This window comes from Macaca nemestrina, chromosome 14 (assembly GCF_043159975.1).
Source record: "Macaca nemestrina isolate mMacNem1 chromosome 14, mMacNem.hap1, whole genome shotgun sequence".
NCBI classification, from domain to species: domain Eukaryota; kingdom Metazoa; phylum Chordata; class Mammalia; order Primates; family Cercopithecidae; genus Macaca; species Macaca nemestrina.
Genome location: NC_092138.1, coordinates 116,632,452 through 117,192,113, shown reverse-complemented (window position 1 = coordinate 117,192,113; position 559,662 = coordinate 116,632,452). Strand labels below are relative to the sequence as shown.

Genomic DNA, 559,662 nt, shown 5'->3' with positions numbered 1-559,662 from the left:
GGGCCCCCAGCTTCTTCTTTAAGAAACTCAGCGGAGCCTGGGGCCCGCCGCGCACCCCGCACTGCCAGGGCGGACCGAGGCCTTCTGACGGAGTTTCCTGCTTCTCTTGCTGGGATCGTGTGGGGTCGGAGGTCAGAGGTCACCTCCCAGCCCCTCTGCCAGGCTCTGGGGGAAGTTTGGTCTTGGACTCTCGTCGTGGAACCGCTTAAACCTGTGGGTCTGCGGGCCGCGAGGCCCGGTCCCTGGAGTTGGCCTCCCAGGCCGTTCCACTCCCTCCCCCAACCCCCGCGCGGGGCCTCCCGATTGGAGGTGTTTCACCCACGTGCTGGTGGGCCCGTCTCCCTGGGCCGCTGGGTGCCCTGAGCTGTGTTCTCGGCTGTGCGTTCCTTTCTGTGTGTGGCGGGGGTGTTGACCCGTGGACGCCCGAGGCAGCCCGGACTCCCATCCCGTGGAGCTGCCTCCGGGAGCGCGTGCACCTTGGTGTTCCCGCCCGCCAGCGTCGCCGCCCTCTCCTGCCTCCTGCCAGGGTCCCTGTCCCTCCAGGTCGCCCGTTCTTCCCACCCACCCCTCTTTTCCTCTGGCGGGCTCCTGACCTCCTTCCCTCCTGTTCTCCAATAGGACACTCAGCTCAGCGTTCTGCAGGGTGTTTTAGCCTGTAGCACCCCCAGCAGGGGCACCTAGAGTTAGGTCAGGGTTCAGGCAGCCCCCGCCACCTCTCAGCCACCCACCCCTTCTTCACCCAGCCACCGTCGGAGCACCCCTCCGGTCCTCTGTGGGGCCTTTCCCAGCTCCTCCCTTCGAGAGGCTTCTTGGCATTTTCCCTTGGGGTCACCGTTGGGTGGTAGCCGAGCCAGAGTCCAAGGCGAGGAAATTAAAGAAGCTGCCACCCAAGGTGGTGGCCCCCTGTCCTTTCAGCAAAGCCACTTGGAATGGGCACAGAAAGTGGAACAAGATACCACTTGTCACCTCTTAGTGGCCAGGGATCCTTTCGCAGTGGTCACACCCAGGGCCCGATGGCGCTGGCCCCGGCCTGGCGGGAGGGTGGCCGCTGCGGCAGAGGCACCCCCGGGGAGATCTCGTGCTGGGAGCGGTGGGAACTGGGCTGCTGCAGGCTTGGAGAACAGGTTCTGTTTTTTACCATCGGCTGCTGGAAGGGTGTGCAAGGCCGCTCTGCCCTGGCCGGGGGGCTGGTGGTGACTTTTAAAAAATTCTTCAATTCTTCCTGTGTTTTCCAATTAAAGCATGAGGCTGCATTATTCATGAAACAACAGTGGCGATCTTGGTGCTGAGCGGTTCTTCCAGGCCTGCGCTCATCTTGGCCTCCGCCTCTGGAGTCCTGCTTTCCTGGTTTGTGGGCAGTGTGGTCTCCCAGGCCTGAGGGATGGAACAGGGAACGAGGGTGTCATCCTTTCCGGGATGTTGAGTTCCCAGGGTTCCACCCTGTGCCCCTTCCTCTGAGGTCTGTGCCTCTGACCTGTGTCCCTGGAACGCAGAGGGCACTTGAGTGCCCACTGGCCCCAGCCACCGTCAGTGGGGCAGAGCCCATGTTCCTTTCTCAGCCAGCCCTGTCCTAGCCAACTCCACACACTGTCCCCAGGCTGCCTCTCTGCATCTCACAGCCCCTTGGGGTCACTCCATCTCCTTTGCAGGGTCATGTAGTGGGTTCCGGGGTCCAGTTGGACTGTGGCCGGTGGGACGAGGCTCCAAGTCCACGGCGGCGGGGGGTAGGTGGCACCCCTTACCCCAGACTACAACAGCATGTTTCTCCGGAGAACTGGGGCCTTCTACGGACTCCAATGTAATGAACACATTTGGGAACTTGACTCTGGGGCCCCCTGACTCTGCCGCTCCCCCAGCCCAGTCCACCTTTGCCTTGGTAGTGCATGTCCCTGCCTCAATGGCCCAGGCTGGCCAGCCTCCCATTGTGGTTCTAAGGACAAGATAGGCCACTCTCCACTTCAGGGTGACATTTCTGGCCTGGGTTGAGGAAACCTGGGGCTGGGCTTCCAGGCCTGGCTCGAAGGGGAGGCAAAGCCCCGTGGTGTGAGGCCGTGGAGCATCCTCCAGGACAGGGGAGAAGTAGTGCTAGTCCCTGTCTGGACGCTGGACCTGAGCCATCGTCTGATGTGCGTGGGCAGGTGCGGGAGTTTGTGAGGTCTGATTGGGTCTGGTCTGACTGGGGGCTGATGAGGGGGCATGGGAACCTGTAGAGCTGGCTCACTGGGGCCTCTCACCCCATCTCCAGTCAGGCTCCCTGGCAGTGAGTGTCTGCAGACCCAGCTCCCTAGGTCTTGGGCCTTCCCCGAGGTGCCCTCTCCCCAGCATTTCGTTCCTTTCCTGGCACCCTTTCTGGGCACGCTCTTGGTCCTCCCAGAGGTGGGCAGTCGGGCCTTGGGTGGGGGAGCTTGGCCAGCCTTTCTCTACTCTTATCTCCTCACTGGAACCCAGTTCAGAGCTGTGTGTGGCCCCCACGCCGGCCTCCCCGAGGCGCCCCCTAATCCCCAGGTGGATCTCGTTTCCCTTTCAGCCTGTCCAGAGTCACCGAGGAGATGTGACTGGAAGGTTGTTTGGGCCTTGGCTCTGGGGGCCGGAATGCGGGGTCACCCAGGCCGGGGGCTGCTGCTGCACGCCTGCCCCCCGCCCCCTCCCCGCCGGCCTCTCTCGCAGGGCAGGATCCTGGCGACCTCTGTTTCTTTTTTAGCAAATCCTTGCTCTCACCAGCTCTGGCGCTTGGTGAGATGAGATCATTTGTAAAATATGCTTCCTGGCTGGCCGGGGCTCCCTTACTGTGTCACCTGCAGCTGCCCATTTGCTGGGAGCCCCAGCTCCCTCAGCTGTGGCCTTCCTGCCTTTGTTGTTTACAGTTTGGGTTTTGGAAGCACACACCCTTACACAGGGTCTCAGCAGGGCGCAGTGGGCGGGCATGAAGGTGTCTGTCTGGAAGTATTGGAGGCTTGTCATTTGGGGACATGAACTCTGGGTCCGGCACTCACTTCTGTCCACACAGGGGATCAGCTGAGTAGGGGAGGGCATTTGGGACCCTGACCTGGGGCTCCTGGGGCCCCACCACTTCCCCAGTGTCTGCTTGCTGGGCCTGGTCCCCACTGGAGCACTTGGCAGCCAGAACCCTGGGCTCAGGTCTCCTGGGAGAACGCCCAGCCCGGGCTGTGTGACCTTGAGTGAGGAGGTCCTTCCTGAGGCCATCCTGCTACAGAGTAGCATCCTCTGCCTCCTCCGAGGAGCTGGAGGCTGAATGTGGGCAGCCCGACCTTTCCGCCTTCACGCCGGCTGGGGCTGGCCTGGGGGCCGTTGGGCCGGTGAAGTGACTGAATCCCAGTGAGGCTCATTACCCTTTAAGAGGAGGCCGCCATGGAGTCTCCCGGGAGAACGAGAGGCAGGCTTTTCTCCAGACGTGGTTTGCAGGGACCCACGGGGAGGAGAGGCTGCTCTGGGTCTCTCTAGAGGAACCTCCCCTCCCCCAGTGCAGGGCCCTGGCATCCAGGAGGGCACAGTGCCATGGACGGCCGCGAGCTCCTGGGCCCGCCCAGCTCCTGCCCCTGTGCCTGGGAAGCAGGCAGGGCTGGGGGCGGGGAACAAAGGGGCCTGAAAGTGCCCATATATAGTCACTGGGGTGAGCAGCAAGCCATGCTGCAGGGATGTCTCCCAAGCTCAGTCTGGCCGGCCCCAGCCCAGCCACCGGGGCCCCGAGGGCAGCCTGGCCCTGGGCTGGTGGTGGCCTCCCTGGTAGTCTGTGAAGGGGTAGAGCATCAACCTCAGCATAGCCATGCCTCAAGATATGTTTGGTTGATTGAAAATAAAAATCTCCCCAGTCCTCCATAGTCAGGCTTGAGTACATTTCAGGAGCTGGTGTTGGAAGCTGGAGGCTGGAATCCAGGCTGTGCTGTTGGTCAGAGCCGTCTGGGGTCCCTCACGGAGGGCGTTGGGAGCTGGGTGCCTGCAGAGGGGAGACTCGTTAGCAACCCAGCCCCCACCCCACAAAATGCTGGTGCCTCCCTCATTACAGTGACACTTTAGATGCCCCTCCCCCCCCGTCCTGGGGCCTCCTCCCAGTTGGCTAGTGTTTTCTGGAAGAGTTACCTCCTCACTCTTGGGCACGCCTGGAGTCAGGGGGCAGCTGTGGGCCTTCCTTGGTGCTTCTGGGGCGGTCTTTGAGGGAGTCAGCGCTGGCCTTGCCTTTGGATCGGAGCAGAAGGAAGTTGTCCTGCATCTTTCTCCTCCCAGAGTCCTCCTGAGGCATCCCCTGTGGCCAGGGCCCCCACCCAGGCTGGGCATCTGTCCCGGGGGATGTGCCCGTCTCCCTTCTACCACCCAGTTGGTATCTGTGCCAAGAAAGGGGAAGGAACCATCTTTGCTGCATTCCTGACTTTTGTGCTGTTAAAAAATCAGCGTTAACAGAGTTTTGTTCATTTAATTTCATTTCCATTGCACAGCTAAGCGCCTTTGTTAAATTTTGTATATTGATACTTTTTGTTGTTGTCAGCAGTTTTTTCTCTCTTTCTTTTTTTTTTTTTTTTGGATATAAAGCCATTAGGGTGAGAGAAGATTAAAAAGATACATTACAATTAAAATGTTAATGAAATCCGCATCACACAACTTTTGAAACCCTTTAGGCATTAATCTTGCCTGTGTCATGTCCATTAACTTTGGCTATTCTTATTCCACACTGACCCCTGCTGAGAGATTTGTGCTATAATTGGATTTTTTTTTAATAAAAAAGGAAAAAAAAAAAGCTTTTAAGAAAATAGAGGTTGAGTGGTCGGCCGTGGCTCCTAAATGAAGAGGGAAAGTAGAAGAACAGGACTCACTCTGTTGGGGCTGGGGTCCCCCGTATGAATGGGGACAAGGGTCACTCAGGGCCTCCCCCAGCTGTAGATGTGCCAAGGGGTGTAGAGGTACAGGAGTTGGGGGAGCCTCAGAGGAGGGAGGGCACCCCAAGGCTGAATTCACCTTCTTGGGGAGAGGCCCCCAGCGCTGGGGGAGGGGCTGACAGAAGCCCCCCCACTAGGCGGGGTTGGGGGGGTGACATGGAGGCTCAGGTGGAGCAGAACCTGAAGGGCCTTGAGTTCTCTGAAATCTGTACCCCCACCCTTCGCCTGGAAGTCAGGCCTCGGTGGGTGCTAGGTTTCCAGCAAGGGGGGTGGCTGTGGGGAGGGGGAGCCCCCTTGTCTCCCTCCTAGGGCCGTAGGGACCTCAAGCAGACGTGGACCGTGGGTCCTCCTTTGAGGCCCTGGCCAGAGCCTGGCTCAGATCTGGGTGGGGTCCCCAGCTGGGAGGGTCCCCTGGCAGGGGGAGGCTCTGGGTGGGGGCCTGGGGGTAGCCTGTGGCTGCCGCCCCGCTGGTTCTCCCGGGCTGCAGTGCTGCAAACGTAACCCGCGGCGCCGGGAAAGCTGGTCAGGTGGTTGGCAGCGGGGCTGCAACAGACAGATTTCGTGTCTGTGTGTTTTTGCAACACCTTTCTATAAAGGGAAACATAATTTAAAATATGATTACTTAGTGTTGTAACAGCCGCCTCAGCCGCTCCACGCGATGCCGAGATCATTATCAGAGGCTGATATTAACTTGCAAAGAATATTATGCAAATTGCCCGCTGTCTCCTCCGGGAAACCTTCTCCCAGGATGCCGGGGGCTGGGCTGGCTCCCCTCGGGGCTTGGGGTAGGTCCCTTTGTGGGACAGCCCAGCCCTTCATTCCCAGGCCTCAGCCCTTGTCTGTGGCTAGGGAACCCTAGGAGGCATGAAACAGTGGGTCGGGAAAGACCAAGTCCTTTGCCTCCGTGTGTCTCAGTGACCCCAGACCACGATGCCTCCTGGCCGGCTGGGTGGGGGCCTCAACAAGGCCGCTGTGGTTGGGATGGCAGTGAGTCCCCTGCTGATGGTTAACCACGGCTGACTGCGGTGGTCACCGGACCTAGGTCCTCACGAGCCCCAAGTGCCCCCGAGAAAGGGTCCCTGGCCACAGACCGGGCCGTGTCCATGCACAGTGGCTCGTCCTGCTGACTGACCACTGTGGCTTTGCAGTTTCCAGGGGCCCAGGGGCAGCTACCGGGAAAGATGTTGGCGGTGGCTTGGATCCAGCATTGCCGTGTGGATTCAAATTTGTGCCCTGGGGGAGAGAGGCAGGGAGTGGGGTCTGAGGGTCCCTCGCACCCTGCTGAGAACAGTGTGTGCCCTGCCCCGTCATCCGTTCCAGCTGGGCCTAGTGTGGGACCCCCTGCCATTCTGGGGGTCCCCGTGAGGGTCCGCCAGCTCCAGGAGGGCAGGGTGTCTGCACCTGTACAGGTGACAGGCCAGGAGGAGGAAAGGGGCTTTTCCAGCACCCTGGGGTTTGTTGGAGGGGGGCAGAGTATCCATCTCCTGGGGCCACCATGACAGAGGCCACACCAGGCCCAGCAGTGGGACAGTTCCCAGCTTGAAGATTCTCCCCACAGGCTCCGTCCCTCTGTAAGGGAGCTGGACAGGGCGTATTTAGAGCAAAATTCCCCTGACCCCGCAGAGCCGAGGGGCTGCTGCTGCTCTCTCTGGACCAGGGTCCTCCTGGAGACCGTAGAAGCCGGACAGTCCCCGAATACCGCTCACCTCCGTGCATGAAGTGACAGCCACTGGGGGTGCCCATCTTCCAGGTCACCTCCGAAACTTCTCAGCAGAGTCCCCAGGGCGGGAAGCTGGGCCTTCCCGGGCCGTGACCGGCCTTGGGCAGCAGACAAAGGACAGGGAGGACTTGCCCTTCCTTGAGCAGCTCAGGCTGGGGAGGATGGGGCGCTTGAGGCCTCGATGGGGATCTTGCCGGTGCCGTCCTGGGCTGTCCTCAGCTGAGCAGCCACTTCCAGGGTTGGAGAGCACGTTCTGTCTTGGGATTTGAGCCCCATTTCCCCAGTGCCGCGGTGGAAGCTGGGCAAATGCCATGGCCTCCCTGGGTCTCAGTTTTCCCAGTGTGAGCTCCGAATGGGGTACAGTACCCCGCTTTCTGGTCACCAGGAAGGTCTTGGGCCAGTCCAAGGCAGACCCAGAGAGGGCTGCCAGGCGGCCCCAGAGGCTGCGGGGCCTTTCCCCAGCCAGGCCCTTTGTGGGCTGGCTCTGCTGCCCTCCCTTCCTGTGGGGCTGGCCCGACCCCTGCAAATGCCATTCTGGGGGTCCCCATGAGGGTCCGCCAGCTCCAGGAGGGCAGGGTGTCTGCACCTGTACAGGTGACAGTCCGGGAGGAGGGAAGGGGCTTTTCCAGCACCCTGGGGTTTGTTGGAGGGGGGCAGGGTATCCATCTCCTGGGGCCACCCTGACAAAGGCCACAGGTTTGGTGGCAGGAAGCCTCAGAGAGTGCTCCTGTCCCAGTTCTGCAGGCCCGGAGTCGACACTGTGCATCTTCAGGGCTGGTTCCTCCAGAGGCTTTGAGGGAGACTCCATCCCACGCCACCCTCCACCTCCCGAGGCTGCCATTGTCCTGGGCCTTTCTTGGCATGTGGGAGCATCAGCACCGTCTCTGCCTCTGCCCTCACACGGCCACCTTCCTTCTGTGCATCTGTGTCCACACTTCTCCCTTCCATAAGGATGCGTGTTAGGATCCACCCTACATCCAGGATGATCTCATCTTACCTCCTTTCACTACTGATATCTGTAAAGACCCTGTTTCCAAATAAGGCCTCATTCAAAGGGTCAGGTAGATGCGAACCTCCGCTGTGGTGTGGGGGGGCAGAAAGCCTTTAGTGCGTAGAGGGCACTGGGGGGGCTGGCTCTGCACTTACCCAGGACAGTGGGAGGAGCCAGGCACAGCAGCTGCTGCTGGGACGGCACCTGGAGGGGCGTGAAACCGGTGCAGCCGGCCAGCTCCAGGCCCAAGCTGAGTGGGGGTCGTGGGAGGGAAATGGGGCCACTGGTGGGGGAGGGTTTTCCTACGAGTTGGCGTTGTCATCTGCGGTTATGTAAGTTTGGGAACAGGATTCGTGTTAATTATTGTAACCCAGTTTAGGTGGTGAGTCCATGTCATAGGAAGTGGCCTGGAAATGACAGCGTGTGGGTCACAGCGGAGCCCGGGGTGGGGCTGTGGCTGGGTGCTGGCAGGCAGACGGCTGTCAGGAAGCTGGGGGCATGTGACATCCCTGGGGCCCAAACCAAGCCACACCTCAGGGAAGCCCAGGCGTTCCCAGATCTGGGACCTCGAGAGCCAGGCCTGGTGCCATCCAGACCAGCAGCTGCCCCACGGCTCAGCCCTAGGCCTCACCAGGCTCCTGATGATGCAGGAGAACAGAGGCACCCCTGCCCCCAAACCCTCCCAGCTCTGAGTGGCAGGCCTCGGGGGACGCGTGCCCTTCATCCTGTGCCCAGCTGCGGGGCATGGGGGTTCTCTCACGGGAAGGCCAGCCCTGCACTTTGCTGCTCTGAAGGCCCATGGAGGGTCCTGGCCACGTTCAGGGAGTGGCTTCTGAAGGTTTTTAGAATGTCCAGCGAGGGTCCCCAGGGGTGACTTGGTTTTCTCCAGCCCGAGGTGAAGGGCCTGGAGGCGACTCCTGCCCGTCGGAGCTGCCCTGTGTGGCACCCGGCCTCTGGGCTCTGCCAACCCCTCCCATCGGAGCTGCCCTGCATGGCGCCCGGCCTCTGGGCTCTGCCAACCCCTTGTCCCAGGCCTTGTTTCCACAGTGAGTCCAGTATTGTGGAGGGATCTACGCCACCTGGCTGCCCAGCACTGGCAGGTGGGGACTTTGCTTTAGTTGTTTAAGAAAAAAGGTAAAAGGGCCGGGCGCGGTGGCTCAAGCCCGTAACCCCAGCACGTTGGGAGGCTGAGACGGGCGGATCACAAGGTCAAGAGATCGAGACCATCCTGGCTAACACGGTGAAACCCCGTCTCTACTAAAAAATACAAAAAAATTAGCTGGGCGTGGTGGCGGGTGCCTGTAGTCCCAGCTACTCGGGAGGCTGAGGCAGGAGAATGGCGTGAACCTGGGAGGCGGAGCTTGCAGTGAGCTGAGATCCGGCCACTGCACTCCAGCCTGGGCCACAGAGCGAGACTCCATCTCAAAAAAAAAAAAAAAGAAAGAAAGAAAAAAGGTAAAAAATAAAGCTATTAAACTTACAGAAAAATGACACATATTGTACAAATAACATTTTCCTGAACCATTTGAGAGTAAACCTCCCCTGCATACCTGTGTCTTGTTCCAGCGTGGGCTGAGGGCTGCCCGCCACTCGCCTGCACCCACCCCCTGGCAGCCACCCCTCAGGCCCCTCCCGGCCTTACACCAGCAGATCCAGTGCAGACCCCACAGTAGAGTTACTTGTTGAGTCTCTTTAAATTTAATTTAAAAAAAAATTTTTTTTTGAGATAGAGTCTTGCTCTGTTGCCCAGGCTGGAGTGCAGTGGTGCAATCATAGCTTACTGCAGCCTCAAACTCTTGGGTTCAGGTGATCTCCCCGCCTCAGCCTCTGGAGTAGCTGGGACTGTAGGTGTGCATCCCCACACATGGCTGATTAAAACATTTTTTGTGCACCACCACATCTGGCTAATTAAATTTTTTTTTTTTTTTTTTAGATGGAGTCTCGCTCTGTCACCCAGGCTGGAGTGCAGTGGCATGATCTCAGCTCACTGCAAGCTCTGCCTCCCGGGTTCACGCCATTCCCCTGCCTCAGCCTCCCAGTAGCTGAAGCTACAGGCGCCCGCCACCACGCCCGGCTAATTTTTTGTATTTTTAGTAGAGACGGGGTTTCACCCTGTTAGCTAGGATGGTCTTGATCTCATGACCTTGTGATCCGCCCGCCTTGGCCTCCCAGAGTGCTGGGATTACAGGTGTGAATCGCTGCGCCCAGCATTAAACAAATTTTTTTGGGCCGGGCACAGTGGTTCACATCTGTAATCCCAGCTACACGGGAGGCTGAGGCACAAGAATCACTTGAACCCTGGAGGCAGAGGTTGCAGTGAGCTGAGATGGCACCACTGCACTCCAGTCTGGGCGAAAAGAGCGAAACTCAGTCTTGCAAAAAAAAAAAAAAAAAAAAAAAATTGTAGACATGAAATCTTTCTATGTTGGTTAAGCTATAAATTCAGATTTTGAAAAACGTTCTGATTAGTCGTACATAACATTTACCATTTTAGCTTTTCCAGTGGAACGAAGCTTGTGCATTTTTGTGTTGCCCTCACCACCATCTCTAGAACTTTTTCATCCTCCCAAACTGAACCTCTTTCCCCATCAGACACAAACTCCCCATCCTTGGTGCAGCCCCTGGTAGGCACCGTTCTACTTCCTGTCTCTGTGGGCCTGCCTCCGGGACTGCATGTGAGTGGAGTCCCACAGCGGGTGTCCTTGTGTGACTGGCTCATTTGCTGCACACCGTGTCCCCACGGCTCCTCCGGGTTGCAGGGAGTGGCGGAGTCCGTCCCTTCTCCAGGCTGTATGATGTGTGTGTGTGTATGTGCCCGCCGCCATTTCCTTTGACTGTCACCCGTCGGCGGACCCCGGGGCCACTTGCCTCTTGGCTGTCGGGTGCTGCTGCTGTGGACGTGGCATGCACATCTGTTTGAGTCTTGCTGTGTCTCTGGGCTCCTCCAGCCTGGTGTATTCTGTGGCCTTTCCATGGCCTTCATGATCCTGACTCTGAGGTCCAGGCCAGTTTGACAGATTTGATCCCAGCCTCGAGGTGGGTTTGTCTGTGGCCTCCTGGTGATTCGCGTCTTGGGTGGGGACGTCAGAGATGCTGCCTCCTTGGATGTTGCTCCACCAGCTGGAGACCGGACGTTGCATAGGAAGTGTCTGTGTGATGGGTGAGTCTTGGAAGCAACTCTCCAGCAACCCCGCCTTTGGTGAAGGCCACAGGTGTGCACAGGGGCAGGGCTGGACCCAGGAGGGGCTGGGGGAGGGGTCGGCTACCCAGGACCAGATCTGGGTGTGGAGGTCTTTGGCCTGGGAACAGGGAGGCTGCAGGTTGGTGAGTGGTGATGAGGGTCTCATCAGAACCCACTGCTCCCGGAAAGACAGGTCCCCTCCTGGCTGGATCCTTGTCCCTCTGGTGTCCCTGGAGCCACTGTGAGTGAGGGACACCCCCGGCTGGCACCGCTGTCCCCACCTCCCCACTCTTTCTTGGGCTGTGTGGCTGTAGAGGAACTAGGAGACGGGGTTGTGGCCAAGTCTTGGGTCTCCCCACTGAGTGATGAGGGAGAAGTTGGGGTGGGGCCGAGAGGCTTTTTCAGCTATGACCGCGTCTGTCTCTGGGTCCCAGAGCTGCCGGGGCCGGCCGGGTTTGTGACGGACATGGTCTGTCTGAGAAGATCTGCCCTCAACCCAGCTGGGCCTGGGGTCCCCTCAGCAGCGGTCTAGGCCACACCGATGGTCCTGTATGTGAATGTCGTGGGCTGCTGGAACATGGCACCACTAACAGGTAGGGGCAGGGAGGCTTGAAACAGCAGGAATTTCTTCTTGCGCAGCCGTGGAGGCCAGAAGCCTGAGGCCACAGTGTCTCGGGGCCCCCGCCTGCCTCCGCAGCGTGGTGTCGGCTGCCTGTGGTGCCCTGGGCTTGTGCCAGTCTCGGCCTGGTCTCTGTGCGGCGCCCTTCCTAGATGTCCACGTTTTCCCTCCTTAGAAGACACCTCCGGACCTGGCCTAAATCTGGGAAGCTCTCATGTGAACTTGATCGTACATCTGCAAAGACCCTGGTTCCAAATACAGTCACATTCGAGTTTTGGGTACATGTGGATTTTGGGGAGATGCTATTCCCAGTACAGGGGTGAAAGCCAAAGTGCCCACCTGCCCCACAGAGACCCACTCCCTCTTCTCCGTGGCTGCCTCCTCCCCAGTCCAGCCTGGGAAGGAAGGGAGGGCAGTGCTGCCTCCCTGAGCAATGAGATGACCCCTGCGTGCCTAGGCTCAGGTTGGGGTGAAGCGCTGACCGTGCCTGGACCCAGGAGAGCAACTCCCCAGGGGCTGACCCCCACCAGCTCCCCTGAGCCCTGTGGCCGCTGGCTCTTCTGTTGGGAGTGTGTGATGCCCACAGCCTCCGCTCCAGCAGGGTGGCCCCGTTTCTGGCATCGAGGAAGAGGACCCTCGGGTGTCTGTTGTGCTAGAAAGGTTCTGCCCTGTGAAGTGCTTGGCCGTCAGATCAATCTGGTCGCTTCTACGTGAGTGTAGATGTCTAATGGGGCAGAAGTTATGGCAGCCGTAAAACACGGCGTCTTCCCCCTCGCCCTGAAATCTGGCAGAAGTGAGTCAGGCAGCACAAATCCTAGGCATGGAGAGGGCCATGCACGGTGGTAAATGAGCAGAAAAATACCCTCAGCTGCTTATGGAAGATGGCGTCTGTCTTTTCCTCTGGGGAGAGGGAAGGCAGTCAACATCCAGAGAACAGGGCGGCCGTGGGATCCGCTAGCCAAGAGCCAGCCCCACCCACCGGCGAGAGGGGGCCGTGACCTAGTGGTGCACACGCTGGACTGAGGGCTGTGCCTCTGTTGGGGTTGGGTGCTTCGTGGGAGGCTGGTCTGAGGAGGCAGCGCGAGCCTGGCGGGCGGAGGGTCTCCGTCAGCTCAGCAGCACCTGCTAAGATGCCTCGGCTCTACCTGGTTTTGTCTGTCGGGCTCTGCGGGCCAGACCCAGTGCTTCATGGATGGTGACCCCACCGAGGTGAGGCCCACTGTGAGCTCGGCCCTGCGCACACCTGCCCAGACCTCTCACAGGCATGGTGGGGAGACAGGTGAACCTGAGCATCCCAGCCCCCGGCTCAGTGCGTGGCACAGGCTGGGCAGAGCCCGGACTTGGCCTTGGGGTGGCCTCTGCTTCCCAAGCCTGTGTGGGACCCAAGGCTCCCCGCCCCCTTCCGTCAGGCCGTGGCATCCTGGCCACACCGATGGTCCTGTGGGTGAAGACCCTGGGGAGACGGGCAGAGGGGGTATCCCTGCCTGAGCCCCACCTCTCCCTTCTGCTGGGAGTCCTGGGCGATCACCTGCTTTAGTGATGTGCTGACCCGGGGCCCCGGCAGGTCGTGTTCGGGCGGAGAGTCTTTGGGAATGTCTGGTGCCCCCATTTTGTGAAAGGAGAAATGGGCCCAGGGAGGTTGGGAGGCCCTGGCCGGGGCAGATGGGCCTTTGCTGCAGCCTGGCTCCAGCGACAGCTCCACCCTCATCTCCGAGTTCTGCAGGGACCCTGGGGTTTCGGGGGTGCTGCTGCAGGTGGGCTGGGCCGCGAGGAGTGGTGCAAAGACAGCAGGGGTCCGGTGGGCGGGGGTGGGGGCTGGCTGCCCTCCCCGCCTTGCCCTCGGCCTGGTGTTGCCTGGTTACCTGGGCCAGGTGCCATCCAGGTAGAGGGAGCTTGCTCAGGGGCCAGCTGCCGCCGCTGCTGGGTGGGGATGGCGCCCCGGGGTCTGAGCCGGGAGGGCCTGAGTGTGTTCCTGGCCTGGGGGCCGCAGCTGCCCTCCTTGGGCCCGTGGGTTTTCCCAGAGGCTTCGGTTCATCCTCACTTTAACTGCGCTTTCGTAATAATTACACCGAAACCCAGCAGCTGAGAGGCCCTTGCAGAGACTCGGCAGCTGTGATTACAGCCACTGATTTCCAAGAAACGTCACGAGGGAATTCTGTTACAGCCCGAGGTGGAAGCCGACGCCCGGCACCGCCTTCCCGGGCACCCCGCGCTCCGAGAGCAGGTCCGAGTGCCGAGTTCCCAGCTGGGAGGACGCGTGGAGGATGGGAACCATGGCTGTGAGCGAGCGGGGCCGGGTCATGGGGTGCCCAGTGGGTGGCTGGCTTCACTTTGGTTGGGAGAGTGGTGTGCAGGTCGTTCCGGTCACTCTGCAGGCCGAGCCCAGGTATGCCGACCCCTGCCTTGTCCTGCAGAGGCCCCAGTGCCCGTTGGGCCTGAGTCCACCTGGCTCCTTCCCTGGGTTTCCAGCGGCCTGGGCGGCTGGAGAGTCCCGAGGTGGCCATTGGGGGTCCCTTTGATCTGGCCTTCCTCCTCTGGGAACGGTTTCCTGTGTTACGGGAATATGGGAAACACGTGTTTCTTCTCCCCACAGCCGTTTGTGATCCGTGACCCTGGGCCCGTGGTGTTCTGGGGATGAAAGCTTCCTCCTCCGTCACCTCCATTAATCTGATGTGCTTGGGGTGGGGGACAGCGGGAGGGGCTACTACCTTGGGCCTGTCTGTCCCAGGCCTGTGTGCCCCCGACCTGCTCTCGAGTGACTGGGTCCTGGCACCGTAGCACGCAGGGGCGGCTCTGCCAGGGGTCTGATGCAGCTGGCCGGAGTTTGTGCTGAGCACAGGCTGGCCTGTGGTCGTCTGCCGTCTGCTCTCCCTGCATCTGCATCCTCTGCAGTGACTCTGCTGGGGTCTGGGTGTGTCACGGCCCCGTCTGCACGTGTCCAGAGAGGAGGAGACCCCCAGCTAACCCACACCCCACGGCCTCCGAATCAGATAAGAGCTCCATGGAGTGTCCTTCGTGGGCTGATTCTGTGCGGTCTGTGGGGTGGGGGACGGTGCACTGGCAGTAGCGTTGGAGTTTTCGTTTGTTTGTTTGTTTGTTTGTTTGCGGGGGGGTGGAGATGGAGTTTCACTCCTGTTACCCAGGCTGGAGTGCAGTGGCACGATTTCAGCACGCAACCTCAGCCTCCCAGGTTGAAGCAATTCTCCTGTCTCAGCCTCCCGAGTAGCTGGGATTACAGGTGTGCGCCACCCATGCCGGCTAATTTTGTAGTTTTAGTAGAGACTTTTAGTTTTTAAGACCCCACTGCAGCGGGCTGCCAGGTGGAGTTTCCTAGAACCTGGGTTGAGTTTTGGATGCCCTGAGAGGAGGCATCGCCCATGTAGGGGCAGCAAAGGGGCCTGGGCTCAGAGAAGAGGAGCACAGATGGGTGTGGGGGCCCTGCTGGGATGAGGCTACACAGGCTGGGGATGCAGTGCCGCTCTGGCACCACCCCTGCTGTGGCGTGGCTACGGGGCCCTGCTAGGAGGGCCTTGTGGTCAAACCATTGGGTTTTGCAGGGCACAGTGGCATGGGCTTTGGCTGGCAGCCACGCCCTGGGTAGGGACTGTGGGTGTCTGCCAGGCTGGGCCATGACTACAGTGGGTGGCCAAGGGTGTGGGCTATCAGCCCCAGGCCTGGCCCAGGCAGCCCCATGGCCAGTGGAGCCCGTCTGTAGATCTCCCAAAGGGCCCCCTTTCCCTGGGGAACAGGTGGCAGGGCTGGCAGCGCCTTCCACAGCGTGGCTGTGGCCTGGCCCCTGGCGCCTTGGGGTCCTGAAAAGTGGAGACTTCCCCAGCTGCCGCCTGTCCTGGTGGCCTGACATCTTACTGCTTTCAAGATTTCAGTAACTTTCCTATTCCCAGTAGCAGAATGGGTAGTGGGAGGCCTGAGACCCATCTGGCTTCTGCAGCCACGCTCCAGGTCTCTGGTGACCCTGGAGGGCATTTGGGGAGTGCTGGCCATGGCAGGGCCCCAGGAAGGATCCCTGGGGGGCCTCCAGCCTCCCTTTTGCCCTTTGTTGAGGGCCAAGCGGCCTTTCCACTCAGTCAGCCTGGTCCTTCATGTCATTCTCAGCAGGCCGTGGGGTGCCTGTGGTGGAGGAGGGGCTTGCTGTCCCACCTGCTGGCTTCCGGCCTGTGCAGCCTGGGGCCTGTCTGGAGATCCTGTTTCTTGGCTGCACCTGGGCCCTGGGAGCCCACGCATTGGCTTCTGCAGTTGGCACCTTGTGCTCGTAGGAGTGTCTCCTGCCAGGAAGCCAGAGGATGGCACCCCATTGCATCAGGCCCGAGGGTGGATGGGTGCCAGGCAGCCCCTCCCGGGTGTGGGACTCTGGGCACGTGCCCGGCCTCTCCCTGGTCTCCCCCTCAGCTCAGAGTGCCGTGCCCACCCTGGGGGGATGTCTGCCCCTGTGGCCCCTCAGCCCCGAGCCCTTTTGGCAGGAGCTCAAGCTTTCTCTTGCTAAGGACGGGACGCGCAGACACGCGCGAGTAGTTTTCAGGTTATGTGCCCTAAACTAATACCACGTGCACTTAAAAAAAAAAAAAAGCTATGATTGAAGTCAAATTAACATATTTACCTTCAGTGCTCCCTCGGGAACCGTTAGGGAATCGGAGAGGGACGGCGGCGCGGCGTCATGCTGGCGACAGTGCCAAGGGCGTCTGCTCCCCGCGGGGATGGATGTGTGCTCCTGAGCCTCCCTTGGCTTCGCCTGCTGCCCACAGGGTCTCCTGGATGAGGGGCAAGAGGTCTGGCCCCTGAGAGCCTCAGCTCCTGGAGAGGACCACGCTGGGGGTGCATACCGGGGACTGGGACGCGGCGGTGGCTGTGGTGCCACACTCGTGATGACAGCCCTGCCTGAGGGGCCTCGCTTTGCTCAGTTCTGATGTGGCTGAGACCCAGGCGCCTGACCTGTCCCCTGGCCATTCCCGCGGCCCTTTCTGTCCTGCTCTGGGGGCTGGGCTGGCTCCTCTTGCCCGGCACAGGTTTATGGCTCAGGAGCACATTCCCCTGGAATCCTGTCTATGCATCCAGGTAGGGTTCCAGGGCCAGTGAGCCGTCCACTTCCCAACTCCAAGCTTCAGTTTTCTCATCTGTACAGTAGGGCCATGGTATTTCGCCTGAGCTTACTTTAAGGATTTTTTTTTTTTTTTTTTTTTTGAGACGGAGTCTTGCTCTGTTGCCCAGGCTGGACTGCAGTGGCCGGATCTCAGCTCACTGCAAGCTCTGCCTCCCGGGTTTACGCCATTCTCCTGCCTCAGCCTCCCGAGCAGCTGGGACTACAGGCGCCCGCCACCTCGCCCGGCTAGTTTTTTTTATTTTTTAGTAGAGACGGGGTTTCACCGTGTTAGCCAAGATGGTCTCGATCTCCTGACCTCGTGATCCGCCCGTCTCGGCCTCCCAAAGTGCTGGGATTACAGGCTTGAGCCACCGCGCCCGGCCCTACTTTAAGGATTAAATGGAAAAACCTGTATTAAGGGTTGCCATTTAAAGATTAAATGGAAAAGCCTGGGCCTTTAGTTCCTGAAATGAGAGCCGGAATTATTTGGAGAACCTGCTCCCAGATGTGCCTGTCCTGCTCATGGCTCATGAATTCTGCATTCCGAGGGACTGAGCCTCATGGAATTCTGGCGTCTTCTGGACTGCAGGCGGGTGGGGCTGGCCACAAGGTTGAGGGGGCTGGGGGTCCTGGGGACCCCCTACCAGGGGGTGAGTATGCACCCGGCCTTGGGGATGAGGGTTTGAGTGGGTGCCTGGTCCATCCCACTGTCTATCACTGTGTCTGTAAACTCATGTGTGGATCGTTTAAAGACGGTACTGCAAACCTCGTGATTGTAAAACTATGGGCCGGGCGCAGTGGCTCACACCTGTAATCCCAGCACTTTGGGAGGCCGAGGCGGGCGGATCACGAGGTCAGGGGTTCGAGACCAGCCTGGCCAACATGGTGAAACCCCGTCTCTACTAAAAAAAAGTTTTCTTTTTTTTTTGTACTATGATTGGACGGATATTATTTACATGGTTTTCACTCTTAAAAGCACACCTTTGTGTAATAAAGCACAAGCCAGTATTCACTGATCCTTATTCAGTTTTCAAACTACTTTCACTTACCTTTTATTACTTTATAAATAATTTTAAGCACAATTTTATTGCCCCCTTGCCTGCTCCCCCGTGTGGGTGTGGCCTGAGTCCTTGGGGTCCCCTCGCATTTCCCTGGTGACCGCACAGCTGCCCCCTGCTCATGTGACACTGTCTGGGTGTGAAGGGCCTGCTCTGGGCTCCTGCCCCTCCCTCCTCTGTGAGTTTCCCTTTTCTTGATTGATTCGTAGAATTTGTAGAATTCTTTCCATACTCTGACCACACACCCTTTGCTGAAGTTAGTTGCAGATCTCTGTCCTTCTCAGCTTGTTTTTTCTTAGTGTTGGTCTTTATCTTTCTCTATTTTAATGAAGCACGATTTATCAACAGTGTCCCTTGTGCCCTGGTTTCTTTTTGTTGTTTGTTTTGCCAAAGGCAATGTTTATCTTCTGCTTTTTTTGTTTTTGTTTTTTGAGATGGAGTCTTGCTCTGTTGCCCAGGCTGGAGTACAATGGCACGATCTTGCCTCACTGCAACCTCCACCTCCGGGTTCAAGCGATTCTCCTGCCTCAGCCTCCCAAGTGGCTGGGATTACAGGCATGTGCCACCACACCCGGCTAATTTTTTTTTTTTTGAGACGGAGTCCCGCTATGTCGCTCAGGCTGGAGTGCAGTGGTGTGATCTCTGCTCACTACAAGCTCCGCCTCCCGGGTTCACTCCATTCTCCTGCCTCAACCTCCCGAGTAGCTGGGACTACAGGTGCCACCACCACGCCCGGCTAATTTTTTTGTATTTTTAGTAGAGACGGGGTTTCACCATGTTAGCCAGGATGGTCTCGATCTCCTGACCTCATGATCCACCCGCCTCAGCCTCCCAAAGTGCTGGGATTATAGGCGTGAGCCTCCACGCTCGGCCTAATTTTTGTATTTTTAGTAGAGACGGGGTTTCACCTTATTGGCCAGACTGGTCTCAAACTCCTGATCTCAGGTGATATGCCCGTCTTGGCCTCCCAAAGTGAGCCTGGAGATTCTAGGCGTGAGCCTCCGCGCTCGGCCTCTCTTCAGCTCTTGAAGCTTTATTCTTTGGCCTTTCACATGCAGGTCTGATCAAAGTGTAACTTTTAAGGATTTTTATTTTTATTAAATAAAATTTTTTTGGAGATAAGGTCTCACTCTGTTGCCCAGGCTGGAGTGCAGTGGTGCAATCACAGCTTACTGTAGCCTTCACCTCCTAGGCTCAGGCGATCCTCCCACCTCAGCCTCCTGAGTAGCTGGGACTACAGGTATATGCCACCAAGCCAGGCTAGTTTTTAAATTATTTGTAGAGACCCAGTTTCACCATGTTGCAACCTTCTGGGCTCAAGCAGTCTGCCAGCCTTGGCCACCCAAAGTGCTGGGATTACAGGTGTGAGCCACCACACCAGGCCAATGCATTTTTTAAAAATTGTAGTCAAATATACACAACCTGAAATTGTCACCATTTTAACCATTTTTAAGTGCACAGTTCAGTGTCAGTAAGAACATTCACATGCGTTGTCAACCCTCACCTCTGTTTCCAGAACTTTTTCATCATCCCTGACCGAAACTGCAGCCATGGAACACCAGCTCCCCTCCCGCTGTCCCCCAGGCCCCGGAAACCTCCATTCTGCTTCCTTTCTCTGAACCGTCCTGCTCTGGGCCCGCGTGTGACAGCAACCCCGTGGCGTCGTCTGTGTGTGTCTGGTAGCTTTCACTCGGCGTCATGTCTTTGAGGTTCACCGGGCTGAGGGGTGCATCAGAATTTCATTTCATTTTTGCCATGGTATGGACAGGAAACCTGGCTCAGAGAACGTTTGAGGAACTGGGCGTTGAGAGTCACTGAGGAGAGGAGGCTGGACAGATTGTTCGGTTAGTTACAGCGCTGCTTCCAGTTCCGCAGGGCCGAGAAGCCCTGCCCCTTGGGGTTCTCTTTGCTACTGGACAGAAGTCATTTGCTTCTCTTTTGGTTGCATATATGAGACTTAGGATGTCACGGAGTATACGGGGTGTCATCACTACTGAGTTGCAAATCAGGCAGAGGCCGCAAAAGGTGCCTGTTTGCTTTGTTTCCAAGTTTTTGATGACTGTTCTTTGCAGGATCTCTTTGTGACCACAAATAACCTTCAGGCAGGGCTTTGAGAAGCAGGTGTCTCCGAGTTTTGTCACAGACGCAGCAGAGGAACGGGCAGCAGTGTTAGGGCCACAGGCACTGAGCACATGGAGGGCTGTGGGGCTGCTCCTGGGCGCTTTGTAGGGAAGCCTGGGTTCCGTTTTCAGCAGCGTCTCACTCCAGAGGGGATGACTTTGTTCTTATTGGATCTTGTGTCCTGCGCCTCGGAGCCCAAACCCAAGACCCCTGTCTCTGAGGTTTCACTGACAGGGCCTGTGGGTGTTGGGTGAGTCTCCTCCCCTCGGCGGGGTCTGCATGGAGGTGCCCTCCCTGCGTGTGGAAGGCCGAGCATAGGGAGCTCAGGACAGGGTCCGCACAGATTTCTTGGGGGAGCCTTGCAGGCTCTGCTCCCGCAGGACCTGCAACCCTGAACCCCGAATGTGGGCCTGTGCCCCATGAAAGAAGATGCGTCCTCGGTCATGACAGCCCGGGCTTGGCCCCGGCTGCACAGTCAAAGTTTGAGAAGCTGAACTGCGATGTAGGAGACGGCAGGTTCACACGGAGCCGCTGCTGATGGCCGTGAAAGGGAAACGGGCTCCGGGAGACGTTTGCTTAAAGGGAAACGGGCTCCGGGAGACGTTTGCTTCCAAGTTCCAAGCCTGGGGAGAGTGGGCACCTGTAAGGAGCATTTCAGTCACTTTGCAGCAGCCGGCCTCGGGGGAGCTGGGGAGGGCTTTCCCCGCTCAGTATCCCAGCCAGGCGGCCGCAGCCAGCTCACCCGCATCCCGGTCAGTGCCGGACTGGACCAGAAGGCGTCCTGGAGTCCTGGCCACCTCCCTGGGGCCGTGTGACAGTGTCTGAGGTCAAGTCTGAGTGTGTGGGTCCTTGCAGCCTGCTGCACCCACACCTGGGGCTCCCCACTCCTGACCTGCCTCTTCGAGGGAGCAGAAGCCACCATTGAGGACAAGGTGGAATCGGTTCATTTCACACAGAACCAAGAGCGTCAGCCTGGAGGAGGTCACATCCTCTACTGGGCCTCACGTCACTGTTTCGTGAGGATCCGATTGCTGTTCCCCCAGCCCCATACGCAACAGCGAGTGGGGGACAGAGCTCCTGGGCTCCCAGAAGGAGACCACGTGAGAACCCATTCCCACCAGCATCCCCTGACCCTGCCGACTCAGCCTTGGCTGGGAAGGCTGCGCTTCCTGCCGCGCTGTGTGAGATGTAGACGCTGAGGCTCAGAATGACACAGACCCGAGCCCTCCGGGTGAGCTGGGAATAGAATGTGATCACCTACGTGGGCCCTCTGGGAGTCGCAGGGGATGGTCGTTCGGAAGGTCCAGCTTTGTCTGTCGGTGCAGTTTAGGGTCTGACTTGGCGGAGACACAGTCAGTATGGAGTCAATATTGAACCAGAGGTTGGGTCCTTGTGGAAGGCAGGCAGCCTTGCCAGGCTGGCGAATGAGAAATGGTTTTGACCAGCCTGTCTGTGTTAATTGAAGGGATAAGACATAATTTTAAATAACCTCAGAAATTATTAACATCTTTGTAAGGAACCTTAATGTTTCTGGAATGAAAAACTTTGTTTTCTTTTTCTTTTTCTTTTTTTGAGATGCAGTCTTGCTCTGTCACCCAGGCTGGAGTGCAGTGGCGCGATCTCGGCTCACTGCAAGCTCTGCCTCCCGGGTTCATGCCATTCTCCTGCCTCAGCCTCCCGAGTAGCTGGGACTAGAGGCGCCCGCCACCACACCCGGCTAATTTTTTTGTGTTTTTAGTAAAGATGGGGTTTCACTGTGTTAGCCAGGGTGGTCTCGATCTCCTAACCTCGTGATCTGCCTGCCTCGGCCCCTCAAAGTGCTGGGATTATAGGCGTGAGCCACCGTGCCCGGCCTGTTTTCTTTTTCTTGTTTTTTGTTGTTGTTGTTGTTGTTTGTTTTGAGACGGAATCTTGCTTTGTTGCCCAGGCTGGAGTGCAGTGGCACGATCTCAGCTCACTGCAAGCTCCACCTTCCAGGTTCATGCCATTCTCCTGCCTCAGCCTCCCAAGTAGCTGGGACCACAGGCACCTGGCATCATGCCCAGCTAATTTTTGCATTTTTAGTAGAGACGGGGTTTCACTGTGTTAGCTAGCATGGTCTCGATCTCCTGACCTCGTGATCCACCCGCCTAGGCCTCCCAAAGTGCTGGGATTACAGGTGTGAGTCACCGCACCCGGTTTGTTTTCTTTTTTTTTTTTTTAAATTTTTTTGAGATAGGGTCTTGCTTTGTGGGCCCAGGCTAGAGTGCAGTGGCGGGATCATAGCTCACTGCAGCTTCGCATTCCTGTGCTCGAGGGATCCTCCTGCCTCAGCCTCCCGAGTCGTTGGGATGACAAGTGTGTCCCACTATGCCTGGCGCGTTTTTTTTTTTTTTTTTTTTTGAGATGGAGTCTTGCTCTGTCACCCGGGCTGGAGTGCAGTGGTGCAACCTTGGCTCACTGCAAGCTCCGCCTCCCAGCTTCACGCCATTCTCCTGCCTCAGCCTCCCGAGTAGCTGGGACTACAGGGGCCCGCCATCTCGCCCGGCTAGTTTTTTTGTATTTTTTAGTAGAGACGGGGTTTCACCGTGTTAACCAGGATGGTCTCGATCTCCTGACCTCGTGATCCGCCCGTCTCGGCCTCCCAAAGTGCTGGGATTACAGGCATGAGTCACCGCACCTGGCCACGCCTGACTAATTTTTTAACAAATTATTTGTGGAGATGATAATCTCACCATCTCTCCTGGTCTCTCACTCCTGGACTCAAGTGACGCTTCTACTTCAGCCTCCCAAAGTGCTGGGATTCCAGGCATGAGCCACTGTGCCCGGCCAAGATCTTAATTAAAAAAAAAAAAAAAATAGTCAAGGACGTGACAGAGTCTGTGCAAAGCCCTGTTGGTTATTTCGGTGAGAGCCGGGGTCTGCTTTCAGGGCAGAGGGAAGGATCACCGCTTACTGCTGACCCTGTTTCTGGGCAGACCAGATACTCCAAGACCAGTCGGCATTTTAGCAGACGGATCACCAAATCCTGCTTGGACGCGAATGCAGTACTTGGCAGTGGAGGATGCATAAGCACCTTTAAAACAATTAGGAATATACCCGTCGAAACTGAGCAAATTGTGCCAAAATTGTAGCACACACGCGGCTTCTTTTCATACTCCTTATTTACAGGTGTTATAAACCGAGGGCAATCAAGTCGACTTTCTGCAAACATTCTCGGGTTGTCCATACATCCCCTGGAGTCTTTTGTCTTTTCCTATTTGGCATTCTAGCCCAATTGTGCATTTCACTTTGAGACAAACGCCTCTTCTTCCCAATGGGCAGAACTATACTCTGATGCAGTTGGATCCGCGCTCACACGCCCTGTCCACTGCAGCTCGTACTGGGGTCCTCAATTTTTAAAAAATTAAATAAATATATATATATATTTTGAGACAGTCTTGCTGTGTCGCCAAGGCTGGAATGTAGTGGCGAGACCACAGCTCGCTGCAGCCTTGACCTCCTAGGCTGAAGCAATCCTCCCGCCTCAGCCTCCCAAGCAGCTGGGACCACAGGTGTACTCCACCATGCCTAGCTAGTTTTTATTTATTTATTTATTTATTTATTTATTTATTTATTTATTTATTTTTGAGACGGAGTCTCGCTCTGTCGCCCAGGCTGGAGTGCAGTGGCCAGATCTCAGCTCACTGCAAGCTCCACCTCCCGGGTTCCCGCCATTCTCCTGCCTCAGCCTCCCGAGTAGCTGGGACTACAGGCTCCCGCCACCTCGCCCGGCTAGTGTTTTGTATTTTTTTAGTAGAGATGGGGTTTCACCATGTTAGCCAGGATGGTCTCGATCTCTTGACCTCGTGATCCGCCCGTCTCGGATCACTTTGGCCTCCCAAAGTGCTGGGATTACAGGCTTGAGCCACCACGCCCGGCCTGTTTTTATTTTTTGTACAGACAAAGTCTCCCCAGGTTGCCTGGGCTGGTTTTGGACTCTTGGGCTCAAATGATCCTCCCACCCCAGCCTCCTGTGTAGCTGAGACTATAAGCATGCATCTCCACACCCGCCTAATTAATTCTTTTTTTTTTTTTGAGACGGAGTCTCGCTGTGTCGCCCAGGGTGGAGTGCAGTGGCCGGATCTCAGCTCACTGCAAGCTCCGCCTCCCGGGTTTTTACGCCATTCTCCTGCCTCAGCCTCCCGAGTAGCCGGGACTACAGGCGCCCGCCACCTCGCCCGGCTAGTTTTTTGTATTTTTTAGTAGAGACGGGGTTTCACCGTGTTAGCCAGGATGGTCTCGATCTCCTGACCTCGTGATCCGCCCGTCTCGGCCTCCCAAAGTGCTGGGATTACAGGCTTGAGCCACCGCGCCCGGCCAATTAATTCTTTATGTAGCCTCGATATTAGTCCTTTGTTAAATGTGTTCCTGGCATGTTTTTTCTACCAACCTGTGTCTTGTCTTTTCATCCTGTTACCAGTGTTTTGTGCTGAGCAACAGTTTTTAAATCTTGATAAAGTCCAATTTATCAGTTTTTCCTTTTACGGAAGAACTGTCTGCCTAGCCCCATATTCTGCAGATATTCTCTTACGGTTTTTTTTCTCCCCTAGTTTTATGTTTAAGTCTCCAATTAATTTGGGGCTTATTTATTTATTTATTTATTTATTTATTTTTTTGAGACCGAGTTTCGCTCTTGTTGCCCGGGCTGGAGTGCAATGGCGCAATCTCGTCTCACCACAACCTCTGCCTCCCGGGTTCAAGCGATTCCTCTGCCTCAGCCTCCCAAGTAGCTGGGATTACAGGCGCCTGCCACCACGCCCAGCTAATTTTTTTGTAGTTTTGGTAGAAACAGGGTTTCTCCATGTTGGTCAGACTGGTCTCGAACTGCTGACCTCAGGTGATCTGCCCGCCTCGGCTTCCCAAAGTGCTGGGATTACAGGCGTGAGGCACCACACCCAGCTTTTTTTTTTTTTTTTTTTTTCCTTTTTTAAGACAGAGTCTTCCTCTGTTGTGCAGGCTGGAGTGCAGTGATGTGATCTTGGCTCACTGCAATCTCTGCCTCCTGGTTTCAAGCAATTCTTATGCCTCAGCCTCCCAAGTAGCTGGGATTACAGGCGCCCACCACCACGCCCAGCTAATTTTGTATTTTTAGTAGCGACGGGGTTTCACTGTGTTGGCCGTTCTGATCTCAAACTCTTGGCCTCAAGTGATCTGCCCACCTCGGCCTCCCAGTATGGTGGGATTACACACGTGAGCCACCACACCCTGCCTTTGGGTAATTTTTTTTTTTTTTTTTTGAGACAAAGTTGCGCTCATGTTGCCCAGGCTAGAGTGCAATGGCACAATCTCAGCCAACTGCAACCTCTGCCTCCCGGTTTCAAATGTTTCTCCTGCCTCAGCCTCCTGAGTGGCTGGGATTATAGGCACACATCGCCATGCCCAGCTAATTTTTATATTTTTAGTAGAAACAGGGTTTCACCATGTTGGCCAGGCTGGTCTCAAACTCCTGACCTCAGGTGATCCACCCACCTGGGCCTCCCAAAGTGCTAGGATTACAGGCTCGAGCCACCATGCCCGGCTTTTGTGTAATTTTGAATGGGATGTGAGGCTTGGATGGAGTTCAGCACATTTACGTCTGGACATGCAGTTGCCCCAGCTCCATTGGCTTCAAAGGCTGTCTGTTCTCCCCTGAATTGCTTTTGCCTCTTTTTAAAAAAATCAGTTGGGCAAATTTTGTGTGGATCTATTTTGGGTTTTTTTTTTCATTCTGTTCCATTGATCCGTATGTGTGTCCCTCTGTCCATACCACACAGCCTTGATCACTATATTTTATAATAACCCTTGAAATCAGGTAGCCTGATTTCTCCCATTTAAATCTCTCTCAAAAATTGTCTTAGCTATTTTCATTCCTTTGCCTTTTCATATATATTTAAGAATAAGCTCATCTATATTTACAAAAGGTCTTGCTGGGTTTTTTTCTTTTTTTTTTTTTTTTTGAGACGAAGTCTCGCTCTGTAACCCAGGCTGGAGTGCGGTGGCACAATCTCAGCTCACTGCAACCTCCACCTCCTGGGTTTGAGTGATTCTCCTGCCTCAGCCTCGCGAATAGCCGGGATTACAGGCGCCCGCCTCCACGCCCGGCTAATTTTTGTATTTTTAGTAGAGACAGGGTTTCACCATGTTGGTCAGGCTGGTCTTGAACTCCTGACCTCATGATCAGCCTGCCTCGGCCTCCCACAATGCTGGGATTACAGGCGTGAGCCACCATGTCCGCCCCCCCATTTTTTTTTTTTTTTTTTAAACAAAAGGTCTGACTCCATCACCCAGGCAAGAGTGTGATGGCATGATCATCGCTCACTGTAACCTTGAACTCCCGGGCTCAAATTCTTTTCCCACTTCCACCTCCTGGGTGGCTAGGACTACAAATGCATGCCACCATGCCCAGCTGATTACTTTTCATTTATTTCATTTTGTAGCGACAGGGTCTTGCGATGTTGGCCAAGCTGGTCTTGAACTCCCAGGCTCAATTGATCTTCCTGCCTTGGCCTCCCAAGGTGTTGGGATTACATGTGTGAACCACTGCAGCTGGTCCTTGCTGGAATTTTGATAGGAATTGTGTTAAACTCATCTACCAGTTTGGGGAGACTTGACATCTTCACTATGTTGAATCTTCCAATCCATGAACATGGTACATCTCTTTATTTAGATCTCGATTTCTTTCATCAGCATTTTGTAGTTTTCAGCATACAGATTCTGTGCATGTTTTGCTAGATTTATATGTAGATGTTGCCTTTTTTTTTTGAATGATTGTAAATGGTATTTCAAGTTTTGGTTATTGCTGGTATATAGAAACAATTGTTCATTTTGCAGCCTGTGACCTTGGTTAACTTATTAATTCTTGGAGGTTTCTTTTTGTAGATTTCTTGGGATTTTCTACATGGACAATTATGTCATCTGCAAATAGGGACAGGATTATTTCCTCTTTTCCATTCCGTGTGCATCTTCTTCACTTACTGCACTGGCTAAAACTTACAGCACTGTGTTCAACAAGAATGGTGTGAACACACTCTTGCCTTGCTTCCTCCTTATCTTAAGGAGAGAACTTTAGCTGTAGGATTTTGGTAGATGCTCCCTATGAAGTATATGAAGTTCCTCTCCTTATTTCTCTGAGAGGTGGAGTGCAGTGGCATAATCATGGCCCATAGCAGCCTTGACTTTCCTGGGCTCAAGTGATCCTCCCACCTCAGACTCCTGAGTAGCTGGGACTGCAGGTGTGCCTGTCACCATGACTAGCTTTTATTTCTTTTTTTTTTTTGAGACAGAGTCTCATTTTGTCACCCAGGCTGCAGTGCAGTGGCGTGATCTTGGCTCATCGCAACCTCTACCTCCCAGGTTGAAGTGATTCTCCTGCTTCAGCCTCCTGAGTAGCTGGGATTACAGGTGCGTGCCACCACGCCCAGCTAATTTTTGTATCTTCAGTAGAGACAGGGTTTCACTGTGTTGGCCAGGCTGGTCTCAAACTCCTAACCTCATGATCTGCCCGTCTCAGCCTCCCAAAGTGCAGGGATTACAGGAGTGAGCCACCGCACTGGGCCCTCAAATTGTTTTTATTGTTTCCACATTATCCTTTTGCTATCTGCAGGGTCTGTAATTATGTCTCCTGTTTCATTTCTGATACTAAAATTAATTTGTATCCACTCTTTTTTCTTTGTCAGTCTTGCTAGAGGTTTATCAGTTTTATTGATCTTTTCAAAAACCCAGCTGTTTCATTGATTTTTTTCCTCCTCTATTCTTGTTTTGAATTTTATTGATTCATGTTCTTATTTTTATCATTTCTTCTGCTTGCTTTGAGTTTTGGGGTTTTTTTTTTCTGATTTCTTGAGATGAGAGCTTGTATGATTGATTTGAGACTTTTCCTTTTTTCTAATACATCCAGTAATGCTATAAATTTTCCTCTCAGCCCCACTTAAGCAGAGTCCCACAAGCTTTGGTATGTTGTATTTTTCTTTTCATTGTATTTAATTTCCTTGAGACTTCTTTGACATATGGATTACTTAGATGTATGTTGTGTATTTCTGTTTCTAGATTTCTCTGTTACCTTTATGTTATGATTTCTAGTTTGATTCTGCTGTGATTGGAGAACACACTGTATAATTTTAAGTCATGTAAAGTTCTTGAGGTTTTTTTTTTCTGGGCCAGAATATCATCTGTCTTGTCATACGTTCCGCAGGTACGTGAAAAGAACATATGATCTGCTGTTGTTAAGTGGAGAGTTCTGTAATGTCAGTTAGATCCTGTTGATGATATTTAATTCACTGTCTCTGCTGATTTTCTATCTAGTTGTTCTGTCATTGTTGAGAGAAGGTTGTTGAAGCCTCCACTAGAATTGTGGATTTGTCTTTAGTTCTGTCAGTTTGTGCTTCATGTATTTTGTAGGTCCGTTGTCTGGTACATGGACATTTAGGATTGCTGTATCTTAGTGGATTGATGCTTTAATTATTGTGTGGTGTCCTACTCTATCTCTGATAATTTTTTTGCTCTGAAATATGCTTTATTTGATGTAAATAAAACAACCCTTGCTTTGTTTTAAGTTTGCATGATTTATCTTTTTCTATTCTTTTTATTTTTTTATTTTTATTTTTATTTTTGAGACGGAGTCTTGCTCTGTCCCCCAGGCTGGAGTGCAGTGGCCGGATCTCAGCTCACTGCAAGCTCCGCCTCCTGGGTTTACGCCATTCTCCTGCTTCAGCCTCCCGAGTAGCTGGGACTACAGGCGCCCACCACCGCGCCCGGCTAATTTTTTTTATTTTTTAGTAGAGACGGGGTTTCACCGTGTTAGTGAGGATGGTCTCGATCTCCTGACCTCGTGATCTGCCCGTCTCGGCCTCCCAAAGTGCTGGGATTACAGGCTTGAGCCACCGCGCCCGGCCTATTCTTTTCGTTTTAACCTACCTATATCATTATATTTGAAGTGAGGTGTGTTTTTGTTTGTTTGTTTGTTGTTGTTGTTGTTTTTTGATACAAAGTTTCACTCTTTCACCCAGGCTGGAATGCAGTGGCATGGTCTCGGCTCACTGCAACCTCTGCCTTCTGGTTTCAAGCAATTCTCTTGCCTCAGCCTCCCAAGTAGCTGGGATTCCAGGTGCTTGCCACCACACCTGGCTAATTTTTGTATTTTTAGTAGAGATGGGGTTTCACCATGTTGGCCAGGCTGGTCTCAAACTCCTGACCTCAGGTGAGATCCACCTGGCTTGGCCTCCCAAAGTGTTGGGATTACAGGTGTGAGCCACCATGCCCGGTTGATAGAAGACATTTTAAAATATGACTCAGCTATATGCTGTCTAAAAGAAACTCACTTCAGGCCGGGTGCAGTGGCTCATGCCTATAATCCCAGCACTTTGGGAGGCCGAGGCAGGTAGATCACAAGGTCAGGAGTTTGAGACCAGCCTGGCCAACATGGTGAAACCCCGTCTCTACTAAAAATACAAAAAATTAGCTGGGCGTGGTGGTGCATGCCTGTAATCCTGGCTACTCGGGAGGCTGAGGCAGGAGAATCGCTTGAATCTGGGGAACAGAGGTCTCAGTGAGCTGAGATCATGCCGTTGCACTCCAACCTGGGCAACAAGAGTAAAACTTCATCTTAAAAAAAAAAAAAAAAAAAGTATTCTATCAATCTCTGTCTTTTAATGGATGTTTTTAGATCATTTACATTTAATGAAATTATTGATGTGCTAAGGCCTTGTCTCCTATTTCAGTTTTTTATTCTATCCTGTCTTTTGTTTCTTTTTCCTGCCTTCCTGTGAGCCGCTCGATTTTTAAAATTTCATTTTGGCTTATCTGTATTTTTAGTTTTGAAATAATATCTTTATTGAGACAATTTATGTGTCATACAATTCACTCATACACTGTACGGTTTAGTGGTTTTTAGTATATAGCCACACACTGCATAACAACAGTTTGGTCAGTGGACAGCATATACAGTGGTGCACTCATGAGATTATAATAGAGCTGAAAAGTTCTATTCCCCAGTGACATTGTAGCCATCATAATGTCCCTGCAAAATTACTTTTTTTTTTTTGAGATGGAGTTTCACTCTTGTTGCCCAGGCTGGAGTGCCGTGGTGTGATCTCGGCTCACTGCAACCTTTGCCTCCTGGGTTAAGCGATCCTCCTGCCTCAGCCCCTTGAGTAGCTGGGATTACAGGTGCACACCACTATGCCCAACTAATTTTTGTATTTTTTAGTAGAGACAGGGTTTCGCCATGTTGACCAGGCTGGTCTTATCTCCTGACCTCAGGTACTCCGCCTGCCTCGGCCTCCCAAAGTGCTGGGATTACAGGTATGAGCTACCGTGCCCAGTCACACAATTATTTTTTTAAAAAAGATAAATATAGTATAGCCTAAATGTACAGTGTTTACAGTCTTCAGTAGCATATAGTAATGTCCCAGGCCTTTACATTCTCTCACTACTCACTCACCCAGAGCGACGCCCAGTCCTGCAAGTTCCATTCATGATAAGTGCCCTCTACAATTTCATCATTTTTAATCTTTTATCCTATATTTTTACTGAACCTTTACTATGTTTCGATACACAGATACTTCCGATTGTGTTGCAGTTGCCTACGGTATTTGGTACAGTACCATGCCCCATAGGTTTATAACCCAGGAGCACTAGGCCATGCCATGTAGCCTGAGTGTGCAGTAGGCTGTACCATCTAGCTTTGTTTTTTTTTTTGTTTTTTGTTTTTTTGTTTTTTTGAGATGGCATCTCGCTCTGTCACCGGGCTGGAGTGCCGTGGCGCGATCTCGGCTCACCGCAACCTCTGCCTCCCGGGTTCAAGTGATTCTCCTGCCTCAGCCTCCTGAGTAGCTGGGACTTACAGGTGCCCACCACCATGCCCAGCTAATTTTTGTATTTTTTTTTTTTTTTTTTTTTTTGAGACGGAGTCTCGCTCTGTCGCCCAGGCTGGAGTGCAGTGGCCAGATCTCGGCTCACTGCAAGCTCCGCCTCCTGGGTTCACGCCATTCTCCTGCCTCAGCCTCCGGAGTAGCTGGGATTACAGGCGCCCGCCACCTCGCCCGGCTAGTTTTTTGTATTTTTTAGTAGCGATGGGGTTTCACCGTGTTAGCCAGGATGGTCTCGATCTCCTGACCTCGTGATCCACCCGTCTCGGCCTCCCAAAGTGCTGGGATTACAGGCGTGAGCCACCACGCCCGGCCAATTTTTGTATTGTTAGTAGAGACGGGGTTTTGCCATGTTGGCCAGATGGTCTCCATCTCTTGACCTTGTGGTCTGCCTGCCTCAGCCTCCCAAAGTGCTGGGATCACAGGAGTGAGCCACCGTGCCCGGCCTATCTAACTTTGTTTAAGTGCATTCTGTGATGTTCACAGAACAACAAAATCACCTGTGATGTTCAGACCACAACAGAATCACCTAATGATGCATTTCTCAGAATATATTCCCATCGTTAATCAACACGTCTGTATTCAGAGTTACGCAGTCATTACCGTCATGAATTCTAGAGCATCTTCATCACTCCAAAAAAACCCACACTCTTTGGTAGTCGTTCTCATTCCCCCATCCCTCCCTCACCCCACTGCTCCCGGCTCTAGGCAACGACAGATCTTTTCTTTTTTTCTTTTGAGACGGAGTCTTGCTCTGTCACCCAGGCTGGAGTGCAGTGGTGTGATCTTGGCTCATTGCGACCTCTGCCTCGCAGGTTCAGGTGATTCTCCTGCTTCAGCCTCCTGAGTAGCTGGGATTACAGGTGCCTGCCACCTCGCCCAGCTAATTTTTGTATCTTTAGTAGAGACGGGGTTTCACCATCTGAGACAGAGTTTCGCTCTTGTTGTTTAGGCTGGAGTGCAATGGTGCGATCTTGGCTCACCACAACCTCCGCCTCCTGGGTTCAAGCAATTCTCCTGCCTCAGCCTCCCGAGTAGCTGGGATTACAGGCTCCCACCACCATGTCTGGCTAATTTTGTATTTTTAGTAGAGACGGGGTTTTGCCATGTTGCCGAGGCTGGTCTCGAACTCCCAACCTCAGGTGATCCGGCCGCCTTGACCTCCCAAAGTGCTGGGATTACAGGCTTGAGCCACCGCATCCAGCTAAATCTTTTTTTTTTTTTCTTTTTAAATATATTTTTAAATGATCTGGACATTTTGGATCAATGGAATCTCATCGATGATATGTGGCCTCTTGTGACCAGCATTTTTTTCACACTTAGCGTAATGTTTTTCTTAGCGTGGGGCTCATCCGTGCTCTCTCAGTACTTCATTCCTATCATTGCCAAATGATGTTGTATGGATATTCCACGTTTTACTTATCCGTTCAGCAGGTGCATTTGTGTATTTCCACTTCTTGGCTCTTGGAAATGATACTGCGAGGAACACTCCGAACAAGTTTCCGTGTGGATGCATGCTTTCCTTTCTCTTGGCGGCATACCTAGGGTTGGAATTACTGGGTCATGTAGGAATTCTCTTGGACCTTTTGAGGAAATTCCAGATTGTTTTCCATACGTGGCCTTAACATTTTACATTCCCGATCGCTACATCTTTTTATATTTCCACCAATCTTTGTTTTCTGTCTTTTTGATGATAGCCATCCTAGTGGGTATGAAGTGGTATCTCTTTGTGGTTTTGATTTGCATTTCCCTGATGGCTAATGATGCTGAGTATTTTGGCGTGTGTATGTTGGACATTTGTGCACAGTATTTGGAGAAATATCTTTTCAGATGCCTTGCCTATTTTTAAATTGGGTTATTTGTCTTTTTATTGTTGAGTTGTCAGAATTCTTTATATATGCTAGATATAAGTCTCTTGTATGGTTGGCAGATATTCCCTTCTATTCTTTGGTTTCTTTTTATTTTTTATTTTTTGAGATGGGGTTTCACTCTATTGCCCAGGCTAGAGTGCAGTGGTGTGTTTGTGGCTCACTGCAACCTCTGCCTCCCGGGCTCAGGCGATTCTGCTGTTTGAGCCTCCCGAGTAGCTGGGATTACAGGCACCCACCACCACACCCGGCTAGTTGTGTATTTTTAGTAGAGATCGGTTTTCACCATGTTGGCCAGGCTGGTCTCAAACTCCTGACCTTGTGATCCGCCCACCTCTGCCTCCCAAAGTGTTGGGATTACAGGCGTAAGCCACCATGCCCGTCCTCGTTTTACTTTCTTTATGGTATTCTTTGAAGCACAAGATTTTTACATTTTGAGAAAGTCTAATATGTCTGGTTTTTCTTTTCTTACTTTTTATTTATTTATTTTTTTGGAGACAGGGTCTCTGTCACCCAGGCTGGAGGGCAGTGGCATGAACGCGGCTCCAGCCCCTTCCTGAAGCCTCAACCTCCTAGGTTAAAGTGATTCTAACACCTCAGCCTCCTGAGTAGCTGGGACTACAGGCATGTGCCACCACTCAAGGCTAATTTTGTATTATTTGTTTGTTTTTGTTCAAATTTGTTCGAAACCGCATCTCGCTTTGTCACCCAGGCTGGAGTGCAGTGGCACAATCTTGGCTCACCGCAGCCTTGGTGTCTCAGGTTCAATCGATTCTCCTGCCTCAACCACCAGAGTAGCTGGGACTACTGGTGTGTGCCACCACGTCTGGCTAACTTTTGTATTTTTAGTAGAGACGGGGTCTGACCGTGTTGGCCAGGCTTGTATTGAACTTCTGACCTCAAGTGATCTGCCTGCCTCTGTCTCCCAAAGTGCTGGGATTATAGGCATGAGCCACCACAAAGCCTGGCCTAATTTTTTATTTTCTGTAGCTACAAGGTCCTGCTATGTTGCCCAGGCCGGTCTTGAACTCCTGGGCTCAAGCGATCCTCCTGCCTCAGCCTCCCAAAGTGTTGGATTACAGGCGTGAGCCACCACGCCTGGTCTGGTTTGTTCTTTCCTTGAGTTGCTTTGCTCTTTGATGTCATATGTAAGAATCCATTCTTTAACCCAAGACCACAAAGATGTATCCCGTATTTTCTTGTAAGAGTTTTATAGTTTTTAGCTCTTACATTTAGGTCTTTGAAATATTTTAAGTTAATTTTTTATATGGTGTGAGGGAAGGGTCCTGCCTTATTCTTTGGCATGTGGCTATCCAGTTGTCCCAGCACCATATTTTGAAAAGACTGTTCTTTCCCCCATTGAATGGTCTTGGCACCCTTATTAAATTAATTGGCTGCAGACACATGAATACATTTATAGACTCATTTATTCCATTGATCTAAGTCTGTCCTTAGATCAGCACCACACTGTCTTGATTACAGTGGCTTTATAGCAAGTTTAGAAATTCAGAGGTATGACTGCCCCAACTTCGTTCCTCTTTCAATACCGTTTTGGCTCTCCTGGGACCCTTGCATTTCCATATGAATTTTTAGCATCAACTCGTCAATATTGGCAAAGAAATTAACCGGAATTTTGATAGAGATTGCATTGAATCTGTAGATCAATTTGGGGCATATTCCTTAATTAACGTGATTAAGGAAGACTTTAATAATGTTAGGTCTTCCCATCCCATGAATATGGATATCTTCTCATTTATTTAGATCTTTCATTTCTTTCAACAGAATTTTGAAACTTTCAAAGTATGAGTTTTACACTACTTTTGTTAAATGTATTCCTATGTATTTTATGCTTTTTGATGCTGTTGTAAATGGAATTGTTTACTTGATTTTATTTTTAGGTTGTTCATTGCAAGTGTAGAGAAATACTTGTGATTTTTGGATACTGAGTTTATATTTTGCAATCTTGCTGTGCTTGTTCATTCTCCTAGTAGTTTTTAAGGATTAGGATTTACTTTTGTCTTTTTTTTTTTTTTTTTTGAGACAGGGTCTCACTCTCAGGCTGGAGTGCAGTAGTGCAGTCATAGTTCACTGCAGCCCTGATCTCCTGGGCTCACGCGATTCTCCCCCCTTAGTCTCCTGAGTAGCTGGGACCACAGGTACATAACACAATGCCCAGCTCATGTTTGAATTTTTTGTAGAGATGAGGTCTTGCCATGTTGCCCAGGCTTGTCTCAAACTCCTGGACTCAAGTGATCTTCCTGCCTTGACCTCCCAAAGTGCTGGGATTATAGGCCTGAGTTACCACGCCTGGCCTACAGTTTCATTATATTCCACGAGTTCTAACAGTGTTAGATATGTAAAGTTGCACAGTATCTGCTAGTCAATGAGGGCACAGCTGTTTAAGTGACTTCATTTTTTTTTTTTTTTTTTTGGGATAGAATCTCCCTCTGTTGCCCAGGCTGGGGTACAGGTGGTATGATCTCGGCTCACTGCAACCTCCACTTCCCAGGTTCAAGCGATTCTCCTGCCTCAGCCTCCTGAGTAGCTGGTATAATAGGCGCCCACCACCATGCCTGGCTAATTTTTCTGTTTTTAGTAGAGATGGGATTTCACTGTGTTGGCCAGGCTGGTCTCGAACTCCTGACCTCAGGTGATCCACCAGCCTCGGCCTCCCAAAGTGCTTGGGATTGCAAGTGTGAGCCACTGCGCTTGGCCTCTTTAAGAGCTTTTGTAATCTTGTTTGTGCATCCCCTTCCCAGGTAGGAAAAATGCTATACTTTATGGCAGGGAAAGGCATGTCCATCCTGGTGATGGACATGCAGCGAACTTGCAGGCTCAGCCACAGGTCAAACATAAATCTGGAAAATGGCTCACCTCTTCTTATCTTGGAGGGAAGTGTTTGCTTCTGCAATGTATATGACCTCTTTCCTCGATTGAAGAACAGAGATGATCAATAGGGACAGAACCTGAGCCCCTCATTGGCCCTGCAGGCATCTCCACAGGGTCAGCCCGCAGAGTCAGACCCCAGTCTCCAGGGCCCCCTCGCTGGCACGTCGCTCCCAGGTGCTCTGCACAGTATGGCTGAGACCAGCCCAGGGGTCCTGGTAGCTGCTAATCCCCGGTCCCTGCCGCGGAACAGGAATGTGGCTCAAACCACACATTTGACAGGATAGAGATAGATTGACAGACTTGACCCATAACCAGACACGGAAACAGTCCCAGGGAAAAAGGGTGAAACAACAACAACAACAAAAACCAAGAAAACGGTGATGGCGAAGTCTGGGTTCTTCCCTCGGGAAGACACGAGAAGACAGGTGTGGGGTTGAGCACGGGCCACATACCTCATGTTGCTGGGATGTCCTGTCAACGTATAATCTTATTTATTTACTTATTTAGAGACAGGGTCTTGCCCTGTCACCCAGACTGAAGTGCAGTGGCACGACCACGACACGCTGCGGCCTCGGCCTCCCAGGCTCAGGTGATCCTCCCACCTCAGCCTCCCAAGCAGCTGGGACTAGTCATGCACCTTCACACCCGGCTAATTCTTCGTATTTTTTTGTAGAGATGGGTTTTGCCATGTTGCCCAGGCTGATCTTGAACTGCTGGGCTCAAGCAGTCCACCCCCGTTGGCCTCCCAATATGTTGGGATTACAGGCATGAGCCACTGTGCCCAGCCTGTATAATTTTTTTTTTTTTTTTTTTTTTTGAGACAGAGTCTCGCTCTGTCACCCAGGCTGGAGTGCGGTGGCCGGATCTCAGCTCACTGCAAGCTCCGCCTCCCGGGTTCACGCCATTCTCCTGCCTCAGCCTCCCGAGTAGCTGGGACTACAGGCGCCCGCCACCTTGCCCGGCTAGTTTTTTGTATTTTTTAGTAGAGACGGGGTTTCACCGTGTTAGCCAGGATGGTCTCGATCTCCTGACCTCGTGATCCGCCCGTCTCGGCCTCCCAAAGTGCTGGGATTACAGGCGTGAGCCACCGCGCCCGGCCGCCTATATAATTTTTAAAGTGATAAATGAGGATGGTGCGAATATACAGAGAACATGTATTATGTATTTAACTCATCAACGAAGGAGCAGGTAGGATGATCACTGGCTGGGAGTGTGCCAGAGGAGCCCCTCGGCCTGGGCACTGAAGATGAGGTCCTATCAGATCTTGCTAGACAAGGTCTAAAACTGGTTAATGCCCCCACGGGCCAAAGCCTCACTGTCTTTGGGATGGTCTTTTCTATAGAGAGAAATCTTTGCATGTTTCCTGGACAAAAGCTGACATGTATACCTGTAACTTGCCGGGGTCGGGTAGATGGCAGGTCAAAGTTGCGCCATCCTAGGTAAACAAGTGACTGCGGGGTGGTCCCTTGGCGTCAAGCGGGGAAGGACTTGTAGTCATCGTGTTGCTTAATTGCTAATTTCTTGCTAACTTCTTTCCTTCCTTCCTTCCTTCCTTCCTTCCTTCCTTCCTTCCTTCCTTCCTTCCTTCCTTCTCTCTCTCTCTCTCTCTCTCTCTGTTTCTCTCTTTCTCTTTCTCTTTCTTTCTCTTTCTTTCTTTTTTCTTTTTCTTTTTCTTTTTTTTTGACGGAGTCTCGCCCTGTCGCCCAGGCTGGAGTACAGGTGCAATGGTGCAATCTCGGCTCATTGCAACTTCCACCTCCCCAGTTCAAGCGATTCTCCTGCCTCAGCCTCCTGAGTAGCTGGGATTACAGGTGCGCACCACCATGCCCAGTTAATTTTTGTATTTTTAGTAGGGATGGGATTTTGCCATGCTGGCCCGACTGGTCTCGAACCCCTGACCTCAGGTGATCCGCCCGTCCTGGCCTCCCAAAGTGCTGGGATTACAGCCACCATGCCCAGCCACTGACTTTTCTTAATGGCGTGCTCTGCACCTGGACTTGCATTTCTCTGCTTTGTGGGCTTGTCCCCGCCTACCCACCTGGCTTCTCGCTGGTTCCTGAGCCTGGTAGACCTCCAATCTGCCCCTTTCTGACCAGAAGGGTGTTGCCGCCTGGCCGTACGAGGGCTGAGGCTGGGGGCTGGGGTAGACCTGCTGGGTCCCGGTGTGAGCTGTACAGGCTCTTAGCTGCTCAGGTTCCGGAACGTGAACACACATCCTCTTGGGTGCGATCAGCATGGCCCATCCATCTACCCTCCCCGACCCTGGCTGCCTTCTCTCTGCTTCCAGCCGCTTCCTGTGGCCAAATGCCATGGACCCCTCAATGGTCAGGATTCCTGGATGAGGGGGCGGCCCGGGAGTTGGGCCTGGTGACCTCTAGCATCTGGGCCTGGAGGGAGGGGACCCCTCCATCTGAGGGCTGTGCCTTTGTGTGGTGAGTGCCCGGGAAATGGAGCTGCCACCATGGGCAGTGTCTGCTGTGGGTCCCAGTGGCTGGAGGCCGGGGCAGCCTGTGTTTGGTAACCACTCCAGCTGGGGCATCAGGAGTCCTGGCCTGTCCCTCCCAGCCAGGCAGTGGGAGACACCCGTAGGCAGCAGAATCTGAGCCCACAGTGGGGGATTTGCAGACCCTGATGGGGTTTAGGGGCATTCAAGGGGTGGAGGCAGAAGAGGAGCCGCTTACCGGGCATTATTCCTCCTCCCCCAGCCGCCAAGGGAGCGTCTGTCCATTCTAGTATGTAACAGAGCCAGTGGGCCCTTGTCCCCACCCTATGATGGTGCAGAACAAACTGTGGCCTCAGGCCAGGGCATCCTGGGATGACATCCTCCCCTCCCCCTTTCACCTTCCCCCGGGCCAACCCCTGACCCCTGCACCCACAGTCTCTCAGGGAATGACTGTGTTGGGGGGCTTCCCGGATGCAGAGAAGGCTCTGGTCAGCTGGCAGATCCCTAGACAGCCATGTCTGGCGGGAGGGATGAGCAGGGGAGGGCTGAAGCCTGGAGACCAGAGGGCTGGTGGGGACGTGCCCAGGGCTCTGAGGGTCCCCTCACGGCTCTGTGATCACTGGCTGTGTTTCCCACGCCCTTCACCCGGGAGTGTCCTGCCACCCCAGCTGGCACCTTTGAGACCCGATGGGGCTAAGCGTGTGGTGCTGGAGTCCAGCCTTGCCAGGGAGGATCAAGCAGGGCTTGGCCTTCTCGGGACTGGACCAGATGAGTCAAGGTAGGGGTGGCATCCCCCACCCGGCCCCAGTGTGGAGCTGACCCTCAGGGAGGGAAGAGGGATGGGGCCTGGGTCTGGCCCTGCCTTCTGGAAAGAAGCGCCTGCTGCCAGTTTTGCAATTGCCATTCCCGAGCCAAGCCGTAGAAGTTGGGTGTTTGTATTTATGGTCTTTATTTTTCATGTCAGTAATTACCTTTTATGGCCCCGGCTTAAAGGCAGCCCAGCCGGCTGCAGGGCCTCCCCGTGATCCCAGAGCCGAGTGCAGGCCTCCCCGCCTCCCGCCTTTTTTCCCTCTTTTACACAAGATTCTTCAGTGTTTCAAAAGAGCTTTGGGGAGATTTGGGTTTTGTGGTTAAGATTCTCACACTGGAGCACGAGGACAATTATGTGCAGCTTTTATTTGGCCCCCAGGATTCTTACTACATTATCCGTATTTCCTTTAATTTGTGGGATTTCTAGTAAATGGGCTTAAAAATAGGTCTGGGCATGCCGCCAGGGCAGATGCGGGTAGCCAGCATCTCTGCATCCCTGTCTCATGGCAGAGTGGGGTCACCCTGCATCCTTTGGCCCTGTGCCTCCTGCAGGTCCCCCAAGTTGGCTCCCCGTGCACCCTGAGGAGGGGACAGGGTGCAGCTCCTCTCTTCTGGTCAGGACATCGGGGTGGGTCTTGGCTGCAGTTGGGTTAGGGTTGAGGAGTTGGGGTCCTTTTGACAGGGGGAGGTGGGGACTCTTCAGGGGACTCTGATGGAGGCCAGGCTGAGCGGAAAGCTGGGGACTCTGGGTGACATGATTGTGGGCCACACGGACACACACAGAGGTCCAACAGTCCCCATGTAGCCAGCAGCCCTGCCCAAGGCAGACTGTCCTGTCCTTGTCATGGTAGAGAGGACCCAGGCCAGCCCTATGGAGGGTGTCCCTGCAACCGGCTGGGAAGTCCCAGCCTGCAGCCTGCTCAGGTCCCCTGCTGGACCTGCCAACCTGGACGCATTGCTGGAGAAGGGACTTGCCTTTTGTTTAATGTCTAGCCGACTTTGACAATCCCCCTCCCCGCCCCGGGCTCCCTGAGTGGACCACACACCCAAGGAGGCGGCCCCAGGTGGAATTTCGTAACCAGAGTGCAGGTCACTCCCCTTGGGCTGCTGCTGTCCACTGTCTCAGGAGCACCAGATCTGGGCTCTGAGGCTTCTCGCGCAGCCCCCGTGCCAGCTTCTCTCTGGAGGTGCTGACTTGGCATGTCCTGGGGCCCCGCTCCGGGAGGACTGGTGCTCGCATCTGGACACCAAGAGTGGCTGTGCCCCTTGCTTAGCTCTGCGGGCCCCTGTGCAGCTCTAGCCTGGGCACCTTTGGCCTTAGCCTTGAGGGTGTCCCAGTCCCGGGGAATGGCCCTGCTCCTGGGCGTGCTGGATGGCAGTTTTGCCCTCAGACGTCCCAGCTGAATCTTCTTCTCCAGGGACCCTGTGATTGTTTCTGTGCTGCCCACAGGGATTGGGGCCGTCTTAGGCTCTGATGTGGGTTCCAGATCACGCTTCTGCCCTGCCCCTGACCCAGCAACTTCCCTCTACAGCCCCCGCGCTGCCTCTCCCTGCAGACAGGAGGGCCAGGCCCAGGGGCCAGAGTCATGCCTCCCACACCCGGGCCTCTGCTGCCCATCCGGGGGCCGTGCTATCCACTGGGCTGGGGTGGTGGTCAGGAGACCATCCTGCCCTGGCCCCTGCGTCCCCTTCATGGCTTGGGCTCTGCCCAGGACTTTCGTCCAATTCCACGCCTCAGCGTGAGGCATTGCCTGAAGCGTGCGGGTGGGGGCTTTTCCGAACCGCCAGTGCTGCGTGAGTTGAATCTTGTCCTTTTTTCAACTTTGATTTTAGATTCAGAGATATGTGTACAGGTTTGTCACCTGGGTGCATGGTGCGATGCTGAGGTGGGTTGCGATTGAGCTTGTCACTCAGGTGGTAAGCATGGTACCCGGTGGGTCGGTTTTCAGCCTCTGCCCTCCTCCCTCCCTCATCCTGTTGTCCCTAGAGTCTGTCATTCCCATGTTTATGTCCGTGTGTATCCAACGTCCCATCTTTCTGAAGAGCTGAGAAAGCCCAGGTCCCAGACGGGAATGTCCAAGGGGTAAAACATGGATGGCCAGGGCCCTGGCGAGCCTCCGGAGCCCCCTCCTAAGCAGGTGCCTGCAGCTTCCGCCGGAGACCCCTGAAGATGTGATCCCAGGTCCCTGGCTGGAAAGGGCCTGGGCCAGGCACTGGGAGCCCGTGGGGACCGGGCAGGGCGGGGTGGAGCAGGGATGGAGGCGACCGTGAGGTGCTGCCAGTGTCTGCCCTGCAGTTCGCCCTCTGGGGCAAAGGCGAGGCGAGGTTGGTGACCCCAATGACATAGCCTGGGTTCCCTGCTGCCCAACTCCAGGCAGAGGTGGCACCGGCAGCACCCTTGCCAGGGCCCAGAGGCGTGTGGCTCCAGGCATCGTTGGGCGCCCCCCCCCCCCGCCCCCAGCGGCTGATGTAGTGTTTCTGTGTCGCTCTGATTTACATGAGAGTTTTAAGCATAATTAGAAATGCAGGGGAGCTTTGTGTCTTACCTCGCCTCGACTATTTATGGCATGATATGCAGATGAGGAGAGCTATGAATATTAACCATGAGAGTGTGCCGCGAAGTCGCCGTCTCTAATGGGCTGGGTGACCAGCGGCGGGGCCCAGCACACTCCAGACCGCCTCCCAGTGCCCACCTCTGACCGCCGGTGCCTGGGATCCGACAGCTTCCACAACCCCCGGCCCCAGTAGTGATGATCAGGTCACAGCTGCCCCAGGCCATCAAGAGAGGGAGTGAGCGAGCAAGGAGGGTCCTTCCCCTCCCGGCCGCTCCGCCTGGGCAGCCTCAATCTCAGCTTCCACCCGGCCACCCGGTGCCGGGGAGACCCTGCCGCAGCCCTGGGGGAGGAGGGGGCCCTGCGCTGGAGCTGGCGCTGGCGCTGGCTTTTTAAGTTATTAAACTGTGCCCGAGGGAGACGCTCTTCAAGCTTACGTTATTTAAATTACAAATACGGGTGAGGGAGATTGTTGGCTCTTTCAAAACACAGCTTAATTCTCTGGAAACCTTCTAGAATGTTTTGTGGTGTGAGGGAGCATCGCACGGTGTGTGAACCCAGTGGGTCTGTTGGCTAGGGCGGGTCCACGGGGTGGGTCTGGAGGCTCAACAGGAGCTGTGCCAGCCCCACCTATCCCTCCCCACCCTGCGACTCACTCTCTTCCTCTGAGCCATCCCTGTTGCCAGTCTGTGCCGTGTTTGTCCCCCAAGTCCTCACCCAGAAGAAAGTCAGAATATCCTGCAAGCGAAGGTTAGAGATGAGCGTGTAGCTGGCCAGGGGCCGTGCCTCAGGGGAGCTGTGGCTGCCTGGGTCATTCCCTGTAAGCGCAGGGCTCGGCTCAGTCACACAGGCCCCTGGACCAGACCCTCGGGCCAACACCATGGGCACCCCACAAGGCCCTATCGGACGCAGAGCCTGCTGCTGCTGTGCTGGGAGCGTCCTCCCAGCCCTCCCACGAAATACTGGCTGCTGGAGACCCACCCTGGGTGTGGGGGCTGGGGGCTGTGCTATCCAGAGGCCCCCTGCCGTGTCCCTGGCTTTGACCCCAGAGAAAGGGCTGATACACGGAGTTGTGGATTTGCAGGTCCTGGAGTACTGCTCTTCTCCATCTGGGAAGAAAGCTTCCCAGGCAGATGTTCATTAGTGCAGTTACTGCCGGCTCTCACGGCTGATGCTGGCCCCGGCTTGTGGTCTGGGGTAGAAGCCGCCTAGGGACCCTGCTGAATGGAGGGAGCCTGGCCTGGGCCCAGCCCTGCATGGCTCTCCTCCACCTCCCAGGCTGGGGCAACAGTGACAGTCCCAGGGGGCCCGTCAGCCCGGAGACTGCCCACACCTCTGTGACCCTGAAGCTGGGAGCCTGTGTGCCCCTTTCCTGGTGCAACTCTCCTCTCTGCTGCAGAGTCCTTGGGGCCCCGGCAGGGTCGTCGCTACCTGGGGTCTGCTGGGCAGGGCCAGGCCTCCCCTCTGGCTCTTGTGACTTGATGACCAGAGACCACCCAGGAAGGATGACTGCTAGGGACCTGGCCCAGCTGCCTCCCGACTGTGAGGTCTCAGTTTCCTCATCTGCGTGTCCAGTAGTGGGAAGGTGAGCACACAGCACACGCCATCCTGGCTTGTGTGGGGGCCTCGGGGTTGGGGGGAGTTCCTGGCCACCGAGGGCACTGGCCCGGAGCTCCTGCATCTCATCTGCGTGGAGCTGGTGGTTCCATTAGCAGCCAGGCCTCCAGGCGGCCCAGCTCTGCTTTCTGGTGTCTTAAAAGTTTAATGCAAACCTGAAGGCTAAGCTGGTGCCACGCCCAGCTCCCTGGGGCCCTGGCACATCCGGAGCTGGTTAGCCTCTACCCTCTGCCAGGGTTAACCTCCGGGGCCCCTGCCGCCCCCTTGTCCTCCCTAGGGCCCCTCTTCTGAAGGTATGGGGTCCAAGCAAGTCCTCCTGGAGCCTGCACTGTGTGGGACAGGGAAGGCGTTGGTCCCAGGCGGGCAGAGTCCACCGAGAAGCAGCCTCCAGGCGGTGTTCGTGTTTGTGACACCCCGTGTGCGCCTGCTGACTCCAGAGCAGCTGGTACAGCAGGCCCGCCCCATCCCCACACCATCTCACGCTCCAGGAGCGCCTTCCATTGACCTTTTAGGAAATGTCCTCACTTACTGCCAGGCGGTCTCACCAGGGGCCGGGGCTGGGGGTAGAGGGGCTCTCCCCTCTGCAGAACATTTCCCGTGTCCCACCTCTCTCCTTCCTCTACCACGTGTTTAATGGCTGTGCATTTGCCGAGGTCCAGAACCTCTTATTAGATTGGTGAAATTAAATCCTGCAAGATAATTTAATTTAATTTAATTTCTCTCGCCTCCCTTCCCCTTGCTTGTAGTGATCCTGCAGAAATTCAGTGCTGCATTCCTCTAGTTTACTGTGCTGGGCTTAGGAAGTGCTTTACAATCTGGAGGTGGAGGGGGCAGGGTTTCTGGGGACTCGGGGCGAGGCCCTCAGACCATGGAGCTGCCTGGCTGGGCCCCGGGAAAGGGGCTCCTCCTGTTGGGCTGCCTGATTGGTCCCTGTCCCTGTCCTCTGGCCTGGGGGATGCTTTCAGGGGTCTTCTACCTGCCGGAGCCTCTGCTGCTGGACACTAGATGCCAGGACCCAGGTGCCCTGGCCTGGCACCAACCTGGTAACCTGTGTTCTTGTGTGAATCCTGCCAGGATGACACTCAGGCAGGGGGGTCATTCTGGAGACACTGCCCCAACCCCTGTGTGTGCATCAGGCTGCGGTTCCAGTGAGCCCCTGTCCTCCCCGTGGGCTCCTCTCACCCACCGGCAGGTTGCTGGGCATGAGGCTCATCACGGTCGGCAACCCCTAACCCCAGGGCAAGCCTGGCGTGAATCTCAGCCTTCCTCAAGTGAGGCTCTGCAGAGAAGAGAGCTGCCGCCTCTCCCTGCCACAGCTACCCGTATTTTCTTATTCCTCAGGGAGGCTTGTGGGCTCAGAGGAACCCAGCCTCCTCTGTGTGTGTCTGTGTGGGGTGGGGCACCCAAGGCTGGCACAGCTGCAGGAACTGGACTCGGGCCTTGGGTCATCTACAGAGGTTTTCCAAAGTGGGTTCCGTTCTGATGAAGGGCATTTTGAGAGCAAGGGTCGTTGGTGCCACAATCCTGAGGATGGCCGGGGTAAACAAAGTTGGCGACCTCTGATTTTCTGCCTGGCTCTGCAGAACTCTCCATAAGTGAATGAGTGTGGTGAATCTCACCAAGGAGGGGAAACAATAGGAGGTATGGGCTTGGGAAGCAAAGTGGTGGGGAAACTGAGTCACCAGAGAATCTGCAGGGGAGGGTGGAGAGGCCCTGGTGTCTGAGGAGGGCTTGGCCCTGCCCTCCTCAGCAGACAGCCCTGCTCATGTCCCTGGGCCCACCTGGGCCCTCGGCCCCGTCCTCTCTGGCAGTAGGAGGGTCAGTCCCCGCGTGTCCGCTTTCCTGGCCCTGGGGGCGTGAGCCAAGCCTTTATTTTATTCTTTTCTCCTAAAGTTCAGCTTTGTTCTTGAGCCTTCCAAGAAAGCAACCTAAAACCAGCTCCTGTCCGGCTCTCAGCAGGCTGGGCCGTGGGGCTGCAGCCTCACCGGGCAGGTGGCCTGAGGACAAGCCAGCAAGAGCTCCAGTTGTCCTTGATCCCCAGGGACCACACGGCCCCATCACCTTCAAAGGGAATAATGGTCCCTTCTCTGGGAGAGCTGGTCTGGCCCCCAGCCCTGGGGCTCCCGTTCCTGAGGTGTGGATGCAGGCCGAACTGGGCAGGGCGCTAAGACGGCCACCTGGATGCCCAGCTGAGAGCTGCTCTCCTGCCCAGGTCACAGCAGGTCGCAGGCATCACCGGCTTACTGTGTGCGAGGCTCCAGCCGCGGGCTTCACAAACATTGTTTCATTCACCCCCAGGAACCATCTGAGGGTAAATTATAACCCCAGTTCGCAGCTCAGCATCTGAGGCTGCGGCGTCCTTACAGGAAGTGGCTGGTGCCCACGGGACCTAGGATTTCAACCTGGCCAACAGGCCAGGACCCTCTTGCTGCTGGAAGGGCCAGGCTGAGAGCCCTCTGTCAGCCCTGGCTGCTGGCCTGCGCAGCCCAGGCTCTTGGGACCCCCAGGAGCCGGTGCACTGTGCTGGCCTCTGCCTATCCGCTCTTTCGGTACAAGAGCCCCTGTATGATTCAGACATCCCTACTCCCGTCCTTGGGGTGAAGTTGCCCCAACAGAAGCCATGGGCTCTCTGGGAGGCTCCTGGTGGTGGGCGCAGTGGGTCTGTGAAGGGAGCTGTTTAGGGGCCTCTGCCCTCTGTGCTGTGTTGCTGTGTTGCACAGGCCCCTCTCTTGCACCTCCCTGCCCGGGCTGTGTCTGGCATTCAGCCCTTGCCGAGCTTCTGAGGGCACTTGGCAGACTTCCTGGAGGAGGCGGCAACTAAGTGGGGACCTGAGGGTGGAGGGTGTGGCGGGGAGGGTGACAGCTGGGCCCTGCATCTCCTGGCCCCGGGGAGCCCAGCTCTTCTGCGTGGCCAAGTGGGGATGTTTCTGTAAACGCCCCCATCCCAGTCTCCCGGAGTCGTCACCAGCCCCTCGTAGGAGGCAGAAAACACTAGGCGCGAAGCCACCTCCACGGGCCTTTGCCGGCAGCTTCCCCGCACCTGGATCTCTTCCCGTCCCCATTCAGCGGCTTTTTGTCTGGTCTGGAGAAACTGAACCCACAGTGTGTGACTAGGGAGGAACCAGATGGCCCTCTCTCTGGTCTCCGGATGCCTCAGAGGGACGCCGGGAGTGAGGGGCAGGGCGCTGTCCCCTTGCCTCCCACCAGGCCTGTGCGGGCCGCCTCCACATCCTGCTACCAGGGTTACAGTGGTGGAGGTAGCTGGCCAGGCAGGAGGGGGCTCACCTCAACGGCCTCGAGCCTGGACCCTTCTTTTGGGTGGAATGTTCTCTTCCTGGGGGTCACCGCCAGTGGCAGGGAAACTGAGGCTGCGCAATCCAGAGGTCGGCCTCAGGGCCTCACTTAGCCAGGGTGGTGTGAGCCCAGGAGGAAGTGCACATTCTCTGAGGCGCCCCGGGGCCACCACAAGTCCTGCACAGCAGCCCTTTCCCAGGAAAAGGCTCAATAACAGATGCTGTGGACCCCTTGGGCAGGAGGTGCAGCTGATGTCAGCTGAGAAGTGGGGCCGCCAGGAGCCTGTGTGGCCGCAGCCCGGAGTGTGCGGGAGGAGTGGGGCGGCTGCCTTGCCCTCTGCTGGGACCTCTCTGGCGGGGCTGCCCCTTCCGGCTCCTGGTTGCCCGGCCACAAAGTCGCTCTTTTCTTAAAGTGCCAGGAGGGCGCTGGGAGTGGGATGGGGAGGGGTGCTGGGGCTGGACTCCTGGGCCTGCCGCCTGGGCAGAGGACACAGCTCTGAGGCCGCCAGGACCTGGGGTGCTGCCTCGCCCACCCGCTGCCTGCCGTTTCTGTGCCTCTCTTCACCCTCTGCTGTACCTCCCCTCCCCTTCCCTGGCTCCCCTATCTGTCCTGACCCCTTGCCCCCCTCCCCCAGCGCCTCTGCCCATTCCCCGCCCGCGGTGGAGGAGTTCAGCTCTGCCAGCTCTGCAGACTGTTTGGAATAGTTTAAATGCTTTGACACTGGGGCTGTCCTGGAAGGCCGGGAGGCAGTTTACTGGGTAATTCATATGCAAAACTGCACCATAAATTTCTAGGCTGTCTCAGTTGCCGTGGCACCGGGAAGCATTTCTCCACTACTGTACAGTATTTCTGCCATCTTTGTTTGCATTGCAGTGAGTCATCAAAAGTCTGTCTCGTACCAGCACCCGGGGCCGCGCATTCCTCTGGCACCAACACTCCACTGTTTTTAAAGCCGGGGCTGGGAGCTGGCATTTACTTCGGCTCCCAAATCAAAGGCGGCTATTCATTCCCGAGCCGCCGGAACGTTCGTCTGCATCCGGCCCCTTCATTGAGATGCGGTGCGCTGCCCGGGAGGGCCGGCCTGGGTGCAGCTGAGCTGCGGCCGCGAGCCCAGCGCCCAGGCGCTCTGCCCTCCTCCTCCTTCTCCTCCTCCTCCTCCTCCACCATCTCCTCCTCCTCCTCCTCCTCCTCCTCCTCCTTGCCGGCTCCCTGCGCCCTCCCCGCCCCAGGGCTCCCGCTCCGTTTGCTGCATTCGCGGAGCAGCTGGGCAGGCGGGCTGCGTGCGGGAAGCCTGTCCTGCCAGGCGGAGCGGGCAGTGCCGGCCGGCGGCCGCAGCGGCGGAAGGTAGGTCTTCCCGACCGGCCGGCAACTTCTCCGCAGCGGGGGCACTGCGGGCCGCCCCCGGCGCGCGTCCACCTGCCCAGCTCCAGGCGCGGTGGCTCCGCCCTCCTCCCGCCGCCCGGCGCCTCTGCGGCCGCCCGCACTTTCCTCCCGCGGGACACAGCGGCCTTTGTGCGGCCCTGCGGAGTTGGGCCGGCGCCTTCTGGGCCGCCCCCGCCCCCCTCCGGAGTGCGCACCAGATAAACAGCGGCGCCCTCCCCAGCTCCCAGCCCCGGGGTCCGGGCAGCCCAGCGAGGGCTGGGACCCCTGTAGTCACCTGGGTTGGGGCCGGGCCGTCGGGATTGGCCCGCGAGGGGAGCGAGGCGAGCGGGGTGGGGGGCGTCCTCGAGTGGGGTTGCGACAGGCTTCCCAACTCCTGCTCTGGCGGCGGCTCGGGAACCTGGGTCTGGTCCGAGCCGGGAGAACACCGGAGAACGGAGCGGGCGCGCCCAGGGTGGTCTCTCTGCTCGGGGGAGGAGTGGATGCGGCTTCAGCGGACTTCCCGGCACCACCAGCCCCTCCCCACCTGCCCGGGAGGCTCGGGGGGACGAGGGGACACTGGCCCGCCTTCCCCCCAGGGGCCCTCTGTGAGGCTGCTCAGAGGGAAGAGAGAAAAAGCAAACCGCAAACTGCACAGCTCCAAAGACCCCCTCCCTCCTTCCTTCCCTCTTTCCCCACGGCTCCGGCGCGGCCCCTCCCGGGAGCTCCTGTGCGGGCTGGAACTTTTTTGAGGGAAGGATAGTGGCTGCAGACCTGCTCAGAGGCGCCCCCGTCTTCCCCGACATCCCCCCCGCTCCTGTCCCGGGGCAGGTTCAGGCCTGCGCTCCTCCTGCCTGCTGAGCCCGAGTCGCTAACAGCAGCCCCCTGGGAGTGGTGGGGCCGCTCTTCTGCCGGGCAGCGCCCCGGGGGTCTGCAGCGGTGCTGGCCAGGCCCTCTTGCTCCTCTGCCAGGGCGTCTGGGAGACCCCGGGTCCCTTCTCTGGAGTGTCCCAGCCGGGAGGGGTGGGGAAGGGTGCGTGGGGAAGGCTCGCTCTTTGTAAGCCGGTGGCAGGAGGGGGCGGGTGTGGGAATGGCCCCTTGAGCGGGGAGCCTTGGACCTGGAGGAACTGACCACGTGCCTCCTGCCCCCACAGATGAGCCCCTCTAGGGCCGCCCCGCGCTGAGAGCCCAGCCCCGCCGCTGCCCGCCCGCCATGTCTCAGATGCTGCACATCGAGATCCCCAACTTCGGGAACACAGTGCTGGGCTGCCTGAACGAGCAGCGCCTGCTGGGCCTCTACTGCGATGTGTCCATCGTGGTCAAGGGCCAGGCCTTCAAGGCCCACCGGGCGGTGCTGGCCGCCAGCAGCCTCTACTTCCGCGACCTGTTCAGCGGCAACAGCAAGAACGCCTTCGAGCTGCCCGGCTCGGTGCCGCCCGCCTGCTTCCAGCAGATCCTGTCCTTCTGCTACACCGGCAGGCTCACCATGACGGCCAGCGAGCAGCTCGTGGTCATGTACACGGCCGGCTTCCTGCAGATCCAGCACATCGTGGAGCGCGGCACCGACCTCATGTTCAAGGTGAGCTCGCCCCACTGCGACTCGCAGACCGCTGTGATCGAGGACGCCGGCTCCGAGCCCCAGAGCCCCTGCAACCAGCTGCAGCCGGCCGCCGCCGCCGCCCCCTACGTCGTGTCCCCCTCGGTGCCCATCCCGCTGCTGACCCGCGTAAAGCATGAAGCCATGGAGCTGCCACCGGCCGGCCCAGGCCTGGCCCCCAAGCGTCCGCTGGAGACGGGGCCCCGGGACGGCGTGGCGGTGGCCGCAGGGGCTGCGGTGGCGGCGGGTGCAGCCCCTCTCAAACTGCCCCGAGTCTCCTACTACGGGGTGCCCAGCCTGGCCACCCTCATCCCCGGCATCCAGCAGATGCCCTACCCCCAGGGGGAGCGGACCAGTCCGGGCGCCAGCAGCCTGCCCACCACCGACAGCCCCACCTCGTACCACAATGAGGAGGACGAGGAGGACGACGAGGCCTACGACACCATGGTGGAGGAGCAGTACGGCCAGATGTACATCAAGGCCTCTGGCAGCTATGCAGGTAATGCGCGATGGGGTGGAGCCCCACACCACCTGGCTGGGAAGCAGGGCATGCCTGGGACCAGGGCGGCTTAGGAGGCCGCTGGGCTGGAGGCTTGCGGGGCCACAGGGGAGCCCCCCACCAAGCCTGGAGGAGGTGGCAGAGCTCTGTTCACCAGGGAGTTCAGACTTGGTCCTGGATGAGACAGGAACTCCTGGGAGACTGCCAGCCTGTAGGAAGGGTCTTGTCTCCACTGGATAGATGAGGAAACTCAGGCGTCTGTGGCCCAGGGACCTGCCCGAGAACTCATATTCCCCATCTGTGAAGGGCCTGGCGCCACAAGGTGTCCAGGAGGACCCGCCTACTTCCCCTTTAACCTCACCTGGCGAGGTCCAGAGGCTCCCCTGAACTCTGCCCCTTTGCCACCACCTCTCCAGGCCCCACAGCAGGGACGGGCCAGTAAGTGCCCGCTGCGCTGAGCCGAGTGAGTGGTCGTCCTCCCTCCTCCCCCTTCCTTTCTTTCAAGAAGGGCTGCTCCCCCTCCTGGGACCCGCAAACCCAGGTTGTCCTAATTTGAGATTCCTGGGTTACAGCCTCTGGAGACTGTTCAGGCTTTGCTGGGCAGAGTCCCACAGTTGGTGCCCAGAATCGGGTGTCCCCGCAACCTGACTGTGTGTCTGGGCTGGCCGCCTGGCTGGTCTGCATGCAGGGCCTGTGTGCAGTGGCCTGGGCCTGGGTGGGGGCGCATAGTGCCAGCAGCGGGCAGGTGGTGGGCCCCGAGGGGCAGCATGGGGACTCCACCCCACCACACATATCCTCATGCCCTGATGGGACTCCCCCCCGCCCTTCCCCTCCTGCAGTGCTGGTTGGGGGCAGAGGGGGCCAGGACCACCCACCAGCTCGGACCCCTAGGTCAGCTGGGTCCCTGTGCAGCATGTGCCGCCACAGCCAGAACAGCGAGGTAGCCTCTGCTTTGGCCAACCTGGCTCCCTCTCCGCCTGCAGGAGAAGCCACTGCTTTGGCAGCAGGTGCTCTGGGCTCCGTGGTATCTTCCTGAGAACTCCGCACTTTATTTAAATGTATATTGCTGTGTTTGCATGAATCCTACAGAATGCCAGCTCACACGCCATCTAGATCTGGGCTTCACAGCTTTTGTTTTTGTTTAGTGGTAGCAGGTAGGGCTTGATTTTTCCTGAGACCAGGAGTTGTGCTAGCTGCTGAATTGGCCCTTCCCGAGGGCAGAGCACACTGGGCTCCGGCTTACCACAGAGGCCGTACAGGATGTCAGTGCTTGTGGACCCGACTGGCTGAGGCCTCCGGGGAGTCCGCCCCGTGTGTACTTTCCTGCTGCCCCTGCTGACAGCGGCCCTGGGGAAGGCAGGGGACCAGCCAGAGGCTGCTGGGGAAGGCTCCCAAGGCCCACCCAGGGGCCCTGTTGGGAACGGGCTCTGTCCACGGGCTCCGGTCCCAGGGTAGAACCCCAGACAGGCTGAGCACCCCTGCAGTCCCTGAGGACTTCCCCTAATGATGGCAGCCAGACAGTGCCCTGCCGACAGGTCAGGAAGCTGCTCTATGGAGATGGAAATAGACCCAACGTGTCCATACCTCTTCCCAGGGTCCTCCCTGCACAGCCCCCTGCTGCTCCAGTGTGACCTTGGGCCTCAGTGTGTTTGGGGTAATGGAAAGCGGGGCTGGGTGTCAGGTTTGCTGGAAGCACAGTGAAGCCTTGTGACTTGTCCTATGCATCTGCTCCTGGGTGCTAGGTCAGCCTTAAGCTGTCACATCACCTGGACTTCGTGAGCTAGAAGCCCCCAAGCCCAACTGCCTTGACGGATTTTTGGGAAGCAGGCAGGACTGCAGCCAGGAAGCGGCTCTGTGGAGTCCCGGATGTGTGTTGGGTGGGAACAGGAGGCAGCCGCTCTGGCGAGTCCTTCCCTCCAACTCCCCCATACTCAGACCAGACGAGGTACAGCGTCCTGCTGGGGCTGAGGGGTGGGGATGCCCCCAAGGCCATGTTCCTGCAGGGCCTTGTCCAGGCCGCAGGTGCTGCGAGGCAGTCCTGCCTTTGCACGGGTGTTGCTGACGCCAGCATGGTGGAAAGTGGGCGGCTGGGAGGCCAGGCCTGCTCCCGCCCACCTACCATACAGTTTGGCTCTGGATGCCACAGTCTGGGTTTCTTGTCGTGGTGTTTCTGTTCGGCAAGCCCATAAGTGGGACAGAGAAAGGGGGTGTGTGATTTCTTGGTTAAAATCTAGGTTACTGGCTGTGACGTTGCTGGCGTCGCTGGGTGTGCTGGGTTGGCGGTGCCATGGGGGGGAGCAGGTAGAGGGAGGGGCCGTCCCCTGACCCGGAGCTGCCCCTGGGTGCTGGCTCCCTGTGCCCCGTGCTCCCCGTACCCCGTGCCCTGGGCTCGTCCGGGGAACGTCCTTATACCCATGCAGGAGGCTGGCTGCTGCCCTCGCCAGGCCGTGCAGAAGTGGAGTCGGGCAGCTGTCTCTGGGCTGGTAGGACCAGCGTGTTCTAAGGTCCCTGCAGGCTGAGCTCCTCCTCTCTGGCCTCAGTCTCCCCACTTGTCGAGTGAGAGGAGGGCCTGAGTGATTGCTGAGGGTCCCGGAGCTGCACCTCGGCGTGTGGTAATGCGTGTGCCTGTTCCACTGTGTCTCGCGTTAAGAACCACGGACAGCTTGTCCTCTAGGGCTGTTCTCTTGTTTTTGAAATAAGTCAAAATATTACAGATAAAGTGAGTTGCCTTTCGACCCCGGGGCAGCCCCCGTCCCATGGTCTGCGTGGCCTCACGGCGAGGGTCTCCACGCGGCGTCGGTCTCGTGCCTCTCCTCCCTCCCTCCAGGTCCCGCGTCGCCACCCGTCAGAAGGAACCGCCACGTTTGATTTATCCAGGGCCTTATCAAAGGACGTTTAGGTTGTTTTCAATTTGTTGCAGTCAGGAGTGAAGCTGCTGAGAAGGCTCTGTGTTGGGTGTGTGAGGTTGATGGGGCCGAGTCCAGACCCCCCACACCCAGCGAGGCAGGCCCCATCGGGTGGACTCTGGCTGGGGCCGCTCAGTGCTTCCCACCCACCAGCCCTCATCTCTGCAGCAGTCACTTCATGGCGCCCTCCTGGGCCTTAAGCCGTCACCCCTGCGGTGGGCAGGGACCTTCCTCCTGGCCCTGTGGCCGGCAGCGATGGGAGACCCTGGAGTAAGATGAGCTGGGGGTGGGGTGCACCCAGGGGTGAAAGAAAAACATCGTATCCACCAGAAGGGAAACGCCCAGTGCAGTTCCCCTCTGGCTGATGGGGAAACCTCCGGACAGTGAAGCACGGGCGTGCCTGCTTCGCCTCGTCAGGGGCCGTGCATCTGAGCTAGAGATTGCGAAATGCCTGCCTCTGCCTCCCCTGCACCCCCATCCCCACCCCCCCCCCACCACGGGGACGAGTCAGGGGCCAGCCCCTGGAGAGAGCAGGAGGTGGGCCTGGCAGAGGGAGCCCGAGCCTCGGGACTTGGTGGTGCTGTGGCCTGAGCGGCAGGCCCTTTCCTCTTCAGGCCCCCTTCCTCGCTTACCCGCGTTCATTCCCACAGAGGGTGTGGCTGCGTTCCTGCTGGCTCTCAGGGCTCGGGGGCACCTGAACGTCCAGCAGTGACTCCAGGAGCCAGGGACTTCCCTGGGCGAGGCAGCAGGTCTGGTGGGCAGTGCCAGCTGCGGCTGGGCTTGGGGTGGGAGCTCCCCAGCTGCCCTCAGGGGTCTGTTCCCATGGTCTCCTTGGCACATCGGGCTCCACAGGTCCCTGCAGCGCAGCCGAGATGGGCACGGCTGCTGCTTTCACCCCAGGGCAGAGGACGGCACGGGGCCCTGGCGGTTATTTCATCATGGTGAGGGTGGCCGTTGTCGCCCAAGCTGAGGACAGGCACCTGCGGCATGGCAGCCCACTGAGGTCCAGGGACAGGGAAATGGAGCTCGAAGAGGGCACAGCGAGGGAAGGGGTAGTGCCATGCTGGGGCTTCTCTCCTGTCTTCCGAAGGGGATGGAGCTGCCCGGACCTGCACCCGCACCCGCTCCTGTGCTTGACGGGGCTCGCCTAGCCGTCCTTTTCACACCCTCAGCAGTGGCTTCGGGCGGGCAGATGTTTAATTGCAGCTGGTAGATGTCACTCTGTGTGGCTGGCGGAGACAGAGCCACGCCTGGGTATTGACACCAGCCACACACTTCCACGGTAACCCTTTCCCAGCAGGGGACTGCTCTGGCCACAGGGCCTGTGTGTCCAGGACAGTAACCCTTTCTGGGGAGGGGACAGCTCTGGCTGCAGGGCCTGTGGGCCTGTGAGCGGGTGGCCCTGTGCATTTCCCCTTCCCTTCTGCCCCCCTACCCCTACCTCTACCTCTCTGGGGTCCACCCGGTGTCCCCTGTGTGCCTCTCTGCGGAGCATGAAGGTCAGGCACCCATCCCTAAGGTCGGTATCCACTTCCATGGTGCGGCCTGAACTCAGGCAAAACAGGCAGAGTTGGAACTGCTCAGGCTCTGGGAGACCCTCCCATCCAGCCTCAGCCCAGCTGCCCACATCCTGGACCCTGGACAGATGCTACTGGGCATGGGTCCTGGCACATAGTAGCACATCTATCCTGGCATCCTGGCTCTGCCCATCAGGAGAGGCCTGCTTCAGGCCCCACCCTTTTCAGGGTGACTTGCAAGGTCAGCGCTGACCTCATCCAGCCCTTGGCTGAACACCCAGGTTTGGGTGGACTACTCCCATCCCTGGGCCACAGAACCCAGGTGGCCAGGGCTGCTGGCTATGGTGGTCTCCGTTGCAGCCACCCACCCACCACCATCACCCATCCGGAAGGCACTTCTGCCTGGTTGGGGGCAGGGCTGTGTGTCCGAGGCCGCTCCCACCAGCAGCTCAAAACTCAGGACTGTTGTTTGGGGTTCCCAGAGAGAAGCGGGAAGAGGGGCTGGACTTGGGGTTGCCAGGTGTGCAAATCGCACCATCCTCCCCCCACTGCTGCCTCGTGGCCTGGGAAGGGGGCGTCCACACTGTTAGAGCGCCACTCCCACCCCCCACCCCCCACCCCCCACCCCCCACCCCCCACCCCCCACCCCCCACCACCACCCAGGGAGCAGAGGGTGCCTTCATCCCTGGCCTGGACAGGATGGGGCCCAAGAGGAAGCCCCAAGCAGAGGTGGGCAGACCCAGGAGTGCTGTTGGCTGCAGGGGTGGGGGGTGAAGAGTTCCTTTTGCTTTGAAGGGCCAACAGCCCTGCAACTCAGGCCTTCCGAGGAGCTGAGACCACAGTTGTGTGCCACTATGCCCAGCTAATTTTGTAATTATTTATAGAGACAGGGTCTCGCTATTTTATCCAGGTTGGTCTCAAACTCCTGGGCTCAAGCAATCTTCATGCCTCAACCTCCCAAAGTGCTGAGGTTACAGGTGGGAGCCACCGCACTGGACCGTGTGGCAGCTTTCATCAGCATCCTGTACACGTGGCTCATCTGTGGTGCGGCCCGTCTAGGCCATTGTTCTCTCCTCCCCGCCTTTTTTCCTTGTTGAAGTGTTTGTATTGGCCGTGCACGGTGGCTAACCCCTGTAATCCTAGCACTTTGGGAGGCTGAGCTGGGCGGATCTCTTAAGGTCAGGAATTCAAGAGCAGCCTGGCCAACGTGGCGAAACCCCGTCTCTACTAAAAATACAAAAATTAGCTGGGTGTGGCGATGCACGCCTGTAGTCCAGCTACTCTGGAGGCTGAGGCAGGAGAATCACTTGAACCAGGAGGCAGAGGCTGCATTGAGCTGAGATTTCGCCGCTGCACTCCAGCCTGGGTGACAGAGCGAGACCCTGTCCCCGACCAAAAAACAAAAACCAGAAGTATTTGTATTCTGTGTAAAGTGTGCCGTCAGTGAGTTCGCTGTACGATCAAGGGCGATGTTGCAATCAAGATACAGAATAGTTTCCTCTTGTGGAGGGTTACCCTGGGGTTCTTTGTGTGGGGTTGTTCACCCCACCCTGGCCCCACGGGACCACCACCCTGCTGCCTCCTGCTGCCCTTTTGCTTCTCATAGGATCCTCGTGCGTGGAACCGTGCAGCAGTAGATCCTGTCTATTTCCGTGTGTCATGGTTTCTGTTCGCCGTGCGGTTGAATGCATGATGTCAAGGGGCTGCATGAGGCCGCGGTCCCACCAGCAGCCGGTGAGAACGGCAGGCACCCCACGCCCTTACAGCAGCCGGTGTTCTCTGTCAGCCTGAACGTTTCAGCCCTTCCTAGCGGGTGAAATAGCAATGACATCCGCTGTCGTTTCAATTTGCGTTTCCCTGATGGTCAATAATGCTGAGCATGTTTTACAGGTTGAATAAGCGATACTTCATATAACTTTTATTGTGACGTATGTCTTCAGATCTTTTGTCCATTTTTTAAACATTGGAGTTTAAGAGTTTCCTATATAGGCCGGGCGCGGTGGCTCAAGCCTGTAATCCCAGCACTTTGGGAGGCCGAGGCGGGTGGATCACGAGGTCAGGAGATCGAGACTATCCTGGCTAACATGGTGAAACCCCGTCTCTACTAAAAATACAGAAAACTAGCCGGGCGTGGTGGCGGGCACCTGTAGTCTCAGCTACTTGGGAGGCTGAGGCGGGAGAATGGCGTGAACCCGGGAGGCGGAGCTTGCAGTGAGCCGAGATATCGTCACTACACTCCAGACTGGGAGACACAGCGAGACTCCGTCTCAAAAAAAAAAAAAAAAAAAAAAAAAGAGTTTCCTATATAATTTGCAAGTAAGTTCACATATGTGTATTGCAGGCACTGTCTCCTAGTCCGACCTGCCTTTTCATTATCGTAATGGTGACTCTCAGGCCAGAAGTTTTAAATTTTGATGAAGATCAATATATTAATGTATTTTATGGCTAGTGCTTTTTGTAGCCTGTTCGAGAAATCCTTGTCTACCTAAAATTCTGTGTCTCTGTGTGAATTCCTGCCCATCCGGGATGGGGCAACACTGTGTCTGTGTCTGTGTGTGTCTGTGTCTGTGTGTGTGTGTCTGTGTGTATGTGTGTCTGTGTGTGCATCTGTGTCTGTATGTGCGTCTGTGTGTATGTGTCTGTGTGTGTCTGTGTGCGTGTGTGTGCGTCTGTGTGCGTCTGTGTGTATGTGTGCGCGCGCGTCTGTGTGCGTCTGTGTATGTGTCTGTGTGTGTGTCTGTGTGTATGTGTCTGTGTGTGTGTGTGTGTGTGTGCGTCTGTGTGTGTGTCTGTGTGTCTGTGTCTGCGTGTGTGTCTGTGTGTATGTGTCTGTGTGTGTGTGTGCGCGTCTGTGTGCGCGTCTGTGTGTGTGTGTGCGTCTGTGTGTGTGTCTGTGTGTGTCTGTGTCTGCGTGTGTGTCTGTGCGTATGTGTCTGTGTGTGTGCGTGTGCGCGTCTGTGTGTGTGTGTGTCTGTGTGCGTGTCCGTATGTGTCTGTGTGCGTGTGCATCTGTGTGTGTGTGTTTGTGTCTGTGCGCGTCTGTCTGTATGTGTCTGTGTGTGCGTCTGTGTGTCTGTGTGTGTGTGTCTGTGTCTGTGCGTCTGTGTCTGCGTGTGTGTCTGTGCGTATGTGTCTGTGTGTGTGCGTGTGCGTCTGTGTGCGCGTCTGTGTGTGTCTGTGTGCGCATCTGTGTGTCTGTGTGTGTGTCTGTGTGTGTCTGTGTGTGTGTCTGTGCGTCTGTGTCTGCGTGTGTCTGTGCGTATGTGTGTGTGTGCGTGTGCATCTGTGTGTGTGTCTGTGTGTGTGTGTGTCTGTGCGCGTCTGTGTCTGTATGTGTCTGTGTGTGCGTCTGTGTGTGTGTCTGTGTGTGTGTGTCTGTGCGTCTGTGTCTGTGTGTGTGTCTGTGCGTCTGTGTGTGTGTGTCTGTGTGTGTGTCTGTGTGTGTGTGTCTGTGTATGTGTGTCTGTGTGCGTCTGTGTGTATGTGTCCGTGTGTGTGCGTCTGTGTGTGTGTGTCTGTGTATGTGTCTGTGTGTGTGTGTCTGTGTCTGTGTGTGTATGTGTGTCTGTGTATGTGCGTCTGTGTGTGTGTGTGTCTGTGCGTCTGTGTGTGCATCTGTGTGTGTGTGTGTCTGTGTGTGTGTGTCTGTGTGTGGGTGTTTTCTTGCGAAAGTCTTAGAGTTTTTGCTCTGATGTTCTGGTGGACGGTTTGTGTTGGGCTCAGTTTTGCAGAAGGGCTCGGGTAGCGGGAAGGTTCATTTCCTTTCCCTGTGGACGTCCAGTCATTGCAGCACCAGGTCTCCGCTGAATTCCCTTCACACCTTTGACAAGAATCAATCAGCTGTGTACGTGCAGGCCTATTTCTGGATTCTGTTCGGTTCCATTGATCTGTGTGTCCGTGCTTATGCCAAATATCCCACTGTCAGGATTACTGTAGCTGTAAATAAGTCTTCAAGTCAGGTGGCGTAGGTCTTCAACTTCATTTTCTTATTGAAAATTGTTTTGGGCCAGATGCGGTGGTTCACACCTGTAATCCCAGCACTTTGGGAGGCTGAGATGGGGAGATTACCTGAGGTCAGGGGTTCGAGACCAGCCTGGCCAACATGGTGAAACCCCGTCTCTACTAAAAATACAAAAACTAGCCGGTGTGGTGGCGTGCACCTGTAGTCCCAGCTGCTGAGGAGACTGAGGTGAGAGAATCACTTAAACCCAGGAGACAGAGGTTACAGTGAGCCGAGATCGTGCCACTCCAGCCTGGGCCACAGAGTGAGACTCTGTCTCAAAAAAAAAAGAAAAGAAAGAAAGAAATTGTTTTGAAGGATTATCATAGTCCTTTGCTGTTTGCTGATCTCTAACTAAAAGATTACTAAAATGTTGATGGATGCTGCATTGAATATGTGGATCAGTTTGAGAAGAACTGACCTCTTTTTTTTTTTTTTTTTTTTTTTTTTGAGACGGAGTCTCGCTCTGTCGCCGGGGCTGGAGCGCAGTGGCAGGATCTCAGCTCACTGCAAGCTCCGCCTCCCGGGTTTACGCCATTCTCCTGCCTCAGCCTCCTGTGTAGCCGGGACTACAGGCGCCCGCCACCTCGCCCGGCTAGTTTTTTGTATTTTTTTAGTAGAGACGGGGTTTCACCGTGTTCACCAGGATGGTCTCGATCTCCTGACCTCGTGATCCGCCCGTCTCGGCCTCCCAAAGTGCTGGGATTACAGGCTTGAGCCACCGCGCCCGGCCAAGAAGAACTGACCTCTTAACAATACTGAGGCTTCTAAGAAACCCATGAAGAGCCGGGCGCGGTGGCTCAGGCCTGTAATCCCAGCACTTTGGGAGGCCGAGGCGGGCGGATCACAAGGTCAGGAGATTGAGACCACAGTGAAACCCCGTCTCTACTAAAAATACAAAAAATTAGCCGGGCGCGGTGGCGGGTGCCTGTAGTCCCAGCTACTCAGGAGGCTGAGGCAGGAGAATGGCGTGAACCCAGGAGGCGGAGCTTGCAGTGAGCTGAGATCGCGCCACTGCACTCCAACCTGGGCGACAGTGTGAGACTCTGTCTCAAAAAAAAAAAAAAAAAAAAAGAAACCCATGAAGAAAGTATGTCTCTCGATTTCTTGCCACTGTAATTTCTCGTAGCTTTTAGTATATGGATGTCATTCATATATGTAACAGCTTTATTGGGACATAATTCACATGCCATACTGTTCCTCCATTTAAAGTAATAATCCAGCGGTTTCTTTTTTTTTTGTATATTCAGATCTGTGTGGCCATCACTACAATCAATTTTAGAATATTCCTGTCATCCCTCAAAGAAACCCCATGCCATTTGGCAGACATTTCTGTTTCCCCATATTCTCTTCGGCCCTAGACAAGCACCAGTCTACTTTGTGTGTAGACTCCTGTTCTGGGCAATCATGTGATATACTGTGACTGGCTTTTTTCTTTTGGCATCAGGAATCACCCATGTTGAAGAATATGTCAATGCTTCATTTTTTCTTTCTTTCTTTCTTTTTTCTCAGATAATGTCTCGCTCTGTTACCCAGGCTCGAGTGCAGTGGTGCGATCTCGGCTCACTGCAACCTCCACCTCCTGGGTTCAAGCGATTTCTGCCTCAGCCCGCTGAGTAGCTGAGATTACAGTTGCCCGCCACCGTGGCAGCGGATTTTTTTGTATTTTTAGTAGAGACGAGGTTTCACCACATTGGCCAGCCTGGTCTCGAACTCCTGACCTCAAGTGATCTGCCTGTCTTGGCCTCCCAAAGTGCTGGGATTACAGGCATGAGCCACTGTGCCCAGCCAAGAACGCTTGCTTACTTCCTTCCTTTCCTTCCTTCTTTCCTTTCTTTCCAGGGTCTCACTCTCACTCTGTCACCCGGGCTGGAGTGCAGTGGCACGATCTCTGCTCATTGCAGCCTCTGCCTCCCAGAGTGAAGAAGTCCTCTAGCCTCAGCCCCTAGAGTAGCTGGAACTACAGGCATGCGCCACCACGCCCGGCTAATTTTTTTGTATTTTTGTAGAGACAGGGTTTTGCCATGTTGCCCAGGCTGGTCTTGAACTCTTGGGCTCAAGCCATCTACCTGCCTTGGCTTCCCAAAGTGTTGGGATTACAGGTGTGAGCCACTGCGCCCGGCCACTTTTTTCTTGCAAAGTCAGATTCCACTGTGTGGATAATACCACATTTTATTTATCAGTTCAGTAGTTGATGGACTTTCGGAGTTTTTCCACTTGTTGGCTATTTTGAATAATGTGGTTGTGAGCATTCATGTACAAGTCTTTACAGACGCGTGTTTTCCATACGTTTACTTACATACCTAGGAGTAGAATTGCTGACGTTATGTATTTTTTGCATGTATTTCTCCATTCTCCTGTTTGGTTTTAATTTGGTGCGTTTGTGAATTATATTGTTTATAATTTCATTTTCCAATTGTTTATTGTCAGTACATAGGAATAAAGTTGATTTTTTTGTATGCTGACCTTGTATTCTATAACCTTGCTACCTTTAGTGATTAGTTCTTACAGCTCTCTGTAAATTCCTTGGCATTTCCTACGTAGGCCATCATCCTGTTTGTGAATAATGACAGTTTTACTGCATCCTTTCCAGTTTTCATGCCTTGTGTTTCTGGATCTCCACTCCAGATTGAGTGGAAGTAGTGAGAGCAGACATGTTTGCCATGCTCTCTCTCGGGGGGGACAGTCAGCCTTTCTTTGTTACATGTGATGTCACCTGTAGGTTTTTCATGGCTGCATTTGATCAATTTGTGGAAGTTTCTATCTATGCAAGTGATTTTGTAGGTGTCCTTAATTTTGTTCATATGGTGTATTGCTTCAGTTACTGTTCCAGTATTGAACCACCCTTGCATTCCTGCGATAAACCTCACTTGGTCATTTTGTGTTACAGTTTGTACATATATTGCTAGATTCAACTCGCTGATATTTTCTCAAGGAATTTTGCATTTATGTTCATGAAGGTTATTGATCTGTAATTTTCCTCTAATGTCTTTGTCTGGTTTTGGTATCTGTGTAGGCTTTACGTTCCCTTCTCCTTTATTTTTTCAAAGAGTTGATGTAAGCTTGACATTGTTGAAGCGTTTGATACACTTGTCTTACCAGTGAAGCCCCTTGGGCCTCGGGTTTGTTGCTGTTGTTAATTGTGGGAAAGCTTTTAATTACCAATTTACTGTAATTAGCAGCATTCTTACCAATTACAATTGACTTTAATTAGCAATATTACTTTAGGCATAGAACTATTAGGATTTTCTCTTTTATCTTGTTCTAGTCATAGTAATGGTCTTTCATGTCATTTATCCATCTCTGAAGTCTACTTTGGTATTACCATAGCATTTCGGCTTTCTTATATTTAGTATTTGCATGGTTTTGGCTCTTTTTGTCCTATTACTTTTAACCTACCTGTGTCTTAAAGTGTATTTTTTAGAGACGGCGTATGGTTGGGATTTGCATTTTTATGCAGTCTAACAATCTGCCTTTTATTTGGGATCTTTGGACCATTTACATTTGATGTAATTTTCAGTGGCTTTAGGTGTACGTCTGCCCTCTTGCAATTTGTTCATTTACCTTTTCTCCTTCCCTGCATGTTTCTCTGTTGAATATGATCCAGTGTTCGTGTTCAGGTCCACACCTGCTTACTAGCTATTTCTGCTTCTGCTTCAGTTGTTAGCGATTGCTCTAGACCACACGGTAGCATCTCTCACATACCTCAGCCCACCTCCTCAGTTGTGCGACACCCCTCATGCATAACTTAAGACTCTTAAAACAGTGTCTTCTCATGTTCCTCCTCCCCAGTCCTTTGTGCTAATGTTGTCCTACACTTTACTTCTTCATATGCTATAAGCCTGATATTATTTTTACCATAAAATAACCTTTTTCCATTTTTAATAACTTTAAAATTTTACATATTGTAACATTTACTCTTTGGTGTACAATTCGGAGGTTCAAAATAATTTATATTATTATTACTTTTTGAGACAGGATCTCACTCTGTCACCCAGGCTGGAATGCAGTGGCACGATCTCAGCTCACTATACTGTCTGCCTCCCGGGCTCAAGCCATCCTCCCATCTCAGCCTCTTGAGTGGCCAAGACTACAGGCACATGCCACCACACTCAGCTAATTTTCGTGGATTTTTTTTGTAGAGACAAGATTTCAGCACATTGCCCAGGCTGATCTGGAACTCCTGGGCTCAAGCAATCCACCTGCCTTGACCTCCCAAAGTGCTGGGATTATAGGCATGAGCCATCACGCCCAGCCTGGTGTTTAAAAAAAAATGCATATAGGCCGGGCGCGGTGGCTCAAGCCTGTAATCCCAGCACTTTGGGAGGCCAAGGTGGGTGGATCACGAGGTCAGGAGATCAAGACCATCCTGGCTAACACAGTGAAACCCTGTCTCTACTAAAAATACAAAAAATTAGCCAGGTGCGGTGGCAGGTGCCTGTAGTCAGAGCTACTCGGGAGGCTGAGGCAAGAGAATGACGTGAACCCAGGAGGTGGAGCTTGCAGTGAGCCGAGATTGAGCCACTGCACTCCAGCCTGGGCGACAGAGTGAGACTCCATCTCAAAAAAAAAAAAAAAATCTTATAGTTCTGTAGTCACCTCCCTGGTCGAGATACAGAACAATCTCATCACTCTAAACTCATCCTGCCCCTTTGTGGTCATTTCTCCCCAGCTTCCCCTGACTCCCGGCCACCACTAATCTGTTTCCTGGCTTATAGATGGCGTTGTGTACAGTTACGTGGCCTCTTGGATCTGAATGCATTAGAGATTCACATGTGTTAGCATTTCATGCTTTTTGTTGCTGAGTAAGTAGTATTCCATTGTATGGCCACACCACAATTTCTGTACGCATTCACCGGTTAAAGGACATTAGGTTTTTAGTGATTATGAATTATGTTGCCATGAACATGTGCATACCTGATTTTGTATGCACTTCAGTTTTCATTTTTTTTTTTTAACCATATGACCTTCAGTCCTACTCTTTAGGTTAATTGACCCAATAGAAATGAAAGCTTGGCCAGGCACGGGAGTTCATGCCTATAATCCCAGCACTTTGGGAAGCCGAGGTAGGTGGGTCACCTGAGGTCAGGAGATCGAGACCAGCCTGGCCAACATGGTGAAACCCCATCTCTACTAAAAATACAAAAAATTAGCCTAGTGTGGTGGCGGGTGCCTGTAATCCCAGCTACTTGGGAGGCTGAGGCAGGAGAATTGCTTGAACCTGGGAGGCAGAGGTTGCAATGAGCCGAGATTGTGCCACTGCACTCCAGCCTGAGTGACAGAACCAGACTCTGTCTCAAAAAAAAAAAAAAAAAAGAAAACTTAAGTGCATACAAAATCACATGTGCACATGTTCGTGGCAGCTTAGTTCATAATTACTAATGAGTACACAAACTGTGGTGTGGCCATACAATGGAATACAAAAATTAGCCAGGCGTGGTGGTGTGGGCCTGTAGTCCCAGCTATTCGGGAGACTGAGGCAGGAGAATTGCTTGAACCCGGGAGGCAGAGGTTGCAATGAGCTGAGGTTGCACCACTGCACTCCAGCCTGGGCAGCAGAGTGAGATTCCATCTCAAAAAAAAGAAAAAACTTTATATAAAAATATCTGCCTAAGTGAGGTATACCTTACATACAATAAAAGGCATCAGCTTTCTTCGTGTAATTTATTGTCACTTTCACTTTTCAAGGAAACTTTTGCTGCATATAGAATTCTAGGTTGACAGGATTTCTTTTTGCTTTCAGTACTTTAAGGATGTCATATTCTTTGTCTTCTGAATTGCCTGGGAAATCACAGTCATCCTTATCTATCTTCTTCTGTGTTTATTGTGTTTTCTTTTCAGGCTGCTTTTATCTCATGTTTGCAGCAATTTGACTGTTGTATGCCTTTGTGTTGCTTTGTATTTATTCTGCTTGGGATTTGTTGAACATGTGCATTTATACTTTTTTAAAAAATCAAATTTGGGATTTTAAAAATTACTGTTTCTTCAAATATTCTTCTGCCCCTTACCCTCTAGAAGTTAAACTAAATGTATGTTTTTGTCACTGAGGTTCTGATTATTATTTAGACTTTTTCTTCCATAGACTTTCAGCTGAGTAATCTCTGCTGTGGTTTCTTCATGCTCAAGGGCTTTCTTTTCTAAAGTTCTGTTTTGTTCTTTTTTTATACTTTTCATTTCTCCCCTCATTGAGTTGCTGTTTTGTTTTATAATGCTCTGATCATGTTTATAATAGCCAGTTGTCAGCTAATACACGTGTGTATATATGTGTGTGTGTATATGTATAGATGTATGTGTTTGTGTATATATATGTATCTATGTGTGTGTGTATGTATATATAAAGTAACCTTTATCAACTAATGCCAGCATTTTGTCATTTCTTGGTCTGTTTCTGTTTTTACTGATTTTTCTTCTCTTTAAGGGTGATCTTTCTGTGGTTTCTCACTTTTTTTTTTTTTTTTTTTAAGACGGAGTCTGGCTCTGTCGCCCAGGCTGGGGTACAGTGGCCAGATCTCAGCTCACTGCAAGCTCCACCTCCTGGGTTTACACCATTCTCCTGCCTCAGCCTCCCGAGTAGCTGGGACTACAGGCGCCTGCCACCTCGCCCGGCCAGTTTTTTGTATTTTTAGTAGAGACGGGGTTTCACCGTGTTAGTCAGGATGGTCTCAATTTCCTGACCTTGTGATCTGGCCGCCTCGGCCCTCCAAAGTGTTGGGATTACAGGCGTGAGCCACCGCGCCCGGCCTTCACTTGTTTGTTTTTTTAATAGATGCTGGACCTTGTAGTTGTTGCATTGTTGAGCATCTCCAAGTTGCCGTCCTTGATTCTCTCACGGTGGTGTTAGGTAGAATTTCAATAATGAGTCACGATGTTGGGCACATTCTCATAGGCGTATCAGCCACGTGGACATCCTCCTTTGTGAAGTGCCTATTTAAATATTTTGCCCCAGTTCCTCATAGAGTGAGTTATCTGTCCCTCTCTTGCCACTTTGTGCATTCTACGCTGTGAATTGACATCCTTTGTCAGACACGTAAGTAGCTTCTCCCACTGTGCAGCTTTCCGTTTTCTTAATATAATTTTTTATAGTGAAGTTTATCAAACTTTTTGTACAATAGCAGTTTTTATATCCTTTTTTTTTTTTTTTTTTTTTTTTGAGACGGAGTCTTGCTCTGTCACCCAGGCTGGAGTGCAGTGGCCGGATCTCAGCTCACTGCAAGCTCCGCCTCCCGGGTTTACGCCATTCTCCTGCCTCAGCCTCCCGAGTAGCTGGGACTACAGGCGCTTGCCACCTCGCCCGGCTATTTTTTTGTATTTTTTAGTAGAGACGGGGTTTCACCGTGTTAGCCGGGATCGTCTCTCGATCTCCTGACCTCGTGATCCGCCCGTCTCGGCCTCCCAAAGTGCTGGGATTACAGGCTTGAGCCACCGCGCCCGGCCTTTATATCCTATTTAGAGAAATTTGTTTCCCCCTCAGGATCATGATGATGCTCTCTATGTTTGTAAAAAAACAAAAAACACACTTTGTTTTGAAATCATTTTAAACTTGCAGGAAAGTTGTAAGTACAGAGAACTTCTGTATCCCCTTCACAATTGGTAGGAACTTACCACGTCTGTTCTGTCATTCTTTTTACACGTAGAGGTTTTTCACTAAATCATTTGAAAGTAAGTTGCAGATATTATGCCCTTTACATCAAAAGGCTGAACTGTTTTTTTTGTTGTTGTTGTTTTTTACAGACAGGGATATTCTCTTACATAATGACAATACGCTCTGCAAAATTCAAGAAACGTTATCTCAGTACATCATCCTCATGTAACTACAGACTGTACATTTTCCCGGTTGTCTCAATATTGTGCTTTAGAGCAGTGGTTTTTTCCCTGATGTGGTATTTAATCCAGAATCACACATTGCATTTTGTGGTTCTTCTCTTTCATCCCTTTATTCTCTAGAATAGTTTCTCAGCCTCTATCTTTTTTGACACTGATCTTTTGGAAAGCACAGTTCATTATTTTGTAGAATATCCCTCTCTTTAGGTTTGTCAGGTTTCATCTCAGGATTGGGGTCAGGTTGTGCGTTTTGGCTGCAGTTCACAGCAGCAAAACCTTCTCAGTGCGTCATAGGAGTCATGTGACACCACTTTGGCTCAATATTGGTGATGTTCCTTTGATGGTTTGGTGCAGGTGGTCTCTGCCAGGTGGTCACTGTTCTCCCCTTTGTGAGAAGAGGCTGTGTAAATATCCTGTGTGTCCTCAGCCTTCTATCTATTAATTCTAGTATTTATTGATGATTCCTGCCTGGGTCAGGTACTGCTCTGATGGGTGCAGATAGGATTGGGTTTTGTTTTGTTTTTGAGATGGAGTCTCGCTCTGTCACCCAGGCTGGAGTGCAGTGGCGTGGTATCAGCTCACTGCAACTTCTGCGTCCCAGGTTCAAGTGATTCTCCTGCCTCAGCCTCCCAAGTAGCTGGGATTACAGGCACCCACCACCACGCCTGGCTAATGTTTGTATTTTTTTTTTTTTGAGACGGAGTCTCGCTCTGTCGCCCAGGCTGGAGTGCAGTGGCCGGATCTCAGCTCACTGCAAGCTCCGCCTCCTGGGTTCACGCCATTCTCCTGCCTCAGCCTCCCGAGTAGCTGGGACTACAGGCGCCCGCCACCTCGCCCAGCTAGTTTTTTTGTATTTTTTAGTAGAGACGGGGTTTCACCGTGTGAGCCAGGATGGTCTTGATCTCTTGATCTCCTGATCTCATGATCCGCCTGTCTCGGCCTCCCAAAGTGCTGGGATTACAGGCTTGAGCCACCGCGCCCGGCCTGTTTGTATTTTTTGTAGAGATGGGGTTTCGACATGTTGACCAGGCTGATCTTAAACTGCTGACCTCAGGTAATCTGCCCGCCAGTGCCTCCCAAAGTGCTGGGATTACAGGTGTGAGCCACTGTGCCTGACCCCCAATTACGATTATTTCTCACTCCACAGCTCCCATATTTACTAGTTAGGTTACTATTTGTTTACTATCAGTATAGAGTTGTGGGGTTTTTTTGTTTTTTTTTTTTTTGAGACGGAGTCTCGCTTTGTCGCCTAGGCTGGAGTGCAGTGGTACGATCTCGGCTCACTGCAAGCTCCGCCTCCTGGGTTTACGCCATTCTCCTGCCTCAGCCTCCCGAGTAGCTGGGACTACAGGCTCCTGCCACCACGCCCGGCTAGTTTTTTGTATTTTTTTTTTTTAGTAGAGACGGGGTTTCACCATGTTAGCCAGGATGGTCTCGATCTCCTGACCTCGTGATCCGCCCGTCTCAGCATCCCAAAGTGCTGGGATTACAGATTACAGGCTTGAGCCACCGCGCCCGGCCTTTAGAGCATTTTCTTGCTGTCTTGTTCGGCAAAATATTCCAGGCTCATCCTAGACTCTCTGGTCCCTAGCCCTAGAATCAGTTATTTCTCCTGTAGTGGGGAATTTAGAAACCAGGATGTTTCTGCTAGATTTGTTTACTGCCACTAAATGTTTTTGTTTTTATAGCCTTTTAGCAGTCAGAGCTGGGAATTTATATATTTAAGAATTGTGGGTTCATACTGATACTCCCCAAAGCAACCAACACTCCAGGGTTCTTCCTGACCTTCCTCCTTTCCTTGTTTCTTTTTCTCTTCCTATTTTTCTTTCCTGATAGTCAAGATTCGGACTCTCTTATGATTTATTAAAGACTTTCAGGTCTGTAGTATCTCTGGCATGGATTTTTGTGTGTGGTGCGATCCAGGGCTCAGAACTCACTTGTTCCCGTTTTACTTTCCAGTTGACCTACGTTCTCACCGAGAAGGTCTTTTCCACCGCTGGCCTGCAGGGGCCCTTTGCTGTGTATGAGGTGTCTGTAAAATGTGTGTGTTTGTATTTGAACTCTGTTCTATACCCTTGATCTCTCTGTTTTTCCCTATGGCAGTACATGTTTTTACAATTTTTTTTCTAAATCTTTCTAAATATTTTCTCTAACTGTTTCAAGTTTTAGTTCCTTATGATTTGTCTTGCCTTGGCTATTTTTTGCATTTTCTTTTTTTTTTTTTTTTTTTTTTGAGACGGAGTCTGGCTCTGTCGCCCAGGCTGGGGTGCATTGGCCAGATCTCAGCTCACTGCAAGCTCCGCCTCCTGGGTTTACGCCATTCTCCTGTCTCAGCCTCCCGAGTAGCTGGGACTACAGGCACCCGCCACCACGCCTGGCTAATTTTCTTGTATTTTTAGTAGAGACGGTGTTTCACCGTGTTAGCCAGGATGGTCTCAATCTCCTGACCTCGTGATCCGCCCGTCTCGGCCTCCCTATTTTTTGCATTTTCATATGCTTTTCAGAAGTAGATTACCAAATATCACACACACACACACACACACACACACACACACCCCTCTGCTGGAATTTGATTAGGATTTCATTGGTTCTGTTGACTGATGCGGGGTCACCTGACATTTTTACCATATTGGGTCTTCCAGTCCATGGGCGTGGTGTATCCTTCTGTTTATGTCTGTCCCCATTTTTCTTAGAATATTTTGTAGTTCTCTACACATCTTTTTTTAAAAAGATTTATTCCTAGAAATTCTTTTTTTTTTTTTTTTTTTTTTTTTTGAGAGTCTCGCTCTGTCACCTGGGCTGAAGTACATTGGCAGATCTCTGCTCACTCCAACCTCCAACTCCCGAATTCAAGTGATTCTCCTGCCTCAGCCTCCCAAGTAGCTGGGATTGCAGGCGCCCACCATCACACCTGGATAATTTTTGTATTTTTAGTAGAAACGGGATTTTACCGTGTTGGCTGGGCTGGTCTTGAACTCCTGACCTCAGATGTCCGCCCACCTTGGCCTCCCAAAGTGCTGGGATTACAGACGTGAGTCACCGCGCCCGGCTAGAAGTTCATTTTTTAATTTGAATTACATAGTACTTAACTTTCTTTTTTTCATGTTTGTTACTAATATGTAGAAACAAATTGGATTATCTTTGAAGTCTGCTCACTTTGCTAACTCACTGATTTACTCTGAGAGTCTACCTGCAGGTTATTTTGAATTTTGTTATTTTATTTTATTTTATTTTATTTTTGAGACAGGGTCTCCTGTCACCCAGGTCCGATGGAGTGCAGTGGCACAATCTTGGCTCACTGCAGCCTCTGCCTCCTGGGCTCAAGTGATTCTCCTACCTCAGCCTCCCAAGTAGCTGGAATTACAGATGTGTGCTACCATGCCCAACTTATTTTATTTTTTTCGAGACGGAGTTTTGCTCTGTTGCCCAGGCTGGAGTTCAGCGGTGTGATCTCGGTTCACGGCAACCTCTGCCTCCAGAGTTCTAGTGATTCTCCTGCCTCAGCCTCCCGAGTAGCTGGGATTACAGGCGCCTGCCACCATGCCTGGGTGATTTTTTTGTTATTTTTAATAGAGACGGGGTTACAGAGATGGAGTTTTGCCATGTTGGCCAGGCTAGTCTAGTGATCCACCCGCCTCAGCCTCCCAAAGTGGTAGGATTACAGGCGTGAGCCACGAGCCACCGTGCCCAGCCTAATTTTTGTATTTTTAGTAGAGATGGGTTTCACCATGTTGGACGGGCTGGTCTGGAACTCCTGATCTCAAGTGATTCGCCCGCCTCGGCCTCCCGAACTGCTGGGATTACCGGCATCAGCCACTAGGCCCAGCCTGTTTTGGATACAGACATGTCATCTGCTCATAACCACAATTTCTTTATTTCTAATTTTAACCTCTTTGTTTCCTTTGTTGACTCATTGGCCAGAACTTCTTACATATCCCTCTCATTTCTCAACTCAGGAAAAGCTTTCACTGTTCCTCTTTAAGTAGGATATTTGCTTTAGGCCTTACTGTGATACATTTTATCAGATTAAGGAAATTTATTTCATTTCCTAGGTTAAGAGGGTTTTTTTTTTCCTAGTAAGTGTTGCATTGTAACAAAAGCTTTCTCTAAGCATTTGTAACAGTCCTGTGGTTTTCCTCTTCTGCTCTGTTAATGTGCTTAGTTGCATTGACTGCTTTTCCAAATATTGAAATAACTTCCTATTCCTGGAATAAATGCATCCTAGTTGTGCTGTGGCAGCCTTCTGTTACACATTCCTCTGGATGCAGCTTGCTAATATTCTTTCCCCTCCTTTTGGACGGCTCTCCGGAGCCATGGATCCTCCTCAGTGTTAGAGTCCTGCACAGAGCCTCAGACAGAAAAGGCCGGTGGGATTCCAGGAGTCCAGCAGGAGGGAAATCGTGCCTTCTGTGGCCAAACCTGGGCAGTGAGGACCGGGGGTGCTGCAGAGGATGCCCCTTGCCCCCTATTCATTTACCCTGGGCACCCAGGGTGCTGCAGAGGACGCCCCTTGCCCCCACCCCCACCCCCCCGTTCATTTATGCAGAGCACCAGGCCTGAACATCAGGAAAGCTGTTGAAGAGCTGCCCGTGCCCGTACACATCAACTGTGGGTGTTGGTGCAGATGCCAAAACCTCACAGTTAGAGGAGGTGGGAGTACAGAGCCAGGGCCTGGAGGCAGCAGTAAAAGCCATGTGGGTTAAATCAGTTCCATGAGTGGCCACTAGCTGTGTGGGATGAGATCATACATTTCTTATTTGCTAATATGTTCTTTAGGATTTGTGTTGCCATGTTCACGAGAGATTGCCCTCTAATTTTCCTTTAAGGAAAAGTTCTGTGTTTTTTTTTTTTTTTTTTTTTTGAGACGGAGTCTTGCTCTGTCGCCCAGGCTGGAGTACAGTGGCGCGATCTCGGCTCACTGCAAGCTCCGCCTCCCGGGTTCACGCCATTCTCCTGCCTCAGCCTCCCGAGTAGCTGGGACTACAGGCGCCCACAACCGCGCCCGGCTAATTTTTTGTATTTTTAGTAGAGACGGGGTTTCACCGTGGTCTCAATCTCCTGACCTTGTGATCCGCCCGCCTCGGCCTCCCAAAGTGCTGGGATTACAGGCGTGAGCCACCGCGCCCGGCCAAGTTCTGTGTTTTCTTGTTCTTTTTTCTTTTTTTTTTTTTTTGAGACAGAGTCTCGCTCTGTCGCCCAGGCTGGAGTGCAGTGGCCGGATCTCAGCTCACTGCAAGCTCCGCCTCCCAGATTCACTCCATTCTCCTGCCTCAGCCTCCCGAGTAGCTGGGACTACAGGTGCCCACCACCTCGCCCGGCTAGTTTTTTGTATTTTTTAGTAGAGACGGGGTTTCACCGTATTAGCTAGGATGGTCTCGATCTCCTGACCTCGTGATCCGCCCATCTCGGCCTCCCAAAGTGCTGGGATTACAGGCTTGAGCCACCACGTCCGGCCTCTTGTTCTTTTTTCTATGTTTTAAAATGGGGCCATGGACCGGGCACAGTGACTCACACCTGTAATCCTAGCACTTTAGGAGGCCGAGGCAGGTGGATCACTTGAGTTCAGGAGTACGAGACCAGCCTGGCCAACATGGTGAAACCCCATCTCTACTAAAAATACAAAGATTAACCTGGCGTGGTGACGCACGCCTGTAATCCCAGCTACTCAGGAGGCTGAAGCACGAGAATTGCTTGAACTCGGGAGACAGAGGTTGCAGCGAGCCGAGAGCATGCCACTGCACTCCAGCCTGGGTGATGGAGCGAGACTCTATCTCAGAATGAATGAATGAATGAGTGAATGAGTGAATGATTGAAAGAGAAAGAAAGGAGGCTGTGGAGTAAAAGAGAGGGAAAGGCACTAACATTGATACCAACGTTCTCATCGCTTTACCTTCCCAAAGTCCTGTGTTTTAATATCAAGATTATCTGACCTCATTAAATGAATTGAGAATTATTTCCTTATCTTTAATGATCTGGAACAGTTTGTATAACTCTGTACTATTTCATTCTTAAACATTTGAAAAAATGTCATAAGCAAAGTCATTTTGGTCTGGAGTTCTTTGTAGGGAGATACTTACTTAGCTTCATTTTCTTGAGTAGCTGCAGGAATAGTTCACATTATCTATTTCCTCTTGTGTCAGCTTTGGTAAGTTGTGTATTTCTAGAAGTTCATTGGCTCCATCTAAAGGTGAGATATATTGCCCGGGTGTGGTGGCTTACTCCTGTAATCCCAGCACTTTGGGAGGCTGAGGTAGGCAGATCACTTGAACTCAGGAGTTCAAGACCAGCCTGGGCAACATGGCAAAACCCCATCTCTACCAAAAATACAAAAAGTTAGCCAGGCATGGCGGTGTATTGCCTGTGGTCCTGGCTACTCAGGAGGCTGAGGTGGGAGGATCGTGTGAACCTGGGAGGCGCAGGCTGTAGTGAGCTGAGATGACACCACTGCACTCCAACCTGGGTGACAGAGTGAGAATCCTGTCTCAAGTGTTAATGTACAGATGTATTGACAGGAAATTGTTCCAGTACCCTCTCTGAGATCTTCTGAATGTCTACAGCAGGGATGAGCCTCTTCTGACTGTGGCGGATCTGTCCCGTGTCCTGTTTCTCTACAACCCGCAAACTAAGGATGGGGTGTATATTTTTAAAGGATTCCTTTTAAAAAGCAAGGAAGGGCCAGGCACGGTGCCTCACGCCTGTAATCCCAGCACTTTGGGAGGCTGAAGCGGGTGGATCACTTGAGGTCAGGAGTTCAAGACCAGCCTGGTTAACATGGTGAAACCCCGTCTCTACTAAAATTACGAAAGTTAGCCAGGCACAGTGTGTGTCATGGGATCCTTGGGATGTCACTTCACCAGCCAGAAACCTCTGTGGCCGGTGGTGCCTTTACCCGAGTTTTGCTCGTGCCTGCTGGGCTCATTCCACCCATTTGGCCTGGCAGGCTGTGCTAGGCTCGCACTACCGGCCCGGATCCCACACCTCCGAAGGCGAGCCAGGAACAGAGCAGCAAGGGGTATGTGAGGGAGCAAGCGCCAGGCCCAGCCACTGTGCACAGCCAGGGACACTGCCTGTGGTGGGGTGGGCAGCTCCAGGCACCGGCACAGGTGTTGGCTCCCTGCAAACCTGCAGCTGGACCGGGCATACCTCAAGCAGCTTCTATTGACCCTGGGAAACATGGTGGCACCTGGAAGCTTGGAGATGCCAGGAACTGGAGAGCTCCAAAGAGGGTGTCACAGCCCTGACTCGTGAACCTCCTGGGTCTGGGATCCCCAAAGAGCTGCAACTCTTCTCTCCTCATTGCCCTCAATGTGGTGAGCAAGGGGCATGTTTCAGCCCTGTTTGTGTTACAGCTCTTGCATCTCTTTTAATCCTGCCATTTGGCAGGTCCCAAGTTCTTGTTCTGCATCCAGGAAGAATGAAGTACGCAGACAACTGGAGGTCGAGTAAAGTGAAGAGATGCGTTATTGAGGGACAGTACAGCACTCAAGGAGACCCTGGAGTGGGTAGCTCCTCTCTGCAGGCAGGTCTCCTCGACATCTGCTCAGCTGTCAGCTGAGAGGAGACCCACAGTAGGTAGCTCCTCTCCACAGGTAGGCCATCCCATTGTCTGCCCAAGTCTGGCTGAGTCTGGGGTTTTTATGGCCTTCAGAGGGGAGGACATGCATGCCGATTTGTCCATGGGCGGCCATGAGTGGGCCTGGAAAAGTCGCCATAAGTTCTCACTCTGGTCTGTGGAACTGACAGCCTGGGCCCTGGGCTTCAGGCCATCCCTGGCTTGAAGGTAGGGCTTACCAGGCACCCACCCCTTTCCATCCAGGAGCCTGTCTGCCTCCTGCCACCATTAACCTGCTGTCCATGGTGGTCTCACACACCCAGGCTGTTCGTGCTGAGGGGTGCCTTCAGGCCAAAACCGAGCCACCCTTAGCCCCCTCTTCGGCCTCCCTCTTGTGCTTGATGGTGCCCAACGTCCAGAGGGGGCCAAGGCAGCAGGGACGTGGCATGTCAGCACTGCCCTGAGCGCGTGTGCACCCGGCCAGGTCGTGACAGTGCCTGGGCTAAGCCACAGCTTTGCTCCAAAATCAGAGCAGGTCCTGAAAGCAGGGACAAGGCCAGGCAGCAGGGGCAGGCACTTCGGAGCCTGTGTGGGCAGGGGGCTTCCCAGGCCCCCAAGAGTGTAGAGATGCTCAGGTCTGCAGCCATAGCTGGGCAACTGCGACTGTGCCTGGGAGGGTGGAACTCCCACCCCTCCAACTTGGACGTGGGCAGGGTTTCTACCTGTTCCGGCTCCTGTCAGCTCCGTGGAGGGTGCAGCCCTGGCCACGCCTTACCCACTACAGCTGGCGTCATGGCAGTGGCCGGTCCAGATGTGCCACCACTGCTGTCACCTGTAGTCACAGCTACCCAGGAGGCTGAGGCAGAAGAATCACTTGAACCTGAGAGGCAGAGTTGCAGTAAGCTGAGCTTGCACCGCTGTGCTCCAGCCTGGGTGACAGAGAGAAACCCTGCATAAAAAAAAAAAAAAAAAAAAAAGGCAGCTAAAGCAAAAGATGTGACAGAAAGTACATGTGGTCAGCCTACCTGAAGTATTTACTCTGCAGCCCTTCCAGTAGAAGTTTGCCAACCCCGTTCTGTAGAACCTGTTATGTAATGGAGTGTTCTCGATGTTGTCTTTTTTTTTTTTTTTTTTGGAGATGGAGTTTCTCTCTGTCACTCAGGCTGGAGTGGCTCCTGCCACTCAGCCTCCTCCCAAGTAGCTGGGATTACAGGCACCCGCCATTATGCCCAGCTAATGTTTGTATTTTTAGTAGAGATGGGGTTTCACCACGTTGGCCAGGCTGGTCTCAAACTCCTGACCACAAGTGATCCACCCACCTTGGCCTCCCAAAGTGCTGGGATTACAGGTGTGAGCCACCACACCCGGCCGATGTCAATTTTTGTCTTTTCTCTTCTTCTCTTCGGTCAGACTTGCTAGCGAGTTTCCATTATATTTGTCTTTTCAAAGAACCAACTTCTGGATTTTTTCTGTTATGGATGTATTTATATTTTTTTTATTTCAGTTTCTCTCTACTTCCTTTGTGTTTACCTTGCTATTCTTTTCCTAGTTTCTGAGAGAGATCTGTAGATCATGGATACCTCAGCCTTTTAAAGTAAAGCACTTAGGGTTCTGTACTTCCTGATCAGCGCTGCTTAATTCTAACACATTTTCATGTGTCAGATTTTCATTATCATTCAGATAAAAGTATTTTCTAGCGAATTGTGATTTTTTTTCCCCCTTTTGCCCTTATGCCGTGTAGCAGTGTACTGCTTAATTTATAAACCTTTTTGGATTTTCTGGTCATCTTTTTTGTTATGAATCCTGAATTAAATTTCCAGTGGAATAGAACGCACTCAGCCTAGTTTGTTCCTCTGGTGTTTGTTGAGACCTTCCCTGTGCCCCTGTATATGCTCCATATGCACTGAAAAGAAACAGCATAAGTGGTACTGATAAGGAAGGCAAATGTATATTCTTTCAGATGTGTTTTTATCTTCTTGTGTTGGTTATGGACACGGTGTGTTAAAATCTCTAAGCATGGCCAGGCGCGGTGGCTGAAGCCTGTAATCCCAGCACTTTAGGAGGCCGAGACGGGCGGATCACGAGGTCAGGAGATCGAGACCATCCTGGCTAACACGGTGAAACCCTGTCTCTACTAAAAAATACAAAAAAAAAAAAAAAAAAAAAACCAACCAGGCGAGATGGCGGTCGCCTGTAGTCCCAGCTACTCGGGAGGCTGAGGCAGGAGAATGGCGTAAACCCGGGAGGCGGAGCTTGTAGTGAGCTGAGATTGCGCCACCGCACTCCAGCCTGGGTGACAGAGTGAGACTCTGTCTCAAAAAAAAAAAAAAAAAAAGGCCGGGCGCGGTGGCTCAAGCCTGTAATCCCAGCACTTTGGGAGGCCGAGACGGGCGGATCACGAGGTCAGGAGATCAAGACTATCCTGGCTAACATGGTGAAACCCCGTCTCTACTAAAAATACAAAAAACTAGCCGGGCGTGGTGGCGGGCACCTGTAGTCCCAGCTACTCGGGAGGCTGAGGCAGGAGAATGGCGTAAACCCGGGAGGCGGAGCTTGCAATGAGCCAATGTTGTGCCACTGCACTCCAGTCTGGGAGACACAGCAAGACTCCGTCTCAAAAAAAAAAAAAAAAAAAAAAAAAAAAAAAAAACTCTAAGCATGATTGTAGTTTTGACCATTTCTCCTTTCAGTCGTGCTAGTTTCTATTAAATGCATATTAATTTCAGGTGTCGTATCTTCCTGTTGAGTTGATGCCCTTATCATGAACTATGCTTCTTCAGTGTTACCAACAGGTCTTGCTTTAGTATCTGCTTGGTCTGATACTAGCAGAGCCACCTTAGCTCCCTTTTGTTTAATATTTACATGGTACATCTCTTTCCATCATTTGTCCTCTTGTTTAAGGTTTTCTCTTGGGTTTGGTTGTATTCATTCTTCACAAACATTAATTTTGTTTATTTGGTTTGAGACAGAGTCTTGCTCCATCGTCCAGGCTGGAGGGCAGTGGCGCTATCTCGGCTCACTGCAACCTCTGCCTCCCAGGTTCTAGCGATTCTTGTGCCTCAGCCTCCCGAGTAGCCGGGACTACAGGCATGTGCCACCACACCGGCTAATGTTTGTACTTTTAGTAGAGACAGGGTTTCACCATGTTGGCCAGGTTGGTCTTGAACTCCTGACCTCAGGTGATCCCCCTGCTTCAGCCTCCCATTACAGTCGTGATTACAGGTGTGGGATTACAGGCATGAGCTACTGCGCCCGGCCAACAAACATTATTTTCTATTGGAGTGTTTTGACTTTCATTTCACCTGGTTACTGACTTTGCTGGGTTAATCTACCGTCTTGTCCGTTGGTCTCTGCTCTTCCCCTCTGACCTCCTGTTGCTTCTCCTTTCTTGCCCCTCCTTTCTGATTAATCAGGTATTCCATTTTTCCCTGTGTATGCCTATTGTAAGTTTGTGTACTGTTCTTGTAGTTTAGGGATTTCAGCATTCATCCTGAGTTAGAATGTTCTGTGTGTTAATTCTGTATGTTGTAAGCACCACTAGACCTGCCTTTGTCATTTTACATCGTGTTTATATTTATCGGCACATTTTTTCCCCATGCTTTTCAGTGTCTCCTGCGTCACCTCACTCCCTATCTGAGATCACTTTCCTTTTCATGGAGCTCCATGTTCTTGTTGATCTGGGAACCTCTCACTCTTTCTCTTCAGAGCCTCAGCCTCCTCTCCTCCTCTCCTCCTCTCCTCCTCCTCTCCTCCTCTCCTCCTCTCCTCCTCCTCTCCTCCTCTCCTCCTCTCCTCCTCCTCTTCTCCTCCTCTCCTCCTCTCCTCCTCCCCTCCTCCCCTCCTCCTCTCCTCCCCTCCTCCTCTCCTCCCCTCCTCCTCTCCTCCTCTCCTCCTCTCCTCCTCTCCTTTGGGGGCTCCAGTTGCATGTATGTTAGGCTTTCCCCAAGTCCTATGTGTTCCATGTGCCTTTTACTCTGTTTCCTGTATTTTCTATTCTTTTTTTTTTTTTTTTTTGAGACGGAGTCTCGCTCTGTCGCCCAGGCTGGAATGCAGTGGCCGGATCTCAGCTCACTGCAAGCTCCGCCTCCCGGGTTTATGCCATTCTCCTGCCTCAGCCTCCCGAGTAGCTGGGATTACAGGCGCCCGCCACCTCGCCCGGCTAGTTTTTTGTATTTTTTAGTAGAGACGGGGTTTCACCGGGTTAGCCAGGATGGTCTCGATCTCCTGACCTCGTGATCCGCCCGTCTCGGCCTCCCAAAGTGCTGGGATTACAGGCTTTAGCCACCGCGCCCGGCCCTTTTTCTATTCTTTTATCTTTCCTTTTTTTTTTTTTTTTTTGAGATGGAGTTTTCACTCTTGTTGCCCAGGCTGGAGTGCAGTGGTGCTATCTTGGTTCGCTGCAACCTCCACCCCACTGGGTTCAAACGATTCTCCCGCCTCAGCCTCCAGAGTAGCTGGGATTACCTGACTAATCTTTTGTATTTTTAGTAGAGACGGAGTTTCGCCATGTTAGCCAAGCTGGTCTCAAACTCCTGACCTCAAGTGATCCGCCCACCTCAGCCTCCCAAAGTGCTGGGGTTACAGGTGTGAGCCACCATGCCTGGCCTATTCTTTCTTATTCTGCATCAATCTGGATATTTTGTATTAAATTATTTTCCAGTTCACAAATCTCATCTGAAGTGTTTAATTTTCCCCTAAATCATTCTTTTGAGTTCATATTGTTAGTTGTTGGAATTTTTGTTTGTTTGAGATGGTCTTGCTCTGTCGCCCAGGCTGGAGTGCAGCAGCGCAATCTCAGCTCACTGCAACCTCCACCTCCTGGGTTCAAATGATTCTCTTGCCTCCACTTCCTGAGTAGCTGGGACTACAAGTACATACCACCATATCCGGGTAATTTTTTTTTTTTTTTGTATTTTTAGTAGAGACAGGGTCTTACCATTTTGGCCAGGCTGTCTCGAACTCCTAACCTCAAGTGATCAGCCCGCCTAGCCTCCCAGAGTGCTGGGATTACAGGTGTGAGCCACCGCACCCGGCTGCATTTTTTTTTTTAATAGGACTTAATCCTTTTTGTCGATTCTAGTTTTCTGGTGAAATTTTCCATCTTGTTGCCTGCATTTCTTGTACACATTAAGAATTGTTATTTTAAAGTTGGTGTCTGCTAATTGTCTGATCTGATGTCCTTTTGTAAATTTTTCTCTTTTTTTTTATCATTTGGTCTATGGGTCCACATCTAACATCTCTTTGTGAATTAGTTTTCTGTCGTTTGGTGCTATTTTCTGGGATTCCTGGCCCTTTCTTTTTTATTTTTATTTATGTATTTTTTTGAGATGGAGTCTTGCTCTGTCGCCCAGGCTGGAGTGCAGTGGCACAATCTCGGCTCACTGCAAGCTCTGCCTCCCGGATTCACGCCATTCTCCTGCCTCAGCCTCCCAAGAAGCTGGGACTACAGGCGCCCACCACCATGCCCGGCTAATGTGTTTGTATTTTTAGTAGAGATGGGGTTTCACCGTGTTGGCCAGGATGGTCTCGATCTCCTGACCTCGTGATCCGCCTGCCTCAGCCTCCCAAAGTGCTGGGATTACAGGTGTGAGCCACTGTCCTGGCCCTTTCTCATGGACGGCCGGACAGTGTGTGAAAACGCATGAGAAGCCCTAAGCAGTGCTACTCCAAGAGGGGTCTGGGGACTGTTGCCTGAAGGTCTGCAGTGAGGGGAGATCTGTGCCATCCAGCAGCTCCCGTGCCCACATTCTCCAAGGCGGGGGTGCTTCTGGTTTGCCACACCGTAGCCTGTAGCCCTTCCCGGGCCTCAGCTGAAAGCCTGGTGTTCCCCAGAACCCCTCCTCTTGGCTGGCCTTGAAATCAATCCATTTTCATCTCTCCGATACACAAGATGCCAAATTCTAGATTTCCTTGTTTTTTTTCATTTCTTGGCAGTTGTTTTTGCTCCATCTCTGCCTGTACACATGGCTACTTAGTAGTCAGCAAATATCCAAGGGACAGTTTTGAAATCGCAGCCTGAGGCCGACTCTCAGGATCCGGGCCCCCAAGGCTCCCGGCTCCATCAACGGCTGCCGACTCCATCCGCTCCACCCCATGGCCGGTAGGTCCCTGTTCTCAGAATCTCAGCCCCTCAGGGTTATCGTTGGTTTTTTTGATAATTTTGATAGTTGTTTTTGATGAGGGAGTTAGTCTAATATTAGTTGCTCCCTCATATCCACAATGGGAATCTCTGGGGCATTTTAAAAGTTAAATATATTTATTTTTGCATAGCTAATGTGTGTTCACTGTCTTAAAGACTAGGAAAAGGTCATAGAGTGAAAGCCGTTCTCCCCTGCTGGTCCTTGCATACACACACACTGTCCCCACACACACACTGTCCTCACACTGTCCTCACACACACTCTGTCCCCACACACACACACTGTCCTCACACACACTCTGTCCCCACACACACACTGTCCTCACACTGTCCTCACACACACTCTGTCCCCACACACACACTCTGTCCCCACACACACACTCTGTCCCCACACACACACACTGTCCTCACACTGTCCTCACACTGTCCTCACACACACTCTGTCCCCACACACACACACACTGTCCTCACACTGTCCTCACACACACACTCTGTCCCCACACACATACTGTCCCCACACACACACTCTGTCCTCACACTTTCTCACACACACACTGTCCCCACACACACACTGTCCTCACACACACACTGTCTTCACACTGTCCTCACACACACTCTGTCCCCACACACACACTCTGTCCTCACACACACACTCTGTCCCCACACACACACACTGTCCTCACACTGTCCCCACACACACACTCTGTCCCCACACACACACTCTGTCCCCACACACACACTGTCTTCACACTGTCCTCACACACACTCTGTCCCCACACACACACACTGTCCTCACACTGTCCTCACACACACTCTGTCCCCACACACACACTCTGTCCCCACACACACACTGTCCTCACACTGTCCTCACACTGTCCTCACACACACTCTGTCCTCACACACACACACTGTCCTCACACTGTCCTCACACACACATACTCTGTCCTCACACACACTGTCCTTACACTGTCCTCACACACACTCTGTCCCCACACACATACTGTCCTCACACTGTCCTCACACACACACTGTCCTCACACACATACTGTCCCCACACACACACTCTGTCCTCACACACACACTCTGTCCTCACACTTTCTCACACACACACTGTCCCCACACACACACTGTCCCCACACACACACTGTCCTCACACTGTCCTCACACACACATACTCTGTCCTCACACACACTGTCCTTACACTGTCCTCACACACACTCTGTCCCCACACACTGTCCCCACACACACACTCTGTCCTCACATTGTCCTCACACTCTGTCCTCACACACTGTCCCCACACACACACTGTCCTCACACTGTCCTCACACACACATACTCTGTCCTCACACACTCTGTCCTTACACTGTCCTCACACACACTCTGTCCCCACACACTTATTGTCCCCACACACTCTGTCCCCACACACACACTCTGTCCTCACACTGTCCTCACACACACACTCTGTCCCCACACACACACTATCCCCACACACACACTCTGTCCTCACACTGTCCTCACACACACACTCTGTCCCCACACACACACTATCCCCACACACACACTCTGTCCTCACACACACTCTGTCCCCACACACACACTCTGTCCCCACACACACACTGTCCCCACACACACACTGTGTCCTCACACTGTCCTCACACTCTGTCCCCACACACACACACTGTCCCCACACACTGTCCCCACACACACACTGTGTCCTCACACTGTCCCCACACACTGTCCCCACACACACACTCTGTCCTCACACACACTCTGTCCTCACACACACTCTGTCCCCACACACACTGTCCCCACACACACTGTCCCCACACTGTCCTCACACACACTCTGTCCTCACACACACACTCTGTCCTCACACACAGTCTTCACACACACACTGTCCCCACACACACTGTCCCCTCACACACACACTCTGTCCCCACACACAGTCTTCACACATACTCTGTCCCCACACACACACACTCTGTCCCCACATACACTGTCCTCATACACTGTCCCCACACATACACTGTCCTCACACACTGTCCCCACACACACACACTGTCCCCACACACACACTCTGTCCCCACACACACACACTCTGTCCTCACACACACACACTGTCCTCACACACTGTCCCCCCACACACACTCTGTCCTCACACACACACTCTGTCCTCACACACACACTCTGTCCCCACACACACACACTCTGTCCTCACACACTGTCCCCCCACACACACTCTGTCCCCACACACAGTCTTCACACATACTCTGTCCCCACACACACACACTCTGTCCCCACACACACACACACTCTGTCCTCACACACTGTCCCCCCACACACACACTCTGTCCTCACACACTGTCCCCCCACACACACTCTGTCCCTACACACAGTCTTCACACATACTCTGTCCCCACACACACACACTCTGTCCCCACACACACTGTCCCCTCACACACACACTCTGTCCCCACACACAGTCTTCACACATACTCTGTCCCCACACACACACACTCTGTCCCCTCACACACACTCTGTCCTCACACACTGTCCCCACACATACACTGTCCTCACACACTGTCCCCACACACACACTCTCTGTCCTCACATGCACTCTGTCCCCTCACACTGTCCCCACACACACGCACTCTGTCCTCACTGTCCCCACACACACGCACTCTGTCCTCAAACACTGTCCCCACACACACTCTGTCCTCACACACTGTCCCCACACACACTCTGTCCTCACACACTGTCCCCACACACACGCTATCGTCACACACACACTGTCCCCACACACACGCACTCTGTCCTCACACACACACTGTCCCCACACACACTCTGTCCTTATACACTGTCCCCACACACACTCTGTCCCCACACACACACACTGTCCCCACACATACTCTGTCCTCACACACTGTCCCCACACACACTCTGTCCTCACACACTGTCCCCACACACACGCTATCGTCACACACACTCTGTCCCCACACACACGCACTCTGTCCTCACACACACACTGTCCCCACACACACCCTGTCCTCATACACTGTCCCCACACACACACTATCGTCACACACACACTGTCCCCACACACATTCTGTCCTCACACACACTCTGTCCTCACATGCACTCTGTCCCCACACACACACAGACACACACTCTATCCTCATACACTGTCCCCACACACACACACTGTCCCCACACACACTCTGTCCTCACACACTGTCCCCACACACACGCTATCGTCACACACACTCTGTCCCCACACACACGCACTCTGTCCTCACACACACACTGTCCCCACACACACTCTGTCCTCATACACTGTCCCCACACACACACTGTCCCCACACACGTTCTGTCCTCGCACACACTCTGTCCTCACATGCACTCTGTCCCCACACACACACACACACTCTATCCTCATACACTGTCCCCACACACACACACACTATCGTCACACACACTCTGTCGCCACATACACTCTGTCCTCACACACACTGTCCTCTCACACACACACTCTGTCCTCTCACACGCACACTGTCCTCACACACCCAATCTGTCTTCACACACACACTGTCTCCCGGAGGAACGCACAGCTGGCACACATCCTGGGCGCTTCCTCCATGTGTGATGCATGTGCACGTGTGTCGGGGGCTGTGCATTTGTGTGGTTGGGGGCATGCACCTGTGTGTGGCGTTGGGTACACACTTGTGTGGTGTGGGTGCCGTCCCATGCATTGCCCTTCGTGTGTCCTTAGTGTCCTGGTCGTCATTCTCAGCACACACGGACCCTGCTAGTGTCTTCACAGTGACCCGCGCCATGTGCTGTGGTAGGTGGGATTGGTTCAACCCGTGCCCATGGCTGGACAAGCTCTTGCAAAGGCGGGGCGGGCCGCCTGCTGTCTCGAGGGCGTCCTTGGGCAAGTCTGAGAAATTCGTGGATGGCTGTAGAGCAGGAAATTGATGCCATCAGATCAGCAGTAAAAATCTTCGCTGGGATCCCTGTCGGAGGCTTGGACCACTTGGGGACTTCTCGAGTCTCCAGGACCAGGCTTGGTGCTATCAGGAGTGGGTGCTGGGATTTGCAGGAGATAAAATGGCAGCACCTGCCAGGCCTGGAGGGAGCCCCAGCTCTAGGGAGGGCACTGGCCAGGGGTATAGGTGGGGCAGGGTAGGGGCCAGGTTTAATGGGATTGTTGAGCTGGTCACGGAGAAGCCCAGAGGGCCTCAGTCACTCAGGAGGATCCCTGGCTGCAGGACTGTGTCGGCCCCTCACATCAGGTGCAAGCCCCTGGCGGTGCTAGTGAGGATTCCACCTCTTACTGGTCCCCAGATCTTCCCTGCAGCTGCACCGTGAGCTGATCACGGGGACTTGAGAGACCAACGAGCCCCTTTTTTTTTTTTTTTTTTTTTTTTTTGAGACTGAGTTATTCGCTCTTGTTGCCCAGGCTGGAGTGCAGTGGCTCAATCTTGGCTCACTGCAACCTCCACCTCCTGGGTTCAAGCGATTCTCCTGCCTCAGCCTTCCTGAGTACCTGGGATTACAGGCATGCGCCACCACGCCCAGCTAATTTTGTATTTTTAGTAGAGATGGGGTTTCTCCATGTTGGTCAGGCTGGTCTCGAACTCCCGACCTCAGATGATCCACCCTCCCAAAGTGCTGGGATTACAGGTGTGAGCCACCCTGCCCAGCCAAGCGAGCCCCTTTCTATCTGGGTTCCCAGGAGACCCAGAGAGGCCGGATGTGGGCACAGGTCCTCCCTCCCTCCCTCCGTCCTGACGTGAACGTCCCTCTCTGCCTTCATTTTTCTTCCTCCTGGCGTTCCCGGCTGGATTTTCTGCACTTCCCCATGTCTCAGCATCCACAAAACGGGCTGTTTCTCACAGGCATGGTGTGGTGTGGCATTGCGTGGTAACTGGTGATGGTTTTGCCTTCCCAGTTATGGCATGATGTGGTTAAATTGGTGGTACCTTTGCCCTGTGGCACATGAGAGAATGGTGTACCTTATAACTGTGGCCTCTGTGTTTCCACCAAGTACAGTGTTGAAGTCATTTCCGGTCTTTCTGGAGGATGACAGAGGCACCGCACCAGCCAGCACTGGTAGTTGATGGGGCCTGTGTGTTAAGCGCATGCTGTGTGCCAGACCCTGGGGACACTGACCAGCAGGGTGAGCTCCCCTCACTGCCAGAAGCACTGGGCCTAGAACAGGCTCGCTGGCCAGGAGGCAGCCAGCTGGGACCACGGACCCACCCCCAAAGCTGGGTGGAAGGGGCACCAGCAGGGAGGGCAGGTCTCCCCGAGCTGCAGTGACCACACTCAATGCCACGTCTGCAGCACATGGTCCCACGGCCAGCCCTGGGCTCTGGCCATCAGGAGGCACCTGGGCGGGGAGCTGGGAAGCACGTTGTGGTCCCGGCATGGCTGGGCATCAGGCAGGAGGGTGTTGAGTCCACACCTGTGTGTTTTCGGGGGTGGGACACAGCCCCACATGGAGAGTGGGGTCATCTCCCTGGGACCCACTGCATGTGGAGCACCCGTTACCAAATCACCCAGGCCTGGTCACCCATCTGTGGTGCCCCCACATTGCCCCTCACCATTTCCACCTGGGTCCCTGTGCGCCTGTTCTGCGCCAATGCCACCAGGTTCACCAGTGTTGCCAGAGCTGGTCTGTGCCGAACCAGCAGCTGCAGAGGTAGTGCAGGGCATGTGCCAGGTCAGCCTCCAGATGTGTGAGCAGAGGCAGCCTGGAGTCGTGCAGGCTGCGCCTCTGGGGACAGGTGTGTAGCCTGACCTTTCCGGATTCACAGTGGCTTCCTCGCCAAACCCCTCCATGCTACCCTTCAGGCTTGTCCACACCCCAACACCTGGTGACCACCAATCTGTTCCTGTCCCTCAGATTTTGTCCCCTGGAAAATGTCATGCAAATGGGATCACCAGTATGTAACCGTTTGACGTTTCTGTGTAACAGCACGATTGGAGAGCCATCCAGGTTGTGTGCCAATCATTTATTCCTTTTCACAGCCAAGCAGTAACGCGTCATGTGGATGGTTCACAGTGCCTTGGTCTGCGTGCCCGTTGCAGGACATCCAGGCTGTGTCTAGCCTGGGGCATTCAAGAATAGAGATGGGATAAGCGTTCCTGTGCAGGCTGTCTTTGGAGATAAATTCCCATTTTTCTTGGGCATATACCTAGAAGTATAATTGCCATGTCATAAGTGTATGTTGAACTTGATAAGCCACCAAGCAGTTTTCCAGAGTGGCCGTGCCACTTTGCATTCTCCCCAGTGAGGTCAGGACGTCCCGGCTGCCCCGCATCCTTGCCAGCACTTAGCAGTGCTGGTCTTTTTACGTTTTGCCGCGCTGGGAGGTGGGACCACATCCTGGCTTGATTTGCATTTCTCCAGTGGCTAAGGATGCTGAGCGTCTTTTCATGTGCTAATTTCCATCTGTGAGTCCCCTGGGGAAGAGTCTGTTCAAATAGTTTGCCCATTCTTGAAACTGGATTGTTTGTTTTTAACTGTTGAGTATTGACATTTCTTTATATTTTTTAGATACAAGTCCTTTGTCAGATATGTGATGTGCAAGTAGCTTCCTCCAGTCTGTAGCTGGCTTGTCTTTTTATCTTCATTCAGAGATCAGAAGTTTCTCATTTTGGTGAATTCTAGCTCGTCAATCATTTCCACTGTGGATGATGCTTCGGGGTCCTGTCTGAGGCTTTAAGCTTAACCTAAAATCATGAAGACCTTCTGCAGTTTTCGTGTCGGGTGCGAGGCTGAGACGGAGGGTGGTTTGGGTGCCGTGCGTGTGTGCGGACGACCCGTTGCTCAAGCCCCGTTTGTGAAGGCCGCTGCCTCCTCCGTTGAACGGCTGGTGCACCTTTGCCAAAAGCCAGTCGAGCGTGGCCGCGTGGGTCTGTTTGTGGGTCTCCTATTCTGTGCCATTGACCTGTCTGTCCACTTTCCTGAACCACACAGGCTTAATGACTGTAGCTTTACAGGAAGTCTTAAAATCAGTGTGATTCAGCACTGCTTCTGTCTGTTTGCATTTAAGTTGTATGTTTCTATATCGTCAAGGACTAGGGCCTAGTTCATTTTCTTGTTCTGCATTTTAACAAATGGCATATACGGTTTTTTTGTTTTTGTTTTGTTTTGTTTTGTTTTGTTTTGTTTTTTTGATACGGAGTCTCGCTCTGTCGCCCAGGCTGGAGTGCAGTGGTGCGATCTCGGCTCACTGCAAGCTCCGCCTCCCGGGTTCACGCCATTCTCCTGCCTCAGCCTCCCCAGTAGCTGGGACTACAGGCGCCCGCCACCACGCCCGGCTAATTTTTTGTGTTTTTTTAGTAGACACGGAGTTTCACCGCGTTAGCCAGGATGGTGTTGATCTCCTGACCTCGTGATCCCTCCCACCTCGGCTTCCCAAAGTTCCGGGATTACAGGCGCGAACCACTGCACCCAGCCCCCAAAGTGCTGGGATTGCAGGCGTGAGCCACCATGCCCGGCCTAACAAATGGCATATACTTTTAGGGAGTAGGTCTCCCCATCTCCCTCCTACCCCCGCCAAGGCTCTGCTGGGCTCCACCAGGCGGCCCTGCCACCCACCGACTGCCACCCACATCTGCACGGACTCCCCTGGTGGGGCTGCCTGTGCAGTCTCTGATGGTGTCACCTGGGAGAGTCCCCAGTGACACACTGCTTTGGGGTTGGGAACAGGGCTCGCCATCTGGGGCGTCCTGCCGTGGCGTTGGCCCGTGGACAGGGTCTCGTGGTATTTTGCCTGGGGAGGATGTGAGGCTCCTCAGAACCCAGTCAGTGTCCCCCAGGGAGTTGAGAAAAGTTACGGCAAGGCCAATGACACCCGATTTCCCTCCAAACCTGCACGGCCCCCTCCTTCCAACGTTCATTCGTTCTTTCTGAGCGTTGTTATCGTGGTAAAGCGGACATAAGATGGGCCATTGCAGTGATTTTTTACGTGCGCGGTTCGGTGGTGCTAAGCGCGTTCCCACTGTTGTGTGAGCATCACTGCCGTCGGCTCCAGAACTCCCATCTTCCCCAGATGAACCTCTTGTCCCCATGAAACAGTCCCTCCCCGTTCCCCCACCCAGCCCCGCACCCACCCTCTTTCCCGCTTCCGTGGACCTGACAACTCTGGGGGCTGCCTGCGAGTGGAGCCCCGGGGTGTGTCCCTCTGTGTCTGGCCGCTTCCTGAGTCTGGTGTCCTCCAGGCTCAGCCACCCTGTCCCAGGCTCCCCTGGTGTCGCCCAGCTGGGAGCAGCAGGACCTGGAAGGCACAGTGGGGGCTCCTTCTCGGTCCCTGAAGGCCCCAACCCCGCGTCCTGGGCTGCATTTGTTGTTGTGTTTACTTCGCCCTGTGTGGTCCAGGGAGGCTGCCCACCTGCCCACCCTCAGTAGCTGGGCCCTGCTGCCCGGGAGGCTGCTGCTCCGAGCCCTCCCGTTGTGACCCTGGCACACCTTCCGTGCGGGGGGAGCTGTTGCTCATCTCCATGCAGTTGGCTTGTTGCTCTTCCCAGCTGTTCCCAGATGTCACCGAGAGGTTTGGAGGGCACCGTCCTGGCACCTGAGTTTCTTCACAGGGCTGTCGAGGGTGAAGGCGGCAGTTCTGCTACGGCGGCCAGTCCTGGGGTGACAGGAGGCCATGGATCCCCCAGTACCCAAGACCCAGGCTCAGGAGGGACCTCGGTGTGACTGGCAGGGGCCTCTTCCCTGCTCACAAGCCCATCAAGGGGCCTCCCGCCACTCTGGGAACCCAGCTCTGACCCTGACTCATGGGGCCTCTGCATGGCCCACCCGGGGGCCACCAGGGATGAGCCGTCCTGTCTCTGCCGTGAACAGGTCTCTCTGTGGGTTCTCTTTTAAAGCCCAGTTGTAACTTGGACCTTGAAGCTCAGCTCCTGCGGAGGGTGAGTTGGGGGTCGGGAAAGTGGAGGCTTCGTGAAGACATTTGAAGCACCTTTGCAGTTGAGCTTCGCTCGGTGCGGGGTATTTTTAGCCAGCAGCAGCATCCAGTACACGGCAAGGCAGAAATAGAAGAGGTTTTTTTGGCCGTTCTGATGCTGACAGTCTCTGGCTCTTGGGGAGTCGGGCAGGGGCTGGGGAGGGGCGGGCGTGCCGAGCACAAACCACTTCTGCTGTTTAGAAAAACATCTCGAGATGAGGTGGTTGTGGATGGGGAATTATTTCTGTTGGTGAACTCTTTATGTAAATGCCACGCACTGCGCTGCCTCTCTGCGTGTGTAATCACAGCGGGCTGCACCGGGGGTGGGGGTGCGTAATTATGTTTTAAAATACCACCCGGGTTGTTTTGCTGTGTTCCCTGAGCACCCGGGTAATTCTGGGCTTATCCTGCGGTGCTCTGCCACCCCCGGGAAATGCTACCTGACCCCTGCAGCGGCTGAGCAGGGGCTGGCACCCACCTTCGAGGCCCCCTTTCTGGCCTCTGTTCTGCCGCGGCCTCCGCTCGGGTGTCCCTGGGTCTTGGGAGGCTCCCTCTCCTCCCTGGGACTGACAGGTGCAGTGTGCACCGCGCTCATCCTGGGCGAGTGGTTCCCTGGGGAGGGAGTGTCGGGGTGACTCCAGGGTGGGTGATTTCAGACCCCGCGTGGTTCTCAGGAGTGGAACCCACTGTCTTCAGTGGGGCGCCCACTGTAGAATTGGGACGTGGGGTCCTCAGTAACCAAGGTTTCAGCCCCTCAGGGCTGGGTGGCCTGACCCTCCCTGACAGGCGCTGGGTGCAAAGGTGACTCCAGCTGACTCCGGGACCCTCCCTGCCTCCTGTCCTCCTGAGGCTGCTCCCCAGCAGCCCCCTTGGCAGCCCCCACACCCCGAGGCTCAGCCACTCCTGCAGTGTTTTTCTGTGACTCTCCAAAGTGAAGGTCGTGGTTTGGAGAGACGGGGAACAGGGACAGCATGGCCAGGCGCACCTGCCTCTGAGCATCCTGGTGCAGCTGCTGGTGGACTCTGCATGGAGCTGCCTGCCCCGAGCCTGCTGGACACACAGGTTCCACCCCGCCCCTCCCTCTGCACACCTGGGACCAGCAGGTCCTGCAAGCTACCCCCCCCGCCCCCCACCGGGGGACTTCCCATCTCACTGAGGCTGCCGAGGGGACCGTGCCCTGCCCTTGGCAAGCAAGGTCCAGCCCTGGGTGGCCTGAGGGCCTTTCCCACCTGCAGGCTGCCCTCGTGCAATCGGGCAGGTGGAGGCTGTGCCGTGGGGCCATCCCTGCAGGCCTTGCAGCTTGGTGGGGTGTGCAGGAGCCCAGGGCAGTGGGATTCCCTAGTGAAGGCAGCAGACTGGGGAGGTGGCCCTCTCAGGGCCTTGTCTTTGGTGCTGGGACACAGGAATGAGGGAGGCAGCGCTCTGCCCTCACCTGGGCAGGGTGGCTGTGCGGGCAGCCTGCCAGGCTGGGGTGTGAGGAGTGCCAGACTGGTGCCCACGGTGGCATTTGAGTACTGGGGGTCCGCTCAGGGGAGCTGATCTTCACCCTGGAACCCTGCTGGGCTTGTAAGGACCCCTGTGTGAGGATGGGCCCTGTGAGGCTTCCTGGGACTCAGGGTAGCCGGTGGGAGGGGACAACAGGGAAGTGGGGACCCGTGGGGAAAATGGAGCCCCAGGCATTGCTGGGCAGGATCTGGGGCCAGGGCTGTGTTTCCTCGGCCCCACGTGCCTGGTGCATGCTGGGTGTCCAGCACGTGGTTGTCAGATGAGGGGTCTCGGCCCTGGCCCTCTGTGAACACTCTAGAGGGGCTCTGTGATCCTGACAGCAGAGAGTCCCGCCCGAGGACCCCGGGGTGGCACCATGGGCTGTGTGGCCCAAGAGCCTCCGAGGGGCCCATCTGTGACGCATGGTGCCATCCGGGTCACGCTGCGCAGCTGCAGGTCCCGAGGGTGCAGGGTCCCTGGCCATTGTCTGCCCCAGCAGTGGTTTGTCAGGAACAGTCCCAGACAGCAGGAGGGCTGCCCCTGGTGTTGGCGCATCTGCTGGCCTGGCTGTTGGCAGGTGTTTATGGAGCTGCTCCTCGTCAGGCCAGCGCGGTCCCAGGCCGTGTTCTTGGATGCACTGAGTCCCCATGTCCTTGCCTATGAGTCAGGTGGCCGTGGCCCACTGCCCCTTGCTGGGAGCTGCTGGGAGAAGAGTTGGGAGCCACAGTACCTGTCACCCTTGTCCAGCTACCCGCCTCTCCTCCACCTGGCAGTTTTTATGGCCCCAGAGGTGGCTGCCCTGCTGGCCCCGCCAAGCCATCCTCCATCCTCCATCCTCCATCCTGTCTCATGCTGTACTCTCCCTTGGGGCCCTGAGCACTGAGCTGTCACTCCTGCCTGGCCAGCAGGCTCTGCATAGCACCCTCCCAGGAGCCAGCCCTCAGCAGCTCATTCCCTGGGCCTGGGCGGGCATCCCTTGCCTCACATCTTCTGCTCACTCGTTCACAGGGGCTTCACTGTGAGGGCAAGGCCAGGTGGGCAAGAGGGCACCAAGTGTAGGGATGGGGCAGGCTAAAGCCAGTCTGACCCAGGCCAGCAGGAGAGCGGCACAGAGTGGCCTCACCTGGGCCCAGGGAGGCAGAGTGGGTCTAACCCAGGCCCCAGGGAGCATGGAGGGCAGGCGGGCAGGCACAGAGCAGCCCAGCCTCCCAGATGCCCACCTGACCAGGTTGTTCTGGGCCCGCAGTGCAAGAGAAGCCTGAGCCAGTGCCGCTGGAGAGCCGCTCCTGCGTCCTCATCCGCCGCGACCTCGTGGCCCTGCCTGCCAGCCTCATCAGCCAGATCGGATACCGCTGCCATCCCAAGCTGTACTCGGAGGGGGACCCCGGAGAAAAGCTGGAGCTGGTGGCAGGTGAGGCTACCTCCCACCCATCTATTGTATGCAAATGTCCTCACTCATTCATTTATTATTTCTTTTTTTGCGGCGCTCTGAACAATGTACTCATCACCAATCAGTCAAAAAAAAAATCTTAAATTTCCTGTAATTTCCTTTTAGAAGAATGTGTCATTATGAGAAGTTATTCAATTGAATTAATTTAGTATTTTAATTGAATCCCCTGGGCTGGTCACACTCCTGATTGGCAGGGGCTGCAGTCGCAACGTGTTTTAATTTGGGTCACAGATAAAACCATGTCACGTATGGTTGCCAGCCCTCCCGCCCCCCGAGGGTCCAGTTGCAGCCTTTGGGGGGTAACGGCCGGGTTCTGAGTGGTAGCTGCTGTCAAGGCGGGATCCTTCTGGCGGAACAAACACGTCCGAGTCCAGAAGCCCGTGGGGGCCAGGCCTCGCTCAGGAATGTTTACCTTTTGTGTTGGATTCCTTTGGCGTCATAGCTCCTTGTAGATTTTTACAACCGTTCAAGGAGAAGATGAGGCAGGCTGAAGCCAGTCTGACCCGTGCCATGGGCACCTTCTTCGGTGACTATTGGGCCATTTTCTGGGGATTTCTTCCTGGTTTTCCGGGAAGCCCCACGCTGGGGCCCTCAGGCGCTTTCCTTGGCCACAGCCTGAGCAGTTCTGCCCCAGCCCTGTCCTGTTCCTGTCCACCCCCAAAGGCCACACCTTGGGCAGCACGTCAGGGTCCTCCCTTCCCAGCAGGACGAGTGCCTCAAGTGTGCACCGCCGCCTAAGGGTTGCCAGTGGCCTGGGCTGGCCTCGCCTTCCAGCTGCCAGGGACTTCGGTCCTCATGGGAGAGCGGCCTCCTGGGCTGCACCTGGCAGTGTTGGGCTGCCCTGGCCAGGAGGGGTAAGGGCCCACCTTGCTGTGCCCTGAGCCCTCACCCTGCCCCGGCACTGATTCTCGATGGGGAGCGCAGTGCTGGGCTGCCAGGGCTGGGTGGGCCCCTGGGGTTGGGCTCTGGGGCACAGGTGCCCACGTGGGCCCTGGTGCGTCACATTGGTGTGGTCCTGGGAAGACAGTCTGTCACCCCAGCCTCCAGCAGCTGTGGCCTGTGTTTGGGGTGTGGGGCTTGAAGTTTATGAGCTCCTCAGGAGAGTTCCTCCAGCCCAGACCCTGGCAGGGAGGGCCTGTGGGAGCAGTGGGTCAGGAGACGGGCCATGCCAGGAGGAGGCCATGGGCACTACAGGCTCCTAGAAGCAGGCACACCTGGACATCAGTATCCTTCAGGACATGGCCTCTCGTGGTCATTGAGATTGGCCGTCCCCAGAGAGCGGTCCCTCCCCGTTCTTCCCAGCGGGGTCAGTCCTGCTGCTGGTTCATGCCCTCGCTCACCCAGACCCTAGTGGGACACCTGAGGTGTGGTCAAGTTTCTGAGGGTAAATAGCACAGCGTGGACCTCCCTGGCCACGCCGCTGCCCCGGCTGGTTTCCCCCTTCACACATACTCAGAGGAGGTCAGCGCTGGGCCCTGCAAAGCTCCAGCCATACCCTCCAGTCGGGGGATTCCGTCTCCCTCATCGTTGCTTGAGGCTCTTTGGTATCTGGGACGGAGCAGAAAGGCAAAGACATGAGTGTTTCCCCAGACCCAGGGCCAGAGCCAGCCCTTCAGAGTGTGTTCCCACAGGCCAGGTGCCGTGCCCCACTCCTGTAATCCCAGCACTCTGGGAGGCCGAAGTGGGAAGATTGCTTGAGGCCAGGTGTTCAAGACCAGCCTGGGCAACATAGGGAGACTTCATCAAAATTAACTGGGCATGGTAGTGGCACCTGTGGTCCCAGCTACTCAAAAGGCTGAGGTGGGAGGATCACTGGAGCCCAGGAGGTCGAGGCTACAGTAAGCTGTGATTGCACCACTGCTCTCCAGCCTGGGCAACAGAGCAAGATCCCGTCTCTAAACAGCAACAAAGCATGTTCCCAGGGAGGGAGCTGAGCCCGGGGGCCACAGCATAGCGGGGAGAGCTTGGAGTTTGGGGCTCGTTGGGGAGGGTGGGGGGGGTTCCGTGGCTTTCCCCACCCCCTGCTTAGTTCCATGTGTGATTTGGGACGTGCCGGGGCTGGCCTTGGCCGTGGCCTCTCCTGGTGACCAGCAGGTGGGACCTCAAATTGCTCCTCCCAAAAAAATCCTGGAGGCCTCCAGCTCCTCCCCACCCTCCCCCTCACCCCTCTGTGCCCCTCTTCAGACCCTAGTGGCCCGGGAAGGCCATGAGCCCTTTTTCTTTGTGGCGGCCACAGGCTCTGGGGTCTACATCACACGCGGCCAGCTGATGAACTGCCACCTCTGCGCAGGGGTGAAGCACAAGGTCTTGCTGCGGAGGCTCCTGGCCACCTTCTTTGACAGGTAGGTCGGGGCAGGGGTGCTGGAGGGCACAGTGGAGCTGCGGAGGGTTCTGGCTCCTTTAGCTGTGAGCTGCCTGATTGTCCAGGGTTGTGGCATTGAAAGTCCCCTTGCATTCCTGACTTCAGCCGCGGCCTGTCAGCGCCGGGACGGTGGAGAGGCTCCCGGGGAGCGAGGGGCTGTCTTCATGGTCTTTCTCAAAGGGCCTTATGGATGCAACCCCCACAACAAAAAAAAGCAAAGAGCCACACTTACTCTGTCGTGCTGATGGGCTGACAGAACCCTTCCCGAGGACACAGCAGCTTCCTCAGATGCCCCCAGAGTCCCTGAGGACAAGGCTTGGGTCACCTTGCAGCCCCGTCACCTGGTCATCTTCTCAGCCCAGACACTTTTCCTTTGTCTTGTCCCTCAGAGGGTGGCTGGGCTGGCTGCTGCCACTGGACCACGAGCTGGGACACATGCAAACCAGCCAAGGGTGAGGCCAAGTGGCCTCCCAGCAGGGCATTCGCACGGGCGGGTCGCCTCCAGGTCCCCTCTCCGTCATCCTCACCCTTTCTGGTCCCTCCACCAGGAACACGCTGGCCAACAGCTGTGGGACTGGCATCCGCTCATCCACCAGCGACCCCAGCCGGAAGCCGCTGGACAGCCGGGTGCTGAACGCTGTGAAACGTAAGAGCCTGGGGTCTCCCGGGTGGGGGACTGGGGCTGAGGCTGGGTTCGGATCCCAGCCTGAGGAGGACTGGGTGGGCCCCGGGGGTGCTCCCGGCCACCTGCAGTTTCCGTCCCCGGGGGCCGAGCGTGGTCGGATTGAGGGAAAGACAGGAGAAAAGAGCAGCTCTCAGAAGCCAGGTCTCGAGGTGTTAACGTTCTTGGTAGGTTTCCAAGTGTGATGAATTCAGCTGCGAAACTATTTTAATATGTGAAATAGATCTAATTTTCCTTTTTGAACAAAACCCCTTATTTACATTTTGCGGTTATTTTGAGCCTTTGCCATCTGTTCGGCCGGCTTCTGCCTCCCGCTCTTGGGCGTGTGGGGGCGGAGCCCGGTCCATCTCCGGGGCAGACCGCCGCCCCCCGGCCCGCACCCCAGATGTGGAAGATGCTGACTGCTGCCGGCTCACACCAGGTGGCCAAGAGCACAGCCTCCTGTGGCCCTCAGCCCAAGAAGCATTATCTTGTTTTCTTCCTTAAAAAAAAAAAAAAAAAAAAAAAAAAAAAACCTGTGAGGCAAATTCTGTTTTAGAGCAAAGGGGCCTTTGCATCCAGGAATTACAGTCCCAAAGCGTAGGGTGGCAGCCGCGGCTCTGGGAAGATTCTGGGAGGCACCAAGGTGGACGTGGCACCTGGGGCCTGCCTGTGGGTTTGATGCCGTTGGGAGGAATGGCCCGGCCTTGGCCTGGGCTCCTGCTGGATAAAGGAGGCGAGGGTTGCTGAAGTGACGGCTTCTGTCGCTCCCCTCCTCCAGGCTGGGACTGGGACGGGGACGGGGAGGGTCTTGTTATTTCTGAGAGGGGGACCCTCTGACCAGTTCCCGTTAGCCAGTGGGGCTAGGGAAGCCCGGAGAGATTAAAAACAGGCCTGAGCCTCACAGCTGGCGGACAGCCAAGGCTGCTGGGCCTGACCAGGCCAGAGACTGTTCCAGAGGAAACGGGTGGGGAGGCCTCCCAGGCCGCGCAGTGAGAAAGGTGACCTCTGGTCTTCTGCCTGAGCCCAGGGGAGCCCCAGGAGCAGCCAGGGAGGCTCATCCAGGGCATCATGGTTCCGCGGCCTTGGGGAGGGGCGGGCCCTCCCGGCAGGCAGGTGGCTGAGCTCACGCCGCCCCGTCCTCACAGTGTACTGTCAGAACTTCGCCCCCAGCTTCAAGGAGAGTGAGATGAACGTGATCGCTGCGGACATGTGCACCAACGCCCGCCGCGTTCGCAAGCGCTGGCTGCCCAAGATCAAGTCCATGCTGCCGGAGGGCGTGGAGATGTACCGCACGGTCATGGGCTCCTCGGCCGCCAGTGTGCCCCTTGACCCCGAGTTCCCGCCCGCCGCGGCACAGGTGTTCGAGCAGCGCATCTATGCCGAGCGGCGGAGCGACGCGGCCACCATCGTGGCTCTGAGAACTGACGCTGTGAATGTTGACCTGAGCACCGCCACCAACCCGGCCTTCGATGCCGGGGAGGAGGTGGATGGGGCCGGCTCGGTCATCCAGGAGGTGGCCGCCCCTGAGCCACTGCCCGCCGATGGCCAGAGCCCCCCACAGCCCTTTGAGCAGGGCGGGGGCAGCCCCAGCAGGCCCCAGACGCCGGCGGCCGCGGCCCGGAGGCCGGAGGGCACTTATGCAGGGACTTTGTAAGCGGAGCTGGGTGGCTGCGCGAGGGACCGAGTACTAGAGCTGCTTGCATGCGTTACTAATACAAACAAATGTGATCAAGCCACTTACCTACTGAACTGCTACTGTTGCCTGAGAAAAATGTGATTTTTATTCTGCTTGTATTTAAAATTGATGAAGGAAACAAATGCATTCATTATACTGTAAACAATTAGGCCACTGGCAGCCTCCTGTGAGGAAGCTCCCAGAGCTCCCTTTTGATATTCACAAGGTCAGTCTCCACGTGTAGCTTCCCTCCCCCTTCTCGGGGAGGGTGGGAGGCCGCCAGGCCCCTGGTGCCCAGCCCTGCCCCTTCCTCCCTGCCCTTCCTGCTCCTTCTGCCCGGAAGGCGAAGCAGGGGCGGTGGCCTGTGGCAGGGGGTGGGGTGAGGGCTGGGGTGTGCGTCACTGACCCTTCCTTCCTTACCCATGGAACCCCTCTGGGGTAATGGGGCAGGGCTCAGGCCCCAGGGCCCTAACTCCTCGTTTTTGCTTCTTTCTGAGACTCGGGGCCAGGCCCACCAGGCCTCCCACCTGTGTGGGGTGTGTGCACGAGTGTGTGTGTGTGTGTGTGTGTGTGTGTGTGCGTGTGCGGGGGCGTGGCGAGGGGGCAGGGATGGCTGTGGCTCACCCCTCAGGGGTGGAGAAAAGGGTACTTTATTCTGCCCCCTCACCCTGTCCTTGTTCTGCCCAATCCGTCTCGGCTCTGCAGCCCCTCGGTCCCCTGACCCCCAGGGCACCGCTGACCCCGCCTGGCCTCCCACTGTCCTGCCCGGGCCCACTGTGGGACGTGCACAGCTGACGGAGCCCACGCCGCCCTCTGCCGCCTCAGCCACTTTGGGATTATGCTTGTCTTGTTTTTTTTAGGTTTTGTTGTAATTTAGATCTATTTCATGTATGGTTTGGAAACTTTCCGACTCAATAGAGCAAAAACTTTGGGTGGGATGGTGTACCTGTCCCCGGCCCACCATGACTTGGGGCGGGTCATCTGTGGCAGTCAGGGTGCACCCCCCTGGCCCCCCGCCCAGGGCCAGGGACCACTCCTCTCCCACTGGGGGATAAAAGGGGGTCCCGGATGGGTGACCAGTATGTGTGAAGCTGAGCTCAGGGTCCGACCCGGGGAGGGGGGCTCCGCTCAGGCAGGAGGCAGTGGCCAGGGCTGGGCCAGGGCGAGAGTGAGTCCTCCCAGTACTGGGCTCCCCATCTGCCTTGGGAGTGTGCATGGATGGAGGCTGCAGGAAGGAGGTGGCCAAGACAGGTCTGGGCTGGGGCAGTTGGAGGTGTGGGCACTGGTAGGGGACAGAAGGTTAGGGATGCATGTTGGGGGCCAGAGACAGTGGAGGAAAGGCCCATGGAAGATGGGGCTGGTAGGTTTTGAGGCTGGAGTGCTTCCTTTGAAATTTAATTACTATTTTTTAAGTAGTGGGGGTCACAGACCATGTGAAGTCCTATGTGAAGTGCTGGTGTGGCCACCTACCCAGGTGCCTCTCCCTTTTGTTTTGGGGGCCTGGGCCCTTGTCCAGGGGCAGCCGTCCTTCTGAAGTGTGGCCAGAAGAACCCCCCATCCCAAGACTTGAAACGTCTATTGCTCACCTCTGTCCCTCCAGGACTCGGCTTCCCCATCTGCGTGTGCAAAACAAGTGCAGCGCTGTACCCGTCAGCACCCCCTCCCGTGTGCACACAGGCCGGTGAGCGGTGGCCGACCAGCACACCCCACTCCCCCAACCTCCACAACCCATCAAGTGGAGGCCGCCCCCGCAAGGGGAGGACCTTGTGCTGCACCCTGGCTTGGGGACCTACAGGGTGTGGGTTAGACGCATTCCCACTGGGTAACCCCTTTCTGCCCCACAGCCCACCCCTGTGGCAAGGCCCTGGGAGACCTCCCGTGGGGCCGCCTCTATAGACTGCACTCAGCCCCCTGGGCTTCCTCCAGCCACGCCCAGCACGTGCCTGCCCTCTAGAAAAATAAATTGCTTTCCAGAAGGAGGTGGGGGACCATGGGCAGACACTATGGACACTAACCTCGGCCCCTCCACCCGTTCCTCAGGGCCCAAGTCCAGGGAGACCAAGGCCTGCATTCCTAGGGCCGGAGGTGGATCAGTGGTGCAGAGATTTCTGGACCTCCTGCTGAGCTCAGAGCCACCCAGCCTAGAGGGAGCCTATCTCTGCCTCTTCCTCCCCTGTCTTGGGCCCAGGTGGGGTTGGAGCCCCCATGGGGCCCACTGGGAACCTGGACCAAACCTTCCCCGGAGCTGGGAGGAAGCGGGGGTGGGTAGGTGAGGTTGAGGGGCACTTCAGTTCCCTCTGGAGTTTCCTGCATCTGCCCCACACCCAAATTTGCACTTTAATTTGACCATCCCTGGGGGCCTGGCTGCTGACAGAAGGGCTCTCTCCGCCCTCCACTCCAAAGTGGGTGCCCCTCACCCTTGGCCAGGACAGGGAGGGAGCCGCTGGCCGCTGCCGGAGGCGGTGGCTACACAGAGGACGCCTGACTGCTGCTCAGGCCTGCACAATGTCCCGTGGCCCCTTCCTCGTTTGTAATCGCCGTCTGTTCTGTTGTTGTGGGTAAGGAAGGCAAGAGCTATAGGTAAAACTTAAATAATAATAATTTAATGTGAATGGGTTCTGAGCTCTCCCTGCGCCCCGGGCGGGCCAGGCTGAGCATTTTGCACTAATGTGTCCCACGGTGGGCGTGAGTCGGGAGTGTCTGCGGACGTGCATGGCTGCTGAGCGGACCTGCCGTGTGCTCCCTCCGCGTCCTGAATGTACCGTGGGGCGGGGGCGGCGGCCCGGGCTCGGAGGGGCCTTCCAGAGTGCCTTAGCATCCTTTGATCATTTTTCCCAAGGAAACCAATTAAGAAAGCCGGACCCTTCCCTCCTTTGTTTACAAGATGACTAATTCCAGAATCCGGGGTTGTCCTGTCCTGTGAGTGTGACCCTGACTCATCCAGACCCTGTAGAGAGAGACGAGCCACTCAGTATTTATGAGCTGTCCGCACCTTTATCCCTAAGCCTGACTATTAGCAATACGCATATCCTATATAGAATCTATTACAGAGCTACGTTATCTCCGCACCTTTTAAGGAGGACAGAAGGGACTGGACTGTGTTGGAGCTGCCGCCTGGCAGGTGGTGGGCCTGATACCTAGCCGCCTCTCCTTCCCTGCCCTCCTCTTCCCCAAGGGGATGGGCCCAGGAGGCAGCTGGTTTGCATGCAGAGGTCCAGGAGGGACTGGAGGTGTGACAGATACTGTGAGCCCAGCAGGCCGCGCCTGGCTGGGTGCCTCGGTACTTGAATTCTGTCTTGTTTTCCGCACTGTGTCTGCCCACCCGAGTTCTCTGTCGTCACTTAACTTTGCATTGGATTTGGTTATTGTACTTTGCCCCTGAATGTGGATGAAGCTGTGGGCGAGAGGCCAGCAGGACCCGCCTGGATGTCCCGGTGTTGGCGACCGTGGGTCAGGGCTCCTAGGAGGTGGGAGCCGGCTGCCTGGCCTCCTTTCTCCTCCAGAAAGAGTCATTCTTTGGCATTTGTGTTTGCCAGGAGGAAGGCGGATGGTAGGGACAGAGGGCTGGTCGGCCCTCGGGGCTGGACCCCTCTGAGGGGACTCTAGTGCCTGACCCTGGCCTGTCCTCATTCGACAGCTGGAGCTGTAAGCACTGGCCCAGTCCCCCCACCCCACCCAGCCGTGTACTGCCTGGGTTCCCCTCAGAAGGGAAATTTGTATGGAAACATCTTGAGCAAGTGGAAAAAGGTGTATGGCCCATGAACCAACTGCAAACTCCAAGAAACCTGTCTGCCCTCTGCCAGCAGCGAGTCCTAAACAGAATCGAGAACTCGTAGCTGTCCTCAGCTGTAACTACTGTTTCAGAATGTTGCTGCCGTATAAATTTGTCATGTCAGCCAGCCAGCTCCGGCTCCGTGTGCGAGTGTGTGTGTGTGCGCGCGCGTCTGTGTCTGTGTGTGCGCGTGCATGCGTGTCACCACCGGAGCATTTAGGGCTTGGTACAAGATGTTTCTCAAATGGCAAAGGTTTTTCGTGTGTGTTTGTTTTGTTTCTTTGGAAAAAGAAAAAGAAAGGAAAATTATGCAGAATCGAAAGCATTCAGATTGGACGACCTGCTCGTATTCCGATCAGTCGCTTCCACTGTTAGCATCGTACACATGATTGTGATTTTTATGTCAAAAGAAGCCAAAACTTGCAATACTATTTTTAGCAGACAAAAAAAAAAAAAAAAGAAAAGAACTAAGTATAAAATGTATAAATATTTTTGACTTGAACATTTGGATGGCACTGGGTGCAAGTAGAACATCCATCCTTCGGACGGAATGTTTGGAAAAGAGAGACTTTTAAAAAGGAGACGTTTGTTTTAAAGAGTCTGTTTAGGGGTTAAAGTACTGTAACTCACGACTGTTAAAAAATAAATTTTCCTGTGCTGTAAAGGAAGGTTTCACAGTACCACTGAGTTAGATTTCAGCCACAGAAGATGCTTCGCTTTTTTTTTTTTTTTTTTTTTTTTGTCTTTTTTTAAGGAGGAAGCCTTTGTTTTGTTTTCCTAAGCCCTCACTCTCTTTTTGTGCTGTTACTCGGTAGAGTCAAGACTGTTACTTTTTAGCCATGGCTGACATTGTATCAATAACTAAAACTGAAACATCCAAAAGCGACCAGGGAAACAGAGGGCTTCAAGCGTGCTCAGAGCCGTTTCAGACAGTGGAAATCCATGACAAGCAAACAAAAGGATGTGATCATTAATTGTAAAGCGCTTTGTAAAATTCACATTTACAAAATAATAAAGTCAGTTCAAACCTAAGTTTCCTGGACTTGACTTGGCCCTGTGGGGTTTGGGGGAGACTCAGAGAAGCCAAGGTTGGGCTGTTGAAGGCAGGGTGGCCAGTGGTCCCCCAGGGGCAGCCTCAGGACCCCTGCCCCTGTTAGCGGCGTCCCCAGGCCAGCTGTCCACACAACAGGGCAGGGATCTGGCTGTGGGGTTCAAGGCCACCTGACCTGTCTCTTGCTCTCCCCAGTGTTTTACAAGGTGAGTTGGATGTCTGCAGGTATCAGTGTGCCTGTTAGAGGGGAGCCCTGTCCGGGCCCCCAGGCGACCTGCCAGGACGGAGGGATCTGCTTTTCAGGGCCTTGGTTTTATCATCTGAGAAGTGGGGCAGCCCCTGCCTCACCTGCCACCCAAAAGGTGCATGGCTCCCTCTTTCCCTCCCCCTCCCCCCTGCCACCCCCTCCCGGGCCACGTCTGCCCCCAGGTGCACAGAGAGACAAGTGCAGGTGGGCAGAGCTGGGCCCATGGGATTGGCCTTCTCTCCAGCCCTGAGGCTGGTGTCCTGGGGTTCAGGCTGCGTGGCCAGCCCCACTTCCCTTTGCTCCTCTGGCGTGTCCACAAGGACAGGCCGAGTGCTTTGCAATCATGTGTCCCCCAGACCTGGGGTCCTGCCGGGCCCTTGATGGGTGCCTCCAACGTCTGGAAGCACTTTCCTCTGGACACCTGCATGGTGGGCTCCTCACTTCCTGCGGTCATGTGAGGGTCTCGTCCAGGGGACCATCCTGATCACCTCACGGACACCCCTCCCTGGCCTCTCTTCCCCTTTTGCAGGGTTCGTGGCACCTGCTCTCCCGGAGGGAAGTGGTGAGTTTATTGGGCAGGGCTTCATGGCCGTGTTCCCAGAAGAGGATCCTCTGGGCCAGCACAGGGCAGCCCCTGATGTCTTAAATGGATGGATGTGGTTTCCACACGGGCCCCCTGGATGGAAGGGCCCCTGTGGCAATGCGGATGGTGGCTTGGGGTCACCCTGAGCCATTACCTCCTACAGGAGCCACATCACCACCCTGTCCCCACCAGGAACGCCCAAGGGGTCTGTTCCCTGGTGGGGGCCGGGAAACACGGAGCGTTCCGGTCCCCATCCCACCACCAAGTCCAGCCTCAAGCTGCCAGGGTAAGTGCGTCTGACTCAACTTCCCTGGAGAAGGAGCAGAGCCGCCGGCTCTCAGGACTGTCGTCCTGCCCTGGGCTTTCAGTGTCATCCTCCTGGAGAAGGAGCAGAGCCCCCGGCTCTCAGGACCGTCCTCCTGGAGAAGGAGCAGAGCCCCCGGCTCTCAGGGCCGTCCTCCTGCCCTGGGCTTTCAGTGTCATCCTCCGGGCTAAGGAGCAGAGCCGCCGGCTCTCGGGGCCGTCCTCCTGCCCTGGGCTCTCAGTGTCATCCTCCGGGAGAAGGAGCAGAGCCCCCGGCTCTCGGGGCCGTCCTCCAAGGCAGGGTTTGTTTTCAGGGCTGGTCTGGCCACCCAGCCCCTCTCCTCCAGGCCGACTCTGCTCTAGACAAGTGGCACGTGCCCGCCCCACCTGGCCTATTCATTCACCTGCACGGGGTGGACTTGGCAGATGCTGAGTGTCCAGGCACCTGCCTGGCTGGTGGGGAGCTTGGTGAGGACAGGCAGCTTGGATGCACACCTGCAAGACCCCAAATGCCCCACCCAGGTGGGTTCCAGGCCACCCCAGCAGCCAGGACTGCTGAGGTCTGGGCAGCGTGGTGAGGGGAGGAAGGGTCGTGGAGAATGCCCCAGCTCTGCTCAGGAATCCCGCCACTCTGGGAGGGGGCCCACCCAGCCCACCCAGCCCAGCCAGCCCAGCCAGCCCAGCCCAGCCCTTCTCCCCCGAGTCAGCCCTGGTTTTCCAAGGAGGAGGGGGAGCCAGGCACCTGCTGCCCATCCCATCCCATCCCATGTCCCGTATCCCCCATCCCCCGTCCTTCCAGTGGCTGCCTCGCCCTTGCAGCCCCCACAGAAACCGGCTGAGGCATCAGGGCACCTCCCCCTCCTGGTGCCCCTTTGTCAGTTTGGACAGGAGGGTGCTGCGTCAGCAGGACCCACGGCTTTGTCCCCGGCCCTTTGTACTTCGGCACAAAAGGGTCAGGAGCCCTGGGTGGAGGAGGGGCCCGGGAGGGAGCTGAGCCCAGAGTCTGGGGAGGGAAGGGCGCCTGCGGGGAGCCTGAGGGGCTGGGATGGGGCCCTGTGACCTCCCTCACTCCTGAGCTGCTTTGGGTCACGCGTGCCTTCTGGCACCCGTGGGATGGACAGACCCCACTCTGATGAGAGGAAGGCTCCCCGGGCTGCCAGTGAGAGCACCCCTGCCTTCACCGGCCTCCCAGCCTGATTCTGCTGTTACCCAGGGGCTGGGGGATGTCCAGCCCTGCCCTGTGCCCGTCCCACCAGGCAGCCTGTGAGGAGTAGGCTGGCCAGACATTCTGTTTGGCGGTGGACACAGGCCTCCTGGGGAGGAACCATGGTGCGGGCGGGGGGAGTTTTACGGGTAAAGGGAAGGAGGGCGGGGCCAGCAGGTTAGGGGCAGAGGGCCCCTAGCTGCTCGCCTGGAATGGCTGACCCTGCGGTGGGTTACTGTGGCCCTCAGGCCAGGACTCTCTCTGGTCTCAAAGACTGGAAGATGTCTGGCAGTGGGCACCTCAGGCCAGAAGAAGAGTCCGGGGGCAGGAAGGGGGGTGGGGCGGGTGGGGGGAGGATGGAGCCTCATCTGCCCGCCCACAGGCACCCGGCTCCCATGACCTCTTGATCACTGGGGGCCCCACGTGGGTCTGAGCACACGGGTGAGGGGCAGGAGGTAGATTGAGTGGTGGGGTGTCCATGGGTTCCATGGGCTATAACAGAGTTGAGGGGTAGAGAGGCTTGGAGAGGGCTGCATCCCCACCCTCATGTTGAGGGCCTGAGGCCACACCCTCCCCTTGGGGCTCCCTGGGGATCTGGGGCCATCCTGGAGGGCTGGAGCTGGGAGCGGGTAGAGGAAGCCTGGGGTGGGGTTTGGGGGAACTCCAGGTAGCCCCACTGGAAATGCGGCAGAAGTGAGCTGAGGGTTGGGCTTCCAGAGGGAGTGGGGAGCCGCTGTGGAGGGGTCCGCCTGGTGCCTGGGACCCCACCAGGCTGAGGGAGGCGATCTGGGTGGGCCAAGGGTACTGAGCAGGGCTGGAGGTGGGAAGGTTCCCAATGATTAGTCCCCACCCACCCTCTCCAGGGCCTCTCTCGCAGGCAGGGCTCAGCTGGCTGCGGAAGGCTTGGGGGCCCAGAGAGAGAGGAGTTTGGGTGGGGTGCACAGACCTCTCAGTGAGCAAATAGCCAGGCTGAGCCACCAAAGGAACTGGCTCTCTGCCAGGTACCATTCCCACCCACCCTCAAGACCCAGGCTGGGCAGAGCGGGCGTCCTGAGCTGGGGGCAGGGGCCTTGAGATGGGGCCAAGGCTGAGATGTGTGGCTGGCTGCCAGCTCTAGCAGGTAAGATGAGGCAACCCAGGGAGGTCACTATGTGTCCCTCTGGCCCCCGTAGTCGGGCAGGTTCTGAAATGGGGCTCCCTGAGCACAAGCGCCAGGTGCCTGCCCTGGCACCAGGAGGCAGCTCTCCCTCGCACAGGAGCTTCAGGGTGCCCCCCTCCTTCCAAGCCAAGCCCTTGAGAAGCCAGCTCCATGGTGCCCATCCCTCGCCCCCCTCAGCCCCTCTTCCTGGAGTCCTCTTGAGGCCAAAACTAGGCTTCCTCTCAAGGAAGCAGCCGTGGCCCCCAGCTGTGGGCCGCACTCAGGAGGGAGGGAGGGAGGGTCACACGGGACAGTCAGGAGGCAGAGGGACAGAGGGACAGCCTCAGAGGTCCTGAGCACGTGTCTTCATCCCCCGCTCCTCCTCCCCTCCAGCTGGGAGGCTCCAGCAGCCCAGGAATGTCCACAGCTCTGGCTGCCCACTGGGGCGCTGGTTCCCCAGCTGTCCCATGTCCCTCGTCAGTCGGCCAGGACCGTTCCGGGAGACCAGCGCTTCTCAGTGACTTCTCATCGAAGGGGCTCTGGGACAGACACGACCCGGTTCAAGGTCGGGCTTGGGGCCTGTGAGCTGGTGAGAGGGCACGTCTTTCCAGGCACCTCAGCCCAGGGGTGGCCCCGGAACTGGGATCCCAGCCCAGGGTTGAGGTCTCCTACCAACCACACCCACATGTTGAGGTGCCACCTGTCCCTTCACCTCGCCCCACCCCCACCACGAGGGGCTTCCTCTGCTCTCCTCCAAGGAGGGACGGATTGGGCTGTTTGGCCCTGTCCCTCAGGGGGCAGGGTGACATGGAGGTGGCTCTTTGGGAAGGGTGACAGTAGCAGTGGCAAGAGCATGCACACTGGCCAGTCAAGCTCAGGACACGTCTGAGGGAGTCAGCACCAGAGCTGGGGTGGGCAAAGGCAAGGAGTCCTCCCTGGGGTGCCCTCAGGCCAGCCTGGCTGCAGCTGGGCAGGTGGAGTTCTGCCGGATCAGGGTCCCTGGAGAGAAGCACTCCGGCAGCCCCAAAGACCCTGCAGGACCCCACGGTCACGGCAGTGCCCCTTCCCACTGCCCAGAGGTGCAGCCGCCCGGAACCCATGAAGATGACGACCTGCAAACAAAGTCCGTTTGCCAAGTGCAACATGAAGCACCCTAAAACAGGGATGCACCCCAAGGGCACGAGGCTCCGTGAGGAGAGTCAGGCTGACAACTCCCTCCTGCAAGGGTCCACTTCGTGAGGTGCCCTGTCACCAAAATCACGGAGACAGGAAGTAGGATGGAGGGGCCCGGCTGTGGGTGCAGGATCCAGTGTTTCGTGGGGGCGGAGCGTCAGTTGGGGAAGATGGAGGGTTCTGCAGACGAGGGTGATGGCTGCACGACAAGGTGACTGTGCTCAGTGCCACTGAGTTGTGCACTGAAAAATGGCTAAAATGGTGGATTTAGACATAGCCGGGCGCAGTGGCTCATGCCTTGTTAGTGCACAGATCTGGCTCTGGGGATCTGGCGTGGGCCTGGACTCTGCCTTCAACATCCTGGTCACACAGTGAAGCCGTAAGGGCATCCCTTCTGCCCCGAGAGGTCGGCCCACACTCTCTGGTGGAGAGACCTGGCTTTTTCCTCATGCAGCACAGACTTGTGTGCAGAGACTACACAGACCAAAAATTGCACACTCGCTGCCTCCGGCGTTTGTGGTCTGCAGGCCTCGTCCAGATCGGGGTGCTCCGCACATCTTTGCTCAGCTTCCCTTTGCCGGGCTCATGGGAGCGCTGGGGTGGAGGTGTCCTCACTGCCTGCCCGAGAGGCATCCACGGTCCTCGCTGGAGATGTGCCCGTATGCCACCCCCTTACCAACACTGGGGCTTACGAATGGTTTCCTTTTTTACCAGATGGATGAGTGTTTAAAAAAAAAAAAAAAAAAGGCCGGACGCGGTGGCTCAAGCCTGTAATCCCAGCACTTTGGGAGGCCGAGGCGGGTGGATCACGAGGTCAGGAGATCGAGACCATCCTGGCTAACCCGGTGAAACCCCGTCTCTACTAAAAAATACAAAAAACTAGCCGGGCGAGGTGGCGGGCGCCTGTAGTCCCAGCTACTCAGGAGGCTGAGGCAGGAGAATGGCGTGAACCCAGGAGGCGGAGCTTGCAGTGAGCTGAGATCTGGCCACTGCACTCCAGCCTGGGCGACAGAGCGAGACTCCGTCTCAAAAAAAAAAAAAAGAAAAAGAAAAAAAACCTTCTTCTGACCTGTATGGTAGCAAATCTCAGTCAGCGGTTGCACTCCCACGTCCACAGCCATGCTGTGCCTGTCCCGGCCACATGCATGCTTCTCCTTGTTCACCACGGAGCCCTGTACCATTCCTGCAGGCCTTCCCAGCTCATTGGGTCTCTGTGGCTGTCACATTGCTGTGGGGTGGGCATTGGCCCAAGAGAAGTTCTGAGTTTCTCTTTTTTTTTATTTATTTATATTTTTTGAGAGACAGTTTCGCTCTTTCACCCAGGCTGGAGTGCAGTGGCACGATTTCGGCTCACTGCAACCTCCGCCTCCCAGGTTCAAGTGATTCTCCCACCTCAGCCTCCCAAGTAGCAGGGATTTCAGGCGCCCGCCGCCATGCCTGGCTAATTTTTGTATTTTTAGTAGAGATGGGGTTTCACCATGTTGGCCAGGCTAGTCTCGAACTCCTGACCTCAGGTGATCTGCCTGCCTCGACCTCCTAGTGTGCTGGGATTACAGGCGTGAGCCACCGCGCCAGGCCTGAAGTTTGGAGTTTCTGTATCCACTCATCTGGCATCCTCCTCCGAGGATGCGTTTTTCTCTTTGACGCTGGCACCTGAGATCTGGGTCTGCTGATAACGGGGTTTCGGAAGCCTTGGCTGGTCAGGTTGCTGAGCAGGGGAGGACAAAGCACCCTGGGGCCTGGGGCATGGCTGGGCCGCCCCTGCCTGGCTGCTGACAGTGTGGGCCTCACTGCCTCCCAGCCTCTGCCTTGCTTATGGCATTTGCACTAAAACCATTTCCCGGCCGGTGGCTCATGCCTATAATCCCAGCACTTTGGGAGGCCGAGGCAGGCATATCACTTGAGGTCAAGAGTTTGAGACCAGCCGTAGTGAAACCCCATCTCTACCAAAAATACAAAATTAGCTGGGCGTGGTTAGGCAACCGGGAGGCAGAGGCTGCATTGAGCCAAGATCACACCACTGCACTCCAGCCTTGGGCAACAGAGCAAGACTCCATCAAAAAAATATAAAAATAAAAATAAATAAAACTATTTCCCATCCCCCCAGAGCTGCCCGCAGTGGAGGGATGGGAAGAGAGAGGGTCCCACTGCCTGGGAGCAGGGCTGCTCTAGGCCCATCTCTGTGCCACCAGAGGCCAAGTCACAGCAGAGCCGCTGCAGGGGCCTTGGGGGCACCAGCAGTCTGCTTGCCCCGAACAGCCAGGCATGACCACAGAGTCGGAGATTGGTGACTGGATTCGGCATCAGAAGGGACAGGGGGCCCATGACAGAGGTCCCGGGGCTGGGGGAGGTCCCTGGGTAGCACCTGTCTGTTTTGGTTTCAGTTTCTGGAATCAGAGTCTTGAGGCTGTGAGAACTGGCAGCCGCAGCCGAGGGCCAGCAGGGGCATCCCACGCTTTTTGTGAACGAGGCCTGGGGAGCCCTGCTCCCAGCTGGCATCTCACCTGGCATGTGAACGATGTGAGCGTGTGGCACTTCCAGTGCCAACCTAGCCCAGGTGCTGGCCAGGGGGCAGGAAGCTGATGACAGTGTCCCTCCTCCATGGTAACAGTGGCTGTGGCAGAAAGAGGACCCCAGGCCCGGGCACACAGAGGGGCTGGCAGGATTCTGGAGCCGGCCCAGAGGCACCTGTGCCACCCTGGAGTGGCGGGGCTGGCAGCCTCGGTTCCTGATAGCGCCAGGGGAACCCACAGAGGCTCCTCCTGCTCCTCCTGGTTCTCTGTATGCCCACCCCACCGGGCTCCAGCTTCTCGCACCCAGGGGAGGAGGAATGGGGGTCACCTCCCGTCAGAGTCCCTGGCTTGGGTGGGAGCCACTGTGGTCAGTCGTGAAGCTTTGAGGGAGTGCTGCATTGGCTTTAAAACTCAGGCTCCCTCTGATGGGACAGAGGAGGAGACACCTGGAGACCCCATCACTCCACCCGCAGGTGTGGTCACCCAGGAAGGCCTGGATAGTCCCAGGAGGTCCCCCATCTGCACAAGGCACCCCCCTAAGTTGTTCCAGCATCTGGGAGCACCACCTGAGGGTGCAGGTGGTGGGGCCAGGCCAGGAGCTAGGCGGCAGGGATCCTGGGGCCTTGGGCAGGCCACCCCTCTCCTCGCCCACCTGAAGGAGGCTGAGTATGTATGTCCCTGCCAGCCCTGATGGGCTTCCACACAGATGCCAGGAACCACAGGGCCCTGGACAATCACAGCCTCAGGACCACCCCCTCCTTCTTGTGCCCCCAAGGCGGTGGTCCGAGCAGACCCAGAAACAGCCTAAACAGAGCTGACTCTGGGGTCAGCCCATGTGGAAACTCCAGGGGCTTCAGTCCCGGGCTAGAGTGTGCAGAAGGAGGAACCAGCCAGCTCCACGCTGGGCCACAGCCAAGAGGAGAAGCCGGGACTGCAGGAACGGAAGGCAATGGCCGGGCCAGCCCCAGCCGAGTGGGGACAGGCGAGGCTCCCGTGGGACTCGATGGGAAAGAAATCCCACGCTCTGACCCACTCCGAATACGCACCAAGCCCTCCTGTCAGATGCTGATGAGCCCGGGATGTGTGCCTCTCCCCAGTGGGAGTGCATCAGTGAGTGGCCAGGCCTAAGCCCTCAGGCCATTTAGCTGTCACTGGGTGGCAGAGAGGACCGTGGTGCGCTCTGCGTTCTGCAGGTTGATGGTGCATTTGTACGGAGCTCCGCCTGCTAGAACAGCGTTCCTGGAATGGAGAGGATGGCAGGACTCACTGGAATGGAAATCAATTTGATTAGAGAGCAGTCAATTACCGCTAGGACCGCGGCTGTGATCCGGGTGGAGAACCAGCTCCGTAAAAACATGTACAACTTCCCGGGGAAATGCTGGAGAGAGGATCTGAGGGGGTGGGGAGGCTGCACAGCTGTGCCCAGCGCAGTGCTGGCCTGGGCCTCGGGCTGGGAGGCGTGGGGGTCCCTGGGGTGCTCCCCATTTGGCCTTGGTGTGTAGCTCAGCTCCTCTCAGCCCCAGTGTTCACCTCTGTAAAATGGGATAATGCTGGTGCTCACCAGCAAGGTATGGGGGGGGCTCAAAGTGGCCATTTTTACAGAGCACACAGCAGTGCCTGAGTGTAGGACACCCCAGGAAACGCCTGGTCAGGCAGACTTTGCTCAGCCCAGATGGAAGCTCAGCTGCCTGACACACACGCTGGGCCCCCTGAAGGATTTCACTGGGGGATTCTGTGCCAAAACACCGAGAAAGAGCTGGATCCAAACACCACAATTACCCAAGATGGGCGGGTCGAGTGGAGAGGACCATGAAGGGCAAGGGTCCTGGGCTTACGTCCTGGCCACCCTGAGCCTCAGTCTCCTTCTCTGTATGGGACAATGACCACCTCCCCGGTTGGCAAGGGAGGACTGACCACAGCAGGATCCCCTCTGTTGCTCCCGTGCTGGAAGCCAGAACATGGAGGGCCCGCGACCGCAGCCTGAGCCCCACACGGAGGCCGGTGCGGTTCTGTGCTGCCTTCTCCCTCATGGGCTCTGGTCAGGGATGCAGGCCTCTCTCCGGCCCCCACCCTTGTCACACAACAGAGGCAAATAGTGCCCTTGGAAATAGCGCCCGTGGAAACGGCTCCCGTGGTGTCGCTGTGTGGAGGGTGAGCCAGCAGCACAGAATGGGCCCCGGACCCACCAGACCACTCGGCCTTCTGTGACAATCACAAGGAGCCCCTGGGCAGAGGCAGTGCCCGGCATGTGGTGGTGGGGAGGGAGAAAGGATGGGGAATGGAGATTCGCCCCTTCCTCCCCTTCAGCCGAGTGCCCTTGTGCAGTAGCAACCCTCACACGTGTGTGCAGCGGCCTAGCCGTCGGGAGCCAGGTGGGCCTGAGACCGGGTCCCAGCTCCACCTCCTGGCTGGGGGACTTTCAGAGTCACTTGTCTAAGATTTTGTAAAATGGGATCACGATTGCCATCTTACAGATGTGTCACGGAAATTGGAAAACAGTGTCCATTCAGTATTTCCTGAGACGCTACTGTGTGCCCCGAGCTCTGTGGCTGGTACATCGCAGATGCCCCACACAGGACCTCCAATTCTCATGGTTTCCACGGGCCGAGCCAAGAACGAAGCAGCCTCCTGGAGCATCAGGCCAGACCTGCTGCTACAAAGCTGAGACAGGCGTGACCGCCCAGCATGGGCTCACAGCGGCTCAGCAGAGCCTCGGGGCCGGAAGTGCCCTCAGCCGTTCCATCGGAGTCCCTTTGGTTCTGCTCAGTTCCACAGCTCACCTGGCGTCAGCACGTGCAGATGGTGGAACAGGCCTGGTGCTTCCTCCAAAGACCAGGCTCGTGGGTCATCGTGGTGACAGAGCCGCGGCGTGCACCCTCGGCAAAGTAGACCCCATCCTCTCCCTCGCGCTTCCTCACGTGCTGCAGAGGTTATGATTCCCATTTAGCAGATGGGAACGTCGTGGCTTCCAGAGGCTCCAAATCTTTTTATTTTGAGACGGAGTCTCGCTCTGTCACCCAGGCTGGAGTGCAGTGGCTCCATCTCGGCTCACTGCAAGCTCCGCCTCCCGGGTTCATGCCATTCTCCTGCCTCAGCCTCCCGAGTAGCTGGGACTACAGGCGCTTGCCACACACCCGGCTAATTTTTTGTATTTTGTTTAGTAGAGACGGGGTTCCACTGTGTTAGCCCAGATGGTCTCGATCTCCTGACGTCGTGATCCGCCTGCGTCAACCTCCCAAAGTGCTGGGATTACAGGCGTGAGCCACCGTGCCCGGCCCAGGGGCTCCAGATCTTATGGTCAATGAGGATGTCAAATGGCGCACTCAGACCCTGTGGAAACAGATCTCAAAAAGTTACACACAGAATCACCACGTGACCTGGTCGCTCCCTCCTGGCACAATGTGTGCACGAATGTTCACAGCCACAGCGCGGATGACCCTTGGAAAGACTGCTAAGTGAGGGAAGGCAGCCACAAAAGGTGTGTGCGGCCCCACTCCATTGATACGAAAGGCCCCGAGCAGGCGACCCTGTGGAGACAGACGGTGGACGGGGGTGGCCGGGACCTGGGGCGGTGGCCAGGGAGGTGTAGGGGTGGCTGCTGAATGGGGTTGGGGCTTCCTTTGTGGGAGAAGGTTTTGGAACTAGATAATGGTGGTAGTTGCACAATAATATTATGTATGTACTTAATGCCACTGGATTATACAGTTTGCACTGGTTAAAATGGCAACCTGTGTTTTGTGCATTTTACCACAATTTTTGAAAAGCTAGAAAAAAAGCCACCTCACAGCTAGTGAGTGGTGGAGCTGAGATGAGAATCTGAATCAGGCCAGTGCAGCTGTGCCCTCCACCAGCCACTGTCCCTGTGTGGGGACCTGGTGCTGGGGAGGTTCACCTGGGCCGGGTGCCCTCACCAGGGCTGGCTGTGAGTGGGGTCTGGCATACCCAGGGCTTGCACATGGGCAGGTGGGTGGTGGGCTCCTTGCACATTTGTGCCCCCAGTGGCCCGGGCACAGGGATGAGACATGGCTCTGCCCCCACTCCATTCGCCTCCATTCCAGGCTCAAGGGGCACTGCTGGCCCCTCCTAGGGCTCTGACTTCATCCTGCAGAGGATGGCATGGTGAGGGGTTGGCCTGGAGTGGGAGTCCAGCCCACGGGACATTATTGATCACAGGGAAGAGCCGGGGTGACAGGGGCTGGCCCAAGGCTGAGGGCTCCCTGGTGCAGGAGGGGCTGTCCCTGGGTACTCTGGTCCCGGGCAGGGCCCACCCTCCCTTCCAAGCCAGGGGTGGACTTGGCCAGGAAGGGCCACAGAAGGTGGGGGGTGGTGACCAGCCAGCAGGCAGGGAGGAGGGGGCTGCAGAGTCCGCAGACCCCTGCCCTTTCAAGCCACCAAAGATGTTGGGCTAACCCCTCCTAGCCCCTCGCAGCCCCATGCCCCCTTACAGAGAAGGCAAGGGAGCTGTTCCAGGCCGTATGGATGCTCGGGGAAGCAATTCTGGCTCTAAGCATTTCTGTAAGCACCCAGGGCTGGCGGCTCAGAGTCCAGGGTCCAGGGTGGGTGGCCCCTGCAGAGGCAGCCATAGGTACCAGTGAGTTCACAGGAAAGGAACCCCAGGGGGTCACCTAGCGGCCCTGGCTCACGTCAGATCAGGGAGGAGGCAGAGGGCAGTGGTCAGGGCGGCAGGGGAAGTCTTTGTGCTGGAGATGGCCAGGAGCAGGCTCTGCAGGGTGTTCAGGACACAGGAGGGAAGGGCGGGCAGGTGGTGGCACGGCCTGAATCCAGGTGGGAGGCTCAGAGTCCAGGCCTGTCAGAGCCCCAGCGGTAGGGGTAGAGGGCCAGGCAGCCACGGAGCTCCTGCAGCCTCGAATACTGGGTCAGGAGCAGACACCTCTCCAGCCTGGCTCTGCAGTGCCTGGGGTGCTGCTGCCCAGGGAGAGCCGGCCAGGCCAGGCAGACCCGAAGCAGCAATAGTGGTGCGCGCCCCTCCCGGGACCGTGCTTTTCCGCAGCCGCGCTGAGTTATGTGCTGGCTGCTTTTGTATTTAGAGAGTGGAGCAGATGGTGGGCGCAGTAACACTTTAAATTAAGGATTCCAAATACACATTAAATTTAGATTTAATAAGACAGTTATTGTATGGAAATTCAGGCCCACCGATTATTTTTGAATATTGGAGTCTGATCACCGACAGCTCCCATCGCTGGGATTTGCACTGAAGGCGTGGCGGGGAAGTGGTGGCTCGTCTACCAAAGCCCCCAAGGTCCACACCCTCAAGCTCCAGAGCCTGCCCCTCCGTTCCATCCTCAGGGCCCAGGAGGCCAGTGAGGGGGGGCAGAACATCACAGCCGCTCCTGTGGGGTGAGCCCCTTACGCCTCGGAGCTGTCCTCGGAGGCCTGGCAGGTGCCCTGGAATCCACTGGAAGCCACCCGTTTTGTCCATTTTGCAGGAAAGGAAACCAAGGGGTGAAGGAAATCAGAGGGGTGAAACCATGTGGCCCAGGCCACTCTTAGAGGACCAGGCTGGGAGAGGGGACCTGGTGCTGTGAGGGGTATACCCTTCTGCAGGGCATAGGCTGGGCCTGGGAGGGGAGCCTGCTGCTGCTGGACATCTCGGGCCGCAAGAACAACCTTGAAGCCTAAATCCCCAGCCTGTCCTGGCTGGTTGGGGCTTCTTCTGTCTCTCCCAGGAGAAAAGCCTCGCTGAGCGAGGGCAGTGGGGAAAGGGGGCGGGGGCACTTCCCAGCCACAGCCCCTCCCCCAGCAGCAGCCTCCCCGGGCTCCTGGTGGGTTGAGCAGCCTCAGGAAGGGGGATTCCGGGAGCTGGCCAGCCCCCACTCCCCGCAGGCCAGCCCATCTCAGCCCCCACCGCCCCAGCTTCCCCTCAAACCAGGGGCTGGAAGCTGCTAAGTGCTCGGATGATTTCTTATGGCCGCGATAAATCTGGTCTTTTTGTCCCTCCAGAAAAAGAAGGGGGGGCAGTCAAGTCTCCAGACCGGACGAAGCCTGAGCCCTCGCGACCGCCGGCAGAGCCACGCCCGCCCGGCCACAGTTCCTGTAACCGGCAGCTGCACTGTTTGTAATAACTCCTTGGCAGACATTTATCATCCACGCCAGGGAGCAGAGAGGCCTCAGTGCGGGCCGGTGGCCTGGCCAAGGGCTGGGCTGCCTCGGGAGCCACATGGCCTCTCTGTGCCTAGCCCAAGGCCCTGCAGGTGCCCAGCAAGACAGGAACACCCCTAGCCTGGGCAGGAGGCTGGGGTGCTGGAAGTGTCTGGGGCCTGCAGAGCGTCTAGCCAGGGGCCACCTGCTACCTAGGAGCCAGGTCAACCAAGGTAAAGCCCTGACTTCCTCCAGGAAGGGGCCCTGGTGTGGGACCGGGCTAAGGGCTTTCCTCTGCCCCTCTTTGTCACCTCCAAGAAAGGACCTTGGGATGAAAGAGCCAGGAGATCCCAGAGGGAGGTGGCTGCCCTCGGTGAGAACGTCAGGACTCCCAGGGCAGGGGTGAGCCATGGTGGGGGTCTCCCGTGTGGCCAGTTGAGCTCCAAGGGTCTGTCCCTCACCCTCTGGCCAGAGGGAACACATAAAAATACTTAACACCTGGCCGGGCGCAGTGGCTCAAGCCTGTAATCCCAGCACTTTGGGAGGCCGAGACGGGCAGATCACGAGGTCAGGAGATCGAGACCATCCTGGCTAACCCGGTGAAACCCCGTCTCTACTAAAAAATAAAAAAAATTAGCCGGGCGAGGTGGCGGGCACCTGTAGTCCCAGCTACTTGGGAGGCTGAGGCAGGAGAATGGCGTAAACCCGGGAGGCGGAGCTTGCAGTGAGCTGAGATCCGGCCACTGCACTCCAGCCTGGGCCACAAAGCGAGACTCCGTCTCAAAAAAAAAAGAAAAAAAAAATACTTAACAGCCAGTGAAATTCTCGTTTCATACTAGCAACAAATCAATTTCTAGTATATGATCCATCCAATTTGGGGGCATATTTCTATTTTTAAAATGCACTGTTCATTTAAAATCAAAACTTAGGTGGGTGTTCTGTGCTTTTCTGGTGAGCTTCCCTTACCCCATGGGGTCTCCCCTTGCTCACGACGCCCAGCTCTGTTCCCCGCCTGACCCCCGTTCCATCCTGTCTGGTCCTCCGCCAGGTCTCTGCCATGTAGCCTTGGCCACCCCAACCCCTCTGCTGAGAACACCTTCCCTTTTGTCATGGCCGCCCCAGCAGGGAGCCTCTTCAGACTTCAGACAAGTGGTGCCTCTTGTTCACGTGACAACACACTCAAAACTCCAACCATGTTCACAGCCCTCGTCCTGGTTTTCCAAGAACTCGGGTTTGTATTTTATTTTTCCGGACCGGTCTTAGTCTGTTGCCCAGGCTGGAGTGCAGTGTCTTGACCTCCCAGCTCACTGCCACCTCCATCTCCGGGACCCCCGCAATTCTCCCACCTCAGCCTCCTAAGTAGCTGGGACCACAAGTGTGCACTGCCACACCCGGCCAATTTTTTTTTTTTTTTTTTTTTTTGTAATTTTTGGTAGAGATGGGGATCTCACTATGTTGCCCAGACTGGTCTTGAACTCCTGAGCTCAAGCGATCCGCCCACCTCAGCCTCCCAAAGTGCTGGGATTACAAGCGTGAGCCACCATGGCCTGAACTCATGTGTTTAGATCAGTGTCCCCCACTTACTGTGTACACAGGGGCTCAGGGCTGTGTCTGCCCTGCCGTCCCCCTGGGTTGGGCCTCAAGCTGCCTGCCCCTGCTCCCCTGCCCGTCACAGCCCAAGGACTGGATGCCATTGGCTCTCAGAGCCTCCATTTCCTGGTTCCTAAAGGGGGAGGGACCTGCATGGCCAGACCCCGCCAGACTCACGGGCGCATGCCACCAGGGAGGCTGGGCCCAAGCCCCGGGAGGTGGCAGTGGCCCTGCCTCCACCCCCGGTGGATCCCAGGGCTGAGGTCTGTGCCCTGCCACGGGGAGACTGTGGAAGCTGCTGGGGCCTCCGCCTCCAGCTAGAGGCACAGGGCAGAGAGGGCCCTACATATAGGGGCACCCTGAAACTGGCAAGACGAGGGAGGAGGGCAGGGATCTGTATACGGCATCTCTGGGTTCTTGGGGAGATCAAACAGAACGGGGATGTGATGTGACTGTCTGACCTCAAGACAGGAGAGGAGAGGAGCAATGGGGAGAAAGGGGAGGGAAAGGGCGGGAGGGGAGGGGTTACAGAGGGGTGTGGAGAGGAGAGGGGAGGGGTTACGGAGGTGTGTGGAGAGGGGAGAGAAAGGACGGGAAGGGAGGGCTTACGGAGGGGCCTGGAGAGGGGAGGGAAATGGCCGGAGGGGAGGGGTTACGGAGGGGCGTGGAGAGGGGAGGGCATGGGGAGCGCAGGTCGGGGAGCTGCTGCCCCTGCAGAGGCCAGAGGCCGCAAGGCTGGCTCTGCGCTCCCTGTGCGACCCTCTGATGTGCCCGGTGACGCCGTCTGCTCCACGAAACCGCTCCATGCATGCTTTGTGCGTGTGCTTCCTGAATTAAAAAACAGAAACAGTGACAAATGGCAACGCCACCACGGCAAGCTTGCCCCGTCTTTGCCTGCAGATGCTCCCACAGCTCCTGGGGAAGGAATTTACCCTAAATGGACGAAGGGGGGGGGTTCTGCCCACCTCAGCTGTGCGGCCCACCTGGGATAATAGGCAGAGGGGCTTCCCATCAGAGGGGTCCGAGGCTCCCTCCCCACAGAGCCCTCCCCCAAATTCTCCCCTGGTGCCTAACACGACTGCCCCAGAGACCAGAATCCAGGAGCCTGCAGGGTGTGGGGGTGCTGGCTTGGATCCAGGCCCCAGGCCAGGCCCACAGCGGGAGGGCAGGCCCAGTGGGAGGCCCCAGAAGGACCCGACAGCCCCAGCAGCCCCTCTGCCGCCTCTCGCTCCTCCGAGACCCGCCTGCAGGCACTGCTCACTTCTGAGTAGTCTAACCAGGGAGATTTCATCCGGGAAGCTGTCGGCGGCAGTCTGCAAACATCCCCTTGCCGCCGCCGCCTGCCAAGTGCCGCCAGCACCGACAGCTTGCCGCGCAGTCGGTCGCACAAGCTGCCTGGCCTGGCACCGGGCTTCTCGCCGACCTCCCACAGGAGCCAGCCGGGAGTCTGTCCCTGGATGTGCTCAGCCTTGCAGCCTCCCCCAGGTCCCCAGGTCCTGTTGTGTCCCCATTCTGTCCAGGGCTGTGTCCCCGTGCCACCCCCCACGGCCACCTCCGCAGCTCCTGAGTCCCCATAGACACGGAGGAAATCCAGAACCCCTGTGGCTAGAGATGAAAGGACTTTGGGAGATGGCAAATTTGGGTAGAGCTGAGGAGCCCTAGAAAGGAACACAAGTATCATCGAGCCTTGGGGACAGGCCCCCCATCACCTTTCAAGGTCAGCCCTGCACTGGTTTCCGCCTTGAGCCTCTGTACAGTAGCTGATGCCGCGTGTCTGGTCTGTGACTCTCCAGGGACCTGGGATCCGATCTGCCTTTGGGATCCCCTCCAGGGGTCCCTGCGTCTCCTCCGAGATGCCCTCCTTGCCCAGCAGACACTGACCACCAACTCTGGCTAGGAGAGTGGTCATAGGCCTAGGCCCCAGCCAGGCACAGAGTAAAGCCCCTGCTCTGACTGCTTTGGGAAAGGTTAGGCCATCCCCGCGTGGGCCCCCTCTGCCAGAATTGGCCCCCAGTGGATGTGGGGAGCTGGCACGGTCGCACCCTCATCAGTCCTGGAGTACTCTGGCAGACCAGCCTCTGGGGTGCCAGAGTCCTGGCCCCGCCCACACCCCCGTCAGCCCATGGGAGGTAGCCTGCAGCCCGGACCACGCCAGGTTCTGCAGAGCCATCTCCCTGGGCCTTCTGCTGTGGGGAGGGGGAGGTCAGGGCCACCCAGGTGTCCCCCAGCCTCACGGCCCTGTGCCCCCCAAGTCCAGTGCCCAGCCGAGTCTCTGAGCCCTGGCCAGCCCTGTGGCTCCCCGGCCCCCGTGAGCCCCTGGGATAGCACTCCAGGCTCAGCCTTCAGGACTGGGTTGCACAATTTAAAATTAATAATCGCGCTGTCTCATGGCCTCATAATTAAGTGTCTGTTGTTCATCCCCATTACTGTCTGAGAGTGATTTGTTGTTCTCTGAGCACTGAAAATCAACCTGCTCAAGGGAGGGGCCTGCAAGCAGCCGGGACAGAGCTGCCCGGGAAACACGGTGCGCCCACCTCCCCCAGGAGCCCAGAGGAAGGGGCCCAGTTCCCACACCTCAGGCTGGGGACCCCTGGCCTCCGCTTTCTCTTTCTTTCTTTCTTTCTTTCTTTCTTTCTTTCTTTCTTTCTTTCTTTCTTTCTTTCTTTCTTTCTTTCTTTCTTTCTTTCTTTCTTTCTTTCTTTCAGACAGAGCCTCGCTCTATTGCCCAGGCTGGAGTGCAGTGGCGCGATCTCAGCTCACTGCAAGCACCGCCTCCCAGGTTCACGCCTTTCTCCTGCCTCAGCCTCCCGAGTAGCTGGGACTACAGGCGCCCGCCACCGCACCCGGCTAACTTTTTGTATTTTTTTAGTACAGACAGGGTTTCACCGTGTTAGCCAGGATGGTCTCGATCTCCTGACCTCGTGATCCGCCCGTCTCGGCCTCCCAAAGTGCTGGGATTACAGGCTTGAGCCACCGTGCCCGGCCACTGCATCCTTTCTGACTGCCTCCGCTGCCTCGTGTTCACCCGAGTCCCAATCAACAGGTGAGCAGAGCACTTCACAGGGCTCAAGAAGCTTGAAGCTTGGAGACCGACCCACTCGTGTTCAGCAGCTGGGGGAGGGGACAGCGTCAGCAAGGCTGCACGCCTGGGGCACAGTGGCGGGTACGGGAGCCCTGGCCAGAAGGGCCAGGCCAGGAGCCAGAGGTGGGTGGCAGCTTGTGGCCTTCCTTCTGGTAGAAGGAGGAAAAAGGCAGGGAGAGGAGGCCGACACCACCTCCAGGATGCTCTCCCAGTCTGACTCCCAGGCTCTCCCAGAGAAGGCAGGGCACTGGAAGGTGAGTTTTAGGAGATTTTCCGACAAAAAATAGCCTAGTAGGCTTTAGCATTTATTTATTTATCACTATTATTATTATTTTTTTTTAATTTTTTTTTTTGAAGCGGAGTCTCGCTCTGTCGCCCAGGCTGGAGTGCAGTGGCTGGATCTCGGCTCACTACAAGCTCTGCCTCCCGGGTTTACGCCATTCTCCTGCCTCAGCCTCCCGAGTAGCTGGGACTACAGGCGCCCGCCACCTCGCCCGGCTAGTTTTTTGTATTTTTTTTTAGTAGAGACGGGGTTTCACCGTGTTAGCCAGGCTGGTCTCGATCTCCTGACCTCGTGATCCGCCCGTCTCGGCCTCCCAAAGTGCTGGGATTACAGGCTTGAGCCACTGCGCCCGGCCTTATCACTATTATTATTATTATTGAGACAGAGTCTCGCTCTGTCACCCAGGCTGGAGTGCAGCAGCACAATCTTGGCTCACTACAACCTCCGCCTCCCAGGTTCGAGCGATTCTCCTGTCTCAGCTTCCCAAGTAGCTGAGATTACAGGCACATACCACTAGGTTCGACTAATTTTTGTATTTTTAGTAGAAAGGGGATTTCTCCATGTTGGCCAGGCTGGTCTCGAACTCCTGACCTCATGTGATCTGCCCGCCTCGGCCTCCCAAAGTGCTGGGATTACAGGCATGAGCCCCCATGCCCAGCTGACTTTAGCATTTAAAGGCATAAAGTTTCAGGAAACGTACTAATCCGTCACCCCGCCTGTCTCCAACCCATCGATGCCAGATAAGAACAGATAAGACGGCCGGGCACAGTGGCTCAAGCCTGTAATCCCAGCACTTTGGGAGGCCGAGACGGGCAGATCACAAGGTCAGGAGATCGAGACCATCCTGGCTAACACGGTGAAACCCCCTTCTCTACTAAAAAATACAAAAAACTAGCCGGGTGAGGTGGCGGGCGCCTGTAGTCCCAGCTACTCGGGAGGCTGAGGCAGGAGAATGGCGTAAACCCGGGAGGCGGAGCTTGCAGTGAGCTGAGATCCGGCCACTGCCACTGCACTCCAGCCTGGGGGACAGAGCAAGACTCCGTCTCAAAAAAAAAAAAAAAAAAAAAGAACAGATAAGACCAGTCACCCTGCCTCTCTCCAACCCGTCGATGCCAGATAAGAACAGATAAGACCCTAAGATCCGTGTGAGGGTGACTGCCACGGGCTGAACTGTGTCATCCCAGAAAGATACGTCCAAGTCCCAACCCCAGAACCTCCGTAGGGACCTTATTTGGGAACGGAGTCATGCAGAGGCGATTGGTTTAGATGAGGCCATCCTGGAGTGGGGGGCCCCTCATCCAATGTGCCCCCACAAACCGTCCTTACAGGAAGGGGAGTTAGAGACGCAGGCCCTTGGGGCAGGGACTGGGGACCTGCAGCCACAGGCCCCGGGACTGGGAGGGCGGAAGGGGCTCCCCTCGGGCCCTCAGAAGGAGCCTGTCTGTTTCTGATTGTGGGCGTCCGGCCTCTAGAAAGCGTGTGTTGAATTAAGCCCTCAAGGCTGTGGGCTTTCTTGCTGCAGCCACAGGACGGGGACACGGGCATGACGGGACAGCGGCCCGCTGCCCTCAAGCTAGCCCAGCAACTGGGCTGGCCCCTCACACAGCTGCCCACGATGCCCTCCACGCGATGCCCCAAGTCGACTTGCTCCGATTCCTCGTCCCCGCCAGCCCTTCTCTGTTTCTCGGCCACTGCCAGGCATCGGGGGGCGCTCGAGCCTGGAGACGGCAACTCTAGGTGAGGAGGATGCACGGGATGGGGTCCGTTGTGCCGTCCTATCTCCCGGCACTCCCCTCCCACCACGGAGCTCAGCAGAGCCCCCTCCTCCACTTCCTGCCTGTGAGCAGCTTCCCGGACCCTCCTGCCCTTTAGGGTTGGGTTGGGATTAGGGGTGCATCACTGAGGACCTGACTTAGCTCCTTCCCCTCCCCCATCCTCCTCCAGGGACAGGAGGGCTGGTTGCAGCTGAGCGGATATGCAGGGGGAGGGGCCCCGGGCAGTGGCCCCCACATCTCACACGGGCCCCCTCCAATGAGACTCGGATGGACCGCGAAGTCTCGTACCTATAACTTTAAATTAAAAAAGCCACGTGCTGCTTATGGGCGCTCCTGGCGCTCGGAGCGGCAGCGCCATAAAGATCATATCAGAGTACAAGCCATTATGCGGGAGTTTACTATATATACATCCCTAAATGGTTCAGCGAACAGCAGCCTACTTACGGGCAGGGAAGGAGAACTGCTTCATTTGGAGTAACAAATGATCCTTGATTTGATTTTAAATGCAATGACAGCCGAATTTATTTCTTATTTAATCACTTCCCTGTGCAGTTGAGAACAGGGTGATATTAAACTCCACAGTGCAGAGCAGGCTCTGGAATCAGCTGAAAGAGGCACGCGAATAGATTATGTTTAGAGGGCGGCGAGGGACTGGCGCACAAAGCACATAGCCAGAATGGGTATTTTTGTCATTTATACGGTAGCTTATATCATTATTTCTTCCTGCTTCCAATTTTTCAGTAATAAAAATATAGGCAATGTGATTCTCTTTGCATTACAGATAAACCCTCTTGATTCTTTATTAAATATTTTTATTAATCTGAAGCACTACAAAGCATCTGAGCAGATAAATCTGGCTGGGCGCAGTCGTTTTCCCTCTGCTCGTGTTCCATAAAGCGGCTTCGTTTATGAGGGAGCAATACCAGAAAAGAAGGTTTCCATATTCATTACCGAGCTCCCGTATGTCTCCGCTTCACGGCCATGTGGACTCGGCAGAAGTAGTGCTAACGGGATATTTGCTCTTCAAAATCCAACTGGTTTGGCTCATCGTTGGCCGGCCCCTGTTTTGTGCTCTATTTAATTAGGAATTACTACGCGGGCGCCACTCTCGGGCGCCAGCTGGGAAACGCAGCCCCCTGGGCCGCTGGGCAGGGAGGGGTCTCCTGGAGGGGTCCCCTTGAGAGCAGAAGAAGGGAGGGCTGGGCAGGACCCAGCATGTGCCTGGGGCCTCAGAGGCCACGGAGCAGCAAGAGGCCCCCAGGTGTGACACGGGACCAGCCTACAGCCGGGACGGAGGCAGGGACGGGGTATCAGAACACACCTGCTGTCCTCACTGAGATGGGGGACAGGTGGGTGAGGGGGCAGGCTGGGGCTATCAGTGGGGTTCCACCTCTTGCTGGAACATTCTGTTTCCTGCCCCTGCTGTAGACCCACCTCAGCGGACGGTGGCGGCCAGCTGTGCCCCCCAAATGTCTTTCCCTTCCCTGGCTGCTCCAGCTCTGAGATGACAGCACACTAGTGTGGACCCCCAGGACCCCCATCTCCTCCTGGCTGACGGCCATCCGTGCTGGTGGCCCTGAGGCATCTGTACTGGTGGCTGATCAATTGTCAATAGGAGGAAAATGATGCATAAACTTGGTCTGAGACTGAATGAGGCCCTGGAGAAGATGCCCTGTTGTCAGTGGGCCCTGTTACCTCTACTCCCCTGGCCTACCACTTCCTGGCCAGTCCAGGCCATGCTCCCATCACTGGCTCTCACCACACACCTGTCCTCCCAATGACAAGGCCCCACTGTCCCCTCACTTCAGGGGCTCTCTCCTCCTGCTCTCCGAATCCTTACAGAGGTGGAACAGCTGAACCCATGGCCAGGCACCCGCTGGAGACTCGGGTGAGATCCTGACTCTGGCGTCCTAGGTCTGGTGACCCGGGACGAGCTCTGCCCCTCATCCAACACCATTTTCTGCTCCAAAGAGTGGGGTCTCCATGTCCACCTTGCTGGCCTCTGGGAGGGGGCGTCATCCCTCCTGACTGGGGGCTATGTGGCCATGACCTCGGCCCTGGAAGGATGTGCTAGGTCCATCTCGGCCAGGTGATGCTGGGAAGGATGCCCGAGGTCCATCTCGGCCAGGTGATGCTGGAGGCAAGACGTGGGGAGGCTTCGTGGCAGGGCTGCGCCATGGAAGGCCTGTGGTCCTTGGAGGAGCTCCATGAGCCAAGGCTGGGAAGGAACAGGCTGGGGGGAGTTCTCAAGGCAGAGTCATGCCTGTAGCTCCTCGGGACCTGTGCTGAGTGGAGCGCCGCCAGGACACTTCCCAGTATGCCTGGGCAGGGCCACGTGTCCCGTGACAACCTGCAAGCAGGGTGGGGGAGGGTCATGTCCTGGTTTTCCAGCCTGGGGTCAGTGGTGGCCAGGCCTGGCCCCTGTGGGGTCCTTGTCCCCTCGCCCAGGGCAGCAGGGTTCCCCCATTACCTCCCTTACCTGTGTCGCTGTCCCACAGGCTGGCAGGGGGCACCCACAGGCCCTGGGCTACAGACAGTGTGTGTCTGGGAGTGGGCAGGGCCTGAGACTCCACTGCCACTGCTGAAAGTGCCTGAGTGGAGGAGGGTAGGGGCCAGGCTGTCTGGCCAGGCACCAAGAGAACACTGTGTTCCCGCCGCCTCCTCGTCAGGGACCAGATCTGAATGCAGCTCGTGTGTCCAGGCCCAGCCGTGGTGCCCAGGCCGCTGATGCCAGGCTGGCCACGGGGGGTGGGGAGAGGCCAAAGGAGGAGTGGAAGTGAGGCACTAGGCTCAGGGACCACCCCCAACCTGAGCCCCAAAACTGTGCTGGGGGGCCCTGCACAGCAAAGTCAGCTGACTGAGGGGGTGCCTCTCAGACCCTGCTCCTCCCGAAAGTTCTGGTCTTGCTGGAGGGATGGGGGTAGGAGTAGAGGTGGGAGGAGGGAGCTGATTAATTTCTAGGAACCACCCACTGCAGCCATTCACCAGCCTTCTCTGTGCCTCAGTTTACCCATCTCTTAGTAGCAGTACGGTGACCACCTAAAGCTTGTGCTGCCAGCCAGAGGCAGGGTCCCAGGGGCTGACACAGCCAGGTGGGTGGGTGCTGCAGCCACTGTGGGAGTGAGGCCACCCACAGCTCTAGGGACCCCCCCAGACCCTCCCCGAGTCTGCAGCCCACTCCTCTTCCCAGCCTGGCTCAGTTGCCCCATATGCTGTCTAAGGAGGGGTATGGGTGGCAGGTGCGTGTCCTGCCACCACGACATGGGAACTGCGTGACCGGGACAGTCCTCACCCACAAATGTGGATGGAAACGCCCACCTTGCCCAGGCATGGGGACTCACTCCTATAATCCCAGCACTTCGGGAGCCTGGGCAGGCGGATCACTTGAGGCCAGGAGTTGGAGCCCAGCCTGGCCAACAGCAAAACCCCATCTCTACTAAAAACACAAAAAATATGAGCCGGGTGTGGTGGTGGGCGCCTGTAATCCCAGCTACTCTGGAGGCTGAGGCAGGGGAATCGCTTGAACCCGGGAGCTAGAGGTTGCAGTGAGCCGAGATCTCGCCACTGTACTCTACCCTGGGCAACAGAGCGAGACTCCGTCTCAAAAAAAGACAAAGGAAACGTCCACCCTCCTGGGCCAGGCCTGCACGGCCTCAGCACAGGGGCCGGCCGTGAACTCAGCACAGGGGCTGGCTGTGGAAATGGAGATGGGAATGACCCCCACCCTAGCTGGGCTTCGAGGCGGGAGGAGGCAGCGAGGGCCGTAGTCCTGCATTGCCTGCTGCGAGGCTCCGGCTGCGCTGCTTCAGCCATGGATGTTTCCTGGGTGCCGGGCCTCCCTGGGTGTCCCTGGAGGAAGGGCAGGTATGTCTACTCCTGCTTGGGGTGGTCTGCAGGCCCAGGACTGCCCTCCACATGGCCCCAGGTTGGGACAGGCCACCACCGCCTGCAGCTGAGTCCCTGCCGGTCCCCAGAGTCTAGGTTTTCCCAGACGCCCTAGCAGGAGGCCCATGCCGCAGATGCGGACCGGGCTTGAAGCACTGTGTGCCTGGATCCTGAAGCCAGATTGAAACCCAGTGTCCTTGTGGTTCATATTCCACTTTCCTGTTTCCAACAACTAAAGGGCGTCCTTGTGCCAGGCCAGCCTTCTGGTGGGAGAGAGGAGGGGACGGGGTGCAGGGGAAGGGGGCGGGGGGAGGCTCTGGCAGGGTCTGGCTGAGGAAGGAAGGCCACCTCCTCTCCTCCTCCCTGCATCTGCATCCCCCAGGGCGGTGGGTGAGGGCCCTGGGAGGGGCCTATGCTCTCTGCGTGGCTGGTGCCCCAGCTCGGTCCTGTTTCCCGGGTTTGGCTGGCAGCCGCCCTGGCCATGCTGCTGTTGCTGGTTCCCGGCAGCTCTGCTCTGCCCCTGCGTCTGGGGACTCATTTTCCTCCCCGGCTGTCATGCCTTCAGAGGGCTCTGGAGTGGTTCTGGTGTCTGGGCTTCCTGGCCTCCCTCTGGTAGAGTTCGGTGACGTGTGGTAGGGCCTCCAGCTGCCGCGCCCTGCCCCATGCGCCTCGCTGTCAGAGCTGCTGGTCACCCCCCACCCAGAGCCACCCAGGGCCTCCACCCTCAGGCTCAGAGGTGTCTATCCTGACAACTGCAAGCCAGTGCCAGGCTGGAGCTGGAAGCCTGCAGAGGGCTAGTCCTGGTTGACAGACAGGAGATGGAGTCCAGGTGGAGACAGCAGTTTTCCCCGGAGCCCAGCACGTTGAGATGGGGAACTGACTCCTGGCCCAGGGTTCCGCCTCCGCTGGCTCCTGTCCCATCCCTGCAGAGGGGCTGATGCCTGGAGAAGCACAGAGAGTGAGGTAGACACCAGGGAGGCCCAACACCTGGACTTACCCCCAGGACCTCACCTGGGGTCGCTGGGGTCTGAGAGGAGAGCCCCTGGGGAGGTAGAGAAACTGGGGCCCTAACAGGGTGTCCAGGGCTACTGAGCGGGGGATGGGGGTGTCCAGGGCTGCTGAGGGGGGTGGATGGGGGCTGTCCCAGGGCTGCTGAGTGAGGGATGGAGGGTGTCTGGGGGGTGTCCCAGGGCTGCTAGTTGGGGTGGTCTAGGGGGTGTCCCAGGGCTGCTGGGGGGATGGGGGGATGTCCCAGGGCTCCTGGTTGGGATGGTCTGGGGGGTGTCCCAGGGCTGCTGGGGGGGATGGAGGGTGTCCCAGGGCTGCTGGTTGGGGTGGTCTAGAGGTGTCTCAGGGCTGCCTGGGGGGATGGAGGGTGTCCCAGGGCTTCTGATGAGGGGTTCTGGGGGGTGTCCCAGGGCTGCTGAGGGGGAATGGGGGGTGTCCCAGGGCTGCTCTCAGGTAGTCAAATGCTTTCCAAGAAGGGCCAGCAGCCCGCACAGGTGAGGATCCTCTGGAAAGGCCGTGCATTCCATGAAAGGGTGAATTTTGTGTTCTTCAAGTCCAGCCTGCACTGCACGTGCCCGGCTTTTCTAAGAGGCTCCGGACAGTTCTGGTTTTTATGATTTTACAACTTGAGTTATGGAATATGGAGAGGCTCTAAGGCACCATGGGGGCCGGATGCCAACCCCCTGCAGAGTGAGAGGGGCCCTGGCTGGGTGGTTTCCCCATCGCCGTGTCCCACCTCTGCCCACCACCCCCACCCTGTACCAGGGAGAAGGTTCGAGATCTCTCTAAGACCCCTCCTCATCCCAAGGCCCAGGTTCTCCCAGCTCTCAGTGACGTTGTACTGAGCTAACGACAGCTGTGTGCAGAGAAATGCTCCACCCAAGGAGGACCTCGCCTTCTGGCTGCACAGCCCAGCTGGCTGCACAGGGGTGCGGGGGTGGGTAAGGAGCCCCTGTGCCTGCATCTGCCACCATCTGCTGCCCTCTGCCTCTCGAGTGGTGACTTCCCGGAAACTAGCAGGCCCTGGGGTGGTCCATAGAGGGCTTCAGGGGTGTTTGTACACCACCACACCCTGACACCAAATGTGTGGATTTTCCACACCAACCAATTCTCCAGGTCTCTATAGACACAAACGGGGGGTGTTCAACAACTCAGTTCAATGCCGACACCAACTGCCCAGAGTTAGCACAGACCCCGAAGGCAGGCTCAGTCCCACAGGACTGCCCCCACCTCAGCTGCCAGTCTCCCGTTGGGGCCACCGCTGCTTCTGACAGACCAACTGTAAATCGAGGGTTCCCACAACCTCTTCCTCATTTGCTAGAATGACTTACAAAACTCAGGAAACAGTTTACTTACTGCTACCAGTTTATTAGAAAGGATCAGCTCCAGAACAGCCAGATGGAAGAGATGTCCAGGGTGAGGTGCGGGGTGGCCAGGGCCTCTGGGTCCTCTCTGGGCACACACTCCTAGCACCTTGATGTGCTCGTCAGTTCGGAAGCTCCCTGGACCCCATCATTTAGGGGCCTTGATGGAGGTTCTATTAAATAGGTTTGACTGATCAAACCATCAACCATCAGGAACGAACTCAACCTCAAGCCCCTTCCCCCTCCCAGGGTCAGGGGATGGGGTTGAAGATTCCAACCCTCTAACCAGCGACTGGTCCTTCAGGGCACCACCCCCACCCTGAAGCTGTCTAGGGGCTCCCAGCCACCAGCCATCTCGTCAGCATCCCAAAGGCAAGCTTGTCACTCAGGGATTCCAAGGATTTTAGCAGCCTGTGCCAGGAATCCTGGACAAAGTCGGAATAGATATTTCTTATTATCACACTATTTAAGAATTCGTGGGGACATTCAAGTCTTAAAAAGGTAGGAAATTGGCAGGGCACGGTGGCTCATGCCTGTAATCCCTGCACTTTGGGAGGCTGAAGCGGGTGGATCACGAGGTCAGGAGATCGAGACCAGCCTGGTCAACATGGTGAAACCCTGTCTCTACTAAAAAATGCAAAAATTAGCTGGGCGTGGTGATGTGCACCTGTAATTCCAGCTACTCTGGAGGCTGAGGCAGGAGAATCACTTGAACCTGGGAGGCGGAGGTTGTGGTGAGCTGAGAGCACTCCACTGCACTCCAGTGTGAGCAACAGAGTGAGACTCAACCTCAAAAAAAAAAAAAAAAAGAAAGAAAAAAAAAGAAAAAACATGGTAAATTTCATGTTATGTGCTCTTTACCACAATTAAAAATTTTAGAAATATGTATTTAAAAATCTCTTGGAGGGAAAAACAGATGGGGATATGTCAACGGGGCCCAGGAACCAAACTAAAAGAGCTCCCGGTGGCCAATGCTGGGACAACTTGAGTGACAAAATAGCATAACCCCAGGTCATAACCCACAGTGTAACATAAGGACACATGCGTCCATTCTGCTGTAAATTAAAGATTAAATAAACAAGTAGTGGGAGATAATGGACGCATCTCTCAAGCAGAATTCCAAATAATGTATGTAGATACCCCCCAAGAAGGTGGACCTGAGTCCCCACCCCTTAAGTGTGGCCTGTGCTTAGTGGCATCTTCCAGAGAAGACAGTAAGGGGGGGAGGGTGGCAGTCACTGATGACAAAGCAAATACCAGCAAACTCTCCTCGGCCAGGTGACCGAGGTCAACACTGGCAGTGAAGGCCATGCTGGCAGCGTCCCCCCGTGCGGTGTGGTGGGAGGGTGTGTCACCTGCATGCTCTTCCCGCCAAACCCATCACCCAGTCCAACCGTGAGGAACACCAAAGACAGAGCCCAGTTGAGGGATGCCCGACAAAACCTGAGCAGCAATTCTCAAAACTGTCAAGGTCGGCCGGGCGCAGTGGCTCACACCTGTAATCCCAGCACTTTGGGAGGCTGAAGTGGGCGGATCACCTAAGGTCAGGAGTTTGAGACCAGCCTGGCCAACATGGTGAAACCCCATTTCTACTAAAAATACAAACATTAGGCCAGGCTCACGCCTGTAATCCTAGCACTTTGGGAGGTTGAGGAGGGCAGATGACCTGAGGTCAGGAGATCGAGACCAGCATGGCCAACATGATGAACACCTTGTCTCTACTAAAAATACAAAAATTAGTCAGGCATAGTAGTGTGCACCTGTAGTCCCAGTTACTTGGGAGGCTGAGGCAAGAGAATTGCTTGAACCTGGGAGGCAGAGGCTGCAGTGAGCCGAGATGGTGCCATTGCACTCCAGCCTGGCAACAGAGTGAGACTCTATCTCAAAATACAAACAAACACACACAAACAAACCCGTCAAGGTCATGACATGGGCAAGTCATGTGCTTCAAAAGCTGGGACGTCTGGACCAGGGCTTGGGAGGGTCCCTCCAGCTCCAGACCCCAGGCTACTTTGCAGGCTGGCTGGTGTAGCAGGTCCCTGGCCTTGGCCCTCCCTTGTGGCACAGAGCTGTCACAAATGCCTCCATCCCCATGTCGGAGCCCCTACTGCATGCAGGTGCCTGCTGGATGCATGGGTAACACCTGTCCCACAGGAGGGGAGCCTCATTTAGGAGGAGGTGGGCCCTTGGGGAGACAGAGCCAGCAGGGGGACTGCAGGGACTGGCACTGGGGGATGGTGTTTTACAGCGAGAGTGGGTGGAATAACCACACTTTAACCCATCATCATGTGGACAGTTTTGTTATGAAAAACACCAGAAAGCCATTAATGTAAATCATGAAATATTCAGCAAGGAAGTCACTTAAATGTCTCGTGTTCCCAGAAACGGTACCGAATGCTTCCTGCATCGGGGGCGCCCAAACATCAGCTATTTTGTGCATCTTCAGAGGCCATTACCACAGAACTGGAAGCATTAGATCACCACCACAGACGGTGGGCCTCCTGCGGCTTAGCTGATAAGCTGGCGAGGAAAAGAGGAGCCTCTGCAGGCAGCAGCCACCGCCTCCCCTGTGTGAGCCGGGTGGGACAGTCACCTGTGTGCACAGCCCTCCACGTTAAAGTCCTCCCTTCAGTACAAAGTCCTGCCTGCCACGATGACGATGAAAACAGCTGCCCTCTGTTTCCTTCTGTGCTCTGCTCCACGCCCCACATACATTTCCTCCTTCCCTCTGAGGACGGTCTCAGGTCACGTGTGGCTGAGCGGTGAGGCAACGCTTTGGGTCCAGCTCTGTTTGGCTCAAAAACTGTGCTCTCCACCACCATCCTGCCTGCCTCTAGCAACTCCCACTGCAAAAATACAAAGTGAAGCAAAGCAAAAAGCAGTCAGAAAAGAAGGTGATGATGCACCAGTTAAGATGGTGCACGACCCAAACCAGAAAGCAACAACAGCAACAACAAAATTAAAGATAGAATTACAGGCTGGGCACGGTGGCTCACGCCTGTAATCCCAACACTTTGGGAGGCCGAGGCGGGCGGATCACACGGTCAGGAGATCCAGACCATCCTGGCTAACAGGGTGAAACCCCGTCTCTACTAAAAATACAAAAAACTAGCCGGGCGTGGTGGCGGGCGCCTGTAGTCCCAGCTACTCGGGAGGCTGAGGCAGGAGAATGGCGAGAACCCGGGAGGCGGAGCTTGCAGTGAGCCGAGATTGTGCCACTGCACTCCAGCCTGGGGGACACAGCGAGACTCTGTCTCAAAAAAAAAAAAAAAGAATAACTGTATGGTCCAGCAATTCCACTGCAGGGTCTACACCCAAAATGATTGAAACCAAGGACATGAAGAAATATTTACACACTCATGTTCATGGCAGCAGCCACAATAGCCAAGAGATGGAAGCAACCAGGAGTCCATCAATAAATAAGTGGATAAACCAGTGTAGTCCATTCATACAATGAAATATTACTCAGCCTTAAAAAGGAAGGAAACTGACCGGGTGCAGTGGCTCATGCCTGTAATCCCAGCACTTTGGGAGGCCGAGGTGGGCGGATCAAGAGGTCAGGAGTTCGAGACCAGCCTGACCAACATGGTGAAACCCCATCTCTACTAAAAATACAAAAATTAGCCGGGCATGGTGGTGGCAGGCACCTGTAATCCCAGCTACTCAGGAGGCCGAGGCAGGAGAATCACTTGAACCCGGGAGGCGGAGGTTACAGTGAGCTGAGATCGTGCCACTGCACTCCAACCTGGGCGCCAAAGCGAGACTCCTCCAAAAAAAGATAAACAAATAAAAAGGAAGAAGCAAATTCTGACACAGGCTACAATGTGGATGATGAACCTTGAGGACATTGTACTAAGTGACATGAACCAGTTGCAAAAGAACAAACACTATATGCTTCCATTTATATAAGGTCCCTAGAGAAGTCAATTTCATACAGACAGAAAGTAGAAAGGTGGGTGCCAGGGGCTGGGGGGAATGCAGAGTCAGTGTTAATGGGGACAGAATTTCGCTTGAACCGGGAGGCGGAGGTTGCAGTGAGCCGAGATGGCACCACTGCACTGCAGCCTGGGCGACAGAGTGAGACCCCGTCTAAAACGACAACAACAAAGAGTAGGTAAATAAATGAACTATACACTTAAAAAATGGTTAAAATGGTCAATTTTACGTAATGCGTATTTTACTAGAGTTTTAAAATAAAAAGATGTGGATGGTGAAGAGTGTTGGTGAGGGGCCCTGGCATGTCCGGGGAGCGTTGGTGAGACAGCGGCCTGTGACTGAAAGGACTCCAGCCTGGAGGGTGGCCAGGCGAGGGGCGTTTCAGCACCTTGGAGAGAGACACCGCCACACCTGGATTGCCTGGGCGGTGCCTCTGGACCTGGGTGCAGGAGCAGGAGGTCCTAGGAGCCTCTGTGGGCTCTCTGTCCACTCTTTTCCTCTGGCTGAAGCAGAGAAGGTGCTTGGGGAGACTTCCCAGGCCCCTGCCCCTCTGACCTGATGCTCGTAGCACTCCCCTGGCCAGGCGGACTTTCCTCCCAGAGGCTGTGCACTTGAGGGGTTCCCCAGCCCAGAAGAGACGGAGGGATTCAGTGAAAGATCCCAGCAGGCAACAGTGCCCCAGAAGGCGGTTCAGAGGCCCGGGTCCCACCCTGCTCTGCACTGCCCACCCCCACGGCCTTGAGAAAGTTCCTGCCCTCTCTGGACCTCTTAACCCCACCCCACAAAGGCTTTCTGGGGCCCAGTGTTTCCCAGCCCAGCCAGAACAGGAAGGGCTCAGGTGAAGCCAGCACAGGGAAGACAGAAACTCCGGTTTCTTTTCTTTTCTTTTCTTGAGTGCCTCTGGCCTGCGACCTTCTGGTACCAAATTCTCAGCTGGGGTGATGTCATTGCCTTCCCCCTAGGAGAGTCTGTTGTTGCTCTTGCAACAGGGAGGCAAGGAGTTGTGCTGTTGGCATTTAGTGCCCAGGAACCAGGATGCCAAACCTCCCTCGTGTGAGACAGCCCTGCCCCCCAGCATCCTCCACCCACCAGGCCCCTGTGACAAATTACTGCAAGTTCCACGAATGCCATTTCAGCCCAGAGCACGCAGCCTTCCGGAAAGTAGGCCCACTCAGACTCTGTGACATGATTCCCGGGGATGGTAAAGGCATCTGGTTACAGTAAAACCTTGGTCCTGAGTCAACAGTGTTCACCCAAGGGTTGCCGACGCTTTACATTCACACAGTGCTATCAACTAATTACATGCTGGAGGTTTACCCCAACCCCGGAACCTGCATGACATTAACCTGGTTGCTGGGAGTGGCCCTGTGGGTCCCTACGGGTCAGAGTCACATTTCTTACCATTGCTCTGAAATGTGAGTTGTGGCGCAGGCCGTGCAAATGAAAACATAATTCACAGAGCTGTCTGTGAGTGGCTCACACTCCATAAACACATATCATTTTCAGGGGAAACCTGCGTCACTGGCCCCTCTGATAGGAGTTCATTCATTCATTCACTTACTCAGAGCAATCCAGCGCAAGTGCAGGCAGAGCTGTTACCTGCACCCAGGCAAGAGCAATAGGGAAGTGGTGAGACCTGGACTCGATCTGTCAAGGGCAACAAGGGGCAGAGGTAAACAACGGGAACTGGGGTGCTCAATGTGCTGATCCCAGAGGACCTGCATGTGGGGGACCATGACACGGGGGTCCTAACTCAAGCCTGGTGGGGGCTTCCTGCCAGGTGATGGGGCAAGGGGAGAGGGCCAGGCCAAAGGGACTGGGCTGTAGATGCCTGGGGAGAAGCTTCGTGGGTGCAAAAGGTGTGGAAGCCCAGGACAGCCAGGAGCCAGTCTTCTTGGGGGCCAGTTGGGGAGATGCTCCCATCCTGAGGGGCTGACATGGTGGGAGCCTTTGGGGTTTCAAGAGGGAAGTTCCTTCTGGTAACAGCCAGGGCACAGGGAGGCCAGCCATGGTGATGATGCCAAGTCCCAGAGGAGGGACGGTGTGAGGAGGGCCCGTCCCACTTACCACCACCATCCATCTCTGGAAAGGGGGTGTCAGGAGGAGCTCCTCCTCACGTGAGCAATTACAGAAAGGAGTTGTCAAATTGGATTTGCCACTTAAACATGTGTGCAGTGAGCTGCCATGGCTTCCTGGGCACGTGGGAGAGCCTGGAATTGCATTAAGTAATAGAAACCACCCTGGGAAGCTGCTCCCAGGGAAGCTGAAGTGGCTGTTCCTCGGGCCAGCCCTCGGTGCCATCATTTCTGCTCCATCAAAAGAGGAGATCTAAACTTCAGGCCAGTGGGGTCTGGTCCTTGGTCTCTCCAGATCCAAGGCAGCAGAGAGGGAGAAGAAACACCAGCCCTGGCACTGGGTGAGCATGGGGTCCGATCCTGGTTTGCAATTCCACTGTACAGATGAGGCCACCAAGGCCCAGAGAAGTTAAGTGATTTGCCCAAGAACACACAGCAGGCAAACAGCAGTGTCAGGATTTGAACTTGGCATCTGTCTGACTTCATGGCTACGCTTCCCAACCTGTTACCTATAGCAAAACTGCTGTGGCCCAATGAACAGAGTGGCTGCAAAGACAGGAACTGGAGGCGGACCAGCTTATAAACCGTTAAGTACCGAGGGGAGGGCCACCCATTAACTGCTGTTTCCATGGACTGACTGTAGTTGGGAACTGGTGCAGGGCGACCTGGCATCCCCTGTCTCCCAGGGGATGGCAGGGACTAGCCCCGTTGTGTCATTGAGTTCCTGGGTCCCGGCTGGCCAGAGTGGTCACTGCCATTTCATTATTTAGGGGTTGGAAAATTACTATTCATGACAGCAAACTTAAAAATGAAATAATAAGTCTGTCCTTTTAAAAAGCAAATTGCGATGCTGGAATATTCATGAGCTGTGACTTCATGGGAAATGGCAGCAGCAGGGAGATTATCATTCGGTTAAGTCAGCAGCCAAGGAATTTAGGGAAATGCGCTTGTCAGTCTGAGGAAACGGGTGATTAATACTTTCCTGTTTGCGAGGCCCCTTAACGGGCGCATTTTTAATGTAATAATTAATTAACCTTGGGATCACTCACATTTCATAAGCTCCCAATGCCTTAACTTCTACAGGGTGGGGGTGTAGCCACCTTCCGGCTCCCCGGCCCCCTGATCCCATTCCCATTCTGCATGCCGGGACACTCGGAACTGACGCCCCTCTGCGGTCACAAGGCCTGAGACCTTGGCTGAGAGACTGAGGCCAAAGCTCATGGGAGACTTGTCTGGTGAAGACGGGTTGGGCCTCCCCTGGGCAAGGACAGGGCGGGGCTGTTGAGGCCGAGCAGCGTGACGAGGACATGCCCTGCCCTAGCGAATACCCATAACCTCTCTGTTGGTGCAGTGAGTTGAGTAAGGGGCCCCAAAATTCATGTCCACCTGCAGCCTCTGAATGTGGCTTTATTTGGAAACAGAGTCTTTGCAAATATCAATAGTTAAGAATCTCAAGATGAGATCATCCTGGATTTAGAGTGGACCCTGAATTCAACGACTGGTATCTGTATAAGAAGAGAAGAAGACACAGAGAAGAGGCCACGTAGGACAGAGGCAGGGATTGGACTGATGCGACCACAGACCAGGGAGTGCCATGAAAGCTGGGACAGACGCCCCTGCCGGCCACCCGCTTCGGAGCCTTGAAAGGAGCCAAGCCAGCCAGTGCCTTGACTTAGGACTTCTGGTCTCCAGACAGGGGAAGATGCATTTCTATTGTTTTAAGAACCCTGGTTTGCAGGGCCTTGTTCTGGCAGCCCCAGGACGCTCCTACAGCGGCTGTCCCTTTCGGGGGCTGCTGGAGAGCGATGGAGGGAGGCCTTGTGTGCAGGGTGGGGGACCACGTCCTGAGACCCTGGAGCTCCCACGGACTGGCTGTGTGGGGCCTGATGCTGGCTTTTTCAGTGAGCAGGCCAAGTGACTAGATGCTCATCCACTCCTTTCTCTGCACCTGAGTGTCTCCCGCTGCAGGGGGTTGAACCAGAGCTATGCTTTTCAAGCTGGGTTCCCCAGCACACCCATAGGGCCCTGGGAGCCGGAACGCCTCAGCGCCACCCTCCAACCTCCTCCCTCCTGCTGCCTAGAAAACTCTTAGTCATCCTTTACGGCCCATTTCCAGTGCCCCTCTCTGGGGGTGCTGGCCTGAGCTATCTGGGTCCTCAGAGCTCCACGTATCCCCCACTCCTGTAGGCCAGCTCCTGCTCCCAGCCCAGGCTCTGGCATGGCCCCCTGTAGGGTTTGTGGATCAGAAGCGGCAATCCCAGGCCCCGAGGCCCTGAGTCACTCACACACATGGGCACACATACACCCATACATACATGCACAGCAACATGCACACCCCCCACACAAACATGCACACATATGCATACATGGCACACACGCATGCACACACAGATACATGCATGCACATACATGGCACATATGCACCGTACACACATGCACACAACACGCCCACACACAGGTGCACACCCCCCCCATGAACATGCACACATATGCATACATGGCACACATGCACACACATATGCATGCACATACGGACACATGCGTGCATACACATGGCACATATACACAGTGCACACATATGCACACATGTACACAACACGTCCACACACAGGCACGCGCACACACACACACCTGCACACTCACTCCCACCACCTCGCCCCTCCAGGCAGGCTGACAGCTCACCTGCACCCTCTAGTGGCTGACTTAAGGCACCACGGCCAGGCTGCTGCTTGTTGAGTTTTGGGTTAGGTCCAGGCCACCTGAGGGTGCAGTGGATGAGAGCAGCACACCCCACCTCCGTCACACTTGGAGCCCCCTTTGCCAGGAGACCCTGCTTGGCCTGCCCAGCCAGGTGCTGACAGCATATGGGGGTTGGGGGCTCTGGCCACATCTGCCCAGGGAGCTAAGTCGAGGCAGGGGTCGGGGAGACGGGGGGCAGGACGGCCACGTCCTTAGCTGCCACCACCCAGGGCAGCTGGGGCTCCTCCAGGGAACTCTCAGGGCCACGACAGGAGCCAGGACAGGCTGGGGTGGCCTCACTGCAGGCCTCAGGCCAGGACTGGCTCTGCCCCTGCAGATGCAGGGAATCTGTCACCTGGGCCCTCGCTGATTCCCTGCAGGGCCTTGGGCAGCTACGCCCAGACCAAACTAGGCAGGGGGAGCTGGCAGGCAGCTCCAGAGAATGCACCTGGCCTTCCCCTTCCTGAGCACTGCAGGGAGATCTGAGGGCTGACACCGCCGCCACAGAGCCTGCTCCTATAGCTGTGGGGGGGGTAGGGTGCCCGGCGTGGCCGTGGCGGTGGGCTCTCCTGGAGACCCCTCTGCAGCATGGTCTTGGGGCCCAGCCTGGTCCTCCTGGCCACAGGAGGTTCTGAGAGCGCCTCCTGTCCTTGAATTCCCTCCTTGAATTCCTTTTCTGCCTGAACTGGTCAGAGCTGGGGTCTGTTGCTGTCACCAAGAGGCCCCTCCCCCACCCTGGGAGCACGGGGCTCACTCTCCACCAGATGGGAAGCCTCATCTGTCTTCTTCCTGCTGCACCCCTGGGCCTAAAGCAGCACCCAGCACACAGTAGGCACTAAACACACAATGGACCAATGCACCAAGGGGGGCCTGCCTGGCGGGTTCCCAGGAAGCAGAGGCTGAGATGGAGTTTGGGGTGCACTGGGGACCACACCTGCTGGATCAGGCCAGGGAGGCAGCGTTGGGCAGAGGGAGAAGCCAAACCTTCATGCAGGCCTTGGCCAGCTGGGGGGCGGGGGACTCGGGAAAGGGCTCCCTGCTGGGAGACCCTCTGAAATGGCTGGGTCTTGCCACTCTACTCAGCTCCGCCATGCAGGGAAGGGTGTGACCTCAAAGGTGGCCTCCAAGGCTGAGGCTGAGGCTGAGGGATGGGGGCAGCAGGTCCTCTTTCAGAGGGGGCTCTGGGTCGTGTCTCCATGTCCATACCAAAGCCTAATGCTCCTAGAAAGGGAAACGGAAGCTCAGAAAGAAAAGAACGGGCCAGGTGCGGTGGCTCACGCCTGTAATCCCAGCACTTTGGGAGGCCGAGGCAGGCGGATCACCTGAGGTCAGGAGCTCGAGACCAACCTGGCCAACATGGCGAAACCCTGTCTCTACTGAAAACACAAAAACTAGCAGGGTGTGGGCGCGGCGCCTGTAATCACAGCTACTCAGGAGGCCTAGGCGCGAGAATCACTTGAACCTAGGAGGCAGAGGTTGTAATGAGCTGAGATCACTCCACTGCACTCCAGCCTTGGTGACAGAGCAAAACTCTGTTTCAAAAAAAAAAAGGAAAAAAGAAAATAACCTGTCCAGGCCTCTTGACTGGGAAGAGACTGTGTGGATGCCAGACTGGGCCATTTGACTCCGGGATCTTCCTTTCATGCCAGCCCTTCCCCCCAGGGAGTCCCAGAGAATGGGGCCTGGGAGGCCTCAGGAGAGCCTGGCCACTGGAGAGGGACGCCCCCCAGACCTCTCTGGTACTTGCTGTTCCTCTCCTGCATTCAGGGGCTGGGGGGAGGTACTGCCAGCTGACCTCGGCCTGGGGCAGAGCTGCCACCAACAGGGAGGCGGCTTCCAGCAACTTCCAGGCTCCTTGCTGACACACTTGATGTGCTGAGTGGTGTCCCAGAGGAGATGCAGCCAGGGTGGGCTTCCTGGAGGAGGAGGCCCTGAGCCTGAGGAATGGGCTCTGAGGAATGGACTGGATTGGCACAGGCTTCGAGGTAGGGAGAGAAGCAGGAGCGCTGGTGCGGCCGTGAGCAACCCAGGCGTGAGGGAGGGAGGGGCTTCACTGAGACTCAGGAGGCAGAGTGAGGGGCCAGGCCAGGCCAGCCTGAGTGCTTTGGCTGCGCCAGACACAAGAAGCCACTTCTGACACAGACAATGAGGGAGGAGGAGCATAAGCCCTTGTTCAAAAAGGACAGCATCAGAACCGCAGAGGCCGACGACTCCGGCAGGGTGGGAACTGCCTGCCACTGAGGAGCCCCTGCTGGGCTCCAGCTGTACCCGGGGGTCGGCCGGAAGCCTCTCTGGTGGGCTGGATGGTGGTGGCCCTGATAAACACACCTCGGTGTCCCAACCCTGGAACTATGAGTGGGAGCTTATTTGGGGAGAAGGGTTTTTGCAGATGTAATTAAGTTCAGGATTTCCAGGTAAGATCATCCTAGATGAGGGCAGCTCTAAATCCAATGACAAGTCCTCATGGGAGGCACACGGAGGAGAGGCATGGGAAGAGGAGAGGCTGCATGAAGACGGAGGCACAGGCTGCAGCCATGCGGCCACAGGCCAGGGAACCCCGGAGGTCCCAAGAGCTGGAGGAGGCAGGAAGGACCCTCCCCTGTGGCTCCAGAGGGAGCATGGCCCGCGGACACCTGGATTTCAGACTTCTGGCCTTCAGAACTGGGTGAGAATACATTTCCGTTGCTTTAAGCACCACCCCTCGGCCCCAGTTGGTGGCAATTTGTTATAGGAAACAGCCTCAGACCCGTGAGAGGAGGGGAGACAATGAGAACCCGTCCGTTGACAGCCTCGTGGGTGAAGCAGGGTGGGGGCTGGAGTAGCCGCAGAGTACCACGAACCTCCTATCCTTCCACGGGAGGGCATGGGGGTCCCTCCAGGACTCGGGCCAGCTTTGGCTTGAGTCTTTGCTAGCATGGCCTCTGTGGACCCTTGCAGGGTCCTGGTGATGGCACTGCCCCCCGCTGTAAAGCCCGTGGTCAGGAGGAAGCAGGGAGACTGGGAAAGGGTTTGATAGCAAGATGGGGGGTTCAGATGTTTCCTGTCAGAAGCAAGCGGGATGCCCCTGAGGCCCTAGCCTCAGCCCCTTCCCCAGCCACCCACCCCTCCTCCTTCCTCCAGCCCCAGCCTCTCCTCTGCCCGCTCTCATGCTCAGCCCAGAAACGCGCCCAGCCTCTCCAATCGAAACATGCCGCTGGGCCCCCCACAGCTGGTGCCCTCCTATCTCTGTTCCCCTAGCCTTCTCGGAAGGTGGAACAGGTACATCTGTGGCCTCTTGGTGGCTTCCCATGGCTCCAGCCTTTCCCTGTCACTTTGTCCCCTCCCTCTTTAACTTTGGTCCAGAGGACATCAACAAACACGGCTCGAGCAAAGGCTGAAAAATATGCTGTGGTGGACCCCACACACTCCCGTGGGAACTCACTGGGGAACGTGAGACCGAGGCTGAGGGCCTAGGGGTCCTGCCCAGCCCACCTGCCAGCTGACGGTGGGCGCCCCATGAGCTCGGCCCAGCCTGGCCTGGCCAGCAGCACTGTGGACTTGTGAGAAGTGCCGAGGAGTTGCTGGTTATTTAAATCACTGAGTTTTAGGGCGGTTTTGTTACGAAGCATCACCGTAGCTGCAGATACCAGATCCGCAGCCAGGCAGGCTTGGGCCCCAGTCCCCTTCCGGTCCCTGGAGACACTCCCTGAGATGACACGGTATTTCTGGTTCTTCTCTTACGGGCCCCATTTTCTCCTCAATATCTTCTCCACCCTGGTTTCATGGAGCCACTCTCTTGGAACTTTCCTCGTACCACACTTCTCTGTTTTCCTCACGGGCTCCTCTACATGTGAAGGGGGCGGGCATCCCCTTAGCTCCAGCTGCCAACGATGTGCTCATGACTGGCCTGTTTTATTTTTTTTCTTCTTTTGAGACAGGGTCTTGCTGTGTTGCCCAGGCTGGAGTGCAGTGGTGCCATTACGGCTCACTGCAGCCTGGACCTCCTGGGCTCAGGTGATCCTCCCACCTCAGCCTTCTGAGTAGTTGGGACCACAGGTGTGCACCACCATGCTCAGCTAATTAATTCTCTTATTTTTTGTAGAGGGTCTTGCTACGTGGCCCAGGCTGACTGCCCAGTGTTTGTCTCCAGCCTGGGCCTCTCTCTTCAACTTCAGCCCTGTAGGTCCAGCTGCCTCCAGGCCACCTCCGTGTGAATGCCCCCAGCACATCCAGGTCCCCGTGTCCAAAGCTACTCAATGCCTTCCTGGCCAATGGCTCCTCCTCCTCCTCCTGCTTCCTACTTCAAAGGGTGGCACTGCCCTGCACTTTGCCACCCACATTGGAAGTCTTCAAGTCATCCTTGATTTCATTCTTGTGTCTACACCAGTCCTGCTGGCCTCCCCTCCCACAGGCCACTGGAAGCCCCCTTCTCCTTTCCCCCTCCCTCCACATTGCTCCCCTGGATGGACGCCCTGCCCTCTTCCCTGTTCCCTCCACAACCATCACCATTCATTCTGCCACTTGGTCACACCTTGAGTGGCTCTCTAAGCAACGTCTGAATGCTCTGACCTGGCTCCCCCAAGCCCTCTGGCTTCTCCCACTCCCCGCTCACCACCTTGGTGTTCCACCCCTTCCTCCTCCACCAGCTTCCACGATACTACCACCGACTGCACTAGGGTCTCCAACAGTCGGTACTTCTGCTTCCTGTGTTTAAAATGCCCCATTCCAGGACTGGATCCTCGTGTCTGATCTTAATCACTACCGTATTTTCACTGAGTAGCAGAGGCTCCCGCTCGTAAGAGGCAATTAGTAAGTGCTGAGCTGGACACATGGAATCTGGACAAGGTTGGAATTATCAGGAGAAAAATGAGGACGTGGGTGCAAAATGGTGTGGAGAGAGCAAAAACCTGCAGGTGAGAGACGGAGACAGCCTCCCAGGTTAGACTGCTAACCTCTGAGAACGGGAACCGTGCAGTAAAGGTTTTTTTTTTTTTTTTTTTTTTGAGACCGAGTCTCACTCTGTCCCCCAGGCTGGAGTGCAGTGGCCGGATTTCAGCTCACTGCAAGCTCCGCCTCCCAGGTTTACACCATTCTCCTGCCTCAGCCTCCTGAGTAGCTGGGACTACAGGCGCCTGCCACCACGCCCGGCTAGTTTTTTTTTTTGTATTTTTTAGTAGAGACGGGGTTTCACCGTGTTAGCCAGGGTGGTCTCGATCTCCCGACCTCGTGATCCGCCCGTCTCGGCCTCCCAAAGTGCTGGGATTACAGGCTTGAGCCACCGCGCCCGGCGCAGTAAAGGTTTTTTAAATGAATGGGATGAATGAGTACAGATCAGTCAATGCTTCAGGTCTAACCGAACTACAAAATTCATATTTAGGAGTGTGGTAAGAAAGACGTTATTCGGGACCGTTGCGCTAGGTACAGGGACCACTACCACGGGGGCTTGCAGTGCGGAGGGAGATCAGGCTCAGCTCCGAATACAGCAAGGGCAAGCGGAAACTGACAGCCAGGGAGCAGGGTGGGGTCAGTGAATGGAAAATTAATAGGAGAAAACATCAGGGATGAGGGCGGTTCTGGCTAAACCGATCCGACAGGGTTCTTGCTGAAGAGAGGCTGGAGCTATCAGACAGCACCTGTGGGAGGAGGAACCTGACCAGACGTGGAGGGTGATCTGATATAGACGCTGGGAGTTCTTGCTAAACTCACTTAGCAAGGCTCTTCGCTAAAACTGGATTTTACAAGGAAGAGCACAGATGGTGTAGAAGGTTTAGGAGCTGCCTAAGTTTGGGGAAGCAAAGACTCTTTGTCACACCCCACCGACAATGAGTCCTGGCACCACCTGCACCAAAGGCGGCTTCCCTCCCCTCTAGGTGCCCCACAAACCTAGGCTTCGCGGGAACAGTGGCTCTCTGACCTGCGTGTGAATCAGAGACACCTAGGCTTGTTAAAGCCAATTTCTTTTTTTTTTTTCTTTTTTTTTGAGACGGAGTCTCGCTCTGTCGCCCAGGCTGGAGTGCAGGGGCCGGATCTCGGCTCACTGCAAGCTCCGCCTCCCGGGTTCCCGCCATTCTCCTGCCTCAGCCTCCCGAGTAGCTGGGACTACAGGTGCCGCCACCTCATCCGGCTAGTTTTGTTTTTTTTTTTTTTTAGTAGAGACGGGGTTTCACCGTGTTAGCCAGGATGGTCTCGATCTCCTGACCTCGTGATCTGCCCGTCTCGGCCTCCTAAAGTGCTGGGATTACAAGCGTGAGCCACCGCGCCCGGCCTAAAGCCAATTTCTTTGGAGAGCCTCCGTTCTACAGCAGTGCAGTCCAAAAGAAATATCACAGCAGGCCGGGCGCGGTGGCTCACGCCTGTAATCCCAGCACTTCGGGAGGCCGAGGCGGGCGGATCACGAGGTCAGGAGATCGAGACCTCGGTGAAACCCCATCTCTACTAAAAATACAAAAAGTTAGCCGGGCGCGGTGGCGGATGCCTGTAGTCCCAGCTAGTTGGGAGGCTGAGGCAGGAGAATGGCGTGAACCCGGGAGGCGGAGCTTGCAGTGAGCTAAGATCGCGCCACTGCACTCCAAGAAATATCACAGCAGCCGTGTAGGCAATTTAAAATTCTATCTTAGGCCGGGCGCGGTGGCTCAAGCCTGTAATCCCAGCACTTTGGGAGGCCGAGGCGGGCGGATCACGAGGTCAGGAGATCGAGACCATCCTGGCTAACACGGTGAAACCCCGTCTCTATTAAGAAATACAAAAAAAAAAAAACCTAGCCGGGCGAGGTGGCGGGCGCCTGTAGTCCCAGCTACTCGGGAGGCTGAGGCCGGAGAATGGCGTAAACCCGGGAGGCGGAGCTTGCAGTGAGCCGAGATCCGGCCACTGCACTCCAGCCTGGGTGACAGAGCGAGACTCCGTCTCAAAAAAAAAAAAAAAAAAAAAAAAAAAAAAAAATTCTATCTTAAAAAGGTTAAAAGAAACAGGTGAAATTAATTTTAATGACATATTTTACTTAACCCAATAGATACAAAATATTATTTCAACATGTAATCAATATGAAAACATTATCGAGATGCCTTACATTCTTTTTTCCAGTTACTTTTTTGGGATCCAGCGTGTATTTTATCTTTAGAGCCTATACGGTTCCACGTGGTGAGTGCCCCGGGTGGGAAGAGCCTGCAGGTGGGGGAGCAACGAAGCGGCCAGAGAACTACAGCTCCCGGCATGCTCCGGGCGCGCCCCGTGGCGCATTCCTTTGCAGTAGCCACAGCGCGCCCCTGGCGGCGGGAGCGAGACGCCTGTCTGAGAACCACATCTCCCGGCATGCGTCAGGGGCGCCCGTGACGCACTTCCGGTGCGGCGGCGACAGCGCGCCCCCGGCGGCTGCAGCGGCGGGAGCGAGGCGACCGCTGAGGCCGCAGCGAGTGACGGCGGCTAGGCAGACGGGAGCCGGGGCGGGGCGGCGGCGTCCCAGCGAAGGAGCGCGCGGGCGGCCTGGCCCCGCCCCCGCCCCGCCCGTCTGCCCGGTGACCTTCAGGGGCCCGGGCGGCGGGCGCAGGCCCCTGCGGCGGCGGCGGCGGGATGTTTGTGCAGGAGGAGAAGATCTTCGCGGGCAAGGTGCTGCGGCTGCACATCTGCGCGTCCGACGGCGCCGAATGGCTGGAGGAGGCCACCGAGGACACCTCGGTGGAGAAGCTCAAGGAGCGCTGCCTCAAGCACGTAAGGCCGGGCCCCCTCCCCCGCCCCCAACACCCGCCCCGGACGCCTCCGACTGCGGACCCTGCCTCAGTCCCCGAACCGCTCCGGCCTGGGGTCCGCCGCCCAGTCCGCAGCTCCCAGGCCCTTTTCTCCGGGGGTGGAGGCAGCGCCTCCTGCCCGGTTGTCCGACTCTCCCCCTTTGGGATCCCACACCTCTGGACGCTCGTCTCGGGCCTGGCCAGCGGACACCGGTCGCTAAGCGCTCGCCCGGTGCCAGCCGCCTGGCCGAGCCCTCTACATACACTCCAGCCTCTCAGTTAACTCTGCAGCTACGCAGGGAGTTAAGGGCAGATCGGGAAACTGAGGCCTGGAGAGTGGAGTCGCCGACGGAGCAGGGCCTGACGACTTTCCAGCAGTTGTACCTTTTTGCTGTTGGGGTGAGGTTTTTTCCAGCAGCCTCTCTGAGAGCTGAGAATTAACGTAGGCTCCTTCATTAAGAGGCCCCTTCTCCTTCCTCTTCCCCTTTCCCGCAGAGCCGGCTGCTTGGAGCTCTTTTCCTGGCTGGCGCAGCCGGGCTGGCCACTGTGCCTCTTAGCTGGAGTGCCTGAAATAGTGTCGCTGCGGGACAAGGCCCTGCGCCCCTGCTTTTCTGCAGAGGTAAAATTGGTCAAGAGGGAAGGCCCAGGAGTAGGGTCTCCTGGCTGAGACACTTGTTAAAGTTTATTCACCCGAAATACTCCTGTGTATTTAGTTCCTTAGGTTGCTGATTTTTGGCACTAGTTCTCGAGTCTCTAATGGACTCAGTAAGGTCAGCTAAGCAGCCTATCTGTGTGTCAGACCGACCTCCTGTCTATACTTGACATGATCTGAGGGCTTGGCAGAATTTAGGTTGAAGGAGGCCGCAGCTTTCTAGCGGCGACTCCATGTGATAAGTTACGTATCTGTGTTGACAGGTTGAGTGCGTTAGACTTGAGCTAAGTGTGGTCTCTAAGGATAAACTTCAGTTCTTACCATAGCAGCTGCTTGCATAGAGTACTTTCGAGTTGCTTTTGTGAGCATGGTTCTGTGAAGTTCTGGAACTGTCAGAGGCAGGCTGGGCAAGTCCCGTCTGCAACGCACTGGCTGTGAACAACTGGGAGGTGCTGTCCTCAGGGTTCACACCAAGGAGGGGGCTGAGCCCCCTGCGTTCAAGGGTCCGTATGTTTTGGTTGCTTTCTTGCTTTTCTTCTGGCCCAGTCTGCATGATTTTGCCGTCTGGACAACCATCGGGGCAGCACTAAGCTCCAGCGCCGGTAACTCTGTGGGCATCCAGGCTGTTTGAGCCAGGCGTTGTTGCTTGCCTAGTTGCTTGTGTTTTAAAAAACTTCTCCGGGCTGGCAGGGTGACTCACACCTGTAATCCCAGCACTTTGGGAGGCCGAGGCGGGCGGATCATGAGGTCAGGAAATCGAGACCATCTTGGCCAACATGGTGAAACCCCGTCTCTACTAAAATACAAAAAAATTAGCCGGGCGTGGTGGCGCGTGCCTGTAATCCCAGCTGCTCGGGAGGCTGAGGCAGGGGAATCACTTGAACCCGAGAAGTGGAGGTTGCAGTGAGATGAGATCACGCCCCTGCACTCCAGCCTGGCAACAGAGCAAGACTCTGTCTCCAAAAAAAAAAAACTACAACAGACAAAAAAATCCCACAAACTTCTCTGAGGTGCTGTATCCTCCCTGCGCCAGTGCAGAAGCTCCTCGGCGGCTGGGTTTATATCCGCAAGTTCAGGGCCAGGCTCAGAGTGGCACCAAAACAAACTTGTGGGTTAATGGAATAGACCAAAATATCCCGTGGACCCCACACTGCTTCGACATGGGATGTCACCTGCATTGGTGCAGCATTTAGTTTAACTCCCTCAGGGCACGATGCACACACCACCATGACATTCTTTTTTTTTTTTTTTTTTTTGAGATGGAGTCTCGCTCTGTCGCCCAGGCTGGAGTGCAGTGGCGCGATCTCGGCTCACTGCAAGCTCTGCCTCTGGGGTTCCCGCCATTCTCCTGCCTCAGCCTCCCGAGTAGCTGGGACTACAGGCGCCCGCCACCTCGCCCGGCTAATTTTTTGTATTTTTTTAGTAGAGACGGGGTTTCACCGTGTTAGTCAGGATGGGCTCCATCTCCTGACCTCGTGATCCGCCCGTCTCGGCCTCCCAAAGTGCTGGGATTACAGGCTTGAGCCACCGCGCCCTGCCTTGACATTCTTTTATGAAAGGAAATAGGAAATGAGAGCTGTTTGATCCGCAGATACTCACTCATGAATTTCAGGAGCACTGGGGGTCAGTTAGGCAGCCAGTTCCGATGTGATGCTGACTATTATATTCCTGATATTTATTACTCCATCTGATGTTGAGCTGTATCATTTGGGATTTTTTGTCGTTATCCTACTTTAAACTAAGATTGTATTTCACTCTGCAGTCTCCGCAGGTGTGGAGGATCTGACTGGCAGGGGATATCCACACCACAAGAGCCGACATAAATTTCAGGACTTCAGAGCTGAGAGTCAGAAAGGCTCCCCACCACCGCATCCCATCGTGGTTCTGCAGGCAGGGCTAGAATGCATTAGTCAGAAAAGAGAACCCTCAAGTTGTGTATTTGAACGTCTCTCTGGAAGCCGGTCCCTGGATGTTATCCTGCCGTCAGCAGTGAGGTCTGGTGTGTTTTAGCTTTGTTGCTCCTCGCCAGGTCCCTAGTGCGTGCTGACACGGGCATGATTTTATCCTTCCTCTTTCCCCTCTACCTGGAGGGGCATGATGTCGGCTTCTCCCCGCTGTGCTCCTGGTTGTGCATTGCTGAATCGAGGGGCTTTATGATTACAACTCTTGCTGTTGTCTTTCCCTTTTCTGTTTTGTGCAAATTGGGATCACCGTGGTGGTCTCTAGCTTCCATGGCCCTGGAATGGAGAAGCGGGCAGGGGAACCCGTCTTGTACAACAGGTGGTTAATGAGTTTAGGAAAATCGTACCTGTGATGCGGTAGAGTTTTTGGTGCGTGTCGTAAACATTCACGAAATTCCAGCCTGGCCAGCATGGCGATACCCCTTCTCTACTGAAAATGTAAAAAACAGCCTGGCATAGTGGCGGACTCCTGTAATCCCACCTACTCAGGAGGCTGAGGCACAAGAATCTCTTGAACCTGGGAACTGGAGGTTGCAATGAGTGCAGATTGTGCCACTGCACTCCAGCCTGGGTGACAGAACGAGACCTTGTCTTTAAAAAAAAAAAGGAGTTCATGAAATTGCCAAAATAGAACACAGTACCTACTAGTATAGCTGTTAAATTTTCCATTTCCTAGATCGCATGAAGGTGGGTCCTCCGATGACGGATTGCGTCAGGAACAAGCAGAAACCTAGTGCTCTTCTGGGGAGGAGCAGGATGTAGAGGGGTGGGGGTGTGAGGGCCTCCTCCAGCGGCCTTGGCTGGGGCTTTTTTGCTGCCATACCCCAGCTTCTGCTGAGGACAAAGAAGCAGAGTGACGTGGTCGTCCTAGTGCTTCCACGTTGTTTCTGGTGTGCTGGTGACACGTGGACTACAGGTTTTTTGGGAATCGGTAGGAGAATTATTTTGGAAAATTGCATTTCGTAGTCTGTATATTCTGAACTTGACAAATGAACTGGCCTGCAAACTTTAGGATCGTGAAGAAGCACCCCCAGTATTTCAGGGAGCAGAGCCATTGTCAAATCCAGAGGCACTTGAGGGGCTCTCTGCCCTGTCGTAAATGGCAGGAGTGTGTCTTCCCAGTAGCCGCGTCCCCCCTCACATCCCCTCAGCCTGGCCAGTCTTGTGTGTGAAGGAGTGACAGCCCCTTTTTCAAAACTTTTTTTTTACTTTTTCAAAAAAGAGTAACAGAAAATTCCAGTTACTCTTCAAATGCCAGTGTTGAGAGGTGAAGTGTGTGCTTAGATTTTCTTTCCCAGCAAGCAGTTGTGTGTGCTGGGTGTTTCAGAGCCTCTGTGGCAGCAAAGGGAGGTAGAAAGTGAGCTGCCAGCGGGGCCTCTGCCCGGCCACCTGAGACGTCCGAGGACGGCCTGTCCTGGGGTGGTGCCCCGGCCCCGCTCCAGGCTGGGCCATGCTCCTGACCCACGGGCTGAGCCCGCTACCAGGTTTAGAAAGTGCCCCTTGAGGGTTTCATCCTTTTCTGATCTTCAGGTAATTCTACCATCTAACCTCAGGGGATCTGTAAGAGCAAGAAAATAGTCAGCCTTCTTGCCGCCCAAGCTCTGAGTTCTGAAGGGTTTTCAGGCCAGGCTGTGGAAACGGTGGGTATTTAGGTGGGCGCTGTTTGGTGTGCTGGGGTGTGGTGTGATGTGTCGGGCCGTATGGTGCTGAGACAGATAGATAATAGGGTGGAGTCGTGGATCTCTGGACCGACTTGGGCACGAACACACAGGCACATGTCCCGACCTTGGTCTTCATCATGTGGCACCATCGGTGTTTGCCGTTCTTCACAAAATGGTGAGCCGACACGCAGAGCCCCCGTGTCCAAAGGAAAGCAGAGATCCCGCAAGCCAGTGCCATGTGCATGAGTCAGGGACAGCTGTGTGCTGTTTTGCAGAGAGGATGCTGGCTGAATTGAGGAGCAGGATCCACCCCTGCCAGCAGTTGGCTGTGAGGTCTTCGTAATGGCAGGGTTGGAAGGGATCATAGCCGTCTGCTCCAACGTCCTCCTGGAGTTTGCAGTCGGTAGCTGTCAAGATGGCTTCCCAGGTCCCCCGTGAGCACTGGTCAGAGGTGGCTGTGGTGTGTGTGAGGGGGATCTCCTCACTGCTGCCCACGTGTTGCCTCCTGTTCCCTGTGCGGGTGTTGCAGGGTTTCCAGGGTCCTGGTGACTGTGTGCCCATCGGTCCCCCTTCGAGCCGCCCAGGGGTGCAGCATGGCTGCTGCTTCGTGAGCTGGGCCAAGCCAAGAGCAGTCATGCTAAGTGCCCCTCTTATCCCAATCTCAGGGTGCAGCATGGCTGTTGCTTAGTGAACTCGGCCAAGCCAAGAGCAATCATGCCAAATGCTCCTCCTATCCCAGTCTCGGGCTCTCTGTGAGCTGGTCTTCTTTCTGGGCAGTCTCTTGGGCCCCTTTCTTGCATCTGTGGAAGAAAGAAAAACGACTGCCCAAAACATAGGTAGGTCTTTAGACCATCAGAAAACAATGGATCTGCTATTTTCATTTAAAATTATTTTCCAGATCTTTCTAGACCAAAGAAGCAATTCTGGTGGCTGTGAATTGTCAGTAGGGTGTGTGGCATGTCAGAGCTGGGAGCTTGCTTCAGGAGTACTCCGTGGGCTCGGGATCAGCTCACTGGCCCAGGGGATCTGGCGCTGTGATGCTTCATTTGCCATCTACTATTAGTGGGAATTCTTGAATTTCATCCATGGTGTAATTTCTTAGCTCATAAGGAAACCCAGTAAATTCCAGGTGTGGCTTGGGATGCCAGGTCCTATGTTATTAGAATTACGATTTACTTATTTTCTGCCTTGAAATATCTATTTTTCCCCAGTGTGCTCATGGGAGCTTAGAAGATCCCAAAAGTATAACCCATCATAAATTAATCCACGCTGCCTCAGAGAGGGTGCTGAGTGATGCCAGGACCATCCTGGAAGAGAACATCCAGGACCAAGGTAAGGCTGCTGTGGGCGGGCGGGTTGGCATCAGGCATCGTGCGCTGCTGGGGGCGCTGGAGCTAGGAGGGGGTGGTCCACCCACAGGAGTCAGTGTTCTGAGCTGGACACGAGCACGAAAATGCGATCGACTAAGAGCATTCTGTTTTTCCTTTATTAAAAAGAGTTCCGTGATAGAATACCTGTGAAAAACAGCAGAAATTGAAATGGAACAAGCAGCAGACATTTGAGACACCACACGTGCATTTTGCTTTTAGTTCTGTTTGGAGCAAAGCGAGAGACTCCAGGGGCTCTGCAGCTTTCACCTTCGTTGTGGGGGTTGTTGTCAGCATCCCAGTGCAGTGTTAGACACACACGTCCATTTAATTGCTTATGGTTTTGTGTCTGGAGGCACTTGAAGAGCTAACATCGGTTTTGGTTATGTCATTCAAATAATGCCTTTACTGATGGAATTCCTTGAAGTAAGCTGCTTTGAAAATCCTGGAAGTTTTGCTAACAGATACCCACTGAGGTGACCATCAAGCTCCAAGCCAGTGGGGGGTGGTCACCGTCGTGGGCTGAGGATGAGCCACATCTCAGGTTTTGACCTCCGAGGGTTGAGAGTAAACTCTCCGGCCTCACAGACTTTTTCAAAACTAAGCTGGTTAAAATGAGGGCCCCGTGCAGGATTGTCACCAATTCGTTGCACAATTACTGGGGCCATGCTGTGCACGCCTCTGGGGCCACGGGTCACCTGGGGCTTTGTGCCAGGCCTGGGAGCTTGTACCTCAGCTAGGGCCACGCAGACGTCCTGAAAAAGTGAGGGAAGGCTGGCGTAGATCCTTGGTTTGGGGAGACCAAAGGAATCCCTGCTGTTTGGAGACATGGTGTCGCTCAGTCACCCAGGCTGGAGTACAGAGGCACAGTCAGACCCACTGCTGCCTTGACCTCCTGGGCTCAAGCAATCCTCTCACCTCAGTCTCCCAAGTAGCTGGGACTGTGGGCATGTGCCACCATGTGCAGCTATTTTTTGTATTTTCGTAGAGATGGGGTCTTGCCATGTTGTCCAGTCTGGTCTTGGACTCCTGGGCTCAAGTGATCCGCCTGCCTCGTCCTGTCAGAGTGCTGGGCTTGTAGGAGTGAGCCGCTGCACCCAGCTGAAGCCCTGCTCTTCTTCTTCTTCTTCTTCTTCTTCTTCTTCTTTTTTTTTTTTTTTTTTTTGAGACGGAGTCTCGCTCTGTCGCCCAGGCTGGAGTGCAGTGGCCGGATCTCAGCTCACTGCAAGCTCCGCCTCCCGGGTTCCCGCCATTCTCCTGCCTCAGCCTCCCGAGTAGCTGGGACTACAGGCACCCGCCACCTCGCCCGGCTAGTTTTTTGTATTTTTTAGTAGAGACGGGGTTTCACCATGTTAGCCAGGATGGTCTCGATCTCCTGACCTCGTGATCCGCCCGTCTCGGCCTCCCAAAGTGCTGGGATTACAGGCTTGAGCCACCGCGCCCGGCCTTTTTTTTTTTTTTTTTAAGACGAAGTCTTGCTTTGTCGCCCAGGCTGGAGTGTAGTGGTGCTCGGCTCACTGCAACCTCCGCCTCCCGGGTTCAAGTGATTCTCCTGCCTCAGCCTCCTGAGTAGCTGGGATTACAGGTGTGCGCCACCACGCCCGGCTAATTTTTGTAGTTTTAGTAGAGATGGGGTTTCACTGTGTTGGCCAGGCTGGTCTCGAACGCCTGACCTTGGGTGATTTGCCCACCTCAGCCTCCCAAAGTGCTAGGATTACAGATGGGAGCCACTGCGCCTGGCTGAACCCCTGCTGTTCTGTTCTCAGGGCATCTAGCACCCTTTATGCCGTTCTGTGGATATGAAACGATAACCAGTGTGATGGATATACATGTTGTTTTTTCTAGACGTCCTATTATTGATAAAAAAGCGTGCTCCATCACCACTTCCCAAGATGGCTGAGGTCTCAGCAGAAGAAAAGGTAAATTTCAAAGTTTGCAGTTGGGGACCTTGATTGGTAGAAGTTTACATTTAAGAATTATAGGCCAGGTGCGGTGGCTCACGCCTGTAATGCCAGCACTTTAGGGGGCCGAGGTGGGCAGATCACCAGGTCAGGAGATTGAGACCATCCTGGCTAACATGGTGAAACCCCGTCTCTACTAAAAAAGATACAAAAAAATGGCCAGGCGCTGTGGCTCACGCCTGTAATCCCAGCACTTTGGGAGGCCGAGGCGGGTGGATCACAAGGTCAGGAGATCGAGACCATCCTGGCTAACACCATGAAACCCTGTCTCTACTAAAAAAAAAAAAATACAAAAAATTAGCTGGGCATGGTGGTGGGCGCTTGTAGTCCCAGCTACTTGGGAGACTGAGGCAGGAGAACCGTGTGAACCTGGGAGGTGGAGCTTGCTGTAAGCTGAGATCGTGCCACTGCTCTCCAGCCTGGGCAACAGAGCGAGACTCTGTCTCAAAAAAAAAGAAAAAAATAATAATTATAGGCCGGGTACGGTGGCTCGTGCCTGTAATCCCAGAGATCGAGACCATCCTGGCCAATATGGCGAAACCCTGTTTCTACTAAAAATACAAAAAAATTAGCTGGGCGTGGTGACGCGCACCTGTAGTCCCAGCTACTCGGGAGGTAGAGGTTGCAGTGAGCCGAGATCGTGCCACTGCGCTCCAGCCTGGCAACAGAGTGAGACTCCATCTCAAAATTTAATAAATAAATAAATAATTTTTAAAAAGAATTATAAAGAAGTTCTCCATACTAGTTGTTCACCAACCCACATATTTGCCATTTACAGTAGATGTGGTTATAAGGGGTTCTCTCTCCTGGCAGAGCCTGTTTAATCCATGTCAGTTCTGGTCCCTGCTCACGGGACCAGCACAGAAAACCTGCCTCTGAGTTGTTTGAGACAGAGAGGAGAGTAGGGGCACATCCTGCGTGACAGTTCACTCCCATGCTGCTGTCCACCTTCACCTGCGTGTGCTCCCGTTCCCTCCTCTTCTCAAGCAGCCAAGTCGGTCCTGACAGAAAAACGGAGGGAAGTTGGTAACCAACCTCCACACGGAATAAGGGCTGCGCGTGCAGAGAGTGGCCGGCGAGGGAGCACTCGCGACAAGCTGCGCCTCACACCACACAGGCTCGGCATCCCCATCCAAAAATCCACATGCACCGCAGTCCGAAACTTTTTGAGTGCCAAAATGACACTTAATGGAAGTGCTCGTTGGTGCTTTTCGAGTTTATTATTTGGAATGCAGATATTCCCAAATCTGAAAAAACCCGAAATCCGAACCAGTTCTGGTCCCAGGCATTTCAGATGGGGGATCCTCAGCCTGCACTCTTCATACTAAGAGGGGTTCTGGCCCCAGGCATTTCAGATGGGGGACACTCAGCCTGCACTCTTCATACTAAGAGGGGTTCTGGCCCCAGGCATTTCAGATGGGGGACACTCAGCCTGCACTCTTCATACTAAGAGGGGTTCTGGCCCCAGGCGTTTCAGATGGGGGACACTCAGCCTGCACTCTTCATACTAAGAGGGGCTGAGTTCTGCCTGTCTTGTCTGTTTCTTGCAAAACAGAACTGGATGGCCTTGGTGTGTACATTCACACACACGTTACCGACTCGTGGTCTGCGCCGTCCACTCACGCGTGTCCCTTAGGAGAACCGTGCCGCGTGGTGTTTGCTGGCTGCCGCAGAAGCTCACACTTTGGAAAGCTCACTGAGCAGAGGAAGATGCGTTCTGCAAGTGGCACGTCCTACCCCACAGCAGGGCCCGAGCCCGGGCCGAGCGTGGAGCCTGCTGGCGAGAAGGGCAGCCACTTTCCCCTGCTGTCTTTGCATTACTCATCTCGAGGGTAGAGTTTCTTACTCGTGCTTTGAGAGGCTAAGGAGAGTGTTCACTGCAGAGAAGCAGCGGGCCCAACTCTTTTGGGCCAGGCCCATGCCTGGGAGTGCATAAGCTATTTTTGGGTTTCTCTGGGACCACGGGTCCCCAGGAAGAGCGCCCTGGGCTTGGGTCCCCTCCTTATCTTCAGCCACACCTAGCCACGCATGAGTAACACACAGGCTGCCGCCCCACCCATCTGCAGTGGACAGATCTGGGCCTGTCTCCGCCTGTCCCTGAGTCAGGCCTGTTTCTGGGAACTGCTGCAGGCAGCATTCACAGTTCTCAGATTACAGTTTGACCGTTGGTGTTCAGACTTACAGGCCCGTAACTAATATAAACAGTGGTGTCTGACCGGATAGCCACTGCCCCACAGACCCTTGGATGGGTAGCTTGGAGCTAACTTGAGGAGCTTACCTTTTCTCTTCAAATATTTGCAAACTGAAACATTATAAGATATCAATTCATATTTTTATGAATTAATTATTATTATTACTGTTATTTTTGAGACAGAGTTTCGCTCTTGTTACCTAAGCTAGAGTGCAGTGGCGCAAACTTGGCTCACTGCAACCTCTGTCCCCCAGGTTCAAATGATTCTCCTGCCTCAGCCTCCCGAGTAGCTGGAATTACAGCTGCGTGCCACCACGCCCGGCTAATTTTTTGTATTTTTACAAGAGACGGGGTTTCACCATGTTGGCCAGGCTGGTCTCGAACTCCTGACCTCAGGTAATCCACCTGCCTCAGCCTCCCAAAGTGCTAGGATTACAGGCATGAGTCATCGCGCCTGGCCTAAATTAATTTTTAGTTTAGTTTTTGGTTTTGTTTCAGAGACAGGATCTCACTCTGTTGCCCAGGCCACAGTGCAGTGGTACAATCATAACTCATTGCAACCTTGACCTTCTGGGCTTAAGGAGTCCTCCTGCCTCAGCCTCCCGAGTAGCTGGGACCACAGGTGTGTGCCACCATACCCAGCTAATTTTTGTATTTATGAATTAATTTGTAAGTCAAAGTGACGTATGTTTTTAAAGGGTCAAATAATACTACAAATCTTTTAATAAGAATTAGTGGTCTTGGCTGGGTGCAGTGGCCCACGCCTGTAGTCGCAGCACTTTGGGAGGCTGAGGTGGGAGGATCACTTGAGCCCAGGAATTTGAGACCAGCCTGGGCAGCATGATGAAACCCTGTCTCTACAAAAAACATAAAAAATTAGCTGGGCGTGTTGGCACAAGCCAGGCAGTGCACATCAGGCTGGAGTGTGTGGTATGATCTCACCTGACTGCAACCTCTGCCTCCTGGGCTTAAGTGATCCTTCTCCATCAGCCCCAGGAGTAAAGCAACTAGGACTATAGGGGTGTGCCACCACACTTTACTAATTTTTATATCTTTTTTTAGACATGGGGCCTCGCCGTGTTGCCCAGGCTGGTCTTGAACTCCTGGGCTCAGGTGGTCTCTTCCACCTTGGCCTCCCAAAGTGTTGGGATTACAGGCGTAAGCCACCACGCCTGGCCCAACCACTCATAACTCTTTTTAACAATTCTCTTCCTGATTTCTAAATAATAAGAGTATATTATTATTCCTTGAATGACCAACTTTAGTCTCTATTGACTTCTTAATGAAGAAACTGTAGTACCTCCCTCTCTCCTCCCTTGAGGGTTAGATTATAATGCTGGTTGAAGATCTCAGGGCTTTCATTACTATTATAATTGAAGTGTAGTTTTCAACTGTGAGCAAAATAGATTAAGATTATCCATCCTTCTCACACAACTTTGTTTTTCCTGGAATTAATACTTGCCTCTTCCTTTCGTTTGCTTGTTGAGTTTCTTGTAGGCTTATCGCTCATTTTTTCATGCTCTTCCACAGAGCTGATAAAGCTTCTGGAAACATGGGCACAGATGTCAGGTCGCCGGGGCCTTCCCTTTCTCCTGGGGCTGTCCCTCCAGATCCCTCTGGCCTGCGCATCTGTCTGAGTCGCTGCCTTCCAGGCCTGCTGCACAGCCTGGCTTTCCTGCCTCTCTCCTGTGGTAGAGTTTGCTAAGTCTGTGCAAGTTTTCCGTTGCCACGCAACAAATCGCCACGCACGTAGGCGCTTAAAACAGCACTCGGCTTGTAGCTTGCAGTTCTGTAGGGCAGAAGTCTGGCTGGGTGAGTTCAGCTGGTTTCTGTGCTCAGGGTCTCGAGCTGAAATCAGAGTGCCGAAGGGCTGTGTTCAGGGTGCTGAAGGGCTGCCTTCCTTTCCGAGGCTGGGAAAGATTCTGCTTCTGAGGTCTTCCGGCGGTTGGCAGAGTCCAGTTCCGACCCATTTTCTTGCTGGTTGCCGGCTGGAGGCTGCTCTCAGGGCCTGGGCGTGGCCCGCATTCCTACCCACACAGCCTCCTCCTCCTTCAGAGCCAGGAACGGGATTTCTGAAGTGTTGAATCTCTCTTTCCAGAAAGAGACCCATCCCTTTTAAGGACCTGTCTGATTAGGTGAGGCCCACCAAGGATCATGCTCTTTCTCCAGAGTCGGCTGTGCCGCGTGATGTAACCTGACCCAGAGTGGACTGTGTCCTCCTGCTCATGCTCTGCAGCCACGCACGGGCAACTGCCAGGCACGGGGAGCGTGCCGCCGTCCTCGAGTTCTGCCTGCCGCAGGACCAGGTGTCTTGTTCTTCTCGACCTGTCCCTTGGTCTGGTGGAGCCTGACTTCCTCTAGTGCCCGGGAGGAGAAACCATCTTGAGGCCTTGCATTCCAGCACAGGAGCTGTGGAGGGGGCACCGCCGTGTGCAGCACACAAGGCAGCTCTGAGCCGCTCCTCCCAGCACCAGCTGAGGCCTCTCCTTCCTCTGCTCCTTCTAGAACCTTCTGCCATCTGGTGTGCTGTAGCGTTCTGGGATGTTCCACGGTGTCTCTGCTGCAGGTCTTTCTCTCTTCGCTCTTCCTGGCGCATTGACTCTGGAAATTCAGATGTTTGAGTTCTGGGAGATTTAGTACTGGAAAATGTCCTGAATTGGTTTTTTGATCTCCTTGTTTTCTTTTCTCTTTCTGTAACACTTATGAGTTGGCCGGCAGGCCTGTTTTCTGAGGGATTCCTTCCTTTATCTTCTAAGCATTCTGTAGCGTTTTTGATCTGGCTGTAACGTATTTAAATTCCTAAGCCGGTTCTCCTCCTCGGATGTCTTCTAGTGTTCTCGTGTGTTCCTCTGCGGGCCGTGTGTCCTGGCTCATAACCACTGTCGTCTTCCCTGCTGGCTCCTCACTTTGTGCTGCTTTCTGTTGTTCCTTTTCTTTTTTTTTTCAGTCGGAGTCTCACTGTCACTCACCCAGGCTTGAGTGCAGTGGTGTGATCTCAGCTCACCTCCCAGGTTCAAGCGATTCTCCTGCCTCAGCCTCTCGGGTAGCTGGGATTACAGGCGTGCACCAGCACACCCGGCTTATTTTTGTATTTTTATTAGACATGGGGTTTCACCATGTTGGCCATGCTGGTCTCGAACTCCTGACCTCAAGTAATCTACCCACCTCGGCCTCCCAAAGGGCTGGGATTATAGGCATGCACCGCTGCGCCCAGCCTGTTCCTGTTTTTATTTGGGTTTTTGTCTTTTGTTCTGGAAGCTTTCCTCAAACGTCTGGCCGGCTGTCTGTGGCTGAATGCCACCTTCCAGAGGCTCTGGATCTTGTTAGCAGTGCTTTGGGACTGGGTGGCTGGCTGGGGCACTGCCCTTTGGGTGCAGACCCTGCCATTTTGCCCCCTCCCACCTCATGGCTGTGTCTGCCCCACTCCCCTGCTGCTGGGTCTCCCTGTCGAGGGTGCTGGGGGTGCCGCTTTCCCTCTCATGAGCCGAGGGCTTCTGGCCCGGGGTCTCAAGCCCAGCTCTCTGGGAGTTGCCGGCAGGACTGGATGGCAGGGGAGCGCAGGGCAGGGTGGGGGAGGATGGAGTCCTAGCTCCTGAGGCTCGCTCCCCGTCCCCTGCCACCGATGCAGTTCTCGGAGGCTGGAATGGTCTTGCTCCCCGTCCCCTGCCACCGATGCAGTTCTCGGAGGCTGGAATGGTCTTGCATCCATGCTCTGCTCTTGGCCTGAGCCTTCGTAGCTCCGCTGATCCCTCCATCCTCATCCTCTGCCGTCTTCTGAGAATGTGCTGTCACTCTTCCGGTTCTGTTCCTCTCCCATCACTTTTGTTCTCGTGAGTTTCTGCTGCCGTAACTGCCCGTCAGGAGCTTCCAGAAGGAGCAGAGATGAGTTGGTGATTTTGGCCTCAGGGCTCAGCTGCAGCCTGGGTGGTTCTTCTGGAGTCGCCTCCCTTGCCCCAGCCCTGCCACAGCCCCCGTGTGGTTGTCGTTCTGTGACCCTTGCTCCTGCTCTGCCCCTCACCTACCGCTTCACTCTCATTTACGGCAGAGCAGGCGCTGAGGACACGTCTGCTGTCCCTGGGCCTTGCCCAGAACTCTCCAGGCTCCCCCAGCTCATCAAGGAGTTTACACCTCTGGCTCCTAAAGGAGACGGAGTCTTTCCTGGGCAGAGCTCTGCTGGTTCAGTTTTCATCATCTTGCTTTTTGGTGCTGTTACGTTCATGTCTGACTTTCTGATTACTTTTCTGTGTAGAAAAAACAAGACCAGAAAGCTCCAGATAAAGAGGCCATACTCCGGGCCACCGCCAACCTGCCCTCCTACAACATGGACCGGGCCGCGGTCCAGACCAACATGAGAGATGTAAGTGTCGGCCCAGAGCGGCGGCGGGCGCGTGGGGTCCCCATTTGGGGGATTGCCGTGGGGGGTTCCCGCAGGGCGGGGCAGCAAGAGGAGATTCTCTAGGAGTATTTGGGGAAGTCAGTGAGGGGGTCTATAGGACTGCACTGTTTTGCATTTTTCTGTAAATCAAAAATTATTTCCAAGTAAGAGTTGGAAAGCCATCTGAAGGCAGGGCTGGAAAGATAGATACCCCTGGGAAAACGTCAGTCCGGCCCTGAGTTTGGCAGAAATGTTTAGATAGAATTCTGCACCCAAAGCGGGCGGATCACCTGAGGTCAGAAGTTCGAGACCAGCCTGGCCAACATGGTGAAACCCCGTCTCTGCTAAAAATACCAAAAATTAGCCAGGCGTGGTGGTGGGCACCTGTAATCCCAGCTATTCAGGAGGCTGAGACAGGAGAATCGCTTGAACCCGGGAGGCAGAGGTTGCAGTGAGCTGAGATCGCATCACTGTACTCCAACCTGGGTAGCAAGAGCGAAACTCTGTCTCAAGAAAAAAAAAAAAATCTGAACCCGTGAGTTATTTTGGATCAGAACGTTGTCAGTTAAAAAAGAAAAGTGTTTGCAGTGCTCACGTGGACGCCCCAGCAGTGGGGCACGTGCTGTGCTGGGGTGGGAGGACGGCTGGCTTCCAACGTCATCCGATGCCAGTCCGACCTAAGGGCACTGCTGCCATAACCCCTGTTTCATTTTAGGAATGAACCTCTTGGGGTCTCTTCCAGAGAGTTCTGTGCCGACCAGGGCATGGTGACTTTTCCCCAGCAGCCAGCCTGTGTGTCTCCCATCCTGTGTGTGTCCAGCTCAGAGGTGTTTCTCTAGTGTGGGATCCACACCAGGGCTCACACTTGTGTGAGAGAAGGGACAGTTGACACCTGACCTCTAGCTGTTCTGGAGGGCGTCTCCGTTCCGTCCCACCGCTTGTCCTGCCTGGGGAGGACAGTGATGGCCACCGCTGTGTGGCAGGCATGCCTCCACCGGGGGCCGGCAGACTCAGGGGCGTGGAGCCTCAGATGATTCTGTTTTCTTCAGTGAAGCCAGAGAGGGTCTTCAGTTGGCTGGACCGACGGTTTCCTCACTGGGCACGGGCTGAGTATCAGGCCAGCACTGAGTGACTGTCACCGGGCGTTCCTGTCCCTTTCCACTGGCTTCAGTCCCACCTTCAGGGAGGCCCCTGGCCCTGCCGATCCCCTGCCTTGCCCTCAGTTGATCCTGCTGTCTTGCAGGAAAGCAGTGTCATCTCGACTCTGAGGATCGGAGTTCCAGGATGTGAGCAAGCCATAGGTCCAAGTAGGTTTGCGGGACATTTAGAGAATTGATCTCCTTTTTTTTCACTGCAGTTCCAGACAGAACTCCGGAAGATCTTGGTGTCTCTCATCGAGGTGGCGCAGAAGCTGTTAGCACTGAACCCAGATGCGGTGGAACTGTTTAAGAAGGCGAATGGTATGAGTCAGCCCTGATGCTGCATTCCAGGCGTGGTTCGCTGCCTGCCTGGGGGAGCGTCTGCAGCTCACGCACCACCAGAACCTCTGTGCTGAGGGCCTGGGGCCTGCCTCACCGGCAGCTCCTGTTGATACGCCTGAGGGCGGGCAGGCAGAGCTCAGACAGATCATTCCTGAAAATGTTTGTGCTCAGATAAGGCCCCTGGGCCTGAGGCTGGAGCCTTCATGGCCCTGTCGTCTCCCCCCGCAGCGATGCTGGACGAGGACGAGGATGAGCGCGTGGACGAGGCCGCCCTGCGGCAGCTCACGGAGATGGGCTTTCCGGAGAACAGAGCCACCAAGGCCCTTCAGCTGAACCAGTGCGTGGGGGCCACCTCCTTCCCTTGCCGGAGACACGTGGGGCCTGGTCTTGTGGGGCTCCCACCGTGGGTGACGTCCTCCTACCCTAAACTCTTTGTTTGACTGAATCTTTTCTAACGTGTGGGGTTTTCAAGAGGTACCTTAAATATGGGCCTGCAAAGCGTTTTGGGGGTGAATGTGGCAGAGCAGTCGTTGTATAAATTCTCTTTGGGCCGTTGTATGAGAACTCAAGGTGAAGCCCGTTCGTAGCAGGAACACGGCCTCTAACATCTTCTCAGGATTTCCGTGTGAGCTACTGGTCCTGCTTCTGTGTTCAGATCTAAAACGAATAATCCGAGATCCAGGGGCAGCCGGGGGCGCTCCATCCCTAAGCTCCCAGCAGAGACCTCCTGGTCCACTTGCATCTCCTTAGACGGGCTTCTGTTTCTGCCCAGGGTCTCAAGGTAGTCTGAGGCAAGGACCAGAGCTTCCGTTGCACCTGTGTTCATTCAGGTTCTCATTATAAGGGCCACCAGCTGATGCTGGAGAAGTCACTACCATAGCAGAGGCTCTTGGGAATGGACAGGAGGCGAAGGCCCCGGTCCGTTAGCCTGGGGGTGTTGGAAAGAGTCTCTTGCCTTGCAGCATGTCGGTGCCTCAGGCCATGGAGTGGCTAATTGAACACGCAGAAGATCCGACCATAGACACGCCTCTTCCAGGCCAGGCTCCCTCAGGGGCTGAGGGGGCCACCGCAGCCGCCCCTGAGGCTGCCGCAGAAGCCGGCACCGCCGACGAGGAGGCCAGAGATGAGCTCACGGAAATCTTCAAGAAGATCCGGAGGAAAAGGGAGTTTCGGGCTGATGCTCGGGTATGTGTTACTAGACCTGTCGCCAGGCAGAGTCGCCATGTCTTCCCTTGAGGTGGCGCCACGGAAAGGAGGCTGGGGCTGTGTGGCTGACCTTGGGCTGAGCCGGCTCATGTCCCAGGAGAGAGAGAAGCTGGGGAAGGGGGTTTATAGGCGGGCCTGGGAAGTGGCGAGCCTGGACCGCGGCCCGAGTTTCTGAGCACCCCTGTAAGTTATCCTGGCTTGAATCCAGGCACCCCAGTTTCCTCTCTGTTGCCACATTCGTCACCTTTAGAAAAACGACATTTTACAGTTCCTGCTGACCACTCATGTCCACAAGCCGCCCCTATTTAGCCGTGTGTCTGCGGGGTGGGGGTCCTGCTCAGAGACCGGGAGGGTCATCTGCTGTGGTGGGTGTCTGTGAACGAGGGGCCGCTCAGGCTGGCCACCCGCCTCCATGGCGCGGTCTGCAGGGCTGCAGGGTCCCTGCGCCTGTGTGTGTGGACCTTCCTCGCCCGCACCTCATGTCCCCGTTCTTCCTTCTCTCTCCTGTTCTTTGATTCGGGTCTTACTTCCTCCTCGGAGGTATCTGTCTTCTCCGACATGCTCAGACGGCAGATCCGCTCCGTCAGGGCTTCCATCCGCATGCTCTCGTCTCACATGTGGCGTTGATGGTTTCCCTGGGGTGTGTGACGTTGTGCTGTGGCCTCACCTGCGGGGCTCGTGTCTTCCGTGGAGTTCCCTGTGGCCAGGCTGTAGACATCCACCTGGGGTGATTCTGAGTTTGCTTCTGCCGGTGATGAGTGGGGCCCCTGCCCCTCATGTCCTGCAGTGTAACCCCCGGCTTCACAGCTCAGGTCTTCCCTGCACAGGGTCCCGTGGAGACAAACGCTTTTCTTTGTTTCTTTTAAAATTTAATTTAATTTTAAGTTCTGGGATACATATGCAGGATGTGCAGGTTTGTTCCAAAGGTAGACATGTGCCATGGTGGTTTGCTGCACATGTCAACCTATCACCTAGGTATTAAGCCCAGCATACATTAGCTATTTATCCTGATGCCCTCCCTCCCCCGGGCCCCCAGCAGGCCCCGGTGTGTGGTGTTCCCCTCGCTGTGTCCATGTGTTCTCATTGTTCAGCCCCCACTCATGAGTGAGAACAGGAGGTGCTTGGTTTTCTGTTCCTGTGTTAGTTTTCTGAGAGCAATGGCTTCCAGCTTCATCCATGACCCTGCAAAGGACGTGATCTCGTTCCTTTTTATGGCTGCCTAGTATTCCAGGGTGTGTATGTCCCGTATTTTCTTTATCCAGCCTACCCAGTTTCTTTTCTTATCCATGGGCATTTGGGTTGATTCTATATCTTTGCTGTTGTGAATAGTGCTGCAGTGAACATATGTGTGCACGTATCTTTATAATAGAATGATTTCTGTTATTCCTTTGGGTATATACCCAGTAATGGAATTGCAGGGTCAGATGGTATTTCTGTTTCTAGGTCTTTGAGGAATCACCACACGTCTTCCACGGTGGTTGAACTAATTTACGTTCCCACCAACAGTGTAAAAGCGTTCCTGTTTCTCCACAGCCTCACCAGCAGCTGTTGTTTCTTGACTTTTTTTTTTTTTTTTTTTTTTTTTTTTGAGACGGAGTCTCGCTGTCGCCCAGGCTGGAGTGCAGTGGCCGGATCTCAGCTCACTGCAAGCTCCGCCTCCCAGGTTCACGCCATTCTCCTGCCTCAGCCTCCTGAGTAGCTGGGACTACAGGCGCCCGCCACGTCGCCCGGCTAGTTTTTTGTATTTTTTTAGTAGAGACGGGGTTTCACTGTGTTAGCCAGGATAGTCTCAATCTCCTGACCTCGTGATCCGCCCGTCTCGGCCTCCCAAAGTGCTGGGATTATAGGCTTGAGCCACCGTGCCCGGCCAATTTCATGACTTTTTAATAATCATCATTCTGATTGGCATGAGATGGTATCTCGTTGCGGTTTTGATTTGCATTTCTCTAATGATCAGTAATGCTGAGCCTTGCTCTGTTGCCCAGGCTGAATTCTTCCTGCCTCAGCCTCCTGAGTAGCTGGGACTACAGGCACGCACCCACCACGCCCAGCTAATTTTTGTGTTTTTAGTGGAGACAGGGTTTCACCATGTTGGCCAGGCTGGTCTCAAACTCCTCACCTCAAGTGATCTGCCCGCCTCGGCCGCGCAAAGTGCTGGGATCACAGGAGTGAGCCACCGCGCCTAGCCAACTGTCTTCTTTTGAGAAGTATCTGATCATGTCCTTTGCCCAGTTTTTAATGAGGTTGTTTTTTTCTTGTAAATTTGTTTATTCCATGTGGATGATGGATATTAGACCTTTGTCAGGTGGATAGATTGTAAAAATGTTCCCTTCTGTAGGTTGTCTGTTCACTCTGATGGTAGTTTCTTTTGCTGTGCAGAAGCTTTTTAGTTTAGTTAGATCCCATTGAGACAAATGCTTTTCTAGTCCATCTTCTCATCTTTTCAGGGTCCTCGTTTTTCAGTAAGGGTCTCATTTCCCACTGTCTACCTCCCATGGGCCCAAGGCGCACGTTCTGTCTGTGTGTGGACGTTAGACCCTGTGCACACCCTTTTACAGAGCTAGTTTTCTGTCTCTTCCTTCTTGGTTTTTGTCACTTGTGGATATCCCTTTCTTGTGAGTTTAGCTATGCATTTAAAAGTTTCTCTTTTTTTTTTTTTTTGAGACAGTTTCACTCTGTCACCCAGGCTAGAGTGTGGTGGCACAATCATGGCTTACTGCAGCCTTGACCTCCTGGGCTCGAATGATGCTACTTCAGCCTCCTGAGTAGCTCTTACAGGCACGCACCACCAAACGGGGCTAATTTTTTAATTTCTAAAATTTTGTACAGATAGGGATCTCCCTGTGTTGCCCAGGCTGGTCTTGAACTCCTGGCTTCAAGTGATCCTCTTGCCTTGGCCTCCCAAAGTGCTGGAATTACAGGCATGAGCCATTGTGCCCAGCCTAAAAGCATTTTTGTTTTATTTTTATCTAGCATTTCTAGGTTTAGCAGAAAGTGTGTCTCGTGCTTGTCTCCTAGGGAGCCAAGTTCACATCTGATCCTGGAAGCCTGTCAGGCGGAGCGGCCACTCTCCAGCTGGGTCCCTTGTGCGCTGAGGCTGGACTTTGCACTCTCCTGTGTTGTGGTGCTACACGGTCTCTTGGAGGTTGTTAGTCATATTCTTTCTTGCCGTCTTAAGCCTTTTTGTTAAATAATATGCTCATTCTTAACAATCTTTTTTTTTTTTTTTTTTGAGACGGAGTCTCGCTCTGTCGCCCAGGCTGGAGTGCAGTGGCCGAATCTCAGCTCACTGCAAGCTCCGCCTCCCAGGTTTATGCCATTCTCCTGCCTCAGCCTCCCGAGTAGCTGGGACTACAGGCGCCCGCCACCTCGCCCGGCTAGGTTTTTGTATTTTTTAGTAGAGACGGGGTTTCACCGTGCTAGCCAGGATGGTCTCGATCTCCTGACCTCGTGATCCGCCCGTCTCGGCCTCCCAAAGTGCTGGGATTACAGGCTTGAGCCACCGCGCCCGGCCTCTTAACAATCTTAACGTGCTCATTTTCCTAAGATCTTCCCCATTGTCATTCCCTCCTGTCATCTCTCTGTGTCAGAATATTCCGTAGAATGTCTTTGATGAAAAAGGTTACAAGGTGGTCAAGGCTTGAGGGGCCAGCCTATCAGTCCTTCTACCCTTTGGTTTCTGTATGAGTCTTGAGATCAGGCAAGTATCCAGTAGAGATCGAGATATTAGCTTCATTACCGAGAAAGGATTGGAGAGCTCTGACTTGAGGCCAAAACAGATTTCCTGCTGCCCCTCCCTTTCCAGTGGTGGACAGGATACCTGCCGGCCGGGGGCAGAGCTGGCAGGGCCTGAGGTCCTGCAGCCCGTGAGTGCAAGGCCCCTCTCCCATTGCTGCCCACAAGCAAGTCTTTGCCCCCATCGGCTGGGAGGGAGGGCGGGGGCTGCCAGGTGTTGCCTCAGGAGTACTGGGGCATCATTTCCTGGGCTGAGGTAGAAATGAGGGAGAGTGCTTCCTATTGAAGCTAGTGAGAAGGGCATCCTGTCCTTGAATTCAATAGATTCCAGGCTATTCTATATGACTTTGATACCAAAATATTGTATGGTGAGTTCTTCCAAAGTTCATTGTTGGAGCTCCTGGAGTTAGGATGTGTCTCAGGAAGGACCATAAATAGAAGATACGGAGTTTTTTTCTTTTTTGAGATGGAGTATCACTGTGTTGCCCAGGCTGGAATACAGTGGTACGATCTCGACTCACTGCAGCCTCCACTTCCCGGGCTCAAGCGATTCTCCTGCCTCAGCCTCCCGAGTAGCTGGGATTACAGGCGTGTGCCATCACGCCCAGCTAATTTTTGTATTTTTAGTAGAGATGGGGCTTCCCCATGTTGGTCAGGCTGGTCTCAAACTCCTGACCTCAGGTGATCCTCCCGCCCCGGCCTCCCAAAGTGCTGGGATTACAAGCGTGAGCCAGTGCGCCTGGCTGGGACTTTTGACCTGATCACGCACACAGTTTAGCTCCAGCCAGCATCCTTCCTGAGCTCCACCCCAGCTCAAGTCTTTTTCTGCCAGGTTCTCTTGAAAGCATCTGACAATGCAGTCCAGACTGGCTGCGGACGCGCACGGTCCGTGGGGCGCGGTGCTGCGTGAAGTCAGCCTGGGTGGTGCTGGGAGCTGTGTGGGGCCGGCACCCCTACACTTATGGCCTTATGGTGGCTGGAAAACTGACAAAGACGGAGAGGACTCTGGGGGCTTCAAGAGAGTGGGATCTGACCTTTCAGGGATTAGGAGAGGCCCTTGAAATTTTGATAAAGCCTTCTTTTTATTTATTTATGTTTTTTCAAAACGGACCCCTTTAACATTGTGTTATAAATCTCCAGAGTAAAGGATGTATTATCTTGTTACATGAATTGTGTCCAGAAAAATGTACGCCCTTCCCCAAAAATGAATTAGTATATGTTTAGTTGTAGCTTAAGTTTTGTTCAATATTAAAATTAAAAAATTAGTTTTAGGACTTTTTTTCTAAGATAAAATCTGAATAAAACCTTTTTTCACGGATTACAATGACATTTTTGTTTCCATTGAGATTGCATTTACTGACGTGGCCTTTCTCTAATGCCACTTATTCTTGGATAACAAGCCCCTCTGGGGTAAACCTGCAGTGGCTGCTGAGACAGTCTTATCCACACAGTCATTGGGACAAACCTGAAAGGGTCTGAAGTTGGCCTGACTGCCTCATGTCCACATAAGCGATGCATTTCTACCTGTCATAACCTGTGGCTTCTCCCCACAACCTGTGGCTCCCTGAAGACAAGCCTGGGAGCTGCACTGACCCCCTGGCTCTGCTAACTACAGTCATACTCTTCACTTCTTCGGCTTTAGGATGCTGAAAACCAAGATCTGTTTCAGTAGAGCTGTGAGGAAAGAGAACGTGGACGGAGAACGTCCGCAGTGCTGTTGGGAGCACCCCCCGCTAGGGTGCCGGGGAGCAGGGCCCCCTCTCTGCACGCAGGGCACTGGTTCCTCGGCCTCCTGCTGCCCCCAGCGAGCTAACGGCTGTGCTGTCCTCTAGGCCGTCATTTCCCTGATGGAGATGGGATTCGATGAGAAGGAGGTGATAGATGCCCTCAGAGTGAACAACAACCAACAGAATGCCGCGGTGAGTGTCGGGCTGTGGTGAGTGAGTGTTGGGCTGTGGTGAGTGAGTGTCGACTGTGATTGGTGAGTGTTGGGCTGTAGTGAATGAGTGTCGGCTGTAGTGAGTGAGTGTCAGGCTGGGTGAGTGCTGGGAGCCTCACTCATAAGTGCCCCGGGCATGGTAGAGGCCGTGTGTTTCCCTATTTTCACATGCAGCCGGCTGTGTGGCTCTTTAAGTGAGATAATAGGATAGATGGCACAAACAGTATAAAAATGTAAAAATACAGAATTCTAGGCTTTGTCTTTTTAAAAGGGTGCCTTATATGTACATATTTTATGGATGGGTAATTTGTTCATTTATCTTTATTTTTTAGTTTTTTGGAGTCAAGGTCTCACTCTGTCCCCCAGGGTGGAATGCAGCAGTGTGATCACACTCACTGCAGCCTCGATCTCCTGGGCTCAAGCGATCCTCCCGCCTCAGCCTCCTGAGTAGCTGGGACCACAGGCATGCACCACCATGCCCGGCTAATTGATTTTAGTTTTTTAGAGACGAGATCTCCCTTTGTTGCCCAGGCCGATCTTGAATTCCTGGCTTCGATCGATCCTCCTGCTTTGGCTTCTGAAGTGCTGGGATTACATGCATGAGCCACCACACCCAGCCATTTATCTGATTAAACTGACTCTAAGAATGATTCCTGTTCTGTGCCCGTGTGCCAGCTGGGCTGATGGAGCTGTGCTGGGGGAGGGCCCTGTGGTGGCCGACACCCCCCCACCATCTCTCCTGCCAGTGGAGTTGGTGGCTCACACCTCCAAGACAGAGATGAGGAGCCTGTGTCCTCATGGCTCCAGCACTACTGACTGCCCATAACAGGACCACAGGCAAGCTGGGCAATGCCAGCGTCTGCAGAGAAAAGCAGACTAGCTCTTCCTTCTCAGTCCGGCCTGGTCTGACATGCACAGCAGTGAATCCAGACTGGGCTTGTCTTCATGGTAGGGTCCCTTCCAGTGAGATCAGCCTCGGGGGCTCAATAGAAAGGTGCAGGAGCCGTTGTGCCTGCTGCTGGTGGCGTCTTGCAGAGGCACTGAAGGCGCTAACAGTGACATTGGTGCTCTTGGCTTTGCAGTGCGAGTGGCTGCTGGGGGACCGGAAGCCCTCTCCGGAGGAGCTGGACAAGGGCATCGACCCCGACAGTCCTCTCTTTCAGGCCATCCTGGATAACCCGGTGGTGCAGCTGGGCCTGACCAACCCAAAAACATTGCTAGGTATGTGCGCCTTCTTTACGCTAAGTCACGGGTCGGGGAGGCTGGCTGGTTCCCTCGTAGGACGTGCGGGTGCTGTGGAGGCGACGTGGAGGATCCAGCGCTGAGGATCGCCGTGCGCTGGCAGCACGTCCTGCCATGCAGGTTGGCATCCTGCGGGTGTAGCTCTGCTACGTCACCACGGAGCCCACAGGTCAGGTTCTCATCGTGGTGTGACTGTCTCCTGCGCGACGACTCTGACACAGGCTTCAGAAAACCAGTGCCAGTGGCTTTCCGAGGGCCAGCGGGGTGGAGACCACACCAGCAGCTTAGGAACTCACATGAGAACAAGGCGTGGTGTGGGCTTTTGCTCTTACTGTTCCTCAGGGTCTTCGATGGCAATTGTTTATTTTTATTGTCAGATACCTACATGCAAAAGTATATATGATGTTGTAACTTTAAAGAAGGATAAAACTAATAGCCGTGTATCTGCCATCCAGCTCTGGGCCTGGGGTGCCCCTCCCCTACGTACCTCATCCCTCCCTCCAGCCTGGCCGTCGCCGTGGCCGTGGCTTACCTCTCTGCTTCCCTGTAGAGTTTTGCCATATTTGTGTCTCCTCAAACAATCTCTCATTTGTTACTGCTTTTGTGTAAGTAGAATCACGTTTTAAGCAGGCCTCTGTGACTGACTGACTGCGTTCTTTGTGGGGGTTGTGGAGTATTTTGTTGATGGAAGGCACCGGGAATCCAGGGGTCATTGGGTTGTCTGCATGTGGTGCCACTCCCGATGTTCCCCCCCCTTTTTTTTATTTTCTGAGACAGCGGCTCACCTTGTCACCCAGGCTGGAGTGCAGTGGCGTGATCTCGGCTCACTGCAACCTCTGCCTCCCAGGTTCAAGCAATTCTCCTGCCTCAGTCTCCTGAGAACCTGGGATTATAGGCGTGCATTACCATGCCTGGCTAATTTTTTGTATTTTAGTAGAGACCGGTTTCACCATGTTGGCTAGGCTGGTCTCAAACTCCTGACCTCATGATCCACCCGCCTCGGCCTCCCAAAGTGCTGGGATTACAGACCTGTTGGTCCCTGGGAGCTGAGTTCCGGGATGTTGGGAGGGCCTTTGCCACCCAAGCAAGCAGGCTGGAAGTGTCTCTGGAAGCTGTGATGGCCATGCCCTGATCTTGAAGGCTGGCCTTCTTTCAAAAGTGTATTGGCCATCTGTAGAACCTCGGCTGTGAGAGACCGTCTGCTCAGTGTTTGGCCTTCTTTTCTCTTGGATTGTTTTCTTTTTTTTTTTTTTTTTTTGAGACGGAGTCTCGCTCTGTCGCCCAGACTGGAGTGCAGTGGCCGGATCTCAGCTCACTGCAAGCTCCGCCTCCCAGGTTTATGCCATTCTCCTGCCTCAGCCTCCTGAGTAGCTGGGACTACAGGCACCCGCCACCTCGCCCGGCTAGTTTTTTGTATTTTTTAGTAGAAACGGGGTTTCACCGTGTTCGCCAGGATGGTCTCGATCTCCTGACCTTGTGATCCGCCCGTCTCGGCCTCCCAAAGTGCTGGGATTACAGGCGTGAGTCACCGCACCCGGCCCGGATTGTTTTCTTATTCATTCAGAAAGGTCCTCACCTCCTGGATGCTGACCCTTTTCCCATTTATTTGTGCTGCAGATGCTGTTGTTCAGTTTCTGGCTTATTTACTCATGCTGATGGGCAGAATCCCATGTTTTGATATCTTTCAGGGTGGTTTTTTTTAGGATGTGAAGCTTTAAAGAAAACCTTCCATGGCGGGGTGTGGTGGGTCACGCCTGTAATCTCAGCACTTTGGGAGACCGAGGCAGGTGACTCACGAGATCAGGAGTTCAAGACCAGCCTGGCCAAGATCGTGAAACCCTGTCTCTACTAAAAATACAAAAAATTAGCTGGGTGTGGTGGCATGCACCTGTAATCCCAGCTACTCCGGAGCTGAGGCACAGAATTGTTCAAACCTGGGGGTCAGAGGTTGCAGTGAGCCGAGATCGTGCCACTCCACTCCAGCCTGGGCGACAGAGCGAGACTCCATCTCAAAAAAAAAAAGGAAAAAGAAAAAAGAAAACCCTCCTATCCCAAAGTCAGAAATGTTTTCCTTTTTTAAATTTTTTTCCAAATATTTTAAAAGTTTCTCTTATTTAAGTCCATAATCTACCTAGAAGTGTGTGTGTGGTGTGAGGTAGGGATCTTCTTTGTACCCAAATTCTAAAACTTGAGAATGGACTTTTGTGAGTTTGTTTTTATTCTTAGTGATTCCTTTCGCACTGAAAGCATATTCCTCCTAGCTCTCCAGCTGTTTGTATACCTTAGGATATTAGTGTGTGCTGCCTTGGGGTCTGTCCAAGAACTTTTTTTTTTTTTTTCTAATAGATAGAGACTCTTTCTCTGTCACCCAGGCTAGAGTGCAGTGATGGCGCCACTGTCCATGCAAGATCTGCCCCCAGCACACACACTTGCCCACCTCCATATCATAGACAAGACCTCCATTGTTTTAACTTGTATTCTTTTTGGTATTAGCAATGTTGAATACTTTTCTGTTGGTCATTGCATTTCTTCTTTTACATATTGTGTATGCATATCATTTATTTGTTTTCTTTCTTTTTTTGGAGACAGGGTCTTGCTTTGTCACCCAGGCTGGAGTGCAGTGGTGCAATCACAGCTCACTGCAGCCTTGACCTCCTGGGCTCAAGTCATCCTCCTGGGTAGTTATGACTACAGGCACACACGACCATACCCAGCTAATTTTTTTGTTGTTGTTGAGATGGGGTCTCTTTTTTTTTGCTCAGGCTAGTATTGAACTCCTGGCTTCAAGCAAGCCTCCCACCTCTGCCTTCTAGAGTGCTGGAATTACAGGCATGAGCCATTGCACCCGGCACATCTGTTTTTCTATTGCAATATTAATCCTGGAGCTTCCTTAATAGCTTCTTGGATGTTAAGCACATCTGCCTTTGTTGCGTATTGTAAACGGTTTTTGCTCTCTAATTTTGTGTGGCATTTTCTGACATACAGAAGTTAGGATATAGAGAAGAAAGTCCTTCCTCAGGTTGGGCATGGTGGCTCATGCCTGTAGTCGTAGCACTTTGGGAGGCTGAGGCAAGAGGATCACTTGAGCTCAGGAGTTCAAGACCAGTCTGGGTAACATAGCAGGACCTCCTCTCTACTAAAAAAAGCAAACAAACAAAAAAGCAAAATCAGCCAGGAGTGGTGGCACATGTGCCTGTAGTCCCTGCTACTCAGGGGACTGAGGTGGGAGGATCATTGAGTCCAGGAGTTCAAGACTGCAGTGAGCTGTGATCACGCCACTGCACTCCGGCCTGGGCAACAAAGCAAGTCGTTGTCTCCAAAAAAATTAAATTCTCAGATAAATAATCATCTGTGTGGTTTTTCATATTTAACTCTTTATCTTTTTGTTCAACTCTTTCATCCTTCCAGAATTTATTTTGCTGTTTTTGAGAGGAAATGGGAAATTAAGTTCCCCGCCCTGCGTGTGAAACAGCTGTTTCGTACCTTATAGTTTGTTCTCGTAGACATCAGGTTGTCATTGTCTTTCTGGGACTTTTTGTGAGATTTTTTTTTTTTTTTTTGAGATGGAGTCTCGCTCTGTCACCCAGGGTGGAGTGCAGTGGCACGATCTCGACTCACTGCAAGCTCCGCCTTCCAGGTTCATGCCATTCTCCTGTCTCAGCCTCCTGAGTAGCTTGGGACTATAGGCACCTGCCACCATGCCCGGCTAATTTTTTATATTTTTAGTAGAGACGGGGTTTCACCGTGTTAGCCAGGATGGTCTCGATCTCCTGACCTTGTGATCCACCTGCCTTGGCCTCCCAAAGTGCTGGGATTACAGGCGTGAGCCACCACACCTGGCTTTTTCAGAGATTTTAAGAGTGGTTTTTGGGGACTTTTTTCTTTTTTTTTTTTTTTGAGACAGAGTCTTGCTCTGTCGCCCAGGCTGGAGTGCAGTGGCCGGATCTCAGCTCACTGCAAGCTCCGCCTCCCGGGTTCACGCCATAATCCTGCCTCAGCCTCCCTAGTAGCTGGGACTACAGGCGCCCGCCACTGCGCCCGGCTGGTTTTTTGTATTTTTTTAGTAGAGACAGGGTTTCACCGTGTTAGCCAGGGTGGTCTCGATCTCCTGACCTTGTGATCCGCCCGCCTTGGCCTCCCAAAATGCTGGGATTACAGGCATGAGCCACCACGCCTGGCTTTTTCAGAGATTTTAAAGTGGTTTTTGGGGACTTTTAATCAGAACACCAGAGATTGTTTCAGGGCCTGGGGGTTGTTTCCGATCACGAACAGAGCCAAGTCGGGTTCACTCTGAGCTCTGTGCTCAGCCACAGGCTACTGGGCTGTGAATGGCTGTGAACTCCTGTAGTGAGCACTGTCCCTGGAGCCTGTAGACCTGGGGCCACTTACGCTGAAGTGCATCCCTGTGTGTCAGGTCAGCATGGAGCCGTCGATCCTGCAGAGGGGCCGGCAGCCAGCAGAACGTGTGCTCCTTCACAGTGGGTGGAGTGGAGAACTGTTTGCTAAAATCCACCTGTTTGGGGGAAACAGTTTTGTAAAGCTGTTAAAACGCAAGTTTTCATTTTGAAGAAGTGGTGTGTTGCATTTTAAACGCGCTGGTTTTTTAAAGAAGTAATTTTCTTAAGGCTGAGCATTACGTTTTTCCAGTTTGTTGTTAACTTTGCAACAGTGTCTTTGTGTGTCCTTTCTGCATCTGCTGACCTTCTCGGGGTGGGATTGGAAGTGGAGTTGTTGGGGGAGATGATTTTTGAGCCCTGGCGGCTGCCAGACAGCTGCCCAGAGTGTGGGTGCCATGAGCATGCACAGTCATGCTGCCCACCTGCCAGAATTGAGTGCACGATTGTTTGTGATCAGATCTGATTTGATGGGTGCATCTGACAGAGTTGGGTGGGTTTCAGCCTGAGAGTGCACACTTAGCAGTGAGCTCTGTGTGGCCTTTGTATTGGAGACACACCCTCTTCGTTAGGAAGCTGCCGAAGAGGAAAGTCACGCCTGTGCCTGTTGGCTGAGTGGGGGCATGGGCACTCAGGCTGGCTCTGTTTTCCCTGCAGCATTTGAAGACATGCTAGAGAACCCGCTGAACAGCACCCAGTGGATGAATGATCCAGAAACGGGTCCCGTCATGCTGCAGATCTCTAGAATCTTCCAGACACTAAATCGCGCATAGGTGGCGCCGTCCCACCTGGCTGTCCGGCCACAGCAGCCCCCTGGCGCGGCCGGAGACTGGGCAGAGCGGACCTCACCTGAAACTCACCTTCAGCACCTCGGCCCTGGACTGTTAGAGGTGCCGCGGCTGCTCCCGCTCTCTGATCTTATTGCTTATAAACTTCGGTGACGGTCGTGTGTAAAGCCGTATTTTTAGCATCTGCCAGGTGTTTACAAAAAAGTGGTTGTCGTGCTGGGAAGTGGAGTGATGGCCTCCTCTCCAGTGCTCCTCTGGGCTCTTGAGTCGCTGCTTGAATTGCCCCATAGACGTTTGCTTGGAGAGTCCACGTGTTATTTGACGGAGGTAGGTTTCAACCCAGAGTGTTAACGTCAAGCATGCTACTTTAGTCACTCACAGATGACTTTTCTTTAATAAAATCCCTTTTCCTATTTCCTATCTTGGTCTTTTCTTGGTGCCGCAGAAGCAGCCCATGCGTCCCTGGGAGGCTGCATCCCCACGGCTCCGTGCTCGCTGCTCCCACCCGGAGTGGGCGCCGGGGCCACCGCAGCATGTGGGCGGTCTTGTGGCGTCGTTTGGTGGGCAAAGCCTCGTGTTGTATTGGATTTAAGGGACTGGAGCTGAGCCCGTATTCCCGGGACACAGGTGCTGGGCCTGAGCACGGCAGCGCCTGCCTGCCTCTGGCCGCCTCCTTTTTTTTCGTTTTAAAAAACATTACCATTACCTGTGTCTTAAAGTGAGAAAATGAGTTTTGTTTGTTGTGAAGCCTGCTCGTTGTTGTTGGAAGCAGTCAGTTGTGAGCTGTTTGTTTTGAACTTCTCTCCTGAACCAGCCCCTCCTCTTCCCTTCCCTGCCCACTGGTGTGGGAACCTTAGCAGAGCTCTGGCTGTATTTTAGCTCAGTAAGAATGTTTTCAGAAAATGTTTCTCTTCACATGTCTAGATCTCTTCATTGTTTTTGAGGTTTAGATTTAAAACTAAAGTTAGTTTAAACTCTTTGGGCAGAAATACTAAAAATGCTTTTCGAAAGTTGCGAATCTCACTTTTTTTTTTTTTTTTTTTGAGACAGAATCTTGCTCTGTCGCCCAGGCTGGAGTGCAGTGGTGCAGTATTGGCTCACTGCAAGCTCCACCTCCCGGGTTCACGCCATTCTCCTGCCTAGTCCCGAATAGCTGGGACTACAGGCGCCTGCCACCATGCCTGGCTAGTTTTTTGTATTTTTAGTAGAGACGGGGTTTCACCATGTTAGCCAGGATGGTCTTGATCTCCTGACCTCGTGATCTGCCCACCTTGGCCTCCCAAAGTGCTGGGATTACAGGTGTGAGCCACTGTGCCCAGCCCACAAATCTCACTTCTTTTTTTTTTTTCCTTTGAGACGGAGTCTTGCTCTGTCGCCCATGCTGGAGTGCAGTGGCGCGATCTCGGCTCACTGCAAACTCCACCTCCCGGGTTCACGCCATTCTCCTGCCTCAGCCTCCCGAGTAGCTGGGACTACAGGCGCCCGCCACTACGCCTGGCTAATTTTTTGTATTTTCGGTAGAGACGGGGTTTTTTAAGACAGTCTCACTCTGTTGCCCAGGCTGGAGTGCAGTAACTTGATCTTGGCTTACTGCAACCTCCACCTCTCAGGTTCAAGTGATTCTCGAATCTTACCCTCCCGAGTAGCTGGGATTACAGATGCACGCCACAACGTCTAATTTTTTTTTTTTTTTTTTTTGAGATGGAGTCTCACTGTTTGCCCAGGCTAGAGTGAAGTGGCGTGATCTTGACTTACTGCAACCTTCACCCCCTGGGCTCAAGCAATTCTCCTGCCTCAGCCTCCCCAGTAGCTTGGATTATAGGCACCCACCACTATGCTCACTAAGTTTTGTATTTTTAGTACAGACTGGGTTTCGCCATGTTGGCCAGGCTGGTCTCGAACTCCTGGCCTCAAGTGATCCACCCACCTCTGCCTTCCAAAGTGCTGGGATTACAGGCATGAGCCACTGAGCCTGGCCTGTGTTTCTTTTTCTTTTTTCTTTTTTTTCTTTTTTTCCTGAGACGGAGTCTCTCTGTCTCCCAGGCTGGAGTGCGGTGGCACTGTCTCAGCTCACTGCAACCTCTGCCTCTTGAGTTCAAGCAGTTCTCCTGCCTCAGCCTCTGGAGTAGCTGGGATTACAGGCGTGCGCCACCACAGCCAGCTAATTTTTGTATTTGTAGTAGAGACAGGGTTTTACCATGTTGGCCTTGCTGGTCTGGAACTCCTGACCTCATGATCCGCCTGCCTCAGCCTCCCAAAGTGGTGGGATTACAGGCGTGAGTCACCACGCCCGGCCTGTGTTTTGTTTTTTGAATGACAACTAAATCTTTTATTCTGCAAATTCAAAGTACATAGTTCATAGGTCTCCTATCTGTTTTCTTTCCTGCTCTGCTCCCACACTGTGAAATTGCCCCATCCTGAAGCTGTGGGCCGGGCCCTGGGGCTACAGCCTTCCCATGCACATTAAACTTAAAGCACGGCCCTGGACAGGGTGCCCGGGGCTCTGTGTTTCCATTCTCATCCTCTACAGAAAAGCAAAGCCCCCAGTTGAGAATGTCCCGGGGGTGCTGGGCTGGCCCCGGTACATCCCAGCCCTGGGCAGGTGGGTGCAGGTAAGGGAATCACCCCATCGGGCTTCACACGAACTCATGCATGTCTCCCGTTAGGATGCTTCAGGAGGCCGGGTGAGCGGTGGCTCACGCCTGGAGTCCCAGCACTTTGGGAGGCCGAGGATCAGCAGGAGGATTGCTTGACAAGCCCAGGGGTTCGAGACTAGCCTGGGCAACATAGTGAGACCCTGTTTCTACCAAAACATGCAAAAATTAGCAGGGCAAGGTGATATGTACCTGTAGTCCCAGCTACTCGGGGAGGCTGAGACATGGCAATCACTTGAGCCCAGGAGGTCAAGGCTGCAGTAAACCGTGATCTGGCCACTGTACTCCAGCCTGGGCAGCAGAGCAAGGCCCTGTCTCAGGAGATCCCTCAGTAAGAAAAGCCTACTGGGGCCAGGTGTGGTGGCTCATGCTTATAATCCCAGCACCGTAGGAGGCCAAGGTGGGAGGATCGCCTGAGCTTGGGAGTTTGAGACCAGGCTGGGCAACATAGTGAGACCCCTCTCTACAAAAAATACAAAAAATTAGCCAGGTGTGGTGTTGCATACCTATAGTCTCAGCTACTCGGGAGGCTGAGGTGGGAGGATTGCTTAAGCCTGGGAGGTCGGAGCTGCAGTGAGTTGAGATTGTGTCACTGCACTGCAGCCTGGGCGACAGAGCAAGACCCTATCTCAAAAAAAGAAAAGCCTATTGGTGCCTGTCAGCGCAGCCGTATTCATTTTGGTTGTGCTCCTGTGCCTTTATGACTCCTGGAAAGAGGCAGGAGCCGTTGGCCTCGAGGGGCTTCCCGCATGCCTGCTTCCTTCCCACGTTGCTCTTGGGTTTGAGGGAGGGGACAGGACGGCCCCCGGGTGCTCGCGCTGGCTCCCCACGGGCTCCTGCTCCTGAGGCCGGTTTCCTTTCCCGTCTGGGGACCCGGAGCTGTGGCCGCCCCAGATGGGTGGGGTTCTGTCAAGCGGGTGGCAGCCACAGCTTCGTGTCTCGTGGTTAGGACCTGAGGTCAAGTTGCCTTCATGGGCCTCACTCGGATTCGCCTGCTGTGCCAGTTGCCTCTGCTATTGACAGCACTCGGCCTTGACCCGGGCCGGGCTCAGTGGAGCAGCCTCCAGAGCCCGCCCTGTGGATCGCGGCCCCTCGTCTGCAGCGGCTCCTGCTGTGGGACCTCTGCTTCGTGGCAGCCTCACTCGGGTGGCAGCCTCAGTCAGGTGGCAGCTCCACTTGGGTTCAGGTGGGGCTGGTGGTATCTGGAAAACCGCCCCAGCAACGCCTCAGGTGCTGGGACCCGCAGTTCCCGGAGTATCTGGTGTGGGAGGCTTCTGTTCCAGATCGAGGTGGTGATGTTAGGCTTACGTTGCCAGGCTGCCTACCCGTGGCATTGCTGACACCGTGAGTCTGTGTGGCCACACTGCACCGAGCCTGGGCATGGGGCCTGGGTGGGGCCAGGCATCTCAGCCCCCTGTTTATAATGGAGCTCCTCTAAATGCTTCCTTTGCTTTCTTGCAATGATATTTAGAGAAAATACAACCTGTATACAAGCCTAGCTTTAAAAACCCGTTTACTGGCAGGACGCGGTGGCTTATGCCTATAATCTCAGTGCTTTGGGAGACTGAGATGGGTGGATCACCCGAGGTCAGGAGTTCGAGACCAGCCTGGCCACCATGGTGAAACCCCGTCTCAACTAAAAATACAAAAATTAGCTGGGCACGCTGTGTGCAGTGGCTCACGCCTGTAATCCCAGCACTTTGGGAGGCCGAGGCGGGTGGCTCACGAGGTCAGGAGATTGAGACCATCCTGGCTGACACAGTGAAACCACACCTCTACTAAAAAATACAAAAAATTAGCTGGGCATGGTGGCGGGCGCCTGTAGTCCAGCTACTTGGGAGGCTGCAGCAGGAGAATGGCGTGAACCCAGGAGGCAGAGGTTGCAGTGAGCTGAGATGATGCCACTGCACTCCAGCCTGGGCGACAGAACAAGACTCCGTCTCAAAAAAATTAAAAATTAGCTGGGCGTGGTGGCAGGTGCCTGTATTCCCGGCTACTAGGGAGGCTGAGGCAGGAGAATTGCTTGAACCCGGGAGGCGGAGGTTGCAGTGAGCTGAGATGATGCCACTGCACTCCAGCCTGGGCGACAGAGCAAGACTCCATCTCAAAAATAAAACAAAAAGTCCATTGACCATACAGGAATAGAAGAGAAAAGGTAGCAATGTTAACAAATTGTGCATTTGAGTGTGTGGATTCTCAGGCGGCAGCACCGGGGAAGGAAGAGTATAGTCGTCAGTCCCTTATCCCTGTGAGTGGACTCACTCTGACATTGAGAGTGACGTGTTCGGGCTGAGGCCGGGATGGGCTCAGTGACAGCGCCCGTGGGATGTGGCCGTCAGCTGTGATTCTCAGGAGTGGGCCCCTGTCCTGGATGAAGTTCCAAATTCAGCAAAGGACAGGTGACCTGGTAGCAGCCTTCCTGGAGAACTCAGCGAGAACGAAGACTATGCCAGAAATACTGTTTAAAACCATTTGTTTCAAGGCTCAGGCAGCCCCGTTCTCGGTCTCAGCTGCTGAGGGCTGGGCCGGCCCTGGGAAAGCTGGGCAGGACAAGGCCGTCCCCTGCCAGCTGCTTGGGCCCACAGTCCCCCTCGGGGCAGGGCTGGGCTTGCTGAGGGTCCCGGTGACGGGAGAAACAAGAACGAGCAGCGCAGCGGCTCTGCCGCATCCACAGACCGCCCCCCGCGTGCCCCTCACCCCAGTGGGCATGCACGGGCCAGGTGGCTGTGTGGCCTTGTGGAGATCACTGGGAGGCACAGTCGGTCTGAGATGGATCCCCTGTATTTTCCGATTATGAGGCCGGCAGTTAAACGTGGCCTGTGGAGAGCCCTTTCCCTCAAAGCTTCACATGTAACCCAGCTTGATGGGTGTTACTTTCAACAAAATGCAGTCAGTGTGGAAACCCAGTGGTGTTTCCCCACCAAACGCTGGGGACTTGGTTTTCTAAGTGTGTTTGAAGTTAGGGAGGTGGCGGAGGCGAGGAAGCACCCGAGACCCTTGTCCGCGGTCAGCCCGTCTAGATGGCTCTGCTCGATGCAGGTGCTGCTCAGGAGAAGTGGGCAGGGCTATGGGCCTGTGAGCCCTGGGCCTCCAGCTCTAGGACCTGGGTGCAGAGATGCCTGTCCCCTACCCTCGTGCCAGGCCACAGGCCCTTGGCCCGTCCCATGCCAGCAGGGTCTAGCCAACCACAGTGCCCCCCTCGCCCGCCATCCTCTTTTGGCAAACTTGTGAGTCGGAAGAGAATGTTCTCCTCAGTGGGTTTAAGAGTCGAGGTTGGAAATTGCTTCCCAGGAACCTCTGGACAGGTGTGTCCTCGGGGCGGCTCCCGGTACTGCGGGCTGCGGAGCCGTGCTTTCCAGGGGTTCGATGGCTGCCCGGCTCATCTTCTTGCTGTGGCCTGAGCGTCCATGAGGTGGGCAAGGGGTCACACCAACACCTGCCTGATGTGGCGGCCGTGAGGAGGGAAGCGTGTGCCTTTCCTCAGAGATGCTGAGTTTGCTGCCGTTGGTTGGTCCTGCACACGCGGCTTCCCCAGGTGCGCCTCCTCCACTGGCCCCGTGTTCTGCTGCGCCCGCCTTTCAGCCCCCCGGGGCCCTGGGGTTGGGGATGCACGTTCTCACTCAGCCCGGTCCTCTGGTGAGCGTGGATCCATATGTTAACCTGGTGGCGGTTTGCTTGCAGTCGTGGAGTTCCGGGAAGAGCCACGGCGGTGAGTGAACACCCTGTGCCACCGAGGCCTTCCCCGGGGCGGTGGGCCGTGCGCATGTGGGTTCTGGAAGGCACGTCGCAGCTGCCCTGGTGAATGTGGTTTCTGCTCCTGCACCGGCTGCTGGCGGGGTGGGGAGCCCTCTGGGCCTGGTCACGGTCCTGCCGCTTCCCTGGGCCAGGCCATCAGCGCACACATGGGCGAGACACCGTCCCTGTGAACAAAGCCTGTGTCCGGCGCGCGTATTTTAGGGCTGAGGTTGTATCTTAGAAGGTGAAACAGAATGGCTGGCAAACTCTAGAAATTCTTCCTTTACGTGGACTTCAGTTCCATGACCAGTAACGCCGCTGTCCGCGTGTGCCTTTGCCACAGTGGCCCCATGAGCTAGGGGCAGGCAGCTGCCCAACCCTGGCTCTGAGCGCAGTTTTGTTCCAGATGCTGAGGGCCAAGTGGCTTCTCAGCCCATTGGGCCAGGCTGCCCGGCTCTGGGGGGGCGTGGGTGCTCCCACACAATGTGCCAGTGCACAGCCTTCTGTTGAGCTAAGGGCCATCGGTGTCAGTTTGAGCTTCTGCTAAGCTGTTTTTCTTCTTCCGGGCAGGCCCCCGTGGCCATGCTCAGGGCTCTAGACCAGGGTGTGGCGCTGAGGCAGGTCACGTGTATGCAGGGAAGGTGGAGGGATTTGGAGTGCTCACTTGGCCAGCTTCCCTCCTGCGCAGGCGGCCGAGCTCGGCGATGACACACGTGTTTCCTCGTGGAATGGGATCACGCTGAGATTCCAGGACAGCGTGGGTCAGCCGCTGGAGGGGTGACTTCCCCTGAGATGGTGTGCTCAAGACATTGCCGCGCCTGCTGTAGGCGCCGTCCACGCAAGCAGGGCATTCCTCCCCCTAGGCACAGAGCGAGGTGGCCCAGCCACTTGGGTCACTATAGCGAGATGGCATGGTGGTGGGACCCCGAGTGAGGAGTCTGAAGGCAGGGGTGGGGCTCACTGTTAGCTGGTGGGGACTGGGGGGCTCCAGGAGGTACCGGTTGTGGGACAGGCTGGGGGTCCACCAGCCCGCATCCTTCTCGAGGTCAGGGCCCTGCTCTGTTTCAGGGCTGGCTGGTCGTGGCGGCACTGGGACAACACTAGGTGGAACAGGCGGGTGGGAGGTGGGGCTGGGACGGGGAGCATGGGAGCCATAGACCGCAGGAGCCCAAATCCCAGAGGACAGTCCTGCTGGGGGTGTGGGGACAGCACCATCGGGGCCTCTGTGCATCCAGGGAGCAGGTGGGGCCTGCCTGGGTCCGCCTCAGCCCAGCCGTGGGGTTCGCACCTGTGCCCTTCGCTGCCCTTGGAGGCGTGCTCGGTCCCACAGGAAGGCAGGAGGATGAGCTGCCATTTGTGGGGTGTGGGGTGGGCAGAGCATTCATGTGCTGGGCACAGCCTCAGCCAGAGGAAGGGCACGGTTGGCATTGTGGGCCCAGCACAGGCTGGTGAGAAAGAACCCTATGTGCAGATGTGGCCAAGTCTCCTAGCCATGAGAGCCTCCTAGCCATGAGAGTGCCGCCCAGAGACAGCGTGTGCCCGGCGTGCCCCCACCCACCCAGGGGCTCTTTCCCAGATTAGGACTGGGGGTGAGGTGTGGCACCTGCAAGCAACTTTCTGTGCCCAGCAGAGGCTTGGAAGGCACAGCCGCCTCCAGGTGAGGACGCCTGGTGCCTGGCTGGGGACTGGCTCCTCAGAGGAGAACACAGCCGTGTGGCTCTGGGAGACAAGGGTTTGGATGCTGCAGACTGGGCAGGGCTGGGGGGCGGGGGTCTGAGGCAATGAGTGGCTCTTCGAGGTGCTCTCAGAGCTCGCTTTGGTTTCCCGCCTCACAGTCTCCCCTTGAACAGCTGCACTTAAGTGAGGTCCACCCTTGCCCCACTCCCAGGGGGGCTCCCTGGCCTGGCACACAAGAGCCAAGAGCTGGCTCCCTGCAGAGGAACCTGCCAGTGTACCCCCGGCACCTTCCTGGGATCGAGTCTCCGCCAGGGATGTCTCCTGGCTTGGTCCTCAAGGGCCTGCCAGCCTCATACCCCGCAGGGCACGGTGGGCTCTCCAAGGCCAGACAGGACCTTTTTTGCTGGGTTTAGCCTAAGCCCAGGGCTGGCAGGGCCAGGGCCTGCAGTCGGGCTGCTCATCACCCAACAGTCGCCGGGGAGCATGGCTGAGTGCCCTGACCCCAACTCTCACTGCCACACAACTGGATGTGGGCCCAGGGCTTTCTTTGGCCAGCAGGTGCCCCACTGTCTTCTCCACATTCCCAAGAGAGGCTCCCTTCTCCCACAACCTGTCCTTAGGGGCTCAAAATGAGTCCCAGCCTGTGTAGGGCCCCCAGTGTGGTCCTCCCACACCTCCCAGGCAGTCCCCGGGCTGTGGGCAGGCTCTGGTGCCAGCGGGGCATGAGCCTGGCTCTCCCCCAGCAGTGGGTCTCTGTCCGCCCTGCATCGTGCCCAGCCTCCCCCAGGCAGCTGCGCTCTTCCTCTCAGCAACCACGCGCCCCCTGGGCCGTGGGGCCCCGCTCCTGCCCTGCACTTGGCTTCTCTGTGGGGCGGGCGGGGATGTCCATCCTCCCACTGCCGCCTCCCAGGCTCCCGAGAACTGCGAGCGCCATCCTGGGCTGGCCTCTGCTTCACCCAGAGGCTGTGGACTGCACAGCCCAGGCATATCCCCTTCCCCTCTGGGGACCTGGCTGACCCCTCGTGGGCTCCTGAATGGCAAGGGCCTGGATCCCAGACTTGTGAGGGCCCTTCCAGTTCCCTGTCAGAGTGGACCCCACCCACACCCAAGAGCACGCTCCTGCCCCGGTGTGAGTCTGGGGCACCAGGGCCACAGCCAGGGGTCAGAGCCACTGCCGAGGGCCGTGGTGGAGCAGGCACTGGACCAGGAGCCCTGTGGCCGCAGCGGCTCTGCAAGCTGGCAGGGTCCTGACAGAAGCTCTGGGATCTGCACCCCCGTCCTTGAGTGGAGATGGATGGAGACAGGAGACCCGGCGTCCTGGCTCTGCTGCAGCAGGCACTGCCGTGGCAGGTCGAGGTGATCCTGACTTCCAGGGCCCAGCCTCAGAGTCTAGAGAAACAATTTTACTCGGGCTCGGGGTTGGGGGGACACAGGTGCCACAGAGCAGGAGGTATGGTCAGGTGGGGCCTTGGCTCCAGGGCCTGGGGCCTTCCCGCCCACAGCACTGGCTCTGTCACCAGAAAGATCCTCCTCGAAGTGAGCTCGGAAGCGGACTCGCCCAGAGGGCAGGGGTGTTGGCTGTGGGGCTGTGGTACACTCTGCCTGCGGCATCGCCCGTGTGTGGCCTGTGAGGTGTGTGTGTGGTGTTGTGGCATGCGTGTGTGCATGCACAGGTGTGTGTGTGTGTGCCTGTGTGCTCTGTGTGGGGGAGCATCACGGGGAGGCCAGGCATGTGCCCAACTCCCCCAACAAGGCCTCCTGGCTTCCCTTCCGGCTGTCCCGTGGCTCCTGTGTGACCGGGGCCTCTGGTGTGGACCGGCAGCTCTTGGCCCCTGATGGGGATGGAGCAGCTCCAGGGTGCCTGGGACCGGGCTGGCACTGCTGGCGAAGGCAGTAGGAGGGGCGCAGCCCCTGGGGACAAGGACAGGAAGCAAGGCCAAAGGCACCACCAGGACAGGCCAGGACAACTTGGCTTCCACACGGCCTTCCAGAGCAGGGCCACAATGCTGTCCGTGTTCCAGGTTTGGAATGTCCTGGAGATGCTTCTCAGGTGGCCAGCCCTGAGTCCTGCACTGGAACCCAGCGCGGCAGGGCACATCCCCAAGGCCACATCCCTGTGGTCACAGAGCAGGTTAGGGCACTGGGGGATCCTGGCCTGGCCTGCCCTGGAGAGAAAGGGCTCTCTGCGTGGCCCTGGTGCTCGAGTCCTGGAGGAGCCTGTGGCTGCAGGCTCTCAGATCTCCTCCCATCGGGCGGGGTCTCTGGCACCTCCGCCTCTGACTCACTGGCCACCAATGGTGTCAGCAGATCCCCGGCTGCCTCAGCAAGGCCCTGTGGTACCTGCTTGCCTCTTGCTTTTGTTGTCCTGAGTCACCACCATGCAGGAAGTCACACTGCCCCGAGGCGGCTGCGTTGCCAGGAAGCCCAGGCCACGTGGAGAGGCCACTCAGGGAGCCCTTGAGTGCAGCATGATAAATGCTGTGTGAAGCTGTCACACCTGGTGTCACTGGTCACTTGAAGTCACCGCAGCACCAGCTGGAGGCGAGAGGGTCCGGCTCAGCTGAGACACCGCTTCCCATGCAGTGACTGGAGGCAACTCTGTTGGAGAGTTTCCCAGCCTGGGACGGATGCAGGGGAATTTGGAGACTGGTCCCAGCCAGGGTGCATCCCAGGGCGTGGTGGGAGCCGCCCCAATCAGCACGTGCCACAGTTCCTCGCACCCTCTGACCACTGAAGACCTCTGAGGCCAGCCTAAGGAGGGCCTGCAGGGCTCTCCTTGTTTTTTCTTTGTTTGTTCGTTTTTGTTTTTGTTTTTTGCACACTGAGGCGGAGTCTCGCTCCGTCACCCAGGCTGGAGTGCAGTGGCAAGATCTCCGCTCACTGCAACCTCTGCCTCCCGGGTTCACGCCATTCTCCTGCCTCAGCCTCCTGAGCAGCTGGGACCACAGGTGCCCACCACCACACCCAGTTAATTTTTTTATTTTTAGTAGAGACGGGGTTTCACCATGCTAGCCAGGCTGGTCTTTTAACTACTCACCTCATGATCTGCTCGCCTCAGCCTCCCAGAGTGCTGGGATTATAGGCGTGGGCCACCGCAACTGGCCGTTTTTTTTTTTTAGGTTTTATGTATTTACTTTAGAGACTAGGTCTCGTTCTGTCACCCGGGCTGGAGTGCAGTGGAGCCCTCACGGCTCATTGTAGCCCGGAACTCCTGGGCTCAAGCCATCCTCCCGCCTCAGCCTCCAGGGTAGCTGGGACCGCAGGTGTGCACCACTGCCCTCAGCCACTTTTTAAATTTCTCTAGAGAGGGGGTCTTGCTGCGTTGCCCAGGCTGGTCTTGAACTCTGGCCTCAAGCAGTCCTGCCTCAGCCTCCCAAAGCACTGGGATTACAGGCATGAGCCACAGGGTCCAGCCTCTCAGTGCTTTTTGAAAATGAGCTGCTTTTCTCCTCCGTCCCCAAACCTGAACCTCAGCGCTCCTGGAAACGCCCACACTTGCATTCTGATGCTGAATTAATCACCGTGTCCCCAGGTGGCTGCTCTTGCCAGCCAAGCACTGAGGCCTCCAAACTCAGTCCCGGGATGGAGGTAGTCAGACCCCATGCTTCCCTGGGGCTCGCTGAGGGAGGGGATCTGACCCCACAGGCCCTACCCAGGAGTGAATCTGGGGCCAAGGTGACCCTCGCTGACGGCGGACGCTCTGGCTGCTTCCCTCCTATCCAGGTTGGCCCCGCCACATCCATGATGCGGCTGCCCTCATGCCACTGCCAGCCCTGGAGCTGTCTGCTGTGTCACTGGCCTCTCAGAGGCTGGGGAGCAGGTGGTGCATGGTGGGGAGGGACTATGGCTGATTTGCAGTCCCCAGGGGCAGGAACGGGTTTGGGCTTGTGGGTTTGAGCAGGGCCCTGCGAAGGTGGTGAGGACGGAGGGCAGGACAGGGGTGACTCTGTGCGTGCCACTTAGGGCTGGGGATTTTCGTGAAAAATGCACACAAGCCCTGAGCTACACCTGTGGGTGCTCCTGCTGGAGGCACTCACTGCAGAGGAGGTTGCTGCCACCCACCGGAAGGGAGGACTGTGCCCTCCTCACCTGGCCTTTGTCCCCAGCTCTGACACTGGCTGTCCAGCCTGCATCCCGTGACACACTGCACCAGGGTGCCCAGGTGTAACCCCCAGAAAATGGTTCTCAGATTCCCACTCACTTCACTCAGTGCAACCAAACCTGGCTGCCCCAGCTCTCAGCTGCTTCCGATGCCTTCATGAGCACACTGCCTCTGCCTGCACTGGGTCATCGTGGGAAGGATGGCACTGTACTTTGTCAGAGCATCCACCTCCTGAGAGCACGCAAGTACGCCCCCTACACACATGCACATACATGCACCCACACACATGCACATGCACGCACACCTACACACATGCACACACATACCCACACATGCACACACCCACACGCATGCACATGCACGCACACCTACACACATGCTCACACCTACATGCATGCACACACACACCCACACCCACACTCATGCACACACACCCACACACATGCACATGCGTGCACACCCACAGGCATGCACACACACACATGCACATGCATGTACACCCACACATGCTCACACCTACATACATGCACCTGTGTGCACACTTACATGCATGTGCCTACATCCATTGCATGCATTCCTACATGCATGTACACAGTTACATCCATGCACATGCCTGCACACACACAGGTGCAAGCACACACCTACACATATGAACATACCGGCATATGCACACACACCTACATACACATGCACATGCATGCACACGTCTACATGCATGCACCTGTACTCACACCTACATGCATGAACACAGATGTGCATGTGTGTGCACATGCACGCCTATACGCACGCATGTGCTTGCACATGTATATACACAGGCACACACAGTGCACGTATGCGAATTCCCTCTTTTTGCCTCTTTTTGTGTTGTCCAGTTAACTTTCTCTTGGAGGGAAGTGCTCCATGGGCGCCCTGTCCAGTACTGTAGCACAGGCTGCATGAGACTCCTGAGCACTGGAGGAGCTGAATTTTTTTTTTTTTGAGACGGAGTCTCACTCTGTCGCCCAGGCTGGAGTGCAGTGGCATGATCTCGGCTCACTGCAAGCTCCACCCCCTGGGTTCACGCCATTCTCCTGCCTCCGCCTCCCAAGTTGCTGGGACTATAGGTGCCCGCCACCACATCTGGCTAATATTTTTGTATTTTTAGTGGAGATGGGGTTTCGCCGTGTTAGCCAGGATGGTCTCGATCTCCTGACCTCGTGATCCTCCTACCTTAGGCTCCCAAAGTGCTGGGTTTACAGGCGTGAGCCACCGCGCCCGGCCTGAACTTTTTATTTAAGTGAAATTGTCATTGTGTCTGGTGGTGTCTGTAGGGGTGCACGGTACTGGCCAGGATCTGGAATTTAGATTTGTGGTTTTTCCTGGCACCAATGCTTAGAACATTTTAGGTGCTGCAAGGAAGAGGTGCTGCTGGTTGGCACCTAAATAGAACCAAAGAACTGTCAAAAGGTTGGGCGGGCAGTCAAGACCTGTAATCCCGGGCATCTGGGAAACCATCACAGCTCATGCCTGTAATGCCAGCACTTTGGGAGGCCGAGGCGGGTGGATCACGAGGTCAGGAGATCGAGACCATCCTGGCAAACACGGTGAAACCCCGTCTCTACTGAAAATACAAAAAACTTAGCGGGGTGTGGTGGCGGGCGCCTGTAGTCCCAGCTTCTAGGGAGGCTGAGGCAAGAGAATGGTGTTAACCCGGGAGGTGGCGGAGCTTGCAGTGAGCGGAGATCGTGCCACCGCACTCCAGCCTGGGTGACAGAGCGAGACTCCGTCTCAAAAAAAAAAAAAAAAGGCCCCCAGCATAGGGGACCTGCAGCTGCCAGGCCACTGGTTGCACTGTTCCTGAACCTGCGGGTTTCTTTCACCCTCTGTAGATTCGACATGGCTTGGTGTTTCACACCTTGAAACTACAAGAGTGAATCTGAAAGTTAGTTCAAAAAGTCAAAGGGGTTCACAGCAGCCAAGAGGTGGAGACAACACGAAGCCCACCGGTGGAGGAGTGGGTGGGCAACGTGTGGTCGACCAGACGCGAGGAGGTGAGTCCTGATGCAGCGACAGGTGTGAACCTTGAAGGCATCATGCTGAGCAGGACAAGCCAGGTACGAAGGGCCACGTGTTGTCTGATTCCATTTCTATGAAACGTCCACAACAGGCCAATCCACAGAGACACAAAGATGGGTGGTTACCAGGCGCTGGGGGAGGGAGGAATGGGGAGTGGGCGTTTCCTTCGGGGGGCATGACGGTGTTCTGGAACTAGGTGGAGGTGCTGGCTGCGGTGCATTGGGAATGGATCAGACGGCACTGAATTGTCGACCTTAACATGGCTGCATTTGTTATGTGAATTTCTTTTTTTTTTTTTTTGAGACGGAGACTCGCTCTGCCGCCCAGGCTGGAGTGCAGTGGCTGGATCTCAGCTCACTGCAAGCTCCGCCTCCCGGGTTTACGCCATTCTCCTGCCTCAGCCTCCCGAGTAGCTGGGTCTACAGGCGTCCACCACCTCGCCTGGCTAGTGTTTTGCATTTTTTAGTAGAGATGGGGTTTCACCGTGTTAGCCAGGATGGTCTCGATCTCCTGACCTTGTGATCCGCCCGTCTCAGCCTCCCAAAGTGCTGGGATTACAGGCATGAGCCACCGCGCGTGGCCAACAGTGGTATTTTAAACATGATGGGCAGGCACGTTTTGGTTTGGGTTCTGCACATTTTTAGCCTTGCAAGTCAGTGGAGACAGAGGTGCGTGCTGCGCTGTGGGAGGTAACTAGCCTGACCGGGAAGGGCTGGGGCACGGAGATCCCCAACCCAGGGCTCCCCGCCAACTCCTGGAGCCCAGCCTGGGGGTCGCAGGGGAGTGGGCTGTGCCGCACTCCCATGCATGAGTGGGCGGTGGTCATGCTGACCCCCACACCAGGCCTCCGTCCCCAGGACTGGAGGGAGAGGAGGGAACGAGGGAAGTCCTAAAGCTAAGCCAGCTGTTTAGCCCGTTTTCCTGACCGGCGCTGTGGACAGGCCCTGCCCGCTAAATGGTAAATGTTTTAATCTCCAGCGACCTAATTTAGTTCTTTTAAAAGCACAACTCAAAGCAAAAATGAAGCTGCCTAATAATATTTGTTAAAACCCTATTATCAGGAGAAATGGTAATATGTTGAAATTACCTTTGCAAAAGTAAAAAAAGAAAGTCGGCCGGGCGCAGTGGTTTACGCCTGTAATCCCAGCACTTTGGGAGGCCGAGGCGGGCAGATCACAAGGTCAGGAGATGGAGACCATCCTGGCCAACATAGTGAAACCCCACATCTACTAAAAATACACACACACACACACACAAATAAATAAATAAATAAATTAGGCCGGGCGCGGTGGCTCACGCCTGTAATCCCAGCACTTTGGGAGGCCGAGGCGGGCGGATCACAAGGTCAGGAGATCGAGACCACGGTGAAACCCCGTCTCTACTAAAAATACAAAAAATTAGCCGGGCGCGGTTGTGGGCGCCTGTAGTCCCAGCTACTCGGGAGGCTGAGGCAGGAGAATGGCGTGAACCCGGGAGGCGGAGCTTGCAGTGAGCCGAGATCGCGCCACTGCACTCCAGCTTGGGCGACAGAGCGAGACTCCGTCTCAAAAAAAAATAAAAATAAAAAAAAAATAAATAAAAAATAAATAAATTAGCCAGGCGTGGTGGTGCACTCCTGTAATCCCAGTTACTTGGGAGGCTGAGGCAGGAGAATTGCTTGAACCCGGGAGGCAGAGGTTGCGGTGAGCCGAGATCACGCCATTGCACTCCAGCCTGGGCAACAAGAGGGAAACTCCATTTCAAAAAAGAAAGTCTATGCGGGGTGGCTCATGCCTGTAATCCCAGCACTTTGGGCGACTGAGGCAGGCAGATCACATGAGGTCAGGAGTTTAACACCAGCCTGGCCAACATGATAAAACACTGTCTCCTAAAAGTATAAACATTAGCTGGGCGTGGTGGCGGGCACCTATAATCCCAGCTACTTGGGAGGCTGAGACAGTAGAATCGCTTGAACCTGGGAGGTGGAGGTTGCAGCGAGCCGAGATTGAGCCACTGCACTCCAGCCTGGCAACAGAAGGAGACTCAAAAAACAAAACAAAACAAAACAAAACAAAGAAAAACACCTAAAAAACAAAACAAAACAAACCACTGTCATTAGGGGAGATGGTAATATGTTGAAATTATCTCTTTACAAAAATTATTAAAAAAAAGAAAGAAAGGCTGGGCATGGTGGCTCACACCTGTAATCCCAGTGCTTTGGGAGACCAAGGTGGCAGGATCGCTTGAGCCCAGGAGTTCGAGACCAGGCTGCGCAACATAAGACTCTGTCTCTATTATTATTATTATTATTATTATTGATAATGAAAGAAAAGACCTCCTTAGGATGAGGTGAGCAAGCGTCAGCCTGCAGGCCAGATGCCCAGGAGCATGGGCTCACCATGCCCTGACTTCCAACTAGGCTGGAGGCCAGGTGGGAAAAAGTCCTGTGCCCCTCCTGAGGGGGTACAGGGCCCGATTTGGAAGGCCTGGGTCCAGGGCGGGACACTGCCACCTTTACCAAGCTTGTGTGACCTTGTTGCCAGGGGAAGGTCTGATGGGCTGGCCCGCTGGGGATATCTGGGCTACCAGCTGGGCCATCCTGGGGCCACGGAGAAGGCAAAGGGCGCAGAGCTCAGCCAGGCCAGGGTGTCCTCTCTCATCACTGCCCACTTCTCCATCCATGCCTAGGGGCATCTGCAGGGCTGGCCTGGGGCCGCCCAGAGGCTGTGAGGGCCAGAAGGCCTCACCTGGGTCACCACCCAGAGTGGGAGGTGAGCTGGGGGCACGGGAGCAAAAGGGAGGCAGGCAGGCTCAGGGGGAAGAGCCCCAGGAGGCAGGTGTGCGGTTAGGGTTAGGGTTATGAAGGAGGGGAGGGGATGTGTGCGTGATGGTGCATTTTGCCTTCCCCAGCAGCTGGGTCTGAAATGCTTGGGGATCAGGTCACCCAGGAGGGTGGGGTGACCAGAGGCCAGGGTTCCAGAAAGGGCTGGCACCTGACCGTGTTGGATGAGGGTGACAGGGACTGGGTCCATGTGCCACAATCCACACGAGGGTGTCCCATTCGTCCCTCTACCTCCCCCCATGGAGGTGGGAACCTGGGGCTGGTGAGGTTGATGGCACCTCCCTGCAAGGCCCCCAGATTCCTGACGCATAAGGAAACAGCGCCTACTCGCCCCACTTCTCAGGTCGCTGACCACCAGAAATCATGAAACACGGGGGGATGATCCACGCAGCATGAGGACAGGCAAGCAGGGTAGGGGAGCAGGGCCAGAGCCGGGGAGCCCGAGGTGGCCTCAGAGAACACCTGTGTGGAGGGAGGCCCGGGGGTGTCCTGGGCTCGCCTGTCCCAGGAGCCCGATGGCCGGCCGAGCAGTGTGAGAGAGGACAGAGCCCAGTGCAGGACGGGCAAACCCAGGAGGTGTCTGGGAGCACCAAGAGCAGACAGCTTCTCCCGTGGGAGAACAGAGCACAGCTGCTCTTGGGGGAAGGAACGTGTGTGAGGCTGAAACTTGGGCGTTTATCAGGTCTCGGGTGGCACAGACCTCTTAGCTGTTCCATGGCGTGGCTGTTCAAAGCTCACCCGTACCTGGCAAAATTGCATTCCTTACTATTTAATTTCTCTCACAAGGGAGAAATTGAATTTAATTCACTTAATTAAATTAGCATTTAATTCACTTAATTAAATTAGCATTTCCTCCTTGGGGGAGTGATGATGTGGTGAGGCCGGGAAGCCCTGCTTTAAGTGTGCCTGCCTGGGCGCCACCTGTGCCAGCCTGGAGCGGCCTGGTGGGAGTGTTAGGGGCTGTGGTGTTGGGTGGGTGTCCAGGTTTGATGGTCCGATTCTCTTGCATACTTGTAGAGAGCGACATTTTTCAGTGGAAGCGTCCACAGGTTTTCTCCCCAGCGGTGGGTTAGCCGTGGGATGGGAGGTCTGTGAGCACCCCTGCTGGGTCCTCCCAGGGCTGGGCCCAAAACCCAGCAGACAGTGCCAGGCCTGGTTCAGGCCTCAGGAGAAGCAGCCCTGAGATTCACAGAGGCCAATGTCCCTGAGTCTCTGAGACTCAAGTTTCCACATTTGCAAACTAGGGGACATCGTGGGGCCTGGGTGCAGCTCCCAGTCCTGACTCGGCACACAGCAAGTGCCCAGGAGTGGCTGGCAATGTCAGTGTGCCAGGATCTGAGCCTGCCCCGAGGGACTGGGGATGGTGCCCCCAGCCTCCAAGGCTCCCAGCGAAGTGGGGATCCATCCTTAGGGTTCATAGATATGGTGCACATCCAGAGAGAAACTCGGCAGCCGCAGGGGCACCTCCCAGGTGATAGCTCAGCTTTCAGCGCTCGTGGAGCCCACCCCAACCCCAGCCCCCATTGTTCTTGCTTGCAGTGCTCACTGCTGTGGCTCACAGGCTGTAAACTACCCCCTCCTGGCAGAACAATCCAGTGGGCCAAAGCAATCCTCCCGCTTCGGCCTCCTGGGTAGCTGGGACCATGGGCACACGCCACCACACCCGGCTACTTTTTTTGTGGAGGTGGGGTCTTGCTATGTTGCCCAGGCTGGTCTTGAGCTCCTGGGTTCAAGCGATCCTCCCACCTCGGCCTCCCAAAGGGCTGGGATTACAGGAGTGCACCACGGCCTCAGTCCGTTTTTATTTAACAGGTGGAGTTTTTGCGTTGGCTCTGATGGAGGCCAGAGGGGTCAGAAATCTGCCTCCGAACTACCCTTCCCACGTCATTCCTGGACTGGGAGCTTCCGGGACACCTTCTTGCAAGTTAGCATGAGAGTCCTCCCTCCCGTGGAAGAGTCCACAGGGGCTCTGCCAATGTCCTTCCTGCTCTCATTTTCTGCTGAGGGTGTGTTTTGGTAGGTTCAAGATGCCCAATAAGCTGGGATTTCCTGGGTTCCAGCAGCCCCTGCCATTTCCCCAGGAGCTGGGACTGCAAGTGGGCCCACCACAACCACTCTATTTTTCTCGGGGGGTGGTGCAGAACCTAGGGGAGAAGGGGCCAGACGGCACGGGTGGAGCGAGGAGGGGGCCCATGGGGAACAGAGTGGGGGAGGTGTGTATGGTGTGGTGGGGGCAGGTGCAGGGCCCTGGCCTGAGCTGAGGCTCCAACCCTCAGCGGATCCCAACCTGGTGAGAAGTTGCTGCGCTGTGCACCTCAAGATGAGGGGGGCCTGGCACCACGGGGCACCCGCTGGAGGGCAGAGATTGACCATTGCAGGTGCGCTGGTCAGTGGCACTAAGCAGTCACTGCAACGCAGGACCGTCACTTCCCTCCATCCACAGAACTTTCCATTTGCCCACTCTGTCCCCATGAAACACTCACTTCCGTCCCTTCCCCAGCCCGGCAGCCACTTTTCACCTTCTTGTCTCTATGAACCTGATGACTCTGGGGACTGTCAATAAGCGGAACCACAGGATGTGTCCTTTCGTGACTGGCTCATTTCACTCTGCATAGTGTTCTCAAGGCTCATCCGTATTGTAGTGTGGGTCCAAGTTTTCTTCCTTTTTAGGGCTGAGTAGTATTTTCTTGTGTGGCGAGGCCACATTTTCCTTGTCCATCATCTGTCCACAGACACTTCAGCTGTTGCCACCCAAGTGGAATAAGGTGCCATGAACAGGGGTGTCCAAACACCCCTTGGAGACCCTGCTTTCTTTTTTTTTTTTTTTTTTGAGACGCAGTCTCGCTCTGTCACCAAGGCTGGAGTGCAGTGGCACGATCTCAGCTCACTGCAAGCTCTGCCTCCCGGGTTCCCGCCATTCTCCTGCCTCAGCCTCCCGGGTAGCTGGGACTACAGGCGCCCGCCACCTCGCCCGGCTAGTTTTTTGTATTTTTTAGTAGAGACGGGGTTTCACTGGGTTAGCCAGGATGATCTCGATCTCCTGACCTCGTGATCCGCCTGTCTCGGCCTCCCAAAGTGCTGGGATTACAGGCTTGAGCCACCGCGCCCGGCCCCCTGCTTTCAATTACAGGGTTCCATGGTCATTCTGTTTAATTGTCTGAGGAACTTACATGCTGGTTTTCGCAGTGGCTGCACCATTTTACATTCTCAGCAATGGTGCACAGGGCTTCTCGTTTCTCCACATCCTCCCCGGTACTTGCTATTTTCTCGTTTTTTGGTAGCAGCCATTCTAGTGGCTGGGAGGGGGGTCTCTCATGGGTTTTGGTTTACGTTTTCCTACTGACTAGTGATGTTGAGCATCTTTTCATGTGCTTCTTGGCCATCTGTGTATCTTTTTTGGAGAAGCGTCTATTCAAGCCTGTTGCTCATTTTTTAACCACGTTGTTTGGTTTTCTATTTTTGAGTATTAGGAGTTCTCCACATGTTTTCTGGATATTAATCCCTTTTAAGATACAATATTTGCAAAGATTTTCTCCCATTTTGTAGGCTGTCTTTGTACTCTGCTGAGTTGCTTTTTTTTTTTTTTTTTTTTTGAGACAGTCTCACTCTGTCACCCAGGCTGGAGTGCAGTAGCACAGTCTTGGATCACTGCAACCTATGCCTCCTGGGCTCAAGCAATCCTCTTGCCTCAGCCCTGCCAGCAGCTGGGAATACAGGAATGAGCCACCATGCCCGGCTAATTTTTGTGTTTTTTGTAGAGACAGGGTTTCACCGTGTTGCCCAGGCTGGTCTCCAACTCCTGAGGTCAAGTGATCCACCAGCCTCGGCCTCCCAAAGTGCTAGGATTACAGGCATGAGCCACCACGCCCAGCCTCTGCTGACAGTGTCTTTTAATGCAAGTAATGTTTTAATTTTCTTGATGTCCAATTTATCTTTTCTTTTGTTGCCTGTGCCTTTGATGTCATATCCAAGAAATCATTGCCAAATTCAGTGTTACGAAGCTTTTGCCACATATATACATATATGTATATTTTTTTGCTACAGGGTCTTACTCTGTCATCCAGGCTGGAGTGCAGTGGTGCAATCACGGCTCTCTGCAGCCACAAACTCCTGGACTCAAGTGATCCTCCCACCTCAGCCTCCTGAGTAGCTGGGACTACAGGTGTGCACCACCACACCTGGCTAATTTTTAAATTTATTGTAGAGCCGGGCTCTCTCTCTCTGTTGCCCAGGTAGGATTCAAACTCCTGGGCTCAAGAGGTCCTCCTTTCTTATTTTTCGAGATGGAGTCTTGCTGTTGCCAAGCTGGAGTGCAGTGGTGCAATCTCGGCTCACTACAACTTCTCCCTCCTGGGTTCAAGCAGTTCTCCTGCCTCAGCCTCCTGAGTAGCTGGGACTACAGCGCATGCCACCATGCCCAGCTAATTTTTGTCGTTTTGGTAGAGACAGGGTTTCACCACTTTGGCCAGGATGGTCTTGATCTCTTGCTTGTGATCCACCCGCCTCGGCCTCCCAAAGTGCTGGGATTACAGGCGTGAACGACTGCACCTGGCCTCAGGGTTGGGAGGGGGTCCTCCTTTCTCAGCCTCCCAAAGTGCTGGCATTACAGGTGTGAGCCACTGTGCCTGGCTTTGCCCTTTATTTTCTTCTTAGAATTTTATAGTTTTGGATCTTACATTTAGGTCTTGGATCCATTTTGAATCTTTCTATCTGTGGTAAGGGCCAAACTTTATTTTTCTGCGTGTGGATATCTACTATTCCCAGCACCATTTGCTGAAAAAGACTGTCCTTTCCCCACTGAATGGTCTTGGCACCCTTATTAAAAATCATCTGGCCATGTATGCAAGGGTTTGTTTCTGGGCTCGCTATTCTATTCCATTGGTTTGTATGTTTGTCTTTATGCCAGTGCCACATTGCTTACTATAGCTGTGTAGAAAATTTTGAGATCAGGAAGTAAAAGTCCTTAAACTTTGTTCTTTTTCAGACTGTTTTGGCTAGTCAGGGTCCCTTGAGATTCCAAATGAATTTTAAGATGCTTTTCTGTTTCTGCAAAAAATGTCATTGGGATTTTTATAGGGATTGCATTAGATCTGTAGATTGCTTCAGGTAGTACTGACATCTTAACCATATTAAGTCTTCCAGCCCATGAACACAAAATGTCTCTCCATTTATCTGTCTTCTTTAATTTTTTTCAGCAGTGCTTTGTAGCTTTCGTTGTATCAGTCTTTCACCTCCTTAATTCTTGTTTTGTTTTTATGCTATTGTATGTGGAACTGTTTTCATAATTTCCTTTTCAGATTGTTCTTTGTATCCTACTGCTTTGCTGAATTCATTCATTAGTTCTAACAGATCTTTTGTGGAATCTTTAGGATTTTCTTCATATAGGATCATATAATCTAAAAATATTCATAATTTTACTTCTCCCTTTTCCATTTGGATGCCTTTTACTTTTCTTGCCTAATTGCTCTGGCTAGATCTTCATGGAAGGGGCAAAAGTGGATATTTTGCCTTATTCCTGATTTTAATTTTTTTTGAGATGGAGTTTTGCTCTTGTTGCCCAGGCTGGAGTGCAATGGTGTGATCTCGGCTCACCACAACCTCTGCCTCCTGGGTTCAAGTGATTCTCCTGTCTCAGCCTCCCGAGTAGCTGGGATTACAGGTGTGTGCCACCATGCCTGGCTAGTTTTCTATTTTTAGTAGAGACATGGTTTCTCCATGTTGCTCAGGCTGGTCTTGAACTCCCAACCTCAGGTGATCTGCTCACCTCAGCCTCAGAGTGCTGGGATTACAGGCATGAGCCACTGCACCCGGCCTCTTATTCCTGATTTTACAGGAAAAGTTATCAGCCTTTCATCACTGAGCAGTGTTAGATGTGGGCTTTGCATAAATGGCTTTTATTATGTTGAGGAAGTTTCCTTCTATTCCTAATCTGTTCAGTGGTTTTATCATGAAAGGGTGTTGAGTTTTGTCAAATGCTTTTTCTGCATTGAGATGATCATGTAGTTTTTTCCTTCATTCTGTTAGTATAGTGTATTACATTGATTTTTTATTTTTATTTTTTTGTATGCTAAGCCATCCTTGAATTCCAGGAATAAATCCCCTTGGTCATAGTGTATAACCCTTTTAATATGCTGCTGAAGTTTGCCAGTACTTTGTTGAGGTTTTTTGCATCAGCGTTCACAAGGAATATTGGTCTATAGTTTTCTTTTCTTGTGGTGTGTATGTCTGGCTTTGGTACCAGCGTAAAGTGGGCCTCACAGAATGAGTTAGGAAGTGTCCCCTTATCTTCAGTTTTTTGGAAATGTTTGAGAAAGGCTGGTATTAGTTCTTCTTTACATGTTTGGTAGAATTCATCAGGAAACCATCAGGTCTTGGACTTTTCTTTGAGATTCAGATAATGCTTTTAATGCCTATAAAGATTAAAAATGAAATTAAAAGACTTTCTTTGCAAATTTTAAATGGTGGTACAGCACTGCATGTGCTTCTTTACGAATGCATTAAATAATGTAATTGAGCAGCTGGTCTAGGAGTTATGGTAATTTTGAAGCGATGATGAGCAGAATGGTATTCTGTGGCATCTGCAGCAATGGTGATGTGATGTGAGACATCCATGACTTCTGTAGGAGGTGGAGTCCCAGACACTGCTGATGCTGCTGCAGCAGTTGGTTGCCTAGATTCGTAATTCAGGAAAATGTTAAATTTTGATTAACGGCCAGTGATGGTAAAGATGGTATTTTTTTTCTGTCCCGGTTCTCAGTATCAACCTTCTTGGTGTGCTGGGTATGGCAACTATCCCAAACACCCCCATGGGCCCATGTCACACATGAACATATTCTGTTATATCTTTCCAGAAAAAAAAAAATGCTGAGAATTACCACAGTAAGGGACGTTTTACTTTGAAACATTCACTGGTGTACCCAGCCCTGACCAAGGGCCATGTGGAGGCTGGAGTGCGCAGGTGCAGGGGGTGGTGCCCTATGCAGGAGGGTGGCCTTGGCTCCTAGGGTGCACAGGCATGGCCTCTCTGCAGGACCTGTGCTTCCACTAGGAGGCTGGGGTGGTTACATGCTCCTGAGTGTGTTTGGGGAAGGAACTCAGTAATTAGTCACCACGTGTATACGTTTCCTGCAGCTGCTGTGGCAAATTACCACAAATTCAGTGGCTGAAACACAAGCATTTATTCTCTTACAGTTCTGAGGTCAGAAGTCTAAATTATCTCTCTGGTAAAGTCAAGGTGTTGGCAGGGCTGGCTCCTTCTGGAGGCTCTAGGGTAGGGGGGAATCTGTCTCTGCCTTTTCCAGCTTCTAGGGGTCTCCACATTCCTTGGCTTGTGGCCCCACCCTCTGCCTTCAAAGCCAGCATCTTCTCTCCTCTGACCCCTGCTTCTGTGGTCACATCTTCTGTCCAACTGTGAAGCTCCTGCCTCCCTCTTATGATCATGATTACATGGGACCTACCTGGATAATGCAGGACAAACCCCCTTCTCAAGGCCCTTCACTTAATCCCATCTCCAAAGTCCCTTTTACCAGGTACGATGATTTAAAAGATGTCATCCCCTCCAAAATTCATGTTGAAACTGAAAGTTGTCAGAATCAAAGCAGAGTGACCAATGTTGAGAAAACCCTAACAAATACAGCTAGGGAAGGCCACGAAGAGAGGGTCTGTATGCCCGATAACAAAAACTATCACAAAAGACTGCAAAAACCACAACCTTGCACAAAGGTCATTGTATTTTTTTTTTTTTTTTTTTTGAGCCCAAGTCTTGCTCTGTCGCCCAGGCTGGAGTGCAGTGGTACAATCTCGGCTCACTGCAACCTCTGCCTCCCGGGTTCAAGCGATTCTCCTGCCTCAGCCTCCCAAGTAGCTGGGATTACAGGTGTGCCCATCACCATGCCTGGCTAATTTTTGTGTTGTTAGTGAAGACAGGGTTTCACCATGTTAGTCAGGCTGGTCTTGAACTCCTGACCTCAAGTGATCAGCCCACCTGAGCCTCCCAAAGTACTAGGATTATAGGTGTGAGCCACCACGCCTGGCCAAGGTCATTGAAATCTTACACAAGAAAATACTTCTGCAAGGATACCTGCCCAGCAGCTACCTTCCAAACTTGGACTGGTGTCGCCCTTGCGATTAATCTTTGCAGTCAAGGGTAATCATTTCAAAATGATTATGTCATCCTCCTTTTTTCCTTTAAAACCTTTGTCTTCCGGCTGGGCGCAGTGGCTCACGCCTGTAATCCCAGCACTTTGGGAGGCCGAGACGGGCAGATCACAAGGTCAGGAGATCGAGATCATCCTGGCTAACACGGTGAAACCCCGTCTTTACTAAAAATACAAAAAACCAGCCGGGCGAGGTGGCGGGCGCCTGTAGTCCCAGCTACTCGGGAGGCTGAGGCAGGAGAATGGCGTAAACCCGGGAGGCAGAGCTTGCAGTGAGCTGAGATCCGGCCACTGCACTCCAGCCTGGGCGGCAGAGCGAGACTCCGCCTCAAACAAACAAACAAAGAAACAAAAAAACCTTTGTCCTTGAACATGCACAGTTACTGTAATATGCGTGTTCCCGTTGCAAGGCCCTCTTCCTGAATAAATATCTTTTTAGAGAGCTCCTCTGTTATTTAGGTTAACTAACAACAAACTTGGTACCCACTGTGGTGACAGAAGAGGTAGGGCCATTTAGGACTAGGTCACTAGGGCTCCTCTTATAAAAGAGGCTTCCTGTGGAGTTTGGCTTTTTCTTGCCACTCTGTTCATCCCACCTTGTGAGGACACAGCATTCTTCCCTCCAGAGGAAACAGCAACGAGGTGCCCTCACCAGACACAGGACCTGCCAGTGCCTTGATCTTGGACTTCCCAGCCTTCAGAACCATGAGAAACAAATTTATATTGTTTATAAATCACCCAGTCTGTGGCATTTTGTTATAGTGGCACAAATGAACTAAGACACCAGGTAAGGTCACACATTCACAGGTTCCAGGAATTAAGATGTGGACATCTTTGGGGGGGCGCCGTTGCTGTTACTGCACTATTTTGCTAGTGAGGTTGCAACAGGAAGTCCAGGGGCCTCATCCTGTTGCTTGTATCATAAGCCAATGTCCACTTGTTGGGACCCTCAGGATGTGTCTAGGAACAAGAGGGGAACAGCAGGGCAAACAGGATGAGTTCTCCTCTTGTGCTTTCCGTGGGCAGGCAGGAGCCCCTCAAGGTATGTGCCCATCCAACTCCTCCCCCAGAAGACTGGGCCCTGGAGTTACTGGAGCTGTGCCTGAGCTGGTGCTATGCTTGTAGGAGACTTCTGAGCACCTTCCCTCTACCTTCATCATGTCTAATGATGCTGTAACTTGGTCTCAACATTAAAGATGAAAAAAAGGGCCAGGTGCGGTGGCTCATGCCTGTAATCCCAGCACTTTGGGAGGCCGAGGCGGGCAGATCACGAGGTCAGGAGATCAAGACTAACATGGTGAAACCCCGTCTCTACTAAAAATACAAAAAATTAGCCGGGCGTGGTGGCGGGTGCCTATAGTCCCAGCTACTCGGGAGGCTGAGGCAGGAGAATGGTGTGAACCTGGGAAGCGGAGCTTGCAGTGAGCCACTGCACTCCAGCCCCAGCAACAGAGCGAGATCATGCCACTGCACTCCGGTCCGGGCAACAGAGCGAGACTCTGTCTCAAAAAAAAAAAAAAAAAAAAAAGAAAAGAAAAAAAGGTCAGCCTGTTTTGCTCTAACAAAAATATTTTTCTCCTTTTTTTTTTTTTTTTTTTTGAGTCAGAGGGTCTTGTTTTGTCACTTAGGCTGGAGTACAGCAGGAAATTCCTGGCTCACTGCAGCCTTGACTTCCTGGGCTCAAGTGATCCTCCTACCTCAGCCTCCTTAGTAGCTGGGACCACAGGTGCACACTATTGCTTCCTGCTTTTTATTTTTTATTTATTTTTATTTTTTGTAGAGGTGGGGTCTTATTTTGTTGCCCAGAATGGTCCTGAACTCCTGGGCTCAAGCGATCCTTCTGCCTTGGCCTCCCAAAGTGCTGGGATTACAGGTGTGAACCACCATGCTGGACCAGAATTAGTTTTTTTTTTTTTTTTTTTTTTTTTTTTTTTTTTTTTGAGACGGAGTCTCCCTCTGTCTCCCAGGCTGGAGTACAGTGGCACGATCTTGGCTAACTGCAACCTCGCCCTCCCAGGTTTAAAGCAATTCTCCTGCCTCAGTCTCCTGGGTAGCTGGGATTACTGGCACATGCCACCGTGCCCAGCTAATTTTTGTATTTTTAGTAGAGACGGGGTTTCACCACGTTGGCTAGGCTGGTCTTGCAGAACTGGGTTTTAATAAGCAATGAGAAGCATTATAGTAGCCCTGATAATGAAACTTCGATGATATCGAGACTTCTTCCTCTTCTCCTTGTGGCTTGCTCTTTAAGCCTAGGGGGACTTCTGGTCCCTGGACTCTCCCCTCTTCTCACTCCCCACTGAGGTCTGGCGTCAGCATGCATCCTCACATGCGCCCTCAACTGTTCTGCCCTGGTCAAACCAGCCACTGTCTAGGCCCCACCTTCATCCTGTGTTCTTGGTGAGTGGACATATACCTGTACCACCCGGCCTTCCTGTCCACTTAAGGGATGTCCCCAAGGAGGTGAGAATACTGCCCCACATCCAGCCCAGATAACTATCCCGGGCCTTCTGTGCCTCCAACCTGCCATGCCTCTGCCCTGCCCTGCCCTTAACCAGTTCCAGGGCCACCAGGGGAAAACCAGCCAGGCTCCCATCCCAGCCCAGCCCAACCCTCCTTCAGTCCTGCACCCTGCTGCCTTCTCTTCTGCTACAAGAGGAAAAAGGGTCTCTCTGCTGGGCTCCTGCTCAAGGGCACATGACACCTGCTCCCCATCATCAGATCCTGTCTACTGCATCACTCCAACGGGAACCTGTCATCACTCCCATTTTAAACATGCCATTCTGCACCCCATGCCTGTCTCGCTGCTCTCCTTTACAGCAAACTCAAGCATGGAATCCAAATACTCATCCTCAGAACTCCTGCCTGTCTTTTGTCCCCACCCAAATCTCATCTTGAATTCCCACGTGTTGTGGGAGGGACCCGGTGGGAGGTAATTGAATAATGGAGCAGGTCTTTCCCATGCTGTTCTCATGATAGCGAGTAAGTCTCACGAGATCTGGCAGTATTCAATTAGGGCGAGTTTCCCTGCCCACTCTCGCTCTTTGCCTGCCGCCATCCACGTAAGATGTGACTTGCTCCTCCTTGCCTTCCACCATGATTGTGAGGACTCCCCAGCCATGTGGAACTGTAAGTCATTAAACCTCTCTCTTTTGTAAATTGCCCAGTCTCGGGTGTGTCTTTATTAGCATTGTGAAAACGGACTAATACACCACCATTCCACAAAACCTGCGCTTGCCAAATCTGAGTCAGCTCCCAGGCCGTAAGCTGGAGACCCCTCTCCTGACTTCTCACCTTTCAGGCTGGCTACTCCCAAGTGCTGCCCCTAGGCCCAAGCACCACGCCTCAACTTCCCCTCCACCTCAGCAATGGCTCCTTGGTGCCTCTTCCTGTCTGACAGCTCTAAAGGCTCTCTCTGTGGTCACAATTCCCAGTCTCCAACATGGGCCACGCCGGTGAGTTGTTCATCCAACCACCCACCAGCGTTTCCATGAGGGGGTCCAACAGGCATCTGAGACTCAACACATCCAAAGCCACAGCCCAAACTCCGCTGGTATTATATTAGGGGGAGTTTGTGGGAGGGACCCGGTGGGAGGTAAAATCCCTGTACTACCCTGCCCTGACCTTTCCCATCTTGGTTAAGGATAACTTTCTCCTTAAAATTGCTTAGGCCCAAAACACTGTAACTTAAATAAAATGGACAAATTCCTCTAAAGACACAAACAGAGGATCTGGAAAGACCTATAACAAATAGAGATTGAATTAGTAATCAAAAAAGCCCAGACCCAAATGGCTTCAATAATGAATTCTACCAAACACTTAAACAATTAAAGCTGGGTCCACTGGCTTGTGCCTGTGATCCCAGCCACTCAGGAGGCTTGAGGTGGGAGGATCAGTTGAAGCCAGGAGTTGGTGACCAGCCTGGATGGTATAGTGAACACCGATCTTCTAAAAGAAAAAAAAATTAATAACAATTACAAACTCTTCCAAGAAAAAAAAAAAAAAGAACACTTACAACTCATTTTATGAGGCCAGTAGGACATTAATTCCAAAACCAGACACAGACAACACAAGAAAACTTCAGACCAGTATCTATGACGAATATGGATTAAAAAAAAAAAATCACCCAAAAAAACTGGATTAACCTGAATCCAGGAAGAGAGATACTCCATGACCAACTGGAATTTATCTGAATGCAGGGGATAAATATCTTTTCAATATCTGAAAGTCAATTAATGTAACACACCACATTCCTAGAACAAAGAAAAAAACCCATGATTATCTCAATGGACGTGGAAAAATCATTTAACCAAATCTGACACCTTTTCGTGATAAACACACTCAACAAACTAGAAATAGAAGATACTTCCTTGGCTGGGCATGGTAGCTCATGCCTATAATCCCAGCATTTTGGGGTGCCGAGTGGGGGGTGGATTACTGGAGGTCAGGAGTTCAAGACCAGCCTGGCCAACATGGTAAAACCCCATCTCTACTAAAAATACAAAATTAGCTGGATGTGGCTGTGCCTGTAATCCCAGCTACTCGGGAGACTGAGGCAGGAGAATCACTTGAACCTGGGAGGCAGAGGTTGCAGTGAGCCAAGACCCAGCCACTGCACTCCAGTCTGGGTGACAGAGTGAGACACTGTCTCAAACAAGAAATAGGTTTTATCAGGTTGAGGAAGTACCTTTTTTTTTTTAGACGGAGTTTCCCTCTTTTAGCTGGGATTACAGGCACCTGCCACCACCCCCAGCTAACTTTTTGTATTTTCAGTAGAGATGGGATTTGTCCATATTGGCCAAGCTGGTCTCAAACTCTGGACCCCAAGTGATCCGGCCGCCTCGACCTCCCAAAGGGTTGGGACTACAGGCGTGAGCCACCGCGCCCAGCCTGATAAAATCTATTTTTGAAGCACCCACAGCTATCATTATACCCAATGGCGAAAGACTGGATGCCTTCTCCCTGAGATCAGGAGCAAGACAAGGATGTCTACTCTCGCTGCTGCTAGTCAATATTGTACTGGAGGTTCTAGCCAGGGCAGCTAGGCAAGAAGGAGAAATAAAAGGCATCCAGATTAGAAAGGAAGAAGTAAAATGATCTCTATTCACAGATGACATGCTTTTGTATAAAATCCCAAGGAATCCACTAAAAGACTAGAAGAACTAATAAATGCCACTAAAAGACTAGAAGAACTAATAAACGGGTTTAACAAGGTTGCAGGATAAAAGATCAATATACAAAAAGCCCTTGGAGTCACCCTTGACCTTTCTAGGTCACACTCCACATCCCATCTGACAGTGGATGGCCTCCTGCCTCCTCCTCAGTCCTTCCTAGTCTGTTCTTCACCCAGGAGTCAGAATGACCCTTTTAAAGGCTTAGTCACATCCTTCCCTGGGCTCAGTCTTCCGAAGGCTGCCCATTTCCTGCAGAGAAGGGGCCACAGTTCTGACTGTGCAGGACCTGCCCGCATCCCTCCATGTCCCCACCTCCCATTTCCCACCAGTCCTTCCGGCTCCTGGGTTCTCGACTTAGCGGCCTCTGCTGTTTCTTACACTCCAGGCTCTTGTGTCTCAGAGGCTCTGTCTGCCGTGCCCCCTGCTTAAGACACTTCTTCTGCAGATATCCTCACCCTCGACGCCCACTTCCCGCCGGTCTTTGCTCAAATAAGTGCCCTCCTCCTGTGGCTTTCCTTGACCGTTCCGCCCTGTCCACCTCGTGTTCTTTTCAGACGGCTGACTCAAGAAAAAATAGACTATCTCAACAGACCTATAACAAGTGAAGAGTCTCAATTAGTAACCAAAAAACTACAACTCAAATAAGTCATCAAAAAAGCTCAGCCCCAAGCGGCTTCAACGTTGAATTGAAGCCTGCACGTGGGTTGGTATGTGAATGACGGACTGCCCGGGTCCTCTGGGCACTCGGCATTTCCTACACGCTCCGACTCTGGCACAGGGTGTCTCGACCAGGAACAGACAGGCTGGGAGCCCCGCGCCGGGTGCCCACTCCCGGGAAGCTCCACCTCTCCCTGCCGTCACGGCGCCGGTGGGCGGCACGTGGACCGGCTCTCCCGGGGGCAGTTCTCTATTCCGGCCATGAGGTTCTCAGACCAAATCCTCGGAATGCAAACTCTCACGGCGTTCCCGTAATTCTCAGCCCAGCGCGGGCCCCGACGCAGGCTCCAGGGGAACGAAGTCAGCGTCCCTTCCGGGGGATGCGCCGGCTGCGCTGCACCTGTTTCTGCCTCAGGGGTCCAAACGCCCATCTTCCCTGCACCGGGACTGGGGCCTGGAGACCGTGGCACGTCCACCTGGTGCCCGTCCACGGGCTGTCGCCTGCCGAGGTCGCCGCCGGCCACACCCACGAGGTCTCCAGGGCGCAGGCGGCGAGAGCTCGGCCGGCCAGGGGGCCGGGCTGCGGCTGAGGCGGGACGAGCCAGGGCCGGGGAGGAGGCACGGCGCGGAGGGTTGGCTGCTGCAGGCTCAGCAGGGTCCCCGCCGCCAACCCACTCCGCCCACCCCGCGCCGCCGATCCCGCGCTCGCACCGCAGGCCTCAGAACGCGATGGAAGTAGCGGAGCAGGCGCGGACCGGGGCGGGTCCTATTGGGCCTGCGAAAGGGGGCGGAGCGGGGCGGGTCGACGCTCACTGCGCCTGCGGAAAGGGGCGGGGCGGGCACCGGCCGGCGGGTGCCACCTACTGCGCCTGCGGAAAGGGGCGGGGCCGGCGCGGGCTTGCAGGCGGTGCCTAGTGCGCCTGCGGGAAGGGGCGGGGCGGGCGCGAGAAGGGAGCGCAGCTGGGGGCGGGGTCGAGGGCGGGGTGGCGGGCGGTGCCTACTGCGCCTGTGCGAGGCCGCGGCGGTGAGCGCGCTCCTGCTCCTTGGCCGCCGCCTCAGCCGCTGTCGCCGCCGCCGCTCACCCGGGGCCGCGCACGCGCTGCCACCGCCCCCGGCCCGCGCCCGCCCCCGCCTCCGCCCCCGGCCCGCGCCCTCCTGCCGCCGCCTCTCTGGGCCGCGGGCTCGGCTCCTCCTCCGCCCGGGCTCGGCGCCCGCAGCATGCAGCAGCCGCGGGGGCGGCGACGGCGGCGGCTGTGAGGTGAGGCGGGGGCCGCGCTCGGGCGCCCCTCCCGGCGGGCCGGCTGCGGGGCCGAGTGGGGGCTCGGGGCGCACCGGGCCCCGCGCGGCGAGGGGCGGCGGCGCCTTTGTTGCGGCCGGGCCGCCGCCTCAGCCCTTTGTCTGCAGATGGTGGACGCGGGCGGCCGCGCCGCCGCCGAGGGCTGGAGGAAGATGGAGGCCCCGCCGGACGGCGCCGCCGACCTCGTGCCCCTGGACCGCTACGACGCGGCGCGCGCCAAGATCGCCGCCAACCTGCAGTGGATCTGCGCCAAGGCCTACGGCCGAGGTGGGCCGGGCGGGGGGCGCGGGGCGGGGGGCAGGGGCGCGGGCCGGGGCCGGGGGACGCGGCCGGGGTCGGGCCGGGTCGGGGTCCGCGCGCCGCGCCTTTGTGCCGCGTCCGCACTGGGTCGGGGCTGGGCTGGCCGCCTCCGAGATCCCGGTGGCGCCCGGGCAACGCGGAGCGTGGGGACGCGGTCACCTGGCGAGTGGGCGTCCCCGCGGCGGAGGGCGGCGTGGGTCGGGGCTTCCGCTCCTATTTCGGGAGTGCCCCCAGCCTCCCGTTGGCGGCGGCGGCGGGAGGGAGCTGCCCGGTTTTGGGCGCAGGGAGGGACCATGGGGACGCGGGGCCGCTGTCTGAGACGCCGCTTCCCAGCGCGCCGGGCATCGCCAAGTGCTGGACCTGTGATTCCGAGCCTTTCACTTGTTAAGAATTTTGATGCTTACCATCCATCAGCTGTTGAATTCCCCAACTAGAAATTGCGTATTCCGCGGATTGTGCTTAATCATAATGATCCCCTTTGCTTAATTCCTGTTTGGAAGAACTAGGTAACCTTGTTACTGAGTCCAATTTGTTAGGCCCTAATGTGCTTAGTGGATTAAGGCGCTTCTGTTTCGTGCCCTGGGAACAGGACAGACCTGGTGATTCTCCTAAGTGGCTGACTTCTGTATTAATTTCAGGTGCTTTGTTTCAGGTACCATATTAAGGGTTAATATTTCTGTAATCCTCTTTTCATTTGAAGCATTCTTCAACAATTTGTCTTTATCCTGGTGAAAAATTAACCTTTTTAGAGTAAGACTAAAGGAGACAGAGAGCCATTCCAGAGAGGAGTTCAGTTGACCAGTTTGGAAAACGCTGAGCAGGCGTTACCCTGTTTGACAGTGGCCTGTGCCCCAGCTAGACTCTAGTTAGTCATAAGGACAAACGCGTTTTGTAAGTTTTAGGGATTAAATACCTCGCCTTATTTCAAACTGGTTTTTGTGCTGTGTAAGTAGTAATTGGGAAAGAGTTTTTCCTTTCTTTGATAGTTTTCAGTTTTACAGTTCTTGTTTACTGGCTCAGTGGAACCTTAGTTTCTGTGTTGTAATGATGAAGAAACACTGCTACATCCAAGACTTCACATGAGTTTTTGAGAACGGAATTGGTAAGATGTATGTATAAAACGAGTCAGGTGCAAACAACAATCCGAGAGCAGACTTTGGCTATCTTGCAGTCACTGCAAGTGCATGAGCTCACTTGCCTCACACCTTGTGTTGCTCACTGTTTTGCCTGCCTTTGTATTTTGCCGTATGTGCTTACACCACTATAGTTTTTACACCTTTGCCAGTGACGTCTCTTTCTGAGACTGGCTTTTGCTATTCCATTATCCCACGTTGTGTTCTTAGGTTCTTCTCGACTTCATCTATACTTTTCCACTGTATTTTCCGCTGCTGTGGGAGTGTCCCACCGAGGCCCGTCCACCGCAGCTGCTTGTGGGCGCTGGCTGGGCTCCCGCAGATGCAGTGGAGCCCAGGGCATTCTTGGGCATGGCTCCTGGGGTCCGAGCACAAAGTTTTACTCCTGCATGTTTTTTTAAGATTTTATATGTGGAGAGGGCTGAGGGCTCAGGCAGCGGATGTTAGACAAATTGCTATAAAAAGAACTTTTATCATCTGCTTCCTAATTTCTTCAGCAAGGTGCATGCATTTTTATGTCGTTGCATTTAGTTTTGGCATTCAGCATGGAATTTGTCAGCCATCCAGCAATAAATATGCATGTCTCTATGTTAGTATTGGGTTCGTCTAGTTTCAGTTCCGGTACCAGATCACTCTTTAATACTTGTTGACTCATCAGATGATGAATTCAGAATCTTATACTAAAATGGGCTTTCGAGTTTTGGAATTATTAAAAGGTGTGCATTTAAAGAAAAGAAACACGAACAGGAGCTGGGGAAGACTGGATACCATCTTAGGAGCTGAGACTGGAGTGCCCCTTCCTGGTGGGTGGCAGTGCCTTTGCACATCAGACCCTGATTTCAGGAGGTCTCGTTTCCACTTTTTTTTGAGACTGAGTCTCTATCTTCCATGCTGGAGTGCAGTGGCGCGATCTCAGCTCACCGCAACCACTGCCTACTGGGTTCAAGTGTTTCTTCTGCCTCAGCATCCCGAGTAGCTGGGATTACAGGTGTGCGCCCCCACACCCGGCCAGTTTTTGTATTTTTAATAGAGACGGGATTTCTCCGTATTGCCAGGCTGGTCTCAAACTCCTGACCTCATGATCCACCCGCCTTGGCCTCCCAAAGCGCTGGGATTACAGGTGTCAGCCACCGCGCCTGTCTGGTTTCCACTTCTTTTTGCCGAGGGAACAGGGGAGCGTGTGTAATTACAAAAAAAAAAAAAAAAAATTAAGCCGGTGTGGTGATTTATATTTATAATTCTAGTGAATTAGAGACAAAGGTGGGACGATCACTTGAGGCCAGGAGTTTGAGATGGAGTCTGCTTGGGTTTCCCAGGTTGGTCTCCAGCTCCTGGGCTGGAGTGATCCTCCTGCTTCAGCTTCCTGTGTAATTTTCTTTTTTACTTTTTTTTTTTTTTCCGTAGGGGACAGGGTCTCACTCTGTCGGCCAGGCTGGAGTGCAGTGGTGTGACCTCGACTCACTGCAACCTCTGCCTCCCAGGCTCAAGTGATCTTCCCGCCTCAGCCTCCCGAGTAGTCACCACCACACCTGGCTAACTTTTGTTTTTTTTTTGTGGACATGGGGGTTTTCTTTAAACAATTTTTAGTTTTGTAAAAATGGGGTCTATTTGCCCAGGCTAGTTTTGAACTCCTGGGCTCAGGTGATCTGCCTGCCTCGGCCTCCCACAGTGCTGGGATTACAGGCGTGAGGCACCGCACTTGGCCGTCCTGTGTAAAACTGTGTAAAAATTGAGAATCTTTATTTAAATTTACAGGTTGAAGAGATCCCAATTCAGATGACCGAAAGACTTGCCTCAGCTCAGCTGAAGTGATTTATGTTGTTGGGGGGGGGGGGGGTCACAGCCTGGGTGTGAGATTTGCTGTTACCCAGTGTGCTTGTGTCTTGTAAGAGACTGAGTGGGGAGGGGGTTTTGGTAGGATAGTGTGTGTCCCCCCAACACTTCTTCTAATCCAGCACCTTTTGCTCTGTTTATTCTTTTGAATGTCTCCATGTGCCTTTCCAGCTTAGTTTTCAGTTAATCGGACAGGGTTCTTTCAATATGGATGCTTTAATCGGAAATTGCTTTTGGGGGTGATGGTGAAAGTGGCTTAAATGTTTAACTTGTTAGAGGGTTGTTCATTAGGTTGCTAAATAAGGCCCATCTTCCATTTGTATAAAGATTGAAAGCATGCTGAAACTCCAGGGCTGGCTGCTGTCTCGCTTTGCATTTGCCTTTTGAGAGTTTTGGTGTTCCTGGGGCCACCAGTCTGCCATTGTAGTAAGTGGGTAGGCTCAGGAGAGCTTGCCCTTGGCGAGGCCTTGTGGCATATGGCTGTGCAGAAACACTTCCTCCAGTTTCATTTGTCTCTGGGGCCACAGCCAAGAATTGTGGGCCGCCTTAGGCTTTTATTTTTAGGTCCCCTCTCCCTTTCTTTTGGTAACTCTCTTGTTTCATTGACAGTGTTTTCATTTTTTTTAAGAAATAATGTATTGGACATGTTGAAAATGGTCTGGTTAAAAATGTCTGTAAGAAGGTGTGGAACCTGCTTAGTCAGTACATTTTGTGATGATGTTTGAGTGAAAGTTGTAATAAATTGGTGAAAGAAGTTGAGAAGGGTGGCTGAAGTTCCGTTTATTTTACAGCATAGCATGCTGGACTAGAGCAGTGCAGTCCTGGCGTTGATCTTGGCCACTGTGCATCTTATACATGCCCTTAGGAAACTCAGGTATCTAGACCTTGGTTTCAGGGGACAATGTGGAGAGCAAGCTTTTATTATCTCTCAAGGACAATGTTAAAAAATAACCCGGGGCAAGTACTAGCATGCACTCCATTCTTTGCAAGGATGTTGTGGTGTAGCTCAGTGGAAACCAGGTTTTCCCTTTGCTTGCAGAGCTAAGCTACCCTGAACCCTAGGGCACTGGATGGGAGCTTAGGGTTCGGGAGTTCATCTCCTCACCTTACTGATAGCACATGGCCCTGCCCAGAAGCCACATGGCCTGCCCAGAGGCACACTGTTGGGAGGAGTTGTCTGGTCCCCTCCTCCTTTTTTGCTCAGTCTTGCTAGAGTAATTTGAACTACTGATTTGGAAACTATGTTATGAAATAAGAAATCAGTGTGAGGATGCTGTGGCCTGTGAAGCCTGGGTTTTAGTCCCCATCTCAGGGACCAGCAGTTTCATTATGTAGGCAACAAGAAGAGTTCAGACTCCGGTTTGCTTACTTGATGTGATGAGCAAAACCCCTTTGTAATCAACTCCGGAGGGTCGCCATATTTCGTTGTAGTGACTTTGGGTTAAAATGAAATCTGTACTCAGAGCCCCTTTCCAACTCCAGAACTGGCTATGAAGCCACTGTGCCTCTTCCTCCCTGCATTGGCAGGAGGGCAGCAGTGGCTGGAGTCTTGGTGTGAAGAGCCTGCTCTGGATGGCAGCACACTTGTGAGCACATTGCCACATTTCTGAAGGTGATGACTTGTTCGGATGATTGGTTTTTGAGTTTAGACTGTATATTTAAATCGTCTTTGGTTGTTCTTGATAAGGGATTTGGGTGTTTCCAAGATGGAGGTTACAGAGCATCTTCACATGCTTCCTGAGCGCCTGTTAGGGGTACTAGATACTGTGGGAGGTGCTGGTTGGTCCAACTGGCATGACCTTTCCTCTGCAGAGGTGTCCTGAGAACCACTGCTGCCTAGTTATGTGTGCATCTCTGTGAGGCCAGGGATTATGGTTGTCCCACTTACTGCTGTGTCCACAGCACAGAGTGCTCAAATACTGGTTGAATGGTTAGCCCCCAAGAGCAGAGGGGAGGGCGGCTGGCTGCGGCCCTGTGCAGAGGAGAGGTGTGTTCGCGTGTACTGAGTAGATTAACCTTGTTGAGGTGGAGGATTTGTGGACTGAAATAGTAAGTGATTAGTTTGGAAAATAGTCTGGGGCCAGATTGTTTGTGGTGCTCAGGTTGGCTGGGGATTTCTTTGATAATGTGTGCCTGGGAGGGTTTTTAAGTAGGGGGATGTCGTGCTGAGAGAGCGAGCCTGGGAAGATGTTTTTAGCAGGTTGGAGTGGGTAGAGGCCATAGACAGGTGTACTACCTGAGAGCTGATGTCGTTAGGCTGGAAATGCCAAAGACTTGGCTGTTCTTCTTTGTATTTTTTTGGGACAAGGTCTTGCTCTGTTGCCCAGGCTGGAGTGCAGTGGCATGATCATAGCTTACTGCAGCCTTGACCTCCTTGAGCTCAAGTGATCCTCCTACCTCAGCCTCCCGAGTAGCTAGGATCACAGGACCACAGGCCTGCACCTCCAGGTCTGGTTAATTATTATTATTTTTTGTAGAGGTGGAGTTTTCCTGTGTTGCCCAGGCTGGTCTCAAACTCCTGGGCTCAAGCAGTGCTCCCACCCACCTTGGCTTCCCAAAGTGCTGGGATCACAGGTATGAGTTGAGTGAGTGAGTGAGTCCACTGTGCCCGGATGGACTTGCCTGTCTGTTGGCAGAGGGAATAGGAAGGGTACACAGAGCAGCAGATATACACGCTGAATCCATGGAGCTGGACTGATTGACAGTGGGTGTGGGAGGCAGCCAAGGGTGAGTTACGGTCAGCTGGACTGCCATGGGGAGCCCAGACAAAGGAACGATGGTGCCCTTGACAAGAATATTTAGTCATTATTTCATAGTATTTTTCTGCTTTCGTAACTTTTCTTATCACTACAGAAAAGATCTTTGAGGCCGGGCGTGGTAGCTCATGCCTGTAATCCCAGCATTTTGGGAAGTTGAGGCGGGCAGATCACCTGAAGTCAGGAGTTGGAGACCAGCCTGGCCAACATGGTGAAACCCCGTCTCTACTAAAAATACAAAATTAGCCGGGCGTGGTGGCAGGCGCCTGTAATCCCAGCTATTCAGGAGGCTGAGGCAGGAGAGTTGCTTAAACCCAGGAGGCGGAGGCTGTGGTGAGCCGAGACTACACCACTGCATTCCAGCCTGGGCAACAGAGTGAGACCCTGTCTCAGAAAAAAGAAAGAAAGATCTTTGAGCTTTTTCTATTTCTGGCTTTCCTGAGCCCCCACCTAGTCCTCTTCTTCTTTCTTTTTCTTTTTTTTTGTTTTTTTTTGAGTCGGAGTCTTGCTCTGTCGCCCAGGCTGGAGTGCAGTGGCACAATCTCGGCTCACTGCAAACTCCGCCTCCCAGGTTCACGCCATTCTCCTGCCTCAGCCTCCTGAGTAGCTGGGACTACAGGCGTTCACCACAATGCCCGGCTAATTTTTTGTATTTTTTTTAGTAGAGATGGGGTTTCACCGTGTTAGCTGGGATGGTCTCGATCTCCTGACCTCGTGATCCGCCCACCTTGGCCTCCCAAAGTGCTGGGATTACAGGCGTGAGCCACTACGCCTGGCCCTCTTTTTCTTAGAGTGGTTTGCTATTCCCCAGTCACTCTCCTCCCATCACTTCATACTCAACTAGTCAAAATTAAACTTGTATCTGGGGGCAGAATGTGGTGGCTCACACCTGAAATCTCTGCACTTTGGGAGGCTGAGGTGGGAGGATTGCTTGAGCCCAGGAGATTGAGACAGTCTGGGCAGCAGAGTGAGACTGTGTCTACAAATAACGTAAAAGTTAACTGGGCATGGTGGTGCATGCCTGTGGTCCCAGTTACTTGGGAGGCTGAGGTGGGAAGATCAGTTGAGCCCAGAAGATCGAGGCTGCAGTGAGCCATGATTGTCACACTGCACTTCAGCCTGGGTGACAGAGCAAGATCCTGTCTCAAAAAGAATTAAACTTACATGAGTTCAGTTGGGCATTAAATTTTGAACGGTGGGGCCCTTAGTATCCTTTTCAGGCCTCCTGTAGTGATGGAAGTGTCCGCATGTACAGAGACCCATAGTGACAGGCTGAGGAGGCTGGCTCTCTAAAGGGCAGATGCTACTGGCAGAACAGGGGAGGAGCAGAGGGAGGGAGACTCCCCTGAGGGAATCTGGAATGTTCCATTAGAGTGAAAACTGAGTTTGTAGTCTAGGTGTGTGAGAATCAGATGGCGGTAAGGGAATGAATTAAGAGAAGCAAAGACAGAGGGAAGCGGAGGGGAGAGCGTGAAGAGCACACGATGTAGGAAAGGCTGGTGGCCTCATAGGGGTAGAGGCTGCAGAGTTGGAAGGCAAAATTAGACTGAAAAAAGTACTGAGGCCAGAGCGTGGAATGCTTTGAGGGGCTGATTGATGAATTGGGGAACCACCGAAGGTTTCTGAGGAGGGGAGAGATATATGAAATTTGAGCTTTTCAGAGAAGTCCCTGCTAGGATACAATGGTTAATGCCCATTGTAAGGCATAAAGTAAAGACTTGACTTTTGTTTTGGCCTTTTTTTTTTTTTTTTTAAGTAGAGACAAGTTCTGCCAGGGATGGGCTCGAATTCCTGGGCTCAAGCGATCCTCCTGTCTCGGCCTCCCAAAGTGCTGGGATTACAGGTGTGAGCCCCCGCGTCCGGCCATTTTGGACCTTTGAGAGAACCACTTTTACTGAGGTGTAATTTACATGTGGTAAAGCACACATGTTTTAAGAGTATAGTTTGAGGAATTTTTTTTTTTTTTTTTTTTTTTGAGACAGAGTTTTGCTCTGTCGCCCAGGCTGGAGTGCAGTGGCGCGATCTCGGCTCACTGCAAGCTCCATCCCCCGGGTTCACGCCATTCTCTTGCCTCAGCCTCCCGAGTAGCTGGGACTACAGGTGCCCGCCACCACGCCTGGCTAATTTTCTTGTATTTTTAGTAGAGACGGGGTTTCACCGTGCTAGCCAGGATGGTCTCGATTTCCTGACCTCGTGATCCACCCGCCTCGCCTCCCAAAGTGCTGGGATTACAGGCTTGAGCCACCGCGCCCGGCCGATTGGCATAGTATTTTTGAAATTCATGTTGTGTAGATCTTTTTTGCTTAGTAATAATATTCCATGGTATGGCTAGCTCACGTTTTATATCTCCATTCATCTGTTGGTGATTATCTGGGGACATTTCCAGCTTTTGGCTATTACGAATAGAGCTTCTGTGAACATTCATCTATGTGGACAGATGTTTTCATTTATCTTAAACAGCTGTGCTTGGGATTATTGGGTAATAATAAGATACATATGTGTAACTTTCTTAGAAAGTGCCCAGTTGTTTTCCAAATTGACTTATTTATTTGGCCAGCAGTGTATGTGAGTTCCAGTTGCTTTGCGTCCTTGCCAACACTTGATGATGTCAGTCTTTTTGATTTTAGTTATTTAAGTGGGTGGGTTATATCTCACCATAGTTTTTGTATGCATTTCCTGATGACTAATGATGAGCATTTTTATATGCTTATTGGCCATTCGAGTACCTTTTCTATGAAGTATCTTAAAATCCTTGGCTAATTTAAAAAATTAAATTTTAGTTTTGAGTTAATTGTGTATGTATATGTTTTTCTTTAAACAATTTTTATTTTTGTAGAAATGGGATCTCACTGTGTTGCCCAGACTAGTTTGGAACTTCTGGACTTAAGTGATTCTTCCACCTCAGCCTCCCAAAGTGCTAGGATTACAGGCGGGAGCTACCACGCCTGGCCAGTTGGAGACAATTGTATATTAACATGCATTTTAAAGAAATACAGAGATCCTTGGTACCCTTTATTCAGTTTCCCTAATGATGACTTGTTCTAAAATTATAGCATAATATTACACCAGGATATTGACATTTATCTAATCTAAGTATAGATCATTCCATCCCACGAGGACCTCTTCTGTTGCCCTTTTCTAGCCATGCCTGTCTCCCTTCCTTCTGCTTCTTTTGGGTTTATTTTGCTGTTCTCTTTCTAGTTTCTTGAGCTAGGAACTCGTATTATTGATTTGAGACCTTTCCTCTTCTGATGGAAGAGTTTAGTGCTATAAATTTCCCACTTACTACTGCCACAGCTGCATCCCACATATGTGTTGTATTTTCATTTTCATTCAGTTCTAGGTATTTTTAAAAAATTTCCTTTGATAACTACTTCTTTGATGCATTGTCTTAGTCCATTTGGGCTGCTATAACAAAATAGAGTAGTCACCTCTTACCAGTAACCTTTGGTCAACTGTGGCCTGAATATATTACATGGAAAATTCAGAAATAATTCATAAGTTTTAAATCGCATGCTATTCTGAGTAGCATGATGACGTCTCACACCATCTTGCCTGGTACGTGACTCATCCCTTTGTCCAGCATGTCCACACTGTATATGCTGTCCTCGTAAGTCATTGATATCATCTGCTCCTGACATCCCACTGTGGACATCGTCATGGCTTGATGACCCAGGATCTCCCCAAGCAGATAGTCAGTCCTCTGTCTGACCTATTGTCAGAAGATTGGGGGTAGCCTAAAGCTAGGTCACTACTACGCCTATGTCGTTCACCTCACTTCATCTCATCATCTAGGCATTTTCTCATCTCACATCCTCCTAAGAAGTGTGAGTATAGTACAATAAAAGATGTTTTGAGGGCCCGGCATGGTGGCTGACACCTGTAATCCAAGCACTTTGGGAAGCCAAGGTAGGACGATTGCTTGAGTCTAGGAATTTGAGACCAGCCTGGGCAACATAACAAGACATAGTCTCCACGTTAAAAAAAGAATTAGCAGGCCGGGCGCGGTGGCTCAAGCCTGTAATCCCAGCACTTTGGGAGGCCGAGACGGGTGGATCACGAGGTCAGGAGATTGAGACCATCCTGGCTAACACGGTGAAACCCCGTCTCTACTAAAAAATACAAAAAACTAGCCGGGCGAGGTGGCGGGCGCCTGTAGTCCCAGCTACTCGGGAGGCTGAGGCAGGAGAGTGGTGTGAACCCGGGAGGCGGAGCTTGCAGTGAGCTAAGATCCGGCCACTGCACTCCAGCCTGGGCGACAGAGCGAGACTCCGTCTCAAAAAAAAAAAAAAAAAAAAAAAACAAACATTAGCCAGGCGTGGTGGTGGGTGCCTGTAGTCCCAGCTACTAAGGAGGCTGAGGTGGGAGGATCGTTTGAGTCGGGATTTGAGATTACAGTACCACTGCACTCCAGCCTGGGCAACAGAGTGAGACCCTGTGTCAAAAAATTTTTTGTGTGTGGGAAAGTATAGTACTGAGCCCAATATGTATGTATTTTGTTTCAGGAATCCACTGAGGGTCTTGGAGCTTATCCCTTGGGGATAAGAGGGGACTGCTGTACTTTTGAGTAATTTATAAATGACAGAAATTGATTGTTCACGGTTCTGGAGGCTAAGTAGTCCAAGATTAAAGTGCCAACAGATTTGGTGTGTGGCGAGGGCCCGTTCCTTATAGATGGCACCTTCTGAGCGTCCTCATATGTCAGAAGGGAGAGTCTCCCTCAAGCCTCCTTAGTCTCATTCACGAGAGTGAGGCCCTGGTGATCTGATCACCCCCAAAAGGCCCCACCTCTCAACCCTGCCACATTGGGGATTAGGTTGCAGCATGAATTTTGGAGGGACAGAAAACACTTAGACCACAGCACTCCTCAGTGATTTCAAACTCTGATTTGCAAGTGTTGAGAGATTTTCCTGTTTTGTCTTATTATTTCCCATATGATTTCAGTAAGATAACCTAGTTTGATTTCTGTTCTTTTATACTTGTTAAGGTTTGTTTTGTGGTCTAGGTTATGGTCTCTTTTAGTGAATGTTGCATGGGCATTTGGAAAAAAATGAGTGTTCTGCTGTTTGGTGGAGTGCTTTATCAGTTGTATTCTGCTAGTTGGTTGTGTTCTACTTTATATCTTTGTTGATTTTATGTCTAGTAATTCTGTCTAGGGGGTGTTGAAGTCTGTAGCTATACTTGTAGATTTGTCTGTTCCTCTTTTTAGCTGTGTCAACTTTTTTCATGTACTTTGAGGCTCTATAGTTTGGTGCATGAACTTTCAGGATTTTAAGGTCTTTCTGGTAGATCGATCTTTTTATCATTATGTAATGTCCTTTTTTGCTTCTCATAATTTTTCTACTTTATTAATGTAGTTCTGCTTTTTTTTTTTTTTTAAGTGTTTGCATGGCATATCTTTTTTCCCTCCTTTTATTTTTTAACCTACTTAAGTTGTTGAATTTGAAGTGTATTTCTTGTAAAGAGCATGTAATGATGTCATGTTTTTTAATCTACTCTCTACCAGTCTGTCTTTTGATTGGTGTATTTAGAGTATTTACATTTACTAATAATAATATATTGTTAACAATTAGTATTGATATGTAGGACTTGAGCCTGACATTTTATTGCTTGTTTTCTGTTTGTTTCCTCTGTTTCTTGTTCCTGTTTCTCTTCTCTTGACTTCTTATTGGTTAAATGACCATTTTTTAGGATTTTTATCTAGACTTATTTATATTGTTTTTGGGTGTATCTCTTTGTATAATTTCTTAGTGATTGCTCTGGGTATTACAGTATACTTATGTGACAACAGTTTACTGATACCCTTTTTTTTTACTGTTGTCAGTGAAATGCGAAGACCTTTTTTCCATTTAGCTGCCCTTAACTCTCCCCACTTTTAAATACCACTGTCTTGACCATCTGACGGTGTTATAATTTTTGTCATTGTGTGTAATTTAAAAAACTCATCAGGAGGGTAGTCTGTTGTGTTTACTCATTACTCACATATCTCCATTATTTTTTCTTTCTGGTCCTCCAAGATTCCTTATTTTCTTGCTGTTTGGACAGCTTCCTTTAGCCATTCTTTAAGGTTTGACAGATTATTTTGTTTTCCTTCAACAGAGAACATCTTTATTTCCTCTTCATTTTTTTAAGGATACTCTTGCTGGCTGTAGAATTTGTGGTTGATTGACAGTTATTTTCCTTCAGCACTTGAAAACTGTGCCACTTCCCTCTGGCCTCCATAGCTTCAGATGAGAAGTCATAGTCATTGGAGTTGGTGTTCCCCTGTATGTATCGTGCCATTCCCCTCTGACTGCTTCAAAATATTTTGTCTTTAGTTTTAGAAGTATAGTCATGATGTGTCCTGGTGTGGATTTCTTAAAGAAGTTTATCTTTTGGCCGGGCGCGGTGGCTCAAGCCTGTAATCCCAGCACTTTGGGAGGCCGAGGCGGGCGGATCACAAGGTCAGGAGATCGAGACCACAGTGAAACCCCGTCTCTACTAAAAATACAAAAAATCAGCCAGGCGCGGTGGCGGGCGCCTGTAGTCCCAGCTACTCAGGAGGCTGAGGCAGGAGAATGGCGGGAACCCGGGAGGCGGAGCTTGCAGTGAGCCGAGATCGCGCCACTGCACTCCAGCCTGGGCAACAGTGTGAGACTCCGTCTCAAAAAAAAAAAAAAAAAAAAAAAAAAGTTTCTTAAAACATTTCATTCATTTGTGTCATTCAGCATGTTTGGGAAGATTTTCTCTCTTTCTGTTGCTCTTTCTCCACTTTGATCTGGCCTCGGGTGATAGAACCCTTGGGTCTTTTGTTATTCTCCCGCAGGTCTCGGAGGCTCTGTTCTTCTTTTCTTCATTGCATTTTCTGCCTGTTGTTCAGATTGGGTAAGTTATCTTGATCTGACCTCAAGTTCAGTGATTCTGTCTTCTGTCATCTCAGCTATTGCTCAGCCCATCCAGTGAGTTTTAAAATGTCTGTTACTATATTTTCCAGTTCTTCATTTGGCTCTCATTACCGAAATTTTCTGGTTTTGTTTCAGGAGAATTTGTGATTACTTGGGAGTGATTTCATGCTAGTTGCTTTAAAATCCTTGTCAGATAGTTCCAACGTTTGATTTATCATGGTGTTTGTGCCAGTTCATTGTCCTCTGGTTAAAGTCATTTCTGATGGCTTCCCGATCATTTTGGCTATTTTGTTAGGAAGCTCTGGGTACTGGTTTTATTTTAGCAGCAGTCACCTTGTTGAGGTTTAGCATGCAGGCCTGTCCTACTTTTGTGACCGTGGTTCTGGTGATAGTCTGACCTTCCTAGCCTTTGTGGTGCTTTTTCAGTCGCTTGACTTAGCCTCTCCCCTGGGGCTCCCGCGGGTCCCTGCTGATGTTGCTCGAGGGCAGAAGCAACTTCCTAGGCTGGGCAGCATGCTGCCTCTGGGTGGACGTGGGAGTCTCTGCGCACAGGACCAAGGGCTTCCCAGGCTGGGTGTTTGTTTTATACCCCTGCCTCTGAGAGGTGGAACATTTCAGCATCACCACCAGGTGTGTGGAGTGTGGCTCCTGTGCCGGTGTCCACCCCTCCCCTCAGCTGGATGGCTTCCCTCAGTGGGGAGAGGAGTCCCATGACCAGTGGGGAAGGAGAGTGCCTCCTAAGCCAGATGCTGGTGATGGTGGTCCCACTTGCTGGATTACCCTGGTGCAGGGTGTGTCTAGTTTGTGGGAGGGTGTCTCAGGTCCGCCCGATGGGGAAGGAGAGTGCCTCTGGGCTGAGTGCTCTCTTGCTCTTGTCCCTGCCTGCTGGTTGTTAGTAGGGCTTGGGCTCACCTGGGGTGGTAGGTGGGACTCCCACTCGATGCAGGCCAGAATAAGTGTACCTGGGTTGCCTCTGTTGCTAGGCAGGGAGTCAGGAAGCACCAGGCCTGGGTCACCTTCTATTGGAAGGGGGTCATAAGAACACCCTGTTGCTGTGTTGGTCCTCCAGTCCTGGGGCTCTAAGCCAGTTTGCCTTCCTCTTCCACCTTTCAGAGTCCTCCTTTGTCTCTTGGGTCCTCTCCAGGGTTTGTGATTGTGCTTAGAGGAGGGGAGCAGGGAGAGACAAGTCTGTGCCGTTTTGTCCTGGCCAGAAATTCCTTCTGGCTGCTTGAAAAATCTTCTCTTTGTCTTTGGATTTCATCAGTATTCCTGTGAGTTCTTTGGTCTGTAGATGTCTTTTTTTGAATCCTGCTGGCATTTTGTAGTGCTTCTTGAGACTATGGTTTCATGAGTTTTACAAGTATTGGAAGATTCTCATGCATTGTATGTTTACTGTTTCTGCCCCATTTTTTCTTCTCCTTCGTGGGCCTCCAGTTACATTTCAGTGGCATAGGGTGTGTTACTTATCTTCTCTACTCTAATTTCCATTCTTCTATCTCATTGTTCTTCACTCAGGATGCTTTAATTCTCTCATCTGTATCTAATCTGTTCATCAGTCCATTGTATAAAGTTAAATTTAGTTACTGTGTTTTTCTGTTCTATAACTTTTCTTTCTTCTCTTTTCTTTTTACCTTTCTCCTCTTTTCTTTTTTCCTTTCTCCTTTTCTTTCTTCCTGCCTTTCCTGCTCTTTTCCTTTTCTCTTTTCTTTTCATTTTTTTCTTCTTTCTTTCCTCTTTCTCCTCTCTCCTTCTCATCCCTCTTCTCTTCTCCTCTCTTCTTTTCTTCTTTCACTGTCTTTCTCTCTCCTTCTCTTCTCTCTTTTTTTCTTTCGACAGGATCTCATTCTGTCTCCCAGGCTGGAGTGCAGTGGTGCAGTCGTGGCCCACTGTAGCCTTGAACTCCTGGGCTCAAGTGATCCTCCAGCCGCAGCTTCCTGAGGAGCAGGGACCACAGGCAGGTTCTACCTTGCCCGCCTAATTTGTAAAGCTTTTTGTACAGATAGGGTCTTGCCGTGTTGCCTAGGCTGGTCTCAAACTCCTGAACTCAAACGATCTTCCTACCTTGGCCTCTGAAAGTGTTGAGATTATAGATGTGAGCCACTGTGCCCAGCCTAGGATTTCTGATTTGTTCTTTTTTTTTTTTTTTTTGAGACAGAGTCTCTCTCTGTTGCCCAGGCTGGAGTACAATCGTGCGATCTTGGCTTACTGCAACCTCTGCTTCCCGAGTTCAAGAGGTTCTCCTGCCTTAGTCTCCCGAGTAGCAGGGATTACAGGTGCGTGCCACCACGCCTGGCTAATTTTTGTGTTTTTAGTAGAGATGGGGTTTCACCACGTTGGCCAGGATGTTCTCAAACTCCTGACCTCGTGTTCCGCCCACCTTGGCCTCCCAGAGTGTTGGGATTACAGGCATGAGCCACTGTACCTGTCCATGATTTGTTCTTTTTTTTTTTTTTTTTTTTTTTTTTTGAGACAGAGTCTCGCTCTGTCGCCGGGCTGGAGTGCAGTGGCCGGACCTCAGCTCACTGCAAGCTCCGCCTCCCAGGTTCCCGCCATTCTCCTGCCTCAGCCTCCCGAGTAGCTGGGACCACAGGCGCCCGCCACTTCGCCCGGCTGGTTTTTTGTATTTTTAGTAGAGACGGGGTTTCACCGTATTAGCCAGGATGGTCTCGATCTCCTGACCTCGTGATCCGCCCGTCTCGGCCTCCCAAAGTGCTGGGATTACAGGCTTGAGCCACCGCGCCCGGCCCATGATTTGTTCTTTTTTGAAAAATTTATTTATAGAGTTGGGTCTTGCTATGTTACCCAGGCTGGTCTCCTGGGCTCAAGTGATCCATCTGCCTTAGCTTTCCAAAGTGCTGGGATTCCAGGTGTGAGCCACCACACCCAGCTTGTTTTGTTCTTTTTCTAATCTGTCAAGTTCTTTTTTCTTCTTCTTTTGATTTTTTGTAATTTCTACTTTTCTGTCCACAATTTTAATTGTGTCTTTTTTGTTGCCATTGTTTGAAGCATGGTAACTGAAAGTTTATGGCTGGTATCTCAAGTTGTAGGGTCCTGCGGGCCTGTTTCATCACCTTTGGTCTCCAGCAGTTTATTATGAAGTGTCTGCACGTGGTTTTCTAGGCTTTCTGAGCCTGTAAATGGGTGTCTTTCACCAGATTTGGGGAGATTTGGGCCATGTTTATTCATATACTTTTTTGCACCAACCTTTTCCCTACTGACACAGTGTTGGAACTTTTTTTTTTTTTTTTTTGAGACGGAGTCTCCCTCTGCCGCCCAGGCTGGAGTGCAGTGGCCGGATCTCAGCTCACTGCAAGCTCCGCATCCCGGGTTTACGCCATTCTCCTGCCTCAGCCTCCCGAGTAGTTGGGACTACAGGCGCCCGCCACCGCGCCCGGCTAGTTTTTTGTATTTTTTAGTAGAGACGGGGTTTCACCGTGTCAGCCAGGATGGTCTCGATCTCCTGACCTCGTGATCCGCCCGTCTCGGCCTCCCAAAGTGCTGGGATTACAGGCTTGAGCCACCGCGCCCGGCCTTTTGACATCATCTCATACTTGCCATTTTATCCCATCAGTTTCTTCTCTCTCTTCTTCAGATTGGGATTGTTTCTGTTGATCTATTTTCAGATTCACTGACTCCTCTGTCGTCGCCATTCTGTTGAGCGCATCCGGTGAATTTTAGGTTGCCATTGTACTTTTTAGTCCTGAAATTTTTGTTCTAGTTTTTAATTTCTCTACTGAGAACTTCTATTTTTTCATATATTTTAAGAGTGTATGTAGCTTTACCTCATGGAACTTATAATAGCTGTTTTAAAGTCTTTGATAACTAACATCTGGGTCATTTTGGGGTTGGCCTCTGTTGGTTTTCTTTTCCCTTGAAAATTGGTCACATTTTCCTTGTTCTTTGTTGAATAATTATGGATTGGGCTCTGGACATTTTGAACATCATGCTGTGAGACCGGTTTCTGGGTCCTGTTAAAGTCCTTTGGATAATGTTGATTTTGCTTTGCAGCTGGGTTGCAATAAAGCCCATTGGGTTCAGCCCAGGAGTCCGTTTTGCTGTCATGGGTGGTGGCTGCAGTGTTGGTTCAGCTTTCACAGCCTTGGCCTGTGGCCCCAGGCTTGCCCAGGGCACACACAGCTCAGGAGTCAGCCCGGATCGTGCAGGCTCATGGCATGTCTCTGGGGATCCCTCTCCAGCTCTCCTTTTGTGGATTCCCTCCACACTTTCTGGCTCCGAGGAACCCTTCTTCCTCAGCCACTGCCTAGAAAGATGGGGCTTTTCTCCTTCCTCACCCCACGCCTGGGCTTCCCTGTTTCCGCTGCTCGTGCCGCTACTGCACAGCTCTGTGACTGCAACCGGCTGGGTCAGGCTGGGAGAGAAAAGTGGGAGCCCTCAGGATTGCCCCTCCAGCTTGTAGGGGCCCCTTTTCCTGGTGCTCTGGCCAGAGAAAGACAGGGTTTCTCTCCGAGCCTGGCTGTCTGGGGCTGCCCTCAGGTCCAGCCAGGGCAGGAAAGAGAAAATGAACCTGAGGAGTCCCCCGTTTCGGGTTCCGTCTTCAGGATGGACCCTCCTCCCCAATGTGCCTGCTGTGGCTTACTTTCCAGAGTCCTTAGGTAAGTGTTTGTCTCTTGCCTAGAGTTTTTAGCTGTCGTCAGCGGGACAGAGGGGCTGTCTTGAACTGTCTTCATCTTGGCAGACTTCAGGAGTCTGGGAGCTTGCTTCTATTACTGTTTCTGCTGGCGTTTGCTCATGATGTCTTGTCATTTTGCTTAACTGACCATTGTATGTGAAAGATTTGGAAATAATCTGAGGCCTAAGATGTCCTCTTTTCCCAGGGGCAGTGTCCGTCGACTTTCAGTGGTCCTTTTAGAGACAGGAACAGATCTGGTCATCCCACGTGAGGCCCTGGTGGAGGTGCCTCAGAGCTGTGCTCTAGTCCCCCTGAGGCTGGGCTGCTTCAAGTTCGCTCCTGCTCCTGGGTGCGGCCCTTCAAGTTTCCCACCCAGAGTGTGCGGTAGGTGTCACTGGGCAGGCCCCGGAGTCCAGATTTTGTCCTTAGAAAGGTGCGGTGCCAGAAACGCAGCCTGCCATCTTTACCACCTCTCCGGGGATGGACCACTCCTCCCAGGCACCCTCGGGGGAGAGCGTGGTCCAGGAAGCGGGGCGGGTTCTCTGGATTGCGTCTTCTTCCTGAACTTGGCCTGGTGATTCCTCACCACCCGGTTGGGCGACCAGAGCCCCCCGCAGGTGTGGATTGTGTGTGCGGAGGCTCTGTGGGTATGAGGTGTGTGTGTGTGTGTGTGTGTGTGTGGCCTCCTGCAGGTGTGGATTGTGTGTGCGGAGGCTCTGTGGGTGTGAGCTGTGTGTGTGTAGCATCCTATGGGTGTCAGTTGTGCGTGCGGAGCCTCCAAGGGTGTGGGTTGGGCGTGTGGAGCCTCCGCGGGTGTGAGCTGTGTGCACCGTCCTGCTGTGTCTGCCACTGGGGCTTGCTGCCCTAGCGTGGGGTCCACTGTGCCTGGAAGGAGGCTTCCTCCCACCCCGTCCCGAGGGGCCTCCCATGCTCCTTTGCCCACATTTGCTCCGTGCTTCCTTTCCAGGCTCAGGCTGTGCAGTTTGTGTTTCAGTTGCAGTGGCTGTGCCCCTTGGGGGTCTCGAGATTTCTTTGTGAGCTTGGGGGAGTGAGCTACGGGTGGGAGCTTATGGGGAGAGAACCTGGTGCCAGCACCTTTCCTGATGGGTTTCTGAGGTGTGAATGAGGATGGCCGGCCAGGCCTCAGGTGCAGAACCTCTGGCCTTAGAGTTTGTGCTCCGCTCTTACGATCCCATGCCCTCCCACGGCCTCTCAGAAGAGCTCAGGGGAAGGAGGAGGAGGGGCTATGAGGGTTGCCCCTTAGTGTCTGCCTCCCGGCCCATTGGAGTCACTGCCACTGTGCTCATGAGATGGCCCAGGGCGGCTGCTGGCAGGCGGGCTCTGCGGCCCCTCCAACCTCTCCTCACCAGCACATGGCCTCTGCTCCAGGCTTGGTCTTTCTCCACACTGGGGCTTCTCTTTGCTGAGAGTTCTCTGAGTTTCTGGGAGTGTTTTGTTTCGTTCAGGCTTCTGCATGTGCTTCTTGGGGCATTGTTCCACAGTCACTTTGGATTCCTTGTCAGTCAATCCCAACCTTGGGGATGTTGCTTTTTCTCCTGGGTGTTGCAGGTTTTCCTGTGGGTCTTTCTTTTTTGTCAAGGAGCTTTGGGTTGTGTGTTGGGCATTTGGAATATTGTATTTGGAGGCCACGGGTCCTGTTGGAAGCCTGAGATGTTGGTTTTGGTTTGTTCCAGCAGGTAGTCCCCCCAGTTACGTCGAGTCTGCAGGCCCCGGCCTGCCTTCTGGGGGCTACAGTTGAGCGTGGGTTTCATTTTCGGTCTTTGTCCTGCTGCTCTGGCTGGGCTGCAGGCTGTGGCTCTCAGAGTGGCTGCTGTGCCACTGTAGTTGTTTCAGGAGTGGCCAGGATGTGACGCAGATTTAAAGGGTCCCTCTCTCCAGCCCCCTGTTCTCTGGGACCCTCTCCCCTCCCTGGGAGGGGAGGAACCTGAAGGTTCCTGAGGGTCTCCCTTCCTGGCCTTCTGGCTGGAAGCCAGGTCTGCACCTGAGCCTGGTGTGGCGTGGCCGGGCCAGCGCCCTGTGGGGTGCGTGCTTGTCTGTGCACCTGGTGCTCCGCTGTTGAGGTGCCGTTTGTGACTGGTTGTCCCTGGGTGGGGGTCAGGTGGTCTTGGCCCTGTGGGGACCATTACATCAACTTTTCTTATCCTTGTGTCTGGCCCCTCCAGGATGGAGCTGGGGCATGGACCACTGGTTGCTTTTACCTCGAGTTGGAATTATTTCCGTTGGCTCCTTACATCCAAACAGGAAGAGTATCCACGTTTTCCAGGTGTAGATGCTCACAGCCACCTTTGGGGCCTCTGTGGAGGTGACTCTCTCAGTGTCAAATGCTGATAGCCAGTCCGCCCACGGGGACATTCTGGGTGAGTTGGTCTCAGCTCCCAGGTGGCTCAGACAAGCAGCAGAGCAGAGACTCACTGTCCTGCACATCTCGGGGCTGTGCCTGGCACTGCAGTGGCCTGATCTCTTTTCCTGGGGCTAAGTTGGAGGCTGCGGGAGGAGCTGGCTTTAGGTTGGGCAGTGGCCACAGTTGTGGCACCTGCCAGAGGGGTCTTTGCCGTGTGCCGCCATGGAAGAGCCGGCGGTTGGCGTGGGCACCTCCTCCCACACCCTGTGCAGGTGCCGCGGGAGGGCTGCAGTCGACAGATGGCCACTTCCTCACTTGCCCTTTCATCCTCATTGCAATAATAGTGACGGAAGGAATAACAGCTGAGACTCCCGTTTGCGTCCATGGAGCTTAGGCTCAGCTGGCGCGGGGCGGGAGATGGACCCTTTCATAGTTCGGAATGGACAGGTAGGGGGCCAAGGTTCAGAGGGTCCAGTAGGAGGCCGAGCTAGGACTCTGGGCCAGGTGGCTTTGCTGGGCCCTGCCCTTGGGAGACCCCAGCGCTCCACCTCCTACTCTCCGTCAGCTGCCACCCTTCTGAGTTCCTCCTGCACTTGGTGTTGACCCCACTGCAGACTGGTTAGAGTCTTCTGACCCCTTCCCAGGGGCCTTTCTTTGCAGCTCCCACTGAGGCCTGCCCCGTAGCAGTCCGGCAGCCACCGCAAATGTGCTGCTCATGGGTACTGATGCAGCAGTCCGAGGAGTGACAGATAGCGCTGCCACCCTGACAGTGCCGTTGCCGACTCAGTCTCTAGTCTCTGTGGGCCCCTGCCCTGCCCGTGTCCTTGTTTGACTTTCACTCTGCCCCGTGTAGCCGCACTTCTCCCTACTTCCTCCAGGCCGGGCCCTCCCACTCAGCAGATGCCCTGCCTCCTGCTTAACGTAGTAAGACAAACTGCAGGTGCTGATGGGCCGCCCACCCCTTCCCTTCGTCTGTACCCTGACCCAGTGGAAGACGCTGCTCCGCCTGGGCCCTGTGTCCCTCCCCTCCGCCTCCCGAGGGGCCTCCTTCCTCAGGAGCAGCCCCCTCCTCTTCAGCCGCTCCCGTTGATTGGGTTTTCTTTTCGTCAACATTTCTCCAATCCTTAAAATAGACACATCTCTTTTGACCACACTTTCCCCTCAGAGCAGAGGCATAATTCCCGCTATCCTCACTTCCTTCCTTGTGTGTCTGCGGCCGTCTCTTCACCAGTTCTCAGAATGCTCTTCTTGAGGCTGCCAGCCGAGTCCGGCGGGCTCTGTGGTATTCATGCATGCATCCTTCTGAGCCTTCCCAGTTGCTCGCTGCCCCTTCAAAACCTTCTCCTGTGGCCTTGGCAGCACCATGTTCTGGCCCCGCCCCGCTCTCGGTTCACTTGTCTGTTTTTTTGGCTTCTCTCCCGACGTCTGTCCTGTGGGCTTGGTGTCCTCAAGTTGCCTTGACCAGCTTCTCCCACCGTGCCCGGCTCTCACTGGATGACTCGTCCCCCTGGGCATCAATGGCTGTGTATATGTAATGGGTTCCAAACCACGTCTCCAGCTGGTCCTTTTACTCTAGTGCTTCCAGTCTCCACGCCTCCCCGTTGGAAAGCTCCCTTTGGGTCCCACAGGCTCATCTCTGCTGTCCCCGACTGCCCTCCTCCTCCACGCTGCTGGTTTCCTGTATTAGGAAAAGGGACCGTCCTGCTCCAGGCTAGCAGGAATTACAAGTTTGGTGTCTTTGTCGTACTGCATCAGGCACAGGCCTGCTGCTAACGCCTCCTTGGTGGTGGTGCCCCTTCCCCGGGCTGCCTGCCTGTGTCAGCCTCCATTGTGTCTCCTGGCGATGACCACAGCAGCCTCCTGAGTCCAGGCTCATTCTCCAGTCTTGTTTACAGGGAACTCTAGCAGATGGGGTCTCCTTGTCCTCTGGCTTCTCTGACCCCCTTACTTGACGTGGTCTCGATCCATTCCTTGTGTGCCTGCCTAAGCCTGTCTCGCTCTGCTCACCGATCCCACAGTGTCCAGTTCCTCCTGGTGCAGGCATGCATAAAAACCTGGTGAGTTAATGAATGAAACATCCAGTTTGCCTCTCCTGTGCAATTCTGAACTGTTGTCATTTGCTAAAATTCTCTTAACAGGTTCATTTTCATGTTTTCGTCTCCCTCTCTCCTACCCACCCCCCTGCTGGCTGCTTCCTTCCCTAAGAAATTTCTCCATCTGCACATCCCACTGCCCCCCCTGCCCTACTCCTCAGTGCAGGACTGGTGTCTGTTGCACCTCAGTCCCCCAGCACTCATCCTGTGTGACATCCCTCCGTATTGCGTGGAAATTACCTGTTGACTTTTCAGTTGTCTGACGAAGCTCAGCCTGAGAACACTGACTTTATCTCTTTCTGTTTGACTCCGTGACATTTTTGTACATTTTCTGGCTAACATGAGTACTTAATAATTGTCGAATGAATGTGTATTAATTCTGACAGTCTTACTAGTTTGTAGAAACAACAACAACAACAACAAGAAACTACTAGAAGTACATTGAAGGCATTAGAAGGTTTTTTTTTTTTTAGTAGGTATTGATTTTGATAGAACATTAAACGTTCTAGAACTGTGCACATCCAACTCTTGCAGTAGCTGCCTTCATTGAAGCCGGTTACTCATGGACAAGTTCAGTATCTGAGGGCAGAACTGCCATGGCAGGGCCATGGAGGAGCGTGGCCACTGTCACCCTGTGGGGGGTCTGGCCAGGGTCTTCCTTAGGTCGGATGGGAAGGAGTGACATACAGTTAGGAGGGCTTCACCACTGTCTGAAGCTTTTATCTTTAGGAAGTGCGTCGTTTGCCTTTAACTCTCATTTTCCTACATCTGAAATTGATGTGAATTAGTTGTGTTATGCATATTCATATATGATTCAAAAAGGTGATTATATGAATCACTTTATATTGATTAATTTTAAAAGTGGGCCACCCTATGGCAAACGTTTCTACTTGGTAGATTGTAAAAGAGAAACTTAAATCAGAGCCGTGGTTGCTTTTTCCAGCCTAGCCAGGTTTCTGGATCTGTGACGTAGGCTCTGCCATTCTCCCTGGGGCTCACCCTGCTTCCATCGAAGGCCAGCCCTCCACTTATGTGCCTCCTCTGCACAGAGCCATCACTCTGAGGGGTCCCCGGGGGACTTTCTCCTCAGCTGTGCCAGTTTCTGCTCTCCTAGGGGGGCTGCATCACAATTGTCCAAGTGGGAGGAGAGGGTGACTTGGACCAGGCTGGTTAGGCTCGAGGTGCCCCCAGACATCTGCATGGAGATGTCAGGTAGGCAGTTCAGGGAAGTGGTTGGGGCCAGAACTGTACATTTGGGGATGACTTTGTGTCTGTGGTATTTCTAGCCATGAGACTGAATCAGGTCATTAGAGAGGAGATAGGAAGTGCCCCTTCCAGTATTTGGGGAAATGTGGGGCAGCTGGCCTAGGAGATGGGGATGGAGCAGGCAGTGAGATCAGGAGACAGAGGCCAGGTGTCCCGAAAGTCAAGAGAAAGGCAGCTCCCTCCAAGAGCCCTGACTAGGTGGGCTGCTGGTGTGGTCAGTTGAGTAAGAGGAAGGCTGAGAGTGACTGTTGCATCTTTCCCCCAGCAGCCGGTGTGAACTGCTGCACACGCTGTCAGGTTATGGGATCCCTTGCTCAGTGCCCTCCCCTGACTTCCCTCCATGACCCATGGGTGCACGCTCCACAGGCCGCCTGTCCCTGGCCACCTTGCTCCTGTTTCCTGGGACGTCTGAGGCGTGTGCAGGGCGGCTCTGTGCGCACCTCTGCAGGTCGGTCAGGTTGGCTTTCCCTGAGCAGTTTGTAAGGGAAGCAGAAGTCTCCCGCTGTGCTTGGCGCTGGGTTCTGTTCCTTGTGTCACTGCTGGGCCCTGTTGTATTTCCAAAGTTCCGACGATTTCAGACGAGGGGGCTGCTGGACGTGGTCAGCAAGTATAGGATGTGAGTCTGTTAACGTCTGCTAAGCCAGCCTGCCATAGCTGGAGCCCTGTCCGCCCCTGGGTTGCCGTGGTGACCTAATCATCGTGTACAATGGTGCTTAAAACAAAAATGCTGTGTAAACGGTGGCTGCTGCCATTTAGAAATAAACCAGCTGTGAGGTGCTCAGATTGTGGGGAAATGACCAGACTCCACAGGACCATAATAAGTGACTCAGGGCTCAGGAAAACAGTGAAGGAAGCCAGAAGAGATGGCAGCAGAGAGAGAGAGGGGTGCTGTGGGGACCATGGCCACAGCTGGTTCTTCCCCGGGGAAGAGCTTAGGAGAGCTTGGCTCTGAGCTCAAGACAGGTTTGTTAGTGTCCCCTTGAACGCCTCTAGTGTTACCGGTTGTCTCAATACGAGGAATCAGTGGGGTTTCTTCATGACCTGTTCTGTGGAGATGGTAGACTTTTCTAAACTCTGTGGAGGTGGGAGTGTCTGCACCTCCTGGCAGATTGTTGAGCATGGGGCACATTAAAGACCTGGGGGTCACATGTTTCCCAAAGGCATCTGACCGTAGAGGCGTCCCTCGTCCTCCGTCTTCAGTGGGACAGCCGTTGACGTCTTGTGAGACAGTGTGAGGGGCATAGTGGCACGGCTAGAAAACTGGGTGAGGCCAGCCATGACACATTCAGTGTCCTGTGTGTATGCTGCTCCTGTGGTGTTTGTGTGGGAGGTGGCGTATGTTGCAGCCGGAAGTATACAGTAGGCTCTCTGGATCAGATTGTGTAGGTTCAGGCTGGTCTCTGCCTCCTGTGGCCTTCAGCAAGTCACTTACTTTCTCTGTGCCTCAGTTTCTCATTTGTAATGTGTAGATGGTAGTCCTCATTTGAGGGCACTGCAGTGGCAAGATTAAGTAGCATAGTTCATGTCAAGAATTTGATGCTGCCTGGTCCAAAAATGGAAAAAGGCTGATTGCTGCTGCTGCTGCTGTGTTGTTGTCATGGTTACAGTGGCACCACGCCTGCCTGGCTGCCTCTTCTGTAAAGACCATGGGTGTCCAGCCTCTGTTATTACTTCCGATTTTCATGTCAGAAAGAGGATGCTGGACTCCCTCCCTGGGCTGATGCTGGCCATGCCCACATGCCCTCTCTGCTGGTGTCACCAGGCACTACATGGTCCTCACCTGTGCTGGTTTCCCCTCAGCCCCATTAACACCCTCAGGGCTCCCATGCCTACCTTCTTACTACTCTTAAGTTAGGACAGTTGTCCATTGAGGTCAAGTGGTGGAGGTCACAAAATGATTTCAGTTGTCTGTGTTCACAGAGTAGGCTGAGATGCTACAGTTGCCTTTGTAAGCACAGAAGACAACGGAATTATTGAGACACCTGGAGCCTTTTCATGTTGTTAGTTGCCCATTTAATCAATCAATCAATCAGTCAATTAATTTTTTTGAGACTTGGTCTCCCTCTGTTGCCCAGGCTGGAGTACAGTGGTACAGTGATAGTTCACTGCAACCTTGAACTCCTGGCTGAAGCAATCCTCCTGCCCCAGCCTCCCAAAGTGCTGGGACTACAGTGGCACACCACTGCGCCCAGCCATTCTCCTTTTTTTGATTGTGCCTTTTGTCTGGGATTGCACTGGAAGGGGCTCCCATGTGGGCCCTTGTCGTGGTGCTGCTCAGGACGCATGTGGATCTTGTATGTCATGCTCACCTGGTCATCCCCTCCCTGTCTTAGATAACATCCCCGAGGACCTCAGAGACCCTTTCTACGTTGACCAGTATGAGCAGGAGCACATTAAGCCGCCTGTTATCAAGCTTCTCCTGTCCAGCGAGCTGTACTGCCGTGTCTGCAGCCTCATCCTGAAAGGGGACCAGGTGGCCGCCTTACAGGGACACCAGTCTGTCATCCAGGCCCTGTCCCGGAAAGGGATCTATGTGATGGAGAGTGATGACACCCCCGTGACAGAGTCCGACCTCAGTCGCGCACCCATAAAAATGGTGAGTGGTCTGCGGTGGCCGCCCCCAGGGGCCATCCTCTGGAGCTGTGGGCTTTCGTGTGGCGCACCTGGCACGTGGATGGTGTGAACACGGTGTGCAGCGAGGTGGTGGAGACCCGTGCTTTTGCACACTGTCGTTCCTTAGGAAACTGCTTCTCTTTTAAAGCACGTGACTGTTGTGGAGGATGGGGAAAAGAGAGCTTCCACTGAGCCCTTTTTCTCATTGGGAATGCTCTGTGAATGCTGAGATTGGAGTGAGGCGTATTCATACAGATACTTGAGGCAGACTCTATACAGGTGAGAAATGTGATTGTCGCGCCCATTCTGTTAGGTTGTTTCATGCATACTTTGTGCTAAAATAACTCAGTCTGCCTTTTTCTCTCCCAAGTATCCCGCCCCCATCTTTCTCTGAAGGCTTGCTACTGGTGTGCCTTTTGCAGAGTGTTCTGAGTCAGGGCCATTCTCGGTGCCTCCTGCACTGCCTTTGTTTGGTTGCTCCCATGGCATTCCCGCTGAGACCGGGTGCCATGCGGTGGGTGAAGAGAGTGTTACTCCTGTCGTGAGGAAGCTGCACTAAGTCGTGGTGCAGCTGTAGCAGGTAGAGCTCTGGACTAGGAGCCTGAGCCCTTTGGTGGGCAGTTGGCCTGGGACAGGTCTCCTGTCTGCCTTCCCACAGCCATGACGTGGGAATCGCATTGCCTTTCCTGGGAGTCCCACAGGGCTGTTGAGGAAATAATAAATGACAGTGTGAGACAGTGCACCATGGGCCGCAGAGCTGGCCTGCCTGCCTGAGAACGGACTCCTGTTTCCTAGCGGTCTCGAGGGTTGGCCAGAAATGCCAGGCTTGAAATAGTGATGGTGAGGGGGAGGCAGATCTCTCTGAAGAGATCTGAGTATCTCTTCAGACGGAAAGGGCGAGGGATGAAGAAATTAGGCCAGGATTCTGAGTGTGAGCAGGTTCTCTGCATCAGAACCTGGTAAGAGGGGTGGGTTTGAGGGATTATAGCTGCTCCCTCTGCCCCTAGAGTGCCCACATGGCGATGGTGGACGCCCTGATGATGGCCTACACTGTGGAGATGATCAGCATCGAGAAGGTGGTGGCCAGTGTCAAGCGCTTCTCAACGTTCAGTGCCTCGAAAGAACTTCCGTACGACCTCGAGGACGCCATGGTGTTCTGGATCAACAAGGTGAGTGCCCTGCCTAGATGTGGCGTGTGACTCTGCTCCTGTGTCTGGTCCCCTTTTCACTTGAGAGCAGCACACTTTGTCATGCTGAGACCCAGCTCTTCATTCGGGACAAATCATATTTTGTGTCCAGAAATGTGTCTGCTGTAGTTAAAAAGAAGCAAAGCAAGCAGACGTTGTTCCCACAGGCCGAGAGTAGAGGGTGATGCATTTGTGTCTGAAAATGCAGCACATGTCAGTGATTTAAGTGCCTTAAAAAAATTTTTTTTTTGAGACAGGGTCTCACTCTGTCCCCCAGGCTGGAGTACAGTGGCACAATCGTGGCTCCCTGCAGCCTTGACCTCCCAGGCTCCGAGTGATCCTCCCGCCTCAGCCTCCTGAGTAGCTGGGATCACAGGCATGTGCTACTATGCTTGGCTAATTTATTTTTTATTTTTATTTTTATTTTTAGTAGAGATGGAGTCTCACTCTGTTGCCCAGGCTGGTCTTGAACTCCCAGGCTCAAGCAGTCCTCCCTCTTTGGCCTCTTAAAGTGCTGGGATTACAGGAATGAGCCACCACACCCGGCCAGTGAATAATTTCTTTTTATTTTCATAGTATGCACCTACATGCAATAAAGGAAATTATCAAAATGCCTTCTAAAGGCATTTTAAAGGCATTTTGATAATTAAGAAAAATGCCTTCTAAAGGCATTTTGATAATTAAGAAAAAAACATGGCATTTTCCCAAACGCTATTTTCTCCTTTTACATTTAGAAGCTCATAGTGTAATTTTTAATACAATATATGTGAAGAATGTTTATTTTTAGTAGTGTAATTATTTATAGGGTTACTTTACCAGAGGTTTTGGTTAGTAAGCATCCTGTTATATATGTAAAAAGGTGTTGAAGTTTGTGTGTTAACACAGCGAAGGAACTAGAGGATTGTGTGGCCTGTGTAAGGCTGTATTAGTGCACCTGAGTACGAGGCTCACGCGGGATGGCTCTGGAGTTACTGATGGTTAGCTTGCACACGCAGAGCCAGGCCAGTGCTCCATCTGCTGGTTCCCTGGAAGGCCCCTCTGTCTCTGTGACAGGCGGGTCTTTGTCAGGAGTTGGCAGAGGTTTGTGCTTTGACTTTTTCTAAGACAGTTGCTCTGCTTTTTAGCTGTTTTCCTCCCCAAGCTTGGGGTTGGGGAAGCAGGTCTTACATTTGCTTATCCTGCAGTGAGGTGGGGACAGAAAGCCACAGGGTTTTCTGGGACTCACTGGAGCCTCTGGGCCCTAGTTCAGATTTGGGTGCCAGTCAGTACCATCTCCGCCCCACTCTGCCTCTGCCCATGAGGACGCCTCTTGGTGGCGGGCGCCATGTCTTACTCATCCCTGGCTCTCACCTGACAGCGTGCGTGTGGGAAGTGCTTGCACGAACTCTGTGAAAAATGGTGTTCAGGACTAGTTCACGTTTCCAGAGGACCCTGAGCTTTGGGGACGCTCCTGTATCCTAGCGGAAGCTTCCTGTGATCAAAAGTCAAATTTTAGCTTTTCTTTAACATCTTTAATCGATTTTTTCCTTATATTAGAAATGACATAGTTATAGAAAATATAGAAACTATGGATGAGCAAAAAGAATAAAATGTAAATTACCCATAATCTTACCACCTATGCAAATGGTTAACATTTTGGTAAAAATTCTGGTAGTTTTTCTTTTTTTGTATGTGTTATATAGGCCTGCAGCCCAGTGGGGAGCTTACTGTACGTTCTGTCGTGAGCCACGTTTCTACTTGGTGCGGTACGGTGCAGTGAGTTTCTGCCCATTGGCCAGATACTTGATGCCAGCCGTTCCAGTGACTCCCCCGTGGCCCTTCTGTGATCTCAGTGTTGCTGGAGGTCAAGTTGTCCCTTCTCTGTCTGTGCAGTAGTCTCTGTCCAGCCACGATGATTTCCCTCAGGCCGCGTTCGTGCGAGGGGAATGGTTGTTCCTATTTAAGGACTTTTTTTTTTGTTTGCTTGCTTTTTTTTTTTTTTGGCCAAATCTGATCCTAAAGATTGTAACATTTTCCTTCCTATTAGTTTGTGTAGCTGTCTTTTCCCATGTCTTCCCATATCTTGGACATTATTAAAAATTACTTGCCCATTTGCGAGGTGAAAAATAGTGTCTTTTTCTATGGTAAAGGCATAGAAAAACTTAATTCTGGGTAAAATTGCAGTTTAGAAAATAGAGCATCTGTCTGACTCTTTACCCTACTTCTCTGGTGAATCACTTGTTCGTTATTTTGCCTGTGTTTCTTTGGGCAGGAGAGTATGTTTATTTTTCTTTGCCGTATTTCTTTGGGCAGGAGGGTATGTTTCTTTTTCCTTTGCTTGGTCACGTTTTTCATATTTGCTGTGCATTTATAAGTGACTTTTCAGGCTGTTGCTGGCCTCTGTGTTTCTGTGGACTTGGCAGATAAATAGAAGGTAGTCTCCTTGTAACCCAGAGGCATCATTTTCCTTCGGTGCTATTCTCGTTTCTACTGTTTCTACCTCCGTATTTTAAAGAAATACATTGTATTTCCGGCTCCTGACTCCTCATTTGTGGACATGATCTACTGAGGTAGGATTGTGACAAACAGCAGTTACAGTGGCCCTCCATTGCCCTCCTCCTCATTCCCCTGTGGTTGCACTGACAGCTTTGGACACATTCACGGTCAGACTTGATGTTCCTGTGGTCAGGCACCATTTTCACAGCTCATGTGCCTTTCCTTGTATTATGCTTTGTTTTTCCTGGAGTTAATATTTGCTTTAGTTTTCATGACCTTTTCTTTTTTCTCATGCATTAGTTACATTTGTATTCAGTGTTTTCCATGTTTTACTGTTTTCTTGGCATTTCCATATGAATTTAAGTTCCTTACGTTAGTGGTTTCTGCTTGTGTGACTTTCTCTTGGGTGTGAGTCCTCAGTGCAGGATGCGATGCCGGCTGAATGCTTCCAGAGCACCTTTTGCAGTGTGAATGCCCGGGTGTGTAGGAAGCACCAGTTCCCCGAGCAGCCTCTCACCCGTGCTGTGTTCCTAGGCACTCTCCATGATGGGTTCTCAGATGCTTCACTGGCTTTGAGCTGTGCCCCAAAGCTTACACTGTGCAGGTGGGTTTTCTCCCCACTGGAAATCGCTGCATGTTTAATAAGCTTGGGGCGGTTGGTACGATTTCCATAAGGGTGAGTTTTTTCTCCAGCATCAATTCTTTGATGCATAAGGTCTGAATTCCTTTTGGGCGTAGGTGCCGTGTTTCCAGGATGCCTGCTGTGCGCAGCTGCATTGGAGTGCAGGTTTCAGCTTCTCACAGCCACACCTGGGTCCCTCCCTCCTCGGGTTTGGCTCTGTGGCGTCCTCTGCAGCAGCTGTGGGGGAATGGCCACGTTCTCAGTCTCTGTGGCGTCCCTCTGGGACCGTGTCCTGCCCCTGCCTGCATGGTTTCTGCTCCGGCCACCTGCGTGTCTGCCATCCTGAACTTTCCTCCCTTCACCTCTGCTCCAGGCCGCTCACCCGCCTCCTCCTGGCCGGGGTCCCCACCCTGGGTGCAGGAGCCTTCCTGCCGTCTGAGGAAAGGCTGATGCTGTGCATTTCCGTGACCATTTCTGAGAGAGCTTCTGAGGGAGCCTTCCTCCACCTTTCCTTGGTGATTGTGTAACTAGATGGAAGCCCTTTCCCCAGCTTGAGGGGGTTGCCCAAATGTCTTCTGTCTTCCAGGCTGAGGAATCCGCTACTGTGTGGGTTCCCTGTCCTGTGTGTGACCCGGATAACCTCACTCAGGTTCTCCTCCTTCCTGGGTGCTCTGAAGTTTCACCGTGAACCACCTTGCAGGGGCTCTTTTTATCTTTTTATTGATGCCCAGCCAGTTGTTGTCTCTTTCTCTCTGTTTTTTTTTTTTTTGGAGACAGAGTCTCGTTCTGTGGCCCGGGCTGGAGTGTAGTTGTGCCATTGCAGCTCACTGCAGCCTGACCTCCCAGGCTCAAGCAGTTCTCCCACCCCAGCCTCCTGAGTAGCTGGGACTATAGGCATGCACCACAGTGCCTGGCTGATTAAATTTTTTTTTTTTAATTAGAGACGTGGTCTTGCTATATTGCCCAGGCTAGTTTTGAACTACTGGGCTCAAGCAATTCTCCTGCCTTGGCTTCCCAAAATGGTGGGATTACAGGTGTGAGCCATCACTCCTGGCCTCTTTTTGTCTTTTTTTTTTTTTTTTAAAGACAGCTGTACTGAGATGTATTTTATATGAAGTCAGTGGATCTGTTTCCTTGAGGTTTGATAAGCAGTCGTTTGTTTAGCATTTGCCACGATCAAGGTAATGTTTCCATCACCCTCAACAAGCTCTTCCATGGTCCTTTGCAGTTAATCCTCTACCCCAATGCAGGTAACTACTCATCTGCCTTCTTCACTGTGGATTGGTTTTGATAAAAGTGAAGTTGTGTGGCACGTGCTCTTCTTGTGTTTGACTTCTTCCAGTGAACCAAGTGTTTCTGAGACTGGCGCGTGGCGCTGCGTCTGTCGGAAGTTCTGCTGGAGCTTGGTGGAGTTCCGTCGTGTGCATACCCTGGTTCGTTTATCCGTCCACCTGTTGACGGACACTTGGGTTGTTTCCAGTTTTTGCCGATTTTGAATAAAACGTCTAGGGACATTTGTGTGCAAGTCTCTGTGTGCAGATATATTTTTATTTCTCTCTCTCTTTTTTGTTTTTAGACGTAGTCTCACTCTGCCGCCCAGGCTAGAGGGTCAGTGGCGAGGTCTCGGCTCACTGCACCCTTCGCCTCCTGGGTTCAAGCAATTCTCTTGCCTCAGCCTCCGAGTAGCTGAGATTACAGTTGCCTGCCACCACATCTGGCTAATTTTTGTATTTTTAGTAGGGACGGAGTTTCACCATGTTGGCCAGGCTGGTCTTGAACTCCTGACCTCAGATGATCCACCCATCTTAGCCTCCCAAAGTGCTGGGATTACAGGTGTCAGCTGCTGTGCCCAGCCATATTTTTATTTCTCTAAGTAAAATTTAGGGTCATGTGATGAGTATATATAACTTAATATAAGTATGTGTAAGTTCAATCTTCAGAATAAATGGCCAAAATGTTTTCCAGTGATTGTAGCATTTAGAACCTCACTAGCAAGATAGAATTCCAGTTGCTCTACATTTGTTATCGTCCGTCTTTTCTCTTTAGCCCTTTGAGTGGATGTGTAACTGTCTCTCATTGTCGTTTTAATTTGTGTTTTCCTAAGATGCTTGTCTCCATTCTTTTGTGAGGTGCTTTTTCAAATATTTTGCCCAGTTTTTAACTGGGTTGTCTTATCAAGTTGCAGGAGTTTTTAGAAATGTATATATTGAGAATCAAGTGCCTTGTCAGATGTGTGTATCGTGAAGATCTTCTCCCAGGCTGGCCACCTTTTTGTTTCCTTAACAGTATCTGTTAAAAAGCAAAGGTTGGCAGGGTGTGGTGGTTCACACCTGTAATCACAGCACTTTAGGAGGCCGAGGCGGGCAGATTGCCTGAGGTCAGGAGTTCAAGACCAGCTTGGCCAAAAGTGGTGAAACCCTGTCTCTACTAAAAATACAAAAATTAGTCAGGCATGATGGCAGGCGCCTGTAATCCCAGCCACTTGGGAGACTGAGGCAGGCAAGACTTGAACCAGGGAGGTGGAGGTTGCAGTGAGCTGAGATCATGCCACTGCACTCTAGTCTGGATGACAGAGCAAGACTGTGTTTCAAAAACCAAGCAAAGGCTTTTAAAGTTTTCTTTGTAGCCTGATTTATCAGTATTTCCTTTTATGGTTTGTCCTTTTGTGTCTTATAGAAGAAATCTTGACCAACTCCAAGGTTGTGAGGAGTTTCTCCTATGTTTTCTTCTAGAAGTTTTATTGTTTTAGCTCTTACTTTTGCCTCTATGACCCATTTTGAGTTCATTTTTATGAATGATGTGAGGGAAGGGTTGAGATTCATTTTTTTCTTTATATAGATAGCAATTCTGAAACCATTTATGGAAGAGATTTTTCTTTCCTTATTGAATTACTTTGACAGCTTTGTTGAAAATCAGTAAACCGCATATATGTGAGTCTGTTTCTGGATTCTGTTCTGTTCCGCTGATGTTTGTGTCTGGTTTATAGGAATACTTGTAATTGGACAATGTTAAGTCTTCCAGCCATATCCTTTGTATTAAAAAATAATTGTTTTTGGCTGGGCGTGGTGGCTCACACCTGTAATCTCAGCGCTTTGAGCGGCTGAGGTGGGTGGGTCACTTGAGGTCAGGAGTTCAAGATCAGCCTGCCTAACATGGTGAAACCCCATCTCTACTTAAAATACAAAAAACTAGCCAGGCATGGTGGTGCATGCCTGTAATCCTAGCTACTCGGGAGGTTGAGACAGGAGAATCTCTTGAACCTGGGAAGCAGAGGTTGCAGTGAGCCGAGATCATGCCACTGCACTCCAGCCTGGGTGACAAGAGTCAAACTCCGTTTCAGGGAAAAAAAAAAATTGTTTTTACTATTCTAGATCCCCACAGACATGCTTGTATCACTCATTTTGTGTAGACTTGACAGCTTCACAGCTTCTCTCAGACATGTTTCATGGTTTTTCAGGGTAACGTTTTGTGTATAGTTTAACTTTATTCTCTTTTGTGTTTTGGATTCTGTTATAAATGGTGTTCTCCTAATTTCATTTTCCAGTTGTTTACTAGTCTGTAGAAATGTAATTAATAATTTGTATATTGACTTTATATTTTGTGACCTTGCTCAACTTATTTGTTCTAGTGGCATTGAGAAAATTCCTTAAGATTTTCTACGTATGTGATCATGTTGTCTGTGTATAAAGTCATTTGTATTGCTATTTAAGGTGTATGCTCTTTTTTAATTATAAAGGATTTTTTTTTTTTTTCCCTTATTGCACTGTTTAGTACCTCAGGTAGAATGTTGAATAGAATTGGTGAAAGAAGACATTTTTGTTTGTACTTAATCTTAGGGAATAAAGATTTACTGTATTAACTGTTGAAATGATGAATGTTGGTTGTAATTTTTTTTCATCGGTGCCCTTTATTAGGAGTTCCCTGCCTCTGTGCCCCCTCTTTTTTTTTTGAGACATGATCTCACCCTGTGGCCCAGGCTGGAGTACAGTGGTATGATCATAGCTCACTGTAGCCTCATCCTCCTGAGCTCAAGCAATCCTTCTGCCTCAGCCTCCTGAATAGCTGGGACTACAGGCACACACCACCACGCCTGGCTAAGTTTTAAAACAGTTTTTGTAGAGGGGATTTTTGCCATGTTGACCAGACTGATCTGGAACTCCTGAGCTCAAAGGATCCGCCCACCTCGGCCTCCGACCCCTGGCCAGGAGTTCCCTTCTATTTTGAGTTTGCTTAGGGTATTTTTTTCACGAATACATACTGAATTTTGTCAGATGCCTTTTCTGTATTTATTGAGATGATTATATGGCTTTTCATTTTTAGTGTGTTGGTACAATGATTTATGTTAATTGATTTTCAGATGTTGAACCAGCCCTTCCATCCCCAGGACAGATACAAATTGGTTGTGTTTATTATTTGTTTTGCATATTGATGGATCCTATTTGCTAATGTATTGTTGATGATTTTCGTGTCAATGTTCTTGGCAGATATTGGTCTGTAGTTTTTTTTCTCATAATGTATTTCTCTTGTTTTGGTGTCAGAGTAATGTGGGGCTAAAAAAGTGAGTTGGGAAGTATTAATAAAGTAAAAGGAAATTAAATATTAAATTGACTGGTAAAGCAATCTGGAAGTGGAGTTTTCCTAGAAGATTTTAATTATGAATTTAATTTCTTTAATATACATATGATAATAGATTTTCTATTTAGCATTGTGTCAGCTTTGGTAATTTGTGACTTTCAAGGGGTCAGTTTTATTTAAGTAGTTGAATTCATTGGCATAAGGTTTGTATTTCTTTATTTTCCTTTTAATATACCTGCGATCTCTAGTGACAGAGTCCTGTTTGTTTCCTGAGGTTGGCAATTTCTTTTATTTTTCTTTACGTTGATTAGTCCGATTTCTCAAGTTTATTAATCTTCTAAAAATCTGCTTTTAGTTTTTATTTTCTCTATTTAATACTTAATTTCCTTTTACCTTTATTATTATTTTATATTCTGGGTTTAATTTGTTCTCCTTGTCTAATTTTTTAAGGGGGGAGTTAGTTATTGAAGCCGGTTTTCATTTTTAAGAGGTATTTAAAGCTGTTGATTCCTCTCTAAGCAGTGCTTTAGCTGTGCGTTATATATTTTTGTAGGCCATGTCTTTCATCATTCTCTTTAAAATATTTTGTTTCTCCTGTGGGTTCTTGTTTTGTCACTGGGTTATCTAGAAGTCGGATGTTTAACTTCCAAACACTTAAAGAGAGGTTCTAGATAGCTTTTTGTGTTGTGATTTCTGGTTTAATTCTGTTGTCAGGGAACATACTCTGTGTGATTTTCAACCTTTTAAGTTTATTGGGACTTAGGGTCTGCCACGTGCCTTCCATTGCAGAATGTTTAATATGCATTTGAAAGAATATTCTGCTGTTTGAAGGTAGCGTGTCTTCAGTGTCAGTGCAGATTGGTTGTTGGTGGTGTTTGCGTCTCCTTCACCGTTTTCCTGTTTTTGGTCCTATTAATAGGTTAATCTGAGGAGGGTGGAAGGTCCTGAGCTGTGCGCTTGTAACCTGCCATTTGGTTCTGTCAGTTTTTGCTTTGTGTGTTTTCAAAGTCTGTTATGTTTACACATATTCATGTTTTTGATATTAGTTGATGAATTAACCCTTTTGTCATTATGAGGTGTCGCTTTTTATCACTGGTGATAATCGTTGTCCCAAAAGTCTACTTCATTTAATGTGGATGTGGATTCAAGAGTGCTTGTGAATAGTGGCTGCAGGGTGTGTTTCATTCCTTTCACTTTTAACCTCTCGTTGTCTTTCTCTTTAAAGTGAATTTTTTGTAGATGCTGTATAGTTGCTCTTGCTTTTTTATTCATCTGATAATCTCTTGGAGTGTTTAGACCAATTGCATTTAATGTGATTATCCATAAGGCTTGGTTTTACCATCTGGTCTGTTTCTGTTTATCTCTTTTCTTTTTCTTTCCTCTTTTAAGGCTTATTTTGGATTTTTTTTAGTATTCCCTTTTATCCTCCAGTATTGTGTCGGGGTTGCTTTAGGGTTCCTGTCTGCATCTTTAGACCATCGCAGGCTGCCTGCAAGTCAGAGTGATGCCACTGCACAAATAGAAGATGCGTCTTTTCCTTGCTGACCTTTGTGTCACTGTTGTCATTCATTTTGCTGCAAACCCAGCTGTGCTGTTACGGCTTTCTTTTGTCTTTTAAAGTATTTAAAAATTGAGAACAAAAGTCATTAATATTTATCCATATAATTTCCATTCTTCTTCTTAATTCCTTTGCATACATCAAGAGTTTCACACATTTTGGTCTCAGGACCTTTTCTTTTTTATTTTTCTTTTTATTTCTTTTTTTTTTGAGATGGAGTTTCGCTCTTGTTACCCAGGTTGGAGTGCAATGGCGTGATCTCGGTTCACTGCAACCTCCCCCTCCTGGGTTCAGGCAGTTCTCCTGCCAGCCTCCGGAGTAGCTGGGATTACAGGCGCCTGCCACTATGCCCAGCTAGTTTTGTATTTTTAGTAGAGATGGAGTTTCTCCATGTTGGTCAGGCTGGTCTCGAACTTCCGACCTCAGGTGATCCGCCCACCTTGGTCTCCTAAAGTGCTGGGATTACAGGCGTGAGCCACCGCGCCTCGCCAGGACCTCTTTATACTCTTAAATTGCTGTGGACCTCAGATAACTTTTTTTTTTTTTTTTGATAGAGATGGGGCCTTGCTGTGTTGCCCAGGCTGTTCTCAAACACCTGACCTCCAGCGAGCTTCCTGCCTTGATCTCCCAGAGTTCTGGGATTACAGGCATGAGCTAATGCGTCTTGCTGAACTTGTAAAGACAATTTTAATCTATCAGTGTTTGCCATACTAGAAGTTAAAAATCAGAAAGTTTAAAAATACTTATTTAAAAACAGTAAGTTGATTTCATATTAATACTAATAATGTTTTAGTGAAAAATAACTATTTTTCAAAACAAATTAGAAGGGGCTGTGTGTGGCTCACATCTGGAATCTCAGCACTTTGGTAGGCTGAGGTGGGAGGATTTCTTGAGCCCAGGAGTTCAAGACCATCCCTGACAACATGGTGAGAACCCATCTACAAAAATTATTAAAATTAACCAGGCATGGTGGTGTGTACCTGTAGTCCCAGCTACTTGGGAGACCGAAGCAGGAGGATTGCTTGAGCCAGGGAGATTGAGGCTGCAATGAGCCATGATCATGCCACTGCACTTCAGCCGGGGTGACAGGGTGAGACCCCCATCTCAGAATAAATTAAGGAAATAAATAAAGAAGATGGCAGTATTTTACAGTTTTGCAAGTGTCTTACTATCTGGCTTGCGAGAAGATAGCTGATTCTCCTATCTGCTTTTGCATTTAATCTGTTACAATATGTTGTTTTTGTTGAAGTTCATGAACAAAATCTGGCTTCATGTAGATATATAATTGGAAGAGGGGATAGTATTTTCAGTCTTTTCTGAGAAGTATGCAAATCTGTTTTTGCTGTTACACCAAAACTTGACAAACAATAGTTTCTCAAAGATTATTATGTGGAATTTGAAACTATCATCAATTAATGTTTTTAAAAATTTGAGAGATAATTCACATGCCATAAACTTCACTATTGTTAAAGTGTACTAGTCAGTGGATTTTTGTTTTGTTTTGTTTTTTTGGGGGAGAGAGAGAGAGAGAGAGAGAGAGAGAGAGACTCTGGCTCTGTCACCCAGGCTGGAGTGCCGTGGTGTGATCTTGGCTCACTGTCACCTCTGCCTCCTGAGTTCAAGGGATTCTCCTGCCTTAGGCTCCCGAGTAACTGAGATTACCGGTGTGTGGTACTATGCCTGGGTAATTTTTTTATTTTTTGTAGAGGCAAGGTTTTTGCCATGTTGGCCAAGCTTGTCTTGATATCCTGGCCTCAAGTGATCCGCCTGCCTTGGGCTCCCAAAGTGCTGGGATTACAGGTGTGAGCCATTGTGCCTGGCCTAGTCAGTGGTTTTTAATATATTCATAAGGATGTTGTATTAATCTGTTTTCACACTGCCTAAAGAACTGTCCAAGACTGGGTAATTTATAAAGAAAAGAGGTTTAATTGACTCAGTTCCACATGGCTGGGGAGGCCTCAGGAAACTTACAATCATGGCGGAAGGGAAAGAGGCACATCTTACATGGTGGCAGGTGTGAGAGAGCAAGCAAGAGTGGGGAAAACTGCCTTATAAAACCATCGGATCTTATGAGAGCTCACTCACTATCACAAGAACAGCATGGGGAAAACCTCCCCATGATCCAGTCACCTCCCACCTCGTCCCTCCCTCAACATGTGGGAATTATGGGGATTACAGTTTGAGGTAAGATTTGGGTGGGGACACAGAGCCGAACCATATCAGCTATATAGTCATCATCACTGGCTAATTCCAGAGCATTTTTATCACTCCCGAAAAACACTCTGTACCTATTAGCAGCCAGACCTCATTCCCTCCTCAGCCCCTGGCAACCACCAGTCTACTTCGTATCCATGGGTTTGCTCAGTCTGGATGGACAGTTTTCATGAATGGTATCATATAGTATGTGATCTTCCATGCCTGGCATCTTTCACGGAGCATGTTTCCAGGGTTCATCCGTGTTGTAGCGGGTGTCAGTGTTTCACTCCTTTTCATGCCTGAATAATATTCCACTGTGTGCTTACACCTTATTTTGTTTATTCATTTATCAATTGATGGGCATTTGTGGTGTTTCTGCGTTTTGGCTGTTGTGAATAATGCTGCTTTCGTGTACAAGTTTCCTATGTGAATACATGTTTTCATTTCTCTTGGGTATGTACGTGGGGTGGAATTGCTGGGTCATGTATTCATTCTGTGTTTAGCTTTTTGAGGATCTTCCAGACTGTCTTCCACAGCAGCTGTGCCATTTTACATTCCCACTAGCTGCATCTGAAGGTTCTAGTTTTCCCCATCCTTGCTAACATTTGTTATTTTCTGCCTTTTTTTTTTTTTTTTTGAGACAGAGTCTCACTCTTTCGCCCAGGCTGGAGTGCAGTGATGCGATCTCGGCTCGCTGCAACTTCTGCCCCCTGGGTTCAAGCAGTTCTCCTGCCTCAGCCTCTCAAGTAACTAGGATTACAGGTGTGGGCCGCCACGCCTAATTTTTATATTTTTTGTAGAGACAGGGTTTTGTCATGTTGCCCAGGCTGGTCTCGAACTCCTGAGCTTGAGAGATCCACCTGCTTTGGCCTCCCCAAGTGCTGGGATTACAGGTGTGGGCCACCGTGCCTGGCTGTATATCTTCTTTGGAGGAATTCATACCCTTTGCCTATTTAGAAATTGGATTGCCTTTTTATTATTGCATTGCTCTTTTGTAGATTCTGGGTACTAGATCAGTGAGTTTTTTATACTCTATTATTGCTATAGTAACCGTTTCTGGTTCCTGCATTCTTCCTGGACTTTTTACCCACCCAGGGTTTTGCACCTTCATGCTTTGGTCATTTGGAAAATTGTTTCACTGAGTTATGTAGATGTTCCAAATGTTGTCACACTTCATGTTACAGTATCAAAACTTATATTCTTTAATATCACCAATCTCGGCCGGGCGTGGTGGCTCATGCCTGTAATCCCAGCACTTTGGGAGGCCAAGGCAGGTGGCTCACGAGGTCAAGAGATCGAGAACATCCTGGCTAACACGGTGAAACCCCGTCTCTACTAAAAATGCAAAAAATTAGCGGGGCATGGTAGCGGGCGCCTGTAGTCCCAGCTACTCGGGAGGCTAAGGCAGGAGAACCCTGCCATGTGTGAACCCGGGAGGAGGAGCTTGCAGTGAGCCGAGATCGTGCCACTGCACTCCAGCCTGGGCAACAGAGCGAGACACCGTCTCAAAAAAAAAAAAAAAAAAAAATTTGTCAATCTCATCAGAAAAGCCTTTATATATTAGGAAGTTATCTAGCTTTTGGTGGCAGAAATAAGTTTTCCAAAATTTAATTTTTTTTTTCTGAAATTCATATTTTATTACTGGAAACAAGTAGTTTTCCTTTAGTGACAGACATTCATTAAAAAAAAAAAAAACACTTCTTTGGTTTTTTGTTGATGTCTTAACACGTTTGCAAATATGAATAACTGATTTGCTAGTGGCTCAGCTTGTAACTCAAGTCAGGTGCACAGATGCATGTCTCAAGGTCACTGTTGTCATTTGGTCCACAGGAGAGGTGCTTGGTGCCTGCTGACCATGTGGTCACGGAATACAAAATAAATTGTACGATAAGGTAGAGATTTAATAAAACTGTTTTCCATCTGTATCGTTTCCTTCAGCCCAAAAAACTTCTTTTAGCTTTTTTTTTTTTTTTTTTTTTTCTACAGGCAGTTCTACTGAATTCTCTCAGCTTTTTCTTTTCTGAAAAAGACATTATTTTGCTTTCATTTTCCAAAGATATGGCTGGATATAAAATTTTACGTTGTCTGAATTTTCTTTCAGGTGAAAATGTGGCTCCATTCTGTGGTGCTGCTGGGGTTGCTTTGTGAGATGAGGTGGGACTGGGCTGACAGTTCTTGCTCCAACTGTGTTAGACACTGACTCAACTGTTGTCTTGTCTGCAGCCTTGTCTCTGGTCTGAGGATGGGAGGCATCTTGGGGGTGTTTGCACGGCCCCTGCCTGGCATCTCTTCCCCAGCACTGGGACTGCACTGACTCTGCTCTGTGTAGCTTTCCCTTGCTTATAGGGTTCCCCTCTTTCCTTCTTTGTCCTGTGGATTTTCAACTTTTAGATTTTCTTTTCTGTGTTGTTTTTACAGGGATCAGAGTTACAAGCAAATGTTTGATTTACTATGTTTAGTCTTCTTGATTTTTTGGTAATGTATAATTATATTTTCCTTTAAAATGTTAGTTTCATTAAAAATTTCAAATTAATTTGCACTTTAAGAAGGGTGTGTTTTTACATGGTGCTTTTTTAGTGGCTTTGACTTTCCTCCAAAAATGTGACTATTTGTTTCATGTTATGTATTGGTATTTTCATTCATTTTCTTGATTAGATTTTCCAAAGGCCTTTTTTTTTTAAAAAAAAAAAAGAGAGACAGGGTCTTGCTGTGTTGCCCAGGCTGGCCTCCAGTTTTTGGGCCCAAATGATCCTCGTGCCTCAGCCTTCCGAGTAGCTGAGATTATACGTGTGAGCAGCCACACTCGTCCTTTACGAAGGACTCTTTCAATCATGCATACAAAACTTCGTTGTGGATTTAAATATCCTTTCTTCTACTTTCTCGTTGATTGAATTTTACATTATCTATATTGATTTTTTTGTCTTTTTTTTTAGTTTTAAAGACACTCTTCGTTCTCCTGATTTGATGTGCATGGTGGACTCCCTTGTCTGTGTTGTTTGATGACGAAGCATTCAGCTCTGTGCCTTTTCGTCTGATCATGGCTTTTACCTCCTCCCTTTAAGCACTGCTGAGTGTGTTTTCCGTACTTCATAATTGCAATTTTGATACTGAGTTAGGAATTAACAGGAGAGAATACTTAAATTTCTAAGAAGTTGAAGTAATTTGTAAGGGGTTTATAGTTAAACTTTTATAATTAGATTTGATTTGGTATGATTTTTGCATGGTCTGGGATGTGTGACCTGGTCATCCTGTCACAAGTCAGGCTCTTCAGTGAGATGTCTCCACCAGACTGTTTTGTAAGTGGCACTTGCTGTTCGTGTTGGAGAAGCTGAGCTGTTTGACAGCAGTTGTTTGGTGGGTGACCACTGCCAAGATGCATTGACTCCGCCCCGCAGTGAAGGGGGAGCACTGCGCTGGCGTCGGAGTGGGGGTCGGGGCAGGTGGTTTCCTGGCGATAACAGGTGGACCTTGTTGTGGATCACAGGGAATCCATGTACTTCTGTGTCTGTGTAATTGGCCTAAACAATGCCCATGTCTAGGAGTCAGAGGTAAATCAGGTGAAGTGGGGGTCTCTGGGGGATAATTGTGGAGATACAGTGGTGCGGGACAGCAATTACCTCTTTAATGCATTTCTCTTCTACTTTAGGTAAATCTTAAAATGAGAGAGATAACAGAGAAAGAAGTGAAATTAAAACAGCAGTTATTGGAGAGTCCAGCTCATCAAAAGGTAAAGGGTGAATTTAGTTTCTCTGGAATGCGCTAAGTTAATGTTGCTCCCAATCTTAAAGAATTCTTTTAGTTCCCATCATTTGCTTATTCTCTATTTTTACTCACCAAAGAAGCAGCTAGTCTCTTGGATTCACCTGGTGGGCTGATTCTCCACACCTCAGTGAGATGTGACCACGGCAGCCTGTCCTGTCTCTCCCTGGGAAGGGGTGTTTTGTATTGAACTTTATGGTGGGTGAGGGTATTTGGGGGAATTGGGAACCTTGAGTGAGGGACGTAGGGCCCACCTGGGCGCTAGCTTCCCCAAGTCAACAAACAAGGGGAAAATTGCCCATTGCTAAAGATGCCCCCGGAAAGTCCTTGAATGGCCCGTGAGGTGCAGCGTAGCTGGTGGCGTACCTGTGTGCCTGTGCCATCACTGCTGGATGAACCCTACATGCCTCCTGAAGTGGCGTGATGGCTGGGCTGCACCTTCCAGCCATTAGCCTTTTTCTTCCTCTGACATTATTTTCTCTTTTGCAAGCACATGTGACTGAATTCACTCAGTTCAGTGCACACAAGATGCCGCCCGACCATCTATAAGTTCTCGCCTTTGGAGGGCAGTGTGCCGCCTTCCCCTGTTCCTTTTTCCCCGTCCAGGGGCACCGGCCCCTGGCCATGCATTTGTTAGCTGGGTGGGCGGGTGTGTCAGGCTGCCTGGTGTGCCTCCCTCGTCTGGATCTTAAGCATCGAGCTTCCTCCCTGTTCCTCAGATGGTCATGTTTAACACATGGGTACAGACTAAGCACTAGGCCCTTCCCGCGTCAGAGCTGACTTCTTGCCTTTTGGTACCCAGCCCATACCAAGTTTCCGAAGTATTCTTTGCTACTGCAAAGAATAGTGTTGTGGAGGTGACTCGTGATCTTCCACTTTAATCATCTGCTAATACAACATGCCTATGGCCACGCACACTGGGAAGACTTTGCTTACCAGAGGCCCTCCCGCCTCTGCCGTGTAAATGCCGTGGGGAAGTGTGTGTTACCTCGTCCACACGTGGACCTGCTCTGCTGATGCTCCTCTCCTGCCTTCCTTCTCTCGCTTCCTGAGCAGTCTCCCTCCAAGTGGTATTGGAAGTTAGTGCCTGTAAGTGAACCCCGAGCCTCCAGCTGCCATCTACAGAGCCATCCTGTCGCGATCACTTGCTTCCATTAAAAATTGCTCGCACCCAAAAGTGTTTTTTTTTTTGTTGTTGTTGTTGTTGTTTAAATGTCCCACCTTGGAGTTATTTATATAGTACAAGAATTGGCCTGATTCTGAGCCGAATAGGCCTTGTAATATGGCACTTTGGAACTCTAAGTTACATTTCACCCAGTTTCCTAGTTACTTCTTTAAGTGATCAACATGCACGTAATGAGAAGGCGTTCTCTTTTGTGATAGATACAGAGAGAATGAGAAGTGGTCTAGTTGCCCAAGTTACTCTTTATATTTTGTTATTTCTGATGTTATCTTGCCTGACTGTGGTATTTAACATGACATCTATTAGGAGCCATCAGCTGGGTGGTCCAGGTATGCGGGTGATGCACCTGGTAGACTAGGGCTGGAGGGCTGCAGAGAGGGGCTCTCACCAGCGTGTCACATTCCTCTGTTCTCCTCTGTTCCTGCTGCCTTGGTCTGCATGGAGTGGCGAAGGGACATTTCCTTATTGTCAGGAAAGGGTCTGAGTTTAGGTCAGCCTGGCCACAGGCTTTCTGTAGTTAAGTGTGAATTTTCACATAAAAAGAAAGGTGAAAATAGCATTTGGTTTTCCAACCCTAGTTATGCTCCACCTGGTGGCCCATTCTGGAAGCAGAGCCAGTTTGTTACCCAGGCCCCCGGGGAGAGTACTTGGTGCCAGTGGTGCCTGTCTCGGGAATTTTGGATGCAGATCTTCCAGAGGGCTTTATGCGTACTCCATTAACTGCCTGCATCCTTCAGTGTCATTATTGGGCCCCTATTTTCCTTTGAAGTCCGTCCTCAGTGGGAGTAAGCTGGGAGACAGGGCTCCTTTGAGCAGCGGTAGATTCTGCTGCGGAGCTCACAGATCGTTTTGCTTCTCTTGAAATATGTTAATAAGACGGAAGAAGAAAGCATTTTAAATCAGTATAGATCTTTTAACTTTTTGAATCCTGAAGACTGAAGAGCTAAATATCAAAGCACTTATGTGATTTAGTCAAGGGCTCGCAGACTTCATCTGTCCTACAGGAAGTGAGGTTTCACTTGGGAGTTTTATAAAAACAGAAACGTGTTACCAAGAGCAGTAGGTCCCTTAATGCTTTTTTATTAGATAGTTCGTAACCCTAACTTTCTGACCCCAGTGTTCGGTAAGTAGGTCAGTGAGGAGAAGCGTGGAAAGGCCTGGGAAAGACGGACAGATTTAGAGGTCTAACCTCAACACTGTACAGCCTAGAGGTTCAAACCACCTGATTTGCAAGGCAGCTATACAAGTTCCTGGACTCTCGTAGTTCAGGAGTGTTTCACCTGACCTTAAGCCCACCCCATCCATCTTTAATCAAGAAACCATGTGCTTTCCCGCATGCCTATGGCCACCCCTCACGTGTCTGCTGTCTGTGTGGAAGCCTGGCCTGGCGCATGCTGTGGTGCACTGCATGCTGGAACCCGTGGAGTTTGCACGCGTGGTACAGTATGAGGCGGGTCACGTTTTGTAGAGTGTGCCGTGGGCTCCGAGAAACAAGTTAAAGTGTGTGCTGAAACGGATTTTACTGACATAAAATAAGCCTTATTGCTAAATTTGAGAATGTGTTACACATGTTTTTTGCTAAACATCAGTATTGATTATTCTGTATGATGTACTTACTGACATAACAACTTGAAATTATTGATTTTAGACAATTTCTCCTCAAGTTGATTCAGCTGCATGACTCTCAGAATTCAGTCGTTTTTATTGTAGATTGCTGGTTTTTTCCTCTAGTTTGCATCGTGTATTTTCCTCCTGTGGAGAAAATGTGGTTGGCAACAAATGCCATATTTTGAAGCTGTGTTGTGGCTGTTAATGCAGAAAACACGGGTGTACTGCAGGCTGTTTGGCAGCGGGGCTGGGGCTGAGTGTCCTGCCCTCAGTCGCCTGTGTCTGTACTCTCATACGCTGACATGCAGATACGGGGCGGCTCTGAGGGTTCGATGGAGCGCAGAAGGCCACACATGGGGCTTCCTCTGAATGCAGAAACACAGAATCCTTGAGCAGACACTTGTCTTCTGGAGCACCTTGCATGGATTTCGTCTCCTGATGCTTCATTGCCGTTAATAGAGTGGTGGTGGTGATGTTACGAGAAATTTTGTCTAACCTGGCTTCTGAAATTTCTCAAGCTAAATATTAATGCTGTTTTGTGTTTTTCTTAATGACTGAGGCTAGTGATATTACTTAGAAAAGTAACAGTAACTTGGGTCTTCCTAGCGTCAGGATGTTCACCATTTAACTTGTTTCTCGTTAGTGTCTAGTACGTCAGCTTTTGGTAGTGTAGGTGTGTGTTCTGTCTCCTTTCCCGTGTGTGCCTGCACTAGTGGCAGCCTCTGCTTCCAGGTCAGTTTAGAGTAGACTGGCTCTGGTATTGCTGGCAAGTAGTTGCTGTTACCCAGTGTAGCCATGAAGCCCAGCTCCTTGGATCTTGACATATATGTTCCAGGCAAAGTACGTAATCCAGACGTTTCTAACTTTTTCTAGATGATAGCAATTGTTCTCTATGTTGTCTGTTAGGCGTTATGTTAATTCTCGATCTAACAGTGTGCCTGTAACATATATGGTAGTGAAGAGACATCACATGCAGAGACCGTTTTCCTTTTATCAACTACAGGTCCGCTATCGACGAGAGCACCTTTCTGCTAGGCAGTCACCCTACTTCCCGTTGTTGGAGGATTTGATGAGAGACGGCAGTGATGGTGCTGCTCTCTTAGCTGTGATTCACTATTATTGCCCAGAGCAGATGAAACTGGATGGTGAGTGGAGAACGCTTCCCTGAAACAGACCCGAAAGGGTTAAAAGAAAATTATAGTGTACATTAATCCACATATAAAAAAAAAAAAGAAAGAAAATGGAATCCTTAATATAAATGGGGATGTTAGCCTATAGATGAAAAAATTGGGGGATGATGTGCTCATGCTTAACCTGCATTTTATCTGATGACAAAACTGCACTTTGAAATTAGCCGGGTGTGGTGGTGCACGCCTGTGGTCCCAGCTACTTGGGAGGCTAAGGAGAGATGATCACCTTAGCCCGGGGCAGGGGCGCGGGGTGGTGGAGAGGGAGAGAGAAATCGTACTTGAAAGTATTTGAGTGATGTGTGAAAGTATTTGTGACTTTACCTATGTCTCAGAATGGGTAGCTTTTGTAAATCCTTCCTCAACTGATTTAAATCATCTAGAACTTAGTTTGAGGATGGGAAAATTAATGCAAAATTGAGTCTGTTTATGAACCATTTATGAACAACCGCCACACGCTTGGTGTTGGGGACATTCCGATGACAGCATATCTCCCTCCAGGTGTTTACAACCTAACAACGAGGAGAGAGACAGTGAATGACTATCACCAGCACGACAGTGGGTGTCTGGACAGGGGCCAGGGGGAGCATGAATTCTGATTTAGGTTTTGCTAAGCACCCTTCATTCTGAAGTAGGCAGATACCAGGCCAAGAGGTGCCCCCCGAACTAATATGGAAGCATTTGTGTCGGACTTCAGGCGCTGGGTGCATTGAGCTGACATTGATCTTGTTCTTGCTGAACGTAAAAGTGCTAGAAAATACAGTTTTTTAGACAAAATAGTTTCACAAATATATAGCTGCACTTAAGAGGCTGGGCACGGTGGCCATACCTGTAATCCCAGCACTTTGGGAGGCCAAGGCAGGTGGATCACCTAAGGTCAGGAGTTAGAGACCAGCCTGACCAACGGGGCAAAACCCCGTCTCTACTAAAAATTAGCCGGGTGTGGTGGCACGTGCCTGTAGTCCCAGCTACTCGGGTGGCTGAGACAGGAGAATTGTCTGAACCCGGGAGGCAGACACTGTGGTGAGCCGAGATTGCACCACTGCATTCCAGCCTGGGTGACAGAGCAAGACTCTGTCTCAAAAAAAAAAAAAAAAAAAAGAAGGAGAGAGCCTCAGGTACCAGGAGATGATCTGTCATTGAGTGAAAACTCCTCAGTGGAGGGCAGGTAGGTGCCCTGGGGCCCCTGGGCCTGAGTTTCCATGTTCGTTTGTCCCTGGGCCTATGTGCTGTCAGGAGCTGTGACTGGGACCTCTTGGGAAGAGAACTGGAAAACTCCACCTACTGCCCAGGAGTGAACCAAGGAGGTCTGACAGATGCCCTTGGCTCTGGGGATGTGGAGGAGAAGCTCTTTAAGGAGGAAATGCAGCTCTTGGGTACACAGTGGATCAGAGGACGGTTGAGATGTGTGTCACCCATATGGCGTGGGAATGCCAGTTGAACGTTAGTGCAACAAGTAGTCTAGGACTAGTGAAGCTCATGGACCCTGGCAGGGATAAAGCACAGCTTGGCTATACAGGGACATTTCCATGAGCCGGGGGATGCTGGCTGCCCACTGAGAAGAGCCCCTGCTGGAAGACGAACTCTGAGAAATCAGAAACCATGCAGGGAAAGCAGGTACTGCAGCTAATTTGGCACCAGGACATGGGTGAAAGATAACAGGATGTTTAAAATGATGGACATAAAAGGAGAACTAGACAAATTAAAGAAGACTGGGGATGGGGGATGGAGTCTTGAGCTGTGTTGCGATTTTCTTCATCCCCCAGGTCTTATCTTGGCACTTTTTTTTTTTTTTTTTTTTTTTTTCTTTTTGAGCCGGAGTCTTGCTGTGTCACCCAGGCTGGAATGTAACTGCGTGATCTCGACTCACTGCAACCTCCATTTCCCAGGTTCGAGCGATTCTTCCACCTCAGCCTCCTGAGTAGCTAGGATTACGGGTGTCCGCCACCACAGCCAGCTTTTTTTTTTTTTTTTTTTTGAGACGGAGTCTCGCTGTGTCGCCCAGGCTGGAGTGCAGTGGCCAGATCTCGGCTCACTGCAAGCTCCGCCTCCTGGGTTCACGCCATTCTCCTGCCTCAGCCTCCCGAGTAGCTGGGACTACAGGCACCCGCCACCTCGCCCGGCTAGTTTTTTTTGTAATTTTTAGTAGAGACGGGGTTTCACCGTGTTAGCCAGGATGGTCTCGATCTCCTGACCTCGTGATCCGCCCGTCTCGGCCTCCCAAAGTGCTGGGATTACAGGCTTGAGCCACCGCGCCCGGCCTTAATTTTTTTATTTTTAGTAGAGATGGGGTTTCACCATGTTGGCCAGACCGGTCTTGAACTCCTGACCTCAGGTGATCCACCTGCCTTGGCCTCCCAAAGTGCTGGGATTACAGGCGTGAGCCACCACGCCTGGCCATGGGACCTTCTTTTATGTGTTCATCTCTTATATTCTCCCTGCTGAGTTCTGGATGCCTTTTATTTTATTTATTTATTTATTTTGGAGACAACGTCTCACTCACTCTGTCACCCAGGGTGGAGTAGAGTGGTGTGATCATGGTTCACTGCAGCCTTGACTTCTCAGGCTCAGGTGATTATTCCACCTCAACCTCCTGAGTAGCCAGGACTACAGGCACATACAACCATGCCTGGCTAACTTTTGTATTTTGTGTGTGTGTGTGTGGAGATAGGGTTTTGCCATGTTGCCCGGGCTGGTCTTGAACTCCTGGGTTCAAGTGATCTGCTTGCCTTGGCCTCCCAAAGTGCCGGGATTCCATGTGAGCCACCACATCTGGTCCTGGATGCTTTCTGAAGTCTACCTTCTAGTTTATAAATTTGACTTTTCCTTCATTGTGTGCGGCCTGCCCTGTATGTCTGTTGGGGATCTTAAGACAGAGCGAATTGCTAAGGATACAGGCTCATTACCAATTATAATCATGTGAACGGTTTACGGGAAGGTGTGACTGTATTGAAACTCATTATATGTAAGAGCAGAACATCAAAATGGATTTTAAATAATGGCAAAGTTATGGCCAGGTGCGGTGGCTCACGCCTGTAATCCCAGCACTTTGGGAGACCGAGGTGGGTGGGTCACGAGGTTGGGAGATCGAGACCATCCTGGCTAACACAGGGAAACCCTGTTTCTACTAAAAACACAGAAAACTAGCCGGGTGAGGTGGCGGCGCCTGTAGTCCCAGCTACTCCTCAGGCTGAGGCAGGAGAATGGCGGGAACCCGGGAGGCGGAGCTTGCAGTGAGCCGAGATTGCGCCACTGCACTCCAGCCTGGGCGACAGAGTGAGACTCTGTCTCAAAAAAGCAAACAAACAAACAAAAATGACAGAGTTACAAGTAGAAATGGACAGAGCCACATTGCTGACTTTTGTAGCAGAAACTGATTGATAAAGCAGACAATTTAGTAAGGCCACAGAGGACTTCAGGCTTTATCCAGTGCACCAGCCACTGTGGAATCTGCTCACTTAGAGACAGTAAAGACAAGCACTGGAGCCTTTATAAAACGTGCAGTCGATTAAGGCCACAGGTGAGACTGCAGCAGATCCCAAAGAACCAGTACATTCTCCACAGTAAGGTCAAGTGAGAACTCACCAGCTAGAAGATGCAGCCTCTTTTCCTGCCTGTGAATTAATGATGGTTCATTTCAGGTGTGAATTTGACTGGATTGAGAGATGCCTAGGTGACTGGTGAAGCATTGTTTCTGGGTGTGTGTCTGAGGGTTTTTCCAGGGGTGATGGGTGTGAGTCAGTGGCTTGAGAAAGGAAGACCTGCCCTCAGTGTGGGTGGAGGAGGGGGACTCTCCCTCTCTGCTCTCTCTCCCTTCCTGAGTGGGGCACCTTCTCTCTTCCTGTCCTTGGACATCACACTCCAGGTGTTTTAGCTTTTAGACTCTGGGTCTTGCACCATGGCCTTCTGGGGGATTTTAGGCCTTTGGCCTTGGCCTGGGGGCTGCACATCAGCTTCGCTGGCTCTGAGGCTTCCAGACTTGGACCCAGGCATGCTGCCACCCCTGAGTCCCTAGCTTGCAGTTGGCCTGTCGTGGGATTGCTCTGTCTTTGTGATCTTGTGAGCAAACTTCTCTCGTATGTCCTATTGGTTCTGTCTGTCTGGAGAACCCTGACAAATGCACAGTTATTCTAAAATCTTAAAAGATTGAGTGCCTGGAAGCCAGAGAAGACATTTAAATATTTCATGGACCGTAGGGGAAAACGTAGTGGTACTTGCTAGTGTGAGCTCAGCAGGGGCAGAGTTTTACCTGGTTTGCTCACTGATGTATCCCAGTCATCTGAAGTAGTGTTTGGGGCCAGTTGGTGTTGAGTAGGTGTTTGTTATCAGAAAAAGAACATAGAAGTAAACCCAAAAAAAGTTGAAGGAGAAATGAAGGGCAGTTTTCTGTCCATTTCTGTTAGTCAGAAGTCACTCCCAAACAAGGAGAATAAGGAACTGAATTGCAGATTCCATTTTGGATGAAACTAGGATATATCTGGACTCTGAACAAGTCCACTAATGGAGAAGTAATTAAAAAAAAAAAAAAAAAAAGCAAAGCGGAGGAGGGGTGGGTGTCAAGCTGGGGAAGCAAAGAGGCTCATCCTGTAGGACCCTGGACAGCAGAATGGAGCACCAAGGATGCTGGTGGACAGCAGTACCTGGGGTGGATTCTTTGAAAGTTGGTCTCCAGCAGTGAGAGCTCCGGTTCACTTTGCTTCTCGTGCCGTTCTCCTCACACACCCTTAGTAGATGCGGGACACTCTTGAGGAGAACTGAGCCAGATAAACTCTAGCCTCAGACCCCAGGTGCAGGCGGGGATGAGGTGACACTGAAATCAGGGCTTTTGTGTAAAATTCTTCATACTTGAAGATGAGACTGGTTCTCGTCCCAGTGCACCCTGCCCCAGAAGCCACCATTTCTCTTGCTTGACTCCATGATGCAGACCTGCCCCACATGCAGCACGGGGAAGGATTCTTCTCTGCAGAAATTGGCCTCAGGAAAAAGACCCACAGTGACTCACTCCTTACTAAGAGCGGCAGCCAAAGATTCCTGACATTTGAGGAAAACCACTGACCTGAATGAGAACCCAAATCAACAGAGGTGGTGCAGGTGAGCAGCAGAAAATGTTAGAGATGAGAGGGTTTGGACCTCAGAACCAACAGCAGGACTCTGGAAACGATGTCTGCAAGGTAGTGGCACGTAAGTATGTACAGAATCATCAGACTCAGAACAGCTGTTGGAGTGCTACAGCTTGTTTAGAATTCTCTGGCAAAGTCTGAAGAGCCCCCGAAAACCAGTTCTTGGGAAGGAAATCTTTGGTGCTAAGATGGGAGAGCCACTGAAGTGCTAGAGGACAGAGTTGAAGAAATCTCCCAGAAAGTAGAACCAGAAAAGCAAAGAGATGGGAAATAAGGGAAAAAAGATAGAAAAATAAGGATCAGTGTACGAAGAAAGAGAGGAGAAAGTAGGAGAAAAGAACTCAGTCAACATAAAATGCAGAAAAATGTCCCAAGGACATGAGTGGCAAGTAGGAAGGACCCACTGGGTGGCCAGCAGGATTCCTGAAGAAGGGCCATGGCAAAGCATACCACGATGAACTCCAGAACCCCTGGGAAAGAGGAGATCCCAAATAACTGTGGAGAGACCAAGCGGGTTACACACAAGGCAGGCAGCCCCAATCACACCAGATTCCTCAGCCACAGTCCTGGAAGGAAGATGACTGGGTGGTGCCTTCCCAGTGCCGGGGAGCGTGCCCACGCACACCATCCCGAAGAGGAGGTGGAGGGAGGCTCGGGCCGAAATCCACAGTGCCAGCCTTCCCATGGATGGGCCAGGAACGTGGGACAGAGGCACAGATCAGTAGAAGGCAGTTGGCCTGTCTGGCCCAGAGGCAGTAACATAGGTGAATAACTGAGCCAAGTATTAAATCCAGGAAAAATGAAGAGTTGTCCAAGGAGTGTAAGTAGAGATACTGTGTAGCCCAGCTGTGGAAGATGGTTACATAGTTATGGTGTACAGAGACTCAGTCTGGGTTTAATCACACATCCTTGGCTGTGTGGCGGCTGGGGAGGCACACAGAGGACCACCCACACTGTGGTTGTTGTCTGCTGTGACAGTGGGCTGTAGCCTCTTAGTGATAGGGTAGGGGATGGGGCTGCATGTTCTGTTACCAAGGCCACAGGCAGAAGGAGTGGAACGGGCAGTGATAAGGTTTGGCTCTGTGTCCCCGCCCAAATCTCTTCTTGAATTGTACTCACATAATTCCCATGCACTGTGGGAGGGAGCTGGTGGGAGATAATTGAATCACAGGGGCGGTTTCCCCCCTGCTGTTCTCATGGTAGTGAATAAATCTCATGAGATCTGATGGTTTAATAAGGGGAAACCCATTTCGCTTGGCTCTCATTCTCTCTCTTGCCGCCGCCATGTGACATGTACCTTTCATCTTCTGCCATGATGGTGAGGCCTCCCCAGCCATGTGGAATTGTAAGTCCAGTAAACCTCTTTCTTTTGTAAATTGCCCAGTCTCAGGTATGTCTTTATTAGCAGTGTGAAAATGGACTAATATAGGCAGAGACCTATTTCTCTTAAGCTTTTCAAAACAAATGGTTTGGCTTTTTTTTTTTAATTGAGATGAAATCTTGCTTGGTTGTCCAGGCTGGAGTGCAGTGGCGCGATCTCTGCTCACTGCAACCTCTGTCACCACCCAGATTCAAGCAGTTCTTGTGTCTCAGCCTCCCAAGTAGCTGGGACTACAGTCGCGCACCATCACACCCGGCCAATTTTTAAATATTTTTAGTAGAGATGGGATTTCACCATGTTGGCCAGGCTGGTCTCGAACTCCTGACTTCAGGTGGTCTTCCCGGGAGCCTTGGCCTCCCAAAGTGCTGGGATTACAGGCATGAGCCCAGCCAGCTTCTTAAAGTAAAATAAAAATTTTAAAATTTTGCCATGCAGCGATAGAAAAGATTGTGATCATGTTTTTTGCAGGAATGTGGATGGAGCTGGAAGCCATTATCCTTAGCAAACTAACAGAGGAACAGAAAACCAAGTACTGCATGTTCTCACTTAAGAAGTGGGAGCTAAGGCCAGGCGCAGTCACTCACGCCTGTAATCCCAGCACTTTGGGAGGCCAGGGTGGGCGGATCACCAGAGGTCAGGAGTTCGAGACCAGCCTGGCCAACATGGTGAAACCCGTCTCTACTAAAAATACAAAAATTAGCTGGGCGTGGTGATGCACACGTGTAGTCTCAGCTACTCGGGAAGCTGAGGCAGGAAAATTGCTTGAACCCGGGAGGTGGAGGTTGCAGTGAGCTGAGATCATGCCACTGTACTCCAGCCTGGGTGACAGAGTGAGGCTCTGTCTCAGTAAAAACAATGGGAGCTAAATGATAAGAACTTAAGAACACAAAGAAGGAAACACAAGACACTGGGATCTCCTTGAGGGTGGAGGGTGGGAGGAGGGAGAGGAGCAGAAAAGATAACTATTGGGTACTGGACTTAATTCGTGGGTGATGAAATAATTTGTACAACAAACCCCTGTGACGTGAGGTTACCTATGTAACAAGCCTTCATATGTACCCTCCCAAACCTAAAATGAAAGTTAAAAAAAAAATTGGCAGATTTGCTTGATGTGGTAGCTCATGCCTGTAATTCTAGCACTTTGGGAGGCTGAAGCAGTGAGTTCAAGACCAACCTGGGCAACATAATGAGACCCCCAAAATTAAAAAGTTAGCTTGGCCTGGTGACGTGCACTTGTAGTCCCAGGTACTCAGGAGGCTGAGACAGGAGGATCACTTGAGCTCAGGAGGCTGAGGCCACAATAAGCTGTGATTGTGCCACTGCACTCCAGATGACAGAGTGAGACCTGCTCTCAAAAAAAAAAAAAAAAAGTTTTCGCAAATTTAACAGCAAAAAGTGAATAAAGTAGAAAAAATTCCAAAGTTCTAGAGAATATGTAAAACTAAAAGCTTATTGTTTTAAAGAATTAACAAAATAGATAATCTGGAAAGATTGATCAAGAATACATGTATAGCAGCTACTAAAATAAAAATACTGAGAATATTTGTGTGCCATATGTGTTTGAAATGTTAGACAAAATGGGCAATCTTCTTTGAAACCAAAAGTGGTGGGCAGTCTAAATAGACCTATAACTACAAAGAAAACGGACTCAGGAGTCAACAAATGCATCCACAGGGACCAGCTTCTTCCTGGGGCATTTCCCAGACTCTCAAGGAATTGTCAGCTCCTGTGTTATGTCCCCTGTCCTAGATAATAGGAAAAGATGGAATGGCCCGAAAGCGGGGGATTATTCCCTGACACCAAGTAGACTATGAGAGGAGATTCTAGGCTGGCTTTCTATGTTCGTATAGATTGAAAATCCTATGTAAAATGTTAGAACAAATTGAACACATTTCTGTGGCAGTGACTTGTGGGCAGTCACCGCCCCCTTCTGATGGTGGCTCTGGGCCTTGTAGGGACGTGATGGGACCTCATAGACTTTTGACCCCACCCGTGGCAGGTGCAGTTCCAGTGAAGGCCCAGGAGCAGCGGTGCCTTTGTGTCCTGACAGCGGGTTCTCCGAGCCTGGCAGGGGGCAGGTAGCGGGAGCTGTAGCCAGGGCTGCCCTGTACCCCTGCCCTGCACTTCAGTGCCCACTCCGTATGAGCATTCTCTTGTCATGTGAGAACTGGGAGGCACTTGGGAGTGAGTGCAGCAGAAAAGAGGTGAGGAAAATCCATACGCTTTTGTATTTCTCTTGGGAGAAGACTAAAACAAGTGTTCTTAGATCCCCAGTCCGTATTAAAACTTGTATTTTCTCCAGATTGTTCTGAAAACTTGTTGCCAGTCCAGTGAATACTTTTGTCTTCACAGATATTAACAAGGCAATGCAGAAATTCTCTTGGATTGTGTTATTCTTTGTCTCTCTCAACCATTTGAGAGTAACACAGCAAAAGTTGGGAAAGCTAACGTTGGCACACAGATCCCCAGCCTGGTCCAGACTCGCTCAGCTACCCAGGAGCACCTGCTTGGCCCAGCATCCCCTCATAGTTTCCCTTCATCTGGAGTCGTTTCCAGCCTTTACCTCTCTTGACTCTTGATGTTTTCGAAGAGTAAGGTTGTGAGTAGTGGCCCTTGGTGTGTTTGTCTGGAATTTCCTTGCGGTGTGTCCTCCCAGCGTGTCACCTCAGGGGCATAGTACTGGGACATCTCCGTGTTGGTGACTCTAGCTTCACCCCTTGGTGCAGGTGGCATGTGCTGGCCTTCCCCGCTTCTAAGCTTGCTGTTTTTGCTTTAGAATGCATTAGTAATTTGTGGGGAGAGGCTTTGGACTATGAATATCATGTTTCTCATCAGATTCTCACCTGCTGGTCTCCACCTGCGGATGGCTTCCAGCCTCAGTGCGTCTTCCCGTCTTGTCAGCATTTGCCCCGCTTGCTTGCTTCTTTATTCATGTATTTGTTTATATCCGGATGGCATCATGGATCTTACTTTATTCAGTAGGTCATAATTCATTACTTTCATTTTTATTTTGTTGCTTAAATTGTCCCAGATTTTAGCTGAGTAGTTTTGTAGAATAAGAATGTGCGGGGTATGTGCCCTAAAAATACCAAGTTTTGCTTAACTTGACATTACCAAAAACAGTGTGGTTTTGGTTCCGGGACAGTCACGTGGACCAGATGAATGAACCACATGTAGAACCGAGAAAAGAGATGCTTTGCAAGGAATCTGGTGCCTTTGAGGTGGCCTCACCGAGGGGAGCCACCCTGGCTGGCCAAGCACATGGCGGCATTGACGTCTCTGTGGGAAAGTGCCGTAAAACCCCACCCCACCCGAGCCAGAAACACCCCTTCCTCGGAGTAAAGATGCGAACCTGAGAAGTAAAATTTAAGAATTTTGAGAAGATAAAGGAAAATACTCTTATGATATTCGTGTAGAGATGGATTGCCGAAATTATAAAAAGCACAAATAGAAAAGATTGTTAAATGCAACCATATTAAAATGTAAAACTTTCCTGTGACGAAAGCACATCATAAACGAAATGAAAAACTGTACCCATTGAAAATATTTGCAGCACATGTGGCCTGATGAAGGACTGTCACCCAGTCCTTTCGTAATCACAATCCAGAAAGGATTCCAGAATCGGTAAGAAAAAGATGCACAGCCCAAGGCCGATATGGACAGGGCCCACAGGAGAGGACCCTTCATGGCCAGTAACCATGAAGAAGTAAAACACACCAGTCGTCAGAGGCATGCTCTTTGAGAAGGAGGTGCTCACGCCCTCCACCTGGCAGACATGGACAGGTCGGTCATTCTGAGGTGCAGGTGGGAAGGGACAAGCTGTGGAGTGCCGTTGATGGGACTGGAGCGAGGCACAACCATGCAGAAGGGCGCTGCGAGGTGACGCAGGAGGGCATGCCTAGCTCGTGGCCCAGTGAGTACCCTCTCGGAGTGTGCCTGGGCAACACCCGTCTGTACACGCATAGACAGCACACGTAAACTTTGTGATGGCAGCATTTGTCATAATCATGAGAAATCATGGAGGACCACATAGCGGTCAAGATGAGTGACAGAAATCTCCCCATAGCAATATAGATCTGTTTGCAAACATCATGAGTTTTGGGGGAAAAACTGGCTGCTAAAATAAGGCATAGCTTGATACCATTAATGTAAGTTTCTCAAGGCTGAGACAACACTGTGTTACTTGTGGATGCAGACAGTGTAGAATACTCAGGAGGAGTGGGAAGGGTTCGCGGCAGCGTTCGGAGAGTGGTTCCCTTTGGAGATGGAGATGATGTCGGCTGTTTTATGTCTAAAAGAAAAGATCTGAAGCCCATAAGACGTTAACATTTGATGGTCAGAACCGCAGCAAAGGAAACATGCTTAGCGGTGTAAGTGTGCGCAGTTCCTCCGCTTTAAAGGTTTCTTTTGAGAATGAATCTGCTTAGGTGACTGAGGAGGACAGAATTCATGAATGACTTTGGATGTTGTGGGTCCAGTTTGTGCACACTTCTAAAGCCTTGAAAATGGTTTTTTCCTTAGAAATAAAATTTATGTAAAAAGTTATTTCTGAAAAAATTTTTTTTTCACTATGTATATATTTACAAGCAAAATAAAGTCAAGTCACTTCCCAGGGAGTCCTGAGCTGCACCCTGCTCTCCGCAGGGCTCTTTATCGGAGGGCCGCCCGAGTCCACACCAGGGTGCCGAGACTGGGGAGGGGCGTTCTCTTTGGTCCTGTGACTTGTTGCCCGTACTGGCGCTTCCTCCATGGAGGGTCTGCAAAGTCGTGTGCAGTGGAAAGTTGCCCTGCAGATGCTTATAGCCACCAGTCTCCACCTCTTCCTGGAAGGAGACTTGGGCTATGCATCGTCCTTGATCTTTGTGATTAGTCACATTCCTGTGTTATCACTGAGTGGGCGTGGATGAGCTTGATGCTTTACATTTTATTCATTTCCCTTCCCCCTGCCCTTTACAAACACGGAAACAGAGGGTTTTGATGGGTGGAAGAAACTTGGCTCAACATTTACTGGCTACATGCAGCAGGGGCTCTGCTGTAAACCGAAAGGTGATTGTTGCTGTTTGTTTTGGACGCCCACTCTTGAGATCTGAGCGATTTCTATTATGCTTTCTGGATGTTCACCATCAAATTCAGACTTGAGAGGTTCCTGGACTTGTCTTGAGTGTTTTCTTTTTATACTTAGTGTTCCTTGTTATACATCCTATACTCCCTACATTTCTCAATGTCATTACCTTCGTTACTACCTTTATATAAAATGGTTTTCAGTTCAGAATGCTTCTCCCTCTCTCTCTCTCTCTCTTTTGAAGCAGAATACCTTTATAATAAATTGTGATTTTCTTTTCGTCTATTAGATATATGCTTAAAGGAGGTAACGTCGATGGCTGACAGTCTGTATAATATTCGGCTTCTGAGAGAATTCTCCAATGAATATCTTAATAAATGTTTTTATCTCACCTTGGAAGATATGCTGTATGCGCCGTTAGTGTTGAAGGTAATAACGAATTATTTGGCATGCAGTTTTAAAACCGTGTGTGGATAAACTACTTACCATACTTTGGTTTTTTGTTTTTGTCTTTTAGCCGAATGTTATGGTTTTTATTGCGGAGCTCTTTTGGTGGTTTGAGAATGTCAAGCCAGATTTTGTTCAGCCCAGGGATGTTCAGGAGCTGAAAGACGGTGAGTGACAGACATTCCTCAGGTTGGCAGCGGCTTCCTTGCGAGCCCAGATAGAGTATCCGAAAGTGCTCTCCAGTGGGTCCTTGTTTCTCGCACAGCAGAGTTCTTGGAAGAGCTCTGTACAGCTGTACAGCCCTGGGCCTTGCCTTGCCCTGTGCAGTCAGAATCCCAGGGATGGGCCTGAGAGTTTGGGGAAAGACTTTCTAAGTGATTTTGATGAACTATTCAGTTACGAATCACAGCTCTAAAAATTGCACAACTCTAAAAGTTCCAGGATGGCTGTTCTCACCGCCAGAATGAACAAACTGAAAAAAAATCTGTTTACTACAGATTAAAATAATCTGCCAGGCTTGACAATCTGGAAAGTTTTAAGAAGATAGTATAGAAGAATATCTTTATAACCTTGGATTAAGAAATTATTTCTTACAAAGAATATGAAAGTATTAGCCACAAAGGAAAAGATTGCAAATTCAGCCACGTTAAAGTTTGGACCTTCTTTTCCTTGAAAGATGATAAAGATAATTAAAAAAAAAACCCAACTATTAATAACCATAGAGGGGGAAAAGGTACTTGCAGTGCATGTAGTAAAGAGCTAGGATCCAGAATATATAAAGAGCTCGCTCATAGCAATAAGAAAAAAGAACCAACAGAAAAAAAAGGCAAAAGAACAAACACTTGATGAGAGTGGGACCCCATGTGCCTAACTGATTTATGAAACGCTGCTTAGCATCACTCATCAAGGATATGCAAATTAAAGATGACACCCAGACGGCCTGCAGCTTATAATGCTTAAGATTTTTCAGCTTCACAGTGGTCCAAAAGCGATGCGTGTTCAGTGGAAACCGTGCTTCCCGTGTCCTACAAGCATTTTGTTTTTCACTGTCAGTACAGCATTCAGTAAATTACACGAAATATTCAGCACTTTATTCTAAAACAGGCTGTGTGTTAGATTTCTCCTGGCTGTAGGCTAATGTCAGTGTTCTGAGCACACTGAAGGCGCCTAGGCTAAGCCATGATGTTTGCTAGGTTAAGTGTATTCAGTGTGTTTTCTACTCACCGATATTTTCGTTTGACGATGGGTTTATTGGGTCATTACCACACTGTAAGCTGAGGAGCATCTGTGTGTGTATGTATCCTCCCGATCTATTTGTGGCAAAATGGTAGAACGGGACCAGGTATGGGATAGTGTCTGAGAGTGCATCTTTCACCACTGCTGGCAAGAGTGTTCCTTGGAGCAGCTTCTGAAGCTGTTGAGTGTGTTACCCAGTCCTGTGGGTTGTCTGCCCTTTGGCTCAGCAAGCCCATTCCTCTGGTGTATCCCCAGGGAAACTTGGTACTTGTGCGTCAGGACACAGGGAAAGGATGCTCAGAGCAGCTCTGCTCATAATAGCTAAGAAGAAGCTCCCAAATGTGCCTCTGCAGTCAGAGGGGTGCATTGTTCTATGTCCATGCCACAAGATGCTGTACAGCACTGGGCATGTGTGAGCCACAGCTACGAGCAGCTGCAAGGAAGATTCTCCTGATAATGAAGGCACAGAATCACATGGACAGGCTGGAGAGCAGGCAGAGCTCCACTGTGTTTTCCAGGGGGTGTGTATGTGCGTGTGTGTGTGCGTGTGTGTGTGTAGGGGGGTAAAAAGCAGTGGTTAATTGGGCATGTTGGGTGCTCTTGGCAGACTGGTGACTTTCTCTCTTCTGGACCCAAGTGGTGGTTACCTGGATTTTGCTTTATAATTATTTGTTAAGCTCTATGTATGTTTTATGCAGTTTCTCTCTCTCTCTCTCTCTCTCTGTGTGTGTGTGTGTGTGTGTGTGCGTGCTATTTTACAGTAAGAAAGAGTAATGGCAAAAAGCTTAGAACTGGGTTACCTTGCTGTTAGAATGTTTTTAAGTCACCTCATTTCCTCATGGGTGACCTTGAACTAATTTTTCATCCCTGGACTAACTTTCCTTCCCAACTCTTTTTCTGCCTTAACAATTCCATCTTATAGCAAGAAACACTGTAGTGCTGTTAAACTTGCTTCCTTCATTTTCATTGAGGTTAGCCCTAAGTCAAGGCTATTGCTAACTCCTCTTTTCAGATTAGTTTCTATCCTTCTTGCATTTAAGGTAGAATAGGCTTTCCTCGTTTGATGCCTTCATGACTGCCGCACCGTCTCCACTGCTCCATCCTCTCTGGCTTCCCTTCACTCCTCCCCTCCTCCGCCTCCCCTCCCTTCCCCCTCCCCCCTCCTCTCTTCCCCTCTTCCCCTCCCCTCCCCTCCCCTGTTCTGGGATACTTGTGTGGAACCTGCAGGTTGGTTGCATAGGTATACATGTGCCATGGTGGTTTGCTGCACCCATCAACCCATCACCTACATTAGGTATTTTTCCTAATGCTCTCCCTCTCCTAGCCCCCGCCACCCCTTCACAGGCCCCGGTGTGTGATGTTCCCCTCCCTGTGTCCATGTGTTCTCATTGTTCAACTCCCACTTATGAGTGAGAACATGCGGTGTTTGGTTGTCAGTTCCTGTGTTAGTTTGCTGAGAATGATGGTTTACAGCTTCATCCATGTCCCTGCAAAGGGCATGAACTCATCCTTTTTTTTGTGGCTGCATAGTATTCCATGGTGTGTATGTGCCACATTTTCTTTATCCAGATGGGCATTTAGGTTGGTTCCAAGTCTTTGCCATTATGAATAGTGCTGCAGTAAACATACGTGTGCATGTGTCTTTATAGTAGGATGATTTATAATCCTTTGGGTATATACCCAGTAATGAGATTGCTGGGTCAAATGGTATTTCAGTTTCTAGATTCTTGAGGAATCGCCACAGTGTCTTCCACAATGGTTGAACTAATTTACACTCCCACCAACAGTGTAAAAGTGTTCCTATTTCTCCACATCCTCTCCAGCACCTGTTGTTTCCTGACTTTTTAATATCGCCTTTCTAACTGGCATGAGATGGTATCTCATTGTGGTTTTGATTTTCATTTCTCTAATGACCAGTGATGATGAAGTTTTTTCCTATGTTCGTTGGCCGCATAAACGTCTTCTTTTGAGAAGTGTCTATTCAGATCCTTTGCCCACTTTTTGATGGGGTTGTTTGTTTGTTTGTTTTTGCAGATTTGTTTTAAGTTCCTTGTAGATTCTGGATGTTAACCCTTTGTCAGATGGATAGATTGCAAAAATTTTCTCCCATTCTGTAGGTTGCCTGTTCACTCTGATGATAGTTTCTTTTGCTGTGCAGAAGCTCTTTAGTTTAATTAGATTCATTTGTCAATTTTGGCTTTTGTTGCCATTGTTTTTGATGTTTTAGTCTTGAAGTCTTTGCCCATGCCTGTGTCCTGAATGGTATTGCCTAGGTTTTCTTCTAGGTTTTTTATGGTTTTAGGTCTTATGTTTAATTAAGTTTTTAATCCATCTTGACTTAATTTTTGTATAAGCTGTAAGGAAGGGATCCAGTATCAGTTTTCTGCATATGGCTAGCCAGTTTTCCCAACACCATTTATTAAATAGGGAATCCTTTCCCCGTTGCTTGTTTTTGTCAGATTTGTCAAAGATCAGATGGTTGTAGATGTGTGGCATTATTTCTGAGGCCTCTGTTCTGTTACATTGGTCTATATATCTGTTTTGGTACCAGTACCATGCTGTTTTGGTTACTGTAGCCTTGTAGTATAGTTTGAAGTCAGGTAGTGTGATGCCTCCAGCTTTGTTCTTTTTCCTTAGGATTGTCTTGGCTATGAGGGCTCTCTTTTGGTTCCATATGACATTTAAAGTAGTTTTTTCTAATTCTGTGAAGAAAGTCAATGGTAGCTTGATGGGGATAGCATTGAATCTGTAAATTACTTTGGGCAGTATAGACATTTTCACGATATTGGTTCTTCCTATCCATGAGCATGGAATGTTTTTCCATTTGTTTGTGTCCTCTCTTATTTCCTTGAGCAGTGGTTTGTAGTTCTCCTTGATAGGTCCTTCACATCCCTTGTAAGTTGTATTCCTAGGTATTTTATTTTCTTTGTAGCAGTTGCGAATGGGAGTTCACTCATGATTTGGCTCTCTGTTCATCTGTTATTGGTGTATAGGAATGCTTGTGATTTTTGCACGTTGATTTTTGTATCCTGAGACTTGCTGAAGTTGCTTATCAGCTTAAGGAGATTTTGGGTTGAGACTATGGGGTTTTCTAAATATACGATCATGTCATCTGCAAACAGAGGCTTGACTTCCTCTCTTCCTATCTGAATACCCTTTATTTCTTTCTCTTGCCTGATTGCCCTGGCCAGAACTTCCAATACTGTGTTGAATAGGAGTGGTGAGAGAGGGCATTCCTTGTCTGGTACCAGTTTTCAAAGGGAATACTTCCAGCTTTTGCCCATTCAGTATGATATTGGCTCTGGGTTCGTCATAAATAGTTCTTACTATTTTGAGATATGTTCCATCAATACCTAGTTTATTGAGAGTTTTTAGCATGAAGTGGTGTTGAATTTTATTGAAGACCTTTTCTGCATCTATCCAGATAATCATGTGGTTTTTGTCATTGGCTCTGTTTATGTGATGGATTACATTTATTGATTTGTGTATGTTGAACCAGCCCTGCATCAGGGATGAAGCCAACTTGATCGTGGTGGATAAGATTTCTGATGTGCTGCTGGATTTCGGTTTGCCAGTATTTTATTGAGGATTTTTGCATCGATGTTCATCAGAGATACTGGCCTGAAATTTTCTTTTTTGTTGTTGTGTCTCTGCCGGGGTTTGGCATCAGGATGATGCTGGCCTCATAAAATGAGTTAGGAAGGATTTCCTCTTTTTCTATCGTTTGGAATAGTTCCAGAAGGAATGGTACCAGCTCCTCTTTGTACCTCTGGTAGAATTTGGCTGTGAATCCGTCTGTTCCTGGGCTTTTTTCGGTTGGTAGGCTATTAATTACTGCCTTAATTTCAGAACTTGTTATTGGTCTTTTCAGGGATTTGACTTTTTCTGGTTTAGTCTTGGGAGGGTATATGTGTCCAGGAATTTATCCGTTTTTTCTAGATTTTCTAGTTTATTTGCACTGAGGTGTTTGTAGTATTCTCTGATGGTAGTTTGTATTTCTGTGGGATCAATGGTGATATCCCCTTTATCATTTTTTTTTGTGTCTATTTGACTCTTCTCTCTTTTCTTCTTCATTAGTGTGGCTAGCAGTCTGGTTTGTTAATTCAAAAAACCAGCTCCTGGATTCATTGCATTTTTTAAGGGTTTTTCATGTCTCTATCTCCTTCAGTTCTGCTCTGATCCTAGTTATTTCTTGTCTTCTGCTAGCTTTTGAATTTCTTTGCTCTCGCTTCTCTGGTTCTTTCAATTGTGATGTTTGGGTGTCGATTTCAGATCTTTCCAGCTTTCTGATATGGGCATTTAGTGCTATAAATTTCCCTCTAAACACTGCTTTAGCTGTGTCCCAGAGATTCTGGTACATTATCTCTTTGTTCTTATTTGTTTCAAAGAACTTCTTTGTTTCTGCCTTAATTTAGTTATTTACTCAGTAGTCATTCAGAAGCAGGTTGTTCGATTTCCATGTAGTTGTGCAGTTTTGAGTGAGTTTCTTCATCCTGAGTTCTAATTTGATTGCACCGTGGTCTGAGAGACTGTTCGTTATGATTTCCATTCTTTGGCATTTGCTGAGGAGTGTTTTACTTCCAATTACGTGGTCAATTTTAGAATAAGTGCTATGTGGTGCTGAGAAGAATGTATATTCTGTTGATTTGGGGTGGAGAGTTCTGTAGATGTCTATTAGATCTGCTTGGTCCAGAACTGAGTTCAAGTCCTGAATATCGTTGTTAATTTTCTGTCTCGTTGATTTGTCTAGTATTGACAGTGGGGTGTTAAAGTCTCCCACTATTATTGTGTGGCAGTCTAAGTCTCTTTCTAAGTCTCTAAGAACTTGCTTTATGAATCTGGGTGCTCCTGTATTGGGTGCATATATATTTAGGATAGTTAGCTCTTCTTGTTGCATTGATCCCTTTACCATTATGTAATACCCTTCTTCGTCTTTTTTGATCTTAGTTGGTTTAAAGTCTGTTTTATCAGAGACTAGGATTGCACCTCTTGCCTTTGTTTTGCTTTCCATTTGCGTGGTAAATATTCCTTCATCCCTTTATTTTGAGTTTTTGTGTATCTTTGTACATGAGATGGATCTCCGGAATACAGCATACTGATGGGTCTTGACTCTTTACCCATTTTGCAATCTGTCTTTTTATTTATTTATTTTTTGAGATGGAGTTTTGCTCTTGTTTCCCAGGCTGGAGTGCAATGGCGTGGTCTTGGCTCACTGCAGCCTCCGCCTCCTGGGTTCAAGTGATTCTCCTGCCTCAGCCTCCCAAGTAGCTGGGATTATAGGCATGTGCCACCATGCCTGGCTAATTTTGTATTTTTAGTAGAGATGGGGTTTCTCCATGTTGGTCAGGCTGGTCTTGAACTCCCAACCTCAGGTGATTCACCTGCCACAGCCTCCCAAGGTGCTGGGATTACAGGTGTGAGCCACCACGCCCAGCCCAGTCTGTGTCTTTTAATTGGGGCATTTAGCCCATTTACATTTAAGGTTAATATTGTTATGTGTGAATTCAATCCTGTCATTATGATGCTAGCTGGTTATTTTGCCTGTTAGTTGATGCAGTTTATTCATAGATAGTGTCGATGGTCTTTACAGTTTGGGATGTTTTTGCAGTGGCTGGTACCGGTTTTTCCTTTCCATGTTTAGTGCTTCCTTTAGGAGCTCTTGTAAGGCCTGGAGGTGACAAAATCTCTCAGTATTTGCTTCTCTGTAAAGGATTTTATTTCTCCTTCGCTTATGAAGCTTAGTTTGGCTGGATATGAAATTCTGAGTTGAAAATTATGTTTTTTAAGTATGTTGAATATTGGCCCTCACTCTCTTCTGTCTTTTAGGGTATCTGCAGAGAGATCTACTGTTTGTCTGATGGGTGTCCCTTTGTGGGTAACCCGACCTTTCTCTCTGGCTGCCCTTAACGTTCTTTCCTTCATTTCAACCTTGGTGAATCTGAAGATTATGTGTCTTGGGGTTGCTCTTCTCAAGGAGTATCTTTGTTGTGGTCTCTGTATTTCCTGAATTTGAATGTTGGCCTGTCTTGCTAGGTTGGGGAAATTCTCCTGGATAATATCCTGAAGTGTGTTTTCCAACTTGGTTCCATTCTCCCCGTCACTTTCAGGTACATCAGTCAAATGTAGGTTTGGTCTTTTCACATAGTCCCATATTTCTTGGAGGCTTTGTTTGTTCCTTTTCATTCTTTTTTCTCTAATCTTGTCGTCATGCCTTATTTCATTAAGTTGATCTTCAATCTATCCTTTCTTCTGCTTGATCAATTCGGCTATTGATAATTGTGTATGCTACATGAAGTTCTCGTGCTGTGGTTTTCAACTCCATCAGGTCATTTATGTTCTTCTCTAGACTGGTTATTCTAGTTAACAATCCCTCTAACCTTATTTCAAGGTTCTTAGCTTCCTTGCATTAAGTTAGAACATGTTTCTTTAGCTCAGAGGAGTTTGTTATAACCCACCTTCTGAAGCCTACTTCCGTCAATTCGTCAAACACATTCTTTGTCCAGCTTTGTTCCCTTGCTGGCAAGGAGTTGTGATCCTTTGGAGAAGAGGTATTCTGGTTTTTGGAATTTTCAACCTTTTTGCACTGGTTATTTCTCATCTTTGTGGATTTATCTGTCTTTGGTTTTTTTTTTTTTTTTTTTTTTTTGTTTTTTGTTTTTTGTTTTTTGTTTTTTGTTTTTTGTTTTTTTTTTGAGACGGAGTCTCGCTCTGTGGCCCAGGCTGGAGTGCGGTGGCCAGATCTCAGCTCACTGCAAGCTCCGCCTCCCGGGTTTATGCCATTCTCCTGCCTCAGCCTCCCGAGTAGCTGGGACTACAGGCGTCTGCCACCTCGCCCGGCTAGTTTTTTTTTTGTATTTTTTAGTAGAGACGGGGTTTCACTGTGTTAGCCAGGATGGTCTCGATCTCCTGACCTCCTGATCCACCCGTCTCGGCCTCCCAAAGTGCTGGGATTACAGGCTTGAGCCACCGCGCCCGGCCTGTCTTTGGTTTTTGATGGTGACCTTCGGATGGGGTTTTTGTGTGGACGTCCTTTTTGTTGATGTTGATGCTATTCCTTTCCGTTTGTTAGTTTTCCTTCTAAAAGTCAGGTCCCTTTGCTGCAGGTCTGCTGCAGTTTGCTGGAGGTCCACTCCAAACCCTGTTTTCCTGGGTATCACCAGCAGAGGCTGCAGAACAGCAAAGATTGCTGCCTGTTCTTCCCTCTGGAAGCTTCATCCCAGAAGGGTACCCTTCAGGTGTCAGCTGGAGCTCTCCTGTATGAGGTGTCTGTTGACCCCCGATGGGAGGTGTCTCCTAGTCAAGAGGCACGGGGATCAGGGCCCTACTTGAGGCAGTCTGTCCCTTAGCAGAGCCCGAGTGCTGTGCTGGGAGATCTACTGCTCTCTTCAGAGCCGGCAGGCAGTGATGTTTAAGTCTGCTGAGGCTGCACCCATAGCCGCCTCTTCCCCCAGGTGCTCTGTCCCAGGGAGATGGGAGTTTTATGTATAAGCCCCTGACTGGGGCTGCTGCCTTTCTTTCAGAGATGCCCTGCTCAGAGAGGAGGAATCTAGAGAGGCAGTCTGGCTATAGCGGCTTTGCCGAGATGTGGAGGGCTCCACCCAGTTAGAACTTCCTGGAGGCTTTGTTTACACTGTGGGGGAAAAACCGCCTACTCAATCCTCAGTAATGGTGGACGTCCCTCCTCCCACCAAGCTCGAGCACCCCGGGTAGACTTCAGACTGCTGTACTGGCAGCGAGAATTTCAAGCCAGTGGATCTTAGCTTGCTGGGCTCTGTGGGGGTTGGATCCACTGAGCTAGACCACTTGGCTCCCTGGCTTCAGCACCCTTTCCAGGGGAGTGAACAGTTCTGCCTTGCTGACTTTCCAGGTGCCACTGGGGTATGAAAAAAAAACTCCTGCAGCTAGCTCGGTGTCTGCCCGAATGACTGCTCAGTTTTGTGCTGGAAACCCAGGGCCCTGGTGGTGTAGGCACCTGAGGGAATCTCCTGGTCTGCGGGTTGCGAAGACTGTGGGAAAAGCATAGTATTTGGACCAGAATGCACCATTCCTCACAGCTTCCCTTGGCTGGAGGAGGGAGTTCCCTGACCCACTGTGCTTCCTGGGTGAAGTGATTCCCCACCCTGCTTCGGCTTTGCCCTCGGTGGGCTGCACCTACTGTCTAATCAAGCCCCAGTGAAATAAGCCGGGTACCTCAGCTAGAAATGGAGAAATCACTCGTCTTCTGTGTTGGTCTTGCTGGGAGCTGCAGATTGAGCTGTTTGATCTTGCCAGCCACCTTCCTCCTGCTTTCTCCACCTTTTTCATGATAGTGTCCAGCTTAAGAAGGAAGTCTTATTTTTCCTGCTGCTTACAGAGCAGTTTCACCTGTTCTGCCTGGTGGGAAAGGCCTCTTCCCATCGGACCCCATTGTGAGTTGTGGCTGGAGCCCCGTTCTTCCTGCGGGGCTTCTCTTCTTGCCTGCTGGTCCTTAGGAATGAGGAGTCAGGAGTGCTAGGAAGCAGCTGTAGCTCCAGTTCACTCTGGGATGAGACATAGCCAGGGAGGGGGGCCTAGTAGTCCTGGGCCCGCTCTGTACCTCTGAGGCTGGGGAGTGTCTCTGGTCTGATACAGTATTACGTGGGGCCCTGTGCAGTGGGTCCTACTGCCAGCTGTTGGGTAGTGGTGCCTGCTGAAGCCCAATGGCCAGGAGAAGCCAACACTCAGATGCAGAATGCAGGTCTGCTCTTGGAAAAGTGAATTGCTGGCCCTTCCAGGCTGCAAGGGGTCTATTGTAGTTACCTTGCTGTCAAGTGATTGGCTGGTCTTCTCAAGGACGGTGCCATATTAGGAGTCAGCACTGGTCTTGGCAGGTCTGTGCTCTTAGTCTCCATACCTGCCTACCTCTAGCTGCTTCATGTGTGTGCCTGTTGTCCTGGCCTGAGAGTGGCTGATAGCAGAGTTTGTCTGCATTCCCAGTTGACCCACTGTTAAGTGTGCCCAGGCTTTCCCCTTTTCCATCTGTGGTCGTCAGGGGCCCTTGTGTGGCTGTAGAGAGGAGTTTGGTGGGCTGCTGGTGCCCTGGTGGCGGCTCTTGCAGGCTCGGTCCCAAGGCACAACCCCGTCTTACAGGTGCACTTGGCCTTATGCCCTGGAGTGAGTGGCAGAACCCAGCTTGTGATGGGCAGTTCTGAACACACTGTCAGCAGGCGTGCAGTGCCCTGTGCACATCAGGGGCTGTTGTTAATGTCACGTGATTCTCTGTGGCTCTAGAGTCCCAGAATCTTGCGTCGTGCTCTCCCACCTGACTTGCCAGAGACTCCTGTGGCGTGTTCTCCCTTCACTGATACCTGTAAGGCCGTGGGGTGTGATGTCCCCTCCCTTTCCCAGTGCATACTCATCTGTGAACGTAGCTGGTGGTCCCTCTGGGAATGACTGGGGAACCATTGCCATGCATGCTCACCTTAGTGTTGCTAGTCCCAGAGACGGCATTGTTGGGAGGAAATACAGACACAAACAGTCTCACAGCTATTCATATGCATGTGGCAGGCACAGAAGCAGTGACTTGCTGAATAACTGGAAATAGGGACTCATACACCCTGCGTCAGCAGGGAGAGGCAGGGAGAGAAGCAGCTTGTATGGGAAGGACAAATCAGTTTCCTCAGGAAAGGCAGATAGGTTCGTAGGGTAGCAGAACCGAAGGGAGCCGAACTGAGTAGAAAGTGTGTGGCGATGTGTGTCTGCAGAACGGGTAGAAAGTGTGTGATGATGTGTGTCTTAAGAATGGGGTAGAAAGTGCATGACAATTTGTGTCTGTAGAACAGGGTAGAAAGTGCGTGGTGATGTGTGTCTGCAGAACGGGTAGAAAGTGTGTGGTGATGTGTGTCTTAAGAATGGGGTAGAAAGTGTGTGATGATGTGTGTCTGCAGAACGGGGTAGAAAGTGCGTGATGATGTGTGTCTGTAGAATGGGGTAGAAAGTGCATGACAATTTGTGTCTGTAGAACAGGGTAGAAAGTGCGTGGTGATGTGTGTCTGCAGAACGGATATAAAGTGTGTGGTGACATGTCTCTGCAGAATGGGTAGAAAGTGCGTGGTGACGTGTGTCTGTAGAACAGGGGAGAAGGTACGTGGTGATGTGTGGCTACAGAATGGTAGAAAGTGTGTGATGACGTGTGTCTGTGGAACGGGCAGAAAGTGCTTGATGTGTGTCTATAGAATGTGTGTCTGTAGAATGGGTAGAAGGTGCGGGTTGATGTGTGGCTGTAGAATGGGTAGATAGTGCATGTTGATGTGTGGCTGTAGAACGGGTAGAAAGTGCATGATGACGTGTATCTGTAGAATGGGGTAGAAAGTGCGTGATGACGTGTGTCTGTAGAATGGGGTAGAAAGTGAGTGATGATGTGTGTCTGTAGAACGGAGTAGAAAGTGCGTGATGATGTGTGTCTGTAGAATGGGTAGAAAGTGCATGATGACGTGTCTGTAGAATCAGTAGAAAGTGTGTGGTGATGTGTGTCTGTAGAACAGGGTAGAAGGTACATGGTGACGTGTGTCTGTAGAACAGGGTAGAAGGTACGTGGCGATGTGGCTGTGGAATGGGTAAAGGGACGTGGTGACGTGTGTCTGTAGAACAGGGTAGAAGGTACGTGGCGATGTGGCTGTGGAATGGGTAAAGGGACGTGGTGACGTGTGTCTGTAGAACAGGGTAGAAGGGACGTGGCGATGTGGCTGTGGAATGGGTAAAGGGACGTGGTGACGTGTGTCTGTAGAACAGGGTAGAAGGTACATGGTGACGTGTGTCTGTAGAACAGGGTAGAGGTACGTGGCGATGTGGCTGTGGAATGGGTAAAGGGACGTGGTGGCGTGTGTCTGTAGAACAGGGTAGAAGGTACATGGTGACGTGTGTCTGTAGAACAGGGTAGAAGGTACGTGGCGATGTGGCTGCGGAATGGGTAAAGGGACGTGGTGACGTGTGTCTGTAGAACAGGGTAGAAGGTACGTGGCGATGTGTGGCTGCGGAATGGGTAAAGGGACGTGGTGACGTGTGTCTGTAGAACAGGGTAAAGGGACGTGGTGACGTGTGTCTGTAGAACAGGGTAGAAGGGACGTGGCGATGTGGCTGTGGAATGGGTAAAGGGACGTGGTGACGTGTGTCTGTAGATGCACATGGGCTTTTCTGGGTACTTTTGGGCAGGAAGTCTGCCCCGAGGGGATTTTGGCACCTCTCCTTCCGAAGTTTCTGCCCCTGGTCAGATAAGAGAAGCTCTGAAAAAGCTGTTTTTTGAGTCTGTTGGATAGCAAATGTCAAAATAATTTTTTTATTTTTCTTTTTTAGACAGGGTCTTGCTTTGTCACCCAGGCTGGAGAGAAGTGGCATGATCTCAGCTCACTGCAACCTCCACCTCCTGGGTTCAAGTGATTCTCCTGCCTCAGCCTGCTGAGTAGCTGGGATTACAGGTGCACACCACCACGCCTGGCTAATTTTTGCATTTTTTAGTAGAGACAGGGTTTCACCATGTTGGCCAGGCTGGCTAGAACTCCTGACCTCAGGTGATATGCCCACCCTGGCCTCCCAAAGTGCTGGGATTACAGGCGTGAGCCACCGCGCCCGGCCATCAGAATAATTTTTATGCCACTAGGGTGTAATTTGGATCCATCCAGCATGGCATACTGAATTCCAGTGGGGGTGCAGCGGCCCTTAGCATCCAGTCATCCTTTCTTGGTTTCTTCTCATGGGATAAGCACACCAGTGCCCTTGTTGGCTCTGCATTTTGTGCCTAGTGAAACAGTTCTCAATTCTGTGACTCTGCTGACCAGGCCCCATGGCTGCCCCTCCAGCCTTGCCATTCACCATAGTCACTGCGGCCACCTGGTTTCTGATACCTCCGTGAAGCCTCTCACTTTGGAACTCTGTCTCCCTCTTGCCACAGTGATTGCTTCCCCACCAATCCAATCATTGCTTCAGACAGCCCTGGTGTACTGAAAGGGGCCACCGCAGGGCTGCCTGGTGCTGCTGTGGGTACCCTTCTGACGGGCACGCTCCCCATGCTTCTGCTGTGTGTGTGTGTGTTGGGGGGTGCGGGGGGTCCTGGCCCCTCCTCTGCTGTCCCGTGGCAGTTACGGTACTTCTCCCTTACTTGGTAAGGGCCATCATCACTCCGTTCCTGCCGAATCCTGTGCTCAGGGGTCCTCCCAAATGGACACATTCTTCCTCAACCCGCTCCCTTGACAGAGGCCCTGAGTCCAGTACCTCACAGCCTCCCCTGGCTGCTGAAACTGGCTGGCTACACCCCGCAACTCCACAGGGTGGGTGGGTGTGTGGCCCTTTTCTCCCAGGCAAGGGCTTTGTTGGATATCACCCTGGTTATAGGCCTGGTGACCGGGAGGGAAGATGGGAACAGGTCCTATTGAAGATTAAAAGTGTATATATTTAAGGTGTACAGCATGATGTTTTGATACACGTATACAAAGTGAACTGGTTACCACAGTCAAGCTAGTTAACGTCCATCTCTTCACATAGTTACCTTTGTATGTGGTGAGAACACTTAAAATCTCTCAGCAGATTTCAAGTATACAACACAGTACTGCTAACTATATTCCCATGCTGCCTTACTCACCTTAAAATGGAAACCTGGTACCCTTTGACCATCATCTCCTTATTCCCCTCACCCTCCAGCCCCTGGCAAACACTTCTCTGCTTAAGTTCTACTTTTTAGATTCCACATACACTTGTGATCAAGCAGTATTTTTCTTTCTGTGTCTGGCTTATTTACTGTACATAGTATCTTCCAGGTCCATTTGTGTTGTCACAAATGACAAGACTTCCTTCTTTTTTGAGGTTGAGTAATATTCCATTGTATGTCTCTGTATAGCACAATTTCTTTATTCATCTGTTGACAAACGGATTGATTATGTATCTGGGCAATCATGAGTCGTGCTGCAGTAAACATGGGAGTGCGGATAACTCTTAGCGACATTGATTTCATTTCCTGGATATATACCCAGAAGAGGGATTGCTGGATCATATGGTAATTCTATTTTCAGTTTTTTGAGTAACCTCCATATGTTTTTCAGAATGGCTATGCCAATTTGTGTTCCCACCAACAGTATACAAAGGTTCACTTTTTCTCCACATTCTCCTCAATACTCATCTCCTGTCTTTTTGATAATAGCCATCCTGACAGGCGTGAGTGATGCCTTATTGTGGTTTTGATTTGCATTCCCTGATGATTGGTCATGTTGAGCAGCTTTTCACATACCTATCGGCCACCTGTATGTCTTCTTTGGAAAAAATGCCTATTTAAGACCTTAGCCTGTTTTTTATTTGGGTTATTTGTATTTTTGCTGTTGAGTTGAGTTACTTATGTATTTTGGATGCTAACCCCTTATCAGCCATACTGTTTGTAAATAGTTTCTCAGTCTGTGGGCTGCCATTTCGTTTTGTTTGTTTCCTTTGCTTTGCAGAACCTTTTTCATTTGGTGTCATTCCTGTGGTTTATTTTTGTTTTCATTAGTTGTGCTTTTGGTGTGATAATCAAATAATTGCCAAGGCTAATGTCAAGGAGCTTGTTTCTCTAGAGTTTTACAGTTTGAGGTCTTAATTAAATTAATTACTCTTAGTTTAAGTCTTCAGTCCATTTTGAGTTGATTTTTGTATATGGTGTGAAATAAAGGTCCAGTTTCATTCTTCTACATCTGGTTATCCAGTTTTCCCAACAACATTTATTGGAGGTACTACTATCCTTTCCCCATGGTGTATTTTTGGCACCTTTGTCAAAGATTAGTTAACCATATATCTCAATTCTGTTTCTTTGGCTTGTGTCTGTTTTTATGCCAGTATGATACTGTTTTACTATAGCTTCGTAGTATAATTTGAAATCAGGAAGTGTGATGTTTCTACCTTTGTTGTTCTTTCTCAAGATTACTGTGGCTATTTTGGGTCTTTTATGGTTCCATACAGATTTTAGGTTTGTTTTTCTGTTTTGGTGGAAAATGCCATTGGGATTTTGATAGGGATTGCAGTGAATTTGTAGGTCATTTTTGGTAGTATGGACATTTTGACAATATTACTTCAATCCATGAATATGGGATATCTTTACACTAATTTTGTTGTCTTCAGTTTCTTTCATCAGTGTTTTATTGTTTTCAGTGTACAGATCTTTTAGTCATTGGTTATATTTATTCCTAAGTATTTGTTCTTTTTGATGCTATTAAAAATTGGATTGTTTTCTTGATTTCTTTTTTAGATAGTCAATTGTTAGTGTATAGAAATGCTACAATTTTTTTTTAATGTTGATTTTGTATCCTGCAACTTGACTGAATTTGTTGATTAGCTCTAACACTTATTTTATGGAGCCTTTAGAGTTTTCTGTGTATAGGACCTTGGATCTGCAGTGAAACAATTTTATTTCTTCCTTTCCAATTTGGATTTCCTTTTTTCTTTCTTATTTATTTATTTATTTATTTTGACTAATTTATCTGACTAGAATTCCCAGTACTGTGTTGAACAGAAGAGGTAAGAGTGGGCATGCTTGTCTTGTTCCAGATCTTAGAGGAAAAACTTTCAGTTTTCCCCCATTTATTATGGTACTGACTGTGGGGTTTTCATAAGTGGTTTTTATTGTGAGGAGGTAAGCTCCTTCTATAACTGTTTCGTGTAGAGTTGTTTCTTTTAAATCATGAATAGATGTTGAACTTTGTCAGATGCTTTTTCTGCATACCATTGAGATGATCTTGTGGTTTCATCTGTAATTCTGTTAATGTGTTCTGCATTGATTTGCCTGTGTTGAACCAACCTGACATTCCAGGGAGGAATTCCACTTAATCATGGCGTATAATCTTTTGATGTAATGTTGAATTTGGTTTGTTAGTATTTTATTGAGGATTTTTACATCTGTGTTAATCAGAGATATTGGCCTGTAGTTTTCTTTCCTTCTGGTGTCTGTGTCTGCCTTTGGTATCAGGGTGATGCTGTCTTCATAAAATGAGTTTCAAAGCGTTTTCTCTTTTTTGGAAGGATTTAAGAAGAGTTGGTAGAATTCAGTAGTGAAGCCATCTGGTCCTGGGCTTTTTCTTTGTTGGGAGGTTTGTGATTATTGCTTCAATCTATTTATTACTATCTGTTTGGGCTTTAGATGTTGCTTCGATCTCTTTGTTTATTACTATCTGTTCGGGCTTTAGATCTCTTCTTTGCTCAGTCTTCATAGATTGTATATTTCTAGAGAGTTACCCGCTTCTTCTGCATTATTCAGTTTGTTGGCATATAAGTGTTTGTAATAGGCCCTTGTAATCATTTTTATTTCTGAGGCATCTATTATAATATCTCCTTTTTTATTTCTGATTTTGAGTCTTCTTTTTCTTCATTAGTCGATTTTATCTTCACCAACTTAGTTTTGTTGATTTTTTTCTATTGTTTTTCTCTATTTGATCTATTTCTGCTCTGGTCTTTATTATTTCCTTCCTTCTGCTAACTTTGAGCTTAGTTTGTTCTTCCTTTCCTAGTCCTTGAGGTATGAAGTTAGGTTGTTATTTAAAGTCCTGCTTCTTTGTTAATGGAGGTGTTGATTGCTACAGAATTCCTTTTTTTTTTTTAAATTAAAAAAAGAGAGATGGAATCTCACTATGTTGGCCAGATTTGTCTTGAACTCCTGGCCTCAAGCAGTCCTCTCACTTCAGCCTCCCGAAGTGCTGGGATTACAGGCGTGAGCCACCGCGCCCGGCCAAGACAGCGTTTTCAACGTGTTGGCCAAGCTGGTCTTGAACTCCTGACCTCCAGTGATCTACCCGCCTCAGCCTCCCAAAGTGCTGGGATTATAGGTGTGAGCCCCTGCGCCCGGCCTTCTTGCTGTAATTAATTTTAGGTTCATTCCGTTGTGGTTGGAAAAGATACGTGACATGATTTTGATCTTCTTAAATTTTTTATGACTGGTTTTATGACCTAACATGGGATCTGTGCTGGAGAACGGGCCGCGTGTGCTTGAGAAACATACGTCTTCTGCTGCCGTTGGGTGAAAAGTGTGTGTGTCTCTGTGAGGTCGTTTAGTCTGGAGCGCTGTGTAAGCCTTCTGTTCTTTGTTTTTGTCACTGTTAAATTTCCTGTCTGGGTATTCCATCCATTATTTAAAGTGGGGTATTGAAGCCTTCTGCTATTACTGTATTTCTGTTTCTCCTTTGAGATCTGTCAGTATTGCTTTATATATTTGGGTCCGATGTGGGAACACAGATACTTACAGTTGTTACAGCTTTCTGTTGAATTGACCCTTTGTCATGACGTAACGACTTTTTTGTCTCTAGAGACAGTTTTTGACTTAAAGTCTGTTTTGTCTGAGATAAGTATAGCCGTTCCTGCTTTCTTTGGGTTACCATTCTTACACATGGAATATCTTTTCATCCCGTCACTTTCAGCCTGTATGTGTTCTTCACTCAAAAGTGAGTTTCCTGTAGGCAGTATACTGTTGAATCATTTAGCTGCTCTCTGTCTTTTGATTAGTGAGTTGAATCCGTTTTTATTCGAAGTAATTATTGATAGGAAAGGATTTCCTTTTTCCATTTTGTTAACTGTTTTGTCTATCTAACAGTTCTTTTGCATGTCTTTGTCTCTTGCTGTCTTCATTTGTGTTTTGTTGTTGTTTTTGTGTTTAATGGTCTTTGTTTTCCCTTCTCTTTTCCTTTTGTGTAACTTCCGTAGTCATTACCTGGGACTTACATAAAATACAGTTGTCTGTTTTATGATGGCAACTCACCTTCACTTATATGCTAGACCTCTCAGCTTTTACCTCCCCCTTCTACATGGTGTGCAGTTAATGCCACCATTCACAGCTATTTATGTAATCGTTAACATAACTTGTTATTTATTTATTTATTTATTTATTTATTTATTTATTTATTTATGAATGACAGATTCTCACTCTCACCCAGGCTGGAATGCAGGGGCACAATCTCAGCTCACTGCAACCTCCGCCTCCAGGTTCAAGTGATTCTCCTACCTCAGCCTCCTCAGTAGCTGGGACTACAGGTATCTGCCACCACGCCCGGCTAATTTTTGTATTTTCAGTAGACATAGAGTTTCACCACGTGGCCACGCTGGTCTTGAACTCCCAAACTCAGGTGATCCACCTGCTTCAGCCTCCCAAAGTACTGGTGTTACAGGTGTGAGCCACCATGCCTGGCCAATTTATTGTTATTTTAAATATTTTTGTCTTTTACCTTTTTTTCTTCTTTAGGACAAGGTCTTACTCTGTTGCCCAGGCTGGACTGAAGTGCAGTGGCTTGATCATTGCTCACTGTAACCTCAGACTCCTGGGCTCAAGCAATCCTCCCACTTCAGCCTCCCAAGTAGCTGGGACTACAGGCTTGTGCCACCACGCCTAGCTACTTTTTTTTTTTTTTTTTTTTTTTTTAGTAGAGATGAGGTCTTGCTGTCTTGCCCAGGCTAGTCTGGAACTCCTGAGCTCAAGTGCTCTTCCCACCTCAGCCTCCCAAAGTGTTGGGATTACAGGCATGGGCCACTGTGCCTGGCCTCTTTTAACTTTTATAATGGAATTAAAAGTGATGTATCTACCACTGTTAGGGTAATACAGTATTGTGTTTGTGTCTGTATATGTCCCTTGACCAGTAAGTTTCATATTTTTTATGCTTTTGTGTTGCTATTTAGTGTTCTCTTGATTCAGTATGAAGAATTCCTTTTAGTCATTCTTGGAAGGCAGGTGCAGTGGTGATGAACTCCCTCAACTTTTGTTTGTCTGGGAATGTTTTTTTTTTCCGTGTTTCTGAAGTATTGTTTCTGAAGTATTGTTTCTGAAGTATTGCTGAAGTATTTTCGTGTTTCTGAAGTATTGCTTCGTTCTGAAGTATTGTTTCAGAACACCCATCTGAAAGGAAGGGTTTTTTCCCTTCCTTTCAGCATTTTGAATATATCATCCCATTTCTTTCTGGCCTGAAGGTTTCTGCTGAGAAATCTACTGATAGTCTAATGAGGGTTCCCATGTATGTGATGAATCACTTTTCTCTTGCTGCTTTCAGAATTCTTTTTGTCTTTGACAATTTGATTATACGTGCTTCGGGGGGCACATGTCATCTTGAGAGAGAGGCCTCTGTATCATCTAAATATGGGGCCAGCAGGGATGCTGGCCCTTAATAGGGAGGGGAGCCCTCTTCTGTAGGCTCAGAGAATTTTAGGTAATCTGAGGTTCTCCAGGCCTAGAAGTTTGTATGCCACGAGTCATAGTCTCTTTCCTTCCCATCTAGGGTCTAACCTTGGCCTTGCAGCCTTCTTGGGTTGGGGGTTTAGCTTCCCTGGCAGCCATTCATTTCTGGTTCCAGCCCCTGGCTGCCAGAGAGCACAGCTCAGTGCCCTTGGCTTTTGGTCACATTGCTGCCTCTCAGCCTTCTTTGTCTTTTCCCTAGACCATCTGCAGAGCTCAGTGCAGCCGCCACCCCCTCGTCCTTACACTTCCTGCCTCCATGTTCACAACACATCACCTAGTGGGTGCTCTCCCACTGGTCCCCACCACTGGTCCCCACCATATGGCCCCACCTCCTGCCTTCTTGAGCTGCTCTTGGCACCACCTCCCATAGGTTAGTTCTCTGGGAAGCAACCTTAGAGACAGAGTCATTGTTTGGGGCTGACCGTTTGGGAGAGAGGTGGGTGAGCAGGCATGGGCCAAGAAAGGGAATGGCGCCCAAGCCAGGCTCAGCACCTCACCTGACCCCCAGGGGCTGGGCTGAAGGGACCCGCCAGAGCAGCTGCCCACGTGCTGGGCCTAGATAAGTGCCTTTCAGACCCTGCCTCGGCCCCTTGCTGACTGGGTGGCTCTCTGGAGCTGAGCCCCAAGCCTTCTCCCAGGAGCCTGGGTGGTGGCGTCTTGTCTAGCACCAGGATTAGTGAAGGTGGCATGTGGTTTTGGAAGCAGCTCACCAGTGGAGTGGAGGACTTTTGTGTGGGTGCTAGACGATGACCAAGACAGAGCCCATCAGCTGGGCTTACGTTTCCTCTCAGTTCTTCTTCTCCTCATGTGTGTTGTGTCTTTTAATTTTAGTATTTATTTTGGTACAATATTTACAGTACTTATTATTGTAGAATGCATTTGTTAAACTTGAAACCAGTTTTTTTTTTTTTTGGCAGAAGTTTGGTTTCAAGAAAAGGTTGAGTTGGTGCTTATAAAAGCTGCAGGATTTTTCTGTGCTTTCAGTTAGTGTTGTAAGTAACGATGCAAAAACACTATTTCTGCAGCTAAAACAGTGTTACACCAGAAAAGCAGCCGGCCTCCTGTGCCTATCTCCAATGCGACCAAACGCAGTTTCCTAGGCAGCCCTGCTGCAGGGACCCCGGCTGACCTGCAGCCCCCCGCGCAGCTGCCGGCGGACGGCTGTCACAGGCACTACCTGCACCCTGAAGAACCTGAATACCTGTAAGTCTGTCTGTCTGCTTTCAGAATCAATTCACCATCGTGTGTCCCTATTTGTGTTACTTTAAAATATTAATTGAAGTTACCTTTTTTAACATAAGCAATCTGTAGTAGCTTATGAAAGGTTTTCTTTCTGCCACTGCCCTTCTGGCCACTCGGTCCCCTCTGCAGAGGCCGGGAATGATACTAGCAGGAAATTCCTTCAAGGATGTGTACCTAATTCTAACATTGTTTATGGAACAGGTGTTTTTCTATTCTCTTTTCCACCATGTGTTACACTGTTTAAGAAATGATCTAAAGATTAGAAAGTTGAATTGACTGTTTAGATGTGCTGTTTATGGTCTGATAGACATAAAGAGTGAGATCCTCTTGCATTTCAAATATTGTGAAGTCTTCAAAGAAGAGTATTTGTTTGCTTCATTAACTTTGGGGAAGAATTAATTTGATTCTAGTGAAAAAGTTTATAGAGCTGCTTAAAGGCTAAACAACTCTAGAAAAAGAGTTGTTTAAAAAGCGTTTTTTGGAAAATGAATTTTCATCACGAAGACCTAATTTGGATAACCATATCTGAGATAGAGTGATTGTCCCAGAACTGGGGGAGGGGATGAAGGAACCTTCGCTTGGAGTAAGAGTGAGCTTTGTGTTTCGTGTGGTAGGAGGGCCCACAGCTGATTCCAGCCTGGAGCCAGTTAGCACACCTAAAGTGGATAAACACTGTTAACATGTGGCGATTTCAGATGAAAACACTACTTAAAAGTGATTTTAAATAGTCACATAAAGGAATGGTTCAGTGGGACAGCATGGCATAGAACGAACTCATTTGTTTCAGGTTGTTTGAGAGGAGCTAAAACCGGCGACCGTGTTGAGGGTTGGGATGCCAGGGCTGCCGGAGCCGGGAGGAAGGAGTTGAGAGGCCTTGTGATACAGGCAGTGAGGCGGGTGCACACCCAGGGGTGGGGCTTAGCTGAGGGAGGGGTTTGGATATGTTCTGTGTTGGGGGGCTTTGAGACTGGTGTGTGTCCCCAGAGCTCAGAGCAGAGGTGGGGCGGTAACTCTGCCCGCGGGCACAGGCGGGGTCACTGAGTGAGAATGCCTCAAGGCTGAGCCATCCCTCACATGGGCCAGCGCGGACACTTGGCATCCTTTCTCTGGTCTTTGCGTGTCTGTTGTTGAGCCCAGTGTGTGTGTGTGTGTGTGCGCGTGCGCACACGCACACGAAGCTGGTGCCCGTGTACACACTGCTCTGTGACCTGCTGTTTGCACCCAGCAGCCTGTGGTGAGAATTTTCCCACTTGGTGCATCCTCCTCTGCCACAGTTTCAACAGCTACCCAGTCTTTCACGTCACGGGTGTGCTGTGAGCGTCCGCTGTCCCCACGCTGTCCAGGCTGCAGGGTTTGCATTGTGGCCCTGACACAGGTCCCTGTGCCATTCATGCTCTGCCCAGCTTCCCCGGTCTCCCTGCCCTGAGCCCCTCTCTTCGCAGCCCTTTCGCTTATGTGCTCCTGCACACGTGCTCTCACTGTGTCTCTGTGGTGTCTGTGTCCTGACTCTGGTGTCCTCTGTCCGTCTTTGCCTCTTCAGGCCTAGGTGTGCCAACTCTGGTCCAGGGTGCTGAGCTGTCCCCTGCGATTTCCCCAGCCCGTCTGCACCTGGCAAATTATCCCTTTACCAAATTCTCCCCAAAGTGAAACAACCAAGATAGCTGCCCTGCAGTGTGAGCGTGCTTGTTTCTCGGGAGCTGGTGCCTGTGGGGTGGCAGGGGCTGCTGGGTGCCGGTCTCACGGGTGTTTCTCTGTCAGAACTGTGCGATCCGCACACGTGTGACCTCGGCCTTTCCTGCACGTGCTGTTCTTCCCGGGATTGAGGCCCTCACACCCGTGCCTGTGTGTGCACCTCTCATCGTTCTCACGCCCGTGCCTGTGTGTGCACCTCTCATCCTTCTCACGCCCGTGCCTGTGTGTGTGCACCTCTCATCCTTCTCACACCCGTGCCTGTGTGTGCACCTGTCATCCTTCTCACGCCCGTGCCTGTGTGTGCACCTCTCATCGTTCTCACGCCCGTGCCTCTATGTGTGCACCCCTCATCGTTCTCTCCCTTAAGCTGTAATCCAAGGAGTGGTAAAGGTGTGAGTGATTTTAAGAGGTTTTTATAGATATTGCCATATTGTTCTCTAAAAATGTACATTTTTACCCTCCCACCAGCAGTGTGGGAATATTCTTGCTGCTGTCTGTGATGGGTTTAAGTTACTCATCAGTATCTTCACAGTTGTGGCTTAGTACAGTGGGCATCATCCTTGTGGTCTATTTTATCTCTGAAGTTCTCTCTCTCTTATTTTTTTATTGAGGCAATAGTGTGCATTTTTGAAAACTGTTGCTTGTCAAAGGATCACTTTTTCTTTTTACTTTTGCTTATCTCAAAAAATCACTCTAATTGCACGCTTGGGTTTTGCTTTTCCTGTGGGAAGCTGGTTGTGTTGTAGACACATCGGAGGGTCGGTGTGCCCCTGTTCACCGTGTGTGGATGTCCATCCCAAGTTGGAAGTTCCTGGTACTCTTGGCTCATTTTTCCCAAACAGTCCGAGTTTCTCAAAACTTGGTGTGAATTCAGGATGGTCCTGTATACTCGTGCATTTGCTGTTGACCTTGAAGTGTGATAAAGGAAGGATTTTCCCGTAATTCTTTTTCCATTTAGTGGGAAAGGAACTGCTGCCTTCAGCCCATCCCATCCTTTATTGCCACTGCGACAGAAACAGCAGAAATGCATACAGGGAGAGGACATCCCCGGTAAGAATGTTGTTTCCTCCTCATCTTTTTTCCTTAATTTCTCGTGACTATAGATTAGTACAATCATATTTCTCAAAATTAACTCATTTTTTTCTGATGTAGTGTTTTTTTTGTTTTGTTTTGAGATGGAGTCTTGCTCTGTAACCAGGCTCCCTGGTTCAAGCAATTCTCCTGCCTGAGGCTCCCACGTAGCTGGGATTACAAGCACATGCCACCATGCCTAGCTAATTTTTGTATTTTTAGTAGAAACAGGGTTTCATCATGTCGGCCAGGATGGTCTCAATCTCCTAGCCTTGTGATCTGCCCATCTCGGCCTCCCAAAGTACTGGGATTACAGGTGTGAGCTACTGTGCCTGGCCAATGTAGTCATTTTAGTTAAGACTGTGGCCAGATAAATTTTAACTTGTGTTGTTGTATCTCAGAATTTATAGTCTTGCTGTGAAACTATCGTTGAGAGCGATTACCTTCTGTGTAGTAGACACAGAGTAACTGCGACATAAGCAGGAGCTCACTCACGCTGAAGCTCTTTCACAGTTCTGGGTACTTCGTTGGGCCGGTCGCTGTTGAACCGTGTGTGACCATCAAAATGTGGGACAAGTGCGTGGTTTTGCCTCTCTGCTTTCCGTGAGGCCCTTGTAGTGTACTAACTTGCGAGGCATTTTTCTGGAGAAATGGTCATACTGAAAGAATTTCCAGTGATAGAAAATTGGTTACTCAACACTGTCTGTTTCCTCTGAACTGCAGATCAGCGACATCGATCGAATTCTTTGACCCGAGTTGATGGTCAGCCTCGAGGAGCAGCAATAGCATGGCCAGAAAAAAAAACCAGGTGAGTCTCTGTTTCAGCGATGTTTCTGTTTGGAATTTTTTTATACTAAACAGCAGTTCTTAAGATGTCGCCCCGACCCCCTGAGGATCACCGAGACCCTTTTAGGGAGTCCCTGCGATCAGAATTATTTTTCCGACAACACTAGGAAGCTACTGCCTCTCCGCAGCCTCGCGCTCGTGAGTGTGCCGTGGGATTTTCCGAGTCTGCACGCCATGTGGTGTGGCAGCAGGTGGAGTCAGGTATGAGGGTCCAGCCAGATCCCAGAGCTGTACAGGTGTCAAATAGTGCCTGGCCTTACACTGGAAACTTCCCTTCTGGAGAATATAGTCATTTGTCATGGAATGGACTAATTACTGTAATTTCAATCAATGTTTAGAAAATGTCTGAGCTTTAATTTCTAGGATGATAAATAGAGATTAATACTGATAAATAGAAACAAAAGCTCTTTGGGGTCCTCAGTAATTTTTAAGGGTATCAGGAGGTCCTGGGACTAGAGTGAGAATCACAAAGCTGAAATGATCTCTGATTTTCTTCTGCCTCGCGGAAGAATGAGTTTAAATCTCCTGCGTGTGAGAGGCGTATTCTCGTTGCATGGCCGGCATTCTCCCCCACCGGTCCGTGTTGGGGTCTCTGGTGTGTGCAGCAGCGCACCCAGTGGGCCTTCCCTGTGTTTCAGGCCCGCGTCCCAGCCGACACCTTTTGCTCTCCATCATGCTGCGAGTTGTGAAGTGGATCCCAGCTCTGGCGACAGCATCAGCTTGGCCCGCTCCATCAGCAAAGACAGTTTGGCATCCAATATTGTTAATCTGACCCCACAGAACCAGCCACACCCCACGGCCGTGAAGACCCATGGGAAGAGCCTCCTGAACAATGTCAGTATTGAGGATGAGGAAGAGGAGCTTGTGGCTATCGTTAGAGCAGATGTGGCTCCCCAGCAGGCTGACCTGGAGTTCCCCAGGGCCTCACCCCGGGCCTCAGGCCTTAGAGCAAGTGCCCGGTCTCCCCAAGGACAACTGGACACCTCAGAAAGTAAGCCTGACAGTTTTTTCTTGGAGCCTTTGATGCCAGCGGTGCTTAAGCCAGCGAAGGAGAAGCAGGTGATCACCAAGGAGGATGAACGGGGGGAAGGGAGACCAAGGAGCATCACGTCCAGGAGGCCCAGCGAGGGCCCCCAGCCTTTGGTACGAAGGAAAGTGACTGGTAGTCGTGACTTGAATAGGACTTTTACCCCAATTCCATGCTCAGAATTTCCCATGGGCATCGACCCCACCGAGACAGGACCGCAGTCAGTGGAGACCATGGGAGAGGTGTGTGGGGGGCCTCTGGCCCTTGGCGGATTCGATCCGTTCCCCCAGGGACCATCCACAGATGGCTTCTTCCTTCATGTAGACAGGGCTGATGAGGACACTGAGGGAAGGTTGTATGTTAGTTGTTCAAAAAGCCCCAACTCCCACGATTCAGAGCCGTGGACTCTCCTCAGGCAGGATTCTGACTCGGATGTGGTGGACATAGAGGAAGCCGAGCATGATTTCCTGGGTGAGGCCCATCCTGTGGTTCTCAGCAGATACATCGGGGAGGAAGAGTCGGCTAAACTGCAGGAGGACATGAAGGTGAAGGAACATGAAGACAAAGATGACGCCAGTGGCCGCTCGAGCCCCTGCCTGAGCACAGCGTCTCAGATGAGCAGCGTCTCTGTGGCGAGTGGGAGTGTGAAGATGACCAGCTTTGCAGAGAGGAAGCTCCAGAGACTCAACAGCTGCGAGACCAAGTCCAGCACCAGCAGCTCCCAAAAGACCACACCAGATGCGTCTGAGAGCTGCCCGGCCCCTCTGACGACATGGAGGCAGAAAAGGGAGCAGAGCCCGGGCCGGCATGGCAGGGACCCCGCCAGCCTCTTGGCGTCTGAGCTGGTACAGCTGCACATGCAACTGGAGGAGAAGCGCAGGGCCATCGAGGCCCAGAAGAAGAAGATGGAGGCGCTGTCGGCAAGGCAGCGCCTGAAGCTCGGCAAGGCTGCGTTCCTGCATGTGGTGAAGAAGGGCAAGGCCGAGGCTGCCCTGCCCCTCAGGCCGGAGCACTTTTCAAAGGAGTACTCTCAGCACAATGGGGAGGACTGTGGGGATGGCGTTTCCAAAACTGAAGACTTGCTCGTGAAGGAGGAGCAGAGAGAGGAGCTCCTGCACGAGCCTCAGGATGTGGACAAAGAGAGCCTGGCCTTTGCTCAGCAATATACAGCCAAAGACCCCGTGGCTCTGCATGAGCTGGAGAGAAATAAGGTGGTCTCCGCCGCCCTCCTGGAGGACGCCGTTGGGGAGGCGGTGGGCGTGAACGAATGCGACCTCTCCATCGAGAAGCTCAACGAAACCATCGGTGCGCTGCAGCAGGCCATCCTGAAAATCTCTCAGCAGCAGGAGCAGCTTCTCCTGAAGTCTCCCACAGTCCCAGTGCCGGGCTCTAAGAGTAACTCGCAGGACCACAAAGGGAAGGCGCCAGTCCACTTCGTGGAGCCACTCTCTCCCACGGGCGTGGCTGGCCACCGCAAAGCCCCCCGGCTGGGTCAGGGCCGGAATTCCCGTTCCGGAAGGCCGGCGGAGCTGAAGGTCCCAAAAGACAGGCCACAGGGCTCCTCCCGAAGTAAAACCCCAACGCCCAGTGTAGAGACGCTCCCGCACTTGAGACCCTTCCCTGCCAGCAGCCACCCTCGGACGCCCACGGACCCTGGCCTGGACGGTGCCCTGGAGCCCAGCGGTGACCCACATGGGAAGTGTCTCTTCGATAGTTACAGGCTCCACGATGAAAGCAACCAGCGGACACTTACTCTGTCCTCTTCCAAAGACACCAACATTCTTTCGGAGCAGATGAGCCTCAAAGAAGTTCTGGATGCAAGTGTGAAGGAGGCGGGGCCCAGCTCCTCAGATGTCTCGGGAAAAGAAAGCATCCCCGTGGAGGAGCCTCTGAGGAGCAGGGCCAGCCTCATTGAAGTGGACCTCTCTGACCTGAAGGCCCCCGACGAGGACGGGGAGCTGGCAAGCCTCGACGGCTCGGCGGACCTCATCAGCGAAGGCGACCAGAAGCCGGGGGTCGGCTTCTTCTTCAAGGTAAGGGATCAGTAGCATCTGTTTCAGGCACTCGTGATTGTGAGTGAGTTAGAAAACACAGATCTGCGCCAGGCTGGCCTGCCGCTCCTGTAAGAGGCCAAGGGATGCGTGTGTTTAGCTTTATGGGCCACAGAGTCTCTGTCCCGAGGACTCCATTTGGCCAGAGGCGTCCCTGGGCAGTACGAATGCAAGGGAGCGTGGCGTGGCTGAGATGACTTTGTTATGAGCCCTAAAACTGGAATTTCATGTGATTTTCAACATTGTTTGCTTTGCTGGTTTTCCAGTCAAAACCCTGTTGTCGCCCCATCCCACCCCAAAGTGTAAAAAGCGTTCATCGTTAGAATGCTCTGGCGGTGGCCAGGCCTGGCATGTGGGCTGAAGTTTGCCAACCTCTGATATAGCAACTTCAAAAAACATTTTTTATATGTCTGTCTTGTAATTTTTTTTCTTAGAGATGAAGGGAAGCGTAAACTGAACTGTTTTAATAGTCAGTGCATCACATGATGTTTCGCTGTGACATTCATCTCCTAAGATGATAAGACCATATTTTTGTTGTAGCTTTTCAATGTTGAGACAGATGTTGATACACAGTTACGGTATTGGGTGCAGTAATGTGCCGTACAGGTCTGTGGCCTAGGAGCAGTGGCTGACCTCACTGAGGCCTGTGGGGGGCGCTGCCAGCCAGGTGCGCGCACGCTGCGTGATGCTCACAGGACAGCGAAGTCGCCTAAGGACCTATTTCTCAGAATGTTTTCTCTTGGCAAGGGACACGCAACTGTTTCTGCTTTGCCTCCAGGTAATTATGAATTTGACTGAGAGGATACCAAATCATCAGGCGGATCTTAGCAAAAGAGGCAAGCTTTATTTGGTGGTTGCACTTCTGAAATGTAAACAAATTAGTGACCAATTTCAGTATTCTCTTTTTTGCTTTTTTTTGGACAGAGTCTGGCTCTGTCGCCCAGGCTGGAGTAAAAGGGCATGATCTTGGCTCACTGCAACCTCTGTCTCCCGAGTTGAAACGATTCTCCTGCCTCAGCCTCCTGAGTAGCTGGGATTACAGGCATGTGCCACGATGCCCGGCTAATTTTTTTTTTTTTTTTTTTTTTTAGTGGAGACAGGGTTTTGCCATGTTGGCCAGACTGGTCTTGAACTCCTGACCTCAGGTGATCCACACTCCTTGGCCTCCCAAAGTGCTAGGATTACAGGTGTGAGCCACCCCACCTAGCCAATTTTTGTATTTTTAGTAGAGACAGGGTTTCGCCATGTTAGGCAGGCTGGTCTCGAACTCCTGACCTCGAGTGATTCACCCACTTCAGCCTCCCAAAGTGCTGGGATTACAGGAATGAGCCACTGTGCCCAGCCTCGCTCTTATTTTGGAAATATACGTGTACTTTTTAAGGCAAACTGGATCTCACGTGAGATGTTTGGAAAGTTGGGTTGATGTGGAGCGCCTTTGAAATGCACTGGTTTGTCTTCATTCGTATTTTAGAGTCTAACGGTTACAGAAAAGTGTAGAAGTCTTTATGCGTTAAACTTTTAAAGGTGTAGTGACAGTCGGCTGCTGGGTCGAGTGCGGCCGTGTCGGGCGTCTGAGGGGGTTCCTGTCATGCTCTGTGTGGCTTCTGTCTTGCAGGACGAACAGAAAGCTGAAGATGAGCTCGCCAAGAAGCGGGCGGCCTTCCTCCTGAAGCAGCAGCGCAAGGCCGAGGAGGCCCGCGTGCGCAAGCAGCAGCTGGAAGCAGAGGTGGAGCTCAAGCGTGATGAAGCCCGGTAAGCCTCCCGCGGCGGCGGAAAGCAGACTGGGCAGGAGCCTGGTGGGTCCCTGGCGGCCCCCGTCCCGTTCCTGGCACTGGCCGTGGACCATGGCAGTGAGTGCCTCTGAGGGTCGTACTCCTCCCATGGGTGGCCTCCCTGAACTTTCACGGCCCCTGCTGATCTGCAGTGAGGATGTGCGTTGCCGGTGGCCAGTGAGGCTGTGTGGCCTGGTGGCTCATCTGCAGGACTGCCCTTGCAGCCTCTGCGCCCGCTTGTGGAGGCTGGCCACCCTTGGTCCCAGCGGCCGGGCAGAACCCGAGAAACGCGCCTGGACAGAGCGCCGCGGCGCAGGCGTCGTAGAAGAAGCCCGGTGACCGAGCAGTGTCTGAGCCTGTGTTTCTCTCAGGCGCAAAGCTGAGGAAGACCGGGTCCGGAAGGAGGAGGAGAAGGCGCGGCGCGAGCTCATCAAGCAGGAGTACCTGCGGAGGAAGCAGCAGCAGATCCTAGAGGAGCAGGGGCTCGGCAAGCCCAAGTCAAAGCCGAAGAAGCCGCGGCCGAAGTCGGTGCACCGGGAAGAGTCGTGCAGCGACTCCGGCACCAAGTGCTCCTCCACCCGTAAGCGGCCCTGGCCCTCAAGCGGGCAGCGCTTCCTTCCGTGGGCGCCGGCCTCATGTTCTTTAGCTCATTGCAGTTTTGTCAAGAGTGGTGTGAGGCAGGAAGGGTGGGGATGATTTTCCCTGTTTCACGGATGACAGTGTTGAGACCAGAGGCTCTGAGATGTGCGGCACATCCAGGCACAGCCTGGCTCCCTGGGGCAGGGTGGGGTCGTGGCCTCTCTGGCTGAGCTCTACAGAGCCAGGTGAGGGGTAAAGGTACAGAGGACAGGTACGTGTCTGTCGGAATCTGTTCATGAACCATCATCTGTTTCTGTCTCTGGCAGCTGATAACTTGAGCCGAACTCAGTCAGGCTCCAGCCTGTCCTTGGCCTCTGCGGCAACGACAGAACCCGAGAGCGTTCATTCTGGGGGCACACCCTCTCAGCGGTAAGGGACTGGAGATGGCCACAGGCCCGAGGCTGGAGCATGTTGGTGGGGGGGGTGGGCGGGGGCCAGGGTGGGACTTCCTGATTAAAAACAATGAGAAAGGCTTTTGTAACTTTAGTTTTGATAGAATTTCACATTTACAGAACAGTTGCAATAATGTCATCAGGAATTCCAGTGCCCTTCACACGGGCTCCCCAACTGGTTAAACTTGGCAGCCTTTGCCTTATCACCCTCCCCTTTCCCCCACCCCACACATGCACGCTTGCTTCTTCATCATTATGAGTCCCTTGGAGTCCAAGCATGGTGGCTTACCCCCATGATTCCAGCACTTTTGGAGGCTGAGGCAGGAGGATCACTTAGGCCCTGGAGTCCCAGACCAGCCTGCACAACAGAGTGAGACCCCCATCTCTACAAAAAATACAAAAAAGTTGGCTGGGTGTGGTGGCATGCACCTATAGTCCCAGCTACTTAGGAAGCTGAGGTGGTAGCATCACTTGAGCCCAGGAAGTTGAGGCTGCAGTGAGCTATGCTCACACTACTGCACTCCAGCCTGGGCGACAGTGAGACGCTGCCAAAAACCCGAAAACCAAACAGAAAAAAACCACTCTGTTGGAGATGTTGGGCCTTTTTTGCTTTAATACTTCAGTGTGTATTTCCTGGAACGAGGAAGTTTTCTCGTGTAATCAGTTACCAAGCCAGCACTTTCATCCAATTTGCGGTCCCCATTCAGCTGTCCTCAGTTGTCTCAAGAGTGTCCCTGACAACCGTGGTGTTCCCTAGTCTAGGATCTGGTTTGGGGTGACGAATGGCCTTGAAATGCCATGTCCCTTTAGTCTCCTTCCATCCAGAGCAGTTCCTTAGCCTTTCTGTGCCTTTCTGGACCTTGACTTTTGGTAACCACAGGTCAGTTATCCTTCTGGCTGCCTCAGTTTCGGTTTCCTGTGATGAGACGGGGGCCTCACGCTTCTGACTGAGCAGCCCAGAAGTGAGCGTGTGTCTTTCTCAGCGCAGCCTCTCAGGTGGGCCCGGGACCGCTCCTGTGGTGAGGAGGTAACTCGGGAGAGAGGCTGGGGACTGCTCTGGACCTCACGAACTGTCCTCAAGGGCTTTAGTGATCACTGTGGAGCTCCTGCTCACTGCTTCCTCCACGTGTGCTGTCAGCTCCCGTGGGAGCAAGGGCCTCCCCCGCCCATGTGTCCCTTTATTTTTATGTGCACACCGTGTGGCCCCTGTTCTGTCTGCACCTATGGACCATGTTTTCTTGTCTCTTCACCCGACTCGTGGCTCCTTGTTGTCTCTGGGCTTTGTGGCGGATCCCTCCGAGGGACTGCACATTCTGTTTGGGTTTTTGTTCTGGTGGTCAATTACCGTGGCTGGATTCAGGCTCCAGCGCTGTCTGCCTGCTTTGTGAGAGCAGCAGCCGACATCTCTGAGCAGCTGTGTTCAGCCTTTTGGCATCTTTGCTGCTCAGTGGAGACTCCCTGCAGGGTGGAGCTCAGGCCTTCCAGGGATCAGAGTCACTGGGGCCCAGGTTTTCCGACTCGGCCCACTGTGGCCCCTCCTTCCCTAGGCCTCATCCCTGGCTGGGCAGCAGCACAAGTGGTCCAAACTTCATCCTCTGGCTTCCTGAGCCTGCAGCACTGTGCCCTGTTCTGTGCCTGTGCCCTGCTCAAGGGGGTGGTGCCTTGAGCAAGGGCTGCGTGGAGGTGAACCCCTTCGTTGAAGGACTGACTCCCCTCTGTCCTCATCACTCCCTAGTACCTGAAGTGTTTGCTTTTGTATTTTGCTCGGAGTGTCTGTACTGTGTGGGGGTTGTGGCAACTCAAGCCCTCACCGTCACTGGAAGCCTCCTCCCCTGCTGATGTGCTTCCTGTCCTTGTTGCGGGCCGACCCCTTGCCAGCAGTGGTGAGAGGAAGCCAGCGCTTCACCTGCCTGTCTCTTGTCTGTTTCTGCCCGCAGAGTGGAATCGATGGAAGCCCTGCCCATACTGAGCCGTAACCCGAGCAGGAGCACAGACCGAGACTGGGAGACCGCATCGGCAGCGTCTTCCTTGGCCTCGGTGGCTGAGTACACAGGTGACGGCCTTCGCCCTCCTTAGAGGTCATCGTGGGCATGGCCGCATGCCTTTGCGTGGCTCTTTCAATGTCTGTTCTCTGTTTTGGTCTAAAAAGTATTTTTCTAACAAAGATGTTTTATTTAGTGAAAGAGAACTATTTTTAGCTCTTTGGTACTGAAATTGGCATGTAGTTTAGTAGAAGCTCTTAGTCCTGCCTTTCCCTCCTAGCCATATGCCTTGCTGTCTGCTGTGTAGGGGGCAGCGGACCTGGGGGCGGCAGAGCCCGGGAGTGGCAGAGCCCGGGAGTGGTGGGAGTGCTTGGCTCTCACCAGCTGCCCTTGGAGCAGGTGTGGGCTCAGGGCACGGTGAACTGGAGGTGCTGCTGTGGCTGAGGAGTCTGTCCTGGGGCCTTTGAACTTTAGACTTTTTACAAGTTTTTTTCCTGGTTTTATCTTTTTTTTTATAGTTAAGACACTGAATTTAGAAAGGGGATAAATTATTGATTACTTTCGTCTTTAGTTGTCTAAAAGTTTATAACTTAAAATTGTTTTGAATAAATTTTAAGTGACTTTTACTTCCCATTTTTAAATAATCATAAATATCTGTAATTCAGTCTACCCATTGCTTGCTTCTAAGACATCTTTGGGTTTTTTTGTGTGTGCGTGTTCGTGCCTTGAAATAATAATTTTGCCAATCCTGGCCTCGTTTCTTAGGTCCCAAGCTCTTTAAGGAGCCCAGTAGCAAATCAAACAAGCCGATTATTCACAATGCCATATCCCATTGCTGCCTGGCTGGAAAAGTGAATGAACCCCACAAGAATTCCATATTGGAGGCAAGTATCACGTTTCAACCTGTTTTTATGTGAAGTAAAAAATGTTTATAAATTAAGCATTCCTTCTACAAGAAAACACCCCAAATCTTTGATGAACGACAGTTGCTAGGGAGGATGCAGATTTCAGGGATGGCCGTTCCAGGCAGGTGGGAGTGAGGCGTGCCAAGGTCCAGGGGCTGCAGCGAGCCTGTGCTGGAGGAACACCCAGGAGGACGGGGCGGGGTTCAGAGGCTACATCCCTGTGTGGGGCCTCTGTGGGCTGAGGAAAGACTCAGCTTTACTCAGAGTGAGACAGTGGATGCAGGTGTGGGCAGAGGAGAGCCAGGAACCCACCTGCCCTTCCCAGTAGATCAGAGCAGTCAGCAGGGAAGCCAGGGAGGCAGCCTGGTGGTGAGTGAGGAACAGGGGCCAGGGCCGGAGTGGTGGGGTGGGGAGGACGGAGCAGGGAGGGCGGGAGGAGGCATGCACCTGCTGAGCGTGTGGACTCCGGAGCACACAGTGTGCATGCCCAGGGAGGGGATTGGAAGCTGGAATCTGAGGGTCCTGCGTGGGGTCTAGGCTGGCCCCTGAGGGGCAGGACTGGAATTCCAGGGGAGAGGAGGCAGAGCCACTGGAACCCGCCCCAGATTCAGGCCTGTGTGTGGCCTTAAGTTGCTGACCTTGGGATACAACAGCTTGTGAATGAAAATTATGCAACAGTCTGTCACCCACCAGAAATTCTGCTTTTTAATAATTAAGACTAACCCCTGGTCCTTAGTTGGTTTGGTTGTAAAAATTAAAGTGACATACAGAATTTGTGACCCACTTTAAAACGGATGTGTTCTTCTTGGTAGTGAAGATCATCTAGACTAAGAGTGGCTCCAGCCTAGGCAGGTCTCATGGGACTGGGGACGGAAGTGGCCATGGTCATGCCCTTCCTGCTTAGATTTCCACACGGAGAGAAGATCATCTGGACTAAGAATGGCCCCGACCTAGGCAGGTCTCATGGGACTGGGGACAGAAGCGGCCATGGTCATGCCCTTCCTGCTTAGATTTCCACATGGAGAGGTGGTTGGCCCCTTGTATCAGTGGCCCCCAGGATCACCCTGCATGCGGGGATGCACTGGAAGGACTCGTGGCCCTCAGTGTGGAGTCGACCCATGGCTTAGATTTATTCCAGCACTGTGGAGGGAGCCAGAGCCACGGGGTGAAGAGGGAGAAGACAGAGGCAGGGCCAGACCCTGCGCAGCTCCCTCTGTTCTCGTTCTTCCAGCAGCAGATCCACAGCAGCCTGTGGGCCATGGAAAGCCCTTTTGAGACTGGATGCCCTGAGCTCTCGCTGGGGGCTGGTCACGAGGCACACCCCTTGCCTAGTGTGCAGCAGTGTGCCTGATGCCTGGGAGGAAACCAGCGTTAGCGTGCGGACCGGCAGTTGAGACTCAGGGAGGCCCTCCTGTCAGCCAGTGAGTGACTGGGAGCTCTGCAGATAGCAAGTTCCCAGGCGCCCGCTGAGGGCTGCCCAGCAGGCGGGACAGCAGCCATCTCAGCTGTGCCACGTAAGCTGTAGGCACCACATGCTTCCTTACCGCGCAGGCAGCGATAAGTAAATAAGGTGAACCCCGCTCCCCACAGTCCCACTGTCTACAAATTAAATGCTTCTTTCTTTTTGGCATCTAATTCTGTTCATCTTTAAACACAGTGTGTGTAGGGTTGAAATCAGTATTATCTATACACTTTTGGATTCTTTTAAAATATATATATTATTTAAAATAATAAGCCCCATTATATGCCGATACATTGTGTATTTATGAAAAGTAACTTTTCTAAAGGCAAATAAATAGAAGAGTGGCATTGACATAAGAGGGCTGACATCTCAGCCGCTCGTGCCCTCCGTCCATTACAGCCACACGGCCCAGGACCTTGGGAAGGTTCCGCCGCACACTCGTGAGAGGCAATGAGGCCATAGCCTTTCGAGGTCAAGGGTTTGACCCTGAGATTCCTGGGAAGGCCTCAGGACGCCTGGGCCACATGTGGAGAACTGCTGGGGCAGACCCATGTGCTCCCATTCCCAGGCATGTGGAGGGTCTGTTTTTAAAAGTTACCAAAACACTTGAAGATATGTTTTAAACTTTAGAATACAATCAACAAACACTGCGACAGGCATCAGCGGTTTGTCATATTTACTTCAGATTCTTCTTTTTTTTTGAGATGGAATCTCGCTCTGTCGCCCAGGCTGGAGTGTGATGATGCGACCTCAGCTCACTGCAACCTCCACCCCTCCAGGCTCAAGTGATTCTCTGAGTAGCTGGGACTACAGGCATGTGCCACCATGCCTGGCTAATTTTTGTATTGTTAGTAGAGATGGGGTTTCACCATACTGGCCAGGCTAGTCTTGAACTCCTGACCTCAAGTGATCCGCCCACCTCAGCCTCCCAAAGTGCTGGCATTACAGGTGTGAGCCACCGCGCTCGGCCCAAACAGCTTTGTGAGATATCATTCATATACCGTAAAATTTACCCTTTTAAACTATACCATTCATTGGTTTTTAGTACATTCATAGAATAGCACAACCATCACCACCGCCTAATTCCAGAACATTTTCATCCTCACAAAAAGAAACTCCGCCCCCGTGAACAGTCACTCCCCTAGTCTTCCTGCGCCCTAGCTCTTGGCAGTTACCAGTCTGCTGTCTGTCTCCATGGATTTGTCTGTTCTGGGCATTTATATAAATGGAATCATAATTTATATGACCTTTTGGGTTGGACTTCTTTCACTTAGCATGATGCTCTGAGGTTTCTCAGTGTAATGTGTACCGGGACTCCGTTCCTTTTCACAGCTGGGTAATGCTCCATTGCATGCTCGGACCCCGTACTGTTCATCTCGTCATCTGCTGATGCACACTCGGGTTGATTCTACTTAAAACATTTTTTATCGATACAGAACAGATGTACATGTTTTTGGGGGTACATGTGATGTTTTTGTTTCTGCTTTTTGCCTGTGAGGGATGGTGCTGTTATTTGTATGCAGTGTTTTGTGTGGATGTGTGTTTTCATTTCCCTTGAGTACATACGTGAGAGAGGAATTGCTGCGTCCCACGGTAACTGCCTGACAGTTTGGAGAGCGGCCAAGTTGTTTTTCACAGCAGCTGCTGTGCTCTGCATGCTCCCGCAGTGAACGAGCCCCGTGGCTCGCCAGCACTCATTGCCGCCTGTTTCTGGGTTCCAGCCGCCTTGTGGGCATGACGCGGCGTCTCTTTCTGACTGGCATTTCTCTGGTGGCTAATGATGAGCATCTTTTCATAGACTTTTCCACTTAATTGTAAAAGCATTTTTTCCGCTTGCTTGCCTAGACTTCTTAAGTCAAGTCTCAGTGGCACGTAATGCTCTAGGACGGGTCTGCCATAATTGTGTACAACAGGCAGGCTGTAGGTGACAGGTGGGGGAGCTTCCCACGGAGCAGTGCCAGTTGAGCGGCTGTGGGAGCCTAACTCATGGCGATTGGAGTGGCCTTGAAGTGTTTGTCTCTTTCTCTTTTCTCTCTCCACACAGGAGCTGGAGAAGTGTGACGCCAATCACTACATCATACTGTTTCGTGATGCTGGCTGCCAGTTCAGGGCACTTTACTGCTACTATCCTGACACTGAGGAAATCTACAAACTCACTGGCACGGGGCCAAAGAACATCACCAAGAAAATGATCGACAAGCTGTATAAATACAGCTCAGACCGAAAACAGTTTAACTTGATCCCAGCCAAAACCATGTCTGTCAGTGTGGATGCACTCACAATCCACAACCACCTGTGGCAGCCCAAGCGGCCCGCAGTGCCAAAGAAGGGCCAGACTCGTAAATGACCCCGGTGCAGCCGGTGTCTGAAGGGTGACCCAGACTCGTAAATGACGCCCTCGTGGCTGGCATCCAGAGGGTGCCACGGGGTCCTTATTTATTGTTTTCATCTATTTGGGTACGAAGTGTGCAAAGTCACAGACCTTTTGCAAAGACGTTTCTAGACAACAGAAGAAAACCCTTCTCTCAGCGCTCATCTCACGCAGAGGATGCCAGGCAGGGCGAGGATGGGGGAGTAGATGCCGCCTTTGCAGTGGCTCGCACTGCTGTGGCCACCACGGACCACTGAGGCTCCCGGAGGAGGGTGTTCACAGCGAGGTCCCAGGCCACGGAGCTCCCTTACTTGAAGTTCTCCTTCAGCATAGATTAGATGCGATCCACTTTGCTTTCTCGCTTCTCACCTCACCCCCTTGCACATTGCCTGACACCCTCATGTTGGCCAGCTGTAATCTCATGTGACTGTAGGACTGAGGCTCAATCTTGGCTTGGGGTGTTTGAATGTCTATAGCAAAGGAATTCATAATGGGAAATCTTTTTCATTTGAGAAATTGTGTGATACTTATTGATTGTGTCTACTGCCAACATTTATATTCAATTCTAAGATTTCTGAAAAAAAATTCTTATCCCTTGCTGCTCAGAAAAAGTTTACTGAAAATACCAGTTCACTAAAAGCACTGAAATCTGCAAAGTCTGTCTTCTGCTAAAATAACGTTTACAAATGTGAAGATGATTATTTCTGGCACACAGTCATGAGGATGGGGAATGGCACTAGGAGCTGATGTTTGCTTCATTTAAAGTGGGCAAGCCGAGCCAACTTCAGCCATCATTAATTAAGTTTCGGATAGTACTCTAATGATTTGTTCACTGTAATAAAGCAGATTTTGGTGAAGTAGAATATTTTTCATTCTGAGCATGTTTGTCCCATAAGGTGATGCACTTAAGCTGACAGTCCCTTTAGTGGTTTTGGTAGGTCACGGCTTGTCCTGTCTGGATTCTGCATCTGGAAGCGCTGGGTGCTCTCAGAGGAGCATGCTCTCTTCCGTGTAGATGGATAGTTTTGTTTTGTTGCCTATTTGAAAACAAGTGGTTATTTGCAGTTATTTCAGAACTCCAAGTAAGTGGGTGGCTTTGGGTGCTTTCTGCCTTGGTCCCAGTGGTGTTGATGCTTCTGCGGAGCGGACATTGCCGGGAGCAGGTGCGTGCCAGCCACAGCTGCCAGACACTGCAGCGACTGACCAGCTGCCGGAAGATTCTGGAGCCACTAACATTAGTTTTGCACATATTTTCTTGGGAGTGTTACTTGAATCTATCTCGAACTGCAGAAAAAATTAAAGATCAATAGGGAGAAAAAGTTAGAGACAAGTGTAACTGTTACATAATTTTAGATAAGAAACGTGAGTCGTGTACATAAGGAAGGCGGGAACGTGGTACAGAAGGCTAGAAGGAATTACAGGTCTTACTCCCCTTTCCTCAGTCCTTTGGAGAAAAGGACGGTCTCTTGCGATTTTGTATATATCGTGTTCAACACAGCCGCTCTCTGTCCTGTAAATAGGGAACTAAAGGCTGTATGATTTCTCAAGTGCTGAGTTACACATCCTGAGTGAGCTTTCTGTTACCATACTTTCACACGTGGGTTTTATTTCTCACTGTATGTTTGATATGATATTACCGTATTTATTTTAAGAAAGCACTAAGATGTAATAAAGTGATGAACTAATTTGCTTTACATTGAATCGTATGTGTGAGGTTGCTGTGGCTCATTTCTCTGACCAGGCGACACCAACTCCTTGCTTTATAGGAGTTTCACGTTGTGTGTGTTTTTTTTTTTTTTTTTTTTCCCATGGCCCTATTGAAGTCAGTGGAATTGGATTATTTTTAATGAAGAGCTAGAAAATGTCTGTCATAGAGCTGGAAAATTGCATTCCCATGGGACTTCTGAGTCAATTCTGGATTTTCTCCATGGAATGAGTCAGTTTGTGGAACATCCTGAAACTTGTCCTTGAGCATGTAGGATTTTTCACTGTTTGTTGTGAGTAAGCACCAACATGGCATGGACATTCCTGATGTCCCAAGTCCCCAGGCCATTGTTTGCCTAATGGTTGACAGAAACGTCCCTGCATTCTTCATGCTCGGACACAGCAACCCTTTTAATTTGTCTTGAAAAGGTTCGGACACAGGATTAATTTTCGTGGTGGTGCTTTTGGGCCTTTCCTGCTTGGGTGGTGGTGAAGTCATGATTTTGCAGTTGATAACACTGACCGATAGCTCCGTTATCAATGTCTGCCATTTTCAAAGCCTCTGCAGTGGTATTTGTGTCTCGTTGCAAATTTCTTTCAGCGGAAAGCTTGCACATCTTTCCTTGCCTCTCAGAATTCTAACCTTGTTATTGAAGGCAAGCTGCTCTACCCATTTAGAATACCACTTTGTAAAGAAAGTGTAAACCAAATGATTCGATGTATGACGAAGTTTATGTGTAAATCCTTGGTGTGCTAGAATTCTGGGAGCCCAGAAGGGTTGAAAGAGAAATGAAACTTGTGTGAGTCCTATTATTTTACACGTGTATGTGCAGATACGTTCTACCCACACGTGTGCATGCACATGGCTGTGTGCGTGCACCAAACGCACTGCTTTCCATGTGTCCTTTTGACTTTCTACGCGTGTCACTGCGGTGCAGTCTCTTAGCAGACTTCAGGCCCAAACTGTACTCTTCACTCAGGCAAAATTGAAAAGTGGAATAATTCTAAATTACTTCTAGGTTATACTTTTACCTCCCTGAAATTGTAGTTGTCACTTGGAGGGCAAAATATTTATTGAAATAAAATTTTCTGTTAAAAATTCATCAACTTGGAGAATGTTTTACAATTGATTGTGATTTATTTTGTGCAGTGGGATTTGACTTGTGAGAAGTGCCAACGGGCATCTCTACAGCAGTTGAGTTTCACCTTTTCTGGGAATGTTTTTGAAAAGGACAGTAGCTGTATCTCTCCATCATTGTTTTGGTCAAGTCTGTCTGTGTTACTGGGAAGCAGACACACCCAGGACTGCATCTCTGACTTTCACACCTGCCTTTTCTTATAGGGCTTGAGTGGGTGCCTTGCTGTTGTCTAGAGTTTTTTCTGGTGTGGAAGGTGGAGGTGTATTTTTAAGGACAGTCCAGGGGATTCGGACGTCACCAGCGGATTCGGACGTCACCAGCGGAGCCATGTAGGATACTCTGTCATTCACAGTCTCCATTTGCTACAATTTATCACATTTGAAGGCCCAGGCTGTGGGGTTTGTTAGAGGTTTCAGAGAGCCGAACTTGCTCTTGTAAGAAACTTGGACTCCGGGGAGCATCTCGCCGTACAGATGGCAAGTTCCTCTCCTTCCTCCTCGTGCCGTTTTTCAGGATCATGAACTAGGAAAGTAAATTTCAGCTGTGGAAGTGAGTGCCCTCGTCCCTCCACCATCTAGAAGAGGGGTGATCTCCACTTGCAAGCTGTTTGCAGATGCCTCGTTTTGTTCTTTCTCCTTTAGAAAGAGCAAGTTAAATTTCCCCAGTTACTTCTCATGTAGCAATACTTTGCCAAAGCAACATATAATGGGAATGAATGACAGGGGAAAGGAATAGATTAGCAGACTCCACGTAGACAAGCCCAGGCACAAAACTTGTGAATGAATTGCTGAGTGATTTGTTTCAGGGTAGAACATTTATTTGCAATGAAAAATTTGGGTTGCTTCTGGTTCAAAAGTATTAAACCACATTTCCCATACAAATGAATTTCTACGCTAGTATCACGATGATGGTCAGCAACTAACCAGTTTGGCCTTGGAGCCGCTTCTCAGTAGCTCTCTTTTTTCATCTGGTAAATGATGCTCCCGAACTGCAAACTAAGATACTTTAGCTCTGACAGCCTGAGATTCAGGGTGCGGCCTGCCATTCAGATGTGCATAGCGTGTTGGCTTCATCTGTGCACACAGCCTTCAGGAGGATGATGATCCTGCTCTGAGTGTGGCTTGCCACTAACGGGGCTCCAGACATGCTGTCGGGGGCACACAGGGATGATGCTTGCAGGATCCATGTTGCTGCCACAGGGCAAGGTCGAGAAAAGCCCACGTGGCACCCATCTTGCTTACTCCCAGTTGGAGATCTCATGTCCTTTCTCTCTCATTGTGGCAAGAATGACACACATCCTTCTAGTTTTATGCTATCATGAAAAGTTCGCTTTATAGTTGAAATGATTAATAACAAGGTGGGTTTGGATGGACGGAGACTCCTGTACGATGGGCGTGCTGGCAGAGGCATCAGCTGTTGGAGTTGGGCCCAGAGGACCCCAGTGGGTGCTTGCTTTATGTCTTCCCCAGGCAGCCCCTGGGCCTGCGTCGGTGTGCACCATGGGGTGCTGACGCTTCAGGACGGGCATTTAAAGTCTTGAGTTTTTTCAGGCCGGGTGTGGTGGCCCATGTCTGTAATCCCAGCACTTTGGGAGGCTGAGGTGGGAAGATTACCTGACAGGTCAGGAGTTTGAGACCAGCCTGGCCAAAAGGGTGAAACCCCATCTCCATTAAAAATACAAAAATTAGCCAAGTGCGGTGGCGGGCGCCTGTGGTCCCAGCGGCAGGAGAATCGCTTGAACCTGGGAGACGGAGCTTGCAGTGAGCTGAGATCGCGCCACTACACTCCAGCCTGGGTGACAGAGTGAGACTCTGTCTCAAAAATAAATAAATACATCTTGGGTTTTTTAAAAACTGATTTGTTAGTTGAGCTGATAAATCTCTCTAATTTCCATTTTTTCCAGGAGACCTTTTTTTTTTTTTCTTTTTATGCCAGGTGGTAAATTTTTGTTTTCATTACAATGCAATCCTTATTCTTTCAAAGTTTAAAGTAGAACATACTTAGAGAAAAGCAGATTCCCAGCATCCAGCCCAATAAACTTTTGGCAAAGTACGTGTTCTGGTTTTAAAATCAGTGGTTCCCAATATTTGTCACCAAAGTTCCCCCCTGTAACATCTGGCTCCTAAATTATATTTCTCGATACATATCTTTGCACTGTTTTAGTAGACATTTGACTGCCAGTACAAGTCGGCCTGGCAAGGTTGACTGACAAGCTGGACAGTCCCTGTGGCCCCTTGGAGGTGCTGTGGAGGCAGAGTGTTGGGCCTCTGGTGGGCACGCGGGTTTCTGTTCCATTATTGACATTATTTCTGTGTATGTTTCTTCAGGTCGGACTCTCATTCAGCTTGCAGGTCGCCGCGTTGTTTCTTGGGTAGTGTTTCCTCATCCCAGGAAATCAACTTGCTGGGGCACAAGCATTGTCATTCCTGGGGAAGACACTCCCGACTGCTGGCTGGCTGCACGCTCGGTCCTGGAGCAGACCTGCCGGTTGCAGACCTGGGCATTTGATGTTTATTTTCCTTGAGGATGACTTTTGCTGTCGTTCTTCCATGACAGTCTTCAAGGGCCAGAGGTGGACAGTGTAGCCCCAGGTGGCACACAGCCAGGTGAGGGACGCGGGGACCCACCCATGCACATCCGCAGGCAGCACAGCGGGGCCTTTTCCTTGGTGGGCCGTGCTTGGCTCTTAGATCGTGGTGGCTGCACCAGGAAGTGTTGGTAAAGGCCGGTCAAGCCTCCTGTTGGGGTGAGGTCAACGACACTGCCCTCGCTCCTCCAACAGAGGAAGCCTGTGTTGTGTACATCAGCGTCCCGTGCAGCCCACAGGATGTGGTGATGTGGTGGTGGCGGCCGCGGAAGGCTAAGGGGAGGGTGCGACCACCCTGAGCTTTGCAGTTCGGGTCAGAGAGCAGCCGTGGGCCAGTGGGCAGAGGCCGGGCCATCTTCCCTGCAGGTGCTGGGTGAGTGCCAGTGGCCGGCACACAGGACAGTCAGTGCGTGGTGAGGATGCCGCCCTGGGCCCGGGTCTTGGTGGAGGCTCTGCCTGGAAGCCCGCTTGCTGTAAGAATGCCACCATGTTCTCAAGGGAAGGGGGAACATTTTTCAGGGAGGAATGGTAGCCACGGAGTAGTCAGATAAAATTAGCCTTAATAACTGTGGGCCTATCTGTTAGGGAAAGAAAAGAAATGAGATCACCACTTATGTGACTATTTTGGCTACAAATCGGGTTTTTAAACTAAGCTGCAAAACTTCAAGTCCTTTGGTGCAAAGACTGTGTCTGAACGGTGGAGACCGTGGGGCTCCCGGCCTAAGCCCTGCCTTCCAGGAGCAGTGAGGGCCCGTGGGCTACGTGCACGCCCAGTGCCCAGTGGCTCGGGAGCGCCCTCTGGAGGGCTCCGGTACACACAGCAGGCCAGACATGGGGTGAGGCGGTGGCACCCTGAGCCTCGTGGTTGAGTCCTAGTCCTGGGCTGGGCACACTGGAGAGGGCTGTTCCAGTCAGCCTCCCACTGACTTCCTCAGGAGGAGGCTTGGGCGGAGTGTGTGTGTGTGGGGTGGTGGCGGGGGGGGGGTGGCAGGCACAGGAGCTACGTCAAGCGAGGAACGGGGTATACAGGGCAGAGCCCACAGTGTGCCAGGCTGGCAGTTCCTGCAGAGCAGCCGTGTCACAAACGCTGCCTGTGAACACACTCTTGTGTTTGGCACCTCGTCCCCGGGAGCCTGTTGTGGGTGGAGCAGTCTTGTGAGTGTGCAGACATTGACCTGGTGCTGGGAGGGGGCGACAGCAGACGATTGGCGGTTAGTCTGAGGATCACCTCCCCATACTCCGTCCCTTAGAGAGGGCACCAGCCACGCCCTCCCTGCAGAGCACTTGGGCAAGGTGTGGACCCAGCTGGCAAGTGGGTGGCAGAGGGTTCATTTATTGTTTTGAAGATGGATCTGCTTTTTGTTTTTTTCTTTTTGAGATGGACTCTCACTCTGTCGCCCAGGCTGGAGTGCAGTGGCGCGATCTCAGCTCACTACAACCTCCGCCTCCCAGGTTCAAGTGATTCTCCTGCCTCAGCCTCCCGAGTAGCTATGACTACAGGCACGCGCCAGCACACCTGACTGAGTTCTGTATTTTTGGTAGAGACAGGGTTTCACCATGTTGGCCAGGCTGGTCTCGAACTCCTGACCTCAGGTGATCCGCCCATCTCGGCCTCCCAAAGTGCTGGGATTACAGGCGTGAGCCACCAAACCCGGTCTGCATCTTCTTTTTTGTCTGAGAATTCAGAAGCAAATGGGTTTTCCTCTATTTACTGAGAAGCTGCAGGCCCGACTTCTGTGCTTTCAAATAAAAACTGGTCATGTAGATCTTGTTTTAGAAGCCCTACAGAAGTAGCACGTCAGCCTCGGAGATTTACGGTACAAAGGAAAGGCCTCGTTCTGAAGTGCGAGGCAAGGGGCGAGGGGGGTTTCCCACAAGCCTGGCTGGGGCTGTGGTGGGCGCCGGCGCCTCTTTTGTTCCCGGAACACACCCAGGTGGGTGCCCTGCAGGAAGCTCCGGGCTGCAGTCTCTCCTTCGGAGTTAATATCCTTGCCCTGCACTGGAAGTGAATTGATTGCATACACAGCCCTTGAGAGATATATATATATGCTTTCCTTGAAAGTATCAGCTGTGCCAACAGTTCGGAAGTGCACAGGAGAGAACAGAACAAAAAGCTGCCCTGCCCCTTCTCCACAGCACGTGGCTGTTGGTGTCTCCAGACTCTCTGAGTGGCTACACCCCTCTCCACACCGTGCACCCCACGCCGGCGTCACCGCGTGAGCAGATGCACCTGCACCAGTGCTTACCAGCCCTGCCCTCCTGGAGCTTACGGGCCGGCCAGTGCACAGGCAGATGAGGATAGCAGCGTCCAGTGACAACTTCGTATTTCACGGAATCTAAGATGTCCTTTATTTTAAGATGCATCATGATTTTGTGTCACCAGGAAAGAAATGCTGCCCATGAAACTATGCCACGCTGTTGATGTTAAGACGCTCTGCTTTCAAAGATGTTGAAGTGTGTACAGCACCGGTGGGGGTGTACGTCTGGGCCTCAGTGGAGCTCATGGGAGTGGCCATTTGAGAAAGTGGAAGGAGGAGAGGAGCTGTTTGCCCAGCTGGGGTGGAGTCCAGGGCCTGAGGATGACTCGGGGTCCTCCCCGCATGGCTCATGAAGCAAGCCTGGACGCGCTTGGGTCTCGGCAGGTGGGGGAGGATCTGCCCAGAGCGTGCCCTGTCCCAGGCCCCTCCTGGCACCGCCACTGCTCTGCCAAGCCTGCCTCCAGCCCTGAGCCCAGGTCCTGGGAGCGCTGGCTGGGGGCTGGGATGCGCTGGGCTCGTGTGGGATTCTCGGGGCCCCAGGATTGGACTTTCCTGGACTGGTGGGTGTGGTGTGGGCTGTCACTGCTTTGTCTGTTCCTTTCCCGGGCACTGGGGAGGTCCGGGCACTAGGGAGGTTGACTTGTTTTTTCAAATAGGGATGGGCCTAATACGCTGCTGCTTCTAGGAGATTTCCATTCATTTCCTTGGCCCACTTTTAATGAGGTTGCTTTAATTGGGTGGGCTTTTTTCCCTATTGATTCGTAGAACTTCTTTCAGCGATCAAGATGACAGGGCACCTCTCCTTTTGTGAGCAGCGGACGTGCCAAGCTGGGGCTCCTCTATGTGGTGTTGGCGTTTGAGATGCACCACGCGCTGCCCAGTGTCTTTGGCATTTTTTTTTTTTTTTTTTAAAGACGAAGTCTCGCTCCGTCACCCAGGCTGGAGCGCAGTGGTGCAATCTCGGCTCACTGAAACCTCTGCTTCCTGGGTTCAAGCGATTCTCCTGCCTCAGCCTCCTGAGTAGCTGGGATTACAGGTGCCCGCCACCACGTCCAGCTAATTTTTGTATTTTTAGTAGAGACGGGGTTTCTCCATGTTGGTTGGGCTCTGGCCTCAAACTCCTGACCTGGTGATCCACCCACCTCGGCCTCCCAAAGTGCTGAGATTACAGGCATGAGCCACTGTGCCCGGCCGATTGGCAGTTTCTTGATGGCAACAGAAGTTGAGCCTATTTACATCTTTTTATGGTCATGGAGTTTCCTCCTGTGAAACGTCTGTACAAGCTTTTTGCCTGGTTTTCTCCTGAGTCATCTTTTCCTAATTAATTTACAGAAGATAAATTTCTGAAAAACAATATACAGAAGGTATAAGTATCTTCTATTCTGTGGCTCTTCAATTTTTTTGTTGGCGATACACAGAAGTTTTTAAGATTATGTGGCCAGATTGTCAGTGTTCTTATTAGAGTTTAAGAAATCTAAGCCGGGCGCGGTGGCTCACGCCTGTAATCCCAGGACTTTTGGAGGCCGAGGCGGGAGGATCACGAGGTCAGGAGATCGAGACCATCCTGGCTAACACGGTGAAACCCCATCTTTACTAAAAATATGAAAACTTAGCCAGGCGTGGTGGCGGGCACCTGTAGTCCCAGCTACTTGGGAGGCTGAGGCAGGAGAATGGCGTGAACCCGGGAGGCGGAGCTTGCAGTGAGCTGAGATCATGCTACTGCACTCCAGCCTGGGCAACAGAGCAAGACTCTGTCTCAAAGAAAAAAAAAAAAAAAAAGAAATCTAGGCCGGGCGCAGTGGCTCACGCCTGTAATCCCAGCACTTTGGGAGGCCGAGGCAGGTGGATCATCTGAGGTCAGGAGTTCAAGACCACCAGCCTGGTCAACATGGTGAAACCTCATCACTACTAAAAATATAAAAACTAGCCGGGCGTGGTGGTGGGCGCCTGTAATCCCAGCTACTCAGGAGGTTGAGGCAGGAGAATTGCTTGAACCCAGGAGACGGAGCTTGCAGTGAGCTGACACAGTGCCACTGCACTCCAGCCTCGGCGACAGATTGAGACTGCCTGTCAGAGAAGAAGAAAAAAAGTAATTCTTTCCCTACCGTGGAGTCATGAAGGTATTTTTGAAACTACCTTCTAAACCTTTTTCTTTTTTCCTTTGGGTTTTGTATTTCAGCCTATTATTACGCACCTGGATTTGGCTTTTATCGGGCTTGTGAATGAGGTGGACGGTCCATATAATTTGTTTTCTATGAGGGTATCTAATGATCCCAGAGCCACTTCTTGGATACGCCATCCCTCCTCCACTGTTTGACAGTGCCAGTTTTGCTGTGGTTTTGTTTCCATACTTCAAGTCCATTGGTCTCTGGTGAGCAGAGCAGTGCTCTCCCTGCACCCTCAGAGATGTCCATGTTCTGACCTCTGGGTGTTTTGTTACACAGGGAAGGGGAATCAAAGTTGAAGATGGGCCGGGGCGCGGTGGCTCAAGCCTGTAATCCCAGCACTTTGGGAGGCCGAGACGGGCGGATCATGAGGTCAGGAGATCGAGACCATCCTAGCTAACACGGTGAAACCCCATCTCTACTAAAAAATACAAAAAACTAGCCGGGCGAGGTGGCGGGCGCCTGTAGTCCCAGCTACTCGGGAGGCTGAGGCAGGAGAATGGCGGGGACCCGGGAGGCGGAGCTTGCAGTGAGCTGAGATGGTGCCACTGCACTCCAGCCTGGGCGACAGAGCGAGACTCCATCTCAAAAAAAAAAAAAAAAAAAAAAGTTGAAGATGGAATTCAGGGTGCTAATCAGATGATCTTTGAGATGGGAGATCAGCCTAGACTGTTAGGGGAGTCCCGTGTCATCACAAGGGTGTCTCAAGTGTGGGACGGGTGCAGAGGACAGAGCAAGACTGGGCGCACGGAATAGAGCACAGAGCTGCAGATTGCTGGTTTTCCAGATGGAGGGAGGGGCTGTGAGCCAAGGAATGCAGATGCCCTCTAGAAGCTGGAAAGGCTTCTAGATTCTCTGGAGAGTCTCCAGAAAGCTGGAAGCTCTGCTGATAACCTGGATCTCAACTCAGCTGTTTGTTGGACTCCTGGTCTACAGAGCTGTTAAGTTTGTGGTGTTTGAAGTCAACTACGTTTGTCACAGGAGCAACAGGAAGCAAATCAGTCTACTCGTCTATCTGTGCAACACACAGGCAGGGTCCGGATACGTGTCGCTTGATAATGAGACTCGCTCTCTGGTAAACCAGCTGCTTCCACTAGGAGTGTTTTGGATATTCTTGGCCCTTGGCATGTCAGGTTCTACCTCCAGCCTCCCCTCCCCGACCCTGAGTAATTAAGATTTGGTTTGGGATTGCCTTGAAGTTAGAGAGATTTGACATCTTTATCGTATTGGGTCCTTGATCCGTGAACTTGGTGCGGCTTCATTATTTAACTCTTGAAGCTTGATAATTTTTCCCGTAGAGGTCTAATAGTTTTTTTGCTCTTTTGTTTGTTTGTTTGTTTTTGAGACGGAGTCTGGCTGTGTCGCCCAGGCTGGAGTGCAGTGGCTCGATCTTGGCTCACTGCAAGCTCCGTCCCCCAGGTTCACGCCATTCTCCTGCCTCAGCCTCCCGAGTAGCTGGGACTACAGGCGCCCGCCACCACGCCCGGCTAATTTTTTGTATTTTTAGTAGAGACGGGGTTTCACCGTGTTAGCCAGGATGGTCTCGATCTCCTGACCTCGTGATTCACCCGCCTCGGCCTCCCAAAGTGTTGGGATTACAGGCGTGAGCCACCGCGCCCGGCCTAATTTCTTCTTCTTATAAGGACACCAGTCAGATTGGATTAGGGTCCACTCCGGTGGCCTCTTTTTAACTTAATTATCTCTTTAAAGGCCCTGTCTCCAAAGACAATCACATTCTGACATCCTCAGGGAATGGACGTCCACCTGTGGGTTTGGGGGACACCGTTCAGCCCATAACAGACGTCACCAGGGATAGGACGTCCACCTGTGGTTTTGAGGGACACCGTTGAGGTCGCGTGTAGGCAGCACGTCCCCTGCTTGGAGAGCTACATTGCCAAAGGTAGGTGGACCTCGGGGGATTTCTGTTTTTTATTATGAAATATTCGACCTGTAATCCCAGCACTTTGAGAGACTGAGGTGGGAGGATTGCTTGAGCCCAGGAATCGGAGACCAGTCTGGGCAACATGGTGAAACCACACCTGTACCAAAAATACAAAAATTAGCTGGGCTTGGTGGCACTTAACCTGTCGTCCCAGCTACTCGGGAGGCTGAGGTAAAAGGATCTTTCAAGCCCAGCAGGTTGAGGCTGTAGGGAGCTGTGACTCCACCACTGCACTTCCGTCTGGGCGACAGAGCTAAACCTAGTCTCAAATAAAAAGTGAAATATTTGAAAGCCATCCAAGGAATAGAGTTGCCTATGTTAGTCACGAAGCAAAATAATGAAGTGGGTGCCGGCGACTCTTGTCAGTCATTTTAATAATTTTATAATGTGATTTCTAGAGATGGAAGGAGTCACAAAGGCCAGTGCCCTTGCCTCACTTCCCCAGGACTTGGGGCATCACTTCCCTGGGTCCACAGCACATGGCAAGTCTGCGTTTCTCCTGGTCATCCCTAAGTGTGTACTGGAAGCACCCGTGGAGTGAGGTGCTGTGGGCTGGACGTGTGGCGCTGAGCACGCAGCCCAGTGTGTCTGAGCTTTGCAGGCTGGTGGAGGAAGGTCAGGCAGGTGGACTGGGCAGGACCTTTTCCAGACCCAAAGAATTGACCAGGGTTGGTTGGGAGGTGATGAAGTCTTTGTAGAAGCCAAGGAGCATGCGATGCTGAGGAGCTCAGGCTCCTGAGGGGCTCCTGGCAGGGTGACAGCGGAGGGCCCACTGGGTCACGGCAGGTGGTGAGCGTGGACTGAATGTCGGTTCCCTCTGCAGCTAGACACCGGCCCAGTGACAGATCTGTCTATGCCTTGTTTGCTCATCTGTATGGTGGCGATTGCAAAACAGGTTTGCTGTGTGTTGATTACCAACTAGTCTGATTGTGGTGAGATAGAACACCACCCCCCAACACACAGAAGCTGCATGAACAGGCATATGACCATAGACAGGCAGCAAAGGGCAACAGAAGCCTCAGATTCACCACAAGCCTGTCCCCTAGGCCCAGGAAAACTGCCTGAGGAGGACGGAGTCTCCTCTGTGTGTGCCCCACTTACACTGCAGCTGAACGGCCCCCAAAAGCAGCCGCCCTGGGTTTTATGCCCCAGGGTGATGTTATTCACTGGGCTAAAGCCTGGAAGGATGTCCTGCTTCCAGGGGGACTGTCCAGCCAGCCCCTCCCATCTGAGGATGTGGCACTCCCAGCACAGGCTGCAGTCGTTCCTGAGAACTATGAGCGAGAAATGGAGAACTGAACTGACCCGAGGTCCCTGGGGCCATGTCCTGGGGTGATGACCATTCAGGGGCCTCCTGCGTGAACCTTAGGAGAACTGAGCTGCCAGGACCAGGCAGAGTGAATCCCCTGCGAGTGCTCAGAGGGATAAAGGTCGTGGGGGAAGTGAGGGGATGGGACAGTAGGACTGTGTGGTAAAGTGAGGCTTTGCTACTGACACGCGCAGGGAGGGAGAGCCGTGGATGGACTAAGCAGCAAGTGGAAGCTGAGCGGGTGGCTGGAAATGACTGGGCATTCTCCCCGAGGGCCCAGCTTCTGTGTGGGTGCCGCCTGTCTGTGACTTCTCATCCTCTGCCTCCATTGCTGTGGGACACAGGAGGTCAGAGGAGCTGGTCTGGGCAGGTGTTTGATTGTGGAAGGATGCAGGAATGGGAGGTCCCAGGACTGATGGTCAGGGCAGTGGGTATGCCTTCTGGGCTAAGTGACCCGCGAGTCCTACTGACGTCTTGTTCCTCAAGTGCAAGCACCATCTGTGGAAGTCTGGGCCGGTTGGGTGGCCATGTGGCAACATGATGGTGGACTGAGCAGGACCACGGCAGCTGCTACCCAAGGGAGGTGGCCGCAGGCAGGTGGCTTGGGAATCACGGCCAGTGCCTGCTGCTCACTGTTCTGTTACTAGAGTGGTGGCCTTCTCAGGCTGGGAGGTGGTGGTGGGGGATGGAGGACCAGACTGTAAGGAGTAATCAGGGCCACACTGTCAAGGACCCTGGCCACAAGCTGCCATCTGGCCTTTGGAACTTTGTATTTTGAGCAGAATGACCATACACTCACCCACTCCTCCACTCACTTATCTGTTCATTCACTTGTCCTTCTGCTCATTCATTCATTAATTCACTCATTCATTCACTCATTTACTCATTCATTCATTCACTCATTCACTCATTTACTCATTAATTCACTCATTCATTCACTCATTCATTCATTCACTTGTTCTGGAATAGGGCTGGGCATGCTCTTGGGTGTGATGCAGGGTTAGAGACAGGGGTCCCAGCCAGGGTGGCTTGCATTAATTCACGGCATTTGGGGGGCGTTGCAGTTCATGGATAGTACAGAGATGTGACCCTGAGGCTGCGGCACTATGGAGGGGTGGTGGAGAGAGGAGGTGCGGCTCACGACTTAAGGATGGAAGTTAGAGGCGAGGCACTGGAGCGTGCGGGCCCCAGGGGGGCAGGAGGAGGCAGGAGGGTGTCCTCAGGGAGGAGGAGGCACAGCCTCAGAAGAGGTTGAGACCGGGCAAGCTTGTCCACCACCCAGCAGGGCCCGAGCAGGGTGGGTGGAGGGCAGTGGGAGGTGGGGACAATGCACGCTGCCCGGGCAGGTGGTACTGGAGAATGCGGTGCAGAGCTGGTGTTTTGGTGTGTGGAGGTGCCACCATGGGCTGCTTCCTGCAAACCTGTCCTGCCTGCAGCATGAAGTGCTCTGCAGGGCTGGTTTTGCTGCAGCAAAGAACTGAGGGAGGGGGCAGGGCCTGCCCTGGACAGGTCCTGTGGGGATGTAGATTGGAGCATGGCCAGGGTCAGGCTGTTCCCAGGGCCTTCCAGGGGTGGCCATGTTTGACACATGCCTGAAAGAAAGCCTGGTCCCAAGCAGCCATCAGTGTCTTTGATGAACATCCTGGGTGCCAGGGGCTGTGGCCAAGGCCCCAGGGCCCACCCCAGGAGGAACTCACAGCCACTCTCAGAGTTTAGGACTGTATCGTCATGCACCCCAGGATTTTAGACAGTGGCAGGGTAGATGAAGGTCAGCTCTGGTTACAGAGAACAGACAAAAGGCCCAAGGCACAGGAAGGGGTGGGTTTCCCGGCTGGGGCAATGCCGGGGAGGGCAGAGGCTGCTTGGGGAGCAGAGAACAGAGGGCAGAGGCACCCCCTAGTGCCTGTGTGAGAGACAGCGGGTGGCCTCAGGGTGTGGGTGGGGGACACCGAGGAGGACATGGGGTCTCGAGGGTGTGACAGACGGATCGGCTTGGACACGGGGAGTGGAGGTGCCCCCAGGACAGCCACTTGGAGTGTGGAGTGGGCTGATGAGTTTCCAGGCTTGAGTGGGGCTGGACTTCTGGAGGGGCTGGTAGACGGGTCAGCACCGGCAAACCTCAGTAGTCTGGGGCCGCGTGAGGACAGTCAGGAGCGCCAAGACAGACTCTGCGGAGGGCGGGTGGGGTGAGTGTCCCGTGGAGGTCACGTGAGGTGAGAACCAGCAGCACCCTTCGGGTTCAGTGGCCAGGAGTCAGCCTGACTCAGGGTGCGTTTTGGGGGGTGCTGGGAGTGGGGTGAGGAAGAGAGGACGGCACGTGGGGAAGGCTGGAGAAGCTCAGCTACTCAGAGGGGAAGAGAAAGAGAGCGTGAGCTCACGTGTGGAGGTGGTGCCAGAGGGCGGGCTGAGCTGAGGACAGCGGCCCAGGAACAGCTGGATGGGAGCTGGCATCCTGGGAGAGTGCAGAGCTCCGCCGTTGGGGCTGAGGCTTGGCGGTGCTCAGCAGACAGGAGGCCAAGCCGCTGTCAGTCCCCCGGGGATCTGGGCTCCTCGGGGGTCAGGAGGGCTCCTGGCTGCTGTCCTCTGGGGCGGGCTGGGAGTCACAGCAGTAGACAGAGTGTGTGAGTTGGTGGCTCCGTGGGACTGCCCCTGGTGCCCTGTGGCCCCCCTGCAGCTTGCTTTCAGGAATGCCAGGGCAAGTGGAGGGGCTGGGCCGGCTGCTCTCTGAGCGTCCTCTGTCCTCGGTCCTGCCTGACTCCTCTGCTCACAGAGAAGCCCTTGCTCTGCAGTGGCCGTGCCTCAGTGCTCCTCACACGCAGTGGACCTCCCACGCAGGCAAGGTGGGGGCCTCTGGAGCCTGGCCCTCACACACAACCATCCAGGCAGCTGTGGGGCGGAGACGGCAGCTTTCTGGGACCTGGGGTCACTGCAGGGGCTGATCATGGTAGGCAATGCCTGGATACCTGGCAGGCGGCATGGCCATGAAGGGGCCGTGCCTCAGTTTTCCCACCAAATGAGGTACATGCGCCCTCAGGCAAGTGCATCACCCACCTGTCACCTGGCACCTTCCAGCAGGTACCTGCCTGGAGGAGCTCTTCCTGGCTTCCAACCAGCTGTGCCACCTGCCGTGGGTGCCTTTGGCAGCCTGCGCACCTGACCAGGTTGGACCTCTCCAACAGAGAGCATCTGTTTGCTGAGCGGGACACCTTCCTGTCCCCAGGGGCCCTCCAGGAGCTGGGGCTGCGGGGAGCTGGCTGGCCACACTGCCTGCTGTAAAACCATGGACCACCGAGGGGTCTCTTTAAAGCCCTCCAGCCTGGACACACATCCAGGCCTGAGGTGTGTGCGCGAGGTGGAGGAGGACAGGGCTGAGGACTGCTGAAGCTGGGCTGATGTGCTGGTCATGTGACTCTCCATAACTTGGGGACTTAACAAATCCACTATCAGCCTCCATCTTTTTTTTTTTTTTGAGACGAAGTCTTGCTCTGTCGCCCAGGCTGGAGCGCGGTGGCACGATCTCGGCTCACTGCAGCCTTCTCCTCCCAGGTTCAAGTGATTCTTGTGCCTCGGCCTCCCGAGTAGCTGGGATTACTGGTGCCCGCCACCACGCCCAGCTAATTTTTGTATTTTTAGTAGAGTTGGGTTTCACCATGTTGGCCAGGCTGGTCTCGAAACTCCTGACCTTAGGTGATCTGCCTGTCTCGGCCTCCCAAAGTGCTGGGATTACAGGTGTGAGCCACCGTGCCTGGCCAGTCTCTGTCTTTTAATTGGTATATTTAGACCAATGCATTGCCATGTAATGTGATAATGGGTTTCGTGGGATTAACATCTGCCACATTAGTAACTGTTTTCCTATTTGTTGCCCTTGGTCTTAGTTTCTATCTCCCTTTGTTCTCTGCTTTCTCTGGTTTCAGTTAAGCATTTTATATGATTCCATAGTCTTTTCTTTTGTAGCATATCAATTACACTTTCAGATAGAGAAAAAAAACAAAAATAAGTATATATATTTTAGTGGTTGCTGTAGAGTTTGCAGCTAATCCAAATCCACCTGTAAGTTACACTGTGTTGCTTCTCAGGTCACATGGTAACTTGTAACTGATGACCCCGGCTTCCTGTCGCCTGTCCCTTTTAATGTTGCTCTTACATTTTACTCACCCATAAGTGAGAGTCACCCAATACACTGTTAGTATTCTGATTTTGAGCAGTTTTCTTCTCTTTTTCTTTTTCTTTTTTTGTTTGAGACAGGGTCTCACTCTGCCGCCCAGGCTGGAGTGCAGTGGTGCAGTCTCAGCTCACTGCAGCCTCAGCCTCCCCGGCTCAGGTGATCCTCCTTCCTCAGCCTCCTGGGTACCTAGGGCTATATGCACATGCCACCACGTCTAGCTAATTTATTTATTTTTTTTTGTATTTTTTGATAGAGTCAGGGCTTTGTCATGTTGCCCATGCTGATCTTTTTTTTTTTTTTTGAGATGGAGCCGCACTCTATCGCCCAGGCTGGAGTGCAGTGGTGCAACCTTGGCTCACTGCAAGCTCTGCTTCCCAGGTTCATGCCATTCTCCTGCCTCAGCCTCCCGAGTAGCTGGGACTACAGGCGCCTGCCACCATGCTCGGCTAATTTTTTTTGTATTTTTAGTAGAGACAGGGTTTCACCATGTTAGCCAGGATGGTCTCGATTTCCTGACCTCGTGATCCGCCCGCCTCAGCCTCCCAAAGTGCTGGGATTACAGGCGTGAGCCACCGCGCCTGGCTGCCCATGCTGATCTTAAACTCCTGGGCTCAAGCAGTCCACCTGCCTTGGCCTCCCAAAGTGCTGGGATTACAGGCATGAGACACCGCGCCCTGCCCAAACAGGTTTTTGTTAGATGGATGAGGAATAAGGAAAATTAAAACAAACAAACAAACAAAAGGAATAAGGAAAATAGCAGGTTTCTCACTAATTTTGTGTGTTTCAAATAATTCTACCGTAAAGCATTAAAACAAATTCTTTTAGCTCATTCTAGGCAGTGATGACTTAGGGAATTCAGTTCCTCAACCTTTGCTCAGATCCTGCTTCACTTGCTGTAGGCTTTGCAGGGGGACCTTTGATGGGTCAGCCGGACATGAGGCTGGGAGAAGTGATGGTGGACGAGGACGGCTGGGGGAGCAGGGACCCACCTTCCTGATGTCTGACTGTGCCAGCCGGGGCTGTTGGTGAGTGGGCTCGGGACAAGCAGAGAGGTACCCCAGGTACTCCCTAAACCCGGGGATGAAGAACATGGAGGCCAAGGAGAGCACAGAAGGTTCCAGATGCTTCAGGCAGCTTTTATTGGGCTGGCAGCTGGCATCTCACAGTCATGGACCTGCCTGGTTCCAGCCCCTGGCTCCCAGCCTTGCCCACGGGAGGATTCACAGGCCGCTGGGCGCCACCTGTGTCCGTGGCTGCCCGCATGAGCTCCGGGCAGAGCAGGGGGCCACGGGCCTGGCATCCTTTGCGGTTAGTGAAGGAGCAGGGACTGCCCGCCTCCTCCTCAGATGTCCAGGGCTGGACCTGAAGTGGCCTCGCTACTGGAGATTATGAACATGCTGCCACTTGCCGCCGACGTGCGGGAGGGAACGGACCACTGATGTTCTCCGAGGCCCAAAGTGCCCACCCAGCCCCACCTGGGCAGCAAGCCCCCAGCCCTCTTTGGGGGACTCCACTCACCTGTGGAGAGAGGCTCAAAGGCCAAGAGGCCTCCCGGCCTCCCGGCGGTGGAGTGGCCACAAGGGACTCCAGGAACACCGTCCACATCGCAAGTCAATCCCCAGCAAGTCATGTGACTCCCCCATGGTGCCTCCTAGAGGCCAGCTCTTCCCAGTGTGGGGTTCCAGGGGCTACAGCTTCCCCCGCCACCACTGGAGCTGTGGCCCTCCCATCCCAGCTGCTAGGCTGGCTTTTCTCTCCCGTCTCCTCCCTGCAGGGGCTGTGCAGCCGCTGTTGCCTGGGGGCCAGGGTGTGGGTGACACGAGAAGCCGCCTAGGTGAGGCAGGCTTGGACCTGCCTGCTGCAGGGTGACTGCAGGGCAGGGCGTGCCCGCTGGTTGGATCCCGGGAACCTGATAGACCCCAGCCCTGCTGGGACAGCCTCTGGCCACTCTAGCCCAACATCAACCCCTGCCACTCCATCAAGGTCCTGGGACTTTCTGGCCCCCTGAATCCACACAGCCTCTTCCTGACCACCCATATCTGGCTCTGTCCCCCACCGAGGGCTAGTGGGCACCTTCTGAGCAGGAGGGTTCCAAGCAGGCCAGGAGTAAGGGACTAGCTAGTCGTGTGGCCAGGGCCGGCCCCTCTAGCAGCTGTGCTGTTTGCCCTGACACCGGGGAGGGGCTGCACCTCAGCCTTTTGGTCCTTCCCCTTCAGCCTCTTGGGGTACCCTGAAATGAACGTGGTGAGGTACACACACATCCCTGCCTGGGGCAGCCCTGACCCCCAGTGTAGGGGATCCCCAGCAGCTGCTGACCTCAGGTGAGTTCTGTGCCACTGTGGGCGGAGCCTGGGGTCTCTGTATCCACCCCAGTGACACGCCTGGCTGCAGGGGTGAGGCTGATGGGCAGCTCACCAGAGAGCCCTCCTGGACTCTGGGACCTCTACCACCAGATGAGTTTCCTGGCTACCAGGATTCAGTCACCAGTAGCCAAATACAATTTGGTTCCCGAGTTCTGGAAGGACTGTCCTGGTCTGGCTGGGGAACGGGAGCTTGCCTGTGGGGTTGGGGTGGGGACCCCAGCAGGTGTTTCTAACCCTTAAAATGGGGTGGCTGGGAGGGGTGAGAGCCTTGGAACCACGAGTGGGGCAACTTGTAACTTCATGCCTCCAGAATGCATCCGTTTAATAGAAGGTTCCAGCACTGACCGTACCAACCAGTAAGGAACCAGCAGCAAAGGACGCAGGGCGACGCTCCCGATGTCAGCTGCCACCCGGGATCTCGCCTTGCTGAGAAGGTCCTCTCCCTCCACATGGCCCAGCCCGGAGGCTGAATTGTGCTTCACAAGTCAGGGGTTTAGAAAACGAGGCTTTGCTTTAAAAGGTAAGTGTAAAATGGTCCGTGGAAATGCACCATCTTCCACCCAAACGCCGCCCAGACGCAGTGGCCGGGAAAGTTCAGTGTGAAGTAGAGAAAATGGCGTCTTCTGCTCGTGACCTTCAGAAAGGTCCTTGGCAACAGGGCCCTCTGGGGCACCTGGGGATGCACCCCTCACACACGCCCGGCTTCCCCGGGCCCTTTGCTGCTTCTGACTTCCAGAAGGGACTCAGGACAGCAAAGAGCAGAGGGTGCCCCTCACCGGCCCCACAGAGTGCAGCACGGTAGCCCCGGGCCTCAGGCCTTGGCTGGAAGGAAGTGAGGCCGCTTGGCCATGAAAGCTCAGGCTGGCTCTGAGTTGGGTGTGGCCCATGCAGGGCTCCTGGGTTCTCTTCCCCTCCCCATGCACCCCAGCCAGCCCCACCCTCCAGGACAGCCTGGGCTCGGCCCTGCGGGGCGTCTGGTCCCCGCGTTGCCCTCCCAGCCAGCCCTGGTCACGAGTTACGGTACATCTGTGTAAAGAGACGTGGACTGCATCGGTCTGTAAAAATAGGTTAAAAAACTCTCCTCACTAGCCTTCAGGTACCCGAGTTGGCCCTCCCCCCGCACGAGGCGCTCCTTTCCAGGGTGGAGTCCCAGGAGCCACGGTGAGCAGAGTGTGGCATCCCCAGGGTCACGCTAGTGCCACTGTGTCCTCACACGCTCCTCCACATCCTTCCTGAGGACCCTGGGCTTGGTGGCCCGAGCTCCGTGCAGGGCTGGCTCAGAGCTGCGTCTCGTCGCGAGTCTCGGGGTTGCAAGACGATAGCTTGTGGCTGCAGCTGCTCTTGCGGCTCTGGGAGCTGCTGGCCACGTGAGCCAGGGGGTCGGAGCGGATGAGATAGCTGCGGGGGGGCAGAGGGGACCCTGGAGTGGACGTGGGCCGGACAGCCCCTGCCCAGCACCCCCACTGTGGTGCCTGTGGCCTCATCTCCCCAGTGCCCACCTGGTGCTCAGGGGGTCTCCACACAGCCCACAGGTGCTACTCACACAATGTCGCTGGGCTCCAGCCTCGTGTCGGGCGGAGGGTTGATGAGGACGTAGGAGAGGGTGTTCTGATGGTCGTTCATCTCGTCTGCAAAGGACACAGCCGGGCAGATGTCACTCCCCAGCCCTCCCCCTCCCAGCTCCGCAGGGGCCCGGAGGTGTGGGGGGTCCAGGATGAGCTGAGTCTTTCCGGCCTTCCTGACCATTCTGCTCCAGCACCTCATCCTGGTGAGCCCAGCCAGGGCCCATCCCCACACTGGGCAGGGGGTAGCCAGGAGGGCAGCCGGGAGCCAGCTCCGACCTGCACCCTCCTCCGGTGCCAGGTGGCATCACAGCAAAGGGGTGGGCCTGAGCAGAGGCACGAAGCACACCTGTACACACCAGCACACACCTACGTCTACCGATAGACATGTCTATTCACCTCACACGCATGCATGCCTTAATCTACACCTGCACACACCTGTGCACACACCACTACACACCCCAACCCCCATACACACCTAACACCTGCACACACCTGTGCACACACGCACATGCCTATACACCTGCAGATTCACCTCTGTGTCCCACACACATTTGTGTCTATCTGCACAGATCTTCACAGCCACCCATACCTATGCTATCCACAGACCCCTGCACACTCACTCGTATACACACCTGCATGCTGTCCTCCACATTCACACACACCCACCTCGGCCTCCAGAGGCTGCTCAGCCCCGTCCCTCCCACAGGGCCCTGCAGCTGCCGCCGTCCTGGGCCTGGGCAGGCCACTCCCACTCGCTGTGCTCAGCCCTTTGCTTCAGACTTAAGTCCCAAGTGGCATCAGCCCAGAACAGCCCCCAGCTCATCCCTCTGAGAACACGGCCCTGCCCCTCATGGGAGACAGCCTGGCATCTGGCTCATGGCATGGGAGTGCGGATGTGTCCCACGGGGTGAAAACAGTCCTGGAGAAACACCCCCCCCCCCCATCTCACAGTCTCCGCGGGGCCAAGCACAGGGAGGGAGAGCCCACCATCACAGCAGTGGCCCTGGGTTCACTGGCCGGGAGGGAAGGGCCTGTAGCTTCAGTTTATCCATCTGACGGTGTCTCAGGGAACCTCCTGGATTCCTGTTCCAGGATTCCAAGGACAGAGAACAAAGGTGACCCAGGACACGGGAACCCCAGGGAGCCTCCACCCTGGCTGCTGCCATTCCCTTCTCTCTGCCTGTCCTCTCCCCTTGGGGCAGCCCTGCCATGGCCCCTGAGAAAAGTCAGGGAGGCTGCTGGCCAGCCAGGTGGGGGCCACGCTGGTCCCCCTGCAGTGGGGGCTTCAGAGGTCCCACAGTGTGAGCACAGCTGCTGCCAGGGAGGCAGGGACACAGGCTAGGACCTGGGGGGTGACCTGGACAGCTCTGCCTCAGGCCTTTCGCACACGGCAGCAGGTCACTTGGTGCCAGCTCCTGTGTCCATGCCTGCGGGATGGGACGGCCTGACACCTGCCCCTCACAGCTGTTTGGCTCTCTTCCCAAAACCCATGGCAGGGTCTTCCCCAGGCCTTTGCTAGAGGCCCGGGGGCCTCATGTTGGGGCTGTGCAGGGAGGCACACCCTCCCCGCCTTTGTGCCCACACACACCTCTGGGGTGGCCGCATGGCAGGTGGTACAGGGAGCAGTGGTGTGGGCGGCTCCAGTAAGTACTTGCCCCCGCTGCCTGACTGGCTTTGTGATGAGCACCCAGTGGGACACCAAGAACAAGGGGCCACCAGCTCGTTTCACTCCGGCAGGCACAGACTGGCCCCCAGGCCTCAGCTTTTCCCCCTGGGGTACCTGGACCACACGCTTCTGAAGTGAGCAGAGCACATAGCTAGGCTGAGCCAGGCTGGGCTGGGTGGTGGGTGGGGATGCTGGGTCCCAGCTGCAGTGCCAGGGGCTGGGTTGTGGTCAGTCACGTGGCACTGGTCCTGGCTGCCCAGGATGGGCACAGAGGACTAGCTTCGCGTGTCCACTGTGTTTGGTGAAGGCTGGCAGCAGGTGTGCCTGGGGGCCTGGGGCGAGGCAGGGGCTGGCTTTGGCCCTTCTGGTGAATGTCCTGGGGCAGGGCCACCTCACCCCTGGTCCCCAGGGCTACCTGACGCCTCCACCCAGACCCTCCAACCTTCACTCCAGGCCTCAGTGGTACCTCTGCTCCTCACCCACTTCCTGACAATGCAGGCCCCAGAACTTCCAGACCCCTGGCCCTTGGCATCCACGGTCACTCCTGCCTGAATCCCCCACGCCAGGCCAGAGCTGCCGCCACCCGAGCCTCAGTTTCCTCCTCGTAAACTGGGAGTAACTAGTGCCTACCCCCAAGGCAGCCGTGAGGAGGCGTGCAGACGGGGTCTGTGTATCGGGGCTGAGGTGGCTCCTCCTGCTGTGTGTGTGGGGTGGGGGCTGCACGCTGGAGGGGCCCCGGGATGCTGCCCACCCTCCCTGCAAAGACAGTGACTCTTCCTGTTCTGCATCCTGGCCTAGGGTCTGCTTGAATCCAAACAGCGGGGTGCAGCCCCCGAGCCCCAAAGCCCCAGCACCTTCACCGTCCCAGGCATGTAGGCCGAGTGCCGCGCGAGTCCTGTGAGCCCTCGACCCCCAAGCCTGCCGTGGCCGCGCCTGCCCTGGAGCCGCAGCAGGAGCCGCAGGAAGCCATGGCGGGTGAGGGCAGCGGGAAATGCAGGCGTCTCACTCATGAAGGCTCACGAAGGCCACTAGCTGCGGGTCCAAGCGCCACAGTGCCTGGCAGAGCGAGGGTCTTCCATGAGCGCCATCGTAGGGAAAAGCACGGAACCGGGAGAGGCCGACGCTTTACTTCCGTGGCGGCTCCAGGCCTGGCCCTGCCTCTGGCTGCAAGGCCATCGTGGCAAACACGTCCCTCCCGAGCTAACACCTGCCTGGGCTCAGGAGGCCCTTCAAGCTCCTGGGTTACCCTGAGGGAGAGGCAGCAGGGGCAGGCTCTGAGCTCCCCTGAGGCTGCCAGGACCCCGGGGAGCGCCCCGGCCGGGACTCTGCTCTGAGCACTGACGGGGCACAGCATGTTCTTGGAGGAAACGGGGTGCTGGGCGGCTGAGCACCCAGAAGAGAATGGGGTGTGGAGCGGCTCTGCCCCAGCTGAGCAGGAAGAATCCCCTCGTGGAGCCCCAGCTGGGGGATGAAGGTTACCATCCACCTCGCCTGGGCAGCCACAAAGCCTGCCCACTCCTAGCGGCTTGGACTCCCCACCCCTGCATCCAGCCCAGGCTTCACTGAGCTCCTCCCGGGGCCCTGGCTTGGGACCATGTGGGTGCTTTCTGAGAGCAGAGGGGCTTGGGGTCCTCAGACCGCTTGTGGGGCCAGCCACAGGGAGGGGCTGGCTGTAGGCCAGGGTGGCCTACCAGTCCCATCGTAAACAGCAAAGCAGGAGAAGCACCAGAGTGAGCCCAAGAGCTGGGCAGTTGCCACTCTGCCTGGTGGCCAACAGCACCTTGACCAGCACAAGCCCCGGACCTCAGCCTCAGGCCCGTCCTCAACGCCCAGCCAGGGGACACTGTCAACATGCGAGGCTTTGCCCAACAGGGCTGCCCGGGCTGACACCTGGGACGTGCTCTCACAGCTCCCGTCCACCTGCCTGGCCGGGACGGGGCACGGCAAGGCTGCCGGCGGCGAAAGGTTGGTGAGCCCTGTGGTGCAGCGGTCGGCACCCGCCAGAGCAGAATTACCTTGCAAATATCCCAGGTTTACCCGATTCATGACATCACTGGCTGTTAAATTTGCTACGTCCTCTACAGAACACACAGAAAGAGGCACAGACAGAAACAGAGAGAGAGAGAGTGTCAGCAAGCGAGGTGCGGGCGGCCGGCACAGCGGGCGGGTGCGGGGGCAGCTGCACGGGAGGCCGGCCACCCCAGGACCTGCAGCCAGCGCCAGCCACCGGAAGCGAGTCGGTCACCAGAAACGCAGTTGCTCCCCCCTTGCCAAGCTCTGGAGGCAGGCACCAGCTCTGGGGGTGGCCGGACCGGGCTGGATCATCCTCTGCCAACAAAGGGGGGCCACGAACACGAACGCCGGGCACCCCTCTCAGCCCTGGGAGCCACCCCTGAAAGGGCATGAAGCCCCTCCCGGGACAGGGACACTGTGGGGACGGAGGGAAGCTTCAAGGCAGGGACGGGGGTCGTCCTCCACAGCGCCCACAGGGCTGGGGCCCGGGAAAGGTCTTCATGGGCCACCTGTTCCCCAAACCCTAGCCTCTGAGTCTCCTTCAGGCCCACAGGCCGCCCCAGCCCAGTGACCTGTGAGCATCTCCTGGGCCAGCCCTGAGCTCCTGACTCTGCTCAGAGGACTCAAGACCTCGACCCAGGTGACAGATGCAGGAAGCAGGGTTGGGAGACCAGGCACCCCAAAGGGACAGAGGCAGCCCTGAGCATCGGGCACATCCCCGAGATGGAACAAAGGGAGGGTGGAGCCTTGACACGGCCCAGAGGTGGATGTCACTGGGCAGCGGCCCAGTGCCGGGGGGGAGCTGGGGCCTGTGGCTTCATCAATGGAGGTAGCGTCTCTAGAGGGAGGGAGGGGATGAGTTTCTCTCCTCGCCAGGCAGGGCATGTAGGCCCCCCAAGCCCAAGCACATTTCCCACTACAAGGTGCAGAGAGATGGGGTTGTGCGGATCTGTTGCTGAAGACGGACACCGGGCTCCCTGGACCGCAGGAGGGGCTGTGCCGTGGGAGTGGCAGCAGGCTCATGGTGGACAGAGGTATGTCCTGCTATGGGCTGTTCCCCTAGTCGTTTCCCCAAAGACAAGGTCCCCCCTACCCTGGCTGCTGGGAGGGCTGGGGGCTCCGGGAGGCTGTCCCCAACACAGTCTTGTCCTCTGCGAGAACTCAGGGGCCCTGGGTATCCGCTGTCCAGCAGGACTAGCTGCAGCCTGCTGGCCCATCGCTAACTGATGCCCTTGACTCGGGGAGCCCAGCCTGGCCCTCTCCACCCCACAGCTGCCTCCCCTGGCTGAAGGGTTCAGCCTGCTCCTGTCTCTAATTTGGCAGAGAGGGAAACTGAGGCCTCAGGGCAGTGGGACAGAGTGCCTCCCTATGGGGCTCAGCACCAGGGATGCCGTAGGGTCCTGTGGCCTCCCAGTACCAGGGTGGGCCTTGGCCACTCCCCTCCTCCACCCTCCTCTGCACAGGACCTCTGCTGGGCCGTGGTGGTGGTGCCCACAGCTGACCCCACAGTAGGGGCAGGCAGCGCGTGGCCAGAAAGGCTGACTGACAGGATGGCCCAGGCCCCGGGATGCCGTGGCCGACTGTTCCTGGCCCAGTCTGTCCGTCCTGCCCCCACCCACGCCAGACGCCCTTACCGTAGCCGGTGGTGGGCAGGCCCAGGTGTTTCATGCGGTTCTTCACCAGCTCGGAGAGCTCCTGGCGCTCAGAGCGCCGGTACAGGCTGAGGCGCTGCTGGCTGATCCACTCCGCGGCCGCTGCCCGGCCTGCCTGCTTGGGTCCCTTGCGGCTCAGCCTCCGGGCCCACTGCAGACTCTTATGCCGCAGTAGCCGGTGCTCCGCGGGGTCACTGCCGCCCGTGTGTCGGCCGTGGGAGCTGCCTCCGGTGCCGGCGCGTGAGCCCCAGGGCCCCCTCGCTTCCCGTGTGTCCTCACAGTCCTCCATGTTCACCGAGATCTGGGACTGGGTAGGGCGGGGAGGGGTGAGGCTGCTGGGAGGGGCATGGGCTTTGGGGCAGGGGCTTAGGAGGAGGTGTGGGCTCTGGGGCTTGGGGCCCGTGTGGGAGTGGCTGGGGGTGTCAGGGAAGAGTACGAGGACAGACCCTAGGGTGCATGTGCCTCCCTCCTCTGGAAAGAACGTGCCTGGTCCGAGGTTTCCTTCTGAGCTCAGACTGCCGGGCCACCCACCCTGCCCGGGCCTGGTCAAGGGATTCGCCAGGCTACTGAGGGCAGCTCCCTTCACCTCTCTGGGCCCTTCTTTCTGTGGGTCCAGCTGGGGACCCATCTGGACCCCAGCACATCCTGGCCTTGCCCTGGGGGGTCACCCCCTCTGCGTGCCAACTTCTCCATCTGCAGATGGGCCCTGGTCCCTCTTGCAAACATGCCCTTCGGAGGCCCCGAACCGGGAGAACGTGAGGTGCCAGGGCCTGTGGGGTGTGGGGTGCTGGGAAGAGGCGGGGCCCCACCCCACCTGGGCGGCACCTTCAGAAGGGCCTGGGAGGCTGGGGGCTGGATGGTCAGGCCAGAGGGGCATGGGGCTGCCTGCCTTGGTGGGGCCTGGGGGAGCCAGGGCTGGGCCTGGGAGGGGCGGGGGTGCAACTGGTGTCCAAACTCACAGGCTACTCCCCCAGGCCTCAGTTTCCCCACCAGTGCAGGAGGGAGTGACTGTCAAGAGCCTTCTCTGAGCCACGCTGGGGCCAACACATCCACAGGACCCACTCCCGCCTCGGCTTCCCCAGGGCCCTGTGGGTGGGTGGGTGGGTGGGGCCTGGCAGGCTTCTCCACGTGAGGCTGCGATGCTCTGGTGTTCGGCAGAGGCTGTGTGGGCGCAGAGCGGGTACTTACCTGGGCTCTGAGGTCGTGCGGCTGCAAAGGAAATAGGCACAGTCTGAGACCTGTGGGCGTGCCCCTGTCCCCCACGCCGCCTCAGCCTGGGGTCTGCATGGAACACGCTTAGGGCGGGCAGGCACGGTGCCCACCGCTGTGTGGGCTGCAGCACAGGGGCTGCCCATCTTCTTCCTCAAGCCTCCCCTGAGCCTCTCTGCCCCCAGTAGGGGTCATGGCTGCTCCAGCTGGAAGCACTGCACGTGGGCACACAGACCAGACGGAAAGAGCTGCCGGCAGGGGCAAAGCTGATCTAGTTCCCGACACTGAAGGTGGGGATGGCGTGGGTCACACAGGACAGGGGCTGCCACGGTCCCAGCCCCCGGAAGGTGGGGATGGCGTGGGTCGCACAGAACAGGGGCTGCCACGGTCCCAGCCCCCGGAAGGTGGGGATGGCGTGGGTTGCACAGGACAGGGGCTGCCCCAGAACCTCCGAGGTGGAGAAGACGTGGCTCTCTGTCCGGTAGATGCCGATGGGGATCTCGGCGCTGGAGGAGCAGAGCTTCTGGAAGAGGCGGCCGTACGTGCGGATCCACAGGTCGCCCTCGGTGATTTTCATCTGCAGGGCAGGAGCCCTGAGTCGGCCGGGGCACGTGGCAGCACCCAGAGCCTCCCAGCCAGTGAATCAGGGGCAGGTACCCATCCACCCACTCGGGACAGCCCGGCACACCCCAGCCCGGCCCGGCCGGGGGCACTTACGGCACAGAGGTACCCCGAGCCCGGCGTGGTGTCCAGGCCCAGCAGCAGCCGGGTGATGGTGATCATGTAGTCCTTCACGAAGGACTGGCCAGGGAGGGAGGGGGCCACAGCGAGGCACATGAGCATGGACGTAGGACACAGGTCCACACTCCCCCGGCCACAGGCTCGCCCCCCTCATGCACACACACAACCACCAGGTACCCAAGCACCACATGACCCACAGGCAGAGTTCTGGAATGCCTTTTCTAGGAAAACGCACTTGCCAGGCACCCACGGGTCAAAAAGGGCCCAGAAATCCCCGGGGCAAGGACAGGGCCCACAGGTCTCCTTGGAATCCAGGGAAGGTTGTTCAGAGGGAGGCCTATCCCTCCGAGTGGGGGCCAGGCTGCAGAGCCGAGGGCGTGACAGGGGTCCCACCCACGAGGGCGTGACGGGGGTCCCACCCAGGCGCCACCCTCCTGCTGCCACTTCCCAGCTGACCTGGTAGAGCAGCGTGTCCAACATGCTGATGCTGAAGACGCGGCCGGCGGCAAAGGGCAGGCGGAACATGAAGGCCAGGTTGGAGCCGTTCTCTCGCTCCCTCTGTGGGAAAGGGGGGGCCTCAGATGGGCTGGTGCTGAGGTCCCCTTCAGTGGCACGGCAGCCACAGAGGCGAGGGCACTGTGTGTGTGCACATGTGTGCACCGTACATGTGCGTGCGTGGGACCTGTGTGCACATGTGTGCATGGTGTATGTGTACACGGTGTGTGTCTGCATGTGTGCACACACCAGCAGGCCTGAACCAGCTGTATCTTCCCAGACACACTCAGGACAAGAGCCCGGGAGGAGTGATGTGGGGCTCTGATGAGAAGATGGACTCCCAGCGGCTGCCACAGGCACTGTGTTTGGTCAAGTGCCCTGCTCTTGCCATCCCAAAATTCCAGATCCTCCTGATAATCCCCTCCTGCCCTGGCGTTTTTTAAGTGGTGTCGGAGGGCGCGTGGGGCCTGGGCTGAGAAGGAGCAAGCATCGGGCTGCCTGCTGTCCTTGGCCTCCTGTCCCGATGCTCCAGGCACACAATGGACCCGCTGTGTGAGTTTCCTGGGGCTCCCGTAACAAATGACTGCAAACTTAGCAGCTAAAACGGCACCTGTCTCCTCTCTCCCGGTTCTGAATTTAGGAGTTTGAAGTGTCTCTGGCTGGATCCAGGCCCAGGCAGGGCCCTGCTCCCTCTGGATGCCTGGGGGGCTCCTCCTCTCGCCTTTTCCGGCTCTTGGAGGCTGCCTGCCTTGGCTCGTGGCTCCCTCTTCCCTCTTCTGAGCTGGCTGTGTAGCTGCTTCCCACCGGACAGGGACCTCCGGCCTCTCCCTAGAACTCTGATGGCATGAACCTGCTAGATGCTCCAAGGGAATCTCCCATCTTGAGGCCCGTGACTTAATCCCATCTGCAGAGGCCCTTTTGCCACGTGAGATGGTACATCCACGGGTTCCGGACTCGGCCGTGGCCATCTCTCGGGCCATTCTTCAGTGGAGAGCCCCAGCCCTGCAGCTCGGCCTCCAAGCAAGTGTGCACAGGCAGGCGTGTGCGCCCACGGAAGCCACACTTCCCCCTGGAACCAGAACTCGATTCACAGATAAAAGAAATGACGGCGACGGGACAATCAGGCAGAAGCCCTTTTTCCTCCGGGTCCGCCCTGACTCAGTGGCCAGCGGGAAGGCTGGGGCGTGAGACACAGCGGAGTTAGTTTCGTGCGGCGTTCCCGCTGTCGGAGCAAGAAGCAGGTGCGATGAGCTGCGACGGGCGTGTGAGTTTGCAATCACGGTGATTTGCATCCAGAATTCCAGCTGCACTTCATGGCGATGAACGTGAAATTCCTGAACGACTTGCCATTTTAATTTCCCTTTACTCAGAACAACGCTCAACAGGAAACAAGAACCACGACAGGGCCAGAGAGAGACGTGGAAGGAAGGAAAAAGCTGGATGTTTCAGGACCTTCCAGAGATTTCCTCCTGCTTTCTGGACGAGAAACCCACTTATTTGTGCTGCTGAAGGCCCGGCAGCTGGCGGCCCTGGAGGGACAGGAGGGGCTTCAGCAGGGGCTGAGCGGGTCCCGTTCACAAGTGACAGCGAAGACAGGAGCACACAGGGGTGGATGAGCCCTTCCTGAGAACGAGATCCCCGGTCAGAGGGAGCAGGGCAGGCACCGTGCAGCCCGGGGGCGGGCAGAGCCAGCCTGAAGGAAGGCTCCTGGTGAGGAGAGATCACACAAGCTGACCATGTGAAAGCAATGAAGTGGCAGAGGAGTCCTGGGTGCTGGAGACCAGGGGAGGTGGACGGCGGGGGAGGTGGACGGCGGGGGAGGTGGACGGCGGGGGAGGTGGACGGGGCGGGGAGGCTCCTCTCTCACACTGGGGCTCTGAGAACCTTCCGGAGCCAGCCCTCAAGGGGGGGATGCATGTCAGCCCGCCAGCAGCATCCTTAATAATAGTTTTATTCTTTTGCTTTGTTTTTTGAGACAGGGTCTCACTCTGTCGCCCAGCCTGGAGAGCAGTGGCACAATCTTGGCTCACTGCAACCTCTGCCTCATGGGTTCAAGCAATTCTCCTGCCCCAGCCTCCCAAGTGTCTGGGATTACAGGCGTGCGCCACCACGCCCGGCTACTTTTCGTGTCTTTAGTAGAGACGGGGTTTCTCCATGTTGGCCAACCTGGTCTTGAACTCCTGACCTCAGGTGATCCGTTCGCCTTGGCCTCCCGAAGTGCTGGGATGACAGGCATGAGCCACCGCGCCCGGCCATTAAATTTTTGGTATAGATGGGGACTTGCTATGTTGCCTGGGCTGGTCTCGAACTTCTGGCCTCAAGTGATCCTCCTGCTTCAGCCTCCAAAATTGCTGGGATTATAGGCATGAGCCGCCGTGCCTGGCAGAGCATCTCCCTGATGGCCGTGTATGCCATCTCCACCTCCTCCCTTTTTCCTTCCTGAGTCATGCCGGGAATCCTGTCTTTATCCTTCCACTGTGCCTGGATGTAGAAGATGTTGGCTGCAGGGATTTGGGGTAACTTTTCTTTTCTTTTCTTTTTTTTTTTACTTTCAGTATTCTTTGAAGTAAAAAATACATAATGTAATAAACATGTACATTTTTATAATAATAATAAATTGGCATTAATGTCTTTTTTTTTTTTTTGAGATGCAGTCTTGCTCTGTTGCCCAGGTTGGGGTGCAGTGGCCGGATCTCAGCTCACTGCAAGCTCCGCCTCCTGGGTTCCCGCCATTCTCCTGCCTCAGCCTCCCGAGTAGCTGGGACTACAGGCGCCGCCACCTTGCCCGGCTAGTTTTTTGTATTTTTTAGTAGAGACGGGGTTTCACCAGGTTAGCCAGGATGGTCTCGATCTCCTGACCTCGTGATCCGCCCGTCTCGGCCTCCCAAAGTGCTGGGATTACAGGCTTGAGCCACCGCGCCCGGCCTAATGTCTTTTAAATAAGGGTCTGAAGCTGCCACAGGTGTCCCTCTTGGAAGCAGGTCACCGTATGCTGGCCTGTCAGAGAGACCCACGGGGAAGCTGGGGCCAAGGCCACCCAGGCTGGAGAAGGCGCGGGCCCTGGTTCCTTCTACAGGATCCTTGCATGCCAGGGAGGCAGATCCCAGCCTCCCCAGAGGGTGGTGGGTCAGGTGGTCCACGGCGCCCTCTCTTCCCTTGGCCCCACGTCTCTGTATATGCCTGGCCCCGCCCAGGGCCCAGGATGTCTGTCCCACGTGGACCCCAGCACCATGTCAGCCCAGAGGAACTCACGGCTGCTTCCAGGGGCTTTGCTGACGTCCTGACTTCTCCTTGGAGGACTTCTCCCTGACTTCTCCTTGGTCCCTGTCACACAACTGCCGCAGAACCACATGACTGGAGCTGGAGCCCAGGACTGTTCACTGCCCTGAGATGGAGAGCTGGCCGCACCCGCCCTGGCAGCACAGGACCCCGGTGGCGGCGGCGAAGCTGGGGAAGGAGCTGGGGCTCCACAGCGGGCGGAGGGGGGGTGATTGGCGATGGCTGCCTGGTGGGAAGGCAGGTAGGAGCGTGTTGGCCGCGTGCTTGCTAACCCAACCTTCAAGCCATCTTGTGGGACAGAGAGGTGCCAGGCTGAAGCCAGAGGAACCGCGCCAGGATGACTACCTGGACCCCGACTGCACGGCAGCCTCCCGGTCCACACTGGGTCAGACTCAGTCTTCCAGATCCAGGGAGTCCTCCCAGCCCTGGGGAGCGGCTGGGCCCCTGAACACAGAATCCTGCAAACTTCTTCCCCTTGCATGGTTCGAGCTGCAGAGCACACCCCTCTGCCGGCTGAGCCGGGGACTGGGGCCAGGAGCTCCCGACACCGGGCAGGGCGGGCTCTAGGGTGGCCTTGGGTGGCGGGCAGTGCAGACAGAGCCCTCTCCTGTGGTGAGACCAGCTGCCCGAGCGTCCCCCTATGCCTCAGGCTGGCATCTCTGAGGCAGGTGCCCCTATTGACCTGGTGGCTGACCAGTCCGGCCTCCTCGTGTCTCTCTGGGGCAGAACCGACTCCAGGATCCCTATGGGCTCTTGGTCCGTGGCTGGCCGGAACACTTTCACTCTCCATCAGGTTCAGGTGGAACAAAGCCGTGTCCATGTCGCAGGCAGTGCCCTTGTGTGTCCTCTGCCTGGTGTCGGTGGTCAGGCCTGGCCTGGCTCAGTAGTTCCTCCACGGTGTCACACTCCTCCAGCGACGCAGGCCCCAGCAGCTCGCGGATGAGGACATCAGCCCAGACGGGTGAGCTCGGGGTTTGTGTGGAACAGACAGCATTGCTGCTCCTGATCAAGGTGCCTGCTCCCTGGTCTCAGCCTAGGGCTGCCCGAGCGCCGGCCCCCGTGTGGACAAGGTGGTGCTGCCCCAGCCTCAGCAGGCGGGGAATGGGTGCGGCTGGGGTCAGCCAAACATCTAGACAACAGCAACAGTGCCTGCGCCCTTGCGTTCCACACCTGAGCCTGGGTGGTGCTCGTCATGGAGCTCCCGGGGCGGAAAGCCAGTTCCGGCCCAGCCACTTGCTACACTGTGCGATCCGGGGCAGGCTCCTTCCCTCTCAGGCCCTCGGTCCCTTGTCAATACAAGGAGGCACTGGTTACAGTGAACCTGTTTCAAGGTCAGGCATAGCGGCCGGGGCAGCGGAGGAGTCTGGAAGGGCGCAGCCGTGTGTGTTATTTGTACTAAGAGCTACCGGCCCAACTATGTGGAACCACCAATCTGAGGGCTCCCTACGGGGGTTCTGACCAACTGACCATCCCACAACAGATGGCCTTGGCCTCTACACACGGCCGGGCCTGGTCCCTGCTCAGGGAGATGGAGGGCTGCTACGGGCCACATTCCCAGTGCCCCACACGAGGTCAGAGAAACGCCCTGCCTCCACTTCCTAGCTCCACCATGAAGAGCCCCCTGTCCACGCTGGGCCCCCACCCCTTCTCCTAAGCTCCCCAGCAGGAGGGGGCAGGAGCCCCGCCTCCCATGGCACTGGCCCCCTTTCCCTGAGCCCCTTCCTCCCACTCTTTCCGGGCTCCTGGCATGGCAGCTGGCACGGGGCAGGGCTGCTCACCTTTTCTAGTTTGGAAAGAGCCAGAGAGTAGCTGTCCTTGGCGCGGAACTGCATGAAGCGCATGTTGGAAGGGTGGGTGAGCTCCGTGGTGATGCTGAGGCTGGGGAAGAGCCTGGGGGAGGCGGAGGCGGCTCAGGGTGGGGCCACGGTGGCTGTGGGGGTCTCAGGGCGGGGCCACGGTGGCTGTGGGAGGTCTCAGGGTGGGGGCCCATGATCATGTGGCTGTGGGCGGGGTCTCAGGGCAGGGCCCATGGTCTTGGCTGTGGGGGTCTCAGGGTGGGGTCCCATGGTCATGGCTCTGGGGGTCTCAGGGTGGCGGCCTGTGGCTGTGGCTGTGGGGGTCTCAGGGCGGGGCCACGGTGGCTGTGGGGGTGTCAGGGCGGGGCCACGGTGGCTGTGGGGGTGTCAGGGCGGGGCCACGGTGGCTGTGGGAGGTCTCAGGGTGGGGGCCCATGATCGTGTGGCTGTGGGTGGGGGTCTCAGGGCAGGGCCCATGGTCTTGGCTGTGGGGGTCTCAGGGTGGGGGTGTCAGGGTGGGGGCTTGTGGTCATGGCTGTGGGGGTCTCAGGGTGGGAGCCCGTGGTCGTGGCTGTGGGGGTCTCAGGGTGGGGGTGGGGGCTCGTGGTCATGGCTGTGGGGGTCTCAGGGTGGGGGCCCGTGGTCGTGGCTGTGGGGGTCTCAGGGCGGGGGCCCGTGGTCGTGGCTGTGGGGGGGTCTCAGGGCGGGGGCCCGTGGTCGTGGCTGTGGGGGTCTCAGGGCGGGGGCCCGTGGTCGTGGCTGTGGGGGTCTCGGGGCGGGGCCACGGTGGCTGTGGGAGGTCTCAGGGTGGGGGCCCATGATCATGTGGCTGTGGGCGGGGTCTCAGGGCAGGGCCCATGGTCTTGGCTGTGGGGGTCTCAGGGTGGGGTCCCATGGTCATGGCTCTGGGGGTCTCAGGGTGGCGGCCTGTGGTTGTGGCTGTGGGGGTCTCAGGGCGGGGCCACGGTGGCTGTGGGGGTCTCAGGGTGGGGCCACGGTGGCTGTGGGAGGTCTCAGGGCGGGGCCACGGTGGCTGTGGGAGGTCTCAGGGTGGGGGCCCATGATCGTGTGGCTGTGGGTGGGGGTCTCAGGGCAGGGCCCATGGTCTTGGCTGTGGGGGTCTCAGGGTGGGGGTGTCAGGGTGGGGGCTTGTGGTCATGGCTGTGGGGGTCTCAGGGTGGGAGCCCGTGGTCGTGGCGGTGGGGGTGGGGGCTTGTGGTCATGGCTGTGGGGGTCTCAGGGTGGGGGCCCGTGGTCGTGGCTGTGGGGGTCTCGGGGCGGGGGCCCGTGGTCGTGGCTGTGGGGGTCTCGGGGTGGGGGCCCGTGGTCGTGGCTGTGGGGGTCTCGGGGCGGGGGCCCGTGGTCGTGGCTGTGGGGGTCTCGGGGCGGGGGCCCGTGGTCGTGGCTGTGGGGTGGTTTGGAGCCGAGCCCCGGACGCTGGGCTCACCGGAACATGGTCTGCACGTTGACGATGGTCTTGGCATCCGCCATGTAGTCCTCCTCAGCGCTCATGGTGCTCTCCTTGTCCACCACCACGAGGTTGTCCGCATAGATGATTCCGCACTGCAGCAGGCTGTCCAGGCTGGTGGCAGGGGCGGGACCGGGAGCCCGTAGCTGAGGATGCGGCCCACTCCCCACCCACGGGCCCCCGTGATTTGGTCAGAAGGCAGGAGGACCTCAGACCCCCACCCCACCTGCAGTCGGGGCCGCCCCAGACTTTGGAAGAGGAGAGGAGGGGAAGGGTGGGTGTGGAGCCCCCTCGAGCCACGGCCAGCCACGCCTTACTTGTCCACGGAGCCTTCCATGTAGTAGACCATGGGGAAGCAGCAGATAGCTTCCAGGAAGTGGTGGTCCGGCCTGTGGGGACAGCGGTCCTGGAGGGTCCCACCCGGCTCCAAGGCCCGCCCTCCCCAGGCCCAGGGGGGCCCTACCCTCCATGCGCAGAGCTGGGTCAGGCAGGGGTTCCCCAGAACTGCAGTGTATGGGATCTGGGGGGTGCTTTAAGGCCAGTAGGCCATTCTTTATTTTATTCAAGGGGAAACCAAGGCCCGGGAGGGTGGGACTTGCTGAGGTCACACAGCCAAGATGACCCTGGGCTCAGCTGTCAGGGTCCTGGGGTCCCCTCGGCAAAAAGGTACAAAAAGGGGTCCCCTAGGCAAAATGGTGCCTGGAAGATCCTGGGGCTCAGAGTGAGTGGAGCAGGAGGCAAATAGGACAGAAGGAGTGACAAGGGAGGAGGGGGAAAGGGAGAGAGATGACCAGAGTGGGAGGAGCTGGGAGCCACAGGAGTTGAGAGCAGGGAGGAGCTGGGAGACAGAGGAACTGGGAGTGGAGAGGAGCTGGTGCAAGGAGGAGCTGGGAGCTAGAGGAGCTGGAAATGGGGAAGAGCTGGGAGTGGGGAGGAGCTGGGAACTGGGGGAGCAGGAAGCAAGGAGGAACTGGGAGTGGGGTGGAGCTGGGAACTGGGGGAACTGGGGGAGCTGGGAGCAGGGAGGAGCTGGGAGCCAGAGGAGCTGGGAGCCAGAGGAGCTGGGAGTGAGGAGGAGCTGGGAGCTGGAGGAGCTGGGAGTGGGGAGGAGCTGAGAGCTAGAGGAGCTGGGAGTGGGGAGGAGCTGGGAGCCAGAGGAGCTGGGAGCCGGAGGAGCTGGGAGCCGGAGGAGCTGGGAGTGAGGAAGAGCTGAGAGCCAGAGGAGCTGGGAGTGGGGAGGAGCTGAGAGCCAGAGGAGCTGGGAGTGGGGAGGAGCTGGGAGTGGGGAAGAGCTGGGAGTCAGAGGAGCTGGGAGCAGGAGTGTGAGTGGGGAAGAGCTGGGAGCAGGAGGAGTTGGGAGCAGGGAGGAGAGCCCCCCTTTTTGGGAAAGCTGAGAGGACCAGGCCAGAGGCCCCATGTTCCCGTGCCCTCTGCAAAGGTGAAGGGTGGGCCCAGTTGGGGAGGCTGCTGGCTGCAGGTCTGAGGGCCCGGGTGGGCGGGGTGGGCAGAGCCCCAGGAGCCTCACTTGTTGTCCAGCAGCAGCACAATGGGGTTTAACTCCTTGCGGGATCTGTAGTAGGCCCGCAGCGGCACGATGAAGTTGTACAGCCCGTTGCCGGCCGTCTCTGCCGAGACGATGATCAGCTTGTTCTTGAACCCGTAGGCCTTGGCGTCTTCATAGCTGTTGTGCTTGCAGCCCTGGGGGCAGATGCTGGAATCAGGGCTGGCTCCTGCTGGCCACCGGCGCCCTCCCAGACCCCTCACCAAACAACCCCCCTGAACACCCAGCCGTCAGCCTCTCGGCCCATGGCCCTTTCATGGCCTACATGCACCTGGTGGGAGCTACAGGCACCACCAGATGCTACAGCTGTGCCCACAGGCGGCACAGAGCAGAGCCATGTCAGGGGTGGAAAGGGCGGTGTCCATGTGAACATGTGGTTTTGGCACGTGGCTGGAGATCTAGGCATGAGCACAGGTACGTGTCGTGTGTGTGCACACACTTTTTCTTGTTTTGTCCACCACGAGGCTCAGAGCAGGGACGCCAGCAGCCGTGAGCACACCACATGCCCAGATCTTGGTTTCCAATCATCATTTTCCACTAAAAGGAATCAGGCTTCCTTGGAGAAGTGGTTCATTCCAGACTGGAGCAGGGGAAGGCCAAGATGTGGCTGGAACCTCTCCGGTCGGAAAGCACAGATGAGCTCAAAGGGTGAGGGGGTCGTGCCAGAAGCCACTTGAAGGACCCCACCCCACCCAGCGAACCCAGGGGGTCTGAGCATCAGAATCAATAACGATCTGTCAAGGATGCTGCTGCTGCAATGACCAGCCACAGATTACAACCCACAGAATACGCTGGGAGCCTGTGGTCCGTGAAGGACACACACATGGGGAAGAGCAGGTCCCCTTTGTGGCTGAGCCCTAACATACAGCTGGAGAGATTCCGGAGCTGGAAACCATCCACTGATGGCCGGCGCAGTGGCTCATGCCTGCAACCCCAGCACTTTGGGAGGCCGAGGTGGGAGGATCACTTGAGTCCAGGAGTTCGAGACTAGCCTGGGCAACATAGGGAGACCCCATCGCTACAAAAATAAAAATAAAATTAGCCAGGTGTGGTGGGGCGTGCCTGTGGTCCCAGCCACTCAGGAGGCTGAGGTGGGAGGACCCCTTGAGCCTGGGAGGTGGAGGCTGTAGTGAGCTATGATCCTACCACTGCACTCCAGGCCTGGATGACAGAGTGGGACCTTGTCTCAAAAAAAAACACCAAACAACAAATAAACAAAAAAGAACCCACTGATGGATGCTGAAGCCGCTTGGTCCAGTGGTTTGCTTTCCTGATCTCAACACGTCCCCCACAGAGAAGCTCTAACTCCAGAAGGAAAACAGTGATTTTCACAGTGGGGAAACCTGCTGACCCCAGTTTGCCACCAGATCCAAGTTAACATCGCCAGTGACCTGACAATTGACCCCCGAGTTTCCAGGGAGGGCTGGCCCCACATGCAGGCAGAGTCCCACCACCAAGAAACATCGGCAGACCCACCTGCCAACAAGTCACTGGTCCCCGCTCTGCAAAAATATTAAGGTCAAGAGACCCCAGGGAACATTCCAGATTAACGGAGAGTAATGAGAAAGGAGTGCTAAGACACAGCCAGGACAGGCTCCCAGCGGGGAAAACACTGTCACGCAGGATACTGAAGGCTGTCGGGGCCCTCGGCGCAATCTGAACCCGGACAGTGGATCAGACACTCATGCCGGGCCAGGGTCCCTGTCCTCACGAGCTGTGGTTACAAGATGGTTCTTCATCTTTTTTTTTTTTTTTTTTTTTGAGACAGAGTCTCACTCTGTCCCCCTTGCTGGAGTGCAGTGGCTGGATCTCAGCTCACTGCAAGCTCCGCCTCCCGGGTTCAGGCCATTCTCCTGCCTCAGCCTCCCGAGTAGCTGGGACTACAGGCGCCTGCCACCTCGCCCGGCTAGTTTTTTTGTATTTTTTAGTAGAGACGGGGTTTCACTGTGTTAGCCAGGATGGTCTCGATCTCCTGACCTCGTGATCCACCCGTCTCGGCCTCCCAAAGTGCTGGGATTACAGGCTTGAGCCACCGCGCCCGGCCGGTTCTTCATCTTTGGGAAGGCATATGGATGTATTAGGGGAAAGGGGTGTGGTGGCTCCAACCTGTTCTCAAAATGGTTCAGAAAACATGGGCCTCTAACATAGAAACTGGGAGAGGGAGAGCCCACACGGGACGGGAAGGGAACGTCTGCCGAATCTGGGTGAAGAGTCTGCGGCTCTCCCTTGTAGTATTCTTGCAGCTTTGCTAGAAGTTTGCAATGATATTGAAATGTAAAGTGACCAAAGAGAAACCAGGGCAGGTGTGCTGGCCCGGTGCTGGCGTCAGGGGGCGCAGAGCCTTACCTTGTCCAGCCGCAGGCAGCAGAAGGGGGCCTTCACAGGCAGGAGGTGGCACAGGGTTGGGGAGCTGCCGATGTAGGGCGAGTTGGGAGGGTAGCCCTTCACGTACCTGGGGCAGGAGACAGGAGCCCTCAGCACAGCCGCACACGGGTGGCTGGGTCTGCTCTGGCCCCTCCCCCGGGCTGGGGGACTCGAGGGCACCCACGCCCCCCACAGCCACGTTGCTCGGGGTCACGCACAGCTGGTCCAAGGTAGCCTGTTCTTCCCTCAACCACCTGTGCATCAGCAAATGTTCCTCCAGCTGAGCCTGTGATCACCATGTCGCGGGGCCTGCCCAGCCTTGGCACCCAGGACCCTGTGTGTCCTGCAGGGCAGTCAGGGCAGTGCCCAGGGCACCGACACAGGTGCCAAACCTTAAAGATTCGTGCCTGCCTGACGGGTCAGCAGCGGCTGCAAGGCCAGGGCTGGGGAGGCATGGACTTGGCCCTACCGGGGCCTTGGGGGACTGGGGGGGACTGGAGGGGACTGCGGGGTGGGCAGGGCCCTCACTGCTGCTGCCCTCACCCAGGTGTGGGAGGGGGTGGCGGTGGGGCTCGCCCCTCACCTAGTCAGCTCAGGAACCTGCATGGTCAGCCCTCAGCTACTCTGGGGTGGGACCAGGCAGGCTGTACCCTGGGCCCACGCTTCCCTGAGGGTCTGGGGTGAGCCTCCATCCAACACACACTCACAGTGGAGACGTTCACACATGTGCACATGGAGATGGACACATCCAGACACATGCACGCACAACACATGGCCACATACAGGCACACGGAAATGGACACACCAGGACGTACACACAACACATGCACACAGAAATGAACACATGCTGACGTATGCACACGCGCACCATGTGCACGGACACACAACATACACACCACACACACAACATGCACCACACAAACACACACACATGGACACACAACATACACACCACACACACCACACACAAACAACATGCACCACACATAGACACACACAGACACAACACACAGACACACACGGACACACACACACCACACACAGACACATGCACCACAGACACAGACACAACACACAACATACACCACACACACACCACACACACACAACATACACAACACACACCACACACACACAACATGCACCACACACGGACACAGACACAACACACAACAGACACAACACACACCACACACAACCCACACACAACATACACAGACACACAACATACACATCACAGACAACATGCACCACACACGGACACACAACACACACACAGACACACCACAGACACACCACACACACCACACACAACACACCACACACACACACCACACATAACACACACCACACACACAAATACGCAACTCATACCACACACACAACAGACACAACACACACCACACGTGGACACACTCCACACACCACACAAAACACACACACCACACACAACACACCAGACATACACCACACAGACACAACACACACCACACATGGACACAGATACCACACACACCCACACACCACAAACACACATGTGACACAACACACATTGACACACCACACACAACATACACCACACATACATGGACACACACAGAACACCCCCCTCACACATCCACCCCCATGCCCTGCGTGGTCTTTCTCCCCCCACCACAGCTTAGACGAGGCTTTGCAGCCACAGGCCAAACCCACAGGGCTCTGCCCGCCTGCCACGCCTCCCTGACGTCCCCAGCACCCCAGGCTGGTGGGGCAGGCACTCTGGCCTTAGGCTCTTATCCACACACTTTTCCAGCCCGGCTGTTGTCCCCAGTCAGCCACCACCCGTCCTCAGCAGCACCCAACACACACATGCAATGGTTCAGGGCTGTTTCCCAGCAGCTGGGAAATGACGGGCTGTCATTACGGTGCATTGGCCCAACCCCAGAGGCGAAGGCCACGGCAGAGTGAGGCAGCCCCGCTGAGGACGGGCCCTTGGGCCCTGGCATTGGGGCACCTGTCTGTCCTGGCTGAGGCCCAGAGGCAGAAGCTGCTGAGAACAGAGTGGGGCCTCCTGTCTTATAATTTGAAGCCGGAGGACTTGGCGCCAAACCTAGGCCAGGACAACAGCTCAGGATGGGCTGTGGTTTCCAGGCTGTGGTGCTGCCTTGACCAGGGGTTGCACAGGGACCCTGCTCAGAGGATACCCACCCTTGGTCAGGCGGGCTGTGCCTCTCTGTGCTCTGTGGTGCTCAGGGGGAGACTTAGGGCACTGGGTGGATGAGGATGGTCTGGGGTCACCGCCCGGCTCCATCCTGATTCAGAGAGTGACCGGACCACTGTGGGGCTGATGAGGTGGGTGGGAACGGGCCCCTCTCTGAGGATGGTGCTACCCGGTGCCTGACACACAGCCCCTGCCCCAGTGAGCGCTGCCTCACCCCAGTTAGCTCTGCACCCCCAGCCCCAACTGGGAAGGGTGCAGCCCAGCACACCCCCATCTCAGTGACACTCTAAGTGCTCCCTGGGGACAAGAGTGCTGTGGCTCTGATGTCTGTGTCACGTCCCCTGAAGGTTCCATTTGTCAAACAAGGACTTCCACGGAGCTGTCCTTGCAGAAGCTGCAGTTCAGAGCACGGGGGACCACCGAGGCGGCTCTGATGCTCCCCTCCCCCGCACTCACGGCGGCTCCTCCCCGCACTGGGAGCCATCTCCAAGGCAGTACTCACTCTACCACGGAGAGCCCCTCGTCATCCGACGGCGTCACCTCGTCCTCTGACTGGTCGCTCAGCAGGTCGCAGGGCAGCAGGGCCGAGCTGTCAGCCAGCTCCAGGACGGGCGCGATGCTGGGCCGCCGGCTGCCCGAGCCGTTCTCCGTGGGCAGTGCCAGCTTGTTGCCCCCGCCCCCCCCACCGCTTTGCGTGGGCCGGTGCTCTGTGCCCTGCAGGTCCATGGCCACTGTCCCTGGAAGAGAGCCCTGTGCTTGGCTGCAGCCCGACTCCCACCCTCCAGGGGCGGCGAGTTCCCAGAGCTCAGGCAGTCATCTCTGGTGACCCTGTCACGGCCTGGCTCCTGTGCTCCAGCTGGTGAGCGTCAATCTATCCCTCAGTTTCCCCCTCCATACAACAGGGACAGCAGCCTCGGGTGATGATGTTGAGCGAAGACCCAGGGGACCTCAGTGCCCCATCGGTACCACCCAGGCCAGCTGCTGTGGCCTCAGTACCAGCTGCCTGAGGAGGGGGTTGGCTGATTCTAGGGTCGGGGTCCCAGCCTTGGGGGCCCGGGCAGCTGGTCAGGCTGCCTGGCGGACAGGGCCAGGTGGGGAGCAGCCGGGTCACTCAGTGCCTGTGGGAGCAGACTGTCACTCCTGCACCACCCCCAGGCTGCCAGGTGGGGGTTGCGGACCTCCAGGTATGGCCCAGGGCCTCTGTGGGTGCAGTGAGGGTTGCCCGAGTCACCCTGGTTTCCTGGAAGCCACCTGGGGGCAGAGTGCCCACCGTGCAGGTAAAGGTGGAGGTGTGGCTAGGCAGCAGCAGCCTGCCTCCCCAGTGCCCTGTGGCCAGGCCCGGCCCCCCGAGTGAGCTGTCGTAGATGGGGGCCGGCAACCTGTGGGGTCTGGCAGGCGGCAGGCTCTGCATCAGCACGTCTCCAAACCCCAGGGCCCTCTGGGTCTTGGAGACTGTACCCCACTGCACTGAACCACCTGGTGCCCCAGCAGCCACCGTGTAACAACCCCCAGGGTGGGTGTGCAGGGGTGCCCCATAGGGTCAGCCTCTGCCTGGGCCACTGTACGGAAGCAACAATGCCCTGGCCCGGCCGTGGGTCTGTGGCTTGAGTGGCTTCCTGGCCTGGCCCTGCTCCCTAACTGTCCCCCAGGAAGGCCTGGCTGGGGGGGTGGCAACAGCACTGTAGGTGCTGCCCTCGGGGCCACAGGCCTGCACCTGCTCAGAGGTAGCCTAACCCCGTCTGGCACGCGGCACCCCGGGAAGATCCCTGAGGGCGCGATGAGAGGCCAAAGCCCTCGGCTGCTGCGACCTCATCCCGCCAACTCCCAGCCCCATTGGACGTCAGGGTCCCCGACTGTTTGAGGGACACATGTGAAGCAGACCCTCTGAGCTGGTGGGACCACCAGGAGCCTCCAGTTGAGCTGCCAACCAGGCCTGTGGGCCGCTCCACTTGGACACAGTGAGTAATGCCCACAAAGGTGGCCACAGGAAGTTGGGAACAACCCTGTTTGACAGATTCAAAAATAGGCCCAGAGAGACGCCACTTATTCAAGGTTGGAGGCACAGGCCAAGAGGAGCTGGGTCTGGAGGCCACACTGGCCGGGTCTCCTGCCCTGCCTGGCTGGTCTCCCGCCCTGTCCCACTTGGTCTCCCGCCCTACCTGGTCTCCTGCCCTGCCCCGCCCCGCCGGGTCTCCCGCACCTGTCCCAACTGGTCACCTGCCCTGTCCCGCCCGGTCTCTCACCAGAGGAGCAGCCCCAGGGAGTCCTGCGCGCCTGCCCCGGCTCACCCATGGAGGCGATGATGCTATGCACAGGCAGGCGGGCTGGACCCTCGTGCAGCCCCTGCCCCGAGAAGGCCCTCTTCTTCCGCTTCTCCTCCTGCTTGAAGATGAAGGCCGAGTTCTCCTCCTTGGTGATGTTGATGTAGAAGCAGGTGTCCGAGGCGGCCAGGATGTGCCGGGGCCCCGGATTCAGCAGGATGCTCTTGTTGTCCTCTCGCTTCAGCCCGATGAGGCACACGCCGTACCTGGGCGGGGGCACCAGCACTTCAGACCCCGCCGCTCGCCCGCCCCATCCCGCCCCCTGCCTGCCCTTCCTGCGAATCACCAGAGTCCCCACTGGAGCTCCGCGTCTTCCTCCTGGGGACCATCTGGGGTCAGGGACCTTGGCTGAGCCCTCCCGTCCCAGAGGTGTTGGGGACCAGAGAGCTGGGGTCAGCCCATGAGCCTCAGGGAGGAGCCGCGTGGCAGGTTTTTATGTGGACCCGGAGCCCAGTCCTGTGGCTGCCCTCGCCAGGCGGGATGCCCTGATGTCCTGCCCCCGAGCCCTGTGCAGCCCCGCCCCAGGGCCACTCCTGTGCCTGACCAGGTGGGTGCAGAGGGCACGGAGCAGCCCCGGAGTGCCAGCCCTATGGCCATGACCCGGCCTTACTTCTTGTGGGCGTGGAAGGCCGCGTAGGTGAAGCTCTTGCCCTCGTACTCGCGGAAGAACTTGCTGTCACCCATGCGGATGTGGTACACCTCGTTGCCCGAGCAGCGTCCGTACATGCGCTGCCACTGCTCCGGGGACTCCTGTCCCTCCCTGTGGGCCGGAGCGGGGCCAGGGGAGTGTCACCCTCAGCCGTGGCTGCCCCTTCTGCCCGGCCGGGTCTGCAGGTGGCCCCTCCGCTTCCCCTGGCATGGACCCCCTCCCTGTGCAGGACTTTTGCCCACCACACGCCCCTCCTCCGGGAAGCCCGTCCCCGCCCCCACGCAGGCCCTGCCTTGTCTCCCTGTGCCGGCCGGGCCACGGAGGTCGGTCCCGCGGGGCACGGGGCACTCACTGGCCGCGGGACGTGTGCACCAGCAGGGTGATGAGGGTGGAGGTGGCCGGGCAGATGCAGTTCAGCGCCAGCATGGCATACTTGCACTCCTCCTCACACACCACGTGGTCTGCGGGCAGTGGGGTAGGCCGGTCCACCTGCTGCCCTGCCGGCTCTCTCCTTCCCCACAGCACCTGCTCGCTTCCTGAAGGTGCTGTGCAGACGCACCCTCGCCTGGTGCCCCCCTGGACCCCCTGCTGTCCAGCTCCAGCAGCACTACCCCCAGAGTCTCTGGACCCCAACCCCCTCCTTGGTCTGAGCCTCCATGGACCTTCCATCGTTCCTATGCTTCTCTCCCAGCTCAGTGAGGAGCTCCAGGGCTGGGCAGTCACTGGCCCCTGTGCTCTGGGCACTCCATGTAGGCCCTGACCCCGTCCCCCGTGCACCTGGCATGGGGCCTGACCCCTGTCCCCTGGGCACCCAGCATGGTCCCTGCCCATAGAGGTGCTCATCAGATGGTGCTCCTGCCCCCACCTGACCTCTGACCCTGCCTTCACTGACCCCAGGGCCCCAGCGTAAGACTGTTCATCTGAAGAGGTCGGAACCCCTAGGTCCCTTCTCGGATGCGGTGAGGATGGGGGTCTGCCGTCCCCTCTAGCACCTCCTGGTGTGCTTGTGTGTGGAGCTCCAGGGCCGGCCCCTCCCGCTCCCCTGCACAGCTCACCCACGCGCGCACATGCGCCCTGCCCCAGGCCCGCTGTCACCCGCGTGCGCACTTGCGCCCTACCCCAGATGCACTGGCACCCATACGCACACGCACACCTACCCCAGATGCACTGGCACCCGCGCGCACACACGCACAACTGTCCCAGATGCACCGTCACCCGCGTGCGCACCCGCCCTGCCCCAGACGCACCCGCAAACTTGACGTGAAACTTGTTTTCAGGTTTGAGGATCTGGACGTAGAGGGGGCAGTTGGGGGCGAAGTCCTTCACGGCCCAGGCACGCAGGATGGTCTGGTGGTCCTGGCGGGGTGAGTGGTTGGTCAGTGCAGACGGGCTGGCCTCTGTGGGTTGCTGGGCGGCACCAGCAGCCTGGGGCAGGTCTCCTCCCTTGCGGACCCCCGCTCCCCAGCCCCACGGTGTCCTTCCCGCCTGGGCAGGGCCTCCGCCTCACTCACCGCGGCCGTGCGGTCCACCTCGTTCCTGCTGCTGAGAATGAAGCAGGCCTCCCCATTGTCCATCCTGCAATGCACCAGGGCCTGAGTGCGGGTGGAGCAGGGGAGGTGGGCAGTGCAGCTGGGGGGTGCGAAGGTGAGGTGAGGAGGACCTCCCCTGGGAAGAGGTTGGGAGGACCGTTGGATGGAAGACGGGGAGGATGGAAGGCGGGGAGGATGGAAGGCGGGGAGGATGGAAGGTAGGAGGAGACCCCTGCTCTCTGCTGGTCAGACATCACAGTGTCCCCTCAGTGGGCATCCCTGTACTGCCCCCCCCCCATCAACCCACATCACAGCGCCCCTGACAGGCATCCTTGTTTGTCCTCCACCAGCAGGCATCCCTGTGCCCCCCCCCACAGGCATCCTGGGCCTCTCCAGACTCCCTGGCCCCTCCCTGGTAGGCTCTGAGCCGGGTCAGGACTCCTGGACACCCTAGGGAGACTTCAAGCTCCAACACTCAAGAAGAAGGCACAGGAGCCATGCCTGTCCCCCGAGCGTGTGCGGGCTGACAACGGGTGGGGGCAAGGGAGTCAGACGCCGCAGACGGTGTGTCCTGGAGACACCAGCTGACAGCTTCTTCTGGCCACGGTGCTTCCTAGGGCAGTGCCTGCCCTTCCTCCCCCAGGCCCTGTTCTCTGAAGCAACCTCCCGGCTTGACCCTGAGGTTGACCAGGTAGGAGGGGCATCAGGAGGTCGTGCGAGGGGCTCTGCTGCCTGGATTTGTCCATACTCCCAGGTGGCAGGGGCTAGGGGTCCGGGGTTGGCAGGAGCAGGCCCAGTGGAGACCCCACCTCAGTGTGTGCCAGTGACCTGGGCACCAGGGGAGCTAACCTGACCTGGGCACTGGCTTCTCGGATACCCATCTGGCATGCTGCCATTAGACATTCACCCAGGGCTGGGCTGGGGTGCAGGAGGGAGGGGGGAACTTGGGGGCAGAGACCCTGTCCGCTCCCTGGCCTGGCTAGTCTACGGTCTGGGACCCTGGGTGGTCACTTCCAGCACCTCCTGGGTCTCCCGAAAGCCCAGCTGTGGAAACTGCAGAAACTGATGAGATGCTGTCTGAGAAACTTGCCTCTGCCCCAGGGCAGGGAACCCCACCACATCACTGACACCACTGCCTGCTCCGCAGAGGCCCCAGGCCCTGTACTCATAGCCCTGGGCTCATCCCTGCCTGGCTGGGCATGGCCTACGCCCCTGCCCTCTCCCCACTCCCCACTCCACGGGCCCAAGCAGGTGCATTGTCTGTACGTGCTGGGGACGGGACCACAAAAGAGGTGGCGTTCCATAGACCATGGGCCCCAGCTTGGGGCTCTGGACGTGGTGGAGGAGGGGGAGCGATGGGGAGAGACCCTGGGCGTACCACCCACACTATGCTACTAAGGACACATTCAGGCTCCTGGAATGAAAACGTCACCAGGAGGGGTTTCCGGGAGTGTCCCAGAAAGTGCACCGACACATTGTGGAAAGTTCCAGGTAACAATACACTCTTGTTACCCTGTCACTCTGTCAATTTGTCTTTAAAAGGAAGCTCTACCTACAACCCCTATTCTCCTGCCTTGACTCACAGCAGCCGACTCTCCCACCCCTGGTCTATTTTGAGCCTCCCTAGACCTTGACAAAGATTTCCCTAGACTTGGAGCAGGGAAAGGTGGAGCTCGCAAAAGCTGCCCCTCACCCTGCAAAAGGGAGACAGACACTCAGCTGGGGTGGGCTTGCCCGGGATGCTCCAGAGTGGGTAGTACAGGGACAAGGGCCTGGCTGCAGGGTCCTGCTCATCTGGGCTTGGGACCTAAGCTGGAAAAGCTGCACCAGGCCCCAGACGGTCTACCCCAGACAATCCACCCCAGAGGGTCCACCCCAGACAGTCCACCCTGGATGATCTACCCCAGACAATTTACCCCAGATGGTCTTCCCCAGACAATCCACCCCAGAGGGTCCACCCCGATGATCTACCCCAGAGGGTCAACCCCAGATGTTCCACCCTAAATGGTCCACTCTGAATGGTCCACACCAGACGACCCACCCTGGATGGTCCATCCCAGATGATCCACCCTGGACGATCCACCTTGGATGGTCCAACCTAAATGGTCCAGCCCAGAACGTCCACCCTGAATGATCCAGCCCAGACGATCCACCCCAGATGGTCTACACTGGAGGGTCCATCCTAGATGGTCCATCCCAGATGTCCATCCTGGATGGTTCACTTCAAATGGTCCACCCTGAGGATAGTCTACAATGCTCTAATGGCTCTCATTGGCCATGAGAGCAATGGTCAATGCCTCAGCCCTGAGCAGCTGAGCTGTCTCAGGAAGATGTTGAGATGCTCCACTTTGGACATTCCACCCTGAATGGTCCACCCGAGACGGTCCACTCTGGATGGTTCACCCCAGACGGTCCACCTCCAGCTGGACCAACTCATATTGGGCCAAGAGCTCCTGGCACCCACCCTCGGGACCCCCTGCTCTGATCAGCTCGCTGGGCAGGCCGACTCAGGACCCTTGGCCATGAGAGTGGTGGCCAATGCCCTAGCCCTGAGCAGCCGACCTGTCTCAGGAAGGTGCCCCCATGCCACCCCCTCTGCCCACCAGCACTCACTTGGCTCGCATGAGGTCCTGGTCTTTGAGCGCAGAGCCCTGGAGGTAGATGACCCGCTGGGACCACAGAGGGATCTGCAGGACTCTGCGTACCTGGACATCCATCTCCGTGGGGCACAGGATGACCACGTAATAGTCCTGCCGGCCAGGCAGAGGGTCAGACCCTCTGAGCCAGCCCCTGCCCAACCCGGGCGGCCCTGCCTTCAGGACTGTGTTTGTGCCACCACCTCTGAGCCCTGGGGCTCACTGTGATCTTGCATCTGGCGGGAGGGAAAAGAGGCCGCCGCAGGGCCCCCCACCTGAGCGTGGACTGCCATCCTCACTGAAGGGGTAAACTGAGGCTGAGGACTGAGGGACTTGCCAAGCAGTCCTGGGGAGAGGATGGCATCTCTGGGGGCCAGGAGGGAGGCGTCTGCTGGGCCGTGGTCAGGGGCCTCACCTGGAGCCGGGGGTGGGCGTAGAACTCGTTCAGGAAGTCCATGAGGAGGTCGATCTTGAGGGAGCTGACGCACAGGACCACGTGCTTCTCCGTCTGCGCGCGGTGGCGGCTGTAGTTGCCCCCCGACTTCTGCCGCTCCATCCAGAGGTAGACGAGCTCCTCGAACTGCAGGTGAGAACCAGGTGAGCACCAACGACCAGGCCCGGGGAATGAGGGCTCCCGGCGAAGCACCTGGGGCCCGACACACCACTGTCTGCTGGGGGCCTGGGGCAGGGCCGGCCAGGGGGTGATGCCTACATTAGGGGGGCCTTTCCCACATGGAAGCTGTAGATGCTGATAGCCCCAGATGACACGGAGCAGGATGTAGGCCCAGCTGGCAGGATGTGTAGGGACCAAGGGAGAAGGGGTGGCTGGAGACTGTGGAGTAAACTGAGGGTGGGGAGGCTTAGCCCCTGGAATTGGGGAATCACTCTCTTGATGGTAAGGGCGGCCATATCAGGCCTCAGACCCCGGCCCTCCAGGCACTCACGGGCCTCACAGTCAGGAGCCTATGTCCAGGGGGCGGGGGGTTCGAGGCTGCGGGTCTGAGGACGCCACCTGCCCCGGCTCATGCTCCCCAGATGCAAGGTCTCAAGTGTTGAGACTCAAAGGGGAGAGATCCAAAACAGAGTTCACCAGGGCCTCTCAGCACCGGCCCTACTTGCCTGTAGGCGAAAGTCTTTGGCTTTTCTTTTTTTTTTTGAGACCGAGTCTCGCTCTGTCACCGAGGCTGGAGTGCAGTGGTATGATCACAGCTCACTGCAGCCTCGACCTCCTGGACTCAAGCCATCCTCCTACCTCAGCCTCCTGAGTAGCTGGGATTACAGGTGTGTCGCCACCATGCCCAGCTAGTTTTATTTTTATTTTTTTCTAGAGATAGGGTCTCACTACATTGTCCAGGCTGGTCTTCAACTCCTGGGCTCAAGCGATCTTCCTGCCTTGGCATCCTGAAGTGCTGGGATTACAGGCTGAGTCACGGTGCCCCGCTTCATTGAACACAAATGAACAATGGCAGGAGCTCCCATGGACTGTGGACCTGCACAGGGGATGTGCTATCATCTGGTCTAAATGAGACCATCTCGTTGCACTTATCCAGCGCCTGCTTTGTTCTGGTGACGAGGCTTCACTGCCTTGCCACACAAAACAGGTTCCACAGCTGGGAGGTGCTCAAGACTCCAGGGCAACTGAAACAGAGGCTTCCCTGTGGATAGTGCTGGCGGGGGCTCTGCTGTCAGACACCCCAGGGCTCGTGGCACCTCTGAGCCTCAGCTTCCTCACCTGCAAGATGGCGGCAAGGCACCTGCCTCCAGGGCTGCCGTGAGGATGAAGGAGGTAATGACGGCAGCTCCATAGTGACCCTAAAAATCCTGTCTGCCCAGAATCTTGCCATGTGATCTGATTTGGAAATAGGTCTCGGCAGACGTAATGATTTAAGATAAGGTCACCCTGGGTTAGAGTGGGCCCTAAATCCAGTGAGAGGTACAGAGAAGAGGCCAAGTGTAGACGGGGCAGAGGCTGAGGTTTCTCCAGCCACAGAGCCCAGGGATTGCGGCACCAGAGAGAGGCGTGGGACAATCTCCCGCAAAGTGGCCTGACAGGGCCAGTCCTGCCAACCCCTCAACTTCTGATTCTGGCCTCCAGGGCTGGCAGAGGATACATGTCTGCTGTTTAGGTCACCTGTCTGCCTTGCTGATCAAACAGCCTGGAGGGATGCTTCCAGGAGATCCCAGCCAGGGTTGCTATGTTCCAGAAGGTACACTCGTAAGCGAGTGCCTTGGGGCCATCACCCTACTTCAAGGGCTTTTACTGGTAAATTCAGCTCAGTGGAGACCAAGAGCAAGGGCACCGCAGCCCACCCTTACCATCGCCAGGGAGAGGCTCAGTCTTTCCAGAGTCATTTGGAGGAGGCAGGGAGCGGCTCAGACAGTGGGGCCAGTGGCATCACTGTCTCAATCACCTCCAGCCCCGCCAGGGACACCACAGGCCCACCCTGGGTCAGGTTTGAGCACCAGGCCTGGCAGGGCTGATGGGACGGAGGGTGGGCCAGCCCCCAGGCCCTGCCCCCGCCTTCCTCCCTGCCTTGCTCAGGGCTTGTCCCACTCAGGGTCTGCTCTGCCTGCCCCACACGGGAGAAAGGAGACAAGGCAGGCAGGCGGCAGCTGATCTGAAGGACCCCACTGCGGACATGGAGCCCGAGCTACAGGGACGCCTCTGCATGCAGGCTGCTGGGGTGTCGGTCACTTGTCACCACGGCCACACCCATCGATGCAATCAGTTCGTGTGACGACGGCACATTTGTTCCATGAATTTCCCTGAAGAGCAGTGCAGGTGTGATGCCTGCAGGGCTCTGTGCACCTGGAGTCACCTTGTCTTGTTTTCTTTTTTCTCTGAGATGGCATTGAGATGGCATCTCGCTCTGTCACCCAGGCTGGAGTGCAGTGGTGTGATCTTGGCTCACTGTAACCTCTGCCTCCTGGGCTTAAGCGATCCTCCCACCTCAGCCTCCCGAGGAGCTGGGACTACAGGTGTGTGCCATCACACCTGGCTAATTTTTCCTATTTTTTGGTAGAGACGGGGTTTTGCCATGTTTCCCAGGCTGGTCTTGAACTCCTGATCTCAAGCGATCTACCCACCTCGGCCTTCCAAAGTGCTGGGATTACAGGCAGGAGCCATTGTGCCTAGCCCTTTTCTTTTTCTTTTTTTTTTTGAAACAGGGTCCCACTCTCTGTTGCACAGGCTAGTGTGTGATGGCAAGATCACAGCTCACTGCAGCCTCGACCTCAGGGCTCAGGCGATTCTCCTGCCTCAGCCTCCCAAGTAGCTGGGACTACAGGTGCACGCTACCACACCTAGCTAATTTTCATATTTTTTGGTGGAGATGGGAGTCTCCTTATGTTGCCCAGGCTGGTCTCAAATTCCTGGGCTCAAGCAATCCTCCCGCCTTGGCCTTTCAAAGTATTGGGGTTACAGGCGTTAGCCCTGCACCTGGCCTTCTCTTCTTAATGGAGATAAGGGGAGGTGGGGGCTCCCCTGATGCTTCAGGAGCAGAATGGGAAGGTGGCCCCAGCCCGGAGGCTGTGGACGCAGCAGAGGGACACGGAACAGGCCTGCCACACATCCCGATTTGGCCCCTACCCGTGGGTGCCGTGGTCTCATGAGAAGCACAAGAGACAGCACTTCGCTCCTGCTTTATTTGAAAGCGACCCTGGGGTTGGCTGAGGCTGGGGCTCCTCTTCACTCTGGGGTGTTTGGGGTGGGGAGAGGAGCCAGATGGAGCATGAAGGTGGAGCTGCATGTGGCTGGGGCAAAGGGGGACGCATTGGCCCTGTTGACCCATCCTCTGACCTCAGCTGGCCGAGGGGCCTCTCGGACATGTCTCTGGAAGGGCTTCTGGGGAATTCAGAGACTGGATTGGCCAAGGCCTCTGTAGAGCATCCGGGTGCAGCAGCCTCAGCAGGTGCAGCGGCTGGGGAGGACCAGGGACAGAGGCTGGGGGCCCCTAGCAGGGTGAAGGGTGGCCCTGAAAGCAGGTCCCCCTGCACCTCAGGATGGGACCCCATTTGCAAAAGGGTCTTTGCAGAAGTAATTAAGGTAAAGAATTTGAGGTGAGATTTATGGATTGGGGCAGGAGGGCCGAGGAGGGAAGGCAAAGAATTTGAGGTGAGATTTATGGATGGGGCAAGTGGGCCGAGGAGGGAGGCAGTGTCACCGCACAGAGTGCCCCCCACACCGTGCTCCTGGCCTCGCTCCCACCCTCGCTCCCGCCCTTGCCTGGTTATGAAATGTGCAGAGAAAGGAACAGAGTGCAGGGTGTGGGGGAGCAGGCGTCAGAGGGGAGAACCCAGCTCCACCCCCACCCCACACGGTGGTTCCGGGTGGGTGAAACCCTCCAGGTGAGAGGCGAGCTTTACACTTTTAGAAGAAAATAGGAAGCCAGGATTATGATCGAGGGAAGGAATGATCTTTTTAGTCAAGACAGGAAAACAGAAACCATAGGGGAAAGATTGGCGAGTCAAAGCCAGGCTGCCTGTAATCCCAGCTATTTCTGGGGCTGAGGCGGGAGGATCGCTTGAGCTCAGGAGTTCGAGGCCAGCCTGGGCAACAAAATGAGAGTGAGACCCCATCTCTAATTAAAAACATAAAGTCAAGACCATCTGTGAATGGAAGATTCTGTAGGCAAAGTGACAGAAGCGGCGATGGAGCGGGAAGTAATGGGAAAGCCACGCACAGCTGGCTTCTTCTAGAACACAGAGAGACTCGCTCGTCAGCGGAAACTGGGGGCAGACCAAAGAGGAGCGGGCAGCTCACAGGAACGGGACTCGCGGCACTCGGTGGTGGAGTGGCCGACAACCAGGTAGAAGGACGCGCACGCCCCCATCTGAAGTTAGGGGAAAGGAAGCCAGCAGATGTGGAGAACATGGCCCACGCTGAGGGCCGTACAGCTGGTGCCACAGCTTTGACTCGGATATAGTGAGGGGAAGAGCCAGGCCTGGCCTGGGCCCACACCTGTGCCATGCCCGCTGCTGTTTAGGGGGAGGGAGCTGGGGCTGAGTCCGGGGTCCGCAGAGGCTCCCTGGAATCACTGCCCTGTCTCCCCGGCATCCTGCAGCCAGCTGGGGGTCTGACTCCTAGAAGGCCCTGGCCACCTCCTCGGGCTCCTCCTCCCACCCAGGCTCCTAGAAAATGTTCCACCACCCACAGGAGGCCCCTCCCTCTCCCATCTCCCCGATAGCAGGGGCCTTCCAGGGTGGGCTGGGGTGCCTAGAGGAGGTGTCAGAGGCAGTCCAGGCCCAAGCACTCACACCCTGGGCAGCTGCCCTCTCCAGGCCTCCACCGTTCCCGCTAAGGTCTGGCCCCTCCTCTGCTCAGTGGGCATGGGCCTCAGCAGTGGTGACAGGGAAGCTGCTGGGGTGGCCCAGGGGGTGTGCTCCTTGTGGGCCTGGCAGCTGCTGCTGCACCTGCCTGTGGATGGGAAATGGGCCGGCTGTCCACCCTGAGCCATCTCTGCACTCTGCCTGGGGCCTGGGAGGGGCAGGTCACCCTGGCACCAGAGACCCACCATCTCCCTAGAGGGAAAAGGCCGGCTCACGGGACTCCATCATCACCCACCACGCCGAGCACCACCAGACCCGCAGACCCTCAGTGGGGGCGTGCAATGGAGCAGGCACCGCCCGGCTGGCCTTGCTGTCCCCGCCTGGGAGTGGCCCCTGCACTGTGCCATAGCCCCAGCAGCCCCCTCCCTCCGCCGGCGCCCTCCTGTCCCTTTGCTGGTGCCACCCAGTGCCGGTGCCACCCAGTGCTGGTGCCCGGAGGACCCACCTGCAGTGGGAGCACCACGAGGGCCACGCAGATCATGATGACCACCAGCAGCTGCGACGGCCAGATCTTGGGCGTGACATCGCCGTAGCCCACGGTGGAGAAGGTGACGATGCAGAAGTAGAAGGAGGTCAGGAGGGACAGGTTCTCGCCTGCCCGCTCCAGGTGCTGGATGCCACAGGTCCTGCAACCCCGGGCAGTTAGGGGCGGCCTGGGGACGAGGAGCTGGGGGGCCGTGGCCCCAGAGATTCTGCCTGCCCACGGGACCCTCACTGCCCAGGAGACTGAGCTGTTCATCACCTGGTCACCGGGTGAGCCCCGCCCTCCTAACAGCTAGGTGGTGTCAGGCCCTCAGCCCTGCCCATCTGTCCCCAGGCTCTGCCAGAGCCACCTCCTGCCAGACGCTGGCTGACAATGCAGCTGACCCCTCGGCCACAGCATGGCGGCCTCTGTTCACGGTGAATTCCCCGGAGCCTCCCTGCCTGCCCGGTGGCTCTCTCCTAGGCCTCTGGAAAATTCTCTGGGAGCAGGGGATGCAGGGCTGTGTCATCAGTGTGGCCTTGAGTGACACGGGGGGGGGGTGGGTCTGGCTCTCCACCCCCATCTCAGAGCCTTGCCCCTTTACCCACCATACTCAGGCCTCTGCCAGGCACAGCCAGACAAGCCACCCAGGCCCGAGGCTGGGAGGTCTAATGGGCAGGGCTGGGGTCACCGCCAGGTCCCAGATGCCATCCCCATGGATGCCCCAATCTGCCCACTGAGCTCTGTGTCTGTCATGAGGGACAGTGAGGGAATGGAGGCAGGAAACACAGGGCACTCTCCCTGCTCCCAGGGCACAGTGCTTGCCTGACATCCCTGCCTGGGGACGGGAAGTGGCGACTAGGCCTTGCTGGGAACCAAGACAGAGCAGCAACATGGAGCCATCAGCAGGACACAGGCAGGTGGGCACAGTGGATATGCTTGGGTGGGCTGGAGGCCCTCGCAGCTCTGGGCGTCCCCACCTTTACCCTGGCTGCCTCCAAACCCTGCTCTCAGCTGGGCCTCAGCCAAGAGACCCCCACCTGGCCCAGGGACCAGTCCCTTTCTCTACATCCACGGCATAGACCAGGAAGCCAGGTCTGGGTATCTCTGGCCTTGGAGGAGCCGGGCTGCAGGGCTGCTTGTGTACTGGGGACGTGGGCTTGGAGCTGCCTCCTGACCTCAGTCCCAGCTGGGTGGTCCGACACCCGCAGCCCAGGCACCGTGGCTTTTCTGCCCCCTGACTGGACACAGGCATCTGCATCCCCTAGCCCGGCCCTGCTTGCCTCTTAGGCCCTCCCCAACGTTCTGGGGTGCTTGCACTGACGGCCGGCACTCACCCCGTGAAAACGAGGCACAGCAGGGTGCAGAAGAGGATGAGGACCTGGTTGAACATGGCCGACTGCGTCCGCAGGATGGCACGGTGGAAGTCGTTCTGTAGAAGGAGCGGTGGCCATCAGCGGGCAGGGACTGTGAACCCCACCAGGAGCCAATGAATAGAAACTAGAAGGCCAATGGAAAGCAGACAGCCCGGCCACACCTGCGTCTCCGCTTAGGCCCACGAGGCAGCCTGTACCTGGCCACACCTGTGTCTCGGCTGAGGCCCACGGAGCAGCCTGCACCCGGCCACACCTGCGTCTCCGCTGAGGCCTATGGAGCAGCCTGCACCCGGCTACACCTGCGTCTCCACTGAGGCCTACGGAGCAGCCTGCACCCAGCCACACCTGCGTCTCCGCTGAGGCCCACGGAGCAGCCTGCACCTGGGCCCCCCTTCTGCTGTCCTCTCTCAGGACAGGTCCCCATCTTGCCTACGTCCCCGGGGATGAGCTTAAGTCTCAGGTCAGAGGGCTGGTTAGTGTGTACAGCTTGGACCCAGCATGGTAACGCCGCTTTACCACCGGGGCAGGAATGGGGGCTGTGAATCAAGGGGTCTGGCTTGGAGAGGGTGGGTGCCTAGGGAACCGGCTGCTGCCATTCCCACGACAGGGACCTTGCTGAGACACTTAGCACGGGGCCTGTCTGTGGCCCCGTGGCCCCGGTTTGCGTGTGGTCTGGTGTTTGTGGCCCTGGTCTTCGTGGCCTGGGTTTGTCACACTCTTCACTTTGTCCCTTCTCCTCCCACCAGCCATTTAATTTCCAGGGTTAGGAAAAGCTCTGGGATTGAGTTTCTTCCTGGAAAGAGGACATTCGGGGCTTGGCTTGGATGTTTTCCAGGAGCAGAAACAGAGTTTCTGCTGCCCTGGCCTCCTGGTCCTCTACAGCTCACGCCAGGGCCAGGCGTGGCAGGCTACGTCGCACAGTGTCTCCCAGGGCCGGTGAGGCTGAGGGTGGCCCCCCCAGGTCCCAGCTGCACCCCCCGCCCCGGCTTACAATCATGTTTTCCAGCGCGTGCTTGGCCAGCCAGCAGTTCAGAAAGACAGGGATGAACAGGTTCCGCAGCGGCGGCCAGAAGATCTGTGAAGGGGACAGGTCAGGGCTGGGGCTCCAGGGGCCACACTCCTGGTGGCCGGGGCTCACCCACCGTGATGATGAAGGGCAGAGTGTTGATCATCTCCAGGACGAAGGACACGCGGAAGATTTGCTCCCAGATGTTGCCCTGGGGGCCAAACGGGGGGTGTCAGGGGGGTGATGGAGGGTGGGGGTGGGGCCTGGCAGGGGAGGGGCAGGATGGGGAGAGGGCAAGGAGCCAATCCCTGGAGCCTGGAGGTCAGGGGATGAGGCTGGGAAGTGTGGGGAAATAGGAGAGGGTGGGGGAGGGGGGGAAGGGGGGGAGGTAGGGGACAGTTAGGGGAGGTGGGGGAAGGTGGGGGACGTATGGGAGGTAGGGGAGGTGGGGAGGTGGGGAAGGGGGGAGGTAGGGGACAGTGGGGGGAGGTGGGGGAAGGTGGGAGAGGTGGGGGAGGTGGGGAAGGGGGGGAGGTAGGGGATGGTGGGGAGGTGGGGGGAGGTAGGGGACGGGGGGGAGGTAGGGGATGGTGGGGAGGTGGGGGGAGGTAGGGGACGGTGGGGAGGTGGGGGTAGGTAGGGGACGGTGGGGAGGTGGGGGGAGGTGGGGGAAGGTGGGGGACGTATGGGAGGTAGGGGAGGTGGGGAGGTGGGGAAGGGGGGAGGTAGGGGACAGTGGGGGGAGGTGGGGGAAGGTGGGGGAAGGTGGGGGACGTATGGGAGGTAGGGGAGGTGGGGAGGTGGGGAAGGGGGTAAGGTAAGTAGGGGACAGTGGGGGGAGGTGGGGGAAGGTGGGGGATGTATGGGAGGTGGGGAAGGGTGGGGACCCCCTGTGAGGTGCCACCCTGGACAGGCACTCACTTTGTAGCTGAGGTAGATGAGAAGCATTGTCTCCAGGAAGCTTATTATGGCCACGATGACCTGGGAGGCAGGAAAGGGAAGGAGCTCTGGAGCAGGCCGGGGCTGCGGCGCAGGCCCTGATCCCACAGGCCTCGGTGGGCAAGTACCACACAAAGCCAGGCGTGTGTCTGGGGGGGCTGCCTTGACCCTCACTCCCATGTCAGGACAGTCTTAGCTGCCAAGGCCTTTGGCTGACCCCCACCAGGGCCAAGGGCAGATGGAGTCTTGAAACCCTGGTCCTTCCGGGCCGCCCACTCTAGGCCCAGGGTGGGATGGAAGGTGCAGTGGGTGAGGCAGGAGACTCAGGAAGACACCAGAGAGTGGCTATTCCCGCTGCCCCGGTGGGGGGGGATGGAGATGGAGGCTCAGTGGACCTGGTTTTCTCAGTGGAACCCCCTCTCAGCACAGGCATCTGCTGACCCCTCTGGAATATGATAGGGGTGGGCACGGGAGACCCTCTCTGGTCTGGTCTCAGATGGAGACATGGGACCTAGTCATGAACTAGGTCACCCACCCAGGAGCCCGCCAGGGACCTGGCCTGTGCACTCTCCACCCCAGGAAAACAGCAAGGACACAGATGGGTCAGCGGAGGGAGAGATTCAGACAGTGAAGCAGACAGAGGGGGTCATGAAGCCCTCAGGGATCCCTGGGAAAACTGTGTGGAGAGCAGTAGAGCTTGGTCCTCGGCACTCACTGAACCTGGGACCCCTGCTTACTGAGCATGGGTTTGTGTTCAGCGTTCACTAAAGTCTGGTTTCCCTGCTTACTGAGCCTGGGTCTGTCCTCAATGCTTACTGAGCCTGGGTACCCTGTTTACTGATCCTGGGTTTGTCCTCAGCATTTACTGAGCCTGGGTCAGTAATTGCTTGGTTTGTCCTCAATGCTCACTGAGCCAGAGTCACCTGTTTACTGAACCTGGCTTTGTCCTCAGCATTCACTGAGCCTGGGTCCCGTGCTTACTGAGCCTGGGACTGTCCTCGGTGCTCACTAAGCCTGGGTTTGTCCTCAGCATGTACTGAGCCTGGGTCAGTAAATGCTGGGTTTGTCCTCCGTGCTCACTGACCCTGAGTCACCTGTTTACTGAGCCTTGGTTTGTCCTCAGCATTCACTGAGCCTGGTTTCCCTGCTTACTGAGCCTGGGTCTGTCCTCAGTGCTCACTCAGCCTGGATCCCCTACTTACTAAGCCTGGGTCTGTCCTCAGTGCTCACTGAGCCAGAGTCACCTGTTTATTGAACCTGGGTTTGTCCCCAGCATTTGCTGAGCCTGGGTCTGTCCTCAGTGCTCACTGAGTCTAGGTCCCCTGCTCACTGAGCCTGGGTTTGTCCTCAGCATTTACTGAGCCTGGGTTGGTCCTCAGTGCTTACTGAGCACCACTCCAGTGGGGAGGAGGGCAGGGTGGGGCACTCACCTGGATTGCCCACAGTGTCATCTTTCTCTCCACCCATAGAATGGGAGCCCTGGGGAGAGAAAGGAGGCAGCACAGTAGGGCACCACAGCCACTAGTGTCCCCCAGCCACCCTGGGGCTGGGGCCATAACCACTGGCCTCCACTGGCCCCAAGCATGTGCTACTCACTGAGGCTGGACCAAAGGAGCCTACCTTGCCTTTAGAGGGGACCGTAAGGAGGAGGGAAGGGAAGAAGAAGGGAAGCAAAGGAGAGAGAGGAGGGAGCAGGACTGCAGCGGGCTGGCCCCCCAGGAAGTGCTTATGAGGCTGGGGCCCATGGCTGAGTTCCCATGGAGCCTTGGCCTGCAGCCCATGACATTGCCAAGGGTAGCAAAGCTTCTCCTCTCTGGAAATGACAGGCAACAGCAGCCTGGGTGTCCTGTTTTTTTCACCTGGGTCCCTGGAGCCAGGCTCCCATGAATGTCCCTAAGAGCAGGGAGGTTGGGCTATCTAACTGACAGCCCCCTGGGTTTCCCTGAGCCTCAGTTCCTCGCCTGATGTGGACAGGGGCTCAGGTACTGGGGACACGCCTAGCAGGGTCTGGAGACAGGTCTTAACCTCTGGACCAGGCACCCCGGCTGCCCTGCGGTCACCTCCCACTGCCTGCCCAGGGCAGCCGCCTTCCTTGGCCATAAGACGGTGAACTGGAAGAGAAGCTGCCAACTTACCAGGAGACAGGCTTCCCTGCATCTCTCACTGGGCTCAGGAAGAGTGTGTGGAGGCTGTGGAACTGGCTGGGAACTCATGATTCTCAAACTGCTCCTCTTGAAGGAGACATTCCTAGCATTGACCACGGCCAGGGCCAAGGGCACATGTGTTCTGGGGAACCTGGGTGGCTGCTGGGCTGAAGCTGGGCATTGTCTCTCGGGGACCAGGCAGTGTGAGCCTCTGGCCATCCCACCCAACCCTGGTCCCCAGCCTCTGAGCACCTGGCTATTGGGAGCTGGAGTGTGGACTTACCAGTTGATCTCAGAGGACGAGTCATTGAAGGAGTAGTTCTGCTTTGGGCAGCCCCAGCTGTGGAGAGACACAGCACTGGCCTGGCCTCGGCCCCTCCAGCACCACTGCAAGGACTTGCTGCCCGAGGGCTGCCACAGGCTCAGGTTCATGGGGGCCTCCTACTCACCCACCTAGGGCTACCCCCCACATCCTGGAAGGGTCTGAGCTCCCACATCTGGGAGACAAGGCAGTCTGCCCCCTCCCCACCCACTGCAGAGATCCTGGAGGAGGGCCTCTAACTGAGGAAGGCTGGGGTGGCCTCTGCTCAGCCCAGCAGGCAGACAGTGAGGGTACATCCCACATCTGCGGGATTGGGGGTAGCCCTGACCCAACAGTAACACACTGGTTCTGCCTGTGTTGACAACAGGCTCCCAGGGAGGGGCACTGCATGGCCAGAGAGAGCACATGGGAACACTCAGGGCCTCCCCAAGGCCAGAGCTGCCTTGAACAAGGCTGGACAGTGCTCAAGACACAGGGAGAGGAAGCTCCTATCCCTAGGTGCTGACTCCAAGAGGCACATCCCTAAGCTGCTTCTCAGGACAAGCGACCCCCAAGCCGCATGGAACCAGCTGCTGCGACAGTGACTAGGGCGTGGCCAACACGTTAGTTTTGTCCCAGACCATCACCAATGCCAGCGTCACTGACCAAGGAGACCTCACTGCTCACAAGGCCCCTGGCGATGGCCAGCTCCTTTTGTCTTTTCTTTCAACTGACCCACTTTCCCCTGATTTTTAATAGGCTTGTTGCAAACTCAATGCCCACAAAAGTATCTGGACATCCATCTATCATCCATTACTCATCTATCTTTCCACTCACTCATCCATCCATCCACTCATCCATTCATCCATCCTCCAGTCATCCACTCACTGTCTATCCATCCACTCATCCATCTATCCATCTACTCATCTGTCCATCCATCCATCATCCATCCATCCCTCCATCCATCTGTTCATCTCCCCATCCATCCACTCATCTATCCATCTACTCATCTGTCCATCCATCCATCCATCTGCTCATCTCTCCATTCACTCATCCCTCCACCCATCCACTCATTCCTCCACCCATTCACTCATCCTTCCATCCAACATCTATTCCTCCACCCATCCACCCATCCATCCATCCATCCATCCATCATCCACCCATCCACTCATCCCTCCATCCATCCACTCTATCCATCCATCCATCATCCACCCATCCACTCATCTCTCCATCCATCCACTCCATCCATCCATCCACCCATCCACTCATTCCTCCATCCACTCCATCCACTCCATCCATCCATCCATCCATCATCAACCCATCTTCCCACCCCCGTCCACATCTTGGACACTGTGCTAGGGCATGAGCATTGGTGATGGTCTGGGACAAAACTAGCATGTTGGCCATGCCCTGGTCACTGTCGCAGCAGCTGGTTCCAGGTGACTTGGGGGTCGCTTGTCCTCAGAAGCAGCTTAGGGACGTGCCTCTTGGCTTCAGCACCTAGGGATAGGAGCTTCCTCTCCCTGTGTCTTGAGCACTGTCCAGCCTTGTTCAAGGCAGCTCTGGCCTTGGGGAGGCCCTGAGTGTTCCCAAGTGCTCTCTCTGGCCATGTAGTGCCCCTCCCTGGGAGCCTGTTGTCAACACAGGCAGAACCAGTGTGTTGCTGTTGAGTCGGGGCTACCCCCAATCCCGCAGATGTGGGATGTACCCTCGCTGTCTGCCCTATGTTATGTTCATGGGCAGTGAACATAACAGACTTGGGCCCTGTGGGGAGGTGAAACCAGAAGCCCCGGGGCCCCTGGGACTTGGGGTGGGGGGTGACCCAGGAAAGTAGCCTGAAAGTCAGTCAGGGCCCAGTTCTCCTTCTCAAACTATCCTAGTGGGTTCTGCCCTCTTCCGACCTAGACAAAGACAGAAGGTTGATTCTTAGGAGAGGGTAAGTCTCTGGCCTGGGGATGCCAGGCACCCCGTGATGGGGTAACAGGTTAAAAGGGGATTGAGCAAAAGTTCACATGCACACCTTTAGGCCCCAGAAGCCAGGCTCCCGGCAGTCAGGCCTTCCTCTCCAAGGAAGAACCTGCTCTGCACAGCCAGAGAGGGGACCAGCATCCTGGCAGGGTTCACCCCGATGGCTGGATGGTGACAACCACACCACACATGTGGCTGCAGAGCCCTCGGTGCCTGAGCACTCTTATGCATAAACAGCACCAGACATTTGAGGTGATTACGGGTATGAAAAAATCAGGGCCCAATGTGAGCTCGGGAGAAAAGGGCCCAGCAGATGGGGAAACTGTAAAACAGGAAAGGACTGGAGATGCCATCCTCGGAAGGACATTCAGAGGAAGGATTTCTGGAAACCAGGAAGCAGGACAGAACAAGTGAATGAGGGAATGAGGGAACGAGGCAGGAGAGGGGACAGAAGAAACAGGACACAGAGCACAGCATCCAAGTGCCAGGGAGCCAGAGCGAGAGGACTGGGGTTGGGGGCTGGTCCCCAAAGACATGACTCAGGACAATCCGGCACTGAGGGCCGCAGGGCCCTGCTGATGTCCCCTGGGACCCACACAGAGGGAGCAGGAGTCACCAAGGCGCCCTGGGCACAGAGTAGGTCCCAGCAGCTGCCACTTCTCGAAGCAGCAACAGCAGAAGGAGACGGAACAGGACTCAGAGAGAGCGAGTTCCCACGCACCCTCATGGTGGCTGCTGCGAGGCTGGTGAGGACCTGACAGTGCACACGGCTGCCCGAGCACCTCTCCCGGAAGTCCCTGGAGCATTGGCCCCAGGACGATGGGCCCTGGGAAGGGGACTCCTTGGGACCCAGGAGGGTAGAAGACACCCCCAGAAACAGCTAGGGCTTTCCCCGGGGGGCTGGGTGCCCCCTCCCCTGACCTGCAGAAGCTCAAGTGAGCACGAAGACACTTGTGGGGGCAGGGAGGGGCTTCCTAGATGCTCCAGCCTTTCCGTGGACCTTCTGGGGTTCACTAGCAGCTAAGGGCACAGCTGGAAGTCTACGACGGGGACCCTTCTCCCTACGCTGAGCCGTCTGCGGGGAACCTGGGCACTGAGTCCTTGGCTTTTTCCATCCTGGGACAGGCGCTGGAGAAGGAAGGACTCCCCAAGGCCCCGGGCACAGGAGCTCCCTCAGGGACACCATCAGCCTCTGTAATGGCCCAGCAGGAAAGCTCAGCCCTGGGACCCTCGACCCCTCGCCCAGCCGCGCAGGTGGCCCACCATCCGATGCCCAGGGCCGGGTCGTCAAGCAGGACGCGCACAATGTAGAGCAGGCAGGTGAGGAGCTTCAGGAGAAGTTGAACAGCCGGATCCTTAGGCCTGCGGGGAGGGCAGCGGCCTCAGGGCTCTGACCCAGCCCTGGGCTTCGGGGAGCAGGGCCTGCACCCGGGTCTGACTGGGCTCTCTGGATGGCCCCAGCCGGGCTCCCCTCCCACACCCGGCTGCACCCAGAGCCCTGCGTGCCCTGTGTTGCTTGGGGGCCGGTGCTCCCGGGTCAGCCTCTGAGAGGCTCCATCCCTGGCCCCACCTTACAGCACGTGGGGTGCAGCAGATTTCTAGAGGCCACTCCACTTCTTGGGGGCCAGGATGAGGATTGGGGAGCAGGCAGGTGAATGTGGAGCCCCTGGGAAAACCCCCAAGTCCTCACCCTGTGGCCCTTGGGGGGCCATGAGGCCAAGCTCTGGCTGGGAACGGGGCAGGGAGCTGTTGGGGAGGGTGCGGCTGTATGGAGGGGTGGGGGGCAGGGTGTGTCCTCAGGGGAGACCTTGCGGGCACCTGTGGATGGTCCTGCCCCACCCAGCCCGGTGTCCAGCACGCAGGGCAGTGTCCCCATGGGTCCCGCTGGAGAGGTCCTGGTCTCAGATAGTGTGAAGCTAAGAGGGGGCGACCCGGTGCCCCACTCACCATGCACACCCACCCCCACCCTGCTTCCAAATCCCCCCGCAGCACTCAGGCGGCTCCCACCCCATGGACTCTTCCCTGAGCTCACAGCCCCAGCCTTTGCCATTGCCAGCCTTGCTCCCAGCGCCCTCAACACCTCCCTGCCTGGGAGTGGCCCTCCAGGCACCCCACTCACTCGATCTTTGGTTTTTGATGAAGAACAGCTTGAGCCTCTCCTTGAAGGTGTTCTCATTGACGTAGAACTCCACCTGGACCCTGGAGGGGCAGAGAGGGGCGTGGGGGCTCAGGACCAGTGGGGGCTCAGGCTGGGGACACGCCGGAAGCCCCAGTCCGACTGACTGCTTCCAACTTTCCAACTGCAGGAGTTGAGAAGACAGATGGGGCCCAGCAGGGGCCTCCATCTCAGACCTGGGAGGGCCCTGGTGTCCGTCACACCCAGCAGACAGCTGACCCAGCCTCGGCTCCTCTCAAGAGTCCTCACTGCACCCCTGGGCACTCACTGCTGTGAGTCTGGGCCCTCCAAGCCGCCCTGTTGGGGCTTAGGGTGCGGCACCCACTCCACACACCCTCGCCCAAGCCTCCGTGGTTGCAGGGCAGCTGCCAGGAGGTAAAGTTGCCCATATGGCTCTGGGCACGGTGCTCAGGACACCGCGAGTGCTGAGAGCACACCGGAGGACCTGCGTCAGACAGGACGTCCACAGCTGATGGTCAGCTGCTCTGTCTGGAGGCTGCTGGTGGCTGTGCTCCACGGCTATGGAGCACTGCAGCCTCAAGGGCTGTTGGGGAAGATGGGCTGGTGGGAAGTGGGCATCCCTGCACCCAGCCCACAGGCCAGCCGCGGGGCCCTCTCCAGCCAGGGCTGCTCCCCTTCCCTCAGGCTCACTTACTGCTCCAGCCACCAGTTCCCAGACACCCCTCAACCCCCATGCACATGGGGCCTGTCACCCAGTCTGCTGGCCTCCAGGTCCTGAGGACAGACCACAGTGTGCCAGTCACCGAGGGTGGCAGGTGGGGTGAGGTGGAGTGGGGAGATTGTGTGGTTCACCTACTGTGGCCACCACCTCCATGACCCAGGCCGGCCACCAAGAGTAGGATGGAGCCTGGGTGTGGATGGCTGCTGCCCCCACTGCCCCAGCCTTGGACACAGGGCCTCCTGTGCCCGGCTGTGCCGGGATGCAGGCCAGGCTGGGCCAGGGTTTAATGTTCCCCTGAGATGAAAACTCCAATGCTGCCAGCCTGCAGGACAGACAGGAGTGAGACCCGGAGCCAGGGTTCCTGCAGCAGGCGCGGCCATCTCTGGGGAGGCGGAGCACGTGTCCCACTAAACGGCCTGTGCCCTGGGGTGCTGGGCTGTCCTCCATGGGGCCCTCGACTGCTCCCAGCTATGGCCACTGTGACCTCCATGATGTCTACTCCTATCACTCGGCTGCCTTAGCCCTCGGGGGCTGCCTCTGGTGCCTGGCCTTGCTCCCTGGTGTCAAAGAGAGGTGCCCTGCCTCCCTCAGGGATGGTATGGGGGCAGAACACGCAGTCCAGGTGAGCTCCTCAGCATGGGCCCCCTGCCCAGTGCAGTGCGAGGGCCACAACACAGTAGGGCAGACAGACAGGGGAGCCCAGAGGAAGACTTGTGCTGCCTGGAAGGATCCTGGAGGGCTGCGTGGAGGAGGCAGCGTTCAAGCAGAGGTCCCAGGGCAGCTGTCCAGAGGTGGGGGGAGGTACGCACCAGCCCAACCCCTGTTCCTGCCTCAACCCCTTCCTTGTGACCGTCCACCAGGGCAGGAGGCTGTGACACTCAGTGGGCGAGCTGTGAGCCTCACCTCCCCTCCGAGCAGGCACTGGCTCCCATCAATCAAATCTGAGAATTTGATGTCACTACCTGGCCCGGGGCTGGTGACCCCAACATCTCCAAAAGTGATTAAAATATTCGGTGTTTCCCAAAGCTCACAACACTCAGGGTAAGTGATGTGGACCAGGTGTGTGCAGCAGCCTTCGTGGTGGGGCTGCCGTGGGGCGGGCAGGAGGGGCCTTGGTGGAGTCCCAGCACCTGCCCTGATCTGCCCCAGTGGCCACCGTGGCCTCTGCTGGTTACAGAGCTCAAGAAGGGGCCAGAGGCCGGTCGCAGATGCCTGTAATCCCAGGACCTTGGGAGGCAGAGGTGAGAGGATTGCTCGAGGCCAGGAGTTTGAGACCAGCCCAGGCATCATAGCAAGACCCCCTGTCTCTATAAAAAATAGCCAGGCATGGTGGCACGTGCCTGTAGTCCCAGCTTCTCGGGAGGCTGAGGTAGGAGAATCGTTTGAACTTAGGAGTTTGAGGCTGAAGTGTGCCTTCAACACGTCACTGCACCCTAGCCTAGGTGACAGCGAGGCCCTGTCTCAAAAACAAATAATAAAGAAAGAAAGAAAGAAGGGTCAGGGCCCAGGAAGAGGCGCGTGGCTCTGGGTGCCCTTGTCCCATGCTGAAAAGGAGACTCAGGCCAAGTCCTGGGGCAGGTTGGTCACCCCACCTGGCATACTTGGGGCCTCTGGAGACAGGCGGTGGGACAAGCCTCCCACAGACCAGTGGGGTCTGAACCCGGTGCTAATCGGGGGTCAGTCTGCCCCCAGAGTGCCCCACCATGCCCTGGAACCCCTCAGTGCAGACAGCTCTGCTCGGTCCCCTAGCCCCTCCTCCTGCCCCACGCTTCTCACCCTGGAACCCCTCAGCGCAGACAGCTCTGCTCGGTCCCCCCAGCCCCTCCTCCTGCCCCACGCCTCTCATCTGTGTGCCTGGAGCTCTGGCTGGGGAGGGCCCTCACTGCATGAGGGTCTCTTTGGGGGGCTTGTCCACTGTCTTTCTCTCTGAATGAGAGGCTCAGACACGACGCTGGAGGTCCAGGCTGTGCTGGGCCTGGTCTGGCCATGTCGGTGGGGAGGCAGAGCTGAGGGGGGAGCTGCCCCTGGGGGCTGAGCCCAGGGTTTCCTAAGGCCCTCCTCCCCTCACTGCCAGGGGTACCCAGGGACCACCGGATCCTAAAAGCATGGAGCTTAGGAACCCACTCTGCCTGCCTCCCCACCACCGTCCTGCCCTCTACGGCAAAAGCCTCAATGCGGGGGATCTGCCCACCTCACCTGCCCCTGCTGCCTCCCACCCTCTGCTGTCTGGCAGGGAGCCTCACCATGCCCTTCATGGTGACCAGGCCCCAGAATCTCCCCTCCTCCCCGGGCCTCTCAGCACGGCCTCCCAGAGCTCTGGTTTTCTCCTCTCCACTCCGTTCTCCTTGGGGGACCCCAGGGCTGGCCACAGGTGCCTCTCCCCCACCCAGCCCAGGAATTAAGTACCACGCAGGGGTGACTTCCCAACTGGCTCTGCTGGCAGCCGTCCAGTCTCACTCTACCCTCTGGCATCCACCCCCCGCCCCACCCAGGCAGAATTCTTCATTCCTGATGGCACCAGGCCAGCTACCCCCCACCAACCTCAGGCTCCTCTCCCCCAGACCAGAGCCATCCCCTAGACCTAGAGCAGAGCCATCCTCTCCCCCAGACCAGAGCCATCAGCAGGTCCCGCAGCTCTGCCCTCAGAATGTTTCTCCCTCTGACCTCCCTCCGGGCCTGGGGCTCCTGCCTGACCACTCCTCCTAGGCGGGGGTGCCCAGCTCCACCCTGACCATCGTCCCACACTCCGCTTCAAGGCAACACCCAGTCAGCTCCATCTCTCCAGCCAGCTCTGGCCACACCCCCAGCCCTCTAGTGGTCATGGGCCTCCCAGGAGCTCCTGCTCCTCCCTTTACCTCCCCATGGACCTGGGGCAGCTGGGACTCTGGGCCTTGGGCCTCTGCAACTGCCTGCCAAGACCACGAAGCCAGTGCGTCCCACTGGGCTCCTGTTGGCCTCCACAGCCAGGAAACAGAGAAATGCAACCCTGCCCATCGCCAGGGCCTCACTGGCTTCCGGACAGCCAAGTTCCTCCCCAGACACAGTGGGGTTGAGGACTGCTGACCTGGGACTAGTCCTGCCCCCAACAGCTTCTCTTTGAGGCCCCTGGGTCTCCTGCCCCCAACAGCTTCTCTTTGAGGCCCCTGGGTCTCCTCCTGGCACCCCGGAAACAGAGCACTGAGCTCTTTAGGGAGACAGCCCAGCCAGACCCTGGTCCCCTCACCCAGAGGCCGTGGGCCCCAATCTGGGCAGCCCCCCACGGTGCTCAGCGGGGAGTGCCCACCCGCACGGAAGGCACCCTCCATGTGGACCCAGAGAAACGCTGGGGCCTGGCAGGCCTGTTCCCTGAGAAACCGGAGCCTGCAATGCCAGAGAAATTAATGAAGCTTCCTCTGCTTTTAATTTTTAATGAACTGTGGCCGCCCACTTCTCCTAGCACCACCACAAAAAGGAGATAAAAACCATCTATTTTCCCCTGAAGTGTATTTCAGGTGACTGGTGTGATCTGTCTTAACGAATCACCCAGCAGCACCTGGGGAGGGAGCCTGTGGCTGCAGAGGCCTGGCTGGGGTCAGCTCCAGGCCGACCCGGCTGGTGTAGACCCGCCTGGTGGTTCCAGCCAGAGTGGCCCAAGCTTCCTTGCTGTGCCAGAGGTTCATGGACACTGGTAGCCTGGAGGGTTCTGCTAGCTCCTCAGAGTCACAGCATACTCCTGGCCTGGCAGCCAGAGGCCCAGGGCTGAGACTCAGTGAGCCCTCTGAGGCTACACAGGCCCTGCTGCTCCTCTGCCCGGCCGCTCCTCTGCCCGGCCGTTCCCCTCCACCTGCCAGCACCTGGGCCTCCTCCCTGGGGAAGGGGAACCAGGACAGGCACCAACTCCTGGGGTGTCCCGAGGACAGCAGACAGGTGGAGGAGCTCTGCCTGTGGTGACAGAGAAACAATGGCCTCTGTGTCCCAGGCTTCTCCTGGGACGACGCCCTTGCTCGGAGGCTCCAGGCACTGGAGTGCCCCGGTGCTCATCTGGGGGCCAGCGCCCGTCTGCTCAAACCATCAGGACCCACGTCGGCCGGAAGAGACAGTGCAGGCCTTCGACTCACTGTGGGTCCCAGGCTATGAAGCCACAAGGGTGGACCACGGGCAGAGACGGGACCCCGGGTGGAGCCACACTCTCCGCTTCCTGTCAGGGCCCGGCCTGTGGGAAAGCAGGGACCGGCTCATGGCAAGTTGCTCCTGGGAGCCGGGCGTGGGCTCAGTGGAGCGCCCTGAGAGGTGGGAGACGACCGAGAACTCCCATGGGGAGCCGCCCTCAGGGCTGGGAAGAACCTGCCTACGAATGTGGGCTCCCAGGCCAATGGGCAAGCACAGGGTAGAATAATCTACTTCCTGAGTCCATTCTCATCCACTCATCAGTTCACTCATTTGTTCACCAGGCAGATAGCATGCGAGTGCTCACGGCAGCATCTGTGTGGGAACATCGCCATTCCCAAGCAGAGTCCACACCTGGCACTCCTGGACCCCCGGCCGCAGGTCCCAACCCCCACCCTGGGAGGCGGGCTCAGGGGCGCAGCCACACACGCACCACAGGGGGCTGGGCCCGTCTGACCTCTGCCAGTCTGCATTTCGGCTGGCGGGGAGGACGGGCCACACCAGGGACCACCACTGCCCACGGCCTACAGCCCAGCAACAAGGCACACGGCCGGTGGGACTCACGGGCACGCGCAGGCAGGCCAGGGGGTCCCGGACGCAGCAGGGAGCCTCAGACAGTCCCTTGTGCACTCCCTAGGGTGAGGCCATGGTCCCTGAGGAATCCACAGGCCAAACCCTGGCCCTGGCCCTAGGAGAGCCGTCAGCGGCACTGGCCTGTGGCGAATAGCCTATCCCTGGCACCGTGAGGACAGGGCAGCTCCCAGTCAGCTGAGGCCCGCTGCAGCCCCCGAGGCTCCCCGAGGCCCGCACTTGCCCCAATCACTCAGCAGGTCAGAGGCAGTGCCGGGCCTGGGTCCTTAGGGCTCCCCGTAGGGGCAGCAGGGGAGTCTGTCCCCAGGTGGTGGCTCCGCCCCAGTCCGGCATGGCTGGTGTTGAGACAGGCCTGGGCCCCGTGTGCACCCATGCCCACTGCCTGCCGGTGCCCGGGGACTCAGCACTGCTCTGCCTGAGGAGGCCCTTGTGCTACAAAGGGGCTCTCACAGTGCCCACCCCCACAGCAAGACAGGACCCTCTGAGGCAAGTGCCGGCTGCCCTGTGACAAATGCGGTCGGCAGAGGCCGGATGGAAACGCTTCTCCCTACTGACCGGCAGGCCAGCTGCAGGCTGGGGGACTGGCCTTCCAGGGATTCTTGGCAGGTGGCCCTGCACAGATGGCCATGCCGGGAAGCTCCACACCAGCTCCAGGCTGCCAGGCACACGCCTCGGGGCCCACCATAGCCCTGCACTCACATGGGGCCGAGGTCCGAGCTGCCTCTCTCTGTCAGTGGCTGGGTGCCGGCTGGCTCTTAGGCAGGTGCCTGGGAGCTCCACGCAGGCCTCTGCTCCCGGCACCAGGCAGGCAGGAAGAAAGGGCAGGCTTCAGGCCCACTGCCAACCCTGGGGCCAGCTATTCTGAGCCTGGACAGAGCATCTGACACGCCCAAGGGCCCAGAAAGGGCAGACACATGGCTCCGTCCCCCCTGGGATCCCTGTTTTGACACCCTTGGGCCTCTGGGGCCCCCCATGGCTTGGCCAGGGGCCCAGGTGAGGCTGACTCAGGGTTGAAGGGTGAGTCCAGCTGGGCCTTCAAGGGTCCAGGAACATCTGCTGTGTCCAGACAGTGCCACAGGGCACACACTATAGCCTCGGCCCCTTGGGTGGCCGCAGACGCATCCGTTTCCCCCACAGGTCTGAGACCTGACTCCTCGGAGCCTGGGGCGGCGCCAGGAGAGCCCTGGGTGGTGGGCACGCCTTCTGTCTCACACCCGTACCCTTTGCACCATGGGCCCCGGGCTGGGAAGATGGAGGCCCAGGGGATGGCCACTGGCCTCCCAGCCTCCAGGACTCTTTCGGGATAATAATAGGCCCCACCAGAGGCGACAGGCGGCCCCTGGATGCTCAGCAGCCGTGAGTGCTGAGTGCTCGGTGGTTTCTGCTGCTGGTGCTGTGCACGGAACAGTAAGCCTGGGGCCCCTCCTGGAGACCGTGCTGAAGGTGGATGGCAGCGGGGGGCTTCCCAGGAGTGCACAGGGCCTGGCTGCTCTGAGGGGCTCTGGCTGCCCTGGCCTCAAAGCCTCTTCCCTTTGACCTACATCTTAGCCGTAGTCAGGAAACACCAACGGCAGAGCCCCAGCGGCTCAGTGGGGAGTGGCACAGCCTCTGAGAGTGCATCCCAGCTCCTGAGGTGCTGGGAGGTGCTGGTGGCCCTGGCCCAGCTGCAGGGGATGCTGGGTTGAGGGGTCCCAGATACAAGGGCTCTCATGCCTCTAAGAGCCCTTGTCTGCCACCAAGACAGTCCCTCCCATGAAAACACTTACTGAGACAGGGAGGAGTCCAGGCTGAAATCTTCTACAGGAAGCCTGGGGACACAACCAGAGGGGCATCAACCGGAAGGCGGCATACAGACGGACAGATGGAGAAGGCAGCAGACAGACAGACGGAAGGATGAAGGTGGCAGACAGACAGATGGAGAGCCTGGGCTCTGGGACCAGGTGGGGCACAGACACGCAGGGAGGCCCTGGGGGGCCTGGACCTTTGGCGCCCCTGGGCACGGGAGAGGTGCCTGTAGGAGGCAGCCCATGGGCAGAGCCATGTGGGGGCACTGAGCCGAGCCTGGCCCCCTCAGGGCCCGAGAAAGCAGCACAGCCCGCTGGGAGATCCCCACGCATGCACCCTCCTGTGCCTGGGCCAGATAGGGGGTGACAACCGCACTCGAGGATAGGGCCACCCTTCAGCCACGCAAGCAGGTGATGATGCTTTGGGCACCCGTCCTGGCCCTGCTCAGCACGAAGCCTGCCCAGGCCCCATGAGGGGTCCCCAGCATCCAGGAGCGAGCGCGGTGAGCTCCACTTCATGCCGAGGTCTGCGAGGCTGTCCCTTGTCTCCACTCCCCCGCCCTACACACAGGCCAGTGGGTGAGGCACCCGCCAGCCCTGCCCCAAGGCTTCCTGAGATAGGACAAGCCAGGGCTCACAGCTCATGCCTCTCAGGGGACTGGACACACCCCACTTCACTAGGCCAGCAACCACACGCCTGCTACCCCTTCAGCCTGGCCCCAGGCAACCTGGCCCCAGTTGTCCCAGACTGGCCAGCAGGCGGCTGACACCAAGGTGGCTGCAACCTGTACTGGATGTGAAGCTCAGAGGGAGAGGCCGGTGGGAGCTGAGGGCTCCGGAGGACTGGCCTGGTGGGGGGCTGGGCAAGGTGGGAGTGCTGAGGGTCTTTGCCTCCATTGACTATGTGCCTGTCCTGGACCAGCTCCTCCTTAAAGGACTTCAGAGGGACCTCTCTCTTTTAATCCTCAGAACAATCATTTTTCAGAAAAGAAAACAAAAGTTCAGAGAGGACCACTGTCTTCTGAGGCCACATAGGGAGAAAGGAGGGAGCCGGCCTGGGGTCACAGGCACACGCTCACCCGCCTATGCCAGGCCCGCTGGGTGGGCAGGCACCCTCCTGGTGCCCCTGGCGCTAGCAGCTCCTGGTCTCTGGGGTGGTGGAAGCTGGACACACCCCTGGGAGAGTCGAGGTCCCGGCACGGCATGGTGGCCGGGTCAGCACGCTCCACATGGAGCAGGCGGAACCCCAGGCTTAAAGGGTCTGATCTTCAGGTTTGCTCAGAGCTTCTGGCAGATTCTGTGTGTTTTTCCAGCTCAGGTTTCCTCTCACTGGACCCCGGTGCTGCCCAAAGCTCTGAGCCAGGGCAACAGCTGTGTCAGAGGCTGGCAGGAGCCTGGCAGTGCCTCGGCCCATGGCAGTGGGTTTGCCTGGCCTGTGGGGTCAGGTCCGGCGTGGCCAGGCCCTGGCTGGGCTTCTCCCTGCTGGTGGCCACTGTGTCCTCTCTCCCAAGTGCTCCCTGGCCGCGTCCCTCCGCATCTCCCGATAGAGCCCCAGCTAAGTGTACTGAGCTATGCGTGGGGCCTCCCATCTACTCTGCCCAAGGCCCTGTTGTCTGAGTGTTGAGGAAACCACCGCCTGTCAGATGTCCCACAGTCTGAGGCCCAGGACAGCCGTCCCCGCTGATTTCAGGAGGGGCCACCAAGCACACGTGTAGAGGACCCACCCAGGGGCTCCCAAGGGGAGGACAGCAGCCTATGGGCAAGGGACCTGGGCTTTGCTGGCCTGTGCAGAACCCGGCTGAGGACTGGAGCCCTGTGCAGACAAGGTCCGTCGGCTGCACAAACCCTGCCAGGTGAACCGCAGGGTGAGGGGTGGGGGTAGCGGGGAGCTGAGGAAGCTGGGCCTCTATCCGAAGCATCCAAACCCACGGCGCTCCAGCGGGACCCTGACGCTCGCCTGTCCCAGCGGTTGGTGGCCTGGGTGTCACTTACGCCTCTGCCAGCCCTAATGCTGCTGGGACCAGGTGGTGAGGGCCTCATCCCTGGGCCCACCCTCTTCCCATGGCCAGGCTCGCTGTCAACACACGAACAGAACCTGCACCCGAAGCTGTCACCTCCCTCCCCGGAGAGGGTCTCAGCCCTGCTTTTAGGGTAGCAGTGGTCAGTGGAAGGGTCTGGGCTTAGCCCTGCCTTCCCGCTGTGTCCTGCAGAGCCTGGGGCTGGGGTTGGGAAGGAGCCCAGGTAAGGATGGGCCGTCCCCACTTGACTTGTGCCCATAAGGAGCAGTCTCAGCTGCCAGCCTCGAGAGGGAGGGACCCTCTGGGCTCTCTAGGAGGCCCTCTGGGCTGACTGGGGGAAGAGTGGGGTATCCCTCTGCACCCCACAACCCCAAGTCCCGTAAGATGCTTCAGGGAAGAGGGGGTTCCCTGCTTGGGGGAGTTCGGGAGCCTCTGTGTTCTAAACCGGGGGAATGCCCAGAGCACAGCCATCCTGAGAGCTGCGAGGTCCCAGCAGGGTCCCACATGCAACAAGGGCACCCCCTCATCTCGGGCGGAGTTTTGTCCCCCCAGGCTACCATGCTAAAGTCCTGACTGCCAGTATCTCAGCGTGCGGCTGTGTTTGGAGACAAGGTCTTTAAAGAAGTCATTAAGGTGAGGCCGTGAGGGTGGGGCCTAATCCCACAAAACTGGTGTTCTTATAAGAAGAGGAGATCAGGACACAGACACACACAGAGGGACAGCCAGGAGAGCACACAGGGAGAAGATGGTGTCTACCAGCCAAGGAGAGGGGCCTCAGGAGGAACCAGGCCTGCCCACATCTTGAGCTCAGACTTCTAGCCTCCAGGACTGTGAGAAAATAAACGAGGTATGGGCCCAGCAAACTCACCCCTGAAAGATAGGGCCGGGTGTCCCCCGAGGGCCTGGGAACACAGCCCCACCCCTGTGGCTGGCCACTCCCTGTGCATGCTCCCGGGTCAAGGATAAACCAGCCGCCCAAACAGGTGCGTTCTAGGGTGGGGGAGAAACAGCACAGAGCCCTGTGTGGAAAGAAGGTGCGCAGCCCGGACAGGGGCAAAGCCAGAAGAGGGCGGGGGCGCCTCAGGGGTGACGGGGCCATACTCAGGAGGGGCCCTCCTAAGCGAGAGGCCATCTGGGGCGAGCTCCAAGGGGGGATTCAGGCCCAGGGTAAGGGGTGTGCTGAGCTGGTGTGAACACCATGAAGAGGGCGGGGCGCCCCGGGGTGAGGGGGACACAGAGGAACAGCCAGGTTCTTGGAGAGGAGAGGGGGCAACCATGAAGGTCTGGATCTGCAGGGGGAGGGAGGTCCCAGCAAGGCTGTCCGGGTCGGGGGGCTCGGGACTATCTCCTGAGCCAAAGAACACCACGACGAGGGGCTTGGGGTGGGGCCGGGGCTCTGCGTGCCACAGCTGGACTCCGACAGGCCTGTGGCTGCCACAGACACTGGGGTGCGGGGCACAGTGGCAGGAGAACTGGACCACACTGGACCTCAGGCTGTGTGGGGGCCTCAGGATTTTGGGCCAGCAGAGGAGTAGGATGGGGCGGGGGGAGCGGCCCCGGAGAGGATGTGGGGAGGGGACTGCATTGGTGCCTTAAGTCAGGCATGAGGCTGGGAGGGGCAAGGCCGCCTAGGTCCAGGGGTGGTGGGGACACAGGGGGCCCAGGGCCTCCTGACCCAGTGGGGTCTCACTGAGTGGCCCTGTCCCCCTACTGGGCACTTTTACTCAAAAACTCTGCAGTGGTGGTCTCCTGACCCCACCACTGAGGCCATGCTGTCCTATCAGCTCCCAGTCCCTCCCCAGCCTTACACAGCGGAGTGAGAATGAAGGAGGAGAGCCTGGAGCTCAGGGCCAGGGGAGCTCGACTGGGCGGGAGGAGGGACAGATGCCGGCCTGCAGCACCCATGAGTGGTCACAGGGTGTTAGGGGAGCTCTGGGCAAGGGCACTAGAAGCAAGGGCCCTCCTCCCCCAACGCCTCCTGTGACTCAGTCCCTGGGGGGCAGTGGAGACTGCTTCACTATCTTCTCAGCAATGGGACAGGCAGAGGCTGAGAGTGCTGAGGGAGCCCAGACCCTGGCTGGCCCATGAAGGCAGCTCAGGCCTGCAGGATGAGGCAGCTGCGGGCACTGTGACCCCCAGCTCCCTGGGGCAAGACTGCACCTGCCTCTCGGCTCTGGCCTCACCTGCGTTTTCCGTGAGATCCACACTCCAGAAGAACAAACCCACCAAGTCCTCCTCTGCCCAGAAGCCTGACCTACTCATCTCAGCACAAGCCCTGCGGTGTGAACACTCCAGGCCCAGGGGCTGCTCAGTTCAGCTGGGCAGCAGCTCCATTACCTCTGCTCTGCAAAAGGAGGCTATAAGGACTCTGCACCTCAGGGTCTGCCGGGGGATAAGCGAGGCCACGCACGTGGAACCATCAGCACAGTGCATAGCCCAAAGGGCTGGGATGAACATGCTGGAGGGCTTCCTGGAGGAGGTGGGCCTGGGCTGCAGCTCCCATGCTGTACTGCACTGCGGGCTCAGACGCAGCCTAGGCAGAACCTGCTATCTCTGTGGGCCCTGCAGGAACAGGGCTGGGGCAAGGAGCCTGCCCCTCCAGGGCTGGCAGTAGCAAGGTTTCCAGGATCACTGCCCTCCCCCTTCCCCCCACCCCAGCATCCAGGAAGAGAAGGGGGAGGAGACTGTGGTCCCCAGGGCCTTGATCAGTGCTCGCCTCTTGGGCGGAGGCTGCCCATTAGCTGCAAGAGGCTATAGCCAGGCTCTTGACCTTAGCCTCAACAGCCTCTTCCACAAATGGGACTAAGCTGGGCAGTGCCCCCCCAGGGCTGCTGTGAAGAGCTAGAAATGGGGGTGCAGGGAGGGGCCCAACAGCCCACGGCCAGGTGGGAGGGGCAAGGGAGAGGCTCCTGGGCACCCTTGGCCCTGCCATCTGCCAGGCCTGGCTCTGCCAGCCCTGCCCCCCAGCCCTGATGGAGCTTCAGCCCTCGCTGCTCCCGCTACGTGGAAGGCCCCTGCCCATCTCCCCATGCTTGTCCCAGAAGGACCAGCACCCCAGGAGGCCCTGGTTCTTCTGTCCCAGCCTGGCCTGCAACTCTCTCTCCAAGGAACAGGTTCCGTGCCCACGACATGTGCCCACACCAGGCCAGGTCTGAATCATCCTCATTTCCCCCGCAGCATCTAGAATGGCTCCTGGCACGGGAAAGGTGCTGGCTAGGAATTTGCTGCTGCAGATGAGGCCTCGGTGTCCTCATCCGTGAAATGGGGGTGCTGCGTCCCACCCTGAGCTTGCAGAAGGGCCGAGGAGGGGTAGGCGCTGCTCCACCTGCCCAACCATCCCCAGAGGACAGCCTCCTGCACCCCACCTGCCACAGGCACCAGACACCAGACCAGGCATACCCCACAGCGGGGTTCCTCGGGCAGCCTGAGCCCTGTGTCCCAGCCCCGATCTGCTGTGCAGGCTTCAGCCTCACTCACCTCTGGGGTGGGGACACAGATGCCGGCCCTGTCTCCCCCAAAGTGGGGCTGGCACCAACAAGATCGCGGCTCCTGTGGGACGGGGCTCGGGCAGGGGTCCCCAGTGCCTGGCACAGAGCCGGGTCCACTTCCTCCCTCCCCTGCAGTCTCACCTGCAGCCCCGCCGTGCTCAGCCGCTAAGTAGAGGGAGTGGGGGTCCCGCAGGCTCCCAAAGGCTGGAGACACAGCAGGAAGCAGGGCGCTGTGGTGGGCTTACGAGGGGAGACCCTGGCCTCCCCCCTTCCCCGGGCTGCAGGCAACGCAGGTGCAGCCCAGCCAGCGCAGCTCAAGCAGGATGCAAGCGCGATTTGCCAAGCGGGGTCCCAGGCCCGCGCGCCCCTACCTCTGGCCCACGTCGCTGCCCACGGAGCCCCCGCCGCGGGCCGGCAGCAGCGGACTGAGCCCGTGCGGCTCCTCGGGGGCCGCGGCGCCGGCTGGGGCGCCCCCCGGGCCCGCCTTGCCCTCGGACGGCGAGCGCGGCAGCTTGGCCCGCGCCATCCTGCGGGAGCGCTCGGCGCGGCGGGCGGCTGGCGGCGGGCGGCGGGGGCGGCGCCGGGCGGAACCATCTCAGCTCGCGCCGCGCCCTCCCCGCCGCCGCGCAGTGGAACGGCCGGGAGCCGGGGCTGGGGGGCTGGGGAGGACGGCGAGGACCGCCAGGCTCAAACCACCGCCAGGACGCCCCATGGAGAAGGTTCAAGCACCCGGCGGTCCTGCGGCTGCTTTGGCAGAAGCCAAGCAATGGTAACAATGACAGTCGCGCACGGGGGGGCGGGGAGGAGCCACGAGGGCGCCCACCCCGGGCGGCAGGTGCTGGAGAGGAGCCGGCATCCCACTTGGCAGGGTCCAAGCCACGGCCCTCCAGCCGGCCTGCGGACCAGGCCTGGCGCTCAGGATGGCCTGCCCAAGCTGTGCCCATCCCTGGCTCCCAGCCCTGGTGTGGGGTGAGTGTAGTACCCCGGCCAGGGGGGTGACAGCTGAGTTTGCCTGTCCACACTAGGGTCCTCACCCCCCACTTCCTACCTCCAAAGCTGTCAGGGAACAGCCCACGGCGGCGCTCCGGGATGGTGCCTGTATGCCAGGCTGGGCATGGGGCACAGATCCCACCTGTGCATTTGCAGCCCTGGTCTGCCCCAGATGCCTGGCTGGACCTGCACATCTCACATGATGTGGCTTTTGTAACCATTCCCTTCCGTGTCACAGACACGGCTCCAGGTGACTCGCCCAGGTGACAGGCAGGTAATAGCCAGGAGGTGTTGGCACCGGGAGGCCCGGCTGCTCTTCCGAAGCCAGCTCAGTGGAGGCAGGAGGCTGTCAGATGCACACTGGTCCTCAGCAGTGCCGGGTGGCAGGGCCCTCAGGACCCGCCCACACTCTGACACCAGACCTGGAGTGCTTGCATGCCAGGGGTCTGCCTCTGTTTCTTCCCTGAACCGTGCCCCAACCAACAGTCAGGGCCGAGCGAGTACAGAGGCCTGTGGGAGGAAGGTGGGCCTAGGACCCCCAGACAGCACCAACTCCAGCTGAGGGAGTGGGCCGGCCTGCCCCACACTCACACCAGAAGCCCTCCCGGAGCCAGCTGCCCGTTCCCCCACCCTGAATCCCCCCACCCTTGGCAGGACCGTTTCTGACCTCACTAGGCCTCCATGCACCCATGCCACAGGGGACTGGGTGGCCGACGCAGATGGGGTGGGGTAAAAGTCCAGCCGCAGGTCCGTGACAGGCAGCGTGGGCTTCCATTTCTTTAGCACCCATGCTGAGGGAGGGCTGGGCTGCTTGAGGGAGGCCGAGGCACAGGGCCCTGCTCCCTCTGGGGGTCCAAACCCTGAGCCGCCATCGTGCTCAGAAAATGACCAAGTCACTGGCACTCTGGATACCTGCCTGAGTGCCCTCCCGGATGTGGCTGAGTAAGCAAAAATCCTTTGAAAAGCCACTGTGTGTGGTCTGGGCACACACTCCTGTGCACTGGCTGCCTGTCGTGGCTCAGGTCTGCCCCAGGGGAAAGCGCTGTTTGTACCTGCAAAGCATGAGGACCCTCTGCCAGCCCCTGGTGTTGGGCAGCAGCAGCAGATGGAAGGCTCCTTCACCCCTCCTGTGGAGTGCCCCAGAGCGGCTGTGAAGAATGAGGCTGGGCGCTTCTCCTGGGCACGTTGCTGAGTAAGACCCATGCTGTGCTGTGTGTAAACACAGCCCCCGCACCACCCCTGGGCGCCGCCTGCAGGACCCTTCACGGCGCCATGACCACACAAAGGGCCGGATGGACATCAGGGCTGCCCATACGTGGTCACCCTGGAGCGGGGAGGAAGCTGGGAGGGAGCGTGTCTGGGCTGTGGATGCTGTGGTTTCACACAGAAATGGTTCGCTTATATTCCCTGGGCATGAACCCACAGCCTACCACAGTGCCGGGGGAAGCCTTACACGGTGGCAAATGCGCGCTCCCACCCTGGGCGGCTGCTCCATGATGCAGTGCTGTGCGTTTGCAGCCCTGGTCCGCCCCAGATGCCTGGCTGGGCCTGCCCATCTCACATGATGTGGCTTTTGTAATCATTCCCTTCTATGTCACAGACGAGGCTCCAGGTGACTCGCCCAGGTGACAGGCAGGTAACAGCTGGGAGGTGTTGGCACCGGGAGGCCCGGCTGCTCCGAAGCCAGCTCAGTGGGGGCAGGAGGTTCCTGCTTTTCGAGAGTGCAGCGGATCTTCACTTACTCGTGGCCTTTGAAGTACAGGATCAGAGTTAGGTGACAAGAGAATGTCTGTGTGGTGGTGTCCGTGGAGTGCCCACAGCCGGCTGAGCAGGTGCAGCCTGGGGTGGGAGAGGGGAGGAGGACCTTTGCAACTTGCTGCGGCACCACGTCTGAAGTTTGATTTACGTTGAAATGACTGTCTACACTTGTCACAGGAAGTCCAGTGAGATGATTCCCATGTGGGGAGGACAATCCCTTCGGCATCGAGCAGCGGTCCCAGAAGCCCCCTTTCCTGGCCTCAGGGCACCAGGACAGGTGCAGGGCACACGGCCAGAGCCAGGTGAGGTGGGGAGGGTGGGCTGGGGCCCCAGGCTCAGGGTCCACAGAGCCATGTGAGCCTTGAGGTGTCCCCAGCACTTTCCGCTCCCATGGAGCCTGGACAGACTCGACCCCATGGCTATACAGGGGCAGACATCCCGGAAACTCAGGAATAAATAACTGCCCTTTCAGGGAGCACGCAGACGCTATGGTTCAAACATGTGTCCAGGCAGCCCTGCGGGGAGGGCGGGGCCTCGCTTCGCCTACTGCAAGCTGAGTGGGACTGCGGGCTGGACAGAGGACAGGGGACCAGGCGGACCCAAAGTGTGTTTTGAAGGTGGCACTGGCTAGACTTCCTGAAGGACTGGGGGGAGGGACAGCACCCAGGCTGGCGGGGAGAGGGGGGAACGGGCAGGTGGCGACACCCCAAGGTGGGGAAGACAAAAGCAGCAGGTTGGGGGTGGATTTTGACACCTATTCTGGACATTCTCAAAGTGCCTGCCAGGTGACATCTCGTGGGTGTGCATCCACGCCTGGTGCTATGGGGGGCTGCCAGTCTGAGACCCATCTGGGTCTCTGGCTCAGCAGTGGGATCTGAAGCCCCAAACCAGCTGGGGTCACCTCGGTGGAGTGGTGCAGCCTGAAACCGGCCAAGTGGGACAGGACTGCAGGACTGGGCAGTGTGACATCTACAGGTGTGAAGACAGGTGTCGGGGGAGATGTAGGGGCAGGTGCAAAGGCAGGTGTGGGGGCAGGTGTGGGGGAAGGTGTGAGGGCAGGTGTGAGGGCAGGTGCAGGGGAAGGTGTGGGGACAGGTGTGAGGGCAGGTGTCGGGGAGGTGTGGGGGCAGGTGCGGGGCAGGTGTGGAGGCAGGTGTGGGGGAAGGTGTGGGAGCAGGTGCAGGGGAGGTGTGGGGGCAGGTGCAAGGGCAGGTGTGGGGGGCAGGTGTGAGGGCAATTGTGGGGGCAGGTGCAGGGGCAGGTATGGGGTGCAGTTGTGGGGGCAGGTGTGGGGGCAGGTGTGAGGGCTGCACCAGGAGCCTTCCCAACCCAGGACAATGAGCAAGCATAGTAAGAACTGGAGATGAATGACTTAGAGCTGACAAGGAGAGGGCAAGCCAGCGTCACAGACCTCCTGGAGAGTGTCCAGGGGAGTCACAGAGGAGGTACAGGTGGTGCTGCTCCCCACACTGCTCCCATCTTCTGAGTCCAAACTGAGAGTGCCAGGAATCCTCACCCTTAGCCCCCATCAGGAGGCAACCAAGGGGTGTATCCTAACTTTGGTCACTGTCTAACCGGGGAGACACCAGGCTTGACCCTTGGACTGAGGTGAGACTTCTTGATTGCCCCTCAGCGGGAGAAGGGCATGGAGCCCCAGGAAGGAGGGAAGGAAGAAGGAAAGGAAGGAAAGGAGAAAAAAGAAAAGAGAAAAGAGAGAGAGAGAATGAGAGAGAGAGAGAGAGAGAGAGAATGGACTTCAGCAGGCAAAGAACCCGGCCAAAAATAAAACCCAGAGAAGAAGGAAGTTCCCCAGGAGGAATTTGGGCACTGGGTCAACTTGATAGGGACCAGGTGCAATGGAAGCCGCACTCGAAGATGAGATGAGCCCATTCATCTCAGCAGCCAGTGGCAGAGAGGTAGACCGCAGGACTCCAGAAGCAAGTGCAGAGCCCACACGCCATACAGTTACGACTCAATGAACCCAAGCCAGGAGGAACAGGAGAGGCATGGCTGAAATCGGATTACCAACACAGACAGCCGGCTCTGACCAGCACAGCGAAGGCATAACAAGATCCAGGCACCAGAGGAAGCGTCGAGGATCCTTTCACTGGAGGATTGCTTGTGCCCCTGGGTAGAAGCCTCAACCAGTTTTTGGTATTTAAAATATATTTGAAGCCAGCTGTGGTGGCTCATGCCTGTAATCTCAACACTTTGGGAGGCTGAGGCGGGCAGATCACCTGAGGTCAGGAGTTCAACACCAGCGTGACCAACATGGTGAAACCTCGTCTCTACTAAAAATACAAAAATTAGCTGGGTGTGGTGGTGGGCACCTGTAATCCCAGCTACTGGGGAGGCTGAGGCAGGATACTCACTTGAACCCGGGAGGTGGAGGTTGCAGTGAGCTGAAATATCACGCCACTGCACTCCAGCCTGCGTGACGGAGTGAGACACTCTCTCTGTCTGTCTCTGTCTCTCTCTGTCTTTCTCTCTCTCTCTCTCTATATATATATGTATATTTGAAAAGTATTTAGATATGTGATGACAAAGCAAAGAAAGAACTGTGCACAGAGTCCCAGGAAAACAAGACGCAGGATGCCTTCCACCTAGATATGGATCCTACTCTATACCTCCTGAGCTGAGGGAAAAGAAGATTCTGCAAGTGCCCAAGACAGAACCAGTGAGTCACCACGAAGGGGGTGAAGTGAGCTGGTTGCAGATCTTCTGCAATGGACTAAGCACCAGAGGATGATGGTCCCATGTTGATCAAGCTCTAACGGGGAAAAATGAGGTCTAGGACTATTATACCCAGCCAAAATGTCATTCGAGTCCGGAGACACAGGGGCGATATCCTCCAATGCAAAGGAATGTGACAGAACGCGGCACAAATGCAGACGCCCTTGTTGGGAGAAAAACCACCACAGCCACCTCAAACATGAAATGAAGCTGCTAAAAGAAATACCAAAGAGAATTCCAGCATGAAGAGGCCGTATGAAAGGGCGGGTGGGCAGCGGGAAACCCACTGAAGTGGCTACGGAGCATTAGAGAATTACGCAAAATATGGTTATAGAACAGGTAAGCATTTAAACCTTGGTGGAGTAAAAACGATGATAAAATTAGTAACATTGTGGGTATGCAGGACACTGTAATCCGAAATGAAGACACGCCAGGCGACTGAGATTCTAATGCAAGCTGCACTGAAAGACCCATCCCCAGAGAATGACTGACTTCAGGGCAGAGAAGGTTCGAGAGTGTGGAAAATCTAGTTTTGCTAGAGAACAAGGAAGTTGCAAAGAGGCATGGGGTCATGTCCAAGGGTACAGAAGCCAGTGGGAAGGGCTCCCATTGGTCAAAGTAGAGACAGTGGGATCTCAGAGGGACAATGATTTAGACATGGTGTATGGGCTTCCTGCTGCTATGGTTATAAATGACCACAAATTCAATTGCTAAACCACACTTTTTTTTTTTTTTTTTTTTAACCTTGAGACAGGATCTCACTTTGTTGCCCAGGCTGGAGTGCAGTGGCATGAACATAGCTCACTGCAGCCTGGACCTCCTGGGCTCAAGTGATCCTCCTGCCTCAGCCTCCCAAGCAGCTGGAACTACAGGCATACACCACCATGCTCGACTAATTTTTGTATATTTTTGTAGAGACGGGGTTTTGCCATGTTGCCCAGGCTGGTCTGGAACTCCTGAGCTCCAGGGATCTGCCTGCCTCAGCCTCGCAAAGTGCTAAGATTTTAGGTATGAGCCACTGCACCCGGACAACACAAATGTTTTAAGCACACAGTCCTGGAGGTCAGAAATCCCAAGCCCAAAGTGCCGGCAGGGCTGGCTCCTTCTGGAGCCCCAAGAAGGAGTCCATTTCCTTGCCTTTTTCAGCTTCCAGCGACACCATCCCCGGCTGGGTCCCTCCTCCCATCGCTCCGTCCTTGCTTGCGCCGCTCATCTCCTTCTCCGGCGACTCTGAGCCTCTGCCTCCCTCCCCTAGGAATCTGTGATGATCTTGGCTCACCCAGATCATGCACGGTAAGTACCCACCTTCAAGGCCCTCCACTTCATCACATCTGCTAATCCCCCTCACCGCGTGTGGTCTCCCTCGCCGCACGTGGTAACATAGTCAGGTTTCTGGGATCAGGACGTGGACACCTTCAGGGGAGCATTATTTGGCCCAGCACACATGGCAGGTCCACGGAACTCCAGGGCTCCGCACCTGATGCTCTGAATGGGGAGTCAGGGAACCCCTCTCCTTGTTGTCACCACTAGAGGTTGCAATTCAACACTGCCTTACTGTGAAAATCTGTCATTAAAGAGAAAGGATCGAGGGTGTTTCCGGCAGGAATTATATTTGGGGGTGCACAGCTCCCATGGATGAAGGACCAGCACAGTGCAGAGGAGAATGTGGGTAATGCTGATGGAGGGAGGAAGACAAAAAGGCAGCCAGTACCTCCCAGGCCCCAGCAGAAGGATGGACTTGGGCACAGGCCTTCAGAGGGGGCCAAGAGCCACAGAGCAGGCACTGGGTGCTCGCAAAGCCACAGGCCACCTTGAGGTGACTGGGGGAAGTTCCTGCCCAGTGGTGGGGTTGGGCTGGCCCCAGCAGGTCCAGCGGGCCATCTTTGACACGGGTGACCAGGACCCGAGACCACACGCAGACACCAAGGGCACCTGCAACATTTTCCATCCTCGATCAAGTAAGCTCTTCCAGCAGGCCTGCAGACCCAACTTCCACTTTGCAAAAGATACTGGAGGCAGAACAAGCTGAACCACCCACAGAGAGGCCACTGGACACATGCAGATGGTGGAACCTTCTGCAGGACGCGAGGCCTGGTGTATGTGCTACCTCTGTTGCGTAACGAACCACCACCAGCCTGGAAGCTTACAGCAGCACCCACTTACCACTTCTCAGCTCTGTAGGGTAGACGTCCGCGCACAGCTGAGCTTGGTTTTCTGCTGAGGGTCCCGTGAGGCTGAGATCCAGGCATCCGCAGGGCTGGGCCCGCGTCTGGAGCTCAGCGGGAATCTGTTCCCAGGCTCATTCCTGCCATCTGCGGAATCCCCTCCTGCACTTGTGGGACAGAGGACCCCCTTTCTTGCTGGCCGCCAGCAGAAGCTTGTTCTCAGTTCCCGAGGGCTGCCTCCTTCCTTGGCGTATGACCTCATCTCTAAAGCAAGCAAGGATGTGTTCAGTTCCCTGCTGCCTCCAGTCACTTCACTCTTCCACTACCAGCCAGAGGAAATGCTGCTTTCAGAGGGCACGTGTGAGTAGACGCAGCCTACTCGGAAAATCGCCCTTTGATTAATTCAAATTCGACTGATCAGCAAACTTAATTGTATCTCCTGTGTATACCTGTCTCCCCATTCCTCCTTTGTGTAAGGAGGGGTCTTAGTCCTGTTGAATTAGGACCCGACGGAATGACCTCATTTCACCTTAATTGCCTCTAAAGAACCAATTTCCAAATACAGTCATATTCTAAGGTACCACGGGTTGCGGCTTTGATATATAAATCTTGGGGGACACAATTCAATCCCGAACACCACGTCACGTGACGATCCTGGTGTGATGTCTCAGATTCACAATCCCGGGGGTAGGGTGGGAAATCCTGGGGGGCCCGCCTGGTGGGAGCTGCTCCAGATTAAAAAGGGGTTTGTGAATCATCATAACCAGACCGGACACAACATTCCTGGATTGAACACACCAGCTGGTGAGGACATGCCAGGGCTGCTGGGGAGACGTCTCTCCAAGATGGACTTGGACCGCCCCTCTCCCAGGACCCCTGCCCAGCCCTCTCCCCTTCCCAGCCCGTGGCTGCGGCCCTCACTCTCCGGCCCCCGGCACTCTGCCCCTCTGTGGGCGTGGTCTTGGCCTCCCTGCGTTGTGGGGAGACGCCTCCCCCTTTCTTTCCCCCCCGGCACAGGGCGTGAGTCTTTGGAGACCTAATTGGGGCCTTGTGAAATCTGGGCTTCCCTGGCAGGCCGTGGGTGGCTGCTACATCCTCAGTGAGGGCTGTGGGGGTCTCACTTCCCAAGGAGGGGCCTGGGGGTGGCTTGGCCGCTGGCTGTTTTCTACCCCACATAGACACCAGGTGAGTCTGCCCCGACGTTCTCCCTCCAAACAACGATGGGATTTCCTGGTGTCAGGATGTCCTGGGGCTGCCATAACCAAGTACCACAGCGGGGGGCTTGAAGCAACAGTTCTGGAGGCCAGAGTTGGACATCAGTGTCCCTGGGCTGAAGTCCAGTGTCACAAGGCTCCGCTTCCTTGGGGAGGCTCTAGGGAAGGTCCTTTGTGCCTCCTCCTCCTGGGAACTCCAGGCACCGGTTGGCAGTGGCCACATCACTCCGGTCTCTGCCCCCACCTTCACACGGCCATCTCCTTCTGCCTGCGTTCATCCTTTCCTTTTTTGAGTTTTCTTAAGGCAAGCTTGTTTTTGTAGTAAAATACGCCGCATAACACAAACATTACCATTTTAATCCTCTTTGCTGCCCTCCTTTAAGGACCTCGTGACTGCGTTTCAGGCCAGGATGGCCTCCGTACTGCAACATCTTTCCCTCGCTGGCCTCTTTAGAGCCCGCGCAGCAGGTCCCAAGTCCCCACAGCTGTGGTTCCTGGGTGGTGGCTGGGAGGCTGCTGCCCACCAACCCCTCTTCCTCCCCAGACCCCTATCGCCCAGGCGGTCCCTCCTGCCAGACCTGGGCTCCCAGGGCGGGTGGGACAGGCCCTCTTTTCCGGCATTTCTGCTTTCCAGCATATATTCCCTCAACTTAGGACACGCCCAGGCAAACCGCCCAGTAAAAGGACGGGGCTGTGTTGGAAACAGACTCTGTCCACCTGGACCTGGCTGAGGGTCCCAAACCCAGCAAGGGCAGCCACAGCCCCACGTGAGAACCTCCTTAGTGGCCCCTGGGGCCCCCCGGCTTTAGTGCTGCCCCAGAGTGACCCCTGCACCCGGTGTCCGGGGCTCAATACCATAAACTGAGTGCCCCAAACTGCAGAGATCTCTTCTCTCCGTTCTGGAGACCAGAATCCAAAATCCTGGTGCCGGCAGGTCCACCCTTCCCCACAGGCGTAGGGGGTCCTCCGCCACCTCCAGCTCCCGGTGGCCCTGGGCTCGTGGCAGCGTCACTCTCATCTCTGCGTCTGTCCCTGCGTGGCTTCTCTGTGTCTCTGGGTTTGTTCCTTCTCTTCGTATAAGGACACCAGTCACTGGATCTGGGACCACCCTCGGTCCAGAATGGCCTCACCCTGAGATCCTCAACTAATCACATCTACAAAGACGCTGCTTCTACATAAGCCACATTCTGGGGTTCTGGGAGGACAGGAATCTTTCGGAGGCCCTGTTCAAACACTACAGGGGGCCTGGAGTACTCTCCACAGACCCTCCTCCTGAGGAGCCCCCAGGCAGCTGTGTGGCCCTCGACAGGCCCCGCCCTTCTTAGGACTCCGTTTTCCTGTCTGTGCAGGGAGGGGGTTGGGCCATTGACCTACCAAGGGATCCTGGGCTGGGTTTGTCATGTGTCCACCACATGACCCCCATGCAGCTGCCTCCTGGGAGGGGCAGGGACAGTCCCCCGGATCCTGATTACCCTCAGGATCACACGCGGGAGCCCAGGGGTGCCCCCTCTCATGGAGGGATGGCCCTGTCAGATCTGTTGTCTGCTGGAAGGAAGGTTCAGAGGGTCATCCTTGAAGCCAGGGATGGGGGTCCCATCTGTGCCTGCAGGAGCCCAGGCTCTGGTTGGGCAGAGGAAGCTCCAATCCAGGTGGGTGGCCGGGGCCTGCAGGTCGGGCCTCTCAGGGCAGCCCAGCCTGGTGCAGGGAGCCTCATACTCTCTCATCTCAGCCCAGCCGACCCGGCAGGAGCTAGGGATCCCGATGAACTACACGACACACCTGGTGAGGTTTCAATGTCAGATGAAAAATAATCGTCTTCTGTGTAAGCACGTCCCTGATATTGGATGGGATACACTTCCACTGGGAAATGATTCACTGTTTATCTGACAGTCGTATTTAACCCGGCATCCTGTGTTTGTATTTGCTGAATCTGGTGCCTACAGCAGACACTCAACTCGACCTCTGTTGCACGACTGAATGAATGAATGACTGCATACGTGGAGGAAGGAACAGGCAGACCAGCCACGCCCCTTGCTGAGCGCTGGCCTGCCTGGATCCTGCAGGCGAGGACCTGGTTCTCTGGCCCCCACAAGGCTGTGCCTGCCCCCGTTGGCCTGTGCTTCCCTGGGCACTGCCTTCACTCTTTTTTGAGGATCGGGGGCTCAGGATGGGAGTGCACGCAGGGCCTGCTGTCTCTACCGGCCCACGGCTGCCCCCACCTGTGCAGATAGTGCCCCCTGAGCCACCCCCAGCCTGGCTTCTGGGGATGAAGAGCACCCCATAGGGAGGACACGAAGTTGAGGCCCCTGGAGGCCTGGCCCCGAGGCTGACCTGGACTTCGAGGCCCTTGGTGCCCTCCCCCCGTGCCTCTTGAGCCTCTGAGCCTGGATCCCACAGTCAGCTCTTATTCAGGGGCCCACGATGGATAAAACCTCAGAGGGGAAAGCAGGAGCGCTGGGAGGGGGGCTTGGAGCTTCCCGGGGCCCCTCAGGAAAACCTGCAGAGAAAGACAGGCTCAGCGCGAAGGTGGCAGGGATACCTGGGCCTCCCCAGCCCACAGCACCCTCAGGAGAGCGGACACTGGTCTGGGACAGGGCTGCCCTGAGCCATGGCTCTCAGACTGGATGGAGGAGGGGGTGTCTAAGGACATGAGGCACCTGTGCTGGGCCGGGGACAGCCGGACGCCAGGCCTGTAAGCCCCGAGGGGTGGCCCAGCACTGAAGGTGGTGATGCCTCTGATGGACTTGCCGGACTGGCAGAATCGTCAGGAACAAGGTCCCTGGGACAGGGCACTTCCCGGGACAGCCCTCGATGCTCCAGACACCCACCAGGAGAGCCAGTGACCCTTCCTACTGACAGGGCTCTGAGGCCCCCTGAGCTCCGGGGTCCTTCTGGAGACAGCAGGCCCTGTGTAGACACAGCCATGCAGCAGACCTGCGGGCACGGCTGTCGGTCGCACAGGCACAAAATGCCCCTTCGGGAGCCGCACGCTCACGTGGTGCACAAGAACGTCCCGCCAGGGAGCAGCAGCCTCTCCTCCCCGCCTGCCACCCCGCGGAGCCCAGCCTTGGGCAATGGCAGTGGATGCCGGCGCCGGCCCTGTTCATGCTGACGGCACTCCGTGCTGACCCCAAGATGGATGATACCTCCTGGAACAGGATGCAGGACGATTTCTAGGTACAACTGAACTCCTGACACCCCACCAATGCTTTTGCTTTTCAGACCTGGTGGAGGGGTGACAGGTCACAGGACAGCTCACCCACCCTGCCAGGCCTCTGCGGTGCTGCCCTGCAGGCGAGCTCTGCAGCCCCCAGTTTCCTGCGCTCTGCAAGTTCACCGCCTTGGAGAGCCACGCCCGTCACCGAGTGCTGGGGAAGCACAGGCAGCGTGGCCTCGGCCTTCACTCACACAGTGGCCCGAGGCTAGCGGGGGACAGCAGGGAAGGACCTGACGAGCGCTGGGGAGGAGAGGGAAGCTGCACGCAGGAGGCTCTCTCCAGAGACCTGGCAGATGCCCTTGAAGTTTAAGGAATTTGAAATGAAAGTGCAACTTAGCCGGGCGCGGTGGCTCACGCCTGTAATCCCAGCACTTTGGGAGACCGAGGCGGGCGGGTCACGAGGTCAGGAGATTGAGACCATCCTGGCTAACATGGTGAAATCCCGTCTCTACTAAAAATACAAAAAAAAATTAGCCGGGCGTGGTGGCGGGAGCCTGTAGTCCCAGCTACTCGGGAGGCTGAGGCAGGAGAATGACGTAAACCCGGGAGGCGGAGCTTTCAGTGAGCCGAGATCGCGCCACTGCACTCCAGCCTGGGCGACAGAGCGAGACTCCGTCTCAAAAAAAAAAAAAAAAAAGAAAAGAAAGTGCAACTTAACACCCCAGAGGGTTTCCCATGAAGTCTTTTGCAGCATCCCCTTCTTTCCCTCCAAGTCTGCTCCAGACTGAATTGTGTCCCCTCAGATCCCCTCGTTGAAGCCCCCACCCTTGAGGGGGACGGTATTTAGAGACAGGTCCTTCGGGAGGTGATTAGGCTTAGACCAGGTCATGAGAGTGGGACCTCGGGATGGGATCAGTGCCGCACAAGAGGAGAGCAGAGAGCCTGCGTTCTCTGCCCCAAGGGCCGCAGCGAGAAGATGTTATACGCAAGCCTGGGACCTGCTCTCACCGGGAGCCCGGTCTGCCGGCACCTCGATCCTGGGCTTCCAGCCTCCAGAACTGAGAAATAGATCTCTGTTGCTGAGGCTGCCGGGTCTGTGGTGCTTTTCCATAGCAGCTGGGAAGACGGAGACGAGGCGTAAACACACTTACACCCGTTCCATTTCAGCTGGACGCGCCGGATGATGGAAACGGAACACTGGAGGGAGCGCACTGGGAATTACAACCTGAAGCCCAAACGGATGGTGGCTTCCTGACGCGGAGGATGCCAGCCCCTCCCACTGGGCATCTGTGTTCTGCTTCATGCTAATTTGGGAGGAATTTCATTTTGTGTCACGCACATGAGTCCCTGGGACATGGGGCTTGGTGACGAAGCCGTGTGTCCCGTTGTGCCAGCCTCAGGGGTGGGATGGGGGATGCAGCCCCCGGGGATGTGGGATTTGCCCTCTCAGGGGTCTCCCTGGATATTCCTGGGCTGTGGTTGGAGGAGCCAGAGTCCCCCGCTCTTAAGTCATAAAGATGCAAAGGCACTGTCCGATGTGCCACCTCGTTCCCAAGAACTGAGCCAGCCCTGGGCCCAGGGGTATCACAGACCCTCCTCCATCCCTCTGCAGGCAGGTGATGCCCCACAAGACACTGCTCACATGTGGTGGGCCCTGGTCACCGACAGCCTCTGTGGGCCTCTGGCCCTCCTGTTGATCCTGCCCACTCCTTGGCCACCCAGGGCTGGAGGCGACCCAAGTCCCTGGAACCCACGGTCGGAGGGAGGGACAGGGCTAGGAGGAAGGGGCAGCCCACCCCAGGGGCCACAGTCTCCACAGCAGAGGTGTCACCTTCCCCCACCCTGACTCGGGCCCACCTTCCAGGACCCTGCTTCCTGGTAGGGAGCCCAGGGGACAAGGGTGAGCAGGCCTGGCCTCCAGCCCTGTCCACAGTCGAGTGGGGGTGACACAGGCAAACCATCCCTGAGCTGGAAAGGGACTGGAAAAATCATGACAAGCATTTCACTCACTCAGGACACCGTAAAGCACGTGGAACCTGCCAGAACTTTCAGAAACCATCCTGGGCCTTTCCTGCTCCACTAAACCAGACCTTGACTCAGTCGTTCAGGTGGCAGACCAAGGGTGTCCAGGAAAAACAGACGGGCGGACCCCCGGCTCTGGGAATGGCTCCTGGTACGCGCATGGCCGGCACCCTCCCCTGGCCAGGAGACCCCAGCCTGTCTGGGCCCCACCAGCCTGGCCAAGGCTGTTTCTCAGGCCGGCCGTGTCCTCCCAAGCCTGTGGGTGTTTGCTCTGGAAAGGGCCCCAGGGCGAGAAGGGCCAGGGGCAGGACTGGGATACCACCGGGCCCTTCCGTGCCCTATCAGCACGCCTGCACACAGCAGGATGGCCCCGGACAGAATGTTAAATATAACCTCCTCCACTCCGCCACCCCGGGGAATGAGCGGGCTGGCGTTTCCCTGAGCTCAGCAGCTCTGGGCAGGAGGCACGCCAGGGGGCCGGTGCTGGAGCCCGACTGGGGCCGGCCCAGCAGCTCAGGCCGAAAGTGTTTTGGGCCACTTCAGCCCCTTCTGGGGGTCCCCCAGTCCAGGGGTCACGCTTCCCAAACCCAGCTCCAGGCCTCTCTCACCGCAGCCCTCACCCTGCATGGCTCCCTGACTCCTACTCGAGCCTTCACTGCCCCTAAACCTCTGCTGCCCCTAAACCACCACTGCTGCCCCTAAACCACCACCGCTGCCCCTAAACCACCACTGCTGCCCCTAAACCACCACCGCTGCCCCTAAACTACCACTGCTGCCCCTAAACCACCACTGCCCCTAAACCACCACTGCTGCCCCTAAACCACCACCGCTGCCCCTAAACCACCGCCGCTGCCCCTAAACCACCACTGCCCCTAAACCACCACCACTGCCCCTAAACCACCACTGCCCCTAAACCACCACCGCTGCCCCTAAACCACCACTGCCCCTCGGGCTCGGCCGTGTGTCCCCCATGCCCCACCCTCCCCTTTGGATCAGGCCTGGCCACACCCTTCCTCCTGACTGTCCTCCTCTGTTTCAAAGCTCCAGCTACACCTGAGTCTGTCACATGGGGACCTGGGGCCCTAAGGCAGGCGCGGCCCAGCCCCAGCTTCCCCAGAGCACCCCCGAAGGAGAGCCGACCTGTGCCCCAGGTCCTGCCCAGGCCACTCACACCTTCACGCAGAAACTTTGGGCTCAGTGCCCTTCAGGCAGCTAGGTCTGGCTCCGGGGCCCAGACCTGCCTTCTCAGTTCAGGGTCTCAGAGTGGCCTTCAGAGAGCAGGTGGGGGTGGGGGTGCAGGCAGGACCCCCGCCCCTGGCACCCGGAGAAGCGGAGAAAAGCTCCCTCCGGAGAAAGGCTGCCGGGGCCCCCTGCTTCTTCAGCAGGGGCTGGGCCGGTGGGTGAGGGCAGGATGATAGGGGTGGGGAGGGGACAGAAAGAGATGATGGAGCCGGGAGGGCTGGGCAGCAGGAGGGCACTTATGCAATCCCAGGTTCTTTGCAGGAGGGATGATTCTAGGAGGCCCTCAGCACACCCAGTCACCCGGGGCTCAGGCACTTCCCCGACCAGCTGGGAAATTGTTCAGTTATTAAGGATGACAGATGAGTGCTGGGAGGGCGGGGCTGTTCTAGAGACATCCTCACCTCAACTGCTGCTTGGAAGCCTGGTGGGGCCTTTACCCTGTGAGAGGAACCTCTCTTTGTCTCCAGCCACCCTGTTCCTATGGGGCAGCCGGATTCACTGTGGGGTAGGGTCGCGTGAATGGAAGGGGTGCATCCAGCAGGGCCAGGGCTGCCCCCTCCTTCTGCACCCATCCCTGCTCCTGCGAGGCCACCTCCGGGTCCCTGCTGGACCTGCCTGGACTGTCCACAGTTGCTGCCTGTGGGGCCGGCAGGGGTCCATCCTCCACGCAGGCCCGCTGCCCCGTGTTCCCAGCAATGCTGGGCCCTGTTTGTGGTCCACTTCTCAGCTTGTTGTGTGAAAAAATATTTGGTGTTGCTCAACTCCAGAGAACCAAGTCAAGTTCCGTTATCTGTTGTCAGAGGAGCTAAGAAAACAGCCTGGTCAGGCCCCTCTGGGGCAGTGTTCTGACCCCGGGAGGCCTGCACTCAGGCTGGCCTTTCCCCGGCAAGGCGGCCGCTCCCTTCCCAGGTGACCCTGGTGCCTGGGCCCCATGGTGGGGGGTGCTGGGCTCAGCCTGGGGTGGCCCAAGGAGCCAAGGCAGTGGCCCTGGCCATGCTCAGGGACGAAGCTTCCTCTTGCCCGCCGGGAGCCCCAGCCAGTGGGCAGGGCCTTCCTGGCACCTCTCATGTCCTGCCTGGCCTGTGCTTAGTGCCTGGGAGTGTTGGCGACCCCGACGTCCCCTCCAGTGGTGGCTTCAGTGGCCCCGGTGGGCTGGGTCCTGGTGCAGCATGGCGGGGGGCAGTGCCTGTCCCATCCCTCCCCACTGGGACTCCTTGTCTGGAATCTGCCCCTTTGGAGATGGGCCTGTGGTGTGACGGCCCCAAGTGTCCCCAAAGCATGCATCCCCCGACATACACGGCATCTTCCCGAGCCTCAGTGCAGAGCAGGATGGAAGCTGCACCTCCACCGCCACAAACCAGGGTCTGCACAAGATGCCCAGGGCCCAGCTCGGGGGGCACCGCCAGGATCCAAGCCCTCAGGCAGCCCCTGTCCCGCTGGCTCCTCAAGCTGCCCTTTGGGGGCTGTTAACCCCGCTGCAGAAGAAGAGCCCAAGTCTGTGTTCTCCAAGGGCCGTGACGCTCACTTAGGCTTCTGGGATACTCTCAAGAGCTGGCTCTGGCTGGGAGGGCCAGGGCCTCCATTAGCTGCCCCCAGGCTCCCAGGCAGAGGGGCAGTGAGACTCTCAGCGTGGCTCAAGGGGCTCCAGAGCCCAGGCCCAGGTGGACTGTGGCTGAATGCTGCTCCCCGGGAGCACCCAAGACACCATCTGGTAGGCAGTGGTGAGGGTCTACCCAGGACCTCATCAGTGAGCTCCCAACTCTGCCCACTTCCCCCACTGGGCGGTACTGACGGGCTGGGTCATCCCCCCTGGGAGCGGCCTGCCCAGCAGTACAGCCTCCTCTGCCCACGTGGCCAGCCGGGCTCTTCCCTGCCCAAGGCCACAGGCGACGGAGGCTGCAGTGACTCACTGCCAGAGGCTCTACTCCCTGGGCGAACAGGAAGCCCGAGTCCTGCCCGCCCACCTGCTCGCTCACAGCCTGCCAGGGGTTGGCAGCAGCACCCGCTCCCCTCGCAGAGCCTGCCCCGGGGTGGAAACAGGGAGGGCGTGAGGGGTGCCGGTCTGTGCTGAGCCCCCACAGTGCACCTGCCCTGTGCTGGTGGTTGGGTCTCCCTGCCCCCCAGCCTCTTCCTCGGTGCAGAGACAGGCCAAGCGGCACTTCCACCTTACCCAGACCTGAGACACCGCCATGGCAAAGGCCACCACGCTGGTCCCTCAGGGGCCCGGGCGGAACCTCTGCTGCCATGTCCAGGCATACCAGCCCTTCCATCCGCAGCCCAGGACCCCATCCCAGTGTCCCCTCCCCTCCACCTAAGGGCTCTCTTGCCCAGAGCTGGCAGGCAGGTCTTGCTGGGCTCAGCCCTCTCAGACCTGGGCCCCCATGGCCTCCAGACCCCCGCCTGCGCTCCGTCCCACATTCAGATAAGCACGTCCTCCCACCTCACACAGCCCCTGTGAGTCACTGCGGTACACATGAAGGGGGTCCCACCAGGCCAGGCAGATGATCCCCCCATCTCCACTCCAGGAGGGGGAAGGCACAGGCACTAGGGATGAGGAGGAAGATAATGAGAGATGGGGTGGGTTCTAATGGCAGGTAGAGGCATCAGATCCCACCCGAAGCACCCGGACGGGTCCTCCAAGCGGCCGATCCCCTCCTCCAGATCAGCTTGGGTTTTCCACAGAGCCAGGGGCTGGGGTCCCCACATGTGTGTCCTTATGGATAGGAGAGGGCTTGGGTGACCTCAGGACCCCTGACAGCATCCTGACTTCCCTCATTGCTGCCCACCCATTCCAGCATCGGGGGTCATGAGAGAGGCCAGGCCAGACTCACCCAACCCTGCCATGGAGGCCGAAGCAGGCACCTTTGGGCAAAGAAGGTTTGAGGGAAGAGAAACCCTTCAGGCCGGGCTCCCTGAGCTGCCTTTGAGAGGAGAGGCCCCCAGGCTGCTGCTGAGACCAAGGAGCTACCATTCCTGGGTGGGGGAAGTGGGGGTTCCCCAGGCTCCCGGGCCTCTAGGGCACCCTCTCCTACATCCAGTCGAGGCAATTTCTCAGGAAGACCTGAGTCCGTGTGAGGAATGGGTTCAGCTGTACAGAGGGCGGCTGGTGAGTTGGCAGGTGACTCAGGCAGGAGCCCCCAACTCATTTGCCCCCGCGTCCCCAGAAGGCTGCCTACTCCTGTACTGTGCCCAGCCAACCTCACCAGCCCCCGCAGCCTCCACGGCGAGCCGGGCAGAGCTGCTGGGAACTGGGCTGGAGACCAGCCGACCAGCAGACCCCCACCTTCCGGATCTCGTGCTGCCCAAGGCCACCATCTCTACCAGGCCCAGGTTTCCTCTCAGGGATGAGAAGTGGGAAACCACTCTCAGAAGGAAGCTAAGTCCCCTCCTTGTCCCGTGCTATAGACACCAACACCACAGGGCCAGGTCCCCTCCCTCCTGTCCTATAGACCGAACACCACAGGGCCAGGTCCCCTCCCTCCCGTCCTATAGACCGAACACCACAGGGCCAGGTCCCCTCCCTCCTGTCATATAGACCGAACACCACAGGGCCCGGTCCCCTCCCTCCCGTCGTATAGACCGAACACCACAGGGCCAGGTCCCCTCCTTCCTTGTCCCGTGCTATAGACACCAACACCAAAGGGCCAGGTCCCCTCCCCTCCCGTCCTATAGACCGAACACCACAGGGCCAGGTCCCCTCCCTCCCGTCCTATAGACCGAACACCACAGGGCCAGGTCCCCTCCCCTCCTGTCCTATAGACACCAACACCAGAGGGCCAGGTCCCCTCCCTCCCATCCTACAGACACCAACACCACAGGGCCAGGTCCCCTTCCATCCTTCACACACGAGGAAAGGTATGCAGCACATCATCTGAGGCCATCTTGAGGGACAGTGTCACAGGACAGGTACGGTGACCACACAGCCCTGATGCTCTACACCCCTGGCCACTCTCCCTCCAATAGAACCTCACTGTATACTTCATTTCCAACCAGAGAGAGCAGGGCACTTGTAGGGTGGCACAGATGCCCTGTACCCCACAGGCCTTTCCTGGAGAGGACCCACAGCAACGCACCAGCTAGCACACACACAGCCACACACATCTGGCGGTCCACCCCCTAACACCATTGGCACACAACCCATGCGGCCGCTGGGCACAGCACGCCAAGGCCACTGGAATGCAAATCGGCGGCTGCCAGGGGCTGGGGGATAAGGGAGCATTTGGGGAGTGAGTCCCAGTGGTAAGGAGCTTCCTTCTAGGGTATACAAATGTTCCCGAATTACAGTGGTGAGGGTGGCACAATGTGTACTAAATGTCACTAATGGTAAATTCTGTTTTATGTATTTTACCACGATTTTAAAAAACCACACCCAGGATCAGGGACTCACTGTGATATCCCATGCCCGCTTCTCCTCTCCCAGGGATGGGGATGGTTCTCTCTAGGCAGATAGCAAAAATCTCTGCTGTCCACTTCTGAACACTCAGGAATACGGCATTACAATTAGATCAACCACAGCCACAGGCGTTATTGAGTCATCCGGGAGCCCCAAGCACCATTAGGGGGATGGACACCACTTCCTGCCCAGTATCGGAAGGATCTCCCAGGGCTGCTGTTTTCAAGAATTAGCCAAGTCCCAGCTGAGCAGGCACCTGAGGGGCTGGTGCTAGCTTAGAAAAATGTTGAGTCCACGGATTCGGCCTAGGGAAGCTTTGTGTGGATCCTAGGGGGCAGGACAGCCTCCCAGGCACGCACACCACCCTGGGACCAGCCTGGCTGGTGTGTGCTAACCTGAATAACTGCGTTGTTGGAGGACACTGTGGATTTGCTAGCTAAGCCCAGGGCTGGGCGGTGATGGAGCCCTGGAGACAGTGACAGCGCCAACCCTGGAAAGGGAGCGGTTCCTGACCTGAAGCCCCCGCGGGCTCCAGCCCCACGTGCGTCCTCAGAGCACTCGCCTTCGCTTGCGGGCAAAAAAGCGCCTCCCCGGAGCCTGGCAGAGCTAAAGTGCTGGGTGTTTACCCAAGATAGCTATTTGGGGAAAAGGAGGAGAGAAACGCAACATTTCTTCCAGCTTCCTGCCAACCCCCTCAGCGGATGAATTATTCCCATGGGCGCATCCTGTTGGTCCCTAACTGAAAGACACAATCCATGTTGCCTTTTGAGCCCAGGATATGTTGAGGGGACGGGGACACTGTGACTCGGAATAAGTGACCAGGTCATGAACCTGAAGGACACGCTCCCTCATTGAATAATTAATCAAGGACCGCTGCCTGAGCCTGGAGGACGCCAGCCCTCAGCCAGGCTGCAGGCTCCGCCACCGGGGCGCTTCCGGCCCTGGCTTGCCCCCAAAACAGCAAAACTGGGGTGCTGGGGGCTGGGAGGAGACACCGGAAGGCCAGGCTGCCCTCCGCCTCCGCGCCCCAAGTCGGGCTCTGGAAGACTCCGGAGCTCCGAGCATCCCGCGCCCTCCTCCAGACCCCCTCCCAAGAAGATGCTTCCTCCTGCCCCCACCCCCTCCGAAACTTCTGTGTCCCCAGAAGCCGGAAAAAGTTGAAGGGCACCGGGGGCTGCGGGGGCGCGCGGGACCGGCCTTCAGCACCGCGGACAGCTCCGGGCGTGCGGCGGCCCCGGGACTGCGACCCCGGCCCCCCACCCCGCCCCTACCTGTCGTCGTTCTGGAAGGACGGGTCGCCCAGCAGCAGGTCCCGGAAGCGGTAGCGCGGCGGCAAGGGCAGCACCTCCGAGTCCAGGTCGCTCATCTTGAAGCCGGCGGTGTCCAGGAGCGCGCCGTCCTCCGCGCAGGGCCGCCTGCGGGCACACGCCAGCACCCCTCAGCCCGCGCCGGGCACCCTCGCGGACGCGCGCAGCCCCCGGCCCGCGCAGCGCAGCCCGTGGCCACCGCGACCCACCGGGCGGGCGGCCGGGCGGGGGCGCGCGGGACCGGCTGCGCCGGGCTGGGGCTAGGGCGGGGGCTGCGCTGGGGCAGGGGGCGGGGCTCCCTCCAAAGCGGCCCTGGGGCCTGGCAGGAGGTAAGGGGGCCGGGAGCTGTCATGGCCAGCTCAGGGACAGGCGCGCAGCACTCCTCCCTGATTCCCCAGGAGCCGGGAGGGAGGCCCTCCCCCTGCCCTGAAGCCCCGCCAGACTCCTGCAAGCCCTCCCAACTCCCCAGCTCCCCTCCGTGTCCCCAGGGTCTTTGCCAAGGCTGGCTGCTCAACCTTCCTTCAGGGTCCTTCAGGGTCCAGAACACCCATCCCAGCCCCCGACCGCCATTTATGACCCTCAGGCTGTTGAGGGGTGAGGGTGGAGGGACCAGGAGGCCTAAGAAGACACGCTTGTTTGCGGCCTCCCCAGGCGGAGCGGCTCAGCTCAGGTCAGAACCCTGCGGGGGCTGCCAGGCCCTCTGGGCCCTAAGCTGCACTGCCACTGTCAGCAGGTGAGGGATCAAAGGGACACAGAGAGTTGGCAGTGCAGGGTAGGGGCATTGTGGCACACTGGGTAGAGTGGGAGGATCTCTGGTGGTCTGCAGTTCTCGGGTGCCCAGGCAGGTGTCTTCCAGGGGTCTTGCACCTTTCCTGTCCCCATGTCCCCCACTGAAGTGAGTTTTGGCTGCTCCAGGAGAAGCGGGAACTGAGGGGCAGGGAGCTCCTTACCTGGCCCAGGCCCACCCTTGTTCAAGGCTTTGAGGCCAGCAGGAGAGATAGGGGGATGGAGGGGACTGGCTCCCCCACAGGCAGGGGCAGGAGGCTGTGATCACACACAGCTCCCTGTGCTGTGCCCATAGGCCCCGCACAGAGGCCACTCACCTGGAACACCAGGTCCAGGGACCCTACAAAATTCTCTTCTCTCTCCTTAAGTCGGGACGGACGGGCACATTCCTTGAGCCCCCACCAAGTGCCTCTCCTGGGCCCCCAACTCTCAGCAGGCAAGGAGCTATGGGCACCCCAGGCCGAAGCTGCAGGCAGCAGGTGCGTGCCCCAAACCCTGCTCCTTGTTCTGAGGCCACAGGTTCAACCCCCAGGATCTGGCAGCGTTTGAAAAATAACATTTTCCTAATTGCATCAGCGTAGCTGCATGTTTTTCCTTAGTCACAAGCTGGCTGGGGCCATGGGGAGGTGCAAGCAGGCAGGGGAACCACGTGGCCAGGGGTCGGGGCTATATTTTCTTGGTTTTGTGCCTTCCTTACTGAAAGCCCCTTTCAGTGGTAAAACCCCAAGGGACCGCCGGCACCTCAGGCGTGGCTGCCTCCTCCCGCCCCGCCCCGTCTGCCTTTTGAGCGGCTCTGGTTCCTCCTCCTGGCCTCAAGACCCAGTCTCAGCAGGGCCCATGGACAAGCTCAGCGGGTGGGACCTTGGCTTGCTTCAGGGGTCACTGGGGGAAGGAAGTGCACCAGGAGTCCAGAGACCTGCCCCACCCCTGCTCCCCAGATGCGGCCTGGGGAGAGTGACAAGGACAAGCTGCCCTTCCTCCCTCGGGGAGCTGCTTTGACACTTGAGTGAGCACACGGCCATGAGCAGGTGTCCCGCAGGCCTCCTGGCATCCTGCCTTGTTCCCCCCACAGAGCCAGAAACCTTGAAAATACTTGACTGTGGTGTTGGCCGAGGGCCGGGGCTACAGGGTCTCTGGGAAAGGTGCCCATCGCAGGAGGACAGCGGCAGAGCAGCTGCTTCCCATGTCCTTGGGGTCTGGTTGAGACTTTTCCCAAGCAGGAAGGCCTACATCGGTCAGCTTTTTTGGGCACAGGGGGATAGGGGAGTGTTGGGGGATCCGGTCCCTGCCGAAGCTGGTTCAGGTGGAACTGGAACACAAGCCTGGCATAGCCAGACACGGGGACCCCGGGGCCCACCTCGAGATTCTGCATCCCCTCTTCTCTTGTGCCCTCCTCCCTGTGTGACCCAAGGGCCCTGGAGGAAATCCAGGACCCCCAAGAACACATCCATAATCTTTTTGAGTGACGGCTGTGCCAAATAATTGCCAATTTCCATAAAAATTCTGTGCTTTGGTGGCTTAAGGAAGGTGTCCCTCTCCTCAGCCCTTACACCACTCTCTGGACAAGGTGTGGAGCTCAACCTGTGGGACTCACACAGCCCTTGGAGCCAGGGCTGAGGTGACAGGACAGAGCACAACCCCTAGGTAAGGCTGGGGCAGCCCAGGGGCTCAGAGCATCCCTTATTCCTCTTGCGGACTCTCTGGGCTGTCAGTACACACCCTGCAGGCCCAGGGCATGGCAAGAGTCCTGCTGGCATGAGCACGACTCAGTCCTGGCCCATCAGTCCTGGCTGGGCAGCTCCTGGCTGGGCACTTCACCTCCCTGAGCCTGTTTGCTCATGTGTGAAGGGAGATACTGATGCCCGTTCCCTTATAGGACGACTGTGAAGATGTAACCAGACAGCACGCCTGAGGCACTCGGAACAGGGCGGGCACGTGAGGGCTTCAGCTACAGCAGGTGCAGCGTGGCCAGCAGTTTGGCTGAGCTCTCATGGACAAAGGCTATGACCCAGGATGGCCGGTGCCCAGTGTGCCCCCTCCGCTCAGCCGAGGCCCATCAGGGAGCTCAGGCTTGGGACACTGACTTTAGGAATCCATCTGGAGAGGCCAAGAATGAACAAGGCAGTGCACACCCGGGCACGGCAACAGGAAGTCCCCGCCAGCTGTTTGGTGCGTAGGTAGTCACGGGCACTGACCCCGACAACCCTGTCAGAGGGGAGCCCGGCAGCCGTGCTCAGTGCCAGCTGCCATGGACTGAGAGCCAGCTGCACGCCAGGCACCCTGGCAAGCCAGGTGGTGGCATGGAATCCTGAGAACAGTTCTCAGAAGCCAGGACAGTTTCCATGCCTAGTGCCTGGCAAGAACAAGTAGCTCCCGGAGCCCAAGGAGCATCACTGAGGTCCCGGCAGAGACGCTGGGGTCGGGGCCAGGTCCAGGTTCACCTTGGGCTGTGCTACCTTTGGGCAGCTGGGGGTTCTTCTGATAGCCGCGAGTGCCTGCTTCTCACTCCCCTTGCATCTGTCCCCAGTGGCCATGGAGCCAGGGCTGTCTGACAAACTGCTTAAAAACAAGCTTCTCCCGCCAAGGGCCCTGGGCATTCCTGTTCCAGTTGGGAATGCGAGGCTGCCCGTGCCACCATAATGGAGGCCTTACCTGTGCACTGCTGCGAGGAAAAGGATAGAAGGAGGGAGTCGTGAAGGGGGCTTGTTTGGAGCTGGCATGATTATTTACTGGAAAACCCAAGAGGAATCAGCTGAAAACCTACTACAGCAAATACGGTACCTAGTACAGCGACCAACCCAGGAGCACCACCTGCTCACAGCAGGTGCAGGGACTCTGAACCCGGGCTCCACCCTGCCCCAAACCCACAGGGGCACACGGCATTCCCGAGAGATGGACTGGAAGCTGTCGCTGGCGGGAGATGGAGGTCTTCCTCCCAACGGTCCAACAGTCCCTTCTCCAAACACACGGGCAAAGGGAATCGCTGCCAATCAAGAGCGCATCCCTATTTTCTCAGAATTTGATGAATTGCTTCAAAAATTAATCCTGAAGAATATACGTGCAAGAACAGGCACAGCGGTTGTGAAGAGGAACAGAGAGGGCCCTTGTCGTCTGCTGCCAGCACAAATGTCCAGCCACAGCAGCTGACACTCCACGGTCTGGCTCAAGAAAAGACAGAGCGGTGAGACACAGCACAATACCTCGACCGGCTGAAGCCCACGTTGGCATCCAGGCTTGAGAAAGGAGGCAGGGGCACTCACTGGTCCTATGGTATTGGGATAAGTGCAGCTCCAACTGTCCTGACTCAAGTTATGGCTGCAAATATCAGGAGGAGTGATATCCTCCCCATTGTGCTGATGGAGAAATGGAGGCCGGAGAACTTCAGAAACACACTTGACCTTGTTCCTTATTTTTTATTTTTATTTTTTGAGACGGAGTCTTGCTCTGTCACCCAGGCTGGAGTGCAGTGGCCAGATCTCGGCTCACTGCAAGCTCCGCCTCCCGGGTTCACGCCATTCTCCTGCCTCAGCCTCCCAAGTAGCTGGGACTACAGGCACCCGCCACCTCGACCGGCTAGTTGTTTTTTTTTTTTGTAATTTTTAGTAGAGACGGGGTTTCACCGTGTTAGCCAGGATGGTCTCAATCTCCTGACCTCGTGATCCGCCCGTCTTGGCCTCCCAAAGTGCTGGAATTACAGGCTTGAGCCACTGCGCCCGGCCCCTTGTTCCTTATTTATCCTTCTTTACCACTTGTCCCCTTGCCTCAGGAGGGCCAGTGCTTGAACCCAATACCCGGCTCCAGCCTACGCTATCCAACGTGCCTTCTGTTGGATAAAATAACATTAGACCCCACGCTGCAGCCCCAAACCAAGGACAAGATGGAAAGAAAATACAGGAAAAAGTGTTTAGAGCTGAGAAGACCTTTTATTTAATATACAAAACCCAAAAATCATCTATTCCAAGAGGAATAGATTTATAAATGCTTCTACATCTGAACAAAAACACTGCTGTTTAACAAAAGACATCACTGGCAAAAGGAAAGAACAAGCGACCAACAGGAAGAACATATTCACAACAGCATAATTATCAGAACACAGCCCTATGCCTACAGGATCCGTGGAAAGGAAAACAATCTAGCAGAAAATACGGCCCGGTGCAGTGGCTCAAGTCTGTCATCCCAGCACTTTGGGAGGCCAAGGTGGGTGGATCAGCTGAGGTCAGATGTTTGAGACCAGCCTGGCCAACATGGTGAAACCCCATCTCTACTAAAAATACTACAATTAGCTGGATGTGGTGGCACACACTTCTAATCCCAGCTACTCGGGAGGCTGAGGCAGGAGAATCACTGGAACCCGGGAGGCGGAGGTTGCAGTGAGCTGAGATGGCATCGCTGCACTCCAGCCTGGGTGACAGAGCGAGACTCCGTCTCAAAAAAGAAAACAAAGGACGCATGAGCGAGGTTCAAAGAAGAGGAAAGGAAAACAACGCACAAGTAAAGACAAGCCACCTGGCTGGTAATTAGAGAGATGAAAGTTGCACAGACTCCTGCGCCAGCGATCGGCTGTGGTTAGAGAACGGGGGGTTCTGCAAGCCACGGCTCTTGTGCAGTGTCCAGCTGGCTGGGAGTAGTGGATTAATTATGGCGGAATCGTGGGTCCTCTCCAACTTGGAACCTCTACCCGGGGACATCCTTGATCTGTGTCCGAGGAGGCCCAGGCATGGATTTTCATTACGGTCTCATGTATGAAGGTGAACATTGCAAACAGCCTGCACGTCCATGAATTCAGGAGCGGCTGACAGCTACAGCCAACACTGCTCTGTGAAGGCACAGGTCTCTGTGAGCCCGTGTCAGCCCGTGTGGATGCAACACTACACACACAGAATGACATTTAACGAACCCCCTTTAAAAACTAAACACGACCTCTTTCCACAGAACCCTAAAGAGGAGGTGGGTTTCTCTGGGCACCCAGCTTGTAGGTGATCTAGAGACGGTCCCCACACACTGGCAGCCACAGTGCTGGGGGCAGGATGGGGTTCTAGGGCAGTGTGTCACCCGTTGTACCTTGCAAAGTGAATATATCATGCATGACATGTGTTACGGCAAACGGAACAGCTAAGGGCTAAAGACATCCTCCCCCAAACTCTAGCATCACCAGGCCCTTATTTCTGCCCCGGCTGGGGCTCAGAAAGCAGCAAGGAGCCTGCCTCTCAGGATTAGCGAAGGAAGTCCTGGATAAAATATCCTTCCCCACAAAGACTTCTTTTAACATTCCTTGTGGCCCAGCATGGTGCCTCACCCCTGTAATTCCAGCACGAGGTGGGCAGATCACTTGAGCCCAGGAGTTCATGACCAGCCTGGGCAACATGGCAAAAACCTGCCCTACAGAAAAGTTATCTAGGCATGGTGCCTGTAGTCCTGGCTACTCAAGAGGCTGAAGTGGGAGGATCACTTGAGCCCATGACGTTGAGGCTGCAGTGAGCCATGACTGCGCCACTGCACTCCAGCCTGGGTGACAAAGCTAGACTGTCTCTCAAAAAACAACAAAAAAAAAGATTGTGACTGTCTTTGGCTAAGGGATTGAGGTTTCTCTCCTAAAATACATTCTTGTTCACACTCAGTTCAAAATTTCCAGGAGCTGGGCGAGCCATGTTTGACAGAGACGTCAGGGAGGAGGGAGATGAGCACATGTAAGCATGCAAATAGGCACACGCATGCTGACGTGTGAATGAGCATGTACGTGCATGCAGAGGTATGTGCGCGAATATGTGCATGCCTGTGCGGATGGGTTTGCATGCATGCATGTACAATGTGCGTGTATGCATACATGTATGTGGGCATGTGTATGCATGTGCACGTATGGACATACGTGTGCATGCGCATGGATCTGTGTGCATGTGCCTGCCTGTGCGTGGGCATCCCTACCCAGCATTCAGGAGAGTCCCCCAGGCAGGCATAGCATCACCGCGGTGGGGGCGTTTGAGTGCTGGGCTTAGTGCCCAGCAAGTGCAAAGCTGCAGAACCTCTGCTGACCGTGGCAGAACAACTCAATGCTTCCTTTGCACAATGATTAAAAAGTCAGAGCTGCTCAAGATGCCCAGGCAGCTGGGCAGGCAAGTGTCCTGGGTGACATCTCTCTTTAGGGGAGGGGCTTCTTGCCCATGTGAGGGTGGCTGCTCAGCGCCATCTCCTGAGATGCTTTAAGATCCAAAGTGAAAGCTCAGAACACGTGGATGAGCCGAAATCAAGCTGTAGATTTATCCAGACAGACTTCAGAGCAGCTTTCTCCCAGCCCAGAGGGAAGAGGGGAAGGCCAGCAGCACAGCGGACACAGGGCCCCCGGCGAGGCTGTGGGGGCCATCAACCCTGGACCCGTGCCCGAGGTTGTCGGGGGAAGCAGAAGCCTGGGCTTGGGCCAGATGCCAGGGAGCTCTTCTGCTGTCCCCGCCCCATGCAGCAGCCAGCAGTGTGCTGGTCACTCAGTGGCAGATGGCAAGACCATCTCAGGGTCCTGGGTGCCTGGGACCCTTGGCTGGTCCTTCCCACAGGCCACACCCTGTTCTCCAGCTGTATCAGCCCACAGAGCCCCTGCCCCCGGCCACGCTGCGGCTACTGGGAGGTGCTTGGTGACTGCACACATCAGCTGTCAGTACCCTCGAGCTGAGCTGGCTGCTGGAGGCAATGGTGATCCTAGCAAGGAACACAGCCTGGAGCTGGCAGGGGACCCTTGGGGACAGCCCTGCTAGGATGGACAGCCTGAGGGTGGGGAGGCCATGGTGGGGGCTGCACCTGGAGGAGAAACCGCCCCTCTCCCACAGCTGTGGGAGGCACAACCATACCCCTGCTCATTCCCCCAGAGAGCTATGCCAGGTCCCTGTGCCGGCCATGCTGAGCACCTGAGGGCTGGCATGGCCTGTAGGAGTACACTGGGCCTTATCTAGTCTTAATTTTATTTTATTTTATTTTATTTTATTTTATTTTATTTTATTTTTTGGCGGAGTCTCACTCTGTGGCCCAGGCTGGAGTGCAGTGGCCGGATCTCAGCTCACTGCAAGCTCCGCCTCCCGGGTTCACGCCATTCTCCTGCCTCAGCCTCCCGAGTAGCTGGGACTACAGGCGCCCGTCACCTCGCCCGGCTAGATTTTTGTATTTTTTAGTAGAGACGGGGTTTCACTGTGTTAGCCAGGATGGTCTTGATCTCCTGACCTCGTGATCCGCCCGTCTCGGCCTCCCAAAGTGCTGGGATTACAGGCTTGAGCCACCGCGCCCGGCAATTTTTTTTTATTTTTTAAAAATTATTATTATTTTTTTTTTTGTAGAGACAATGGTCTTGCCATGTTGCCTAGGTTGGTCTCAAACTCCTGGCCTCAAACGATCTTCCCGCCTTAGCCTCCAAAAACACTGAGATCGCAGGCATGACCCACCGTGCCTGGCCTTGGGCCTCTCCGGAAACTGAGGCAGAAGTGGGGCTTCCATTTCCTCAGCACCAATGAACTCTGGAGGGGCTGGGCCGCTTTAGGAAGACCGAGGCACAGGGCCCCTGCTCCATCTAGGGTCCCATACCCTGAGCTGCCATCATGCTTAGAAAATGACCAACTCACTGGCACTCCCAATACCTGCCCCAGCCCCAGCCGCCTCCCTCAATGTGGCTGGAGTCAGGGAAGTTCACTGGAAAGCCACTGTGTGTGGTGGTGTGAGCCCTGGCTGTCCGTCACCGCTTGGGTCTGCCCTAGGCAAAAGCACTATTGGTACCTGTGAAGCACAAGGACCCACTTCCGGCCCCAGGAGGGGGTCACAGGCAGATGGAAGCCCCCTTTGCCCCTCTGGTGGAGTGCCCCAGAGTGGCTACAAAGGAGAGACCTGTGTGCCTTTCCTGGGCACCAAGGGGCCAGCTGTGTCTCAGCCTCCGAGGCCTGAGTGGTGCCTGGTAGGACACAGACAGGTGCCCCAGGGGGACGGTGCCAAGGAGGAGACAGTGGCAGCTGGCACACGCCGCACCCCGGCACTGTTGCGAGGGGGGAGCCAGTCCCACCCCTGCGGGCCGTGGGCCATGTGGCAAACATTAACACCGTGGGAATCTTTCGACCCGGCAATTCCATTTTTAAAAATCCATCTCAGGGAAGTAACTGGACAAATGCTTAGCTCTGATGTGTCAACATAGCTGGTGCGTAACAAGGAACAGACGAACTGACCGGTGTGCAAGCTCCCGACGCCAACACAGCTTTGTAACACAGCTCAACACAACCTCGTAAGGTCCATGCTAGCTCAACAGCACGCCAACACAGCTTTGTGTCCGTGCTGTCGACACGGGCTCAACACAACCTCGTAAGGTCCATGCTAGCGCTCCCATTCTACAGATGAGGAAACTGAGGCCCAGAGAGGTGAAGTGACTAGTCAGAGCTGACACAGCTACTGCATCTCGGTGCTGGGATGGACCAACCTCACAGACACAGTTCCCAGAGGCTCCTCCAGGCCCTCTGCTCCTCCCAGGGCGCCCGCCCTGTGCCAGTCCAGACCCTGGTCCTACAATGCCCTTCATCTCCTGATGTCCCCACCTCTGCTCCAGTGAGGCGACCGTCCTCTCCCACCTCCTCACCTTCCGCCCCGATCTAGGGAGCAGCTGGAGGCCCCCTCTCGAGGAGGGCCTTCCCAGGGATATACCCCAGGAAGCTCGCGGCCTCTGCCCTGCCACTGTCCCCTGCAAACCTTTTACACTTGCCAGTTACTAGTACTGGTCTCACCTCCCTGGGCCAATCGCAGCCTGGCCTCAGTTCCAGCCCCGCTGGCTCACTTCCAAGTTTCACAGGTGGAAGCGGGTCTGGGTGAACATGAGTGGCTTTACCCACACACAGCTGGGAGAGGTCCCAAGACACCTTTGAAAGATGCCCATTTAACCAGGCCTTGGCACCCAGCCACCTGGCATGGGCATGCCGAGTCCAGCCTGCCTTTCCCCAGACTCATGACTGGTGACTTCGAGGTCACACAATCAGGCTGGCGGGCCCCACACATCCTCCTCCAGCTCTCACACACGTGCCCAGGGTGTGCGTGCCTGGCTCACGGCGCACCCAGGTTCACCGGCACACACAGCACTTGTGTTTGGGTACACGATATACCCGTTCAGTACCCCTCACCCATGCAGGGCTGGGACACACTCGGATAAACTTTCCTGTTGCAGAGAAACCTGGGATTGTTTGTGGGAGACACAGAAGTGCCACCCCTCCCAGGGCCGGTGGCACCGGGGGCAAAGCCTGCAAGCTGGCATCCCTGGGAAGCAGGACACAAAGCCTCAGGGGAGAGCCTGAGACGCCCCCCAACACCCTCTGAGGGCATGAGACGGCCCCACAGCAAGGTACCGCTGCTGCCACACCAGGCTCGTCCCAAGTAATTTTCTGTATTACTCTAGAGCTCCCCGTGCGGTGGGTGAACCAGACCAGCACACTTGGAGGCTGCCGGGTGCAAGGACACAGGCCACACACAGGCCAGCCACAGGAAAAGAAGCAGAGGCCCCTGTGGGGACCCTGCCTGCTCCCTTCTCACTCACCTCTGTAGCTTCCTGAGCTGCTACTGTGGCCACTCCAGGGCCACAGCAGACGCCTGAGTTCCCCGTGGCCCAAGCCGTCCCTCCTGCCGGCCAGTGCTGGGCGGTACCTTGGGCCTTCAAACCTTTCCCATGGGCCCTGAGCTACTTCCTGCTGCTGAAGGCACTGCTCCCTAATATGGGCCTGGAAGGCGGGCCAGGACCTTGGGCCAGGCATTTACCCTGGCAGGATGCCAGGGCCTGATCCCCTCAGGGCCTAGAGGGTCCCAGGCCCACCCTGGAGCAGGGCTGCTGGGAACTGGTATTTCCAGGAAAAGGCCTGGCTGGGGCTCTGATGCAAAGCGCGCTGGGCAGGGGGTGGCCACTTGCCAGCTCTGGGGCCAACAGGGCCACTAGCCCCTCCCTCTCCTATAATAGTTGTCATCCCCAGGGCCTGTGGGGAGACAGCTGAGGGCTCGGGACTCCATGGCATGGGGGTGGGAGCAGGGCGCCTGGAGGCCAGAAAGGGGGCCAAAGGCCGGTGAAGATCCCTGCCACCTGGAGGGCCAGGAGCTCCTCTCTGGAGCCCCACTTTCCGGCCTGGCGGCCTCAGGGCTGACTCTGGGACGCCACTAGCATGGAGCTCGGGGTTTGAGCTGGGGCACTGGTGTGGGGTGGGGTGTCCCAGCACCTCCTGCCCTCTCTGAACCACAGCACCAAGGCTGGCATCCTCCAGCACCCAGGAAAGACGGAGGCCTGCTCAAGGCCTGGCACCAAGGCCGATGGACTCCAGGGCCCGGGTTCTGACCACGCTGCTGCCTGGCGCCCACCTCCCCGCCTGAGAGCTGGTGCGGAAACCTGCCCCGTGGAGCTCCCCCACCACCAGGCGGCACGAAGGTTCTTTTTTTCTGCAGCTGAAGCCACCTGCCTGGGCCGCAAGCCTTGGCCTCACCTGGAGCTTAGCTCCCCTCCGAGCCCAGCCAACCCCAGGTCCTGCTCCCTCCCCAAGCCTGACTCTCCCTGGAAGGCTCTCACCTGGCCCGCCTGACATCCCCCCAGTGCTGGCAGCTGCTCCACCTGCAGTGTGATAGGGAATCTCTGTTGCCACGGAGGGCAGCTCAGTCCAGCGGGGAGGAGGAGCTGTCCCGGGCGGGTGGGCAGGGCCAGTTGGGAGACACAGGTGTCTGGAAGGACCCAGTGGATGAGGCCTGGAGCTAAAGGCCAGACCCTGAGGACACAGTCCCGCCGCGTCTTCTAGAGAAAGTCAGACCCAGCAGGGCAGGTACTAATGGCCAGAGAGGACAACACTAGGCCAGGGCGGGAGATGGTAGGGGCCGGCCAGCCCACAAAGACAAGGACTATCCACGACCCCCTTGGGGTCATTTTCTCCGTGCCTGACAGGCAACCCCCGGATGGCCCCTCAGGGCACATCCAGGCTGTGCCCACTTCCCAAGGACATCGTCAAGTCACTGGCCACCCTCAGAGCACCTGCTCCTCACCCACGCTGTATCCCGGACTCCCCCAGGTGCCAGGCGGGTGCTGTGCCTGCCTCTTGATGCTGGGAACCTCCTCTCCAGCCTGGTCCCTCACCAGAGGCAGCCCTTAAAGACTATCCACCCCACCCCCTCATTTACTCATGGGGAAACTGAGTCCCACAGAACAAACGGGCAGCAGCACCAGGCCTCCTGCTCTCAGGTATGCTCTTCCAGCCCCTTCTCTGGCCTCAGGACAGCCTGAGACTGGGCAGAATCCAGAAGAAACGGCTCTGTTCTGCTGGGGAGGGGCTCGCCCAAGACAGAGACCGGCTCTGCCCAGGGTTCCCTGGAGTCTGGCTCTGGGGACAGGGGGAGGGGCAGACCTGCCTGTTTTTAAGGGCTGAGGGAGGCGGGAGAGGACGGGGAACCAGGACCCTGGGGCCACCTCCGCTCAGGACTGTCCCACTCGGCTGCTGGTCTGTGCCTCTGCACTGGTCACTGGGTGGGTGGGAGCCATGTGGCATCCCAGTACACTACACAGGGAACAGTTGGCTCCAGGTCACCTGAATGCCCTTCTCAACTGACCCTCTCCTCCCAGGGACGGGCCAGCAGGGAGAGAGCAGTGACCAGAACCCAGGACCCCGCCCTCATCTGACAGCCACTTAACCCACTTCCCACTGGGGGCTGTTCTTCGGAAGGTTGCCCTGGACACCCCCTACTGTGTGGGGTAACATCGTGGGGCACCCCACCCTGACCAAGCACTGCCATGCCACACCAGAGGGATGGAACCTTCCTCCCCACGCTGGGGTAGAGGAGGGGGCTGAGGGCGTGGAAGGCCCTGCACCGCCCCCAACCTCCCTGCCACTCTCCCCACCTGGGAGATGCTCAGGACCCCCATCTAGCCACGGCCGCTCCCCCCAGCTTCTTACCAGGTGGAGGACAGATGCGGACGGACGCTGCTGCCTGGGCACCTGTTATTTGTTAGAGAAAGCGAGGCCCACCCTGAGGGGCGCCCCTGTTCCCCCAGGTGGGTTGGGAGGGCACTCGCGGGTCCTGGGGAAGTTGGATGGCCCTGGGAACGGTGGGTCCTGCAGGGTGCGGGAGCCTGAGGGGGAACTTGGGGGTCTTAGGTTAGACAGGGGTCTCCCCGCGTGGGGAGGGCGCAGCAGACCGTACCTGGTGGCGCATCGGCCGTCGTCGAACTCGAAGGTCCGGTTGGTGTAGCCCCCGCCGCGCGCCTCCCGGTAGACGCCCCCTGGGCTACGCGCCCCGTCAGGGAGCGGCATGCGGCCCGGCAGCTCGGACCCGACCCGAGGGAGAACCGAGTGGGAGCTGCCACCTTCTTCCCTCGCTTTGCCCTGAAAAGCATTTTTTTTTCCCCCTCGCAGATTAGCAAGGAAAAAACGCCAGTCCCAGGGTCGGGTGCGGGCGTCTGTCCGCGCGCGCCCCCTGCCGGCCGCGCCGGGACCCGCGGCGGCTCTGGCCCAGGCTGGGACGGGGGTTGGGGGTAGGCGAGGGTAGGGAGGCCGAGGGTCCAGGGACCCGCCCCCACTGCGGCCCTCTGAACCCTCAAAACTCCGAAGAACGGAACGGGGTTCGTTAATGGCTAGAAAAGACCAAGCGCGCCGCCACCCGGCCCTACATCCCTGGGAAGGCTCCGTGGTAGGCAGCGGCTTGGGGGGCTCTGGGTCCTTTGCAGGCAGCAGGGCACATGCGCTGCTCTGACCGCCAGCATCCGGCCGCCGAGCCCAGGCACCGTCACCACCTCCCTGCTGTGCTGCTCTGCCCTGGTCAACACTGGTCACTCAAGACAAGCCACATTCAACATGACTCTCCCCCACTCCCCACAGGTTGCGGCATCTGTCGGTGGGCACCACAACCTGGGCTCGGCCTGGGGGAGGGGCATGAGGGCATCCCACCCTGTGCTCTCACCCACACAGCACGCACAGCACTTTTAGACGGGTGAGGAGGGTTCCAACTTAAGATGCTGCAGCCCAACGACTGGGAAGCAGAGGGTCCCCCTGCAGGCCCCCTTTCCCGTGCACGTGCTCACACTGTTGCACATGAGTCATCCTGGCTCAGATGGCCTCACACAGAGCTCTGGAGAATTGCGATTTCTGTCCCCAGACCTTTGTTGGTTTGCAGTGCGGACCAGGCCCCTCACTAAGCCAGGACTGTGCCCACGAGGGGTAGGGGGAGGGCCAGGTCCACTGGGAGGGCGCATGGCATGTACTTCGTGGTCCCTGGCCTCCCCAGTGTCTCTCGGGAGTGTCCTTCCCTGTTTCTCTAGGAGGCAGCCAACTGAACACGGATGCTTTTGGGGTGGGGGTGGGGAACACTCAGGGAGGTCTAGGATGCTCTTAAGCCCCCAGCAGAAGTTCAGCCTGTGCCCCCACCACACAGCTTGTAGGCATCTTGGGGGTTTTTCCTCACGTCCCTAGAGAGGCTGGTGCTGCTGCTGGGGTCCCACCACCCCTGGGCGGGTGCAGCCAGGGCAAGATGGTGGCTTTCTGCTAATGCCCTCCTGCCTGGGGAACTCAGAAAAATCACCACTGAGAGTCCACACCGTCTGCATCTGTGATTAATTAGCAGTAATTACACGGGTTGTCAGCGGCAGGAGACTCCCAGGTTCGATGACATTCCGAGGGCTTTAGGGAAACAAAAACTTGGCCGCCTCTGCCACTGAGGAGCCCCAGATCGCCAGCCCGTCCACCCCTCCCTGGCCAGGGGCAGGGCTGGGAGAGGGCCCAGGTCCCCGAGAGCTTTTGCCCTACCTCCAACCCGGTCCTCCATGTCTGACCTGCAGTGGTGGCTGGGCTGAGCAGGGATGGAGAGACCACCTTATATTACATAACCTCCCTCTGCTCCAAACACCCTTCGCCCATCTTTGGCCCAAAGTTCAGAATGTCAGCCTGACGCCTTCTCCACAGGAGATTGGGGCACCCCGGGCAGATGCCCCCTATGTGGTGGCACCTGCCCGGGCTCCTTCTTGCCGCCCCTCTCAGGAAAAGAGCCCCTGCCACCCACCCCACCTCCTCTAGCTACAGACCTCAGCATGAGCCCAGCCACCCACCCCACCTCCTCTAGCTACAGACCTCAGCATGAGCCCAGCCACCCACCCCACCTCCTCTAGCTACGGACCTCAGCATGAGCCCGGTCACCCACCCCACCTCCTCTAGCTAGGGACCTCGGCACCAGCCCAATCATCCACCCCACCTCCTCTAGCTACGGACCTCAGCACCAGCCCAGCCAGTGATGTCCTCCCGACAGTCCAGCCTCAAGCCCCACCCTTGTCCCTTCTGCTTCCCTGAGGGCCACCCCCACCTCCGTGAAAGAGAAAGTCTCCACCTCCCCCTTCCCTCTGTCATCCCCCCAAAAGTATTTACCGGGGGACTCAAGCCCAGCGCAGGGCGGCTTCTTGAATTCAGCGAGGAGGTGAAAAGAGACCTGGCGCCAGAGCTTTCTGGGTTTGGATGGGGAGGACCCCGCGACCCCGCAGAAACCTGCTGACAGTATGAGCGGTCGAGCTGGGGCCCCATGGCACGAAGCGGGGGCGGTGCCCGGACAGGACCAGGGGAAGGGACAGACGGCTCTGAGGGTGCCCGGCAGAGCTGAGCGGGAGGAAGAGCGTGGACGATGGTGGCCTGGGGGTGGGGACAGTATGCCCCTGGCTCTGGGCGACCCAGCAGGGTGGATGGTGACCCTATCCTGGGGCGCAGTACCCGCAAGGGCACTAGATTTGGGGGGAAAAGGCAGGCGTGGGCGACTGGGGGACAGGTGGGTACCCTTCCCTGTCCCTGTGCGCCTGGGTCCCCCAGGCCTGGGCTAAAGGACTCAGCCCAGCTCGCCCACTCCCACCACGGGCTGGGCTCCTAAGGGCAGGGCCCGCCTCTCCAAAGTGCCCAGGGGCAACGAGACCCCCCGCATAAGTAGGAACCAAGACGACCCCTGGGAAGGTAAGGGCGGAGGCAGGGCCACCTGGGCTGGGGCCCTTCCCCTGGCGTACCGAGGGGGCACGGAGTGGGTGGATCCTCCGAGTCCCTTTCCAGCACCTTTGGAGGAACGCGGGTCACATGGGCCCCGGGCTGGATGCGTGGGGAGGGCCAGAGCGCATGCGCTATGGGGGCGGACTGCGAATGGGGGTGGAGGCGGGCTGGGTGGAAAGCACGTGGCAGGTGGGCAGAGCACACGTGAGGGGGCGGGGCTGCCTGCGGAAGGGGCCGTGCGCGTGGGGTCGCTCCGCAGCTGCGAGTTCATGGCGTCCCGGTGCTCCGAGCTCGACCCGGAGGTCTCCGGAGTCCCTACTGCCAGGGGATGCAAGTGAGGAATTGGGCTGGGGGCCAAGGGTGTGGGGGCCCAAGCCCTGTACCCAGGGGTGCTTCCGCAAGTCGCCGGGCTCCACTCCTCTTGGCCCTCCTGGGGCAGAGCCCTGGACCCTGGGGGAGGGGAAGGGGTGCAGAGAGGGCCGGGTCGTGTCCCTACGTGACCCAGGTCTTGGCCTCCACGCGCATCCCAAAGACCCCCATTCTGGCATCTGGGACTCCCGGTGGCCTTGTCTGGGGTTCTCAGGACCTGGTGTTCTTGGCTCTCTCGGCAGCGGCTCCTCCCTGTCTGGTGCCCTCTCCTGCTGCGAGGACTCGGCCCAGGGCTCGGGCCAGCCCAAGGCCCTTACGGTGGCCGAGGGTCCCAGCTCCTGCCTTCGGCGGAACGTGATCAGCGAGAGGGAGCGCAGGTGAGTGGCGGTGCCTCCTAGAGGTCGGGGCGCTTTGTAAAGGGGTGGAGCGGGTGAGATTAGGTTTGTGGCTGCCACCAGGTGTCAGGCAGCCGGGAGGGGCTCGTGGCCTGTGCCCGGTGGAAGGACAAACTGCACACCTGCAAGTAAACCAGAAAAGCCACGTTGGGGGACATCCCGCAGCCCCTCTTTGCCTGAAGCCTTGGGCTCGTGAGGCTGTGCACCTGTGACCCTCTGCACTGCTGACTGCCTCTGACTCTCCCTGTCCTCTCCACACCGCAAAGCAGCCATGGTTTGGGCCTGGGCTGGACAGCCTGTCACCGGGGCCCAGGGGTCAGGCCCAGGCTGTGCTCTGATGTGGATCTGGGGGCTTCAGACCACGGGGACAGCTAGCCCACTCTGCCCCGGGGCAGCCCTCAGTTGTCTTGTAACCTCATCTACCTGGCAAGCCCCCAGGGTCTTTCTGGTAGGTTCTAGTGGTTACTGTCCCTTCTGGGGGAGGCCGGGAGGACCCAGAGATGCTTCCAGAGATGTCTGTTTCTTGACCGGAACCAGGAAACGGATCTCGTTGAGCTGTGAGCGTCTGCGGGCCCTGCTGCCCCAGTTTGATGGCCGGCGAGAGGACATGGCCTCAGTCCTGGAGATGTCTGTGCAGTTTCTGCGGCTTGCCAGCGCCCTGGGGCCCAGCCAGGAGCAGCATGCTGTGAGTTGTCAGGGTAGTTGCCATCAGTCCTCTGGCATCACGGTGATGGGACATCTCACCACCTTGCAGGCAGCACGTCCCCTGTCATGCCCGTCTCCCTCAGCCCCCTCGGCCTCCACCACTAGAGCAGGCCACGTTTTCGGCGGGGCATTTCCTGATTCGTTCAAGTCCTACCTGTTGTTATTCTCTCCCTGGAAAGGAGCAAGTCTTCTCTTCCAGTCCTCATGTGCCACTGAGTTCTGTGCATTGATGGGTTACTCAGATGCTCTGTGCCAATTTGGGGGAGAGTTAGGCTCCCCTGATCCTCCCTGGCTGAGTACCCCCTAGATCATTTCTCTGCACGTCCCCAAGAGAGGCTCCTGTCCCCTCTCCAAGGCCCTGGGGGCTCTGGCTGACCCCGTGAGTGCTGGGGTTGAGAACCTGCTTGGGGAATGAAACAGTGTTGTCATCTGTGAGGTCAGGGGTCCCAGCATGTGCAGTGAGGCCCTAGGTATGCACAGCCTGATTCAGGAATGGTGGGGTCTTTTTGGGGTGGAACCTCAGTCTCGTCATCAGCCTGTACCCTCGCCCCCAGGTCCCAAGCAGGGACCGAGCTCACAGCGATCCTCCAGGCCCCGGGGTAGCAGTCTGGCCACAGTTTCTTGGGTTTCCCAGTTGACTCTCTGTCTTTGTTTTACTTGTTTATTTAAATTTCAGATGCTTGCTTCTTCCAAGGAAATGTGGCACTCGTTGCAGGAGGACGTCTTACAGTTGACGCTGTCGAGTCAGATTCCAGCAGGCGTGCCAGACTCTGGGACGGGAGCGTCTGGCGGGACTCGGTTAGTGTCTCCTGGGGCTGCTCTGCAGGGCCGGGTAACCCTGGAAGCAGCAGACCCAGAGCCCCTGGCATGTCCTTGGGAGGGTGTGGCCTGGAGGCCCGGCTTGGCCTCCGCAGGTGGTGACCTGCCCAGGGCCCTGCCGACTCAGGTGGCCAGGCGTGAGGTGACCAACACAGGCGAGCTCCAGGAAGGGGAGCACCGTCAGCAGAATCGAGGGTCTGGGCTGGCGTGGAGGTGGGAGGTGCCCGGGAAGAGTCTCTTTTGCGCTTGTGTGTGGGGGATTTGCAGGTGGTCAGTGAGGTGTCGTCTTCCACCCCACGGGCAGCTTCAGGAATGGAGTTTTCTGAAGTCAAGATAATTTGGTTCTTTTCAGAATGGCAGCTCCCCAGGTTAAAGGACTGTCTGCATCATTTGTTTAAATGTACCCATTTTACCCCACAGTGGGCTGGGGCATGGGGCTGGTGGCTAATTAGCTGTGGAAGAATCTAGAACCGGGGGAGTTGGGCAGAGGGAAATTGGGCAGGCGGCTGTGGAGCTTGGCTGGCCCAGGGCCCCCGGGCAGAGGCTGGGCTAGTGGTAGGTGGTGCCTGGGGTGTCCTGGGGAGGGGTCCAGTCCTCTGCTCCTGAGGTGGGTAGGTGGGGGCAGCTCTCCAGGGGGCTGGGGGTAGACCCAGGATCCTCGTCACGTTGCTCCTTTTAGAACTCCAGATGTGAAGGCGTTTCTGGAAAGTCCTTGGTCCCGGGATCCGGCATCGGCCGGCCCAGAGCCCCTGCCCCACGTCCTTGAGTCCTCCAGGCATTGGGACCCTCCGAGCTGCACGTCCCTGGGCACAGACAAGTGTGAGGTGCTGTCGGGGCTGTGTCAGGTGCGGGGTGGGCCGCCCCCTTTCTCAGGTGAGCCCTGGGTGTGTGTGTGGGGTGCCCTTGTCCTGGGGAGCCCGGCCAGGCTGTGTTTTAGTCCTAAGAACAGCGGGGGCTGTTTGCAAACAGGAATTTAAAGTTTTCCCAGGCTTTTGTGTTGGTGAGAAACCCACGTATTGAGGGCTGAGCTCGATTCAAGGCCCCCGGGCTGTGCCTTCTTTTTGTGCAAAGGAGGATGTGTGCTCTCGGGAGGGAGAATCCGGGCCAGAGGCCACCCTGGGGCTGTTCCCTCCGTCCTGTCTCCTCCTGAGATCTCCCTGTGCTCCAGGGAAGGGAGGGCTTGACCACCTCCTCCCTGGGTCCCTGGGTTTGCTGGGAAGCATGGGAATGTAGAGTGACTTGGCCCCATCCTGGTCACTCCCTGGGTACCTGGGTCTGCAGGAAGTGTGGGGATATAGAGGGACTTGGCCCCATCCTCATCACTCCCTGGGTCCGTGGGCCTGCGGGAAGTGTGGGGACGTAGAGGGACTTGGTCCTGTCTTGGGTCTCTGGGTCTGTAGGAACTGTGGGGATGCAGAGTGACTCGGCCCCATCCTGGCTGCTCTGTCCAGCTTTGCGGCCCTGCTTCCTCCACCCGCCTGTGGCTGGTGTGTTTTGGATGCGGCCAGAGATCTGTTTTCCCCAGGGTACCCCATCTGCTCCTCCGTCTATGCTGCCTGCCCATGGCAGGAACTGTAATCGGGGTGAGCCAGGGGCCCAAGGCCTCCCAGCTGTTCCCGCTGCCACCCGGGGCCTTTGTCCCTAATGCCTCCCACAGCTGAGCTCTGGTCCCTCTGTGGGTGGCCCTGCAGGGCATCTCTGATGACCGAGTTCCCCTCGGCCCCCACTGTGCCAGTGTCTGGAAGTCGCTAGGTGCCATGAGAGGCAGGGCTGTGCCTTTTGGCTCCCCGTGAGTGAGGCTGTGGCCGGGAACAGTCATGCGGTTGGCAGGGCTGGTGGCAGAGCTGGGGTCATCAGGGCACTCCAGAAACCCATCAGCCTGGCACGTGGGAAGGGAGCAGGTCTGAGGGTAGAGCTCGAGGTCCGGGAGGGGGCGCTGAGAGGGTCCCCAGATCCAAGCCCCTTGCAGCTGGCCAAGCACCCACTCTAGGAAGCCCTCAGCCCCCAGGTGTTGGGCACCCCATCTCTGGGTGTTCATCTTCTCCCCGTTTACCCTTCTGCCACCTGCTTCTGAGCTTCCTCTTGCGTCTCCCTGCTGCAGGGTGCAGGCAGCAGGGTAAGTACTCGGTCAGCGTTAGTGGACCGAACCCTTGAGTTGCAAGGTCCTCGGGGGAAGCCTGTGGGGCCGGGCAGGGAAGTTTGACCCGCATCTGACTTCTCTCCCAGAACCTTCCAGCCTGGTGCCGTGGCCCCCAGGCCCGAGTCTTCCTAAGGCTGTGAGGCCACCCCTGTCCTGGCCTCCGTTCTCACAGCAGCAGACTTTGCCTATGATGAGTGGGGAGGCCCCTGGCTGGCTGGGCCAGGCTGGGCCCCTGGCCATGGGGGCTGTACCTCTGGGGGAGCCAGCTGAGGAGGCCCCCATGCCTGTGCAAGAGGCCAGGTGAGTGCCCAGGCGGTGTGCACGCCTGTGTGTGCGAGAGCGAGCATGTGTGTGTGAGCCTGCCCCACCTTCCAGTCCTGCCTAGGCCCCCTTTCTTGGCATCTGGAAGCTTCTCTCCCTGCTTCCTCTGTGCCTGTGGGAGGGACGCCAAGGCCACAGCCCAGGACAGGACCAGCCAGCCTTGCCGTGTGGCTTTCTAATGTGTGTTTCTGGAAACATTTTCGTCTTCCTAATTGTCATTTGTTTTGGCTGATAGTAAAATGAGTTTGTGTTTCCTGAGCACATACCAGCTGGGGTGTGGGAGGGGGAGGGGAGGGGGAGGGAGGGGACAAGATGAGCGAGACTGCGGCTGGAGAGAAACCGGCAGAGATGCTCTGCAGGACGGATCGGGACCTGGGAGAGCCGCTGACCGGTGTCCTCAGCGGCGGTGGCTTCTGCACTTCTCCCCACTGGGCAGGGTGGAGCCCGTCAGGAGTGGCGTCTAGATCTTTGCATTTCAAGCTGCCTTTGCAGGACTTGGGACCCAAATGTTTCCTTGAGCTTCAAGGCCTGGGTCCACTTGTGGACACTAAGGAAGCGCTTCTTGCCCTTCCTCAGGTCTGTGTTGGGGTCTGATATGGAGGATGGGACGTCCTTCCTGCTGACTGCCGGTCCCAGCTGGTGGCCGGGTGAGTGGGGCCCTGGGTCCGGGGCTGGTCACCTGACATGAACTGGGGAATTGGGACTCAGGCCCAGCGTGTGTGACGCGGGGTCCCAGGGTCTGTGAGCCCCCGTTTTCTCCTCCTTGGGTGCTTAGCTATTAGGTAGCATCTAGCATTGAGTGTCATAGGTGATAGGTGAGAGTGTGAGTGAACGTGATGTGGACGACCCTGCGTGAGAGCTGGCGGTGTGTGGAGCCCTGTATTCTTCTTCTCGACCTTGTGTCAGTGAGGCCCCTGGTCTAGCCCGTGCTGGCTGGCAAAGGTGTATGGCCCTGTGATACGGCGTGTGTCCGTTCCATGTAGGATTTAGTGTTGGGGAGCCCCTTCCTGGTTCTGGTCCAACAGGTGTCCTGGGTCTGGGGCCGCCAGGTATGAGCTCACCTACTTCATCACAGCCTCTGCACAGCACGGACAGGGCAGGGCAGATGGGCTGAGGTGGGAGCTCTGCTCCTCTGACCCCACCTGTCTGCCTCAGGCTCCCAGAGCACCAACCTGCCCTGCTGACGTGTTCTGTTTGCTTCCAGGGTCTCTGGAGGGCCGAGGAGGCAGTGGCCCTGCATGGGCTCCAGCTGAGAGCAGTCCACTGGATCAGGGAGAGCCAGGCTTCCTAGGGGACCCTGAGCCTGGCTCCCAGGAGCTCCAGGACAGCCCTCTGGAGCCGTGGAGCCTGGATGTGGACTGTGCAGGCCTGGCCCTGAAAGACGAGGTGGAAAGCATCTTCCCTGACTTCTTCGCCTGCTAGCAGCCGGGCTGTGGAGAGGAGGCAGGCAGGGCCGGTGGATCTGGAGCCGCGTGTGTCCCTGTCGCGTGCTTGGGCATTTTATTTTGGGTTTGGGTTGCAGCTGCACCCTAATTTGAGCGAGGCTTACAGGCTGTGACAAGAGGATACTGAATATTAAAGAGAGAAAGCAGTTTTCCTGGAGGAAGCAAAACCCGTGTGGCTTCTGTGTAATTAGTCCGATTCATCGGACAGATTGCGCCACCTCCGTTCAGCGTGCAGGCAGCTGCCGCAGATTTTGTTCTGCAAAGTTCGCAGCACTGTGAAATCCCGGAATAACCCAGTCCTGGTGCCCTGGGGTGGGGGCGCTCCGGGTCCTGCTCCCTGGAGGCGATGTGGCCTCACGGTCTTGCTGCCTAGAGGTTGCTGTGTGAGCTGCTTTTCCTGCTCGGTGCCACTCAGAGCTGCAGGGAGGGGAGTCCTTTCAGAAAAGCCTGCTGTCCTGTTCCGGCCTGGGGGGCTCCAAGGGAAGGGCTGGCTTCCACCTCCACTGCTGGTCGCTGCTGCACTCACTGTACGTGGGGAATGGGGACCCTGGGCAGAGGTCACCTGGCCTCCATGTCTGGTCCTGTTCCCAGCCGTCCACCCTGAGATCTGGAGTGGGGCTGGTTTACTTCGGGGGTGGGGGCAGGTTACTTAGAGGAGGAACCGAGCTCTTTGGATGGTGCTTAGGTGCCCGCCCGTTTTTCAGCCACAGCACAGGTGGTGCTGGTCTCCGACCCCGGATGCTCGACCTCACCCTGCTCTCCCCATCTGGAGACACTGGCTCCAGGTCCCATGTGACCCCCCGCCGGCCAGGGCAGTGTTCCAGGGACCAGCGCGGTCTCTGTCCCCCAGGTAGAGGAAACAGGTTTGAGCGTGGGCTCAGAGCCCCACCAGGCTGCAGCCCTGTGCCTGCATGCAGCCGCCCCCGCAGCCAGCCAGAATGTTCCATTCATTCCTCTGAGTCATTCAGACAAAGGCTGAGGAGCGCCTGCCGTGGGCAGGAGGCTAGGAGGCTCCAGGGAGCAAGTGCTGTGCAAACACCAGGCTGTGGGTGGCGGGCAGACCCCAGGGGAGAAGGGGGTGGGGAGCTTGGGTGAGGGGCCCAAGGCCATCAGGACCGGCTCTGAGCACCCACCATGGTCCCTTGGAAGGAGGTCCAGGTCCAGCTGGATGCCTGAGACGTGGCTGTCGGCTGCAGAGCAGCATCCTCGGGACGCTGTGGCACCGGGCGCTGACGGCCCGTGTTGCTGAGACCCCGGGGCAGAGGCGGAGTCGTCTTCAGACCTCTGGTGGACAGAGTGGTGGTCGGGGCCCAGCTGGGAGCACGAGGCGGCTCTCCCGTGTCCTGCTCATTAGGGTTCGACTCAGGCTGCCAGATTTCAAGAGTGTCTCCTAGAAGACTAGTGTGTTCACTGCTGCACTGCTGTAAAGCAGCACCTGAGACTGGGTGATTGAGGAAGAAAAGAGATTGAGTTGGCTCACGGTTCTGCAGGCTGTATGGGAAGCGTACTGCCTTCTGCTCCTGGGGAGGCCTCAGGAAACTTCCAGTCACGGCAGAAGGCAAAGTGGGAGCAATCACATCACATAGAAAGAGTAGAAGCGGCCGGGCGCGGTGGCTCACGCCTGTAATCCCAGCACTTTGGGAGGCCGAGACGGGCGGATCACGAGGTCAGGAGATCGAGACCATCCTGGCTAACACAGTGAAACCCCGTCTCTACCAAAGCTACCAAAAAAAAAAAAAAAATTAGCCAGGCGTGGTTGCGGGCACCTGTAGTTCCGGCTACACGGGAGGCTGAGGCAGGAGAATGGCTTGAACCCGGGGGGCGGAGCTTGCAGTGAGCTGAGATCGCGCTACTGCACTCCAGCCTGGGCGACAGAGCGAGACTCCGTCTCAAAAAAAAAAAAAAAGCAAGAGAGAGGAGGGAGGTCCCAAACTCTTCAACAACCAGATCTCACGTGAACTGACTGAGGAGTCAGTCATCACCAAGGGGCTGGCACTAAGCTATTCGTGAGGGACCTGCCGCCATGATCCAGTCATCTGGCACCAGGCCCCACCTCCAACACTGGGGATCACATTTTGACGTGAGACTTGGAGGAGACATCCAGACTGTATTACCGTGTGTGCATGTGTGTGCACACGTGTGTCTGTGGGTATGCACAGCTTCGTGCTAGTACTCGGGTGTTTGTGCGCCCATGTGTTGCTGTGCATCTGTGTGTGTCCCATGTGTTGGTGTGTGTCCACGTTTGCACTGTTGCCATGCGTGCATGTTTGTGTGCTGTGTTGCTGTGTGCGTGTTTCTGTTCCCATGTGTTGGTATGCATGTGTTTGCACTGTGCAAACTGCATTGGTGTGTGTGCACGGGTGCTTGTGCTAGGTATTGGTGTGTGCATGTTTGTGTGCAGTGTGCACTTAGTGTGCATGTATGTGTACAGTGTTGGTGTCTGCATGTGTGTGTACTGTGGTGTGCATATATGTAATGTCTGCACTGTGGTGTGCATGCATGTTTGTGCACTGTTGGCCTGTGTGCATTGTATGTGTGTGCTGTGTTGGTATGTATGCATGTATTTGTGCTCTCGTGTGTACATATGTGTGCACTGGTGTGTGCATGTGTGCACTGTTGGCAGTATGCGTGTGTGCACTGGTGCATGTGCATGTATGTGCACTGTGTTTGTATGCGTGCGTTTGTGTTCCCGTGTGTGGGTATGTGTGCATGCTTGTGACTACTGGTGTGCATGCCTGTGTTTGCACTGTGTGCATGTATCTGCTGTGTCCCTCGGAGACCCTCCAGGGCTCCTGGTAGCTGGGCCCACTGAGCAGCTCCGACTCACACGCCTTCACCGCCCTGCTGACCTTCTTCCCCAAAAGTCCCCCCATGCTGGCCCACCCCGGGTCACCCCACCCCCAGCTCACCCTACACCTGGTCACCACAGCCCCCGGCTCACCCCACCCCCGGTCACCACAGCCCCAGGTCACCCCATTCTGCACTTGGTGTTACCTCAGCCCAGAGGCTTCCTGGGGGATGTGTCCCCAGCACCACAGGTCCCCAGCACCTCCAGGAGCGTTTTTGAGGAAGATGGGGGTTCAGGTGGGAGTTGGCAGGGGAGGGTCTCCCTCCTATGAACCACCGGCCACTTTACTGGCGTTTGCCTTGTAAATGGGGTGAGGTCGTCAGGGGTAAAACTGACCCCCATCACATCTTTGGTGCAGTTCTGGGGTCCCGAGTGGGAGGAATGGGAGCTGAGACTTTGGGGGGAGTGGTTAAAGGACAGCCCTGAGGGTCTTCCCAGGAGGGGTGATTCGTCTCCGTGGTGTCAGGGCCCAGCACTCACCAAAGGGCCATGCCCATCGCCCCCCTGTCCTTTTATGGGAGGGTCTGATGCCCAGAATAGGGCCACGATCCCCGCTGCAGACACCTGTGGGCCCAGGCGGGAAACGCCCAAGGCGTGCATGCAGTGTTGGGGTCTCATAAATGCCCTTCCCAACAGCACCTGCCTCGCCCCGACCTGGTTGAGCTTAGCTGGTGAGGGCACGCTGCCCGGCCCCCCCATGCCTGTGACACATGGCCGTAAACATGGGTGAACCAAGGTAGGAGCGAGTGGGGGGTATGCAGAGGCCCCAGTCGGCTGCCTCTTGTAAAGCGGGGACCCATCGTGCCCTCCAGGCGGGGGGCTCTGTGATCGATTTCCTCCCTAGAGGGGACCAAGCTCCCCGAGGTGCACCCGGGTCCTCACCAGGTGCTGCTGTCTCTGGAATCAGGATTTCTGAAACCACCTTCAGCAGGGCCGTGGAGCGGCCCCTAGCTCTCTGATGGTGAGATGGGGTCCATCTCCCCTCATTCTTCTGCCCCCTGCTCGGGAGAGTGTTGGGGTGGAATTGGGGTGGAATGGAGCCGTGGGCGGTCTGGCTGCTGAGGCTGTGTTATGCCTGGGCACTGGCCGCCATGGCCCTTCCCTGCCAGGATGGGACAAGCAGCCACGTCCTCAGGTGGCTGGGAGCAGCCCTGGGCTTCTCTGTGTTGCATTCATGGCCCAGCCCTGGGGGTTCCTGGGGGCTCCAGGATCCTGGGCACTGCATGTTCTCAGAGAATGCGCTTCAGGACCTGGAACGGGCTGTGCAGTCTGGAAGCTGGTTCAGCCCAGGAACTGGGCTCAGAGGGCACTTTGGTGCCAGGGCAGGGGAGGGGACTTGTTTTTCTTGGGGTGAACTGCCAAGTCCATAAGCTGGGCTGTCCCTTCCCTTCTCCTCCAAGGGCCCATCCCCCAGCAGGGCCAGACCCCAACCACATAAGAGCCCTGGGCAGGGGAGCGGGGCTGAAGGAAGGGAACTAGAAGGGCAGCCCCTTCAAGGGGCTTGCGGGGTTACTCGAAGGGTGCACAGGTCTGTGTGGTGAGGCAGGAGGCTGATGCCAAGGAGGACCCATCAGGCACAGGGACAAAGAACTGTCATTGCAGAGGAGGGGAGGGGGAGGCACCCCCAGTTGTGTGTTCTCTCCCCAAGAAGACTGTGCTGGGGCTAATGACTCACTCATGCTCCTGGCCTCCCCACATGAACCCTCCTGGGCACCCCCAACCCCATGCTGTGCTCACCTTGGCCTTGGAAGTGGGGCTCTGTTGGATGACAGGGTGACAGCTGCTCCCTGTCAGGGCTGGCCTGGGGTGGGAGGGGGCACGGTGCAGGTGTGGAGCTGTGGCTTTCTTAAATCCCAAGCATAGGCCCTGTCCCCATCAGGTCCCTGGCAGAAGAGGAGAGTGGCCCCGGGCAGTGGTCTGGTGGATGCCTGGCGGGGGTCCTGCCCACAGAGGGCCCAGCCTCAGCCCTTGCTCGGCTCCCCTGCAGTGGCCACCGGGGAGATGTGAGGGGTACCCCCTAGACCCTCCACATTCCACATTTTGGAGTTGCTCTTTCCCCTGTTGGGGGGCCGCTGTCCAGCCCAGGCTGAGGCTGGCAAGGACTCCAGCAAGCATCTGGTCCTACGGAGGCAGAAACTGAGCCACAGAATGGGCAGGGACTGGCTGCACCCCGGACTCCCAGCTCCTGGCTGGCCTTGCCCGGAATTGTGTCATCTTCCTGGGTCAGATTCAAGGGTGGCCCCCACTCAGGGCTCACTGTGAGGCTGGGGAGATGGGGGTCACCTGGCCTCTTCCTAGATTAGCTGCTTCTCCAGCATCATCTTCCTCGCAGAGGGCCTGGGCTCGGAGGTGCGTTTGCTCTCCTCATCATTCTCCTCCACCTCACTTTTCTGGGTCAGGCGTGCCCATGTGTGGGCTGGCCGGTGGGGACAGGTGCAGAGGATGTGGCAGTTGGAGGCTGCCCAGGCCTCCCCATTTCCCACCCTTGCCTCAGGCTTCACAAACGGAAGGTGTTCATTCACTCATTCTTCATTCATTCATTTGCTTGGGGCTGCAGCCTCCCAGAAATGCACAGAGAGGGGTTCAAGGCTGGGCCAGTCATGAGCACAACACTGGGGACCGTGGACACCTGGGCAGGGGCTCCTCGTGAGATTTGGGGCTCAGGAAAGGCTACCTGGAAGGGGAGGTGTGGCTGAGGCTAAGAGTCACCCACAAAGGGCAGAGGATGGGACGTGGTGGCTGAGCACATGTAGAGGCCTGGGGTTGAGGACAAGCTCTGCCCCTCAGGGGACTGGGGGCTGCAGACAGGGACAGCCAGGCTGGGCTGCAGGAGAGGCAGGGCCTCGGACACCAGCACATGTTCAGAGTGCATCGTGGAGGGCAAGGTGTGCCCCTGGAGGGTGTTATGCAGACGAGGAGGCTTCCTCGGCAGCAGTGGGGTCTGGGCTGAGGCTCCCTGAGACGTGCTATCCACTAAGCACTGGAAAAACAAGCAATTAGATTACGAATAAACGTAATAAATATCTGAAAAAATACAACATGCTGGGGCTGGCCTCAGGTTGGAGGCAGGGTGGCAGCTGCTGAGGGAGATGGGCCTGAGAAGAGGGGCTGTAAGGCCAGTCGGGGCTGGAGGGAGGGTCCTGAGACGTGACTGCCTGCTCTGACATCCTCTTTGGAGTCCTGTCATGGAGTCCCGCTGGCCTCCACGAGGAGGACATTGAGATGGGGGTGGTTTGTTTTCTGGGGTCCCCCATGCAGGCTGCAGCAGAGACGGGGTGGCAACCCGGGGTCCTGGTTCTAGTCTGTAGAGCTGGGGGCCTGGGTGGAGAGAGGAAAGTGCTGGAGGCCAGGGAGGATGTGTGGGGATGGGCCTGCCTCTGGCGCGGGTTCCCAAGCGTACCCTCTCTTCCCTGGCAGCCTCTGAGGGCAGATGCTGGCTTGGGGTCCCTGCCTCCCCTGGAGGGTCACACTCCCCAGCACAGCCCAGCACTGTATCAGTTTTCCTTTAGTTCCCAGGTCACTGCTGGGCCCTGGGTCTCACCCTTGGCTGTGACCCTCACACCCCAGTCCCCAGCAGCAGGGGCTCCCCGGACTGAACCACGGATGCCCGGCTCAGGGACTGGAGAAGGCTCGATGGGTTTCTGCTGAGTCAAATCCAACTGAAAAAGGTGACTAAATTTTTTTTTCATGTTAAAAATGTGCCACTTTTCCCAAGCCCTTGGGATACAGTGACAGCCCCTTCAGTGCCCTCACTGCCCTGTGTCTGTGCTCACCTGTGGGGTTGGGGAGGGGGAGGGGAGAGGATGGTGCTCACCTGTGGGGAGGGAGGGGATGGTGCTCACCTGTTGGGGGGGGAGGGGATGGTGCTCACCTGTGGGGAGGGGAGGGGCGGGGCTAGTGCTCACCTGTGGGGAGGGGAGGGGCGGGGCTAGTGCTCACCTGTGGGGAGGGGAGGGGCTCGTGACTTTTATCTTCTCTGGTGTTAGGGAAGATATTTCTCTCATTCTGGCTTCTACAAATAGAGATAATTCTATCAAATCCTTTCCCGAAGTGAGGCTTGTAGCTCAGAGAAGTTGTATCTGTTCAACTGTAGTGGTGATGATCACATTGTCACTGATTCTGTCGTAAGATTGCTGTTGTGTTTCCCTTAATTTTTGCCAATCTGGTGGTTGGAAAATGGCCTGTTGTGATTGTTCTAATTAGCTGCTCTCGGCTGGTGAGTGTGAGCAGATTTGCATATTTTTATTGGCTGTGGAATGTGTTCTTTGGTGAATTGCTTATCTGTAACCTTTGCTGGGTGCTGGCTTTGCGGGGGGTCTCATGATCCCCAAAGCCGAGTTCTGAGAGGAAGAATGTGTCTTGCCAGTGAAGCCCACGTCAGGCGGGGGTGAGCCCATGTCAGGTGGGGGTGGGGCCCACGTCAGGCAGGGGTGAGGGGGGCAGGGTGGGGAAGGGAAGGCCGGGATTGCTCAGGGCATGTCCAGGCTCCAAATCGCCCCTGCAAGAAGGGGTGACTGAGACACCCTTGGCCACACCCTCTGAGGTGGCTGAGAGGACAGTGGGCGTGGGGAACCCTCCCAGAGGCTGGTAAAGCCCTCGATTTCTGCTGGGCAGGCAGCCTGTCATTGTACAGCTTCCAGAAATACCATGACGTTTGTGTTGGTTCTGCCTCCATGAGGAGGGGGCTGTGCGGCGGCAGCCGTCTGGCTCTCACGCCTTAGTGGGGTCCTGGGCGCCTCGGGGCTATTGCTGTGACCTGGCACCAGAGTCCTCCACAAGGGCCTTCGTTCAGCCCGATGGAGAGAAATTCCCACTGCGACCCCCTGGGCCTGGAGTAGGCGCCATGACGGGGCTCAGCCCTGGACAATGAGGGCACTTCAGGAGAGGGAGGTGCCATTCATCACCAGGGAGGAGGCAGCGGTGGAGGGGGAGGGCTGGAGGAGGGAGGGGCCCACTGCCGGGTGTGGCCCACAGTGGAACTGCCCCTCCTGTCTGTTCACTGTTACCCTCGTGTCGCCCATTTCCTCCAGAGCCACCCTCTCTCCCTCGTAAGTTCTGGGCTTAGATGGAGCTGCTCCCACCCCTGGCCTGAGAAAGGACACACAGACCTGGCCACTGAACGACAGTGTCACCTCCCCGGGCTTGGAGATGGTGCAGGGAGGGCTGACCCGGGCCAGCTCATGGGCTGTGGGGAGGGACTCTGGAGCGGCAGGAGCTGGTCTTGCTGTCCCCAGTGTGGGAGGAGGTGGGTTGGTGGTGCTGCAGCCGCGTGTGGGGCCCGAGAATGGAGCCAGCCCAGGAGAGAGAAGAGACGAGAGATGGGGAGACAGCATTCCCATGACACCGGTCACTTGTGCCCCTGGACACAGCTGTACCTGTCCAGTGCCACCTGAGCACCTTTCAGATGTGAGAGCCGACACAGTCCGTGTGTGTGTGTGTGTGCGCGCGCGCGTGTGTGTGTGAATGCAAGATTTTCTGTCAAGTCACAGTCCTACCTGATAGCAGTTTGCGTATTTGAAAAGGTGAAAAGCTAATAGGTGTGCTTTTATCACCGGGCTGAAGTTCCTGACTGTGAGTTTTGTGAATGCACAGCTTTGAGGGAGGGGCCTGGCTGCTCCTGGTCGAGGACTCTGATTGGGGAAGGTTTTCATCTTTCTCTTTGCTTGTTTCTGCAGCCCCGAAAGAAATGATTTCCTCTACGATGAGACAGGCCCTGGGGACACTGTTTCCTGGAAAATCCTTTACTGAGCCGGGAAGGGGCACAGCTGAGATGAGCAAGGAGGGGCACAGCCCTGCATGCGGTCGCACAGTGTGTGTGAGAGTGCCTGCATGTGAGCGTGTGCACGAGGGTGCATGTATGTGTGTGGGAGTGCATGTGTGTGTGCATGAGTGTGTGCATGTGTGTGTGAGTGTGTGCATTCTGCGTGTGTGTGTGTGTGTGTGTGTGGTGGGGCCCTGGCCCTTTCCAGTGGGGTGGCGGAGGCTGTCCAGGAAGGTGTGGGGAGTGGGGGCTGCACATCGGGGGCGGCACAGGCGGACGTTCTTGATGGAATCGTTGGAGAGGTGACAGGTGGGACTGAGCAGAGGGCTTCAGTGAGCCCAGACCTCCAACTCCCATCCAACCCAGACCTTGCTTCTGGGGCTGAGGAAGGGACAGCAGGGGGTGGGGGCAGGAGGGCACAGGGGACCCCTTCCCCCAAAGAGAGGTATGAACTCTGCAGAGTGGCTTGTAGGGACAGGGAGGACGTACCTGAAACCCCCAAGAGTCCCCCTTTGGGAAGCCTGCCTGCAGCTCCAAGGAGAGGGGCTGCCCACCTGTTGCTGGGGCCGACAGCCCTAGTTCCAGAGCCTCTGGCAGTGATCTGGGGGAGTGGAATGACCTGGGTTAACCTCAGGCCTGGCCCTGCCCTGGCTGCCCCTGACCACCAGATGGCCACGTGGACCAAGGGAAACAGTGAGGATGGGAGGGCAGGGGCCTCACCTGCCTGGTCCAGCAGCGCGATCTGCCCCTGGGGAGGCCAAGGTCTTCACACATGTCCTCAGACACTTCCAGGAACGTTTTCTCTATGCTGAGTTTCTGGACCGTGTGCGGAACACAAGGGGTTGTCGGGGTCTTTGGGATCTCCCTCCTGGCCACAGAGATGGCTGTGTCAGGGCAGGGGGCTGTGGGTATTGGGGCGCTGGGGGCCAGAGAAACAGTTCTCTTCCCGAGACCAGCACCTCAGGGAGGGTCCTCAGGCAGGGACCCGAGGGGTCAGGATGCCGTGGGGGGATCGGAGCTCTGTGCTCTCTGGAACCAACAGGGAGATGTGTGTCTTGACGAGCGATTTCCCTCTGGTACTGGGGAGAAGAGAGCAGCTCATCCTTTCTCTGTAGTGAGGGAGGAGGGAGGTATATTCCACGGACTGTGTGGGCCACAGACCCAGTGAAATATTTACTCCTGGATCCGTAGAGGAAGTTTGTCACCCAAGTTGAGAAGAAAGGAACCTGCTTTGATGCGGCCTCTAGAAGTAGACATTGGCACCTCACGGGATGAGCTTAGCCTCAGGTGAGCCGGAGAGCAGGGGCTGGGCCACGCGGCAAGAGGGAGCAGCATGCGTGGGACAGTGTGTGTGCGAGAGTGCATGCCTGTGTGTGTGCATGAAAGTGTGTGTGTGCGTGTGTGTGCATGAGAATGCATGTGTGTGCATGAGTGCATGAGTGTGTATGTGTGTGAGTGTATGCATGTGTGTGTACATGAGAGTGCATGTCATGTGCATGTGTATGTACATGAGTGTACATGCGAGTATGCATGTGTGCATGTGAGAGCATGTGTGTACATGTGTGTGTGCATGCATGTGAGTGCGATTGTGCATGTGTGTGTGAGTGCATGTGGTGTGCGTGTGTGTACATGAGTGTGCATGCGAGTGTGTGTGCATGTAAGAGCATGTGTGTGCATGTGAGTGTACAGAGAGTACATTGTGTGTGTGGTTGAGAGTGCATGTGCATGTGTGCATGTGAGCAGTGTGACTATACGAATGTGTGAATGTGCATGTCAGTGTGAATGAGATAGTGTGGGTATATGACTGCATGTGTGAGAGCTAGAGTGATGTGTGTGCCTGAGAGTGAATGAGTGAGTGTGTGAATGAGTGTGGGTGGGTGGCCCCAGGGGCTGCAGTGGGTGTGGATGGGTATGCGTGTGCGTGGGTGTGGCCTGGAGCTGCCCACACCAGGCTCCATTTCTCCCCCTCTGCTCAGGCTCCTGCTAGCCCCTGTGGTGGGTAAACAGAGGCAGAGCCTGCCTCCGGGGCAGAGTCCCACAGGGCCAGCACAGTGCTGCCACCTTCTCCCTCTGAGGCTTCTTTCCTGGACGGGTGGTGGCATGGGGTGAGGTCCTGCCTACCCATCAGACAGGCCAGCAGGCTGGTCACACCCTTGTATTCATTGACCAGATGATAACCAGGAGGTCATCAGGCACCACCTCCTCCAGGTAGACCATGTTGTGTCCCCGAACTATGGAGAACGTTGGGGCTGACCCAGGGCTTGGGGTCCCACAGGCCCATCTGCTGCAGCCCGGCTGTGTGTGGATTACACAGGGCACAGTGCCTGCCCGGTGCAGACCCTGGGGCAGGAGGCACACAGCCGGGACACAGAGGCTTCTCCTGGGGCAGGGGTGAGTGGCTTCTGTGCCCTGAGAGTGGTTGGCAGTGCCCAGGGGTCCTGGGGAGCCCTCAGGGAAGGGCCTGCACTCCTGCCACCTGTCAGGATTCCCAGCCACATGGCTCTAAACCAAAGACCATGTCTGGGAATGGGGCTGTGCCCCCTGTGGGGCTGCACAGGGGACAGTAGGACCCACCTGCACCAGCACGCACCCTCCAGGGTGAATTGGCCGTTGTCAGTCTCGAAGGCTGAGGGATTGTGTCTCACACCAGCCCTGTTCCCTGCGGACAGAGGCAGCGGGGAAGCATCCAGTCATCTCCCTCAGTTCCCTGCGCACCTGGGCCATGCCTACCTCCCCTCTCAGCTCCGACTGCCTCCCCTCCTGGGGCTTCGCCTGCCTTTGCTCCTGGCTCTGGCTCCCCTGGTAACTGCAGATTGCTGCGCTGCCGACAACTAAGAGAACACTGCGAAGGGAAGTGGCATTGACAGCCCCTTGCCCCGAGGGAACGTGTGCACACAGCCGTCTTGTACACGTGGTACATATGCACAGCCCTTAAGCTTGTCCTTTCGATGCCCGAGAGACCGTGGGCGAGCTATGATGAGAGGCCACACGGGCTGGGCATGGCTGGCGGAGGCAGGTGGGTGGCCGAGCCCACACTGCAGGCGAGAGGGCTGGAGGTGGGAGTCAGACCAGCTGGTGGTCAAGCAGCATCCCCCCACCAAGGGCTGACCAAGCCCACCCAGCACCCCACCCATCCTGAGCCCGCCTTGCACCCTGGACTCATGCACGAGGATTTCCCCATGCAGCTTCCTGTCCTTTGGGTCCAAGGTGTTGATGAAGAACCTGAAGCGTGACCAGGCTTGATCAGGGAAGAGTTGTTGGAAGCCAAGGCTGAGTTGTGCCAGCTCCTGGAGAGCTGTGGGCACGAGAGAGGCCGATCGGGGGCCAGAACCCCCTCCTTCCCCAGAGAGCTGCAGGCAAGAGAGGCTGATGGGGGGGTGCAGAACTCTCTTCTCCCCCATCCAGCTCCGTCCACACCAGCAGTTGGTGCCTAGTGTCCTGCTCAGATTGTGCCCAGGAATGCCTTGAAGTGCTGGCAGAGCTGGTGGACTCCAGGCCTTTAGGCTGACCCTATGCCCTGGCCAAGGGATCATTGGCCTCCCTAGCACCTCCTGTGGATCGTGGCTCATGGGCAGCAAGCGGGGAGGATGGCCGGCCTTGTTGATCTCCATGTTGCCCCACTGCTAGGGTCCCTGGGACCCCACGGGACTGAGCTCAGGGCTTCTTCCAGGACCACAGCAGAGGCTCCAATCCCAAAGTTATCCTCAGAATCCCCCTCGGCCATTTACAAGCTGTGCAAAGGGTGACCTTGGAATTGAGCCCCACATCCTGGTCTGGGGGTGCCCACGGTGTGTCCATGCTCTGCTGTGGGCAGCGGTGCCTGTGGGCATCTGGCTGCACTGACCAGGGAGTGTGGTACTAGGGGGCCTTTCAGGTCTGCTTCCTGGGCGCTGATTCAGATGGAGTGGCATGGCTGCCTGAGGCCGGGACTGTCTGAGTCACGTTCTCCGGAAGGATCTCCAGGCAGGTGTGGGGGATAGGGGACACTTCTACTCTAGCCAGGAGTCAGCTCGGCCCACTGTCCAGGATGCTCACTTGGGGTTTGACCACCATGATGCTGACTGGGTGTCAGGACTGTCCTCCCAGCCTGGTCCCTGGCCCTTCCTCCTGGGAGCCCCCAGGAGCCCCTCAGGAGGTACTGTCTCACCTGTGACAGGTTGGACACCTGCTCTTGGGAGAGCACCCCATGAGCTCGGAGGCCACCAGCCAGTGCCAGGCCCATAATCAGCTGCATCCCCAGGCATGGGCAGTTAGGGCAGAGGGACAACTGGGGACTCACTGGCTGCAGGGATGCTGGGCCCTGGCCTGTCTATATAGCTGTGTGGTCAGGGTGCCTGGTGAGGTGTCCCTGGGTGTCCCTGACTCAGGGGAGGGGCTTCATCCTGGGAAATGTGAGCCAGCGTGTTCTTTCTCTATGGCTTTGGACACCAAAATGTTATACTCCCACAAAGCCAGTTTCCAAAATCAACAGCGAATCTTGGGCTGGGCCAACTTCCTGGGCCTGCGTGTTGGTTACTGTATTCGTCCATTTTCGTGCTGCTGATAAAGACATACCCGAGACTGAGCAATTTACAAAACAAAGAGGTTTAATTGGACTTACAGTTCCATGTGACTGGGGAAGCCTCACAATCACGGCAGAAAGCAAGGAGGAGCAAGTCAGGTCTTACAGGGATGGCAGCAGGCAAAGAGAGAGAGAGCCTGTGCAGGGAAACTCCTCTTTTTAAAACCATCAGATCTCGTGAGACTTATTCACTATCACAAGAGCAGCACGGGAAAGACCGGCCCCCATGATTCAGTTACCTCCCGCCAGGGCCCTCCCACAATATGTGGGAATTCAAGATGAGATTTGGGTGGGGACACAGTCAAACCATATCAGTCACCTTGGGGAACCCTCCTGGAACACAGCTAGGGGGACACAGGCCCTGAACAGAGAGAGCCTGGGACTGAGCACTGGGGTTGGGGGGTGGAGGGTAGGGGATTCTGGGCTCCAGATGATGATGCCAAATTGTGCCACAGGTGTCCCCACCCATAAGAGGGGCTCCAGGGGTTGTCAGAGCAGGGATGGTGATTGGAGGGTGTTGTGACTGAGTGGTGCTCCCCAAGCACCCAAAATGCATGTTGATGTCCTAACCCCCAGCACCTCAGAATGGGGCCATCTTTGAAAGCGGGTTCATTGTAGATGTCATGAGAGTCAACCTTCCTCCACACTCGAGTACCTTTAGAAAGTTTTTTTTTTTTTTCTTTGAGACAGAGTCTCCTGCTGTTGCCCAGGCTGGAGTGCAGTGGCACGATCTCGGCTCACTGCAAACTCCGCCTCCCGGGTTCACGCCTCAACCTCTCGAGTAGCTGGGACTATAGGCACCCACCACCATGCCTGGCTAATTTTTTTGTACTCTTAATAGAGACAGGATTTCACCATGTTAGCCAGGATGGTCTCGATCTCCTGACCTCGTGATCCACCCACCTCGGCCTCCCAAAGTGCTGGAATTACAGGCGTGAGCCACCGCGCCCGGCCCAAAAGTTGTTTATATTTGATTCAAACTTCCTAGCTATCATCTGTGTGTATAGAGGGAGGGGTCTGCTCAGAGCTTCTCTGTGTCACAGGAAGCAGAACATTGATTTCTGTTTCAACAGGGACAGTTTGGCTGATGGGGGAGGATAGCCTGGGATGCAGCATGGAAGTGCAAGACCACCTTGGGGGGTGCTCCTCCATCATCAGGGAAAGAAGGGTGCGCTTGGACAGGAGGGAGCAGTGGAGGGTGAGGAGGAGTCACGGTCTGAATACATTAAATTAAATTAATTAATTCATTCATTTATTTGAGATGGAGTTTCACTCTTGTTGCCCAGGCTGGAGTGTGATGGCGTGATCTCGGCTCACTGCAACTTCTGTCTCCCAGGTTCAAGCGATTCTCCTGCCTCAGCCCCCCAAGTAGCTGGGATTACAGGTGCCCGCCAGCACACCCGGCTAATTTTTGTGTTGTTTGTAGAGATGGGGTTTCACCATGTTGACCAGACTGGTCTCCAACTCCTGAACTCAGGTGATCCACCCGCCCTGGCATCCCAAATTGCTGGGATTACAGGCATGAGCCACTGCACCCGGCCTCACTAGACTTTTGTTTAACTGAGTGCCACCCCAAATGCCAACAATGAGGGTGGTCTCTTGGTGGTTCTTTCATGCCCTGCCCAGCGCCCTGTTCCTTAGTCCACCTGAGGCCCCTGGGGTTGGGACTGCAGGAGTCTGAGGCCAGGGCCAGCCTGAGCAGCTGATGGTGGAGTGGGTGCTAGGGACGCTCAGCTCTGGCTCGGCTCCCCTTTGTGCCACCTTCCGGGGTGGGGCTAAAGGCTTCTGCCTATGTCCACATCCACCCCCATGCCCAGGCCTCCTCTGGGGCCCAGAGGCTCCTCCTGCACCAATGGGCAGTGGCCTCCCAGCACCCCTTTCTGGCAGCCTTGGCTCTGCTCTTCCAAGGCCAGCTTTCTGCACCAACAGGCCCCGCCGAGTGGGCAGCTTCTCGCGTGTTCCCGCTGCGGCTCAGCAGGCTGGGCCCAGATCCAGACAGGGGGCCGGAAGCTGGGTAGCCGTGGGAATGCCAGGTGCCTCCCACTCCCTCCCATCCCAATGGAGCTGCTCCTTCCCCAGGCCTGGCACCCATACAGGGGGCACTAAAGCTCAACCCAGCCTCACCTTACAGCCTGGAGTTCCCAGTGGAGGTGGGGTGGGGGGTGGCATCAGGACCCTCATCCTAAGACAGCTCCAGTTAGCTCCTTTACAAGCAGGCACTGGCTCTGGGGACAGGTTCTTCCTGAGCACCTGGGACTGTGACCCGCAGGATGACCCTCCTGCAGAGTTCACACAGACGCCAGAGTTGGGGCCGCCCAGAGCACGCCCCCAGCACAGACGCTTCTGGGTCTCCCCTGGGCGGGGGGCAGGGCCAGCGGCTCCTCAGACAGAGCCACGTTTCTGCTGCACATGCAGCGTCGTGTGTCCACCGCCAGGGTCCCAGTGCAGGGTGGTCTATCGTCACCAGGGCCCCTCTTGGTGCCCCTTTCTGGCTGAATTCCTACTTCCCATTTGTAACCTCCGGAAATCACCGACGTGTGTGCCCCTCTGCGGTTTTGTGAGTTTGAGAGCATCATACATATGCAGTCGTTTTCACATCTCTCTGACAGATGCCCAACCAACAATCACTTTTAACCCACAAAATCACCGCAGATTGGCTGGTACCTCCCTTTTATTCACCAAAACATGGAGGGGGGCGCAGGCACCTGCCTCTGCTGTGACATTGTTCATCATCTTCCCCCAGAGGCAGTGGCTGAGCCCAGGGAGGGGAGGGGCAGAGAGGGGAAGGACAAGGAGGGGAAGGGTGGGGAGGGCAAGGGTAGGGCCTTGGTTGCCAGTTGCTGTCTCACCCGAATCTTGGGGCCACCACGCATCACAGGTACATCCGCTCCTTTACCCTCAGGGACCCTCATGCAGAAATGCAGAGGTGCCTTTAGAGGCATGTCTCCCGGAGACTTAGGCTCTGGGTAGGGAAAGGGGCCCTGGAGGTTTTTACTGGGCTGGGACCATTTCTGAGAAGGGAGGGGCAGCTCATAGAAGGAGCCTGTGGTGGCCTGAGTGGTGACCCTCAAAGGACATGCTCCTATACTAGTTCCTGGAGCCTGTGGAGGGCATCTGATGGGAAAGGGTCTTTGCAGGTGTGAAGTTAAGTATCTTGACAGGAGGAGATCATTCTGGATGAAGATGGGCCCTAAATCCAATGACACGTGTCCTTAGAAGAGACAAAAGAGGAGACAGACAGAGGCAGAGGCTGGAACGACACAGCCACAAGCCAGGGATGCCTGGAGCCCCCAGCAGCCAAAAGAGGCAGGAAGGACCCTCCCCAGGAGCCTGCGGAGGGAGCACAGCCCTGCAGACCTCCGGTTACAGATCTCGGGCTCCAGGCTGTGAGAAAGTAAATCCTGATTGTCCTGGTCACCCACTTGTGGTGACAGCAGCCCCTGGAGACTCACACAGGGCCCCATCTCACTTCCTGCTCAGACCCTACCACCCTGGAAGGCCCCATCACTGCCCTGACTCCCGGATGCTTTTCACAGCATCTTTCACCAAGCACCTTGTGTTCGGTTCCCAGGCTGGGGGGAGGGGTGGGCACCTCCTGGGCTGGGACCCCCAGCCTCTGATGTTGGCCCCAAGCTCTCCCCATCCAGCCCCCTGCCCCTCCCGAGTCGCAGCTCACGCATGGGAGGCCTGGGCGGGCTCCTCTAACGCTTGGAGTAGCAGTGATCTGGAAGGACAGAGGGGGCTCTCAGTGCAGGGACAAGGACCGGGCAGGAGCACCTCCCATCCCCACCCTGTCCCGGCTCCTGCTCGGTCTGGGAGCAGCGGGGCCGACCTTCGTCGGTCAAGTCGACGATGTTTTGTGGGCCGAGTCCATACTTTTTGCAGGTTTCTTCAAATCTGCTCAGAAAGGCGGGTTCCAGCTGTGGGACCCGTGCTGGGAACAGAGTTGGTTCTGTGTGAAGGTAGGCCTTGCTGGGGGTGCTCAGGCCGTGCTGAGGCTGGGCAGGGGGTCATGCCCTGACCAGAGAGGGGCTTTGTGCCAAGTGAGGTGGGAGGTGACAGACTGAAGCACCCAGCACCCTCACGGTGTGTCTGTGGGAAGGAATGGCCAATGGGAACCACCTCTTCAAACCCCAGGGCCACGGCGAGACCCTCGGCCCGGGGTTGGGCCAGATTTCAGAGGCGGTGGGGTCCCCGAGGGAGTCAGAGGGGGACAGCGGAGGTACCGTAGAGCGCCAGCGCATGGGTCTCGGTCCCATTCCTGAAGTTCTGGAGGTGGAAGGTGATGAACAGCCTGTAGTCAGTCTCCGAGACGGCCACTGTGTTCTTGCCCTCATCTGCGTGGAGACATGGCTCAGTGTGGCCTGGCCCTGACACCCTCGGGGTCCTGTGGCAGGTGTGCTGTGTGGCCACAAGCGAGGATACCAGGTCATGTGGCCTTTTGAGGGGGGAAGGGAAGTGCCCAGGGTGCTTGCCCAACGGAGACCCCTGTACAGGGTGTGGGTGGCAGCGACACAGCCCCCTCCCTCCTTGTCATCGGGTTGCAGACCTTGGTGGTCCCTTAGTGGGCCCATCCCCCAGAGCCCAGCAAGACACACCTGCCTCCCTGCTTCCCCTGGGCCAGGAGCCCCCCTGGAGTTGGTGCCAGGATGGGTCCCCCCAGTTCAGGATCAAGCTGTTGGAGGCTGAACTAAAATCCCCGGAGTCAGTGCTCACCAGAATATGGCCCAGGCCCTGAAGAAAGGCTATCAGGCCAGGAGGAGCCTGGCTTCCACTTACAGTTGATGGAGTATTCCCCATTCTTCTCTGTCTTCTCGCAGACCACGACCACGGCCACACACTCCCCCTGCACCCTGGAAGCCAGCCAGGAAGATGCCGGGAGTGGAGCTCCAGCCCCCTGGACGTGCGATGGCAGAGTGCACCCCTCCTCCAGGACACAGGCTCCCCCTCCCAGTGCCTGGGCCTCATTCCACAGCCCTGAGTTCTCGGGCTGGGCCCTGCTGCAGCCCACCCAACACCCTCATCTCCTCAAGCCTCACCCCAGCCTCGGAAGGGGGGCGATTTCATCTCCATGTTTAGGGGAGAGCACGGCGCCAGGTCGACCAAGTCCCTGCTCCCACCTCACCCCGCCCCCAGGGGTCACACGCACAGGCTCAGGCTCTCGCCAGAGTGTGAGTCTGAGTGTGCGAGCCTGTGTGTGCAAGAGTGAGAGTATGCGTTGGGGTGGCAGGGGCATGGGTCTTCTTGATGCCAGCTGAGATGGGCAACACGCACATGAATTCGAAATCAAATTTTAGGCTGCCGTTCTTCAAATGTTCTATATTCCGGACGAAGACCCGCAAGTCCCCGTTTTCTTTAATCCGATTCAGGTCATCTGAGGCCATGAAAATAGAATACCAGACCCCCGAAATCTGAAGACAAAGAGTTCCAGTGGGTGGGGGCTGTGGGACAGCTCTGGGGATGCTTAGTGCCCACAGTCTTCCCTCCCAGGGCCCGGCCCCTGAGCATCTGGCTCCCAGCCAGATCCCCTCTGCCCTTCCAGGGCCGTCTCTGCCCCCAGGTCTCCCCTCTGTCCCCGTATCCCCCCCTTTGCCCCCAAGGTCCCCCCTCTGCTCACAGAATGCCCTCTGCCCTTCCAGGGCCCCCTCTGCCCACCCCAGGTCTCTCCTCTGCCCTCCCCCAGGTTCCCCTCTGTCCTCTCAAGGCCCCCCTCTCCACCCTCTCCCACCAAGTCCCCCTCTTTTCCCCAGGTCTCCCTTCTACTTCTAGGAACCCCTCTGTCCTCTTAGGGCCCCCATCTCTCTGCTGGCCACCACTCCACTCTCCAGGTTTCCCCTCTGCCCTCCCAGGGCCCCTTCTAACCTTTCAGGACCCCAGTCACCCTCCCAGGCCTCCCCTGCCCAACCCTCCCAGAGTAACCCCTGCCCTCCCAGGCCTCCCCGGCCTGACCCTCCCGGAGTAACCCCTGCCCTACCAGGCTGCTGTCACAGCCTGGGGAGGAGAAGTGGGCTCCCCTTGGACCAGCCGCCCTGGTCACAGGTCAGAGACCCCAGGCTGGGGGAGGACCATTGCCTTGAAGTCTGGCCCCTTCCCCACAGACCCCAACGCAGACGCACCCTGGCCATGTTGTAGTTCCTCTGCACAACGGCGCGGGGATTGAACTCCTGGGCCGCGATGATGCTCAGCCCCAGGCTCAGCAGAAGCAGAGCCATCCTTGCCGTGGATGCCTCAGCCCTTGGCCCACCCTCTTTATACCCTGCTGCCCTGTGGCTTCCAGCCCCACGGGGCGGCCCACTCCCTGGCCCGTCCACACACATCCTGTGCCCACTGGGCATGCAGCCAAAGGCCTTGAGGCTGGTGCCCTGTCCACCGTGGGAAGATCACCCACTCCCTTGTGGGAGCTTCCTGGATCTGTGGACAAAGGGACCTGCTGTCCCCTCGCTGGAGGCAGGCACCCTGTCCCAAAGGCAGGGGACAGCCTCTCTCTCAGCCTGCAAGAGGACCCATGGTGGCTGTGTCCGCAGAGTACAGGGTGTCCCTGTTCCCCTCCCGCCCCCTCCCGCTCCTTCCCCAGCACAGCATCTGGGGCCAGAGCCTATTGTGAGTCACCATGTCCCCAGACTCAACTGAGGGCCTGGTGCTTATTCTCTCCTTAGTCTCTCAGTCCAGTAATGGGATGTGGACGAGCTGGGAAAGTAGAGAGTTTGCTTCTGTCCCTGGGTACAGGGAGAAGGCCGGGAAAATAGTACCAGACCAACTCAAAATTGCAGTTTTCCAGAGCTTATATACCTTCGAAGCTGTATGTCTACGTGTACGTGTGCATTCATCTAAAGACAGAAGTGATGAACTTCTGCTAATCTATAACTAAGGCCTGAGTCCTGAAGATCTTCCTCTGGAGCCTCAGTAAATTTACCTAATTTAGGGGGGTCCAGGTGCTGGGGTGATTACCCTTATCTTATCTCCTGCTGAATCATGGAAGTTTGGGGGCATTCCTTTAGACCCCAATAAAACTTGTTTAATCCTAAACAGGTCCCGTTAAGATTTCCTTCATTATCTTGTCATGCTTCAAGGCCCAGGAAGGGCCTGGACAAAACTCTTGGTGGGCTTTTGTTACATTCCAGCCTTTGTTGAAGGGCGCTGGCTCTCTCAGCTTTTAATCTTTAATCACCACTCAGTCAGTGCTGAGACGGTTGTCATGGAGGCCGGCCTGTTCAGCCGTTAGTGAGACCTGGCCTGCCGCAGTCCCCACTGTCGAATTATGCATGATTGCTATCATGCTTGTATATGTATTTATTATGAGAATCATGGGGGGATGGGGCATTATAGTCTTTCTGGCTATTTCCTGCTGATAGGAGGTCGTTGTTACGGGGCACCGAATGCAGTGTTGGAGTGAAGGAGGTTGATTTGTTCCCAGTAGTACTCTCTGTTTCGGGGGCCTAGAGGCAGCACCTGCTGAAAGAGTATGAACTGGAGGGATGTTTTGGAACAATATGCAACAGCAATACATTCTGCAACGTAAACGATGCCGGTGCCTGCAAGGATGGCCTGGTCTGCGAAGGATGTTCAGCCCCTAGGGAGGCCCTCCGCTAAGCCATGATGCGATCCGGCCATTAACTGACAGCCTAGGACTGGAGGTGACCTGCATCTGTGGATGCAGAGCCTTTAATGCCGGAGAAATATTCCCGGGATTATCAGGTACATACATGCAACATTCGGTTCTGATGAGGGCGCAGGGTCCCCCCGGCTGCTGTTAGAATATCTAGGGCTGTTTGATTTTGCAAGATAGCTTTCCACCTACGGTGCATTTCAGCATTCACACGGGAAACACTTTGGAGACTGTCGTTTAAGGCTCGCTGAGGAAAATTAGCCTCTGGCTGCCGTATGACCCTTTCTAAGCCTACTGAGGGCATAAAGATTGCGGCCAGATGATCGTCCCTGTGAAAGACTGACCTGATCCATCTGTTAAGCATAGGTGGGAGATTGGCTGGATTCTGGATGGTTTTTACCAGGGTCCCTGTGCCCACAGGAGGCCTAGAGTGCAGTGTCTCACCGTGCCCGAGGGCAGCCGTGGCCATAAAATGGTGCCACAAAGCCACTGGGTTCCTTCGGGGCATCCCAGTGTAGGCCAGGTCACTGGGACCAGTCAGTGGCAAACAAATCTCTTTGTTGTGGGCCGGGCGCGGTGGCTCACGCGTAATCCCAGCACTTTGGGACGCTGAGGCGGGTGGATCACTTGAGGCCAGGAGTTCAAGACCAGCCTGGCCAACATGGTGAAACCCCGTCTCTACTAAAACAATATAAAAATTATCCATTGGGAGGCTGAGATGGGCGGATCACGAGGTCAGGAAATCGAGACCATCCTGGCTAACAAGGTGAAACCCTGTCTTTACTAAAAAATACAAAAAACCATCCAGGCGAGGTGGCGGGCACCTGTAGTCCCAGCTACATGGGAGGCTGAGGCAGAAGAATGGTGTGAACCTGGGAGGCAGAGCTTGCAGTGAGCTGAGATCCGGCCACTGCACTCCAGCCTGGGCGACAGAGCGAGACTCTGCCTCAAAAAAAAAAAAAAAAAAATTATCCGGGTGTGGTGGCAGGCACCTGTAATTTCAGCTACTCGGGAGGCTGAGGCAGGAGAATCGCTTGAACCTGGGAGGCAGAGGTTGCAGTGAGCCGAGATTGCTCCACTGCACTCCAACCTGGGTGACAGAGACTCTGTCTCAAAAAAAATAAAACAGAAAACACAAATAAAAACTCAGATCTCTTTGTTGGGGCACTCTAATATGTGCAGCGGAATGCGTGCCACGATCCGAGTTACGTTAGGCCGGTGGTCAATGTGTGGCGGGATCCATCCCAGGATTCGAGTTACTTTAAAGCCAGTGGTCAAGGGAGGGGTTCTGGTGTTTGCAGCGTAAGGGGGCTACTTGGTTTCAATGTCCGGTGGAGGCAGTTAGTCAAGTAAATCCATTCTAAATTCGAAGCAAGCCATTTTTATACCGGACATTTTGTGGTATAATAGCCTGGACATCCACCTTTAGACTCGGCAAGGGCATAGTTAAAGCCGTTGCATCATCCCTTGTTTTGTTTACTGAGAATGGCCTTGTGTGCTCTGGGCCGTCTAAAGTTTTGTTTATGGGCCACTCTGAGACATTTGCCCTGGTGACTCCTGTCATTTGTGACCCAGTCCGAGATTTTAGATTTCCCAGAAAGGTTTGCCGGTAAATCCAGTCCTTCCCCTGGATGGGCGACCCCCGCCAAGGCAGCCTTGAGGTGCTGGAAAGGGGTGAGAGGCCACAGACCCTGCAGGAGGTTGGCTGTAGGTTATCTGCATAGTCCTGTGCCCAGTGTAAGGGAAGATGAGAGGTAAGAGCAGGAATGATGAGAGGCATTGCAAGACCGAGCGCTAGAAGAGAAAGTCCTGGCATTTTCTGAATGGAAACTTCAGGCCTTTTAGGGGATTCTGCTTCCCAGCCGTGGCGGGAGACTTCTCTGCTGCAGGGCTCTTGGCCGGCAAGGGTCTTTCCACTCGCGTGTGATGGACCCAAGGATTGATGCCTGCCAGCTTCAGCGCTGCGCCCATGGTCAGGAGCACGTGGTAGGGCCCTTCCATTTCTCCCGTCGTGGCTTCCTTCCATTCCCTCAGCAGTACTTGATTGCCAGGTAGGAGTGGGTGGCAGGTGTCTGTGGAATTCACCGCATCCCTGTCGGAAGCGAACTTATGCAAAACGTTAAGAGTTTGTCCTAAGGTCAGCAACATGATTCTTAACAGCCAACTCCCTATCTAGGGGCACTTTGGTGGCCTGAGACAGATTAACTGCAAAGGGTCTGCCAGAGACAGTTTCACAGGGACTTATTTTAATCCCACTTACAGGGAGCAGTGCTATGCTAAGTACCTGAGTCCTTTTCAGTGGAGCCTCTTGACACAACTTGGCAATGAATGTTTTTAGGCTGCGGTTCATTCTCTGAGTTTGTCCGGAAGATTGAGGTCTTCAGGCTGAGTGCAGCGTCCGCTTTATTTCCAATGCTTTGTTCATTTGTTGAGTTATCTCAGAGGTGAGCGAAGGCCCATTATCATTTTGGATTAAGTCAGGGAGCCCGTATCGTGGTATGCTTTCCTTCAGCAAAACTTTACTTCAGTTGCTTGTTCAGAGCGACATGGGCACGCTTCCTCCCAGCCAGAGAAAGTCCCCGCTAGAACTAGGAGGTATTTGCATCCCCAGGGGCTGGTGGCATCTGTGTAAAGTCTATTTGCTGGTTTTCTAGTGAGTACCTTCCTCTTTCTTGTTGCCCAGGCTGCCCTTGGCTATGATTATTAGGCTCATTCCGGGCACACAGATGACAGTGTTAAATGATATTCTCTAAGTGGGCCTTTAGTCCTTTCCCTTTCAAATAATTTTGTACAAAGGCCAGCGAAGCGTCTCTCTCAAAGTGCGGGCTATCGTGAACGTACTTTAACAGCGGGCGGACGAGACGCACTGCTGCCCAGACTATGCCTGTGCTGTTTCCTCTCTATGCCTCCACGCCTCCTCATTTAGTTTGAATCCCTTATCTTCTGCAGCCTTTTCATCTTCAGAAGCATACCGGGGCTCCAGGGCCACGAAGTCTATTTGGGGAATTAAGGGAGCCTGGATTTCAATGCTATCACTGGCTGAATGCCCAGTGGTGCGGTCTGCGAAAGCATTGCCCCTTGCCGCTTTGGAATTACTGCGTTGATGGCCGGGGCAATGCATTACGGCTATTTCCTGTGGGGCCTTTATCGCTTCTAACTCTTTTTTTTTTTTTTTTTTTTGTGAGACAGAATCTCCCTCTGCTTCCCAGGCTGGAGTGCGGTGACACGATTTTGGCTCACTGCAACCTCCACTTCCTCAGTTCAAGAGATTGTTTTGCCTCAGCCTCCCGAGTAGCTGGGATTACAGGCACGCACCACCGCGCCTGGCTAATTTTTGTATTTTTAGTAGAGACGGGGTTTCTCCATGTCGGCCAGGCTGGTCTCGAACTCCTGACCTCAAGTGATCCACCTGCCTCGGCCTCCCAAAGTGCTGGGATTACAGGCATGAGCCGCCACTCCCGCCCCACCTCTAACAATTCTAACACTTGTTGAGCATTTTTAACTTTGGTTATCTGCCCTTAACCACGCTCCTTCCCTCCAGATAACCCTGTGAGCGTGAGCTATCATGAATGCGTACTTGGACTCAGTATATATGTTGGCGCTCTTAACTTGGGACAGTTTTTTTTTTTTTTTTTTTTTTTTTTTTTTTTTTTTTTTGAGACGGAGTCTGGCTCTGTCGCCCAGGCTGGGGTGCAGTGGCGCGATCCTGGCTCACTGCAAGCTCCGCCTCCTGGGTTCACGCCATTCTCCTGCCCCAGCCTCCCGAGTAGCTGGGACTACAGGCGCCCGCCACCGCGCCCGGCTCATTTTTTTTGTATTTTTAGTAGAGACGGGGTTTCACCGTGGTCTCGATCTCCTGACCTTGTGATCCGCCCGCCTCGGCCTCCCAAAGTGCTGGGATTACAGGCGTGAGCCACCGCGCCCGGCCTACTTGGGACAGTTTTTTTTTTTTTTTTTTTTTTTTTTTTTTTTTGAGACGGAGTCTGGCTCTGTCGCCCCGGCTGGAGTGCAGTGGCCGGATCTCAGCTCACTGCAAGCTCCGCCTCCTGGGTTGATGCCATTCTCCTGCCTCAGCCTCCCGAGTAGCTGGGACTACAGGCGCCCGCCGCCTCGCCCGGCTAGTTTTTTGTATTTTTTAGTAGAGACGGGGTTTCACCGTGTTCGCCAGGATGGTCTCGATCTCCTGACCTCGTGATCCGCCCGTCTCGGCCTCCCAAAGTGCCGGGATTACAGGCTTGAGCCACCGCGCCCGGCCTACTTGGGACAGTTTTAAGGGCAATTGACTCCACCTTCTGCATCAAGGTGCCTGCCGACGAAGTTCTTGCCTCTGTTACCTCTGAGGAGGTCACCACAGCATACGTGGTGTTTCTCTTCCCGTCGGTGACCAAGCTACTCCCGTCTGCAAACAAGGTCCAGTCTGTGCACGGGAGGGCTACAGCCTTTAGGTCCGGGTAGCCGGAGATCACTTGGTCTACGACCTCTAGACAGTTATGTAGGGTTTCTCAGGCTCCTCGGTGGGAGGGAATAATGGAACAGGGGTTAGAGTTCCGGTGGTTTGCAGCTTTACTTTGGGGTCGTCTAAAAGTATGGCTTGATAGCTTTACCCAGTTGGCCTGCTGTCAGCCAATAACCTCCTTTTTGCTCCAGTAACACTAACATATGGTGGGGCACATGGATTGTGACAGGCCGCCCCACAGTCAGCATCTCGGCTCCCTCGAGTAGCAGGCAAGCAGCAACAACTGCTCGAAGGCAGGGGGTCCAGCCAGCCCTTGGCTACCGAGGCAAGCTGCTTTGAAACGTACCCTCTGGGTTGTAACGCTTCGCCTCACCTTTGTGTTGAGACTCCAAGTGCCAAACCGTCTCTCGTGCACATTTAGTTGGAAGGGCTGAGGAGGATTTGGAATCCCTAAGGCAGGGGTGGAGATTCACTCACACTTCAATTGTTGATCAAATGTTGGTGCCTTTCTTCCCACTCGAAAGGATCGTGCTCGGCCCCTTTCCACAGCTCCTAAGGGCCTTCCCATGAATCCATAGTTAGGAATCCAAATCCGACAAAATCCGGCCATACCTACGAAGCCGCTTAGCCGCTTTCTCCCGGCTGGCTCGCCAAATTGTACCCAGGCTGAACCGGGGTTGGGCAGCTAATTCTCACGGCTTGATAATGAGATGCAGACGAACTGGGAAAGAAGGGAATTTGCTTCTGTAAATGGGAACAGGGAGCAGGCTGGGAAAATAGCACCAGATTAACTCAAAATTACTAAGTTTTCCAGAGCTTATATACCTTTGAAGCTATGGGTCTATGTGTAAGTATGCATTCCCCTAAAACATACGTGATAAATTCCTTCTAATCTATAACTAAAGCCTGAGTCCTAAAGACCTTCCTCTGGAGCCTCAGTAAATTTACCTAATTTAGGGGGGTCCAGGTGCTGGGGTGATTACCCTTATCTCATCTCCTGCTAAATCATGGAGGTTGGGGGCATTTCTTTAGACCCCAATAAAACTTGTTAAATCCTAAATGGGTCCCGTTAAGAATTCCTTCATTATCTTGTCATGCTTCAAGGCCCAGGAAAAGCCTGGGCAAAACTCTTGGTGGGCTTTTGTTACATTCTAACCTTTGTAGAAGGGTGCTGGCTCTCTCACCTCTTAATTTTAATTTTTTTTTTTTTTTTTTTTTTTTGAGACGGAGTCTCACTCTGTCGCCCAGGCTGGAGTGCAGTGGCCGGATCTCAGCTCACTGCAAGCTCCGCCTCCCGGGTTTACGCCATTCTCCTGCCTCAGCCTCCGAGTAGCTGGGACTACAGGCGCCCGCCACCACGCCCAGCTAGTTTTTTGTATTTTTTAGTAGAGACGGGGTTTCATCGTGTTAGCCAGGATGGTCTCGATCTCCTGACCTCATGATCCACCCATCTCAGCCTCCCAAAGTGCTGGGATTACAGGCTTGAGCCACCGTGCCTGGCTAATTTTAATTTTAATTTTTTTTTTTAGACAGAGTCTTGCTCTGTCACCCAGGCTGGAGTGCAGTGGCGTGATCTTGGCTCACTGCAATCTCTGCCTCCCTGCCTCCCGGGTTCAAGCAATTCTCCTGCCTCAGCCTCACAAGTAGCTGGGATTACAGGCATGAGCCACCACGCCCGGCTAATTTTTGTATTTTTAGTAGAGATGGGGGTTTCATCATGTTGAGCAGGCTGGTCTTGAACTCCTGACCTCAGGTGATCCGCCTGCCTCAGCCTTGCAAAGTGCTGGGATCACAGGTGCGAGCCACCGCGCCCAGCCAGCTTTTAATATTTGACGTAATCACTCAGTCAGTGCTGAAAGTTGTTAAGGGGACCTGCCTGGTCAGCTGTCAGTGAAACCTGGCCCTGCCACAACAGCGTGGAGCCACATCTGCCCTAACTCCAGCTCCTCTCATTGGCCAGGAAAATGATGCTGCCCACACCTGCAGAGGCCATGCTCTGGAGGGGACCCTCCAAGTGTCCCAGGAGGGAGGCTGAAGCCTGGTTCCAGGAGGGGCCCAGAGGATGGACAGTCATGACCCTGGACACAGGGTGTGCTCAGTGGTCAGCCTGGCTGGGGGGTCCAGCCTGGGGCCGCTCTGCACGCAGCACCCTGGGGCCCTCCCATCTGGGATCTACTTGCTTGACCCCTCGAGCTTAGAGAGGGGCACCCACCCCCACCAAGCCCTCTTTTGTCAAGTTCCCTGGGGAAACCTGATGGGCAGCAGCGGCCGCCTCTGACCAGCCCCCACCCTGCTGTGCTTTCTGAGTCTGAGGACAGAGGATGGAGGTGAAAGCATTGAGGGCCCCAGGCAGAGGGTCTGGGTGAGGGCGAGGGATTCTCAGGAACTCGGGGGGCAGCAGAGCCTCCTCCGGAGACGTCAGAGGGGAGGATGCTTCTCGTGCTGTGGCCTCTGCGTGAAGGAGCCTCAGCAAGACCCGGGAAGGGTGACCAGGCAGAGGGACGGAAGGTGCAGTGCTGCAGAGGCAGCAATGAGGAGGTGCATGGCCAGGCACAGAGAGGAGGCAGAGGCCAGTGAGCCAGGGATGGCATCGGCACTAAGCTTGGAGAGGTGGAGGGCAGAGATTCAGGGCAGGGGCTTCCTCTCATTCCCTGTGTGGCGAGAGGCCTGTGGAGAAGTGGAATCTGCCCTGAGCTTTGCCCGTGGCTGCTGAGAAGCAGTCCTGACCGAGTCACTCCTCCCTAGGACAGGGCATTTCAGAGGTGGGGCTGGATCCAGCCTGCCCGGCTGCCCCGATTGTGCCCTCCCGGAGAATCAACAGGGTGTTCATGATTGAGCAGCCTGCTAGGAAGATGAGCCCTCAACACCATCCAGACAGGCCTTCTCCGCCGCTGAGTCCCCGCCAGCTGGACAGAGGGCCCCACCTGAGCAGCTGCCTTGGCACTAGATGGCCCAGGGCTGTGCCCTCCTGCATCTTGCTTGGTTTCCCTTCTGTTGAGACAGAGTGGAACTTACAAGGGCATATCTGAGTAGATGAATTTCCTTTTCACATGAGGTAGGCCAGAAGGTTTTCGGGCAGGTGGATTTGCAGCTAAAGTGACAGTAGATGTTGTCTGGGGTGTAGGTGGAGACTTTTCCCCGCAGCTTCCCATGCTGTGCTCAGACAGGGATCTGTTTGGTGGAGGAGTCCCCCCCGCCCCTTTCCTACCCAAGAGATAGTCATCATTAGCCGTCCTCTCTAGGCACCCATGTCCTTCCCCAAATCCATCACTACCCCTTCTCTGCCTCTGTTTCAGGAACTTTTAGAGATCTTCTATTTTCTTACTCAAAACCTGCCTTCAGCCCTAGCCTGTCAGGTACTTAACGCACAGGAGAGGTGGGCAGGGCACCCCTAAAGTCCGAGGGTCTGGCACACACAGGCACAACAGGCCTCATCAATATGAAAGAAAGGATGAATGAGGGATGGGAGTAGAAGGAGCCATTGGGAAAGGGGTGGGAGGAAGGATCTGGGCGCCTTTCCCGGGCCAGCCTGCTTCTCTTCTTTAACCACTGAAGCCCTCAAAGTCATCTCTGGAGAAAGACACAGAACACAGACTGTTTCTGGGGTTCCTAGATCTGTCAGGAAGTGACAGTCTTGTCACAAGTCAGTGACATGGGGCCAGTTTTTCCAAGGGACTTTTATTGGCTCTATAGGGCAGTGTCTCCAATTATGCCCTGTTATAAAAGAAAATAAATTCTTATCGGACTTATGCAAATAACTATTGTTAATAATATTTAATTGTTATTAAATAATATATTTATTATATATTAATGTATAATATATAATATTAATTAAATATTATAATTATATATAATTACATATAATTAGTCCTTATACATAATTATATATAATTATATTTTCTATTATATATAATAGGGACTAATTATATATAATTATATATAATAAGGACTAATTATATATAAGTATGTATAATAAGGACTAATTGGCCGGGCGCGGTGGCTCAAGCCTGTAATCCCAGCACTTTGGGAGGCCGAGACGGGCGGATCACGAGGTCAGGAGATTGAGACCATCCTGGCTGACACGGTGAAACCCCGTCTCTACTAAAAAAAAAATACAAAAAAACTAGCCAGGCGAGGTGGCGGGCGCCTGTAGTCCCAGCTACTCGGGAGGCTGAGGCAGGAGAATGGCGTGAACCCGGGAGGCGGAGCTTGCAGTGAGCCAAGATCACGCCACTGCACTCCAGCCTGGGAGGCAGAGCGAGACTCTGTCTCAAAAAAACAAAAAAAAAAAAAAAAGGACTAATTATATGTAATTATATATAATACATAATATAATTATATTATAATTATATATTATATTTATTATATAATATATTATAATTATATATAATATATATTATATAATTAATTATAATTATAATTATATTATAATATTATTTAATATTATAATATTTATATAATATATTATAATATTTATATTATATATAAATATTATATATTATATATTTAATATTATATATTATACATGAATATATAATAAATATATTATTTAATAACAAATATTATTAACAATAGTTATTTGCATAAGTCCGATAAGAATTGATTTTCTTTTATAACAGGGCATAATTGGAGAGTTCGACACTTGAAATCTGTAAAATATTTGAAGCACTTTATTCTGAGTCAAATATGAGTGGCACAGCCCAGGAGATCTTGAGAGCATGTGCCCAGGGTGGTCAGGTTACAGCCTGTTTTTCTACATTTTAGGGAGATGTATGACATTAATCAATACATACAAGATGCACACTGGTTTGGTCTGGAAGGACAGGTCAGCTGAAAGCGGGGGATCGGGGGTGGGGAGGTCCAGGTCACAGGCAGATTCAAAGATTTTCTGACCGGGCCGGGTGCGGTGGCTCACATCTGTAATCCCAGCACTTTGAGAGGCTGAGGCGGGCAGAATACTTGAGGTCAGGAGTTCGAAACCATCCTGGCCAACATGGTGAAACCCCGTCTCTACTAAAAATATAAAAAAAATTAGCCAGGCGTGATTGTGGGGTCACCTGTAATCCCAGCTACTCGGGAGGCTGAGGCAGGAAAATTGCCTGAACCTGGGAGGCGGAGGTTGCAGTGAGCCGAGATCATGCCATTGCACTCCAGCCTGGGCAACAAGAGCAAAACTCAACAAAATAAAATAAAAGAAAATGAAATATTGAAAAACAAAGATTTTCTGATTGGCAGTTGGTTGAAGGAGTTATCATTGGAAGATCTGGAATCAATATATAGGAATGTCTGGGTTAAGATAAGGGCATATAGAGACCAGAGTTTTATCCTGCAGATGAAGCCTCCAGGTATAAGGCTTCAGAGAATCGGTTGTAAATGCTTCTTATGAGACTTAAAGAGTCTGTTCTATCCGCCTTAAGGTCTCTGTGTTGATGTTAATACTGATCAGTTGTGTCTGAATTCCAAAAGGGAGGAAGGTATAAGGAGACATGTCTGACCCCCATTTCTCAGGATGAACCCAACTAGTTTTTCAGGTTAACTTTGGAATTATCAGTAGTAGCAGGCCAGAAGATTATTAGTATTGTAGACCAGAAGTAGTCCTTGGCTGAGGGGAGGGTCCGTCCGTTGGGTGGGTGGGACTTAGAATTTTGTTTTTGTTTTACACCGTATTGTTACAAATTAAGAATACTCACAAAGTTTCCAAAGTTTGAAGAAATTAGGTTGAGAGAAAGGAATTATATTTTAAATTTTGCTCATAAGAATATACTATATTCCATTGGTAAAAGCTGTAAATAGCTTAAAAGAAGAGAAAGTTTTTTTTTTTTTTGACTCTGAAAAACAAAAAAAGAATCACAAATTTCTTTTTATAAAAAGGCATGCACAATTATTTCAGTCTTCTATTAGTTCAGTCCGTGCATTTAACTCCTGTTCTGTTTGATACGAGATCAGCAAACCTCATGAATATATCAGCTCTCCACGAGAGCCCGGGAAGTTTTTCTCTCTGCTCCAATGGCACAATCTCTAAATTTATCAGAAACCTATATTTAAGAGTACTCCTCAGAGTTCTATGGCTGATTATAAACCATTCCATAAAAGGATTAAAGGAAAATAACAATTGTGGATGACAAAAGTCTCAGACCAACCATGGTTAAAGACTTAACTGACAAGGAAATTTGGTTATTTCTGTGGCATACAACAATTTTACATAATAACAATAATTATTACTGATAACATATACTGAGACCTATCAGAATCACAGGAATCTCATATAATTTTGGAACACATACTAATAACACATTTATTATTTATTTTGAGATGGAGTTTCCCTCTTGTCACCCAGACTGGAGTCCAATGGTGCAATCTCCACTCACTGCAACCTGCGCCTCCTGGGTTTAAGTGATTCTCCTGCCTCAGCCTCCTGAGTAGCTGGGATTATAGGCGTGCACCACCACGCCCAGTTAATTTTGGTATTATTAGTAGAGACAGGGTTTCATCATGTTGGCCACGATGGTCTTGAACTCCTGACCTCAGGTGATCCACCTGCCTCAGCCTCCCAAAGTGCTGGGATTACAGGCGTGAACCACCACGCCCGGCCCTAATAACACATTTATATGAAAATAATCCGGCCGGGCGCGGTGGCTCAAGCCTGTAATCCCAGCACTTTGGGAGGCCGAGACGGGTGGATCACAAGGTCAGAAGATCAAGACCATCCTGGCTAACACGGTGAAACCCCGTCTCTACTAAAAAATACAAAAAACTAGCCAGGCGAGGTGGCAGGCGCCTGTAGTCCCAGCTACTTGGGAGGCTGAGGCAGGAGAATGGCGTGAACCCGGGAGGCGGGGCTTGCAGTGAGCTGAGATCCGGCCACTGCACTCCAGCCTGGGCGACAGAGCAAGACTCCGTCTCAAAAAAAAAAAAAAGAAAAAAAAAAAATAATCCAAAGAAGGTTAAATATCATTTCATATTCGACAATGCTTCCCATACGATTTTATTTTACCACATAAGCAGAATTTGTCTCTTTTGGTCTTCAGGGGACCTGATATCAAAAATTTAATAGGGCAAATAGACTGAATTTAGAATTTGATTTTGAAAAGTTTGTAAAAGATCAAAAGTTTAAAACACTTGATATCACAAAATAGGATTGCTGGTCACTGTAAAATAAGCCATTTATTAAGCCAAATTGATAACTCAAGGATTTAAAAAAAAAAAAAAAAGCAAAACCTATTATTCTTTGAGAGAAAAGGTGTACTTTCCCAAACAATACTCTGTCATAAAGACAGCAGAAGGCCAACTAAATCGGTCTCTCAAATATTATAAACAAATCTATTACATTTTAATCATCTTGACCGTAAGACGTAATTTCCATAAACCTTTTAAAATTTCTTCAATTAAAGAGTTGTCAATGCTCTAAGAAAACCTTGTTAATCTGATGCCGGGGCCCGGATGCCAGTCTTCCATCAGTGTGGCTTTGATATTAATCTTTAATTTGTAGAGAAACTCCGAACTAATTTTATCTCTCATAATCAGCCCTGAAAATCTCACGTGCTCACCTCTTCGGGAGGGGCTGGATAGTGTTAATATCGGGTCCTGTGTCTCATGAATGCAGGCTATTTTGATTGTCATCTCATGGGTCTGAAGATGAGGCTTTAACTGCTGTTTGTGTTTAACGTTTAGTAGGCTTTGTGTCCTACACCAGAGTCAAAGCCCTATAACTTAGTGGCACAAGGTCTTTAAAAGCAATACTTAGAGTTACACAGATACTGTAACCTTATTTTTTTTAATCTCAGTTTTCTTAGGACTTGAATTAGTTAGACACATAGGAAGAGTCTGTCCTGGGTCAGAAATGAAAGTTTCCAACTTCATAGAAGAATTTGAAGCCAAGAGCACAGATGGTTATATTGAAAGAAAACATTTCCTTTGGATCTTTGTGTGTGTGTGTGTGTGTGTGAGACAGAGTCTTGCTCTGTCGCCCAGGCTGCAGTGCAGTGGTGTGATCTCAGCTCACTGCAAATTCCATCTCCTGGGTTCAAACAATTCTCCTGCCTCAGCCTCCCAAGTAGGTGGGATTACAGGTGCCAGCCACACCCGGCTAATTTTTTTGTATTTTTAGTAGAGATGGGGTTTCACTATGTTGGTCAGGCTGGTTTCAAACTCCTAACCTCATAAGAGCCACCCACCTCGGCCTCCCAAAGTATTAGGATTATAGGTGTGAGCCACTGTGCCCAGCTGAGATCCTTAAGATAAAATATTTTGTGGCATCAGGCCACAACTACAGTTAGAGCCTGAGGAAAGTAGTTACAGGAGCTGATGAAAAATTTGAAGGAGGAAGTTATTTTGGGCCTTCTTGAAGGGGAGAGAAAGCTGAAAACAGTGAGATGCAATGAAAGTTAAACTTTTGAATTAAAAAAATTAAAATCTCTTATAATTTTATTGAGTAAATCAATACCTTAAGAAAATTTTGTTGTTCTAACCATTTCTTTAGTTTATTAGTGTATTTTAATATCCCAACCTCTAGAATGACTATTTTAATTTCCTTTTAATTAGACCAATTTGATTATGTGAAGTTTTTTTCATAAATTCCCTTTTTGCAAACCTTATTACCACTTACTCAAACCATTTACAATATGCTTGGAGTTCCTGTTTTATCCTAAACATCCCTTTTTCTTAAATAACCAGTCATTTTATTTTAGGACAATAAAATTACCACACGAGATTTTTTCTCATATAAAATTACTTTCCTTTTAACCTTTCTTACCAAAAATACCTCTTCATATTTATAACATTCTGTATATCTCTCTTATGTACTGGTTCCTTTTACCTTGTGTGATGGTTAATACTTAATGTCAACTTGATTGGATTGAAGGATGCAAAGTACTATTCCTGGGTGTGTCTGTGAGGGTGCTGCCAAAGGAGATTCACATTTGAGTTGGTGGATGGGGAGAGGCCGACCCACCCTCAGTCTGGGTGGGCACCATCTAATCAGCTGCCAGCGTGGCTGGAATAAAAAGCAGGCAGGCCGGGCACGGTGGCTCACGCCTGTAATCCCAGCACTTTGGGAGGCCGAGGAGGGTGGATCATGAGGTCAGGAGATCGAGACCATCCTGGCTAACACGGTGAAACCCCGTCTCTACTAACAATACAAAAAAATTAGCCAGGCGTGGTGGCGGGTGCCTGTAGTCCCAGCTACTCGGGAGGCTGAGGCAGGAGAATGGTGTGAACCCGGGAGGCGGAGCTTGCAGTGAGCCGAGATCGGGCTACTGCACTCCAGCCTGGGTGACAGAGCAAGACTCCGTCTCAAAAAAAAAAGCAGGCAGAAGAATGTGAAAAGACTAGACTGGCCTAGCCTCCCAGTCTACCCCTTTCTCCTATGCTGGATGCTTCCTGCCCTTGAACATTGGACTCCAAGTTCTTCAGTTTTGGGACTCAGACCGGCTTCCTTGCTCCTCAGCTTGCAGACAGCCTTCTGTGGGACCTTGTGATCATGTGAGTTAATACTTAATAAACTCCCCTTTATATGTATACATCTATCCTATTAGTTCTGCCCCTCTAGAGAACCCTGACTAATAATACACCTTGTTTCAAAAATGACTTTTAAAGAGCCTGTGAATTAGACAAAAATTATTTCCTTTTCATAAGAACACACTATTTTTTAGAAAAATGTTTTCTCCTATAATCAAATTTTTGTTAAAAACAATTGGAAATGATGCAGACATTTAACAAACATTTAATTTATTGTAACTTTAGATTTCAAATTCTATGATGTTTACTTGCAAACATTTATTCCGTTAATTTACCTAATTAATTTTTAACAGTTTACCTCGATTGCTTATGGAAATTATGATAGAAGTAAAATTCTAAGCCCCCCAACCATCTGATCGGATCCCTCCTCTCTACCAAGTGCATTCCAAAGTTAACCTGAAAAACTAGCTCAGGCCAAGATGGGAAGAGGGAGTTGGACATACCTCATTACCATCAACACAGACCTTCAGACTGAGAGGATAGACGCTCTACGTCTGATAAGAAACATTTACAATCTATTTTCTCTGAAACCTCCACCTGGAGACTTCACCTGCGTGATAAAACTTTGGTCTCCACAACCCCTTATTGTAACTCATTCCTTTCTACTGATTTCAGGTCTTTAGGTAATAACCAACTGCTGATCAGAAAATCTTTGAGTCTGCCTATGACTTGGAAGGCCACATTTCCAGTTGTCTGGCTTTTTCTGGACTGAACTTTACATCTTACATGTGTTGATTGATGTCATATGTCTCCCTAAAAATGTGTGAAAAAGTTGTAGCCCAACCAGCCTGGGCACAAGTCGTCAGGACCTTCTGAGACTGCGCCATAGGTGTGAAATGAAAATCTCTTGGGCTCCCCAAATCATTAAGCTAAAGGGAAAAGTCAAGCTGGGAACTGCTTTGGGCAAACCTGCCTTTCATGCTATTGAAAGTCAGCCCTCTGCTCAATGGGTTAAATATATATTTGATTGCCTCCTTTGAGAGGCTCTTCAGAAACTCAAAAGAATACAACCATTTATCTCTTATCTACCTATGACCTGGAAGTCCCCTCCCAGCTTCGAGTTGTCCCGCCTTTCTGGACTGAACCAATGTTCATCTTACATATGTTGATTGATGTCTTATGTCTCCCTAAAATGCATAAAACCAAACTGTGCTCAGACCACCTTGGGCACCTGTCATCAGGACCTCCTGAGGTTGTGTCATGGACACATGCCCTCAACTTTGACACAATTAACGTTCTAAATTAAATGAGACCAGTCTCAGATTTTGGGGGCTCACATGGGCATGTCCTTAACCTTGGCAAAATAAACTTCTAAATTCATTGGGACCTGTCTCAGATATATTTTGGTTTATAGTCATCATTTAAAGTTATTTCTCTGTTGACCATTTTTACAGCCAGTGAATTTCAGGTGTTTACCTAAGTAAGAATCTTAAGGTTAAATAAATGGCTGTTTTTGGCCAATAACTCAGGATTTACTGTTTTTATTAAACTAACAATATTGGACCAATAAATCTAAATAATAACGTATATTGACAAATCTGAAGACATTTCTAATTTTATTTTACCAATGATTTTAAAGCTAGTTTATTGAAGATTTACTGAAGTCATACGAACTTGAAAAGTATTTGCACTTATTTACTTAAATGATTAGCACTCCATTATTTTTAAGCCAATTTGATACCTTGTGGTCACAACACAACAAAACGCATGCATGCATACATAAACACACCTAAGCACACACGTGCACACTCACACACATGCACACACAAGCACACATGCACACACAAGCACACATGCACACACAAGCACACACAAAGCACATCACCCACTCACATGCACACACATGCACACACTGACACACATGCACACATTTGCACACACTCATGCACACATGCACACATTCACACATGCACTCACATGTGCACACTCACATGCACACACACTTGCACACACCACACACTCGCACTCACATGCACACATTTGCACACACCACACACTTGCACACATGCATGCACACACTTGCACACACACATGCACACATACACACCACACGCACACATGCACACACACACTCTCACACACACACACACAAAGAGAGATCCATAGCTTTTGCCTTGGAATTCCAGCCAGAGGTACCAATGCAAACTCACCAGTTTATGAAAGAATGGTTGGATGTGAATAGTGCTTTTTATCTCAACACCAGCAGAAAGGTCCTCTAAACTAGAAAAAAAAATGTTTCATTAAGCAAAAACCACATCCTCATGTTTTTTTATAACCACGTCCTCATGTGTTCTTATAAACTTCACCAAAAACGCATCTGATGTTCCTACTATTCTCTTAGAAACCCTCATTTCCAGTGAAAAACCTAGGATGAGTTAATTTAAAACAACATGACTTTAAGATTTTCAATTACTGGAGAGAATTGTGAGAGTAAATTTACCAAATTAGTCTTACCAAAGATTACTAAAGTCATGTGAGCTGAAAGGCCACTGGGCTAGCTTCTATTAGTCTGATAAACACTTACTTTTCTTTAAGTCAACTAATTAGAGCTCTTTCATATGATTGGTAGTGAAATATTATTTCTATGTGACATATGAATACAGACTTGACAGACCCAGACAGAGGCAAATCTTAGAGATTTAAAATGTTTCACTTGCCTGTTTTCAAAATTTTTTTCTTCCCTACTTTAGACCACTAATCTCTTGATTATCTATTCCATATCTAAAAGGTTAAGCAACTCTAAATTTGTACCTCCAAATACATGACTTAGGTGAAGCAAGGCAAAAAAATGTACATCTCAAAGGCACAGACTTGGATCTAAAAAAGGCAAAGTCTGTCATGTAAATGAAGCCATTGTCTCCCCCTTAGTTAAAGTTCCTAGTGGTTTAGATGCAGAGACAGAGATGTCCTTACAAAATGGAAATTTCCTTTAAAGACGTAAATTTCCTTTACACAGAATTTTACTGAAGTGACCTAGTTTGATAGGTAGTATTTTCAGCTGAGCTTGATTAGATGATTGGCTTTAGGGTGGAGCCCTCTAAGGAACAGAGCCAAGAAAGCACGCACAATGTTCTGATCTAAATGTACAATGAGTGGCCCCTGTAGTGATGACCAATTTCTGTAAACTGTCCTCAGGCTTCCCTAACATTTTAGCTCTCATCTGCCATTACACATAACAAGGTCAAATCCTCTCACAGTACAGAGTAATCTCTGGTATCTCTAAAAGCTGAAGAAGTCAGGTAATGCAATACAGGAAAGCAGAACTTTAGACCTAAGAAGAATCTGCCATGACTCTGAAAACTCCACAAAGAACACCCCCGCACAGGGTGAGTGGTGCCTTTATTCTGAGTTATTTAAGGATCCCAGTCATTATGATACAGGAGCTAGAAAGAAATTTAGGCAGAGAAGGAGGGTAAGAGAGTCCTCAGCAAAGTTTCCTTTTAATAAAAAGCAGTCCCCAAATCATTTCTTTCCTAACAAAAAGCAGCCTGAAAAATCAAGCTGCAAGTATAGATAAGCAAGCTAAAAGTTTACATAGGCAAATGCTGGCAGCTGTGGTGATAGAAGAGGGATCCCTAGAGGCTAAGTCTGTTCAACATGGAGGTTCCCCCTTCCCTTTTCTTGGTCGCCACCTGTGCAGTAAAAAGCAGGCAATATGACACCAGCCAGGTAAAGACCTCATCTGGATAATAAAAGATTAGGGTGGGTTGGCCGGCTTCTTCATGCACTATGCAAATGGTGCACCTAGACTGACCAACTTCTCATGTCCTATGTAAATCAGATACCACCTCCTCAAGCTTGTCTATAAAACCCCATGCATTTCACCAAGGACCTGGAAGACCCCCTCGGGTGCCCCTCTCTCTCTGCAGGTGAGAGAGCTATCCTCTTTTCTCTTTCCTTTGCCTATTAAGCCTCTGCTCTTAAACTCACTTCTTGTGTGTCTGCATCCTCAATTTCCCTGGTATGAAATGATTAACCTCAGGTATTTGCCTCAGACAATGACGCTGCTTCAATTAGAACCCTTCTCTAGACATTTTTTTTCACTTGGTACCAAAGATGGCAAAAGGGCTTCCCCTTTTGGGGAGAAATAGGGTGGAAGAAAAAATAAACAAAAGAATAATTTTTAAGAAAGGAGGCACACAGAGAAATCAAGTGCATGTTCTTTTCTTTTCTTTTCTTTTTTCTTTTCTTTTCTGCAGCTTCAAGGAATTTTAGCCAATCCAGAGGCCTTGTTACCCACAGTGTGGAATTCTCATTTGGATTTGACCAAGTCAGGTAGAGATGGTCAGATCCAATGGGAGAAAGACCAAAATGACAATGAAACCAAACTATATTGTTAGAAATAAATGCTTGGTGCTACAAAGAAAACCAGCACTTAGGCAGAAAATTTCTCAGCAAGGCACATTTACTTCTGCAGAAGGGTGCTGCCTGCGTCAGTCATGATTGCAAGAGCACACCGAGTGGGGTAGGGCAGGGGTTTTTATCCCTAAGGCAGTTCTTGTTTCTGTGTCCTTTCCCCATTGGTTGGAGTTGGCCTGCACAGTCTAAGCTGACCTGATTGGCTAGTGTTTGAAATTGAATATGGCCAATTATGTGGGAAGGGAGAGGCTGTTCCTTACCAACTAGATGGGAAGGGTGGTTTACAGGGTAAGAGGTTTGCTGGTTACAGATTAAGCAGATAAACAAGTGCTCACTACAGATTAAGCAGGAAGGGCTGTGTACAGAGCAAGAAAGACCAAGGAAGCTTTGAAGAGGAACTTACAATTTCTGACAGTATGATTACTGAGCTGTAATGGAAGCAGAAATGAAGACTAGCTGGTGGTCAATCTTAACTTTTAGTCATGAGGGAGAATTTTCAAGATGAAACTCCAATTCAGCTACTTACTTAGAAATGGGGCCCAGGCTGAAGACTGCTCTCTACCATCCCAGAAGCAGGAAAAGTCCTGAACTCGCCTTCCCTGTTGGAAGTGAGCTGAAACTCCTGAAAAGGAGTTGCTCAGCAAAAGAAACCTTAGATCCCAACCGAATGTTGGGAGATCAGGGATTCTCTGGGGGAGAAGGGGATACTCCTGGACTTTAGCAAATCGGACTTCAGCAAATCGTCCTATTCACTTGAGCAATAAAGATAGCCCAAGCTGATACCAAGCATGGATAGGAGTGTCTACAAAAAGAGTCAAACTTGGTAAAATATTTGAAGGGATATATTCTGAGCCAAACATGAGTGATGATGGCCCATGACACAGCCCTCAGGAGGGCCTGAGAACATGTGCCCAAGGCAGTTGGTTTTATACATTTTTTATAAGCTTGCTTTTATGCATTTTATGGAGGCATGAGACATCAAATACATTTAAGAAATACATTGTTTTGGTCCAGAAAGGTGGGACAAAGTGGGGCTTTCGGGTTGTAGGTAAAGTTAAACATCTTCTGGTTGACAATTGGTTGAGTTCGTCTAAAGACCTGGGATTATATAAAGGAAATATTCAGGTTAAGACAAAAGATTGTGCAGACCAAGGTTCTTTTGGAGTCTTATAGTGGCTGCCCTTAGAGACAATAGATGACAAATGTTTCCTATTCAGATCTTTAAAGGGTACTAGACTTTTAGTTAATCTCTTTAGGATTGGGAGGGCCTGGAAGAAAGAGATCTAGCTATATTAATTCAGATTATTTAGAAATGCAGATTTTCTCCCACAAAAGACAAAATCTCTTGTGGGAAAAAAATCTACATCCTATAGAGAATCCCCTTCTCCTTTGTTTTCCTTCCTTCCTTTCCAGATCCAGGAGATAATCAACCAAGAGCCAGGCTTCCTTTTAGGTTCCTTAAGAAACATTTTACAACAGTCTCTCTCTCTGAAGTCTGCTATCTGAGAGATTCCTCTGCACAATAAAACTTGGTCCCCACAATCCTTTGTCTTGACCTGAACATCCTTTCCATTAATCGCAGGTCTTCAGATAACCTCAACCAATTGTCAACCAGAAAATGTTTAAATTTACCGATAGCCTGGAAGTCTCTGCTTTGAGTTGTCCCACCTTTCTGAACCAAACCAATGTATTTCTTAAATGTATTTGATTGACGTCTCATGCCTTCCTAAAATATATAAAACCAAGCTCTACTCTGACCACCTTGGGCACATGTTCTCAGGACCTACTGAGGGCTGTGTCATAGGCCATGGTCACTCATATTTGGCTCAGAATAAATCTCTTCAAATATTTTACAGAATTTGACTCTTTTCATCCACACCAGCAATTACATTTCTGGGGATCAAGTCAGTGTCAGCCAACACGTGGTCGCAGAGCATGTCCCAGGATTGTCATGGTGGCATTATCATGAATGTCTGGCAATAGGAGACTGGTTACGTAAATTATGGTACACTCATATAATGGAATATAGTGTGGCTGTAAATAACAAGTTCAATTTGAATGAGATGTAATGGAATGATCTTCAAAATATACTGAGAGAGAAATTCAGGGTGCTGAAGAGTGTAGCACATCACCACTTGTACCCAAAAGGGAACTACAGACAAAACTCTCTATGTCTCTACATGCATAGAAGGGTTATGAGATAAACCCCAAGGGCCATTACAGTGTGTGCTCCTGGGCTGGAGGAGGAGGAGAGCCAGGGCCAGCAAAGAAGTAGACTTGGTGTGCATTGCAGAACCCTTTGCATTGTTCAGTGTTTTGTTTTTATTTTTGAGACAGGGTCTTGCTTGGTCACCCAGGCTGTAGTGCAGTGGTTTGATCATGGCTCACTGCAACCTCTGCCTTCTGGCCTCAAGAGATCCTCCCACCTCAGCTTCCTGAGTAGCTGGGACTACAGGTGTGTACTACCACACCCAGCTAATTTTTTTATTTTAGTAGAGACAGGGTTTCTCCATGTTGCCTAGTCTCGAACTCCTGAGCTCAAACAATCCACCTACCTTTGCCTCTCAAAGTGCTGGGATTACAGGCCGGAGCCACCACACCTGGAAGATGCTTTATTTTGATTTGCTGGGTCGAATGGTATTCCTTAAAAACATATGCCCAAGTCCTAACCCCTGGTATCTGTGAACGTGATCTTATTTGGAAATCGGGTCTTTGAGGATTATAGTTAAGGTGTAAATTAAGATGAGGTCACACTGCAGTAAGGTGGCCCTTAATGCAACATGACGATGTTCTAAGGAGAGGAGGAAAGACACAGACACACACACACACACACACACACAGAGAGAGAGAGAGAGAGAGAGAGAACGCCGTGTGATGACAGAGGCTGAGAGGAGGGATGCATAGTTAAGCCAAGGGAGCCAAGGGCGGCTGCAGCATCAGACACTGGAGACACCTCGATTTCAGGCTTCTAGCTTCCGGAATTGTCAGATAATAAATTTGTGTTGTTTTAAGCTACTCAGTTTAATTTGTTATGGCAGCTATGTGAAACTAACATGTACATATGCTAGTTTTTCTTTCTTTCTTTTTTTTTTTTTTTTCTGAGACAGGGTCTTGCTCTGTTGCCAGGCTGGAGTGCAGTGGTACGATCTCAGCTCTACAACCTCCACCTCCTGCGCTCAAGCAATTCTCCTGCCTCAGCCTCCCGAGTAGCTGGGACTACAGGCATGCGCCTGGCTAATTTTTGTATTTTTAGTAGAGACGGGGTTTCACCATGTTGGCCAGGATGGTCTTGATCTCTTGACCTTGTGATCTGCCCACCTCGGCCTCCGAAAGTGCTGGGATTACAGGCATGAGCCACTGCGCCTGGCCTACTTTTTCAATAAGAGAAACTATTTTATTTTCAAATGAGAAGGGTGAAATAAATAAAGGCTCCCATTATGACCATGAATGAAGGTGGCTGTCTGAAGATGGTGGAATTGTGTACGATTGTCATTTCCTTTGTGCAGTGAGGCATCTGACTCATAACACAAAAACATGCTGTTTCTGTAATCAGAAAAATAAGTACTTAAATGGCATCCTCAGACAGCATAAGAAGGGTTTCACTCTCTTGGGGTGATCAGAGAGAACCTCAAAGAGGATGAAGGAGGAGAAGGATGCTGCATTTTTCCTTTGTTGTATGAACATAAACATAGGTCATTCAAAATGTCTCTCCATAAGTAAGAATCAGTGATTAGGAAGTAAGGAGATACAACAAAGGAAATGAAAAGCAAAAGGATATTTATAAGTTTCCTTTAACCAACTTTCCTTCCTTCCTTCCTTCCTTTCTTTCTTTCTTCTTTCTTTCTCTTTCTTTCTTTCTTTCTTTCTTTCTTTCTTTCTTTCTTTCTTTCTTTCTTTCTTTCTTTCTTTCTTTCTTTCTTTCTTTCTTTCTTTCTTTCTTCTTGTCTTGTCTTGTCTTGTCTTGTCTTGTCTTGTCTTGTCTTGTCTTGTCTTTTTTTTTGAGATGGAGTCTTGCTCTGTTGCCCGGGCTGGAGTGCAATGGCATGATCTTGGCTCACTGCAACCTCTGCCTCATGGGTTTAAGCCATTCTTCTGTTCTCAGCCTCCCAAGTAGCTGGGATTACAGGCGTCCACCACCACGCCCGGCTAATTTTTTTGTATTTTTAGTAGAGATGAGGTTTCACCATGTTGGCCAGGCTGGTTTTGAACTCCTGACCTCAGATGATCTACCCACCTTGGCCTCCCAAAGTGCTGGGACTACAGGCATGAGCCACCACACCCAGCCTATCCTTTAATTTTTCAAATGGGACAAAGTCTTATCCTCGTAACCATGGGAAGAACCTGTGGGCAGAGGCGTCACTGTGACGCTTGCATCATCAAAGGAGCCCAGTGATGTCAGCACCAATGAAAGACTCCAGCACTAGGAGAGCAGTAGACGGCAGCTGGTTTGTGACACAACACAGAGCAAAAGATATGATGCTTGGAAGATAACTGTCCTCGTGGGATGGCTTTGGCTACCTCTTTACATCACTCTAACCCAGGGTAAAGGACTTTTAAAGAGGGATCTAGGAGAGTTTGGATGATTGTGGTAAAATCAGGGTTAGGGTCATCCCCTAACCTTGACCTCGGAAAGATATTGACAGACAGGCAGCCTATCAACACAGCTAGGAGGGTGCCTCGGGATGATGTTATGGAGGAGGGAACGCTGCTGCAGAGAATCTGGCTAGATGGGCCTGTCTTACCCCATCCACATGGCATTTCTAGTGATCTTGAATTTAAAAGGTGGTCAGTTTCAAATTGCAGAGGCGCAAGAACTGGGCCCAACTGAAGCCTGCCCAGGATGGGATTATATGAAGAACTGCCCCCATAGAAATACAATGTGAGTCTCATTTTCTTTCTTTCTTTTTTTTTTTTTTTTTTTTTTTTTGAGACGGAGTCTCGCTCTGTCACCTAGGTTGGAGTGCAGTGGCACAATCTCAGCCTACTGCAACCTCCACCTGCTGGGATCAAGCGATTCTGCTGCCTCAGCCTCCTGAGTAGCTGGGATTACAGGTGTGCACCACCACACCCAGCTAATTTTTGTATTTTTAGTAGAGACAGGGTCTCACCATGTTGGTCCGGCTGGTCTTAAACTCCTGAACTCATGATCCACCCGCCTCAGCCTGCCACAGTGCTGGGATTACAGGTGTGAGCCACTGCGCCTGGCCGGTGAGCCACATTTTCAATGTCCAGTTTCCTAGTAGCCACGTTACAAACAGTAAGAAGAAACAAGTGAATTAATTTTCATAATTTATTTTTCATTTAACTCACTATTTCCAGACTACAACACCCAGACTGTTACCGTTTCAGTGTGTAATCAATATGAAGTTATGAATGAGATGGTAAATTCTTTTCTTTCGCACTGTGTTTGACTTTGAGACCCCACGTGTTTTATACACTTGCAGCTTACCTCATTTCACAGCAGCTGCACTTCACACACTCAGGGACCACACGTGGCAAGTGGCTACTTTATGGCTATCAGTGCAGAACTAAAGCGTCATGTTTGTTAAATGAGTGTTCAAAAATGAAAATAACTGGGAGGCTGAGGTGGGTGGATCACCTGAGGTCAGCAGTTCAAGACCAGCCTGGCCAACATGGTGAAATCCTGTCTTCACTAAAAATACAAAAATTAGCTGGGTGTGGTGGCTGAGGCAGGAGAATCGCTTGAACCCAGGAGGCAGAAGTTGCAGTGAGCCAAGATCCTGCCACTGCATTCCAGCCTGGGAGACAGGGTAAGACTCCATCTCAAAAAAAAAAAAAAAAAGGAAAATCAGAGAATCAGAGACCTGCATTTTGTGTGGATGCACAGCCCAGTGGCATGTTCCCAATGGGCTTGTAAACCAAATCCCATGTGAAGCCTCCATCACAAACTCAGGCACTGGTGAGAGTCCAGATTTCCATCTTAAAGTCTAATGCTTTTAACTTAGACTTCATTCCCTGTTTACAAGATCTACCGTTGAGAGCACTTGTAAATTTTTCGACTGGCATAGTCTGGGAACAGATTACTCATCTTATTATCTCAGTGAGGAAGAAAGAATAAAAACTCGACTTTGGGGGCAGAATACATTATCCTAGGTCAAGATGACTTCCTCATCAAGACCTCATTCTGTTTTTACAGCCCTGCAGTGGAGAGATTTATTGCGTTTCTTTTATGCAATCAAGGCAGACTTTGATACGAACGCGGGGAGAGACAGAGTGCACCTGAAGCTGGCCCACAAGGAACAGTCGGCCCCGGGCACTTGAAGGAGAAGAGAGGCTTCCCTACTCAAGTCGCTGTCTCCTGATAGCTGAACATTCTAGAAGCAACCTCTAAGGTTGGTGTCCAAGGCCCATACATTAACTCATTGTTAGAAGATGACAAATATGTCATTTTTTATTGATTAAAATCTAATTTTTTCTCCCTTTTTCCCTAGGAGAGAATGAATTCTAAAAGAATGCTGTTATTGGTTTTATTTGCTTTTTCACTGATGTTGGTTGAGCGTTATTTCAGGTAAATATAAAATATTGATGAATCATGATCTTTAGTGATTGGCAGAGGTGGTTTTAATTTAATTTAACTTAATTATTTAATTTAATTTAATTTTTGAGACAGGGGCTTACTCTGTTGCCTAGGCTGGAGTGCAGTGGTGCCATATTAGCTCACTGCAGTCTTGACGTCCCAGGCTCAAGCGATCCTCCCGCCTCAGCCTCCTGAGTAGGTGGGACTACAGGCACATGTCACCATACACAACTAATTTTTGAAATTTTTTTGTAGAGACCTATGTTGCCCAGGCTGGCAGAGATAATCTAAACTGCTGAGTTTTGTCCAAAGCTATCAATACTACTCTCTAAATAAATCAGAAGTTCGTCTTTGTGGGACAAAGGAAAATATACATATTTTAATTATTTCATTGTTAAACATTCAACAATTATTTATTGAGTGCCTTCTAGGTGCCAGGCTCTATTCTAGGTGCTGGGGATGCAGTGATAACTAAAGTGCCTGTCATCAGGGAGCTTTCGTTCTATTTAGAGAAGGTAGATAGTAAACACACATGAAAGACAATGCCAGGGATATAATATTTTATAAAACAAGCATAATAAAAAATAAAGGTGAGCATGACATTTTAGAGGAATTATAAACCGTCTCAAGTTTCCATCTTTGTGTTTAATGTAAAAAAGACTAAAGTCAACCTGTGTCTATGCATATAGAAACGTGTACTAGAGGACACATCTGTAAACCTGCTGATGTGGTTTAGCCATTTTCCCCACCCAAATCTCAACTTGAATTGCATCTCCCAGAATTCCCACGTGTTGTGGGAGGGACCCAGGGGAAGTAATGAATCACGGGGGGCAGTCTTTCCTGTGCTATTCTTGTAATAATGAATAAGTCTCATGAGATCTGATGGGTTTATCAGGAGTTTCCGCTTTTGCTTCTTTCTCGTTTTCTCTTGCCTGCCGCCATGGAAGATGTACCTTTTGCCTCCCACTATGATTCTGGGCCTCCCCAGCCATGTGGAACTGTAAGTCCAATTAAACCTCTTTTTCTTCCCAGTCTTGGGTATGTCTTTATCAGCAGCATGAAAACAGACTCATACATCTGCTAATATTCTCTCATCTAGAAAAACTCAAATTCTTGCTTTCTCTGTACCACTCTTCGTGGTCTTCCTCATAAGCAATGCGGTGTTTCCAGAGGCTGTTTGAACAGCAGTAGTATCATGAGAGATCATGGTTTTTGAAAATGAAGGCTTTGCACAACACATATCTGCTAAGGGACTTGTATCCAAAATATGCAAAGAGCTCTTAAAATTTGACCACAAGGAAACAAACACCTGAATTTAAAAATTAAATATTAGCTTTTAAAACATTTAAAAATAAGCAGAGGAACTGAATAGAATCTCACAAGAGAAGATATACCGATGGGAAATAAGCAAACGCCAAGATTCTCAGTCTCATTTGTCATCAGGGAATTGCAATAAAAACAGGAGGTACCACTACACAGCCATTAGAACGGCTAACACCCAAAAATCTACAATCTGAAAACCAGCTTCTGGTGAGGAAGTAGAGCGACAGGAACTCTCATTCATTGCTGGTGGGAATGCAAAATGGTACTGTGGAAGACAGTGTGGCAGTTCCTTAGAAAGCTAGATACAGCTTTACCATGCCATGGAGCAGCTGTGCTCCTAGCCATTTAGTCAATTGATTAAAAAACTTACGTCCACACAAAACCCTGCACAAGATGTTTATAGAAACTCTATTCATAAATGCCTCAAACCACTAACAAACTAGATGCCCTTCGGCAGGTGAATGATAAACAAGCTGTAGTTCATGAAACGCTCCAAACCAGAAACCAACACACAACAGGAGAAGGATAAACATGCTGTGGCTCATCCGTGCAATGGAATATCACCCAACAATAAAAAGAAATGAGCTGGCCAGGCGCAGTGGCTCACGCCTATAATCCCAGCACTTTGGGAAGCCGAGGCGGGCGGATCACCTGAGGTCAGGAGTTTGAGACCAGCCTGACCAACATGGAGAAACACTGTCTCTACTATCAATACAAAATTAGCCAGGCGTGGTGGTGCAGGCCTGTAATCCCAGCTACCCGGGAGGCTGAGGCAGGAGAATCGCTTGAACCCGGGAGGCGGAGGTTGCGGTGAGCTGAGAAATGAGCTATCAAAAGTGGTAGAAGACCTGGAGGAACCCTAAATGCATATTGCTAAGTACAAAAAGACCACCTGAAAAGGCTGCATGCTGTGTGATTCTCATGTGACATTCTGGAAAAGGCGAAAACTATATTGGCAGGAAAAAGATCAGTGGTTGCCATGGGGTGGAGATGAGGGAGGGGATGAATAGGTGAAGCACAAAGGAATTTTGGGGGGCAGTGAAACTGTTCTGTATGACAGTGTAACCATGGACACATGTAACTTTGCATTAAAAAAAAAAAACCCACAGGATGTTACAGCACGAACAGTGAAATTAACATATGTAAATTTAAAAAACTAGGAAGTTTGAGGTCTCCTAGGAAGCAATGCAGACTGTGAGACAATAATCTGTATCCCACATGTACAGAACAAGCCCACTGGAAGGGGTGAGAGAAAAAGCTACTGACCTAAAATAACTTGGGAATGAGTGGAGTTTATTTTGTTTTTTTGTTTTGTTTTGTTTTTTGTTTTTTGAGATGGAGTCTCGTTCTGTCACCCAGGCTGGAGTGCAGTGGCCGGATCTCAGCTCACTGCAAACTCCGCCTCCCGGGTTCACACCATTCTCCTGCCTCAGCCTCCCGAGTAGCTGGGACTGCAGGCGCCGCCACCTCGCCCGGCTAGTTTTTTGTATTTTTTAGTAGAGACGGGGTTTCACCGTGTTAGCCAGGATGGTCTCGATCTCCTGACCTCATGATCTGCCCGTCTCGGCCTCCCAAAGTGCTGGGGTTACAGGCTTGAGCCACCGCACCTGGCCTGTTTTGTTTTGTTTTGAGACAGAGTCTCTGTCACCCAGGCTGGAGTGCAGTGGCACGATCTCGACTCACCACAACCTCTGCCTCCTGGGTTCAAGCTATTCTCCTGCCTCAGCCTCCCGAGTAGCTGGGACTACAGCCACGTGGCACCACGCCTGGCTAGTTTTTTATTTTTAGTAGATATGGGGTTTCACCATGTTGGCCAGGCTGCTCTCGAACTCCTGACCTCAGGTGATCTGCCTGCCTCAGCCTCCCAAACTGCTGGGATTACAGGTGTGAGCCATAGTGCCCAGCTGGGAATGAGTGGAGTTTAAAAGTAGAAGCAATAGAAACTGCACATGAGCACTGTGTTTGGGTCGATAAAGGTTTTTTCCCACAGGAGAATGAGTTAACAATTCTGCTGCTGCTCTACATGTATGTTTGAATCAGTTAAATAAATGAATGGGGCATGGGGGAGCAGGTTTCTTGCTGTTGGAGGGGACTTCATAGATAAGGAAGAAAGGGGCCACAATGATCCGGGTGGGAATGGATTGAAGCTGGAGACCTCAGCATGAACTCACGTTTACCTTACTGTGAACAGAGATGTTTACATGTCAAGATGTTCAAAGATATGTGGATATACACACAGGTTAGTGTTTATTTCCTTGCTGTATTAGCTGAGAGGGCCTAGGAGGAAGGACACCCCGCTAGCAATGAGCACACCTGGTGCCCAGATCTTGGTTTCTAGCACCATTCTCCAGGAAAGCAACCAAGGCTTCTTGGAGAAGTGGGTGATTCTAGATTCGGGCAGGAGATTTATAAGATGAGCCCAGAGCATCTCATAATGCCAGGAAGGATGGAAGGGATTTTTAAAACATTCTATATTTAAGGGAGTATGCCACTTAAATGGGACATGGGAGCTAACTGGGAGAGCTCCCAATGGCCAGAGCTGGAGCCACTTGAGCGAGAAAAGAAAGTAACATAGAATTATAACCCAGAGTATGAAATGAATTTCCACAAGTTCATACTGATGTAAATGAATGATTGGAGGAAAAACAAGAAGGAAGAAAGGAAGGAAGACAGGTTGGCTGGATGTTGGAAGGATAGAAGGAAGGAAGAAGGGAGAAGAGACAAATCTCCCGTATGCAGAAGAATTCTAAATCACGTCTGTAGATTCTCCACCACCAAGGACGCAGAACCTGACACCCCAGTCCTGAAATGTGAGTTGCGTGCAGTGCTTCCTTATAAAGAAAGCGGGGAGAAAGAGCAGTCTTTGCGTGGAGAGACCTGAAAACACAACCCTAGCCGGGCGGACAAGGTCAGCATCAACAGGAAGTCATGATGGGGTCTGAGAGGCGGCTGCAGTCAAGAGGAACCTGTGCAGACAGGAGGCTGAGTGGAGTGTGGCGTCCTGGGTGGGATCCAGACAGTAGGCTGACTGGCGTGTGGCATGCTGGGTGGGACCCCGAGAAAGAGAAGGAACATTAGGGGAAAACAAGAAAATCCAACCAAAATATGGACTCCCATTAATAATAGAGCATCAGTGTTGCTTCATGAATTGGAACAAAAGTACCCTACTAAAGCTAGATGTTAATAATAGGGGAAACTGGGTGAGTGCAGGGGATTCCACCTACTAGCTTTAGAATGTTTTTGTAAGGCTGAATCTGCTCTAAAAATAAAGTTGATTGAAACAAAAAAAGGGGAAATAAAGTAAAAGTAAATCATGCAAAAAAAAAAAAAAGGAAAGGAAAAACAAGGCCAGGCGCGGTGGCTCACGCCTGTAATTCCAGCACTTTGGGAGGCCGAGATGGGCGGATCACTTGAGGTCAGGAGTTCGAGACACATGGCAAAACCCTGTCTCTACTAAAACTACAAATATTAGCAGGGCGTGGTGGTGGGTGCCTGTAATCCCAGCTACTGGGAAGGCTGAGGCAGGAGAATCGCTTGAATCTGGGAGGCAGAGGTTGCAGTGAGCTGAAATCACACCACTGCACTCCAGCCTGGGAGACAGAGTGAGACTCTGTCTCAAAAAACAAAACAAAATGACCACCCCCACTGCTTTGGTGCCATGTATTTTGTGTCATTTGTCCTCCTGGAGGATTGTACCTTAATGAAAAGGATGCATGGCCAGTTATAAAGGGTTTCAGATGATCTGTTTGAGGTTAATGATGGGCTCATCTTCGGCAGAAGGGAGACAGGGACCCACACGTTAATCCACGGCACAGATCCTGCCATCTACCCCAGAACCATAGCCGGGGGCCTGGCATGTAGGAGGTGCTCACTCATTATTTGGTAAGAAATGAATAAATAAATGGATCTTGATTCTAGATATTTTGTTATTGAAATTGCAATGGGTCTTTGTTCAAATTTAAAACTTAAATTATTTTTTTTTCATTTATTTAAAGAATAAGGAATTATTCACTGGTTGGGTTGATCCATTTAGGAAATATACATACAGGATGCTCAGTTACATTTGAATTTCAGATAAACAGTGAGTCATTTTTAACAGAAGTGTGTCCCATGCAATAGTTACACGAAAAAATTATTCATTGCTTATTGTAAACTGAATGGACATCCTGTGTTTTGCCTGGCAAACCTCTCCATAGAAAAGGAATCTCAGGCCAGGTGCGGTGGCTCATGCCTGTAGTCCCAGCACTTTGGTAGGCCGAGGCAGGCAGATCACCTGAAGTCAGGAGTTCCAGACCAGCCTGGCCCCATCTCTACTAAAATACAAAAAATAAAAATAAAAATAAAAATAAAATTAGCCGGGTGTGGCAGTGGGCACTTGTAATCTGAGCTACTCGGGAGGCTGAGGCAGGAGAATCGCTTGAACCCGTGAGGCAGAGGTTGCAGTGAGCTGAGATCGTGCCACTGCACTCCAGCCTGGGAGACAGAGCAAGACTCCCTCTAAAAATAAAAATAAAAATAAAAATAAAAATAGAAAAGGCATCTCAGCCAGCGAGAATATTTGTTGTCTAAATATTCCACAAACTGCAAAGCAAGGCTGGAGGGGGTCAACTGGGTCCTAACGGCAAGAGAGGCAAGGGAAACAGAAAACTAAAGACAGCGTTAATCTCTGAAGACACCGCTGTCTGTGTTATGTGTAGGCTGGTGTGTGTGTAATGCACGTGTGTGTGCGCTTGTGTGTGTGTGCACGTGTGTGTGTGGTGAGCTTGAGGATTTGGGGGTTGGTTACAGACAGGACAGGACAGGTTGGGTGTGATGGCTCATTCCTGTCATCCCAGCACTTTGGGAGACTGAGGCAGGTGGATCATTTGAAGTCAGGAGTTTGAGACCATCCTGGCCAACATGGTGAAACCCCATCTCTACTAAAAACACAAAAATTAGTTGGGTGTGGTGATGCATGCCTGTAATCCCAGCTACTGGGGGGGCTGAGGCAGGAGAATCACTTGAACCCAAGAGGTGGAGGTTGCAGTGAGCTAAGATTGCGCCACTGTACTCCAGCCTGGGCGACAGAGCAAGACTCCGTCTTGAAAAAAAAAAAAAAAATCTCTGTCAAGGGTGATTTTTTTCTTTAGGTTACAATAACCCTCTTCAGCCAGGATGTTCTCTGCTCTGGTCATTCTGCAGGGCCCCAGAAATTAAGACCAGCATGGTGAAAGAATGAGGACCTTAAATTAAGTTCCCCCTTTGTCGCTTCATGTTTTTGAAGTCTGGTGTGGACAATTTGGATTTTGATGTGTCTTGCCCTGTGGAATCCAATCATGGAATGTCTGTGGCTAAGGACACTCATGAGAATACCATAAAAGGAGACAGTCTTGAAGTCATTTATTTTACTTAAAAATATCCCAGGGTTACTATCCTAGGCAACGCAGGGAGACCCTGTCTCTACAAATAATTTAAAAATTAGCCAGGCACGGTGGCACACCCCTGTGGTCTGAGCTACCTGGGAGGCTGAGGTGGGAGGATCGCTTGAGCCCAGGAGGTTGAGGCTGCAGTGAACTGTGATGGTGACACTGCACTCCAGCCTGGGTGACAGAGTGAAAACCTGTCAAAAAAAAAAAAAAAAAAATCCTCCTAGGGTTACAAAACAGAGGTTGCCTAATAAGCTTGCTAATAGCTTAAAAGCACAATTACACTCTAGATGAATGCAGTGTTGAAATGCAAAGGGAGGTAGCTTGTGCCTGTGGTCCCATATACCTTGGAGGTTGAGGTGGGGGGATGGCTTGAGCTCAGGGGTTTGAGGCTGCAGTGAGCTGTGATCATGCAAGTGAGAACGCATCTCTTAAAATAAATAACAAAATAAATGCAAACAGAATCAAAGACGAACTTCTGGATGCCTCCTCCCCACCTCTTTACAACATGTAGCAAAGACGCTTATGTTTGGTAAATAAATTAATTAAATCTATGTTTTTGTCTGAATATACATTCTCTTACCTGATCTGTTCATTTCCTTTTTTTATTTTTTATTTTTTTATTATTTTTTTTTTGAGACGAAGTCTCGCTCTGTCGCCCAGGCTGGAGTGCAATGGTGCGATCTCGGCTCACTGCAAGCTCCGCCTCCCGGGTTCAGGCCATTCTCCTGCCTCAGCCTCCCGAGTAGCTGGGACTACAGGCGCCCGCCACCTCGCCCGGCTAGTTTTTTTTGTATTTTTAGTAGAGACGGGGTTTCACAGTGTTAACCAGGATGGTCTCGATCTCCTGACCTCGTGATCCGCCCGCCTCGGCCTCCCAAAGTGCTGGGATCACAGGCGTGAGCCACCGCGCCCGGGCATTTCCTTTTTTTTAAAAAAAAATCTTCCTCCCAACACCCATACTCTTTCCTGACATTCTGCCTGTGGCCGTGACCTCCTTTCCCTACATCTCTTTCCTAGACCAGCTCACACCCTTCCCCACCCAGCTGAGATATCTCCTCTCCAGGAGGCTTCCCCGACTCTGATTTGGATTGACACATGTTGACAAAATGCCAAACAGGGCCTGCCCATTGCAGGCTCAATAAACATTGAACAGCCTCCCTGTAATCACTCGGTTTTCTCTTTGTACCCAGGAATCACCAAGTAGAAGAATTTCGGCTCTCCGACTGGTTTCATCCTAGGTAAGAACAAAAATTGAACAGGCTCCCTCCCTGTAATCACTCGGTTTTCTCTTTGTACCCAGGAATCACCAAGTAGAAGAACTTCGACTCTCAGACTGGTTTCATCCTAGGTAAGAACAAAAATGCCTGTTTGCGTGCACACACGAACGATATACCTCAACTTGACGTGATAGGTTTTTCTTCCCCAGTCACTAAATTCAGCTCTCCTGCGAGGTTTCCGGAATTGGAGTTTTATTTTCGAGGCTCTTATAAACAAACCAGGGTCTGCTGATCACGAACCAGGCGATGACGGTGGTCATGAAGAAGCAGATTCACGCTACCTGGCTTGGCTTTCCTGGTTTACGCAGTGCAAGAACGTCTCTTTGGAAACAGCTTGAAAATGCTACTGATGATGCTGCTTGACTTTGGTGGTAGCACTCAGGGGCAGCCTCATCCTTTGTGAAGTGTGTGTAGTGTTCAACTTTGTGTTGCGTTCCTATGTAGGTTTGGGGTTATTTACAGTTTGGGGGCTATTGTAGGCAAAGTTCTGGTGACTAAATGTAGCCCTTTTTTGTTTTTTGGTTTTTTTTCACACAGATGTATGACTTCCTATGTGAGATCCATTTCTAAAATGAAGTTATTAGGCCAAAGAATGCAGACATTTAAAATTTTGGATGTAAATTTAAAATGGCTAAATTTCCTTTTAATAATGGTACCATTTTATCTTCTTGTATACAGTGCATAAAGTATTACAAGCTTTTTTTTTTTTTTTTTGAGACGGAGTCTCGCTGTGTCGCCCAGGCTGGAGTGCAGTGGCCGGATCTCAGCTCACTGCAAGCTCTGCCTCCCGGGTTTTTACGCCATTCTCCTGACTCAGCCTCCCGAGTAGCCGGGACTACAGGCGCCCGCCACCTCGCCCGGCTAGTTTTTTGTAGTTTTTAGTAGAGACGGGGTTTCACCGTGTTAGCCAGGATGGTCTCGATCTCCTGACCTCGTGATCCGCCCGTCTCGGCCTCCCAAAGTGCTGGGATTACAGGCTTGAGCCACCGCGCCCGGCCAAGTATTACAAGCTTTTTGATGTTTGGTAAAGCTGCTAGTTAAGACCTCAATTCAATTTGCATTTCTGTAATTGTATTGTTTGAGTATTTTTTTTTTTTTTTTTTTTTAGAGACAGAGTTTTGCTCTTGTTGCCCAGGCTGGAGTGCAATGGCGTGATCTTGGTTCACTGCAACCTCTGCCTCCAGGGTTCAAGTGATTCTCCTGCCTCAGCCTCCTGAGTAGCTGGGATTACAGGTACCTGCCACCACACCTGGCTAATTTTTGTATTTTTAGTAGAGACAGGGTTTCACCATGTTGGCCAGGCTGGTCTTGAACTCCTGACCACAGGTGATCCACCTGCCTCAGCATCCCGAGTATCTTTTTATATGTTTACCATTCATTCATATTTCATCTTTCCTGTAGGTTTTTTTTTTTGTTTGTTGTTTTGTTTTTGTTTTTCTTTTCTTTTTGTTTTTTGTTTTTTTTAAGATGGAGTCTAGCTCTGTTGTCCAGGCTGGAGTGCAGTGGCACGATTTCAGTTCACTGCAAGCTCTGCCTCCCAGGTTCACACCATTCTCTTGCCTCAGCCTCCCAAGTAGCTGGGACTACAGGCGCCCACCACCATGCCTGGCTAATTTTTTATGTATTTAGTAGAGACGCGGTTTCACGGTGTTGGCCAGGATGGTCTTGATCTCCCGATCTCGTGATCCACGCGCCTCGGCCTCCTGAAGTGCTGGGATTATAGGCATGAGCCACCGCGCCCAGCCCAAAATATGTTCTTTGATCATTTTTTCTAAATACTAAAATTAGAAATCAGTAACAGAAAGTAATTTGGGTAATTTACAGATGTGTGGACATTTAACAATTCACTCCTAAATACTCAAAAAGGAATCACAAGAGAAATTAAAAAATATTTTAATGTGATTGAAAATAAAAACACTACATGCCAAACTTATGGGGTGCAGCAAAAGCAGTGCTTACTGAGAAATTTATAGCTATAAATGCCTACATTAAAATGAAAGATCCCAAGTCTTTTTTTGTAGAGATGAGGTCTTGCTATTTTGACCAGGCTGGTCTTAGGCTTTATACGTTAAGGAAAATGTATACATTAAGAAAATCAGAAAAGAAGAACCAAATAAAACTAAAGCAAGCACAGGAAAAAAAGAGGAGCAAATCAATTAAATAGAAAATAGAAGAATAATAGAGAAAGTTAACAAAACCAAAATTGGTTTTTTGAAAAGATAAACAAATTTGCCAAAAGTATAACTTGATTGACCTAGATAAAAAGGGAGAACTGAAATTACTAGAATCAGGAGTGAAAGAGAGGACATGACCACCAACCTCCAGAAATAATAAGGATTATGAGGGAATACTGTGATTAATTGTATGCCAACAAATTAAATAACCTATGTGAAATGAAGAAATTCCTAGAAAGACTAAAGAAGAAAGGGAAAATTTGAATGAGCTATAATAAGTAAATACTTTGAATTAGTAATAAAAATCTTTCTACAAAGAAAAGCCCAGAAATACAAAATGTCATTGGTAAACTATGTCAAATGCTAAAGAAGAATTAATACCAATCTTTCACAAGCTCTTCAAAATATTAAAAGAGAAAGGAGTATTTTTCAACTCATTCTAGACCAGTATTACCCTGATATCAAAACCAGACAAAGGTATCATAAGAAAACTACAGACCAATATCCCATATGAATATAAATGCAAAACTTTTCAGCAAAATACTATTATAGAAAACTGAGGCCGGGCGCGGTGGCTCAAGCCTGTAATCCCAGCACTTTGGGAGGCCGAGGCGGGCGGATCACGAGATCGGGAGATCAAGACCATCCTGGCCAACACCGTGAAAGTGCTTCACTTCACCGAAAGTGAAGACCATTCAGTCTTTCACTATGAAGTGTGTGAGCTAGAAGATATTTGTAGATGTTCTTTATCAAGTTGAGGGCATTCCCGTCTATTACTTTTTTTCTGGGAGCTTTTATCATGAATCGACATTGAACTTTGTAGGGTGTTTTTTCCAAGTTGAGCATGTGATTGATCTTCTCTATCTTTCAATATGGTGGTTTACATTCATTGATTTCCAGATGTTTAATAGCCTGTCTTAAATCCTGCTGTGGTCTTGTTGTATTGAAGGCAAATCGGATGGCTGTCTCCCTTTTTGGACTCATCTCTCATTTCTGCTGCATTGCACTGATGGGCCTAAAGCATGAGGGAGAAGCTGAAAAAAAAAAAAAAAAAAGGCATCCCCAGAAACTTGTAGGAAAAGGAGAGAGAGAAAAAGAAAGCAGACAAGGAGGGAAAAATAAAGGCATTGAGTAAGGGAGGTGATCTCCTGCCTCCCATCTTGGCTTCGGTAAATGATCGGAGAGTGTTCTAACTCTGGGCTGCCTAATTTTGAGCTGCAGTCAGAGCTCAGAAAAGGCAGCTCCTGGGCTCAAAGGCAGGTGGTTGGGGGAGGAACACACAAACCCAGGAGCCAGGTGGGCTAGGTGTGGCATCCCAACCCCCATGTGTTAACTGTGCGATGTCGGGCAACTTACTCAATCGTGTGTGCCTCTGGTTCCCCATGTGGAGATCAGGGGTGGTGGCACTCACTGCATAGGGCATTGCAAAGATGAATCCAGTGGGATAATGCACTCAAACACAGAGCCGGGCGTGCAGTTGGTGCTTTCTAAGCATTAGTCATTACTGCTCGGCACCTGCTGCCGGCGCCTCAGTAAAGCAAGCCCTGTTTTAATTTGGTTCTTGTTCCACAGAAAACGCCCTGATGTTATAACGAAAACAGACTGGCTTGCTCCCATCGTATGGGAAGGGACTTTCGACAGGCAGGTCCTGGAAAAACATTACAGAAGGCGGAATATCACCGTGGGCCTGGCGGTCTTTGCTACTGGCAGGTAGGTGCCACTCACCTTTGCCCTTTTTTATTTTGGGAAAATGTGGATCGGCATTCACGGGTCTTTGACCTCCAAAGAGCCAACCATAATCAAGCATAATTAATGATAACAATAGCCATGATTTCTGTGAGAAAGGAACTCACCCTTCCAAAACCAAAGAATGGACTCAGAGACCTGGAGAACAGTGAAAGTGAGACTTTTAATGACAGTCTTGCAAGATCAGGTGTCTGATGGGCAGGCACACCCAGCACAGCTTCAACAAGCCATTTATCCCCTAGTGCGCAGGCCCCTCCCCCAGTTGCTCATAGGCTGAGTACTGTGGGGGGCGGGGTCACAATCTTCCCAGACGTCACCTATTGGTTGTTGAGCAGGGGCTTTAGGTGTTTTCTTTAGGGTGGTTTTGCTGCATTTTGTTGCAGCCCATAATGCATTGCAATCGTGGTCAGCTCAGGGGCTCTTCAAGTATCTGACTTAGGACCTAAGTAGCTGAGCAGGCTGATAAGAACAGACAAAGCGAGCTATTTTGCAGACTAGTAAAGTTTTATCTTTTTAAACTTTTTTGACTAAACTTTTTTGGTTTGGGTGAGGGCAACTAAGGTGGGAGGCCAACAAGCAGGCATTGGCTATATAAGCTGGGGCCTAGTATATCCTGTTTCTTTTGTAGTTTGCTGACCTAAGCCGATTTAAGGCCCTTTGTCTTGGAAATGGACTACTGTAGATAGGATTTCCTTCAATTTCTGGCTGGCTTGTACAAAAGGTGTGCTAGGTTTCTCTGTCGATGGCCGAGTCCTTAACACCAGTGGGAACCTTTTGACTCATATCCATTTAGCTCCTGCTCCCTTTCTTCGCAACAGCCATTCCAAAACATGGTGGGTTTTCTCAGTCCCTCCGAGTGAGGACATTCCTTCCCACTCACCGACTCAGCTGAAGCTGTGGGCCCGACTCTTCCACACTTATACCTCCCAAGTTCCTTAGCATCAGAGGACACCCATGTTAGCGCATTCAGCCGCCTCTTCTCCTGATCATGTTTAGAAAAGTAAGTGTTGGCCGGGCACGGTGGCTCATGCCTGTAATCCCAGCACTTTGGGAGACCGAGGTGGGTGGATCACCTGAGGTCAGGAATTTGAGAGCAGCCTGGCCAACATGGTGAAACCCCATTTCTACTAAAAACACACACAAAAAAAAAATTAGCCAGGCGTGGTGGCAGGTGCCTGTAATCCCAGCTACTTGGGAGGCTGAGGCAGGAGAATTGCTTGAACCTGGGAGGTGGAGGTTGCAGTGAGTCGAGATCAGACCACTGCACTCCAGCCTGGGCATCAGAGCAAGACTCCATCTCAAAAAAAAAGAAAAGTAAGTCCCTTCTCCGGTGTGTGTTACCTAGGTTTGCAGAGGAGTACCTGAGGCTGTTCCTACACTCCGCGAATAAGCACTTCATGACAGGCTACCGCGTGATCTTCTACATCCTGGTGGACGCCTTCCTCCAGCTGCCTGACATACAGCCCAGTCCTCTTCGAACGTTCAAAGCATTTGAAGTGGACGCTGAGAGGTGGTGGCTCGACGGCTCCCTGGTGTACATGAAGAGCCTGGGTGAACATATCACCAGTCACATCCAGGATGAGGTGGACTTCCTCTTCAGCATGGCGGTCAACCAGGTCTTCCAGAATGAGTTCGGGGTGGAGACGCTGGGCCCATTGGTGGCCCAGCTCCATGCCTGGTGGTATTTCAGAAACACCAAGAACTTCCCTTATGAGAGGAGGCCGACCTCAGCAGCTAGCATCCCGTTTGGACAGGGGGATTTCTATTATGGCAGCTTGATGGTTGGTGGCACGCCCCGTAATATTTTAGACTTCATCGAGGAATATCTGAACGGAGTTATTCATGACATCAAAAATGGACTCAATAGCACCTATGAAAAGCACCTGAACAAGTATTTTTACCTCAATAAACCCACCAAGCTGTTATCACCAGAATACAGCTGGGATCTTGCATTTTCTCCTCCTCCGCAGATCCAATACGTCAAGGTTGCACATGATTCCCACAGGAAATTATGAATTACACCATTAGGTTTATGTCGAATAAATGAATCACGGCAAAGGGAAGTCTTAAAACCCTCCATTTTTTAGAGACATACAAATGTACATCCTTCCCAAATAAATGTTTCTTCTTGCCATTTTGAGCCATCTTATTTGGCTAACATAGGATAAAGAATAAAAGGATAATTACTTCACATGAATACACAGTAATGTTATTATCTATGTATTGTAGATAATGTGAAAATGCGTTTGACATAGAATGAATTTTTTTTAATGGAGAAAGACTCTAGTTGAGAAAAGACATTTGTAAAATGGAAAAGTAGCTCATGCAAAGGAAAAAATAAATGCCAGCTACTCATTAAGTCTTCACTGCGTTTTTCCACGCTGGGATACGTGTGGCTTATGGTCAACCTTGCGTATTGTCTCAGTCTGTCCAGTGTGTGATTTGACACAGGTGAGCTAGAGGAATCCAGCCAAAGCCACGTCTTACTATTATGGTTTCAAAGTGAGATATTCAGTTCCTTTTGTTAAAAAGCTGTAGGTATTGGCCGGTTGCGGTAGCTCATGCCTGTAATCCCAGCACTTTGGGAGGCCAAGGCAGGTGAATCACCTGAGGTCAGGAGTTCGAGACCAGCCAGCCTGGCTAACATGGTGAAACCCCATTTCTACTAAAAATACAGAAAATTAGCTGGGTGTGGTGGTATGTGCCTGTAATCCCAGCTACTCAGGAGGCTGAGACAGGAGAATCGCTTGAACCTGGGAGGTGGAGGTAAGATTGCGCCATTGCACTCCAGCCTGGGTGGCAAGGGTGAAACTCCATCTCAAAACAAACAAACAAATAAACAAACAAAACAAACAAAAAAACAATCTGTAGGTATTTTTTTTTTAAGTTATTTACTGAGCTCAGTGGTAAAGGTGCTCTGCCAGATGCAGACAGGAATAGAAGACAGTTTGGAACACCTGTGTCCCTGGCCGCCCACAGTCTGGCAGGGGTTGAGGCTGTGTGCTAAGAGTACATGTTCAGGGTGCTAAAAGTGACAAGGAAGATGGTCACCTGAGCTCTGTGGTGGTCAGGGAGCCAACACCTCCACGAGACGCTTTGTGTGTCACAGAGGGAGAATGTTCCTAAGTCCGTGGGCAGCAGCAGCTATGAACAGCTTTAGTAAGTGTCATGGCCCACCCCGTTACTATGCTGAAGTCCTAACTCCGTACCTCAGAATGTGACTGTGTCTGCTGGAGATAGGGTCATTAAAGAGGTCATTAAGGTAAAATGAGGTCACTGAGGTGGGCCCTAATCCCACAGGTCCTTATTAAGAGATTAAGACACAGACATATAGAGGGATGACCATGAGGACACAGGGAGTGTTGGGAGCAAGCACCCCAAAATCTGGCCATAAACTGGCCCCAACACTGGCCATAAAATCTCTGCAGCACTGTGACATGTTCATAATGGCCCTAATGCCCAAGCTGGAAGGTTGTGGGTTCACAGGAATGAGGGCAAGGAACACCTGGCCCACCCAGGGTGGAAAACCGCTTAAAGGCATTCTTAAGCCACAAACAGTAGCATGAGCGATCTGTGTTTTAAGGGTGTGTTCCTGCTGTTAGTTAACTAGCCCAACCTATTCCTTTAATTCGGCCCATCCCTTCGTTTCCCATAAGGGATACTTTTAGTTAATTTAATATCTATAGAAACCATGCTGATGACTGGTTTGCTGTTAATAAATATGTGGGTAAATCTCTGCTCGAGGCTCTCAGCTCTGAAGGCTGTGAGACCCCTGATTTCCCACTTCACACCTCTATTTTTCTGTGTGTGTGTCTTTAATTCCTCTAGCGCCACTGGGTTAGGGTCTCCCCAACTGAGCTGGTCTCGGCAAGTGGCGTCCATCGTGGGGGCTCGAATCCATGTCGAAGGGTCGCTGGAGGGACAGTTGGAATGGAAAACTAGCTGGAGGACACCCAAGTACTCTTAAAGCAACCCCCGTGGTGAGTAAGAAGGGGAGCTCGGAAGCGTCAGGGTAACAATGGGACAGATATGGGGTCTGGTTCTTTTCACCTTGGAACTTTTTCACACTGATGACGAGGAGGAACAAGAATATAGCGAAGTAACAGAAGAGATTACAGAGCAGGTTTATTTGCCAGATGAACCTAAAGTGGCAAAGGAAGGAGAGGTTCATACCTACCCTTCTGCATCCCCTCATTATTATTTTGAAGAAAATTGCCTCCCAGATCTTTCTTTTCCAGAGGACACTGGGCAAAAATAGTTGCCCCAGTGACTTGGAGCAGCGCCTCAAGTGACGACTCTTAGTGATATTCAGGTAGGAATTCAGCAAGCTAGATGAGAGGGTGATTTACAGGCTTGGCAGTTCCCTGTTAGAATACATGCCCCAGATCAACAGGGAAATATTACAGCTACATTTGAGCCTTTTCCTTTTAAATTACTCAAAGAATTAAAAGAAGTAATAAATCAGTATGGACCAGGTTCTCCTTTTGTAATGGGACTGTTAAAGAATCAGTCAGATGATTCCTGCTGACTGGGACACTCTTACTTGAGCTTGTGTAACTCCTGTTCAGTTCTTACAATTTAAAACTTGGTGGGCAGATGAAGCTTCCATTCAGGCTGCTTGCAATGCCCAGGCCCAACCTCAAATTAATATAACTGCAGACCAACTTTTGGGGGTTGGTGGCTGGGCTGGTTTAGATGCACAAGTGGTCACGCAGGATGAGGCCATAGAACAGCTTAGAGGAGTGTGCATTAGAGCTTGGGGAAAAAAATCACTTCAGGTGGGGAACAAACAGAGCGTGGAAAAAAGGCACCCTTCCTTTAGTGCTATAAAACAGGGACCAAGGGAACCCATATGTGGATTTTATAGCTCGGTTACAGGAGTCTCTTAAAAAGATGATTGCAGATTCGGCTGCTCAGAGGATATAGTGTTGCAGTTACTAGCTTTCGACAATGCTAATCCTGATTGCCAGGCTGCTCTGCGACCTCTCAGAGGGAAAGCACATTTAGTTGATTATGTCAAGGCCTGTGATGGTATTGGAGGTAATCTGCATAAAGCTACTTTGTTGGCACAGGCAATGGCAGGACTGAGAGTGGATAAAGGAAATACTCCATTTCCTGGAGCTTGTTTTAACTGTGGGAAGCATGGTCATACTAAAAAAGAATGTAGAAAAATTCAGCAAGCCAGCCTGCCAGATAGCGGAAAAAAGAAAACTGTTGAGCCTGAAATATGTCCAAAATGTAAAACAGGAAAACACTGGGCTAGTCAGTGTCACTCTAAGTTTGATAAAGAAGGGAACCTGATTTCGGGAAACGCCATGAGGGGCCCATCCCGGGCCCTGTTCTAAACCGGGGCATTTCCAGCTCAGGCTGTTCCCTCACCCCTGCACAATGTCTGTCCCCTGCCACAGCCGGTAGTGCCACAGTAGATTTATGCTGCACAAAAGCTGTGAGCCTGGGGAACCCCTGCAAAAGGTCTCAACAGGAGTCTGTGGACCCTTGCCAGCAGGGACAATAGGATTACTTTTAGCGAGGCCTAGTTTAAGTTTAAAAGGCGTACAAATACACACAGGAGTCATTGATTCAGCTTACAATGGGGAAATTCAAGTTGTTGTATCTACTTCTGTTCCCTGGAAAGCAGAGCCAGGAGAGCGCACAGCACAGCTCCTGATTGTGCCATATGTGGGAATGGGAAAAAGTGAAATTAAATGAACAGGAGGATTTGGAAGCACAAATAAACAAGGCGAAGGAGCTTATTGGGTAAATCAAATTACTGATAAACGTCCTACCTGTGAAATAATTATTCAAGGAAAGAAATGTAAAGGTTTGGTAGATATAGGAGTGGACATTTCAATCATTTCTCTACAGCCCTGGCCGTCCATGTAGCCAGTTCAACCTGCTCAATTTAACATAGTTGGAGTTGGTATAGCCCCTGAAGTATATCAAAGTAGTTATATTTTGCATTGTGAGGGGCCCAACGGACAACCTGGGACTATTCAACCAATTATAACTTCTGTACCTATAAATTTAGGGGGAAGAGATTAATTACAACAGTGGGGAGCACAAGTTCTAATTCCAGAACAATCATATAACCCTCAAAGTCAACATACAATGCATGAAATGGGGTATGTCCCTGGTATGGGACTAGAAAAACATTTGCAAGGTTTGAAAGAACCACTTCAAGTGGAAAAAGTTCCCACCAAAGATTAGGATATCATTTTTGATGGTGGCCATTGTTAAGCCTCCAGAACCTATACCTTTAAAATGGCTAACAGATAAGCCAATTTGGACACAGCAATGGCCGCTAAGTAAAGAAAAACTGGAGGCTTTAGAGAAATTAGTTGCTGAACAATTAGAAAATGGGCACATAGCTCCAACATTTTCTCCTTGGAATTCTCCAGTTTTCATAATTAAGAAAAAATCAGGTAAATGGAGAATGTTAACTGACTTAAGAGCCATCAATTCAGTTATACAACCTATGGGAGCATCACAGCCAGGATTGCCTTCTCCTGCTATAATTCCAAAAAATTGGCTTTTAATAGTCATAGATTTAAAAGACTGTTTCTTTATTATCCCTTTAGCTGAGCAGGACTGTGAACAGTTTGCGTTTACAATTCCTGCGGTAAACAGCCTGCAGCCTGCTAAGCATTGTCACTTGAAAGTGTTGCCACAGGGCATGTCAAACAGCCCAACAATTTGCCAGACGTATGTGGGGCAAGCAATTACATTATTCACTATAAGGATGATATACTTTGTGCTGCCCTCACTTGAGAAATATTAGCCAACGTTGTGATCACTCACAAAATTCAATTTCTCGTGCTGGTTTAATTATAGCTCCTGACAAAATTCAGATTACTACTCCTTACTCCTACTTGGGGACCTTAGTAAATGACACTACCATTGTGCCACAGAAAGTAACCATACGTAGGGATAAATTAAAAACATTAAATGACTTTTAAAAATTACTAGGGGACATAATTGGATACGACCTGCTCTAGGCATTCTTACCTATGCCATGAGTAATCTGTTTTTTATCCTTAGAGGAAATCCTAGTCTCACTAGCCCTCGACAATTAACAAAGGAGGCTGAGGTCGAGTTACAACTGATTGAGAAGCAAGTCCATAAAGCTCAAATAAATAGAATAGACCCAGAGAAGACTATAGATTCACTAACTTTTTCAACTCAGCATTCACCTACTGGTGTTATTGTCCAAGAACAGGACTTACAAGAGTGGCTTTTTCTTCCACATACTAATTCACGGACTCTAACTCCTTGTTTGGATCAAATTGCTACCATGATAGGAAATGGGCGAACTCGGATTGTTAAATTACGTGGATATGATCCTGGAAAAATTATTGTCCCTCTCACGAAGGCACAAATGCAGCAAGCCTTTATAAATAGTCTACTTGGCAAACCCGTTTAGCTGACTTTGCGGGTATTCTCGATAATCATTTTCCTAAAACGAAACTGTTTCAGTTTTTGAAATTAACTAATTGGATTCTCCCTAAAATAACTAAATTTAAACTAATTGAAGGTGCTGAGAATGTTTTTACAGATAGGTCTAGTAATGGTAAAGCTTCTTATTCTGGCCAAAAGGTAAAGTTTTTCAGACGCCTTATACTTCAGCTCAAAAAGCAGAGCTTGTAGCTGTAATTGAGGTATTGACTGCTTTTGAGATGCCTATTAATGTGATTTCTGATTCTTCATACGTGGTTCACTCCACCCAGTTAACTGAAAATGCTCAGTTACGATTTCATACAAATGAACAACTGATGACTTTATTTACCCAATTGCAAACAGCAGTTAGGAGTAGAAAGCACCCTTTTTACATCACTCACATTAGGGCTCATACACCTCTTCCAGGACCTTTGACTGAAGGGAATCAAATGGCTGATCGCCTAGATGCTACTGCAATACCTAATGCTCGACACTTTCACAATTTGAGCCATGTTAATGCCTCTGGTCTCAAACGCAGATACGGCGTTACCTGGAAAGAAGCTAAAGCTACTATCCAGCGATGCCCAACTTGCCAAATGGTGCATTCCTCATCTTTTACAGGAGGAGTTAATCCTCGAGGACTGGAACCCAATTCTCTTCGGCAAATGGATGTCACACATGTTCCCTTGTTTGGGAGACTAGCTTATGTACATGTATGTGTGGACACTAACTTAGTGGCCTGAGCAAACTAATCCAGTAGGTGTCCCAAAAATAATGGCAGTTCAAACACCGGATTGCAAGGAGCGCTGACCACCGTTTCCTGGGATGGAAGACGGAGGCTGAGGAAAGCTTCCCTGGGTTCAGAATTACACCTGGGGCTACCACCTCAGGGTCCCCTTTGTTATGTCACCCGGCCTCCCCCTCATACCCTGTTCATGACGGGGACCATCTTAAAGAACCTGTCTGTCAAGGCTTAGCTCACCCTCCCTCTTTTTTTGCTGCTGTCTCCTTTGACTAAGAGAAGGTGATCTTTTCGGCAACTTATTCTTGAATCTCACACAGTAGCTGTCATATTTAAAAAAAAAAAAAAAACTATGAAAGTTTCAAAAGGGTGAAAATAGATATTACATTAGCCACAAACCCTATATATACAGTTTTAGTAATCACTTGGGCCGGATCTGGAAAGGGTGGGGTGTACTGAACTAAACAAAACTTCTTTTATTTTTCCTGCCAATTTATGCGTGAGGCTAGAAGACTTACTGAGAAGGCTTCTGAAGTTTTAGTTTTAAAAATTATGGAGTCGGTATTAAAGCATTGTAAATTTCTTGATTTGCACGGCAGAACAACAGGTAAGCTTGCGAATGTTTAGAATTTCCAGGTGCCAGGGCAAGCCTGCTTAGGAGGCTTAGAAACCCGGTCACTCAGAAAAGCCAGCGTCTGTCCCCACCAGCCAGCGTGTGCCTCCCTCACGGTGGGTGCTAAACTGATTTCTAGAAGTAGTTCAATTTTGCCAATTTGATGAGCAATAATAAATGGCCTCTCTTTTTTATTTGATTACTTATGAAGTCAAACTTTTTTTTTCCGAGACGGAGTCTTGCTCTATCACCCAGACTGGAGTCCAGACTCGGCTCACTGCAAGCTCCGCCTCCCGGGTTTACGCCATTCTCCTGCCTCAGCCTCCTGAGTAGCTGGGACTATCGGTGTGCACCACCACCCCCAGCTAATCTTTGTATTTTTAGTAGAGACGGGATTTCACCGTGTAAACCAGGATGGTCTCGATCTCCTGACCTCGTGATCTGCCCGCCTCGGCCTCCCAAAGTGCTGGGATTACAGGCATGAGCCACTGCACCTGGCCGAAGTCAAACCTTTGAATCAGCCTTTTGATCTATGCAAATAGCCTTTCTTATCTTTTGCTCAGTGCTTTTTTTCTTTTTACTTTCAGAGACAGGATCTCACTCTGTTGCCCAAGCTGGAGTGCAGTGGTGTGATATCATGGCTTACTGTAGCCTCAAACTCCTGAGCTCAAGGGATCTGCCAGCCTTAGCCTTCCAAGTAGCTGCAACTACAGATGTATATCACAATGCACAGCTATTTTTTTTCTTGTTATTTTTTTAATTTGGGACTGCTTTTTTTAAGTTTTTTTTTTTTTTTTTTTTTTTAGAGACAGGGTCTTGCTGTATTGCCCAGGCTGGTCTCAAACTCCTGGGCTCAAGCCATCGTTTGGCCCCCAGCTTTCCACAGTGATGGGATTACAGGCATGAGCCACCACGCCTGGCCCTTCAAGGAGTTCTGATTTACATATGTATTTACATATGTGATATGAACCCTTCGTCACTTTTGCTGCAAATGTTAATTTCAGATTGTTCTTTCCATTTTGATAGTGTTGATGATGTCTTTGATATGCCAAGTTTAAAGCTCTCAACCTTTCCCCTGGTGTTGATACTGTCCGTGTAGGCACCCCATCCGCAAGTTATAGAAAGAAGTTTCAAGATTTCCTTCCTTTTATTCAGAATTGATCAGGAACGAATTTTAAGATAATGTGTAGGTGAGATAGCCAATCTTATTTCCCCCAATCTGTCTTGCCCATTTCCCTCAACACTATTTATTGAATAAATAATGCTTTTTTAGGACAGGCCATTTGTACCATCTCTGAAGTTGTTGTATACATTTGGGTTCATTCCTTGACTTGATACCCAGTTTCTTGCTGTTCTTTTGCCCTGAGCTAATGTCACATGCTTCTCATCACTGCTGTTTGATATTAGGATAGAATGGTACAGCCATCTGCATGATGCTTCTTTTAAAAATGTTTCCAAACTTTTATTCCTTCATGTAAATTTTAGATACAGATCTGCAGTTTGGGGAAAAATCCCACTGGAAGAATAATGGAATTGCTGAAGTGTGTGGGTGAACCTGAGGTTACCAACTCAACGATGCTGAGAGAGACGCAGCACTCTCGCATCGCTATTTATCCCGGTCATTTTAGGGCCCCAGAAAAAGCTATTTTTTATGATCTTACAAATTCCATAAACCTCTTGTTACATGTGTGCTTTGTGAGTGTCGTTTTTCCTTGTGTTTTTCCAGCCGGACTTGTTGATTTTCAGGAGAACTGTGGGGCTTCATCATCAGCTTCACCACCAGCTCTGGGTTTCATTCCGTTGTGTTTATCCCACGTGGGGGAGAAGGGGGAGAAGGGGGAGAAGGGGGAGAAGGCCTCACTGGAGGCGTTTTCGGGGCAGCCTCTGGCCATACCTGTCTTGGGAGTTCCAGACGACAAGTATCAAGTCCTTGACCCAATTTCCTCAGAGCCTGCCCTGCCGATGGGCGGCCCTGGCTCGCCGGGAGCAGAAGCGGGTGCTGCCCTTCAGAATCCTGGGCCCGGAGGAGTGGGCGTTGGCCGGTCTCACCTGCCACACAGGTAGAGCCGTCCTTGTTTACCTGGCGGCCCTGCTGGACTCCTACGGGGAGTAGGGTCTGGAGCTGGGCTCACTCAGGGTTCTCGGACCTTGGTAGAGACATATGTGTTTGCTCACGGAGCATGGACGCCGCCTCTCTAGAGGGTCCCCAGCAGACCCAGGTGAGGCGGGTCAGAGTGGAGAGGAGCTGGAGTCTGAGAACAGCCTCCGTGGGGTCAAGTTCCTGAAGGACACTTGGGGGCCACCCCAGCAGCTCTCGGGGGGTGCATCGGAGGCGCCTGGGGTTACAGTGTTCCACTCATTGTATATGTTTTGGAGGCATCTGGAGCTGTGGGTAGGAGCTCAGGGGGCCATGTGCCCCCTCCTCACCACCCTGTGTGTGCTCCAAGCCCACAGACCAGGCTGGGGCATGCTGTTGGCCCTCGGCTGTTGGTTGACAGGTGGTTGGTAGGACCTGGAGACCCACAGAAGGAAGAGGCCTTCCCAGCAGGGGAGGGGACCAGGAGACAGGCAGGGTTGGGCCCCAGGCTGGGGAGCTTCCTTGGGTCCCTGAGATGCAAAAGGACTTCCAGCAGGGAACTGGGGCAGAGTCTAGGCCACAAACCAAGGTGAAGGAGGTGGAAGGGGGGCTGAGGGCAACAGAGGGGTAAGGAGCCCAGGCAGGAAGACTCCGGAGCCACCAGACCTAGGCTCGGGGTGGGGGACAAGGGCCTGTGGAGCAGAAAAGAAACAGTTGGTGATTCTGAGGACTTCACTCATTCATTTTGAAATCAATCAATCAGTCAATCAATCACATAGCACAAAACAGCCGTCCCTCAGTGGCATCACCTGGCCTTCTGCCTCCCCATGTTGGCTGTGTCCTGCCAGGGCCCTGTGCTCTGTGGAAACCCAGTTCCCTTGGGGGCCCACAAGGCCCCACCACTGCCCCACTCAGCCTTGGATCTCATCCCTGCCCTCCTCTGCTCAACTCCTGTTCCATCCGCATGACCCCTCTTCCAGGGAACCTTCCTCACCTCATCCCATCTCAGGGCCACCCACCCTGGCTGCCTGTACTCACACAGCATGGTCAGGCTCCCCAAACCCTGCTCTAGCCCCCACTCCCACCCCTGTAGCCCTTGCCTCTAACAAATCAGGTAATTACAATGCTTGCTACCATGTAACCTGCACTAGGGATGGATGATGCATCTGTCTTGTTCTAAGTGAATCCCAAACTCCCAGAACAGGCCTGGCCCGTGTGTTTGTTGATTGACCAAATGATGTGTTGGGAGGCAAGAGAGGGGAGAGGCTGGCTGGGCACTTGGCTCAGGAGGGAGGAGATCTGGATCCCTTCCAGCTCCTCCTCCTAGCTGTGCAACTTGGCCTTGTTACTGAACATCTCTGAGCCACATCTGTAGAGTGGAGACGGCATCGGGCCCATATCATTGTGTCACGTGGGGCTGGTGAAATCTGGCAGCCCCTGAAGCAGCCTGCACAGGCCTGGCCGTAAGGGGAGTGGGGATGGGCTACACCCTCTGTGGTGCTGGCTGGGAAGACCAGGCCCCAGACCCTTGGGTCTTCCTCCTGTCCGGCTCCGGGACGTGGCTGGGGGGCAGTGCTCACCATCTATGTTGAAGACCGGGACTTTCTGTAGGTGGAATTTCTCCACGTACTCCAAGTATCTTCCCACCCATTTGGGGTCCTCCTGCATTCTTCTGGCTGGAATTAGAGGAGCTGACAGTGAGGGACTGAGGCCTGGAGCCTCTGTCTTTTCTGCCCTCTTCCTCTGCGGAGAACAATGGGGAGGCAGAGGCCCTGGGCATCACCCCACCACTAAGTTGCCACGGGCTGGGGGCTCGTCGGACCACTGCAGCACCCCCTCTGCGACCTCGCGGGCCCGGCCAGCTCTGATTGCAGTGGCCCCAACCTTGTCTCCTCTAAACACAGGTCTGTTCTGAGCACGGCAGGTAAAGTGCCCCTGGAAGGAGGGAGTCAGGCCTGGCCCGCCTCAGTGGAGATCCCCAGAGGGTCCCGAGTTCCGGCCTGGCGCCACCCTTCCCACCCCCTCGACCTTCTCAGCCCTGGGGCCTCTCGACTGCTGCTGTCCTGCTCCCCCACCCCATCCCAGGCTCGGCTCCGGCTGATCTTCCGCCCTGAAATGCCCCCAGGCCCATCTATCTCCACCTTGTCTTCAGGACACCGCAGCCTCTCGATGTCCCGGACTCTGTCCCCTGTGCCCTTCAAGCCCTTCTCCCATGGTGCTTTTACTTTCAGACCCACAGGACCCCGAGACATTGCTTGATAAGGAGGAAGACAAGGAAAGCATTTTCTCAGTTCCATCCACTGATAATTCAAGCTCCCAGTGCAGTGCCCAGAGCCTTGCCCGCCTCGTAGCTGACCCGCGGTGCACGTCCTGCGTGGGGACACCCTCCCTGAGGGTGCGCTCAGCTGCAGCTCAGCCCGAGGCTGCCTGCGCCCTCAGAACACACTGCATAGAAGGCACCTCCCAGACAGGACGGCCAGTCTCCGCACAGACCCGGGAGTGTCCGGCAGCTCCTCCCTCCTATCTGGGGACCGGGGCACTGCATCGGCCAGCGCTGGGGAGAGCTGGCCACTTACCCAGCAGCACCCACAGGCTGGTGATCTTGTCATCCTCAAAGCGCACGTAAAGAATGAGGTTGCTGTAGTCGGTGCTGACGAAGCGTACGTGCATGCTGCCACCCTCAACTGTGGGAGACCCCGGGGCCGGGTGATACACAATGCCTCGCTCCTCTGTCCCCCAGGCCCTGGACCCCCCCATGCCCTGTGGACAGTGCAGTGCGACCAAGAGGATGCACGACCTCCTTCCAGCACCTGGTCTTTCCCCAAAGCCGACAGCCCCCTCCTGAGTGTTGCGGCCAGGGCCGGGTGTCCGAGCGTCCCTTGCTCGCCCCTCCCCACTCAGAGCCCAGCCTGGATCCCGGACAGGGGCACTCACAGGAGCCTTGGTACTGGCCTTGCAACTGGGTTGGATGGACGGTGATGTTTGCTTCTTTACACACCCCTTCTCCCCTGGGAAAGGAGAAGGGAACCAGGGCCTGGTCAGCCTCCAACTCTGTCCTGTTGTCTTGCCCCAGGATGTTGTGACCCTCTCAGGGCTCTCTACCAGCGGACACTGGGGCTGCCACCAGCTGAGAGCCCTCCTGTCCTCCCCGGGGCGTCAGCTCCCCAGGCTCTGGGTCAGCCTTGTCCGGGCACAGGCACCAGGGTCATGCAGCCAGGAGGCAGCGATGCCCAGGGGGTGCTGGGGATGGGGTCAGAGTGAGGAAGTGAGGTCGTCCTCATTTCTGGGATGACACCAAACCTCCTGGAGCGGATTGGTCCCAGTCTGGCCTTGGCTCTGAACTGCAGGTCTTGGGGGCTGGGACCCTGACTGTCCTGCCTGTCCCCACTTGCTCTGGCTCTGTGCACAGACAGAGCCCCCCTCACCCCCATGCCCTTTGCTCTGGGGTCTTCAGTTTCTCATTTGGGGTGGGTACCCGCCAACCCCCGGGACTCTGCAGGCCCCCGCACAGTGTGTCTGTGACTGAGTGGCTACTAGGATGTGGGTCTCACGGCCTTCAGAGCTGTGGGTGCAGGTGGAACAATGTGAGCTTGTTGTCGGTGTCACTGGGCTCAGCACAGCTTGTCCCCAGGGCTGATTTTCTTTTGCTGACAGCGCAGCTGTCCTTAGGATTCCCTGACTTACATCGGGGCCGAAAGGGGCATGGACCCGGGTGGCTGTGGTCCTTGGGAGAGGGTTGTTGGGAATTAGGCAACTTTCAAACACTGGAGATGGCACATTTAAAACGCCAGACCCGGGCTTCCTTCACAGCTGGAACACAGGCCCATGGCCCAGTGGGCATGTCTGCTGGGACTGGACGTGGCCTCCAGGGCTGGGCTGGTGTTTCCTGCCCACCTGCCTCTGGCAGCTTCCGAGCTTGCCTCTCTTGGAGCGGGATCTTGGGCCTCAGCTTGGTGTGATGTGTTCCTCTGCCTCGGAACACTGTCACTGTCCCTTGGGGGTCCCTGGGTCTGAGAGTGAGCATCTGAGAGGGGTGGCAGGAGCCATGCTTACTTCCAGAACAGCACGAAGTCCACGTCGCCACCGTGCCTGGTCTGGATGGAGTGGAGAGCAAGCCTCAGAGGGTCGGCCGGAGAGACCAGGTTTGCGTGGCTGGCTGACAGCTGCAGAGTGAGCCAGCGCCCCTCCACCTGCAGGGGTGCGGGCCAGGGCGGGAGAGGCTGGCTAGTGCCCAGTCGTGTGGCACCCCACCACCTGCAGGGGTACAGGCTGGGGCAGGAGAGGGCTAGTGCCTGGCCGTGTGGCACCCCGTCCACCTGCAGGGGTGCGGGCTGGGATGGGAGAGGCCGGCTAGTGCCCAGCCGTGTGGCACCCCACCACCTGCAGGGGTACGGGCTGGGGCAGGAGAGGGCTAGTGCCTGGCCGTGTGGCACCCCCTCCACCTGCAGGGGTGCAGGCTGGGGCGGGAGAGGCCGGCTAGTGCCCGGCTGTGGGCACCAGTGGGCTACCCTCTGAGCTCTCAGGCCCCAGTTCTGGCACTGAGCATGGTCACCAGGAGGTCGTGCCCCTCCCAGGGGGCTGCATTGGCAAACGTTCCCTCTTCCCAGTCTATATTGCCTATCTGTGGGTCCAGGTGGAGGATAAGCCGTGCTTCCTTCTTGGGAAGAGTCACCTCCCGTCCCCTTCTCTCAGATCTCTGTCCAATCCCCTTCCCCACTTGCTACCCTCACTTCCCTCAGCCCCACACCCCTGCCTCTGCCTGATCCAAGCTCTGTTCCCCTGGCCAGGGAGGGTAGAAGGGAGGGTCTGGCTCTGTGCTGGGTGTCCCTCCATCCCTGCACTCCCACCAGCAGCACAGGACCCCAGGGGCCACACAGGGAGGAGGAACTTGGACCCTCCCTGCACCCGGGGCTGGCCTCTTCGTGTCACCCAGGGTGAACCCTTCCCCTGCTCCCTGCCTGGGCCCAGCGTCTGGGTGCTCTGCTTCACTGGACGCCGCCCTGCAGCCTTCTCCTGAGACTGCTGTTGTGCTGCGGCTTCCACAGCCAGGAGAGAGGGAAGCGCCCCGAGGTTAATCAGTGGCCGCTGGTTCCGGCTGTGCGGGAGGACAGAGCCCATTCCTGCCTCGGTTGGACCCAGGCTCAGGTGCAGTTCACCCTCCAGAGCTGCTGCAGGGTCAGGCAGGGCCCAAACCCCAGTCCCCGCCCACCTGCCCCCACCCCCTGCACCTCCTCAATGTGACACTCGTGTCATCCCCAGCCCGTGTTCCAAGCCTGAGTCTGGGGACTGGACCCATGACACTTACCTTCTGTGCATCAAAGTCCGGCTGTACCGGCACTTCTTCCAGAGCCTTCTGGGCACCTGCCAGGCCCAGGCCGAGGGCCAGCAGCAGGAAAGGGCCTTTCTCCAGCGCCATGACTCCGGGGAAGGGAGACTGCCCCCAACCAGCTCCCTCCTCTGTGCTGCCCAGACCCACCCCACCTTCCCACCCGCCACCTAAAAGTTCCAAGTTCCGCAAGCCTACCCCAGGAATGACGCCGCCTCCCTGGCACCGCCCGGCGTCTAAAGTGATGGGAAGCTGTGGTTTGGACTGGGTGTGGCGTGGCTGTCTGGGCAGTTTAACTGCATTGCACGTCTGTCCTGGATTCTGGGATGAGGCCTGTGGCCTGAGGGGGGCTGGGAAGAGGGCAGAGGAGGACTGGTGCTGCAGGGTTAACTCTAGGAGTGATGCACCCCCACCCACGACGGGATGTGGGTAGTCCCAAGTTCAACCCACTGAGCTTGTTTTCTCTCCAAAGATGGAGAGGGGGCAGGGATGACACGGTCTGTGCAGGGTGCTCTGAGGACGAAGTCAGGTAATAAAGGAAAGAGCTTAGTTGAGTGCCTGCCCCTCATAAGCTCACTGTGAAGTCAGCTTCCGGCCAAAGGTCCTGCCAAGGGTCCGGTTAGGTTTGCATGAAATGCCCCCAGCCCATCGGGGAGGCTCCAAAGCCCAGGCTGGGGAGGGCCTGGCCTGATTTGCAGCGTCTTTCTGGAGGCTTCCATCAGCAGGCCAGGGTGAGGCAGCTCTCTCAGGTCAGCCTTGGGAACGGCCAGGCTAGAAGATGAAGTGTCATTCCCCACCCCTGGCCGCAGGTGGGCCTGAGGAGACCTCGGCCGTCCCCTGTGTGCTGGAAGACGGAGCAGCTGCCACCCATGGCTGACTCAGTCTGGGCTCCCGCACACCCTCCAATGCTGAGCTGGCCGTGCCTGAGTCAAGGGGCCAGGGACCAATACAGCATCTCGCACCCCACCCACAGCCCCTGCGCCCTGGGAAGGCCCCACCCTGCACCCGCATGCAGGTTCCAGAAGGGGCCAGGGCCGGGCAGGGCTCAGTGCAGGGTGGCAGCTTCTGGCCTCCATCCCTCTTCCTCCTTCTGGGTGCAGGATGTCACTCAACAGCAGCCACACTCAACCTCAAGTTTGCCCGTTTGGTTGGGCCTTAGGGGGTCCTAGCACTCCCTGTGGACCTTCCAGGGCCCAGCTGCTGCCCTGGGTCTATGATTTCTGCCTCTGGGCACCTTCCTCTACTTCCCAACCTCCCTGGTGGCCAGGTGCTGGCCTGAGATCTGTGTGCAGGAGTGAGTGTGCAAGTGTGTGTGAGTGCAGGGGTGTGTGTGCGCAGGTGTGTGTGAGTGCAGGGGTGTGCGTGTGCAGGTATGTGTGAGTGCAGGGTTGTGTGTATCCAGGTGTGTGAGTGGAGGGATGTGTGTATGCAGATGTGTGTGAGTGCAGGGTGTGCGTGTGTGTGTGAGTGTGCATGTGTGTGTTCAGATGTGTGTGCAAGTGTGAGGTCAGGAGTGTGAGTGCATGGGTGTGAATTCAGGGTGTGTGCAAGTGTTGGTGTGTGTGTATATGTGTGTGCAGGTGTGAGTGCAGATGTGTCTGTGCAAGTGTGAAGTCAGGAGTGTGAGTGCAGGGGTGTGTGTGCAGGGGTGTGTGTGCAGGGGTGTGTATGCAGGTGTGTGTGAGTGGAGGGGGTGAGTGCAGGGGTGTGCATGTGTAAGTGTGTGAGTGTACACATGTGTGTGCAGGTGTGTGTGCAAGTGTGAGGTCAGGAGTGTGAATGCAGATGTGTGAGTGCAGGGTGTGTGCAAGAGTGTGTGCAGGTGTGAGTGCAGATGTGTGTGTACAAGTGTGAGGTCAGGGGTGTGTGTGCGGGGGTGTGTGAGTGTGCAAGTGTATATGTGTGCAGGGCTGTGTGTGCAGGGGGCAGACAGAAGGGGTGACTGGAGGCAAGGAACGGGGCACCAAGACTGGGTGCCAGTTTCATGCCATCTGGGGTGGGAGGAGGCATCTGGGGTGGGAGGAGGCTGTGGCTTTTCCTGAGGCCTCAGTGGGAGTTTCTGGAGGGTCCCCACCTGCCCGGTGAGCCCTGCACACCTGGGTAGAGAGAGTAGGGGCTTCTTCGGTCTACAGTAGGGTCTTCCCACCTGGATGTTCTGACCAAGGCCGGGCCCTGGACCAGCCATCTTTAACCAGCACTGCCTTGAGGCCTCTGGCCCAACGGACTGGGGACTGCACTGGGAGGGCCGTCCTTGGAGCAAGACCCCGTCCCCTCTGGTGGAAAAGGCCGCTGGCCCAGAGCAGCAGGTGTGGACAGGGGCAGGGATCCATTCACCCACAGCTGGAGTTTGTGCACCTTGCTGTGGATTAAAGCAGAAAGAAGAAGTCACTGCAGGAGCTCAGGGACCTGATCCCCCAGCCCAGCCCCAGACTCTGCAGAGCCCTGGACCAGCCAAACCCACCCCAGACGGCCCCGGGTCTCCTGGCTGCCTCTTGGCCCACATGCTCTCAGGGTGAATTTCCTATTGGGAAGTGTGGTCGCCCCACAGCCTGCTCCAGTTCAGGTCCCAGCAAGAACCGAGGCTACGCAAGCGGCCCCTGACGCCGTCCCTTCCTGACGCCCTCTGTACGTGTGCGGGTCTCCTGTACCTGCTGCCCACGCTCACCCACGCAGCCATTCCTGCGGCCACCAGGGCTGCAGCAGGTGGTGCATGGGGTTGTGGGGGGGGTAGATACCAGGGAGGTCACAGATGACCAACACCACCTGTGATGAGGATGGCAGGTGAAGAGGGTACCCTGGCATATCCATGGAGGGAGACCAGCCCATGGCATGGGGCCCCAGCCCCTGATCCTCACAGCCCACCCCCTGGACTCTCTTCCTTTTCTCTTTCCACTGTCCCCGTATGGGTGCTGCTGTCCCGGGGTTGAGCAGCACCTGCCTCGGGCCTCTGCCACAGGGAGGCTGCCTGCCTTGTGATTTTTCCATGTCAGTCGTGATAAGGAAGGAGACCACACTCCTCCTGCTGCATTTCTTGGTTCCCTGACAAAGTCCGAGCCACGGGAGTGAGATCGTCTCTGCCCTTCTCTGTGACAGAAAATGGAACAGCTCACATATGTGGGGATCCACCGGCTGCCTTCCACTCCAGCGTGCCCTGCCCCTCCCGGCTGGCCCAGCTCCGACCCCGTCTCCCTCACAGCTCAGTCCTCGATGGTCACCTGCAGCCCAAGATCCAACCACGGACACAGACCCAGACCACTGATGTCTTGTGTCTCTCTCTCTCTGTCTGTCTCTCCATCTCTGCTTCTGTCTCTCTCTGCATCTCCATCTCTGTCTCTGTCTGTCTCTGTCTCTCCATCTCTGTCTCTCTCTGCATCTCCATCTCTGTCTCTGCCTGTCTCTCTCTGTCTCTCCATCTCTGTCTGTCTGCCTCTGTCTCTCCATCTCTGTCTCTCTGTCTCTCCATCACTATCTCTCTCTCTCTATCTCTGTCTCTCTCTGTCTCTCCATCTCTGTCTCTGTCTCTCCATCTCTGTCTCTGTCTCTCTCTGTCTCTCCATCTCTCTCTCTCTGTCTCTCCATCTCTCTCTCTCTGTCTCTCCATCTCTGTCTCTCTGTCTCTCCATCTCTGTCTCTGTCTGTCTCTCTCTGTCTCTCCATCTCTGTCTCTATCTCTCTCTCCATCTCTGTCTCTCCGTCTGTCTGTCTCTGTCTCTCCTTCTCTGTGTCTCTAGGTCAGAAGGATGGCAGGCCAGACACATGGAGGAGGGGGTGGAAGGACCTTCCTAACTCTAGCAAATCCTGCCTTCGCTGCCTCTGTGCCTCAGGCTCACCCAGCCCAAGCCCTGGCTTAACAGGACGCCCGTCCATGGAGCACCCAGGAGCGTGGCGCTCACCTCCCTCTTCCTCAAACTTCCCACCGTGACTTTTATTCCCAAAGGGAAATCTGTGCACCCCAGACCCTGGTCAGCCCCTCCCCGCAGCGGCCTCCCGGCCACCACCCCGCCTGTCTCGGACTTTGAGCTGGTGGGGAGGGGACCCGCTCCAGTGTGCGGGGACCCTGGGAGTACGAGAAGCACAGGTGGGGAGCCACTGCTCGGGGTTTTTGAATTTCTGTGGTGTCATCTCCTCATCCCTGCCCCACCTCGCCTCACTGCCCCTTCCGGAACCTTCCCACCAAGTCACATTTCCATCAATAACTAGCTCACGCCAACCCCATCTGAGCCACCTGGGAGCCGTGGCCACTTCTACTCAAGACGACTCTGGGGGTGTAGAATTCGCTCACGCACTTTCCGGTTTTTCTAAACAGAGGCGGCCCTCCTGGTGAGATGTGCTGCTGGAGCTGGCGCTGTCAGCGTCACCCGGGGCGTGAATCGGTCGCCGGCCTTGGGTTTGCCCAGGAGGAGCCGAGGGCTGCCACGCCACCTTCCAGGGGAGCAGCTCAGACGGGCGGCCCTGAGCCCTGTTACCAAGGCCCTCCTGGGGGGCTCGAGGCTTGGCGGGACCCACAAGCAGTGGGGAAGCCCAGGGGAAAGGGGCTGGGTGTGGGGATTCGGCCCTGGGCTCTCCGAGGGGAGGAGGGGGTGTGGAGGTGGAGACCTGGGGGCGGGGTGGGCGACCACCAGAGCCCTTGTCCCACGCAGGAGTAGGAGGCCTTCGAGCTGCCGTTTTCCAGGAGTTTGATGTCTGACATGAAACACAGACACGGGGGCGCCTCTGCCCTCAGTGATGGTCCTTGGTGACACGGAGCTTCATGAAGTTTCGTGGTCCCTCCACCTGGAGGCAGCAGGGTCCGGTGTCCAGCCTGTGGCAGCCCTGCCGAGCCCCTCCTCCCCAGGTCCTGGGCTGCAGCAGCGATGGGGGCCGGTCATGCACAGGGCAGGTGTGCACTTTCTCTCACGTCATATGCTGGGCCGGGGGTCTTGGGGGCCGCTGACTCCGAACCCCCTCCCCAGCTGGGCTGGACAGCTTGGTGTGGCCCCATGGCCACGGGTGATGCTGAGGAGGTGGCGGGGGCTCCCTGCATCTTCTCCTACCTGGGGCCATTGCGTCTGTGGCTGTGGGGATCACAGTAGGCAGGCCTGGCCGAGGGCCCCAGGTTCTGAGCCCTGCTTGGACCCCGGCCAGCCGGTGGGGAGGTCTCAGGTGGCCCCCACCCCGAGGGGATCTCAGAGGAGGGAGGGGCAGTGTCCCACGGCTCCTGCCCTCTCCAAGGGAGTCATTCTGCAGATCCCCTTTGTGAGCACATTCAGAGCCCTGTGGGTTCTCAGTGCAGTGCCCACAACAGGCCTGACTCAGCTGCCCCCTCACTGCCGCCTCCCTGTGTAGCAGGAGGCCTGTGCCTCAGCATCTCTGCCTGCAGAGTGCTGTGGGGTGCACAGGGTACTGTGGGGTGGCAGGGGTCCAGGACGGGCCTCAGGGGCCATTGGCTGCCCTCCTGCACCCTCCTCCTAGAACCTCCGGAGCACCTCCTGCTCAGGATGGAAGTCCAACTGCCGGGGCCCCGGCTGTCATACAGCAGGGCTCAGGCCAGGCCCAGCCCCACACTGAGGGGCCACAGCCTCAACGTCCCTGATCATGGCCATTTGGGGACATGGGGCTGCAGGGTGGATAAATGGCTTCGCCCGGGGGCTTCTATGCACTGCTTCAGAGGCAGGGTGGCCCAAAGAGAACAGGCCCAGGCTTCTCACCCACCAACTCCCTCCCCTCCTTGCACCACCTGCCAGAATCAAAACATGTGGCCATCCAGGGCCTCCTAGACGCTGCCAGCCTTGGGTGACATCAGCTTCTGCTGATAAGGTCAGATAGGTTCTTGGGGCTGGGCTGCCCTCATGGGACTGGGATGGGCCTGGGAGAGATCTAGACCAGGGCACACCTGAGGGCCCTGAAATCTCAGCCCCCCCGACATGTCGCTTGATGGGGGTTCTGCCTGTTTCTCTGGGAAAAGGCCATGACTTTCCCTAAACTCCCAGGGAGCCCGTGGTCACCATGAGCTTCAGAACCGTTGGGGATGAGGCCGTACCTTTGCCCCTGAGACCTTGGATCCTGTCTCCCAGCCTCCACCCACAAGCGGCTTCCAGTTGCTTTGGGGACATAGAATAGATGTCACTGCCTGGGTGAGCTGGGTCTCTGGGGCCATGGCAGCCAGACAGGTGGGGCAGTGGCCGTCGGGGGAGCTGAGCAGAGACCTCACTGTGCCCCCGCAATGGCTGCCTGGGGGACTCTGGCAGCACTCCTGCTACACTGACCTGTGTGCAATGTGCGCGTGTGAGCATGTGTGCCCGAGCCTGTGTGTGGGCATGAGTGTGGGTAAGCACACACGTGTGATACATGTCCACAGACACATTTCTGTTTGTGTGACCGTGAGCACATGTTTGCTTCTGTGCACAAGAGGACACTCGAGATTCCCTGGATGTTGTGGGAATGTTCACACTCTCCTCGGGAAGCCACACGCTTGTACCCAGAAACGACCTTGATAATGGTCAGCAAAGTGCGCAGGGGCCTGGCCGAGAGCTGAGGGTGGGGCTGGGCCGACAGAACCAGGCCTTGGACGGTCTGTGGCACCACAGAGGACTGAGTGTGAAATCAGACTTTACCCATCAGATCCCAGACACCGAAGCAAGGGGGCTTTCGGAGCAGAGAAAGAGCAGGAAGGAGGAGAGCAACTGTGTTCATCTGAAGGATAAATGGAACGGCCCAGAAACCCAGTAATGCAGGCGGACGGCAGAGTGGCAGGTGGCAGCTCTGTAGACATCAGCTCACCTGGCACACACCGCGTGCACCTCCAGGATGTGCTGGCTACTGTGCTGGGCATGGGGAGAGACGGCCACCCGTGCGGTCCACAGAAGCTTGTGGAACTTACAGCGCGGCCAGGGCCCCACACAGAGCTACACAGGTCGGGGTGGGGCTGTGACGGGCGTCCACCTTTCCAAGTGAGTGGGGTGAGGTGACGGGAGTAGTCAGGAACCGTGTTCCAGAGGTGGGAACAGCATGTGTGAGGGGCCCAGTGGAGCCAGCGACAGCCCAGCCCCCGCCTGGAGCGAGCCCCGCCGGGGTGGGTCCCCGAGGCGCAGGGCTGTGGGGGCTCAGTGAAGGGTGAAGGTGGGTGGTGCTCCATGAAGTCGCCGAGGTGGCTGGGCCACGCCCCGTGAGCTCCTGGCCCTGGGCAGAAGGCAGCTTCACCTGCGTGGTGGAAGCAGTTGGTGGATACAGCTGGGTTTGCATTTTACAGGCCCCTGTCGGCGTGGTGAGGGGCCTTCTGCAGGCCAGGGTCCTGGTGGAGGAGGAGAAAACCCAGGTGTGTCCTCCAGGACCTGTGCCTGCCTGTGGGGTGGGGCCGCAGCCAGTCCTTGAAGCCCCACTGCTCTGCTGTGGCCTATCCCACCCCATCTACACACCTTCCCAGCCAGTTGGGAGCCATTCCACGGGGACCCTGTGAGGCTGCCACCTCCAGCCTCAGAATGGTGACTCCCTTGTGGCCTGGAGAGAACACATGTTCACTGAAAACAACTAGCAGGCCAGGCGTGGTGGCTCACACCTGTAATCCCAGCACTTCGGGAGTCTGAGGCAGGCAGATCACTTGAGGTCAGGAGTTCAAGACCAGCCTGAACATGGCGAAACCCCGTCTCTACTAAAAATACAAAAATTAGCCAGGTGTGGTGATGTGTGCTTGTAATCCCAGCTACACCTGTAATCCCGGCTACTCAGGAGGCTGAGGCAGGAGAATCGCTTGAACCTGGGAGGCAGAAGCTGCAGTGAGCTGAGATCGTACCACTGCACTCCAGCCTGGGTGACAGAGTGAGACTCCATCTCCCCAGGAAAAAAAAAAAAAAAAAAAAAGCAGTGGCATCAGATTCTTTTAAAAATTTTTACATAGCAATGGGGTCTCCCTGTTTTGCCCAGGCTGGTCTTTGACTCCTCGGCTCAAGCAATCCTCCTGCTTCAGCTTCCCAAATAGCCAGGATGTCAGGTGTGAGCCCCCGTGCCCAGCCTATGCCATCAGGTCCTGCTTCTTCCACCCAGGGAATCCCACAGGGACAGCGGGAGGGCAGAGGGGAAACAGGCTCTGAGCAGAGGGAGCCGGGTCCACTCATCAAGGAGCGACAGACCCAACAGTTCCTGATCACCTTCCCCTGCCACACGGATGTCCCCAGCTGACACTGCCACTGGCGACCTTGCCTGAGACACAAGAGCTGATCAGGAGCCATGGTGGGCCACTGGCCCGCATCCCAGGTGTGAAGGGTAGGAGCCAGCATGGCCCAGGCAGTGTTGGAGACACCCATGGCCCCCTGGGGACCCCACTCTCACTCACCAGAGCCGGGCTGGTGGGGCAGAGATGGAGGTCACCTGGGAGACAGTCAGGGCCCAAGCCTGGCCGCACCTGCGGAGGGCCCGAGACGCGTCCGGTGTCAGGTGCCCCCAGATTCTGCAGATTCTCCCTCTAGGCGTTTCCACCCAAATGTGCCGCGTGGAAACTGCCTCCATCCAGGCAACGGGCCTTGGCGATGCTCCAGGAGCCTGCTCTTCCATAGCAAACAGGCCTGGAACCCCGGGCCGGAACTCCTTTCTGAAAACAAGTGGGAAAAAATACACAAACTGAAAAGAATTCTGCCGAGACAGCAAGCACAGCACTGGGACGCACCAGCCACCCCCGAAAGGCACGGGAAGGGAGCTGGGACCCCACTGTGCAGGTCACCCGTGGAAGGAACCAGAAGGGAGGCGGGACCTGGGACCGACAGGATTCTCCTTCAACACCTCCTGCCTTGCAGGCGGGCTCAGCAGTTCTCTCCCTCCCCTCTCCCTCCACCTCCCTCCCCTCTCCCTCCCTGCTTCCCTCCTTCCTCATCAGCAAGTCAGCAACACTCTGGAGGCTGAGACCCACCTGGCCGCTGTGTGCTCTGGGCCTGCTGGGGGCTGAGCCTGAGGTGCCCTCCTATGTCCACCATCCCTCTTGTCCCGAACGCCCCCTCGGCTTGCTGGTTGTCATGGTCATGACGCCCACCTGTGTCCTAGGGTGGAGCTGCCTTTCTTCAATGCACCGTCACGGACATGGAGAGGCCAGTGCCGTGGCAGCGTTTCCAAATTAGCTTGACCCACAGGGCACCCCCAGGAACTGCTAGCAAACACTCCCACCTCATGAGAAGAGTGTCCCCCACGCACAGCCAGGGGCGTGCTTTGGGATCTCAGAGGTATCCCCACGGAGGCACCCCAGGCCCTTGCGGGGTCTGAGCATGCTGCAGTGGGTGGGAGGCAGCCGTGTGAGTCTCAGCTTCTCGGCGTCCGAGCCGGGCTCCCCGTGCACAGCTCACATGGTGATGGTCACCGTGCCTTGGTGGGCGGCTCGGTGGACCCAGTGAACATCTGTCTTACGGTGACAGCAAAGCCTACCTTGGAAGAATCCGGTTTAGTTAACTGCGACTCAGGCTGCAGAGCGAGCGATGGGTGGCCTAGGCACGGCAGGTGTCTCAGAACGAGGGTTAGGGCCACTGAAAGACTCCTGGTAAAAGCCCACGTGGTCCACTCGGTGGGGCTTCCGAGTCTTGCCCGACAGTTGCTGTCCCCCAGGTTGTCACACACGCGGACGAAAGCGGGATGGGCTGAATTTCTTGGGTCACATTTTCCACCAATATTTCTGTAAAATTTGGCCCGATTTTTCCCAGGGCCCTTCCACGCAATCAGAGGACTCAGGCTCCACCCAGTGGCCATCGTGGGGACGTCAGCGGCCGGGACCGCGCATCCTCCGGTGAGGCGAATTTTGTATGAGTTAAATCCTTCCAGATTCAAGGTGACAGACTCTTCAGGGGCTGCCTGTGGGCTCGGCATCCTTTCTGTACACAATCCAGCCCCGGGAGCTCCAGCTGCCTGCAATGTTGGACTTGCTTCTAATTTGTCACTGCGTTCCCCACTCTTCTGTAGGGATCAGTGCCAGAGTTAGAACACCCCTGAAGGCTGAGGCGGGAGGATCACCCGAGGTCAGGAGTTCGAGACCAGCCTGACCAACACGGTGAAACCCCTGTCTCTACTAAAAGTATGAAAACTAGCTGGGCGTGGTGGCACACACCTGTAGTCCCAACTACTCGGGAGGCTGAGACAGGAGAGTTGCTCGAACCTGGGAGGCAGAGGTTGCACTGAACCGAGATCCTGCCGCTGCACTCCAGCCTGGGTGACGAGAGTGAAACTCAGTCTTAAAAAAAAAAAAAAAGAGAGAAAGAAAGGAAAGAACGAACGAACCTCCCTGGACTTGTGCAGCGGAATTAAGTTGTGGAAACCCTGGAGGCAGGTCCGCCATCAGTGGAGGGGGTAGCTCTGAACCCATCAGCAGGTGTGTGAGATTTGGGGTGCCATGCGGCCCCCAAGCCTGGGAAAGAGGCAGCTGCAGGGGGAGGGGGTCCAGAGGTTGCGGAATCTATGGCTCATCATCTACGTGGTTGTTGAGGGATGGGGGTCAACAGGGAAAAATCCATGTTGAAGTCTAGTGGAGCCGGGGCCACGTCAGGCTGGAGTGGGGCGGCTGTCCCAGGTCACGGGGGTCCCCATCGGGGGAGGGGGAGCACAGTGGTTACGGGAGCAGCTGCAACAGTTACATGAGATGGGACACTCAGCATTTCCAGGGTGCTGTGGTGGCTGCCAGAGCAGGGCTGGGAGATGATTTGGGGGAACAAGGCTCTTCCCTTGTGAGGGACCCATGGAGTCAGCAGCAGGGTGGGTGGGGACTCTGTTGGAAGCGGCCGTGTCCACTGCTGTCCTGAACACATCCCGACAGACCAGCGCGACCTGGGGAAGGTACCCACGCCTGCCACCCACGCTGCCCCTCGAGGGTAATGACACAACACAGGACTCAAAGGCCACCCCATAGATTACAAAGCAGCATCCTTCCTGTTCGCCCTCTGGTGGGCGGGTGTTGCATTGCAGTTTTAATTTACGTTTTTCCAGATGAATAACCATGTTAAACATTTTAATATATATATATAAAATATATGTTTTTGTATATTTTATATATCATAAATATAAATATATATATATTTAAAATATATATATATTTAAGACAGTCTCGCTCTTGTCACCCAGGCTGGAGTGCAATGGCACCATCTCAGCTCACTGCAACCTCCACCTCCTGAGTTCAAGCTATTCTCCTGCCTTAGCCTACTGAGTAGCTGGAATTACAGGTGTCCGCCACCACACCCAGCTATTTTTTTTTTTTTTTAAGTAGAGACAGGTTTCACCATGTTGGCCACACTGGTCTCGAACTTCTGAGCTCAGTTGATACACTTACCTCGGCCTCCCAAAGTGTTGGGATTACAGGCATGAGCCACGACGCTGGGCCAGCATTTTAATATTCTTTTGTGTGCATATGTGTGTGTAGGGATGGGGTCTTGCTATGTTGCCCAGGCTGGTCTCAAATTCCTGAACTCAAGCAATCCTCCAGCTTCGGCCTCCCAAAGCACTGGGATTACAAGCATGAGCCACCTGCCCAGCCCATTTTTTTCTTTTTGCCATTCGGGTGAAGCTTCTGTTTGAGGGGCTTGTCGGTTTTCAGTGGGGTTGCCTTTCCTTTCCGTTCTGGATGGAAATCCTCCCTGTGACAAATCCTCTCAGTGAACAACCGCTCTGTGGGTTGCCTTTTTGCCTTCCTAATTGGGTCTTAATTGCCGCATAACCCAATTTACCTAACTTTGTCTTTCATGGTGGGCTCTTTTGGAGCCCTGTTTAAGAAATCTTTGCAGACTCCCAGGCCACAACGATGTTCTGTGTTTTCCTCTGAAGCCTTATTGGCCTGGTGCCTCTGGAATTGATTTTTGCATATGGTGTGAAGGGGGGTTCAAAACACATCTTCCAAGGCTAGACGCGGTGGCTCACGCCTGTAATCCCAGCACTCTGGGAGGTCGAGGCGGGTGGATCGTTTGAGGTCAGGAGTTCGAGACCAGCCTGGTCAACATGGTGAAACCCCATCTCCACTAAAAATACAAAAAAATTAGCTGGGTGTGGTGGCACACACCTGTAATCCAAGCTACTCAGGAGGCTGAGGCAGGAGAATTGCTTGAACCCAGGAGATGGATGTTGCAGTGAGCCGAGACTGGACCAGTGCATACTCCAGTCTGGGCAACAGAACGTGACTCTGTCTCAAAAAAACAAAAACTACAAAAAACCACATCTTCCCCATGCTTCCCCAAGTGATGCCACACCATTAACAGAGAAGATCTTAGCCCCCACTGCCTCCTCCCAGGTCTGCCTTCGTCATTGATCTGGGGCTGTGTGGAGACTGTTTCTGAGCCTCTTTTCTGTTCCGTTGATCAAGTTGCCAATCCTTGTGTGATGTCACACTGTCTGCATTACTGTAGCTTTATAATATGCCTTCATTTTTATTTTATTTTATTTTATTTTATTTTATTTTATTTTATTTTGAGAGGGAGTCTTGCTCTGTCACCCAGACTGGAGTGCAGTGGTACAATCTCGGCTCACTGCAGCCTCCACCTCCTGGGTTCAAGCAATTGTCCTGCCTCAGCCTCCCAAGTAGCTGGGGCTACAGGCGTGTGCCACCACGCCCAGCTAATTTTTGTATTTTTAGTGGAGACGGGGTTTCACCGTGTTGGCCAGGCTGGTTTCAAACTCCTGACCTCAGGCGATCTGCCTGCCTCAGCCTCCCAAAGTGCTGGGATTACAGATGTGAGCCACTGCGCCTGGCCCATTTTTATTTCTTTTGAATGTTGTTCTTATTATTCTTGCTCCTTTGCAATTACAAATGAATTTTTTAAATGGGCTTGTCAGATTCTACACACCAAAAACGCATTGTGTTCGATGCAGTCAGGATTTCATTGAGTTTACAGATTAATTTGGAGAGAATTGATGTCTTGGCAACATTGAGTCTTCCAATCCATGGATATGGTATATTTCTCTATTTAGATCTTCTTTAATTTCTCCCAATAGTGTTGCCTATTTTTTCAGTTTAGAAGTCTTGCATCTCTTTCTTTGCCCTTTAAAAAGTCAGATTTAGTGAGGATGCTAGTAAAAGTCTCCCTTTTTAGTGTACAGTTCCACGAGTTTTGACAAACGCTCACTTAGTCATGGAACCACACTACAATCATGATACCGAACAGCTTTATCCCCTGCCAAATTTCCCTCGTGCCCCTGTGCAGTCAACCCTGCTAAACCACCCCCTGAACACCGCTGAAGTGACCTTTTTTGTATGAATTTCATTCACTCTGCATGATGCTTTTGAGAATATCCTTGCTGTTGCCTGTAGCTGCAGTTTTTTCCTGGTGACTCTTTGTCCATTCACTAGTTCATGGACATTTGAGTTGCTTCCAGTTGGGGGCAATTATCAATTAAGCTGCCTGCTATAAGAGTTCATGTACAAGTATTTGAGTGAGCATATATCTTCATTTGATTTGGCAAAATACTTAGGAGCGGGGCTGCTGAGTAGGGTGGCAAGTATGTGAATTGGAAATGAAAAAAACTGCTGATCTATTTCCAAAGCAGTGGTGTGATGTAGTTTAGATGTTTGTCCTCTCCAAACCTGATGCTGATGTGCAGTCCCCAGTATTGGAAGTGGGGCCCCGTAGGAGGTGTTTGGGTCATGGCTTAGTGCCCTCCTCATAGTAATGAGTGAATTCTCACTCTGAGCTGATGTGAGATGAGATGTTTTCTCTCAGTCTGAAGCTTATCTTTTCATTCTCTTAACAGAGTTGTTTGCAGAGCAAAACTTTTCGATTTTGATGAAGACTAATATATCAATTTTTAATTTTATGGGTCATACTCATGGTGTCAAGTAAGAACTCTTTGCCAAACCCTAGATTATGAAGATATTTTCCTATTTTTAAAAAAGTTTTAGAGTTTCATGTTTCATATTTTAGTCTGAGATCTATATTTTGCACTAATATTTTTATAAGGTGTGAGACTTAGATTGACGTTCTTTTTCTTTATTCGTTCTTTCTTCTTTACGAACTTCCTTTCCCTTCCTCTTCCTTTCCTTTTCTTTTTTGCTTAAGGATGTATGATGGCACGATTTGTTCCTTAATTGTACTGCTTTTTTACCTTTGTCAAAAATTGGGTGGGCACATTTGTGTCAGTCTATTTCTGGGTTACCTACTCTGTTCCTTTGACCTATGTGTCTTGTACCTCTACTGTGATGTCTATTTGCAGATGTCATGGCTGTTCACATAGAAAATCCCAAGGAATCTACAAAACCAAACAACAAAACCCTAAAACAAATAAATGAGTTCACCAAGGTGGCAGGATACAAGATAAAGTCACAAAAATCAATTGCCTTTTTCTACAAAGTAGCAATGCACAGATGGACACGGCTAATACCATACAGTCTTGTGACTACATAATAATATTTGAAATAACGTTCGATAGGCTGATTACTTCCATTTCATTCTTCCTTTATGAAAATATTTTAGCTATTCTAGTTCCTTCGCTTTTTCCCCATACATCTTAGAATAATCTTACCTGTGTCTACCAAAAAGATTGCTGGAATTTCGATGACAATTGCATTAAGCTTATTTATCAATTTGGGGAGAATTTACATCTTTACTGTGTTAAGTCTTCTAGTTCATTAACAAAATAAGTCCCTCTGTTTATTTAGAGCTTTCTTGATTTCTTTCATCAGCATTATTTTCAGCATACAGATTGTGTACATTTCATACAGTTTACACCTAAGTATTCCACCTTTTTTCTGAGTGATTGTAACTGGCATTGATCTGTGCGTTGCTAGTATGTAGAAAAAGGCAATATATTTTTGTGTCTTTATCTTGTATCCTGCCACCTTGGTAAACTCATTTATTTTAGGACTTTGTTTGTTTGTTTGTTTTTTGTAGATTCCTTGAGATTTTCTATGTGAACAGCCATGCCACATGCAAATAGACATCATTCTATTTTATCCTTTCAACTCTATAGGCTGTTAGAAACTATCTCAGGTCCTGTCACGTGAGCATTAGGGGTGGTAAGACGAAGGAGGTACAGACACAAATAAATGGAGAAACACACAAAAATCAGTTGACTGAGAATAATTTTTATTTTTCAAAAACAGGATTCAAAAAGGAAAACCCTAAAAGCTTTTTCTTTTCTTTTCTTTTCTTTTTTTTTTCAGATGGAGTCTGGCTCTGTCACCAGGCTGGAGTGCAGAGGCATGATCTCGGCTCACTGCAATCTCTGCCTCCTGGGTTCAAGCAATTCCCCTGACTCAGCCTCCTGAGCAGCTGGGACTACAGGTGTGCACCACCACGCCCAACTAATTTTTTGTATTTTAGTAGATATGGAGTTTCACCATGTTGGCCAGGATGGTCTCGATCTCGTGACCTTATAATCTGCCCACGTTGGCCTCCCAAAGTGCTGGGATTATAAGAATGAGCCACCGCACCCGGCCAGCATAAAGACTTTTTAAAAAATATAATTATAGCTTGCAATCAGCTTTTAATTAATCTGACTTCTAACCTTGGAATTATTTAAAAGAAAAAATAATCCATTCAAGTATCTTATTAACAGATTTTAGCCAGGACAAACAGCTTATATTTCTGACTTTTGAACTTCTTTACCAAAGGTAACTTTCCAAGTGAAACCAACAAGACTTAACCAAGGATACATGAAACATCTCGAAACAGGTGCAAGGCAGTTGTCACAAGATCCAGAGTCACCCAAATGACAGCTGGTATTAGTCTGTTTTCATGCTGCTAAGAAAGACACACCTGAGACTGGGTGATTTACAAAAGAAAGAGGTTTAACTGGACTCACAGTTCCATGTAGCTGGGGAGGCCTCACAATCATGGTGGAAGGCAAGGAGGAGCGAGTCACATCTTACGCGAATGGCAGCAGGCAAAGAGAGAAGCCTGTGCCGAGAAACTCCCGTATTTAAAATCATCAGATCTTGTGAGGCCCATTCACTATCATGAGAACAGCAAGGGAAAGATCTGCCCCCATGATTCAGTCATTTCCCACCAGGTCCCTCCCACAATACGTAGGAATTATGGGATCTACAAGATGAGATTTGGGTGGGGACACAGCCAAACCATATCACAGCTCCAAGAAAGGAAAGTTTCACTCGCCATAAATGGGGCACAACCCACATTTCTATCTGGCTATATTTACTAGGGTCTTAGCTTCCTAGCTGATGGTCTACACACAAAGACCCCAAATCCCAGTATGCCTGCATGAGCAGAAGACAGGAAATCAAAAGCTGTCGATGGAATGGAAAAGCATTAATAACTGGGAAAAGTCACACAAATATCAAACCAAAAGAGTTCCCTGCCCAGGAATCAAACCCAAGCCATGGCAGTGAAATTACAGAATTTTAACTATTAGACTGCAAAGAACGATGGCTTTTGTTATTCCCTCAGGCCATCTGAAGTAAGGAGTTTGAGCCTCCGAAGATTTTAGCTTTGTTTTAGGTCAGATTTTTCTCTTTCATTTATTCAAGAGAGTTTTTAAGGCTAGCCATGACACTATCATGTTTCCTTTTTAAAAAAGAAATCCAATCACCCCATCATTTTTAAACATGGAAGCCTCTGGGGTCTCTTATGGTGGCTGATCAGCATCTGTTCTCTTAGAACTAAGGCTCTCTATGCTTTCCCCTTAGAACTAAGGTTCTTGCCTAGCACTCGGGTTCTCCGTAATGACGCTCACCTTAGGAAGGGTCCGTTGGAGTGTTCTTAGCGTGAGAGTCCTCATAAAATCTTATGGACCAGCTGAGTCTGACTGGACTGGGAAGGTCCCCTCCTAAACCCGGGCCAACAAAGGCATTCCCTCCAGAGTCTAGATGGAGGGAACAAGGGCAGGGACTGAGGAGGAAACAGGAAGACATAAAGGGAAGGGGTGGAGAGAAATGAAAGTCTCTGAAGTCTTCAGTCTAAAAGCAGGAGATCTCAGATCCAGTGGACCTTATCTGGCTTCTTCCCTGTGTGGTCAGCTGGGGAGACAGCTGAGCCGAAGACCTTGGTGCATTGACTTCCAATCATGCTGGGAGAACCTGGGGCTCTCTGCAGATCCCATCCTCATCACCAATCATGTCAACTGAAGAATGATTAGGTTCATACATTTGGAAAGGAGAGTTTTACTTCTCATAAGGGGTTTCAGCCTGCAGCATGGCCATTCTGACAGACCGAGAAGTATAGCCTTGGGCCAGAAGCCAGAAACAGAGATTTCCACAGAGAGGAAAAAGGAGCAGGAGCAGGAATTTATGCTCAGTAGAATGGCCGAATACGCATATTTAATAAGCTATAGGAAGAGTTATGAAAGGAGAAACATGCACATGGGCAATGGAGCTTCATGCTGTCGCACATAGACCAGCTAGAACCACTCTGTGGTCAGTGGTCTCTTATCAGGAGGGAATGCTGGACAATTGTGTTGAAACCAAAAAAAGGGAGAAGCAGTGTCAGGTGCTTGATTGATATCAGCAGTGGAGTCTTTTGAAAGGACTGGTTTCTATTTAGCCCTTAGGGAAAAATGTCTAATGGCAGTAAGTGTGTGTGCAGGGGGTGGGGGTAATAAGGAGGAGTGTGTGATCCTCCGCATCCTGTCATGGCTTAGAACTCAATTTTCAAGGTTACTTTGGGGTCTGCTTGGCCAAGAGGGAGTTTGTTCAGCCAGTTGAGGAGCTTAGGGTTTCATTTTTATTTCCCAAATGCCATTATAAAAAAAAGAGAGATGAGACCTTTCTCTCTACCACATGAGGATACAGCAAGAAGGTGGCCATCTGCAAACCAGGAAGAGAGCCCTCACCAGAGGTGAAATCTGCCAGCACTGTGCTCCTTTTCTTATCATTCCCAGAACTGTAAGAAATAAAGTGTTGCTTAAGCAACCCAGTGTGTCATATTTTGTTACAGCAGCTGGAACTGACTAAGACAGAGGGAACACATTCAGTTGTTTACAGTTGAGTATAGTATTCATTGTAAGTTTTTTGTAGATGTTCATTATCAAGTTAAGGAAGCTCCTCTCTATTCTTAATTTTCTGAGTTTTTGAAAAATCTTATGAGCAGATATTGAATTTTGTGAAATGCTTTTTCTGTATTGATTTATATGATCATATAGTTTTTCTTTGATAGCCTGATAATATGGTGGGTTACATGGATTAATTTTCAAATGTTGAACTAATTTCTCCTCCCTGGTGTAAACCCTTCTTATTCATGGTGTACTATTATTGTTATATATTGCTGAAATCTATTTGCTAATGTTTTGTTAAGGATTGTCACATCTATAATTATGAGGAACACTAGGTGGTAGTCACCCTACCCCACCTTTTTATTACTGGGTTTGTACGGTTTTGGTATCAGGGTAATAATAATAGCTTCATAAAGTGAACTGGGAAGTGTTACTGCCTCTTCTATCTTATGCAACAGATTGTGTGGCGTTAGTGCTAATTCTTTAAGCATTTGGTGTAAATACCCAGTGACACCATCTGGGCCCTGAGATATCTTTTTATGGTAGTTTTTTAAGTTAAAAACTCAATTTCCTTAATAGTCATAAGGGCTATTAAAATTATGTAGTTCACGGAGAGGCAGAGCTTGCAGTAAGCCGAGATCGCGCCACCGCACTCCAGCCTGGGCGACTGAGTGACTCCGTCTCAAAAAAAAAAAAAGAAAGAAAAAAAATTATGTGGTTCATATTGAATGAATTGTGATAGGTTGTATTTTTCAAAGAATTGGTCCATTTCAAATAAATTGTAAAATCTGTATGTGTAGAGTTGTTCACAGTATTCTCTTATTATCATTTTGATGTCTATAGGGTCAGTAGTGATGTCTCCTCATTCATTCCTGGTATTAAAGATTTTTGTCTTCTCTCTCTTTTTCTTTGTTATACTACATGTTTCCTTTCCAATGTTTATGCTTTTTGTTTCTTTTAATTGTCTTTCGCACTGGAGCTTTCAGTATGTGTTGAATAAAAGCAATGAGAAAGGACAACCTCGCTTTATTCTCAATCTTGGGGGAAAGCATTCAGTCTAGCTGAATGTTTACATAAAGCACTAGTTGTAGTTTGGTGGTTTGTTTTTTTTTTTAAATCATCAGTTTAGGGATGTTCCCTTCTATTCTTTGGTAGGAAACCTAGGTAGGATTGGACTTTCAGCCCCCGTCTAGGGAGGTAATAGGTGTCCCTTTCAGGATAGGGCACTGAATGGACAGTTTGAAGCCCCCGATGCCTATGTTTTCCCTCTGGCATGGTGGCCAGCAACACCATGGGTAGTGGCTATTTGATCACTTGGATTGTTGAGTGACCATGAGGAGTCGACTCTCCTGCTAAGCCACAAAGGAAATTGTGTATAAGTAAGAAAGAACTCTGGTGCTTTCAGTGATTGGTTCATTCATTTCAGGGTTTCAGGGTTACCTATAAGCACTCCTGATGTGCAAGGTCTCCTTCATGAATGGAATCTTATATTTTTTGAAACATTTTAAAAAAATAATTAAAGATTCTTATATGGCACTTCTCCCTTAGTCTTAAGTTAGTTAATTTTATTGATACATTTGAGATGGAGTCTCATTCTGTCACCTAGGCTGGAGTGCAGTGACATGATCATGGCTCACTGCAATGTCCACCTCCCAGGTTCAAGCGATTCCCCCGCCTCAGCCTCCCGAGTAGCTGGGATTACAGGTGCCTGCCACCATGCCCAACTAATTTTTGTAATTTTAGTAGAGATGGGGTTTCACTGTGTTGGTCAGGCTGGTCTTGAACTCCTGACCTCAGGTGATCCACCTGTCTTGGCCTCCCAAAGTGCTGGAATTACAGGTGTGAGCCACCACACCCAGCTTTTATGGATACATTTTCTAATATTTAAACATCCTTTTTTGGGGGGCTAAATCATGATGTATTAAATACATTTGTTAGATTCAATCTGCTAATAAGGTATTCAGATATTTGTGTCTTGATTCTGAAAGCTGACAACTTTCCTTTTCCTGCATCTTCCTTATTCAGTTTTGTTATCAGGGCAGCTAAGCAACTGCCCATCTTTTTCTATGCCCTGGAATGGATTGTATGAGCCAGGAACTATCACATAAAGGTTTTTTATTCTCATCCATAGACAGAAGATCTGGAACTATTCTGGTTTTTTCTTTTTTTTCTTTTTTTTTTTTTTTTGAGACGGAGTCTCACTCTGTCGCCCAAGCTGGAGTGCAGTGGCCGGATCTCAGCTCACTGCAAGCTCCGCCTCCCAGGTTTACGCCATTCTCCTGCCTCAGCCTCCCGAGTAGCTGGGACTACAGGCGCCTGCCACCTCGCCCGGCTAGTTTTTTGTATTTTTTAGTAGAGACGGGGTTTCACCGTGTTAGCCAGGATGGTCTTGATCTCCTGACCTCGTGATCCGCCCGTCTCGGCCTCCCAAAGTGCTGGGATTACAGGCTTGAGCCACCGCGCCCGGTCTATTCTGGTTTTTTCTACGATGATTGCTCTTTCTAAGTTTTCCTCTACTTTTTGAGCCAATATTGGTAATTGATGTTTTATCAGAAACATCTATATTTTGAAAATTTAAAGTTATGCATGTTATTATTATTGGCAAATCTATTTCTGTTGTTGCATATTCTTTTTCCTTTTGTGATGTTCAAAATATTTTAAAATGAAAAACAAGTTCCTCTCCCACATCTCACCTCTTTTGTCCAGTTCCTCAATCCAGGGTAAATCTCTTTATTTCACATTAGCCCAGAAAAGATCGATGGCATTTATGAGCAGATGAAGGTTGATAGCAAAGCTCTTCCTGGTAGCAATTTCCCTTATGCTCCTGAGAGATGCCCTGGAGGTCATGCGGTTCGTGTTTTTTAAATAGTGCAGAATTTGATTTGTAAATAACTCATTTAAGTTTTCATAGGAATATTTATTTGGTGAATGGGTCTGTGATTTTTCATATTTCGTCCTTTGTGTGACCTGGACCTCCAACATGAATGGCAAGCTCTGGCCATCTCAGCAGCACTCTTATCTAGTTCCTGAAAATTTTAAAGCCCCCTATAGTGTCTTGATCCCCAAATATGATGGGGCCACAACACAGAAACCATGAACTCAGTTCCCTCAGCCCCCAGCCCCCAGCCCCCAAGTCCCCCAGCCCCCGGTCCCCCAGCCTCCAAGTTCCCCAGCACCCGAGTGCCCCAGTCCCTGAGTCCCCCAGCCTCCAAATCCCCCAGCCCCGGAGTCCCCCAGTCCCTGAGTCCCCCAGCCTCCAAGTCCCCCAGCCCCTGAGACCCCCAGCCTCCGAGTCCCCCAGCCTCCAAGTCCCCCAGCACCTGAGACCCCCAGCCTCCGAGTCTCCCAGCCCCCGAGTTCCCCCTTCCCTGAGTCCCCCAGCCTCTGAGTCTACCAGTCCCCAAGTCCCCCAGCCCCCCAACCTGCTCTCAGCTGCATCCCCACATGCCAGCCAGCACAGAGTCAAGGGACGAGGTTATTTATTGCTCAAAGAGGGACAGCTTAGGACAGGAGACCCCAGGCTGAGGCCCAGGAGGTCCCAGGGTCCCAGGAAATGTGCCTTGGTCATCAGCCTCCTCGTCCCTCCCGGGAAGGCGACATCCTCTCGGTCCGCACAGGGGCCGAGGCTCCGGGACCTGATGTGCGCAAAGGGACTCCGCTGTGACTCTAGAACCCTGCAGGGCAGGGGGCATCCCCTTCCAGGCTAGGGGTGTAGGACCCCTGCTTGTGTGAGGGGAGCCCCACCTCAACCCTAGCCTCAGGCTGGAGGGTCTTGTGATCCCAGGCCTGCCCTCCCCTGAGCACCCCCCTCACTCACCCCCACCCTGAAGGAGAGGGTCTCATCTTGTGCCCACGGCACAGGAAATGGCATCTGGAGTGGCCAACCCCAGAGATGCGGGCACGTGGCCAGCTGGGCTTTTCCAGAGGCCCCAGGATTCCAGCCCATCGCTCAGGGTCAGCCCTGGGGAATGGGCACAGTGGGGTCTGTTCCAGGGACCCAGAGAGGCGACCTCAGGCTGTGGGCGGGGCTGGTACATTACCCAGGAGGCAGGACCGAGCAGGAGCTTATCTAGACGCGGCACTGTTCTGTGGGAGGAGAGAGGGCAGTGGGGACCTCAGTGGGAGGGGAGACTTAGCTGGGAACACAGCAGCCCCAGGGCCAGAGGTTGGGGGATGACGGGAGGGAGAGGGGACCCCACCTCAGGGTGCCTCTGCACCCCCAGGGAAGCCCTGGGGAGAACGTGGGAGGGGCCAACGAGGAGTGACAGGTGCTGCCCTGAGTCCTACAGAGACTGGGACAGTGGTGGCTTCTCCTCTAGCCAAGGCTGGGCCTGTCCTGGGGGCAGCTCACCTTCTGCCTGGGTCATGTCCAGGAAGATCTGCATGTGTACAGGCAAAGTCTTGAGAAAGCTGATGAATTCCGCCATGACCTTGTCATCCACCTCCAGGGTCCTGGCTGTGAGGGACATTGGCTCAGTCCTGGGCCCTGAGAGCTCCAAGGGCCCTGCCTGGGGAGGGAGGGCAGGGAAGGAGGCCCTGGTGCTCTGAGGTTGGGCAGAGTTTGGTCTGGAGCAGGTTCTCAGACTGGTCTCCAGGGTTTGACCAACGGGCCTGCAGGCTCCCTGTCCCCAAGCCCCGCTCCTTGGCTGGGCCTGCTCCTCATGTACCATAGGCAGTGCTGGGACCCACAGAACTCAGGATGGTGTCTACAGGGTCACGGGAGGAGAGCACAGTGTCTGCCTCCCCCGCCGTGTCGGGCTGCCCTCCCACAGCCCAGGACAGGTGATTTGTAGAGCAGGAGCGTCTCTACAGCCCAAAGCCAATGGTCCATGTAGTGGCCCTGGGAACTCCAACAGCACTGCGGGTGTGACGTGGAAAATGTCACCTTATATTCATTTTCCAAACATGATTGTTTGAAAGACATTTTAGTATCTGGCTTCTTATTTGACAAAATAATTGAAAATCTCCATTCAGGAAGGCTGTTGGATTTATAGCCACCTGTCGACCACACAGAGATGGTCAAAGTCACCTGCCCTTGCAGCTGACCTGCAGGGACACCTCCTTCCCGGTGTCCACAGTGGCCTCTGCTGTCCTCGGGGTCTGTGTTTGTCCCTCAAGTCCCTGGGTACAACACTTCCCTTGTTTCTGATGTAACACTAGGACTCCCCTCCCCCTCCTCCCCCTCCCACAGGGCTCCTGGGCTCCTTGGGAAGGCAATCCCAGGGGCTGGAGGAGGGCCGAGCCAACGGCTCCCTCACAGGCCCGCCTTCCATTCACTCGAGACCCATCTGAGCGTCTCATTCTGTGTCCGTTTCCCACGGGAACCCTGGGGGCCCAGGCGCGCACCCAGGTACTGGCAGGCCAGGTTCTGCCTGGGGGTGCTCTCCAGGCAGAGGAACAAATATTTGCTGCCGTCGTTGTTGAACAGGTAGATCCTGTTCTCATCCAGATCTAGAAAAAGAACAAGACAGGAGCAGAAATGAATTCTGGGCGCTTTGCTGCAGTGGGAAGGGGAGTGCTGGTCGGTCTCCTGTGGTCCAGCTGGACTTCCCATGAGGGATGCGTCCGCCCTGATGCCCAGCGTCTCCCTCCCATTTCTCTCCTACCACACTCCAGGCTGTGCAGAGCTACCCCACAGCGGGCCCCCCTTGGGAACTTCCTTCGGGGCCAGTGTCCCCCTGGACCCCAGCACGGTGTGAGTTTCCCATCAGAGAGCTCCCAGCACGGCTCACAAGTAACGCCAAGGGGCAAACGGGGCTGGGAGAGGCCTGGCTGTTAACTGTGACTCTCCATGGAGACACAGACCGTCCCCTGGCTCGGGATTCCCTCCCTCATCATCACACCCAGATGACTACCTGGGTGAGCCACCCTCAACACTGTGGCCCAGTGAGGCTAAGAAACGGGGTCTCTACTCTGATGGGGGTGAGACCGACCCCCAGCCGAGGCAGCGAAGGTGAGTCCTGAGAGTCACCACCACATGCCAGGGCGGCGGGGAAGCGGAGACCCTCAGATCGGGGCCGAGTGAGGTGGGCTCCACCGACTTAGCCCAGTGGCACCACCAGGGCAGAGCTGTGTCACCAGGGTGGCTTATATGGAAAATGCCAACGTCTCCACCCAGCTGCAAGCAGGGGATGCTGGAGACCCTGGGTGGGTGCCCTGGCACAGGAGTCCTTTCAAGTGCCTCAGTGGTTGCGGTGTGCAGCCGTGGGGGGAGTCACATGGAGGGGAGAGTGGGGGTACCGGAAGGCAGGACGTGGCTCCCGGGGGACTCCCTGCTCCAGGCTGGGGAGGGGAGGCCTGGTGAGAAAGAGTCCTCATGGCTCTCTGGCATCTTGAATTAGCGATGAACGAATACAGAATCAAGGAGATGCAGCCTCCAATCGGGCGGTCACAGGGGCCCTGACTCTCAGCAGACGGCTGGTGGAGTGCAGCTGGGAGCCATGCGGAGGGTGCAGGGAGAGTGGGGACAGGCTGCTGGCTAAGGGGGTCACCGCTGCTGCCTGAGCTGATCCCAAGCGACCCACTGTCACTGCAGGGAGTGAGACCAGCCCAGAGGGGACCCAGAGGCGGTGCTGCTCCCTGTGGCTGCCGTCACCATCGTGACCCGCGCTTGCCTTAGCACAGCCAGGCCAGAGGCCAGGCCCCACTGTCCCACCCCTTGGGAACCTGGCCAGTATCCCCAGAGCTGCCTGGGCTGTGGCCGGCACTTACAGTTGATCTTGAACTCGATGGGGTTCTCGGTTTTCTCTGCAATGATCTTCTCCTCAATGCACTGGTTGCTCTCCCTGAAAGGGCTTTGTTTCTGTGACCTGTGTGCACAAACGCTATGGTGGCCAATCTGCAGCCCTGGAGAGGGGGGCAGGGGCCAGACTCTGAGGACTGAGGAGAGAGGGGCTTCCAGGCCACAAGTGCTGGTCACCAGGACAAACACTGCTCTCGGGAAACCCCTAACGTGTAGCCCGGGACCAGGGAGAAGAGGCCAGAGGGAGCCAGTGAGTGCCCTGGGCCCCCGAGGTCAGGGGCCATGACCATGGACAGCAGTAGTCCCGGGGTTCATGCAGCAGTCATGGGGTTCAGGTCCTCATCTCCCCCAGCCGTGACTCTGGGGGCAGACAATCCTCACAGGATCTGCCTGGTCCTAGGAGACCACAGACCACAGCAGCCCAGCCTGGCCCCCACACCGGCCTTCTCCGCAGACTGACCCAGGCTGCGATGTGTGGTCAGTTGTTGGCCCAGAGTCCCTGGGCAGGGGCTCTGAAGGGACAGACAACCTCCTGAGCTTCATTCCCCACCCCACTTGGCACCGTGGAGGGTCCACAGTGAAGCCCCTGGACCATCAGGAAACGCCTGGGGCTGGCCCTGGCTCTGCCCACCCCTCGCAGTCCTGGACCCTGGTTGCGGGAGAGTGAGCCCCGCCAGCCACAGCCCCGATGACGAGGAACCCACCATCTGCGCAGGGCGATCTCCAGGTTGCCCTCGGGGGTGGGCTGCAGTGAGCTGATATAGATCCTCAGGGGGGCCTCCTTGGTCTCCAGGAGGGAGAAGTCACTGGCCGCCATGGCCATGGAGTGCCAAGTCCCTGCCAACTGAAGGGGCCTCGAGCTGCACGGGGGTCCCCAGGCCACCATGGCTCTCGTTGTGCCCCGTGCAGGTGAGGCTGAGTCCCACCTGTCCCCAGCTCCCTCAGGCCACTGCAGGAGTTGGACTGGACTCATCAGGCTGCTGCGTGGGACTGGTGCCAGAGGGGGCCTCACGCCGCCGTGGACCCGACTCTGCTGCCCCAGAAATGTTCCAGCTAAACTCATTTGAGCCCAAAAAAGCACCCGGCTAAGCCCATCTCCTTGAGTCAGGGGAATATTTGGATCCTGGGGAGCCATGTGGTTGGGGCTGGAGGGAGGTTGGGGGACAGAGAGGCCCTGCTAGGAGCTGAATTGTGCCCCCAAGATTCATATATTGAAGTCCTGACCGCAGCACCTCCAAATGTGAGCTAGAATGGTTAAGAAGTGATGAAGTTAAACTGTGGCCATTAGGGTGGCCCTGACCCAGTCTGATAGGGGTCCTTAGAGGAGGAGATTAGGACAGGGACACCCGGAGGGATGGCCCTGTGAGGACACAGTGGGGAGACAGCGTCTACACGGCAAGGAGAGAAGCCTGGAGGAGAGCCAGTCCTGCCGACATTTTGATCTCGAACTTCCAGCCTCCAGGACTGGGAGAATCAGCTCTGTTGTTCGGGCTGCAACCTGCGGGAGGCCAGCCCTGGGAAGCTCACAGGGGCCCTAACATCACAGCCTCCGCTGTCAAACCTTGGCCTTCTAGATCCTGGGCTTCCTGGCTTCCGACAGCCCCCACCCGCCCCAGACCTCCCACAGTAAAGCGCCCGCTCCCCCAGCCTCAAACCTTTGGGAGCTCCACGTCCTGCATGGTCTGGGGGCTGTCAATGGCCCAGACGCCACAGATCAGGGCCACGCCCAGGGTGAGCAGGAGGCACTGCATGACTGCGGCTGTGGGTGGCTCTGAGGTCTGGAGCGAGAGGGATGCTGAGGCAGTGTGGGCTCAGGGGGCCTTATGTAGGAGGAGGGCAGACAAGAGCCCCGCCCACAGCCTTGCCACGCGATTCCTCGAACCCGTGACTCATCCTCGGCCTGTGGGCAGCTTCCTCCACTGGGACAATGGAAGGCTCTTCCCTGCGTCCACCCGGGAACCTCCTCTGTGTCCAGGCCGGGCAGTTCCTGGCAGGGCCTCAGGGGGGAGGGGCCTGGGTCGGGTCCAGGCTGGCAGCCAGTGGCAGGAGCACCTCCTGGGTCGCGGTTCTTGGAAAATGGTGGATCAGAGGCCAGCACTGAGGACAGCTGTGCCTGGGGGCAGTGGTAGGGCCAGTGGGGCAGGCAGAGGGCCCGAGAGCCCCATGGCTGCCCCATCATGCTAGTGAACAGCCGTCTGCTCCACAAAGGGGCCACGAGTCTGTGCCCGTTCATACTCCCCAGCCGGGGCTCTTCCCACAGGTGTCCCCCAACGCCAGGTGCTGCTGGCCAGGCCCGGCTGGGCAAAGCCTCCTTGAAAGGCTTTGCTCTTTCCCAATCTCTCTCGTGTTTCTGTTTTCCTCTCCTGGCTCGGAGAGCAGCTCCTCCAGCATCCTCGGCATGGCCTTGTAGGGACAGCGTCTCCTTCCCGGCTCAGTGCCCTCCAGTGCCCTCCAGCTAGGATGAGCCCCGGGTGGAGTCAGGTTCAGGGGAAACACTGAGGACCCCGGTGTGCAGTGCTCTTGGCCTCAAGTCTTCATTGTGAAGTACAAGCCAAGCAAACACAGCAACGGTGACCACAGCGGTGGTGATGATCCAAACCAGGGTGCCCAATGGTCCAGCCTGTAGCTTCGGCCCTGGGGTGTGGAACATGGCAGGGGCCGTGTGCACAGCACACCCAAGCATGCTCCGCGTGGATGCGCGTGGTGGGTCATGTCTGCAGCGTGGTGGGTCATGTCTGCAGCATTGGAATTTCAAATCTACCAATGTGCTTCTGTCCCACTGAACGGTGCAGCTGGGGCCATCAGCAACTCAGGAGCGCAGGCTGCTGGAGGATGTGTCCCGGTTAGGTTTGAGGGGGATGACGCAAGTTGCAGAGTAGCGTGTCTTTCAGGATTCCACGTGTGCAAACCAGCACCCACAGGTGAGTGTGTGTGTGCGCATGTGCCTGTGTGCACACCTGTATGTGTGTGCCCATGTGCAGGTGTGTGTGTCTGTGTCCATGTGCCCGTGTGTGTGCCTGTGTGCATGTGCCCATATGTGTGTGTGTGCAGTTGTGTGTGCTTGTGTGCAGGTGTGTGCGCCCATGTGCAGGGTGTGTGTCTGTATGTAGGTGTGTGTGCCCGTGTTCAGGTGTGTGTGCCTATGTGCAAGTGTGTGTGTCTGTGTGCAGTTGTGTGTGCCCGTGTGCAGGTGTGTGTGTCTGTGTGCAAGTGTGTGTCTGTGTGTATGTACCTGTGTGTGTGCACCTGTGTGCAAGTGTGTGTGTGTGCATGTGCCCATGTGTGTGCCCATGTGATCTGTGTGTACCTGTGTGTGTGCCTGTGTGCATGTGTGTATACCTGTGTGTGCCCATGTGCATGTGCGTACCTGTGTGTGCCCGTGTGTGTACCTGTGTGTGCCCATGTGCATGTATGTGTACCTGTGTGTGTGCCCGTGTGTATGTACCTCTGTGTGTGCTTGTGTGCATGTGTGTACGTGTGTGTGTCCGTGTGTACCTGTGTGTGCCCATGTGTGTGTGCCCATGTGTGTGTACCTGTATGTGTATGCCTGTGTATGTGTGTACCTGTGTGTGTGTGCCCATGTGTGTGTACCTGTATGTGTATGCCTGTGTATGTGTGTACCTGTGTGTGTGTGCCCACGTGTGTGTGTACCTGTGTGCAGCGGACGCAATGCCTGGAGCTTTCCATTCCAAACAATGGACTTGTTCATCTCTGGGGAGGGCTGAGATCAGGGTGGGGGTTGGAAACAAGGAGAGGGCAGGCAGCCACCTCCCATGTGTCCTGTGAGGGAAGCGACCTCCTCTCCAGTAGTGGGGAGACCTGGAGGATCTGCCCTGTCCCCTCCCAGGGTCCTATGGTCTTTCCAGGTGACCTGCAACCTGTGCTTGGGGCCTTGCCTACCTGTGTGCCATTTTCAGCATCTGGGATCGAGGTGAGGGGGTCTCCTAGATGAGCTTTTGTTCGCCAGCTATCTTCTGGTTTATTTCCAAAGGACCCCATTTATTATCACTCCGCAGGACAGCCTACAGGTCCAAGGCTGGCCCCAAGACTCCTCCTTCCAAGGACAGCAAGAGAAGGAAGTGGCTCAGGTGGCCCCAGTCCTCGCCCAGGCAACCTCCTGAGCGTGGTCCTGCTGCGGGCAGCTGTGCACAGAGCTGCCTCTAGAGGGACGTGACCTAAGGCCTCTGCTCTCCCTGGGGCAGGTGCCGCCCAGGACCCTGGCCACCCCACGCAGGGAGGCACTTGCCTGTGGATCGCAATTCCTGTTCCTACACTTTGTGGGAAGCTGAAGCAAAGAGGGCTGGAAGTGGGAAGGGAAATAGAATTATTTGACACTCCCTAAGGAGGATCAGACCTGGATGAGGCTTTAACAAAATCTATGTCCCGGCCTCTGCCACCATGCCCAGGGCTGCTTCCGGGCCTCACCTGTGCTAGCTCGCTGAATTCTTGCAACAATCCTCTAAGTTCAGTCCTCCTAGTTTTCCCATCTTACAGGTGAGGAAATGGTGATGAACAGGGTTGAATCACGTCACCTGAAAATCCCAGTCCACCCAGAACCTCAGAATGTGACCTTATTTGGAAGTGGGGTCTTTGCAGGTAGTTGAGTAAGATGAGGTCATCCTGGAATGGGGTGGGTCCTACCTCCAACACAGATGGTGTCTCTATAAGAAGAGGAGACGACACACACACACACACACACACACAGACATCCACAGACACACACACACAGATACACACACACAGACACACAAACACAGACATCCACAGACACACACACAGATACACACACACACAGACATCCACAGACACACACGCAGATACACACACACACACACACAGACACCCATAGACAGACACACACACACACAGACACAGAGACACACACACACAGAGACACCCACAGACACACAGACCCAGAGACGCACACACACACAGACACCCACAGACAGACACACAGACCCAGAGACACACACACAGACACACACATACAGGCACACAGACACAGAGACACACACACAGAGATAGGCACATACACAGACACAGAGATAAACACACACAGATACACACACAGACACAGATACACACACAGACACAGAGACACACACATACACACAGAAACACACACATACACACACACAGACACACACACATACACACACACACAGAGACAGACACACACAGACACAGAGACACACACACAGATACAGAGACACACAGGCAGACACACACACAGACACAGAGACACACACAGACACACACACACATACAGAAACACAGACACCCAGTCAGAGAGACACACACACACACAGATAGACACAGGCACACACAGATGCACACAGACAGACACACACAGACACACAGACACACACACATACACACAGAGACAGACACACACACAGACACAGAGATACACACACACAGATACAGAGACACAGATAGATGCACACACACAGATACAGACACACACAGACACACAATTGGACCGAGTGACACACACAGACACACAGGCACACATAGATACACACAGACAGACACACACACACAGAGACACACACAAGGAAGAGACCGTGTGAAGACAGAGGCAGGGATTGGGGTCTGGGTTCCCCAGCCAAGGAACACAGAGCCAGCAGAAGGGATGAGGAGGGACCCTCCCCTACATCCTGGTGGGACCATGGCCCTGGCCATGCCTTGATCTTGGGCTTCCGGACTCCAGAGCTGGGGGCGGTCGATGCCTGTGGTTAGGAGCTGCACAGTGGGTGGTTCCTTGTTAGGTGGCCCCAGGACCCTGGCACAGACATCTTAGACAGGCGACATGGTGACCTGGCTGTTATGAGACAGGCAGGGCTTGGCTTTTAGAGCAGGGGCAGGCCGAGTGAAGGGAGGTCAGCCAGAAAGAAACAAAGCGTCCTATGTTCCAATAAACTCGGGATGTACCCGAGTCCTGCCAGGCCTGGGGGGTCTTTCCTGCAGGTTCTCAGAGGCTCTGGCCGGTTCCTGAGAATGCTGGAACAAAGCTTGCTTCTTAGGGCACACTTCATCATCATTTCCAGGAACGGGGTTCCACAGAAAACCATTTAAAAAGGAAGAAAAGCAACCACTGGCCTCAAGCAGTTGGCCCTGCTCAGCGGGAGACTGAGGCCAGGAGGAGGCAACTTAACCCGGTCGCAGACCCAGGAGTGGGACCTGGGAAGAGACTCCAGCCCCCGAGTCCGAGGCCTGGCCCACCCAGCACTGAGTCCACACCCCTCTCACCAGGACTAGGCTGGGAGCTGGCCTGTCCTTGCAGAAGCAGGAGACTTCTCTTTTCTTTTCTTTCTTTTCTTTTCTTTTTTCTTTTCTTTTCTTTTTTGTTCTTTCTTTTTTTTCTCAAGACTGTCTTGCTCTGTCACCCAGGCTACAGTGCAGTGGAGTGATCTGGGCTCACTGCAGCCACTGCCTCCCGGGTTCAAGCGATTCTCCTGCCTCAGCCTCCTGAGTAGCTGGGATTACAGGTGCCCGCCACCACACCCGGCTAATTTTTGTAGTTTTAGTAGAGATGGGGTTTCACCATGTTGACCAGGCTGGTCTCGAACTCCTGACCTCAGGTGATCCGCCTGCCTCGGCCTCCCAAAGTGCTGGGATTACAGGCGTGAACCACTGTGCCTGACTAAGAATGGATTTTATACGACTCCTGATGCATTGCCCTTGCAAAATGAAAACTCAGAAAAGGGGGATTCTCCCCAGGGGGAGAAGCTGTCTCTGGGAGATGAAGGTACTCAACAAAACCCTCCCTAAACCCTGGCCCTGGGAGAGGCTGGAAGAGCTGGGATGGGATCTTCACCTCACCAGATGCCCATTGGCCTCTGAGCAGTCACCCCGCAGTGGAGACACCAGCTCTGCCTACAGGAGTGAGTTTGCCCGGGCACTGCTTGGCACTCCCTTCTCTAGCCAGGGGATGCTGCGAAAGGCACAAGGGGTACCCTTCAGCCGATGACGTCACCCGGGGCTTGGGTCACTGCTGTGCGACAGGTGCGAGGCTGGGTATCTGGTCCAGGGTCTGCAGATCATGGCCCAGAAAGTGGGTCTCATGTGTGCCCACCTCATCCTCCCCAGGCTCTCACCTTATTAGCGGGGGCAGGCACCACCTGGGTCCCCTGGGCTCACAGCGTGGAAAGCAGGCTCAGCCCCAGGGTCAGTGGGAACGGCTGCATCGTGGCTGTGGCCCCGTGTCGGCTCTGGGCTTGCACTGCCAGGCTGGCTATGGCAACTCTGGCTCTCTCTGGTTGTCCATTTATTCCCTGACTCTGGGCTGACTGGGAAATGGGTGAGTTTCCAGCTCACTTGTTTTTCACAATGGCCACGGACCATCCCAGCAGAGGTAGGGCCATGCCGGAGAAACACTGACCACTCCGTAAACCACCCTGTGTGTCCATCTCGGACCCTGTTTTCCTAAAGCTTCACCTCAAGGGAGGATGTCACCAAAGCAGGAGGAGTGAAAAGATGTCTTAGAACAACAACAACAAATACATGGTCTGCTGGCTCCTCCTCAGCCCCTCGTGTCTGGCTGTGCTGCTGGCTGCTAATCTATCCTCGTCACTGGCATGTGGCTTCATGAGGATGTGAGCAGTGACAGCTCTGCCACCGCACCCAGGCCCCGCTGAACCCTGAGCAGCACGCATCACAGCCACGTCAGCCCTGAACCCACAAACAGCAGAGGCAATGTCCGGCTGTCCCTTCCTGACCGACTTCTCAGCCCCAGGCCCTGAGACCCTGTCTGTGCTTCCCAGGGAAGGTTTTTCTTGGATTCCACTTTCCTCTCTTGCCTTCCTCCCTGTTTCCCGCCCTCCATCTCTCTCCATGCCAAAATGGCTCCTGCTTTTGTTACTCTTCTGGGGGATCTCAGCCTCTCCTGGTGTCTTGGGTGCTCTTTCTTGACTTCCAAAGCTTCATCCTGGATGTGCGTCTCCTGAATTCTAGGTTCTTGTATCCAGCTCCCAGATGGACACTTCCCTCCTGATGCCCCACAGCTCTGACCCTCAGGACACCCCTGAACAAGCCCACACCTGTACAAATAGCCCTGGGTGTTGCCAACAATATTTCCATCTTCCTCCAGTTGGCCTTTTCATTTTGCCTGTAAGTTATGACTCATCTTTCAGACCTATCTCCTCCTGTCCAATCTCCCTGCCATTTCTCTATTCCCCAACTTCATTAGTGTTTTAAAAATAGATGCATTGCAGCCGGGTGTGGTGGCTCACGCCTGTAATCCCAGCACTTTGGGAGGCCGAGACAGGTGAATCACGAGGTCAGGAAATCGAGACCATCCTGGTTAACACGGTGAAACCCTGTCTCTACAAAAAATACAAAAAAGTAGCTGGGCATGGTGGTGGGTGCCTGTAGTCCCAGCTACTCTGGAGGCTGAGGTAGGAGAATGGCATGAGCCTGGGAGGCGGAGCTTGCAGTGAGCCGAGATCGCGCCACTGGACTCCAGCCTGGGCGACAGAGAGAGACTCCCTCTCAAAAAAAAAAAAAAAAAAAAAAAGGTACATTTCTTGATTGATTGATGTGCCTCCTAGTGGGCTCCCCTTCAATCTTATTGGTTGAACTCTATTTCACTGATTGTGCATGTGCAGTGGATGGATGGATGGATAAATGGGTAAATGGATGGATAATTGGATGGGACAGATGAATGGGTAGATGCATGGATGATTGGATGGAATCAATAAAGGGATGAATGGATGGATGGGTAGATGTATGGATGATTGGAGAAAAAAACTGATGGATGGATGGATGGATGGATGGATGCATGGATGAGTGGATGGATGGATGGATGGATGGATGGATGGATGGATGGGTGGGTGGATGGATGGATAGATGGATGGATGGATGGGTGGATGGATGCGTGGATGGATGGATGGATAGATGGATGAATTAATGGATGAGTGGATGGATGGATGGATGGGTGGATGGGTGGGTGGATGGGTGGATGGATGGATAGATGAATGGATGGGTAGACAGATGATTAGATGGAATGAATGAATGAGTGGATGGATGGATGGATGGGTTGATGGACAGATGACTGTGTGAAATTGAGGCAGGAAAATAATAAAAGAAATTGGAAGTTGGGTAAAACGCAGAATGAGTAAAAGCAGAGAGTAGAAACAAGGCAAAGGGATGGGTGAGCAAGAAGCAAGATAGGAGACAGAAACTGAGCAACCAAAAAAAAGTAAGATAAAAAATCAAGTAAAGAAACTCCATGGCCATCAAGATCTGGACCAAACCAGTAGGGGGCAGCTCCTCAAAGATAGGCATGCACATTAGAGAGAAAAAGTATCCTTATCATGACCCCATATGATAAGCAGTTCATTAAAGCTCATGCATATGGATTGCGTATCATTTATCTACTTAAAATTATGGGATAGAGGCAACCAGCAAGTGCACAAGAGCCAAAGTAACTAAGCAACCAACCTATTAATCAAAAGACAGATGTTGGATAAAGATTAGGCAGCCTTGGGAAGAGAAGAAAAACACACACACACATACACATAAAAAGACCCAGAGTATACCAAACTAACGATTATCTCATCCTGCAGAGGTCAGCCCACTCTCCCCTCTCTCAGAGTGCTACTGTGCTTAATAAACTGTTGCTGCTTGCTTTGCTATTTGTGTGTGCCATGCCAAATTCTCTGTCCAGGACACCAAGAGCCTGGAACTGCACAGCACCATCCGGTAACAGAATGAATGGATGGATGAATGGATGATTGGATGGAATGGATGGATAGATGAACAGATGGATGGATGGATGGATGGATGGATGGATGGGAGATGGATGGGAGATGGATAGATGGTGGATGGATGGTGGATGAGTGGTGGATAGGTGGTGGGTGGGTGGATGAATGGGTAGACGGATGGATGATTGGATGGATGGATGGATGGATAGACGAACAGATGGATGGATGGATGGATGGATGGATGGATGGATGGATGGGAGATGGATAGATGGTGGATGGATGGTGGATGGGTGGTGGATAGGTGGTGGGTGGATGGATGAATGGGTAGATGGATGGATGATTGGATGAATGGATGGATTGGCAGATGGATGGATGGTGGATGGGGGGTAGAGAGGTAGTGAATGGATGGATGGATGGGTAGATGGATGGGTGGATAATTGGATATAATGGGTATTATAGATATATGAATAAATGGATGGGTGGAGGGATGGATGAATGGTAGATGGCTTCATTTACTCATATTGAATAGTATAGTCTCACTTTCATGACTTCTCCAGCTTGCCAAGGTGCTTTCATGTTCAGTATCACTTCTGACTCCTCCTATGGCTTCCATTCCTTCCAATCATCCATCCATTCACCCATGTACCATCCATCCACAACCCATCCATCCATCCATCCATCCATCCATCCATCCATCCATCCATCCTTCCTTCCATCCATCCGTCATTCCTTCTCTCAAACACCATTTTTGGTGCCATGTGACCTGTTTTCGCAGTCACTGCTATTTCCACATTGCCTCAGTGGAGGTGGCAAGAATGAGATGTCATTGTGCCAAGTACCTGACTTATATTTACCCACTGTTTGTGACCAAGGTTCACACAGATCTCAGGGCTGCTGAGGTCAGCCAGAAACTGACTCATAAGCGGAACACCCCTCTTTCTCCCAGGTTCCTCCTGGTCCTGCTGTGGGGCCATCCTGGGTCCAGGGCTAAGCTAACACCTGCCAGGCTCTGCAGGCCCCAGACTGCTCCTCACAAGACGTCTTTGTGTCTTGCTGGCTCAGTTTTTGGCTCCAGCTGGGGCTTCTCAATAACCCCGAGTGAAGGCAGAGAAGGGCAGCGAGTCTGAGTGTTAACTGAACAGGGCAGGGGCGAGGTGGGCTCCAGTTCAGTGTGAGGACTGGGGGTTCCATTAGGGCTTGAAGGTGGTTTTGGTAAATCTTCATAATGAGCGTCAGAAGTGGGTTTGGGAATCCTGAATCCGGTCTCTCTTATCCTCTAGCGTCCTGCACCTGTCCAGAGGGACCCAGCGCACACAGAACAAGCCAGGCAAAGGGACAGTGGCTGAGGCTCTGACTTATGGACAAGGGCTGTCAAAATTGGATTTCCCCTCCTTACAAGCTGGGTCATTTTACAGCTCCCTGCACTGCAGGAAGATGGAAATTGCAGAGCAACTCTTCAGTTCAGGAGAAATTGCAGAGCATTTAGAAAGTAAGTGACTCTCAGGCCGGGCGCGGTGGCTCAAGCCTGTAATCCCAGCACTTTGGGAGGCCGAGGCGGGCGGATCACGAGGTCAGGAGATCGAGACCATCCTGGCTGACACGGTGAAACCCCGTCTCTACTAAAAAATACAAAAAACTAGCCGGGCGAGGTGGCGGGCGCCTGTAGTCCCAGCTACTGGGGAGGCTGAGGCAGGAGAATTGCGTGAACCCGGGAGGTGGAGCCTGCAGTGAGCTGAGATCCGGCCACTGCACTCCAGCCTGGGCGGCAGAGCGAGACTCCGTCTCAAAAAAAAAAAAAAAAAAAAAAAAAAAAGAAAGTAAGTGACTCTCTAAGTGACATTTCAGAATCTGAGGGATCTAGCTGCAGCAGTGCTAAGAGATAAATATGTACTCCTTATGTGTGTATATATATATGTTTGTTTGTTTGTTTAAGAGGGAGTCTGGCTCTGTCACCCGGCTCACTGCAACCTCTGCTTGCCAGGTTCAAGCGATTCTCCTGCCTCAGCCTCCCGAGTAGCTGGGATTACAGGCGCCCACCACCATACCTGGCTAATTTTTTTTTTTTTTTTTTTTTGAGATGGAGTCTCACTCTGTTGCCCAGGCTGGAGCGCAGTGGTTCAATCTTGGTTCGCTGCAAGCTCTGCCTCCTAGGTTCACACCATTCTCCTGCCTCAGCCTCCGAGTAGCTGGGAGTACAGGCAACTGCCACCACGCCAGGCTAATTTTTTGTATTTTTAATAGAGACGGGGTTTCACCATGTTAGCCAGGATGGTCTCGATCTCCTGACCCTGTGATCTGTCCGCCTCAGTTTCCAAAGTGCTGGGATTACAGGCATGAGCCACTGTGCTTGGCCTAAAAATAATTTAGTAAATAAAAAGAAGAAACATAAGTTAATAAGCCACACCACTCAAAAAGGGGGGCAGGAAATATGGAGGAGGGGAAAAGGGGGAGAGAATTACGGGGGAGGGGTTACAAAATAAGCATAAGAAAGCATAAGGAAGGAATTGCAAATACAAAAGCAGAGGATACTGAATTAGAAAATAGAAAAAGGGCATTAAAGGGTAGTGGTTCTTTAAAAATATCAACAGAGTGGGAAGGTCATTAGGCAGCCTAATGAAGAAAACACATAGAAAATTATAAACACTACTGGGAAAATAACCGCAAAATGAAAAGATACTAAAACAAGCAGTAGAAATAAAACATTTGCTTAACTCTATGGGAAAAAGTGAGAAGTTGGATGAAATGGGCAATTTTCTATGAAAACATAAATTACCTAGCCTGACATCAGAGGACCTCTAAAACCTTAATGGGTGAATTTTCATAGAAGAGCTGAAAAAAAAAATTTTATTAAAGAGTTATTTCTCCCAAAACCATGAGTCACAAACAGTTTTACAGGGAAAATCAGAACCGCCTTAAGGAGCAGTTCATTTGAGTGCCAAAAGGAAAGAGAGCTTCCTAAGCCATTTTTAGGAAGTTAAGAGAACATTAATTTCAAAACCTGACAAGATAACTTAAAAGACACTCATAGGCCAATTTCACTTATAAATATCAATGTAAGAACACTAACAAAAATATCCAACAGAACCTAGAACACGTTTTTGTTATTGTTGTTTTGTGTTTTTGTTGTTGTTGTTTTGAGATGGAGTTTTACTCTTGTCACCCAGGCTGAGTGCAGTGGCACCATCTCAGCTTGCTGCAACCTCTGCCTCCCAGATTCAAGCAATTCTCCTGTCTTAGCCTCCCGAATAGCTGGGATTACAGGCGCCTGCCCCCATACCTGGCTAATTTTTGTATTTTTAGTAAAGATGGGGTTTCACCATGTTGGCCAGCCTGGTCTCGAACTCCTGACCGCAGGTGGTCTGCCTACCTTGGCCTCCCAACGTGCTGGGATTACAGGCATGAGCCACCACACCCGGCCAGAACCCAGAACACTTTTCCAGGGTGAGGTATAAAAGTTCCATTTCAGGATTATAATAATCATTTGTACTAGACAACCTATTAATAAAATTCAATATAGTAATATGTCACAAGACTAAAATTATAAGACCACTCCTATTGATACTATCAAGGCTTGATAAAATTCAAAATTCTTAATAATAATAATTATACAAACAATATTATTTTTATTTTATTTATTTTGAGACAGTTTCACTGTCACCCAGGCTGGAGTGCAGTGGTGCTATCTCAGCTCACTGCAAACTCTGCCCTCCAGGTTCAAACGATTCGCGTGCCTCAGCCTCCTGAGTAGCTGGGATTGCAGGTGCATGCCACAAAGCCTGGCTAAGTTTTTGTATTTTTATTTTATTTATTTATTTATTTATTGAGATGGAGTTTCGCTCTTGTCGCCCAGGCTGGAGTGCAATGGCGTGATCTCGGGTCACTGCAACCTCCGCCTCCCAGGTTCAAGAGATCCTCCTGCCTCAGCCTCCTGAGTAACTGGGATTACAGGCACCCACTGTCATGCCCAGCTAATTTTTGTATTTTTGTGGAGACGGGGTTTGATCATATTGGCCAGGCTGGTCTCAAACTTTTGATCTCAGGTGATCCGCTGGCCTCAGCCTCCCAGACTACTGGGATTACATGAGTGAGCCACTGAGCCCGGCCTTTTTGTATTTTTTGTAGAGATGGGGTTTCACCATGTTGGCCAGGCTGGTCCTGAACCCCTGGCCTCAAGTGATCCACCTGCCTCAACCTCCCAAAGTGCTGGGATTACCGGCGTGACCCACCATGCCTCACCACAAACAATATTAAAAAAAGAATTTAGACACGCCGGAAGACTCAACAAAAGACATGAACAAAGAAAAGACATATCACAATTGTGTATAGAAAATTCCATGGAGATGTAAATTCTCCCCAAATCAAGCTATAAATGTACTGCAATTCCATTAAAAACATCAACCGCATTTCTTACCAGATAACTTAGTCTACAGTGTATTTGAAGACAGAAATAAGTAAGAATAACTAACAAAATTCTGATAAAAGAATAACAAGAAGGAACCTAAACCAGATGTTAAGGATAAGATGATGAAAACATTGTGGTTGTGGCATATAAAGAAACACACGAGTAGGACAGAATTACAAGTCTGTACACATGTCACTGAATGCCCACGAGCATCAGGCGTGTGAGAAGATGCAGTGGCTCATGCGTGGTGTTGGGAGACTGGAGGACGTCTTGGAAATATAGTTTGAATCTTTTTTTTTTTTTTTTTTTTTGAGACGGAGTCTTGCTCTGTCGCCCGAGCTGGAGTGCAGTGGCCAGATCTCAGCTCACTGCAAGCTCCGCCTCCCGGGTTCACGCCATTCTCCTGCCTCAGCCGCCCCAGTAGCTGGGACTACAGGCACCAGCCACCTCGCCCGGCTAGCTTTTTGTATTTTTTAGTAGAGACAGGGTTTCACCGTGTTAGCCAGGATGGTCTCGAACTCCTGACCTCGTGATCCGCCCGTCTCGGACTCCCAAAGTGCTGGGATTACAGGCTTGAGCCACTGCGCCCGACCTATAGTTTGAATCTTAACTCATGACTCAAATGAACTCCTGGTGAAACAATAAAAATGCTAGGAAGACATTATTTTAATTTTAGAATATGAGAAACCTTTCCAATGTGAATCTAAAGTATCTGAGACAGGTGTCAATCAATTTAGAAAGTTATTTTGCCAAGATGAAGGACACACCTGTGACACAGCCTCAGCAGGTCCTGATAACATGTGCCCAAGGTGGTTTTTTTTTTTTAAATTATACTTTAAGTTCTAGGGTACATGTGCACAACGTGCAGGTTTGTTACCTATATATACATGAGCCATGTTGGTGTGCTACACCCATTAACTCATCATTTACATTAGGTATATCTCCTAATGCTATCCCTCCCCCCTGCCCCCTCCCCACAATAGGACCCCTTCCTGTGTCCAAGTGATCTCATTGTTCAATTCCCACCTATGAGTGAGAACATGCGGTATTTGGTTTTCTGTTCTTGCGATAGTTTGCTGAGAATGATGGTTTCCAGCTGCATCCACGTCCCTACAAAGGACACAAACTCATCCATTTTTATGGCTGCATAGTATTCCATGGTGTATATGTGCCACATTTTCTTAATCCAGTCTCCCAGCTTGCTTTTATCCCTTTTTAGGGAGACAGAAGATAGCCATCAATATATGGAAGATTTACATTGGTTCAACCTGGAAGGGTGGGACAATTCAAAGTTGGGGGGGCTTCCAGGTTATAGGTAGATTTCAACATATTCGGATTGGCAAAAGGTTGAAAGAGTTATTATCTATAGAAAGGAATGCCTGCCTTACGATAAGGTGTTGTGGAGGCCAAGGTTTGATCATGCAGATGAAGACTGTAGGTAGCAGGCTTCGGAGAGAACAGATGGTAAAAGTTCCCTTTTAGACTTACGGTCTTTGTTGACATTATGCTGAAGGGTAGAGTGAAGCATGTCCAGCCCCCACTTCCCATCTTGGCTTGAACCAGCCTTTCATGTTAAACTTTAGAGTGCCCTGGCCAAAGAGGGAGTCCACTTGGATGATTTGGCCGGTGGTAGGGGTGGGGGGCGGTTGACTAAACAAAAATGAAACCAAACAAACGAAGAAACAAAACAACAGCAGAAGTCATAAAAGAAAACATTGGTAACTTTAACTACGTAAAGAAAGTACATTGAAATGACACACAAACCAAGGAAGAAGAGAAATGATCGACTGAGAAAAATTACTTTTAACTGTGTTAGATGTGAGTTCTAAATTTCTTTTCAAAGAATCAATATGTCAGTATGTTCAATTCTTTGCCTTCTACTTTTAAACTTAACTTCCTCGGAAGGCAACCTTTTCTGATTACCCACTCCACCCTGACTCATTCCGATTACCTGCTCCACCCTGACTGCATTCTGATTGCCTGCTCTGTCATAACCATTTTTCCCACCAAACCATTCACCCTGTCACTCTCTTTAAATTAGCCAATCAGAATTAGTTTAGCCTGTGAAGCCTAACCCTAGCCAATAGGAGAACAACACAGCAGCAGGAGCCACGTGCATCATGGATAAGCACCCCTCCCCCTCCCTTGTCCAGGTGTGTGCTCACCATTGCTCCATCTGTAAGGGCACACCCTTCTATAGAAGTAAATTGCCTTGCAGAGAATTAAAAAGAAAATTTTATATTCAAGTGCTATTTCTTTTGCTATACCGAAACTGTATTTATAACAACTGAATAGCACAAACAATATCTAACTTCCTTAATATATAAAGAGCTCCTACAAGTCAATAGAAAAACTCTAAGAACTCAACAGACAAAGGATATGATTTAATTCTTCACAGAAAAAATGCAAATGCCTCTCAAACATGTAAAAATAAGAGAATATTCCATGCAGTAACAGCAAAATACACATTCTTTTAAAAGGATAAATTTATCAAGAGAATTTGTGAATGCAATGAATCCCAGTTTTATAATGCATGGAGCAGATGCTGATATAACTGAAAGGAGAATCGCATAACTCCACACTTGTAACCAGAGACTGCAACTCTCCTCATTCAGTAACAAGGAAAAAGTTGACAAAACATAAAGATATAGAAGGCTTGGTCATTGTCTCAACCAATTAACTATCAACCACCTAACTTGGGCTGCACATTCTTTCTAAGAACACACAGGACATGCGGCAAGGGAGGTTGTATCTTGGACCATAAAACAAGTTCCCCCAAATTTAAGAAAATTGAAATCATACGAATTGTATTTTTGTCAAATAGAAATCAATAGCAAAAGATATAGGAAAAATCTGCAAATATTTGGTGATGAAGATGTCAATTGAAGAAAATGATTGACAAATCTCAATCATTTTAGGAAATTTATTTGCCAAAATTAAGGATGCACCCAAGAAACAGATCTATGCCTTTTTCTGAAGAGGATTTTGAGGGCTCCAAATGTAAAGGAGAAAGGGTGGGATATTGAGAAGCACACAGTTTTCATACAAATGGAAGGGGAGGGGCAGAGGGAAAATGTGGGGAATCTGCATTTTACATAAGATAACACAGACACAGTGGGGCAGTGGAACAATCAGATATGCATTTGTGTCTGGCTGGCTGGGGTGACTGCACCTGCAAAGATAAGCTAACAACTTGCATCGCTATGGTGAAGTTCTGAACTCACCAGGAATTTCCTTGTGGGCAAAATAGGGGGAGGTGGGTAGCCTTTCATCTTGTAGCCATCTTCTTTAGCAACCAACGTGGAGAGGCAGCTTTGTGTGACCCAGTTCTCAGCTTGACATTTCCCTTTGGCTAAATGAGTTTGGGTCCCCAGATCTAATTTCCTTTCACAAAACAAACTACATTTAAGTAGCCAATGGATGAATTTCACAAGGAAAATTGGAAAATATTTTGAGTTGAGAAAAAATGAAAACAAAATATGACCAGGTATGGTGGCTCCTGCCTGGAATCCCAGCACTTTGGGAGGCTGAAGTAGGAGGATCACCTGAGCCCAGGGGTTTTCTCCAACTGGGCAACATAGCAAGACCCCATCTCTAAGAAAATAAATAAATTTTTAAAAATGTTAGAAAATATATTAAAATATATGGGATGAACTAAACCAGTACTTTGGAGAAAATTTATAGCATTAAATATTTGTATTCAGCAACATGAACATCCTCCACTCAGCAATCTGAGCCAGCATCTGAGTAACTAGAAAAAGAATGGTCTAAAACAAAGCAGGCAGGAGGAAATAAACACTCAATGTAATAGCTGAAATCAGTGAAATAGAAAACAGAAAAACAATAGAGAAATCAATGGAACTGAAAGTTAGTTTGATCTTCAAAAAGATTAACGAAGTGGATAAATCTCAAGCCAGACTAATCAGGCAAAAGCAGACAGCTGACACCAATGATTACTCTCAGGATTAAGGAAAGGGGACACCACTACAGACCCTATGGACATTATAAGGATAAAAAGAAAATACTTTGAATAACTTGATGAAAATAATTTTGAAAACTTGAACAACATGGATAAATTCCTGGAAATATGCAAAGGGCCACGTTTATTAAAGAAGCAATGGATCACCAGAATTGACCTTACAGAAATAGAATTTGTAGATACAAATTTTCCTAACCACCCTCCCCCCATACCACCCTCCCCACAACAAGATCTCAAACCCCAGGTGGCTTCACGGGTAAATCCTACCATCTGAGAAAGCAACGATACCTTTCAAAAACTCTTCCATAAATTGCAAGCAGAGGGACATTCCCTAACTCATCTTATGAGGCAAGCGTTACACTGATACCAACTAGTTACATACTATTTCCTACATAAGACATGCTTTGCCTGAATTGAAATAATTCCCTTATCCACTATTACCTTTCTACAATGACTGTGATGTCTTCTAGATACTATTTTGTTCCTCCTTTTTGTTTTGTTTATTCCAATCACAATGAAAACTCTGTATCCCCCTTATCCTCTAGTGACTATAAATGGCAAGGGCTTGGCTACTCCTAAGCCCCAAGTTACGGCATTATCCTTTCCTGTCTCCCTAAGGACACACCTCCGTATGTGAGTCCTCCCTCAACTGTCTACCTCCTGTGTGCTCTCTGTTTCATACTGAGCTCTGACTGATAGAACACTAATATCATTACTAACATGGATGTGACTACTGGGTTGAAGTAAGGATTTCTTGGCAATACCTTTTGCTCTAGAATATACTCCAAAAGAGATCAAAGTGTGAATAAACTGGGGTACCATCAGAGTGAATGAGATGCCAGGGTCTCTCTGCAGGCCCTGGCAGCAGGCAGCTAGGTAGTTGTCATGTAGGACAATTAACATCCTCTGAACAACACAGTGTGTGTGAGGTCCAACCAAAGATTTTGTAATGTGGATATGTGTTCCATCCCTGTTTACAAGCACTAACACTGAAAGTGATCAAGCCTCACACAGGATTGCTTTGCAGCCAGCCGAGAAAAACACATCAGTAGAAAAAACAACTACCTGTAGCAGTTGCTTTCCTCTGAAATTGTCGATTTTGGAGTTTACTTTCATTTGTTGGTTTGTTTTTCATTTTATGGCTTGCTGCCTTTTATTTTTTAGTTTAATTTAATATTTTAAACATATAAAATGCCAACTGGTTCAAAAGTTAAAACTGCATGAAAGTTACATTTACAAAAGGTTGACTTTGATTCCTACCCTCTCCATGCATTTTTATCCCCAGAGATGACCATACTCATTAATTTCCGTTCATTCCTCCTGTCTTTTTCTAAATAGGTATGGACAGTCTTAATTCCATTCTTTCTTACATGAAAGTCAGCACAGTCCGTGTACCTGCCTCTTCGCCTCATTTTTCTCACTTAATGGCATGTGCTGGAAATTTACTCTGTGTCCATTTGTAGAGAACTTAAAGGGAAGGGGTTTTAATGTTTTTAACAGACTCCAGCATCTGCGGAGAAATCATAGTATTCTTTTTTTTTTTTTTTTTTTTTTTTGAGACGGAGTCTTGCTGTGTCACCCAGGCTGGAGTGCAATGGCCAGATCTCGGCTCACTGCAAGCTCCGCCTCCCGGGTTCACGCCATTCTCCTGCCTCAGCCTCCCGAGTAGCTGGGACTACAGGCACCCACCACCTCGCCCGGCTAGTTTTTTTTTTTTTTGTATTTTTTTAGTAGAGACGGGGTTTCACCGTGTTAGCCAGGATGGTCTCGATCTCCTGACCTCGTGATCCGCCCGTCTCGGCCTCCCAAAGTGCCGGGATTACAGGCTTGAGCCACCGCGCCCGGCCGAAATCATAGTATTCTTGATCCTTTAATTACACAATTATGTCCAGAGATGTCTTCTGGGGGTGAAGTTAATGTAGACGCCTCTGTGATTCTCTCACTGTGTGACTGGGTTCCAGGGGCACCGATACTGTTCAGGGTGTTTGCATCGACACACAGGGTGGTGTGGTGATGGAGCCAGCAGGTGCAATGGTTGTGTGTGTGGGTATTAGACCCCCTGCCAGTCCATGTCCCACCCACCAGCTGGGCAATGAGACAGTTAAGGGCTTCTGCCCTGTGGGCAGTCATGAGGATGAAATGGCTTATTTGGGTTTTTTGTTGGTTTTTGGGTTTTTTTTTTTTTTTTTTTTTTTGTGATGGAGTCTCGCTCTGTCACCCAGGCTGGAGTGCAAGGGCACAATCTCAGCTCATTGCAACCTCTGCCTCCCGGGCTTAAGTAATTCTCTTGCCTCAGCCTCCAGAGTAGCTGGGATTACATATGGATCATCTGCTACCACGCTCAGCTATTTTTTTTTTTTTATTTTCAGTACAGACAGCATTGCACTATGTTGGCCAGACTGGTCCCAAACCCTTGACCTCAGGTGATCCGCCTGCCTCGGCCTCCCAAAGGGCTGGGATTACAGGTGTGAGCCCCCGTGCCTGGGTTAAAACGGCCTGTTTGTTATACAGACAGTGCAGAAGTTCCTTAACTGCCACACAAGCGCTAGTTACTCCTGGTAGGGCCTGGTTTTGTGGAGTTTTGATGGAGATGTTTTCCTAGCATTAGAAACAAGTGCGGAAGATTTGTACCCTCCTCATGCCTGGGACTGTTCACGTTGCCTGGTTTCATCTGTTCCCAAAAGGAGCAGGAGATCTCCGGCCCTTGCCTGGCTGCTGTCAATGCCGGGGGCCGGGCTGGGACACAGACCCTTGACCGCGTATGTCTGTCTGCCTTGAGAAGGGTCCTTACCTACTCTGTCTCTAGTTTTCTCTGATCTGTTTTGGAGGCTTATATTTGCCTGAAAGCATCTCTTTTGCATTGTAAAAAATATATTCTAGAGTCAAATAGCATAATCCCTTATGATTCTCGTAATCAATTTTCTCTTAATCTGTGGTCATTGATAGTTGCTAGAATTTTTTTTCCCAGGTGTTTGTGACAGGTGAGCTAAATCCCACCAAGCCCACCCCTTCCCTACTTTGGGGCACAGGTGCATGAATTTGACAAGTTTCTCTGATTTTGTCATTTTTGCTTGTATCTTCCTTAATTCTATTTTCTTTCCTGATTCTAACGCTTTTTTTTTTTTTTCTAACAAGAGCTCATTACAGATTCATTGATTTTAATTTTGTCTTGCTAACCCATTTCACTATTAAAGACTATGAGTTTTCCTCTGGGCTCATCGATTCTGATGGAAGTTGTATTTTTCTAGACATTTCATAAATTTTGTGGAAGTGGACCCTTTTATTTTGTAGATAAGAAAGTTGAGGCCTTTTCTCCATCAGAAGCTGCCCCTGGGTTTGTAGTTGCTCTGGCTCTGCCAGGCGGTGGCCTGGGCCCGTCCCCCACCCCGGACCCTCATCCCTGAATCCCACACCCAGCGGTGACTGTGCGTCCAGACAGAACATGCTGCATGGATTTATTAATAATCTCTGCCAGAGACTGCCCCCAGGGAGCAGCTCCCCCACGCCCGCGGTGCAGGTGTGCGGCAGGAAGGAGATGGGGACACGGATGACCACGCCATTGTCTTCTGAGGTGTGGACATTCTTTGAAAGGGCAGGAGGAATTCCCACTGCTCTGGAGGTGTGGAAGGGTGGGGGTCTGGTCTTCCTGGAGGCGGAGGCGAGCTGTTGGGTTATTTAAGTAGAGGGAGGAAGAGCAGGGTGTTGTGGGGGAGCCCTGGAAGGACGTGGGTGGGCTTGAGGACACCCCCTTAAGAATGCTGCACTGAAATCCCAGCACTTTGGGAGACTGAGGGGGGCGGATCACGAGGTCGAGATTGAGACCATCCTGGCCAACATGGTGAAACCCCATCTCTATTAACAATACAAAAATTAGCTGGGCGTGGTGGTACACGCCTGTGGTCCCAGCAACCCGGGGGGTGAGGCAGGAGAATCGCTTGAACCCGGGAGGTGGAGGTTGCAGTGAGCTGAGATTGTGCCACTGCCCTCCAGCCTGGTGACAGAGCGACACTCCATCTAAAAAAAGAAAGAATGTGCTACTGAGATCTACAGGTCCCCAGCTTCTCATGCCCTTCCATGTAACCATCCTCCCTCCTCCTCCTTCAGCCCCCATCATTTCCAACCAACCCCAAAAGAAAGCATGAGGTCCAACTGTAGGGCACGAGCCCGTGACTTATACAATGGCTGCAACACACACGCTGGGCTGGTGGACGGGGAAGTCAGCAGCCTGGCTTTCCGGAATCGTAAGACCAGACCAAAGCTCATTCCTTCAAGGTCAGACCTGAACTGGACACAGTGGGGTCTGTCCCAGCAGCCCAGAGAGGCAGCCGCAGATAGTGGGCGAGTTTGATACATTACCCAGGAGGCAGGACCAGGCAGGAGCTCACCTAGAAATGGCACGGCTCTGTGGGAGGAGAGCGGAGAGTGGAGGCGTCAGCGAGAGAAGAGACAGCTGGGGACACAGCAGTCCCAGGGCTAGAGAGGGGAGTGAAAAGATGGTGGGAGGGGGTGGGACCCCACCTCAGGGTGGCTCTGCACCCCAGGAGGCTGGGGGAGAACTAGGGAAGGGCCAACAAGGAGTGACCTGAGTACTACAGAGCCAGCAGGGGGCTCGGGCTGAGAATGAGGCAGCTTCTCCTCCAGCCGAGGCTGGGCGTGTCCTGGGCGGAGCTCACCTTCCGTCTTTCTCAAGTCCAGCAAGTACCATAGACGCTTGTGCAGGGGCCTGAAAGCCCTGATGAATCCCTTCATGATCTCGTCGTCCTCCACCAGGACTCTGGCTGTGGAGGAGGCTGGGTCAGTCCTGGGTCCCTGGGGCTTCCATGAGAGCTGGGGAGCTCCAGGGGCCCTGCCTGAGGAGGGAGGGCAGAGAAGGAGGCCCCAGTGCTCCCAGGTCAGGCAGAGTTTGGTCTGGAGTAGGTTCCTAGGGCGGTCTCTGGGGCTCTGTCCACCTGGCCTCCAGGTTCCCTGTCCCCAGCTCCCACTCCTCGGCCCAGCCCCCTCTGCTCCACTCTGGGCAGCTCTGGGCATCGCTGGGGCCCACACAGCTCAGGACGGTGTCTACAGCGTCACGGGAGGAGAGCACAGTGCCTGCTTCCCCCAGTGCCCGGCTCTCACCAAGCACGGCTGAGGCCGATCAAGACACCTGTGTGATCTCAGAGGAAACGGTGCGCTGGGAAACACAGGGGAGGGCTGTGCCTATGTGGCTATTTTGGTATTCCTGGCCTTCGTTTGGTCGAGAGCATCATAGGTTTCAGGGTGTTTTGACTGGATGTCCAGTGAGCATTAATCTTTCCACCAAGCCCAGCCCCTTGACTGGCGACTGTCCCACTGGCCCCATATCAGCTCCTTGCTTTGTCAGAGGACTCGATGAAGCACGAGAAAAACAGCCTGGCCGGGCCTGGTGGCTCATGCCTGTAATCCAATCCCAGCACTTTCGGAGGCTGAGGCGGGTGGATCACTTGAGGTCAGGAGTTGGAGACCAGCCTGGCCAACATGGTGAAACCCCGTCTCTACTAAAAATACAAAAATTAGCCAGGTATGGTGGCGGGCGCCTGTGGTCCCAGCTACTCGGGAGGCTGAGGCAGGAGAATCGCTTGAATCTAGGAAGCAAACGTCGCAGTGAGCCGAGATCGCACCACTGCACTCCAGCCTGAGTGACAGAATGCAACCCTGTCTCAAAAAAACAAAGTGAGCAAACAAATAAAAAAATGAAGAAAAAATCAGCCCACAGGCACCGAGGTGGACAGGAAGCCAGTTGTCAGCTCCCCAGGGTTCCCAGACATGGACGTAGCTGCTACCTCTCACCCACACTGAGCTCCCATGCTGTGAGACCCACCCAGGTACTGGCACATCAAGCACTGGATGCGGGTGGTGGTATCCGTTAGGCAGAGAAACAGGAAATTGTCGTAGTCAGTATCAAGCAGCATAGCCTCGTTCGCCCCCATATCTGGGGAAAGAAGAGAAGAACCAAAAGGAAGATGAAGCCTCTATCTCAGCAGAGTCTTGGGCAGATGTGTGGACGTCCCACCACACTAAGTGGCTTCCTCGTCCACTGACACCGTGGGATGTGGCTCCTGGGGTGGGCCATGGCTAGGGAATCCAGGGAGAAAAGGAGAGAAGAGGCAACATGGAGGACCATGGAGCCCTGGCTGAAGGGGAGAGGCCAGGTGTGCAGTGGAGAGGCAGACACCGGAGGCAGGCAGGCTCTGACCTGGAGAGATTCCAGCTGAGAAGTCACATACGGGTGAGGACAGCAGGAGACGGCACGGGAACAGGGCAGAGGGGTGGGAAGAGGGAGAAGAAATGGACCTTGGAGAGTGGCTCGATTCTGGGGAGGGCAAGCAGGGTCAGAAGGGCCTGAGGCAAGTCCCAAGCATAAGAAGCAAACTGTATTTGCTGGGAAAATGTGCCCACGAGGGGATAAGAGAGCCCAGACCCTGACCACTTCTGTATTTTTAAAAAAATAATAATTAACAAAATAGAACAAAATGTCGCAAATTGTTAGGGAGAATTCAGTGGAGCCAGGACGTGCTGTAGCCCCTCTTCCCGCAACGAGGCTGGGAGCACGGCCCAGGCCAGCTCTGCAGCCCCACCATCAGCAGAAGGCAGCCAGGCCCATGGGAACAGCAGCCCACCTGGCCACCTGCCCACCTGGCCACCTGCCCACGTGTTCACCTGCCCACCTGCCCACCTGTTCACTTGTTCACCTGTTCACCTGGCCACCTGCCCACCTGGCCACCTGCCCACCTGTTCACCTGCCCACCTGCCCACCTGTTCACCTGGCCACCTGTTCACCTACCCACCTGCCCACCTGTTCACCTAACCACCTGCTCACCTACCCACCTGCCCACCTGTACACCTACCCACCTACCCACCTGCCCACCTGTTCACCTAGCCACCTGCCTACCTGTATACCTACCCACCTACCCACCTGTTCACCTACCCACCTGTTCACCTACCCACCTGCCCACCTGTTCACCTACCCACCTACCCACCTTCCCACCTGCCCACCTGTTCACCTAGCCACCTGCCTACCTGTATACCTACCCACCTACCCACCTGTTCACCTACTCACCTGTTCACCTACCCACCTACCCACCTGTTCATCTGGCCACCTGTTTACCTACCCACCTGTTCACCTAACCATCTGCTCACCTACCCACCTGCTCACCTACACACCTGCCCACCTGTATGCTTACCCATCTACCCGCCTGCCCACCTACCCACCTACCCACCTGCCCACTACCCACCTGTTCACCTACCCACCTGTCCACCTGCACACCTGCCCACCTGCCCACCTGCCTGCCTACCCACCTACCCACCTGCCCACCTGCCCACCTACCCACCTGCCCGCCTACCCACCTGTTCACCTACCCACCTGTCCACCTGCACACCTGCCCACCTGCCCACCTGCCTGCCTACCCACCTGCCCACCTGCCTACCTGCCCATCTGCCCACCTGCTTACCTGCCCACCTTCTCACCTGCCCGCCTACCCACCTGCCTACCTGCCCACCTTCTCACCTGCCCACCTGCCCACTTGCCTACCTGCCCACCTTCTCACCTGCCCAGCTGCCTACCTGCCCACCTGCCCACCTGCCCACCTTCTCATCTGCCCACCTTCTCACCTGCCCACCTGCCCACCTTCTCACCTGCCCGCCTACCCACCTGCCCACCTGCCCACCTACCTACCTGCCCACCTGCCCACCTTCTCACCTGCCCATCTGCTTGCCTGCAGCCTCCCTGGCCTGTTGTGAGGCCGGAGTGAACAGTGCACACAAAGCGGCTGTCGCCCGTGCCTGGGCACAGTGCAGACCCACGTCCAGCCACTGTCATGCCAAGAATTAGTGCATCCCCCGCCCTCCAGGTAAAATATGCCTTTGGGGTCAGTATCGGGTTGACTGGAGCAAACACTCTGACTCCCTGAAGCAGAGAGAGTTGGCACAGGCCAGGCCCCACTCCCTCCTCCCCCAGCAGAGCCGCCTCTGGGAGAGCATGGCCAGCCTGCCAGCACTGAGCCAGCGCTTGGGGCCTGGGGATGCTCACAGTTGATCTTGAACTTCTTCGGATTCTCAGTCTTCTCTCCAAGGACCTTCTTCTCAACACAGCTGTTGTTCTCCCTGGAAGGTGGTGACAATAGAATGAGTGGCCACTTGAATTGGAGTTGCCCTCACTGTCACCCCTAAAATCAGGTCACCACAGGAACTTCCCTGGGTCCCAGGAGCACCGCAGCCCACAGTCGCCCGACCTTCTCCTCAGTCTGACCTGGGGCTGCACTGTGTGGTCGGCTGTTGGCCCAGAGCCTGGGGCAGGGGCTCCAAGGGGACAGGGAACTTCTGGAGCCCGGGTTTTCCACCCCACCCTCATGCAGGGGCCATAGTGAAGCCCCTGGCGTCAGAAAATGCCTGGGGCTGAGTCCAGCTCCGCTCACCCCACCCAGTCCTGGACCCCTGCGGGGGGAGACTGAGCCCCCGCCAAGCCCCAGTCCCAATGACTAGGAACCCACCATCTGTGCAGAACCATCTCCAGGTGGTCCTCGGGGGTGGGCCACAGCGAGGTGACGTGGACCCTCAGAGCAGACTTCACCATCACCATGAGGGAGACGTTGTTGGTGGCCATGGCCATGGAGTGCCAGGTCCCTGCCAACTGAGGGGGCCTTGGGCTGCACGGGGTTCCCCCCAACCATGGCTCTCGTGGCAACCGGTGCAGGTGGGGTGGAGTCTAACTGGGATGGGTACAGTGAGCACTGGATGGTGGTCTGTTGTCTACCAGACGCTGGGCTATGGAAATTCACCAGTGTGTGCTAACTCAGGAGTGTTCCAAAGCCCAAATAATGAGTCACCTAGGATGCTGGGAAACCAGAGAGGCCACCCTAAAGATGGAGAGCAAGGCTGAGGGGTTCCTGATGTCATGGCATCCATTCTGAGCCTCCTGTAGGTTTCTGAGATTCTGGGCTTCCCGCCTGCCCGCAGCTCCCACCCACCCCAGGCTTCCCACGGTAAAGCGCCCGCTCCCCCAGCCTCAAACCTTTGGGAGCTCCAGGTTCTGCTTGGTCTGGGGCATGTCCGTGGCCTGGACACTACAGACCAGGGCCACGCCCAGGGTGAGCAGGAGGCATGGCATGGCTGCAGCTCTGGGTGGCTCTGAGCTCTTGAGCGAGAGGGATGCTGAGGCAGTGTGGGCTCGGAGGGCCTTATGTAGGAGGATGGCAGACAAAAGCCCTGCCCACAGCCTTGCCATGCGGTTCCTCGAACCCGTGACTCATCCTCGGCCCGTGGGGCAGCTTCCTCCACTGGGACAATGGGAGGCTCTTCCCTACGTCCACCCGGGAACCTCCTCTGTGTCCAGGCTGGGCAGTTCCTGGCAGGGCCTCAGGTGGGAGGAGCCTGGGTCGGGTCCAGGCTGGCAGCCAGTGATGGGAGCACCTTCTGGGACGGGGCTATGTCGGGTCAGAGGCCAGCACTGAGGACAGCTGTGCCCAGGGCAGGAGTATGGCCTGTGGGGCAGGCAGAGGGCCTGAGAGCCCCATGGCCGCCCCAGGATGCCACAGACGTCATGCCAGTGGGTGGCTGTCTGCACGATCATAATCCTGACCTGTACCTTCCACTTAGCCATCCCCAGGCGTGCACACCTGTGCCCCTCAAACAGCCAGCCTCTGGACAGGTGCACAGCGCGTGCTAGCACTGTTTCTCTCTGACTCACAGGCAAGACGGGGTGGAAACGGGAGGCAGTGGACTTTCAGACTTTGTCCCACAGTCTATATTGGAAGCACTTTTTCCCACAGGGAAGCATCACTTTATAACTTACAATTGAGCCTGTATCTCACTCCTGGAGAGCACCTGAGTCCTGAGGCAAGACACAGGTGTCCACTCCCTCTCTCCCATCCGTCAGAGTAGGTCATTCCAGCCAGGGCAGCTAGGCAAGAAATGGTAACTAAAGGCACGCAGATTGGGAAGGGGGAGGTATACCTGTCCCTATTCATATATGACATCGTTGCCCGGATACAAAATTGCAAGAACTCTACAAAACCCCTCCTAGAACCGAGCGAGGTCAGCAAGGTCAATCGCACAAAAATCCATCGTGTTCCCACAGTGTCAAGGAGTACAAAACTGGAAATTCAGGATTTGTAATCACACATATAGCATGGAGGCACGAATCTCAGCAAGATGGACAGGACTTAAACTCTGAACCCAATGAAGGAAATCAAAGACCTAAGGAAATGGACAGGCACGATGTGTTCATGGGCTGGAAGGTTCAACACAGCAAAGATGTTAGCTCTCCCCAACTCAACCTAGAGATTTAATGCAATTCCTATGAAATTATCAGGAAGATATTTTGTAGACAGATAGCTATTTTGTAGATAGATATAGATATATGTGTCTCTCTCACACACACACACATATATAATATATATATTTTATATATATAATATATATATTTATATTTTATATATATTATATATTTTATATATATAATATATATATTTATATATATTTTGTGTGTATATATATATATTTATTTATTTATTTTGAGGCACAGTCTTGCTCTGTTGCCCAGCCTGGAGTGCAGTGGCACAATCTTGACTCACTGCAACCTCTGCCTCCCAGGTTCAAGTGATTCTGCTGCCTCAGCCCCCCAATTAGCTGGGGTTATAGGCTCCCACCACCACACCTGGCTAATTTTTGTATTTTTAGTAGAGAGGGAGTTTCACTATGTTGGCCAGGGTGGTCTCAAACTGCTGACCTCAAGTGATCTGCCCACCTCGGCCTCCCAAAGTGCTGGCATTACAGGCATGAGCCACCGCACCCCACCGTATATAGATATACAGACAATTTTTTTCCAAAATCTGTATGTCAAGGCAAAGGAGCTACAATAGCTAAAGCCATTTTGAAGAAGAATAAAGTGTAAAGAGTTAGTCTACCCAAGTTGACAAGCACTATTATCAGTAGTAACCAAGAGTGTGGTATTGGTAGAGAAATGGGCACATAGATCAATGAGAAATAGAAAACCCAAACACGGACTCACACACCTACAACAACAGACCTTTAACAAAGCTGCAAGAACAGTGCGTGGGGGAAGTGCTGTCGGAAAAGAGGGTCCTGGTGCAGACCCCAAGAATGGGTTCTTGGCTCTCACACAGGAGAGAATTCAAGGTGACTCACAAAGCACAGTGAAAACAAGTTTATAGGAAATGAACTCGGTACCAGAGCCGGGCAACCTCAGCGAGCAGGAGGAGGGACGCCCGTCCTCTGTGAGTGTGTCTGCTCGTAAGAAGCTATAAGGGGCTACAGTGAAACCTGGATCGTGCAGATGCACTTGCTAAAGATAGGGGCTCCTAGTGTGATGGATGACCATTCGCCCTTCAGCCTCAGCCTGCTCGTGGACGTTATCTGTGAGCAAAGACAGCCTGCTGCACTCCCAGGTCATCGGGACGCTCTGCAGGCTTGGTGGGAGATGCCCCGTTTGGGCATAAATGTTTTGCAGTTATAATTGGTGGTCAGCTTAGAATGTGGCTATTTTCAGACCATTTAAGCACGTGCCTGTAATCCCAGCTACTCGGGAGGCTGAGGCATGAAAACTGCTTGAATCTGGGAGGCGGAAGTTGCGGTGAGCTGAGATCCCGCCACTGCATTCCAGCCTGAGTGACAGAACGAGACCCTGTCTCAAAAACACAAAGCAAACAAACAAACAAATAAAAAAAACCCAAGAAGGCTGGGCGCGGTGGCTCAGGTCTGTAATCCCAGCACTTTGGAAGGCTGAGGCGGGCGGATCATGAGGTCAGGAGATCGAGACCATCCTGGCTAACATGGTGAAACCCCGTCTCTACTAAAAATACAAAAAAAATTAGCCAGGCGAGGTGGCGGGTGCCTGTAGTCCCAGCTACTCGGGAGGCTGAGGCAGGAGAATGGCGTGACCCCGGGAGGCGGAGCTTGCAGTGAGCCAAGATTGCGCCACTGCACTCCAGCCTGGGCGATAGAGTGAGACTCCTTCTCAAAAAAAAAAAAAAAAAAAACCAAGAAATTAAAAATCAGCCCACAGGAAGCCAGTTGTCAGCTCCCCAGGGTTCCCAACCATGGACACAGCTGCTACCTGTTACCCACGCTGAGCTCATGTGCTGTGAGACCCACCCAGGTCCTGGCACATCATGCTCTGGATGGGGGTGGTGGTGTCCTTTAGGCAGAGAAACAGGAAATTGTTGTAGTCAGTATCGAGCAGCATAGCCTCGTTATATAACCTTACAGGTGCCTTGTGAGTGTCTAGCTATTCATGTTAAGATGGAGTCACTCTGGTCATGTTTTATTAAACCAGAGGCCTGGCAAGCGGGAGTCCCTCTAAGAGAAGGACAGTCTTTGCAACAAATGGTGCTGCAGCAATTCATCACGTGCAATCGATCCCATGCAAACAACCTCCATCTAAAACCTCACACCTGACATATGCATTCACTCATAGTTTAAATAAAACAAAAAACTATACAACTTTTAGAAGAAAGCGTAAGAGAAAATCTTCAGGACTTAGGGCTAGGAAAAGAATTCTTAGACTTGACACCACATGCAAGATCCACAAAAGAAAAAAAAACTGATAAATCATACTGCATCAAAATCTGAAGCTCTTGCTCCAGAAAGACCTTGTTAAGAGGATGAAGATGGCTGGGCGTGATGGATCACACCTGTAATCCCAGCACTCTGGGAGGCCGAGGTGGGTGGATCACCTGAGGTCAGGAGTTCGAGACCACCTATGGCCAACATGGCGAAACACCGTTTTACTAAAAATACAAAATTAGCCAGGCCTGGTGGCACGTGCCTGTAATCCCAGCTACTCAGGAGGCTGAGGCAGGAGAATCACTTGAACCCAGGAGGCGGAGGCTGCAGTGAGCTGGGATCGCGCCACTGCACTCCAGCCTGGGTGACAGAGTGAGACTCCTTCTCAAAAAAAAGAGGATGAAGACACAAGCTACAAATGGGGAGAAAACATTTCAAAGTTCCATATCCAACAAAGGACTGGTGTGTGGAAGATATAAAGAACTTTGAAAACTCAACAGCAAAAATAAAATTCACCTGGAAAATGGGCAAAAACAGGCCGGGCGCAGTGGCTCACGCCTGTAATCCCAGCACTTTGGGAGACTGAGAAGGGCGGATCACAAGGTCGGGAGATCGAGACCATCCTGGCTAACACAGTGAAACCCCGTCTCTACTAAAAATACAAAAAATTAGCCGGGCGCGGTGGCGGGCGCCTGTAGTCCCAGCTACTCAGGAGGCTGAGGCAGGAGAATGGCGGGAACCCGGGAGGCGGAGCTTGCAGTGAGCCGAGATCGCGCCACTGCACTCCAGCCTGGGCAACAGCGTGAGACTCCGTCTCAAAAAAAAAAAAAAAAAAAAATACAAAAAACTAGCCGGGCAAGGTGGCGGGCGCCTGTAGTCCCAGCTACTCAGGAGGCTGAGGCAGGAGAATGGCGTAAACCTGGAAGGTGGAGCTTGCAGTGAGCTGAGATCCAGCCACTGCACTCCAGCCTGGGTGACAGAGCGAGACTCCGTCTCAAAAAAAAAAAAAAAGAAAGAAAATGGGCAAAAACCATGAAGGAACATCTCCCCAAAGAAGATCTAGGGTGGCAAATAAGCACCTAAAAGGATGCTCAATGTCATTGACTATCAAGGAGCACCAATTAAAGCCACAGTGAGATATCACAGCCCAGCTATTAGGATAGTGACAATGAAAAGTAGGGACTGTACCAGAGAAACTAGATCTCTCATAATGTTGAGAAATCCATACTTTGAGTGGCTCTAAAATGGTACAGCCATGCTGGAAATTGTAAGTTGCTTTTATCTTTTATTGAAAAAATTTTAAGTTTCAATAATAGAGACTGGGTCTCACTATGTTGGCCAGATTGGTCTTGAACTCCTGGGCTCAAGAGATCCTCCCACCTTGGCCTCCCAAAGTGCTGAGATTACAAGTGTGAGCCACCACACCCAGCTGGAAGTTTCTTTTAAAACTAAGCCTATGCTGGGCCAGGCATGGTGGCTCACGCCTTTAATCCCCACACCTTGGGAGGCCAAGGTGGGTGGATGACCTGAGGTCAGGAGTTCGAGACCAACTTGGCCAACATGGCAAAACCCCGTCCCTACTAAAAAATTAGCTGGGTGTGGTGGTGTGCACCTGTAGTCCCAGCTACTCAAGAGGCTGAGGCAGGAGAATCGCTTGAACCCAGGAGGCGGAGGTTGCAGTGAACTGAGATTGTGCCACTGCACTCTAGCCTGGGTGACAAAGTAAGACTCTGTGTCAAACAACAACAACAACAACAAAATACTAAGCATATGCTTACTCTACAGCCTGGCAGTTTTACTCCTGGGCATTTATCCCAGACAAATGGGATACATGGACACAGAAAACCCTGCGTATAATTGTCCACAGCAGCTTTGCCTGTAATAGCTAATAACTGGAAACCACCATCCGTGAATGAACGGTTAGACAGACGAGTACATCCGCCTTATGGGAGACTCAGCCATAAAACGGGGTGAACTGCTGATACCCACAGCAGCAGGAGGACGTTCAAGGGAACTACACTGAGTGAAAAAGGCCAATCCCAAAAGGTCGCATACTCTATGACTGTTCATACAATATTCTCGAAATGACATTATAGGAATTGAAAGCTGATTAGTGGCTGCCAAGGGCTGGGCCTGGGGAATGGGTGTGTCTCTAAAGGGGTAACACAAGAGACCTCTGTGGGGATGGAACCATTCTATATGTTGATTGTGGCGGTGGTTACACACATCTACACAGGTAAAAACTTGCATAGAACCACACACACAAGCAAATATAAAACTAGACGGGCGGATCATGAGGTCATGAGATCGAGACCATCCTGGCTAACACGGTGAAACCCCGTCCCTACTAAAAAATACGAAAAAAAACTAGCCGAGCGAGGTGGCAGGCGCCTGTGGTCCCACCTACTCGGGAGGCTGAGGCAGGAGAATGGCGTAAACCCGGGAGGCGGAGCTTGCAGTGAGCTGAGATCCGGCCACTGCACTCCAGTCTCAGCGGCAGAGTGAGACTCCATCACAAAAACAAAACAAAACAAAACAAACAGAAAAAACAAAAGCAAATATAAAACTGGTGAAATATGAATAAGACCTGTAGACCACATCCACATCAATTTCCTGGTCCTGCACAACGTATGGCTATGTAAATTTTCGCACATTACTTATGTGAGGTCTGACTGTAGCTATGCACAGCAGGCAATGGGCACATAGTACCCCTCTGTACTATTTTTGCAGCTTCCCATGAATCTATAGCTATTTCAAAACAAAAGCTACAAAATAACAACACAATGCAAACTTCCCCTCCTGGCTAATGTACAATAGCAGGTGTCGTATTTACCCACCTTGAACAACTAGAAGCCCAGGAGTTTTCAGAAGCAGTGCTTTCTGGATATTTGACAACAGGCAGCGAAGGATCGTGATCCCTGAGAGACGGACACGAGCACTGAGCTATATGACCCCAGCAAGGCCTGGCTCAGGGCAAACGAACCCAAACAGATCCCAGGGTCCCACCCCACACACACTGAGGAGAAGAGTATTAGAGTGTGGGGAGGTGGAGGGACTCGACTTTGCTGGGCAAAGCTTCGGAGAGGAGAGGCTGCACGGAGCGCTCAGGAGACACACGGAGGGGCAGGGAGGAAACCTTGGAACTGGTCAACTGAGTGACTCTTAGAACTCACACAGCCAAGGAGAAAGCCTTCAGAATACACGGGGCAGCAGGCAGAATTCTCAGAAAGAGACTGCACTGGTAGCGGGGTTAGCAAGGGCTGTTCTGAACCCATCCGAATACAATTAAAAGCAAGTATGGGGAAGATCCAACATGTTAAAACAATTTAACTGCAGCCACAGAGTCTAACGTTATTTAACGAAAAACAAAATTGAGTGTGTTATTTCTTGCTGCATAAGAAATTGTCTCCAAACACAACAGCTTCAAACAACGACTTCTGAGGGTCAGGAGTGGGGGAGTGGCCCAGGTGGGTGGTTCGGGCTCAGGGTCTGCAATGAGGCTGTGGTCTCGTTCTGGGCCGGGACTTCGGGCTCTGGAGAATGTCTTGGAACTGGTGGGCCACAATGGCCAGTGGGAATTTCAGGCTCCTGCCACATGAGCCTCTCCCTGGGGCTGCCTGTGACACGGTTCCCCACCGCAAGCGGTAAGAGGAGCAGTGGGGCTGATGTCACACTCTGTGTCTGATTCACACGCCATCCCTTCCTCCTTGCCATAGCTATTAGAAGTGGGTCACGAGGTCCAGCCCATACACAATGGAAGGCATCACACAAGGGAAGCCATCCTGGAGGCCAGCTGCCACGTCAAGAAACCAACAACGTGAAATCCACAAAGTAAATATGACATCCAGTTAACAATTATCAGGCAGGCAATGAAGCAAGAACATACGAGACGTAAGCAGGAGAAAAATCGATAGAAACAGATCCAGAAATGACAGTGACGGTGGACTCAGCACATCGGGATGTTAAAGACCCATTTTACATATCTCTACGTGCTCAAGAGGGTACTGAAAGGCAAGAACCTGATGAGAAGCAAAATGGGAGGCATGGAAAAGACCCAGGAAGGAAAACAGTGCGTCCACGGCGGAAAACAATGGGCAGCTTCTTAGAAAGTTAAACACATCATTATCCCATGACCCAGAAACTTTGCTTGAATTGAAAACAGGAATTCAAACAAATAGTTGTGTGTGTGCATATTTGTGGCTGCACTGTTCAGAATAGCCAAAAGATGTAAACAACTCAAGTGTCTATCAAACAATGAGTGGATAAAAAGCATGGGGTTGGCGGGGCGAGGTGGCTCATGCCTGTAATCCCAGTACTTTGGGAGGCCAAGGTGGGTGGATCACCTGAGGTCAGGAGTTTGAGACCAGCCTGGCCAACATGGTGAAAAATCTCTACTAAAAATACAAAAATTAGCCTGGCATCATGTTGGTGTGCACCTGTAATCCCAGCTACTAGGGAGGCTGAGGCAGGAGAATTGCTTGAGCCTGGGAGGCAGAGTTTGCAGTGAGCCGAGATTGTGCCACTGCACTCCAGCATGGGTGGCAGAGCAAGAATCCATCTAAAAAAAAAAAAAAAAAAAAAAAAAAAAGGCAGAAAAGCATGGGGTCTATTCAAATGGTAGAATATTATTCAGCTATGAAAAGGAACAGGGCTAGGCTGGGCGTGGTGGCTCAAGCCTGTAATCCCAGCACTTTGGGAGGCCAAGACGGGCGGATCACGAGGTTAGGAGATCGAGACCATCCTGGCTAACACGGTGAAACCCCGTCTCTACTAAAAAATACAAAAAACTAGCTGGGTGTGGTGGCAGGCACCTGTAGTGCAGCTACTCCGGAGGCTGAGGCAGGAGAATGGCATAAACCCAGGAGGCGGAACTTGCAGTGAGCTGAGATCCGGCCACTGAACTCCAGCCTGGGCGACAGAGTGAGACTCCGTCTCAAAAAAAAAAAAAAGAAAAGAAAAGAAAAGAAAAGGGGCCGGGCGCGGTGGCTCAAGCCTGTAATCCCAGCACTTTGGGAGGCCGAGACGGGCGGATCACGAGGTCAGGAGATCGAGACCATCCTGGCTAACACAATGAAACCCAGTCTCTACTAAAAATACAAAAACTTAGCCGGGCGAGGTGGCGGGCGCCTGTAGTCCCAGCTACTCGGGCGGCTGAGGCAGGAGAATGGCGTAAACCCGGGAGGCGGAGCTTGCAGTGAGCTGAGATCCGGCCACTGCACTCCAGCCTGGGTGACAGAGCGAGACTCCGTCTCAAAAAAAAAAAAAAAAAAAAAAAAGAAAAGGAACAGGGCACTGGTCCATGTTACAACATGGAAGAACCTTGAAAACGTGCTAAGTGAAAGGAGCCAGTCACAAAAAGTCACATGTTGTATGATTCCGTTGATAGGAAATGTCCTGAACAGGTAAATCCTTAGGGACAGACAGTGGGGGGCCAATGCTGCTGGAGATGAGGCTTCCTTTGGGGGCGACGGGAATGTTTTGGAACTGCAAAGAGGTCATGGATATGCACCAGGGTGTGTGGACTCATTGCTACACAATTGTACACTTCAAAACGGTTATTTTACACTCTGTGAATTTCACCTCGGTGAAGTTTTAAGAAATTAAAAGGGAATAAAGAACCAGATGGAAATCCTAGACATGGAAAGCAAGGAATTTGACGTGATGAGTACACTGGTGGGTTCACAGCAGATGGACCGAGGAAAGCAGGGCGGGCTTGGGGCCCAGCAGCAGAGCGACCCACAATGAAGCCGCAAGAAAAAGTCCGAAGGGGACGAAAGGGATGGGGGTCAGGGACCACGGGACAACCTCAAGGGGTCTGACCTACACAGGGCCCCAGCAGGGAAGAGAGAATGGGCTCTCTTTTTCTCCGATGGCCCCTCTCTCCACTCTCAGGCTGGCCTGGTGCCCTTCCTTTGCCAGATTTCCCACCCAGCTGTGAGCTTAAGCTTGAGACCCTCTGTTCCCCTGGAGAGCCCTGGCAAGGTGGTGTCTCAGGTCTCCAAACTCTTCCACTGCTGAAGCCCCTCCTGCCTGGATCTGCCCTTGCCCCAGCCTGGTCCACTTCCTGACTGTGCAACGGCGAGCAAAATCCCTAATCCCAAGGCTCTGTTTCTGCATAGAAATGAGAACAGTACCCACGCCACTGGGTTCTTCCAGCAGTAAGCGACATAGGCATGAAAAGCTGGTGTCACAGTGCCCGGAGCAGAGCTCAGTCGATGGCAGCAGCTTGCACGCTTGGACTCACCTTGATCTCCCTGTTGGGACCAGGACCCTCAGGAGTGGGGTTGCCTGGGAGAGGCCCGGAAGCTGCCATATTGCTGAAATAACACTAGAAGAGGTCATTTTTAGCACCGAGTGACTGAGGCTGAGCTCAGGGACCAGATGGGAGAGAGAGTTGGGGTGGAAAAGAGCTGGGAAGGGAGCTGGGCTGGGGGCACAAGCTGAGGAGCATCCGGAATGCTACCTTGCTGAGATGGTTTGTGACAAACGTGAACGGAGGCAGCGGGCGGGTCCACGTCTCTGCAGGGATGGGCTTTTCCTGCCCAATGCATTCTGTGCGAGTTTCCTAAAAGCTGGTGGATCTATGAGCAGGGCTGAGGGGCTCGGGGGTGGGCCAGGAAAAGGAGGACTGAGCCAGGAAGCAGCAAGAGAGGCAGCGGCGTGGGGGCGGGGCGGGGAGGCGGGGCGGGAGGCAGCGGCGTGGGGGCGGGGCCGGGAGGCGGAGCGGGAGGCAGCGGCGTGGGGGCGGGGCCGGGAAGCGGAGTGGCAGGCGGAGGCGTGGGGGCGGGGCCGGGAGGCGGAGCGGGAGGCAGCAGCGTGGGGGCGGGGCCGGGAAGCGGAGTGGCAGGCGGAGGCGTGGGGGCGGGGCCGGGAGGCGGAGTGGCAGGCGGAGGCGTGGGGGCGGGGCCGGGAGGCGGAGTGGCAGGCGGAGGCGTGGGGGCGGGGCCGGGAGGCGGAGTGGCAGGCGGAGGCGTGGGGGCGGGGCCGGGAGGCGGAGTGGCAGGCGGAGGCGTGGGGGCGGGGCCGGGAGGCGGAGTGGGAGGCAGCGGCGTGGGGGCGGGGCCGGGAGGCGGAGTGGGAGGCAGAGGCGTGGGGGCGGGGCCGGGAGGCGGAGTGGGAGGTAGAGGAGTGGCGTGGGCGTGGTGACAGTGTCTGGTTTGGTGAGGCCCAAAGGACCAGGTCAAGCCTTTATGTTGGGGGGTTGAGATAGGAGGATGGCCGGGCCGGAGTGGACAGAGCTTAGGCGCTGACCCGTCAAGGTCGGGGACATGCCCTTGCACGGAGTGCTGCTTCTGATGACCACAGTCCCGGATACTGGGGGGTGACCAGCCCGCAGGTGACCAGCACTGCCCCTTCCCAAGACATTCAAGAGGTCCTGAACACAAACAGGCCAGCCCCAGCCTCTGGGCCAGCTCCCACCTTGTTGCTGGCCCCCCAAGGATCCACACCACTTGACCTCATTCATCTCCTGTGTCCAGGATTGGGGGGCCCAGAGCCTCAGGGCTGTGAGTGCCACCTGGGACTGGCGGGCCCCAGAGCCTTTGTGTGGGGGAAGGGGGAGGATGCCGACCAGGGGTTGGTGAGGAAAGGGCAGAGGGGAGCTCTGTCTTCAGGCCTAGGTGGACCAGAGCATGACCAGCCCTGACGGGGGAAAGGCGGACATGGGGTCACAGTGGGTGGGGAGGGGGCAGGTGCCCTGGGGCAGGATGGAACGGCTTGGGAGCTGGATACGTCACTACAGGGAGCCAGGAGTGCCTGGACCACCAGCCTCGACCTTGGGCACATATTTGGGGCCAGGTCATTTTCGCTTCTGGGATGAGGACGCAAAGCTAAGGGAAGCCTCAGCCGGGCCCCTTTAATTGTTGGTTCCGGGCCGGGACCTGACCCTTCCCAGGGCTTTACATTTCGTCAAAAAGCAAACCATGAGCTTTTGAAAGTCTGACGTTACTGGCAAACACGTGATTTTAATGTGGCCTTTCATTGCAAAGTGAAAAATTCCGAGTGGAATTCTATCTGACACACGGGAGAAGCTTGAAGGAGATCAGCCTCTTGAAACCCACAGGCTGGCAGGTGAGGGAAGGTGTCCCGGGCAGGGTGGGTTGGGCAAGACCTCATTCCAGAGACACTCCACCCACCTCCCTGAGCTGCCCAGGCACCCCCCGTGAGGAGTGGCACCCCCTCCTCTGCTGGACGGAAGTCACCAAAGACATGAGAGGTGGGCTGTGGCCGAGGTCCCTCTGGGGCTCCCAACAGCACTGAGACTCTAAGCCCGTCCAGGTGCCCAACCTGGGAAATGTGCGTCCCTCCAGAACTCTCAGGAGGCTGAGGCAGGAGGATTGCTTGAGCCCAGGAGGTCGAGGCTGTAGTGACCCAAGATCCACCGCTGCATTCCAGCCTCCTGGGTGTCCCAATGACCCTGTCTCAAGTAAAAGTAACAATTAAGTAAAAAGACGTTGCGCGTCCCCCATGTTGGGGGCGCTCTCCTCGCCATCCACCATCCAACATTCATCTATCCATTCATCCATCCAACCGTCCCCCCATCCGTCATCCATCCATATAACCATCCATCCACCATCTATCACCCATTATCCATCCACCATCCAATATTCATCTATCCATTCATCCATCCATTCATGCATCCACCCATCCACCCATCCGCCATCCATTCATCTACCCATCTATCAACCATCCATCATCATCAATCTACCGTCTACCATTAATCTATCTATCCATCCATCCATCCATCTATTCATCTGCCCATCCGCCATCCACCATCCATTCATTAACCCGTCTATCCTCCACTCATTTATTCATCCATTTATTAGATTGAGTAACATGAGATAGAAACTATTATGATTGTGTGGCTGAACTTGTGTTTTCCCTGACACCATTGACAGCACCAGGCCCCGTAACCACTGCTATTACCAAATGCTTTCCCTGATAACAAGTGAAGCTTCATCCTAAGGACATGTATACATGACAGTACAAACACCAGGATCTGGCTTTCCAGCAACAACTTCTGCCTCATCTCTTGGCCCCCTGGGATTCACTCTCTCTGACCTCAGGGTTCTCCCATGCCAAAGATGAAGAACCCCTGGGCCCAGAGCCTGAGGATGACTCTCAGAATTGAATGGGCCTTGTCCCTTCACGGGTAGGGAAGAGAGAGAACCTAGATAGGGGTGTTTTCCAGGGAAAAGGCAAAGAGAGGGAGCTCAGGTCCTCTGGCCTTGTGGATGCTGGTATGGCTGTAAGGTGATCAACACTCAGAGATGGAAAGGGTGTGGAGGTACAGGAGGGTGTGATGGCCCCTGGGAGGTTAGCGGCCAGGGACTGGGTGGCATTGAGGCATTTGCAGATGTTAAGCATAGTTCCAAGAGTACTGTGGATTTTCAAAGTTTATAAGGTGTTTAGAAATAATGTGTTTGATTTTTAATATTGGCTCTAATGTGGTAATCTTGCAAAATACAAATATATTATAGCAATACCTGACCTCACGTTTTTAGAGGGGCTTAAGATAGGCGAAGTTTTTTCCAAACAATGACTTTGACCTCTGAGGGAACTAAGGTTTGAGAAAGGCAGCACGATTTGCCCACCGTTTCACCATGAGTCAGGGATTGGGGGATGCTGGGAGGGATTCGTGGTCACTAGGTTCAGGGATTTGCTCTGGAGTGCTGAGTGTCCTGGACGAGATGGAGGAGGCAGCTGCACCAACTGCCCCTGAACTGCTCACTTTAAAACATTGATCTTATATGAATTTACATTCAATAAATTATTAAGAAAGAAATTCATCTGGTAAGATTTGAGAGGTGAAAGAACTATTTGCTGATGAACTGATGGAGAATTTTCCAGCAGGGAACAAAGACATTAGCCTTCAGGGGAAGCCTAAGGAACGCTGCCACTGCTGCTGAGGGCAGGTCAGGTTGCTGGACCAGCTCCCTGAGGACAATCAGAGGCATCTGGGGGCAGAGAAGGCGGGAGGACGCACCAAGCTGAGATGCAGGCAGGGCGGAGGCGGGAGGAGCTGACCTCTAAGAGAGGCTCGGTCATTGCTCTGGTGACTCCGGCCTCTCTCTCTGCCTGACCTCAGGCCTTCCAGCATCTTCCCGCTGTCACCCTGTCACGTGCAGGCACAGTGAGAGGCACAGACGCCAGAGGCTGGACTTAGCGGTTGGCTCAAAAGGGAGCCCTGTTGACCTGAGCCCCGACTGTTCTCTGAGCCAGGGGTTCTTGGGTTCTTTCCTGGGACTGGGGGAACTCCTGAGCTTGAAGCATCTGTCCTATGACCCAGGGCTGACCCCAGCAGGAGGCCAGGGCTGCAGGTGATGCCAGGCTCACAATGGCACCCTTGTGTTTCCCAGGCCCGGGCACCGCCTTCCCCGCCCACTCCCAATTCTCCCGGGTGGCGGCACCATAGGTGTCAGCCCGACCCAGTCATTCCCTGAAGGGAGGGCTGCTGGGGGGTGTCCTGCCATCCCCAGGGTGGAGAGATGCAGGGCCACTGCCCTTGCGGGCCAGAGACAAGTGGGCAGGTCCCAGCCCCCAGGGGCCACAGAGAAAGGCTCTGGTGTTCCCTAACCATGCTGACCTTCTCCCAGTGACAGGCAGGATTCCAGCCCACTACCAGATCTCAGAGAGGAA

General features: G+C 53.7%; 11 protein-coding genes and 3 long non-coding RNA genes across 40 annotated transcripts in view; 6 read left to right on the top strand and 8 right to left on the bottom strand.

The window, feature by feature from the left end:
* Positions 1–111,124, top strand: part of LOC105471918 (NACC family member 2) — a 111,922-nt gene extending 798 nt beyond the window's left edge. The window contains exons 1-8 of one of the 5 annotated variants that reach the window (XM_071078604.1): positions 46,661–47,356; positions 48,525–49,466; positions 91,095–91,259; positions 93,535–93,640; positions 94,209–94,306; positions 101,599–101,631; positions 101,816–101,938; positions 110,458–111,124. In XM_071078604.1, coding sequence (XP_070934705.1) covers positions 48,584–49,466; positions 91,095–91,259; positions 93,535–93,640; positions 94,209–94,306; positions 101,599–101,631; positions 101,816–101,938; positions 110,458–110,648 — 1,599 coding nt within the window. In that variant the 5' untranslated portion in view covers positions 46,661–47,356; positions 48,525–48,583 and the 3' untranslated portion in view covers positions 110,649–111,124. Of the gene's footprint in view, positions 1–46,660; positions 47,357–47,718; positions 47,847–48,524; positions 49,467–91,094; positions 91,260–93,534; positions 93,641–94,208; positions 94,307–95,469; positions 100,804–101,598; positions 101,632–101,815; positions 101,939–110,457 lie in introns of those variants that run through there. The other 4 variants (XM_071078605.1, XM_011724744.3, XM_024789787.2 and 1 more) reach the window with 4 other exon arrangements.
* A 32,026-nt stretch (positions 111,125–143,150) lies between these two features.
* On the top strand, positions 143,151–172,889 carry LOC105471914 (UBA domain containing 1). The gene is made up of 10 exons (XM_071078603.1): positions 143,151–143,502; positions 149,005–149,125; positions 151,006–151,079; positions 157,562–157,669; positions 159,045–159,147; positions 159,397–159,505; positions 160,131–160,353; positions 165,942–166,028; positions 167,131–167,269; positions 172,342–172,889. Exons 1-10 carry the CDS (start codon positions 143,365–143,367, stop codon positions 172,455–172,457), a joined length of 1,218 nt encoding a protein of 405 aa, XP_070934704.1. The 5' UTR covers positions 143,151–143,364; the 3' UTR covers positions 172,458–172,889.
* Positions 172,890–204,612: 31,723 nt separating this feature from the next.
* On the top strand, positions 204,613–302,706 carry LOC105471912 (calmodulin regulated spectrin associated protein 1). Of its 8 annotated transcripts, none has more exons than XM_071078595.1 (18): positions 204,617–205,067; positions 230,391–230,653; positions 231,678–231,839; positions 246,930–247,010; positions 249,604–249,663; positions 250,837–250,978; positions 262,873–263,012; positions 263,101–263,197; positions 283,473–283,650; positions 286,340–286,431; positions 287,176–287,260; positions 287,904–290,358; positions 291,992–292,128; positions 292,520–292,728; positions 293,054–293,156; positions 295,117–295,232; positions 295,927–296,045; positions 299,573–302,706. In XM_071078595.1, the coding sequence occupies exons 1-18, from the start codon at positions 204,908–204,910 to the stop codon at positions 299,873–299,875; spliced, it is 4,902 nt and encodes a 1,633-aa protein (XP_070934696.1). In that variant the 5' UTR covers positions 204,617–204,907; the 3' UTR covers positions 299,876–302,706. The 8 variants fall into 8 exon arrangements, with proteins under 8 accessions (XP_070934702.1, XP_070934696.1, XP_070934697.1 ...); XM_071078596.1 differs by lacking the exon at positions 249,604–249,663 and adding an exon at positions 248,099–248,131 and having other exon boundaries at positions 204,620–205,067; XM_071078597.1 differs by having other exon boundaries at positions 204,621–205,067; positions 287,937–290,358.
* A 17,122-nt stretch (positions 302,707–319,828) lies between these two features.
* Positions 319,829–411,162, bottom strand: LOC105471910 (potassium sodium-activated channel subfamily T member 1). Its single transcript, XM_071078594.1, is given in 33 exon segments — positions 319,829–320,929; positions 321,075–321,159; positions 324,778–324,840; positions 326,410–326,734; positions 327,616–327,636; positions 328,085–328,213; positions 328,354–328,437; positions 328,834–328,935; positions 333,930–334,041; positions 335,395–335,529; positions 335,733–335,804; positions 336,941–337,113; positions 339,323–339,428; positions 342,046–342,280; positions 343,832–344,070; positions 344,475–344,624; positions 344,866–344,974; positions 345,761–345,869; positions 346,025–346,088; positions 348,656–348,792; positions 349,094–349,264; positions 354,458–354,632; positions 355,807–355,901; positions 356,837–356,920; positions 356,988–357,062; positions 357,773–357,832; positions 359,221–359,269; positions 360,218–360,274; positions 363,467–363,539; positions 363,542–363,565; positions 364,323–364,402; positions 398,034–398,177; positions 411,021–411,162. Coding segments are annotated over 33 exon segments (3,768 nt in total). The 5' UTR covers positions 411,131–411,162; the 3' UTR covers positions 319,829–320,808.
* LOC139358244 (uncharacterized) lies at positions 377,731–385,340 on the top strand. 4 transcript variants are annotated; one of them, XR_011612919.1, is made up of 4 exons: positions 377,731–377,857; positions 379,679–380,138; positions 383,485–383,577; positions 383,716–385,340. It is a non-coding gene; the product is annotated as an uncharacterized lncRNA (long non-coding RNA). The 4 variants fall into 4 exon arrangements; XR_011612918.1 differs by having other exon boundaries at positions 377,732–377,857; positions 379,679–379,847; positions 380,014–380,138; positions 383,485–385,340; XR_011612920.1 differs by lacking the exon at positions 383,485–383,577.
* Positions 411,163–414,040: 2,878 nt separating the features above from the next.
* On the top strand, positions 414,041–420,191 carry LOC105471909 (spermatogenesis and oogenesis specific basic helix-loop-helix 1). Its single transcript, XM_011724725.2, has 8 exons — positions 414,041–414,164; positions 414,442–414,576; positions 415,132–415,279; positions 415,976–416,097; positions 416,798–416,991; positions 418,345–418,558; positions 419,156–419,226; positions 419,784–420,191. The coding sequence occupies exons 1-8, from the start codon at positions 414,100–414,102 to the stop codon at positions 419,999–420,001; spliced, it is 1,167 nt and encodes a 388-aa protein (XP_011723027.2). The 5' UTR covers positions 414,041–414,099; the 3' UTR covers positions 420,002–420,191.
* A 15,311-nt stretch (positions 420,192–435,502) lies between these two features.
* Positions 435,503–439,591, bottom strand: LOC105471908 (lipocalin 9). 3 transcript variants are annotated; one of them, XM_011724722.3, is made up of 7 exons: positions 439,311–439,591; positions 438,469–438,605; positions 437,974–438,047; positions 437,421–437,531; positions 437,027–437,146; positions 436,871–436,918; positions 435,503–436,405 (listed from the first exon to the last, which is right to left on the bottom strand). In XM_011724722.3, the coding sequence occupies exons 1-6, from the start codon at positions 439,527–439,529 to the stop codon at positions 436,896–436,898; spliced, it is 684 nt and encodes a 227-aa protein (XP_011723024.1). In that variant the 5' UTR covers positions 439,530–439,591; the 3' UTR covers positions 435,503–436,405; positions 436,871–436,895. The 3 variants fall into 3 exon arrangements, with proteins under 3 accessions (XP_011723024.1, XP_011723026.1, XP_070934694.1); XM_011724724.3 differs by having other exon boundaries at positions 435,823–436,405; positions 437,027–437,128; positions 439,311–439,576; XM_071078593.1 differs by lacking the exons at positions 435,503–436,405; positions 436,871–436,918 and having other exon boundaries at positions 437,036–437,091; positions 439,311–439,590.
* Positions 439,592–439,841: 250 nt separating this feature from the next.
* LOC139358243 (uncharacterized) lies at positions 439,842–462,970 on the bottom strand. Its single transcript, XR_011612916.1, has 4 exons — positions 461,687–462,970; positions 456,923–456,992; positions 445,090–445,977; positions 439,842–440,643 (listed from the first exon to the last, which is right to left on the bottom strand). It is a non-coding gene; the product is annotated as an uncharacterized lncRNA (long non-coding RNA).
* Positions 462,971–463,519: 549 nt separating this feature from the next.
* Positions 463,520–479,794, top strand: LOC105471907 (glycosyltransferase 6 domain containing 1). Of its 8 annotated transcripts, none has more exons than XM_071078590.1 (7): positions 463,520–463,673; positions 465,289–465,484; positions 465,584–465,660; positions 466,617–466,669; positions 473,701–473,748; positions 477,424–477,561; positions 478,943–479,794. In XM_071078590.1, exons 4-7 carry the CDS (start codon positions 466,617–466,619, stop codon positions 479,610–479,612), a joined length of 909 nt encoding a protein of 302 aa, XP_070934691.1. In that variant the 5' UTR covers positions 463,520–463,673; positions 465,289–465,484; positions 465,584–465,660; the 3' UTR covers positions 479,613–479,794. The 8 variants fall into 8 exon arrangements, with proteins under 8 accessions (XP_070934691.1, XP_070934692.1, XP_011723019.1 ...); XM_071078591.1 differs by lacking the exon at positions 473,701–473,748 and adding an exon at positions 473,591–473,638; XM_011724717.2 differs by lacking the exon at positions 466,617–466,669.
* A 4,970-nt stretch (positions 479,795–484,764) lies between these two features.
* LOC105471906 (lipocalin 1-like) lies at positions 484,765–493,949 on the bottom strand. Of its 3 annotated transcripts, XR_011612915.1 has the most exons (7): positions 493,769–493,944; positions 492,517–492,653; positions 491,398–491,471; positions 491,040–491,147; positions 490,044–490,139; positions 488,534–489,155; positions 484,765–488,435 (listed from the first exon to the last, which is right to left on the bottom strand). XR_011612915.1 is itself a non-coding variant. In XM_011724716.3 (6 exons), exons 1-6 carry the CDS (start codon positions 493,877–493,879, stop codon positions 489,130–489,132), a joined length of 552 nt encoding a protein of 183 aa, XP_011723018.2. In that variant the 5' UTR covers positions 493,880–493,944; the 3' UTR covers positions 484,765–489,129. The 3 variants fall into 3 exon arrangements, 2 of the variants coding, with proteins under 2 accessions (XP_011723018.2, XP_070934693.1); XM_011724716.3 differs by having other exon boundaries at positions 484,765–489,155; XM_071078592.1 differs by lacking the exon at positions 491,040–491,147 and having other exon boundaries at positions 484,765–489,155; positions 493,769–493,949.
* A 961-nt stretch (positions 493,950–494,910) lies between these two features.
* On the bottom strand, positions 494,911–502,343 carry LOC105471904 (uncharacterized protein SPEM3-like). Of its 2 annotated transcripts, XM_071078586.1 has the most exons (5): positions 502,098–502,343; positions 500,549–501,059; positions 498,076–498,562; positions 496,724–496,873; positions 494,911–496,148 (listed from the first exon to the last, which is right to left on the bottom strand). In XM_071078586.1, exons 4-5 carry the CDS (start codon positions 496,772–496,774, stop codon positions 495,297–495,299), a joined length of 903 nt encoding a protein of 300 aa, XP_070934687.1. In that variant the 5' UTR covers positions 496,775–496,873; positions 498,076–498,562; positions 500,549–501,059; positions 502,098–502,343; the 3' UTR covers positions 494,911–495,296. The 2 variants fall into 2 exon arrangements, with proteins under 2 accessions (XP_070934687.1, XP_070934688.1); XM_071078587.1 differs by lacking the exon at positions 500,549–501,059.
* A 12,783-nt stretch (positions 502,344–515,126) lies between these two features.
* On the bottom strand, positions 515,127–520,234 carry LOC105471903 (beta-lactoglobulin-1-like). The gene is made up of 7 exons (XM_011724714.3): positions 520,055–520,234; positions 519,104–519,243; positions 518,369–518,466; positions 517,004–517,108; positions 516,009–516,113; positions 515,698–515,743; positions 515,127–515,292 (listed from the first exon to the last, which is right to left on the bottom strand). Exons 1-6 carry the CDS (start codon positions 520,148–520,150, stop codon positions 515,727–515,729), a joined length of 561 nt encoding a protein of 186 aa, XP_011723016.2. The 5' UTR covers positions 520,151–520,234; the 3' UTR covers positions 515,127–515,292; positions 515,698–515,726.
* A 17,417-nt stretch (positions 520,235–537,651) lies between these two features.
* PAE (progestagen associated endometrial protein) lies at positions 537,652–546,385 on the bottom strand. Its single transcript, XM_071078585.1, has 6 exons — positions 545,513–546,385; positions 544,992–545,131; positions 544,532–544,605; positions 542,324–542,434; positions 541,161–541,265; positions 537,652–540,889 (listed from the first exon to the last, which is right to left on the bottom strand). Exons 1-6 carry the CDS (start codon positions 545,723–545,725, stop codon positions 540,873–540,875), a joined length of 660 nt encoding a protein of 219 aa, XP_070934686.1. The 5' UTR covers positions 545,726–546,385; the 3' UTR covers positions 537,652–540,872.
* Positions 546,386–557,231: 10,846 nt separating this feature from the next.
* Positions 557,232–559,662, bottom strand: part of LOC139358339 (uncharacterized) — a 3,966-nt gene continuing 1,535 nt past the window's right edge. Inside the window, exon 3 of the long non-coding RNA XR_011613112.1 lies at positions 557,232–557,440. This is a non-coding gene — a long non-coding RNA (uncharacterized lncRNA). The remainder of the gene's footprint in view (positions 557,441–559,662) is intronic.

What these genes read in the sequence shown, in the direction of transcription:
- LOC105471914 (XM_071078603.1), top strand. Translation starts at nt 143,365, where the DNA reads ATGTTTGTGCAGGAGGAGAAGATCTTCGCGGGCAAGGTGCTGCGGCTG. An exon ending in AGGTCTCAGCAGAAGAAAAG is followed by an intron (nt 151,080 to 157,561) that starts GTAAATTTCAAA and finishes TTTTCTGTGTAG; the next exon opens with AAAAAACAAGACCAGAAAGC. An exon ending in AGTTTCGGGCTGATGCTCGG is followed by an intron (nt 160,354 to 165,941) that starts GTATGTGTTACT and finishes GCTGTCCTCTAG; the next exon opens with GCCGTCATTTCCCTGATGGA.
- LOC105471912 (XM_071078595.1), top strand. Translation starts at nt 204,908, where the DNA reads ATGGTGGACGCGGGCGGCCGCGCCGCCGCCGAGGGCTGGAGGAAGATG. An exon ending in TGGTGTTCTGGATCAACAAG is followed by an intron (nt 231,840 to 246,929) that starts GTGAGTGCCCTG and finishes CTTCTACTTTAG; the next exon opens with GTAAATCTTAAAATGAGAGA. An exon ending in CTCGGTGGCTGAGTACACAG is followed by an intron (nt 295,233 to 295,926) that starts GTGACGGCCTTC and finishes CTCGTTTCTTAG; the next exon opens with GTCCCAAGCTCTTTAAGGAG.
- LOC105471907 (XM_011724717.2), top strand. Translation starts at nt 465,590, where the DNA reads ATGAATTCTAAAAGAATGCTGTTATTGGTTTTATTTGCTTTTTCACTG. An exon ending in TTGGTTGAGCGTTATTTCAG is followed by an intron (nt 465,661 to 473,700) that starts GTAAATATAAAA and finishes CTTTGTACCCAG; the next exon opens with GAATCACCAAGTAGAAGAAC. An exon ending in GCGGTCTTTGCTACTGGCAG is followed by an intron (nt 477,562 to 478,942) that starts GTAGGTGCCACT and finishes TGTGTTACCTAG; the next exon opens with GTTTGCAGAGGAGTACCTGA.
- LOC105471909 (XM_011724725.2), top strand. Translation starts at nt 414,100, where the DNA reads ATGGCGTCCCGGTGCTCCGAGCTCGACCCGGAGGTCTCCGGAGTCCCT. An exon ending in CCAGCCAGGAGCAGCATGCT is followed by an intron (nt 415,280 to 415,975) that starts GTGAGTTGTCAG and finishes TTTAAATTTCAG; the next exon opens with ATGCTTGCTTCTTCCAAGGA. An exon ending in ATGCCTGTGCAAGAGGCCAG is followed by an intron (nt 418,559 to 419,155) that starts GTGAGTGCCCAG and finishes GCCCTTCCTCAG; the next exon opens with GTCTGTGTTGGGGTCTGATA.
- LOC105471904 (XM_071078586.1), bottom strand. Translation starts at nt 496,774, where the DNA reads ATGGAAAAATCACAAGGCAGGCAGCCTCCCTGTGGCAGAGGCCCGAGG. An exon ending in GTGGCAGAGGCCCGAGGCAG is followed by an intron (nt 496,149 to 496,723) that starts GTGCTGCTCAAC and finishes TTTAATCCACAG; the next exon opens with CAAGGTGCACAAACTCCAGC.
- LOC105471903 (XM_011724714.3), bottom strand. Translation starts at nt 520,150, where the DNA reads ATGCAGTGCCTCCTGCTCACCCTGGGCGTGGCCCTGATCTGTGGCGTC. An exon ending in GAGATCGCCCTGCGCAGATG is followed by an intron (nt 518,467 to 519,103) that starts GTGGGTTCCTCG and finishes TTGTGCACACAG; the next exon opens with GTCACAGAAACAAAGCCCTT. An exon ending in CATCGAGTTCAAGATCAACT is followed by an intron (nt 517,109 to 518,368) that starts GTAAGTGCCGGC and finishes TTCTTTTTCTAG; the next exon opens with ATCTGGATGAGAACAGGATC.
- LOC105471908 (XM_011724722.3), bottom strand. Translation starts at nt 439,529, where the DNA reads ATGCCCAGTGGGCACAGGATGTGTGTGGACGGGCCAGGGAGTGGGCCG. An exon ending in GGAACTACAACATGGCCAGG is followed by an intron (nt 438,606 to 439,310) that starts GTGCGTCTGCGT and finishes CTTTGTCTTCAG; the next exon opens with ATTTCGGGGGTCTGGTATTC. An exon ending in TGGGGAATACTCCATCAACT is followed by an intron (nt 437,532 to 437,973) that starts GTAAGTGGAAGC and finishes GTCTCCACGCAG; the next exon opens with ATGAGGGCAAGAACACAGTG.
- LOC105471906 (XM_011724716.3), bottom strand. Translation starts at nt 493,879, where the DNA reads ATGGCGCTGGAGAAAGGCCCTTTCCTGCTGCTGGCCCTCGGCCTGGGC. An exon ending in AGGCCAGTACCAAGGCTCCT is followed by an intron (nt 491,148 to 491,397) that starts GTGAGTGCCCCT and finishes GGTCTCCCACAG; the next exon opens with TTGAGGGTGGCAGCATGCAC. An exon ending in CCCGGTCTTCAACATAGATG is followed by an intron (nt 489,156 to 490,043) that starts GTGAGCACTGCC and finishes TCTGCTCCACAG; the next exon opens with GCCCTTGTCCCCCACCCCGA.
- PAE (XM_071078585.1), bottom strand. Translation starts at nt 545,725, where the DNA reads ATGGCAAGGCTGTGGGCAGGGCTTTTGTCTGCCATCCTCCTACATAAG. An exon ending in GAGATGGTTCTGCACAGATG is followed by an intron (nt 544,606 to 544,991) that starts GTGGGTTCCTAG and finishes ACCACCTTCCAG; the next exon opens with GGAGAACAACAGCTGTGTTG. An exon ending in GAAGAAGTTCAAGATCAACT is followed by an intron (nt 542,435 to 544,531) that starts GTGAGCATCCCC and finishes TTCTTTCCCCAG; the next exon opens with ATATGGGGGCGAACGAGGCT.